Genomic DNA, 576,716 nt, shown 5'->3' on the forward strand with positions numbered 1-576,716 from the left:
AGTTTAGAAAGCCCATAGAGCTTCACAAGTAGTTCTTGGCTTTTGGAGGCTTGAATTCCAGTTCCACTTTGATGGATATCTTATATAAATCTCTTGCAGTGTAGGTTTAAATCTGTTCAGAAGAGAACCTGCATCTTGGTTCCCCACAGTCTGGGTAGGTAAGTGCCCTGACAAGGGAAGAAGAGCAGACACATTGTAGGTGTGGCAGGAATGACTGAAGACATCATCAGAGATTTCTTCTAATGCTGTCAAGCCAGCAGAATTGAATTGTGAGTTATCCCTCTCTGCTTTTAGCACCAAATGCAGAGATTCAGGCTGTGGAAGCAAACTTTGCACTAAAACAGATGAGAGGTACAGATATTTTCACAGTTTCACAGCTGTTGCAAGCAGCTGTAAAACTGCATCCTTAAGCTGCAGATACCTGAAAAGGGTGTGAGTTGCTCTGAAGGCAGCGAAGTTCAGGTTCTGAAAAACAACTATTAGCTGAAGTGAGCATGGATATTCATTTTGGTATTCAAGACTTTTCTGCAGACTGTATGTTTTTTATTCAAGGGGAAAATAATTCTGGTTCCTCTATTACTTTATTTCATTAATTACGTGGAAACTAGTTTGTGTAAGTTTTAAGTTAACCACACATCCCTGTGCTTCAATGTAGGAGGTGTTGGTGCTTCCTCATCTGCTCTTAGGTCTCCATCGTCTCTCATCCCTGATAATTTACCCCTAGTCCAACTTCTATGATTCATAGAGCCATTTTCTCCAAGTACTATACTATACTACAGAGATTATTCCAGACACAGTCAGATCCATGGCATACACAGGCAGATGTAAGGAGTTTTTTCTCCCATTGATCCCCAGCATTTCTGCCCTGCCTCTGGGCATAGTCAAACCCAGAGCAAACATTGATCTGTTGGTGTTGCTACACGGCGATCATGCAGCTCTAGCTGTTAATTACAGGCAAGGTACACTATTTAGTGGAGAAAGACAAGCATCAGAGTAACTTCTCATGTAGCAGGAGCTACACTGCTGTGCATATGTACATTCACATGATGGCTGCACCCTGCCTGCTTGTCCCCTATTGTCCCTGCCTGTTCTCCATGCCCTCCAGGAAGGAGCCAGATGAGCTTAGGCTCTAGAAGTATTAAACTTATAAACATTATTTTGGAGGTCTGAGACAAAGCTGAAGTGCACTTGTGCTCCTGAAGCCAGACTGATTCACCAAATCAGCAGTGGTACGAGGCTGTTTCACCTAATTTAGCTATGTGAGTAAGAAGAGGTGTTTAAACAGTAAATTGCACCTGAGCAAAAGTCCTCTGGATTTATTTCCTTGAAATTCCTGATACCAACCATATTTTTCATGTGTTCTTGTTCACTTATTTCATCCACAGCACGGTCAGCATCAGAGTTAACCTAGAAGATATGTGAGGAATTAGAGAAATACATTGTTTGCTCTGTTTGTGCAACAGGCTTTCCAGGAACAATATTTCCTCCTGCTACTCCCCTCTCAAATTTCCTTTCAGCCTGTTGCTAGGCTTGTGGTGTCTGTATGCACTCAGTTTACACCATAAGCTGCTTACATCAAGGAGGTACTACTCTTGCTTCTCTGTAATGTAATTTTTTCACTGTTGAAATAGCAACATATGCAGATAATCTACATTATACAAGCTAACAGGGGAGATGAGTAATTCATCACGATCATTGCTCCTTAGCAAACTGGGGGCTGTGCTTTGGAAACTGGCTATGATTTGAGTAAGCTTGACAATACAAGTTCATCAATGTTGAGAGAAAAAAAAAAAGAGATAGAACTTGCACACAACACACAACCTGTGATGAGCTTTTAATTTTTGTTCTGTAGGTGAAAAGAATAATTTTAAGATGAGATGTCTGTCTTGCTGGTGTGGGGTGTCGGGAAGCACTGTGGGATACCCTGCCACAAAAGATTCATCTAAAATTTAGATGAACCAAGTCTGGGCTTTCCCACTTTCTCATTTTTCCTGATTCAGTGCACAAGAGGATGGTGATTCCAGCAGGAAGAAAGCAGGAGGAAAATCTGCTTGAAGAGATGCCTTCCTAAATTAAGCAGGATAAAGAGATGACCTGAATTTGTTTGCTTGTCTTTAAATAAACAGCTCATGAAATCTTAAAAAGCAACTTTTGACTGTAAACAGTGACTTTGCCTATTTACTGCATCTTAAAAGACTTACCCTGCCTCCTCCACCTCCAGCTGACAGGGAGACTTCCCTGGGAATACACACAGGCTTTTTGCCTTCCTCCGGCACTGAGCTTTTGGTGCTTTAAATAGTTTCTAGCCCTTACTGCTATAAAGAAAACCCAAAATATAAAAGTGCTCTCCAGGTGGGAAACACAGCCATACCAAAGTACTGTCGCCCTCTCCTACTTCTCTCTCCATCTCTGACCCACAGTACAGTTCTGCCTTGTCAGATGCTACTGGAACCAAAGAGAGCAAGAACCACTCATCTGAACTGAGCAGAAAGCCTTAAAATCTTGTTGTTTCAAAATGACATATTTTGATGTTATTTATTTGCTTTCTGTGCTTGAGTTTTCAGAGTCATGCCAGTGATTGCAATCATGAAGCCTACATTTCTTTTCCTAAAATGGGACTTCAGGCTGCTGTTAATAATTTCTTTCCATAGATGAGGCTTTAAGAAAAATATCAAGCATTTTAAGACTCCTAGTAAAATCTCCAGAACTGTCAACATTTTATGTTATTGGCTCCCTTGCTCTCCTCATCTCTTCCTGCTTTGAAAAACCAATTCACTCATGTCAGATAAGAGAGCCAGAATGCATGATATCCATCCAAAATCGGAGTGCAGAAACACATTTTGCAGCACAGGCAAATCTCATCTCACAATCTTTAATAACAGCTCAATTTTAGAACATTCTGAGAGTAAAAAATTAACAGTAAACAGAAATATAGCAATATTTTCTTTAGATTGAAAATGTAAGTAGGACCCCAAATATGCACTACGTGGTAGAGTGAGCTGCAGTCCTACTGAGTGACATGCCACCATTTTGATTTAACTTGGAAATGTGGTTGAGGCCATTAGTTACTAAAACAATCAAAGTAACAAATCATTTTGTTTTTGACAAGTTGCTTTTTAATGAAACTTTGCCTTTTTGATGGGAGATGATTTGTGACCAGAAATTTAAAAACATTCCCTGTTTTTTAGAGTGACTCTCTGACTTTCTTTGAAAGATCGAAATTCTGAACACCAAAACCAATTTGAGTGCATTTTTGTGAGGAAACCTTTGAAGTGTATATACATGTATGAACTGATCCCATTTGCTAGTTTATTCTGTAAATAAGAAAAACACAGTTTTCCTTTATTTAGTGCTATGATGGGAATGCCACAGAACTGCAACTGAATCTGAGAGTCCCACTGTAGTAGTTACTGCAGGAGAAGTCTGCTCCTGCTCCAGGACACGTATAAACCCAGATGTCAGTTAAAGGAGAGAATAATGAGTCAGGGTGATGAGGTCACATTAGAAAAACAGAGTTTAGCAGAAAAACAGGAGCCTCAGTCTGCCACAAGGACTTTTTTCAGGATGATGTAATTTCTATTAAATGACATGAAATTACGTTATTATCCAGTACTGCACATAGCCCAAAACATTGACATGTATGAAGTTATGCAGTTTTCCCAAAGAGAAGAACTATTCAAAAATAAGTACACTATCTCAAAGTGCCGTGACTTGTAATAGTGGATGCAAGTATTGTGCTTTCCAGGGTTTTCAACATTTGAAAGAACATTTGCAGACCTCATTTTGAAATAACTGTCCTTGAGTACAGAAGACAGTCCCCTCTTTTTTACAATTAATATAGTAAGTACATCATCATAAAACTTTGAAAGGATTGGGATCAACTTATTGTTTGACAAAGCTAAAGCAAGAAGGGTAATCAATCCCTTGGCAATGGAAATTTTAAATTTAAAATAAGCTTTAACAAAGCCTTTGAATCTTCAAACACTTTATCCTTAAGAAATTAATGGGTCCCTGTAGAAGTCTTATTTCCTTTTCTGTTGAAGTTATATATACTTCAATTACATTAATCAACAATGCAGCAAAATAGAAGATAGAGGCCAGCCTCCCAGGACAAAATAGTCCTTGTGTCTTTGCCACTTCTTCCCTATTTTATTTTATTTTATTTTCCTTTTTGTATTTAAAGCTGCTTTGGGTTCCTCAGGAAAAAAAAAAAAAAAAAAAAAAAAAAAAGGAAAAAAAAGTGTTTTTTTTTTTGTTTTTTTTTTTTTAAGCTCTGTTTATTTCAGCTTCACTCTGGTGTCATAATTACACCTCCCTCCACCCCTGACCTATTCCCCTCTCCAGCAATTTGTGTTGACTGCGGCAATACCTATGGATGAAAGCAGCTCTACGTGAGAGGTTTCATTCTGCTGAACTTGGAGCAGCACTGAAGAGTCCTTCAAATGTTTCTCTTCTTTAAAGGCAATTGGAACTTTATGGAACATTTTCTTTTTCCTCTTAGGAGCAATTACCGTTGTGGTCCCCAAGCTGCCATGCCAGCCTCTGCCTTTGGGCAAAAATGAATATATTTTTCAAGTTTCACTACATCAAAACCTCCTAGAAGTGACCTTCCTTGTTACAGGTATAGATTGTGGCTGCCTTTATTGTGTATACCCTTAAATCCCATCTTAGTTATAGTTTCAGTATAGCTCGGCTTCTCCAAGCATGAAAAGAGAGTCTGTGTGAACTGTTGACACTGTTTTCCCCTCTTGGTTCCTTTGCTCTTCTTAAAAACCCAAAGCCTAAAAATAAATGTCTTCAACTTCAGCCTTCTATCTGGTGTCTCCTTGCACAGCTTTGTAAAGAAGCTCATATCCACCACTGAACATTATTTTGTCATTCTTGTGATGTTTAGCTGATCTCTCTGCTAGCATTACCTGGGAGCACCACTGTGTAGAAGCTTCATGCCTATTACTATTTGTATTATAAATGTTCTGCTTAAGGAGTTTATGTTACTTACAAGGTAGGAATTTGGTTTTGGCTGAAAGTCATTACCTCTTAGCCAAAAAGCAGAATTTTGTTTAATTTGACATAAATAAAATTGATGTACTGTGGCTGGTCTATTTTACTGAAGGAAGGGCCCTTGTGTTTAAATCAGTATCTCCACATACTGCATGAGGATAGCTTTGCTAGAAGAAAGTCCACAGCGTTGGGTTAGAATTTGTGTAACACAGATAGCTCTAATGCAAAGTGAGATAGACAGATCTGTACAGAGCATTTCACTATATCCATCCCTCCTGATCCTCCAGAATGGAGGACCCAACAGAGATATGCTATGTCCCAAGGCAGTAAAAAGGAAATTTGTCCTTTTCCTTGTCTATCACATAGAAATACCTCTCTTTTGTCTATATTTGCAGATAACTAGCTGATGAAAGGAGCTGATAATTGATCACAGACACTGAATTTTGTGTAGGAACATGGATGAAAAGTTGATGGAGCTGGGCTTGTTCAGTCTGGAGGATAAGCTTTCCAGTACCTAAAGGAAGCATATAAACAGGAGAGAGGCCAACTTTTTACATGTACAGATAGTGATATGACAAGGGATAAGGTTTCAAACTAAAAGAGGAGAGATTTCAACAAGATACTAGAAGGAAATTCTTTGCTATCAAGGTGGTAAGGCATAGGAACAGGACACACAGAAAAGCTGTGAATGTTCCTGGAGGTGTTGAAGGCTAAGTTGGATGGAGCCCTGGGCAACCTGGTCTGGTGGATGGCAACCGTTCCCACAGCAGGGGGGTTGGAACTGGGTGGTGTTTCAAGTTCCTTTCAACCCAGGCTTCTATACGATTCTACGATCATAGAAAAAAAATTCTCCTTGCAGCTATGTGAAGGCACATGGAAGACAGGAAGGTGATTCAAGATAGCCAGTGTGGTTTCAGCAAAAGCAAAACTTGCTTGACCAATCTAGAAGCCTTCAATGATGGAATGACTATATCAGTAGACACCTGGACTTTTATATGGTCCCAAACAACATCCTTGTCTCTAAATTGGAGACTTATGGATTTGAAAGGTGGACTATCCAGTGGATAAGGAATGGGTTGGATGGTTGCATCCAGAGTTGCGGTCAGTGTCTTTGTGTTCAAGTGGAGACCAGTGAAGTCTGGCATTCATCAGAGGTCTGTATTATGACCAGTACTATTTAATGTCTTTATTAGTAAAATATGTCATTATGAATTGGCACGGTTTGGCCTAGTGAAGGTTCTGGGAAGACTTGAAAGGTTCCTACGGGAAGATGAAGAGTGGCTTTTTATAAGGGATTGTAGTAATAGGATAGGAGGGAACTGTTTAAAATGAAATAGGGCTGATTTGGATTAAGTTTATCTGTCACATAGTTATCTAGATCAATCTATATCCATGACAGGGGGGCAGTAAGCCCATGGGCCCCATGGCCCCTGAAAATGGGAAGGGAAAAGGGAGAAGGGGTAGAGAGATGGGAGCTGGGCTCAAGGAAACAAATGGAGCAGCAGCAACGATCTAAGGAGGAAAATTTATTTTACTAGCTATGATATTGGAATGCAAGATAACACACTATAATAAAGTCTAATTGCAATTGAGGCTAATAAATCAAGTAAAATAACAGAGAGAATGTTTTCCGAAGACCGAGAAGCCTACTTTGAAATTGAAAGTGCACAGCGTGGATGCACAACCACATCTGCTGCCAGGCAGTGAGAGAGAGGGGTCCAGTGTCGCTTCCATGACGTATTTTGCTCTCTGACCATGAAGTCCTCTGGGATGTGTAGTTCTTCTTCTCTGTGCTCCACATGATGTCATGATGTAGAATGCCAATAGCAAAAATTACAAAACCATGACAATATGGAAGAAATTCTTCACTGTGAGGGTTGTGAGACACTGGAAGAGATTGCCCAGAGAAGCTGTGGATGTCTGCTCCACAGGGCAAAGGTTCTTCAAAGGAATCTTTAGAGATCCCTTCCACCCCAAACCATTCTATGATGGTGGTTCTATGAAATTTAGCCCTGACTTTAATCGATTCTGTCGTCTCTAAGACAGAAATTGGAGGGAGAGGAAGATTCCCACTCTGCTAGGAGTCTACTTGCACAGATGTGTACAGTACAGTTTTGATGATTTCAAAATTGATTCTTGCACATTCAGACTTCCTATGTTTCTGTCTCTTTGCTTTCCTCTTCAATAAGCTTACATACTTTGCTTTCATATAGTATTCAGTGGTGGAGATGTGTCTTTACTGAAATTGACTTATATCACACACCATGAACATACTTCTTTTTTTCTTTTTTTTTAATCGTGATGAAGATAGCTGTTAACAAAGATTGCTAAATTAGTTCCTTAAACTCAATGAAAAGTAACAGTAACAGACTGTTTATGAAATTAAGTATCTTGTTTTGCTTCCAAGGAAATAGCAGAAACTATTTTGTGGTTAAAATAATTATGGATATGGGTGTGTTTTATATAATATGGGGACTTAATTGCTGCATTTAAAGCACTCTGACTATTTTTAAAGGGCTTTTATTTATAATAAACTTCTGCATGTCCAAAATTGGTTGCAGCAGTTTTAAAAACTATAGAAAAAAATGCATGAGACGGAGCCTTGAAATTTACACCACTCCCAAAACACGGCCATCCTGAGATGGCTGCTGCTGACAGTGCTCTCAAGTTCATTTGAATTTCTGTAGTGTTACAGAGAAATAATTAAAATCCTTGGCCTCATTTTTCTGCCCAAGTACAAATTTTCTGACATTTTAGTCTGCTCAATTTACAAGTGGAAATCAGTGTTTATTTGTAAAGAGTAACCTGTTTCTGGTTTTTGTATCCTTTTCTGGATGTAGAAATTAAGCTATGTGGTAGAAAGCAAGCTCTGAAGTTAATATGTGATGGAGAACTGCAGAACTGCACAGGCAACATAAACCCTAATAGCTGGAAGGTCAAGTGATGGGAAGACCTAGACTTGTTCAGTGGCAGTGAATTGCTGACTGATGTTGTCCAGAAATCCATGAAGGGTCAGACGATGCAGGAAAAAAGTGAAAAAAAAAAAAAAAAAAAAAAAAAAAAAGGAAAAAAAAATTTTTTTTTTAAAATGCAGCATTTGTCATGCAGGACTTCCAGTATTTCCTGGGGGAAAATATATATATATATATATATATATATATAATTCTGAAGCATTAACACTGGAGAGACGTTGAGAAACAAGATCAGTTTACCTCCCTGATCATAATAATGAGCAGAAGCCTTCTGGAGGAAACAACACGGAGAAATGTACCCCCGAGTAAGTAACTAAGTGTCCCAGCATATGATGTACAAAATACATAGCCCCTGCTTGAGGCAGAGTTCCTGACCCATTGCAGAGTGCCTGGGGGAGCTCTGGAGTAGCAGATCAGCCAAAACATTCTATAGGAAATCAGATATCTTTGATAGCAAGATCAAGAGTCAGTAAATGGGGCCAAAAAGCCCTTTGGGAAGAGTCACTAGAGGGGAGAGCAATGTGGTTCCTGAGCTTTGCAACAGACAGAAGATGGAGCAGAGTATAATTCAGGTCTTTGTGCCTTGTGGCCCTGTCTGGGTTTAAAAAAGAAGTAGTATTAAACTGTCCAGGAGGTGAAATATAGGCAATTCAAGAGCCTATAGAGCATTCACTCATCTTGGGCAATATGGGATGATTTGCTAAACTCAAGTCTACATTCTGACCAGTGCAGCTTCCTGAGACTTTGATGCATGAATTTACGGGACAGATTTATGGGGGAGACAAAAGAGCAATTTGACATCTTGTTAGTTTTTTATTTTTTTCTTTCTTTCATTTTTTCTTTTTCTCCCTCTGCTTCCTGACTGGCATTGCACACAGCTCCCACACTTCTCCAGTTCAACTGAGACTCAATCCATCACTGATTTATATGTATATAAATCACGGATGAGATCAGAGGCAGAGTGTTTGCATAAAGGAAAGATCTACTTGTGTAGCTTGAGCAGGAACAGTAATTAGCAATAAGATTAACCCAAAACTGGATGTACAGAGTACAATAATATTGTGAAACAGATTTTGGATCTGAAGTTTGTGTTCGACATTATCAAACCCAGCAGAGAACTATGAATCTTTAAAGAAAGGTTTAAGCTACTCCGACAGTTCCTTACAAAGTGATAGAATTGGTAAAAAAAAAAAAAAAAAAAGGGACTTGAAAAGCAACTGTTTTTTTCTGAAACTGACAGTCATTCTGTTGTGCATTTCTATTTGCCCCCTTTTTCAGCCCATGTCATTCAGCAGTTTATCCATATGGTTCTGAGACAATCGCGAAGAGAATAAACAAGAACTGTAAATGCTTTGGAAAAAAGTTTGTTCTTTGTGGGTTTTTGTTTTGTTTTGTTTTTTAAACAGTATTAAAGCTGTGCATCAAGCAGTTCTGAATGACATCATTAAAAACTAGAAAATACAGAGGTAAAAATTGATGGGAAACATCAGATCTTTCTAGAGAAGGCAGATCTTAGGCTATTCAAGTTGCAGTCCTGAGTTTGCTGCCTTTGCACTGCTCATGCTACCTTTCCTTTGGCATTTCACATTGATGGTTTTGGCTATAGCACGGTTCATCTGCTGGTTTTGTGGCTATCAGTCTGCCCATGTTTGGTCATGAGGATGAGCCATTCAGCTTGTAAGTAGTGTGGAGGTTAGATGTTATCTGCTATACAGAGAGGTAGATCTTCATTACCTTTCCCTTTGGCTTTCCAGAACAGCTTGTCTCCTCCACTTGAGCAGCGTGTTTAACTCTGATATAACCCAGGAAAACCTCAGCTGGTCCCTCTACTTTTGGTTAAATTTGGTACACAATTATGTTGCCCTGATAGATACTGTTTGCCTCTAGGAGTCATTCAGGTCCTGGATATGACCTTGGAACTGGGATATTCAAAGCTTGATCAGAAGTTTGTAATTCCCTTGAAACATTGTCTGACAGGAAAAGGGAGACAGCAAAGACTGAAGACTACATCTGTGCTATTAAAGTAGGCATGACAAGAGCTATACTAGAGCCCTGTTGTGCTATTCTCGATACTGTTTAATACTTAGCACCTTTCCTGCCAAATATCCCTATTTCAGACAATGCTTGGCCTCAGCTTTGGGCTATAACAGAGGCCAAAGACTATTCCCAGCAGGCGTGATGAAAGAGGCCCTCTTGTTTGAGGGAAAACAGACCTCAGTTGTGTGGACACAGCAGCACTAAGGCGAGAACCCAGCTGCTTGTCTCTCTCTTTGATTCACTGGTATAGACACAGTAAAAATACTAGCAATGAAGAACTGATATGTGAAAGAAAAGTAACCATATTTTTATCAATTCGATTATACATAGTTCAGCTGTTTGCAATATGTCTGGTACAAGAAAACTGCTGAACAGAGATGGAGCTTTTGGTTTTCCATGGTTCTCAGCTGGTCCTGGGACAGCCATGAACAAACCTCTGGACTCTGATGCTGCTGAATCCCACCACCAGGAAACCAAGTAAAATACAGACACTATTCAGATACCAAATAACCCTGAAGGTGAATAAAGAAAGAAATTCCACAACTTTGCCTGAGGACAGGCACAGAGGTTCTTGGGGGAGAAAAACACAGCTCACATAGTCTGCTTTTGAGCAAAAAAACAATCCAGAAAATGGCAAAAGATTTCTACCATTAGTTCAAAAACATTACGGCATCATTTGTAAGGGCATACAGTGTATGGACAGCTTTAAACAGTTACTATTTCAAATAGTGTTTTCACAGATCATTTTTAGAGTGTTATTTTCACGGCAAAAATGTCTGCATTCATAATTACAGAAGGAAGTTCAAGGCTTCTGGAAAAGGAGAGTGAAAAGATGGAATAAAAGATTGCATGTGGGGAAAAGAGATTGAGAGTTAGTCAAGCACTGAAGTGATAATATATTCTTATATTAATCTGAATAATTTCCTAGTTTCTATTTTAATATGTAGAATAGGGAATTCTGCATCCCTCATGTACTGATTTGGTCAGAAAAATCACCCGTGCTGTTTTATACAAAACACTGTAGCAGACAGAACCAATTTCCATTAGTGTTCACATTTTTTCCCCAAAGCATCTACTTACCGTTAATGTAACTGCTCTACATTGTCCTCTTATTGTCCTGGACATGAATAAATCATTAGCCTTATTTTATTAATGAGGCCTAGCTAACAATATTCCCAAACTGACTGTGCTCTCATATCTTTCAGTGTTACAGATAGGTGCATGCTGTACTTTTGTTTCTCTACCGGGAAAGTATGGAAGCTTCACCAAGGTGATTATGCAGATAAATCAGTAAGCAAGACCTGTTCCAGGCAAAGCTGGAAGGAAGAGGTCAGGTTCAATTTATGATTTATTTTTTTCTTAAGCGCTGGAAACTTTTTTCTGATTTTACATGTCATACTTGGCATCTGCATTAGATAGTACCTTTGTATCTTAAGTATTGTAATGAAAAGCCTTAAGCATCCTTAAGCATACTTATTCCTGAACACTGTTACAGCGAACCACTGTTTTGGAAGCTGGTGTAACCTTACAGATAATTGTGAAAAGCAGTAGGAACAGCTCTGTGCCAGTACCGGGAGAAGTATGGTTTTACAATGCCATATTGCAGGGCAGAATTTTGCTTCTTTATTTGCACTGACTTGTTTCAGGGTCCTCTTGTGATGCAGCCTGTGAGGGGAGATTGAAGGGAAGTGTGTATGGGAAAAGAACTGAGAAGAAAAAAAAAAGAGAAAAAGAAAAAAAAAAAGAAGAAAAAGAAATGAGAAAAAGCTGATATGATAAAAAGGAAATCATAAAAGACAAGAATTGGGGTGGACAGAAGCTTGAAGCATGATACAGAGAATGTTGTACTGGGTGAGTTGCTGAACTGACCACAGAACTAACAAGAAGGCAGTATGAAGACTAGAATTTGAGTTAGATGAGACCAAGGGGAAAGCCAGCAGTTCTGTATTAATGGCACTGTGGCTGTGCTTGCTTCTGAAGATATTCTACTTGAACTCCATAATAGCCATATCTCAAGATATTTAATTTGGCATTTGGCCTTAAAATTTATTTCCCTCAGTGTTCTCACTTCCTGACTGGGGATGGACAGATTATCTTACAAACATGATGCATCATCACAGTTGTATGGATGGATTTATCTCCAGCTATAACTCCCAGCCCTTTGAATATTTTTGTTGACCTAAGAACAGAGAGCTTTCACTATATATTTTCTGCCTTTTCACTATGATTTGGAAAATTACCTTAGCCACTGTTTACTCCATGTATGGTAATACACACTCTCAGGGGATCTTTCCTGCCTATCTCACATAACGTACCTTATTCCCATAACAGTAAATGGTCCCTCTTGCATTTCTCCCTCCATGAATCCAGATACTCTTGAGAACGATGCTATATAAATGCCTAAATGGATAAATCAACAAGATACTGCTTTTCTCTGAACCCCTATAGGAAGGAATATGGGGACTGTGCACTCCTCAGTAGTCTCTCTTTGTTTTTAGAATGAAGTATATTTCCTACCACTCTAGCAAGAGAAGACAAGAGGTGTCTGATGCCAGTGAACTCCTGTACTTGCTTTGAATACTACAGTGCTATTGTTTTTAATATTTAAAGCTGCAATGTTGCCATGTAACTGGGGAAATAGCTTTTTGTGTTTAAATATTTTATGGCTTGTTGGAGTCCAAGTACAAGAAGAATTTCTTTAGTATGCTAGAGGCCCACCCTGGCTGAAAAGTTTTTGTTAACCCTTGAATGTATCAAAATTACTCTGCATTGCAGAAATATGTTAAGCATGATTTGACTCATTTAGAGACCAAGAAGGACTGCAAAGTTTCCATCTTTTCACTTTTCTATAGACCTTTGTTTATCTTGTTAATAGGCCTTTCAGTGTTGAAGAAAATCTTTTATTTCATATTGGAATACTTGTTCAGTAGTTTATAAAGATAACATTTAAAAGTGTGTTTATTTATAAATTGTTCCATCATTGCAAGCTTCCAGAACTCATTGATATCAGAAATAAAATCTTAATTGTGAGTATTGGCTACTGTTTGCTATTTCAGAGTTGAACAAATTGCTCTGCCCTCGCTGCCAAAGAAGGCCAATGGCAACCTGGGGTGCATTAAAAGGAACGTGGCCAGCAGGTCAAGGAACATGATCCTCCCCCTTCTGCTCTGCCCTAGTGAGGCCACATTTAGAATATTGTGTCCAGTTCTAGGCTCCCCAGTTCAAAAAAAGACTGGGCTTTTTTGGAAGGAGTCCAGCAGGGAGCCACCAAGATGATAAAAGATCTGGAACATCTGCCATATGAGGAAAGATGGAGTAACTGGGTCTCTTCAGCCTGGGGAAGGCTGAGGGGGAGTCTGATTAATGTTTATAAATATGTAAAGGGAGGTGGGAGGGAAAGGGAGAAAGCCAAGCTCTGCTTGATGGTGTGTAGCAGTAGGACAAGGAGCAATGGCATAGAACTTAAACACTGAAAGTTTTAACAAACATGCATGAGAACTTCTTTACAGCAAGGGTGACAGAGCACTGGAGCAGGCTGCCCAGAGATGTTTTGGAGTCTTCTCCTATGGCGATATTCAAGACCCAAATGGATGCCAACCTGTGTGATCTATTGCAAAGTAATAGCTTTAGCTAGGGAGTTGGACTCTGATCTTTTGAAGTCCCTTCCAATCCCTGTGATTCTGTGATTTTGTGATTCTGTGAATGTCTCTTAAAAATCTGGGAAAGAGCTACAGCCCATTTGGCTCCTGTGAGGTATGTTCAGTGTCACCAATCTTGCAAAGTTTCTTCTCATCCAAACTGGAATCTGCTGAAATTTGATCTCTTCTGAAGGTTTGTGTCTGTGCACTGATGGTGAAATCAGAAAAAATAAAAATAAAAAAATGAGTCCAGAAAAAACAATTTCTGATGTTAGCAATGAAACAAAATGTTTTGAATCAATCCCTGAACTGCAACAATTTTCTGCATGTCCCATTTCAATGATCTCATTGCAAATACAGTAAGTACTGACCACATATGGGAGATGGGTTTTGCCACTGCTTTGCATAGACAACTAAAGTAGTAGGTTTACTGTGAAATTAAGGAATAGGGTTAAGGCCGAGCAACATCATGGGTACACTTGAGGATGCTGACTGCGCAGGACACTCATAGATATCACAGTGTTACAAACCCCAAATCGCTTAAAACCTCGCAATAAATAAATAAATAAATAAACTTTTCTCGTGAGCTTCTGTAAATGACAGAAATATTTGCCTAAAATCCTAATGTTAATGAAGTATTTTAGGGGAAACCATAATTAACTTCTTCAAGGATGAAAAAAAATATACAGAGGATAATCACTCTGCTGAAAAACACGTTTGTTTTCTCTTTACATTAAAAGTTAATGATGTGCGTTGGCAAGCAGAATGAAGTACAGATGATGGTTTGAAAGCACCCATGCCAGATGTTTGGAGTAGTTTTTTTCTGTGCTCTGTTGCTCACACGTCACTCCCAAATGTTGCCTGCAAGGCTGGCCTCAGGGCTCCTGATGCAGGATCTGAAAATCTGTGGGTGAAACTTTGTATTTGCTGACCTAACCTGAGCACGGAGAGCATTATAGATAGGATGCAGGTGCTATAAGATTTTTGCAGGTAATGTCAGCACCTGCCAGGCACTGGAACTTGCAGCCCTGGTCTGAGTGCATGGCTGTCTGTATGACATGGAACACAGAGGGACATCTCATTTATAACCAATGAAAAGCAATGGATTGAGTAAGGAGACCTAAAATCCAAAATGAAACTGGAGAGGAAAAATCCATGATTTTCAACTTTACTCTCTGCAGTTTCTAGATGTATAATTTATTCTTTTCCTAAACACAGCAAGGATATCTGCTTCAGTCGGTAGCCATAGGTTTAGCACACTGACCTTGGATATGAGAAATCACATTCAATTTTCTTTTCTGCCTGAAGGTATGTGAATTGAGATCTATGTGAGAGACTTGGCCATCATGTTAGTCTGGGAGAAATGTGTTGAAAATTGCTCTTGCTTCTCCACTGTGCGTGGAGAAATTCGGAATTACTGTGGCATAGAGAGGAAGTGAACCTCAGAAGGACTCCGTACTCCTGTGCTGACAGCAGAGAGGAAGATCTGGGAATCAGCCACTTTCCAACAGTTACTTGCAACGTAGTTAAAATTTATATCAGTATTGGAAGAGGGAGGATTGAAATTCTTTTCTTTTTCGTCCCATTGCTAGACTGCAAAGTCAGGCTTGCTCCCTTCAGCAGTTAAGCACCCCTATGCCAACACAGCAACAATCCAGAGCAACAGTACAATGGTGCCTGAGTGTGTGCAGCCAACATAGAGCAAGTGTAGGGCCCTGTGGAGAAATTGGCTTCTCATCAGAGAAAAAGTGGCTGTTAGCTCTGCAAGGGAGGGAGCCCTGCAAGGCGTGTGATGTGGACATGTACAGGAAGGTCAGTGAGATGTGGTGTACTTGAGTGCTGGCCATAGCACAGGCCCTTGAGGGCATGGAGGGAGCCCTTGCTGCTCCAGCAGAACAGGGTGGGGGATAAGAAGGCAATATCTTGCTTGGTGCCACTAGGATTGCGTGCATTTAGGATTCTGTTTATGATATCAAAGGTGTTGGATAAAAAGCTGGGAGGTGAGAGGGAGTAAAACGTGTGAGAATGAGGGGGAGCAGCTTCTGAGAATGTGCGAGAGGAACAAGTGCAAGGGGGTGTGGATGAAGGGCATTGTATGTGACTAAATGCCCAAGAAAAACAACTTTAAGACCCATTCTTCCCTCCTGCCTTCCTCTGGCTTCTCTGGGAGCTGCGTGTGAGCACCAGTGATGCTTCTTGCTTTCACTCGGTTACAAAGTTCCTGTTCCAATAGGCTATGCCTCAATTTTTAGATGATCCCAGGAAAGTCTGAGACAAACATATACATCTGAGAGTAATATTTGGCCTGTTGTGCTTTGATCTTTCAGTGAATATTGAATTTTAACTATTAAAAATACATGAAAAGTATTCAACCGCAATCAAACATCACCTACATCGTGAAAAATAAACCCTTCCCAGTTTTGTTGCTCTCTTGAAGTCTTAAATATATCAGATAATGCACTGAATTCCTGCCTCTGAAATAGCTTAATTTTTTATTTCCAGATAGTCCTCTTCCCCGTAGAAGACTACCTTGACCTAGGCTACCTGGAAGTCCAAGTCCAAAGACACTCTGCAAAACAAAGGAATAATGAATGGCCTGCGGTATAAAACTGGTGTGGAATGGCAGCTTAGAAAAATCTCAGCGAAGAAACAGACTGAGTAAAAAGTGGCAGCACATGCAGCAGATTTTTATTCCAGATTTCCATATTCTAGGGATGGTCCATGTCTGCATCTGCCAATATGATTGGCTGTACAGGGCTCTGAGCAACCCGATCTAGCTGTAGATGTTCCCTGCAGGGGATGATGGATGGTGATGGACCAGTTGATTTTAAATGTCCCTTCAAACTCAAATAATTCCATGATTCTATGAACATTATTTTTTATGAGTCTAGCTGCCCTGTGTGGAGTTCCTCCTTTGGAAACCCTATAGCAGGTCACTGATTTACTAATTCTGGATGCAGTGAGTCCTGGGAAGTTTCAGGTTCATACCCCCGCTCCTCCCATTTCATTCATCTGAATGGACACTACTGGGCTTTTGCCCATGCAAAAAGAAAAATAAACAGCACCAACAAAAGACAGCAGGACATCCATGACTGTTTCAGGGGAGAAGTTAAACAAGAAATCTGAATCCAAATCAGGCAGAAATGAAGAGTAGGAGATGTAGGGCAAAACATCATAATTACTTAACTTCCTTATTCATGGGAGGAATAATGTTCCCTGATTTGAAGGTATGGATTCATTTTATCAGTCTCTGAGGAGTAGAAACTCACTGAATTAGCAACATGAAGAAATAACCTGTGCCATCTTTCCAGAGGAGATTTTGTCAGAATCTGAATAGTTTCATAGGAAAATCAAAGACCATTCCTGATATTTTGATGACATAAATACAAAGAAAGTTAAATGAGTATATTCATATTTTGAAATGTACTGTTGCAAAACGAAACAAGTTTAGAGAATGGAACTGTGCAGTGCACTAGAAGCTCTATTTTCAGCCATGTCAGAACTAAAAAAAACCCTATAAAATAAAATGAAATTTAATAGCCTGCTTTTATCAAGACAGCCCTGAAGTGCAGCAATCCAAAGAGACGCAGTGGCAGAGCTGTTCTGGAATTTTCTGGTGAAACTTTTTTGATCTGAAAATAGTAGTTCCATCTAAGCTGAAGAGTTATGTGGAAACTAGTCAGCTGAGAAGAATTTCCAGTAAAATAAAACCCAGGGCACATCAGAAATTGTCTTGACTTCTTGCCAAACTGTCTCATGTTCTGCTTGATGAACAGATTTCAGAATGTGGCTCGAATTCTTTATCACGCAAAATCCCTCATCCCAGGTACTACTGGGCTTTCTAACCTTTGATCTTACCGTAATCTTTCCATATAGCTGCTTGTGTGACACAAGTTGTCCTCCAGAAGTGCAGCTCCTGATTATGCCCACCGTGACTCTGCTTTGCATCAATCCAGGGCGAGCTGGAAAAGTGCAGGTACTTCTCTGAACCCTCATCTTTACGGGGTGAACATCAGTTCATCCTGATCTGGGTGGCTTTTCTTCATTGCTCACTGCCTGGTTTACCCCAGGTCCCACAGGACTGGACAATTGTTTCTCTGTCTTGTTTCAGAAAAACAGAGGACTAATAACATTTACCCAAAACAGCATGTTTTTCAGAATGATGTTTCCATCGAATTTTCCTACTTCCTTGCTGTATTGGAACAAATCAACAATTGATATATGGGTTTTACAATCAAATCAAAACCCTGAGCTTTAAATGTCCTCAAAGAAGGAACGAAATCCTGTGGGATAAAGTCTCTTTCAAAGAAGTGACTACATATCCCACACTCTTCTAATTCTACATTTTCAGTCTTCCATGAGCTGGACCTGGGAGCTATTAATATCAGCAATGACTAGCAGTCTAATAGAGAAAGAAAACTGATTGCTCCTTCCCTGCATATCTATTCATGTCTGTGTTAGTTATCCTGCGGACTTATTAAAGCCCCATGCTGTTAGAAGCATAGAGTCAAAGTTCATTATGAAGACCACCAAATACTGTGTGAGTTACATCACCAAACTGACTCGTCTCTGTTGCAGGAAGTCTACTTAATTTTTCTTGCCTGTAATAGAAGAGACTGCTGAAGAATGATAACAGAAAGCTCAGGGGCTGTAGGACTGGATGCAGCTGTGTTTGTAATGGGGAAGCTGCATGACCTGCAACTTTTTACCTTAACCAGATTAATCTTGTTAGTTTGAAGCTGACTTTTGCATTAGATTTCCCCTCTCCTTTCACAGAATTATTGAATAAGCTGAAATTACTGCCTACAAAACAGTCACTGAAGCTGAAAGAACCAAACAGCATCTGTGAGATTAATCATAATAACGTTTTTGTTCTCCACTAACAACAAAATTTACCTCATTCCCCTACCCCACACATACCTCTATTGATTCAATTTGTAATTAGCAATTCCTGCTGTTTGTAACACATGGAAATGTTTGCTATCAAGAATTTTTGTTTTGTTCACTCACACATGCATAAAATGAGAGTTAGCCCTAAGTATATCTGAAAGAATACAGCACTAAATAAATTCTGTGGCAGACCTTCAAGCAAACGCTCATGGATCATATTAGATATATGTAAAATTAAATCTGAAATTAGTATGTGGGTGGTAATTTATCTTGAGGGACAAAGACTGTAGCAGGCCTCTTACCACAACACCTGCCAGGGATATCTAGCCCAAAAATCACAGTTTCCCATCTGGAGGGAATCAAAAGGGGTGGGAAGCAGGCGGCAGGCCTGGCCAGCCCACACACAGCTCTGGGCTTGGGACAGAGACCCAGCCACGCTGAAAATCCCGGAGCTGGCTCCCCCGAGGCCAGCCGGGTGCTGGCGGTGTCTGGGAGCAGAGGAGTGCCGGGAGGAGCTGAGGTCTTGCAGCAGATGTACTGGCATACTTGCTGCAATGCTGCAGAGCCCTGTCAAGGGAAAATTATTTATCTTTGGCTTTTTGTCAGGGTTTTCAGTAGCTGAGGCTTTCTGCTTGTAAAATATTTCCTTGGTGCTTAAGTTGTTCTCTTGTGCTGCTCTTTTGAGCTTTCAGATGCTTCATCCAGTACGGTCTGACAGGCTCCACAACAGCCCACTAAAATCAGATACATGATGCCAGACAGAGATTTGCCAAACCCCATTTCTATGAAAACTGTCTCCATTTGGTTACTGCAGTGGTGATCTAAAGTAGAAAGTAATATTGTATTCATGAATACATGTATTCATCCGCTGTATTTGACTTTGATGGATAGGTACCAATAATTTAGCAAGTGACATGTACTGACATTCACTCCAGAAGTTCAGACTGTCTCAATAGAATAGCAGCACCAGTAATATAAAGTACACTGCCTTTCTCTCTAGAGCAACATTATTTATGCATGACATGGAATAATGCCTAACATGAGCCATGAAAGGAAGAAAAGTGCAACGAGCGAGTGTGTATATGATATGACCTTGTTAACATTTCACCGCAGCATAATCTTTTTGTACTTTCAAGCATGATAAGTTAATGCATGCCACTGTGAGACATATTGGAAGTGACAGATAGACATCCATTTTAAAAACCTGGCTCAGGGACTGTCACTTTGCCATTAAGCAAAACAAACAATGGACTAAAGAATGAAAATGAGAACCCTTATAGAAACAATAAAAATCCTTCCTTTTCTTCTTCTGAATATTCTCAAATACCCCTCAGCTTCTATCTGTAAAATTTGATGAGGTAAATCTAAGTAATGAACATACATCATGACAAACAACTTACAGTTTAATCCAGAAACCATGAATATTGGCATGAAAGACTGCCAATCACATGTGAATCTGAGGATACGCTAGTCATATAGAAAGCATCCCGACAGAAATGTGAAAACCGGTCTTGAAAAAAGTTATATAGCTGAATCTTTGTGTATATTCAATGCAGGGCCTCTCCTGGAATTAACTTAAAAGAATGAATGTTGTACAAAGAGGATGTATATATTTAAATGTTATCATAAAATAAGCTTGCTCAGATTTAGGTTTTTGAAACTGGCGAAGCACTTTCTTCCCTGCATATGGAACAGTACAGCTTGACTAGTGGGAAACTGTGAGCTGTCAAGTGGATGTCCAATGACACAAAACAAGCGAATGGTTGCTTGATCCATAGTACACCATCAGTTCAAGGTAAACATCAAGAAAGATTTCTCTAATACAGTGCCGACAGACAGCTAGTCTGTTGCACCGCTTGTGGCATAATTCTGATTGATAAGAATCCTTAGCAAAACTGCATCACTTTTACATAGCAAAAGCAAGATCTAGATATATGTCTTCTGTGGGGAGAAAAACCATCCCATGGAACAAGCAATGAAGTTCTGACTCTGGAGCTACATTTTTCAGTTTCTCAACAAAAATATACAATTTCAAAATGAATAGAGGACATTTGCATGGTTCAAGCTATACACTGATTGCTCAGACTACTTTGCCATTTGACTTCTTTAAAGACTATCTTGCTTAGGTTTAGGTTTTGAATAGTTTGAACTCCGTTGATAGTCTTGCCTCTTCCAAACAGCAAGTCTATTTCCAAATGATCCCAGTAATCCTGACAGCATATGGAGTGGTAATTCTTCTGTGTGATTTTTCTCTCTTTCCTTTACCTTTCTTTCATATGCACACAGATAATACAGAATTTAAAAGAAGTTATTCTTCCCTCTTTGAATCATTGCAAATGTTCTTACTTGATCACATAACATTTATTTGGTCAAAACCTAATGTGGAAATGGGTTTTGTTTTCCAATTTTGTGGTCACTGGATGCTGGTAAAATGAACTAGTAGTGATGTAGCATTTGAAGGGAACTATGAGAGCCCTAACATTTAAAAAGGTGAGCAGAAAACTTTCTAAACAAACTACAGTTATCTTGAGCATTCTCTGGAGTTTCTAAACATGCTAAGGGTATAATCATAGAATCATAGAACTGCAGAATGGCTTGAGTTGGAAGGGAACTTAAAGCCCTTCCATTTCCAACCCCTTTGCCATGAACAGGGACACCTGGCACCAGATCAGTCTACCCAAGGTCCCAGCCTGGCCTTGAACACCCCACAGCTTCTCTGGGCCACTATTCACTCTCTTGAGAATTTATTCAAAATTTCTAAACTAAATTATGTTATTTTAGTTTCAAGTCAACACCTCTTGTCCAATCACTACACCATTTGATAAAGAGGCTTTCCCAGTCTTTTCTGTAGACCTCCTTTAAGGTCTGAAAGACCACAATGAGGTCTCCCCTCACCCTTCTCTGCTCCAGACTGAGTAAGACCAGCTCCCTCAACTTCTCTTCGTAGGAGAGGTGCTCCAGCCCTTTGATCACATCTGTGGCCTCCTCTGGACCTGCACCAACAGCTTCTCATCATTCTTGTGTTGTGGTCCCAAGACCTGGAGGCAGTGCTCCAGGTGGGTCCTTGCAAGAGAGGAGCAGAGAGAGACAGTCACTTCCCTTACCCTTCTAATCATGTTTTAAGGTGCAATTGACATTTCTGCAGTAGATACTTTTTGACTTTAGTTGTGTAGAATACACCACTTACTCCATATTTTTGCTTTGTTTTGTTCTTTTTTCTGTTTATGGTGAGAAATAGGACACCCTTGGAGAAACAGTTTTACTGTCAGTGGACGAAAAAGTAATTTTCCTTGACATTTTCCCCGTGAAATACATTATTATTTTTTTTTTTTAAAGGGGGAAAAAAGAAAGGTTACACAGGTCTGAAACAGTTTGCATCTAGAGATTTAATACATAAAAAAAAAAAAAGGCATTTTCTAGACAAAAAGCTTGAAAATGTACATGACAGCCCCACATGCTTCCATGGGACTGCAATGAATGTAGTGAAGTATTAAACAGTAAATTTGGCACAAAACAGATTGGAATTACAGTTGCCTAACTTTGTAAATCTTAGTTACAGAATAAATACAGTGGAAATGCCTAATCATTTCACTGAAAACCCTGTTCATTGGTGAGGGTGGTTGAGAGGACTGACAGGAAGCAGTAAATGCAGCATTAAAGCAAATCAGTAATAACATCTTTTTGGACATTATTTCATTCTTTTTCTTTTTCTTTCTTTCTTTTTTTTTTTTTTTCCCTATTTTTATTTTAAAGCAAACAATTTCCTGTAATTTTTTCTCTCTCTTTTTTTCTTCTCTCAAGTTTTTGCTTTTTCCATCACAATCCTTCCAAAAGAATTGAAGAAATGGGTAAGGAGATTTTTTTTTTTTTTCTGGAAGTCTTTCCACGATCTTTAATCATGGAAGAGAATTTGTTAAGAAGTCTGATGGAATAGATTTTTCTCATGTCACACATCAAATTTAATTCTTTCAAACCAGCGTTGGGTGGAAAAAAATCCAAATCATGGACTGAGCCATTCTTGTTTCAGCATTGCCCCTCTATAAGGCAAATGCAAACTTCAGATCTGGTCTCCATTCCATCCCTTTAGTATTCAGATTGATGTTTTGTTTGTTTGTTTGTTTGTTTTTTTGTAATTACTATAAAGAGATTTGCTGTAAAATGTTGATCCTGAGTGGAAGTATCCCAAAATCCCTGCTGCTGAGTTCCTGGGTTTGGCTTCCAGCTGTAAACCTGAACCCACATCTGACCTTTAAAAGAATTTGGGATGATCTTTTTTGTGTGTGTCTTCTGAGGGTGTGTGCTTCTCCCTGCTACAGCCACAGCTGCAACCGTAGGACTTCAGTTCATGGTTTCTCTTACAACAAGATGCACCTTTCGCATTACTGTGTGGAACACATTTAGTTCTGAGAGCAAAAGCTTGTTTCTTTTCCTAATATTCCTCAAGTAATCCCCGACCTTAATAAAATCTGAAGATTTTTCTAGCTTGTTATTTACAATCATCCCAAGATCATTACCAAAAGTCATCTTTAGAAAAGGATTTTCACAGAAATGATGGCTTCCAAAAATGTCAGAGACATGCATCAAAGGGCTTACAAAAATGAAACAAGTAGTTGTGCTCCACAGATGTTTTGAAAGTTTTCATCATCATTATTAATTAGCTCAGTGAAATTACTGTTCAAAAGAGAAATGCTTGCCAGTAACTGCTCATCTCATAGAGTGTTTTGTTTTAAGACTGTGTAATACCACTGATGGATAAAGTTCTAAAGATTTGAAAGTTGGATTGTTGATGTGAACAACTCGCAGTTCATATTTCTGTCTGATTTTTCCTGAGGTTGAAAACAGCCTCACAGATTAAACATCTCTCTGGGGAGACTGAGGGGAGTGCTTTTAAAACAGAGGAGACTTGGTGAAGCAAATGAGACTGATATCTCATTGGTCTCAGGGACATGTTTCTGCAAAATCAAAAGCAGGTTTTGCTTTCCATAATTTTATTTGGAGGTGGTCACAGCCAAACCTGCCTTAATCATTTAAGGCTAAGTTTTGATGGCATATGATAGCCATCACGAAACCTAAGTTCTTGCACTTTATTCAACCCCTCCTAATTATCTCCAAATTATCTTTTCTTCTCCCTGCATGTGATTCCATCCAAAAACAATCCCTGACCTCACAGGCATCTTCTTCACACTATCAAGGAAGTCTTTTGCCATTTCATTTCTGCCTCTCCTCATTGACTTCCCTGCAATATGATGCTGAGCTGTCCTCAAAGCTCAGGAGATTTGCACTTAATTTTAGAAAGAGGCCAAATAAATGCATCTTAGATCTAGATCCAAATCTGAAGTTTTCTGTGTCTCTGGCCTTTTGATAAAGCTTTCCAGTTTTGTCATTCCCCTGCTTATTTCATATGTACATTCCCCAGCATGTGGGAGTGCTGTTGTTTGGGTCAGAGAACTGGAATCCTGGAGTCGGGAACTCACATTCTTCTAAATTACTCCCTTCATGGTCTTTATGACTAGTTACTAACTTGTTTATTTAAGTGACACTGACACAGGGTGTTCCTCACTTTTTGTGCCAACTTGACACATAGTTGACATAATTTTTGGAAGCTATATTTATCTATTTTAGAAGCCAGTAACACTTTGAAGCTATGAAAATTGGCACAAATCCCTAAGATGGCCTTTGCAAAACTTAAGTGTACTAACTCAGTGGCAACTTTTGATAATTAGATGTTAAAAGACCAAATTTATCAGTCATTTACCTAAACAAAAGGCATAATTACTAACCTGGAAAGATGGGAGTTAGTTGCTTTTTCTTGTAGACCCGGGTGCTTTTCCAACTTTCTTATCCTCTCTAGATCCAGATGCTCCATTCTTCTGGTCAACATAAGAGTTGCCTAAGGCCATTCTCACTGAACTAGATTAGCTTTGCAACTCACTGTGATGCTAAACACCCCTGTCTTAGTAGCAAAGTTTCAGTAAGCTGGTAACAAGTTTGTTTTGTTTTTGTTTTTTTACCATCTACTATCTCTGAGGGTGCTGCTGTGAGCCACAGTGCCGTTATCACTGCTTTTGGTGCACTTAACCATGTCCTTCACGTTTTGCAAAGCACTGAGTGCTGTTTCAAAGGAGCTTGAGAACTTGCCTGCATTATACACAGCATGTTCTCCACTTTTGCTTGTTTCACTGTAGCAAAGAACTTTGTCGCAATGATTTTCTCTGCTTATAGGATGAACTATTGATTTAAACTGTCACTGTAGAGAAATATTATCATTCCCTCAGACAGTGCTGGAATTTGTCTCTCAAAGTGTACTGGAAAGACATATTTGAGGCAATTTCTGTGCTGCACATCGTGCCAAGCATCTGAGTTTTCCTTTCAGAAGCGCCCAAAGATGTTATTGCCAAGTCTCACCATTAAACCAGAAGACATTATTTTTGGTTTTCAATTTTGTTTCTCTCTCATGGGTTTGCATTTTTTTCCAAATCCAATTTACATTTCATTTGACATCTGCCTTCTTAGGAGATCAAAGTGTTTGTACACTGTACAAATGTAGGTTTCCACACCCATCCCTATTTTTTTTCAGTTTTAGAAGGCACATTATAACATGCGAAATCAGTTTTTCACAGAGCCAGTAGTAACAGAGGCACATATTTCTGCAGATTAATAATTCTCTTTACTGTAGCTCTCATGAATTCTTCTCCTCCCTTTTCCTTCTTCCCTCACGATTTCAAAGTCCACCCAGTGATTTCAGTGATCAAGTCACATTTATACAATTATCTGCTTCAAAGACATTTTTAAGGAGAAAATTAAAAAACAAAATAAAGGATGATCTGGCAACACGAACAATTTCCTCTTCACTTTAATCATTACCATATCCATTTAAAAAATAAATCAATCCTTCTGATTTCAAATAGAAAGGATCTTTTCTAACTTGGTGGTGTGCACCACTGCTATTATCACTACCACAAAATAGAAGAGTAGAAACCATAAGAAGTGCAAATTGCTAGATCAGTTGGCTTCACAAAAGAAAGAGTTGGTTTGGGTTTCCTGTTCCAAACTTTAGGTTTCTGAAAGCTACGTGTTTGCTCTGAATTAATTATGTAGGCTTTCTCTGCAGGCAATGGCAAGAGATGCATACCTCCAGTTCTAAAGTAGCTGAGTGCAATGACCCCTGACACTGCTTGCATTTCTCCATGGGCTTCAGAGATTGCCTGCATGACTGCCTTAGAAGAGATGATGACTCTCTGACAGGTAAATATAGGTGAGATGAATCTCATCCTCCATGTCTTCCTAATGAGATAGATATATTATTACTGTGTGTGTAACCTACAACTATTTGTGCACACTTATGGACATGCATAGATATAAATACATATATAAATGCATATAAATAAAGAACGCATGTGTGCTAGATATATTGCAGTTGGCTTGATGAACAATAAACACTCAGCTTAGAATGCTTTTGTGCAACGAAACATTAAATTGACATAAATTGCTTTATTCAAAACAATGGAGTACTTCTCTCCAGTCCTTAAATGGAATGTTAGCAGAAACAAAGAAATCCATAAAATATATCAAGATTGTGCAAATAGACCTCCTCTGAAGCCCTTTAAAGCTACCCATTCAAAAACAAACAAAAAGCAACAACAACCAACCAAACAAACAAAAAGGATGATGAAAATGTTCAATTCCATGTATTTATTGTTCTGTGAGACAGTGCCTGTATTGTGATACATTAGTGAGCTTAACACGCCTATGGAGTCAGCGACCACGACCTGTTAGGCACATACAATACAATACAGTAAGATGGCTTGCCCATTCGGGTGAGATATAGAGAAATCAGAAAGCTCAGTGCTCACACTGCTAAACCTCAGGAGCTACACAGAGCCAATGGGACAGCGCGGCGTGCATTTATTTCCCTGAATCTCACACAGATGGTAGCCCTAATTACAGGCTGCCAGCTTCAGCATTTCCTCCTTCATGCTGGTTTTATTTTGGTTTGTTTTCACATGATGTATTTCTTCTCTGGTACCACAAGGACAATGAAATAACAGTCTAGGGCTACTGTTATTGAAATTTCTTAACACAGAGCAAAGTAATATATATGGGTGAAAAGGCTGCTTCATTTTATTTTTTTAAACACTTGGAAGCTTGTATAATGCCATATATCCCATATGTCTCTGTGGCAGTTATTGTTGAGTAATGCAGAAAATGACCTTGCTTGGTCTCTGTTTGTGCAACTGCCTCTTTCTTTTGGCAAAGAGTAGCATAAATGCATGGATGTAGAAGTTTCCATTTCACTTCTTGTGAATAAAATATATTGGTATGTACATGTACATAAGGATGATGTAGCCATATCCTTTTTTTTTTTTTCTTTTTCTTTCTTTTTTTTTTTTTTCTTTTCTTTTCTTTTCTTTTGTCTTGTTTTAATGGTGTGCTCATAGTGCATGATGCTAGTAGGTGATTATGCAGTTACCACTCCATTTTCTGACTTTGCTTTTCAGACCTGCAGTGAAAATGGTGAGCAAGGTGGGCAGTGCTTTTCTTCACCTGGTACCACCTGTGAGTGCACAGCTGGATCAGTACAGTTGTGATGCTTGAAGTCCTTCAATTTAGTAAATTTTCCCTTGGATTTATTATACTTTGCCTACTTGGTGTTAATATATATATATATAGTAGGAAAATTGGCTCCTTTTTTTTTCTTGTTTTCACTTCAGTGCTTCATAGGACATGGATGATCAGGAATAAACATTATAAAAAATAAATAAAGCAGTATGTTCTTAATAAACATCTTTAAAAATAATAATAATTTAAAAAAACTACCTCTTGCAGAGCTGGTCAACCGCAGGAGCTCATAAAATGCCAACAGAAAATACTGTGTTCCAAGTACAGCATCTTTTCTGTATTGTTCTTATACACTAAGAATTTTGTTAAAAGGTGGGGTGCTGGAAATGAGAGACATCCTGGCAGAAGCACAAGCAGTTTTCTGAGAGACTCCACCCACTAAGAAATCTGAGAAAGCAGCTGTAGGCAGAGGAATGATGGCAGTGGGATCTGGAAGTGATCCTCAGAAAGAGTGAAACAACAGGAGCACTACACTCAGTTCCACCTTTACTGCATCCAAAAGCAAAGAAGTAATGCTTCAGTATTTCCAGTCAGAAAGTGCATTGTGAAATCCACCCTGCTCCTCAACTCCTGATCTATTTGGGAAGTTATTTCTGGTACTGAGAACACTGGTAAAATAATTAGGAAAAGCTTTCAAAATAATAACCACACATTAAGGTCATTTACTTGCAATTGTAGACAACCATATCACCACGCTTTACAAATACAGCTTAAAAAATGGCTTCAAACTGTGGTTATAGAGCCCAGTAAGTTCCCAGAAGTCCAGCTGAGACTCTCACTCGTTTCATTGTTAGTTCTTTTTGTATTCTCCAACCTGAATGCACGTGCATCCATTTTATATCCACTTGTCCTTGTACTCACTTGCCCTTCAGAAGAAAAGACTCTTTCCTCTCAGAGACATGCTTAAAGAAATAAACAGTGTATTCTCTGAGACTTTCTTGTGCTACATAAAGCTATCAAAGTCCTTTCAACTTCTATGTGATGTGTTTTCCATTCTGTGGTTATTGTCCTAGCCCGAGCTTTCACCTGTTCTGTTCTGTACTCACCTATCAGTGATGGAGGTAATGGAGACTACTCTAGCAGTGCATTGTGTAATCATGTCAATAGTTCTTTCTTTAACTACAAAACATACCGTAAATCCTTGGAAAAACCTTAAAAACTGACTCAGGGGAAGTAAATGGTCATGCAGTATTTCTATTTGGTTGAAATTCAGACCTATGAGTCACTAAAGATTTGAACCTTATTCAGTGAAGTTTTGTAGGTAACTTGCTCATTTGTCAGCCAAAGGACATGAGCAACCTTTTCAGTGTGCAGCTAAGAACAGTTGTTTCTTAATGATCTTAAAGAGAAAAAATTGGTAGGATGGGACTTGTGGGAGTGTTTGTTCCAGGCTGGAAAACTGTAAATTAGCTTTAACAAGAATGTGATAAAATGGTCATAAAAGTAGAATTTATTATTTGTATTCTTTGGATCCTGAGGCTTAGTGTCTACTTCAGACAAAGAAGTCTACGTCCCTGCCCATCCTGTCCTCCTCCAGCACGGGAGGAGCTCAGGATCCCTGCCAGCCATGTCCTCCTCTCGCTTTCTGTTTTTATAAAGCACTTTATGTATATTCATTTTTTGCTTTAACTTTTACATTGTTATGTATTTTTTAGTATAAAAAAATACCTACCCTGGAGTCGGGAGAGAAAACTACAAAATAGTTTAACATTTATCCCCATTCAAATGTGCCTGTCTATTCTGGAGGATGCCAGGTGCTTCAAAGGCTGCCAAACTTATGGCAGGGCTGTGCGGCGCAGCCGCCTTTGAGAGGGAACTGAGCTAATAGCCCCACATGTATTTCATTTAAAAATATGGACAAGCATTCAATCAAAATGAATTTTGTCATCTTGGTCAGGACTGCATTCAATCTGCATCGAGAGACATGAAAGGACGCTCTGTTACCCATATTTTATAACAATGACTCATTCAGCTACTGTAATCCCAGTCAGATATAGCACAATGCCATTCCTTGCCTCTTTCTTTTCTTTCAGCTGTAACTTCTCCTCTGCTACACACAAAACTCAGTGGTTGTCAAGAAGGTCTTGTTAGCACCTGCTTTAGGGGCTACCTACTTACATGCAAGGCTTTGCACTTTCATACCATTTTCTCCCTCTAACTCTGACCCTTTTTCTCCAAGTATGAAAATGTGTTTCATCTTCCACTTGCAGCTGCAGGACAGGAAAGCAGCTCCAGTCACAGATCTGTGCGATACAATCTTTTTGCCTGATTTGTCTGATGAAAAATGTATAAGCAAGTGGAAAACATTATTATCCCAAAGCAATTCATACACAAAAGCATTACAGCCCCACTCACCCCAGCAGAGGCAGCAGATAACTCAGCTACATACATATTTTTTTATTATTGTCATTATCTAAAAGGGATTTACCTTCTATCGTTGTTTCCTAGACTGTTTCCAATGCTCATTAAAAGAAGTGGATTAAAAAAAAATAATAAATAAAATTAAAAAAAAATCCTTAGTGAAATCCTAGACTGAGTGAACACTGACTTTTCTCACAACAAAATCAGAAATAATAATTGGGAGAAATAAGCATGTAAATTAATTTGTGGTTCTCGTTAGATAGCACTGTGAAAGATATGCTTTCTTGGGAAGCTGACTGACTTGGATATTGAAGACATGAAGCAATTTTAGTAGCAACGATCAAATGGAATAAAAAGGATTTTCTGTCAGAAAAATCACCATTAAATAACCAAACAGGCAGCACTGGATTGCACTCATGTTGGGACATGCAGTTTCCCTTAAGTTGGTGGGAGAAAATAAAGAAAGAAATGTAAGGACCGCGTGTAACCCACACAGAAATCAATAAATTGTATTTAAAACAATCTGCCACCTCCCTCCTGCCTGCTGCCTGCCTCACACCAGCCAGGCTGCTGCCTCTCACCAGCTGCAGGCCTCAGGGCAGGGCTCAAGCCAAGGTCTGTGCTCCTCTCCCAGCAAAGGTGGGTTTGAGGGTGATGTGTCCCTCACCCCAGCTCCCAGCTGGCCCCAACAGTGTGACAGCCCTGACCCCACAGCCAGACCTTGGGCGGTGGGCTCCTCTAGCCATGGGTTGTGAGGAGACAGCAGCTGGGTTGGGTTTCTCTGAGTGGCTCCACATTTGGTTCTTGTCAGGCTGGAGGGAGCCGAAAGCGTAGCGATGGGTGGATTATTTCGGCTAAGTGATCAGCAGACTGAAGTAAGTGGCTAGACCACAGGTATTTGGAGACAGTAACTGTAAGCTCAGTGTATGCACTGACTAAAATAGCTTCTCGGCAGCTGTAAGTTATTATGTAAACACTGGAATCTTACATCCTTTAATAAAAGCCACTGAGGAACCAGAGCAAATTTAGTTTTGTCTTATGCACAGTCTTATGAAAAAACATATAAAAAAGTTCCACGGTAGAATGTTGCAACATTTCTAAAGACATATCATTTTATAAGAATCCAACCAAGAAAATTGGACTAGAGTTTATTAAAAGTCAATTTTAAAAATAAATAAATAAATCTATAAACTGTATTAGGGACATCCAAAAGGAGGAAATATTTCTATCTAACAACCTTTTGTACGTGCTCAGTTCTCCCTTGGAATCAAAGCAAAGCACATGAATCAAAATGATGCTTATGGCCAATGAATGCAACTGTTTCTCAGCCTGTTTAAGGATGTGGGTCCCTCAGGTCAGAAGGGCCTCACATGTTCTGATTCCAAAGGAGGGAGAGATGTTTCTGAGCACCGCACCCAACTATGCTCATTGTGTGTGGGAAATTACAACAGCTGCACAGAGTTTAACATGCATGCTTGTGGATACAGGCTATCTTCTACCAGCTAAGCTGTGTCTGGGATCTCCCAATGCAAAGATGACTACATTTTTGGGAGAAAATCACTAAAACAGGTGACAGTCTATTTCCATGTCATTTAACCATCCAGGTATGTGCTTTCTCTCAGAAACAAAGAACATTTTCAAAAACCTGAATAAAGAGCCTCCTATCTCTCTTGCACTCATACACCAGAGAGACATTCTATGACTTTTATACAACTAGCTGAATTCCTTCTGCTTAAGATTATAATAAACAAAATGCAAAGCAAATTCATAAACGACAGAGTATACTTACAAATCAATGAACAGAGGTGAGCTGAAGTCTCAACTGACCAGGAGAGGCAGAGATGCTAATTAGATGTAAAATGGAGCTCTGTGTTCCTGGGACCTGGCTAAGAATGATGCTCTGGTATCAGGAGTTTAGGCTTGTGTTGCTTACTTTTGCCATTGGCCTCCAGATGAAGGAGGTCATGCTAGTCTGTTGTGCTCATTTATTCCTCAAGTGTATAATTTCATGCCTCAGGCTTCTCTTGGACTTTTAGGCCAAGAAATAAAGACCTTTTATTTCCCTTCTTCAGATAAACTTGAATTTTGATTTGCTTAGCTACCACCTGAAGCATCAGAGGCAGCTAGAGCCTGGACAAGCTACATCGGTGTATCTGTTGAAACACAAATCACTCAGGTGCCTTCTAGGTGTATACAGAAAATCTGTGTATACCTGCCACATCTGGGTTTGCAGAGGGATTTTCCTCAAAATTATACTGGTGAGGATGGTTGAATATCATCTACCTACCTTGTTACGATAACTAAGAGCATAAATGCTCTTGTGTTAGAAAACACAAATCATTAGGAAGGCACTTGACCAGTCAGCTGTCTCTTTGATGTATAACAGTGTGCTGTAGATCTGCAAATTGTTACAGGGAGTTGGCAAGCTTTCTGTGGCTCATTTGTGGCTGAACATCTATTGAATGGTCAAATGCAGTAAAAGAGGGTAGGCACAGTATTCTAAATGATGCTTTTCACTCCACGTTCATGTAATAACTTCACTATTTGCACAGGCTACAGCTATACAGAAGAGAGAAAGATGAGTGATGCACAACATCTGGGACATCATGGCATAGCAGATGTTTAATGTGCCCAGCATCCAAATGAATGACCTAGTGGTCTTTCACTAGGAGCTGAGGCCATGTGCAACACTACTAGGGCGGATCTGCTGACCTACCAACATCGACCTTTTTAAAAAATAAATACTCTGCTCTAAAATTCATTATCTACTTTTGCTCTGAAGCTGTAAAATTCCTATGAATTTGTTTCACAAAAGCTTATATTTCAATATGTCTTAAATATTTTACTGAAAGAATTATTCTTTTATTATCATTTAATCCAGTGTAGTATGAACATGACATTTGACAGCCTGTGACTGGAAATTCCAGCTGCCTTTCTGGATTACTAGCATAAAGTTTTTCAGCTGTATATGGCAAGCCAGTAGGGTCAGCAAAAAAAAAAAAAAAAAAAGCAGCCTGAATTTTCTATGCGAATCAGTGAAGCTGCTGCTGGATTGTTATTCCTCCCCTCAGTGGGAATCTGAAGAGACCAAATGAGTTGAATTATCGTCTCTTTACTAGTGGACTCATTTCTCAGAGGAAGGGTCCAGGGAGTGCAGGAAAAGCATTGGGCACATTTTGAAGTCTTTAGAGCTTCATGATCATCAAGAATGCAGGCATGAGGGTCCAGTGAGAAGGCCATCATGGTTCCCAGGTTATGGAAGTTCTTACATAAACCTCCTTCCCATGGGAAGCCATTTTTTAAGTGGTCAGGCTGCGCAAGATGAGAGTTTTGCTTGGCAACTTCTTTGGAATTCAGTGATGAGAAGTAAGCCAATTGTGTATCCCAGAGAATGAAACTCTTGCCTCTGCCCAGCCAGTGCACATACAGGGACCTGAAGTCTTCTACCATCGAGGTTGTGACATAGCAGAGTGCTCACAGTTTACATGTGGTAAACCAGGGAAAACATGGGTGTGAGGAAACCAGAAGTGGTAGCTCAGCCATAGGGTGGAGAAGCAGATTCTCAGCACAAATGTGGATCACTGATAGCTCCAGGCTTCAAAGTGCCCAGGGTATGGCGTGGGACTGCTTTAAGCTGTGTGAACCCAGAGCAAAGAAATGGTTACTATTGCAAAGTCTTACTAACATGTAACTTAATCTGAGTAATCTCATCTAAGTGATTTACATCTTAATGTCAATAACTCAGACTAGAAAAATCTGAATAATATTGAAGGTGCAGAGATCATTTAATGTAAGTAAGTGATTTATTCTGAGAAGGTGGAATAGTATCTATGAGGAAACAGACTTTGGGCTCGTGGCAACCTGATGTGGCTGAGACATCCTGCATGATTTTTGTGGAATTTATTCTTTACAGCGATTTCTCTTAATTATACTAGTAATCACTGGAGTTTACAAAACACTATCCAAATAGTTACAATCCTTTAGAATTCTGGGTTAGAAAAGTCACAGCTTGTAATGAAGACTGAAAAGCATCAGATGAGGAAATAAAACTCTTCCTCCCAGAACTGAATAGCTTTTTTTTTTTTTTTCTCCTGAAAAACAGCCAGCCAGCAAAGCCACCCTACATGGCTCTAAAATTATGTTGAGGAACACAATTGCAATGTACTAAAAAGGTTGTCACACATGAAAAATCATTCTTCTCAAAAAAGGCCAACTTCTGTTCAGTCACGATGAATGGCTCAGCTAAAACACAAAAGGCGTAGAAGTCCGGCTCTCTTTCCTCAGGCAGCACTTTCACAGAAAACAAATGGCTTGTTTCCTGGGGAAAGCCAGGCAAAACATAAAACTGAGGCAAGGAGTAGATAGACACAGTGCAGGAGCACTGGGTAGGGCAGGAAAGAAGACTTCAGCCACAAAATCCAGCTGTTAATAGGCAGGAGCAAGGCAGCCCTCTGAGCATGATCCTGTGTAATAAGGCATGGAGCTGCAGGGAACCTGGCACAGTGAGGTACAACTTTACAGTTTTGAACAGCAAAATAAACCTAGCCACACAAAGTCATTTGTTTTCCTTCTCTCCCAACTCTCAGTTTGCATATGTAAATGTGTCCATGGGGGTGAAATATCCTTCCTTCTGAGCATCCATCCACACAGGCACTTCACTTCCTAGCAGGACCATCCCTGTGCCATACACCATCATCTCCAACCTTCCCATGAGCAAAAGAAGGGAGGGAGAGGGGAAACAAAATATGATTTGCATCATGGTTACTTCTCAGAGCTTTGTCATGCTCAGCTAGGCTGGGCTGATGGCTCTTCTGTACTGTGGCATGTAGAGGATGTCAGAGGCAACAGCAGAGATGGGGAGAGCTGGTGTCAAGGGCAGCACTGGGGGACAGAGCAGGCTGGTCTGGTAACTAGAGATTAATACTAGCAAGCTGTATTTTTTTGTTTAGATAGCAGTTAGGCCTTTTTTTTACCCAGCCACAGGGACAGATGAGCTGCCTACGGGCTCTACTGACATGGGAATGAGCAGTGAATCCTGGTGGGACAGAGATCAGGCATGAGTGTGCCCTGAGATGCAGAATAAGATCGACCCAGCAAGACCTGCATAAAGCACTGACCTGGATGCCTCCATAAACCCAGAACAGGAAAGGATTTAAGCCACTTTACCCCACCTGACTTCTGGGCTGAATCTGCCTAACTTGGCACAATTTAAATATTTCCTTTGTCTGTGTATACCAGAGCCAGTACTGGGCATTTGACAATTCCTGTACTATTTTCTGCTCAAATAGCTTTTTCCATCTTAGCTTTTCCTACTCTTTCTGAAGTAAAATACCTCAATAACAGACCGTTAATTACAGCAGGCACTTGAAGGCTAAGGATGAATCGAGGATGGCAGAAGTGGCCATGGGAATTTAGGGGAGTGATACTAATGGAATCATCCTAATCGCAAGCAGGGATGTGCTCTCTGGAGTCATGCTACCACAGAATTACAGGGAGAGGTGATCTGGTCCAGCTCCCAGCTCCAAAACCAGGCAGATGATGCTCGGCCCCTCTCGGCAGGTGTTCATCTGAGTGCTCCATAATGGGCTTGGTGATGGAGATTCTGCAGACTGCCTCTAAAGCCTTGTCCTTATGGTGAGAAGCATTCATTGCTGTGACTTGCTGCTCCACATTATCCCAACCTGGCTTTTAGCTTAGGACTGCCTTTGAATAAAGTATTCTTAAATTTTACCCTTTCCTTTTGTAAAAGTGGAAACAAATTAATATTCTCCTCCTTAATAAGTGTGCTTATATGAAGATGAGCTTCATGTCCCTCAGACTGCTCTCCCAGTTTTCACTTATTTCTGCCTCCTGAACCAAAGCAGGGGGTGTGATAAAAGAACAACAACTCAAAAGCAAGCAGCAAGCACAGCTCCTTACTGAATGCCCTCTCTAAACCTTTACTATGCCAGGAAGAGCAATTTTACCAAGTCCCTGGTAAAGCAAAGTAATATTATTCTATGAACTCCTCAGCAGTGAAGTGGTCAATTTATCAGGTGAATCATGGATGTCCAACCTTGCCTTGGCCACATGGACTGAAGAGGAATTGTCTGCCACAGAGTGATGACAAGAATAAGGAGTGACTGTTAGGCAAGGGACATTTCTCTCTGATAAGACAGGTCTTACAGATGCCTGGTAGAGAAACATGATCTGATTTTTGAGTTGAATGTCTGTCTGTCTGATTGCAATTTTACACATTCCATTTGAAAAATTGCAGGTGATGTCTTTCTGTTGACTGAAAATAGAGTTGCAAATATGACAAAGAAATTGACAACTTTTTGCAATCTTGAAACCTCAGGTTTCTTTATCAGAATGGAAAAACATGGCTGCATATTTTTCACAGCTCAGAGGACTGTACACACCATTACATCAAGGTTTGTCAGCAGCCTATCCCTAAGGACCTCTGCAGCACTGTGAGGGTGATAGCAGAGGTATCCAAGCCTTCAGAGTTCGTAATGACAGTAAAATGGAGACATCTGAAAATACTGAAGGAGTATGCCTTCAACCAAGCAGAGCACATTGTTGTCCAGGGTTATGTAGGCTTTACAACTACCCAAATACTTTCACTCAATAGAAACTGGGTAGTCAGTGTTGTCCTGAAAAATACTGATTTTACTGTGTTATGAAAATGTATCTGCCTTCCAGAGAAGGATGCATTGCTATGTTCACCAATCTTGAATCAGATGTTGAGATATAATGAGAGTGTAGATCTGATGGAGAGGGATCATATTATACTCCAAATGAAAGAAAATCAGAAGAAGGGCTTCTGTCTTCTGCAGCCAGAAGAAAGAGCCTGCAGAAACTGTAATAAGGCACTGCTATGACTCATTGCATCAATCAGTAATCATTTATCTGGTATCTGGGCTGCTTGATGGATTTATCTGTTGTCTCTTGTCTTATGTTTAGTCTGTGAGAAATATGGAAGAGAAACTGTCTTCTTTGTGCTGATGGGAGGCATCAGTCTCTGAGCGTGCTAATTGCTGCCCTAACATAAAATAATAGACAACAACAATTGCTACATTACAAGTGAATATTGAGAATGATGGCAAAGCACACGGATCCCTCTGGTAGCAATTGTAGCAAAATTGGGTAATCACCATCTACTGCTGAATGAAGCAGAAAAAGCTGTGACCTGCAACTACATATGTTGGGGTGCTCTCCAGTTTATCTGTGAAGTCAGGCTCGCCAGCTCCTGAAATGCAATTTGGAAGCTAACTGGAACAGTTCTTCCCAATGGATGTAAAGCAATGAAGGCTCTGATGAGAGACAAAGGGATAAGGATTCGGTCACCTCATATGTTCCAAAATAAACACAAGGAAAAATAAATCTTTAAGAAGGACTTAAAGAAGGAAGGGGGGAGAAAAGTAGAGATAAAGAAAAATACTGTGAGATAGTGTGGAAAAGCATAGCACTCTGTTTGAGTGTGTGTTGTTGGGCATGGAAATGAAAGGAGATGCTGCTATTCCATTTTCTGTGCACTGAATGTTTAAAGTGTGGATGAATCCCTTTGCCTATGGTGGGGGTGAGGGCAGTTCCAAAGTCACTGCTGTCCTGTGTTTCACTGCGGAGGCAGAAAAGCACCAGAGCAAGTGGCCTCTCCCTATTTGCTGACTAACAACTTGTAAAAAATTATTTTATTTATCTTTTTTTGTTTGTTTGTTTTTGTGTTTTGGTGTTGTTTTTTTTGTTTTTGTTTTTGTTTTTTTGCATTATTCTCCTACAAGCAGTGAAAGCAGTCTAGCCTGGAAGAGACAAGCAATTTGTTCCGTCCACTGCTAAATGTCCTGGTCACTCAGTGCAACCCTGCAGAACCGTCCCAGCAGCCAGGTGGTAGCAGGGCAGCTCTGTGCCCCAGAAAAGCTGGACAACAAGGTAGGTTCTCATCTGTGTTGCAGCACAAGCATACACACCCAGCTTTCTCCTGCCCCTATTTGATCTATATCCATCACTAACAAACCTTAAAACATGTCGTCAATAGTCAGATCAGACAGTTGTGCCCCGAAGTGCATTTGGAATAGCTCAGAGCACAGCTTTTCTTGTTCATCTCTATTTTGAGAGCCAGAAATCAGTGGGGTCACAGCTTAGTTTCTGCCTTGGGCTCCCTCGAATATTTCTCTCCAAACATTGCATACTGTAACGCACAATACACATGCCATGTTTCTTTATGAAAATCTCTGCCTTTTGCATAATTACATGCAAATGGGGTCACTGCACCACAGACCTTTAACTAGCATTAAACCCCTCAAATATCACTTGCACTAGAATATCCTATAGGTTATTCTCATTCCACTGTGAATTTATCCCAAAGCTAATGCCCACTCGTGTGTTTTTTCTAAATGTGCAATAATAGCCTAAGCACACACTTTCATCCATTAACCTCATACTGATGGAGATAGCACAAAACTCACAGGGCTAAATTTTAACCTAAGTTCAACTTGTGGACTTCAGTGCAACTGAATGCATAGAGTTGGGCTCTAATTTTGACTCATGCATGAGAAACAGTAGGGCTGTGTAACATGTACTTGTGACTATGCAGGAATTACACATATGAAAAATTACATTAAAAAAACCTATCCATCAAGAAAATGACAGCCTAAGGAAATTGTAACTTTCAGCCTTTCTCCTCCATTGGCAACATTAATTGTTTTGAAAACATCAAGTCTGACCACTCACTACATTGGCTCCCTATAGAGCTTCTCTTCAGATTCATGTTCCCATTAAATGGCCTAAAACATTTGTAGAGGCAAAAAATGTACTTGAGTATTGAATTAGCTTGGCATGAAGGATCCGTCTGTAACAAGAAATAATGTCTTTTGTCCAAGAACTTTCCAGGAAGAAGAGTCAGTGCTCTGGCCTGTGCATCTGACAGGGTTCTTAATCCATTTTCATCAGTAAAATAAGAAAAATATAAATATATATTAATTAAAACAAAACAAAACAAACAAAGAAAAGCACAGAGTTTGTAAAATTCCAGAAATGTCTATGTACATGAAAAGAAAGTAAAACTGTGAATGACATGCATGTCCTTACTTTCTGTGTTGTCAGAAAGCATTCCAGTGAAAGCATTCAGCTACAATGGAGAGTAGCATATAAGAGCTTGAATGGAAAGAGCAAGAATATTAGCACATGATATACAAAGTAAAAGGAAATCGATAATCTTTCAGCTACCAGGTCACTGGGTCAAATCTATCCCTCATGAACTCCAGAAGTAATGCCTCTTATTTTATTGTGTTGGCTCACTGTGTCAGAAGTGGATACTGGTGGTAAGGCAGCAGAGGTTGACCTTTTCCTCCAATATTTATTTCATTACATTTTCTTGTTGTGTGACAGATGGCAACAGAAGGGCAAGGTGACAGAATGGTGTCTGACATGGAAGTATATATAGACTAAAGTACGGCACCAAATTCCTTCATGAAGAAAGAATGGCACCATTGACATTCCTTGACTCGTGATGCACGTTTATGGAGACCAAATAGTGGATACAAGCACAGTGAGGCTGTGGGTGGTGTGTTTCAACAGTGACAATAGTGACTGAAGGACAAGCCCACTCTAGATGACCATGCACAGGTGTAACAGCACAAAATCAAGAGCTCATATGCACAAATCAGCTAATGGTGGAGACAATGTTGAAAAATAGCGTTTTGTGGCTGAGAAATCAATCTCTATCAAATAGTGTCACTGTGTTCTTTTCATATGTTGTAGTTTCCATGGAAATAGGAGACGTTACTTTCAGAATTACCTTTGTAATAACAGATCTGCATGCAGCTTTTTGGTTTATCAGTTCCTCTACACAGAAGAAATCAGCAATCAAGTTTGACTCAACTAGAGGCCAACAACCTTGAAATGAACTAAGACAACATCTAAAGCTACATTGTGCTGCACAGAACTGAATGCATTCTAGTATTCTGGGACACAAGAGGAGTTTACAGGATCATGAAGAAAACTTTCCTTGTGAATGTTCACTGCTGGACTCCCAGCTCCTTCCTCCAAGTCCTCTGCAGTTCACCATTACCCAATGAGACAAAGCATGCTGTGTACTGCAGGAAGTCCAAGTGCTAACTGCAGATCGTTGCATGAAGTCTTGGTGAGAGGGCAGTAAAAATTTCAACTGGTACCAAAGTTAAATTTCACAGTGAGGCTCCATTTTATTCTGCCTCCTTTTACAGACCACAGACCCGAAACAAGATCATGGAAGAAATCTTCAGCCTTAGTCAGAGCAGCAACAGGATTGCTTGGCCATTTCTACAAACAAACTCTCTTCAAGTATCTACAATCTGGAATACTGCTGTAATATTAAGATTAATTAATCCATCTTCCCACTGACAGTGATCTTTGGTGTACAGTGCTTTATGATGCAAAATTTTAGCAGCACGTGTTAGATACATGCATAGCCTTACAACAGTTTCTTTGGCACAGAATTTCATCTATCTATCCACATATTTTAAATATGGTTAGTAATTTTTTTTTGAGTCCATTTATATCAATACTTTATTATGGATTTTAAGGAGGGGTATAAAACATTTCTGTCATTCTCAACTCTAAATTTGCCCAGTGTGATTAAACATTACCTGTGGGAGGATAGGTGTGATGGAAAAAATGGAGGTTTGCCAGACAAATATTACTCGAAGAAGGTTTAATTTTGCAAGTGAAGAAATTCACGCAGTGCAAGGAAAAGTCTTGAAAGCTTGAACCTGTCCCCTCTTACACAGTCCATAAGCTGCCCCAGACCTCCAGTTAGAATTGCTGTCAGCCAGTCTGGAGATTTACAAGCACTGTAGTAATGGTGATTAGAAACCACAAGGTCAGAAGTCCAGCCTCACAAGGAGGTCTGAAGATATGGTGTCTACACTCTGGGGTTCACAATGCATCGAAGTGTCTCACAAGAAACACTGCATCCTTTCAGCTACCCTGGAGATGTTATGCATCAGGGGACAAATCTGATGTGAAATTTCCTAGCACTGTAAGGGCTTCAGAGTCCTGCCCTATATTTTTGTTTCTGGAGGCCATTTTTAAGAATCCATCTGTAGATGAAGGAGTTAAATGTTATATTTCACCTCCTCCGTGACTCATACTGCAAGGCTTATCTAATTCATGTTTATGTGCAGTCTGATTCCTCTGCTAAGTGCTTTTACTCTCCCACCCAATTTGGCATGCAGTGAACAGTGCACAAAATAGATTTAATTGATTTGTACAGGTATTAAAACAGATTATCATCTACGCAGATTTGGAGCACAGTCACTGTGTGTTAGCCAAATAGATGATGCAAATAATAATTGTATGAAACAGAGGGTTTCAGAGAGCTGGGTATTAGTAGATCGTGTTAGGCAGAAAAAGCATTTCATATTTACCCAGCAGACAACAAAGGAGGTCCAAACATAATTGTGAGATGAAGTGAATATCCAAGAATGGATGATTTAGAATGTCAGTGTGGATATTAAGAATAACGTTTTCATGCAAAGGCACTTGATCTTAGCTATTCCAGCAAATAATATGCATGATGAAATGCACCAATTTTCAATGCAATCCAGAGCTTCCCATCAAGGCACTGACCACAGATAAATGCCTCATGAAGGAGGCACAACTGAGCATATGTGTGCAGACCCAGCAAGAAAATTCTGCTCTAAAACTCATATATGCCCAACATCCAATGGATAGTACTGACATACTGATATATTGCTGATAAATAAGCAAAGCAAATGTCATCAAATTGCCACTTTCTGCATGCAGTAAGCGAAGGAGAAACATAAAACAGAATCACAGAATCATTAAGGTTGTAAAAGACCAGCAAGATCATCTTGTCCAACCATCAACCCATCACCACCATGCCTGGTAAACCATGTCCCTCGGTGTCACAAGTTGTGTGAGCCATTGTCCTCTCTCTTGGAAGGTTGTTGTCCCTGCTATTTTGGAACACTGTTACCTATTCATCCCACCTTGCTCCAGCCTGGCACAAGATGACCATGGGCTCCTGGAACTGCACTGATCTGAGTGCAGCACCAGGACACGCTGGTTGCCTGGGGATAAGGATAAAACCAGGGCACTCAGTGATCTTTCCATGCAGCATCCGCAGTGACCGTGCTTTTCTATTAAGTGAAATTGTGGAAGGAAAATGAAAAACCTTGCCTGGAGAAAAAAGGAGGCACGCTGTGAAGACGTAGAGTAAAAGACTCCCTTTTGTGTGCAAAAGGGGGAGGGTTGTTTTTCCAAGGGCATGGGACACTCTTACATGATCAGAGCTATAGAAACTGAAAAAGAAATTGTACAGCATATTCTTTAATCAAATGCCTATGACAGCTGAATTAAAACATTATTTAATAGAGTTTGCTCTGAGATTTGAAGTTTGTTTCTCTTTGTTCCACAGCCCAAGAGACCACTCTTTCTTTATGTCTCCCTGATGTATGAAATCACTGCAGTGTCCCTTGCACAGCTTCAGGAACAACGAAGGCTGGAAAAATACTCTTCTCAGGTAATAAACTCTTAGCTGGCCCGTTTTTTTTTTCCCTTTTACAATGAATGTGCAGTTGAACAGTCTCCTTATTCAGCAATGATCGCTGCTCAGTTCCGACCAAAACTCTGTTGTTCCAGCTGATTTTGAAAGGTGTCTGTTCAGAACAATGTAAACTCCAACAAAACTCCCTCCTGTGATTTTAAGGCTCTTGCACAATTACAGACATCATAGCTCCCAGGCTTTGATTCAGAAAAATACTTACACGTTGGACTTCAAGGGGGTTTTTCAGACACAATGTTAGTTGTCTGTGCATATTATTGCATAGAGGTCTGAAGACGAAGTGCTAGTAATTATTGTTCTCTAAGAGCATGAAAAACAATCAGGAATGGTTGGGCTTGGTGTTCAGAGGCTGAATAGTTTAAAATGTTGATTATTCTATGGTATGATAAGAAAACAAAAGCCAAAACAACTAACACTTACCAGCAAATATCTGAAAAATATTAGAAAGGTTATAGAAGGATGGGTTATAGAATTGATTGTATGCCTACATAGAATTATTCATCACCAAGCGCCTCAACGGGCATTATAAACCAGGACTGCATTTTACTTCATGGTTAGAGGAAACATGAAGCTCTTGCTTTCAAAACCCCAGTCCAGCTTCTAGGAGATTTCTCCTTGAACCAAGGTCAGCCACTGCTTTTGCAATGTATCAGCTGATGTATCACATGTAGATCCAGTGCGCTTCTCTCCCATTCCCTGACCTGTTCTTCCCTACCACATGTTGCTGCCTAAACAGTTCCTCCTTGGTTAGTGGAAAAAAGGAAACCAGATCAAATTTCAAAGACTAAAATACTCTAAATAAAAAGAATAAAAAGAAAATTGATTGCGGTAGGCCCAGATTGTATCCAGAGATGTCAGTGGTATTACTTTTAGAAAGCAGTGAAATAATAAAAAGCCTTGTCAAATAAAATCTTCAAATGAAATTTAAGATTTCCACTGAAAGTGGAAAATAGCACATTATTGCATACTATTATTATTGTGTACTAATACAGTTTTGAAAACAGTGTTATATAACCTTCAGTTGCTTCAGTTCAAACCTATTTATTTATGTTACAACTGACCTATTCTTATCTTACAGTCTTTTTATAGGCAAACATAGCTTGCTTCCAACAACAGTCCTTCTTCTGTGGGTAGCAGAGAGATTTGTACTTTCATTATGACTAAGGTGCAGGTACAGCTTTGTCAAGACAAAGTAATTGCATCAAACACAGACCTGTTAGTGTCTAATAACTACAGAGCTACACGACTGAAATGTGTACTCCTCTCCTCCTGGGAAATCTAAAACCCACTTCTTCAGGTAAATGTGTCTTAGAGGCTTTTTGGTGTCATTGTTCACTGACATATTTGCCATCAGCAGAGGAGAATGTCATGGGACAGAATATAAACTTTTTTTGGAGAGCAGGCAGCACAAATCTGGCCTTATTTTGTTTTTCTAAAGTTCCTTGGCACTGTGGATCTCTAAATAAATATAAAGTCATTCACAATCAAACAGGCAAGCAAGAAATGACAAGTGTTTTGACAGTGTTCAAAATACTTTGAGGTATTTTTAGCATATTTCTGAGTCGTATTAGCTTAACCTGTAATAGAATATAAATGAGCCCATATGGCAGAGATGTAATTATGTTCCATGTGAGAAATCCCTGTGGTAGATTTGGGGAAAAAAAACTCACCACATGTGCCTTCTGGAGGGCACGATTTACACATGATTACCTACTCATTTGCATCGAGAAGAATATGAAGTAACACAATGCTAACAACACTGTAATGAAAAGGGCAAGCAAAGACTCCAGATCCCTGGGGGTGCTGATCCCTCTGACTGACATCCAGTTAGGAGCAGGGAATTCTTCCCTTTAGGGAGTACATTTTATGAAGCGATCTTTGATTATGTGGGCACAGTAATCACAAGTCTTAATTATTATTACTGTGAGAGAATGGGCTACAAATCTCCGGGGAACGTCTCTGTCACAGATACTTTGCCGGCGAACGCTCTAAATGAGTGTTTTCCCAAGGATCATTTTCATTCCAACCTGATATTTAGCTGAAGTTTCTTTGACTACTAGTCATGAAACATTAAATATAGATTAGAGGCAGAGAGATGTTGAAAGTTAAAATTCACCGGAGGTGCACACCCGTGCACTTGAGAGACAGCCCCAAATGTTGTCCAGATGTTGTAGCAACAAGGCTGAGGGTTCCCAAGCTGCAGCACAGCCACAACAGAAGAGAAAGTGGATGTTTAGCATTCCACCGGCCTTCTGTTTAGTTTGCTTGTAGTGTATTAATTTAGCAGAAAGTCCTAACAGCCTGTTAGCGGTAGATGTTACCAAGTATACACTGCCCTGAAAGAATGAAGAAATTCTTTTATAGCAATAAAGGGAGTAATTCAAAGCATGTAATTGATTTTCCACATTTTCAAACTGTGATAAGACTAAGCTTTAGCAACAGAAACATATGTTTGCAGTTTTGCCAATGTTCCTCAATGAATTAAAAAAAAGAACCTATAACTTATTGGTTAGATTGTTAACATGCATTGGGCATTTCAGAGGCTATTAAAGCACTTGCCAAAACACTATCATCTTCTAAACAGAGGTGGTAGGTACGGCTTTTTTTCATGCCACAGGACATGTTTTCGTGATTATCTAAAGTAACTGTTTTTGGAGGAGGAATGTAACAGAAAAACAACGAGGCTTTCTTAATGAGCTATTGTCAGGTTTCTGTGTTGTCCTCCCTTACCTCCTCCACCCTCTTCACTCTGAAGTGGCGGACTGAGGCACAGCTTGTGCCTTTGCGTACTCTCACAGCTCTTCAGCCTGCTGCTGAGCAGTGTCTGACAGCCACGCTGCTGTCCCCAGGCTTCACACTGGTCCTCACAGCCCACTCTGGGTCTCTGATGAACCTCCCTGATAACATCCAGCAGAAGAACTCAGAGTAGAAGCATGTGAGTAATTTCCAAATGTCAAGCAATGCACTGCAGAACAGCAGCAGGAGGCTCAGGTGAACTCCTGCAGCTGTCATTTCAGATAGAATTTAAGTCCAGAAGGAACATTTAGAATTATTATTGTGGCCTTATGCCTCAAACAAGCCTCAAAATTGTATCAGGAATACCTGTATCAAATAAAATAATTTGATGGTGTATAAGAGCTTATCTTTTGGAAAGACAGCCAATCTGAGTTTAAAGGCTCCAAGTAACAGAGCTTCCAGCAAAATCTTTTGATGTTTCTCTCATTCAGCAGTTTTCCTGTTAAAAATATGTGCTTGTTTCCATATTAACCATGTCAAAATTCATCAGTGCAGTTCAGAATGGTATTTTCTTTCTCCTGACACCAGAAATAGACAGTGCAGAGTGTTATGGCCAAACTACAGAACCCACCCCTAGGCTTGTCATGTTTCAGCAAGAGATCACCTTCTTTCAGACATTTTGCAACTTCTGTTTTCTTTCTATCCTCTTGCATTGAGAGAAACGTAGGATGCCTTATAGTTCCTTTATGGGGAGAACAAAAGAAAAAAAAAACCTAGGGGACAGCCTCAAAATAATCTTACCTGCCAGGATACACAAGGGAGATATGGAAAATTTGAGTCTTATTCCCACTCTCTCGGCCTTGGAGTTGACATTTCTCACTTTAAGTCCTGTTGGGCATGCTAAGGTCTGAACTGCAAACTCAGATTCCCTTTGTGTTTCAGTAAATGCTCATGGAAAGCAACTCAGTCTGAGGTGGCAATGTTTGCTGGGACCCACCAGAGAGCTGCAAAGTTTCCAGTGGCTGAGATAGTTACAGCAGAGAGAAAAGCAGAGGTTCGTGTCATCACATGTCATTTGCTCCAACTCCTATGTCAGAAGACTTGCCAGAGTGAGAAGGAAACAGCTTGGAGGGTTGCCTGCTCCCAGTCAGGAGGGTGTTTGCAGTATGGGGGTAAGGAAACCATCTTTTGGCATAGCAAGAAGTTGGCAACACTGACTGAGAATCAAACAGGGCATAGGGGAAAAACCCTCAAAGACTGGAAGTGCAAGTTGGTTCATGTTCATTCCCTCAGGACAGCACAGAGCATCCCCCGCAATGGGTGAATTACTAGGTTTTAAACCACGTAAGCAGGCTTCAGACAACAGGAAATGGGACAAATTCAGTCTTTAAACAAGACTCTCTAGGTTTGAGTTGGCAGATGGTGGGAATAAGTACTGAAGTTTGTCACCATTTCACTGCTGTTTGGTGCCAGGAAGCAGCAGATGATGACCTTGTGTGACTTCCCCCTGGACAAACACAGCAAAGATCAGCATCTGAACCAAGGCAGGTTTCCTGGAGGTGAGAGAAAGGAGAATATAGAGGCCACCTCTGCAAGTTCTTCTGCAAGCAGGGACAGACTTGTTGTTGCTACTGACACAGTGGTGGGTGACGCATTTTATGAGGCAGCCGCACTCTTCCAGCACAAAGTGGGGTTTTAAAATCTCTATATATGAAGTGTAGAGACTGGCTGAGAGATGTGCTTGCTGCCCCTTTCCCCACAGGAACTGGTATTTGTAGAGTCACAAGGCTTTTCTTCTACAAAACAATAAAACTAGAAAGGCAAAATACTGCTGAATTCATTCTGTTGTTTAATCTGACAGCCTGGAAGAAACAGAAAAACAAACAAAATCCCCAACGGTTGCACTATCCTATCCTTCCTCCATACATGCCTCCTCCCTTTCAAAAGCTATGCACAGTGAAAACACAAAAGGAATGCTGCTAACTTCCCTGGGGTTTAGAGAGCTGCCCACTGCGGGCAATGTTGTTTACATGGATATATTAACAGCAGCAAAACCTAACTGCTCAGCTCCAGGTTTTAGCAGCTTATATGGCCTTAGTGAGTAGTTGTGCAGTGTCCAAAGAATACTATGGACTGTGCAAGGTTCTGGCATGAGGGTAATGTGAATGGAGGGTGTTCCTCCACAGATATAGCCAAAACCTTGATGATCCCAGCTTTTCCTGCCTTCTACTCTCAATTTGCACTTAAGAACAACAAATTTGTTTCTGATGCTTTCCAGCCCTTCTTTTGTTTGTTTATTTGTTTGTTTTCCCCAGTAGTTTGGAATATAGTAATAATAATAACAATTATAGTAATAAAGAAAAAAACAAAGAAAGAAAAAATGGAAAAGCTACAGGAACTGCGTGTGCTTCACTGCAAATGCTGCTGATGTAATTCTCTTTGAAGTGAGCAGCAAACTCCTTTGGAGGTTAATGAGAAGAGGATCAGGCCCTCCACACTGAACTCGCATTGAGAGCAGATAAGATCTTGAATCACTCAGAGCCAAGCATGTTATTTGTGCAATATGGGCAGGCTGAGTCAATCTCTGAATATTTTTAATGGGTGTCAACGTGAAGTGTTAATTCCACAAGTTATGTTGTTTGCCAGTGCCTGCTCTCCAGGCTGCCTCCATAGATAGTATACATGTCTCCATCACCTATGAAGAATAGCTATTGCACAGAAATTTCCAGAATCACTGCAAGAAAAAACAGCATTGAGAAAATAGAAAATGAAACTTTTACAAAGAACTGGAAAAATAAAATGATGGTAGAAATAACCTGCTCTACCTTCATGTTCTTGGCTTGCATAGAAGTAAAAGTAGTCCCATTTGAAATAGGTACAACAACTTTTCTAGAAAGATCCCCAAATCAAAACAAGTGTTTTGTAACTGGTCATTCTTGGGAAACTAATCTTAATCTCCTTTTTATGATAAAATAGAGGAAAAAGGTACTGAAGAGTCAAATGTTATTATCTGCCCCCAGAAAATGCCTTTATGTAGAGGATCAGAAAAACACTAAAAATATTTTTACAGTCTGATGAAAGGAACGAAGCATTATGAACAGCTTTGGAATGAGAAATCTTTATTTTTTACATTACATTTTTTCTATCCTCATGATCTCAAAGCACTTGTTAATACATCTTGAACCCAAGAAGAAATTATGACCCTACCACGGGCAACAGGAAACTTGTTGTTGCCTTAACAGGATGAGGATTTTACCCTTACTGTAAAGATATCTTAAGAAGCACTGGGCCCAACTGCCCACTTGTATGGAAAAAGTCAGCTGGAAACATAGCAAAACCTACCACACAATTTCCTTTTCATTCTCCCCTGAGGGAAGATTTTTAATCTTGGAGTAGAAAACAGGATCCAAGGAAAGCTGAAGGAAAGTCTGTGGTTGCCATCTAGAAGGAGCTCCCAACCCACCACCCGCAGCCACAGCCGGGCCCATGCCTGCCCTGGTGCAGTGCCTGCCTGCTGCCCTGGGGCCATGCTGTCAGGCAGGCTGGACACCCACAAGCAGCCAAGAGAGCAGCGGGGAGGATGCAGGAGGCTGATTTGTGTCAGGAGGATTTTGTCTAGTCTTTAGAAACACTTAAGCAAAAGTCGTTTCTCTGTTTCTATCTTCCCTGGCTCTGGGACACACTGATGGAGACCTCTCAGTGGTTTCTGCAAGCTCTGTTGAGCCATTTCCTTTCAATATCAGTTGTAGTGACCCTTCAGCTTACCTTTGACAGGGGCCACAGTTTTCAATTCATCTCAGATCCTGCCTATGCAGAAGATATCTCCTGCTGCCCTTCTCTTCTTCCTCCTTGGCCTCTCCTTGCCCACACAACACAGATTCTTGCCTTCCCAGCTCCCATTTCCACCTCTTTCTCTGCATATCCTCAGCAGTGGGAGACAGGAGCCCCAGCATGATGCCAAGAGTGTCAGGACTAGAAGCACTCGTTACAGCATTCTTCACATGTTGGCTCTTTGGGGCTTAGGGCTTTTATGTGTTGCCACTCAGGAACTGCTAACCTTTGCCTTTGTGTCAGGAAGCAAAGATGGCACTCAGACATCATGTTATAGCAATGCCGGTTGAGGCTCTTCACTGGAATGGGAGAGATTTCATTTCCTCACCTTTACAGCTGGGCACAATTTGTTTCTAACAGTTTCACTAACATTAATGTACCCAGTCCTACAAAACACTAATCTCTTGAGCACATTGCAAAATTTAATTTCCCTCTGAACTATTTTTTTCTAAATTAAGAAGTAAATAATGTTTTAGCTTAGGGCTTCATGCTAAGAAGTAACTAATTCCTGTCTCTGCTCACAGAAGGCAGAAGGAAAGCCTGCAGTTGACATCTAGAAGGAGCTCCCAACCACCACCACCTACAGCCACATCGAAGTGAAGATTTTTTACTGCCACAGACAAATAAGTACTGAAAAGTCAACAAGAGTTACAGTAAACTTCCTTCCTTCCTTCCTTCCTTCCTTCCTTCCTTCCTTCCTTCCTTCCTTCCTTCCTTCCTTCCTTCCTTCCTTCCTTCCTTCCTTCCTTCCTTCCTTCCTTCCTTCCTTCCTTCCTTCCTTCCTTCCTTCCTTCCTTCCTTCCTTCCTTCCTTCCTTCCTCCCTTCCTCCCTCCCTCCCTCCCTCCCTCCCTCCCTCCCTCCCTCCCTCCCTCCCAATATTTTAAGGTTTTCATTTCCCTAAAGGTAATCATGAAGGTGTGATTGCACCCTTTTCTTCTCAATTTTATACAGAGCCAATTTATCATAATGCACAGTAATTTTTGAACATGAACAACTGGAAAATCCTTACTTGCTCATGCTATACTTTCAGTGTTAACTCAAGATCAGCTACGTTTGGATAACATCTGTTCTTGTATTTAAGAGTAAAAAGTCTCAAACAAAGAAGCTGTAGAATCGCTTCAGGGCCATTCAGTTCTCTGGCCAGCAAGGACTTTGTGATGAATGTTGTGTGGTCAGACCTCAAAAATAAACTGGTATCTGAATGACTTGTGTTCTGACAACTGCAAGAGCAATGTAGCTCCTACTAAAGTGACAGAGATGGCATGGGCAAGCAAGGAGCAGAATGGGATCCACACAAAGCTGGCTAGGGATGCTGTAATGGCACATGCTTCCGGTAACTTCCTCTGTCAACTGCAGGGATTGAGGGCAGCCAGGATAGCCTCCACCCTAGGTAGGTGGGGGAAAAACAAAACTAAATCCAACACATAACCTGGTAAGCCAGGAACATGAGCCAATTCAGCACACCCCCTATAGTGCTTCTGCCAGTAGGACACCCATGGAGTTCACAGAAGAAGCAAATGTTACCTCTGAGGGAGGGTGGGAACCTGGGAGGGTGGGAACTCAAGTGTCCAGGATGGAGCTGCAGGCACTGAATCAGTGGTGGGCAAACTGCCAGGGAAGACTGACACGCTCTCATCTTTCAGAAACAGACTGCAATCTCCTGTGGCTACCAGCTCCATCCTTCACTTGTGTAGTCATCTAGGCATGGTAGTGGAGGTCAAACAAGTTACCAGTGATAATGCAATAGTAATTAATGTGAAGAAGACAACACAACAAGTCATACGGCATTGATGAGTCATACTGTTAGTCTCTTTAACAGCAATGAGACCAACACTGAGTCATCACAGTAATGTAAGATCTGATACTGATCAAATATGAAAAAAAAACCAACATAAAGACATCCCAGCTTGGGGATACAGATCACTTCTATTTTTCTTCTTGTAATCTTTATCACCAAAATATCACATGATAACTGACTTTTAAAACTGTGTTACAGTAAGTAATTAATATTTGTAAGAGTTGTACTAGAACTGGTCAAAAACACTCCTTCATTCAGAGGGATTCTGCTGATATGAACAAATGAACGTGAACAGACTTCATTTAATGTGATCTACTACTGAACCAGTAGCCTTATATGTTAGCCTACAATTACACCTTCCTAGACATTGCAGGCCATTAATGATGAAGCAGTCTAAAAGACAGCTAATTGCAGATAAATGTCTATCTCTTCAGTTATAGATCTGGAGAAGTTATTTCTAAGATAGCCCATCAGGAATATTTGTCACAGTGGCAGATACACCCTTCCCAACACATCATGTTTACGTCATAGCTTTATGGTTATTGTGAAGTTCCACCTAAATTCAGACACATCACATCCAGTACTATGAACTTGGAGAGAGAGCCTTGGAATACTTGGAGAAGACAAGGTTTGCAGGATCTCCTCTGTCTGCAGCATTTCAAGTGACATCTGTGGCTAATTATGGGTCTTCACTGAGAGTCGTCTGACTGGAAGGCTAGAGGCTATTTATTCAACCTCAAGATAAGCAACCTAATGTTGCTGATTTGAATGCAAACAAGGGCAAGACCTCATGCATGGAAGGCTCTCTGATGTGGTTACACTGGAAGTTTAGACTAAACAAAACTTGAGATCTGAAGCACAGTTGTCAAGGCCTACGAAATCAGGATGCTTTCTAAAAATATATATATAAATTTTTTGAAGTGTTGGCTACAACTAAACTGTCAAAGTGTCATTGCTTTTATCTGCAAATTGTAGCACTTGCACTTATATACTGCTTACTAAGACCTATTTTGCTGATTCACAAATACTCTCCCAATATTTTCTACTTGATTTTATATTCATACAGGAGTTATTACTGACCTAAAATGATTAACAAAATGCCTTTCATGTTTCTTAAAGGGCCTAGTGTTATCTAATCTGTTTCAACACAGTTACTGAGCTACTCTCAAATCAGCATGGGGGCTCAAATGCTTGTGATATGTCCAGGACCCAAAACCGGGGTGCTTATTTTGTTCTTACACAGTTATTTCAGATTTAAAGTGTTTGGAGACTTCTAAAAACCGAAGAGTGAAAGCAAAACCTCAACCTCAAAATCACCACGTCTTTCTTCCTAAACTCAACTCTACCCCATTCTTAAAATTATGATACTGTTTCAAAACTGATCAGGAACTCAGAACAAAGCCCTTCTGTGGCAGCACTTATGTACAAGGGGTTCAACCTAAGCAAGAAAAACAAAGTTCCCTTTCTCTTCATGAGTGTGAATCATTGCCAAAGCCTTCCAAGACAGCCTATGAGCTACAGATGCAAGTATGTGTGAGAACTACAAGGGCAAGTGCATGAGAAACCCCCACAGCTGTGGAACGGAGAGTGACCCTCGCTTCTAATGGGAACACACAATAGAAGGACTTGCATTTTAAATCAACCTTTAAATTCAGAATCCATATGATCTATTCACTCTACATTTGCAAAACATGCAGAACAATGATGCTCCAGTTCAACAAGTGCAAACAGTGATTAATACAAATCTAATAATGAAAAAAAGGGAGGGAATTATTTGATATTTAGGATGTTTAAAGCTGATTTTACACAGTATTGCTACAGAATCCTGAAGCACCATCAATGCAAACTTCTATATTGCAATTCCAGTGTTTGAGCACTAGAGGGTCAATTAGTGATGAAAACAGAGCCTTACCTCAGTTTCCTCGTTTAGACAGGTAAGCAATTTGACCTTTTCTCACCTCTTGAACTGTCAGAAGAAATTCTGCTAGCTGAAGCTTTTTGTGATGCCATGCAGTACTGGGGTGGAGGAGTCATCACACAATGCAACCCTTTTGCAGACAGTACCACCAATAATTACATGTCTCACCAAGATCTTGACTTATTTTCCTGCTCAGCTGTTGCGTGCACACCTTTCAAGTGGATCATGGGGTTGTTCTACAAGTTGCCTTTTTTGACTAGGGGGACAAGAGTCCAATGAGGTACTACTGGTCTGTAGCCCATTTTCAGAAGTACTCATCTTGTGCATTTACAGCAGCCTCTTTTCATATCTAATGATCACCCTTTTGAATCATACCAAGTTTCCAACTACTGTCTATTTAAACAAATTACATCCTCAGCACCATCTGTAACACACTTGCGCCCAACAGGAATTACTGAGATGGCAGTAGATGGCCCCATCCACAGGGCAGATTTCAGACCATGCAGACTTCAGCTTTTCCATTTGATCAGGGGAAGGGGAAAAAACAAAACAAAAACAAACAAACAAGCAAACAAAAAAAAGCAACACTTTTTAAAGTATATGCATAGACTAGAAATTTGGGGCATTACGATATGAACTAACCAGAAATCCTTCCCCTTACCAATAGGATTTGTTATGGAAACAGCATATAATTTCATTCCAATACCACAAATTTGCCACTACATTAAAGAGCATTACTGTTACTGAAGGATGAACAGTAAATCAGCATCCCCAGTTCTCCAGGCTACAGCCCTCTTCAGCAGAATGGTTTGAGTAACTTGGTAATTCCCAGTGCCCCTTCATTTCAGGCTATAAATAGACCCTGTGAGAGACAGCAAAGTTGTCGACTAAGGAATGCCTTAACAAGTACTTCTAAACCTTGGGATACTTTGCTGTACCGCAGCTTTTGTTCTTACATTATTCATCTTGTCAGGGAGGAGAGGAACTGGGCAACACTGCTTCTTTTTAGACAGTGATGCTGCCTCTGGAAAACACAGTACATCAATTACACAGATGGTGCTGTAAAGAATCCTCTCTGAATTCCCCAGGGCAGTGGACAGATTTGTTTTTGCAGCAATGTATAAGTATCAGTGATCACCACGCTATACCTGTGCAGGACACCTTATATGAGGAGAAAGTCTCAAATAGAATGATATTTGACACGTTGAGAACTAAAAGCCTAAGAAACGAGGGAAGTCACACAGATAGCACCAGAGTGTTCAGTAATGGCTGTGACCTTTCAAATTACTGCAATGTGAAAGTTCACAAAAATTAGCAAACAAAAAGGCAGAGGTTTGCTCTTCTAAACGAGGCGAGCCATTTCAATGACTGCACTGTGCTCCTGAGTATATTTATTGAAACAACCAGGACTGAACGTGGAAATCAGCTTGGCAATATATGGAAAAAATTCTAAGAACTGGAGAGATCCCATATTTGTTGCAAAGCACGAACTGCAAAGATTAACGTTTTACTTCCTAAAGAAACAATTCTATTACTGAACTTTCCAAAGTATTTTGTTTTTAAATTGGTCCTCCATCCCTCCCTACCATAAATACAAAGTTTCTATCACAATGAAACGTGTTCTCTCACGCATAAATAAATCACACGCATTCAGCTGCAAGAAGACAGATCAGTCAAAATGGCTCAAATGTAATTATACACTGCCCAAAAAGAATTCCATTGCAAATGAAACGGAATGGCTCGCAGTTCAGGTCATCAGCTGAATGCTGACCGGTACAACTTTTAATGTTAAAATTCTGAAGAAGAAAAAAAAAAATACTGGGGAAAAAATGGGGAAAATACCTGAGAAAGTAAAAAAGTACGGTTATTTGAAACAAATTACTAATTAGGAAAAAAAACCTCCATCCTCTCATCTCACGTCATTACAGGAGGTTTGAAGCTTTCCTTATTTCTCTATGGCTGTTTACGCACCACAAAAATAAATAAATAAATAAAGTCAATGTGCCTCAAATTATCCCCACCTTTCTCTCACTCTGCAGAATGAGATGCTGTACTGGGTTACAGCAGCGGAAATCAGATCCCCATAATTAGGCACTCTTTCCTAAGAAAACCACGCGCACAGAACGGCACTCGGAACGATGAATACTGAGACACACAAAAAATGTGGTGTGTTTAAAGGTTTAAGAATGCGCACAGTTTTTGTAAAGCTGGAATATTTCCACGAGGACATCCTTTAACTCTGGATTAACCGAATGCTTCGGGAAAACAAAACTATTTTACTCATTAATATATCCTGACAATACTGCAACACAATCTGAGCTTCACTCGGAGCAGTGAGAAAACCTTTTTATTTTAATAGGAAAGAGAGAAGAAAGGCTAAGTTGAGAGAACCCTTTTCTTTAAGGGGAAAAAAAAAAAATAAAAGAACTGGTGAGCTTCTTTCTTCTCCTGCCATATAGCAGATCTCTTCTTGGATTTCACACCACCAACCATACCCTGTCAGAGATCTTGAACAGTTTACATTACTTCTTTTGAAGGATTAATCTAGACCGGCCCAGAGATAAAAACCAAAACGCACAATGAATTCCTGCATTGAATTCCAGCTTGTTACTGTGAACTCAACACAAGAAAAGAAAAAAGTAATCCCACACATCTTGTAGCATACACACTGCTTTCACACAGCATCTGACTTACACAGAGGAATACGTGAAAGGACAAGATAGTTTTGTACAAAACCTCAATTTATTTCAGAGAAATTAAAAATATGGTATTTAATATATATAAATTTCTATTCCTCTATAAATATAGATGATCTCGTGATAATGAACAGAAATAAATGCATACCAAATTCAAATAATTTTGCATTTCAGGGTATGGAAGCCATAGATAATGCTTATGAACCTAAATACAGGCATCTGTAATATAAAAAGTTTAAAACAATACAATCAGGAGAGAAGCATTCTGCTGTTTTTCATACAGAGGACTAAATATTCAAATGCATCTGTTGAAAGTTACATTTCATTTTCAAACCTTTTTATTTTATTGTATTGTATTTTTGCAAGAAGCAGCACATTCCCAGGAGCATACAAGGGAGTAGATACACCGCACACATGGCATCGGATCTTCATAGTGTGCCATGTTATTACCGTAGTGGAGTAAAAAAAATAATAAAAGGAAAAAAGAAAAGCCGGCAGAAGCTCTTTAAGGTCTAACATCCCACCAGAGCGCTCAGACGTTCTCGTTTTCTGTTTTCCCTTTGTTTTTACTACCGGCAAAAATCATCACACCCTCATAATGTGTAATGAATTAAATGTCAATGAATTAAAATTCAGGGGAACGGCAACGGCTCAAACGCCTCCAAACCGAGGAGCCAGCTTATGGATTTAATTAAAAGAAAAAAAAATCTGAACGCTGCATTTTATTCCGATGAAGCTCTTTTTACTGAGCTCATATTTCCTGATCCTGTTTGCGCAGAGCCCGCAGTTAACCCCAATGAGCACCAGCAGGCAGCAAGGCGTTCCAGGTAGTTCTCCCTCAATGTTTTCCTTATGGGGAGAAGAACGCCAATGCACACAAGCTGCCTCGTGAGGACAGAGGAAGCTGCAACTGACTCCTGGGTCTGGATTTGCAGGTGGCCTTTATCTTTTTCTCCAAAAACTCTGCACTTTGTCACTGACAAGGGCAACATTTCATTTCTGAGGGAGAACGCAGAGTGGGCACCTCCCGGTTTTACAGCTCAGAAGTTCACTAGGCTGGCTAAAATATATAGATATATACATATATATATATATATATAAAGGAAATTTGGTATACCTGTGTCCCCATTCACCTCCAAAGCCATCAGACACGTTACAAGTGCAGACAGTGATCGACCTCAACTCCTGGCCAAAGCGCAACAGAACAGCCAACTCCTTCTTCAACTACGTGGTGCATTTAAATCAATTTAACAAGGAGAAAAGACAGCCAGCAGCCAGTCCCTAGTACAGGACACCGTGGTGATACTCTCCCTTTGCAAAAAAAAGGCCAAGTAGACTTTCGAGCAGGACAGGCTATTGTTTGTCACCTCCCAGAAAATTGGGCCCCGTGGACAAAACTTGTCCTGGGAGGGTTGGGGCGTGCCAGAGCGTGGTCCAACAGCAGTGCCAGGCCACATAAATGGCTGGGTGGCCCTCCCGGACACGCTGTCCCCACATGGTGTGGGGCAGGAGGCCGTGAGGCAGCGCACTCCTCCCCACCCTGCCACCCCCGGAGTCCTCAGGCAGGCAGGGAGCGGTACACAGGCCAAGGTTGGCTGGAGCTGCTCCACGCCGGCACTGGGCAACCGCCCCAGCCCAGGCTCTGCTGCTCCTGAAACTCTGAGCAAAGCCATTGCAAAACCTGCGTGGGGGAGAGGGAAGGGGGTTGGTTTGGTTTCTTTTGCCGGAATTTTTTTCCCATCCTGCCCTACAAAATAAAATCCCAATGCCTTTTTCTTTAAAGTTAAAAAAAAAAAACAAACAACAAACAAAACAAGTGGTGGCAAGGAAGTAAAATCTGCAAATGGGTTAAAAATGTCCTAAATAATTAAAAAAAAAAGTGAGTTGTTTTTTTGTTTTTGTAATTTAAATACAAATATACTTACAAAATCTTACAGAAGCTATTTACATCTCTCTCTCTCTCCCAGCCTCACAGTATGTTCAGTTCCTATGGGAAACTGCAAGAGAGAGGAGAGGGAGAACAAAAACCCCCAAGTCTGTCCCAAGCACAGAGTTCCCCACCTGACTTCCTCTGCAGGAACACCAGCAGTCCGCACAGTTTCCCAGCCTGGCCGCGGGCTCACACGGTGGTCTCGCCCTGCTTGCTGTTGGTGAGCCTGGTGTAGAACTTCCGCCAGGAGTTGAGTGTTTTCCCTGACCAGATCCAGAAGCCCGAGGTGATGCCCACAATTAAGGTCATGAGATACTTGATCATGAAGACAGTGAAGTCAGGGCTCATGGGTGGGTGATGGCTGCTGTGGTTATTGGGGCAGGGGATGGCATAGCTCTTACAGCTCTGCGTGACCCAGCTCCTTTCCCACTGTTCCCTAAAAGCTTGCTCGTAAAAATAGCAGGCAATGACGATGGTGGCCGGTACCGTGTAGAGGACGCTAAAGATCCCTATCCTCACCATGAGCTTCTCCAGCTTCTCCGTCTTGGTGCCATCGTGCTTCATGATGGTCCTGATCCTGAAGAGGGACACGAAGCCGGCCAGCAGGAAGGAGGTGCCGATGAACAGGTAGACGAACAGGGGGGCCAGCACAAAGCCCCGCAAAGCGTCCACGTTGTTGATGCCCACAAAGCAGACTCCGCTGAGCACATCTCCGTCCACCTGCCCCAAGGCCAGGATAGTGATGGTCTTGATGGCTGGCACGGCCCAGGCAGCCAGGTGGAAGTACTGGGAGTTGGCCTCAATGGCCTCATGGCCCCACTTCATGCCGGCCGCCAGGAACCAGGTGAGGGAGAGGATGACCCACCAGATGGAACTGGCCATGCCGAAGAAGTAGAGCATCATGAAGAGGATGGTGCAGCCCTCCCGCTTCGTGCCCTGCGCCACGGTCCGTGAGCCGTCCTCAGCGAAGCGCTCGTTGCAGACCACCCTCTCCTCCAGCAGGAAGCCGGCGATGTAGGCCACGGCCACGGCCGTGTAGCAGCCCGAGAGGAAGATGATGGGCCGCTCGGGGTAGCTGAAGCGCTTCATGTCCACCAAGTAGGTGAGGACAGTGAAGAGCGTGGAGGCGCAGCAGAGCACCGACCAGATGCCGATCCAGGTGCGGGAGAAGCGCAGCTCCTCGGGCCCGAAGTACATGAGCCCGTAGAGGCGTCCGGGCTCGCAGGGCGCCCCGCAGTCCTTCTCGCCCAGGAAGCGGTAGTTCAGGTAGGAGGGCACCTTCAGCGCCCGCGGGCAGGAGAAGCGCCCGCGGGCCTCCCCCTGCCCGGAGCCCCCCGCGCCGCCCCCGCGCTGGGGGTTGCTGGTCCAGCTCTCGGGGCGCAGGGCGGGCGTGGGGGTGCCGCGCTCGGAGGCGTTCTGCCCCACGCAGAGCTCGCCGGCCCCGTGCACCGGGAACTTCTCGCAGCGCAGCGTGTCGGGCCACTGGAAGCCGAACTTGTTCATGAGGGCCTCGCAGCCCTGGCGGGCGCGCTCGCAAAGAGAGCGGCAGGGCGGCAGGGCCTGCTCCAGCACGGTGCACACCGGGGCGTACATGGAGCACAGGAAGAACTTGAGCTCGGCCGAGCACTGCACCTTCACCAGCGGGTAGAACTGGTGCACCTCCAGCCCCGCGTCCTCCTGGTTGGTGTGGCCCAGCAGGTTGGGCATGATGGTCTGGTTGTAGGCGATGTCTGTGCACAGCGGGATGGAGATGGGCTGGCAGTAGCCGTGGTCCGGGATGGAGATGCCCCGCTCGCTGAGCGCCGCGGGCTGCGCCGCGGGCTGCCCCCCGGCCGGCAGCGCCGCCGCCCACAGCAGCAGCAACAGCGGCAGCGCCGGCGGCCGCCGCGGGCACCGATCGCCGCCCGCCCGCCGCCCGCCGCCAACTTCCCCGGAGCCGCCGCCGCCGCCGCCCGCCGGCCCGCGCCGCTCGGCCATGCTCAGTCGGTGCCGCCCGCCCAGCCGGGCTCCCGCCGCCGCGCCGCCGCTGCTCCTCCCGGCCCGAAGTTGCGACTCATGAAGGGAGCGGAGGGCAGAGACGGGGCGGCCCCGGCCGCCGCTCAGCGCAGCTCTGCCCGCTCCGGCGGCAGCTCCCTCCCGCCGCGCTCCGACTACCGCCGCCGCCTCCTCCGCCGCCGCCGCCGCCTGACCATTTGTGCCGGCCCCTCGAGCCCGCGCCCCTCGCCTCGCCGCGCCGCGCCGCGCTCCCTCCGACCGGTTTCCAGGCGCCCCGCAGTCTGCCTTTCACCGGGAGGGAGGAGCCTTGAAACCGACGCCGAACTTTCCTGCGTAAGGGACCGTCTCCCAACGCCTCACCCGGGGGCGGGCGCAGGCGGGCGCGGGGCAGCACAAAGGCGGCGGGGGCGGCGCGGGGGCGGGACGGGACGCGATGGGACGGGGGGGCGGAACGGAGGGGCCCGGGGGGGGTCGAGCGCCTCCTGTGCCGCCGGGCCGGGGGGGGGGGGAGGCTGCCCCGGGGGACCCCTCCCTTCCCCAGACCGCCTCGCCAGGCAGCGCGGTCCCGCGGTCGCCGCTTCCATCGGGCGGGACAAAGGGCGAAGCCTCACACAAAGCCCCGGCCCCGCGCCGGGCCCCCGCGCACCACGCGCTGCCCTCAGCGGGCGGCCGCCCCCCGCCGGCGGTACCGCGGCCCGGGTCCCCAGTCTGCTCTACGGAGATGGGGCGCTGCTGGTTCCCCTCGGCGTCCCCCTCCCGGGACGGGCAGCTGCGCTAATTCCAGCTCCCTGAACGCCCAGCGGGAGCTAAGGAGGGGAAATCGATATTTGCCAAATGGAGACGGGCGCGGTGGTGTGGGGAGGGGGAGACGGGACCCGGGGAGGAGGGCCGTGCTGCTGTCGGGCTGCCAGGACTCTGTTTGCAGGGGGTGAAGGAAACCGGGTACGAGAAACAATAGCGGAGCATCTTTGCGGGAGTTGCGTCGGGACGGAACGATCGCTGGGACCTTTGGAGGAGAGGCAGCAGTGCGAAGGCTGAGATGGTGATAGCTGCTCTGAGCCGGGCAGGGGGATGTGGGAGCAGCCAGAGCACGCCAGAGGCATCGCAAGTGTCTCGCTATTCGATGTCGATGTACGTCCTCTGTCTAGAACCTGTACGGCAGTAGCCTGAAATCATGAAAATAAGGCTTTGCCATCACCCTTGCTCCACTTGCCCAATGGACAGCTATTCGAGTTTAATCTAAGGTGAATGCTGCCTTACTTAAAGTACTGCAGGTCAGGGTTTTTCAATATTTGCTATACCCCGAATAGGAAGCATTCTGCCATGGGCGTGCAGTAGTTGCCAGCAGTGGCCATTTCTTCTTGGTGTGTCTGGAGTGCAGAGTGGCAGTTCTGTTTGTTCTTCCAAAATGTGTAACCAGAATAATGGTAGCGACTGAATGGGGGATTTACTGTACTCACTGAAATTGGATATGAATAAGAAACTGCTGCTGGAGGTGAGGAGGATGCCAGCACATTTTCCAAGCAGTGAATAACCAATCGCCGGTGCCGTGGACATGGAATCATTAAGGTTGCAAGAAGTATTGATCTATTGATCACCTAGTCCAACCATCAGCCCATCCCCACCATGTCCACTGACCTTGTCCCTCATTGCCATAACTACATGTTTCCTGGATGCCTCCAGGGACAGTGAGCACCACTTCCCTGGGCAGCCCATTCCAGTGTCTCACTGCTCTTTCTGAGAATACATTTTTCCTAGTATCTGACTGTTATGACTGCCTTTCAGAGCAGTACCAAGTGTAGTGCTTCCCCAGCTAGCTGTCTTGGTCCCCTGGAGCGTGCCACGCACACTAACGGGATGCAAAAACCCATTAGGAATGGGACATGCCCAGCATTTATTCCAGGCTGCCACAAGTGGCAAGGGTTAATGAAAGACATTTGTATCTCTGGGAGAGCTGCAGATAAAACTTGGACGTGCTATTTAGGCCACTGTCTTTCTCCCAGCAGTGCTGTCCCACATTCAGACTAATTAATAGTGAGATCTATGCTGTGTAACGACTGTAGGAGTGGGATCATGTTTAGAAATTGCACAACTTTAAACGTGTCGATTGCTGATGTCCTCAATTACTGAGGTTCATCGGATTCTTTCGAGAGCTCTCTTCTTTGAGGACCGTAGTTCAAAAACGACGTGTGCAAATGTTGCCTTTTTCCATCGTTTACTGAAAAAAGTTTGATTCATTGCAGAACGTATTTACAGGTTTAATCTGTAGATTCCCCTCTTCAGATCTGCCTTGGTAATTAAAATTACTAACCCCTTTCTAGCACAAAGCTTAATTTGCATTCAGCTAGAATTGTTTTCCTATTCGTTCTGAAACAATTCAACACTGCATCTTTGGACAGGAACATGTTTTATGCACACTTTCTCACTTAAAATGAATATGGACTTCAAGCCACTACCAGGAAGCTTCTGTGTCTTTCCGCTTGTGGTTTCTAGCCCTAGGAGTACATTTTGCAGCCCATGACAGGTGGTTAAGATACACAGGTCCATCCTCAGTTGTCTTAGATTTTCTCTACAGGGGTCAGTATTTGTAATATGTAGAAGAGGGTTCTCAAATGACAACAACAACAAAAAAGCCACTGTAAAGTCACTAAGTTGCTGCGTGCAACAAGCCAGAAGTTTTCAAGGAGAAGGCTTGGTGTATGCCAGACAAGGTGGGCACACACTCGTAATACCTGTTATCAGACCAGCTGGTATGGAAGAAAAACCAGACATGTGTCTGGGTTAACACGCCGTTTTTGTGGTTCTGAAGCAGTAGCTACTAAAGCTAAATGTGGCTTGGGAACACTTACTTAGATTTCAGATATGGGTGTACCAGTGAGACCAGCTTGGAAAGAAAGAAAGAAGCAACTGGGATGGATGGGGTGCTGCGGGGAAAAGAACTTGGCTGAGAGCTGTTAAGTTCCCGCACATTCATTCCTAGGACTTGATGGTTTTAACTATTTACTGAGTTTTCCTGTAACAAAAGAAAATTCTTTGTGGTAAAAAAATCCTCCCAGTAGCACTTGTCCTAGATTTCAAGTACCCCAAACCACTAAACTCATCATAAGAAGCAGAATTCTCTGTGTCTCAAAACACCAGCTTCATTTAAACTGAGCCAGAGCAAGAAAAAAGACACAAGTTTATGTCTGTCAGTTACTACTGCTACAGATGCTCCTGCCACCAAACCATCGGCATGCTCCGGTCTCACAGTTGCAGTTCCAGCAGTGTAATGTACTGTGTCCTGCACGTGGCTGTGCTATCAGTGGATGAAAGCTTCCCCCAAAACAAGACATTCTTCCCCTGCTTCCATCACCCCACTTATCTCTCTCTGAGAAAGGCCTTCAAGTAATTGTTTCTCCTTATCATAAAATCAAAAATCATTTGTGTTGGAAGAAACCTTTAGAGGTCATCTAGTCCAACTCTTCTGCAATGAACAGGGACACCTACAGCTGCATCAGGTGCCCAGAGCCCTGTCCTTCCTGACCTTGGCTGTCTGCAGGGATGGGGCATCCACCACCTCTCTGGGCAACCTGTGCCTCACCACCATTACTGTAAACAACTTTGTTCTTATATCCAATCAGTCTTCCCTTTTTGCTTTGAAACTATTTCCCCTTGTGTTGTCAACACAGACCCTACTAAAGGGTCTATCCCTTTCCTCCTTATAGCCCCCCTCTCTCAGCCTGTCCTCATAGGAGAGGTGTTCCATCCCTTGGGTCATTTTTGTGACCTTCCTCTGGACACACTCCAACAGGTCCACATCTCTCCTGTACTGAGGACTCCACATCTGGACGCAGTGCTCCAGGTGAGGTCTCACAGTGCAGAGGGGCAGGATCAGGTGATGGCCCTGACTTGCTGGCTACATTTCTTTTGATGCAGCCCAGGATGTGGTTGGCTTTCTGGGCTGTGAAGGCACACTGCTGGCTCATGTCCAGCTGCCATCCACTGTCCATGTCACTGATGAGGAAAGAACACTGGTCCCAGTGTTCATGGACCCATGAGGAATACCACTTTTCACTGATCTCCATCTGGATATTGGCCACCACTCTGGGTGCAGTTTCCCAACCAGTTCCTCATCCATTGATGAATGTTGTGGGGGACCGTGTCCAAGACTTGCTGGAGACTAGATTGGTGACATCAGTGTCTCTTCTACTTTGTCTCCATTGGCACAGTAATGCCATTACAGAAGGCCACTAGATTGATCACACAGGACCTGCTCTTTGTGAACCTGTGCTGGTTATCCTGTATCACCTCCCTTTCTTCCATGTGCCCACTGGAGGTGTTTATGGTCTCAAACTTATTTCTTTCTCAGTAGCATCCTCACTATGCTGCTGTCATCAGGTTGCATATTTGTACTTTACTTGTTTTGATGAGAGGGATGAAAACTAAAAATATTTGGGGAAAAGAAAATGAATTTCTAATTTTGGAAAGAGAAAAAGTAGTTTCACTATTTTCTTGCTTTCCTGTAAGTGGTTGGCAGAAATAAAGTGAACGTTTCATTCCCACAGCATTCAAGGAAAGCTTTTTCTCTAGAGGAAATCAGTTTTATATCACAGACCTATGCTACAGACTGATAATGCAGTACAACCACTAATGATGTGTGTAGTAAGGTTAGTGACTCCACATATCAATGAAAACTAAAGACAAATGATGACATAAATGTATCTTTGTCCAGTAAATTAAAACAAAAGCTAATGAACTGTTTTGCTAACAAAAGTTGTTGAAGGTTGGCAGGAGTGCAGCCTTACTGCTAGATGGAAAGAAAGCCTTTTATTAGCTCAGTAGAGATAAGTATTCAAGTACGTAATGTACAGAGATTAGTAATAAGTAGATGTAATATGTAGAATGTATGCTACATTGATGAATCCTCTCAGCATGACCTAGAATCCCCTCTAGACAGGGGATTCTAGATGAAACAGAACAGATCTTCGGTTCAGGTGGGCCTCATTTCAGCATCTCTCTTTTCAGTGCTGGCAGCACAGGTCATGTCAAGTCCTCACCATGCACAGACAAAGATGGTGGCTGAAGAATCAGTATGGAGTGCACAGGTGTGGTGAAATGAGGGCTGCAGGTGATCACAGTGTCATACATCTCAAACTGTACGATGAAATAGGCTACTTGCTTCCATTGCCACATTAAAGCTACTGCATATTTCTGATGATAAAATCTTGAATCCACATAATACAGGCTCCTTAAACTAAATTGATTCTCTAATTTGATACAGAAATATACAGACCAAACTTCCGGAGAAGAATTATCTCAGGCAGTGTTTACAGTTGTGTAGTAAGATAATTCCACTTTGCAGCATACCAATGACATAGCCATCTTCCCAAAGGCCACGAGTGTCTCACAGATTTAGTCTTGCCAGAAGAATAAAATCCTGACAATGTAAAAGCCTACCTTGGGTTACTGACTATTTCTTGGACCATCTAGGAGACTTGGAAGTATGCCTGCACAGACAGAAATAGCAAACACATGCAGCAACTGGCAGAGCAGATTGGTAGGAGCTGACCACGAGCCCTATTTGATGGTGCAGCCAGAGGACTGCAGCAAAGCATCTCACAGCTGTACAGCCAAGTGCTCAGAAGGCCGTTTCAGCCATTTCAGCTTTGAGCCAGTTGTTATTCACAGGTGCTTGACAAGATACCAAGTAATTCCCTTACCATCAGGAGTCCTAGGTCGCCTCACTCTCAAATTTCTCCCAGATGCCTTGGTACTTGCCTTTTATTAATTGGCTGCATTCCTTTGTGGTTGTTGATTTCGGTAAAAAATATACTTTGTATCTGGGGGTTGTGAGAATAGGAGAAATAGAATGGAAATGGAGCTCTAGCCACTGAAGTCAGTGGTAATTTACTCCTGCTGTGTGACACCTATTGTAACCCAAACTCCTATGGTGTAGCATTGGCTAGGAATAAAGAGCAATCTCTGACTGGCGCTCCTGTAAGTCAGACCCCCATTACAGTTAGTTTATACACTTTAAAGATGCACAAGGAGAAACGCTTTGCACAGTCAAAGCAGACTACAAAGAGCCTCTTCCTCCCAGTACCAGCAGCATTTTTTTTTTTCCTTACTATCATTTATTCAGGATAGATTGAGTACTTTGAGATTTGGTTTTGTTTTCTTTTCAGAAGAAATGCAGATGCTCCCTTGCAAATTGAAGCCGCATGTTGCCTGCCTTTCCTGACGTGTCCCGCGCTGGGCGAGAGGCGTGGGGCTGCAGCCTCTGCTGCTGCAAGAAGTTTTCTGGGGAATGAGACAAAGTCACAGCTCTTAAAAGGGCAATTGCGGATCACAGCTCATTTTGTTCAGAGGAAACGTGAACATTTTTACTCTCTTTTTATTTCCCTTTCTTGGGTGAGTTCTCCTGCAGTTACGTACAGTGCCTGAGAACAACACAGCCTCTCTCTTGTTCCTTAGACACAGATGCTGATATAAGGGCTGGAGCCTGCAATCCTTACTCCCCAGAGCAGACCTGCTGCTTTTATTGATGCAAAGGAAGTGAGCAGAACTCCGTAAGGCTGGGATGTGAGGAGAAATTACAGGAGGAACTTTCACTGCTTCTGGCCTCGCACTGCTTCTGCTGTGCTGTAAGCATGTTTCCATTAGTGAAATTACTCCCTATTTACACTGATGTAAATGGGATTAAGATCATATTTATTTGTCATATTTATTATTTCAAAACATCACATGAAAAGACATATGTGAGGGGAAATAGCGGAGGGAAGTCTGTCTTTGTCTTTTAGGCACACATGCATTTTCCATGAATGTTATTGAGAGAATGAGCAGGATGAGGTCAGAGCTGGGAGTAATTCAGAGCTTCGATTTGCCTTTATCTACAGAATGTGGCTTGGTGCAGATTAGAAGAGAATCTCAGCTTTCACTTTAAAAGAAATCTTTTGGGCTTTTGTTTTACTTTGGAAAGACAGTTTTAAATATTTAACCAGTGTAAACAGAGGCAAACTGCCCAGGAAGATTGAAAGGACTGAGCTGCTAGGATCTGCTTGTAAGCATTTCTTCTCCCCTGAATGCATTCTTTTTCATGTCAGAGGAGTCAGCTCTATTTTGAAGTAAATTCTTTTCAGAAACTTTGGGCTGGTTTTGTGAAAGGAATTGTCCTAGGGATGGGGAGCACTGGTTTTCTAGGCCTCCTCTGGTTCTGCAGCTGTTTTTTTCCTGTTGGAATTTCCACTGCTCTGTGACCCTGGCTGTACACCCACTGTTTGGCATGGCAGCACCTCCAGGTATATTCAAGATATTGCACGTGGGCCCCCTATAAACCATTCCTTAGCCTCATCTTGGTGTCCCAAGTGATCTGTTCTCTTCAGCTGGCCGTGTGCTGAATGCAGAATCTGAATCAAGATTTTCTTCCTTATACTTGTGTCTCATGCTCAAGTGTCCCAAGTCATTTCTGGGATGGCCAGTCTGCAAGCAGCCACAGCCTTGGGACTGCTGGGTGGGAGTCAGCCCATGTACAGGATTTATTCTGGCTAGACAGAAACACATAATATTTCTGCAAAGCCACTGATTTTTTGTATTTCTATTTATATACTTTTTTAGTATTATATAGCTTCCCCTTGGACATACCTTAGCTCTTAAAAAAATGCAGACTCTGATATAAATAGCTGCCCTAGAAGTTTGCAGTAGGAGTGCACTGTGCCTACATGTACATCCTTCCAAGTACATATCTGACTGCAGATAAGCTTTGGAGATTGAGGTCTTCCTTTTGGCACAGAAGGGCTAGCAGCATCCTAAACTTTATCTACACTGATACAGGCTGATACACTGATTCTGGTTTAGCAACAAGAATCATGTGTATTAGTTTGACTGATATATTAGTTGAGCAAAAGGAATCAGTGAGTGCTAGTTCTAAAACTTCCCATTTTAACTTTGCTTGGCATGTGAACAGACTTGTTTTTCTCAACCATTCTGCTTCACGGGAGAACTGGAGTCACAATAACTACTTTTATCTTTGCATCCACCAGGTGCAAGGACTTTTTCCACAGATTTCACATATATTGTTTTGGATTAGAATGTACTAAGATAGAAAGTTGTTGATTATGGCCTAACGAGCAGTGGAAATTTGCCAAATTGGGGAAAAATTGCTAGAGGTCAGCCAAAAGTCACTGGGATGAAGCTGATGATGGAAGAATGAGGAGAAAGTACATGGTTGTACGACCACCCTAGATGCTACTACACATGTTCAGAGGGACATTAGCATATATTAATGAGTTCTTCGGAAAGAATGAATATGTATGCAAATATACTGCATATGTATGTACTACTGTTTAAATGTAGAACCTGAACTCTGAGAGGGTGCACCTGATTTGTGAAGTTGCCTGGTACATATTATAAGGAATAAAGGAATGCCACTTGCTGACACCACGCTGGCTTTAGAGAGTTTTCTTCACAGATTTTGGATGACAACACCACTGCCACAGCTAGCAGAAGGGTTTAGTGAGCTGCTTTAGGAGATACTTTTCCCTCCTTTCAAATGTTGCATTGGCTGTTTCCAGGTTACACCATGGAGACTTTTCACAGCTGCAGTTGATCTGCAGCAGCGGTTCCAGTGAAACTGCTGTGAAACCACATCCTTGAACCCACATCTCTGGGATAGGCCAGTCAGCATCATTTCAACTGTTAAAAAGCTGTGAAAACCCGTGTTCTCAAATGAAGTGCTAGACAGGAGAAGATTTAGAGATGCTTCAAATGAAAGCAAGCCTGACTTTGAGACAATGCAACACTCAGAATGCCAAGGAAAAGATGTATCTTAAATCTAATTGTTTTGCCATGCCTACTTTACCACTTCTCTTACTTTTTTTTCTTTTCAATTTTCTTTTGAAATGTTCCACTCAAGGGATATGAGGCTTAAAGGCTTGTCTGTTTCGGAAGAAAGTGCCAATATTAAACGAACCCCCTGTGTAGACACTCTTATTTCAGTTTAAAAGTATCTTTCAAGGAATTAGCAAGTTGATTCCTTGCTGACATAAGCTTAATCAATATGAAGCACTCAGGCTGATGTAAATTTATCTCCTCGATGGGGTTGCTCCAGTTTCTCTAGATCTCTTTCAGAAAGCATTTAGTTAAATCAGTTTTTTCTTCAAATGGACAAGCCCGCATTCATTGAAGGTTTGCATGACAGCATTGTTGCCAGCTAAAAAGAAGTGAATCACTTTAGCAGTACGTAAATAACTCTTTTCCTTTGTTGAGCACCACCCATTAGAGATCTTGGAGCTGAAAATATCAATAACCTTGAACAGCTTTGCATCAGTGTTCTTAATCCCCATTTTCCAAATGCAGGAGCAAACGCACAGAGAAACAGTGTGTTTCCAAGGTCAGAGAAAATGTGTGTGGTAAAACTGGAGAGAAAATATAGGCACGTGATTTTGGAAATAGCCCAATGACTTTGATATCTTTGGCCCCAGCATCTTTTGGGGACCTTATACTTAAAAACTGGTGATGCCCATGCTGTCTGGTAATTGGCCCTTTAAAGTCAGATTGCCAGAGCTGGACTGATATATCCCAGAGTAACTAGTCTGTAACCTCTCATTTGAGATTTGTAAATACAAGGCCGACTTTTTCCTTTTGAATGATGATCTGTCCTTGTAATAAAATCACCAACTTGATAAATATTTATTTCTAATGGTATCCTCATTTAGCTATACATATAGACATTCTAATCTCAAATTCTGAGGCAAAAGGGGTATTCCACCACTTGTTATGGCTGTACCAAGTATATTTTCTCTAGAGATAAACATTTCAAATATTACTCTCAGAGTAGAGCTTTTTAGACTAAGAAGAGGAACACAGTGACAGTATTTATATAGTACTATCATCCATTCTGGAAAAATGGTCAAGGTCCAAACAACCATTCCATCTGCTCTGTATTAAAGCAAGTTTATTATTTTGAAGTCCTGTAAGTGTTGGTTCTGGTCTAGACCATCCATTAGCTCTGCTGGAAAAAAAAGATAACAAAGGTCTGGTGAGCTTGAACTGAGCTCCCCAGATCAGGTGTGGGTTCAGAAGAAGAGCATAATGCTACGGCATGAATGATTGCAAGGTAACTGTGTGTAACATAGACCAGAGCTAGTGTTGTTGTCACCACAAAGTGCTTGCTCATTCTTTTGTTGAGTGATGTTACTGGAAATTACTGCATCTCGTAACACACTGAAAATGCTTCCAAAGCGTGAAAAAAAGCCTTCTGCCCTTTGCCATACGTGTTGTTCTTACATCATGAAGTCTCTCTGGAGTTCACTTGCACTCATAATTTGCCAAAAGAATGGAGACTTACAGCATTTTTAGCTACGAAGAACTTAGCTGTGCGGTACTGATGCAGTATATGATTACTGCAATTAAAAGGGGAAGCTTGAGACAAAAGCTGTTTAAAAATATTTGCAGACCTCTCAAATCTGTCTGTTCCCTGCTCCCTGGGTACTTGGACACCTTGGCACCTCAAAGTCCCTAACATATTTCTTCTGAGGGATAAAAGCACAGCTCTGTTATTTTGGAGAGGGAAATCTAAGGCAGAAAGAGATGAAAATGGCCTGAATCAAATTCAGGTGGGAAGTCTGTTAGAAGAGGGAATTGAACCTGAAGCTTGCAGTTGCATTTCATTTTCAGGAGGCTATGTTCCCTTCGTGGAAAACTTAGGAGGGCTGTGAATTGTGATTATTTAAGGTCCCTGATCCCTTCATCCCACTTCTGGCCATTTCTCCCAGCTCTACCGTGTGCTCTGCTCAGCACAGAGAAGCAGAGCAGCCAGCTGTAAGGCTTCACACCCAAATCTGCTTCTCCTTCAGTGGTATCAGCTCCCTCTCCAGCTCTGGGATAATGCCGAGGCTCTGGTGCAGAGGGGAAAGAAGGCATGAGTTGAAAGGTAGCAGAGGAAGCGGGGGGTGACTCCTGCCAGCAAGAGCTCCAGTTTTGATGGGCTTCAAGGAGTTGTGAAACTGCAGCTGGTGCTGAACCTTTGTAGAACAAATGCAATCATTAGTTCCTCTGACTTGAAAAAAAAAGAAAGAAAGAAAGAAAGAAAGAAATCTGGACTAATCACTGAGGTGATAAATATGGGGAGAAAACCTTCTGCTTTTCTTCCTCCCAGTAGGAAGCAGCTTGTTGAGGGACCTAGGAGAAGAACAGGGCCTGAGTCACCTTGAGCTAACTGCCCTGAGAAATGAAAACTGGATGGCGTTATTTATCACCTCTCCCTCACTGCGTATGGCAAGGCTCTTTAAAATGGATTTATTTAATCTCACAGTGTTGGTCTGTAGCCAGGATAGGACCTTAAACTGTATTCTCTCATAGTAGCATGTCAGCTTCTTAATGTATCTTCTCTTGTCTTAAAAGCAATCAATATGATAGATGAACATCCTGACTAAGCATTTTTGTAGTTATATATTTATTTCTTGCTTCAGCTCCAGCTTCCTCTCCCTACATCCCCCATGCACTCTAAGTAACAAATGTCTCTCTCAGCATGCACTGTCAATAGCCACTGAAATACCTATCAAAGCAGCACTCATGTTGTCAGTTAATAGGAAGGGAAGCCTCAAGGCCAGGACTATATAGCAGACTTTCCATCTCTACTAACCTGCCGGTTTTTACAGGGGCTCTGGTGCTGTGAGGGGATAAATGCCTGGCACTGAGGTGCACTGCACACATGGGTTTAATGACAAATTTACACACCAGACCAGCTGTGATACATCACAAGTGACTTATCACTGGTCACTCTAGAGAGCAGATATCTTCCTGAAAGAAGGAGGAGGCCAAGATGAGACTGTCACTTTTTCATTGCGGAAAGAAGAAAGGAATCCTAAATGCTTCTCAGCAAGCCTAACTAATGAGGTGGAGAGTGTGGAGCATATCACTGGCAAAGAGATATCTGTCATACTATGCAGCAAGTCCTTCAGGAGTAAATTGGAGCAAGAAGTTAAGATTGGAGGCAGCCTGGGCTGTACTGACCATGCCTTGGTGGAGTTTGTGATCTGGAGGAATGCGGGCCTGGCAAAAAGCAGAGCTAGGACCCTGTGCTTCAGGAGAGCAAACTTCAGCTACTCAAGGAACTACTGACTGGGATCCCCTGGGAAACTGTCCTTAGGGGCATGGGTGCAGAACAGTGTTGGCAGCTCTTTAAGGACACCATTTTGAGAGTGCAGTGGCTGATCTGCTGGTTGCTGAGCTGCTCTCCATCATATTTGAAAAATCCTGGCTGTCTTGTGAAGTCCCTGGAGACTGGAAAAAGGGAAACATTACTCCTATTTTTAAGAAAGGGAGAAAGGAAGACCTGGGGAACTACAGGCTTTGGTCTTGGGACCGGTGCTCTTCAATATATTCATCAGTGACATAGATGATGGCATCGAGTGCACCCCCAGCAAGTTTGTGGATGATACCAAGCAGAGTGGTGCCGTTGATACGCTGGAAGGAAGGGAAGCCATCCAGAGGGACCTGAACAGGCTGGAGGAGTGGCCCGTGTACACCTAATGAGGTTCAATAAGGCCAAGTGCAGGGTGCTGCACTTGGGTCAGGGCAACCCCAGGTATTTATACAAACTGGGGGAAGATCTCCTTGAGAGCAGCCCTTTGGAGAGGCACAAGGGGGTCCTGGTGGATGAGAAGCTGGAGATGAGCCAGTGTGCACTTGCAGCCTGGAAGGCCAACTGTGTTTTGGGCTGCATTAAAAAAGTGGTGGCCAGCAGGGAGAGGGATGTGATTGTCCCCCTCTACTTGGCACTTGTGAGGCTGCATCTGGAATACTGTGTCCAGACCTGGGGCCCCCAATACGGGAAGGACATGGAGCTCTTGGAGTGGGACCAGAGGTGGGCCACTAAGATGATCAGAGTGCTGGAGCACCTCTCCTATGAGGAAAGGTTGAGGGAACTGGGCTTGTTTAGCTTAGAGAAGAGAAGGTCCCTGGGAGACCTCATTGTGATCTTACAGTACTTGAAGGGAGTGTTTGAACAGGAGGGGGAATGGCTGTTTATGAGGGTGGATAGTGATAGGTCAAGGGGAAATGCTTTTAAACTAAGACAGGAGAGGTTTAGGTTAGAGATTAGGAGAAAGTTTTTCACACAGAGGGTGGTGATGCACTGGAACAGGTTGCCCAAGGAGGTTGTGGATGCCCCATCCCTGGAGACATTCAAGACTAGGCTGGATGTGGCTCTGGGTAGCCTGGTCTGGTGGTTGGCAGCTCTGCATATGGCGGGGGTGTTGAAGCTGGATGATCATTATGATATTATGATCATTGTGGTCTTTTCAACCGTTCTATGATTCTATAATTCTATGTTTCTATGATTCTGTGAATTGATATTAAAAAAAAAAAAAAGGACCAGAGACATGGTATCCTGTAAACTGATGTTGTCATTGTCAGAATTCACGTCTAAGTTAGACTTGAAAATATTCTTAGTAACTATGCAGCAGGAAATTTTTATGTGCAGAATTGCTGAATTAAAACAGAGGTCAAATAGAGGTTGATAAACATTTTGACATTGTCGATTTATGGCTTTGCTACACTAATTTGTCTGTCGGGTGGCTACTTATCTGAAGCTACTCAGAGAAGACTCGGCCAGGAATGGAAGTGGAAGTTTCATGGTTACACAGCCTTTGGTATGCACCCAAATATTTCCCCTTCTCTTACATTGACCTGTATATGGGAAGTGGTACTTTGGTAAATGCTGACAGCGTGTGGAAGCAAGTTTTCCTTCAGTATGTGTATATACATTGCCTTCAGAACTCTCCTACTCTTTTATACCTTCCTTCAGCTCAAGAATGCAATGGAATTGATTGATCTTTTAAAAACAAGAAGACAAATATTTGACTTAGGTAATGGACCTAAAATCAGCAAAAAGCAATATTTTACAGAAGTAACTACCAACATAATACACAAATTCTGCCTGCGTGCATGTTGTTTTCATAGTAATTAATTCACTATTACTCAGGGTTTTTTATTTTTGTTTTGTTTTGTTGTTGTTTTTTTTAATTCTCTCTTTTCTTGAAGCAGAAAGCAACCAAAAAACTCAAGGCCTCCTACTTACGTTAACAGCTTTTGACCCAAAAAACATAACATGCCTTTATGTTTTATCAAGATAAATATCAGACATAATTAGTTTTTGTAGATGCAAGTCTTGGCCTGTTCATCTCACAAGAGGATAACCATGCAAGAAAAATAAATAAAATTGTCACCCTCTTGAATTCAGAACTTCGGATAGTATCTGACCCCGCTCAGAGATCTCTTTCACATTTGCTGCTGACAGCTGCATCTTTCTCTGTTCTGCTCCCCCTACCAACTCCATTCAGCCTGTATAGCTTCTGCCTCTGACTTGGACATGTGTAGCCTTCTCATATTGCTGTACACTAATGACATAAAAGGAAGTTTTAGGAGGTACTCATGCTGTAACCAGACATCTAACATATATAATACAGTGCTACACACTTACAGTTTGTTTCCATTCCATGCTGGGGGATTAGATCCAAGGTTGAAGGCCTGAGTATTTCAAATGAAGAAGCCTGTTCTGCAAGTCCTTTCTTTAGAACTTTAGAACTTCAGGATACAACCTCCTTACTGAGGTCTGCTTGTTTTTACAAAGTTCCCAAGTAAAGCATTTTTATCATTTATTTATTTTTGTCCTGGCATCTATATCTTCTATCACAGGCTGTCCACATCTATAGCCAGGAATATGCTTCTGATCTGAATTGCTTTTGCTCCTGCCCTGGAGAGCTGCTGGACAGGCAGAACGGTAGGGAACAGGCAGCACCCCAGGTGATAAAATGTCCCATTTCCATTCTGCTCTATGGAAAAATTTAAAAGCTTTGATGTCTGGAGGCATATGCACTCCAGCAGAGAGGACTTCACATCTCATCCTCTCCCTAGTCTAGAGTAGATCTTTTCCATTATTTCACGAGCTGCCTGACAACACAACACATACAAAAGTTGGATCACCATATCAGATCATGAACCAGCTTTCCTGAGTGTTGTAATTAAGACAAGTCTTAACTGGGATAAAAAATGGTAGTTTAAAAACTCATCCAGAGAAGGATGCTCGGTATACCTGAAATAAAGCTCAATAGAATTAATTTGACTAAACAATTCCAAGGAAATTATCATATTAATACAAAAAATGTAATGGAGGAGTTACTGCATGAATGCTCTGAATACCTACATTCTAAAACACATAGGGATATCAAAGAGCTGGTGGGCACCAAAATCCATAATTTCCACTATTGTGTTTTTTTGCTGTAGAAAGCAGAATTAAGCAAACATATTCTTTGCTATTTAATAAAAGCAACTCAGAATGTTACAGATATTCATCTTGATACCGACACAGAAAGCACAGCCCTGCTTCCACGCTCATAGCCAAGACATTTCCTCCACAGAGTGTACTGTGGTAGTTTATCACCTTGATGCTGAACAGGTAAATATGCTCTCCGCAGGGCTACTCTTTAAATTCATCCAGAAATGGAGTCAGAATTCATCCTCTCATTTATGCTTTGCCTTCAAGTCCTGCTGCATGCTCAGCTTAAGAAAGTGGGAGAGCTTAACACCCAGCAGTGCAGTGGCTGAGTTGCTGAATGCTGTCAGGACAAGAGCCAACAAAGCAGTACAAACTGCCAAAGGATGCACAGGAACACAAGATGGTCAGGGAGCAGCTAGAAGCAATACCTGTACTGGTTTTAAAGAAAGGAAAATCCTGCCTATCCAGATAATTACATAAGTTTGGTCTTAGTCACTGGTAGGAAAAATAATCCTGAAAGTAATTATGAACAGATTAAAGCCAGTTTCAGAGGAAGCAGTTGGCTTGAAATGGTGTGATTGCACAGCAGTCACAAGCTGTATTGATCAAATTATCACTCTTGACAGCTGATGGGGGAAGCAATAAAGCTGTTTTAAGAAAGCAACCCACTTGGTTTGAGTAGATACAATATAGATGGCAGGGTTATCATATGGAGTTTTAGATAACTGTAATTACAAAAGCTGTTCATTGTAGTGCTGTAAGAAATGGTAGGAAAATCAAGCAATTGAGTTAGTCAAAGTTTAATTTAGGAGTTGGAGACATGGAATCACACTCACTTTTCATCAGGAAGCTGAATGTTGGTGTTAAATGGCTTGGAGGACATAATTTTGGAAGATCTACAGCAAAACATTTTAGCAAATGTAAACGATAGGGCACCAGTGACAGATATGTCTGAACTGAAAGAAAAACAATGATTATCTGCTGCCTTGGGAAACTAGTTTTGTGGATCTGAACTGCTAATTCCAAGAAGATGCAGCAGCTGCATCTTGGAGAAGGAAGGCTACATCCCATGCTGATGTGCAGCACAAGGAAATTTACAGACAAGTTAATATCCACATCAGTGTCAGGCAGCTTAGCACTGATAGTACAGTATAGACTAATTTAAAATGGGCATGTACCTTAGTTACACTTGATGCACAATAGCTTGTTAAATTGTGGTTCAGTGAGGATAACATATTTAACACACATATGTGGTTTTTTTTTCCAAGCTTTTCTATCTTGGGTAAGAGCAGCTCAGTTGAATGAGATAAAATGGCAAAAGATGGAGACGGGGGAAGTTCTTCAAAAGGTTGCAGGCAAAAATGGAAAACATTTGAAAAGATCACAGACTGAGACAGGAAATCAAGGCAAGGGATTGGCTTTAATTAAAAGGATTATAATGATGATGATGGTGCGTCAAACAACAGCAATACATGTCCAAACCAAAAACCAAAGAAATGCAGTCAAGGCCTAAAAGCTGATAGAAAGTTCATGACTGAATATTACATTACATTAGTCTATTTTTAATAGCGAAATAATTCCCGAATGTGAACGAACAACAATGTCATAGTGTTCCCCACATCTGGAAGGACATTCTAAAACAGACAGAGAAGAAAAGGACCATTTAACTAATTTTGATAATTAAAATTCCTAAGTTTTCTACCACTCCAAAATTTAGCTGTCTGGCTATTGAAATCAGAAGTCAGAATCAACCATCACCACTTGCAATAAAACCACAAATTCAGAAGTTCTGATAGACAAAGCAGGCAGTGTAGATTAATTAATCATGTGTATTTAGCACACACACACACACACATGCAGGACACAGATTTGCACAGTAAGAAGAGACAACAGGCAAATCAAATGCACAGAAACTGCAGAAATATGATGTGCTTGCCAAGACTCAGACACAAGTCTTCACAGGAGTCTGCTTGTGAGCCAATTTTGTATTTGAATAATTGAAACAACATCTACTTGGAAATTAAATATACACCATAAAATACATGTGTGTATTCACCTTTATGACAAAAGTATTAATACAAAGGTACGATATTGAGATTGTCTAGGAAAACATCTTGTCCTAGAAAATATAAGAGCTTTGTGTTCAAAGGAATTAGAAAATAAACTCTCTTTCTATGAAGCCCCCATCCCTTGGGATTTGGCATAAGAAAGAACAGAGAATTTCTAAGAAATGCCAGGTTTTCTTTGCTGGTGTATTTTTCACTTTGTTCTGAATGGAAACAACTTGAGCTCAAAAGGTAAAATTCATTGACTGTAGATTTTACTAAGTGAGAGTTTAGCAGAGAAAGCAGAAGAAAGCAAAGGATGTGCTAAATATGACTGCATTTTACAACCCCTTTCTTCTTCTTTTGATAAGCACTTAGAAGTCTATTCAGCGAGAGCTGCCAATTCTTATTTTTACCATATGTACAGATCGAGAATGTCAGAGGAAATGTGTACTGCAAATTAGGGTGAACTCTGTGGCCTGAATGTTAAATAAGAGGGCAAATTATGCAGGATTTGTCTACTATTTTTCTGCTCTCATTTGTGATTTCTTTGGGCAGGGCACCTTTATAAGACTGTCCTAAAGATATTATCATAATGGAATGTTTTGCATAATGGAAAACACAATCACCTCAGATCTTCTTTTGCATGACAAACCCTTGATTAGAAAAATAATAGGATGGAAATGGAATTTGTATTTATACAGGCAGGCATCGGAACCAAGGAGAATGGCAGCTGACCTCAATACACTAGAGAACTGACATAGGCAGATGCAAAACCTCTCCCTTTACAGTAAATTTAGCCTAGAAATAGATTGGGAAATGAATGCGAGTCATATAAAAGCCTTTCTGTGGTGAAAAGTTTCTTATTCACGAGGAAGGCATCTGAGATATACAAAGATAGCGCATATTTTCAAATGATTCATAGCTGTATCTATACTGTAAAAATCACATTACACCACCGTGAAAACAAGAATGTTTTGATATGGAACAAAACTTGAAATGCCTGAGATTTTGTAATATACATCTGATTCAGCTTTTGCAACTGAGAGTGTTTAGGTTCCTCGATGCACTGTTACAAAACAAAGAATAAATATAATGGACTAAATCAGCTTAACCAACCACCTATCTGCATGGTTAGGAATTGCTGGATTGTTATTTCAGAACTGAATGAAGCCATGCTCCTGTCTTGGTCCAGATTCACACTCACACCTGTATAAACATTTGTAGGATCTTTGCTGATATGCCTTTGTCATAAGACACATAAACCCATTGGATTTATTTAATTATTCAGTTCTAAAGAACAAGGTTTATTTTGCAAGCAGAAGCATGGAAATAAAATGCTGTACTGTCAGGGAAATTGTAAAATCAGAAGATGTATTTTGCACGCTGCAGTTTTCTTAATCTAAGAATATAATGTGGCCCTGTGTGATAGGAAGTAATGCGTTCAGCTTAGAAGATACCAATGTAATTTCATTACTGTCAACGATCTTGATGGCACAAAACAGTGTTGTTCTCTGCCAAGTTCATACTTTGTGTAGGTCTGACATTGATTTTGGTTGATAAGGATTCCAACACAGCTGGTTTACAGAAGACTGTAATGCAACTGCTTAAAATGTGCCTCACTAAAAAAATGTTACCATCTGTGATGGGAAGATAATGCTGTAATAGCAGGAGTTACATGTGCTGGCAAAGTGCTAATTACAGATGGGTTCATGGTTAGTTCTGAAGTTGTCCTGAACTGAAGTGCATTGGCCAGTCTTGATACATCAGATAGCCTGGGAAAGGATCAGTATATTTCTGTAAGCCACTTCACCTCAGCCAGATAAGGATAAAATCTTGGCCTACCTTTGGTTTTCTGATAGCCATTTCCTCTGTACCTTCCTCGCTGTGATTTGATGGGATGCTCTTAGTCTAATCCAAGTTCTCCAGAACTGCCATTGAAAGCTGCGAGGGTGGGTGTATCCAGCACCGCTCGGTATCAAGCTTGTCATTTTAGCTGTACGTATCTGTATGACTAGAGTTACATGTGTCAGCTTTGAGATAATCTCACAACTTCATTGTGGTCAAAGATCCTGAAAAAGCAAAGCATGGCTGATCTCTGTGCAGTACCTCTTCGTGTTATTATCTTAACAGTAAACTCTCAGCTGATTGCAGTTTGGCCCTTATCAGTTTTACCTTCAAGCAACAGATAAAATCATTTTAGTTTGTTCAGGAGTAGACCCACCTTAAATAACGCACATCTTTACAGACAGCTGACAGGTAATAGCAACCTTTTCAGGAGAAGTATCCTTTCAGTATAAAAAATGTCACAAAACTGGCCACAACAATTAACACACATACATGAACAATGGGTAAAGAAATCCAGGTCTGCAGCTTTTCAGTGCCTGAAGAAGAAGATTTAATTGGGGATTAGTACTGCAAATTGCTTCACCTGGCTTCAAGCAAGCTCTAAATGGACTGGTTGATGAGAAGACTAAAAAGATAAGCCAATTTAATGATCATACATAACATGCCTACAGGATCCTCTACCTGAACAGCAGTATAACAACTTTCTTTGAGGAATAGTTTGCAGTATATTAAAGAGTGAATCTCTCACATCTCTCACCCAACCAACTCCTTCCAGTTGTCTGAATGCAGAAACACATCCATCCACGTTCCCAAATGCTGCTTAATATCATGTATTAGCCTTCTCCAAAGTACTAGGAGCAAATCCTGTGCCAACATTGCATACTCAGCATATGTATTTGTTCCCTCCCTCTGCTTTCCTGTAATTGATTACAAAGCTGTAAATAATCCATCATGACACTGGCTTCATTTGTGGAGGGAAAAAAATGTTTATGAAGCATACTCTGAAATAGGAATTTTAGTTGTAGTAGTCTGCTCAGCCCAGCTCAGTGGCAGCTCTGAGCACATCCCCAGATTACAGCAATAAACCAAACTCTGTAATAACAACCACTTTCAGCTGCAGCATTCCACCCTCCCTTTCTGTTCTGCACTTCCAGTAAGCTGATCCTGGATGCTGTTTAGCCAGCTCCAGTTTTGGTGTCTCCTCTATCCAACCAGTGAAACACAAGCAAACAAACAAATCCCGTAAGGAAGGGCAGGAAGTTGTGAGAGCAGTGTCATGGTTATTGTTACTAGGGAAACCACTTCCTTAGTATTCATGTGTTCAGCAGAACTGTCTGCCTGTGTCTCCAAGTCTCAGGCAATGTCATGAAATGAATGGCAACCAGGAAAATAAACTCAAACCAGCACAAAATGCACTACCGATGTCCATGATGTTTCAAATGAAAATCTAATTTCTGTAAATCAGCTCTAAGCAGAACTATCTCACCGTAATGTGCTTTTATGACAAGTGTGTGTGTGTTTGGAAGAGGAGTCACTCCTTTCTCTGGCTGTACTCTGCTCTTCTTTTGCTCAACATTAGTACAATGTCTGTGAAGGCAGTCTGTATTGAGTGGCTAGAATTAAAATCCTAAACTCAAGACACTTTCATTTTTTTGGTTCTGACCCTAATTCCAATTTCACAGTCAAGCTAAGGAAGGGTAGAGCTAGGATGCTGCTGTTGAGGTGCTTGAAAACTAGATCTAGATGTTGGGACTTGGCTCAGGACATAACATGCTCCCATTTGGTGTTGGACAGGGGTTTTGTGTGTGAGGTTTTTTAGTTCTCTTATGTCAAACACAACTTGTTTCTGAGCTCAGTCACAGATGAGTGTGTGTCAACTTTCAGAACAGTGGTAAGAAGCATCTCAAGGATAATGTCTGTTAACACCCCCCACCCTTATCCTTGCATTGTTTAAACAAGCATCTGTTTTCACAGCTTCAATGACAGAAAGCAGGAAGGGCTAACAAGAAATCAGCTACACTGAGTGGGTTGCAAAATATCTATCCTGCACACAGATGCTCAGCAGTTCCTTAATCTCTCCAGTGGTGGAAATATAATGTACCTTGTTTTCAATCAGGATTCCACAGCTGATAAATTGATTTTGCCTCTCCTCCATCTTGCTGAAAATCTCAAATGACTGATAAAGCCTGAAGATGGTTTCACACACCTTCCCTGAGTGTTTTCAGTTCTGTGCTGTCAGTTCCAGTGCTGGTGTTATTGCAAAGCAGCTCTGTGGTATTGCTGTACCCGCTGGACTCCAGGCACAGTGTGGATTTCCTCATTCAGCAGAGGTCCAGGCTGGCACTTGAGAAAGTTATCATTCTCGAGGACCTCAGTAACCCCAAGCTGAGCCCAAACCAGCCATCTCAGTAGGCTTGCTCTTGCTTTAGAGCAGAATGAATTGCAGTAGTGTGCAGCATCGCTGACTATTTGAAAGTTCACTTTGAAAGGAGGACTTTTCTAACCTGACTTTTTAGAACACAGCAAGGGTGAGGCAAAGTTACTGGCAATGCCGCGGGAAGAATTGCAGTGTGTGGCTTTCTAAAGAAAAATGGGGGGAAAATAGCAGAAAATGAAAATATCTTCTAGTGTAACCAGATGATCAACAGTTATTTGCAGCTTGCTGAAGCAGTAGGCTAACAAAGAGTAATGTAAAACTCAATCTATATACATTGAGATAAATCTTAGCACAGCAAATAGATAAAGAGGAAGATCCTTTTGGCTCCACCAAAGTCAATACTGTGACAGAGATGGATGTATTTAAAAACATAGGACTTGCTTCCATTTAACAAGTTTTATCTCTAAAGCTTAGCAACTATAGTGAAAATGTTTTGTTTTACACTGGATAGAGTAAAACAGAAGAAGGCCCATAGGATTTAGAAATATCCCTGCCATGAAGATCTGCAATACAGAACAGCAAATATATTGAGATGCAAAACCTGAGTTCAAGTACAGCTCATTTTTGTCTCTGTGCATTTGTGACTTTGCATAATCCTCAGCCTGATCCTCAGTCTACAGTTTGATATGAAATCACCTGACCATGGACTCACCTGGTCTACAGTCTGATTATATACAGGCAACGAAAGATCACTGGGAAGAGACTTTGGCAACTAGAAATTCCCAGCACAAAGCAAGAGAGTCTAGTTGTTAAATCTCTGATGACACTAAATAGAGAGAAATGTGTGCTACAGTGTATAGGAGCAGTGAACTAGAGTTCATACACACAGGTAGAAGCTATTGGAAAAAGGTGATTGAAGAACACACAGAACCCCCACTCCCCTCCCCAGTTACCAAATTAAAGATGATCTAATAAGTATGAAAAACACTTCTAGGTTCCCTTTGACAGTACAGCACTACATTGCACAGGAAACAGTGTCTGCCCTTCAGACTTCTCAAAGTAATAATTCTTCTGTACTCAGCCCTGGTGAGGCTGCACCTGTGTTCAGTCTTAACCCTCCCTGCCCCTCACTACAAGAGAGACATCGAGGCCCTGGAGCTTGTTCAGAGAGGGGCAACAAAACTGATGAGGGGTCTGGAGTACAAGTCTCATGGGGAGCAGCTGAGGGAGCTGGGATTGTTCAGCCTGGAGAAGAGGAGGCTAAGGGATGACCTTACTGCTCTCTACAACAGCCTGAAAGGAGGTTGTGGTGAGGTGGGGGTCATTCTCCCATGTAACTAGCAATGGGACTAGGGGGAACGGCCTCAAGTTGCACCTGGGGATATTCAGGTTAGACGTTAGGTCAGGTACTGTTGTGGGCTTAGTGGGAAATATTGGTGATAGATGGGTGGCTGGACTGGATGATGATCTTAGAGATCTTTTCCAACCTTGGTGATTCTGTGATTCTATGTAAAGGACAACAAGGCTTAACATGAGCAGTTGCTGCAGGAAGGCTAGGTGAGGGTTTTGCACTGACAGACGTGCTGATGTCAGCTTGGTGTGACTCCTGGCCTTTATTTTGCCTAGGTTGTACCTAATGGCCTCCACCACAGGATGTACTTGAGCTGGACACCACTGAGAGTGGGGAGACTACAAAGAGCAGTGCTGACCTGAGCCTACTGTATTCACATACCCTTCCTAAGGCACTTTCTGTGTGGGGATGGCTATGGGATATTGATCTGGAAGACTTCTGTGCTGAGAATTAAGGTCATTTTGATGAGGCAGGATACGTTTGGAACACACAGTAAGCCCTGCAAGGTGCCCGCTGCTCCTACAGCTCACATAACAGATCTGGGTTAAGTCTCCAGGATCCCCATGCAGTGGCTGGTGAATTTCTGGGGACATTCATGGGAACAGAGCTGTGCCCGCTGGGGATCTCCACATGGTAAAAGTACCCCACATAAGGAAGCTGCCACTTCACTTTCACAGGAACCTACAGTCACAGAGGCACAGCTAACAAAAGATGGTGACAAAAGGAGGGCCCACATGTGGTTGTTTGGACAAAGAGGCAGCCTAGGGAGCCAAGAAAGAAAACCTGCTCATTTGTCAGACAAGGAGTGCAGGCAGCAGAGCTGGAAGCACCTCCTGTGGTTCCCCGAAGCTGTAGCTGTTGGAGGAGGGCAGGGGCCAAATCACCCGCCTCTCTTGTGCTTTGAGATGTACAGTCTCTAGCAAGTTGGAAAAGGAAGCAAGCCCCACTCCAGCTGTGTTCACACTTGGCAGGAGCTTTAATAAGAAGCCTGGTTGGCAGGGGAGAAGAGGAAGGGGAAACATAGGGCAGCCCTGACATACCTGTAAAAATTCTCCAGAGAGATAGGACATCTTGCTGTGGTGCAAACGAACAGCGTGGTTTCATTGCTTCCTGGCTTAGAATGTGCCTGAAAGCCCTACATTTTGAAGATGACTACATCTGTGTCTGCTTTCCTACCTTTCCATCTATACTTTCAGTATCCTGAAGAGCAGCAGAAACCAGCTGAGAAGCCCATAATGGTTATTGATGGTTGCAGGCTGCAGTTCGATCAGAGGATGGCGTGCCTGCAGTAGGCCATACTGACAGTCAGTGCAGACAGCAGGGCTTCCAGCCAGGAGCTGCATAGAAATCAAATCTTCCAAAAAGACACTTATACTCTCCCAAGTGAAAAAAATAAATAAAAATGAAAATGAAAAAGTATTATGGCTGTGCCTTTTTGCAACGCTGCTGAGAGATCCATTCTTTATGTTCTCCATAGATTATCGATCAAGTGAAATGTTTGCCAAAGTCAAATACATATAGGCAACAGTTGTTTGATGCAGATTTGGGAAGGAGAGGGCTGAAGCTGTAATCTTTTAGTTTATCACAGCAAACATTTTGCTGGAAATGTCAGCGTAACTGCAAAGGGAGCACATGCACTGGTCTGTGCAGAGAAGGCTGCTGCCCCGCAATGCAGCAGTGATTGTGGATGCTCCCAGAGAAGAACCCGGAGAGGGCAAAGGAATGGCAGAGCTTGAGCTAGGGCTGTGCGCAGGGTGTGTAAGGAATCACTTTATCACAGCAAAACGCACACACTTTGTAACCTCAAGACAAATGTACTCAGCAGTTTCACCTGAAATAAAATGTAGAAGGTGTTATGTTGGTGGGTTTACAATATATATTTATTTACTTTGTCTTTTCAAGCTGACTTGAAAACAATTTCTGAAACAATAGATACTGGGGATAGAGCGCCCATGTGCTGTACCAGCTAAATTGAGACTGGAGGCAAATATCCACTTCTCTTTCTACTCAATTGAAAGCTGGATCACGGGCCTCCTACATCTTCCACAGTGCTACTGGTTGTGAGTGGAATGTCTTCAATTCTTTTTCATCTTGGAAGCAGAGACTGGAAAATTCAGATGGGTGTACTACACACAATAGACAGCAAAATCCTCATCTGTTTTTGTAGTGAACAGTCAGGCTGGACCCCTCAGCAGTGTCCATTCAAGAGAGGATGCTCCCTATCTTCTATAGCTGCTTTAATGAATTTTCTTCACTTCAGACCTTCAAGGCACACACCATAGCTCCAAAAATGGGGACAGGGGCTGTGCTGGTGCCAGAGCAGGGAGGCAACAGGCACAGCTACCACTGCAGTTTCTGCTGTATTACCCGTCCTGTGGGTTAGAAAGGGTCTCTGGCCTAGCAAGACCACAGTCTCAGGCAGTGTCCATGGCAGAATCTGTATTTGAGCTGCCTGTGAGGCCCATTTTGGGCAGCCAGCCCTATGACTTGGCATTTAGGATATTTTTGTGAGAAGAAAACCTGGAGATTGCAGAGCAGCTGGAGCCTCCCACATAAGGAGGGGAAGTTTTCATTGCTGCGTGCCAAGGGGAATGTCCTCTTCCCAGTTTTGTGAACACTGCTCCATTTACCCTGCATGAGTTTATTTCCACATTGCTTTCATGTTCTTTAGAATTGCCTCAAATCAGTATGTAATGTTTTATTCAACGTGAAATAAAACCTTTCCCATTTGCCATGCAGCCTGAAAAATTCTTCTGGTTTCTTGTCAATACAAAAATGTTTTTACTTTTTAAATTATTATTATTTTTTAATTTTTTATTTTTTTAAGATTGATTTATTGTTCTGGAGCACATGCACATACTCATGCTGCCTCGTGCTGTCATTTGACACCAAAAGTAAAGGAAGACTGGTAGAAAAAGTAGGCCAGAGAGCAGGAAGCCTTCCTGAATGAACCAAGTTCTTTGAGCTAGCAGCATCAATAAGTGTGTAATGATCAGCTTGTCCTGACTGCAGGCAGGGGAAGAAGCATCCATGGGCAGTGCACTAGATGGGCGCTGAGCACTTCCCATCTACAGGATCTACCTTAAATCCTTTTATGACAAATTCAGATGAACTGTGCATTTCTGCTGCTGCCCAAAGCAAATGTCTGTATTTGCTCTGCCCAGCAGTAGTTTGCTCTCTTTATGTTCTTCAGAAAGTTAACAAAAAGCCCTCTTCACAGGATAAACTGCCTAAAGGGGACAAATTCTGATCTCATGAAATTAAGATCCTATTCCAGTAGGATCAGAATTAGCCAAAACCAATGAACTTAATCTGTCTCAGATTCCCGTGGCCTTTGGACCAAAGACAGATGGAGACAGCTTATTTGGCCACTCATCTTCTTTACCCCCAGTTGGGCAATTCAACAAAGTGAGCAGAGGTGTGCCACTCGAGGCCACAGCAGACCTCTCTGGTTTCCTCCTTACACCAAGTGAAATCATTTTTTGTTTTCATTTATAACCAAGCTAAACAGCATTACCTTGGTGATAATTTTAAAGGTGATGGTTTGAACATACCCTGAAACTTGGACCTGATGAGGCACAATGTTTGCAGTATTCCATGTCACAAGCAGCCATAGCTGAGCTCAGACATGACTGTCCTCATAGCAGGATTCCCAAGGACAAGTTTCACACCAGGGCTCCTTCTGCAGAGGTTCCTTGCTAGGAGCAGAAAGTAGCTCTGGAGCATCTGGGAAACCCCATCTTTTTCTTTGCATAATTTATGTTTAACTTGTTTAAAAGACATTATAAAGATATAGGAAAATATGCGTGCATAATCATCTAATTCCCTGGACTGTTACCCACATAAGCAAAGGAGAATCAGTATGGACTTTGAACACAGTCATGTAGGAATTCCTTTATGGTTATAGCATGTGTGATGGAGCAAGCACCTGTGTCCTGGGTTAAAGAAAGCAGACTGCTTTAAGGGAGAAAATAAATAGTTGGCATACTCACCATAGCAAAATGAGACAGTCCAGATCTTCCTATTTTCACTTGGCATGATATTTAAGAGCAGTATTAGACTAAAAACCAGCAAATTTCACTCAAGTTGATTTAAAATGCATCTCAGTGCATCTGAGCTACTGTCTAATCCTTTTGTTGGAGATGTTCTGCATTAGCGAGCCACTTTTGATTTATGTGCTAACAATCCCCCTGAAGGCAGGTAATTCACAGGCGATGTTCGCCATGTGCAGAGTGGTGCTCTCGTTCCCACAGACAGAAGTCAGTAAACTTTAAATCCCAGAGGGCCTAAACTTACTTTGCATAAATTGCCCTCATGGGAGCTGAGATCAGTTTATATTCATCTCCTATATAACCTTAGAATTCAAATAATTTTCTTACAACAGTGGGAATGCAGATTAGAGACAATCACGGCAGAAGACAAAGGTTGCAACCAATTGTGAGTACAAACAAAATGAAATGTGAATTGCCTCGCTGTAACCTTTATTCAGTCAGATACATCCTACTGCAGTATGTTTGCAATAGAAGGTTTATTAGAGGAATGATTAACAGAAGGCAAGTGCATTTTTATTAAGTAGCAGGTAAGCCTAAGAACTGCTGATTTCTCCAAGACTGCAAATGAGACCTTCACGCTATGGGAAATTCAAATTTCAGTTTTTCCACTGTGAACATCTTGAGATAAATCTATTACAAACGATACAATATTGGCCATAGTGGAGAGCTTGACTTCCTTTTTCCAGGCACTGACATTTCTTTTCCCTCGGTAACATCTACATTCACAGTAGACAAGAAATTTGCTCTCTCATTCAGGTAAAAAAGAAGTCTATGAGCCAATGCTATCAGAACAATGCTATCAGAACATCTGCAAACGTGTTAAAACAGGACAAAATGTAAATTCTATCATAAGTAAAGACAGACATTGCAATCTCTTATGTAATTAACAAATTAGAAGGCTATCAACTGTGACTTCTCCCTTGCATGCACCACTGACATTCATAAAGTGAAATCTAGCCTCAAGCTCCAATTTGCTTTTAAGCTGATGCATCTGTTTTAGCATAGAATATGATAGAAAGGTGTCAAACTACTGAAATCAATGCAAAAAAAGTAAGAAAAGAAAATTAAAAAAAAGAAGTAATCACTTACTACAAGACTGCTAGAATTCGAAATGATTTCAAACTTGATAATAACACACCTTTCCTGCATCACTCGTGATGGCCTATTAAGTCATTATTTTCTTTAAAGAAAATACATCCTATTTGTGGTCTGAATTTACTTATGTCTGTGACAGCTGGTGAAGCTTGTGTCCCCTTTTGATAGGTTACATTGCTAATGCTGATCAGTAATTCATTCCTTCATGGAGCCTGTGTTTTTTAGAAATACTTCATTAGGAACTAGCAGCAAAACCATGAGTGTGTGGACTTGAAATACTGTGTTCAAGCAGTGAAATATTGAAATATGTGGGGACAGCTATTTGCCCAGTTTCATGTCCAAAAGTAAGTTCGTTGTGCCCCAAACCAAAATAAACCTATTGGTTTTCAGTAGCTGCACACTCTGGTAGATCACATTGGCTCCCAGCCGTACAGTGAAGGGACAAGGATCCCTGAGGTCTGTAACCCCATGGTCGCTCAGCTGGGAACCTGTCTCTGAGCTGGCAAATTTCAGCTCCTGTCACTCACAGTTGAAGGGAGTTAATTGGAAGATAACTGTTTATCTCCTGATACATCATGGTTTTCCAAAGCTGTTGAACAACCTTATTTTGTTGGAGACAACATCCAACCAACTCTAATTAGACAGACCGAATTAAATTAAGGAAAGTAATTTAACTGAAAGAAGATGCAGGGAGGTCTGGGAGATTTCTGGAAGTGCTGAGGGATATCTCCAAAGAAAAAAGCACGTGCACAGCTATGATGCTGATTTTTCTGTTGGGACAGTGCAGTACTGTGGGGTATGTCAGAATAAGAACGTGTGGATTTCATTTTTACCTGCATCGCAGCCCAGAGCTAGGAGCATCGCAGGCTGATCCCCCCTCTGCTAATCACTTGTTTAGAAGATGGCTACCAGAGAACAAAGGACACTGCATGGGGGAGAATAAACCAGGTAGAGACTGAAGATCACATGAGAAGAGAGATTAAACAGCACCTTTTCTGCCTATCTTTGTAGTAAATGTCCAAGTTAAAAAAAAAAAAAAAAAAGCCCACCTGAGGCCTTTTCTTTAACTCAGACTCCAGAGATATCTTTAAAAGAACTTGGTTGTAATTTTTTCTCTTCTCTGTATGGAAGAAATTAATAAAAGATCAGGGTCTGGGGCAAGTGTGACTTTGATACTGTGTTTTATAGATGCCATGATGTCCAATTCAGATTTCAAGTGTTCACACAGCAGCACAGGTGCCTGCTACTGCTCCAGCTTTGCATGGATGCATTTCAGGGCGCACTATGGATCTGAGGCAATAAAGTAAATACAATTTAAGGTGTTCAAATGTATGCTGGGATGCAGCAAAGTACCTTCAAGCACTTGTTGAGCTTGTGGAACCCTCATTCAGTTTTTCAATGGAAAAGGGGAAATTTGATTGGGAGGTCTCCTGGAGCTTGATGTAGGCTCAAGTGACTTGATGCCAGCTTGCAACTGAAAAAGCTTCCTGATGTACTGTATGTGTTTTGAAGGTGCAAGGTGCACTTTGGGGACAAGGCAGTCGTGAGGAGCACAAGGAGCCTGAGCTGTCAGAGCAACCAAAACCCCAAGCCCGCTCTGCCCTGTAGGTCTGTGCAAGCCTGGTGCTGTGGCTGAGGTAAAGAGGGCTTGCATTCACAGGGAGATTTTCTACAACATTCCAAAAAATGTCAGTGAACATTTTTTGCAGGTGTGGTGGGGAGTGGGTGGGTGGGAGGGGCAGTTCTCCACCAGGGCCCCCTCTGAGCTGGGCAGGCTGCTCGCCAGGCTAAGGCTGCAGCAGGCAACCAAGCAGGAGCTTGATGCAGCCAATAACAAGCACTTGCCAACCAGAGGTGCCATTTTCTGTGGGATAACCCTTGAACGTTGCTTCAGTGTAAGGGCCCGTCTTGCTGGTGGGCCTCCTTCATGCCTTGTGTGCAGCGACATTTCTGTGGCCTTCCCACCATGACGCCGGGCCCGCGCTGCTGGGCCTGAGCCAGCAGGGCTTCTGAGAAGTGGGTGTTTGTTCAGAACAGGGCACCCGAAGTGATGTTCAGCGAGCCCAGCAAACGTAAATGTGCTCCTTGTTTGTTACTGGCACATTCTTGTACCAGACAGATTCCTGCAGTCAAAATATTTTGGTGAGAGGAGAGTGCAGGAGCCAGATTTACAGATGCAGGAATTCACCGAGCACCGTGTTTTGAAGGGCACTGCAGGTTTCTCTTCATAAAATTACTTTGTTCCTGATACATTCATATCAGGCAGGTGGGACGAGAGAAAACAAGTGAACAAATGATGTGCTGTGTCACGGAGGCTGGATTTTGATTTATGCACAGTAACAAATACCACACTAATAATTGTGGAGGTGGCTTTAGCTCCTATTTGTCATCTGTCCTGTGGTAAGAGGCTCATGTCATTTCCAGGCTCTGTATCCTTTCTTTCCCTTGTGAAGTCGGTGTGTGCTCCAGCCCATGTGGCACTGCCACTTCCCACAGAACGGGAGCTTGTCACAAGCCTCCCCTCCTCAAAACCAGCTATTCTCACACTTGTTTATTTCTGCAGTGCTGGCACAGGAAACCAAACTGAGTAATACTGCAGAAACACACTGAGGTGTTCAAAGCTCCATGTTAGAACAGAAGGTGAATGTACAGCACACTTCCTCATATTTAGGGACTCGTAAGGGCTCATCCAAAACTCTCCTCTTTCCTTTGATCAATTGGTTGTCTTAAATCTAAATTACAGTTGCTTGGGGAGAGGGCTTGGGAGGATGTTCAAATGTCTTCTTCTCATCTAGGGATCAGAAAAGAGCAGCCCTGTTAGCAGGAGGGTGAACATTCAGTTGATTTCTAAACCAAGGAAACTCGCCCCTTGACCACTTCCTATGAACTACCAGGCTCATGGCCTTGCTCCAGACAGCACAGCACAGCACATCTCTGTCTGGTGCCCTCTCTCCTGCTTCCTCCACCTCCAGCCTTGCTGCACCCACAGATGCTGTGTGTGAGTGGAAATCAAAAACAGCAGCTGGAGCAAAGGTGCAGTGAAGGGCCAGGCTGCCGCATGCTGCCAAACAGAACTTGCTCCCTGCTGTCCTGGGCTGGCAGAGGAGTGAGATACCTGTGACTTCTAATAGACTGGCTCCAAAATTATGGGTTATGCTTCTCTGGGTTAGTCACTAAATATGCACAAGTGCAAGCTGAAAAACAGCCCGCAGTGAAAACACTGCTGTCACCCAGATGCATACAGGTTTCTGGAAAGAAACCACATGGTGGATGCGGGAGTTCGGAAGAGCAATACTGCTTTCTCCACCAAAGAGGCAGTTGTATTCCAGAATGTGCTGGGTTGTTCTCTGGGTGTTCAGTAGATAGATGAGCACTTTTAACAGTCGGCAATGTACATAAAAGGGCAGGTTGTGGCTATAGTGGTTTGCAATTATCAGGTGCAATGGGCCAGAACAACATGCTGGGAAAGAAGTACCTATAAAATACCATCTAGCTATATGAAAGGTGCTTCTTCCATAAAAACACCGAATCATAGAATCATTAAGGTTGGAAAAGACCTCCAAGATCATCTAGTCCAACTGTTCGCCTACCACCAATATTTCATCACCAAACCATGTCTATAAGTAGGAAGACACTTTTGCTTTGCTGTATGGATTCAGGAGGACAACTGGAACAGCCTCTGAAGAGTTTGACGGTTGTACCTACGTCTCCTGAAGTGTTCAAGGGGCAGTTCATGTTTACAGTGTTTCCCAGTGAAGCTGACATGATGGTTCATGCAGGGTCTCTTGCTCCACAGTGACATCACGTTCATCATCCGGGCAATAAACAACCCTGTGTAGTTGATAGCAACATTCCGTCATGTAATGTGTCAGCATCTTTCCATCTGTCTGTACAGAGAAATATAACTTGTTTTGAACACAGAAGTTTCCCTTTTTTCTGTTGTGATAAACTATTCTATAAAGTATTTTGAATGTTCAGTCTTCAGCAGATAAAGTACTCTGTTGGCTGCTTGTGCCCATGAAAAGCTTTGAAAATAGAGAGCTGAATCAGTGCCTTGGTTTTTGGGGGGCTGTTTATTTTTTCCTTCCACAAAGTGTGGATTTTTATATATTCAGGGTATATCCCAGGGCTGTGCGTACAGCTCATTTCATTAATGCATGAATATCTCTGAGCTCCTCAGGTGGAATCTGGGGGCAAGCTGTTTGTAATTAGCTGGATTGTACGCTACACACCTACACTGCAGCCCAAATTCTGGTTGAAAGGTGAGGTTGTCATAAACCTCTTTAGGCTTCAGGACTTTACTGGAGCATAATAGCACAGTGGCATTTTCTTGCACAACTCTTAAAGCTGTTATGTGCTTTATGTGAATCATCATATTGATCCCTGGAACATTAATGTGAAAATATGTCTGATTTTAGTTTAGCGGTTCTTTCACAGCAGCGCATCCCCAGCAATCACCAGCAGGCCCTCTGGGGAACAGGAGAAAAGGAAGAAAAGGAACATTTTTTGGAATCCCTTTCTCTCTCCCAGCTCAGTCTCAACCAGTGCAGGCAATAACGAAGGGGCTGCAGGACTGCTCTCTGCTATTATTGTGCCTGGCTCGCTCTCAGCATGACTCACTGCAGACAATATGTAACACCACTCACATGGGAATGAACAGTAAATACTTGGCCCTGGATTTTTTTTTTTTTTTTTTTAATCTCTTCAGGTTTTTCTCTCTGATTTGTATCCCTTTATCCTCGCCCATGTGCTATATAAGCTTCTCAAATCTAATGTCCATAACACCACCCCCCACTGGTAGCAGCAAGCCCTTCCGCTGCTGTAGGGTTTACTTTGCAAAGGTTTACAACGAAAGGCATTATTTAGAAACTGTGTATGTTAACCTAGTGGCAGAAGGTTGCTCCAACACCTTCCCCCTGGTTTTTCTTCTGCCGGGGGAGGGGAGGCTGCCATTGTGTGGTAAGTGCATCTCTTGCTTTGCTGCAGCAGCCAGGCCAGCTTGGAAAGAAAGCCCTGGGGCTAAAGAGGCTCGGAGTGCAGCCAAGGGGGTCAGGAGATGGTTTTAAGGATTATACTACATAATTAAAAGCTCACTCCGAATGTGCTTCCTGGTACTCAGTGCTCAAACATACAAAGCTTTTACAGTCATAATTCCTGGTCCTCATTTGTATCTGAGAGATTTGTAGGGTAAAGTTGTCACACAGGTAGTGAGTCAGGAGTGCCAAACAAATCAGATACAGAACTGCAAGCACAAGTCATTCATCGAAGCTGTGGCAAGGCAACAACCCAAATGTGCCCTGGTTGTTGAAATGGAGCCCTCCCCCGTGCTGACCAAAGTGATGTTAAAACCGATAGATTCCAATAGATTCCTGCATTTGCTAGAAGAGCATATTCTGACATTTCAGTCAAATCTCCCAATCAGGTCTGTGCAAACTGCATCGATTTAATATGTATTGTCTAAAAATAGGTCTTAACAGGATGTTGATATCAAGAAACTAGAAGTAGTGGAAAGTACCGAAGGTGCGTATTGATTATATACACTGTATGTGAGCACTTGCCTATTGAAAACTGTAATGCACAAATAAATAACTGGCTTAAGAACCCAAGCAGCACTTTCTTACTGTCTGAGACAAGTACAAGCAGGTGTAAATCCAGCTCCTGCATCAAAGCTGTGAAAAACTCTGCTTTATATAATTTTCCACCAGGATTCTCAGGTCTTTATTTCAAGAGCAGCTGCAATAAGCCAGAATTTATTCTCCGTGCAAAGACAGATTCAAATTTGGCAGAAAACTCTTCCTTCTACCACTTTCAGTTAAATCCCAGGGTACTGTAACTGTGTTGTCACACAGGGATATAAGGCATGGAAAGAGACACCAGACAGTGAACTTAGTAACCAGCACAGACAGCAGTGCGCTGTGTGCAGAGCCTTGCCCCATGCAGCCTGCTAATTCTGATTAAGCTCATGTGTTTGGCTGAATTGGTGCCTGATCTTCTCAATTAATTGCTGCGTAAATGCCTGCCTGCTTCTGGGTGCTTTCCATTTCATAAAAATCTGTTGTTTGTTTACAACCATCTCTTATTCATTTGCCGTAGAACAAAACAGAAAAGAAAGGCTTTATTCCATTATTTAGGTCTACACCACATATCCAAAGGAGAAGAGAGATTCTGCTACACTTTATTCAATATGATGTTACAAGAAAACAACAGTTACAGCTGACAAACCATTACATCTTTCATAATACAGACAAATTACAAGGTGTAACAAATAATGCGACATTTATTTACTGTACTGCTTACTATGCTGTTCTTCTGAAGTATATATATATGTATATATATATATTTAATTACATTAACATTGTTCTCATGTACCAGCCCTCGCTTTTGATTTGTTAAAAAAAGAACACCTCTCAGTGCACCATACGAAAACCCGCGTGGAAGCTGGCAAGCTGGGATTTTGTATGCAGCACCATTGAAATGCATTTTGGGGGATGGGAATTTGTAGTGCATCCTTTACTTTTAGATTTATTTATTTATTTTTTGCTCATGTGAAAAACACAAGGCAGTAACATACGGTCACTCCACCGAACTGCTGGTAGGGGAGAGTTTTGTTATGCTCAGTAATGCAACGTAATTCTATTTATAATGGGGTGTCAGCATTTTGCTCCCCAGTCTGTACAGCCTAAAAGGTTTGTATAACAAAGATTACAAAACCCAGTGATATTCACAGCTGAGTATTTTGTCTGTGAGTGTACCGGAGCACTGACTACACATTCAAGTTGTGTGCACTGACATTGAGCACATAGGAGTGGATGTCACCCACCAGCCAAAGGCAGTTTATTTCCCTACCCTCTTCCCGGAGTCTGAAGTCCGTAATCACACAACAAAGACAAAATGGAAGCCCTGGTGCCTCTGTCTACTGCAGATTGAATTTCCAGTGTTGCATTTACTGGTATTATCCTGAAACATGATCCTGTTTAAAAACAATAGTGAGAACTGGAAGGACTCAACGATCAGGGATGTCATACAACAGCGTAATGTTGAGTGTTGGAGTGACCTGCCTGGAGCTCTGCCTGCTGGGTATGGATTGGAGCTGAGCTGACACCAGCTGAAGTGGGACCAAACTGTCTCCAGGTGTTTCACTTGTAATAAAGTTGGGTTCTGTGAACGTGAACTTGTAAGGAATCTTTGTATCACACAAGCCATCTCTATCACCACCTTCCCTTCCCTGCTCACCTGGTATTGTACAGAGTCAGAATACACCCTTCTACTTTTATCTGCCTGCTTCTGCCCTGTGGCTGCTCGTCCCTCTTGCAGCTGAGCCACATCCTCTCTCAGTATCATCAGGAAGGATCTGCTGGGGCTCAGGCAAGAAGACAAAAATTACACTGTTGGCTGTCAGCTCCGGGCAAGTCCCACAGTTTGTCAAGGAATGCACCCCACAGAATATTGTCCATTTAAACTAACTTTTGACTGCTGATGGCACGAAACACTGCACTCCCAAGACCTGCAGCATGTCTGGAAGACCGGGCTGATTGTTTTCTTGTCCCTCTGAATATTCTGCAGGGAACTGGTTTGGGAAGGATGAGAATAAAAGAGGATAGAGCTACTGATATTCCCTGACTCTGCCTTAAGGACATTGAGGGGGTTTAAAAAGTCCATTCATCAGCACTGAAAAGGGCTGTGGTGAAAAACTGCATGATGTTGGAGAGGTGGGATAACTGCCAGGGGACCCTAACTGAGGGGGACTGTCAGGTTGCTGATGAAGGACAGGACAGAAAGGGAGAAAAAGGCTGTACAGTCCATTCTCTGCATAAAGGTACTCCCATTTTCTCAAAATAAAGAAAAAATAAAGTAAAATAATGATTTAGGTTTCCCAGAAGATTTAATGATCTGGGAGAATAATGTGCAGCAGATCCCCTTGGTGCAGGGAGAAAGACCTCTGCAGGTGACAACAAACCAGTGTCAGCATGGGCAGTCAGAAGAACCAGAAAGGAGGTGCTCAAGAGATTCATGCCATTCTTTAACTGATCAGTGGCCAAGACAGACCCAGTACTGCTGAAAATCCAGTTACTGTTGAGGAACCCAGATGTTTGTGTGCTTTAGGCAACTGAGTTTGAAGGTTTTTGGACCAACAACTCTAATTATTTCAGTGGTTGCTTAAAAGTGGGAATGGGGCAGAGAAGATAATCTCACATGCACGTGTGTGTACACACACACACACACACACACACACACCGTAAGCAAACATGACATGATTCACTACGGACAGCAATGATGTGCTGGGCTTGTGGGTAGAGTTAGGGAATCAGTCTCTACATTAAACCTTCAGATATTTAGTCGAGCAGTGTAACTGCGTGCCTCCTGATTGAAGCTGCCCAGTAGATGTGTCTATGCAACTACCATTATATTCCTAATTGAAATCTTACATTTTCAAAAATTCATCAGATTATTATTATTTTTTGCAGCATGATTTCTTTTTTTCTAAAAATAGCTAATTTCAGTCATCAAACTGCACAGCGTTTCAGTAGCAAAGATCATGTATAAAAGACTTTTCTCTTACAAAAAAAAAAAAAAAAAAAAAAAAAAAAAAAAAAAAAAAAGAAAGAAAGAAAGAAACATGAAACCCAAACAAACCACGTCTAAGGCAGTTTCAGTGTCTGATAAAGTCAAAAGTTCAGCGGTCACTTGCTTTCCCCTCCTAAATACAGGAGGAAAACTGTAGTAACTTCTAAATAGGATTGTGACTGAAAGTGGCTTTCAGATGGCTTTTACCAGATCCTGAAAGAGAGATGTCGTTGGGGGAAACTGTTTTAATGGCTGTGCAAATATTGAGAATATTTCCTCGGTTCAACTCTTTGAAAGCGTAGACTCATACGCTAGTTCATTAAGAGGCCTTTCGTAGCTACTTGAGCATTCAAGGATTTGCCTTATTGGGTGTTCTTTTCTTATTAAACACTGCTGGAGTTTAATAAGATGGCAGTAGCACAAATCCTTTTCCCCTCCTTTTAAACAGTGAAAGCTAACCCAAGTGTTACCGCACTTCTTAAAAATGTAATTCAATGCATCCAGCAAGCAAGGGATGTCAAATTTATGTGCAGAATAATATTGCCTAGCAAGCGGTTCTGTCTGAGCAGGAGCATAACTCAACAGCAGTTTTCGCACTGTGCCCTGCTCTTTCTGAATGCAAAGCATTGTATATGATCAGGGCAGTTTTATCCACCCCCCAACACAATGTTCTCCCCAGCCACAATGTGGCAGGGCCTTCCTCGCCTAAAGTCACACAGCTTTGTTTCTTTCAAAGTTTGCATTTGAATGATTCATTCAGAAAAGCGATTTAAAGACACATCGTCTGGTAGTGCCTTCCAATCAGATCGGGATACCTATAGAAAATCATTTGAAAAGTGCTTTGGTGTGGAACAGCAAACCGTCTGGGATAAGGAGAACTCTCGCTCTGTAAGCAGCAAAATAACACAGCTAGACTTAATGGCTCATTCAACAAAAATTTCTCTGTACCTTAGTATCTGCCTTGAATTAAACGGAACCGTTTCAGAATCTCTGTTTTCATTTCAGGAAAACATTCCAGAAGGTGAACAGCGTGAGGAAAAACATGGAGATGTGAGCTGAGACCCACAAAAGAAAGAAATACTCACAAAGGGAATAAAACCATGAAGAATTTGTCATGTATCTGTCAGCTGAGCGCATCTCATTTTTGCGTTGTCTTTCTCACAGGCCTATTTCCAAAACTGGCATGCTACATAGCCTAAGCGGAGTAACCAAATTCAGAGTGCTGGAGTAAACATGCGGTTATTGCCATGTTTTTAAAATGGATATAAATGATCTGAGGATACAATGAGAAAAGAAAGAACCCAACACCACTTCAGGAACAGTGGCAAGGTGCTGTAACTGTCAGCCCAAGTCGGGCTTGCTCTGGCAGAAATTGTCTTCCCATTGGTTGCAATATGTGCACGACTCTCAAAGAAAGCACGGTCCTTTATGCCACCACTGGCTTTTTTGTACAGTCATTACTGAAGAAGTGTGAACACCGAATGTGTTGTCTTAATGTATTTAAGACATTGCTGGTGAAAGCATAAAAATCCTTACAAAGATGCAGCGCTGCAGTGGAAAATCAAACAAAATCAAACACAAAAGACTGAAAGAGTACATGCCATGTATCAGTAAGCAAAAGCTTAATCTTCACATAGTTCTCTGAAATCACAAGGTATCCAAAATGCGTGCAAGGTTTTAAATAAATTGCAGGGAAAAACAGGGTCTTGCCAGCTTCAATTTTCTTTTGAATGAAATCCACCATAGAGAAAGAAAGGAAACAGGCCATGGCTCCTTCCTGGTGTCGGCCTCCTCATTAGGTTTTTGTTTCCCTCCTCCAAACTGGTAAATTTAATCCTGTAAGGAAACAACATAAATTATAATAAGCTTCATGACTTGCATTTTTAAATGACTTTTTTACTTGGTATATAACAGATTAGTCCAAAGCCAGTTCTGAAGACACTAGCTTAGAGTGAAGGACAAACATCCAAAGCACTTTTAGAGCTGGAACCTCATGAAAACGAGCTTAGAACACTGATGTTTTCATGGTGCCAGTTGCCTAACAGAGATATGTTTATCCATCTTCATGCCTATCTGTCCCAAGAGCTAATCTTCAGAGATGCCATCAGCTCTCGCATTCACCATGGAAATTACAGGCAGCTATATATAGACTGGCAGCTCTTCTAAAGGTGGTCACACCCCAGGAATGCAAAGGAAGGTTACTGAACGCTGGCACAGCTTCAGGAGTTTACGAGCTCTTTTTGCCCCTTTTCTTATGGAGTTCCCAGTGATCAGCTTTGCAGGAACACTTGTGACCAGGTTGTAGAAAAGTTCCCTCAGCTTTGCTTCCCAAAAGTTACTGGAGGTACCTCACAGTAATGTCACTTCACTTGTAAACACTGCTGGGTTACAGAGCAACATGGCGCGCTGCATTCAAACACATTCACCCTTAGTTGGGTGTTTTTCTATTTATAAAAAGATAACAAAAACCTCTCCTTTCACATACAGGAAGTAAACACTGTACCAAGAGCTTTGCTTACATTGTCTTTCCCTCTACTGGTTCCTGGCTATAGGGGCTCAATGCAGTGACTGGACCTATAAGGTTGTACTGCATTGTCTCTGAGATTTACACCAAGCAGGAGGCAGGCCAACAACGTGGGAAGCATTACTTTAAAACAAAACTAACAACTGCAGGACCAGCTTGGTGAGGGCTTGGTGAGGGCTAAATGAAGGCTAGATAGACTGGAGCCATCGGAAGGATTTTATAATTAACATACTTAATAAATGTTCAGGTAGAATTCTATGCTGAGTAATAAAGTGGGACTGCATCTTCTGATAATGTTCTGCAGTTTTACGAAGTTCAAAATGTGTTTGTTTCACTGAGATTTCCAAAACCAAAGATTCTAACTACAAATCTGCTGCCCCTCTCAAATGTAGTTTCAGGAAGACAGGCAGATATGAAGAAATTTTAGCACTTAATTAAAAGAAAACTTAAAATTAAATATTCATTGAGCTCAGAACTGGTTTGTATTAGCATGTCCTAGAACTATTTAAATCAAACTCAATGCAGGTGCCAGTGAATCTAGTCTAGCCCTCATTTCAAAAGCAGGAGAAAAACAAGGCATCAGTTTCAAGCATAAAATTTTAATTGTGGCTTTCATCATACCAGCCTAATCTCTACACTACATCTGACTTTCATAGTATGCAGCGTTTCTGTCATAGTTCTCGAGAGCACTTCTTCTGCCCTTCAATTGCCAGAACTCCTGAACTGGATTAACCAAAGCCTGTTCTTAATGATGCACGGCAGCATCTCCTGGAGCTTGGTCTGCCACCTCCTGAGTCCTGCTTGGGTTGTTTCCCAAATGCCTCTGGAATGTCTGTTCCACATGAAAGTCCCCAGGGTCGAGGAGTCTGGCTGAAGCCCCAATAAATCTTGTTTCGAGGAATAAATTAGAGTTTAGTTTACTCTTCATAAACTCAGAAAGAAAAGCAATATTTGGAACATGCTGAGATTCACCGCTGCTGACTGGTGAAACATGATTGACACCGTTGCCAAATTCTACATCTGCCTTCCTTAAAAAAATCCCACAAAAACAGACCAAATAAAACCAAACCAGACCAAACCACAATACTTTTAGAGGATGACCACTTCAGAACCCCCCTTACAAAGGAGGAAGCTGGCAGTTTGGGTCTGCACAGACACAAGACAAGTGCTTGATTTCAGGCTAAGCCCAAACTGCTGGAGTTTCAGAGCCTGCCATAATGCTGCCTTAACATTAAGGACAAGTGACTAAATGATAAAAGACAAAGAAGCTTCTCTAAGAGTTACCAATCTCCTCATGTTTGATGAAAATTACATCTTAATTAGATAATTACATTAATTACAGAGAGCTTTTCCTTTCTATCAGTTGACCTCAAGGCACTATCCAAAGGAGGCCAGCATCACATTTCCTCCCAGGGATATGCTAAAATTCACCAGTGACAATACTACATTTTCTGGATTCAAGTATTGCTCTGAAGGCAAAGCTGGTCACACATTCCCAAGGCCTTGAACTTAGGAGATGGGGAATGTCTTCATCGGAAGCCTGAACTTTCAGAATCAATCCCTGTAATGCTAAAAGCTTTCCTAGAAATAAACAAACTGCCACCATTTAATACCTTAGCATAGTGCAACTGCCTCAATGCAGAACAAGGCTGAGATCAAACAGGAAACTCAGTGGAAAAAAGAAAGGTGATTTAATTCCAAATTTCCCCAAAGGATCTGGCTGGGGAAGACTGGAAGACAGAGTGCAAGCAGAACGTGGCCAGTGATCCCTATCTCCCTGAAGATGTATTCGCCTGCCCCATTTAGGGCACTCACACAGCCCTCCCACTGCTCCCACCAGCACGCCGATGGCTCTGATGTTGAACCCTGAGTTTTGGCCATTGAGGCAATTCTGCTTTGCATAAAATCCTTACAGGAACAGGCCCGGTGGTTAGGAATACATTTGCTGGGGAATACATAATGCTTTCATTGGAGTCCCTAATTCACTCAATGCTTATTGATGATTCCAAGTAGAGTCAACAGGTGAAATCCCTTCCCTCTGCCTTGTGGTTAACGCCTTCTCCTGGGAAATGGGGAACAGAGGTTCACCTGTCCTGAGGCAGAGGAAGGAGCTGACACAGGGAGGCCCTCTCAGGGACGCGCTGTAACCGCTGTGCCATGGGGCAGAAGGCCTCCTTCCCTTTTTGTTTGCCTTACAACAAGACTCGCTGTGTTACATCTCTAGACACCGCCCTACACTGGAGGAAGAAGAGGGTCTCTATTTGTCCACAGCAGAAAATTCACAGTAAAACAAACATGAAATTGTAGATTGGTGGGAACCGGGCTTTTTATTAAAAAAAGCATTGTTTCTCCAGTGAGGCTGTTGAACTGAAGCATGGGTTGTTCACACAAGCAGGACCTGAGGCAGTTCCTGAAGCAAGGCTCACCACACAGTGCTGCTGTTCAGTCCCCAGATGGCCTAGTATTCCATGTTTGCATTTTTTAAAGATGTATTTTAGAAATACCCTTGCTTAGAATTTAATACATTTTCCTGATCATACAAATCAAAGTTTTGCTTTGTGACTTGGCAGATTGTGTTTATGGCCTCTGGTCACAGCTTTGCTTATAAAAGCATAAATTGTTAAATGGAATATTTACAACTTGTGATTTCCCAAGAGCAAAATAGGGTTCTTTCAGATCTACTTTGAGGGAAAAAAAAAAAAAGGAAAAAAGAAAGGAAAAAAAAAGAAAGGGCCCTGAAACAGACCACCTTAAAAATGAACCTATACTCTTTTTCACCACAGGTCCAGGCAGTTTTGATTTTCATGATGTCTTACTGAACCCACTGGAAGATTACAACCAAGGTAATGATGTGCTTGAATGCAAAAAAAAAATCAAGTGACCTAAATCAAGTAAATCAATTGTGTATTTGTTATCTAGAGAAATCATCTGCTGCGTGCATCCTGCTTGGCACAGATCCTAAGTAGGATAAAATAAGGTGTTCGGCCACCTTAAAATGGTAGCAGCCAGTGTCAGAGTATAGGAGCTCTTGATGTAACAAAGGATTCCAAAGCTTATAATTTAAACATTAATCATGCACTCAGCACATGAGGCAGATGAGGATGACTCAATGGCCCTCAGATCCCAAATATTTTCCATTATTTTAATTAATAAAAGAATGCCATTTCCTTTAAAAATGCAAATCACCAATTCAATACATGCCCTTTTTGGCAGCATCAGCATCCTTCTCTAGGTGCTTTTAATTTCTGTATAAATTATAAAGTTGGGTGGAGCTGTGCTCCCGCAGTGTCCTTAGCATGCAAAGCACACCCAGAGTGTAGGTCTATTTACGTTGCAGCTGATTTAGCAGCATTATAAGAGTATTCATTCTACAACACCCGATTTAAAATCAAAATGTGAGCTGACAACTAGAGATGCTGCATTCCTGCAAGCTGAAACGTGGGGTATTGAAGATGATCAACAATATATTCATTCTCTCCCTCTACCAGGCATACACAAGCCACAGATACCATTCATCCCCTCTAAAAGAAGTACACTATTAACAGGTGATTTTTTTCCCCTACAGCTTTTATTCCTCTCCTCATTACAGAAGTCATTTTAAAAAGCCATCCAAACATTATCAATATTATTTGCACTCGGGTAATATCTGCATGCAGTTCGATGCTATAAATATTAATTAATTGGATCACCAATACCCATAATGCAATTTTATTGTGACCTACATGCCCTATGAACCAGATATTTTTTGGATTCCGTTTTCTTAAAACCAACTGTCAGCATCATGTGATGGAGGAGATGAAAAATGAAAATGAGCGTTCCCGCTGTGCAGGTGAGTGACCTGTGGGAGACAGCTCTGCCTGCCAGGATTTTTACACGTACCATCAGACACAGACCAATTGATTAGATCATTTTATACCCGCCACCAACTAGGCTCAAGAGACTAATTAGAGAGAGTACTGCCTGCGCAGGCACCCCATTGACACCTAATTTGCTCAGCCAAAGCCTTTGGGGAGAATGTATTATCTCTGCAGCTGCACTTCATGCATTTCTGATTTGAGGCATAAGCAAGGAGTACTTCTTCACTCTTTTGAGCAAACTGAGTATATAAGCCCTTAAGTGCTAAATACAAGCAGACAAATTAAATCCAGCCAGCCTCCCGTAATTTCTTTTTCCCTTCAGATCTATATATACATATGTACATACATACACAATTTATATCTGTCCGCAGTATATGTACACAAGCGTACAAATAACATGTATGTATGAGTGCGCGTGGAAAGCATAGGTGCACAAAAAATATTTTGATGAGTATATGCTTTAGAATATGGAATTGCTCTCTTTCTCTGGGAACTTTTATTTCTGTGAGATATAACAGCAAAGCAATTGTTCTAATATATGAAAAATAAATGATCCTCAGCACTGTTAGCTCAGGCTCTGAATTACCCCATGGACAAAGCTCAGCAGACTGCTGCCTGTAAAGTTTCTCTGCATATCTTCAGAGGTCTTCAGTGCGCTGCCTAGCTTTGTTGAAAGCTTTTCTTCCATGGACTGCACCTCATTTGTGGTTCCTGAGGAACACCGCTCACTAAGGCTAAATATAAGATTGCTACAATTGCTTTCTGCTGGGCTTTGGTTTTGTCTAGTTACTCAAGCCCCAGAATACACTGGAGAGGTAAGACTTAAGGCTGTCATTAAAAATTTATTTAAAAGGAAAAGAAAAAAAAATGACACTAGAAAAACTATGGTTGGTGTGTTTTGTTTTTTGTTTTTTGTTTTTTGTTTTTTTTTTAACAAACTGAGAAGTGTTGGAAGAAAATATTCTTTGCTGCAGGTCGGTATGTGGTTCCTGAACTCAAACATATTGTAACACACACAGAGAAAATGGTGGATTTATATCGCTTCGAAAATAGCACTGAAATGAACTCTGAAATGAACATCTCTTCTCTGAGATGCGGTTATAAAGGAATATTCAGGAGTTTAATGAAGGTGAATTAAAAACTCAATTTAATTTCAGCTCATGAGGAAGCTTGTGTTGATGTGGTCAGTTAACTCAGGATTTTGCAGTAAGAAAAGTATTAAAGAAGCCTTAGCTTAACATGGGTGAGATACCAGTGTGGCAGAAACATCAGTTATAACCTTCTTTGCTAAATGCAACATGAATGTGACTTCCAATCTTTTTCTTATGTTGGCACATTATAAAGAGAGGACATTCTCACCTTTCTCTATTTATACGCACCTTTGAAAATTTGCTTTAAATTTATTCAATAACATTAAATATCACCAAACTTTCAGCCGAAACCCCTGAGTTATCGCGGTAAATGCCGGCTGTTCAAAGAACACGGTACTGCATGGGATACTCACACATCATAAAAATAACTACTAACAGTCAACAAAAGTAAACCACATTTGACAAATAACAAACAAGGCGTTTACTGATGCTTTTGTCTTTTCCCAGCTCTTTCCCCTTTCCTAGCTCTCTTCTACCATTTCCGTGTTCTTATTCTTATATGTGCTGGATCTACCAGACGGTATCTTCTGCCATGGATACTGCTGTATATTCTTTCATGCACTTCTCATGTATGAATGAGAATACAGATTCTATATAAACACATCACTGTCTTCAGAATTTGTCTTCCTGCATTTTTTTTTCCCAGATGGGCTTTGTGCAGATCACTGCAACTCCAGACAAAGTAATTCGCGTGACAGGGTGACCAAGGGATCACAGCCTGCTGCCAGGGTGAGTGAGGGGATGACCTTGAAAGAGCTGAGTGCTGGGAGAGGACTGTACACCAGCCAGAAAATAAAACTTTGGAATAGAAACACAAGTTTATAAACAAACCAATTTTATGAGTATACATACATTGAAGTAAACAACATGGCATAACCTTCGTAAAGGTGAGCAGCCAGTGGCTCAGTGGATATGGAGCTGAGAAGCAGGAAACCAAGGTCTGCCTTCACTACTGAATGCCCCCATAGGCAATTCACTTTATCCCCCTGCAACTTCTGTTTCATAACAGAGGTTCTGTTTTACGTTCTAGCCTTGGGAGTCAATGTCCCCCCAAATGAGTGCCCAATTTTAGTTAGAGCCACCAATAGTTCAAATTACATAAATACAGTTAAACTTAACAACAACAACAACAACAAAAATATTATTAAAACAGCTGCAAACTTTGATGCTTGTTGAAATCCTTCCTTAGACTGTCAGTTTTCCAGTTTGTGCCTCTGTGGATAATAGCAGTCCAAAATGGGAATCCTACATCACCTAGAACTTTGTGAATGTCTCTCCGATGGACAAATGTGGGAGGCTGATTCTGCATAACTCTTAAACTGCACACTAGTTGCTAAGTAGCATTTATGCATATCAATAATTGCAAACCAACCAAGCATAATGTTTTGCACAGAGCCCTCTTCAAAATATTATAATTAATTCCCTCATAGCATGTCTTGCTAGGAAAAAAGGAATACAAGTCCTGACCATTACCGTAATATTTTATCAACAGTATTCACTTCCAATGACATTTAATAACATGTTTGGTTTCACAGTTGATTTGTAGGTATGCCTTAAACTTTTCAGTGGTTGTGGTAACTTCCAAATTAGTTTACTTCAAGTCTTTCAGCAAAAATTCTTTACTGCCCTGGCTGTCCACAGCTGAAGTTTTTTTCTTTGAGTGGAGAACAAAGTCCACAAAGCCTTTTACAATTACCATTTGAATAAGGCTTCACATGAAAAATGGCTAGGACTGAATCTACTACATGTCTTCTAGTTTTTGAGAATAAAGCACAGTCCTCTGTGAGTGAGCTCTGGGAAAAGTAATACTTCAGACAAAGTTACAAAAATAGCAGTGTTATTCAGCTCAATTTAGTTTGCAAGCACAGCCACAGAAACTTTATTAAAAACAAAAAAAGAAATCAGAAAAGCAAATAAACAAAAAAGACACACATCATGACCAGAAAAATATTAGTGTTGTTTGTTTGCAAGAATATACTTTACGCTTGGGATTATACAAGTAGAAAAACTCCAAGATGTAATATAAAATCCTCCAGATTCCAATATACAGGAAACCCAAACAAGACCCAACCCATCTCCTCCTCTCCCTCTATTTTTTTGATTGATGTGGCGTATCTAAAACATTATATTTCTAACCCTGATACTTGCAAAAAAGTCTGCCAGAGTGAATGTATGTGAACTGGAGCTACAATGAAAGAACCCAAACCTGTTTTTTTGCCAGTGTTTGACACAGTGGGATCCTTATCCCAGCTTCAGCACCAGATCTTTACTCTGAAACAGATCAATAAATGCTATGCATAAATCAAATTTTTATACAGTTTAATTAAAATATCTAAAGGAAAGCAAAAATGGTCTATCAGTTATCGCGATAGATTTCTTCTTGCTGAAGAAGCAAAGAGGCTGGAGATTCAAGCTCAAATAACAAGGTGCAAGTCAGATGAGCTGTGGTACCCTTCCACAATGTCTGATCTTTGTGGCAAAGTCAAGTTAAGAAATCCCCACTGCCCGTAAAGCTCACTCACTACTAATTCCTGCCCTGCAATTTGTATTCCTGTTACTTCTTCTAATAAAACTGCCTGTGGCTCTCCCTGTACACTGGATAACATGAAGTATCAGAAGTGACATTATGATAAACCCAGGTCATCTCAGTGATTCACTTTGGTATAAACAGTTGCATCAGCACAACTAGAGGGAATGAATCTGGTAAGGGAGCTTGAAGTTTGGAGCCTGGATAGAGCTGGGTAGAATTTTTTTCATGCTGTTCTTACCTGTAAAGATAAAATCTTGGAATTACATCCTTATTTTTCATTAGCAGCACTTCCCTAGTGCATTGCTCATAGCAAAGCTTCGCTTTCTGAAGGCTGAAGCCACCTCCAAAACCACAAATGGCTAATTATTTTCAGGTATCCAGAAACACAGAAAAATCTGCCTTAGCTGGCTGCTTAGGGAAGCAGACAGAAGTCGCATAATGACCTACTAATTAAAAAGAAAGCAAACTATATTCAGAAGGTCTGGGAATACCCCTAAGATTGCCTAATAAGGATAATCTCCTGTGCATGTTTCAAGGGAGCAGCAAATAAGAGATGGCTGAGATCCCGAGCATCTAACTGAAAGGTTTTTTTTGCATCTTTGGGGTTAGTTTCCATTTCTTTGCAATACAAATATATTGGCCCACTAAAACATCAAGGAGATGTTAAACAGATTGTGAAGCTTGAAGTTATATTCAATTAGATCTCAGAGACCTGAGAAGAGATAGAAAAACTTCAGATTCTTTATATGAAGGTATTTAGCTTTGGATGAAGAAACCGGTGTTCTGGGAGAGCAGATCAACTAGACCCCAACTCAAATACCATACCATGCCCGAAGCTTCCTGACTGCTAATCTCAGGTCTGACAGTCACTGCTATTTATCAGCTTGAACTTAAGCATCTGCTTAAGTATCTGCTGACCAGTTCACAAGTCAGATGTGATAACATGCCTGACTGTCTTCCCCCATCCAAATAATACATTCAGAGAAGTTATTCAGAAATTTATTCGTGGTTCTCCCTGTCATGTTTTTTATCCCCATGGTTGCCATAGAGCTGCTAGGTTGTACCCTGCTGGAGCAGTCTGCTGGAGAAAATGACGTACAATAGACTAAATGCCTGCCAGATGACTCATTAGCATTCACCTCCTCGTGAAAATCAGGCACTACCTCATGCAAAGATTGATGTATCCATATGTTCTTTAAAATAGAGCATTTTGTAAGCATATAATTGTTAATATTACACACGTTGCTTTTTGAAAGATAAGTGCTCTTGGAACAAATGCAATACTTCTAATGCAAACCAGTGCAAAGCAGCAGTGGCATAGTCTTGAAATTGCTGTAGATCATTTTTCTAATCAACTTCAGAGAACCAAAGACAGCTTGAAACTTATAGATACCTCTGCGATGGATCCACAACACTATAAATTACTTTAGTTCCCAAACAGTAAACATTAAGAAAACAAAGTGAATGATTATCATTACCAAAATCATTGTAGTAGTTTGAAAGTATCTACAGGCAGTTTGGGATTAAGTGAAGTTATGCTTGTCAGTTGTTCTTTGGCAAAGGAAAGGCAAAGGAAAAAGAATAAGGAAGGAAGGCGAAGTTAAGAAAAAAAAATAAATCAATTTTCACCTGTGGTATTTTTTTTCCCTAGTGTTTTCCCTAGAGTTTCTTTTCAAAAAGAGTACTTTTTAAACCAGCAAGCAATTTTTAATTAATCCAGAATGTGCAGTTGTAACAGCTTTTGTTTTAGCTGGACCGAACAGACATCATTACAGTCACATTCTGGATAGCTTAGATCCTTGTAGCTGAAAGCTGCTATTTGTAAGAACCATCTGGTTACACAGCCTATTTGCTGCTGTAGCGTTTCAGAGACCAAGCACTGTGCCAAAATGGTCATGTCAGTTAAAATAAAATTTTTAGGACAGCGCTGCAATGCTTAAGCATACATACAATTAAACAGAATGTAGACCTCACATGCTGCAACACAAGGATTTTTCCCACAATTACAGCATATTAAATGAATGGCAAGATTAAGTAACAGATACATTTAAATTTTGGAATATGTTTCCAAATACCATTATGTCCAAAGCTCTTAAGCTATGTGTCCACCCATTCCACAGATGTCATACAATATGATTGACAGAGAGATCAGAAAGTCTTCAGAGCTGACCTTTCCAAGCTTGAATTGTTTCCCAAACTAACAGTCATTAAGACTAGAATGGGGCAGGGCAAAAGCACTGGCGTCTATATGGAATATTAGCTGCCTCCATACTCATTCCACACTGGCTCTGCTAGTACTTACTGTAGCCCTTTCATCTATACAACCCCACTTGGAATTATTGCTAAAAATCTATGACATTAGAAACAGTTACTGGCAGCTTCAGGCCAACTGAATTTTTCCCTGTCATTTTCATTTTTACATACAAAAACATATGGAGCACTGAAACAGATATATTTCCACAGTGTGGTCTGGTCTCTGTGGCACTAAATTGAAAAAACATTCCAGAATTGGCATCTCAATAGAGCATCTACACAGCAGTGAGGATCTCCTGTCTAGTGCATAGAGAGATCACAAAGCAGCTCAGTGATTTTATTTCTCATAGTTCCCACTCTGGCTGTGGTAAGAGCTTTTTCCACTTGTATGACTAAGATGCTCAAATATAACACATGATTTGGGAAACTCAAACAGTGGTTATTTCACATAGACACAATTTTTAGACGATGTGGAGCAACTGCATCCTTTGAAAATCAGGCCTCCTTCCAATATCACAGCGGCTTTTTCCACAATCCTGATTTGTTTTTGAAACACGTGTTTTTAAAAAGCAGTTTCACACACACGTGAGGTTTCATATATGTGGCAAAAATAGTAGATAATCAGGCGTAACATTCCTGGCATTTTATGGCCTGCAAGGACAAGGATTGTGGTCAGATAGAGGACTAAAGTTTTTTCTTTCAGTACCATAAGCATCAGTTTTCTCGGACCTGCAAGAAATAATCTTTTGTTTTGAAGCTCCATTAAAAATGCGAGGTTTTGCATACCTCATTTAAATAGTTTAAATGACACAAGGTTAAGAACAGGAAAGCCTTTCACTAAAGGTGGTTAGACCTTTCCAAAGATTTCATATTATTTGATGCTTACTTTCACTGCATTATTCTACCCTGGCTGCTTCCCAAGTGGGTATAAGTTAATTAAACAGGATTTTGATCCTCTAAATTCTTTGCAAACTGCATCTTTACCTAACTATTTAAAGAAATCAGATTAAAAAAACAATCATGTGGCCGAATATGTATTTTTACAGCTGTAGAAAAAACAAACATGTCTACTAAGCTTATTTGTAAGTACTTTGTAGTCAAAGCAGCAGCCAAGAATCATAGATGATTTCAATTAAAATAACTCTGGGTGGGCACACAAATTCATTTGCCATGGATTTTCTCAAACTGGAACTTCTCTAGCATTACTGAATAGCACGACACTCCCATAAGGCTTCATTTGTTCATGACAACTGAAGTTCTAGCTTCCTGATTAGCTTGTATTCATTTTATGAGCCAGGTAAACTGGGCTCTATGAAAAATACCAAAGCCATGTCGCTGAAAACTCTTCCAGGAAAGGAGAGAAGTAAAGGGGAGAACAGAAGGACAGATAGCAACAGCACAGAATGATAGCCAGCATTTCCATGACACATGCTCTGGGTCTAATTTTCAAAAGAAGGTGATAAAGATGCACTAGTAGAGTATTCCGTTGCTATCTGCAAGCAGAATTCCTGTATACACTTATTTCTCTTCACCTTAAAGTACAAGTTTTTGCATACAAACACAGTCTACAATCTCAGATTATTAGACTCTTCTGAAACAGCATAGCCTTCTTTTAGTTTTGTGTGGAAAGACAGTATAATTTAGGTGTGAAAGATTAGAACAGTTACACATGAGTAAGCTAGTACCTAGCTCATTGGTAAAGGATGAAGAAAGAATGAAGCAACCTCTTTGTCCGTAGGTGATGTGTTCAGATCTTGGCATAGGCAGTAACAAAGGGGCTGCTGCTGGGGTCAGAGAAGTGACTACATCTCTCAACCTCAGCAGGAACTTCATAAATTGGGTTACCATAGAATGACACCTACCCAAAATGTAAGTCTTTGGTTTGATACATTAATAGTGACAGAACCTAACCGCCTTACTGATGCTTGGTGCTCTAATTTAGTAGTCATTTGATGATAGATGTATTCAAGAGTGCTTGATTTGGATTTGGCTGCAGTTCACTAACTGGGATGGATCTGTCCATTGCTCTGTACTTCTCTGAACTTGTAATCTCTGCCCTACATGCAGGAAGACACCACAAAGTCATCTCAGGTATAAGACAACCCTGTCACTGTAGGAGCAGAGAGAAGGGAGACCTGCCTACCAGGTCAGACCTTCTGAGGTAAATCATATAATCATGGAGTATTCTAAGTTGGAAGGGACCCACCAAGGTTCATTGAGTGCCAACTCCTGGCTCCATACAGGACCACCCAAAATCCAACCCTGTGTCTGAGAGCAGTGTCCAAATGTTCCTTGAACTCCAGCTGCTTAGGGCCGTGCCTACTACCCTGTGAAGCTCATTCCAAGCCTACCACCCTCTGGTGCAGACTCTTTCCCTCACCCCCACCCGCCCCTCCCCTGACACAGCTCCATGCTGCTCCCTTGGGCCCTGTTGCTGTCACAGAGCAGAGCTCAGTGCTGTCCCTCCACTCCCCGTGAGGAGCTGAGTCCTCCTCTCAGCTCCTCTGCTCTGGGCTGAGCAAACCCAGGGACCTCAGCCACTCCTCATATATCTTGCCTTCTAGACCCTTTACCTTCTTCTTTTACCATCTTTCTACCCTCCTTCGGACACTCTCTAACAGCTCTGTGTTCTTCTATTGTGGCACCCAATACTGCTCACAGTGCTGGAGGTAAGACTGCACAGCACAGTGCAGAGTGGGACAATCCCTTCCCTTGCTCAGCTGGCAGTGCTGGACCTGATGGCATCATGCATCATGTTTTGTCCACCTTTGCCATTACATTACACCAGCGCTGTTACCATGCACAGACTGTGGTAATAAAAGTTGATAGGAATAAAGTCTTCCATATTATACACCACAATGCATACAAGTAGATCATAGGGTCTCACCAGCAAGGTTTCTCTTCTACCCTTCTCCCCTTTTCAGTATTCCCAAAACAAAGGATTCTAAAGTAAGATCTAGAAGTAGTGTACGTTAAAAATGAAAAGAAAATAAAAAAAGTGATCCAAAAAAGGCACTGGAAGTTCTGAAAATTCTAATAAATAGTTTGAAGGAAGGTCAACAGCCTGTAACTCTTATGTATCAGAGCATACATATATGTAGCAAAGGCTACAATAACGGTACTGAAAACTCAATGAGATATATACTCTGTGCTTTGAAAGAGCTTTGCACTGAGTTATTTTAATTATTTTCCTTATGTAGTAAGTGGAGGCTGAAAAGGAGATTTTTGAAATAAGAAATGTTATTGTTAGCTCACTAATAACAGCTTAGGGACTTGGGAGTAGCATGGTTTCTGAAATACCTTTTAGCTTATTTTACCTAATGGACTAAGTTGGTGGTATCCCTTTCACTTGGATTTTAATGTAAGGCACCAAAACTTCCTTTATGCCGAAGTACAATAGACAAGACTGGGCGCTGATATCACATCCTGGAAAATTTTAGAACACCAATATTTGAAACAGGGCATTTTTATTAATTCCAAGAAGTTAATTTTTCATTTGTAAATGCCTAAGAAGTGATTAAGTTTAGTGCTGATGTATAACGTACACAGCACATTATTTATTTTTAGAATATAAAATACATATTCCCCCTGTTCTGAGAAAACACTGATCCTAAAGAGACAAAGTAGGGGTTTGATTTTTCTCTTTTGATTCTGGAGGCCCCACAGATGAGAAGGTTATGAGCCTCCCTGTTTTGCTTCTGACATTCAACCTGTGTATGGCTTGCAACCAACAAAGAGCTGGGGGCAATACAGGTAGTAATACTTAGGTAAAGCTGCTGGAAGGGATCTCAGGAAAAAGCAGAGGTGACAGCAAAGGTACCCAGCAGGGCAGAGCAGAGCAGGGTACGGCAGGGCAGACTAGAAGGACAGACTGCAGCCAATACCAGGCAGCAACACTGTTAACAAATGATGAGGTATCACAGCAGAAGCTGCTATAATATGGAAATAGATTCTTACCCTCCAGGCCCATATGTCATCACACCAAGCTAAACTGAAGCGGCCTGCTAAAACGGGCAATTTCACATGAACTTGGCAGGAGAACTGCCAACACAGGGCTTGTTTTCTACTGCTGCCACCCACTCTGCTAATTCAATTTTGCTTCCTGATTTGCTTTTAAATAATAATGAATGAAGCAGATGGGAGGAGAAAACATTCCTGGCAGTTAAGTGAGCATATGAGTGAGGCTCTTTGCTTTTCATGTACCTTGTGCAAACTAGGCTCTAAACACGATGTCAAGTGAGTAACAGTGGTTAAACAAGAAAGCCAGGATTTGCCATGTTCTCAGTCATTCAATCTTTGACCAGGACAGGCAGACAAACAAAACAGGCAGAAGGATAACATGTTGAAAGAGTAAGCAGCACCTTTCATAACATTTAACTTTTACAGGCAGAGGGATGGACGACTCCTTTTCCTATCCTCACAAATACCAATTATTTTTTGGGAGGGTGAAAGGAATTAAACTGCAGAGCAACATTCAAAATACCTTTCGAGTTAAACCCCTAATAATCAGGACAGGCACCTATTGCTGTCTCCTTTTTGACAAAGAGGGAAATCAGGCTGAAGCACCAAATTATACGACGTTAAGAAAAAGGGCAGAAGAAGACTCAGAAAGAATGAGGGCAGATGGCAAAAAGCATACAGCCGGGTGGCTACACGTCTTTTCAGCAGCGGCAATAGAAACTATTATTCCTGGGTCACACAACATTATTTCCTGTCCAACAAACAGCAGGTAAGCTTGTTTGCACAGTGCATGGTGTTTTCTCTTGTGTCAGCCTGACACCGAGGACAATCACCTCCTACTGCTACCGACTGGCCTCACACTGTGGGTTTAAAGGTACAAATCCTACAGACAACACAACTTGATGAAGGTGAGAGACGGTATTGTTGTGATTCACTACACACAAACCTTCTTCTTCCAACCCTTTAGTTCCTGAAAGTTTTGGATGTTAAAAATGCTCGTGCAGTGTTGTGTCTATTCCTTTTAAACCTGTATTACACACTCTTTAAGTTACAGTTATTTTCTTCCCCCATGAGAACCCCTTCACTGACCAAACTATCTGCCACTTCTGTAAGGCAATGAGTTGTATTGACTCCTTTACTTTGGAAGCTGGAAGGCTTCAAGTAACTGGAGCAGGAGACAAGAAAGAGTTTCATTAGATGAATGTCTAGAAAATTACATTTGAGTCCTGTTTCTTCCAGAGCTCCAATGTGATGCTAGAAAAATTATATCCCAGCTCCGACATGATGCTAAGGAAGTTATATTAACCTCTTTTATTATTATTATATATATTTTTTTCTAACAGGAATTTGGCCTACTTTAATTTTCCATATAATACAAGATGGTGCCTGGCTTGGACTACTGATACACCGAGCATTCACTGCTGCAGCTGAGGTCACTGCAAAATGAAATTCAATCTGAACACATTAAGCATTAAAAGATGCTAGGAGCTCTGAGAAATCGGGCAGGAAAAATTGATTTATTTTTAACAATCGTCATTTTAATACCTGCGCCTCAGCTCCTGGTGTGTAAAATAAACACCTCTGCACCATCTCAGCTCACGGATGCACTGCGAGGGTAGTTCCCCAGTGCTGGGAAGGAGCTACAATATAATGCATCACAAAAAGCCTCCACTGAAATTACTGATTCTGTATATGCAGTCTATGGATGTTGTAGCCATAATGCATCAGGTCAAACGCTGAGTTATGAAAATGAAAATAAACATTAAATATCTTTCAATATTTGCAATCTATTATCTTGCAAAAAAACAAAAGAAAAACAACAAAACAGTGATTTCAAGTCCCAAAGAAATGATAGTATATCATCCTGTAAGTGAAGACTGTAGATGCATAAACAACATCTGGAAGAAATTAAATTTGAAACCCTAGTTATTTTTTTCTTAAATTCTGTTTGAATTTGCCACTTTATAAAAGTTTTTGAGACAGACACTTTAGGAAAAAAGAATATTGCAAAGAACTAATGGATTGTTTATCTTCCCACTTAGTCACAAACATGATGAAGAGATTCATAATATAAAACACAAGCCTGGCTCAAATTTACTATCAGCTTCTACTTCTTTCAACTGAAATATTTTGTCTGGTTTGATCTTGCAAGACCACAGTAATTTAATTTGAGGCAGTAGTCTTTGACAACACAGGATAACATGTATTCCATTGTGTCAATTTTCTGATCTTTGTTTTTCCATCTGATGTAGCTATTTCAGTGTATGGCTTCTAAAAACTGAAAGAATTTTACACAGGCTTGCTTCAGTACTGGCCTGTTCTTTGTGATAATTAAATTAGTTTCCTGTTGAGTAAGTAAAATACTGGCATCCAGGAATAGTTGGGGAGACAGCTCTGAGGCTTAAGCACTGAACCATGAACTTTCCCGTTCACCACAATATTAAACGAGTAGACACTCTTGCTGACATTATGGGGAATGAAAGAGCATTCTGTTAAGATATTTGTTTCATTCCTGTTCATGAGCCACTGATCTTCTAAAAGAGAGACTTCTAAAGATACAATAAGTATTCCATGTTACAGAGTTAACCAAACAAACGTATTATTTGGTTTAAAAATACGCACGTCAGTGTTAAAGCTGAATTTGAACTTCACATCTAAGGGGTCAAAACTCAGAGGGGAGAAAAAAGCACAACAGCCGCACAATGGCCCAGTCTCATCGCAGGCTCCTTGCCTCCATCCTAGCAATCACAGAAGTGAAAATTGATACAAGGCACAGATCTTCGGCCCAAGCACAGCACAAGTGGTGCTGACACCCTGAAGGATTAGGGCAAGAGCCATCACGTCTCTGATCTTCTATTCTACTGCCTCTCAGCAAGTGCTGCAGAGTTTGCTATATGGGTAAATAAGGCATAACAGCAAAGCAGCACACACAGCGCATGAATGGGATGTGTAAATACCCATCCTTACTTCAGTTTCATTTTCCCTTGTAATGCAAGAGTTCTTAAAGCATTATACATTGTTTGCATTAAAATATACATGCTTACTACAGTACATGTACACTGAGACTTTGTGTGCATATATTTAGCTTAATGCTAATCTCTGAGTAAAAGCTCCTTCTGAAAATAGAGATTTATAAAAAGAAACACTGATAAACCTTTAGCTACAGGGACTGGTGGTCACTGCAAAAACAGCACTGCAACACAAAACCTGTGTGATTTTGCTGATCACCCCATAAATCTTCCTTTGTCCCCTGAGTTTAAGTTTTCAGCCAAGAAAAACAACATTCTTCATAAAATTAATGAAAACAAGCTGCTCTTTGCCTACAGAAAAAGATTTTTCTTAATTACATTTTTTGCTTTGAATCATATATCCTGTAGTTTGATTAAATCCTCTTAGAAGTCAACTAAAAATTAGAGCTTTGCAGCGTGAACCTCAAAGGTGGTGTTTACTTGGAGAATATAAACCCACTGTGCCTCTGGAAGCTGATATCTAAAGCAAGAACGAGAGCAATATGCAGGACAGTTTTTATTATTTTTATTATGTCACTGCATAAATTTATTTTCAGGTCTTAAAGTTTTCAGAGAAATATGATCTGGCCAATGTATTTATTAGAAATAAATGGGCTGTATAAATGAATGTAGATAAAGCAAGAATACTGGAATTCTGGTTAATCCCTTGAGGCAGTAAATCAGGATTTCTAAAGCACTTAATGCAAAATATCTGCATCAAGGGGTTAAATATATAAAATATGAAAAGTCAAAGACGAACTAGATTAAAAGGTTACATGGAGATGGTGCTGTAAAAAATGGAGCCCACTGCTGAATAGATATCCAACAGACATTTATTTAGGTTCACTGGCTGCAGCAGCCGCTGGCGTACTCTAAATGAACTCATACAACAAACAAAAATCGAATTCTAGTGACAGTCTTTGATCATTTTTAGTACCAAAGCAGAAAATTTCCTTGTGAGAACCAAGCTACGTAGACGTGATTGAGCTAACACAACTAATTGCCCTGACTGAAAACCCTCACTGAATCCTTACAGTCCCAGCAGTCCAGATAAGCCTCACGACCTTCCTAGCAAACAAGACAGCAGACAGTGAGAAGACATCACTCATTAATTTAAACACTAATTGAATCAATTCCTATCCTAAAAATCTCCCTTTGCTCAAGGGTGAAACTAGCTGAAGAACTATGGCTTTGCCAGGCCTGTGTCACGTTCCATCCAGGTCACCCAGCTCCCTGCTCTTACATCCCTTTCCATCTCTCAGACACAACAATGTCCACTGGCTTCAGCATCACTATGCCCAGGCATGCCACGAGGGAAGGTGCTTATACAGTTGATATCTGTCTTATTTCTTAGAAAGTTTCCACACATGCAGAGTGTTATCACCACTAAACTACTTGCACTTTGAGGTTTATTTTTCCCCCAACAAAACTGAAGGTTGAAGAACAATTTTCCTTTCGCTCTAGCTCACGATGCTTTCACATACGAATGTGTTCAAAAATCTTGTTTTTATGTAGTACTATAGATCAAATTTAAAAAACAACAAAAAACAAAGACAAAAACAAACAAACAAAAAACCCCAAATATTCTGACCAACAAAAAATTAAAGTATTGTTCATACAAACACAATCTTCCCTTTGATTCTCTGTACAGGTGCTTATTTCTAACATAACTGCAACCATCACCCAGGACCAGAAAAAGTTGGCTCTGAAGCCCATTCTTGTAAGGTATAAAGCAACAAGACATACCTTGATACATATACTCCTGCTTTCATGCACATGCATGGATAAATCTGAACTTCTCTTTTGTACTACCATATGAAGACAGTAACCCTGATCCTTTAAAGGACTCCATGCAAAGAAACCAGCACCGACACGGAGCTTGTTTGAAGTCAGTGTGGTTTTTCCAGTGGGAGACAGGAAGAGACAGGAATTACTGAGCTAAAGTTGTGTATTAATATTCTCAACATAAATTAAATACTTGCAGCTAAAGCAATAAATACTGAAATCCTACTGTGAATCAATACCTTTTAGTTCTTTGGGAAGACAAGTGACCTTGATCCTGCCTTTGTCATTCCAAGCTTAAAATTTTTAATTTTTTAAGGGAAATTTAGTCCAGATTGAGAGAATTCCTTTTCCCCACTCTGGCATCTCCAGAAACTTCGCTTGCTTCAGTAGGTCTTAATCACATCCCTAAAGCTAAATATTTGTTCAGCTACATTCCTAAATTGAGGTTTGTATGAACAGGAGATGAAAGGAGACTTTTCTTTGTATGACAAATTACAGTACTCATCGCTTTTGTTCAGCAAGGTCATATCAAATACCATTTCACAAATCAAGTAATGTCTTAAAATTCCTATGAAGAGACGCAGCGGATTACATCCTGCATTTCTGTTTGGGACAAGGCTGACAGAATCCAGTAATACCCTGAATACAAGAAATATGAGCTCGTTAAACCTTTTAACCTAAATTTGAAAACGCAAAAGTGAGTATCAAACATTGTATTTTCTTCCTTTTCCCACCTCTAATTGTTTTACTGTTAAAGATACTTGTCTATATTACAGACAAAATCATTAAAATGAACATTAAAATGAAATTTCACTTTATTTCTTGAAAACTCTGGTACCTTGAAAAAACTTTTTAACAGGATCTTCCACCTTGTTTAATGTTCTTACCTCCCTATGAAGAACCCGTATCACCTGGATGTCATCAAACGTTAGCCCTGCTGAGCAAGCTTTACGGTATCTTCTCACTTGTTACTTAGCCTCTTGATTTTCACTCATGCACAGGAATAAATTACCAAAAAGAATAAAATAAAATAAAATAAAATGCCCAGAGAATGGTTAATAGACTCCAAGCTACTATTTTATGTGACAATATTGATAGAACTAGCTAGCATATAACAAAACGTGTGAACTGTGAATTGTGCTCACTAGGCATACATTTTATTTGTGGAAAGTGGCTACTGTGGTTACCATACGGATGTCAAAATTCATTGCAAACTACTCCTTTCACAACTTAGTTTTACAGTGACACTTGAAAATACTACACTAAGACAACAGACAAGTACATGGGAGAAGCAAATACTGAACAAAATGACACTTTTATACACTTTTATCACTAGATTCACTCATCTCACAAAGCTGATATGTTTATTCCCATGGGTCTGCATCAGTGTGGGAATGCATGGGGAATGTGCTATCACAGCATTGCTAATTCATCTGTATTTGACCTCCAAGGAGCAGTTTGTGTCATTGTGGAGTGGAAGCGCTGGTAAAACATTTGTCTAGATAAAAGACCTCAAGCAGTTAACCTGCTCAGCAGAGGCAACGCAACCAGGCACCAGGATAATGACCTCTACCCAAATGGGGAAGGTACATCAGTGTCATACCATGACAGCAAGACAAAGGATGATGGTAGCTCAGCAGGAAAACATTAGCAATGATATAACTCTTGGTACTGTATGGGAATGAAATGCCTTAACAAGTACAATAGCAACCTGTCTTTACCTAGCAATGATTTCAAGTTTGGGTATTTAAAAAAAAGCAATAAACCACTTTGTTCTTCAGTTGTCTTTCAAGCTCCCACTTTCATTCCCTTTTACTTTTTCCTAAAAAATAAAAAATAATAAAAAAAAAAATCCTGATAAGAGTAAATCTACCATGTGGGTAGAAGTTACAATTCAGAGCAAACCATCTTTTCCTATTTGATACGTGAACTGCAGGATGGCTGAGTTTGTCTCACTTCAGTCAGTTGTGACACCATTCTCTAGCACAAACTAGAAGAACCTGATGAACCTCGTTCAGCGAGTCCAACCTGTCCCAACAGACAGATTAACTACTTTTTTATGCAGATTATTTAGGTTCAAGATGCCTTTTGTTGCTTATAGTGTACTCTTCTTTCCTTTTTTAAAGAGAGACACTGTGTCACATAGCCATTATTTTTACTGTAGAGAATGCCTTGAATACTTAGCTACCACTCTTTTAGCCCCACACAAAAAGTTCTGGCTTTAAACTGTTTATTTTTAAAGTAGTAGCATGATCAGACTTGTATGTTTATCTAAAGATCTTTACTTTATGAGAGTGATTTTAGTCTGTGAGGTTTCCTCTACACATGGTAGGCAGCTGTCAGAAGCAGTGAGCAGGGCGAGGGGTCACCACAGCTGCTCTGCTAAATCACAGGGTTCCATCAACATCGCAGAAATCCTGCCGAGTGGGAGCTGGGAGACCGTGGATTAGAGTGCACTGGAGTGTGTATATAAGGTCACACCATGTCTATCAAAGTGATATCAAACTGGTACGCCGTACAATACATTTTACTGTGTTCTGTGTTCAAAGAAAATAAAAGGAAAACGGACATGTGTGTAGCAGACCACAGTTTAACACAAAATTTCACATTGTCCTTTCAAACAGATGGATTTACTAAGTTCACAAAGACGTGAGTACATATACATAGTGGAGATGTGTTGACCAAGAACTGCATTTCCTAAATTCTACAAGATAAACATGAATTAAAGTAGCTCTCGTTAATTAAATAGTAGAAGAGGCTATTCAGAGAAACATTGTCTAAGTGCTTTACCCTCATTTACATAAGACAACAGTTTCCTATAAAATACTTAGTGGTATCTCCTCATGAAACTTTTACGAAATGAGTAACCTTATCCACTTAAGATAACACTCAGGCTAGGCTTAGATAGGTAGCAAACACATCATTTTGATGTGTGGGTTGACAGAAATCACCCTCAAACCCTCTTGTTTCATAGAGCAGCAATAATACTTTGCATGCTACATCTGTCATGTACACAATCCACAGAATTGGGGTGTATGCAATTCTCATTGTTAGGATGTTTAAACAAGAAGCACAAAACTATGTTTTCTGACCAAAAAGAAAAAAAAAAAAAAAAAGATTCAGAGCTCACATCTTGTATGAGGACAGAAGGAAATGGGTAGGGCTACAGAGAATTTATTTTGGCTGAAGTGTGGAACAAATGAGATGACTAGACAGTAGACAATGTCTCGTACTTCTGGCAATCTTGTGCAAGCTGAAAGTTGGTAGAAGTATTGAGACAAGGTTTTATCAAACCACATCTGTCTGTGAAGTTAAAACGTTGATGATGCCATTGCAAAATAGTTTCCACAATTTTATAATTGCTGGTAATCACTTTCTGCAATAGGAAAAATGAAAATAGGTGCAAAGATTAAAACACTGAAAAAGCATCTAGTTGTGAGGCATTAACTGCCAAAAGAATCCAAATCCTATGATTTAAGAGAAAGTCACCCAAATATCTGAACCAACAGATAATTTTTCTCTTTAAAGTTCTAAAGTTTCACTACTTAATCTGGTTCTGTGAGGTACCCATCATTGGCTTGTGGGCCACTTCAATGGCTGACCTTGGCAAAGTTTGCACAGTTCTCAAAAAGAAAAAAAATTACCACCTTAAGCAGAAGTAAATTACAAACCTCCTTTTCTCCTTCCCATAAATACCAACACCCACTTGCTCAGTAAACCCTTTAATCTCTTCGTCACAAAACCCTTCGTGCCTGGCATTCACTCACACATGCATCCACAGTTCTTTTTCACAGCAGATTACCATCCTCGTCTGTTCATTGCTCAACCTTTCTGGACAAACACATTCTCAGTTCATTTGCAGGCATCCTCCTCCACCTCTGCAAAAGCCCTGTCTTCTTAACCACTGGCCCAAGTACACCTGAGTTGCCAAGAGATTTTTTTCTCAGTCACTGGAGCTCAGCCTGAGGTCTTTCCTACCTTTGAATGTATCCAGTTTTGTTTTGTTTTAAGCAGAACACTTTGATTCTGAACAGTTTCTTCCTGGGAAAGGCTTACTCTTACACTGGACAAGCACGAGTTGGTACAACTGAAGAAAAATGCAGACAAATCATCCTGGCAATGCCAAGCCCTTCCTTCCGCTCAGCTGCTGCTGGCTGGGGATGGCCTCCAACCTCTGCGGCTCTTTGGTCTTAGACAGTTGGTGGCAAAATCGAGAGGGAAGTTTCCCATGGCTTTCAGCCCTGTGAGTACTCTTCAAAGCCATGGTCTTGCAGAAACATACACACAGAAAAAGACCTAATTCAAAAACAACACCAAAAAGCACTTGTCAAATGCTACCTTATTTACATGAAAGAAAATCTTATTTTAATGGAAGAGTAGGTTTCTATTTTTAATTTTTTTTTCTATAATTTTCAATCCCTCCTAAGGATTGCTCTTCATCAGAGAAGAAACATGCCAAAGAGATTGGAAGGAGCAATGAGTCATAAGACAAATTATATCTATATAACATAAAAACAAACAACCAAAAACTTTACACCAAAATTATCAGAAATTCTGTCACCAATTTGTCTTTGAAATACTGTTCCCATCCTCTAGTAAAAAAAAAAGCAGCATCTGGTAAATACTCCTTTTGTCTGAAGAGCACAAGTCCCACAGAGACAGTGTATATCTGGTATATCAAGCCAGTTCTGCCACGTTTCTGGGCACAATTTCTGGGATGACCATTTCCTTGTTTTCTGTGGGTCATAGCAACTTTTCCACAGGATAGATCAGCCAGCTACATAATCAATACATGCAGAGCTGAAAGCCCTGAGAGTCATCCGGTAAGCATGATAATTACATCTGAAACACTGTAATTAAGACCACGCTGCACTACAAGTTCCACAGAACCAGTGGATGAGGGGATGACTCAGATACAACCCTCTGCCCAGCTCCCTGCCTGGGCTGTAGCATTGGCTTCTGCAGGCTGAGCTGGGAACAGCCGTGCAGGCTGCGTGCTGGCTCCATGGGCTTGCCTTGACATTAGTCAGCTGTGGGGCACACGTTTCAGAAGTCTTCCCTGTGGCACGCTGTCAAGCTTTTATAAGTAACAGCAAATCAGTCAAACGTTTCACGGATCAGCTGCTGCAGTACGGTCTAAATGAAGAAGTCTGTAATTAGCATTACTAGTTTAATAAGAAGAACTTTTCAATAATTCTATATTAAAAATGTCCTGGTTATAATTATTATGTTAGGCTGGTAACATAATTACGTATATCATTATTAACCCATATTAGAAGAGTAGAGCAAACAGGAGCTAGCTTATAGCAGTTAACTCACAATTAGCTCATAATGATTTCACTATTTGGCACATTGTTTTCTACACAAAGCCCTCATGATTTCTTTTCTGAAATTACAGAGAGAATCGCTGATTGAGAATCTCTGTGTGAGCCTGGAATTTATGCACTTGCTTCATTGCAAAATAAATAAAACTAAATTGTGTACTTACATATGGGCCAGGCCCACCGAGATCTTCCAGACAAAGATATTCAGGCTTTCAAAACAGATACAGCCACTAACAAAAGAATCTCTAGCTGCAAACCAGCCTTTCCTTCCCTTTACAATAATTTAGGAATGAAACAAATATTTTTGAAAGCAGTTTTCATTTTTTAATAGGTTTTTAAAAGTTCTTTCTGGTCCCTATGTAATTTTTTACAGAGTGAATAGCTGTGCATTTGGCAACCATTCCAAATGTTGTGGTTATACTTGAAGAAAACAAAAACCTTTTATCAGCATCTTCAGAAAGATATAAAATATTACTTACACACATTTAGTTGTTGTTTTTGTTTTTGGTTTGTTGTTTTGGTTTGTTTTGTTTTGTTTTTCAGGAAAATCCCTACACATTTCAAAGTAGCAACAAAGTACTTCACTCTTCATGTTTCCCTTTCTTATTCCTGGTAATTTCATCCCCGTCTCCTCACTGATTTCCCTATTTGCACTTCTACTTTGGCAAGAAACACCGTAGTGTATCTGGGATAGGTGGTAAGAAAAATAAGGTCTTATGATGACAGAGCTTCTCTGCATGCTGACTGTGCAAGACATGGCCTCTAAATAATTCAGTTTGGGACCAGAAATGGCCATTCTATGTAAATAAAAATAACTCAGCTCGGAGGTCAAACACTTCACATTCCTGAGAACTCACAATCAGATCTCTGTTGCAATTGCTAAGTGGAATTTCCACATTTTGAAATGGGTTCATCATTTGCTTTCAACAACAAGTAAGAAAGATTAGCATATATAGAACTCGTGTCAATATCCTTAAAAGTATTGCACCCTTTTTAAAATTATTTGGGAGTTATTTGATTTTTCTCACACATTTCAGCTTTTCCATAAAGGGAGCTTATAAATAGGAGAAAGATGTTTTATATGGTCTGATAGTGATAGGAAAAGGGGAAACGGTTTTAAACTAAAAGGGGGGAAACGTAGATGAGATGTTAGTACGAAATTCTTTACTCAGAGGGTGGTGAGGCACTGGCACTGGATGGGGCCATGTGCAGCTTGAGCTGATGGGGGTAGCCCTGCCCATGGCAGGGGCTGGGACTGGGGGAACTTTAAGGTTCCTTCCAAATCAAACCATTCTATGACTCCGTGATTCATTTCACATTTCCTGGTCAGGAAAGTTGAGAGGTAAAAGAACCAGATGTCATACATTCATTAAGAGAGTAAGATACCTTAAAAGAAAAACATTTCATACATAGCATAGTGTAGGATAAGAGTGAGAGGTGTTATCTCTAGCCTTTAGGGTGTTAGGGGTGGTAGTATGAGAATGTTAGGCACAATGCTATTAATCAGAAAAGGCAAGGCAAGAAAAAAGGTCTGCTATCCAAAGAGAGCACTGAAATACCACACAAGCAAATATTTCATGTTTGTACATCACATGTGCATATAACTGTTTTTTTTTCTTAAGTATATAAACACCAGCCCATTTCTATTTTGACCCTTACACTTTAGACAAGCCCAGCCCTATAAGTGCAATAGATAGTCTAAAGCCACCCGCACGCTCTGCCCTCCCTCCAAGCGCATGCAGGCCTCCCTGCAATACAGCTGGCACATGGGGGCACTTTCAGCCCCTGGGGAGAAGAAGAGCTCTTAGCACAGCCCTTTCTGGGCTGTACAAGACAAAGGTTGATGACAGCAATAGGAATAACACTTCTATAACAAAGGAACTGCTTAGTTTAAGCCTACAGAATACAAGTTCACCTTTGGAAATATGTGCTATTTAGCGTGCAAGTTCTTTTTACCTAGATAAAGCATTTCTTTCTTTCTTTTTTTAAACTAACTCTCTTTGGTCTGGAAGCAATCAAACCAAATGTGAATGTGAAGTAAAACTCCAAAAATGCAGCACAACTCTGGCCTATGGCAGTGCTGTTATTACAGCCCCAGCTTCTGCTGGAGCTGCCAGAATGAAGCTGCACAGGAATTGCTGAGGAGTGATCACAAAAATACCTTTTTCCCCGCTGTCCCTCCAGAAACACGGATCAAATAACTGCTGCTCAGCTGTCTGTCTTTTAAATAAAAATATTTTCATCATTGTACATGTCTCAGTGCCAGGTTGGGGGGTGTTTTGCCTCCGTTGTTTTGATTTCTGCACTCCCAGCCTTGGATCACCAGGCAGCACTGCGGTGATAAAAGGTCTGCTGTGTTTCACAAAGTATACTTGTTTCCTTTAGGTAGAGGAAAAGGTGTGCCCAGAGGAGATCATAACTTCTTTTCTCTCGTTTAGCACAAACAAAAATTGTCAGAAACCAGTATTTACACAGATCAGACAGAAAAATGGTAGAAACGTACTTCTATTTCACAGGAAATTTTAGCTGTTCTCTGGGACATGCCCTGTGCCTACGATAGGCACAAACACTCGGTACTATTGTTTTTCTTCTATTTTATGCTACTATCACGAATATTTTTATAGGAAATATAGTTTCTCCAGTGGCTTTATTCTCAAAAATATGTGTGTCTTTCTCACGGAACTGGAAGCGTTGGGGAAAAGTGTAAAGAACCATGTAAAGTGGTTCATAGGAAGACAAGAAATAGAAACAGGTTGGTGGAAGAGGATGTGGGAGTGGTTATGCCATCTGTTAGAAAACTCCAGATTCGATCTTTAAAAGGTTTCCACAGAGAGGATTTCTTGGGAGGCAGATTGGGAACACAACATTAGGTATTTCTGGCATCTTCTCTCCACCCTACCACTTGCACAGGCAACTGTCAAAGAGAAGATACTTCTCTAGATGAACTCTCAGTTTGCCTTAATATGGATGTTTTCATGATTGAAAACTCTGGTTAGGGAGACAGGTAACCCTGACACCCTGAGACAGGCAAGCAAACTCTCTGCCTGGTGAAGCCATTCAGATAGTCTTCGAGAAATCACAGAATGATATAATAATAAAATCACAGAATAGTTTGGGTTGGAAGTGATCTTAAAGACTCCCCAGCTCCAACCCCCTGCTGTGCACAGGGCTGTCACCCACCAGATCAGGCTGCCCTAGGCCCCGTCCAAGTTAGCCTTGAATGCCTCCAGAAATGTAGTTTTTAAGCCCAGAACATCATTTTAAGTCTGTATTGTAGTTACTCACAGGAATTCTAACACTGAATTCCAAGCTTAATTGCATATAGTCAGAGTTTTCTGAATTGCATTTTAATTAATTTCTTCATTATTATAACTAGCAGATAGGTAATTACAAGGTCCAATTCAGTATATGTTCTATAAATTCCATTTTTCTGCAATGAAACACAGCACTTCATGAAGAGAATGTTCATTTACTGTAGTAGACAAAAGTACTTCTAGCAGTATACAAACAGCAAGAATTGTTCTGACTCTCTGGGATAGCCTCTGAGTTCTTCAGCAAAGAAAATCATTCAGTGGTTGTCCACTAATGATTAACAGGCCTCCTTAGATGCCCAGCTATTTCACTTCATTATTGCAGATGCAACGCAGTCCTTTCAGCATTTATCTAGCTAATGCTTTCAAGTGCTTGGCTGGGTAGAGGACCCAACCTACACCCATGCCCCATTGCCCATCCTGGGGATGCGGGAAGGGCTTCACACAGAGGCATGATCAGCCCCACTCAAGAACATGAATGTTAGGAGCTAGAGATAGAATCAAGCCTTAGAAGTGGTGTACAAAGTTTAACTCAATTCTTTTACTTATATGGCAAAGCTGAGGAACAAGCTTTTTATACATATTTTCTCCCATTACACCTCCTCTCTTCCCTCCCCCTGCAAATACTGCCCCTTGTGAGGACAGTAGATGGGAGCGGTTGAGGGAAATGTTCCTATATATGGAAAAGCTCTGAGTTAAAGATAGCTCTGGATGACAGATCATGTTAAATTCTCATCATGCCCAGGCTCCTCGCGGTTACAGTAGTAGAGATTAAGTGATGAAGGAAAAACCCGCTATTTAATTCCAGGGGCTTCCTGACAGGAAAAAATACTTCAGAAACTGAGAAAGAGTCCTAAATTCCCAGCTATTTCCTCCTGTGATATCATCCATAATGTTAGCCTATAGTTTCCAGTGAACCCGACACCTGAGCACGCATTTTATGTTTTCAGTTAACAGGAGTTCAGAGGTGCCAGATAATATTTGTCAAAAAAGGGTGCTGTTTCTCATTTAGGAGAGCTATCTTCACAGCCAAATGACTGCAGGATCAGCGTTGCACTGTAGCCGTAATTCAAACCACAAGTCTGTAATAAGTTGTTTCTACTGCCAACATGTAATGTTTGCTGAATATTAAATAAAGTGTTCGCAGATTCTAACACTATACACACGCATTTTCCTTAAACGGATAAGGACACTGATAAGCAATGTGGCTGCCATTTTTATTGGCAGCTGTGAGGTATGTGTTTAAAGTCTTAATCTTTACAATCTGGATCTACACAGGCAGGTCTTACCCACCTACTTCATCATTTTTAAATTAGATATGCTTGCTATAATAAATATTTCTACCGTGTACGTTTTATTTCTATTAAGGTTAAAGATTTATCCTCTCTTAAAGATGACAATTTATCAAACCATTCTTTTCCCCTTAAGTTCCTGTGCCAGTTAAAGATATAATGAAGAACACTTCTCCCAAAATCTTAATTTTAACAGAAAAACATCTAGTACTTAAATTTTAAGTCAAACAAAAGAGGTTTTAGAGTGTATAACTCAAAATAATAGAAGTCAGTTCTCACTCCCTGTGCCATGCTTACAGAAACTGGCACAGATGAGGACCTTGCTGTTCTGGACATGAGTCTCCTCCTCCTTCTTTCCATTCCACAGGAAATGAAGAACGGCTGGTTGGTCTGCATAGCTGCAAACCCATTATTACTCCTCACCTCTGCTATCATCCCATCTGCCTCCAAGGCGGTGCAAAAGACTATCCCATAGAGCACAACTCCTTGGTGTAAGGGCAGGCAGCATTTGACACGAGTTCCTACATCATGGATTTGACTCCTTCTCTGATTTCAGGAGGAAAAAACATTCTATCTACCATGTGCATCTTGGTTGGTTGCTGAAGGCTGTCTCTCTAAAGATGCTGCCTCTGTGACCTACTCAAAACACCAGATTCAGCAAAGCTGGTCCCAGGAGATGCAGAATGCCCTTTTCTCTTACTGGGAGAGAGTAGATCCTCCTGTTGTTAATGTTTTATGTTTCCCTCCCAATATGGGACAGAAAGAAAGCTTTAGACTGCCAGAGGCTTCAGGGGAGCTGAGGTCCCAGATGCATTGCTGGACCAAAACTAGCATCTCCAGCCCCCAAACTCTCTCACACTCACTCCCATGGTGGCCTTTCCATAGGGGCCTTCAGAGGAGCTGTGAAAATAGAGCATAGGAACTTCAGGATGAATATTTAAAGGTATGTGTACACGGGCTACTCAAGATGTACATTTCACAGTTGGATTTCAAAACTGGCAAAGCCAAAATGCAAAACACACTGAGGACAGCAATGCAAAACACACTTTGGTCAGCTTTATCTTGTATAAAGAAGCAGTATTTGAAGGATGAAATAGCAATCAGGGACTCCTGATATTCCTGCAGCTTCTATCCTGGTTTCAGCTATTCTCTCCGTCTCTCCACGGGTAATGGTAAGTATCCCATAAACACATGTGGTGAGAATGGAGAGCAGGACTGAGAAGAAAATAGGACCAACTTCCATAGTCATCACAGGCAAATGGAAAAGGAAAAAGCAATCCAAGTAACAAAACATTTTCTGTATAGCTTAATGGCAGAATTCTATGCTCTGGTAATTTCCAAAATGCTCTGTAAGCAGATAATAATAATAATTATTTAATAGGAAGCTCAATATATTGTGTGTAGTTTGGTTACAAACTGCACAGATTTCTTCATCTTTAAAAGAGTGGATAAAATAAAAACTTACTATGTGCTAGAAGCTTCTTTCTTTGCTGACAGGAACCAACTACACTTTTGCCCCCTCTTAAACAAACCAGTGTACTTTTCACTCCATAAATCTCATATTACTTCCTTCCTTTTCATTTATTTTGAACCAGAAGGAGGGGTTTTTAACAGAAGTGCTCTATGGCAGCAGGAGGAAAACAGCAAATGAGGATGGAAGCTGCATAAGGAAAGTAAATCAAAAGTAATAAAATCACACAGATCCAGCAAGCTTTGTGGGGGGAAATGAAGTCGAAGTTGACTGAATCCAGAGCTGGAGAAACATTACACATGAGAAAACATCATTAAAAATAGGCTGCTCTTAACAGATGATATGGGAAATGAAGCAATAATTTATAATGCAGATAGGAAAAAACCTGCCACGCTTGCAAATTTCAAATGAGATGCAAGTTTGAATAACAAGTGATAATGAAATGCAAACATGCAATCTTAAGGGTAGAACACCATGGAACAATTTAATTAAAAGGAAAACAATATGCTCTGCAACCCAGGATCAAAAATAACATACTGCCTATGCTCCTGTTCATCTAACCAGACAGCTATTTAGCAGATAGGGTAAGCAGTGCATTCTGGGGCTTGAAAAAAAATGTGCATGAAGGTTTGAACTTGACCTGGAAAATATCAGTAATGCAAATCTTTTCAAGCAAGTATTTCAGAGAAAGTCTTTCAGCTGACTTTAGGTGACACAAATATAAAACAAATTGAAACGTCTCTGCTAATAAGAACTTCTGCTCCACATTTATAATTCTTAAAAGTAGTTTTACTTTCTAGAAAAGAATATGGCAAGCATTTACTGTAAAAAATACAGCTACTTTTCCCAGATTTCTAATAAAGGTTTTAAAAATATTTGCACTGTTCTGCACCCTGAAAACCTCCCATAGCCATGATATTAAGCAGTGCAATGAAAGAATAGCTTAGTTTATGTTAAAGGATATTAACTCCAGGAAAAGATACTATAGAAGAAAAAGGCCTGCAGATTTGCAAATGAGTTTCACACATGATTTATAAATGCAAATGTGAGTAGTAGGTGATAATGGAATCCAAGGAAATGTGTGCACATGATAGATCAGATATCCCGGAGAGGCGGGGGAATTGTGCTGTGCTAAATGTAATTTTTCTGACTCAAGAATGCCAAGTACTTGGGCCTAAGTAGCATGAGAAAGAACCATCTTGATAGAGTGGAATTACAGGAAAATAGCATCTGGGTAACGCCAAATGGTATCAAGAAGGTAAGAGCAAAGGAAGCATTAGCAGTTGAGAAAGAAATTATAGCACGAAGATATATTAAAAAAAAGACATCACTCAATTCTGAAAGAGAGCAATAGATTTAGTAAAGACTATAAAACCTCACTGAATCCACAGAAGAGAACAATGTGTGTGTATGAATATTATAGTTGCCATAAAGAATGGTTTAAGCAAGTGGGTATTCTGGAGTTGCCATTATATTTAACACCCAGATACATACAGGAAACATACATGGAACACAGAACTGCAGCTTCCAGGTTTTAATATGTGACTTGAGGATTAATTACATGGGGCTTTATTAAAAATTAATTACTAAAACAGAACACTAGTAAAAACAGTGAAAGATAAAAAGGTTAGATATATACAGCTACCTGCAACTTACAACTTGATGCCTCATCCAGAGCATATATGAGATTAAAAAGTAGTTTCAGATAATCCCCAAGTGCAGGAATGATCACTAGACAACTCTGAAGTTGACTTTTTAGGGAAGCATTAAATGAATTTAAATCAGAGATCAGCCTGAAACTGAGCTCTATAAGGGTTGGCCATCTGGGCTGCTCTTCTTTTGGACATCCCATGAGCTCCACTCATAGCAGCTAAACCAGGCCAAAGAATTTAGCAAAATGTTTCAGGTGATGCATGGAAAGACACGTTACACAGAATTACAGCAACATCGTACGCCAAACATGAAATGTAATCAGAGAGAAAAACTGATCCTTAAAATGAATATATGAAACAGTTAAAATATTTATATGAATTGTATAATAGACTGACAGTATTGCAGTGTACTTTGAGTGACTGAGATTTCTCCAGGCTGTTACAAGGAAGGCATTCAGAAAAAGGGTGTCCCTTCTTTCACACAAGCTGCACCGTGTTCATGACATTCAAGGGGTTAATTACACAGCTGAGCATCTGCTCCATTTACTGATAAGCAGAGAATGTTGTAATTTTTTGGATTTATGAATTGCTGTGGTCAGTCAGCATCTTGTGCATGACAGCTCCTTTCTAGATGTATCCCTTACCTGCCGGGCAGAGACAATTCCTTGCTTGCTTGGAACCCTGAAGTCCTTTAAGCCATTTGCTCTGTAACCTTGGCAGCTGGGCTAAACACAGTTCTTTATTTTTTTGCAACTGGGCCTCTCTGAATAAAAACTATGGAGCCTTGTTAGCCAACAACAGACCATGAGATCACTACACTGCAATTCCCTACTCTAAGAGTCAATCAATTTTTTTTTCTCATTATAGATTTGTATGCTAGGGTCAACAAGTAGAAAAAGCGCATACAATAATCCAAGCTGTAAATTTATTTTCACTATCATGAAGCGCAACTTGGAAAAAATATATTGTTGATATAATTTATAAAAACAAAGAAAATGTAGTGGTTATTACTGTCCCTTGAACACTAGCTCACACAAGACTGGACGCAGCTAAGCAAACAGTGCAGCTTGCACTCCTACATCTTTATGGTACGATAATTTATGTTCAAAATTTTTACTATTCCTTTTTAAAAAATTATAACATTTTACACTAAGCAGAGAGTAAAGATAAGTGACGGGTCTAAACTGCTACATTTTCTGGGTGATATTTTTATTGCATTGATTAGTAGGAAGGAGGATTAGACAAAGTCACGTGGCTAAGCTGATATATGTTAGCTTGAAAATCAGGGCTGATCTGCTCCACTTTCACTTTGATCCATTTCCAACAAGTTGTTTTTTGTTTGGTAGTACTCACTGGACCCTCCATTTGCCTGATCCATGATAAAAAGTGTTTGATGCAGCCTGAAATAGATCCAAATGCACCTGAAGTTGTTGGTAATGTAAAGGTGGTCACCTTTTTGGAAGGCTGTCTTGCAATCCCTACTATGAGATCTGGTACTATTACTATTAATATGAAATAATGGTCTTGATCTGAAGGATTGCCATCACAGAGGGATTTAGACATGTGCTGAATATAATCTTGAAAATCATTTTACCCTTGTCAAGTTATTTGCTAAAAACTCTGAGGGCAAATTTTCTCCTGATATGAACAGCCTTGAAAACAGTGAATTTGTTGCTACTGGTCTATACAGTTAAACTATTTATCTACCATAGGAGAATCTACTCTCTGATCCAAAGAAAGTCACCCATCTCACTGCTGGGTGGGAATTTGCCTCTTCTCACTTCAGTTCTCAGACTACTGAATTCCAAACACCTCTTTGTTCAAACTTGAGTCCTACAGAGTTCAAAAAGCCAAAATCTGAAGACTGGGAAAAAAAGTAAGAGTTCATTTACAATCTACAAGAAGGCTTTTGCAAAACCAGCAGTTCTCCATGTTTGTAGTAAATAGGAAAAGTAACAGTGGACTCAAACTGCAGCAGGAGCGGCCAAGCTGGAAGCTTTTCTTGATTTCTGAGAGGATGGATAGCAAAGCTGTGGAAAGGACTGCCTGGGGGAGCTTGTGGGATCGCTATTATTGGATGTTTTAAAAAACAGGTTAGTCAAACATCTGTCAGAATGACACAGATACAGCTGATCCTGCCTTGGGGAAGGCACGATAGTCTAGGTGACCTCTCGAGGATCTTCCTGCCCTATTTCATATGATTCAGTGATTCAGCACATACCTCTGAAACACCCTGGGGCTTGATTCCTTTCTCAGCTCATGTTATTTTTAAACTGGTGCAACTCCACTGATTTCAGCAGAGCTTTTTCTCCCTCTCTTGAAGTAAGTGTGAGAAGAATCTACTTGCTGCTGCAATTCTGGTTTCCTAAAATTGCTCTAAGGCTGGCAATATCACTGATTTGATTCAACTTTTGTACTATTTAGGCAAAAATCTGAGTCCCATCATGTACAGCAGAGGCAAAAATGTGTTTTATGTGGAAAAAAATTTGAATAAAGAGTCTTTCAAGTTGCCAGCAACTCTCAACTTTTTCCTCCTAATGCTGGTACAGAAATGATAGAGCTTAAAATAGGCAGAAAGTTCACCTCATCTACTAGAAGAAGCCAGAGTAGAGATGGCAAAGAGGAAATTATGCAGGATGAACCATACTAAAGTACGTAACAGTACCTTAGAAAGGACACAACCTACCTCAGACACAAGGACACAATACATTACAGTTGGCTGCAACATCTTATTGACAGAGTATTCCAAACACATTAGGGAGTGGGGTCAGGTTTAGCACAACAGCTAATAAGCATGGGAGCTAATCACATTCCCCTCTATCAATAGCCAAAGAGACAGATAAAATATGTCAAAAGCCCCTGAAGCAGAATCTAGAATACAAATTACTTTAAAATGTCAAAGCTATCCAGACACCACACACCATCAGCAGATTACACAGAGCTTCGAACAGCCAAAAAAACTATAGTTTCTAACACAGTAAGTGAAATATAGTTACATTGCACTAGCTCCAAACAACAAAGGAACCACAGAAAACACATTTCAGATCACCTAATTTGTTCTTTGGCCATTGCTACTGTCCATAGATTTTAAATATCCGGACTGTCATCATTTCTCTTACAGCACTGCTGTATACATGTAAAATCTCTTGAGTCTTCACTGCTCTTTTTGTTTGTTTTTCTGGTTTCAATGCATAACACATTTTTGTTCTCCAAGTGTTAAAAAAGATACAACACCAGAAACTAAACTACATGTTTCAGAAATTGCCTCCAATCCAAAATAATAATAAAATAATAAAATGATTCTTGCAAATTTACTGTCTTCAAAGCTGATCAGCTATATGTATACACATGTATATATAATATATATGCACATACACACACACACATCTGTATGCGTAGGTGGATTTTCACCTCCAGAAAATTTGCAGAATGAAGATTTTAAAAAAATATCACTTGGAATTCACCTGAAACGTGCTGCTTAGGACTTCAGCAACCTCTGAGACTTCTGACTGATTCTTTCTTCTGATTGGATTTTAAGTGGCAACGCCTTTTCTATGATCCTGCAGCCCAGGAAAAGCTTATGTACAACGTCATGTAAAAGATAGTAAAGATGCAAACGAGTAAATCTCAGAGGCTGATAACTCCAGTGGTAATTGAACCTGATGTATTTCCTCTATTCTGGTCTAACAGGGATTTGAATATTTGTTTCCCTCAAGTAAAGGTTGTGAAATCCCTTGAAACACAAAACTATGATGAAAAGGTCTCCAGTGTGCAAAAGACATTTCATTTACTTGTGCAGTGCTTTGAGATTTGATTCTTCACTTAAGAGTAGTCAATTTCCTTGGGATGATGAAAGATTGTATAAACCCCAAAGGAGCACAGAAAGGTTTAACTCCTACTTCTGAGCTCCTTTAATTAAGAAAATGTTATCTGCAGATTTGGCAGGAGTGGGGGTGTCAGTTCTTGGCTTGAGGAACAGTGAAAACACAGTGAAAGCTTTCAAGATGTGTTCAAGAACTATATTGAAAGAAAGAGTTTTTCACCCTTCTAAGAACAAATCACTCAGTCAAACCTGCACATTAAGTTTCATCCAACAGAAAACTGTGCAGCCTTTTAAAAATTCCTCTGACTACCCAAGAATCCTCCACACTATGTCAGACACGTGTTCTCTTCTGAATGTGAGGCAGTTTTGCCTCATTCCTTTGGTAAGGCCTGCTCTGCATCTGAGTTCAACACAAGGGCATTTTCCTTTCTCCACCTTTTTATCTCAGGACATTTGCTTATCTTTAATAGATTTTGTCACTTTGTTCAAATGCTGAAGCTTGAGTGATGGCAATCAGAGATACCTGCATGGTATCATGTTGGCTTTTACATGCCTGTTCATTTTGAACAACACAGCTCTTCCACGATTGAATGCACACGGCTCTTCCAGGATTTAATACTCCTGTACTTCCAATTGGGCTGGATGCATGGCAAGTGCTCTGGCAACAACAGACAAGGCTGTTCTTTAGTCAGACTACCAAGCATTCTGTGTATTTTCTTGGAGACAAAAATAAACAAACTTATCTAAAGCATGTGGTATTTGAAAGCTTTTGCCTTATCTTACTGGTCAGCTATCCATCAGATATACTTTGTGGTAAAGACTGGAATATCTGCAGCAATAGACTAGAGGCAAAAGAGTTGAAATCTTTATAATTGCAACCCTTTATAACGAGTTAATGACAGGAATGTCTTTGTATTCTGTATTCCATCTCCTCTGTTACTGGCCAATGGCTCCTGAAACTTTTCTAAAAAAAGTTCTATATAAAAGTTAATTTCACCTATCCCAGCACTATTAGTATCTGTATTCTGATCCTTTCTGAACTATTGTTAACAAACTGCCAACACAAATGAAAGACTATTTGGTCTATTTGTTGTCCTTCCACATTAGTACTAATATTTTAAAAGCTCAAGCCACTTATTCAGCCTAAAGAATGCATAATATAATGAAAAAAAACTAATCCAACTGGACTACTAGTTAAGGCAATACCTGTTTTCACATTTCAATATCCATGACTAAAAAATAAGCAAGCCAGGTAAAGACAGAGGATTGCTTTATTGTGTACTTGAAAAACATGAATTAAAGAAGTCCACTGAAGGAGATAAACAAGTGAGAGTAAATCTTTACATTAGGGACCTAGCAGAAATATAGCTGACAAAAAGTGCTTTGTTTGATTATGCTGGTGTTGCACATTTCAAATAGTTAACTATAGGTAAGGAAGTTCAACAAGTTTTATTTACTTCTGTATCAGATTTTTAGCTCTTTCTTCACATAATTGTGAAGAATTCAATTAATAATATACATTCAAGGAGTTGTCTGCAATTATGCATAAATTAACATTTCTCCTAAAGCAATATTTTTTTATATTTACTTGCAATTATCCTATCTGTTGGCATAAGCAGAGGGCCAAAAAGATGATAAAGGGCCTGAAGCATCTCCCGTATGTTGAAAGGCTGAGTAACCTGGGTCTGTTCAGCCTGGGGAAGACTGAGAAGGGATCTGATTAATGTTTGTAAATATCTAACAGCATGTGGGAGGCAAATGGATGAGGCCAGGCTCTTCTCAGTGGTGTGTAGTAATAGGACAAGGAGCAGTGGCCTAAAACTTGAAGGCATTAAGTTCCATAAAGGCATGTGGAAGAACTTCCTTACAGCAATGGTGACATGCACTGAAACAGGTTTCCCAGAGAGTCACCTCTCTGGAGATATTCAAGACATATCTGGATGCATACCTATGTGATCTATTGTAGGGAACATACTTCATTGGTGGGATTGGACTCAAAGATCTCTTTAAGTCCCTTCCAAACCCTGCAATTCTGTGATTCTGAGATAAGAAATCTAGAATATTTCATAAGATATAGAAATCCAGTAATTTCTCAAGAATTCTGTCTACAAATTAATGTGATGATTGAAGCATTTAAGAACCATTGAACATTCAGGAATGAATTCTGAATTGACAGGCCAGCCAGTTACGTGAATAAAAGCAAATTTTTTGCAGAGAGGGGTAGCAGTCTGCAAAGCTGAAGGCATGGCAAGAGATCTCTGCATGAAAGAGTTACTGCGTGATACTTAGCATCACCGAGTTTCACTACTCTGAGCTAATTGAGCCAAAACTCAAGATAAACACAAAACAATTAGATTATCCTCCCATAATATGGAAAACATACTCCCAAAGGAAGCTCAAAAGTTCTAGAGGAAAAATAATATTGCTAATTTGTAAATATTGAAATGTCAATAGCTTGTTCTCTACTTCAGACAACTGAGCAGCCACATTGTACAGATCATGAAGCACTTCCAAATAGGAACAAATAACAAAATAAACAGCAAACGCAGGGATTGATCATCACAACATGGGAACTATAAAGAAAAGAAAACATGACATTGGAATGCATCAAGTAGAAGTTGATAGCATAAAGATGACAACTTCTTAGCATGTAAACGTTGTGACTGGAGGCAAGTTAATAAGTCATGTATGTGTAAGTCATTAGGATTTCTTTGTGCTAGCCCTGTAAATTATACATGGATCTGCTTTTAAGGAAATCACATTTTTTTGCACAACTGTAGATTTTATGCCAAATCAAAAAGCAAGGAAGCAAGCAGAATTATTCTTGCTTAACTAGCAGTTTTAAGAAACATGAAAGAGTAGAATCATTTAGGAAAAAAAAAATTGTTAAAGCAATATCAGGTTACCTAAAAATTAGTTAATGCAGCATAGAGTAAAGGCAGAACAGTTTGTCTTCTTTACCCAGTGGCTACTGGGGGAGTGTTGGAAAGCTCCCTAATAAACACATTTACACACAATTTAGTTTGTGTCTACTATTACTCAAGCACTTTAGAAACACTCTAAATTAAGACATCTGTAGGGATGATATGGATGATATGCAAAGCTGCCAAAGTACAGAACAGCCCATATTAGAAAATGCTAATGAGTATTAAACCACATGAATTAATAAATAATTAACATGCAACAATCTCTTTGCATTTAAAGAAGACATCTGAAAATCTTTCAATGCACTCAGATTAGATTATAATCTCTTGAGCAAGCAGTTTTTTCAGCAACATCAGCTATAAACCCTTCTTATTTCCATGACATCAGGATTTCCCAATCTGATTGAAATTTTTATCACCACTTAAAATAAATTATTCAGCAATATTCTTTTAATGTCATCAAATATTAGAAGATAATTTTTCAGCTAACAGTTCAATAAAAATGGATTGACAGAGGCATGTGTGACAATGTCACAAACACAGCTTTAAAATTCTTATGGCTGAGTGAAAATCATTTTGATCCTGTATAACCTAACCCTGTAGTTTCAAATCTGATAAATAAAAATCTGATGGATTTAATTTGAACAAGAAACCTTAGAATGGGCCAGGAACTCTGTTCCCCAGTAACCAGCATGAAGCCACTGTGCACTCTGAAAATGAGATCAGGTGTCCATTCTTGATCCATATCATATTTGTTCTGCTGGGCAAAACAGGAGTGCACAGACCCCATGTTAACAACTGTGGAAGCACAGCTTTATTGTATTAAATGGAAAATCTTTATGTCCAATACATACACAGAAGTCAGTAGGATGAAAATATCTCAAAGCCCTTAAAATAATTAAGAAATCTATTTCCTAGAATAACATTTCAAGTTATTTAAAAGAAAAAAATGTAGAAGAAAGAGACAGCTCTCCCATATATATTATCTTATGCTAAAGAAAAATAAATCTAACAAAATAGAAAAGTTTTATTTAGAAAATAATTCTAGTGAATGTCTGGGCTCAGAGATGACCTGATTTAACACTTTAAAAAATAAAAATGTTTCTAATGACTTTGCTGCTCTTAGAATGAAAGTAGAATACAGATTTCACTGCTGAAATATAACTGACCATATACATGCACTCTCTAGTACTACAACACAGTGTACTACATGCACAGTTAGTACTACTAACACAGTGTCCCCACTCTTCCAGGCTGAGGTACGTTCCCGTAGTTCAAGAAACAGAATAGAGCAAATGCTGACTTCAGTGCAAGACCTAAATGAATAGCTGCACTTAGAGAATCCTTACACATTTCAGTTGGGACTAAAATGCTGTCACTTCATGACAAAGAGCAAGGGTACTGCATTTCTGTACATCTGACAACAGCCTTCCAACTGCTTATCCTTTGGCCGAGAACTCCAAACAGTTCTGGATGCACTAGGCATGCAGTGAAAGCAATTCTGAGTTTCACTCAGAAGGAGGAAGGGCAACCAGCTAAATCCAGCTCTGTAGTTCAAGGGACCCTGTTCAGATTATTTTCCCCTTTGGCACTGGAGTTTGATTTTGGAGGATTTGACTTTTGGTCTTAAATGTTTTATTACCCATTTGAAATTCACTGCAAGAAAAAAGTCACAAAATCAAAAGCAAAAACCATGAAGCAAATACTTGTTTTCTCCTTTAAGTCAAAACCACTGTGTCAGTTTGGAAGACACACATGACAACACCAGCTCAAGACAGAACAATGTCACAGCCACTTATGCCAAATATCAGAAAGTGAAATCAGTATTTTGTGGAAGGAAAGCAAAAGCCTGATAGGAGGCCATGATTCTGTCAGAACATTATTCCTAAACACACTGTAGCTCAGTATAACGAGCAACCAGAACACCAAGAAAATTGTGCAACTCTTCTGATGACCTTCTTGTGGTCTATCTAACTCATCTGCAGAATATATGAAAAGTTAGTGGTAACTACTTTTGGGAATGAGGAATGATCTACTTCCTACCTGCTCTGCTGTTTCCCAGTGAATTTATGTGCATTTGCAATATCAGTTTCTACTTAAAAGTTAAAGCCTCATGCTATGTCTTACAGCTCTCTAATGGGACAGGCAAGTCCATGGCACTATGCATGCATGTATACATGGTCACAATCTCTTCTAACTTTTCTTCAGTTGTATCCCATTGTTCCTGCCCAAAAATTTCACATTATTTCGAAGGATTTGTTTACTCTGTTGTATCACTGGTACCACAGTGTGTACTTCACACATAGCTTCAGGAAGCTCTCAGTAGTGTACTGTACAAAGTTTACCCTCCAACCTTATGAGTTGGCAATTCTTTCAACAAATTGTGTCCAAAGAGTAATTAGCAGTTGTCTGAGCATGGTGAGTCACATAAGCTCCCTGACATTACTGTCATGAAAAGAAATGACCATTCCTTTATTAATATTCAAGTTGATAAAGATAGGTTTTATATACGCTTGCATTTCAATTTGCGTATTACTCTAAAAAACTGGAACGGATACTTTTAAAAGGAATTTTTACATAACAGTTGTAAAAGTATCCTTTATTTTATACTCTCTTTTAAACAGCTCGCTCCCTGTTTACAAAAAATGCCCTGCATAAAACCCATTACAATAGCGAATCAGAAAATAGATGCTCTAATTTTCTTTTAAAATAAATAAATAAATAAATAAGAAAATGTAATAAAAAGATAAAACCTTCATAGAGAATTGCAGCAATTATATCTCCACAGCTACAATATAACCCAAAACTTTGCAAAGCCTTTGATTATTGAACCATGGCTGAAGTGAATAATTTGGCTTTCACTAAGAAAACAAGCACATTCATTCTCACCACAATGGAGAGAGGCAGTTTTAATTAAACCTTATCAAAAGATGAATAAAGAATAAACTCAATACCCATTCCACAGGACTCTATTTTCATCTGTTTAGTTTAAGCTCGCCGTGTTCATGCAGTAATTAACCACTGTCCAAGGAATGCTGGAGTTGTGTTAATGTTGGTAAAGATTTAATTAGTTCAATTATCTGGAGAGTATTGAAGGCTCAGCACAGTACCAATTTCTTCAGGCTCTATACATACCTCAGATCAAAATATATTAAGCTGAAGTATAAGTGAACAAAGAAAACTTACTATTTCACTTGGCTGCTGAATGAGAGTGTGTTTAAAACTTTTATTACCATAATTTTAAAATGAGGTTTCACAAATAGAATGTAAGCTGTGACTCGCCCATTCTTCCATACAACTTTTTTTCTGTCAGCTTATAGATGTATTTTAAACAGAATTAAGTTTACTTTAGAGAAGAAAACCCAGTCCCCCTTTATACAGCAGAAAGCATTGCTCCTTTAACATTTTTTTTCCCCCCATTGCCTAATATTTTATGTCTTTCATGGAAAGTGAGGCATTTAAAAAGCATTGAAAGCTGTGACACAGACAACTGTTTCAATCTGTCAGACAGCATGGACAGACAGTAGGGATCATTTCAGAAAATAGCCCGGCCCCCCAGCGGCCTTGACCTTCCTGGTGGGAAAGCGAGCGCTGCGCTGTGCTCAACAAGCTCGCCAACAAAGAAGTATATTTAGTTCCCCCAAATTCTGACACGCTTCTCACAGGAAAAACGCAAACCGGGATGAGGTGCAGATGACTACTGCTAACAAAGGGTAATTTCTAATTGGAGACTGCACATTTACCTTGAAACAAAAAGGAAGAGAAGTGAAAACATTCCTTCATCCTGCTACATGCTGACTATAAGTGCTGGAGTGAGCCTGGCTCCTAGTTTTTAACACTGCTCAGTTTCATGTTAGATGCTGTTCGAGATGCAAGCACTGGGAGCTGTACGTGCAGCTCCTGCTGCCTTCAATGGGAACGGAGCCTGAGAATGAGAGCAGCAGCAGATCTCTCTTTGTGTTACTAAAATATTAGCATTAGCTATTATTTAAAATGGATGTTTAAATAAACCATGCTCATTTTCCTGTAAGGTTTAAATGACATGTTTATTGCTACCACGTTCCTGTCTTTGTTTTCCCAATACTGTTTCTTTCTGAGGTCGGGTTCTTTATAACCACTGAAGGCAGCAGAAAAGATGGCCAGCATGTGAGGCATTCACATCAGTTTATTTCCTTGAGGAGGGAAGAACTGTAGGAGGATGCTATTGCTTTCTCATGAAGCAATAAAGACTCACGAGTTAATATAAAAGTAATTGCTCTGAAATTGTGTACGACATTATACCCATGTTGGACTCAAACTCTTTATTCTTCTCTGTAGCCTGTCAAAAACTACATTATGGATAGTGCTGCTTTGCTTCCTGGCAGTGGATACCATTTGGTAAATAGCCCTTATAGCGCAGAGTTTCTACTACACTAATTAGCTAGGAAAATGTAAACACTTTAAGGCATAAACTAGTACAAGAAGGTGTGAAGTGCACACTGAGTGCCAGCTGCCGCCTCAGTTTAGCACCCGTCTAGGCGAACCTTTGATCTTCCTTTCCAGTTTTCTGTAGGGTGGAAGAAAAAGGGAGATACCAAAATTCATTCAGGCTTTTCTAGAGTCCAGATGGCAAACAATGCTCAGCAAGCAGCTGGATACAGCACATTTTCCATTACCTTACACCCTTTCTCATGCTTGATTTTTAAGTTGAATCAACACTCTGAAGACTGGAGGTGCCCTGGTGTCTTACAGCACATTTCTCACAGACTTTCTTCTATCTCATATTTCTGTGAGGTTTTATGATCCATGTAGGAGCAAACAAGGCTAAGTATTTAATGATTCATGTTTATCATTATTAGTTGAACAAAAATTATGTTGAAACACCAGCATCTGTCTCTGAATGAGCATAATGAAGTGTCTGAGGTTAAAAAAAAAACATCGATCACAGTAATGTACAACTGAGTTCCAAATTTCATCATATGTTCAATCATTTATTAATATTAAAGAGATATTTATTTTTTCCTTAATTGTAACTACTGAACAACTGCAGAGCAAACAGACATACGCATACAGGTATATCCAACCTCATATTCCAAGCTAACTTAGAAATTGCTCTGCATGTTCTTTCCCAGAATTTGACCAAGATAAAGATAATACACACTTCTATTAAAGAAAACACAAGATATATTCAAGCAGGGACTTTGCTGTCTGTCACAAACACAGAGCATGACAGGGAAACATATGTTGCTTTACAATGACCACTAAGAAACAGAGCTGAAGGGAAAATGAGTAACTAGATGTTGACAGAGATATTTATAAAATAGATTTTGTATTATTATACATTCCACAAAGAATGGCATCTTTACTGAGATCAACATAATTAAAAACTATTAAAAAACATTTGGACTATGGGGGTGACACAGAACTTACAGCAACAAAACCCAAAAGCCATATATTTCAGATGCTGTTATGCAGCTTGTTTGGTCCCTAAATATTAAAATCATATTCCTGAGATGATGCATTTTCTTCCTTGTGAAAACCTCTGAAGGTAGTTGTGTGCTCTGTCAGCAGAGTTATTACTCCAAGGAGGAGTAATTTGCCTGCCAACACTTTTAAATAGGTTTTGGCTTTGAAACGCTAATCACTTATTTTATCTGGAAAAGTTCTAGGAATGGAATAGTTCTACTACAGATTTTCTACAAAACGGGTTTAGCTTAGGGCTCCTGACCCATCTCTCAGGTGAGAAAAAAATAGGACAGAAAAGATCTGAGAGGAGGTACAGTCCTTTACCCCAACTGACTTTTAAAACACTATTTTTAGTTGTTAGGATGCTGTTCCCTTTACAAAGAATTGTTTTGGAGGAGGCAGCAAGCATTTGGCTGCCTTAAGACTGGAGGTTATCTGATTTCTCTGCTATCTCAGCCTTGAGAACATAATTCTCCTGGTTTTATTTTTACTTGTCTGAAAGAATTTTGTGATATATGAGCCTGGCTGAGAAATACCAGGAAACTTTGTCTGCACCAAAAAAGGAACTTGAGGGTATTTTGTGCATATAATGAAAAGAACTCGTTCAGTTTTGCAGCGTAAGTCATTTTTTACCACACAAATTCCCTGCTTTTGTGTTAGCAAATAAGAATACTTTGGATCTTTCAGTTTAGAAGATCTCCAAACAGACAATAGTGTGTAAACAATCCCAAAGTACATAACTTCACTAGAACAACCTCACGTCTGTGAGTAAGGGCTTCAGAAAGGCCCCTTCATCAGATTTCCTTCTGCTCTTCGCCCTGAACAAAGCCTTGGCTGACAATACAGAAATCTCCCTCTTTCTTTGGATTAAATCCCCTTTGCAGGAGAAGTATGCAAATGCCATACGTGTTTCCCTCACTGAGGCTACCCTCACCCAGCTATCTTTTCATTGTCTATTTTACTCAGGCAGACCATCCTACTGGCTGACAGGGAGCCCAGCCTTCCAATTCAATATCTTTCACAACACTGACAGTTGGATACTGGGGCCTGCCATGAACTCTAAAAGGAGCTCATTTAGTCATAATTAACTATTCCCTGCATATTTCCTAAGGTATGGTAATTGTGCTAAAAGACAACAAGTGAAGCATTCATTCTGGTTTTCTTTTAAACTTTTATTTTTTCCACAGCAGTCTCTCTCTCCCCCACTCTCTCTCTCTTTTTTTTTTTTTTTTTTTTTTTTTTTTAATCTTTTCTTTCTTTCTTTCTTTTCCTCTTCCCTGGAAACATTTAGAGTAAAGAAAAGGAATGACAGTGGAGATAGGGAGCCACTGAAAACTGATGCAGGCAGCTCAAAAGGCAAAGCTAGCCATATGATACAGGACACCATGGCAGCACTGAGCTATTCAGCTGGGTAAAACATAAAGAAAAATGAAATGAGTAGAATAAAGCTATGTCATTAACATAGAATGACGGACATCCTATTTGGGAAACAGGGTGTAATTATTATATATTTCTAATTCCTTAGATATGGTGATAAGTGATCTGTTTCTATTAGTACCAGAACATATGTATTTGACCAACCTAAAATCTTCAAGTTTTGCAGATGTGATGTATTTTACATAGTACTCTGTGTGTGTCTTCATAAGACGTGTGTCTTCATAAGACACACACAGACCAAGTCCAGCCCTGCCTTGTGTTGCACAGCCCTTGTGTGTCAAGGTTCTCACAGGAATCAGGTTTGATGGACCCAGCCCCATATAGCAACCGCATTTATCCTTGTTGAGGCTGAATGCTGTGGGAAGCTCACATGGATTATTTACCTTAAAAGGCAAAACGTGACCTCATGTATGCCCTTATCTGTTTTCTATTTTAGGTTAAATGAAGGAAAGGCTGACAGCGCTCTCTATTTAATTACTGAGTTTACATCTGCCGGAATTCTTTTGCCTTTCAGAAAGATTGGGACTTAAAGGATACCTATCCATCATAACTGCATGCAGTCTATATACAAAAGCAAGTGACTACAAAGCTAAGTCTCTTCACATTCCAATCTCCCCCTTGGATGTGCACCAAGAGCAAAGAAATTTCTGGCTGTGCAAAGAATCCACAATGGAATCAGTATCCTCTCACCTTTAGCACATAACCTTACAGTATGTTTGCTTCGAACTTGGAGACTATTTTACGATTGTAGAAAGGTTGCCATTTTTTCTTTAAACATTGAAATCCAACCATTTTTTGAGGAACACGTCACAATATTAAGAGTAAGAATAGTTACGTACTTCTAAAATCCACTTTATTTCCCTTTATTTCTTGACCACAGCAAATATGTGTGTGTGGGGGTGACTGTTGTGACAGGCCTGTCTGCTAAATATTGTGCATTACCATGATCACAATTCATAGTGGATTCAGAACAGAAAATCCAGTAAAGAATGTGTTCCTTTCACAGATATGAGCTGAAAATTTTGTTGATCCCACTAAACACGCACTAAACAAAGAAATTTTATGGATGACATCTGGTGGACCTCCTGCCTTTTCTTGGCCTCCGGAGCTTTAGATGCTCTTGAATAGTGAGTGTATCTTCCTACAATCCTGAGCTTGAGATGTGTTTCTCCCTCTTGTGTTTCCGTAAGGATTCATGCATCCAGACCGATCTCTGTTTGCTCTCTGCCTTTCACAGTAGCTCAGGGAAAGAGAAATAGATTTCTGAATCACTTTGTTCCAGTGAGATGCATTTAAAACATCCACCTAAACCCCCAGGTGTGTTGCAGTTTCTCTTTGCTGCAGTTAGGATTCTCGGAGAGGGGGAGATGACTATGTCCTGCCATTCCATGATGAAAGCAGTGCTGTGACTTACTGGTAATTTTCCTAATTTCAGTACCACATAAGCTGTATAGTAGCTTTCCTGAAAGCCAAGAGGCTTGGAGAAGATTAAAGGAAGTGAGGAGTGTAGTCTATACAAGAGAGCCCACGTAGTATTTGAAAAATAAGAAATCCTCGGTTTTTAACTTCTCTGAGGAAATATGGCAAGGGTTAATGATCCCTAAATAATATCCCATTTTCTAGGTATCAAAATTAAGGCTTAAAGTTCCCGATCAAGGATTTTTACAGAGTCAGGTCAAGAAACATCCTATGTGTCTGACTCTACATAAACATCCCTACAAAAAGTTTAGTCATATATATAAACAGCCTTCTGGGAACTGTAATGTTGGAGGGAAAAAAAAAAAAAAAGTGTGAGGCAAAGTCTTAGGAAAAGATTTTGAGCTTATATCAGTTTACTTCAACCCACAGGTTGGAAAACTACAAAGTAACTGATATCAAAGTCACAGAATATGGATTAAAAAGAATAAAGGAAGAAAAGAAAAAGAACATGGCCAGATCCTATGTTCAAAGTATGGACTGTTTTATACTGTCCTATTTAAGTCGAAACATAATATATAAAAACAAAAGTTGAAATTGTATTGCTTGAACCAGGTTTCATCAACAACTGCTCACATTACAACAGAGGGGTTTAGATGACCTCAAGCCTCATTAGATTTTTCCAGCGCACTCTGTGTGTCCACCTCCACCCAAAAAGACACAAGCAATTCGTACAGTAAGTGTTTTTACAAACAGATAGTGATAAAAGGAGCCACTGGTGTGGAATACGAACTGTGTGTTGGAGCTCCTTTCTGGCTGAGAAGTGGTTCACAAAGATGGGTAAGTTCACAGAACACATCCTAGCAGATGCGTACAACTTTGGAGCAGAGATGTAAAGATGAAATGGTGAGTATGTGGTTTCCCCATTACTGCTACTCTCTGATATTCCCCAAAGAGTCAAGGAACAAACCAGGATGCATTAAGGATAGATGACTCAGGATTTGAGTGAATGTCAAAGAACTGCAGGAATGCTTTCCTGGTAAGTCTGAGGGACAGTGGGCATTTACTAATTCCTTCCTTACTACCATTCTTCATTTTGATTATAAAGCTCCTAGAAGCTAAGAAAACACTGAGTCAATAATGCAAATACAGAAGCCATCCAGTTTAAAAAAAAAAAAAAAAAAAAAAAAAAAAAAAAAAAAAAAAAAAAGAAGAAAAAGGATTGAATTCCTTCTTCTGCTTCAGGCTACTTTGCTTTACTTGCAAAAAAATATATTGTTGGAAATATTAGCTGTTGAACTCTAACTACGTTCTTCTAATCCTGAATGATAACTTCCTTGGTCAGGAACACAGGACTCGCACAGGTCACCAACCTGTGGAATACACAATCTGAGGAAAACTGATTATCTATGCTTGCCTGATTTCCTGGCCAAAACATTCCTCTCCTTGTGTCCCAGCAGCTGCTGCCAGATGTAGACAGACACTGTTGGTCTCTCAGATACATCTCACGGTTAAAGTCTAGCAGGTCTTCCCAGGTTTGTGTGCTTACTGGTCTTTGCTTTACTCCACTGAGCTAACATACTTGGAGATTTCCCAGACAGCTCGCACTCCTTTCTTAATAACAGTCTCATCGTCAAACTCCATTCAAATAATTTAAATGCATATCGCTTCCCCAAACAAAGCACCAGAGCAGATACTGAGTAATGAATACCTTCTGTACTTTTCAAACTCACTTCCAGTTTTTTACTTAAAGAGTAGCTGGGCAAGTGCAGAGCTACCCAAGGTGTGAAAAATTCTCCTAGGGGATCTGTATAGAGGATATTTTTACTCCAATATTTTCCTCTCTGTATTGAACTTTGCAAAGGTCTGAGGCTGTGCATTCATTAGAGCGGACTATGGCAGCCAATATTCACAGTGCGTTTCTGAAAGAAGGTTGCACTGAAAAGTTATCTGAAAGGTAAAGAATGCCTGTGCTTACTGTGCTTTATTAACTCTTTGTTTTGGCAAACTAGCAGAATGTTAATGCTAAGCTTTTTATATTAAATGCAAAACAGAAAACACTAATCTGTAAGTCTCTGTACAAATATTTTGATTAAGAAAGTCCTTTCAAAAAACCTGATTCTGATTCACATTAGGTAGAGAAAGGGAAATTCAACAGCCTGTGGTTACTCAATAAAACAAACCCTGGCTACTCTATTACTAACTGTAAATCTTTGATGGATAAAAGAAAATGAAAGCTGAAAAAAATCATCAAGGATCAGAACACTAAGCAAACACTCCTCAGTATTCAGCCCAGGGACTGCATAAGCACAAGCTGCAAACTTCTGAAGGAAGTTCACATTCAATATATAAAAGACCACATTCCTCAACAATAAGATATATAGTTTGAAGAAAAAAAAAAAGATCGTTGGGGAGAGCTTGCAGCCTTTAAATCTAATTTCCTCAGCCCGTGATGGTATTGCTATCTCTAAGTTTGGATAAGGAAGCCAGTTCTGCTCACACTGAGGAACATGGCACCCTCCTGTTGTCTTTAGGAGGAGCAGAGCTAGAATCAAAGACTCTAAAAGATGCTGTGATATAAAGCTCTGGAAGGCACCATAGTCCTGTACTGCTTTTCACATTTCTGAAAAAAAAACTATGGGGAAAAAAAAAATCCATGTAATTCATTTCCACTGATATGAATTGTGTCTTTTATACAAAAATATAGACCAGCGAAACAAATGACTATTTGGCAACATTAATGACCATGAACTAGTTAAAGTGACTGGAATAGAGAGTTTCCCTGCAATTTTATCATTACAGAATGCCTCAGATAAAGTATTCTGTAACTCTGGCATTTATACAAGCATTCTTTTAGTCCCTAACAGCCAGCAGAGCTTGCTGTCTTCATCTCAGATTAAATTTCAAACACCAATCCAAAATGCTTTATTTATTTTTAAATCCATACTTTCTAGAAGTATGCACTCCTTCCTGGAACTGTAACCGTATCAGGCAGCTGGAATTGGCTCCTGATTTTATGCAGTCTGATAAGGGTTAAGAAGGAGCTATGTTATAATTCAATTTACAACAGAAACACATCTCTTTGCAAGAACAGCTTGCTAAAAAACCCACCAGTGCGCCCAGAAAACAAAACATTGCCCCATGCTAATAAAGAATGCGGCTCATATCTACCATGTTCTGTTAAATTGCTAAAATTACCCAGATAAACCATTGGAGAGTATGTCAGGTTTAATTAATGCAACATGACCTGATCATTTCCACACTTAGGAAGAAAGAAGTTTGCATTCTTTAAATCTGGAGCTCAACCTGGAGATTATGCTAAGTTGCTTCATTCATAGTCCACACTCCTCTGCACATGTCAGGAGGACAGCATTTGTCCCCTCTAGTGATAAACAAATTATACATGAAATCAATTCCACTTCACAATAATTTTCCCTATTGGGTATTATCTTTCCTCCTCTGCTCCCTCCAGTTAAGCTTGCGTCCTGTAACTTGCTAATGAGCTGGGGGCTTTCTGTTCCAGGTGGCACCCCCTGCCTCGAAGTCATGACATTTCCCATTTCGAATGCTGCTGGCATTTTTCGACAGCTCCTGCTAACTAGCCTTTTTGACCTGCACTAAGAGGAACTCATCTGATCGAATCCTCTAACCTGCCAATCATTTCAGCAAATGATCTTCACAGTCACTCCCAAGGCAGGAGCGGGGGGAAGAGAGAGAAAGAGAGAGGAGATGGATAGAGAGGGAGAATGCTAGCATGAGCGTGATGCAGCAGGCAGGCAGGCAGCTCTGCAGCTACCTAATGAGAGTGCTCTAAGGCTCTGAGGCAGCTGAAACACTGAAAAACTGGGGGGAAAATTAGGGCAGAACTGAATGCCTGGTGCTGTAATTACTGATTTCTTTCCAGCCTGAGATCATTTTGAGAGCAATACCTCCGAGATGTGCCATTTTCTGAAGAACACAAGTTAATTTTCCATATAAATAGAAAACAGATACATTTTTCCCTGCCACCATCAATATGCAAACCTCATAATTCTGCTCTGCCAAATGGCGTTCCTTACAGAATTAATTAGGAGCTCTAAGCTTGTTAAATGAGTGTCTTCACCTAGGGATGATTATGAATATTTTTTGTTGTTGATGTAAGCCATAAATAGCATTTCTAACCTAATTTAAATGCTGACAACATTTACACCTTCGTGTTTACAAGTGTCTGCACACAGACACATAAAACAACAAATACAATATCTACATAGTCTAGATGAGACTTTCTGGGCTGAAACCAAGCAGAGTCATGATAATGACTAACTTGTTTTGATTTTGTTCTTTTTATGATGTGACAGATTACTCACTGTTGAAGCTTTCAAGCACACAAGGACAGATTTAATTGTGTAGACTTTCGTTGCCTACATATAGCTAGTTTTATTCTTAATCAGACTTAGCAGGTAGACCGTAAAATACCCAGATTTCAGCAGATGAGCAATACACAAAGTGAAGATGACAGATACTAAAAGCAATTGTATAATGTAAATTTCAATGAGAACTTAAACAAAAAGGCCAATACCATGACATCACGTGCTGCGATAGTATTGTTGCAGTGTCCATGTAGGAATGTATAACTCACAGTCAGTCTTTACAATAACTTCAAGAGAGTTACAGAAATGTCTCTACAGAATTAATGGCAAGGTATTAATGGAAGAACGTGATCACTCATAATTCCTAATTCAGAAGACTCATATGTTCCAAAACAACGTGATTAATTTAATAGGGTCACAAAGTAACAAAAATAGCCAATTTGCCTCTTAAAATACTGGAAGATACAGTTTCAGATGTATCCTTCTGTATCATATTTCTATTGGAGAATTTAGATTTATTTTTTTTTTCCCCATGGATTTGTTATATTGATTTGACAGTAGAAGCATGAGGAACACCTCCCTCATCCCCAGTGATGAGGCAGAATAGATTCATCTATTTTTATTAGTTGAGTTTTAAACTACTGCTGCATTTTTAAGCAAGGCTCTGCCCACACGTAGGAGTATTCAGTGCACATATTTTGCACTGGTTGGGTTGATTTTTTTTTTTGTTTCATAGGGAATCAGGCAACATAAACTACACACTCAGTATACAATAGTAAAGCTCTCTCTTCATATAAAAATTAGGGTTTTCTTGTTTTTTGGACTGCTGAAAGTAATATGTTTTGTTACTTTTGAATGCTACAAATTGTGCCTCAGAGGCAATGCCGCTCATTAGCTGTGCTGTCTCTCTGGGTTACAGACCGTGTTTCAGCGCTGGAAGCCTCTGCTTTGTCTGGAAACCTCAGTTTCTCCCCTTCAGTGGTTCCACTTTTCCTCTTAGACAAAGCCTAACTGAGGGGTCACGTGATGAAATAATCCCGGAGGAGAGGTGACTGTCCATGGGAGAATAGGGATAGCTCAGAACAGCTTTTGCCTCCCTCCCAGTCATTGTCATTTATACATTGTGCTCTCTGTATTCAAACGTCATCCCAGGCTATCAGCCCACTTTAACTCAAACCGCCTTTCATGCCTAGACACTTCTTAAAGCATCAGCAGACCACAAAGCCTGTCTAGTAGGAATCGTTTGCTATCCTAATATTAATAATACAATACAGTGCTCTGTGCTCTTCTGGCATAGAGGCTCCACTTTCTGTGTCCTAAACAAACCAGAAGACAGATGAATAGCATTGCAGCTGAGCATATGCATTCACGCAAATATCACTAACATCTTTCCTACAGCTTTAGCAATTGTTAAATTAAAACCTCTGCACTAAAAATGATTTCAAAAGTGAATCTCCGCAGTGCTGAAGGCAAGTCATTGTGCATCAGAACTGAACAAAAATAGGCTCCATACTATGCTATGGAACAAGAAAATATGGTGTTCTCCCTCAACAAAAGCATATCTATAATAGCAGTAATGTACCTTTTCCTTCAGCCAGCTCTGTAGCTGATATGGTTATGAAACTCTGTGACTTAAACAGATCACACCGGTAAGCAGCCAATAATTTCATGCACAATAACATAGGATCAACCTCTCCTGGCTATGGAGGTTGGAAATTCTTGTCCTACCAAGTGCAGTTGGTACCAATAGATGTGGAGTTGCTTCTCTCTGTTCTGCTTTGTTTCTCTTCACCTTCCTTCAGCCCCAAAGAAACTCCCAGACTAACTCTGCATCCAGAATACTACCTGCATTTCTGGAAATCCTGTTTCTTCTCACTTATTTTTATGCATCAGCCTTTCCTCAAATCCCTTTTACTCTCTTCCCGCATGACTCAGGACACTCATTAACAAAGCTCTTTTTCTCATTAGGTGATGCCAGATGGAGGCCACATCATCCCAGACATATGTTTCCCCTAGACACTTTCAGAGCTCCCTGACCACTCCATTACCACAACCCATGTTCCACACTTACGTTAAGTGGTGCTTCTGGTTCAGAAACTTCAGACACAGGTGCAGGTACTGTTACATCCTGTGTATAGGAAAGCTCTGGGTCCCAGTGGTCAGATGGCCAAGTGGGACTGCAGAACAACTTCACTGATTGACTTTCCCGAATGCTATGCAGTAGAATATCCATGCTCAGAATGGACTTTTTATCAGGAAGTCAAGAGACTGCATTTTTGCCTGCTTCTCCTGAGTGTGACCAAGTGGCAGTGTATTTACATTGCCATAGCCAATGGAAGCTGTAGTGACTCAGCACTGATACAGTACTGACACAGAAGCACCATCACACCTATTTCCAGCTCCCACCAGCTCCATGAAGGGATGATGGGGCACCTTTCCCTGTGGCACACTACAGGTACCTGGAGAACTTCTGTGTGGGCACCTGCCACCTTCCAGCCTAACATGCTTAAGGGAGATGGGGGGCTTGTATGACAAGGGCCTTGCATAGGCCAGCAATTTCCTCAATTCTTTTCATCATCTGAGCAGATCTTACTGATGACAGCAGGATTTTCTTTATGGCTGAATTAAGGGCAAAATTCAGTCTATAACTCTCATTTTACACTAATAGGAATGAGATAATAAATTCTTAGCTACCAAGAGGAAAATGTAACCCAGTGCCTGGAGTTTTTCCCTTGCGTGTTAAATTTAGGGCATATTCTATCAGTGTGGTGATCTTATTCTTTGATATTAAGTAAAGCACAGCTGGAACAGTCTCATAAAACCATTATGTTGTTAACATATGAAAATAATGGCACTAGAAGTATTAAACAGCCAAAATATGTCTTGGATCCTGCAGTCATCTTTCACAGCTTAACACTAATTTAGCATTTTACAAAATTGATGCTACAATTTCAGCTCTGTTTAGTACTATCATTACTGGACTCAAACCCAAATTACTTTCAGCTGCCCACCACAACTGCATCTTATTAGCCTTTTCATGAAAGCCAATTTATGTAAATCCAGTATTAGTTAAATAATTAAACTGACCCTCAACATTCATGTATAGACACTGGTACTAAAAGATGCAGGAGAAATTTAAACATCCCATCTTCAGTACTTAGCACTCCATCTTTTTCAGCTGCAGCAGCACAATGACTGTATACATCTACTTGGATCTATTAAGAAAAAGGTGCATTTAAAAATGAGACTGTTAACTGCTATTCTTCTAGGACTGAGCTTTTATCTCCCAAGCCAGGCATACACTGAATATCTAAATCTAGCACGTCTAAAACATTACTTGCTACTTTCAGCTTTTTACAATGACAAAACGTGGCTGACACACAGTAACTGCCCAGGATCTCTCTTTCATGCAGACCTTCCTGCACAGTAATGACAGGGTTTTATCCCCTGAAGCTGGACAGACGAAGACTCAGAAGCACAGTATACAGTGTTCCACGGTGATTCAGCAATGCTGGGTTACCCAGGACAGAGTAAACACAGGGAAGCAGTGAATTGGAATGACTTTTCAGTACTAACTGCTGACACACACACTGTTATAACTTTCCTGCAGCTTGACTAGTGCAAAGCAGGCAACAACTCTGTTTCCACACAGCAGTGCAAAAGAAGCACTCATACACAATTTGCAAAGATTAAAAAGGGCCAAAAATCAAAAAATGAAATTATTTGGATAGGGCTGAAACAGTCCTGTCCCCGGCTAGCAAGTAGAAAAGGGTTTTTTTATGTAACAATTTTGGGCTTTGGAACACTGTTGGTGAGAAGCAGCCAAATCAGACAAGCTCTTCAGTAAGCAGCCCTTTTTGCCATTACACTGGTAACTGTCACCTATTCAGCTTTATTTTGTTTTACACGGCTGAGCTGACCCGAATGACAACATCGTCCCTTCCATTGGCTGGGCTTGTGTCAGTTGCCAGCTTAAATGGGCGAAGAAGAAAGAATTCAGCATCCTGCAATTGATATTCAGGATTGCTCGGATGCATGTGCGTGTGGTGAAGCAATACAAATAAAGACCACTTTTTGTTTTGCTCCAGTGAATTGTCAAAGTGATTTTGAAAGCCAGGGGATTTCATTATGGTAATACAGGTTAAATACTTTAAAAGCATATGGTGTTACCATTCTGAATGAAGCTGTCCCTGTGGCTCTGGGAGGCACACAATAGGTCAGGAGCACATCTCATGTCTCTGGTCAGCCAATGAGAACTGGGGATTATAAATCACCACGAGAAAACACTGCCTGCTATCTGGTACCAGGTAATGCCTTGTCTTTCCAATTACAATTTGACTCATCCTGCTCCAGAAAGAAACACACTCTAGCCATCTATTCCACCAGTCAAAGGAAAAAGCAGCTCTAGAGGTTTGTATGGTCCATCCTCATATTGATAAAACAATACATGTGCAGATAGATGAATATTATATACAGTATATCTCAACAGTATATATAGAGATGGGGAATGTTTCCACAGACATGCTTTCTGACCACTGGCAAAAACAAAAACAAAAACCAAAAAAACAAAAGGCAAGTCAGAAATCCTTCAGGCACAAAATAAGAATATAAAAATCTTTGGTGTTACCACAAAGGCTGAAGATACTTGGATATAGTCAAATGATTTCTTCCCTCTCTCCCTGAAATGCCCCCATCTAATTCACTGCTGACAGATTCTTTTGCGTAAAATAGAGCTCATTACTACGTATTTTTTTAGGGACCAGTCTCAAAATTGACCTTGGTAACTTCAAATGCCAGCTCTTTCCCCATGGGCACTGAAATAATGTGTTGTCTTTCTCCTGGAGTCCACGACAATGACAATTTAGTCCACAGAAGCCCTATTACCAGTACAGGTCTGACACAGGCATTACTTTTCAGAAACATATCCCAAGTCACTGCTATTTTAAGCAATTTTTTACTGCAGGCAGGCAATTGAAGCGCTGCAATATTTTAAAGAGTAGAAATTCTCTGGGATGCACCAGTTTCTTCATCTTCTTTGAAGCTATTTCTGGGGGCAGCAGGTGAGCTCTAACACATGATGATAGAGCCATTTACAAAGTTGCTGCCTTTAGCTCCTTTCCGTCACCGATCTGCCAGAAATTGCTGCTTCCAAAGTTGGCAGATGCTGATGTTTGCTCATGCCTCAGCCTTTCCTGGGCAAAACCCACTGTCTTTGCTCTCCAAAACCTAACGAAAGGTGGATTTAATTCAGTGGGTGTACTATTAGGGCAGCAGCTTCTGGCAAGCATATGGAGAGCACAGTGGGAGATAGTAACTTTCTAAATTATCACAGCAAGATTTGGCACTGTTTGTTTGTTGGGGCTCTCTATTTTATCCCCTATTCTACCCTGACAAAGAAAATGAGGAACACTAGGATGAAAAGTACAGACATAACAGACACAAAACTAGAATTTCCTTCCGCACCGCTGTGGTTTTGGCATTGATTGAAAACGATCCCTTGGTTTTATGTTTTTATTCATTGTTTGTTGTTTTTGTCAATTTATTTATTTATTTATTGCATGTCTTCTAATAAACAAATACACAAAATCCAGAGCCATTCTCCCCACCCACATTTCAGAAGATTCAGAGATCAACTGCCTACAAATATTTCTCTTCTACAGCTTCCTGATGAATACTGGAATGCCTCAATTCATTTTCAGTGGAAATAAATAGATGCTAGTTTGGATGAGAACCAAAAAAATGAAATAGATTGTTCACACTCCAAAATTTGGATCTCTGAAAACAGGCAGGAACAGGGACCTTGTCCCTTTGACAAGGCCACTGCACACACTCTACTGTGTTTCCATGCTCACCAGCAGTCTCACAGCTGGATACTGAGGCACACAAATATATTTCTGAAAAAAAGGCTCATTTTTACATCACATGGTAAGGAATAGTTGTCGCAAGAGTGCAACCAGGTGCACCTATTTAACTACCAACCCTGGCACAAGAAGATCCAAGCTCTGGAAGTACTTCTTTGTATCTGAAAGGATACTCTAGTGATTAGCTCAGATGCCAACATGTGATTGAATAAATTCCACTTCTTCCATTAATTCCTTACCAACTCTCTATATACAAAGTTCACTCAAGAAGACGGATAAAAACATGCATGTACTCATCCTGTCCAGGAGATGGGCTGCAAGCATTTGGTTTCCTCTGTATTTTTTTATAATTTGATCCATTTCCTTGCAACATTGGCATTTTTAAATTTTCTTTTAACTCCACGGGGTATTAAGTTATCCAGCCATTTTTGCTGAGATTTAAAAGCTCATTCTGTTTGCCTCCTTTCTCAACTCACTTACGTTCATGGCCCTGAGCAGCTACTGACATCTTCTCACTTTTCGTGCTTTTTTCTGTTTCACTGAGCCTTATGAATGGTGACTTTAACTGAATACCTCACACCAAGTATCCTACCTGCTACTACAACTTTGTTTACTACAACTCTGCTCCTCTGCTAAAATAACTGACTCAGCTTCTATCTCATCCATTTTTCTACTCACTTTCCTGATTGAACATTCTACTTGTCAGTCACTGCTCTTCTACAAAGTCACAGACACCTGCTATTCAGATTAAGCCTTCACCAGGCCTCCCTTTCACATTATCAAGACGTCAGACTGATTTATCCTAACTTGTTACTCTCTCCACATAGACTGATTTTTCCTTTTGATTGCTAGTCTCACTCCTTTAGAGGTTTCTGCCCACCCTAACATCTCCCCACCAAGGTCCAGGTTCCATGTCTGTATTTCTTCTGCCTCCCCTGATATTCTAGTTTCATCTGAATGAGTTTGAGTTTTCTAAATAGCAAATAGAAGAGGACTTTTACTTTGTACTTTACACTCTTTCAGTATTATCTGCTTTTCTACATCTTATGGCTCAAGCCAAATAGTACAGTCAAGAACTGACCTTTTATTGCACTGTACACATCTACCACAATGCAGTCCCAAGCTGTGATGGAAAACTGTAATCAGTAGTGTATACAAACCACTACTTAATATTTGTTAAGTGCCCCCAGCTTTAATACAATGAAAGGTGCAATTTTGTATTAAAGCTGTGGTTAAACAGCCACAACAGTGCAGCAGTGTACATCAAAGGTACACATGGCTCTCTCTTTCTGCTTACAGATAAAATTTTTAACAGTCATCTGTATCTGCTTAAACAGATTCAGTAAGAACAACCAAACTCTTTTCTTTTCTGTTATCTTACATGCTGGTATATAATAATAATAATGATATATATATATATACACCATGCATTTTGTATAGATGAAAACTTTCATTTGTTTGGAGACAAAGAAAGAAGATTCTGTACATTAGCTTCCACACAAAAGGTCTTTAGTACACGTGGGCACATTTGAAGTTTAGTTTAGATGGATGATATGTCACGTTAGAGCAGACAAGGCTGAAGAGATGTCTGCAGGGACACACCCCCAGGAAAAAGTAGGGATTAGCTTGTCAATAAAGATGTAAACAGACTGCTCTGAGGCAGACTCATTTCTGACATTAGAAATCTTAAATGGTTTGCTGGCAAAGAGCACGTGTGAAACTAGGGCAGACTGTCAAGACCGGAACCACTTCTTTTCAGTATTCAGCCACTGCCAGGCAAACAGCCTTTATAACATTATAGATTAAAAAAAAATTGCATGTAAACACCAACAGTAAAACAATGAAAGTGATTCATTATGGAAAGTAACATGACACTGTGACAAGCAGAAATAGCAGAAGACAGACTTCATGTGAATATAAGCCATGTAAATAACAGTTTATACCTTTGAATAGGTACAAGAGCAGCAGAAGAGTTACACAGCAACTGCTCCCTTACTTCAAGTCAGTAAGGCTCTCTACACACTTGCCCTTCTCTGCTCTGTTCTATTATTGGAATATCTGGAGCCAAATTACCTACTGTTCCATTGCCAAACAACTGTGATTGGAAAGATCGAGTATCAAATCCCCAATGGGTATCAAAGCTGTCCGAGAACAAAAACAATTCTAGCAGATCCAGAGATACCAATCAAATTTATTAACATGTCAACACTCCTGTCCCCACCAAGAACACCCTCCTGCTATCAAGTTTACCAGACCTACTAAAGAAACCATTCCTTTGTCCTTGCCCCAGATTTTAACAAGAGAATTGGTAAGAGGTATCTTATCACTCCCTATCTTACCAGGGGGAAAAGCTCAGTCCAAATTAAAGGCAATTCAGTGTTTAATCTGCTGGCACTGACTTCTGTGATGTTTTCAACCTGTCAGTCACACTGATCTTGCCCACAAGGCCAAGAATTTACACTCATCATATTGACAGATGTATGCTGCGGAAACAGATTATCTGCTCAAACACGTGCAATTTAAGAAATGTGCAGTTCAGTTTTGTAATTGGTCTACCAAAATCCAAAACAAATTGTATTTTCAAAGCCATACTTTCCAATAACCATGTCTTACCTGCATTATCTATTACGAACTCAGGCATTCTTCAATGTTTGCTGTTTGATACGCCTTTGCCATAACTATTGTTTTTCCCAAAGACTCTCATGCTTTCTCCAGTCTCTGCTTGTAATCTTACATTCGGTACAGTAAAAATAGAAGACACTGCAAAACAGAACGTCAGTTCAGAAACTTTGATTTTTTCCCCAAAAAGTAGAAATATAAAAGCAATTGGTTAATGTCTGTGCCAAACACAACACTGAATAAATGCAGCTTTTATGTACACCACCCAATTATGCAAGTAAGCACTGTAAAAACTGTGAATGGAGAGGAATGGCAAGTGCTATGATGGAAGCTGTCTGATGCCAACATTTTCTGTTGCATACGCCTTTAAATAAAAAACACAGCTGTTCCCAGGGCGTGTATTTGCTTACTTACTTTTCCTTGCAATTCTTATAATTCATATTTTCTACTTGAAATTTTCCTAACATTTAAGGTTAATTATGAAGATGAACAAAACCAGCAAATTTTTGCAATAATTTGACATTACATATACCACCTTCAAAATGTCTGCAAGCCTGTAGAAGTGAGCTATTTCATTAGACTTCGTTTCACTAACTGTTAAAGATAATTAGGTTTGTTAAAAATATTCCAGAAATTCAAAAAGCCTTCGCATAAGGCAAATCCTTTCTGCATGAGTTAGAAAAACCTTGAGGATTTCCACGTAACACCAGGCATCTAATTAGCAGCAGACATGACATTAATCACAGGGGTCAGACTGCAAATGGTTAAGGGCTCACACAGTGATGATAAGAAAACTCACTTTTACTCGGGATACCTGAAACTGTTGGGGAAAGATGACTAGTTTTTGGTACCTTCCAAGGAAAAACGTGCATACAAAAATATCCTCGGATAGCTGCCAGTGCATTACTGCATGAGGAAATGTTAATGGACTGTTTGTTAAAAGAAGTGATCAGGGCTACAACAGTTTCCTTTTTGTTTTGTTTGTTTGCACTAAAGATTAGCAAAACTGTATTTCGTACATTTAAAAGATGAGGATATTTTTATGCAGGAGGTCTGCCCACCATACTTTTGACATCTTAACTTGCATTTGATATTCTGATTTCCTCAGTAGCATGTGTTACAAATGACAAATTCTATGCAAGTAAATCAATATGAGCTTTCAGATATGAAAGCAGGAATTACTTTTTTCAATAGAAAATAGTAAGTAAACACATACAGTAGCAGGGGTTAATCTATAGATTACTGCTCATATCTGAGATGAATGAGAACTCTGTTGCTTCATAAACTGCATTGTATTCCCAGACAAGAATATTTTAACTGAATTACGAAGTCTTGCATTTTTCACGTAACATTTTAAAAAGTGAACGTGGTTGCATGACAGACAGCTCATCTGGAAACCTAACAACCAACTGAAATTGTGCCATGACTTGAAACCAAAGCAAAACCCAAATCAAACCTTTTGGGAATTAAATTTCAAATAAATTTTGCAAGCACATTTAAAATACAGCACAAGATTAAAATGCCATCCTTTAAAATATTATCCAGAAGGTAAATACCTAGTATTAAACCTCAGAAAGAGACAGTGAAACATTATTTTCTACTTTACTTATTTATATACCTTTATATATTTATTGACATACTTTTGTGAAATACTGCAATTCCGAAGAAACAATATTTTCAGATGGAAAATCATACAACTGACTTTTTTTTTTTCTGTCTCTCTCTTTCTTCTGCCTCACCCGTGAGTCTTTCACTGGTCTTGGTCCTAAACCCCAACTTTGCAATTCAGTACTGGAAATGGACAACATCCTGTGATGGATACTATCACACACACACACAAATTCTCAGGGCGTTCATATCCGCATTTAATTAGCTGTGAATAGCAAGTCTTTCTCAATGTAAAACATTAACCCAGAGAACCAGAATCACAAAGAGCGGTGATTTCTCTATACAGTAAACATTTTCCAAACTCCAAAGTATATGACTTCTTTGTTTTGTAAATATGTTTACAAGTATATCCAAGTCATATTAAATAGAAATGATTGTAGTATTTGATACTGGGATTGTCCTTTCTTGCATCTGGATTTATGCTTCATAATGATTATCTACTAGCCACAGAAATAGTCTTTCAGTAACTCAAAATTTTACTGGAGGCATTTAGAAGAACCTTGCTTTAAAATATAATGATTTTTCATCTTTATTCTCCCCCCTTCAAAAGGTTTCACTGCTCCTGATGTTTAACGTTATGCAAAGATGTGTTTCTGCCAATGAATATCGCCTTATGGTTATGCTTCTGCAAATAACCTGCTGTGAGCTGATAAAAGGATTAATGCAGCCAAAATTCTTAATCTGTGAAATTACAAATTAAATTCTCATATTAAAAATACCACCCTGAGGTATTTTTTGTGGTTTTAATTCCCCTCTGGTGTTCTGCATACATTGTGCTTGTTAATGACTAGGACAAGACTGTCTCTGTTGGCAGCCTGCTGCAGAGTGATAATGTGTAGGCATTTACTTCACTGATAGAACTGGATTTAACCACTGACTGATAAACTAAGTGGCAAGTGGGTAATAAGTCCATATTAACAGAAAAGTACTACTGCAGAATTCAGAATTCAAAATCCTGGCTAGACTAAATCACACAGTCAGAAGGATTGAGATGTCACCAGTGAAGAGTGATTTTTGTTTTCCATTTAGAGGAAAAAGGACAAATGAACTGGCATTCTTGATGTTTCCTTAGTTCTGAAGAAATAAATGCCTTTGCCTCAATTTCAGCAAAGGCAGACTTTCAGTGGTACCCTTAATTTACACTGCATCTCTTGAATTTTCAGCTTATGAAGGGCCAGAGTCAGAAAACTGACTGGAGTGGGCAGGGGATTTTCATGGCAGAGGAGGGAGCTGGGAATCTTTTTGTAGAGCAAAGGCCAGATCTGCGACATAACCTACACTGTACAAAAATTAGTGTTGTCACTTCAGTGTTAATGTTCGGGTTCTAGAAATGAGAAAGAGTTCTTCAGGACACAGTCAGGAGTAGGGCACTTAGAGTGCCGGTCACAGGGCTAGCTGAGCACATGTTGTGATATACACATATTACACATACTGAGAGTGGATAAATTAAACTTTTGGAAGTTTTCCTATTGAGACTGAAATAAATAAAATCTACTGAGGATTAATATTCAGAAAGTAAACTCAATTTTACAAGCAAAATTCTACATTAGCTATAATTAAGCACATGCACCGCTATTACATACCCAAAGATTTTACCTTGAAGTACAGGATTTAGGTCTTTTGGTACTGGATGCATGTTTGAAAATAGCAACACACTGGAACAGGTTTCCCAGGGAGGTGGTGGATGCCCCATCCCTGGAGGCATTCAAAGCCAGGCGGGATGTGGCTTTGGGTAGCCTGATCTGGTGGTTGGTGACCCTGCACATAGCAGGGGTGTTGAAACTCAATGATCATTGTGGTCCTTCCCTACCCAGGCCATTCTATGATTCTTTGATTCTAATGAAAGCATGTTCCTCTTCCTCGTATTAAGTTAAGTTAAATTATAATAATGATTTGTATTCTCCTGTGAAACCTATTTATAGTTCTAGAATCTTCTCAAGCAACAAATATCACGCATGATGATATTTTTCCATAGAATAAACAGTAGGGCACTTTTAACACTCTGGACAAGAATTAGAGAGACAAATGTCAGCATAAATGCTGATTTTTTTTCCAAGTCAATTGGAATGCATTTGTTTGATAAAGGACACAAAAAGATGCAGGCAATCACTGAAAGCATTCTCAATCAGAAATATCATCCCCCATCTTCTACTTACGCTGTTTAATTCAGCAAATTAACCAATTGTCTACTTTGTGTTTTTCAGACTTCTCAATGCCAATTCCCTCCCTAAAGGTTACTGCTATAACAGATAGAGATTCTGGATTTTTATCCTGTGTGCTGCAGCTAGTTAAGAAGTACTGTATGTCAGAAAATGAAAAGCACTAAATATGTAAATTGTATTTTTCCTTTTGCTTTATGACAATTCAGATAATTCTCTTGGCTGCACACATAATCAAATACAAAGATAGCTAGCTGCAGACTGCAGAGCAGAGATAGCAATAAGAAAAAAAGAGAAGAAAAAAAAAAAGAATCCATTTTTCCTGTGTCAAGCAAACTACGCGCTAACTATGTAATTTCAGATACACAGTTGCATTCATGTATTTTGTGTGTGGATGTGCACATCTGTGAATGTGTTGCACATGAGTGTTAGCATACACACAAGTATACACACATGCATTAGTATGAACTACTGTCTTTGCTTTTAATCGGTTATACTCACTATCGGTTAACTCCCATAGCCGAGGGGGCAGATCACTGAAATACTCATGGCTCAGGGCTGCCTGTGCTGACAATCTGTTCTTTGGGAAACACTGGAGTAGTTTGGAGGCTAGATCTTCCGCATGATTCACATAGCTGAGCCTGAAACACAAACAAGAAGGTTCATCTGAAAAACAATCTCATCACGCTGTTTACTAATACCATCTGCAGTCGGCCCTGCTGAAACAAGCGTCTTGCTAGCCAGTATAAAACAAAGTCTGTTTGGAAGCACTGTAGTGAAACACATTCCTTTGGTTTGGGAGTCAGTGAATTATTTCTGGATGGATAGTGGAAAATTTATACACGTTTTTCATATACAGAGCATATAATGTGCCATATCACACATGCCCTACCTAGGACACTGAAAGATCATGAGCAGAAGCATCTTGAAAGCAACTGTTCTGATTTCTTCATTTACATTTTATTCAAATATAATGACAGGCTGAGGGTTTACAGCACTGCAGATAAATGGTTATTTCTATCTAAAATCCTGAAATCTAAGCTTAAAGTAACAATTACTTGTAAAAATTTTTTAAGTATCAGATTTTAAAATGCAGTGATAATTAACACAAACATATGCATCATGTTTCATAAAGGCATTTTGGGAAGCACTGACTTATTTTTCATCTACATCATCACCATCTCACATGGCAAGAGGCTGACTTCAATAGTTGTTAATGCAAAGCAAACATTAAATTGTGAGTAAATTATCTTTTGTAAACTACCTTGGGAACTTGGGGAAAACTCATTATTTTACCAGGAGTTAATTGCTTGTGGCATAATACAAAAATATAAGCTAAAAATAATAGATCAGGAGAGGAAAGAGTAAAACGATGATCATCAGGATGTAGCTTTGGTCTAGGATGGTACGGCCATGCTTTGTTTCCAAAGCTAACAATTTACTTATAATAAACAGCACAAACAGTGGTGCTGAATCATGTACACATCATGTTACTACTGCTATAGAGTAGGAAACTCTATAAATGCTATAAATTTCTCATTACAGATCTCTCATCAGGTAAAAATGTCAAGGTATATAATAGACCTCCTCTTTACTAGGAAGTCTATACTTATTCTTAATAAATAGGTATAAAACTATTTACTAAGAATAGGAATTAGTTTACTAATACAGAAATAGCAGACTGCAGCCCAAAATAGTGCAGTAATTGAAAAAGATAGTGTCGGTGTGCTCTAAAATCAATAAGCCTACAGCATGTTTTGTGCAAATTCTTCTCCTTGTTCAGCTCAAGGTGGCTTTCAGAAACACCATTCAGAGAACATGGATAAAACATAGGATTTTTTTTTCTATTGTCCCCATCTATTGGGTCTTGAAGAACAGACAGAATATTTGTCCAAAAATTACCTGGGGATCAGTTGCTCAGAAACACTGACTTTTTCAAGCCATTACTTCACATTAGCCATAAACCTACAGAAGTGCCAGGATATGGACTTGGAATTAGTATTCTAGGTTGAACAGATGCAAAACTCCAGTGTTCATGATAGGCATAATTTCTGTGATTTTGCTTTGTTTGTTCATTATTAAGTTCATGACAAAGTAAAGGCATCTCAAATTAGACAGTCACTGCCTGGAAATTAGGTTTTAGAAAAGGATTAATTCCATACTCCTTAAACTGCTATTACGTAGAAACTCCTTTATTCAACTTGCTTGAAAAACACAGCAAAGTTCATTAAATAGCACAGCAAAATACAAGGAGAAAGACTATTCTTCACAGAGAAAGGGAAAGGACAACTAAATACCCATTGAGAATTGGCATTAGTTCTTCTAGACACCTAAATTCTCATGAGCCAGAATTCAAAAATTAATGAATTCTGAACTGCAGGTGAAATTTTGGATGATGACACTCCAGTTCCTTTGTGTTCTAGAATAAGGTGGTGTCATTACTTTGCTTCCATCACCAAAGTATCTGGTACACTGCTAAGATTTGTTAAAAAAGAAAATCAGATTTACTGATTTTGAATCATTAATTGAAATTAATTTGAGTAGGAATGATTTTTGAAAGCCAAAATCACCTTCTCAGTTCAGAAACCATAAAGAAATGAGTTAACCAAGAAGCCAAAGTCAAATAATGAGCAGATTCCACATAAACACAATGTAAAGCCAACAAAAGTATGTAAGGCTGCAAAAAAATCCTACCAACTAATGAAATAACTGGGAATGAATAAGTCCAAATTAGAACCTGTTTTATAATTAGTAAGTAAGAAAAAGAGTAAGTTTATCACACAGACTGCAAAAATATTTCAATCTGCTCTTATCATTACATTTTCTTGCCCTACTCCATGTAGGGCTGTGGGGGTTAGTTGCTTATATGGTGCTTTGGAGATTCCTGTTGCTACATCATTAGCATCACGTTCCCAAGAGTTTATAGATTTTAAAGACAGAAGGGACCATAATGATCACATCTCACCTCTTATGTACTATAGCCTGAAGAAGATCCAAGTATCTCAAGGAACAAATCATTACTTTTAGCTAAGGAAATGTCTACATAAAAGTGGCAGTTTTGTTTGTGGAGATTTGCACAAAAATGAAAAAGTTCTCCAAATAGCATGTCTTCTACTAAGGTCATTTCTGGCAGTAACTGGACATTGCAGCAAGCATATGCATGCAGAATCCTTAGGTTGTCAGTCTTAAAACTGATGCCTTAGAGGAATACATGACAAATTTTATTGCTTTTTATAAGTTCAAGCTATTCTCTTACTTATGAAAAATGCACTGTATGACCATGTTCATCTAATACATTAGAACTGCTTGGGGAAACCCATTTAGTGTGTAGCCTCAGCGGTTTGGAACATCAGAATGTTTGGTTTTGTTTCCAATTTCTTTCTTCCTTTTCCTTCCTTCCTTCCTTCCTTCCTTCCTTCCTTCCTTCCTTCCTTCCTTCCTTCCTTCCTTCCTTCCTTCCTTCCTTCCTTCCTTCCTTCCTTCCTTCCTTCCTTCCTTCCTCCCTTCCTCCCTTCCTCCCTTCCTCCCTTCCTCCCTTCCTCCCTTCCTCCCTTCCTCCCTTCCTCCCTTCCTTCTTTTTCTCCTTTTTCTCCTTTTTTGTTTTTATTTTTTTAATTTTATTTATTTATTTATTTATTTTTATTTTTTGCCAATAGTCTCTTTAAAATACCTTCCTTAAAACATGAATGATTTTTCTGATATAAGTTTGAAACAACTCTTCAATAGGGATAAAAGCTGAATGTTCTGATGGGGTTCAGTAGTTAAGTATCTAATACAGAAAAGTTAACAAAAAGGAGTAAAGAAGAAAAGATTAGATTTTTAAATACACCTCCTTCAGTATGTGACAGAATGGAATTTCATACAATATGGCTTTGTGTCTAAAACATAATAGCATGTTTTGTCTCCCAGCAGTTGGGCCATATAGGAACTTGGCATGCATGATATGGAAAGTCTCAATATTCACGCTTCACTTACTGTCACACTAATCACCAAGGAATAGTTACTAGCCGTGACAGCATACGTACTTTCAGAAGAAGTGGCATACAGCAGAATACAGATAAATCTTTGACAAAGAGTATTAGATACTATGTATATATTATTCTGAGAAATATTGGGAATATTTGTACAGACCTACTCTGGTGACACTTGCAAAAATGCACTGATTTTCAACTTAATCTCTCTGCCTTAGCTCAACAAAAGCAAACATTATAAGAACCTGTCTCACTTTAAACATATTTGAATCTGACTATACTTGAGCAGTTGTAAATCTCACTGGATTACATGAATTTGATTTAATTTTATAAAACAGGCTTGAATGTCTTTCTACTTCAAGGAAGGTCAGTATTTGGTCAAGCAGAACATGACTAAGATCACTGAAGTCTGGTTTAAGCACTTGAGAAAAAAAAAAGTTAGGGGCATGTGCAATGAACTTCTGAACTTGGGGTGATTTGCTTTTAAATGCAATGAAGAATGTAGCTCAAATTCACATTAATAATTAAGACAAATGGGCATTAAGACAAATGGAAATAATATGCTATGTACTCCTAGCAGCATGAGGTAAATACTTCTCAAAGCAAAAATCGTTTACTGTGCGTATTTTCCATCTCAAGATACGACTCTCACAGCATATCACTAATTCATTTCTCAACTGCAGTTTACAGCATGGCCTGCAGCTGGAAGGCACCTAACTCCCTGTGGGACCCCCAGCTTTGCTTCTTTTTTCCCTTGTCACCTGAAGTGCTGAACGACAAAACAACAGCTAACTAGAACAATCGCATCATTTAGTGTAGTTTAAAGCTTAGAGACATTTTACCTACAATCACAGCCATGAGGGCCATATTCCAGTTTTAGGATTTTCACCCAAGCCTGCTTGGAGCTGGCAGTCTTTCCACCTTTTCTCAGGCTAGAGGCCTCTCCTGACACAACGCTGTGCCAACTTCATGTATTATAGTTAATGACTGCATTGCAAATCCCTTTATCTTCTGACCAGCTGATGCCCCTCTGTGCCTTGACTGCTTTGCATCTCTGAACACGTGTGCGACTCTGTTCAGAGCAGCCACACAGTGCATAGACCAGAGCAGAACCTACCTCAAGTCACTTTTTTCTTTTTACTAAATACAAAAAGCATTTTCAGCTGTTACAGCCCTGCAGAGAACATATGCCATTTTCCAAGAACCAACGTGTCAGCTCTAGCATGCAAAAGGCCCTGGGGAAATTCTTCCCCAGCACATCCAAAGGGTCTCTGCAGTATAGCCGCACAAGTCAGTCAGCCATCATGAACCTGCTGATGAGCCCAAACTGGGATGCCATGCTTTTAGTTTTTAATAGAGATGAAGGGATAGAAAACTAGCAGAATAAAGATGATGCCATTTTTCTAAATGTTTTACACAGAAGGTGCTGAGGACTAAAACTGATGAACAAATTGAGGAGACATCTTTCACAGAATCACAGAATTGTAGGGGTTGGAAGGGACCTCTAGAGATCAGGTTTCCTGAAGCCATGGTTTACTCAGTCTGTTTGATGAATCACAGAAAGTAAGATTTGCTCTACAGCAGAGGGTAGAGGTACACCAAGCCAAAACCACACAGTTAACAGTTATCCTACAAGTGCAGCCACACAATCATATTTCAGCCTGGGGATCATACCCCACATCTGCTTGAGGCCACCATTTTGTGCAGGGGAGTGTGCCTTCTTTAGAAGAGATGCATCTCCTTACGTCCAGTGTTCCTCTCACTCTGAGTTGCTGGCAGCAGTACTGGTTAAGAATCACAGAGCTCTCTGCATACAGGATGGGAAACCACGCTCTCCAGGCTCTGTAGGCCAACATGGCATATTTCTTGGTTTCCCTTACAACAGGTAAGATAGCCACATGAGTGCAAAATGCTGTTCAGTCTTCTCAGATGAGCAAAGCTGGGGTAGTGAGGTTGAACTACACTGCTTCCAGAATCCTTGCTTTGTTTTCTTGTGCACGACTGCACTCCAGTATCTTTAGATTTTCACAATTTCCCATAAGGGTGTATGAAACAATATCTCTTTGGCATTTTAGAAATAAGTTTAATCACTTTAAAATATATTAGCATATGACAGCATCAGCAGATCTATCTGTTGAAGTACCGAAAGGGTGATCAAAGTGTTTACTAGCAAAATAAAAGCCATGACAACCACGACAACGAGTGCTCTCCTCATATGTGCAGAGAGCTAGAAGTATTGCTGTTTGATTCTTCTTGCTGTTCACACAGATGAGAGGTCATACCCCTTTTTGGGAAACTGTGGAGGTGGGTTCATTCAGTGCATTCCAGCAAGCTAACAACCCTGACACTTCTGAACTAATTCTCAATAGCTGGAAAGCAGGCATGGAAAGCAATAGTATTTCATGAAAAAACTGAATGTGACGAATGAAGGTTCTAACACTAGAACTGTACATATTTTTAAATATAATTACTACTCATTTACATCTAGATAATTTACTCGTATATGTTAGGTAAATTCTGAAAAGAACCTACTGAGCCAGGACATAAACCATTATTATATGTAGCTGCAGCTCCTGAACTTCTCAGAATGGAGCAATCCCTATTTTGAGAACCACTGTTTTTCCCTCAAGCACAAATGCACTTAACCATCAGCCCTGTAGTGCTCTGGTCCGGGAAAATCAGGACTGGCTGCTTCTGAATGTCTCCAAATAGCACAGCTGATCATTGTTCCCAAGTCTGAGTCACATAACCACATTTCTGTGTCCCATAGAGACAAACAGGGAAGAGACAATAGCAGTAGTAGCAGTGTCACTTCATGAAGTGACAGTGATTTGCAGAGTCTTCCTCCAATGGCAGCTTAGGTATGCAGCAGGCAAAAAGTGTCAAGTTGTGGCTTGATTGGAGATGATTACTTCTTATTCACCAGGGCTCAAGCAACTTTGTACTTACATGTGGCACTGCTGTAGTAAAATAGCTTTGTGAACCATGTGAGGCACCAGATACTCAGTTTGGCCACATCTAAGCTAGACAATAAAGTAATCCAGAATATCACAGCCATTTGATAATGGCTATTAAGCTCGGTTGTGACTAGAAGATAAAATCATTCAGATATACCTGTGTGGATGTCGCTGGATTTAATTTGGGACCAAAACTTCCCTACGAGTCTACTTCTCCCTGACTTTTTCTCTGCTATATTTGACATGTTTTGGTGCTTGTTTCAGATGCATTATTTTACTTCTCCTACTTGACGTTGCTGGCGATATGCAGTTTGAAACACTTGCATCATACAGGATACAACACCCTTATAGATCACAATACCTTTAAAAATGGAATGTGGTTAATTTGAGCTTTAAAAATTTTAAAATTAAGGCTATAGAGAATCAGTTAATATACAACAGACTTTAAAGTGTCCTGGTTTTCATCCTCCTAAGATCTGACACACATCCAGGCTAGCATTTGCTCTGATGTCCCCTAATAAATATTTTGGGCTATGAAACCTTTTAAAGAATCACACTACCAACTACCGAAAGTGTAAAACATAAAGACAGTAAAAACTGCTTATTGACAATGTATAATGTTCATCAATTATATACACTGGAGCACCAAAAGAAGTGATTGAGAACACTGTGCTAGACATTAAAGACAGGAAGAAGAAAAAAAAAAAAAATTAAGCAGCAACTGTGCCATATATGTCACATAATAACCTACACTCAAGTGTGTCTTTCTGTGATAAGATCATGTGATTTCCTGGAATTCTGTGAATTCTCAGGTTATGGTATTCCTAGCAACATAATTACTGAGTATAGTATTGTGCTACTGCTTAAGATCACAACAAATTATTTGAACACAGAATATCTTCTAACTTGGGTATTTCATTTTCATTCATTACTTCACCCAGTTTGCAGCAGTTTCCTCTCAGATACAGATATTTCCCAGGGAAAGCACTTCCTAAAAAATTTTAGTGAGAACATCCCTCACAATTTTGCTCTAGAAAGAATTTAACAATTATCTCTTTATGATTTTACATGCCACCATCAATCAGGTATCTCTCTTAATTCTTTCAGCCTCGTAATAAGTCCAGCACTAAAGATATTCACTATGAAAGACATAATATATCACTTAAACCATCACAGAGTACTACTGAACATGCCAGATTTGCAGTTTACTGGAAGGCCTTTGGTTGCTGTAAATGCAATTAATGAAGAACAACAACATGGTGGTGACATCTAATGAGGAGCTTATGATTATTCTGAAATTATTTAAAGAGTATAAATCTTATGATCAGTAGGGCACTTTTTAAAAGCCTTCTTCATGCATCTCAGCAAGCTGTACAGAAATATCCTTGGAAAATAAAAATATCTAAAAATAATTACAAACACTCCAATCATTTTATGAGCTATTATTTCACCAGAAAATGGGGAAAATATATCTTTAATCCTGAACAAAAGCTCTTCAAGGTTTATGTTCTCTATAAACCTTTCACTGAGAACTGAAAATATAAGTTAGTAATGCAATAAATGCCCTAACAAATATATCAGATTTTTCACTTAATGCTTTTTACAGGCTTAAACCAAACTGAGTGAAAGAAAATCACCTTTTACAGTCTGACTCTTAAAGGAAGAATGCCTTTCTGTTATGCTTTTTAAAAGAAGGCATGGTGAATTTATATCAACTCCACTGAATCTTGGGGCGTGATAAAAGGAAGAAAATACGGCAGTGAAGTTAACATTCCATAGCGTTCTTTCTTCACATATTTATTTCCTCCCTGGCTGGACATAAGCCAAAGAAAAAAAAAAGGAGGGAACACTCCCCACCCTCCCATCCCACCCCCAACACAGAAATAGCTGAAATAAAACTTTGGCACATAATGCAGTTAAAGCTCTGTGCTCTTCTTCCTCTCACCCTCAACAACCCAATTGTTTCCAAAGAAATCCAAATAAAAACACACCAGAGAACAACCAACCAACCAACCAACCTCTGGTTTTCAGACTTGTCAGTGGATGCAGCTGTTGGGGCAGTACAGAAAGTTTCCCTTATTTTCATGTATTAAATGGCTACAGGAAGACAACACAGTTGGCTTTTTGGACATATTACCACTTGAAAGCTGAAAAAAACCAACTAAGTTCTGATAAATATACATTAACACTGCCTTATAAATCTCTGCCCTCCTGTCTGATATTTTATCGTCTTGGGTTTGAAAAGTCTTAATTTCATTCTTTTGTAAATAAGAACTGGTCTGTTTGCTCAGTACTGCCACAAGAATTTGCTGCACGGTTGCAGCATGCCAGCAGTGCCCCGTGAAGAGTGACCTTGCTTTACTCAGCGAAGCCAAAGATCATTTATCACAGTTAACTTACAAATCTGTCTTTCTGGAGCCTCAGGTCTGTCAACCACTTGGAAGCAGCTACTTGTCTTGTCCTCCCACGGCACCCTAAAACATCAGACGGTCTGATCTTTTCTATTATTGTATACCTCTCAGCTAATAAAATGTATTTTATGGATACGGAATGATCAAGAGTACTCTGTATTTATTTATACAGCTCATTAAAGGTAGATAGAGATTTGGAGGCAGAGAGAATGCCTCGAGCCTGGAAAGCTCATGAAGATAGACCTCAGGCATATGCATGTGTTTAACTTTATGTATATGAGTTGCCTGGTTGAACCCAATGAGACTAAGCAATTACATGCAAGTAGGCATCTTGGTCTTTTTGGAACTATACTCCTAAACTGAGATGGATGACAGGAAAATGATAAATACCTAACAAACAAGTAAACCAACGTTTTTATACTGAGAGCATATGGGTAATATATTCAAACCATGATATAGTATTATGCATATATATTTGGATATCATACAGAACTAGCTCTAAGGTACCAGGTACTGGTTCAGGTGACGTCAGAAAAGATCCCAGCATGGGAAGCCACATTCACACCTGCACCATAGTACAGAAGACACCATTCTTTCTCCAAATTCACTCTCACTGCTATTTCTCATTACATTAATGGAAACACTTCCTAAAGGAAACACTGGGAATCATCCAGAAAGGAAAAGTTGGCTGACTAAAAGTCCAGTGCCTGCTATAGACGCTAACAGCAACAATACTTGTGAACACAACAGTTTAGTGCCTTTTCAATTATGAACAGGCTGGAAATGACTGACCAAACCACAGATTCCATATATTTTAGCTATCAATTACTGAAATATATGAACTTCAAGTGCTTGCGCTCATGTATGTGTGAGGATGCAGTGCTACCTGACACTTGGATTTCAGTAGGGAAAGACTCGACCCCAAACAATTTTTGCAAATCTAACCTGTTGAAGTAGCATGAAAGAGATGCAGCTAAGCAGGGAGTTAGTGCTAGACATAAACCAGCATAGGTAATTTGAGAACTAAAATCAAAATTGTTATCTACTACAGTGACTGTTAGAAGACAGACATCCCAAATAGCCAGCTATCAGTAGAACTAACCGCCAGAAGAGCTCAAGCCACTTTTAATGACCTCAGGTAAGCAGGTGACTTTTCAAAAGATTTTATGTGATAAAAAGTCACATGGAGCTCTGCTCCATGTCTGATCATGTGTGCTGCCACTGAGTCAGGACAAGAAGGTAAATACCTACATAGCTGTTATGCTTCAGTAGAAAGGAGACAGATTTCAGACATTCAGAGCAGATCAGGACTGATTGTAGCAGCTTCCATATTGAGAACAAGAAGCCTGGAGAAAAAGACTGCAAAGAAGTGGACACAGGGGACAGAGCAATGTGATTCACAGAAGGGAAGGCAGTAGTTGGGGGTCTGTCAGAGAGATGTGGGGATCAGGAGAAGGACTAAATATGACTGAGAGAAGAGTGGGAGCACATACAGAGCTTGCTGAAGGAAGAGGCTTAATTATGGAGTGTACCAAAAAGGATAAGAAGGTGTTCAAGCATGATTGACTGAAATAGCCAGTGTTGGAAGGGGAGCTCAACTCAGGAAAAAAAATAAATTGAATGATCTGAAGAAGAGTGTTGGGCAGGAGAAAATATGAGAAGTAGACTGTGATAACAGAAAAAGAAGGATGTCAAGATCTGAATGACATAGCTGTTTGGAGGAGGAAAAATGAGTATCCTGGAAAAAAATGTTTAAAACAGTCTGGATGCACAGGATAAGACAGATAGACAAAAACATCTCTAAGTCTTCAGGCCTGGGCAAGAAAGGATGCTAGCATTGTAGAAAGAGATATGTGGGAAACTTCTCTGGCAACAAGCTTAAGAGTACAAGGGCAGAGATATTAGCATCTAGTTAAAGCCTGGTAGCACTGACTTAAGTGGGTCTGGAGTGAGAGTCTGGCTGCTCAACTGCTGAGTGCCCACACTGCTACCTGGATTATTTTAACCAACACACTTCATGACCGTTCCTGGTCACAGCAGAGGGGACAAGCCATGGCAGAATCTGTTCCCTAATGGTTGTACCTAGAAACCTCCTACAAACAGGGCATGCAACAAATTTCCTTCAATCTTATGCTACAAAATACTATTCCTGCAGTCTGCAACATAGGTCTTGTCTTATCCTGGAAATTTTGAATTCAAAAACCAATACTGAACACCCTAAAAATAGTAATTGTACCTGCAGCTGCATGGGAAGTGCACAAAACCACAGGAGATACATACCCAAGCGCTTCCTCCTACAGATGTAGCTAAGGTCTGCCACATGGCCTCAGGGCCAGAAGATAGGGCCTGGCTCTGCTTTAGTTAGCACTATAGACATAGGCTGTATCTGACAGAAAAATGATACACACCAAACACTGTCTGTCAACATCTCAGGAAGGATTCATGCCCTCATGGTTGCAGAATAAAGCTTGACTTAGGGGCACTTTAAAGATCAAATACGAAAGAAATAAAAGGAATATACCAATCTATTCTAAAACAGTCATAATGCTGAAAGAAGGCTGGCAATATTCAGGAGATGAGTTTTTATGTTACGGTGGTAAAATTAAATTGAAGCACACTAACAGTACGCAGTTAGTATTAAGTAGTAAACACATTTTTAAGATTGCTATTAATCCAACCTAAGGAAGCAAATCAAAAACAAAGGTCCATTCTTAACTGGCACCTAAGAGAAAAGCATACATTTCATCTGTTTATACAAGATTTCCCTATTTTTTTTTTTAAGTTTGGTTCAAAACAACAGCAACATTTAAAAGCATTCCTGCATTCCTAAATAAAGCAAACAACACATTCACAAGAACATCACAGATGAAAAAAATTTCTTTTTTCCACGTAAATTCTTTGGAGTGAGAGTCTGAGTTCACAAATTCAACACGAAAAATTAGAGCTTTTATTTGTCTGTATTTCCACCCTCCTACTGCAGCAGTGATCATAAAACACACGCAGCTGGCATCTTTATTATTTTATTCACTGAAGGATTTAGCTGGACAAACATCACAAAGATGGTGGCTGCTTTCATTGAATTTATGATCAAACATATTCCGGCATAAGATCAACTCTGTAAGATCAATTATTATGAGATGTGAATAATTTAACAGAAAGTTTTCTCTATTTGTAAATCAGATCTTACAGATATAAATTCAGCTTGTAGCAAACCTTAGATACACTGTATTATACATTACAGTATTTAGAAGGATGCAGGTTTTTTTAATGAATTCGTATTTACTGCTATATCTTATCATTTACATTTTGATATCAGGAGACCTGCTAATTCAGACAAAAAAAACTCAAACATTTTTTTTTTCTAAAGTCCGATTAAATTTACCAAAACCAGAGAGCAAAATAACTGTTTTAGTGATATTATTCAAAGTTACAGAATGTATTTTCTATAAAGGTATCATTTAAAATAATATATGAACAACCACCACCTTAATTTTATGTATTCCTTTCATAGATTCTCACCACAGTCTGTTGTTCAACCTAATATCAGGGGAGTTATAATAATTTTAACGCAGAACATGTGCCTTAGGATATGGGATTGACTCAATGCCTAAAAGAAAAAGGTCAGTTCCCTTTGGAACCACTTGCCTCTTTGCCCTCCAGCAATGACAGGTGCTCCAGTCCTACGCTGAGTCTCTTTGTTCACCAGCATACTGCTGAAGATAAATAATGTAACCTCTCCATTTTAATACCTCAGAAAGGATTATTATCTTATCATCTTCCATCTTCCCATATTGACAATTAGCTCATGAAGGCACTGTACCTTTCTATATACACGCTGGCCTGCCTGTAACCAGAATCTTCCACAAATTCTCAAACAATAGCTCTAGACTTTCTACAACAAGCTACTGAAAGACATCACTAAGTTTAGATATGAAGGTTATTAGTCACTTGGCTAGCAAATAACTGCAAGTTTCCTTGCATTCACTGCTAATCACTAGTTTCCTAAAACACCATTTGTTTCTAGATCTGTAATTCAAAAATACCACATGAAAAAGGTAAAACTGTTTCTCTGTCCTACACATCAGGTGCCTCGTTAGCATCTACAACAGAAGTGCCCCAATTGGAAACACAGGAAAGGAATCGATGAGAAAGTGGTATTTTACAATTTTCTAGTCAAAATGTCAATGAATTTTGGGAGTTGGTCACAGGAGGTCCTAATGAATGACAATATCAGTGATCACAAAAGCTACTGAAAAAACTCAAATCAACATAGAAGACAATAAGTATTTCTTTTAGGTGAAGCTATTTTATGATGTTCTCACTACTGCAGAAACCTCAGCTATTCTCTGTAATTCTTTGGTGTCAACAGAGCCAAACAGCATGGGTTTTGAGACGGCCTTGAAGTATTTGCAGGAGTTGAGAAAAATCAGTACCATTATTGATATTTGTAACACTTATTGCCTGTCTGCACCACCTCCCAAACTGATACCAATTTCTGAGACACTGAGATAAGAAGCAGAGAAACTGCAGAGTTGTAGAAAAATGATCAATGATACCTGACAATAAGCCGCCAAAAATATCAAGCCACTGAAGCCAGTGGCAGCTGCTTAGCACTAAGCACTCTTGAGTGCTGAAGATGCACAGGATATTTTGGCACTCATTTTGGAAAAATCCTGCCCTTAGTGGACACATGCAAATAATGAGATACCCAGCAGCAAGGTTGACTTCATTTATATTGCAACTTCAAGGTATGTCTTCAATTCTTCAGACAAATGTTTTTAAAACAAATCTCAGAGTAAATTTTGTCAGCAGTGTTATTACCTAGAGAAGAAAGATTTCAGCACAAAGGCCAACGGTACAGTACTGTAGCAATAGGGCAGACTTTGAAATGTAAGGATATAAAGATGTATGGTCTCTGATCAGAGCACATTAGACTTCAAACCAAGAAATGAACAGAGACACTATGGCAACACATAAGTAACAGATTACCAAAAGCACAATTCTGAGAAATTAATAAAACATTGGCATGTAGAAATGCATAAGCAAAAACAAAAACAAACAACCAACCAAACAACAAAAAAACAAACCAATGAAATAAAATACCACCACCCACCCCCCCTCAAAAACAACAACAACAAAATACAACAAAAAAACACCAATTGGAAACATCTGAAAAGAGTTGATCAGTACTCAGAACCATTAATAAGGAACACACTTGGAAAAAAAATCATACCTGGAAACACCAAATAAACATGTCTACCTGATATACATCTCAATATCTTCAGGAATTCTTACAGAATTAATAAATATCACAAACAAATGCAAGGAGTCTTTTGATTCTTTCTATGAAATCCACCTAAGAACAGTTTGCTCTCTTTCCTCCTTTCTCTTCACAGGCTTACTGCTGTAGATAATTAGAGGTGATGTTTACTAACTCTGCTCTGCATTCTGAATTATTTCTTGTTTTTCAAATAAGGAAGACAATCTTGGCAAATATTTTGCTGGATGTTGACACACAACACAGTAGCAAAAGATAGAGAACAGAAACAAAATATGGACAATACAGAAGCCAAAATTGTTTTAGGAAAAAAGGGCTTCGTAAACTCTTAAGACAAAATGGGGATTAAAAGAAAGATCACTAATAAACAAACAAGACATTGGATGAATTGATTAGCTTTAAAAATGGATTTCTTTCATTGGTGGAACAAAGAGACAAGAGAACTTTTCATGTAGTTTCTCTAAAAATCCTTCACTATAGACAAACTCAGAAGAGCTGGGATGGGATATGCCATCTCACAGACTGAAAACTGGCTGACAGATCATAAGGAAAGGGTAATGGTAAGTGGCAATGAACTGAGTTGGAAGGAAAGTGTCCAGCTGTGTGCCACAGGGATTAGTGTTAGTCACAGTTTTATTTAACATCTTTATTAATGAACTGGACTAAGGAATACACTGCATTCTGAATCAGTTTGTAGATGAAACTAAATGTGAAGACATCAACAAAGACAAAAAAAAGTACAAAGAGACTAAGTGAAGTAAGAGATATGGACAGAAAATCTACCCACAAGATAGAATGTAGAGAATTACAAGCAACTAATTCCAGGGGGGCACTAAAATAAATATGAATTGGTTCAGAAATAATAGGCTAGCCATAAAGCCAACAAGATCCAATCCACTGCTAGATAGAATTAATATTGCACAATACAACGAGGATTATCTATGCTGTTGTTGGCTGTATTTTTACAGTTGTCATGGATAGGAACGTAATAGAATGGTAACAGTGTATTTTTACTTAAGAAACAGCATAGTAGTATACAGAAAAAGGGCACAAAGGCCTTTGTGGACCAGTTTAGGAGGTTTATTAATACTTTTAACTGGGCCAAGAGGATGTAACACATAAAGCATATCAACATCACAAAAGACGGGGAATTAAGTGTAAAAAAATATATAAATTGAATATCAGGATAGGCATTATAAGAATGAGGCAGTTAGGCAGAGCGATAATCTCTGCCCAAATGTATAGAAGCTGTAATATTTGTGTCATTTACAATTAGAATTAAAGTTACATTCACATTTAAATTGTAAAGAATTTTTGATCATGGCAAAGGAATAAACAGAGGAACTCTAGAACCCTTTCTCAGCCATGGGTTTCAATCGGGATAATGTGATTCATTGTACAAAGCTGGCAAAACATAGAGTGCATTTCAACTGCAGCACTAACATTCCTGAGCTGGGCTGAGAACTTTGACTTATTCACTTTTCCACTTGAGTCCCTTTATGATGCCAGAAACATAAAATACAGTATTAAGTGGGTTCTATGAATAGTAACAGGCAACAAAAAAAGGCACAGGCGTGTAAACACGCCACTTCCACCCCCTAAAATCTATTTAATAAACCCCAATAGGCAGAGAAATAAACAACAACAACAAAAAGATGGTTTTAGGAAGACAGAAAGAAATATTTCCTCTGCTGAGGAAGGTCTGTGCCAGCAGAGGAGAGGCTGCTGCCTCGGCTCAAGTGCTCCTCCTGCTGCAGGGAGCTCTGCAGCGCTGCAGCCCGCCTGCCCCCATTGCGGCTGTGTGCGGGAGGCTCGCTGTGGGCTGCCCTGCCGGAGGCTTCTGTTGTATTGTATTGAGTTTTATTTTTAATAATATAGGGTAATAAATACACTGTCTGGGAAATGGCTTTTTATTTGTATCCCGTGTTAATGTAGGTTTCATCATGATATACTTCCTAAGGTCCCTTGGGGAAAAGATAATGACTGATAAAGGAGGTATTTATAGGAAGCAGGAAACAAAATAGGAAATGAAAAAGCATACAGCAGTATCACAGCAAGCAAATCACCGAGAGGCTAAAGCAGGTTATACGGCTCTACTTTACAAACAAAAAATCTCTTCATTTTGTGCCTGGTTTCCATCTTTGCCTCCCCAGCTTGGTTCTGAACTCCCCTGAGATGCAGGCAGAGTCAGCCTCAGCGTAACCACAGGGCGTGCTCTGACTGTGCACTCATATATTTATCACCTATCCTTGGCCAAGGTGCACTCTAGCTTCTGCAAAGGCCTGCTTTTAAACCATTGCTGCTTGCTTTTGTCTATCAGAAAGGTTTTACCGACAACACTGGGGAGGTTTTTGCTTCTACTGTGCCTGAGAGCTTGAATATTTTTTCAGTGGCACTACAGACTGCATTGCAACGAACAATGCAGCTTACAGGGTGGTGGGTGAAACGGATTAAAACGACAATTAGAAGAATTTTCTCTTTAGTCAGAACCTCACTAGGGCAAAAGTTTTCTTAAAACAAACAAGCAATAAAACAAACAAAACAACAAAGCAAACTAACAGCAAAAAACAAACAAACAACAACAACAAAAAAACCAACAACGACAACCAAACCCATCCCCAAGTCTCAGCTTCTAACAGTTCCAAAGTCTATGTCATGGTTGAAATGAAATACAGATTCAAAGCAAATGGACTCATCTCTATCTGCTTGCTTTGCTTTATTCAGGAAGTTTTCACAGAAGCAGTTCCAAAATAGGGAGGGCCATCATGGAATGTAACACTGTGCCCACAGGAAGAGCAGTCGCAAATACAGAGGCCATTTTGTTGGAGGAAGAAATCTGCAGCAGTGGGACTAGCTATAAGAATGAAGTCTTACTTCTATAATAAATACTACATGCTGGAGAATTATGAAGTAGCAGTGCTATTTATGCAGAGCAGAATTTGTGTTTTCAATTGCACCTTTTCTTTCCAACCTAATTTCTCACAATGCAACCCATTATGACAGAAGGATCTGAAAAAGCTTTTTATATCCTACAAAATACATACAAGGATAATTAGTTCTCTTTTGTCATTCGTCCATAAGGGTTTATTATTGTGGAGAAGCTTTTGCAAATTGAAAGAGGCTGCACTGCATTCTGAAGGCAGAGCTGTTCTTGGTTTTTATTGTGTAGAAATAATTGAACAGAAAAGTTCAGAAAAAAGGTGAAAATATAATTCACTACAGTCTCTCTGGGAAGATCATATTACCACATCTTAATTATTTTTAGACCAGCATTTTATAATCACATTCCAGAGTGTTAGGTCACACAATGTTCACGAAGCTTTATACCAGAGGGAAGTCAAGGAAACTTTCGTTTCCTAACACAATAAGTATTTTCTACAAAACTTATAAAGCAGATCTTACCTGGTAAATATTATCTTTATAATTTGTAGATGTTTTCACAACAGTGAGGAAACAGCCTCAAAAGGACTTAATTCATTACAAGTGCCTGTTACATTACTTCCCTGAAACACTGTCCAAAAGCAGGATTAAATATTGACCTGTTCTGTTAAGGGGTCTGATTCCTTATAGAACAAGGGTTCTGGGTTTCACTTAAATATTACACACTTTCTGCTAATATTCAGTCAGTCTGGGAATTAAAGAGTCATTGTCTAATGTATGCAATGCTGTTCCATTGGCCAGCTCCGCCTTTAAACTTCACATCATACAGAAGCCTGTATAGTCAGTCAAGTGTAAATATTTTACCTTCAGTTTATATCTATGGTTTTCTGGGGGTTCTTGGGTTGGTGTTTTGTTTTTGCTGTTGTTGCTGATTAATTGGTTCTTGTTTGTTTGTTTTTACCTTCTGCCTTATAGACATGAGCCCAGTTTTGTGGAAGCTGGAAGAGCATTACTCTCCCTTCTACTAACCTATCCTGACATAAATTGTAACGTATACTTTGAGGTAAGTCCATCTGAAGACTTCTAAAACCATGTAGTTATTCTTCCATGTTAAGGTCTCAAAAGATATACACAAATGACATAAAGGAATGGACAGCGCTTATTCTGAAAGACAGAGCAGTAAATGGCAAAAAAACTCACTGTGATTAGAAAATGAAAGATGTAATCTCTGGATCTGGGAGCACCAATTTCAATTCTTGCACTGTCTTACAGTTTCTGTGTAACAAATTTCTTAATATCTTTGTATATCAACCTCTGGTCTATGAAATGCAGTAACAGGATTTCACCTCAGAGAAGTACTGCGCAGATAAATATATTGTCCACTGCAGTACTGTTATGAGAGAGGTTGTTGAAACTGTTCAGAGGAGTTTCTGTTGCCTCTGTCCACATTTGTAAGCCTGAGAGGTGCAGAGTTGAGCAACTGAGAAGTACCATGGCCCTGTCCCTGACTGCCATACGCCTGTGCTGGGTAGAAATATCTACTGTGGCATAAGAGTGATTAACAGCTGTATCAATGGTAAGCCAGTTTTCAGACAACCCCTTCCTAACATTGTTCTTTAAGGTTTATCTATCAAAGGTGCTTAGATAGATGTATGGAGAAAATATATTTGTAATAAACCCAATATATATTTAAAAACAAAACATCATCTGCTTTTCATGTTTTAGGTCTCACATTTAATCCAATTATCCTTAAAACAATTATGTTTTAAATGGGACATTTTTGAAACATCAACAGTTTTCAGTGAATTAAATCAGGATGTTAAAAAGGATATGTATATATATATATATATATTTTAACAGATATTGCTGCTATTTGAAACATCATAATAAAAATAGAAAAAATCAAAGATGTATCAGTCTGTCAACATGTAAAGTTTTCCAGTTGAATTATAGAGACTTGGAAACCAGATCTTTATAATATGATGCCTATAACAGAAACTTAACTACAACTGTGTAAGCCACAGAACTCTAATACAGCACACAGATAAAGACTTACAGCAGAAAAAGAGAAAATCCTTTACATTTAGAATGTAAATGATACATCATTTTGGGGCACTAAATATTTCCTATTATAGTAGAACTGCACATATGAAGCACTGAAGTTACGAATTTTTCCCTCTTTCAGTCCCTTCATTTATGCTGAAAAATTGCAAATCCTTTATGCATGGAGCATTGAAAATGTGTAAATATTTTTTGAAGAGGTTTCTTAGAAACAAAGAAGCTCTGGTCTTCTTTGAAACAGTCTCTGATGTGATCATAAATTGTGTCCATTATGAAGTCTCAGAGTCCGAGGAGTTGTTTTAAGCAAACTGGCTTTTGTTCCTTTTTGATATTTAAAAAATATATCATGAAATTGAAAGAAATATTTTTCAATTCAAATCAATTGTTATCCTGATTTGTGCACAGGAGAAACCGTTAGGCCTAATTGGTGTTAAATATGGAAAAACAATCAGTCCATGCTTGCAGAATGGATGAAATAGTGTGGCTATATCTATTCACATTACTCACATATATAAATTCCCCCAAGCAAACACATTCACATAAGCATTAGTTTCCTTATCCCTCTTTCCCAATCCAAATCTAATTGCCTATGTTGTAATACAGTTGCTTCTTCCAAGGTTTTGTATTTCATTAACTACTTTCAAAGAAAAGATGAACTTGCAAGTTTGTTCCTTGTTAAAGGACAGAAAATAGACAATTTTATTAAGTTTTCAAATGAAAGCTGTGACTTTCAGATAATTACATCAGTCTAAGCAGCATGACTGAGGTAGAATGAGATGCTGCAGGATGCCTGCAACAATCAGAAGAAATGGCAAAACTATTTGGATATCTTCCCAAAAACTAACAGTAAGAGAAGCTAATCCCTCCATTGCTCTTTGTATTGTAAATGGGAGGTAGTCTATTCCACAAAAGCCACTAAATTAGGCCTCCAGTCTTAACTGGATTACCCAGGAACTTGTCTGCAGACTGTTGAAAGTCAGTTGACTATGGCAGGTGAAACTCAACATTTGGGAAGGTCTGCACTGGCTTTTGGTCTGTCAGCTTTGTGTCTCTAATTGCAGGAATGAGAAAGTAGCAAAGGAGGATGTTGTAGTAATGGAGAAGAAGCTACACAGTCTTGAAAAGCATTATAGAAATGCAGATTCTGACCAGAAAGACAGGCATTTGATGACATCCCATCTGAGAACTAACTTCTGATTTTAGCAACGGTCCTGGCACATTAAGAAATTTCTCCTTTCTCATTTAACCACAATTTTGAAAATTGTATTTATTTTGTTTGGTTTTAATGAAGAATGCCTTTGTGATTCAGTGGACTGCGATTCAGTCCACCAAATGGGATGGGAAAGAGCAGAAGTAGAAGGAATAACAGATTGGCAATTTGAGAATAAACCTAATCACATCTTGGGCAGATTACTGAATTTTAGAGTGGTAGGCATGTGCTGAAAAATCTAGTAAACTTTACACAGATGGTGGGTTAGGCAGTCCTGGTTCAGTAGGCAATGCTTCTGGATTTCAAGCACACCACCTTTATATCAGCATCCATCTGATGTAAACACAACAAACTTCAGGAAATACTAAAAGGAAGAAATAAATTAAATTCACATTGACTTTCTCAGTCAAATTAATTAAAATATACAACAGTATGGCTGTTAACTCACAGCAATGAACCTGCAACAGGGGATGATTACTTGAAAACAAAGATCAATTCAAAGTTAATTAGAAACAGATCATTTAAAAGTCTCATAACGTTTATAGTTGAATGGAGAAAACAAGATTCAAAACTGATGGTCTGAAGCAATAATGAAACATCTTGCAGTAAGTTCAACAACCTTGCTAGTTGACATTCCCATGAGTAAAGTATTATGCAACACAGTTTATCCATATTTACAGAAAATTGGCAATTCAAAAAACATTCAAATTTGACAGAAGCAAGAAAGAAAAATATTTCAGCAATTTTATATATATGTACTGTGATTTTCAAAGTTAAAGCCATTATAAGTTAATGGAGACAACTTCAGATTGGCATGAGTCATATCCCTGAAGAGTCAAAAAAAACAAAAACAAAAACAAAAAACAATTAAAACAAAAATGACTTACTTATTCCATGCTTGTCTAAGGTTTTTAGGGCTGTACTGCGTAAACCGTTCTGTAACAAAAAGAAGACGTACATTCAATTATCTGTGCTAAAAGCAGTTAATTTTATTTTTTTCAAAGATAGTGATTTACCCTCCATTTTCATCATTTTTGTGCAACTACAGCAGCTCAAGACCCTACAGAGGGAAAGAAAAACAACATAGCAGCAACTGCCATGCAAACACAAAGTTCTTATTAAAAAAAAAAAAAGCAACCCAAGATACCATGACAAAAAACTCACTGCAACATCACCAGAAATGGAAACTTTTAGAAGTATGTGGAATTCCTTTGGAAGTTGGAAGTTGGAAGTTGGAAGTTGGAAGTTGGAAGTTGGAAGTTGGAAGGAAGGAAGGAAGGAAGGAAGGAAGGAAGGAAGGAAGGAAGGAAGGAAGGAAGGAAGGAAGGAAGGAAGGAAGGAAGGAAGGAAGGAAGGAAGGAAGGAAGGAAGGAAGGAAGGAAGGAAGGAAGGAAGGAAGGATTTTAAAAAATTGACATCTCAAATTAATTTTATTTTTCTTAATCACGAATATAGTTCTCTGCGATCTCACCGTCACGTTTTTGTGTTTCCCTTGAGGAATTAATGTGGGTCTGTGTGATGTGCAAAACATGATGGACACATAAGAGTTCACCCTCTAAAGAACACATACAAACAACCAGCAGAGGTAACACGTTGGCAGCTTATTCAGACATAATTACTTTCCTTCCCAGATCCAAGAAAATCCTTGCTCTGCATTAGGGCTCTTGTTGGTTGAGGATGATGCTATGTAAACTGCTGCAAAATTGAAGAGCCCACACTCAACTAATGCTTTGAACAGGAGCTAAATGCCTCTCAGTAAGGAGCAAATGCTGTTTGGCAGAAGAATATAAAAACATTTTCCACGACTCCTTATCACACTAAAATGCAAACTAGTACTCACCTTGGCCATCTGCCCCAGTGTGATGGCATTAGGTGCTCTGAATAAACACTATGTTTAGAAAATATTCAAAAAGGAACCCACAATAACATTTAATTTTGTTTCCACTGTACTCAAGAGAATGACACATGATGTACCGTACAGTTACAGGAGTATTTTTACATGTATATATGTACACATGCAGACCTTACTGAGCAAAAGACTATAGTGAGGTATTCAATCTCTGTATTTGTATACTTCACTTATGTCAATATAGTCAGCTCTCAAGTCAAGTCATAACAAAGCATAGTTTCTGATATGTCTGATTGTTAAACGTGTTACTCTGTCTCTTAGTGTGAACTTGAGAACCATTTACACTGAATAGCACACCACTGACATTATTTTAAATGTAGATGACAAATACTGTACTGCTGTTACAGTCAGTTACCCCAGGCACTTGGCACCTTGAGGAACTCTAAAAAGGATGAGCATTGTGGTAGTTTTAAAAACTGTTTTCTGTTAAGCCTTGATACTGCAATGAGTGCAGAATGCAGGGTGAAACTGAGAGAAAAGAATGGGTACTTTCTTACCAAGAGACTCCATGACAGTCTGCTGTGTGCATGCACTGCAACAAAATAAACTATCACACCTAAGGAATGGAGATTAAAACTGTAGGAAATGCCTTCTTTTTATCATGATTACACATTAGATATATTGCATCTACTAGAGCTGTGGCAATTCACAAGCACAGATCTTTAAATCAAAAGAGCAAAGAAGTCAAGATAATTATTAGATGCAACCACAGTTCAGTACCAGTTGCATGGCACAGGAGTCAGTGCCTCTGATTGAGTTTAAAGATCCAATAATACAAATAAAAACTCAGTACTGAATTCCTTGTTTCATACTAAATAGTTCAAGCATCATGATATCGCTGAAAGCACAATCCAAATTTACGAATGAAATTGCTATTCAGTGACTCAGCCTGCTGCTCTCTTGGGGAGAAGCCTGAGCTCCATCAACGTCAACAGCTTATGCTGACCTCAGAAGGACCTGAGAAAACCCTTAAATGTAATTTTTTACATCTGAATTACAAATGTCTATGCAAGCAGATATGCATACCGATAATAACTGGAAGAAAATGACATTCTATGCTTTTTAAGTAAACATAATACATTCCTTTATGAATATATATATATTTCTTTATGTATATGTGTATCAGAAAGTTTGCAGATCACACCAAGCTGAGAGATGCAGTTGACTCACTAGAGGATGCCATCCAGGACCTGGACAGGCTTGATAGGTGGGCCTATGCCAACCTCATGAAGTTCAACAAGGCCAAGTGTAAGGTCCTGCACCTGGGTCAGGGCAATTCCAACCTAGGCAGAGAATGGCTTGAGAGCTGCCCTGAGGAAAAGGATTTGGGAATTTCAGTTGACTCAGCAAGTGCCAGCAGTGTGCTCTTGCAGCCCAGAAAGCCAACAATACCCTGAGTAGCGTCAAGAGAAGTGTGACCAGCAGGTTAAAGAAGGTGATTCCACCCCTCTTCTTTGCTCTTGTGAGATCCCACCTGAAGTACCTGAACAGAGCCTATGGAAAAGCTGGGGAAGGACTTTTTATAAGGGCATGTAGTGAAAGGCTGAGGGAAAATGGCTTTAAACTGGAAAAGGGTAGATTTAGATTAGATATCAGGAAGAAATTCTTCACTGTGATGGTGGTGAGACAATGGAACAGGATGCCCAGAGAGGCTGTGGGTGCCCTCAGCCTGGAGGTGTTCAAGGCCAGGCTGGATGGGGCTGTGAGCAACCTGCTCTAGCGGGAGATGTCCCTGCCTATAGCAGAGGGATTGGAACTGGATTACCTTAAAGGTCCCTTCCAACCCAGGACAAAGAAACAGTCTGCAGCTTGGCAGTGCTGTGTACTGTCCCAAAATGATGCTGAGATACACATTAGAATTCAGCAAATATAGTGCAGATTTGCACATTAGTCTGTGTCAGTGCAGAAAAGTGCTTGGTGGAACGAGGACTGAACTGGCTTGAAGAACCTCTGAAGAGCTAATCTAAATCCATGGAAAGACAGATCTTGATTTCACGCCTCTTTCAGGTTAGGTCAGATACTGGCAGAGCTACATATACAACATTATTTTTTAAAGGACTGATGGAGGTTCCTTCTAAGCAATGTAGCCTGTTTTCACAGTGAAGTCAACTATTTGGCCAAATTGCTTTTATGTCCAAAGATCTGTTCCAGCTCTGCAAGCAAATAAAAAGCTATTGCTATGCCAGATGAGATTTTTACTACAAAACTGAAATATTGGAATCAGTTATATAAATTCTGGGCATACATAATCAAAATGAACAAATGTTTCAAAGTGATCCTCCTCCTTTATATTCTCTTTTTAAATAAGTAGCTTATTCATCATATATGTATCAGGCAGTGAGAGGGGGAGCTAGGAAAAACACAGTAAGGGTGAACCCTCTGTAGAAGGCCAGTGTCCTGAGTCCTCCATTAATTTGCTGTGTGACCGCAGACCATGCTTCTCCTAACCTCTGGTATCAACTCCTTCCCTCTACTTTAAAGCAGGTTAGAAGCTCCTCTCTTTAAATTCTGCAGAAGAAAGGAAAACACTTAGCAATAGAATAAAGCTCCTGTTTTTCTCTATCAAAGTTTTTGGTCATGCCTCCAGCCAGAATTTCGTTAACTTTCACAGAGTAAATGGGACTACTGTGGCAATTAAGCCAGTCTCCTGTATGTCCCAGATCTTAATGCTTTCCTTTAGTAATCCTTCTCCAGAGAACAAAAACCAGAATAACAAAACCAATTATTTTGATTTTAGAACTGCCTGAGTTGAGGAGCTACAACAGTCTTGTCACTGATTTTCTCCACCATGATCCAATTTTTTTTAAGTCCTGAATTGTGGCAACAAAATAATTGACAGGCAACATGCCTGTCAATATCAACCTGGTAGTCACAACACAGACAAATAAAGAGGTCATTATCTCCTTTTATGTGAGAATCCCCTTTTTGTGTCCAATTAATGAGAACTGGAATTCAGGCTTACAATTACATCCCAAAGTTTTCCTCTGAGTTACTTTTCAGGGTGAGCTGCTTTCACGTACCTACATGAATGCCCTGTCTTTTGTTACAAGGTGAATTTAATACAACTGGATTTAAAGCTACACCTTTGACCGTGAAATCAGATTTTATAATATTTTGAAACATTTCAAACAACTTACTCTTAAGTATTTAACAGAGCACAGACTGTAGCACAGGCTGTAGGCTGACATGCTACATCCACGCCTCCAGATGACCGCCCTAGAGTCAGCATTCACTGTTCTGTTGGACACCAAAGCCAGCCCACTTGGAGATGCTGGGTACACAACCATTCTTCCTGCAGCAGATGAATTTGAGCTTTTATTTGTTTCAGGCCTTTTAGCACAGCATACTCATTGCCTGTTGTACCATAGAGGATTTTATGTCTCTGCCCCACAAATCACTGCTATTGGAAAGAATAACAATCCCAAAATGGAACCAGAAGTGAGCAGCCAGTGGTAGGAGAGGGAGATTTCTTGAGCTGATTAATATGACAATTCTGATGCATCAAAAAGCATGCTTTAAAGCAACTGCTGCCAAACTGTTTTCAGCTTGCAGATACAGAAAACTAAAGGAAATTTTATAAAGGCTGGTGCTGGAAAGCTCATCCATTACACCCAGCTGCATTTAGTGGTCTTAGAAATTACAATAGTTTTACAGAGCTTGCCTCTTACTTTTTGTTTTCTTTTGACAAGTGCTCTAGAGCAATTCTGTTATATATGCATATTTGTCTGCCCACATATATACCTATATGCTCTTCACTGCAAACATCATTATCTGCCCAATAAACACACTGCATCTGACAGCCTTGCATCAAGGGCAGGTTCAAACAGAAGAGAATTTCAGCAGAACTCACTAGTGAGCTTATTAGCAGACCACTGAAGAGCTACTGGTCTGCTGTGAGAATTGAAAAAATAAGCACTTGCATTTTAAGTAACATAAAGCAGGATGAGGTTTAATTCTCCTTTATCTGTCAGAAAGACACATGAACTACTGTACCTTTGGCACATTTGCCTTGCAAGAACATAGAATAAGGCAAGAAGAGCTACACAAGGATTAGAAGCAGACTACATTTTGATTTTTAGCTCCTTTTTAACACTATTGACAATCAGCTTCTAGTCTAAACCAAAGAATTTAAAATGCAGTTTGACTTCAAGGCATTTTCTATGTTGCTAATCAAAACATGCTGGCTAATATGCATTCCTTGATTAATGTTCTTCTGTATTTAAAACCAAATGTGATTAGCTTAAATGCAAATATTTAAACACCACTATAATTAATACTCTGAAAAATCTATTGCACCATTTCTTTAAACTATTTTCTTTATATTTCTTTAAATTAAATCTAAAGTGACTAACGTTATATTGTGATAGTTAAGACTAAGATATACCATTTTTATTAAATATTTGATCCAAAAAGCATTTACATTATCTGGGCTAAAGACATGAAGACAAATGTCCATTCTGACAAGAAAAAAATTCAAGCTCTGTTTGCAGTTCTAATGTGCAATTTCAGTTTTTACTGAAGTTAAACCAAAAGAGGAGTTTTATTGTAATAATGAATTAAACTTTGTTTTCTTTGTATGCCAGATATCTTGAGAAAAAATATTTCAGTTCCCTGCCCTCCACCCCGTTGCTTTTCCTCTCCTCCTCTCCCTTTCAAAGGGAGGCTTTGGTGGATATCTATAGGAAAAACTGTTACGGAACTTTGAAAAGCCATATGTCCTCATATGCAGTATTTACATGACTTTGTGTCAAAGGAGTTTATTTTCTCAATCCAGTCCTATTCCAGACTGGATGAGATGAAGACTCAGTTCTTTGATAAATCTTGGTTATCAGTCAGCTGTTAGGATGCAGGTAGTCAGATTCTATTTCTAAACTAAATCTGGGAAGCAAAGCAGAATCCCTCAGTCAGAACAGCAGCTCTTCGGTGATTTGGTCAGTCACACAGTCAGGAATTCTTGTTTTGTTTTTTAATAAATAATAAATCCACAAAGTTTCTTTGGCAAACTCTGTAACATTTCCTATGAAACTGCAATATTTCCTATGAATGCTGTTTTCCCTACATAGTTTCCTTCTGCTTTCTCCTTAAGGAGGGTCTCTTTCTCTTAAGTGTTTTCATCTTCACCTTACAGATTCTGTTTTAGAAAACAATAATACTCAGTAGATGTTTCTTTTGTCTCATAAAAGGCTCCAATTTCAGGAATATTACTTTATATTATTCCTGATAGCTTGGATGATCTTAGAGGTCTTTTCCAGCCTTAACGATTCTATGAGTCTGGTAAAGAAGCAGTGGGTTTTGGAACGCTGCTCCATCTTGTAATTTATTCAAACTGCCTTCTATTTGAGGGCAAATAAGTTATTTTCACAATGATCATGAATGGCTGAGTTTCTTTGGTTGTGTCTGAGTACAGGAAGACACATTCAAGAATATAGCAATCATGAAAGCCTCAAAATGAATCACAGAAGAAAAACCCCGACCCTAACATCAGAATTTTCAAATGCATTTTTTACATCATTCATGAAAGTAATTTACTAAGTAGGATGTGCTTGTGTGCATGTGTTTATGCATCTGCAAACACAAACGGTGACAAATGAGGTTGAGGCTGATCTTGATAAAGCTCAAAGAATAGGCCAAATTTTATCTATAAGTATCTCGCATATCACTTTCAGTGTTTGCAAGATGCAATGCAATCAAAGATCTCAAAGCAGGCATGTAAAATACAAGCTGTTTTCCCACTTTTTTAATGGCAAAACAAATTATGTCAATTTTATTTCAATAGTTACAGGCTGTTAAAATTACTGAGGTCAGGAGTTTAGCTGATGTGGAGCCACCCACTGCTACCCTTAGTAACGCATCTCTAATTCAGCATCAGAAAAGTTCCTGCATATTAATATGTCAGAGATCATCATTTATGTACTGGCTGCTTACCAGAACAATCAGACCTTTGGCCACTCTACGGGAGAAGAGGCTAATGTCATGTTTTTCTGTCATTACTTGTTTCTCCCATTAAAATGTGATTAGTTGCCTGCAGCACTGGACTGTGTCCTATCAAATCACAGCATGAAAATTAGCTATTTAAATCTATGCAAACAAGAAATACAATGAAATCTTGTTTCTGCTCTCATTAGTCCTTTTACTATTATTATTATTATTTTAACTAGAGTTACTACTGATACTTCCTGTTTAAATCCCATTGTTTTATGTTCACTTAACTCAGTTTATGGCATCAAAACCTTCTCTGAGTGGGCACTGATACTCTCATCACCAGTGCCGTCTTGAAACTCACAGTCCACACAAAGATACACAAAACACAGTAGTTATTTAATCCTATATCATACATATTCAAATACAGTAATGTCACAGATCTTAAAGAATAATGAAATTGGTTCAGAGCTGGTGAGACATTTCAGGTTACTCTGCATTCTATGGCTAAGGAAAGGAAAAGAGTAAGTATTAATCTAAGAAATAAATGAAATCAATCAACTTTGCTCTGAAGAAATTATTCAGGAAAGAAGGGTCTTTTGGTCCCATAAACCGAGAATGTTTTGTCTAGGGCATAATATAGAGTGTAACAACAATTTCAGACCAACAGGAAAAGGAGCATGGCTGGCTGAGCATTGGTAGATGGAGCCAATCAGCCTTGCCATTGACAGAAAGCTTCTGTGCACAGAAGTGCACAAAGGAAATCTTTTCCTTAAGAGGCAACAGAGAACCTGCTATCCATGACTAAACAGCTCTATTGACCCCAACAGCATGAACACACAGTGTAAATCCAGCACAGTCCACGGGTCAGAGCACTGTGTGCAGAACCTGCTGCTGGTATCCTGATGTGATCCCAGAGGTAATGTCTTTTGCTGCTCACACAACTCCATGTTCTACCAGCATAAAGTCCTATTACATTGTTTTGGGGTATTTAGACCAAATTTTGCTTTTCCAGCTAGATTATTGTTTCTATTACTATTTCTATTTATTAACCAAGACACAAAGGGAATATAGAACATAATATGTATTTCAAGCAATTACAGAGGAGGGCTTTTTCCTTTGGAATACTCTTAGACCTCCACAGTACATGGGAATTAAGGAGCTCAGCACTTTGCATTAACAGGCCCTAGAATCATTAAACAATTGCCAGACAGGATAATAATTATTCTAACTTGCAGATCTGCATGCTTCAGAGGTGAAAAGGACCTGAGAGAACAAAGAGTACACTGAGCAGCAATTGTGAAAACACCCAGTGACCCCCCCATGACTGAGGGACACCTTCCCTCCTTTCCCCTATTTTATAACTGTTAAATACTCACAGCTGACAAAATACCGGGACAGAGAAAATAAAAGCAAATCTAATACAATGCCTGTCTAAAAATTAGATTTAACGGAGTATGCACTGTGGATTTATTTCTTGATGTTCTTCTGTGGTAATAAACTCACATTCCTAAACACAATTAGAAGGCAAAGAATTAAGCCAGGAAGTTTCTTGGCTGCCATCTGCTGTTCAAAACTTTTGAATGCAGAATGTGAAAGAAAAAAAATCCATAGAACATACACCAGCATCTCCAGGTTTTCTCCTTTCCTTCGGTCTCTCTGGATAAAAGCAGTACCTTTGAAATGCTGTTAAAGACCGCAAAATTCCTGTAAGGATTCTGCATGTGTACTCACTTATTAATCAGTAACAGAAATGAGAAACTTCACTGTAGCATAATGAAGGTGACTTTGTACTTTTGTATATTCTGGTCATTTTGAACATTGTGGAGGCTCTTTAGTAAATTAGGAGCTGCCAAAAATATTTAAGGGATGACTTCACAAGCAAGTTCCTCGCCTGTGGTCAGGAATTACCCGTGTGTTGTATTTCCAGGTAAAGGAAAACATGGGTATTTAGACCTACCTGGTTTGAAATGTGGCAATGAGTGCACTCCGGGCCACGTATCTTCATTTGGTGTTCCAAGTACCTGTGCACAACAGAAAAAGAAAAAAGAAGAGCAAAGAAAAGAAAAAGAAACACACAGCTTTAATGGGAAATCATGATGATTCAATTTACCTCAAAATCTAAACTGTAAATAGGCTTAATTATTAGGAATACAAAAAGTTAAAAGTTACTGTGGTTACAAGGCATCATTGGAGCCAGCACAGGATGCTGCGTTTGTGTCAGACAGCCTGTTTGACCAATACACATTAAAGCTACTTTCCACTGACTAGTTCAAGCTACTTGCATGATACAGAATGCTGATGTTACACAGGCTAAATTTTTGACCTTGGAAATAGTTTCAATCCATGTAAACTTAACTGAACAGACACTTAGTAATAGATGCCAGGATAGAAGATTTATACACATGATAAAGCAGATGATTAAGAGCATGGTGTGAGTAGCAACACGCCAAGAATAGCTGTCATTTTGTATGGATGTAGCAAGCTTTGAACAAGTGAATTTTTAGAAAATACAGAAATTATTGACTTATAAATTGTGTTATGTTTCTATTCCCTTCAACTTGTAGGATAGATCACACTAACTTTTAGCAGGGAAGAGCTTAGAACTTCTCACTTCCATCTTATATTCTTTGTTCACATGAAAAGTTCAACTCCTGGTGCCTTTGGCACAGAAGATAAATTGGTTGAGAGAACCACTATATTTAATTCTTCCACAATTGTTTTTACTTCATGATACATAAGTGACAGCACTTGCTTTAAATGTGGCTGGGGGGAACATCTGAAATAGGAGCTCTAAAAATGGGTTTCTGAATGAACTGCAGCATTAGGAAGTTCTTCTGTGGGATCTTCCCTGTTACAAATTTTCATACACTTTCTAGCATCAGTGAAAATCGTAGGGACTATTTTCAGTATTTGATGTAAGCTCAGGCCCTGGAATAAAGGCCTGATTTTGAGAAGTGCATTTCACACTGGTATTGTACTTATTTTGCATTGTTATAAACGCACAAAGCCCCTCTGCCAGCCCTGCCTCTACCTGCACCGCTGATCTTCTGAATAAATCTTTTATCCTGTGTAGCTTATGTCACTGTGACACTGTGTGGTCACTTACTCCAGCATAAAATGAGCACCAAACTAGCAACTTGTGGTTAAAAGTTAATGCTTAAAAAATCCAGTGGAAAACAGAAAATAAATAAATAAATAAATAAAATAAAATAAATTAAAAAAATCTTCAAAACTGCCAAAAAAAAAAAAAATTCTATCTACTTAGAAACTGACTTAAAATGTTGAAGTGGTAGTGGCTTTGTAAACAGAGACGGCAACAAGGTGAGTTTGATGACTGTATGGTGCCAAGTTTGTTAAGCAATTTGACAGTATTGCCTGCTTCTAATATGAAAATAGTAATGCAAAGACGCTCTACATAATGATTAATACCTCAAATAGAAGAAAATACATCTAAATTGGACCATTTGCAAGTATAGTAGGAATTGAAAGTGGAACACCAAGGTGTCAGAGAAACAAAGACAACAATCTCCTTTCAATTAGACAGTATACATTCATGCAACTATTTGGAGATGCAAGTTTGCTGATTCCATTTGTTAACATTATTATTTGCAGAATCTTGCTGTCAGTACTTGTGAAACAAAACCTAATCAGCATTTGAATGCTAAATCTGGCCCTTCAACCCAGATCATCACAACACCGGAATTCACTTCATTAGTGCTATAAATGCTTCGAGTGCTACTGCTAACAGTGCTATGGTTAAACATAAAAGAAGTCAGAGACAGCGCTGACCCATTATTACAGGATTCAATTAATTTGCTTTTGTAAGTAACTTTCACCTCTGCTGCACGGAAGATGCAGGTGTTGGTGCCAAGCAACTCCCAGGCCAGGAGAGGGAGCCCGTGGATTAGAAACAGAGCTTCCTCAATCTGCTGGTTTACACTGAGAAATGGGGCCGGCACTTTGCAGCCCCACTTGCAAGTGAGAGAGAATATTCACTCACAAAATGCTCTGAATATCGTAAAATTAGCCAACCTTTCCAAATACATATTTTCAATTTTCTCTTATTTTAGATGAGATATAGGCAGCTAAGGCACTGTACAGCTACATATTAAATTCCACTAACAACATCTGAAGCTTACAGTAAGACTAATTTAAGGTAGAACTTGGAGCTATGGAAATGGACTATTCTGATTTTCAATGTAACAGTAGACCCAACAACAGAGGGCTTGATGAGAGATCACTTCTGTAATGAATATTATGTGACTCACAGTTTTTCTGTTTCACCAGTTTTCCAAACCATTCCTTTAATAACATTCCAGCACATCTGCTGTTATAATGTTTAAGAGCCAGCTACAAATGAGTGCTGTGCAATGCATCACTCAGAATGCCTACCACATTTATGCCTTCTGTCAAGGGTAGCATCAGTTTAGAAACAACCAGGTTTTTCTATCATCTAAATGCCTACCATTTCCAGGTAGGAGCAGCTGGTAGTTCAGGCAGTGATCCAGACCCTGTATTTCAATTCTTTGTACAGACACCAGAAAGATCATCCTTATTCCATACACACATTAACATGCACAGTGCAGAAATTCACAATATGTGACTATCAATCAACAAATAAGGAGGAGAAGGTGGCAGGGAAACAACTGCGTTTTTAATAAGATGAAACAATCGCTGCCCACAGGTATGTCGCTATAAAGTGATTTGTAGGCAGCACTTAAAGCAAGTAATGCTTCTAAGCAGCAATCCATCCCATTTTGATGAGCAGGGATTAGGCAACTTAAAGTGATGAGTTTTGACACCTGCTATAAACAAAGAAATGAGAGTTCACATCACACCACAGTGGAAGATCTGCCTTGGTTTGTGGCTCACAAAAGAGAGTTAAGGGACCGATCTGAAGGAGGAAAGCAGAGCCAAACAATCTTCTGTTTTTACTTCAGAACACCATCCTGTAGCTGTTAAGGGTGTTTATTCAGACCCAACCACTGTCAGCAGCTTGGCACTGCAGGTAAATCTGATTACATGAGGGATTTGCAGCTGCTATGGAAGTAGAAGATACAGGAGACCCGGCTGGCTGGGACATCCACCTAATGCCAAGGGATGTTACTTTGTGGTTGACCTCACAGCTGTGACCATCTTTCATGGGCAACCACTTTCCATCGCAAGCATGCCACCAAGAGTTCCGTCTCTTCTACAAACTCACACTTTTCCTTTCAATTTCACACAGGTTCCAGAAACAAGAAAATAATCACTGCAGCCACATAATTCAAGCCCCTGTTTAAGACTGGAAACAATCTTTCCTTTATTACTGGTAGTTGTTTGGAAAAAATAAGAATAACTTATATACTTTTTCTACTCATAATCTATCAGAAAGATAAACATTCAACTTGTATTCTTTGATATCCTATCTTTAATTGAATTACTCACACAAAACAAAACAAAACAAACCCCTGCAATTCTCAAATTTGGAATGGATTTAGCGTTTGCCACAGGCCAAGAGGGTTATAGCTTCTGTAATGAAAAGTCCATGCCCTCATGGGGTTTTGCTCTTTCACAATACATACGATAACAACATGAAAAAACACCCTGAACTCATTTATTGCCTAAGAAACAAGATAAAATGACCTTAATTTGTCATCTGAAATTTGATGTTCAAAATCAAGATTAGGTTCTGATTTAATTTGCATGGTGAGAAATCTATTTATATGAAAATAACAGATTTACAGTGCATAAGGGTACTGAGGGCCAAATACCCTCACTGCCAGTTGACATTGTTACGGTTTGGCAGCAACAATACATGGAAAGTTATGAAAACAGAACCTGCCAATATCCGTATACAAGCATAACATAGACAGATTGCCCAGGAAACACAACACAAATGCAAGAAGGTCTCCTGTATTACTGTAACTTTTTGATAAAAGAAAGAAGTTGCTTGCTTTTTACATCTTATTTTACATACAAGACTCATAATTCACCTCATGAATGTGCTCCTCTGTGCCCACGGGAATCATTATTTTATGGTGAGCATTATGCCAATCTATCAACACAATTAGCTGTGATGTCCTGCATTCTGCTTAGAAAGCAATCCCTGTTATATCCATGTAATAAGGTCATTCTGGGTAGCTATTTGTCCAGTGAAGTCACCAGACTCCCTTATGAGATGAGCAGTCGTGCACATCTTTCCCACCAGTTCTTTCTCTAGTGCAACAATTAGTAAAAAAATAAAAAAATAAAAAATAAGCATTTTCATTTCTAGTAAAGCTTTTGAACATATTGAGCTGTATATCTTTGAAATAGTGCTTTCACTCTTTGCTAAATACAATGATACTCAAGAAAAGCAATGGTCTGTATTTTAACAAGACAAAGAATGTGCAGCTAGTGGATTATTCAGGGTTTTCCAGCAACAGAGCAGAATGAAAAACAAGATCAGCATGCAAATGAGATGCCTTTCCTTAGAAAAAAAAATAATATGGAAATTAGGCTAAGCAATTTGCTGAATTTTTAAGTCTTCTCTTTATTAGGTCAACTTGGTGAACAAACAAAGTTTAGTGAAAAATAAATATCAGGACAGTGAATCGTATTTTTCCTTCAATGAAAAGACCTTAGAATTTAAACTGGAAAGAATTACAAACTGTTTGTAAAAAATGCTATTATAACTTTATTATTATTATTATTATTATTATTATTATTATTATTATTATCATTATTCCTTCCAAAGGTCATCAAGATGGTCTTCCTATTCATTCACTAATAAATCTCACTGCATTTAGTGTGAGCTCTGGAATGTCAGACACCATGGGAGAGTAGATCTGTCTGAGGAACTGAACTTATTAAGCATTGCCACTTCCAAATCATCACTCTCTCTCTTTTTAGTGGGATATGGTGGCCTCAGGTGTTCTCTTTTTCAACAAAAATCTGCTACATTCACCCAAACTAAACATTTCTAGTGAAACTTTTAAACTTCCAACTTAGTCAAAACCCCAGGTTTCCATTCCGTTTTGGTTGGACAAAGGTAAGTTAGCTGTTCAGTTATGGCTTTTGAGAATCTGAGCAAATTCCAGGATGTCCCACTACTCTTAGAGCTTCTGAATGGGGAATCTTGCATTTGGGAAATACAAACTTATGTGATCACGCTCTTTCCTGGTGATAAGTCTTTGCCCAGCTGATCCAGCCAGTGCTGCATTCCCCTCCTGAGGGTTCACTGTTAGTTACACCTTTATCACATCCTCTACCATCAGCAAAACACTGCAACACCAGCTGGTAATATCAGCGAGCACAAAGTGCAGTAGAGACGACTGAAGGAGGAACTTTGCCCTTCAGCTTCGCATTCTGCTAACGGGTTAAGCGAAATTCAGCTACTGTTTGTGTATTATGCATGCTGACTCAGACTGCTGACTGACAACTGCAGCTACGCTTCTTTCTACTCTCTGCTGGGCACAACAGATGACAGCTGAGTGTCAAATTTAATATCCAGAAGACAGAGACAGAAATGGAATTGTCTTAGTAACGGTCTTTTCTTCACTTTGGGAGCTTAGCTGTTCAGTTTCCTTATGGGACAATAAGTCTCTCAGTTTGTGTAATGCACTTACATTTTTGTTAGAGGATGAATGCATTTTAACTCAGGGAAGGTACTGGATATCTCAGGAATCTGTCTGGAACAATAAATTAACCCATATTTTCTCTACAGAAAAAAACCTGTCAGCTAGGATTACAATAACATATTTGGATTCAGTAGAAACAAAAAAGTACCTTCCTCTCAAGGACTACTGTCATCGAGATTTAAAATTCTGAAGTCTTTCTTCATTAAGTGTATGGTAAAAATTACACACAGCCCCAAATCTAGAAATTCATATTAGATCAAAGTTAAAGCAACTGAAGTGAGACTATGCAACAAAGGTCTTCCCCTATGCGTAAAACACTTCTTCAGAGCCTGAAAACTGTATGTTGGTACAAATGATGTTTCACACTTACAAATCTTGCTGTATTTTTTCAGCCAATTGTCATCAAAGCAACTTTCCATTATTCCCATACATGTAAGAAAGAAAATACCAGCCAAACATATTAAATGTGCAGAAAATGAGGTAACGTATCTACTGTGATTCCTCTTCAGAATGCAAGTGTTAATAAACAACACCCCATAATTCCCTACTGACAAAATCAGATTTTCAAATTCTTGTTTTCTTGTATAAAGCAGGTTGCATTTTTTGCTTCTTTATGTCCCTTTAAAGCTACCAAAATCATAAAAAAGCGTTAAGTGATAATATATGGTAAAAGGAAGAAAAAACAGCCACAACTTCATATGTAATGTGTTGCAGAATAAATTTAATGTACTCTGCATTCATTCAGGACATTAAGTCAGAACTCAGAATTTAAGAGAAAACAAACTGCTTAGAAATCAAGCTGATTGGAGCATTTCTTTTGCAAGTTATTTTGCAAATGTTTTGTTTCAGAACAAACAAAATAAAACCTAAATATGAAATTATTGGCTGCCAGTACATACTACTGGCTCATACTAAACTCTTCATCTATGAGGAGTCCCAAAGTCCTTCTCAGTAGGGCTATTTTCAAGGAGTTCTTCCACTCTGTATATATATCTGGGAAACCTATTCAATATTTGATTTTCCAAATGTTATTTGGATCATTTAAAAGATACTTGAGTAGCTTTATGTATCAAACATTTACATCTACCCCAACACTGCTTCTGCTCTCTTTACAGCACAAATAGCAAACTTAGAGCTCTCTCCATCTCTGCTGTAACCAGAGCTACCTTTCTGAGGCACACTACCAGAGAGGCACCTCTGTCACCTGACGGGAGAAGGGGACCAGACACTTCCCAGCCCTGCTCCTCTGCCAGGCTGTGCCTGCTGCCCTGTGTCAGGAGCAGGGCAGGCACTTGAGACAGAGCAAGCCCTCTGCTGATGGACAGCACGGGATGAAATGCAATCCCCACTCATTTAAATATGCACTGCCAAGGTTTGCCCTGTCAGCGTTCAGCCAGGGGACAGTTTAGTTTATTCCAAAAAGGACCTGCTAAACAAATATTTTATTTACCTTGAACCACAGAAATAGCTCTGTCAATGAGATGACTGTTAGAAAATAATTCTGTCCATAGTCCAATCTAAATTAGAGAGGAATCAAAGCCAGAATCATTTCCTCTAAATCTCACAATGAGACAAAAAAGCTGGCATGAAACAGCTTGTACTGGGCTACAGCATCCTCTTCCTAAAGCTAATCAGCACATCTCATTACAACACTATGCCTTCATTAAGGTTCATATGGTGGAAGAAACTGGTTTCTGACACAGTGATTCTTAATAAAACATTCCCATGAATGAGGCAAACACTGAAAACATTAAGAAAACAAGATCTGAAAAACTTATTGAAAAAACAAATGGGGTCATGTTGTAGAGAGAATCTGAAACTAACAGCAGGAGGTGGGAAGGTGAACTCCTGACAGAGAATGCACTTTCCCTCAAACCTGTGAAAACATGCAACAATTCAATTTGAAACTGCAGCACATAAGAAAAGGAGACACTGATTAGCTCCAAAGTGAAAAGAGAGCTCCTTTGTGCTCTCCTTCAAGCTCTCCCAGGCCCAAATGGGCTGAGGCAGCAGCACTGGGGTCCCGTCCTTCCAGTTCTACCAGCCACCAGGCTGAAAAATCTTCCTAAGTCAGGAAACACCCGAATCATCAGAATAAAAAGTCCTTGAACTTAAACAACGGTGTCTGTTTTGTAGAACCTATAAAGCAGCTCAATAGGATGAGACTGAGTCTTAGTGCAAGAGAATTTGATAACTTTTGTGTACCTTGAAACTGTGGATTAAGAAAGGGCTGGGAAGAAAACTCATGCCTAAGACTACTGCTGACCTCAACAGATTTCTCTTCCCTTCTTCCAAGGAGAGAAGTTTGCTCTTCTATCAGTGCCACTTGTGAGCAATCCAACAACAGAGGTGGAAAGTCTTCACTAAGGAAGACCTTGCTGTTAATGCATGAAAAGAAGCCCCTGCTTCTTACTTCTGTGCTAATAGCTATTTTCCTTACCATATGGGAGTAGAATTGTTTACTTCTCCACAAAGCAGGAGTACTGTAACCGTTTATCAGAAGATCCCCTTGCTCACAAGCCATGCTTGTTTACGTATCCTTCAAAATCTGCTCTGATTTACTGCATACAGAAAGGTAAAGGCTCTGCAAGCAAGATTTCCTGCCTTGGTTATGTTGTAAAGCCTTTGGAATAGCCCATCCAAAGACAATCCCTTCCTAAACAAACTCTTTAAAGATTTATTTCAAGATTTTCTACTGACTTTTTTTCTTTAAGCTGCAGAGAGAAAAAAAAATCCAAAAGCCCGTGGGAGGCTGTTATGAAATGTACATCCACATGCCCCGCTGTGCTGCCTCAGCAGCTGGTTCATTTGAATTCCAGGTATGCACTACTGAGGTTTGCATTGCTGTTGTAGGGTTTTTTTTCAAAACACCGGCTTATCAGAGGAGCAATGGTGCTCTTGGATCACAGCCCCTTTTAGAAGACCACAAAGCTGGCTCAGTTCACACACACACACACACACACACACCTTCCTAGAAATGTCACAGTGCCCATCCTCCCTGGCATGAGTAACACACCATTTTGTTAGGAAGCCTAGAGTGCTTAGAGCCAGAGAGCTTATTTAAATAAATAGCAGGCCAAACTCATGCAAATTCCTGTGAATCATCATAAAATTAGCAAAGAAAACATTTAAAATAAAATGGCATGTCTTCAGTATACCAATATTTAACTGAAATGATTGGAACAAATCAGCATGTGTGTGATCAGACCTATTCCTGACCAGAATCACTGCTGCACCACGACCTGATGGTTTAGTTTGCATAGAAACTGATCTACAGTTTCCCAGAGCAAAATCCCACTCTAAGCAGCAAAACACAGAGCTTCTTGGGTACTGGAAACCCTTCCTCCCTGGCCTGGCGCCCAGTCACATCACATCTGAGGAATGAGTGCATCTCATTGTGACACTACATCGGGACATGTCATTCCTTATGCACAAGCAACAACATGCGTATGGCACAACGGAAGCTCATTACATGACAGAAATACATTTGCAGTGCAAAGGAAAGCTGTTGTTCTGAGTGAGATAGAATACTGTATATGGGCTAACAACTGCCAAGCTCACAATCTGGAATAAAATGGTGATATAAAGAAAATTCTTTTTCTCACCTAAAAATTCTGGGAAGGTTACACCAAGATTACACCTATACATTAACCTTGGTGCTCAGCGCCACATAACAGATACTAGAATCAGATCATCCAGAAGAATACCAAGCTCTTATTTTGCCAGTCAAGGTCTTGATCTTGCAATAATCTCAATTCTGAATAGATTCATGCAGCCACATGGAGTCAAGTGAAGCAGTGGGTATTCTGTCAAGGTTTTTTTAAGCAGCCATTTGTTCAATCTGCAGCAAATGAAGGCAGCCAGTCATGCTGCCATTTGAAGAATGTGCGGGTCCAGGTGTTACAATATTTCTGAAACAGCGAGTGCATTAATAATGAGCTCCAATTGTGTTGGGTATGTGTGGTGGATATAAGTGCACTTTTCCTGGCTAAATATCCTGCTGATTCCCTGCACTGAACCGTATCAGAATTCTCAATTCAAATCACTTTAAAAAACGTCTAACCTTATCACTTAAAAACCACCTCAAGTGTTTAAGTTTCAAGTGTGCCTCACAACAAACTGCAGCATAATGCTTGGTATATTCAGAGCTCATTCCAAATAGCAATATTTAGTGCTAAGAAAAAAAACAAACAACAAACCCAGAGGTTTATACTTCTAACTTTCTGATTCCTAGAAACAGAACAGGAAAGAAGAACAACAAAAAAAATACGAAGCCTCTAAATAGTATTGAAAATTCTTAAAAAGGGAGAAAATATCACCCTATCTTGCTGGACATACCCTTGCCAGAAGAGCAGCTGGGGTATTTTATGTGGTGTTGGAGCAGAACACCACTGCTGTCCTTCAACACTCAAAGCTGTTAGCCACACGTTGCAGCCTGCTTTCAGGAGAAGCCATGTGTATGTTCCTCCCCAGGAACAGAAAGCTGGAATCTGGGGTTCAAAAGCAAACCTATTTCCCAGGCTGGCAGACTTCCCCAGCTGTCAAGAGAGATTAGTAGATCTCATAGTATCACCAAACACTTCGTGGCTGAAATTAAGGTGATTTTAACTAATTCTATGTCTGTTTGCCATTAAGTAGCAATGAATCTGTTGTCATATCATGCTGTTATTTCATTTTAAGAAAAAGCAGTACACTATATGATTCTGGACAATTTGATTATACTTGCTTGATGAGGAATTTAAGTGGGGGGAGGGCAAAGATAGGAAGTGGTTTCTGAAAGAATGCCAAATTTTGAGAATCAAATTTCCTGAAAATTCAGAAGTGTGAGATTTAGCAATTTATTGATTTTTTAGCAGCTGTAGCATTAACAATAAGTTGGCAGGTGGCCTAGGACTTCTCATTTTGCTTATTTAAATGAAGGTGGAAGCAGGTGTCCCTCAACTGGAAGAGGCAGCTGCACTCCCAGCTTCAGTGAACCCATTTGTTTTCTTTGACATTCATTCACTCAGTAACTTTGCTCTCAACTTCTGAGCTTTCAAAAACACTGGGCAAGAAGGATTAGGGTGTAGTCATCTACTGTCTCCTCTTGAATGTACTTCAAGCCATGTGCAAGCTATCCACATTGGCAGCCTTTGCTCTTTGTAGACTCTGTGCTGGGCAGAAGGGAACCCCTTCCTGCAAAAGGCAGCTAGGAGGAGACTTGTAGAACACACTGCCTACAACTCTAAAAGAAATTTAGGAGGTTGTACTGAAACAGCTGGTGACAAAGTGTGAATGAATAAAGGCAAATCCCTAAAAGATCAGAGCTGCTTAACACCTGCATACCGCACACCTTTTTTAGAGAAAAAAAAAAGCCCACAATGTTGACAACAGAGAAGGCTGAAGAATGATTGGGAGTCAGGTACAGAAACACTGAATGTGAGCAATGCTATTATTATATGGAAAAAGCAACACTGCATAGGTAAGTTTTAAAGACTTCACTGCATTATCAGAAATGAAGATGTCACATCAGTAAAACAAGGGTAACTACAAAAGTTAGAGGGAAAAATCAACCTCTCAACAGTATAGGTGCAGTTGATCTCTTGAATTATGTAAGGAATGCAGAACAGCAGCAGGATTTTATCATTAGGGTAGTTGAAAGATTGCAAAACAACAACAATGTGGAAATATTGGCCAAAAAAAAAGATAATGTGAGGAAAAAGTAGTAGGCAGCTGTGCTGAATATAAGTGGTAAATGAAGCCCAAAGAAGTGATGACTCTAGGAAGAAACAGATGTTTCACTATTCTGAGTTTTCAGCTCAGATTCACATTCATTGGCCAGATAGACATTCCTTACATGATTGTGTAGTCTAAAGATTTCATGAGAGACCAACACAAGACAAACAAAAGAAGATTTACCCTGGCTAGTTATTACCCTGCTTGGAACCACCAAGCAGCTGATAAAGCAGTATGATAAAGTGAGGTCAGCAGCACCACATCTCTACCCAACCCTCTCCGTGAGAATGCAGTGATACTGGTGCATTATAACTGTTGTTCACCAAATATTTTAGTCACCAGACCAAAGCAGATTGGACCAAAATGCTGAGGATCCTGAGTATTCAAATTATTTAGGCCTCCTCTGAAGTAACTGGGGCAACCTGCTGTATGTATGCACACCAGGATGAGAAATTTAGGATAACTAAAAGATTGACAAATTCTCTGGCTGCATTCCCACTGATTTCATTGATGGGTTAGTTCAGTGATATAAAATGTACCTTTCATTTTTCATATGAGAGGAGCACAGTTACCAGCTGCTGCACAACAATTACCTTCTGGACACATGGGTGAGGGGGACACGCAACAAATATGATATGTGCTATGATGAACACGAGATACAACATATTTAATTTTTTATAAGGTTCTTTTTGTTACCTTCTATAAAATTGCCCATTTTTCTATCCCTGCATTTCTTCCTGAATCTTTCTTGAACAGAAACAACCAACTACAAAACACTATTAAGTATGACTGTATAACAACAAAGTTAAAGAACAACATCTGTTATAAAGTTTCTCTTAGAACTATTTGACTCTGACATTTGACTCATAACAGCCACACAGCAAATATACTACCTGAGAGCAAGAGATGATGAACAATAGCTTTCCTATCAGTCAACATAACCTTTTCATAAGCAAGAACGTGTGTGAGAAAGGATGGACTTAGCTCCATATTACTAGTTGAACTACTTAAAACTTGTCTAAAGCAAGCCTGCTGATTTATATTCCTGATAATGGCAACTCTGAGAAAAGCAACTGACACTAAAAATATTTTCAAAACAAGACCTGACTCAGTGACCTCTCAGATCTTGTAGCACCATACACAGATATTCTTTAAAAGTGGCTCACAAGATGCAAAGATTAAGGAGCCGAGGGGCTGTAGATTGAAATTCCCCAGCCCAGTGTAACAGAAGACAACGTGATTAGAAATGATACTAGCAAAGTCAACTAATACAGATATATGGACCATCATAGGTTGTTCTGTACCCAGAAGAGTTAATAGAAAACCCACACCAAATCCAGACTTGGCAGCACCCCGGCAAGTTCTGTGAAACCCTGTGGAGAAAGACTGTGTGAAACCCAAAGAGAACCCACAGAAATGTGGAAGGGAAGACAGGAACTGAGAGCCTGAGGGACACTTTCCATGGACGTTAATACTGTTCTGACACAAGACTGCAACTCAAAACACATCAAGAATGTATCGGCATAACACATCAAGAATGTATCGGCATAAGAATAAGAACAGAATATCTTTAATGACCATGAAAGTAATTAAACAAGTGTTTTAAAAACATGTCTTTCTTTAAGACACAGTAAAGTTTAATCAAATTGAAAGTTTACATGGTCAGCTGTTTTTTGACCCAACTAAAGGTAGAGAAATTTAACCTAAAACTTTCAGCACAATAGATGCCTCAAAAATTTCCTTGATTTCTCCTCCAGATGTAATTATTTTGAGGGCCGCCATATTTATGTGAGCACCACAAAACTCTTTTTGTTAAGAATTTACATTGTGCTTCTCTGCTCCATCAGGAGGAAGGTTTTAGAGTTTACACCACAGCTGTTTGGATCATGTTGTGTACAGAAAAAGTACTGTGAGTCGTTCTCATTATGTCCTCATTATACAATATATATTAATAGTTCTCTCTAGTGTACTCAGAAACAGACCTCAACTGCCAGAAATACTGCTATGCAGTGATAAACATATATGCGCACTCTAAAGACAAATGGTGAAAATTGGGCATTTTTCTTTTGACAACTGGCAACTAGAAATCAGTTTTGCTATTGCCTGTGAGTTATTTTAATTAGAGAACTCAGAATACTGTGAAGGAAGAGCCAAAGCAACAAGAATGAAACCTAATGCTTATTATCTGGAGCTATTTATTTCACTCTCAAACACCTGAAAATACCTACTGCATTAAGAACCTAATCAGGCAATTCACCTACTCTCAACTTCAGTATGAAAGTTCTTTTTTTCAACATCTAATGAAAAAGAATTTCTTTCTTTTTTGTTTTGGTAGATTTTTTTCTTTCTTTTTCGCACTTTTAAATTTGTTCAGTACTTCTCAGACATTTTCAAACAAGTGCAGCTTATTTTCCATAGGTTACTCTTCTAATAAAAAGACAACAACAATAAAAAGGAGAAAAAAGAATAAAAAATTGAGATATGTTCTGAAATTGTGTTCTCTGTACAAACTACATGTGCAATGACAGCACCAACAGTGGACACACAGGTATTACTTGATAGTGTTTTAATATATAATATTCAAAAATCAGGTGAGCTTACATAGATATTTTTTGTGTAGATCAAATTAATGCCAAAGTTATTCAACCACATCCATTTAGCAAATCAGGAAAGCAGCAGATCTGGACTAGATAGACTAATGATAGCACTTGAAAACCTGAAATCTCAATAAATAAATAAGCTTATCTGCAGATTAGGATTTTGTTCAGATAAAGATGTTAATCAACAGCTTGAATAAATGTCAGTGATAGCTGACTACAATCATATGGCACGTGTTCAGCATCTTGATAAATTAAGATATACTCCAGGGTACTGATTCAGGAAACACTTGAACAGGTATCGAAGTCCATCTTTATTCAAATTAGCCATATTGCTTATTTGCAGTATTGCAAAGTATACTTTTTATGTACATGCATACCTTCTACTAACTGCTGAAAGGGGATGTTTCCCTGAAATAATATCTATACAACGATAAAATAGATATATATTTCTTCCAGTCCTTAATAGGGAAAGAAAAATTAGCCTTGAAATCTTTTAGGGAACATGTGCAGACAGACAGCACACATCAGTCATATTCTCATAACCTCCTTCTAAAAACATCATCTCAAATTGCCAAACAGTGACTTTTAGACATTTTCAATAGTGACGATGTTTGACCTTGAACTACAGATTATAAGTAACAATTTTGGCAATCAAGATGCTCTTCAGAAAACCTGCTTGGAATGCAGTTGGATATAAGTAAATGAGGAAAAGAAAAGAAGATTATGGCTTATTAAACGTTGCTCCTTTATGTATGAAATGGAAAGAGAAGGCAATATAAGTGCTTGATATCTCATCATTTATCTTCCCTAGGAGATACAGCTAGCATATCAGAGCAGGTTTTTGAGTAGTCCTGTATACTTGTATAGCACAATATTGACTTGAAGAGTAAGTTTTAAGATAAGAGAATAACACTACAGCTAAGAACAGGCTTCAACCTAATTTGTAATATACACAAATTGCTTATCATTGCACTGTTTTTCAGTGTCACCTGCATCCAAAAACATTTGAAGTTACAGCTCTGTAACACATATGGATACAACCTGCACAGAGGAAGATTTTACATGGGCACAATTTGTGTGGTGTATGGGGCCAACAAGGAAGGTGCCTGCAATGACACACACATGTAAGTAACCAGAGCTGCACTGATTTACGCCGGCTGAGCCTCAGCACATTTTTTTTTAAGTATTGCCTGTAACCACCCTCTGGAGGGACAGATGAGCCTAGAAAAGAAACAATGCTTCTTTATAATTATAGACCATTTGTCATTCAGCAACTGAAATATGGCAGATACTGAAGAAACATTCCAATTCCAAAGAAAACCACAAAGCCATTGCATTTCACTGAACCGTGTCTTAATTTGTTTTCTTATTCTGATAGCCAATTACTCTTCACATTTTGCACTACCAAGCTGATAATGAGCCAAACTCTAGGGGTTTGGCTCAGAGTTAGCAGGCTGAATGAGAACAATTCCCCACAAGCAAAGGATGACACCTGTATTAGAAGGAAGCCACCAAAACCAGTATGGCACATCAAGTTGTATGACTGCCTGATCCAGCACCCAGACATCCTTTGAAAGTCAACAACAGGGTCATACATCCATGCATTTTTTCCCCTCTGCTGCCAGCTGGTAGCTCCCCCAGCAAGTGCCTGTCATGTTCTACCGAGTGTTTTTATGACACGGAGGTTACTCCTCCCCTCTTCTAATAGTATTGTTAATAGTGTGCAAGATATATAAATTATCATCAAGAACCTTGTGCACTCTTATAAGGGAAAAAGAATACATATGCATTGACAGTAAACAACACCGTGCAGGCCAAGTTAAAATTAAGCTGAAAATCTTTCTAAAAATCTCTTAAGAAATCCATAACCCTTTAGAACAAATGAATAGATACAAGATTTTTGTTTGTTTGTTTTAAGACCACTTTATTAATTCACCATGTGATAGTTTATAATTATATTCATTTTAAGTTTGGCAAAAAGCATAGATAGCCTGGAGAGGAGCCATGTAAAAGTGGTGCCAGTGCAAAACCTGCAGGCAATTACCATAAAATACTGAACATGAGCTAATGACTTCAGAGAGAAAGCTTACAGCTAGATAAGCCTTTCATTTATTTAATTATTTCAGCAATGCTAAAAAGCAGTGAAATATTTTGTGTATTATTATAATAATGTGAAATAGATGTAAATTGAATGCCAAGATGTAATACATTGCCCTCCTCTTGTTCTACATACACGTTGTTACTGAAGAGAACTCAGCAGTTTCAAAAAAAAATTGTGTTGGCATCACGAAATCATCAGTGGGAGGAAAGCAGAGAGAGATGGGAGGAAAACAGAACTCCTTCCCTTCACCCCCACCAAGAAAGAACAATCACTTTCACAAAGATGAAGAAATTGTCTTGAATCCAATTCATCATCGGTAGCATTCAAGACACCAAAGATGTTACACCTACGGAAAATGAAATTTCAGACCAGGTCCAGCCTTACAAGTGCATCTATTTCATCTGATATGAATAAGCTATATATCAGGGCCAAAGTAATTAACATACAACAGAAAAAAATGTGCGTACTGTATAAGGAAATAGGAATAGAAGACCAATAAAGGTAACTAAACATCTAATTACTGAGATAAACTTCAAAAAAATCCCAGTAGTTGGAATTATTCCTCCCTTGGGCCTGGCTAGTTTCCCCAGAGACATTATTAACACAGTGTACCACACAGCAGGCTTCCTATGGGCTCTTCATAAGCTAAAACAATAGTGAGGCTTGTTAAAATATATTATTTCTGTCTTTAGAGGATATACCTGACATGAAGCAGCCCTTTGGGTTCAGAACTAGAGGGAGAAACTTTGCAGCTTCACAAACGCCTGTTACTATCTAAATCTTGAAGGAAACTACCTATGATCCTGCTTTACACGATTCATTAGGCAGGTTATAAATATATACTAGAGAATATATTGCTAGCATTTTAAATCTTCAATACGAGAAGCAATACATATGTTTCCATTTTAAAACAAAAATTCCATTTGAAAAAATATAGTTACTGGAAACTGCAAACCCTTGCAAATCTTTGCTGTTCAGCTCTATGAAGAAAGTGGTTTCGAAATCACTCTTTGGAATACCAGGCTGCTGGGCTGAACAGAAGCACATTGTTCTCTTTAAATTATATTTAATACTGTGCGTGATGGCACCCAACAGAGCTATAGCACCCAGAACCAAGAGCAGGCCCTACTTTTTGCAATATGTGTGTCAGGAAGGAGTTTCAGGCTCTGAGCTCCCCACTGTGCCATGTCAACTACAGCAGAAAAACCCACACAGGGCACCCACGCAGCCATCCTGTCTGCAGACTGAAGGTTCATTTACAGAGGAAACATCATTTAAGAGCCATTATCCTGCACAGAGATCTGCAAAGTATTAGAAGAACTACTTGTGCATTACTCTCACAGTGCAATGTAATTTTTAGTGTAGCTGGCACCAAGACAGTAGTTCAGCCAACACAAAGATTATTCCCTTATCAGGAGGGTTTCAGAGCCCAAGAGGGAAATTCACTTTGATCTGTAGTAGCTCACCAAAACCTCAGGAAAATTGGAAGAGACTGAAATACCTTCCCACTTAAAAAAAAAAATCTCTAGAAGAAAAATAAAGCTAGCACAAGGAATTCAACATTGATCTGGTTTCAATCTGTGAAGAACACTGAGTATCAAAGCATATAAAAGCATACCCTTACATCAAAACCAGGGTGTACCCAAGCTGGTGCTTCCAGCATGGCTCAGGGTGAGACCTGCATAGCACACCACAGCCTCCCACTGGGAGCAAAAACTAAGAGCTGCTTAGCTGTCAGCTCCTCTGGGGACAAGGCTCACAAGCAAGCATTTGGTGCAGTTTTTACTTCCAGATAAAATTAAAGCCATTTTTACAATGGCAAGTTCTCCTTGATACAGAAAACCTTTAAGTCTTCATTTACAGAAATGCATGCTAATAAATGATCAAAAGGAAGGATCTGTTGATAAAGAATGCAGCAACCTTGTATCAGAATCCATATAATATTTCCCAGTTTTGCACAGATTTATTCAGATCCAACAGACTGCCTCACATTTTCCCTTTTACCAGGGCAGAATGGTTTCTCTCTTCTTCAGTCTCATGCACATATCACAAGACTAAAGAGCAGTGCTGAGATTATCCTATCAGATCATTACTCCAGCAGATCTAGCATCTTGTAACAGAAGCTTGGGCTGCTAATCTCAGAAAATGGTGAAATAGTTTTCTGGATCTTCTCAGCTATGCTAGGATACATGTGAGGAATAATAATGGCACATCACTTCTGTGATAGCTCAAGGCACAAGACTTGTTAGCTTTTACGGTCCGCAATTATGGATTTCTCTCCAATTGTATATAATACAGTTCTAGCCAGGAAATAATCCAAGTCCCAATAAGCAGGAGAAAAGTATGGCTAAAGATGTAGTAGTACACCGATTAAGCCAAATCATCCTGCATTAAGACATTTTTTTTGCTGTTAAGCCTTTCTAAAAAAGCAACCTACTCAGAGGTGTTATTTTCCTTTTACTTGGTAAGTACTTTTTCTCTTTGTAATTATTTGCACTTTTAAATGTATGTGGGGGAAAAAGCAATCATATTATTAGATCCAAACTGTGACAATAACAGTATGCAGCCTGCTCATTCACAGGGGCAGCAACTCTACTGCTGCTCTGTTTCAGAGAAAAGATTCTCATTTATAAACCCTTGTTGTTTTACTGAGTTCTACTACAGTAATGGAAACTGAGCATGTTTATTAACAACAGCTCTTGCAACACAAACATAAAATCAGTTTATATTCCTGTTTATAAAAATCCACAAGTGCCTAAAACAATAGAAGTCAAGAAATACACATTTAAAAAGATGCCTTCTTTAAGATAACTGAAAGACCAATCTCTTTTCCTAATCTATTATACACAATCACTTAATCAAGCCATTATTAAACATAAACATCAGTCATAACCAGGAAGAAACACCGTGCTGTGCTGTGTTGAATCTACTCTTGCTATGTATATATTTAAAAATGCCTATGGTAGAATTATGTAGAAACATTTACAGAATCTCTTTGCCTTGGACTTGACAGCCACTGAAGCAGCATACATACAACATATTCTATTTTAATCTATATAATAATGGAGAACTATACAATAGGAAAATAAACAGTACAAATTTCAAACTATTACTCACATTACATAGTGTTTAGTTTTCCTAGTTTTCTTAGTTTTTAGTACAACATAACAGATTTCCTGAAAGTTCTGATCTGCAACCCAGACTCTTGCAGGCCATGAAAGTGTGACTATGTCTGATAACAGTGGCAAGAGATAAAACAGAGATTAATGCAGCTTTTGGTGCATGTAGCAAAGGAGAGGGTTAAGAACAAAAGCATCACCAAGAAGGTGGGCTGCAGCCTTTACCATGAGGAACACATTACTGGTGGATGTTGAAAAACTGAACTACAAGAAGATTTGTGGGAGAAATCTTGTAGTGGTTGATCTGGTACATTATGGCTGTAAGTCTTCACTGTGAGAAGTTAACTATATTAGTTATCTTGTGTAACAACCTGATTAATTTTGTACTTCAGAGTAGTTAACTATTATACTGTACATGATTCATCAGAGAATGGATTTAATCCATCTCTTCAAATACAAAAGCAAAGAAGAATAATCTTTTGTTTTATAACTTTTAAATAGATAAATTTTTAATGATGCTTAGAGTACATTAGGAAGGCATTCACTGAAACTGTTTAGCTAAGGGTAACTAGAAAGATTAACTCTGATTTAACAACAGATCATAAACCTATTCTTTCTCACTTTTTCTCCTAAGGTTTGTAAAAGATCAAGTTATAGAAACAAGATTAATAATTTATCTCCTGCTGTTTCAGCACTGTCCTCAGTATTTCAGCTTCAATTTGAAAATGGAATCATAAAATTGGGAAGACTCAAAACTCACTGTGGGATGTATTTGTTTCAGCATTTTGACACATAAACAGTTGTAGGGAATAGGGAAGAGGAGGGAACACAGGAACAAACAGAAGGTTTATAAAAGATAGATAAACATAGAGTTTTATGACATACCTAGTACCAAAAAACATGTGAAAAGGGGCACTAATTCCTGCTGTTATCAGTCTACTCTACATCCAACACAGACAAGCTCACTAAAATTTTACCATAATATAAGAGATGAAACACAAGAGAAGAATTTTTATTTCAGAGTTTTGCGTTGAACAACAGGAAGAAATTTCATCCAAATAAATGAGAGGCATAGTTTTTAAAAAGAGGAACTCTAAAACTGGCCCAGTAGTTGCTAGCTTAAAACAAACACGCTGGCAAACTAACAAAGCAATTGAGCACATCACAAAAACTCTTGAAGAACTGCTTCTGGTTGGGTACATTGCAGCACAGCTATTTTTCCTTAGCAGAGGTTTTTGTATTAGCCAAGTGGGCAGAGTATCAAAATACTTGACATGAAATGAGATATTTCTATATCATGGTCAAATAAAGTCTTGTTTTATAGATTTTTTTTTTCAGTCACTCCTAAGAGCAGGTGATAAATTCATTGATGTTCCCCAAAAAAGAGAGGTAATACAGGCAAGTCGGAGTGAAATTAAGACCACAAGTTTTATAAACCCAATAGGAAATCTTTTTTTTTTTTCCCCTTTCTCTTCATATGCCATAAAAGAATTCCAAATAAATCATGTGTGTGTGAAATAAATCTGGCTTATGACAGTTTAATCTTTAAAAGCAAGGCTGTACTCATGTTTTCCTCAGAAATTTGTGGTCAGAATCAAAGCAGATTGACAGGCTGAGGGAAGATGCTGTTCTTACAATATCTTCCCCCCAGCCAGTCCACCCACACACATTACGAAGGGTCCAGTGCACTCTATGAGCAGCATTATGTCTGTGTGAGTGCTTCCCAGGGAGCACATACATGCTCCCAAAGAGACTGCAGAAGTAGTAGCCAAGAGCTCCCATTGGACTTGACTAAAATCCCAATTTCTGACTTCCCATTTTCTGTTCAATTTTCTGTCTTGCTCTTTCCTTTGCATGTTTATCTCACAGAAGAATTCTTCCCACTGACATTACAACATTAGCATAAAATTTACAGCAAGCCAATCAAAGCTGTAGTTTTTGATCACTTGTAAAGTGAGCATAACAAGGCAGTTCGATTTCCATTGGCTTACAACTGGAAAACTATTCTTCTGCAGCTATATAAGAATCTTTCCTTGGATTATTTGTAAAATGTTTGTTGAAAAAAATAATATTGTACAAGATCTGAACATACTGAAAAATCCTCAAGAATATACAAAGTAAATTATACCTAGTTTGTAGACTAGACTTCTGATCCCTGGCTTAATCAGCAACTTCATTCCTGACACAAATTCATACACAAACATTTGCCAGCCATTGTTTTGGGTATGTTATGTCAGCAAGAAAGAACTCACCAGAAATATCCTTTCAAGTTGATCTTGAATGTCTTTCATTCCTGGAAAAGCAGCAACCCCTTGAATCATTTCTACAAAGATACATCCCACTCCCCTACAGAGGGAAAAAAGGAAAAGCATGCAATATTAGAAGATTTATTTTAGATTAAAGAGCTAAAAACAATTATTTGTCTCTATCATCAATATTCAAATAATGTATTTTATTTGCATTATATTTTAAATCAGTGCCAGGCGGAATGACAAGCACTTGTACTTACTGAAAAACAATGTACACAAATACTTTGTTTTGTGGGTTTTTGAAAGCTAAGAGTAGAGATAAGAGGAAAATGAATGGCAGTTGTTGTCACCAGGAAAGCCACAGCACCAACATTCTGTCTCTCTGAGTGCTTCCCAAGGAACACACACGTGCTCCCAAACAGACTCTGGGGATGTGGGAGTGGCACTGAGAGAGCATCTTTGGGAGAAGCTAAACTGGATGGGACCATGGCACAGAGGCACATTGGGAGGGTTCAGACTGAAGGCAAATCTGGAAAAATGAATCAAAAGGACACATGGCTGCTCACAGACAATACATTATGCTACTGCTCAAATGCAGTTGACTCATGGGATAGGCTTGCAGTTACAGCCTCTCTCCTCTCCCCATCACAACAGCTGCCTTGCTACAGCTTCTTGCTCCATGCTGTCATAAAAGGTATTTCGTACTGGTCCCCTCATCTCACTCATTTAAGCCACTGACAGAAGTTCTAGGAAACTGGGGAAGAAATATGCAGCCAAAAGAATGGATTCTAAAGAACTGAGGAAAATGTCTGCAGTACATAATTAAACTTTGGATTACCTGTGTAATTCTTGTGTCTGAGAAGCAAAAGAAATTAGAAATTTGCATTTGCTCATTTGCTGAATGAAAGGAGCTCAACACTTGTTCCATCAATCAAAATAACGTTAAGAGAGAATATGTCTCTCAGCTACAATAGGATGCAGAATTCAACTAAATGCTGTAGCTTGTTGAACTACTATTTCCCATACATATACAACTTGCATATGCAGAATCCTGTGTATGACATATAACCCATATCTGTGTGGCAACCACAGAAAAAAAAATTCAGTCAGTGCAAATGTAAATTCAATAACCCAAAGTGTATACAAGAATGAAGCAATAACTCCCCAAAGACAGTTTCCACCTTCCCCTTAAGCTGTGAGTTGTGTCCTTTCAGTCTGAAAATTCCAGCAGTAATCTCTAATTCAACTCTGTTTTCAGAGGTAAACTATTACAACTGGGATAATCAGCAGATAAGCCATGTTTTTCTTGTTCCTGAAGGCTCTGACTACTACAGAACAGAATGAAATAACTCTGTTTCAAGATGATGAGAGTTGATGGTCAAATCACTAGGAGAGAAAATTAAACAGGCAGCCCTATTTCCCATTTCTAGATCCCAAAGCAGAGATACAGTAAACAAAGTTTCTCCCTAGCCATTGAAATAGTGGATGAGAACATTGAAGGCAGGGTTTTGGTCCAATTTTGGAATAATTCAGGTGTTTATAAAAGTGAGAGGCTGAAATTTATGTTCCATATGCTGCTGCTGATTACTGAATGAACAGAATTGATTAAACTGCCAGTCATCATTCACTCTGGTTTGTGCTCCATTAGGCACAGATAGGCACAATATATCTTAGTCAAATACTCACAAACAATATCAGGATCTCAGGCAAAGAAAAATTCAAGATTTCTGTTGGAAGCCGTTTATTCAAGATAGGAAAAAAAACAATAGTTCTACAGAAAAGGGGATTAGAGCTCTGTTGCAGCCAGAAAGAGGGCATTTCATCAAACCAGTTTATCATTATAACCCTAAAATGATGCACTACTGCAGAGAAAGTACAGCTAGCTCTGATGTAAAAGAGACACACAGATTTTTCCAGATTATTCTATGCTTTTTGAAAAATTTATTTTCAAAATATTCCACTCCTAGCAGAACTTGTACAAGAATGAGCCAAAAATCTAGAAAAAAAAACTGCAAATACCACAGAAGAAAAATGTCCTGCTTGGAAAGAAGAATCCTATTATGTGGCTTGGGCTGTTGTGTAACCTAGTACTCCGTTTAGTCATATACTGAAATGAGGAGTTAGAGGAGCAACTAGTACAAAAATGAAAAGGTTATTAAAATCACTGAGGAGAGAAACATGAAAAAGCTTCCAGCCTTGGGCTGGAGGACTGCTGTTCACTTTGGCCCACTTCAAAATTATGCTTGGTTTCAAAGCTTATGGCACTCAACCAGCACTCTGAAGAACAAGCCCACAGAAAGGAAAGATTAAATGAATACTAAAGAGGGAGAGAGAGAGGAGGGGGAAAAAAAAAAAAAAAAAAAAAAAAGAAAAAGAAAAAAAAAAAAGAGTATGACATTGAACTGATATGAAATACTCAGAAAGGCAAAAAATCACATAAAGACTTTAAATGGATGTAATGGTATTTTAGATGCCTTAGTGTACTTAGTGAGTTTTGTATTAAGCTCACAGCAAGTAGAAACTAAATGTACGGCAGGAACCCTGAATCACAAACCTTAAATGCACACCTGGAACATGAACAGACATAAAAGTCTGTACAAGGCCGTTACATTTAGACTTGTTTTTGGAAAGCTCACAAACCACTAAACAGCTTAGAGATTTTTGAGCAAAGTCACAATGATTTAGAGGCCAGAAGAGCTTGTTTTTAAGGAAAGAAATGAAAGAACTATGTCATTCTTGGCTAAAAGAAAACACAAAGGACAGGGAGAACACGATGACTCTGTATTTAATGTTATGTAAAATGAAAAGCAGTGAAGAATTGGCTAGGATTTTAATGGTTCCCAGAACCATAGCCAGATCAAAGATAATCAGAAATGGGAAAAAGTGTTTAGGAAATGAAAAGTTCAGGATGTGTTAGAGAAATACTCTTCACAATTATGCTGTACCCAGGCCTCCCAAAGGATGGGAACTCCACTGTTACAGTCATGTGAAACCAGGCAAGCTGAAACACTTAGGAATATCCTTCAGGGACCAGATTTGCATTAACAATGGGGTGGATAAGATTATCTCACAGATCACTCCCATCTCTAGTTTCTGTGATGCAAAGATTACATCTTGATATGTGAAATATGACCAATTAACTTGGTTGTACTGTGCATGAATCTCCAAGGGCATGTTATCTATGTATCATCTGGGCACATTGCACACATTGTCATTTCCAGGCAGCATTTCAGAAATCTTTTTTGTGACAGAAATATATTTCAGTACATTCAAATTAAATTCTCCTACTTTCTTGGTAGAACTTCTGACTTTGAATAAGTAAACCAAATGCTGCTAAGTCTGAGATGATTTTTAGAGATCTTCCCCATGGAACAGCATAGGATAACCTTACAAAGTAAAGTGACAGCCATTTATTGTTGAAATGTGTGGCTTACTCTCTGATGACAAAAAGCATGACTAAACCTATTGATGTATTGATGAGACCATATGTGGCCATACCATCTTATATTGCTCTTCTATTGTCCTGCTTAATTTGCTGGGACTTCAGCTGCCACCACACATCCTCATATGGGCTAAGAGTTAATAGCACGGCTAACTGAGTTACTCTTGCATTTGAAATAACACAGTAAATGAGCCTGTAAAAACGAAGTGGGATGCCTCAGGAAACTGCTTATGAGGTGGACTGTTCTGTTGTTCCTCTGCACAAAGTCTGTAATTCAAGAACTTATTGTCTTAAAATTAGCTTGCTTACTTGGAGCTTGGTTTTGTATTTTTGGTCTACGAATCTGCATTCCTCTCTCTGTGTAGCAAAGATTCTTATTGCAACAAGAAGAATCTACAACCTATCTGAATTTGGATACTACAAGAAAATAATACAAAAGCTCTGGTGAATACTGCCTATAGAAGATCCAGATATTTTTCTGAAGTACTTTCCCAACACACACACTAAGTATTTTTAGCAGTGTAAAAAGGATACTACATCTCTCATTTCAGATGGATAAAAGTAGTTTCTTAGACAGGAACTGAAATGCCCTTCCAATAACCAGAGACGAAGATGTTTTCCTCACAGTCAGTATTTCTTTATATTAGACCTCATGACAATTTTCCAATCAGAAGTTAACTGAGCTGTTAAAAATTTTGAGGAGCTCACTAACAGTAAGAAGTTTAATTAACAAAACCTTGATAGTCATTGCAATACCCTCGCCTTAATATCCTAACCCTGAAGATTAGCTTTTCTTTCTAGTGGCAGTTCCAATCATAACTAACAATGAGGGCAGAAGAACTGATCAGTTCTGCACTGTTTTCTCTCTTGGGCTCTTTAGCATGTACTGGGACTCCTACTCACAGACTTCTCTCATTGCAAACTGTTTACAGCAGATATGGGATAAAGATGCCTTTGTAATGTCTCCTATGTAAAAACAATTTCATACACCTGTGTCTAAGACAAGATCCATTTTTTATTTTTTATTTTTAAATAATAAATATCTTAATTACTATCATAGGCCTTTACTGGCCAAATATTCATGAAAGCACACATAGAATTACATCAAATACTCAAATCTACCTCAGAGCAGGTAATATGTAGAAAGTGCCAAACACCTTAAAATTACCATTTATTTGTCTAACAATATAATAGAAAATCTTCATGTGAACAGCTGTCCCCAGACTATGATCTGAATTGACATCATGTCCATCAATCCAGATGTTACAAAGTTAAATAACAGTGATTTAATAAGCAATTTCATAACATTTGACTTGCCTAGTTATGAGCAATTTCTTTCACAGCTCTAAGCACAATTGATGTTCATTCCTAAAGAGTCAACATGAGGTTACCTGAATAGTTTCTAAGGTTTATTTTTTAAAAGCAAAACAGGATATGCAAAATTTGCCAGCTGTTAGTAAAAACAGTTTTTAGCCAGCTGCATTTGAAAATAAAACATCCCCTGTGACTTCTTGATCTGAGAAACCCAGATGTAGCAGCACATGCATTAACAGAACCAAAAATGGTTTAATAAGTTGTTTAAATTACTTCATTTACTAAGACTATATTCTTTCTGCAAGGAACAAATAGGAGAGGATCATTCGGGGATTTTTCCCTATGTTTCTGAATCACTTATATATGGTTTTTAGTAATTCATAAACCCTTTATGTACTGAAGCTTATTTTCCTTGCATTGACTTTCAAAGGACTGTAAAATTCAAGGATTAAGGAAAGTTACACCAGAGGCAATGCAAAGCCATTTTCATAAGCTACCAGTAAGTCCTCATCAAGAGGAAAAAAAGAAAAAAAGAAAAAAGCAAGCATATCAAAGGTTATCACAACTCTTTGATGCAGTTTTAGGTAGCGTAACACATTCACACAAAGCCACTGTATCAAATGCTGTCAGCAGTAAATCACAAAGCCCACTGCATTCATTGATTTCCATCACTAGCCTGACACTGCTAATGCATGTATGTCTTCATTAATATTATTTTATTGCCAATGGCTATTTAAAAAGAAAGCAGGAGAATGTAATATTGTATGTGGATCATTAGCTTTTAGTTACTCCCCTAATGCCCTACACCAGCAAATGAAGTGTAAAAATAGCCTGCAGCCTCTGCCACCTGCTTCCCCGCCACTGTCCAGTGGTTAATATTTGGGCTCCTTTTTCATGCAGCTGGGCTTTCTCCTCAGTAGGAGCTCCACTTTCCCTTCCTTGGGAGCCCCCATGAAATGTTATTTATCATGGGTAAAGCAAAGGCCCCTTGCTGGTCTTTTTTTTTTTCTAAGCGGAAGACACAGCTGTGCTTTGTGTCTCAGCGTTATTTAAATATTTAGTGAAGTGGCTGCCTAGTTTTGACATAATGTGGATTATCAATAAGGACACAAGAGAGCATGCAGTTTCTGCCATAAGGACATAATGCCAGTAATTGCATAAAAATGCTAATGCTACAAACACACTTTTGATAACAAATTACCAAATTATCTTTGTAGCTGATGGAAGATAGGTTTCTCCATGTCTCTGTCTTCCTCTCACTCTGGGAAATCACCAGGTGGTTTTAATGTAATTATGGCCCAGCTTTGAGGAGACTTGCACAAATCTGCCTGAGCTCCAGCAGATCTTGATGCTGAACATGCCGTGTCCATGGCAGTGACCCAGACAAACACCTCTCACCAGCACACAGCAAAAGCTATCACAGGCAATACAGCAAACACACAAGTAAAACCCAAAGTTCTTCTGTCACATGCAATAGAAATTTGCTGTAACCTGACTTCAGATGCAGCAGTAGATCAGCCTACCATGTGAATGGAATTGTATTAGCAGGGCCTTCTAAGCCATCCATAGTTGGCCAGTTATTGAGGGGTAGCAGAAATCTGAAGGCCAACTGAATTCAGGACTGCATCAAAGGTGGAGTGGCAGCAGGATGATGGAGTTGACTGTCTCCCTCTACTCTGACCTTGTAAGGCCCCATCTGCAGTACTGTGCTCATGTCTGGGCCCTCAGCACAAGAAGGATGCAGAGCTGTTGGAAAGACTCCTGAAGAAGGCTACAAGGATGACCAAAGGGAGGGCTGGAGCACCTCTTGTACAAAGGCAGACTGAGAAATCTGGGCCTGTTTAGCTTGGAGCAGAGAGTGCTCCAAGGAGACCTCACTGCAGACTGCCTGTACTTGCAGGGAGCCTACAAGCAGAAGGGGAACCAATTTCTTACATGGTTTGAAAGTGATGGGATAGAGGGGACTGGCTTTAAACTAAAAGAGGAGAAATTCAGGTAAGATGTTAGGAAAAATTCTTTACTCAGAAGGTGGTGAGGAACTGGCACAGGCTGCCCGTTCTATGATTCTATGATTCTATGATTCTATGATTCTATGATTCTATGATTCTATGATTCTATGATTCTATGATTCTATGATTCTATGATTCTATGATTCTATGATTCTATGATTCTATGATTCTATGATTCTATGATTCTATGATTCTATGATTCTATGATTCTATGATTCTATGATTCTATGATTCAGCAAGCTGTAAAACAAATCATTATAATTTTTTTAAACTTGTTCAGGGTCAGTTTTTTCTTCAAAGTAAACGAGTCCTGCAGATCTAAAGGATTAAGCACAAATTCAAAACAAATTTACCTTTTCCACAACACCATATGTTCTTGATAAAGAAAAATACTTTTCTTACACATTACTAATTCCTGATCCAGTCTGCAATGCTTCTGCCAACACAGCTGATGTTCTAATGTCTGCAAGCACAGATTACAGAGGTTTGCGACCTCAAAACCAACAGGATGAACAAAGAACCTCTACCTTGGTTTCTAACAGTCAAAAAAACACACACCTTCACTGTTCAACATGGGATTAACTGATGTTAGCAAAAGAAGCTAGGTGCTGTAACCTGCATGCATCATGCTGTTCTTTCAAATCTGCAGGCCTAAACAAAGCCTGCAAGTTTGAAAGAAAATTGTCCAACAATATGTCACACACTGACTTTCTGCTAATGGGCAAAGCAGATGAACAGACGCTGTATTTTTGCATCTAGAGAATCCAGGGATTTTCCTTGCTACATCTCAGACAATCTGCTGGACAGGGCAAATTTGGGCATTTCAGTCGTAAATGCAATGCTTTACCAGTTATGTATTTTAGCAGGCATTGCTAGCATAGCACTATCCACCATGTACTGTATCATAGCTACCATCTGAATCATAGTTACCAGCTGTTCGCTAAGGAGCAGCAAGCAACAACTCCTAGTCTCCTGAAAAGCATTACTGGCTCTGCTAGTGGTATGCCAGCAGCAGGTACCCACCAGGGTACCATGTGAGTTGAAGAAGGGTATTCATTTATGGAAATAACTGAGTCATCCACAGAGATTACTGCACACGAGCTATACCACCATAACTTTAAGCTTTAACTACACCATTAATTGTGCCATATATTTGTTTTACACAAAATCTGAGCTAAAGCACCTACGTTGAGTCTTGTGCAAAGATGCTATACTGACCACATATCAAGGCAGGTTGAATATTCTGTTGATCCCAAAAGGACATCTGGAGGTCTGTACCATAGGGTTACCACTTCATTAGAATACGTATGGCTGGGAACTGATTTAGCTCTTGCAAGACCTGTTGGGTAAATACAAAGAAATTAATAAAAACGGAACCAAAGAAATGGTTTGCTGTAGAGTTAAGATCCTAAAAGTATATATGAGACCACATCACATTAACTGAACACATGTTGCAAGCAATTTTTTCTACTAGTAACAAAATAAGTTGCTTAATGGAAGAAAGCATCTTTGATTTAATACTTGGCTAAACAGAGCTGTGATTACTATGAAGGAATAATAAAATTTGACTTTGATAATGACAACCAGAAGCCCTGGGGAGATGTAAGGTTACAATGTGGTATACCTAAATGAAAGACAAATAAATAAAGTTATTCATTTCCATTAACTACTCATCCTTAGGCATCAAAAGTCTTTCATTTAAGTGCTTAGGAAAAGAGAATGAAAAGGGAACTCCCATACATACAGTGACACAGATTAGATGTTTTTTAGGGGAGCCTAAGAAAACCTGCCGTTGATGCTGAAAACTCTAGCCTGCTTATTCAAATTTATATTTGAAAGCAGTAGAAACACTCAGACATTTCCATTCAAATAAATATTAATATTGCAGTAATACATCCAAAAATGTTACACGCAAAATTCTTCTCTCTCAAAAAATATATATTGGCAGTGCAGCAATCTCAGAAACAGGAATCCAAATGATGAAAGCTGTGACCTACTAAAAATACACTACTTACAATAATTGTCTTTCAGGTTTGTCAGATATTTAAAATGACTCACAGAACTATATAACCATAATCTATCCCATGTAAAATTGGATTGATTTTAGGAGAGATTCTCATGTGCTTTTATAAACATCAGTAAAATGTGTATCTTTCTAATGGTTCTCCTACAAGTGTGTCACTCATCAAGAAACTGGAAAAAACATTTCCAGGACTTTTGGTGACTGTTCCCATCACCCACAAAAACCTTTTCCAAACAGCTTGCTCATACTTAGTGTCTTGAGACCACCCAGTCCCTCACTGGGATCACTGGACATACAGAAGTAACAGAATGCACCACTGCTTTTTGTCTTCCCTTTCACACACAAAAAAAATGAAATCACTAACAGGTCATAGTCATGTCTTACACCAGAAAGCAGTCATGCCCTCAGAAAGATACACAAAATGAGAATCACATAAAAGTAAAGATGAGAGTCCTTTGCACCTTACTTCTCAATGCACTGGAGAAGCTATTTAAGAACAGTTAATCTCAGTGAATACATCTCCATAGTAATGATGGCAAATCTTGCCAGTAGATTGCATTATCAGCTGATTATAGCAATTAGAGCAGTGCAAGGGAGTAATTTGACCTGTATGCCAAAATTTTGTTTAAAAAAATAAATAAATAAAATAATAATAATAATAAAAAAACATTTCAAATATGAACAAACTTCTTTTTTTCTGCTTCAGTTTTCAGACTCCCATCTCCTTTATAATTGTCCATTTGATCACTAGCTTGACCAACACTTGGCTCATGTAAAGAAAACAAGGTTGGCAACTGCAGCACACCTCAGAAGAGGAGAGGTAGCCTTATGCTACCTGCAGGACCTGTCATAGAATCATAGAATGGCTTGGGTTGAAAAGGAACTTAAAGACCATTTAGTTTCAACCCCCCTGCTCTGTGGTTGCCAGCCACTAGACCAGGCTACCCACAGCCACATCCAGCCTGGTCTTGAATGCCTCCAGGGATGGGGCATTCACAACCTCCTTGGGCAGACACATTTGAGGTTGCTACATCTGGTTTCTCAGTTATAAGAGGATCATTACTGGAACTGAGAAAGTTAGGAAACAAAACATTAATTTGTAAGAGCAAATCAAACTCATACACTGACATCAAATGGCATCAGTGCTCCAGGTTTAAGAGGTTTAAAGCCTTAAGTTTTATATAGTGGCCAACTGGTTTCCTGCTCATGCACTTACACTAAATTTGCAGATTACATGGCCAAATTTAGCAGAACTGAACAACCAAGGGAAATACATGCAAAGGCTAAAATTTGGCACAAGAACATTTGGCACCGCCCTCTGTTTTAGTCAATTGCTTTTCCAGTGCAGAATTCAAAGGGCCTAAATTAGGCTAATGCCTTGGAGGAGCTTCTTTTTCTTAGGAATGGGAACAAAGTTTGCTTTTTCTGAAGAACACTCTGCACAAATACAGCATTTGCAATTATGAACATTTTCATTTGACAACTCCAAATTAATGTAAATGTCTCTCATCCCACTTGAAGCATGAAAAACACCCTCATCTTTCAGATATATTTACAGTTTAAAAGCAGTGCTACCAAAATATATATATATAAATACTGACAAGATTCCATACTTCTTGTTTTGATGTTCCAGATGTGCACAGATGACAGTTACCATCTTGGGTTACTTTGGTGATATTTTTTGTTTGTTTAAAAAATATGCAGAAAAAAAGCAAACAAACAAACAAAAAACCCCTATGTACTTCATAGCCTTTTGCACATTCAAATATGCTTACTCATGCAAAATTTATTTAACCACATCCTTCAACTGAAAGGAAACTGAAAGGTAGGATTAATTAGCACAGCATGTTCGATCACTTTCTTTGAGGGTTCCCTGTCTGTTTCCATGGATACCCTACAGGAAGTGTGACAGTCTCCTTTGAAAAAGACAGAGCCTATGGTTGATCATCTAAACTTCAGATCTTAATGGCTATGACAAACAAAAGCCAAAAGGGAGATGGTGACATCGCCAGGTGAAGGCACAGCATTTACATATGGCTGCCTGCACCCTTCTTGTCTGTGAAGGGGCATAGACAGCTCACTGACAGTTGGTGAGGTCCCTCCCAGATCCTACAGCCTCCAAAACATAAAAGGTCACCATGCAGCCTGTGTCTGGCCTCATTTGGAAAGGGGGAAGCCAAGCATAAGGCCCAGTGATTAAAGTCAGGTGGCATCAACCCTGTTGAGTATAATTATGGCAACAACAGACATTCCTGTTATCCAGGGAGTTACCTCACTGTCTATTATTTATCCTAGCTGGAAGAAGAAACTTTCCTCATGCATTACATGCCACCAAGCTTGCGCAGCAACATCTATTTGTGCTGTGCCACAAAACACAGCTTTATTTTATATCATTCATTAAATAACAGCTCATGTGATCCTGTAATGCCCTTTATTTAAAACACAGGCTGACATTATGCTGGTGTATGGAATGGAACAGAATGGAATGGAACAGAATGGAATCTAAGCCCAACTGTCTGAGCAATCCAGGACAACTCAAAAGCAAGAAGATATTTCCCTGCATGGTAAACACAACTTTCTCTGCTTCATCTGGTTTTACATTTTATCTCAGACCCAGAGACTATCTCTGATTTCACCTAGCATCAGTTAGTGATGTATCAGATTTATTTGTACTGATTTATCACCATTGTTTTTTTATTTACTTATTTATTTTATTTTACATGGCTTTTCAAAGAGAAAGCATTTATATCCAGACTCAAATCCTATTCAGTACAGATATCTTTGGTTATGAGCACAAATATTAATATTTGATATCTTTTTGCTGCAGGATTCCTTTCTAGTCAAATTCATGCGACAACCAGGAAGCCTTTGTTCACAGTGAGCTTCATCCTGCAAATGTCAAAGACAGTAATGGCTGCAAAAAGGAGGGCTTGCCAAGTATGTGCATTGTTTTCCTTTCCATTGTACTTTAAATGTATTGATTTGTTTACTATTTTTATTTAGATATAACAAAAAAGGCTTTAGTAAGGCATGCTGCAGACGAAAAGAAAAGAATGTTTTTTTTCTCTTTCAGTGTTGCTTATCCTTGATTCATATTCTTTCATGCTTCCCTTCTTCGATTCCTGTTCTTTTTTTTTTTTTTTTTTTTTTTTTTCCAACTACTTTAATGTAAATGGTTTATTACCATTGTTCAGTAACAATATTAAAATATTATTAAGGTAATCTATTGAAGATCATGAGTTGTCAACTTTGCTTAAGCTATTTATTGTTACTTATTTACAAACAGAGACATATTTATTCAGTGAATACCCAAATGACAGCAAAACAGAAGTAAAATGAGTGGAAACTGACACTGTTTCAACAAGGCACTCGGCTCTCCACCCCAGAATTCAGTTCTTGGCAAGTACTGCAGCCTGAAGGTCCCTCTGCTGAACAGAACTCATCTGTCCCTTATCTGTAGCTTATCTGAGCTAAATTTCTTTCAACTATGATAAATTACCTACAATATCCTTTGCCTTAGTCCTAATGCAGCCACCAGTTCATGGTAGTGATATTCATTTACAAAAGTCACCCACTACTAGAGAGAGCCTAATTAGGTTCCCTGGTTAATATTCCCTAAATGCACTTGGACAATGACTAGCCTTCCCAAGCAGAGAGCATGAGTCAACCTTCACAAGACAGACAGCAATAAGTCAAGCAAAAGGCATGTGTGCCTGACAGCCTGGGTTTCCCCACACTATCACTTGTTCTAATAAAAGATTATTTCTCCCTGCAAATCTTATCTCATGTATGCCTTCAGACAGTCCCCATGTAGGTGATAATTATTTTGGTCTGTGTAACAGTCTCCACCATCAATGTGACAAACACAAGTTGGATGAAGGGAAGATGCAGAAGTATTTTTTCCTGCTAACAAGAAACAAGAATTTACCCTTCGTGGAAAGCACTTTTTTTAAACAACTCAGCATCAGCTCTTTCATCTACCTCCAAAGCCATCCACAAGACCCTAGTTAAGGGATAAGGACATGTTCGATATATTAAAGACCTTTGTGAATAATGTGACTGAAAACCATCCTAACTATAAAGCTGTTTATTTCTCTGCTTTAAAATCCTTTAAAAACTTCCTGATACATATTGAAAAAGTCTGCTGACGCTGAACACATACAATGACTGCCAAACTCATTCATTCTCCATTAGCAGAAAGGAACACACAAACAATTCCGTTCCAATCAAAAAAATAGGTGGCACAGAAATGCGAAAGAATACACGTTCCATTTTTGACATAGTGAAATTATATATATTCCCATGATTTTCTGGGTCAGCATAAGGGTGTTCAAACTGCCTCTCCAATCTAGAAGCTGAAAAATAACGGTGTGGGCAGGATAAAAAGAAAAAGAAAAGAAATCCACACTAACACTGCCAACACTGTAAATATACACGCAGCCGTGACAGCTCACAAAATTCAAGGACAGCAAGCAATTTCACATCAAAGATAACTTCTGCATTAATGAAAAGACCTGGATTCATTAGGAACATGAGATACATGCCTATGATATTTTAACTGTTCACTGTTTCATATCTTGCTATTCACATTCTGGATCTTTGCTTAATGATCCTCATTTTCTTCTGTCACAAAACATTCTACATGAAAATGATTACCTTTCCTCTTAACAACATCCCAGCATGAACACACTGCTTTGCTAATAAGGCCGCAAGTGAAGAAGTCAGTATTGCTCATTCCACAGTTATTAGGTTTGAAGCAAAGAGTTAACAATGCCTGAACAGACGGTTTTACATTGGGAGGATCTGCAAAGAACAGGGAGGAAGTTCTAGAAAGGGCAAACAAACAGAAAATAATTCTCAGTTGAAAATGAGAGGTAATACATTTGAGAATGTTTCAAAATTCCCTGAGAAAATAGGAATCTGGAAAGCAGCTATGACTCAACGAGCACCGTACTAAACAGTTTGAGTTCAGAATATAGGAACGTTAAAAAAAAACAACACAAAACTACATGGAGTTTTAAGACTTATGAATCAAGCTCTTGCTGAAGACAACACCGATTACAACTACTTTCATGCAGTTTTGAGGAGTAATGTTCTTGTTTCCCTATCATCAGACTTTTTCCCTAATAAACCAAAGGAACTCAGAAAAGAAAATGTAAAGTGATTCAGACCATGAGGGAAAAACTGCTCTGAAGAGACAAAGATAAACCTCTGCATGTGCAATCTGGTGTAGTGTAATAGCCCATCAAGCAATGACCGTAGAAATCAACATCTTACTGCAATGCTACTTGTGTTAACAATTGACTGTGCTCCCCATCTGGCCAACTAAAAGCATGACTACAGAGCCAATTTGGGTTATTCCATCGTGGGACCAAGTAAAAATGAATCAAGCTTTATCAACTGCTATCTTGATAATTTATCATTCAATAAAATGCAGTAGGTACTTGACATATTGCATGAGACAGGCTAAATAGGACATACTGGCAAGGAAATAAATAACCTTTCTCAGAGCTGTTTAAGACTTATATTTGCAGAAAAATGTCATGTAGACAAACTGCCTTCCCCTTTGTTCAGGTGCTAAGGGGACTGAACACACACCAGACTCAAACTCTTTCGATACATGACAGCAGTACCATTTAAAACCTTCCACCACAATGTTTCATTAAATCTGACAGCTGAAGAACTGTTAAATAAGCATGTTTCGTTGCTAGTGTAGTGACTCACCAACAACCACAGAGAAACACAAAAGCTAAGTTTCACCATGGGTTTTATATGCAGATATCTAAACTCAGTTGTTTACACTCAGGTAATTTTGTTTCTGAAGTGACCATACAGCACCAATCCTGACTTTTTCCATCAATGAGGACCACAGCTCAGTGCAACCAATCTGGGGCTGCAGGAACTCAGCTCAAAGGCTAAGATACTTTGGTGTCTATTAGAATGTTGCTGCATGGAGTGAGACAATACCATTTTTCCGATCCATCATTTCTAATTCAGAGGTAAAACACCCAGAGAATTTTGATGAAGATAATGGTCGGGTTAAGAAGCTTATTAAAGTATCTGTAAATTTATTTACAAATAGGGAAGATCCCAGGACTTAGTTTAGGCTAATTTAACAAGAGCAAGGCTACATGAAAAAGCAAGTGTTGGACAATGTTAATACAATCTATGAACAATAATCACACCTGAAAATCAGATCTAACAATTATTTCTATTTGTAAATCCAACACTGATAATACCATTTGGCATTATACACAAAAGTGAAACTTGTGAATCTCAGTGTGGGCACTGAAACACCATTTCTTACAACGTGCAAGTCCTGGCCTATGCGCGTATAAATGGCCCCATTCTGCAACTAACAGATCCAGCAGAGCCTGGCTCCTGCACACCCAGTGCCATTAAGTTTGATGTGCCTGCGCTTTCAGCTAAGAGCCCCCTGCACATCCCTGCTGCAGGACACAGCTGTACTGGTTCCACCTCACAGACCTGGCATCTGAGCCACTGCTGGCACAAATGGTTCTGTAGCAATGGGGAAGTTTAACCCAGGCTGCTTCCAGGACCCATGCCAGACTGTTCATAGATAACAAAGATACTCAGCTAATACTTGGTATTCCCGCAATACGTGATTCTCTTAAACTTACATATTTTCTTAAAACATTGTCATGGCTTTTCTGTGGAAGAAATCTGGTACATTTTGCATGCACTACCACATCAGTACATACATTCTCATGCTAGATAATGCCTGCAGAACCTTAAAACACATCTTTCTCTACTGGATTAAGTCAGAGAAAAATGATCTGAAAAGATCAGGACAATACAGTACAAGCATTGATACAAAGCTAACAAAATGTAAACAGAAGTCTATCCTATTTGAAGAAGAAAATAACTATAGGAGACCTAAAGATTTCACTAAATTTTAACATTATTTTCACTTTGCCTTAAAGTGTGAGACCATTAAGAAAACCTATGTAAGTACAGCTGCTTCTGTGTTATAATGCAGCAACATATTATGACAGTGATCTCTGGAGCCTCAGATGCATCTGTTCAATTGAATTGCTCCTCAAAACTCATTTAATGTCGATGTCATCTTGAATTAGCTGAATCACAAATCTTACAAGGAAAGTTTTGTGAGAGACATTCCAATATGCTTAAGTCTAAATGATGATTTGACTTTACATCAGTAGTCATGCATCTGTATTCCTGCAGAGCCACCTAATCAGTTCATAATACAATTTTGTCACAGAGAAAGAAGAAATGAAAACAGGCAATTTCATTTTAAAAAAATTTACATTAGAAATGCATTAAAGCTGTGGATTCTACAATGTAATTCTGGAAAGAGGTAGTCAGAAAGCAAATGCTCCTCACGTGGCATCTTTCTAGAAAGTGATACTGAAATGCCACTGCCAGCAAGGCAAAATAGGAGCTCTTACGACCAAATCTATTCTGTTACACAGTTGTAACCTTACTAAGCCAGTGGAATTGCAAATCCCTTTATTGAAAAATGAAAATGTTAGTACTGAATCCAAAGCATTCTCTTCTCTGTTCTTTCAGACTATTACTGTGCTTCTCCATGCAGTGCTTGATGAAAACTACTTCTACATTGCAAGAAAAGTGCCTCTAATTGTATTTTCACATGGGCAAAACACCACTGCCACGTTATTAGGAACTTCGCAACATTCGATATTTTCTTTAAACCATTTCTTATTACAAGTTTGCATGTATGAACAAATCAGAGGTACACAGGTGAGAACATCTTATTTTGATAATCCATTCAGCATCACATCCTGCAACCTGCATGGTTATAATCCTGAGCACCATCCTGAGCAAAGGACTGTCAGTTTCCAGAAGGTAAATTAGAATTTCATGTTTATAAAGTACATTTCAGTAAGACAGTGTTTTTTATTATTATTTATTTTTGAGTTCTTCCTAAGATCTATAGATCTTTCTTAAGATCTGTAGTTTAAAGCTGAATTGAATTTCCACCTTGCTTGATAATTTGAGAACTTAGCATCATTTATTATAGTATCAACACAATAAAGATATTTTCTTCTAGTGCATCAGAGTCAGTACCTGCCTCTATAATCAAATCTACCCACTAAAGTTAGTAACTTAAACACCATTACAATGAAATAGTGTTAAAACCAAATATAGCCACAAGAGTGAATAAAAATAAAAAATAAAAAAATTACTAAGAAGTGACTTTAAAATGATGAAATAAGAAGAATTTGAGCATCATCGAATCCTTAGAGTTGGAAGGGACCTTTAAAGGTCATCAAGTCCAACTCTCCTGTGATGAACAGGGACACCTACAGCTAAAGCAGGTTGCCCAGGGCCTAATCCAGTCTCACCTTGAAAGTCTCCAGGGACAGGGCATCCACCACGTCTCTGGGCAACCTCTGCCAGTGCCTTACCATTGTCAGCATAGCATAGCATACAGCAAGGCATGCAGACTCTTGTTCATGGCTGGTGAAAACACATAGCTAATAATTGTGAATACATTAAAAAACAGTGTTTTGTAGCTGAGAATTTTCTCTATCCAGTAGTGTTATTGTGCTCTTTGTATCTGTTGTAGCTGCCAGGAAAATAAATAGGAGACATTACTTTTGGAGCAACTGTAAAGGACCTTTTCCTTATATCCAACTTAAATCTCCCCTCTTGAAGCTTGAAGCCATTTCCCCTCATTTTCTCACCTGGGAACCTGCTAAAGAGTCTGTCCCCTTCTTTCCTGTAGCTCCCCTCTAGATACTGTAAGGTCGCCCTCAGGTCTCCCCAGAGCCTTTTCTTCTCCAGGCTGAACAGCCCCAGCTCTTTCAACCTGTCCTCATAGGAGGGGTGTTCTATCATTTGTAGAAACATATGTTCATAAGTAGGGGTTGGGATAAAAGAGATGACACCTGAACATCTCCTTCTCCCTTATTTTCAATGGCCACAGAAAAAAAAAAAAAAAAAAAAAAAAAAAAAAAAAAAAAAAAAAAAAAAAAAAAGAAAAAATCCCCTGGGCTGCCAGGGAAATTCTCTTCTCAATACATGAATAGGAATCATGCAACTGAAGAAATATAAATACAGCCAACATTTCAGAAAGAATGAAAAAAACTTGCATTAATTATTAAAAATTAATAGATAAAATGTGAATGTATTGCAGTAACACAAGGACTTAAAACAACTGGGACAAAAGAAATCATGGCATAAATTACAGAGCCAGCACATCCTTAAAATGCTATCTGAATCGCGGCATTATTTCATATCATGTTAAACAGCACATTTCTCTTAATGAACTGCCATTCTCCTTTCACGTTAATCTTTCCTTTCCATATCAATATTTTTGTTCTGAGTGATGATAAATTCTTTCTTCCTGAAGCCACACCCTTTTCACTTACCCTTTCATTTCCACACAGCCAATTATTTCTTGTGTAAAATAAATCTGCATAATTAACAACACATCAAAGAAATTTAAATGATTTTAAAATTTGGTGTAGTTTTCTCCCTTTATTATGTAATATGTTCTCCCAAACAAGGAAGCAATAAACAAAACCATGATCAGACCAATAAGTCCTAAGGGGTAAGCATCGCTGGACCAAACCAGGATGCCTGTATTCAAAAGCTTTACCAGGTGCACAGCCGGCATTCACATACAGCTGCACTGACAAAAGCAGCTTGCCATTTTTCAGGCAGGAGACAACTACTCCTCAAATATCCCCATGGACTGAGGCACAGGAAGCTCCATTTAGACTGAAGTTAGCCTGGCTGCAGCTGCTCAGCGTGTCTGAAAATATCGTGTGACATATTAAACTTCAGAAACCAGACTGGCAACACAAAATGCCAAGGTGTTTCTCTTTTGTTTTCTAGGTTGAGAAAGGAGGAGAAACTATGTTTTTAAGAAAGTTTGGTGCTTTAAACACAGAAGTTTATAGCCACACTATTTACAAGGCTACAGACTAAGACTAGAGAAGCAGCAAGATGTGTAGACACGAATGGTCACATGACAAAGTAAGGCTTATTTTATGATGAAAAAAAAAAAATTCTTTACTGTCCAGATTCTAAATACATCTACAGATTCCTGTAGATGGATGGGCTTCTCTTGTGGTAATAACTGCCGCAGTAATAATGCAGGGTCACAGTCAGAACTGAGCCAACTGCATTGCAGATGACATCTAAAGACCACATTCTTCCTAAGCACAAAACTCCCTAACAGAATTTTTATCACAGTTGTTTTAACGGTGTCATAACCAACTTCCTTTATTGCCCTTAATGGATAATTAAGATGCTTTCCTCCTACTTAAAGGCTCAATATATCTCTAACTTCTAACAATGAGAAACTGGATTGAACAATGAGAAACTGGATTGAACAATAAGTAATCTGAGATGCTTTTAACAGGGGACTCATTTAGTGACTCAAGCCAATCTCCAGTTCCTTATTGGTTTAAAAACAAATTATTATTTTATTCCATAGTATCTTAGTATCTTAGTATCTACTAATTCTACACGGTGTTTCTCAGTGGGAAGAACTCAAGTTATGAAATCTACTCACTACTATGGAAGAAAAGATGGATATTATCCAAGAACTTTTTTTTCAACTGTTAAAAAACAGTCAGTGGAGACTGACATGGACACAAATTCAGTGTGTGGCTGAATCAATCCTGTGTCAAATCTATTAGTTCTCCATAGGCTAGCAAACCCTATTTCTGTCCATAAAATACTCTTCCTGCATCAGCTCTACAATGGCAATTTTAAAATTAGATACATCTGACTCCTCAATAAAGTCATCAGATCAATCAAACAAATGAGACTGAGGTCCACAATAGGAAATAACAAACTAAATATGCATGAGAAGCAAGAGGCACCAGAATGGTATTAGGCTACAAATTCTCTGCCATCTTCATCTCACAAAAACAATGCACAAAAGAATTAATCAGCCCAAATATCAGAAAGCAAATCCACCCCTCTGCACTTCTGCTGCTTGAGACTTCCTGCCACCTACACATCTCTTCTTGCTCCTTACCACAAGCCTCTTCTGGAGAAAACATGAGAAGGTCACACAAGCTGCACAGGAAGGCCTTGCTTTGGGGAGGGGGAAAGGGGTGGCTCTGGCTAGCCACCGCCATCGGTCAGTTGTTCTGTTAGTTGATAATATCTGGTGTGGAAGGACATCCTAGGGAAGCAATTAACACTTGACAGGAGTCTCTGGGTATATCACAGTCATAGCTTCTGCAACCTACAACTTTAATCCTTCCTCCAAGAGGGAACAAGCTCAGCTCTTGAGCTTTTGGCTTCCTTCCTCTAGATGTAGAAAGCAATGGGGGTTACAAGGGTACTTTTTCACTGATTTGGTAGTGTGCAGTCAGAGTTAGGCCAGGCCAAATGCACAGAGTCTGTCCTGCTGCTTCAGGCCTTGAGCCCAGAAGTATCATCATTTCAGGCACAATGACAATGCCTTTTACCATAATCTTCCATAATTGATACTCTGTGGACCATTACGCAGAACAACATAACAGATATCCATGCAATCTTTTATGCTGTCCAGCCTTTCACATGAATGTATGTGGTAGTTTATACGGTGATTGCTTATGGGATTCTTTCTGTGGAAAAGATTTTTTTTATTCAAGTTATCAAAATAGCTTTAATCATTTTAATGATAAACAAACTATACATCAATAGCTTTTTCCCCTGTGATAGATCTCCAGCATGCACCTCGTAGTAAAATCTGTACGGAACTTCATGAAAACATGTTCTTTAATACTCAGCTGCAGCTTAAAATTGCAACTCCATTGAGTGAAATTATTTTTATTACAAACCTTAAGCTTCTTTGCCCCATCTATCTATTATTAATTGTACTATATATCTAAAAGGATGCAAGACTTAATCATGCCTATTTGATACTTTATTACATCACATGGTTCTATATCAAAAAAAAGCTTGAAGTATGACTTCCACCAAAATGCAGACCTCCATTGCACCTTCATAGAATCACAGAATCACCAAGGTTGGAAAAGACCTACATGATCACCCAGTCTGTCTACCTATCACCAGCAGTTCTCATTAATACTCACTCCTTACTCATCTAAGGAGAACTCAGAAGACAACAAAAAGCTGAAACAAAAAACCTTTGGTGTCCATGTTATTCAGGAAGAATAAAGCAAAGAAATTTCCATGAAGATTCTTGTGTCATCTCTCCAAAGCCCACAGACAAGAAAGAAAGGGCAACTCTGACTGCATGAACAAGTCCCAAAGCATTAAAACACCAAGTTCCTGATATTCTAACTCATCTTGTAGCATTAGAACTCTCTAGGACATTACCACAGCTTGTTTAAAGGGCTAAAATATTGAAAAATCGGGGCAGAGAAGTGAGTGACGGGACAATTTCTATTCAAACTTTTAAAAATATAATTAAAAAACAACAACAATAATATTAACGAATCAGTCAGCAAGTGTTCTTATCCCTGTAAGCTATATTCTAGCTAACAGATCCTTCTGGAGTTTCTGTTTCATGATTTGAAACAGTGTTTTTTACTTCTGTTTGCATAGGTGCCTGCACAGTCTCAGCCTTACACTGTCTTGCAGCCATGGCACAGGGAGAAAGTCAGTGTTTATGTTAACTAGAATGGCACCCCAATTAAAATATGTGACCACACAGGACATATTCATATTTGAAATAGCACAATCCAAAATGCAGACCATGCAGACCTATTGCACACATTGTGCAATTCACCTATAATGCAGGCTGAACAGAAAAGACAAATGGGAAAGATGGCTGCAGGGAAGTTTCACCAATGAGCAAGTCCCTGAACTACAACTCCTAGCAGCAGGCTGATCAACTCACAGATAAAGCAGGAAAAGGACCCTAATAATTTGGCCAGTTTCTTTCATAGCCTGAGGTGCCATGACTGCCTCACATGCAAGCCAAGTATATGCTCATGCCCTGAGGAGTTTTTTCATGTATCAGTAGGTGACATGTCATGCCTGCCCCTAAAAGCTCTGTAAATCTTTCATGTGATAACTTCTGGTAATAACTGTATGCTTCCAAGCCAGAAAGCACAAAATTATTCTAACAATTTGTAAGATAAATCATACTACGATCAGATGAAAGGTCTGCGTTATCCTTAGAAGAATCACAATATTAGGCAGTTAGTTGAAATTTTGGGATAGACAGTAAGACCAGTAAGACACAGGGGGGGCAAATCCTTCCTGAGAAGTGCTACCTGGATGGTGGGATTCACTTCCCACCTCCTCACGGAGTGCTGTATGCTATTTAAAGACTTTGAGCTGCAGTTTCTTAAGTATGATTACATGGATGCAAACATAACTGATTAGCCAATCTTGATTTAGATTATTGTAAACAATACTTAAATGATATTGTGTGCAGGAGGACTTGCTTCATTGCTTTTACAAGGATGGGGATTGATCAGCCCCAGACCTTTCTTCTAGCTCTTTCTGAAAATGAAGACAATGTTCACCTTTCCCCAGTTACTAGGGACCTAGCCTAGCCAACACAATTTTGATAGAAAAAAGATGATAGAAAAAACCCTCATGATAACATCAGTCATCCTTGCCAGTACCCTCCAGATGCCTTCTGTCTGGTCCCATGAACATCCATGGGTCAAGACTTTTAAGAAGATCCCTGACTCAATTCTCTTCCACTGATTTATTTCCTCCCTGAACCCTGTTTCAGAAAACAAAGGACTGTGAAATTTTATTTCTGAAGACCAAGACAAGGAAGTCATTGAGCACTGCATCCCTTTGTGAGTCTGCAGCCCCACTTATGAAAGGGCCAACATGTTCCACAAACACTTATTTCTTCTCTTACTTATTTTCCTCCAGTCCCTTACCTTTGACTCCTCAGCAGTCTGTTGCCTTCTAGATCACCTGAACCCATCTACCTCCTAGTTGCCTTAATCTTCTCACAGAATGCAGAGCTGCTGCCATCTAAGCCCCTTCAACCCCTCAGACCCTTCTGCATGAGTATCACTCAGAAGCACCTTCATGCAGAGCACAAGATAATATGCCTGGCAGGGTTTGTTCTGTATTTGCTCCTCTAGTCTTTGGTATATATCTTTCAGAGGTCTGACACTGAAAAAGGGATCACTGAAATAACACATTGTACTGCTTATAATGTGTGCTTCATATACAAATAAAGCAAAGAATTCTTGAATGATTTTTCAGTATGAATACAAAACACATATCCTTAGCTGTTTTGCTTAGATTATTAATCATCTGATCACAAATAACTTTTCAAAACGACATTTTCTTAGTGTTCAGTCTTTGAGCTCACACTCCTGTCCACTGTTGTACAGTTACTTGACACTTTAAAGTTAACATAAATGCATTTGTCCTAGAAACACACTTTGCTTTCAAAGCTCCTCAATGACTTTCCTAAACAGAAGCTCAAAGATAATTTTTTTCTAAGTCAATACACATCCAAAGGCCAAACAAACACATCTGTAAGCAGTGTACAGAAAAGTTAAAGTGGAGCAACAGCCGTGCAGCCTTTCTGTGTAGTAAATAGCAACAAAAACCAGTATCTATTCATTTAGGTTTGTAATTGATTAAGGTGTTAATCATTAAAGGTTTACAATACTTTATTTCTAGTCAAGAGAGACGCGTGCAGGGAGGAAATAAATAAAAATAGAGACAAATTTACACTACAGAATCAAAAATAATTCTCACATTTATTCAATCATTTCATAACAAAAACTCCTAATACACTTTAATTTCCTCTGGAATTTTAATTAGATGGAAAAAAGAATGCAGGAAATTCAAGGACTATTTTTCAGAGCAGTAATTATTCAGGTAGTAGTCTTCCCTATTATATCTTCTCAAGAAAAGCCATTTTTTATACCTCATAAATTTTTAATTTGATAAGGTCTCTGTGTTGTGTTATCCCTTTTCATTTTGCTGCTGTCTTCTCATAAATGTTCATTTCATAGCAGCTATAACACACGAATAGCAAAGCAGGCTGCCGCTCAGCCGAACAAAGGCACTCCCACACAGCCGAGTGTCAATGTCTGGGAGCTGTGCTGTAGAAAAACACATGCCCACGGTTGCTCAAAGATTCCACTTCAGCTGCAACGCAATTCACTGGCAGGCATGAATAGCCTTTCTTTTACCTTGTTTATTCAAGAACTATGATCTACTACAGCCTACTTTTAAGTATTTGATATCCTATGCTGAGGAGACTAAATAAGCCTCACTCCAAATTAAAAACCTTCAGTCAAGCTGTTAGTTTTTTGTAAACTTATGAAACCAAAATATAAAGGTCTTATCCTTAGAGACAAAAAGGCTTTTGCTCTAGGATTTCATAATTATTGTGCTGGCAAAGTCAATGCTATCTCTGACAGAAACTGATTTTGTGATAGGTTCTCTTCTGCCTCGAGTGCATTTAAAAACAAAGCATTCATTTCTCTAATTTCCATACTGCTTCTCATGTAATTAATCAAAAGCATAATCTAAACCAACTTCCTCTCCAAGCACATTATCGTGAATTAGGCAGTTGTGGGAGAAAAACGTAAAGAGAAGCAAGCCTCTGTTTTACATCTCATTTAAGAAGAGTCTGATCCTGGGAAGGAGAAAGATGGGCTGTGGCAGTGCAGTGTTTCAATAAGTAAATGCACACATGCATGCCTGTGTGCGCACACGTGTGTGCTCTCATTTCTCGTGCTTCCAGTGAGAGGGGTCACAACCCTTCAGACTTCAACCCCATCACTTCTAATTTTTCAACTCAGTTCTCAGAAGAGAAATTCAACCCATCTGGTTTTCAATTTTACAAGGTCATCAGCCACGAAAGAAAATACAGCTTGAAAAAAAAACAGAGACATATAATCCCCTCTCAGTATATAAGAGTAGATTACACAGATGTTTCGGTTAGGTCAAGACAAACTACAAGAAGGAAAAAAAAAACCTCGCCACATTTTTATACATTTGTACACCTACTACTGGTTATTTCTTTCTGTCTTTACCTTCTACGTTTCTATTCTTCATTTCATAGTAACTTATGCACAACTGTCAACCTTTAATTCCTGTCAATACAAAGCTGAGAAAGTTTTGCCTTTGGTGTCACTGAAAGGCACATTTGGCCTAGAGCTGCACTGAGGAAAAAAGAGAGTTCTATTTCCTACTACAATGGGGTGAAAGCAGACAATGAGAACAAACATCCCAGCCTTTCTTCTGTTTTGCTGGCCACAACAGCCAGCACACCCAGAGAATAGTCAGTTGTGCATCTGAGCTGGGCACTGCACTGATCAGTTCACATTTCCAACAAATTGCTTAGAAGTGCCAGTGAAAGGCTTTTTGTTTGTTTTCTTAAGAATGGGACTGAAAAGTCTGCAGGCTCCCTGCCTGCAACCAAAAAAAGGGAGGCTACTGAACTTTGCCCAAGGAAAGGGCTGGCTACTGTGGAATTCAGCAGAGGCCACTGACTTTTTCAAACATCTGATTTGCTCTTCATTTTTAATAGGCTTTTCAAGGATTTCACTAAACATTACAATAAAACATGAAGACCTAAGTCTGGTAACTCTGATGCGTCTTGTCAGACAAGTTGCCTGGGAGGAACTTCATTATACTACAGATGCATTAGTATTTAACCAACAAACTTAATCAAGGTAGGACTGTTTTACCTATACATTACATAGCAATGCCTTGCAGTCCAAGATGATAATCATTATATACATTTACTCACCAGCCTAGCATTGGTTTCAAGCTCAAGAGAGACTATAACCAGAGAAACAAATTGTGAATGCAAAATTACAATGGATGGACTATATCAGTATCCGATAGATGACAATTCTATTATTATAGTGACAAACTTACTATAGGAGGTTATTTTTGAGAGGGGTATTTTTTTCAATAGTGATTCTTCTTGAACTGACTTTATCTCTTTTTTAAAAAAGCTGCAAATTGGACATTTAGCTTCAGGGGGAAAGAAAAAGCAAAGAAAGGAAAAGCATCACATGATCATATGAAGTACTCAAAATAACAAAAGAGACTGCAAAGTTATCTACAGAATTCTCAGTATCTTCCAAACTGGAAGACCATCATAATAACATCTTAAAGAATTTATAATATAGATATATTTGGGGAAATTTCAGATAACTGCACAGTGTAATGCAGATATAAATGACACAAAAAACTAGCCATTTCAAACAGCACGACACCTTCAACAGGGAGCGAATTCATACTTCACTACAATCAAAAACACTTCACAATTCATATATTGCATTAATTTAAGAATAAAAGATGTGGGAAAGCTTTTTTTAAGCATTTAAGAAGCTTTTGGCATCTTCCAAGTTTTGAGAAACAGTAACAGAAAACCATATGTAAAAATGGACTTTTCTTTAATTTTATTTTTAAATCTAGTGTTCTTGCTTTAATCACTTCACAGTCTACAGGCCAATCAAGTTACGGAGTGTGTCTACCTGAAGCTCTGTTCCCTTCTCTAGCACAGCAAATACACACAGAGATGTTAATTGGAGTAATACTAATTAAAAGACAAAAAACATGACTACATTAACAGTGAAATTGCCAATTAGCACATAAGGCTTCCTCATTACTGCTGGTGAATGAAATGTGAAGCCTGATGTGGGTAGCAGTCATAAAAATAAAAGACATTTCAAAAAAGCTGATAGGTCACATTTTCAGCTTACATTAGAAGTTCTGCTGGAATCAGTAAATGAAAAGTTGACCTACAGGAAAAAGAGAAGTTCCTACATGTTGTGAAAATTGCTAAAGTATTATACTGTCATGCTCCACATCTCTACTCAAAATGATATTCATAAGAAAGAGTACTGCTCCAGTGCAGCCACTAGAAAGTACTTTAAAATACATTTATAAAGCCAAAAAGGGTAATATTTCAGTGGACAATTTCCCATGCCTTTATACTTCACATACATACTCCTACTTCATATATATACTCCCCTGAAGGGACTAAGAATGGATGCTGAAAGCAGTCCAGATGATCTTAGTTTCCTTTCATCTTTAGAAAGAATAAATATTCTTGTATCCTTCAGTCTCTTTCAATCAATCATCATTTTATGAAAGTTAATCCTACTTCCAGATCTCCCCAACCCTAAAGCTGCTTGCATAAAGTGCTTGTGTTCTTCACATATCCTGTATTTCCTCAACTCTCGCTCCCTCTTTCTTCATCTCTCTTTTCAAAGGTTTGGAATTCTAATTCAGAGGTCTCACAGGAAGAAAAACTGAAATACTTCCCGCATTATTTTTCTGGTGAGAACTGGAATATATATTTGTTTTTCATTTGCTCCCTTTTAATCAAGCATTTTGTTGACCATAATCAATTTCTTCGCTCAGGAGAAAAATGTGCAATTATCTACAATAAAGAACGTGTGTCTAAGGAATAGGGTGGGGGGAAGAGAAATCAATGGAACCATCTGTCTGACATTCCTACAACATTATAAGAGACTTGTAATTAACTGCTTGCCTACCAAAGTCTGCCAGCTTTAACTCCCCCGTGTCACTGATCAGAAGATTCTGTGGTTTCAGGTCCCTGTGCAAAATGTAACGCTGGTGGATGTAAGACAGTCCTCGCAGCAACTGAAATAAAAATAACTGAAAAAGAGGGGGACAAAAAATGACCTCTGTTAATATTTTGCATATAACCACAGATGATTGCTTCACAGTATGCAGGATGCTTGCATATTGTGGTAACATTGTGTTAGAATTCCTCCCAAACTGTGTAATTCCCACCCCAATTTAACACATGAAATTTCAATCTAAAAGGTATGTACTTTGCAAGGACTAACCCCATTTTCCAAGCCCTGCTATATTGTAGATTCTTGTTGCCTACGTTAAACAGAACAAAAACAATATAACCATGTGCAGAAGGCTCAGTTCCTACCAAATTATAATTATATTCCATTTACCCATATGGCCTTAGAGATTAGGTGGTAGCCTGAAGACAGATGTGTATCTTCTCTAATTATAGGAAACAACAGTATGGGGTGGATAGGAATGGGGAGATAAGGCTGGGGGATGGAACACTGAAGCTAAAACAAAGAAATTAATAGTATAACAATAATGCCTGCGTACCCAAGCAAATCTCCAAGTAGCGGAGGTTTCCCTCTTTAAAGCTTTTTATAGGAGTTATTTAGGTATATTTCATAAAGAAATAATAATTCTTAGCAAACCTAAAGATGACTTCACTTTTCTTTCACTATGCTCTACAAATGTTTCCATAGAGCTAAGTATTAATGCTGTATATTTTTGGAATTTACAATTGTGAATACAGACTTGGAAGACGGAGATCTTTTGTCCTCCCCTTTTCATCTTCTCTCCCATCACTCTCCTGCATTCTAGTTGTGTCTGATGGAAAAGGTCGTAAATCTTATCCTAGCAGATTTCTGTCAATGCAAAGGGTGAAGAATTGCTTCCTAGGAGCTTTCTTTGCACTCTGAAAAATGTATTGAAATTTATTGAAAAATTACACAGATCATTCCTATTGCCTGACATAGTCAAAGAAATACGGTTTCCATGTGGAAACAGAACAGGCATGTCTAATACCAAAAAGATGGGATATTCAAGAGTGGATATGGACCTTGTGACCCACAGCTCACTGGCTGGTGAAATGTGCTCTCCTGTGCAATCCACACCAAAGATTCAAGGAAAAGTCAACCCAAGTGCATGTGAATCTCTAATTAACTTGCAACACAAGCATCCTATTTAGTGACTGCTGAAGTGAGGAGACATTATAGAAGGGGTTACAAAATCTGATTATAGAAGAGAATAAAGCCTGACATGAAAGAAACAGAAATGTCATGTTACTGAAGTTGAAATGAATTTAATTGCATTTCTTTTTTCTTTTTTTTTTTTTTTCTCCAAGAGCAGACACAATACACTGTACGTTTAGCTATTTAGCCAGGGCGCAAAGAGCCATATCAATCACCTTCTTGCCAGAGCTGGGTCTAACAATGTGCTGAGGAAACTTAACAGCAAAAGACAGAAATAAAAGAAAGAATAGCAGGAAAGTCATAAGTATCATGCACATTCCTTTCTAGAATTGTGGTTAAATTGGAATTCACAGTACACAGAATCCATCTTAGGGGCAGGAAGCAGAAATGGCTTTCATTACAGCCTTAAAAAATAAATTCTATTAAATTACTTTCAAATATATATTTTTCAATAAAAGATATAGTAAATAGCCATTTTGCTATACTAACTCAATTGTGTTAAACTTCAACTACTACTTTGAAATACGCAAAATAATGTCTAACGTCACATTATCTTACAGCATTATGATCTTTATAATTCAAGTGTATTAACTAATATGGCCTTACATTTGGCTTAAATGCAGATAGTCAAGTGATTTGACACGACACATTGTACTAAGGAAAAAAAGATCAATTTTGCAGCTAAACAGAAAAAACATACACTCTTGAGGACAGCGCTGGAATATGAGTTTATTCCAAACTTCTGGACATGTTGCTCTTGTGAGATACTTTCACAAAAGTCAATTAACCCAGTCCCATACACTACATGAATTGTTTCCTCTTTGGATGAAGATCCTAAGAGAGAAGGGGAAAAATCTCCCCAAAGTCATTACAGGGTAAACTTTGCCAAGTTTTTGCTGTCTTCTCTTTTCCCTGTCAGTGTTGTGTTACTTTGGTTTTATGAAACATGAAAAGATTTAAGTGAAAATATGAGCATAACTCCTGGCAGTATTCTGCAAACTGTGTGTCCTTTGGGACTGCCTAGAAAGAGAGAACAGCAGAAAAGGCTCTCTCTTTCCAGTTGTTACCCACTCCACAAGAACAAATGAATTGGAAAGAATTGCTTCTTATACCTCAGGAAACACCTTTCAGGCAAGTAACCTCTACTGCATTCAAGGAAAGCTCTGCAAGAGAAACCTCTGCTTCCCTTCAAAGCTGTGCTATCTTCATAAGGACAGAAATTAATTCCGAATTAGGTACCTTTACCCGTTATATACATATACACTTGACCTGAAATCAGCATTCCCCCAAAACCACAGCCAAATCCTCATTTAACCTGTTCTTTGCTCAACTTCCTTCATCTTGCTCAACTCTGACAGTGCTGAAACTTCAGCCAGGGGCTTCTGTAGGGGTTGTGAACAGGTCCCTCAACTAACATCTCCTCTCAGCTCTGATGGTGGAGCTGCCATAGAACCTGTAGACCAAAGGAAGACTCTAAACAGAGTCAAGCCAATATCAACTCTTGTCAACGGGCTTTTTGTGAGAGAAGAAATTATATATAAGAGCTCTTGAGCTTGTGTATTACTAGCTTTAAAATTTCCATTGTCATAAACAAAGCTATATAGCCTTCAAATAACCTGTAATAAAAAAGCTGGGACATTACTTGTGTACTGTTTGCTGTTTATTACTAACAATGGAGAGTTGGTGATAAAATGAGAGACTCATAAAATGATAAGGGTTGTTGTGATGAAAACTGGAAGAGACAAAAAACAGAAGCAGGCTAAGTCTATAGAAATAAGGCTTTTGGAAAGATTTAATCTTGTGCTAGGATACTCAGTTTTCATATTCAGACAAAAAAAAGTTTAGATATATATAGGTGTGTATGTGTGTGTGTGTGTGTGTATGTTTCAGGCCTTGCTTATTTAGGATGCCTGTAAAAACAACAAAACAAAACAAAACAAACTTCTTCAGCCTGAACAATTACACTGAGTTTTCACTTTAATCTGAGCTACATGTTCTAATGAAGAATTTTCATTGTCACAGTGAGAAAAATGCACACAGGCCAAAGACAATCTGGAGTTTATAGACTGTGATATTAAAAGATTATTAGCACCCTTTAAAACTTAAAAGAGAAAGTTATCAATGACAAAAATACTGGCATCTATAACAAATGAACCTAGTTTTATGGTGTATGTCCTGGCAGCCGCTTGAGCTACATGTAACTTTTGACCAAATGCCTGTTTAAACCAATTAAATATTTTGAGAGACTTGCCAGCTCCCTGGCTTAACAGCCCTGCTTTCAGTTTATTGTGAGTCTGGGCAAGTGTACAAGCTAGACCATTGTACAGCTGCAAGATAGCTCATGTACAGCAAAGTGCTTTACTATCTTGTTGGCCCCCAAAAGTCATATAGGAACTTGAGCTCTTCTCATCCAAATGAACATATAAACTAAACTTTAACAGAGGCCATCCAAAGCACATCTACAGGGTAAGACTGATGGGAGTTAATGCTTTCTGACATAGTCTCAGATAGCTCTGAATAACAAAATGATAAAGGAGGCTGACCACATACAGATGATCTGTGTAGAGCTTGCCCAGATGAGGCCACATAATTGCTTTCCATTTCCAGAGAAGGTAAAAAGAGTTTCTGGCAAAGCATGCTGAAGCGAGTGAAAAGCAGGAAATAATTCACAACATTGCCAAACAGACCCTCCAGAAAATGTATAATTTCTGCATGGTGTCTGCTGAGGCATCGAGGATCCCAGTGACAATAAAGACACTGCCCCAAAGGCCTGCAGGGGATTTTTTAAAGAGAGGAATTGTCTTTTACTGATGACAAAGAGTGATTTCTGAATGGAGCATTTGAACTCCCATACCCCATGTTTTATTGCGAAAATAAAGAACCTGGCCCTAAATACTAAAGCAGAAAGCTGCATGAAACCTTTTAGTCTACAGAAGATGCACAGAAATCTTTGTAGCAAGAGAACATAAAAGGAGCTGAGCTAAACTGGACCTTGAGTTCACATCAGCGGGTCAGAAGTAAGCTGAAGCAAGACTAGATTGATGTGCCAATCCTTTAGCAAGCTCATAGCACTGTATTAACACAGTTACTTTCAAAAAGTAATACACAATACTGCACAAGCGTTATCATCACTGATAACACAAATGCTCCTGCTTGCTGTATGTATTAATACACACCAGCTGGGTATCACATAATCATTGGAATTCTCTTGTGTCCATTCAGCATCAATCAATATTATATTCAGTCTTAATAAGCCATCAAATATAAAAATGCCAGTAAAAGTAACCCAACTCAGGACACCTCATGCTTTCAACCATCATACTTTGCCTACGCAGTACAATTACACAGCCTTAGAAACAAACTCAACCGAACACTGTGCTGGGCTAGGTTTATGTTTACTACACGGTTTGGGAATTTTAGATCTAGTTGTCTTAAGCCATTAGCATGCGAAAAATCTACCTGGTAATATTTATGAACACTGAGACAATGAGAAATATTTGTGTGACTTCAGGTAATGTGCCAAAAACTGAACATGCACGATCTTTAACCACTGCTGGTTTTGATATTCTTTTATCATCTTCTAACCAGGATAATACTCACAAGATAAAACACAAGTTTTCACTTCTAAGAATGTCCTGAGGAAATACCTAACTTTTTAGGTCAGAGCTACATAGACTCTTTTGCTTAAACAGTCAGATGAAGAAATTCCAGGAATAAAGTGTTGATTTGAGATGAATAAATGATCTTATCAGGATAAAAAAAAAATGTTAGCTATTTGAATCAGTATGTCTTTCATGATCATAATAAGCTTTATATAATAGAAGATACTCCTCTCTGACCTTCCTCAAATCGAATTCTCTCAAAAAGAATTTTAAAATACTTCTATCCAAAAATCATTTTGAAAGGCTTCTAACTTGTTCTTGCCTTCCTTACACTAAAGTTCTCCAAAGACAATTCCACAAAGAAATATATAATGATACAGCCACTGAGAACACAGATCATAAAATTTACCTTTTAAAAGATCCTAAAAATACAGACTTTTCTACTTACTGGCTGCAGAACTGAACAGGAAAGAGTCTGGAAAGTGTTAATTGGCTAACTTCTATTCTCTTTGATGTTCCTTTAATCATTTTTTCTCCCCTCAGGGTACAACTACAGCCATTTGCAATGAGGAAGGTGTGCTTAATTAACTGAACATAAAGACACTCCCTTATGATCAGTTACAGTCATCTACTAATGTTCAATAAGTGGAAGGCTTATGGAACTTATAGACTTTAAGACTTATAAAAAAAAATAAAATAAATCGCAACAAAATCCCCTATTTTCCATTTCATCAATACACTCCCATGCTGAACAAGGCTGGGATCACAGTTGGTACCTCACCAATTTTAGATGCCCAGGAAAATGCTTTCTTCAGCCCTACAATATTCTATTATTATTATTATTTTATTTTATTTTTTTGCCATATGTGAACCATGTGGCTCATACATTGCACATATAGACAAAACATTACATATGCACATATTCATTTTGATGTAGGGTTTGCACATATTTCTCACTGCAGTAAATGTAAAAATGGCATTCTTCTAGCATGAATTTTAACACACTGATAAAGATTCTATGTTTACTCTTCACAGTTGTGCATATTATCAAATCATTACTTTAAGTGACAAGACTGACATAAAGTCAAGTGAAATGCTGGTGCCATATTTAATGTCTGATAACTAAAATGTCTAATTTAAATAATCAATTCTCAATGCCATGTGTAAAAGGCAACGTTAATTTAGCATAACATTATTCTGTCTGCTGTACACCTGCTTGTTCAGTGGATGAGGAATGAAAAATACCAACTTCTCAACCACATTAAGCACCCTTGCTTCCAACTTAACATATCTGTTGAAATACATTTTTCATTCAGCTCTACTTCAGCAACATCACTAATTTCAGTGTGCAGGAGAGAGATTTCAAAAGCATCACATTTATTTGATTTGCTTTCAGTAATGACTGCTAAAATTAAAATGACCACCATAATAGATACATATTTCAGAGTAAAAAGCATGTTTTCACCAGATTCCAGTGAGTTAATGAGATAGGTGAAACAAGATACGAAATTTCACTGTAGCCTGATGTAATGGTTTCATTGTAGAATTCCTGAGTATCTAAGTCCCTGGCAATCAGACACCACCAGATACAGAAAGGAACTCACATGTCATATCTTCTCCAACATCACTTAGTCCCACATCTGTCCCATAGAGACACAGGACAGGCCATGTGCTTCAACACACATTCCCCCAAAGGACACCACAGTGCAATCACATGATGGAAAAAAAAACAAAACAGAAGCACCACAGGGATGTCACGACCAAAACCCAGAAAAAAATACTAATAATAATCATTCTTTTCAGATACGATGCTTTACTAACAAACATGTTTTTTGTATTACAAATCTCAACTAGAGTTTCTGCCTAGCAAGAGCCAATACATAATGCTCTGTTACTGCCAAAGTTTCAGCAACTGCATCTCCTACTCAGTAAGCCTTGTGGAGCTTGGATATAAATTACCTATCTATCCTTCCATATTCCAAATGCTAACCTATTCTTTGTGCTATGGGTAATTATACAACAGTAATCAGTTTATTTATAAATATTTATGTTTGCAGAAGACATAAGATAACTTTGACTCAAATTATTAATTTTCACATTAGTCATTAAATGCCAAAATTATTCATCTGTCAAGAGTGGATTCTACTCTAAAAACTGCAATCATTAGTTAAGGACAACATTCATAGTACTGCTGTATGGAGAGAGAAATAAATGAATGCTGAAAAAGACTTAAGTGCCAGAGCAAACCTAAGATTTCTGATAACATCACATAACTGTATTTTAGTATTTTCAATTCATCCAGCACTTCATCTTGTTTAGGAGGCCAGTAATAGAACCTTAGTTTAGTAAATCAAGTTTATTTGACATAGCTGATACAGGATTCTTTTTTCATTTTTGTTAACTTAGATCACTGATTGCTTCTTGAGCACTTGCATGGAAAAATCTTGTTGCACCCCATAATGTTTCAACAGTTCCTATTCATTACCTTTCTTTTCATCTATTTTCTTTTTCTTTTTTTTTTTCTTTTTTTTCCTGTAGATTTAATACTGAAACTAGATTTTATTTTATTTTATTTAAACATATTTGTACTAGAGATTACAGTACTAGAGATTACTGGAATTCCACCCCATTCTTTGCCACAGATATCACGTCACCTTGAGAGTCAACAGTTTTCTCTGACTTAGAACTTCAGTCTTAGAGTGATAAAGTACTTTCTAAAGGTTGTAGGCAGGGGCTGAGATTTTGCTTTAAAAAAAAAAAAAAAAAAAAAAAAAAGTCCATAATTTCTACATGGATGTCTGCTGCATCTCACTTCCTGGGAGAAAGGAAGATTCAGAATTGAGAAGGGTAAGAGCTGAAGTTGTGCACTCCTGGGAGAAGGCTGAATACTCTTGTTCCCTGCATGCAAAGTTCATCAACAGTAGCTTGACTATTTCTCCTTATTGCTTTTTGGCCCTGGGAAGAGAAAAGGTGCCCAGGGAGAGGAACAAATTAGAGCAGCAATATTAGATGGAAGACGAACAAACTGGAAGCTCTTGCTCCCTCCGGTCACAGTAGATGATAGGAACCTTCCAAGTTGCCTGAAGTAAAAGATTTAGCAAGTGATTTTAAGAGATGGAGACAGTTTCTGTCTGGTTGACAAGCACATTGTCATTCAGACTGGTGTTGCACAGATTAAAGAACAGTGGGTAAGAAGCTAGTGACTTTTTATTTTGTCAGAGATGCCTTTTCTTTTTGAAGTCAAATACTCACACAAACCAATATTACCTCCAACAGTGCAAGCAGGGAAACAAGAGAAAAAAAAACGCAGAGAGAAAAACTCTCTTTTAGCTTTTCCCAAAAGACTACAGCTATTTCAATGCAGCATCACTAATTAAGAAGCAAACCAGCTTTCGTTAATGTATTTATTTTAAAGGAAGGAATACAAAGAGGCATGACAGATGTAAGCCTGCGCTCCACTTGTTTCACCAATAATAGGAGTTAGAAATAATGAACTCAGCTATAAAATAAATGAATCAAAAGGGAAAAATGATTTTAAGTACAGATAAAAATAAAATGTGACTGGGAATGCAATAATACGGGGTAAAAAATGCAGTTAAACAGCTCTATTATTTCAAAGGTAAAAGGAAGGTTAAGAACAGTTTTAGCGGTGTGATACATTTTCATAGAATGTGCAGGAGTGCCGAAAAGTAGATCTTTAAAAAATGAATTGTAAGTTTATGAAACAAGAGCCATCTGTAGACAGCTGTTACAAAGACTGAGGAGAACCAAGAAGATATGTCAAAACAGTGGGGAGGTGGCCCTGTACCAGACCAAAAGAGGCACAAATCAAAATGAAGCCCATCACAAAAGGGAGCTTGCAGACTCAGTTCACTACTATGACCATTTGAGCTTATGCTGTAGAAAGAAATCCAGATATTTCAAGAGTCCAAGAAGCATAAACTGTAGGAAGTCAGAAATAAGTCCTGTTCTTCCAGTTTTCTATAGTCACACTTAGAATCTTTGTAGCTCCACACAGCACACTGCTCCATCCAGGTTTCATCAGAACCTTCCAGTAGATGCAGAACAGGGCAAAACTTATACCTGGGGGCATATATTTAAGATATTTGCCTGCCTTCAGTTTTGGAAAAACTGAAAAAGACATCTTCAAAACCAGAGAAAAGAAGATGAGACTGTGCCAATTAAACAATGACTTATTTAATGGTTTGCTTTTTTCTTTTCTCATCTCTAGTTGTAATACCATATACAGTATATTCACATATAGTTGTAAAAAAAATAGTAGATACGCAAGCTTGTTACTTACCAAAGTTGTATATAGTTGTAAATTTGGAAGTAACAGTCTTTGGAGAAATTATAGACTGAAATTACTCTTTTCTGCTGATTTCCCTTCTAGCTAGAAAGATGTTGCAGGCATTTAGCACACTTAAGTAACCAAGATCACAGAATAATGAACCGTTTGAGTTGGAAAAGACTTTTAAAGGTCATCTACTTCCAATTCCCACAGAATGAACAGGGACACCTACAGCTAGATCAAGTTGTTCACGGCCTGATTCAGCTTGACCTTAAACATCTCCAGGGACAGGGCATCCAGCACCTTTACAGGCAACCTGTGCCAGTGCTTCACCATCCTTATCATAATAACATATCTCATCTTTTTTAATTTTAAATAATTTGCCTTCATTCTATCACAACAGACCCGGTTAAAGAGGCTGTCCCCATCTTTCTTACAGCCCTCCTTCAGATACTGAAAGGCCACTCTGAGGACTCCTCAGAGTGTTCTCTTCCGCAGGCTGTATTTTTTGTTTGCTTGCACATATCATCCCAAGACTCTTACAACTACAAATGGAGACATACTTCTTCATGTTTCCATGTACTTGTAATATTCTGTTAATTCTTTACTTAAGATATCTAAGTGACAGCAAAAATTCTATCCTAAACCACAAAGAAAGGCAATGTCAAACACAACACCCAAGGGGACAGTAGTATGTGTGTCCATCAAAGTAATTTGCATTTTATTTTATTTACAGTTCTTCATCTAAAAGGAAGCCTGAGGGAACAGCATTGTTTTAGCCTGTAAGTATGGTGAGAATTCAGAAATGTAATTAGGATTAATATGTTCTACAGCAAACCAAAATATAAGTAAATAATGTCTTCGCTTCTGCATTTCTGCAAAGTCCTGTTTTACAGGAACTAATGTACAATATTTTTGGAAAAAGAAAGATTACCTGGCTTTGTATTTATTACAGCTGGCAACAAGCCAGAAAGAAATATCCATCAGTAGGCTGTAGCTTCCTTTAGAACAAATTTAAAAGGCAGGGAGCCTTTGGTCACACGGGGAGAGCATCAATGACTTAATCCCACAGGTTAGCCCCAGAGAGCCAAGAGTAATTTGTTGCTTCTGGGATATAATTGCTCAAGTGGAAGTTTTTAAAAATGGATTTGGAGATCACATAACGAGCAGTTCTGAACAAACAATGTCTAAATTCTGAAACTGTAGCAAGAAGGGCTGGCAGGGAGAGAAGGCACAATTACAAATTAACACAGCTCAGTTCAACCCCTGAATATCAGCTATAGTTTCAGATGGACAACTGCATCCAGAAGCTAGAACCAAAATAGGTGGCAAAGCTTCAGAGCAGGGATTATGTGTGTTAACGAATTGAGTACAGTGCAACAAAGCATTAAGATACTATGCAGTAGCCATCATAACCCTTTGCAAGAAAAGAGCAATGTAAGCTTTTAATTTGCAGGCTGGCTATGGTCTGGGAGTTGTTTGGGTTCAGGACTGAGTTCCTTGCTCTGCACAGCTTGTCCTCCTCACTGAAGAAAGCCTTGTGTTTGGCTGAGCAGTTTTATTTTTTCAGAGCAGGTAAAGATTCCACTGAAACCCCAGACAGGCTGATTCAGTGTTTGAATGGTAAGAGCTCAAATCACCATGCTAGGTTTTAGTACTGCTATAAATTAAGGCTAGCTTTTGCTGCTGGCCTCCTAATAGATCCTGTGTAGCAAAGACAATCAATCTTCATTAATGTTGTCCAAGAGAAGAAAAAGTAATTTTAATAGTCCTACAGGACACTTACAGCAGAAAGACAGTTCCATCTGCTCCAACTTCCCTGTGTTTTTCCTTCTTTTTCCAGTTCCTTTCTATTAATACTTGATTTGGATTTAATTAAAAAATAAAAATTAAAAAAAAAAAAAAAAATCGGAACTAGCAGTACATCAGACTTAGCTACCTAAAGAAATATTTCTCATTAACTGGGAGTGCTGCTGAACACTGCAGCAAGCTTTGAGAGGAAAAAGCTTCTCCTGTTGCAGCTCCCTCATCAACTCACCCAGCACTTAGCAATGCCCCTAGGGCAGCCGGCCCACTAAACAGCAAAGCCCACTAAACAGCCTTCCTCCTGCCTCAACATTTATATATGGTTTCTACAGTAAATTAGCTTCAGAAGACAGGTAACTCAGGATTTAGTGGAGCGATGCATTAGCAAGCCTAATTATCCACGTATGCCTGTCCTCCTCCAACACAAACTCACTGGGCCCTGATATTGTCAAGAAAAAGTAGAATTATGTGAATACCAATCTCTGCACACTGGGGAGCAATTAAAGCTACAATGACTGCTACATATTAGGTCTTAAGTTACCCAGCGCTGCAGCCCTGCAGTATTCCTATGAGGCTGAAGCAGCATAAGGGACTTTCAAACCAATAGTTGTTTATCCCAAAGCTCACAGAGCAGAAAGTTCAGCTTTCCACAAAGGGAAGTGAAACACAAAGCCACTGTATCAAGAAACACATTCAGCACTTGAAATGAAACAAAAGAAACTCATCAGTGAAGAAGCTCAGAAGCTGTCAAGAAGATGATCTCCCACATGCCCCACAGAGGAGGGGCTGGACTCAGAGAGGGACTGTAAAGCCAGCACTTTCTGAAAGACCTTTCCTGTTCACACTGCCAAAATGTCTGAGTGACAGTCACAGGTTACAAGGATGCTATCTTGTGGCATGCATATCACCTATTTTCAAAAGGAAATCTGTTTATATCAGTTTGGCTAAACATGTACAACAAGGAAGAACTGTACCGTTTCTTTTTTGGCAGCAGTCATATTCATTTAATTTAATATACTGCGCATGTCACTGTTCAGTAAAAGATGGCAGAAAATAAGAATTTATTGCCACATTTGAAATATTTTGCTTCCTTAAACCAAAAAGGTCTTTTGAATTTTCCAGAGAAAAGATACTCAGAATTTCTCAGTTTCTGTGTTTGGGAAACAAGACACTGAGTAAAATTCTCAGCATGAAAAGAGAAGATTTAATCACTTCCAAAGAACAACAATGGGAATGATGTCAAAGTGCAAGACAAGTGTAACAACTATCTGTGTGATCTACATGCACAAGACACCCTCTGCATGTCTGACTGGCTTCCCTTTAATGCTAAAATAATTTGGCTTAATTCCCAGAAGGCAACTGAATCAAGCCTCTACCAATCTATTTATCCAGTAAATCCTGCTAATAACACCTCTTGCTGCAAAGTGATTCTTAATATCTGCCTTAGAACAGAAAAATGAAAAACAGTGAGATCAGCTACAAAAATGGCTAATCAGAATGAAGGAGCTAAAGGATTTCATATGTTCGTACAAAAAGCAGTACAATCAGATAATATGACTTGTCATAGTCCCCTCAGACTCCATGACCCTATAGTGAAGTACCTCACTGGAGCCTTCAACATGTTTACTCCGGGCTTTTATGGCCATATTGTCTTGTCGTAAAAGTAAGCCTTTCAATGGAAGAGAGGGATTACCAACGCTGTAACACTATTTACTCATACCTTCTGTCTTGGAATCAACTTTAGAGATTACAAAAGTTCCTTTTAGAGGAAAGTTCAAGTATTTTTTCTTTACATACATATATATATGCATGTGTATATATAAATGTATAAATATAATTCAAATGCCAATCATTTTCCCTTTAGCTAGTAATTAGCTTCAACAAAACCACTGACAGGAGTTTATACATACATTTATCATTACTGTACTTGTCATGCATGTCCTCTTTTTGACTCTTACCTTCACATTTTCTGGATGAAGCCCTCCAGGGTGTTTGTCCATGTACTGACATAAATCAGTGTGCTAGAAGAAAGCCAGATGGAAAAAAGTGTATTAATATCTGTATGACTACAATAATAAATATCCTCCTACGTAGGAGTGGAGAGAACAAATGGAAAATAAGGAGATTTTTCACACACATACCTGTACCTTTAGGCTATTATTTTTTTAATAATCTTTAACCTGACTGATATGAATATTCAATGAATGTAAATTGAATTTGTTTCTATTGTCTTGCATATGGTAAATGAACTATTTGAATTTCAGCATCATTTTATAGCTTATATGACCATATCACTGTCAATGCCACCCAGATAATATATGGGGGAAGAGGAAGAACTAAGACAGAACCTCAAATGCTACTCGTATTATTTGTTAAAACATTGACTTTTAAATATAATTTTAGGTTAAGATGTTTTAATGATTTAGAAAATAAATATAAAAGGCACAGCATATCAGAGAATTTGATGATACTTTTCAGCTCAAAAAGAAGCCCATGTTATAAACATATATGTGTACAGCTATTAATTACAGAAGTTTTAGCAGAGTTCCTCACTGAAGACTCAAACACTACATTTCCACTTCACAGTTGCATATCTTTCCTGCAAATACACCATAAAATATTTAAGAAAATAAGGAGACTTGCAGTGTATTGGTTAAATCTATTCATTGGTATAATACATAGTGCTTACTAATGGATATTTATTATTTTTACTATGGAATCATTATTTTCTTTGAATTTTTCTCTTGCATTTCCTCAATTTCCTACCAACCAGCAGCATACGCTCAGTGAAGAGGCATTTTGCTTCTCTGATTTGTTCGCACAACTCAGCTTCTGGAATTATGTTCAGAATAAACAAAGCAAAAATATGCACTGGAATAACCACCAAAACCACTCTGACTTCTAAATCTGGTTTCAGAACACATCTGGTAAAAATCATCCAGCATTCCTTGAAAAGCTGCTTGGTGATGCCTCCCTCACATCCAGAACAGACCAGCGAAATAGGGGAAGTCTGAAGGTGAGAGTTTTGGATAAAAACTGCCTTCCACATACCAATGTAATTTCCCTGTGCAGCATAGTGCTGTTTATCATTAGATGGATACATAGGGAAATTTAATCTGCTGTGATGCAAGATCGATGCTGACCACAACTGTGTATCATCTTCAAAGATGATGAGAATGCATTGCACATATGGAATTGATATTGCAATGGTGTGAGATGTGCAGGTTGATGAGGCTGTGCACTATTACACTTTTTTTGTTGCTCTTCCTTGGTTTCAAGATAGCAAAATTCTTCAATGCAAGACACTGCTTGGGTTCCAAAGTGAGCCATGCAAATCTCACAAACAGCTTCACCACCACAGGTATCACATAACAGAACTTCCTCCAAAACACGAACTGCAGTAATACATACTTCAGCTTACAGTTACCACTGTAAAATTAGTGAACACATTTACAAAGTAACTGAAAAACTTATCCAAGTTAGTGAATATTTACTGTCCATACAGTGGTTCCCCATTAGTTTTTTGTGACTATATCAATAAGCTGTGCAAAAAACGGACCAGTAATCATCCTTCAGTACTCATCAGCACATCAGACAGCTTTATTTTGTGTTACTGTTATTGGCAGTAAGGAAACTAAGAAAGTCACTTGTTAACCCAGTCATTTAAAAAAAAAAAAAAACAACTAAGAGCTTTCACCCCACTCTTCAGTCACATCACTAGAAACACCAATTGTTTTATTTCCAATAGACTTGCTATGATAAACCCATTTTCTTCCACTTACACGTCAATAAATGGATGCTGTTCATCCATGCATGATCATCAACTATGATCTCGTTTGTGTTAAGTATCATTCACTACTTACTTCTTCCTATCCCAAGGACCAGGACAACTGACAGCCTGGTATAACTTGCATCAGTAGTTCTCCTGTAAAAACTGATTACGGGTATCTACTGCAAATTTCATACATGCAACAACTTCTAGAGAATCCTTGAAAACTAAGTCAGTTGGGCAACAACTGCAGCAGCCTTTTGGCATCTATTTTTCCCCTTCTCACAAGCTAAAAACATAGAGAAATCTCTAGTAGATCTTCATTTAGACTGTAAGAAGAAATGCAAAGTACTCTTAAGAGTAAGTTAATCTTTTTCATAAAAGCAACCAAACACTATGTTACCAACCAGGAAAGCAGCTCATAAAATCATAGTAAGTTGTTCCTCACTTAAAAATAAAAAAAGAAGATAGAGAGACAGCACAACATCAGCTGCTATTCTTTTCCCAAGGTAGAGGCTCAGTGTGCACTGAATTAAATAGTACAGCCAGGAAAGCTGAGAGTGCAGCAAAGAGCTATTTCTAAACCATATTCCCTTCTGGCAGGCAAGTGCCCACTCCAGTGCTTGCATGCTTGGCTGGCAGTGCAGATGATGACATGAATGCAAGACTTAGGAAAGCATGAGAAAAGGAAACAGAGAAAACTGAGCAAAAGTACTTTTCTAATGGCATTCTCTATTTATCTGTGGCACCATATAGAAGACTAATCTTTTCCCCTCTCACTATATTTCAAGGCAGAAGGCAACATGCTTTGCCAAGTGGAACAGTGGCTGCAGATACAACATGACATACCACACTCTAAGGGTTTGCTGTGGCTAGTGCTTTGTTCTAAATTAAACATAGTCTCTAAAAGAAAATTCAGGACAGAATTATGTATTGGTTATAACACAAAACTATGCTGAAATGAGGTAGCAAAGAAGAAAACAAATGAACCAAACACCTTTGACAGTCTTCTCTCCAGTATCTCCAAGGTGAGGATGCCTTACAGGTAAGCAGGATATACGAGGAATGCAGTAGGGACTCCCCAGTAATTGGCAATGCCTGCCTCACATATTCTGATCTCAAGCTGACCTGGCTAGGCCAGTTCTGCTTCGAGCTATAGCTTCTAACAGCTCTGTCAGTTGCACTGTAAATCCTCAACACAGATAAATTACCACAGGTAATTCCACACTGACAGATTATCTGATATTTCAAAGACAAATTAAAAATCACGTTCTTTCCTGCTCCTACAATTCCACTGATCTGCCCACAAGTATATGTACAAATAGCGTGTTAGCAGTCATCTGTTTATCTCAGCTACATAGAACTAAACGGAGATAAATCAAGTTTCCATTGTGAAGAACTCAAAAGCAAGGAAACTCCATGATTAATAGTGTTTATCCAACCTTTCATTTGTTTGCTCAATGAATTTACACTGTGATAACTTTACAAATGCCTGATGTGATCGCATACTTTCCTCCTTGCAGGATGAGACATACTCATTGAGCAGAATTAGGAGCATTTGATTACAGAACAGCTGTTCTGGTTTTGCGATGGGTTGTTTTTTTTCTCCTTTCCTTTCTCACACAGCTTGCAGTCTCTGGCTTATTTACTACTTGAAAGCAGAAATATTAATCTCATGGGCTTTCCTGCCCTGTTTATTGCTATGCTATTCACATGCTTCACAAACATAAATGATTTTGAGAGCAATTCAGGGGAGATGTGACATTATTCCTTTTTATCAGGTAGGGAATTGAAGCACAGAGAAAAGAGTCTGCAGGAACACTGATTTAGGGCAGTCAATAAAAGCACTTCGGTTTTCAATTTTCAGAGTATTTGGCCTTCTCTCTTTTGACCGACTTTTGTTACAGGTGTGAGTGTGTGAAACTTTGCAAGGGAGACAGAATCTCATGTGGAATAGCAGAAGTCCATCATTTCTGAACTGTAATGCAAACTTGCAATGACAGCAAAAAACCTGGTTAAGATGAGGGTTAAGATGAGAGAGAGCTATGCAATAAATACCAGGCCATACCTCCACTGCACATTCCTCTGCAGACCTGCACAACAGGTTCTTCCAAGGATGCCAGAAAGAGATCACACAGGCATTTCTATTGGCGCTCATTAATTTTAAGAACTTGACTTTGTCAATTAACACATTTTGTACAAAATCTGTTATGCCTTAAGTAAGTAATTCAACCTCCTCCCACCAATGCTTCCCACAAAAGCAATTTCACTGACTCTGTGGATGCAATCTACATCATTAAGAGTTGTGAAAGACTAAAGCAAAGTTTCTGAGAGGAAACAGCGAAACTTGAAAGAAAGAGTTCTTAGGTACAATTTTTTCTGCAAATTAATGGATCAATGTTTTTAGCATCAGATTTCTTCAAGCAGGTGTATTTTACTAAATCAGACCAGAAGATCATTGCTCCAGAGATGCAACTTGAATTTGGGGTTCTGGCACATGTAGCTGCATGTTCTTGAGGTAGGCTCTATCAAGTCTTTCTCTCAGCTATATAAAATGCAAGCCCTTACCTCAGTGCACATAGCAAGTAACTGGACCTCCAGCAGAACAATGCAAGTCTCAGCATCCTCCCTGGATGGTGTGAATTCTGGTTAGGGACTTGAGGAGAGGGAATAGAAAACTACCACTACAGCATGCTATTTCCATTCTTCTGTTTCTAAAGTCTACATAGAAGTACATCAGACAATGCCTACTTTTGACCCACTCCAACCTCAATAGATAATAATTCTTTTTCTCACAATAAATTTTGTATTTGAGTTTACATGAATACATGTTTTGGGGTTTTGTTGTAGATTCATGGCAGTGCATAAGTGTGCAGGTCATTTCTGTTCAGCAAGGCTCTGTTTTATGTTAGCAGACACACGCATGTGTATGTTTGTGAGCGCATTCTGTATAATTGTCTGCTGAGGGAAAAAGAACTCAGGCTAATATTTATACAGCTGAACCAAGGTTTACATACATTGCATTCTACTTCTGGAAGAAAGAGTCTGCAAACAGAAAAAAAAAAGAAAGAAAAAGAGACAAATGTTGATGATACAGACTCCCCTTGAAGAAAGAATTCTAATTATGAATAAATGAGTAAACCACAACCTACAAATGTCCTCAGATGTGCTCTGTGCTTCACTTGAACGTCAAATATTTTGCTCAGCTCTCTTGCTCAGAAATCAAAGACTCTGCTAACCAACACAAAATGTGTTCAGACAAATAGCAGGATGTCTAATTTTAAAGGCACTGCCAATGACATGAAATGGGCTCTACTTCCCCAGCCCTTTTCCATAATAATTTGACCATCGTTCTCTTCTAATTAAATTAGCCATTTCTACTTTCCATGCAATACATTCTCCTTCCCTCCTCATCCTCAGTGATGATTAATCTACATGTGACTTAGCTGTCCCATAATTCTGCCTAATTGGTTTCAGCTGTCATTTTTGAAGCTGAAATGCATGCAGAGCCCGGGGCTTGTGAACGGAACAGGAAGCATTTCCAACCACATTCCCATCATGTAAAACCAGCAATGTGAAAGAACCCTTCCATTAAAACAAAAACTGCACTATTTGGCTTCTGGCAATGACATCATGCAGCAGACAGATTGTATTGTTTCACTTGGGCAGCAAGACTGTTGCAAGCCATTCTTTTCTGTTAAAAGGAGAGAACACATTATTCATGCCCTAGCAGTTTTACTGACTAAAATACTGTCCCTTTTGTCACCGACAAATTCTCAAACTGATAATGCAATTTACCAATAAAACCACAGGCAGTGGTAATATTTGATGTGACAACAGAACAAAGAGAAGTTAATTCTATTTAAATTGAATGTATCCTCTAGCCAAAGCGTTCTGCAGATTACTGCACAACAGTTCAATACTTCTGGTGTTTTCAAAAATGTCACAAACCTTCATTTCCATGTATTTCCGTGACTCTCTACAATTCAGGCTTTTCCCCATATGAGAACACACAGCGTTAGCCACGCTCACTTAGAGTGCCCTAAAAGCCATCTCTGAGTAACATCCAGAAAAACAGCAGAAGGGAGTAACAGCAGCTGGCTTAAGTACCAGGGGAAGGACTTGTATTAGGGATTCAAGAAAAAATATAAAAGAGAACAACAAAAACAACACATCTTCAATGAAAACAATTTTGCTAACAGATGTTTCCAGTGACTTGGATCTCTCTCACATGACCAATAAAGGCAAATATATGAAAACATACAATCATTACCATATAGAATAGGAGGCTGGGAGTACATGATACATAAACAAATCTTCCTGAAAATCCCAGAGAAAAAAGAGAATGCACAGTTGTTTAGGTGGTATTAAACAATATATATTTATTAATACCAAACCTCCACTCGCACACAGAATAACCTGATCTGAGCCTCAGATGGGTAGAACACATTGCTTGCAAAGAGTTGGTGAGCAAACTATGAGGGCTTCAGCAAAACTCAGATTTCTTCTGATGCATCTTCCTTATTCTCTCTCCACCTTAATAACTGTATCAACCTTGCTTTCCATGTGAAGAAGGTCAAAGAGACGGTAAACAGATTATTTTAAGGGAAAAAAAATAAAATAAAATAAAAAAAAATCACATCTCAATTTCTGTTTATTATGACCAAAATGCAGCAGCAGATCATCAGCTTGTTTAAACTGTGATGGAATTACATTCCTCAAAGTCAACATGTTGGGACAGTTCTTACAAACTGAGCAACCTACAATACCTGTACATACACAGTTAAGAGCGTGCACTCTTTCTTTAATTTCCTTAATCATTAGATTTCACACAGCACTGACTTATATTCCCTATATCAACTAAATCCACAAATAACAATAATAGTCATCATCATCACATTTGAAGATACAGAAAGTTTCTCCTTAGAGTATGGCAGACGGCCCCAAGCTGATGGGGACAGGGGTCACCCCAGGACCATGTAAGAAGACCACACACAGCAGAGAGGCTGATGAGGCACAAACAGCCACAAGGCTGGACACACTAGCACAGCACTGCTATGACAGTGTGCTGTGCTACAAAGAAATTGCTGTCTTCACAGCAGGCAAGAGCAGTGCACTCTTTAACTAAGAGCTTCAGCATCCTCTGGCAGACCTCTCTCCACAATGGCTGAGAGGCTTATTTTCGGGCATGCCTCCTAATCACAACTGTCCATACATAATCACAGAATTAATAAAAATTATTATTCAAGCTAGATTCTTGATTACACCTATTCATGGTTCCTTAATTTTTATTTTTTAATATAATCAAACTATGTCCATTTTATAAAGATAACTGCAATTATTCATATTTTTGATTCCAAGGCTTTTTAAAAATAGAATTACTTTGCCAGAAATGCTCACCCCAAGTTTCTAACAATGTCTTAGATCTTTATTTTCTACCAATAGTACTAAAATAGTACAGAGATGCATAATGCTAATCGAGGAGGGAAAATCTATGTTTATGATTTACAGTCATCACTCTCCACCTGCTTTTGTCTTCTCCCCCTAATCTGCACCAAGTAAATCAGAGTATTTTCTTGTTAGAGAAATTAAACAGCAGTTACAACACACAGTATTAAAGACCAAGAGAGAATAGTTTAACTAGATTGGACAATCTCTAAGTTGAGACGCTGTCAGGTTTTACCTCAGAGGGAACAGGACAAAACCAGTTTATTACTGAAATTATAAGATGAGGAATGTTACTTTTTGTAGAGTTGAACAGAAATCTGTATTATACGAGGGCTGCTCTTCAAGTAATGCCTCCAATTTTATGATGTTGTCCCATGATGTCAGAGATGGATGTTGGTGATATGGTAGTTATAAAGGCTGAACCTCCCAACCAATATTACATTACATTTGGTTGCAATGTGACAGATGGCAGCAGAGGGGCAGTCTGGTAAAATGGCATCTGCCATAGAAGTGCATATGAAGCAAAGGCATAACTGAATTCCTCCACATGGAAAAAACTGCACCTATAACATTCATCAGCACTTGCTGAACATTTCTGGAGACCAAACAGTGGATGTGAGCACAGTGAAGCAGTGAGAGGTGCATTTCAGTAGTGACGACAGTGACAGTTAGTCGCCTCTCCTGGTGCAGCTCTAGTTCTTTGCAGACAAAAATACATAGCTAACGGTGTTGACTGTGTTGAGAAGCAGTGTTCTGTAGCTGAGAATTTGCTCTATCAAATAGTATTGCTGTGCTTTTTGTAAATGCTGTAATTTTCATGGAAACAAATAGGAGGCATTACTTTCAGAGCGACCTACCTAGAAAGTACCAATCTAACAAAACCCTGAAACTGCCAGTAGTAGAGAAACCATTACTCCATAGTATCTTTTTCAGTGCTTTATTATCCTTGTCATTCAAGAGTTTTATAGTTTAACCTCACACTTCCTTACAACAATCTTGGGTCATTTGTTGTTTTGTGTTTTTTTTTTTTCTCTTTAATACTGACATAGAAACAGGTCACTGTCATTATGATTTATTCAACGGTTTTCAGCCATCTCACCCCCCTTTTTTTTTTTTTTTTTTTTCTTCTAAATATCCATACTTTGGCGTTTCCTCATAAACTGTTCGTTCTGAATAGTTGCTCTTTCCTCCTCAGCTTTCCAGTTGATTTATAGAATCATAGAATCCTTAGAGTTGGAAGGGACCTTTAAAGGTCACCTAGACCAACTCCCTGGCAATAAACAGGCACATCCACAGCTAGATCAGTTTGCCTAAGGCCTGATCCAGCCTCACCTTGAAAGTCCCCAGGGATGGGACATCCACCAGTTGATTTCTGTTTTCCTAGTGTATACAAGTGTGGTGACCTTACCTGAACTGAGTGGAGCATTATATAGAATATCTTTCTTGTTTCCACAATTTCATTTGCCTGCTCAACTATGATATTTCTTATGCTCCAATTTTAATTGTTGATCCAGGTTTCTTAACACTCTATATTGAATACACTTCTTTCTACTTAATTAAAAGAAAAATAAATAATCAGTGCTAATAACTGAACATTGGAAAGCACACTGCAAAACAAAGCATTTGATAAGGTAATAAAAAACACTGGTAAATGGTACAAAAAGATACTTAGACAGACAAAGCCTCCCAGTTCGTTAGACTGACAGTCTTGATTAATCTTCAGATTAAGTCTGCGTATGAGACTTCTGTGAGACCTTCAAAGCCAAACTGAGTAACATTCCTCCTCATGCTAGGCCTGTGTTGGCCTCTCACCAGACCTCCTTCACCTAGCAGGAGTAGCTGAGCTATAAAAATAGATTTTTTCATTCCTTCTTCATCTGGCAATCTCCACCAGACACCAAAGCAGCAAGCAATTTCCTTCTGAAATCCCTTCGGAATCCCTGCCTCCTGAGGCTGAGTTTGCATTTCCAACCTACACTTGGACAGTAGTATCTCCCATCTACAATTTCTCGTTAAAAATGAAAAATAAAGCTTTCCCAAGATCAGTATTCCCCTTCAGCCTGCTCCTAACAGTACAGGATTTGCTTCCTCTCCTCTCCCTTACTCTGTTGTCCTATTGACTGCAATTTAAATAGACCAACTTGGGGTAAATCTGGGGAATGAGGCAGGGGTTTAAAAAACAAGGGAATGGTCAAGGAAAGTGGAAACATCAAATTCACTGTTGTCATGCCTGGGAGCCCTCAAAAACTCTGCTCCTTCCCTGAGCTGGACAGAGATAGGCCACTGCAAGAACCCCCTGGTTTGACAAACACCTTGACCTCAAAAGGAAAGAAAATGTCCCAACATTTCACTCAAATCAAAATAAGGTAGCTAAGCTGAAACTAAAGCAGCTCTGGGATTCTACAGGCTTTCCATACTCTCCCTTCTATAAAGACAATGCTTTTACATATTCCATCAATAGCTGTAGATTCACTGTGTTTTCACTAATAAGTTAAACAGAAGACAAATAATATGGTTTGATCCACATTATCAATGCAAACATTTTTTATCCTTTTAGGTAATGAGTGTGTTGACAATTTTCTTGCATAACACTTTTCTAAGACATCCCATGTCCAAATCAAAATCTCAGAACTTTGTCTCTGTGATACTTAATTGCAATAAACAGTGTATACCTGATTTTTCAGTCAGCACTAAAATGAAAAACCTGCATCCTTCCTTACAGGAAATAGGAGGAAAATGCAATTGGTTTACTTCATAAAGCCAATTCATATAACAAGTTATTTTAGCTGTGGTAGCAAGCAATAAGGATTGAGCTTTCTTCTTAACGTAATCTTTAAGAAGGAAAAGCATACAGAAATATTAAAATAGGCAAGGTAATTGAAAATGTTTGGTTCTAAATTATACTATTAGATTAGTCTGGAGCTTTATTTTTTTTTTTCACTGTCGAGGCAGAAATAATATTACTCATTACTCACAATTCCAATTATAAATGTATTTGTTCTCATTTAAAATCTAGTTCATAAATATTGAAAGCATAATGTAAAGTACTGCTATACAAGCTCAGCATTATAAGTCAGGAATAGGATAAGTTACCAATTCATTTATGGATAATAATGTACTTACATAATTACACATAACATTAAAGTCCCCGTTATCATTCTAACAATCCAGTTGCAGTATGCATTGGTTTGGATTGCCTTTCAGGAACTGAGTGTTTCTAAATACACTTGTTTTTAAATAAAAAAGTCAGGAATCAAATGGTATCAGTCACTGACAATTTCAGAAGAAAGGGATGTGAACTCATCTTCAAAGATGTCTGTAAGAAGGTCTGAGATCCAGTCAGTAAAATTCTTATTTTCTTTTGGAAGCATTGGCCACACCAGTGCCACCTGCCCTACAACCTGGGGAGAAGGGGATCTAAACTTATGTGAACAGCCTTCATCAAGTTGTGAAGCTGAATTCGCCATTTTCATTTGGAAGCCATTATAATTTTAAGAACCATTTGCAAAAGATATCAAAATTCCACTTTTTTTTTTTTTTTCAGATTCTGTTTAGCACACATCAGCACAATTAATTCCACAAAAACAAACAAACAAACATCCGACTAAACAACAAGCCCCAAAACATTTCCTCTTCCATTCATACATGAAAGACAATACCAATCATTCATGTTTTGAACAGCTCATACTTAAAACTTGCATCATAAGCAACAGTTCCTTCCAACTTCCTTTTCAGTGTGATTTAATGACCAACAGTGATTACACAGAGCTGATGTATGAGTTACCAAAGTGTAGAAAAAAAACTATGCCCTACTGCATATACTAAGTTACTTTCAGTTAAGCTTTCCTTACAATACCAAAATGTTTATTGTCTGGACCATGAAATTCCCCTGCCAACTGTCACATATATTTTTAAAGATTGATTTGTCTTGCTTCCAGTTACTACCAAGGTTGGAAAGTTCTGTCACATTTACTTGTCTAACAAACATCCACGCAAAAGAAAATTTCTAGGTTGAGGTACTCAGGGAATTTAATCACTACCGTGTTTCCTTTTAGAGGATATTCTGCTTGCAGCTTTTAACTTATTATTGTAATGCATTTTGCTCTGAAAAGTGCTATGTGAAATTAAATTTCATTCTACTCTTTTAGGCTGAAACTGAACACCTCCGATAACCTCAGACATTTCATCAGTGTTAATTCCCCAATGGAATCATCACCAAACTAGCAACCCAAAGTTTCCATCTGCTGGGTTAGTAACTGTTCGTTGCAAATTTAATTGTGAAATCTAATTCAAAAGATTTTTATTACATTTGAAATGGCCAATAGTAATTAACGGCAATACTGTATGAGTTCCATGACGTTCCTTTACAAAGTAAATCAAACTCAAACCCTCCAAGGTTTGTTCAACTTCAGCCCTTTTAAAATGTCCACCACTCTGTAGCTTTAATTGCATAAGTATCTCTATTGATTTTGGTAGAAATCACACTTAATATTGAGTTAAGCCCTGTACAGGTGTTTAAAAAAGCATTACAGACACGGAGCTCAATAACATCTATTATATAGCTAGATTGCATAATTAACCAGCCAAAATTGGTAGATTTAAATGGGCAACCTTAATTTTTGTTTCTGCACATTCTTATTGTGCACTGAATGAAAAAAAAAAAGAAAAAAGGACTTAGTGATCATGCAGTAAGAACTGTATCATGCACACAGTTTAGGGTATCATGATGCATTAAGCCTTATCAGAGAGCATTATCTATCCGATCAGCCCAAAACTTCACATTACAAAATAATGGAAACAGCCTTTCTAAAGCAGTTCTGTCACCTCAAAGAGTAGGAGTAAGATACAACATCATTAATATACATTCCATAGGCTGGTTAGAGAGAACAAAAGATTCTTCCCCTACTTCCTCAGCATCACCTTTCCAGGCTGTCCCTCAGCCAAAATAGCATAATAATAAAATTCTACTTGAATCAGTTGCTTGGAACTGTTACCAAACAAGATCCTCTCACAATTTTGATTTCTACCAAACACAAGGGGAATAAAAAGTTGTAGCACCAGTAGTTTTGATCACAAAAGCGCTCTGTTTAAAAGTAAATATCTAAGTGAATTCAAAATAAACATCTGCTTCATGAGGTTCGGTCTGTGCCCATGCTTACTAAGGGTGGCAACCTGATATACAGTGATTGAGAGCTAGAGTTTATAAACACTACAACTGCATGAAAAAAATCAGAAATTTGATATTAGTATAATATGCAAAACCATCTATATTAGGGATAAATACATCATACATATCTTATATCTGCATATTATACTAATATCAAGTTTCTGATTTTTTTTCATGCAGTTGTAACCTGACTGTTAAATGAAATTAGATACCTAAGCTTTTCCTATGCTAATACAGTTTATAAGTTAGGAACAGAGAAAACATTTTAAGAAAAAGTATTAGATTTGCTTCAATATTCTCATACACGAGAAAAAATATGCAATGCATGCAACTGCTCAGTAGGCTCCTGTAGCTGAATACCCTGATCATTAAAACGTTGCATTTCTGTGCAAATGGAGAAGGTAAATGGCTTCTTCAGACAAGAAGCTGGGGACTATCATGTAATGATTAAGGCATGCTCTCAAGAAACACAAAAAGAAAATCTCATCTGCATTAAGTAGGGACACAGTAACAGTAAGTAGGCAATTTCCCATTTCTAAAACTAAATGAGTAATCACGGTATGTTATAAATGCAAAGCCTTCCTGACTGCAACACAATAACAGATATTATGCTGAAAATTCAACCTTCTCTAAACTCATTTGTTTCTTTTAAATTACATGTTCTTGGACCCTTCTGTGAAAACTGGGAGGTTAATTGTGATAGAACATTACATAATTCCAAAGCCAAATGCTGAAGTACTTCTACATAAATACCATATGTTTGTCTCAGAGAAAGTGAAACGATTAATTAGGAGTTCAAGCCCAAGAGTTTGGAAAGTAATACTCTGAACACAATTAGATCGTTACACTGTACACTGTGAAAACTGAGGTTTTAATTAGTAGTTAAACCATGAGCCATGGCAAAAATAACAATACAACAATATTATAAAAATAAAATAACAATACAACAAACAATAACAAATCCAAAATTCTGAATTGTGTGTCAGATTTTGCTTTTTTAACTGACGCTGTTTAGAACAAGACACTACACAGAAGCCAGTCACAACAGAAACCTATCTTAACTACCTGTTAAGAACTTTAGTTTTGTTTTTCTTCTTACCTACACTATCCTCATCTACTTTAAAATGTTCTGCATTACATTAGTCAAGTAAATGCTCTAACATTCCTAATTACAAGCATAACTAGGAAGTAAAATAATGGACCAGTTTGGAAAGTCCTTACAGAGGCCTACAAGCCATGTCTCCAGCTCTGACTGTGGTCTAGCCCACCCAGCACTCTGCTTTAACACACTCTATTATAAAGCATCATCTCCTTCAATCTCCGCTTTGAACCCTGATAGTACAGGGTTATTTTGGCGCAGTTCATAGATCACTCACAGCAAATAGCTTTTCCATATTACTCAATGCATTCTGAAACGTACTGAGAACACTAATAATTCTACTCACCACATATTCGAAAACGAGTGTTAAAGTTTCCTTAGTATGAATGATGTCATGAAGCAGCACAATGTTTGCATGTTTCAGTCCTTTCAGAAGAGAAGCTGAAAAGGAAAACATACACGTTAACTTAAAAGCATCAAAATATTTCACATTGGCTGGCCTATTTTTTTTTAGTGACTTGGATGATTATTTGATATCTTGAACTTCATAATCTGATAACCAAGAGTCATATTTCAGCATCCTTTAAGTCTATGGATCTCTATTATATGGTATGATAGTGTGTTATCTTACATTCCGATACCATGTTTAGTAAAAGTAGTGTTTCTCCTCAGATTGTTGACACTGTTTTTAATAATTTTGGGGTCCCCTGTTTCCCTTTTACGGAGGCATGGACTTTGTGAAATCCCTCTGCCCCACTCATCACGGAACCGGGCTGAACTGGGCCGTAAACTGTTGATGACTATCTAGTGTGTTACAGCAGTGTGATGGCTAGAGGTGGTTAGCAGCCTTCTGGAGGTGAATCAAGGAACTTCTAGAGAGTAGCCTGGGAATTTCTAGAGAGGGCCACAAAGATGATGAGGGGCCTGGAGCATTTCCCTAATGAGGAAAGGCTGAGCAAACTGGAACTGTTCAGTCTGGAGGAAATTGAAGGGTGATCATATCAATGCTTATAAATATCTAAAGGGCAGGAGCCAAGGGCTAGGTTATTTTTGGTGGTGCCTGGTGACAGGATAAGGGGCAACAAGCAAAAACTGGACCACAGTATTTTCCAGCTAAACATAAGGAAAAAAATCTTTACATTGTGGTTGACAGAACACTGGAACAGGCTGCCCAAAGAGGTTGTACAATTATCTTCTCTGGAGACACTGAAAACCCACCTGGATGCTTTTCTTTTAGACCTGCTCTAGGGAACCTGCTCTAGCAGTGGGTTGGACTTGATGATCTCCAGAGGTCCCTTCCAACCCCTACGATTCTGTGTGATCAAAAACTAAGTTTGCTTCTATAGTCAGTATAGAGCACATTTTTGTCTGAGCCTGGGAGAGTTTTGTGTGTTTTTTTATTAAACATTCCAACACAAAAGAGTGAATTTCCAACCAAATTCTAAATCTATTGTATAAATTATGTTTTAAGCAGTAACTGTCCTTTATCTTACCCTAAGAATATTACGGATTTGATGGCATCTCTTGCACTAGTTCATGAGAATAGAAAAAATGGTATTGTCACCATATATTTTTTCTTTAATGGAACCAGTTCATGTTTTCACACCAGTGACAAATAAAGACTTGGCAAACTTCTAGATGATCTCCCTCACTAAATTTATTTTCCTTCAGAATGCATATTTTATGTTTATACCATAATACATATTAAATATTCCACAAGTATGGCATATTTCAGTAATAGGTGCTGACAAGCCATGTGTTGTTACCAAAGTCATGCTGTTTTGTCACCTCATGCATTCATCTGAACAGGACTATCAGTCACTACAACAAAGTAAATAACAGATACAAAGACATGCAAATGAGTGGCATAGTTCAGTAGTGAATAACAGGGAACTTTCTTCTCTCATCCTTCTTCTGTCAAAGAAAATAACAAACCACCAAAATGACACTGTCAACCTCTAAGACAGCATGTGTCCCTCTCCACTGCTGTGTAAAATGGAAGTCAAGGAGCTCGCACAACACAATTACCCTTTGCTATCCTACTGTAGGTTCTCCATCAGACTGAGGTAACTCCAGGGGTTATCTGGCTCTGTATTAGGGTAAGTACAAATCACAACTCATAATGGTCTTTAAGAGATCCAACAAGATGATGCCATTCAAGGAAGAAACATGAGAGAAACACACAGCATCTGGCTGGATCAATGCTGTCCTACAAGCATCCTTGGCAGCAAAACTCCAGATCTTAGTAAAGGGGAAAAAAAGCAGACAGCAATTTCAAAGCAAGTCCTCAGATATCCTGCTGCCAGGTTTGTGAACCTGCGAGTAAGCTCTATGACCAGGAATGTGGCAACACTCCAGCTTGACTGAGGAGGTGAGAAGCAATGCCTGCAGTGAGCTGATTCAGCTTGTGCAAAACAACTCATGCCACAGAGAGTCAGAATAGAGGAACCTTTCCTGTGCCCTGAATATGATAAAGTAGATTTTTTTTTTCTTTTGAAAGGAAAAGCCATGTACAATTTTTCACAGGAGATTTTCTTGGAGTACATTTTCAAAGGACAACATTGAAAATAAAAAATGCTACTGAAAGAGATAAGGACACAAAGAGCAGACAATTAGAACAATTATTCCAAAAGAGTGTTTCTACCAGAAATATTTCTATCACTTGCAGTAATTGATCTTTTCCCAACTCTATTGACAAATAAGCACACATGCAGAGAGATTGGGAACATAAAAAATCTATGTCCTGGCAGAGCCTCTGTCAAACCATAATAGTATTTATGACCTATGTCAGCTTTTGCTGTTCAGCCCATCACCTGAGGCCTCTAAATCCTCTGGTTGGCCATTACTATGTTACTAAAATCTGTATATGGGTCATTAAAGCTTAAACAGTACATTGAAAGCAGCTTACCCTGAGGTCTTTGCAAATATTCTTTCCTCTTCAGTCCCCTCCCCCTCTTATTTATCTTCTCTAATATCCAATTCTCTCCCTTTTACAGTCTCAGCATTCAATATCTGCTATAAATTATAAGAACTACAAAATATCACTTGGAAGCTGAGATTGCTGACTTCTCCCCTGGTCCACGTGAAATATAGTAAACAATAAGGCTCAGAAAGTAAAATCTTCTTAATTAAGCTAATTTTACACTGTGGAAGCAAGAAGCATTTGCACTATCAATTTACATTGCAACAAACCAAGTGCAACTGTGGATGCTAACAGAATTAACCCTTGGGCTCGCCTGTCAGTACTGTGATTCTATTAGTGATAGGATCACCAGCCTTTGTGGGGATGCTACCTTGCCCTAATGAATTAAAAACAGATAAAGAAAAAAAGAAATAGAAAAATATATATATATGAAAAAGAAATTAAAATAAACAGAAAAAATAGATCTGTCTGAAATAGGAAATCTGTTTCTTCTTCCACAGAGCACTTTAAAAACAAAATGAAATATGAACTGATGGCGCTTGGGTGCTTTTTTCAGAAACAGTCCCTTTGAGAACAAATGACGAACACACCTACTCAGTTGGGCAACTTTTTGCTTGAAGGGGATGGAACTTTGGATGAAGTCCACTTATTCAAAGACAAAACCCAGAAATCCACATTCAAGAGAATGAAAAACAGAGTCCGGGGAATTCATCAGCATCACTTTGAGGCAAATTTGACTTCAACTTTGAAGTTACCAAAGCAGCTGCTGCTGGAGCTCCATGAGACACCAAGTGCTGCTGTGCCTGATGTTAATTCTAGAACAAAACATTTTCCCTTGGAATGACAACTCAGTCCAGTGGTTATCACCCACAGATCTCACACAAAGATGTCTTCTTTTAAGATAAAAGGACAGAAAATTGGTTAAGAAAATTACAACAAATCAAATGTGGGAAAAAACATACCAGTACTCTCTTATCCTTAGCACATATTCTTAAAAACAAAATTATATAACACAACTTCAATACTGCTGACTTTCTTTTTCACCCTCTGTATTCTATGTAAGATAAACAGATGGCAGCATTTTTAATTCATTTCCCCAAAGAGTTTTCAGGAAGCACAGTAGCACATGATGCTAAAATGCTTTTTTAAAACACTTTGGACAAAATATCGTATGCATTTGAGTGGACAGGTGCTTTTTCTGTCACATGTTTGCACGTTCTCTTAAAGCAAATTCTAGCAATAAAAAACAGGGCAGAGGAATTAGTGTCATATTCAGTAATTAATGATGTCCAAGATGATCATTTGTGTGACTCATACAGAAGTTCATGACATGAGCCACTAAAAAGTAATGACACTCAGCACTTATCCATCAAGGCCTAATAACCATATTTGCATACCTAAAGGAAACACATTGCATTTCCCTGAATAACCATTACAGATTTCTCCTCCAACAAGGAGATGCTCTCATCTATTATGAACTCCTGGCACTCTGCCTTATTGCTTGTGGTGGTCAAGAAGCTTTTTGCTATTCTCAGAGGAGCTGGGTTCTAAAGTATGCTCCCTCCATGAGCAAACCAATCCAGATGGACAGCAGCCAACTCCTACCCAAAACCTGAGCAGCATCAGTAAATCTGTGCCTTGCTCCCTGCAGGGTTTACAGCATCAGCTCAATCCTGGCACTCCACTAACATAGCCAGATCAGCAGTGACTTACATCTGGAAGGTTTGGAGAGCAGGCAGGATCCAAACAGTCCTCTGAAAAAGGCTATTCCATGCTCATAATGTCACATTTCAAAGCTGTTCTTCACAATCAACAAAAGTAACTACTGCTATCAACTCCCAGGCCTCACGCAGGAAGAAAGTCTCACAAGCAGTTCTATCAAAGGTGGTATCTTCAGACACGAGGAGCACAGTGAGCCTGAACATTAATTGCAGAGCTTGGATCATCCTATCACAATTTGTTCACTCTTCCAATTCCTGGCTATCATCTTGTTCTCACTTCGTGAAAAATCGTAAGTCTCCACAGTGGCCCTAGATAAAAGAGTCTCTCATGATTTCTAAATTGCCTGGTATTACAGCAGCCTTGAAACTCTTCTCAGCAGTAACAAAACATCTCAGCTCTCATACTGCTCAAATTTAACATAACGTACAACTGCTGCTGATCCTCTCACAGATTACATTCTGTATGCAATGGCCCCAGCCTATTCCCACCATCATTCAAAAAAGAGTGACTGTGACAATGCTGCTTTGCTCAGTGTAGAGTAATTGTGGTACTCTCTGGGGCTGCCATGTACCAGTGCTCACCATCTCAGCAGCTTGCACGCTGCTCCTCACGTGTTCTCCTTTTTCACTAATGTCACCATTACTCTCCTAATATTTGCCATTAGAAGAGTTTTTATCTTCAAGACAGCACATTGTGGCAGTTTGTGCTAATTTCATATTGTTAACATAACATCTTGGCTGCCCTGTTTAATTCCTGAGACACTAAATCATGCAGGTTGTAGTCAGTATCACAAATTTGGGAAAGCAAGTGATTTGCTCTATTTCAGAGCCAAATAACATATCTGCAAAATTCTGTGGCTTGTCACATTCTGCAGACACAAAGACACTCTCTGACAGAGTGCCAACTTCTTCTCATAAACAGTTGGGTTCAGTCTCTTAATTCTGAGCTCTCCTGGAAAGATGTTTTTAGTGAGAAAAATTCACAGCTTTTTTCCTTATCATGTCTTCAGAACAAATATACCCCAAAGTGCCTTAGTGACTGCACAAACCACAGAAGTTCTGCAACTTTATGTTTTCATCTACACATCTTTTATAGCTTTTTTTTTTTAATTATTATTTTTTGTTTGGTCTCCAAGGACAATGCCCCTTATGCTTCTCATCCACGTCTTACAGAGGGGGACACTGGTGAAAAAAACATACCCACAACTATAGCACAGGAACAGGAATTCACCCCTCTGTGTTGGTTTTGCATTAATAAGCATGCAGAAACATTCTCTTCAGAAACGCGATCCCCTGATCTACACTTTGATATTTTCAAGTTTGTCCATTTGAAATAATTTACTAAGAGCACATAGATTCATTTTCCTACAACCCCTATATGAGACAATTCAATTCAGTGGAACTATACATACCTGGTAAGACCAAAATGGCCACAGACTCCCCATGTTCTCACTGCAGGATGCATTCTGCAAAGCGATCATTATTTGTAATCTCAGGTAATTGACTTCAGAGCTGCACACCAGTAAATGCACAGAATTAGCTAGCTTATGCTCTGATCTTAGAGAGCACAATGCAATGAAGATACACACAGATCGCAGTTCAGCTTTGAAAGATCTCTAGGAAGAAATTTCTTAACAAATTTCAAATGCCCATGAGCTATAGGAAGAGCAGAAAAAGCAACCAAATTCCAACTGGTGATCATGTAGGCTTAGGTGAATTACCTACTTTACAGCCAACTCCAACCTCATGATGGCCTCTGCTAGATTTACAAATGTCTTTTATTCTAGTCTTCATTAAGTCACAAGAAAAATGACAGTTTGGCATTAAGGAAGTACCTCAAATCCTTGCAATAAAGAATTTGCCAGCCTCTCAACTGTAGGCTGCTTTGCTGAAGGCCTTCTTGGAACACATGAGCCATATCTTACTCCTCAGGCTGAAATTCAGTCTGACACATGAGTGGGCTGAACTTTTATCCAAGCATTTTTTATTTGTGAAATTTCTACTTACTGCTCCTACTCGAAAGTGCAGTATATTATTTAAACCAGATATACAGAAAAAGAGTGTGTATAACAACAGAGGCACCTTTAGCTTTTCTAAAGAGGCTGAAGCCACTTTGCCTATTGAACTGTAACAATGCGTTGGAAAGTCTGATCAAATAAGCTCTGAAAAGCATTACAAAATAATATACTCACAGATATACAGAAGACTGCTGCCATGTGAAATTAATGTCTCTTTCGTTATGTCCTAGATACAAATTTATGGGTTGTGTATTGTTCCTGATGTTCTTCAGACACAAGTACACACAGAGGTTAAAAATAATGAGATATTATCTTATTAAAGCCAGACTGTCATGGAAAAAGACTGTAACAAGCTGCTCATATCTTGACGGAGCCAGTCATATCTTGCCTTCACTTCAATTTCAGTATTCAAACCAAAAACACATCAGTGCTTATGGAAAACAATTCTACAACACAGGCAAGCAAGTGATAGCAACTGTGTCTATTACCTTTTTGTACACAAATACCATGACTGGGACTAATAGCACAATGTACTAATAAAACTGTCACTATTTTATCACAAGCTGCTTTTTATTAGTTTTGCTATTTTGCTGAATTTCAGACATAGTTTTTATTTAAATATCTGTACTTTATTATAAGTTCTTTGCAAATTTTCAGCGTAATCAGTTCCTCCATTTCTGAAAACGGGCTTAAGTAACATCTCCTGTAACCCCTCAGTAATCTTCCCCTTGAAAAAAACAATCCTCTATTTGAGTTAATACTTGAAACCTGAAAATACTTAGGATTTAAAACAGAAATACACATTTTGCCTTCCCTATGAAAACCCTTTAAATTTGGTCAGGTTACAAGCTTTTGAAATCACTTCTTTGGGTCAGACTGACAGTAGGTATGCCATTATATGGTGACACCATACACCTACACAATGGCCTTATATGAACACAAGAAAAGAGCGAGTCTGTGGGAGAAGGAGGAGTAAAGTTTTGAAAAATACCCTTGTGACTGTTGGCTCTCAAAGGAGAAAAGATAGGCACCTGGGCTCAGAGATGGACTGTGAATGACAGGGGTCCAGAACTCAGAGAGGAAACCCAGATTACCCCAGCAATGATTCTGCAACTGAGTCACAGCAGAGAAAAAGGAATGAGGAATGCAGAAAAGGGCAGAACGCATGAGGGGTTACAATCCACAGTGGAAGTTAGGATGGCAGTGTAAAGAGAAATAAAAGCCAGAGAACAACCAGAGAAAGGGAGAGAGTGCATAGACAAGGCAGAATGGGGACAGATCATAGAGTGTGGGATGAGTGAGTATTGAGTCACTCAAGCCAAGATTACCATGATCCTTATTTTCTGGGCATGTGCACTTGAGATCTTCATTTACTTGAGAACTTAAAATAACCAAGAGGTTCTCAGGCAATTAGTATGGAACCCCAGGTGCCTCTGTGCACTCATGTTATTCAACATTATGCAAGTGTTTGAATAACTTGAAAGTTATAATAACTTGAATAACAGTGAAGGTATTTGAAAGTCAGCGAATATCACAAAATCGACATTTAGAAAAAGCACACTTCAGCAAATGGGGTGGATAGGAAGATGAACAAATATTTGCCAACTAGTCAGAGTACAGTGATAAGTAGTCTAGAAAAATCTCAAAACCATCTGCTTTAATAATTCACAGTAGGTGCATACAGCTAGAGCCACACAACAAGAACACTGAACAAAATTAATCATTCAGCATCTGACACAGGCAGAGATCACACAGCAGGAGTAAATATGGTGCTACTGTGTAATTAAAGAACTGCACTGTACAAACAGATTAAGTTTTCACAGATAATCTTAGTTCTGACAACTTCTGAACAATTGACTTTGTAGTTGTAATAAAGACCTGCTGCAGTACATGGGATACATGCAATACTGGTATTACATGATCCAAATGAGGGCCTAACTGAGCACTTACTGAAATCCTTGACCTACAGAAGTCGGTGTTGGTTTTGTTACTCATTTTTCCCAATGCATTATGTTCAATAAGAAATCACTCGACTGCATTTAACTTCAGTGTGTGATTTCTTCATACAAAGAAGGTAGGAAGTAGTCTTGGGAAAGTATTTAATTGCATTAACAAGAAATCCAATCACCCACAAGCATTTTTTATCCACTACTTAAGAGTGAGGAATGCTAAAAAAACAAAACAGAACAAAACACAACACATCCCTGTTTATTAAAACCTTCTTTTGCTATGTTTTTCTGTGGGGCATTTCTTCCAGCAAAAACATTGCATGAAAAGCAGAAAAAATTATTTCTGGCAGTGTATACTTAAGTCAGGAAAAAAAGGCTAGCAGCATGTTTTTTTTTTGTTGTTGTTGTTTTGTTGGTTTTTTTTGGTAGAGAGAGTAAGACAGAAGCCTTTAAAGGATCACGTCAATTCTCTTCTTCTGGGTGGGTAAGGCCTACTCACTCACAGCTGGAAAATAATGCTGGGGTGAACACGGCTTTGCTTTGTCACTTGAGGAGTGATGTAAAGGTTAAAGAAAGGCAGGCTCAGTAAGAAGTTGGCAGATATTTTTTTTATGAATATTTTAGTAAACAGAATCACAGTGAAGATAAGGCACGCTGTTCTGCAACTGATAGGAGAATGACAGTGAGTATAGGAAATTAACATGGATTTCATAACAGTAAGTGAAACCCAATCACAGAGTAACTAGCACTAAAAATCATCTCAAACCGATGAACTAGTAGACAAGCATAATTAGAATACCAATAGTGTCCAGAACATTTACAAATATTTTTAGGGACAGGAAATAACCTTAATTCTGTCTACACCTCCTTGATGCATATTATTTCATTTGCATGAAATCTTTCTTTTCCATCCAAAAACGTGCTAATCACACAAACCATGAAATGGCAAGATTTCCTCAAGTAACTTATAAACTCATTTCCAAAATAAAAAATCTGGCAGACACTACAGCAGCAAAACCCAGTGATAATTACAGTGAAGGTTAGATAAAAGTGTTTCCCAGACAAAAGAAGCTGCATTACAAACTACTAATGATGCTGCACTACCAGCAGCAAAAAACTTTGGTGCCAGTGCTGGCAATTATCAGCTTAGCAATCATATCTGAACTTCAGCATTCTTTTCACATCTAAAGGACCTACCAGCTTATGAAGAGTACATATGCTGTTCTCCTTCAGTCTTTGCCCTGGGTATTCCCTTCATTCTCACCTTAACTGTCACTTACTGTTGTATCTCTTGCAATTCATAGCATCCATCATCAATGTTAATTGAATTTAGAGTGTAATCAAGTACAGGAAACTGTACAGTGGACTCACATGATTTTTGTTTTATTTACCCTGGAATACAACTGAACCTAAATCATGGTGACTGAAAACTTTACAAGTTTACATTTAAATGACATGAATATCTGTACTATGCTGTCAGTGTCTAGAGCAGCGTGTGCTTATTTAAACCTTATGGACAATGTTCAGTTTTTAAAAGGACAAAAAATTCCTTTAAGCAAAATATGACAAGCACTGTATGTTATTTTGTAAAGCAGCTGCCCCTCACAGAAAGCAAGAGAGGTGCCAGTACAGAAAAGAGGGGCTGCAGGAATGTCTCGGCTTCACAAAGCTGACAGCCACAGCTGATAGTGACAGGGTGATGATAAAGTTAAGTGATGCTAACATCAACAAGGAACCCAGTTGAGGTAAGTCTGTCATTTCTAGCCCCTACAGAAACCAATAAAAAAAACCCATAATTTTCAAAGACAGACTTTGAATTACCTGTATAAATACACTGTATCAACAAAATTTTACATCTAGAACCATACTGGAAGTCATTCTGAGCAACAACATAAACAAAACACACCCAAGAAACATGAAAATATACATTAAAGAGACCTGTCAGCATGACCCATTAACACCACAGGTGGCGAGAAATTATATATATATTTTTAAAAAGGCCAACTCAACACTAACAGCTTGCCTGTCTGCTACTTGCAGACACAAAACATCACTTTCCAGTTCTCTTGAAAATGTACTCGCTTCTTCCATCCTGTCGTGTCATGCATCAATTATGAGATAATTATGTCAATTTAATATTTGCTTTTCCAGATAAGATTCTTTTTATAGAATCATAGTAATTAGTAATGATGGTATTAAAATTGATAGTGAGGCCTCTTAAAGAACCAGTTTCTTCCAGACAACACTATTACCTTGCCAAACTTTAATCAGATGTCCTGATCCTTTAAAGTTTGTGTCTGACAGTGTTTGTTCCAGTCAAAACAGGTCAGCCTTTTCCAAGAAAGTACTCGAGGACAAAACCACTCTTTAATGCTGGTGACCTTATCTTCAAACAGTTCTCAGATCTTTTTCACTGAAAGGCAGCCATCAAAAGTTACATTTTAGGTCAAGGATGTGTTTTTTCTTGTTTCTTGAAAATCTGTCTAATTTGTTGAAGTTTATATCTGGTCAGTGGAAAATTCTACTTCAAAGCTACTCTTTAACAGCTAAAGTCTCCCAAAGAATCCATTCTCCCTGAGCACGCTCAAACATTCAGATATTTGGCAAAAGCAAAAGAAATTTGAGCCAATGAGTTTGAAATCAAATGTCAGCTATAGATGGGACTATGTTAGCAATAAACCTCTTCTAATAGTTCCCCCCAGAGTACAGTCCCAAAATTGTTCTTGGATGAACACATGTCCAAGCCCCTTGTTTGATTGCTGCTCCCTCTCACTCTTTATTGCTGCTAATGACAAAAAGGCTGCCCTTCCCAAGTCCCTATCTCAGTGCTATAGGCTCCTGTCTGAGGCCACAGACCCTCCCCATCTTCCTGTGACTACTTTCCACACCTAGTGCTGTATTGAGTGGCCTCTGTGACTTGAATTCTTCCAGACCCACCAACCATTCCTAACTGACAGTTTTCAACATCACTTCTCTCCTTGTTCACCTTTCTACCAGTACTCAGATGCAGGCATTGTCAAGTATCTCAGTGAGGCAGGCATGAGGGGAATATATATATATATATATACTATATATATATATATATATATATATATGTTTATTATTATTATTTTCTTACACTTCTGCAATGCATTTTGGCACTTGAAAAGTCCCCTTGTGAAACTGGCTTAAGTGACATCCAGAAGTTCAGGATAAACTAACAAACCAAAAACATACAACTTAGATCTAGGTCCATCTTCACCTACACGAGCCCTAAGACAAAGCTTATTCTTTAATAGAACTCTTTAAGTCTGTTTTGATTATTATTATGGTTGAACACAGCAGTGACCTGATAACCAGAAGTATGAGACATAAAATGGAGCAGAAAACAAGCAGGGTGCCTTAGTGAGCAGCTGGATCTAGAATTACTACAACCAGCCTAAACCACTGCATTTCTCTGTAGCTTCCATTTTTAATTAGAAGGATCAAAGCGAGTAAAATAGTCCTAGGTTGAGTGATTCAATCAATAGGTATAGCACTTACTATTATTGATGAGTTCCTTTGTATTTACAGAAATCAGGTGAGGAAGAAATGAAACTTTAGCTACTAATTCAATTTGACAGAGCACAGATCTTACCATTCAGCATACCAATGTACCACCAACTATTATCTCACCAGCTGAACCCTAAAAGATTGTCCAACACTGACATTGGGCTTCTTGGTACTGTGCAACAGAAGTTGAATGCTTCCAGTGACAGTGTCAGTGCTGCGACCACAGATTAAGAATTTAACAAAAACATCATGGCTATGAAGCAGTTTCTGTACCTCTAAAAGGCTCTGGAGCACATGTTGTTCTAAGCTTTCTCTAAATGCAAGTTCATTTGGAACAGTATTTTGGGATACCACAAAAGGTCAAGCACATTCTTGGTCTCTACAGTTGAAGTGAGAACATCTAAATATGCAGGAGAACACAGCTCAGGCAATGTTAAGTCCTTGGAGCTCTTTGCTTATTGTAAGTAAACTGAAGAACGACTTCAACAAAGCCATCAAATTTCTGGGGCCGAGTTTCTCTGTTAAGGGACAGAAACATATACCCTCAGTTACTAAGGAATGTTTTTTACCAGTATAGCTAATTAGTGTGTATGCTACTTGAGGCACTCCTCAACAATAGACTGCAGCTCTGAAGGAACCTGCTAAATGTGGTACACCAATTCCTCTTCCAACACATGCCAGAAAATTTTGGCAAAAAATCAAGAACTGAATGCATCTTAAAGTCTAAGAGCAAATTCCAGTTCAGGCATACATATTAAAACAGTGGCAGCCAAAATGCTAACACTCACAGTGGAAGCAGAAAAAAATATTTCCCAACTGTTGACTGATGTAGAATATTGACAGCAACACCACAAAACCATGACACCAACAGAAAAAGGAAAGATCAGCCCATGAAACAGGCATGAGAGCACTTCTCATTTATATCTAATTAGAGCTCGGCAACCTAGTGATGACAGATCACAGACTTCAGCAAGTCCATCAAAATCCCTTTCTTCCAGCTGGTTGGGATGCTTACATTTGACAGACTGATAATATTCAAAATAAACAGATGAGATCTCTACAGATAAACAAACCTGGTCTGAAGCACATTTAACTCCCAAACTTCTGCATGAACAAGATATGCTACGCATAAAATATCTGAGGATAAATTACAGTTATGTACCTTTACCTCAAAGTTATCTTTAACCTTAAACTACATTATGAGTTCTATGCCTTGTAGTAACTGGGATGGTATCACTGCCATGAAAAATTATTATCTGCTGTTTTTCTTCAGTATTTTCTTGGCCATTAGTATGCACTGTTAATAAGGACTCATCCTTTGCTGCGGTTTGGCTTTCATATAATTCAAGGAAGTTCTATAAACTTGTTTACATAACTCTCAAAGATGTTGATTTATAATTCTGTCAATGATTTTACAAGGTTAATGGCCTCTGCAATTAAATAAACAAATGAGAAACTGAATGACTTCAATTTTATGCACTTCAGTCAGCCATAAAGACAGCATACTGTGCATGGATCTTGGACATATGAAACATGGAGAAAAAAACACCCTTCTGCTGACAGCTCCAAAAAAATATACAGAAAAGGACATACTCCTCTTAGTGCTGAGCCGTGGTGTGCTTTGGCTCAGAAGTGCATTGCAATGCAGAGATTGAGGCAGTTTCCCATATGCACCTGAGAAATGTCTATACTCAATAGGAATTTCAAGTTAAATAAAACCCAGTCCAGTGAATAAAAGCTCACCTTGTGATGCTGAAGGCTCAGAACCATAGCTCCTCTTTTCAGAAGCATATCATTACTCAAGATGCTTGTCATTTAATTTTATTTTTTTATTTTAAATTTAAACCTCAAATGGATGTAATAAGAACTGAACAGCACTAATAAAGGAAGCCTTAGGCCCCTTACTCTAAGAAAATACACCTGCTTCCATCAGTCTAAAAGGAAGCCAATTAAGACTTGAAAATATCACAAAACTGGTGAAAATATTTCATGCTGTGCCTTTATAATTATTTTTTTTATTATTCAATTAGTTGATATCCATTACCAGTAAAAGGCTGGATTCCATCACGCTCCTTTTTAACATCAAAAAAATCAGAAGTTGCAATAATTATACCCAGGTTTCTTTGTGGAATTAAAAGTATGGCTGTCCAAACTTCACTGGAAAACTTGATTTAACAACAATGTATCAGAAGTTCATTCCAGGAAGGAAAGGAAAAAAATCAAAAGGAACAAAATCCCTTGGTTTTGGGAGGGATGGAGGGATGTGAGTTGGCTGGTTTTTAATTCCCAGAGGTTTCCTATGACCTCAGAGAGGTTTGAAGTTGCTTCATGTCCTTGAACTCTGAACAGGAGTTATTTACAGTCAATGAAATGAATTGTTTGAATGAGGCATTCCAACATCTTGTCCGCAGACATAAAAAAATGATAGAAAAAATAAAAGCATGGACTGATGGAGAGATGCAAAGGTTATTAATGCAATTTATAAGCCTCTTGGACCAGTGGCCAGAAGTCTGACAGAAAGGTGTTAAGAAAATCTTGAACCCATTATCCACAGACATATACACTTACAACTTATTCAGTTTGACCTCTTCAATAGAAGGAGCAATTTTCAAGCTCATAAATTTTTACTGAGCTTATTTTTAGAAAGACATCTATCCTCTGCAACAAGCATGGCCTAAAAGTGTCCCCAAGTTCTCATCCACGTTTGGGAGAGTAAGAAATCCACCTAATCCCATACAGACTTTGAATGAAGACTACGCATTGCTCCAAGATCTTTTATTTTGTTTTAGGTAGATTTATGTGAGCAGGGCTGACAACAGCATATAGACAGAGACACTTCAATATCTGTAACTTGAATTTTGTTTGTGAACTGCTGCTCTAAGCCTTAGTTTCTCCACTGACATGCAAAATAATGCATTTTTGATTATGCAAATTGTCCTCTGCTTTGTGAATAGGGCCTCAAGTGATTCAAATGGTAATTCAGTCAGAAATCTTGATGCAAAGCCAGCATTTCAACCATGTCATTTTTATAACCAAGACTTTCTGAGAAATACAGAATTAAAAATTGAAAAAATACAATTTATGATCACAAGTACATTGAGATAAAGTAACCTGAAGAGTGTGGAAATTCTTAACAAGATTTTGTCAATGGGCCTGCAACCTGCTGGGTCTGTGTTTAGTTACACATACCTTCAGGAACTGACAGTTTCCTAATGGCAGCAGTGTAACACTGCTATGCTGTGAGAACCCAAACCAAAATAACAAAAGCAAAATTTTATCCAGAGCTTAATGTGCTAAACACTCAGGGTTTGCTTTTTTGTTGTTTTTTAAATAAAATCCCCATACAATACAGCACATATTCTTATGAAAACATTCTCAAGTTAAACACTGTTTCAGACTTCACAACACACAAAAGAGCAAACGTGCATTCTGAACTCCTAAGAAAGACAGACAGGGAGTGTGTGAGCGATTTATCCTGACGTTTGAGGGTGACATAAAATAGTACTGTACATTATAGTTACAAAATTTTAGACAGACTACATAAAAGGAGACACATTTCAATTGTGTCCAAACTAGAACTCCAAAATTGATCTAGTGACTGGTCTTTTCATTTTATTTCTTTTCAGTCTGTTGCTACAAGAATGATTTGAGCTACTTTGTCCTCTCACATTTTGGGAGATATGAAGGGCAGGGAGTATGTTTCCAGATGGAAATCAGTCATACCAACACTGTTGTCACCCTATCTGTAAGACTAGCTCGGAGGTACATAGATTTTCTACCATTCTTGTGACCTCCTTCATTGTTTCTGCTCAGGGGAAATCAGGTGATAATTGAGACTAAATGAAGCCCAAGGACATTTGATATTTAATTACCTGACCTGTAAAGCTAAGAGGGCTTTACATTGTGAGCTCTCTGTTTAAGTCACTTATAAACAAAAAAGGGTGTTAGGATGCTTCCTCAGGAGACTGAGAGCAAAAAGCTAAATGCATAAAATCAGCTCTCATTGACAGCGCAAGTTTTGAGCATCTTTTCAAGTCAAAATCAACAGCAGCCCTATTCACATTAATCCCTTTCTAACATCCTAGATTAATAGGCAAAGAAAACTTGTTGGTATGACTGCTGCATCAATTAATATAATTCTGAAGTGACCTTCATCAAAGAAGGACAAATATCTGTATCAAATCAGAACTGACACAAATCACCAACTTCAGCTAATAGATCCTCATTTACAAAGCTTCCTTCATTCATTTTGTTCTTGGTTCATTTTTCAATTGGCTTCAGCTAAATACACTGCCAGATGAGAAGCTGCTGTGTTTTGTGCCAAGTGGCCCAGACCTTAAAAATTCACAGGTTGCACCATTACAGATTCTGCAGCTGTGGAATATATCCCATACTGATAACTACTAGACACCACTATCATGTCTTATATGTTAATAAATGGGTCAGAGGTGGAAGGTCATGATATCCTATTACCAGTCTCTGAACCATCCAGTTCCCCTTCATCTTAGAAAAATACAATGAATTATCAGTTTCTTTTTTATATTGCTTACTCAGGAGGAAAATTCCCAAGAAAAATAATGTGGATATTCATTTTCATTGCTTTGAAGATGACAGTAAAGGTCAATTTCTGATTTTGAAATGCTGCTCTCTTCATATTGATTATAATGACCCAAAGCAGTAAATTCACTGTTGCTGCAAGAAGAGATCCCATTATGAAACATGTATTTCAACTTCACATAATTCCCAAATGATAAATCTCAGACACAAGCAACAATTGGAGAAAAGAACTAAGACATTTGCAACGCAGTCTTCAGCACAGGGGAAAATAGGAGTGAGGAAAAAGACCAATGTTATCTCCCTAAGGGCCTGAGCCAGACATCTGAGCCTATAGCATCTAGCGGAAGCTAGACCTAGACACAAAAGTTGAGGAGAAAACTAAAGCTAACTGAACTGGTTCAAATGCTGAACCACCATCTTAGAGTCATCAAGGTTGGAAAGGACTCACAGGATCATCCAGTCCAACGATCCACCCATCACCAATACTTCTCACTAAACCATGTCCCTCAACGTCTAAACATTCCTGGAACACCTCCAGGGTCAGTGACTCCACCACCTCCCTGGGCAGTCCATTCCAGTGCCTGACCATTCTTTTGGAAAAGTAGTATTTCCTATCATCCAGCTGAACCTCCCCTGGCATAGCTTGAGGCAATTCCCTCTAGTCCTATCACTAGTTGCATGAGAGAAGTATAAAATATCCTGCTCAGATATTTTTGAAATTCAGGACATGGCAGTGATAGAAAACACACACAAAGATCTTGACAAAGACAAATGTCTTTGTGTAGATTTGAAGTCACCATTTTAGTCACAAGGCTAAATAGTATAGTTGCTGGGGTTGTTCCTTTCATAAAAGGGAGACATAATAAAGGAAAAAAAAAAAAAATCTGAAGAATTGGCTAGGTTTAAGAGACATCAGCTGATATCATCATTTTGCTTCACCAGATTACATGGGTGGCATTGGCATTTGGAAGGTGTGCCCCTGAAAGGACTCTAATCAATTCAAGCAGAGATGCCAGAACTTATTATCACCTTCATTTACAAAAACAAACAACCAATTAGTATTTATACCCCTGGTCAATTCATACCAAGTGATATATGGTCACAGAGAAAAAGCTGATGTTACTCTGAGCAGGATTAACTTGAGCACTCCATTTTATGTCTGTAGTATAGCTGTAAAAAGAGATTAAATTTGCATCTAGAATAAAAAGAGGTGCTCACCAACTTCCACTTAAGCAATAAAGCCATGAGGGCTGTACAAGGGTTCTGTAAGATGTATAGCTATGTGCCATAGTTATGCATGAAGAAAAGATTGCAACCCTCTTATTATCTTCCTATATTTTGTATTTGCTACTTTTTCCTATCTCTGCTGTCATAAAAGTACAGTAGAGCAGAGAACAGTTCTGAATTATGCCTTAAAATGGCAAAACAGATTTAATGTGCAGAAGAAACTTTTTCAGAGCAGAATGCCCCAGCTGGGCCAAGGTGGAGAACCTGAAGCTCAGGTGAGGCATAAACAGGGTTAGGCACAGGAATCAATGGCTTCCCTATGTGAATGGATTTTGAAGGTCCTAGTGCTGGAATTAGCACATCCCTTACCCATCACTTTCCATATGAATACTGACAATTTCTGCAACAAAAATAGGGTAGAGCCTGAAAGGTCTGCCATCAGGCTAACTGGTAACAGCCATGAAGAAAGGACTCTGAATGGTGAAATTATTATAACACAAATAAAAATAATAACAATAATAATTCCCTACAGTGCCACCACATTCTTTTCTGTCTTTAACTGTGCCCAAGAAAAAAAAAAAGGCAGATCATATCTTCACTTCAAAAGTACTAAACGAAGATACAACCAGTAAGGCTGTGCTCAGCTTCAGCAGCCTACAGAAAAACAAAATATGGAAAATAATATATATGAAGCTGCATAACTTGGAACTTTCATTTGCAATTGTCAGAAAAGTATGACACTTTTTCCACATGATGTGAGTTCATGGAGGAGTTTAAAGTTTATATCATGATTCCCAAATGGAAACATCATTTATACTGCATTTATGTAATGCCAACACTTGTGAAAGATGTGTAGTTGTGAGAGACACTAACATATTAGAGGGCAAAAGAAGGGGGGGAAAAAAGTAAAAAATGTATGTTTAGTCTATGAGTAGCAAGTATAGCAAGGAACAAAGAAAGAAATAGGACAGACTTATTCAATCTCTACCCCTTCTGAGCACTGTACATAGACTGTAGCCTTTGTACAGTACATCAAAAAGGATAGAGAGCAACACAATTTGCATGCACTGAAACGTAATACAAACATTAAACAGCATCACCCTAACCTCTCATACTGTATCTGAGAGGGACTGGAAAATGAACAGCCCACTTGTTCACCTGAGACGAGCAGAAACTGACTTCCAAGAAAAACAAATAAAGTTCTAATGAAAGAAAAAAAAAACAAAACAAAACTGCAGCAAGTTGGGGCTGGAAAGAACAGCAAGGAGGACAGTAACATTGAGGTGAAAGTTTCAGCTGCCCTAAACCCCACAGAGGATCCAACATGTTTCTCTGATGCCTAAGCAAATCGTACAAACTCAAATGTGAGAGAAAGCACAGATCAAACATGGTCAGAAATTTGAGCTAGCAAGAAAATAGTCCATATTAAAAGCTAAAAAATAATTAGAGGTTACTTTTCTATTATTAATGCTCAGTAGAAAAGAATATACATTTCTCTACGTCATTGAAAAAGTATATAATAATAAGTACCATCCAAAAGTCTTGGGAACTTAAAAACTTCTGTTTTGTGATAAACACCACAGGAGAACCCTTTTTGTAGTTTTCAAAAGCCAGCTCAGGTTTATATGGGAATCTCTCCACACCAGTTCTATACCAGCAATCAAATGCATTAAGTTTTCTGCCACAAGTTCAGTATGCATTTAATCTCTGTATAGGAGGTTGGACTCGATGATCTCTGGAGGTCCATTCCAGCCCCTAGAATTCTGTGATTCTGTGATCTTATGTTCCTCTCTTACCTTGAGGCAGCATACAACTCATGTAAGGCTGTAGGATGGCCACAGCAGACAGAGATCAGAGAGAAAACACTTTTGGAGTTTCTTTACCTCTGAATACTTCTTGACCTTAAAAAAGCCTTTGGTACAGTGTCCCAAAGGCTCTTGGCATGTGTGCTTTATTTTTAACAACACTGAGAAACAAAGCTGTTATGATTACAAACTGCACTGGCTTTACAGCTAATTGAGCTGTAGCTATTTAGCCTGCAGAAGACTCCAGCTTTGCCAACTCCACAGGCAATGAAAAAGTTCCCAAAGCTACAGCCAAGCTCCCGTTCATTTTTTTACTTCAGAGCTCCAAATCGATCCAGCTTCTAGGGAGAGTGAACTTAGCCTCAGCCTCTAAAAACAAAGAGGCCAAAATTCTATCATAACTCATGTGATGTGAATGCTTAGAATAGCTACATCTCCACACTCTTAAAGTTCCCTGAGGCCTGCTGAGCCAAACACAGATGAAGCTGTAAGGCATTTCAGTTATGCAAATTTGAATTTCTTGACTAGACTTCATGAAGGAAATGCAAAAGTCCTCCAAATTCCTATCACTCAAAATAAAGCAGATGTCAAGCTTCCTTAATAAAAATAAATCAAAAGGTAGACTACTACTGCGTAAAAGGTAGAACAGATTTGACATGTGGTTTGTTTGTTGGTTTTTGTTTGTTTGATTTGTATAAGGATGATCTAACATTAAAACAAACAACAAAAAAAAAAGTAACTTGCTCTTTACTGAGATACAATGAATGGACTCCAACTCCTATTTCCATGCAGTAAACTGACCAATGACTCTCCAGAAATATGCAGATATTGTTTTCTCTGTGCCCTTGTCCTACAGAATACAACCTCATATAATGAATAGGAGGTTTATCACCATGAGTCATCTGGCTGGTGCCATGAGGTTATTGGTTGACTTTAATTTGTAAAGATTATCATGCTACATATCAGTCCAGAATCACAGAACTGGCATAGAGGTACAATAATTCATCTACTCTTTTCAGATAATATTTCAATATGAGATCACAAGTTTGTCTATTGAGTACAAATATAATTTTCTGCAGCACTTCCTTAGAGAGTACAAGCACAGACTGTACTCCTTCTCTTGGATAATATAAAAGCATAAATGTTTTACAGCACTTGCAGTATTTTTCCTGCAAAGCAGTATTTTCTATTGTGCTCTTATGAGGAAATCTTTGCAATGAATCTCACAGTCACTTTGGCCAAGAAGCCTCTCTTGACAAACAGCTGATTTTGTAATTTTCACTTGGCAGTTACTCTGCACTAATTTTACAAAGATTTATCCCCTCCATACAGCCAACTTCAGATTGAGAGGCCTCAGAAAAGCCCCTAACTTTAGGAAGTCCGTCCAGAATGGGACAATGAAGGGAGACTCAGATTTCCTAACTGAACGCCCTTTGGGTATTCAGTATTTTGGGATGATGCTGTATGGAGGCCCTTTTTAAGGGGAGAGAGCCTGTTGGATCTTGTGTTAAGAATGATAACTGTACAGGGATGTAGCAAGATTTCACATATAGCACACAAAAATGTATGTTTCCTTGAACGAAAATGTACATTCAAGGAAAGAGTGGATGTTTTTTGAGGGACATGGTTTAATGGGAGCTATTGGTAATAGGTGAACGGTTAGACTGGATGATCTTTTAGGTCTTTTCCAACCTTGGTGATGCTATGATTCTATTATAGCACAGAAGGGAAGCCAGAAAAAGGAAGACAAAGGGGTAAGGATGAAGGAGGCCTGGAACTCTGATGATGTTTTGTGGCCAGGAATCAAGCCTCTTTCCACGCCAGTTCTATACCAGCAATCATTAAGTTTCCTCCTACAAGTTCAGTATACATAGTGAACTTTTCTATAATTTAATTTTTTTAAGAAATTTGTTCAGCAAATCTTGTGTTCTTTGTCTAACACAAGACAGGTGGCTGTTCCCAAGGCACTTATATGTTATGTTTTAAACCATGTATTTCTACTGGATCTTATGAAAAACTATTATCTGGGCAACTGTCAAATCAAAGGCATGGAGACAGTCTCTGACAGGAACACTTTTGGATGTACAACGCAAATATAATTCACTAACAAGAAGTAAAAAAAGATAATAATAAATAAGAGAAAAAAGCTAAAAGTTGCTTACTTGTTATATAACTATATAATAAAATGATAGAATAAAGTTTTACTAATAATAGTAAATCACATTCAGAAGAATAAAGAAGCGGTAATATTTCCATGGAGGAAGTTGGAATTAAAACTAAATGCAAAACATTATTCACGATTGGAATAGGAAAAACATTTTATTGCCCAAGTAACTGCACAAGCAACATAGTAGTAAAACCAGGGCATGCTCGTCTACATGTGTACTTAAAATGTGGGATCTTTGTCCTACAGGCTAAAATGAATATTACTATTCTGAAACCAAAGATGATACCTATGGAATAGCAAGTCAAGCTGCTTCTAGATTTATAACCTATCATGCAGTTCAGTATTTAGCCTAGATGAAAGTGATATTACAGGAAATTAAAGGAATGAAATATGTGAGATAAAGTTTAGGTCACTGAACTTTTCTGCTTGCTGCAGTGGATTTAATCACACTTATTCTGCTGTTGAGGCATCTCTGAACAGCCAGTAATGACCGTTACAGTGAAAGAATAAAACACAACTTCACAAAACAGAAAAACAATCACTGGCTGATCTGTACTCTACTGAATTTAGTTTAAATGAGAAATAGTGTGTTGATGACTGCCAGACTCCATACTGTCTCAGCAACCACAGTGGCAGCACATTTTGGATAGAATGGTAATCTGCTGTTGTACAAACAGAAGGGAAGCCTGCACCACATTCAGAAAATCATGTTGATTAACTCAGTTATATGCATACACCTAATCATTTTTTTTTTCTTTTTAGTTTTGGACCCTTTAAAAGGGCCCTTCTTACTTTTGGTTTTCACTGAGCTTCATTCTGTATCTGCCAGAAGAGTAACAATATGTTTTCCTGTGCACAGACATTTAAAAAATTCTCTCAACATGGCCACCATGAAAGATTCCTGTCTACAGCTTCCCCTAATTAACATCACACAACATTCCAGTAGGATCACAATACAGATATGCTATTTTCTCTCACAAAACATAAAAACATATTCTACACCACTTTAAACAATTACCATACAGTAGTTTCAGTTTGCAAACAATCAGACTTATGCCTGAATTTGCCTTACACTGATGGAAAATTAGAGAATAAGGAATAAGACACTAGTATGAAAGGTTTTGGAAAGAGATGTACTACAGCAGACCTCTGGCTCATGTTACCGTACATGCCAACACAGCTCAAGAAAAATCTGTTCACCAGAGTGCCTCATTCTTAGGTTGTTTGTTTTCTTTCAGTCTTACACTAATCAGGTAACCTAAGAGCTTATAGAAGCATTTCCTTTTCATTTCCCACCTATGATGATGAGCTCAGCATGCTCAAGGTGGATTACATGCTGCTAAGGGGATAGCAACAGCTTCCTCCAGTTCTAACAAAGCTCACAGCTGTAGCACTGCTGTCAAACAACACAAGACTGGCACACCACTGTGGAAATTACCTTCTTAAAGCTATACTTGTAATGTACTGTTCCTTACCTTTCTAGCCCCAACATTTTTAGGGTGACAAAATCAATACAAAGAAAACAAAAGCAAGGAATAGATTTTTCCCCTTCCCATCTGATGTCTGGGTTGTCTGCCTTCTACATGATACTGCTCGAACTTCATTTTTTTCTAATAGCTTCCACAAATGCGAATGAAGTTCCACTACCCAGGAAACAAGGTCACTTCTATGCACACAAAGAAAATCAAACAGCAAATCCACTCTTAACCTGATTTTGACCTGTCCTAACCAAAAGTCTACAAAAGTCCAAATAAAAAGCACTTCCATTAGCATAATAATCTTTGGCTCCAGTCTCAGCCTAGATTAGTACTTACAAATACAAGACAAGAGTATAGCCCTATCAAAATCAGTGACACATATATGCTTAAGAAAAAATATATGAATTAATAACCTTAAGATCTTTGTTAGACAAGAGCTTTGTTTCATTAATACTAGGTATAAGAATTTTAATGAACTATAACCACTTTGCTGTAGAAAGAGCTAAAATGAAAACTCCTCCAATGATAGTGTGAAAAAAAATTTCATGCAATGAGCTTCTATAATTAAAAAAAAGTCAAGTGGAAAATCTCTACTCTTGCTCACAAGAATACTTATTTATACTGAGCTCATACAACAAACTGTCTATAAAGGAAAAGACATTATTCTGTTTTTTACAGTTATAACATTTAATCTTTCATCCAGACCAAGCTCTCATTAAAAAACCTTTAAAGTGTCACTAAACAGGCATAAGAAAGCTGTATGTACTACATTCTCTTATTAAATCAGTACTGTATCAACTAAAAGACTGAAGAATAATAAACATATTTGAAAGGCAGGCTGGTACACCTTGAACTCAGCATTTCAAATAGTGAAAGCTGAGCTCATAGCCCTCTGCACACCTCGTTATCACGGCACAGCTGCAGGAACAGGCAACTCCCAGGAAAAAAAAAATAAAAATGTAGATCAATATGAATAAATGTGTCAGATCATTCAATAGTTATGATTTAAACAAAGCATAGCACAAGTACTGCAGAAATTCCTTTCTATATTGGCCACCCACGGTTTTCCCTCCTTTGTGGAAGAGCTGCCTTTAAAACGCAAACTGTAGCACAAACTTAGGGTGGTGATCAACGGTGCTTTATGGGTTTTTGAGCACAGGATGTCAGCCTCAGCAAGCCGAGATATTCGCCCAGTCTGGCCCCAGGCTGGCTCAGGGCACCTGCAGACAGAGCTGAATGCACATGAGGGCAGCAGCAAGGAACAGTGAAACTACAGGTCTGGAACTTTGGCTGAGATGCCTATGGAATCACACCCCTCACATCAGGGTCTACACTGTAGGATGCTGCTGGAATGATGCTGATAGTCAACACAATTTTAAATGACACCTCAAAAGTTGCACGTCTCATCTCTCCAGCTCTCGACCAATTTCAGCTGAGTTTGAGTCAGCAGCGTGACAGTAATTTGTTATTTCTCTACCAAAGCTCATATTTAGTTCTATCCAACAGAGGAGGCTCCCACTGAGGTGGCGCAACCATTTCTGCAGAGGAGCTCAAGAATGCCCAGCTCAAATCAAGCAGCTGTCAGCAGGGAGCACGAGGCTGACAAGGAGAATAAAGGGAGCAGAGCAGAAAGCATGACAGACCTCTCAGAGTGAGCGGGAGAGGAATTATTTCCAAGCCCTACAGGTTGGAGCCCACAGGGAAGGAAAAACAAACAAAAGCTATCCCAAAACACACACAGCTTTTATGATGCTTTTACTTTTTGTGACCTGATCTTCTGATTGTCTTCAGCAATAAATGCTTTCTTCTTTTCATGCTGCACGTACATGAAAAATTACATCCACCTTCATTTTAACCTGCTGCCCCCCTAGGCAAGAAGCACCACTTATATGGCTCCTTCATGTTCCAGAGGGACTTCTCACACCCACCTTCAACATGAGTGTGCTCTTAAGTACTCACTGGTATAGTAAATCTAACGCAAGCCACAGCAGAGGCAAAGCTGAATTATTTAACAAGAGTTCCCACACTACAGGCTTTGTTTTTGAAGCACCCAAGTTTCTTCCCACAGAGAACACAATCGTATCATTTGAATTCCCAAGCTATTCACTATAGCACTGCACTGCAATAAGGAGCGCAATACCAAAAATAACCTACAAAAAAAAACCCAGAAACAACTATGTATAATTATTAGTGTGCATACCTTCCCTGATAGCTGTAAACGGGGTTCCTTCCTCTTCTTGTAATCTTATCACCTTCAGTGCCACCAGCTTTCCATTAACCCTAAAAGGGGAAGAAGAAATTTTTAAAAGATTAAAGCAGAAACAGTATTTCTCATAAGAGAACTTATTTCCCATCATGTACTTCTTCAGTTTCTTCTTGTCAATACCAGTGATTCATTTATAGCAATGTAAGAAACGCTTCATAGCTTCCATAATGTCAACTTTATATTTTCACACTCTTAAGCAATCCAAGAAATGATCTCAGTTTTCTGTGAGTCAGCCTGTTTCCTTTCTATTGCAGCACTAAACCAAAGCTTTGTTAAGAAGTAGCACATTGAAAAATGTTTCTATCCTTTATTTGATCAAAATGCTCAAGCAAAAAGGCATACAATTCTCATCAATCCTTCAACGCGCAGAAAATCCATATTTGTATTGATTGCCTTCTTTCCACTGCATTGCACCCATAATTACTACACTCCAAAAGCTATGGAAGTTTGAGATGGGAAATATTTTTTAGGTCATTCTGGTCATTTCCCTTCAGGGCAGGATTGTTCCTGAGGTACATTCTTGACTTCATGGCCCAGGCTAATTTTAGATTTTAATGATTTTCTTTTATAACATTAAAAATATTTGGCACTCCAAGGGACCAAACTTCACAACAGAAGCCACTGTATTTTCCAATCTATTTGGTTGGTTTCACTTCTAGAATTCAAAATTTCACTACACACAAACCCCATTTAAGCCTTAAAAAAAATCCAGTTGGAACGCTTCATGCAGATTAAGTATCACAAAAACTGAATTAACAATAAAGATTAATATCAACACCTCAAGAACAAGCTCATACTTTTGAACCTTTAACAGACTCCTGATGTATGAGAAGAAATTGTAAGTGTAGGCACAAAGGCCACAGTATCATTTCTTCTGCTTAACTTTTACTATTGCCAGATTTTCATTACACCCACACAGTGCATCTCACAATGACTCTGAACAACTTAAGAAAGCCTGGTTATCAAAAGATGGTATACTCATCACCTCCCAACTGTTCACACTTCAGACCAGCACCAGCTCCAGTCCCAAGACACTAGTCATTGTTGAAAGATAATTAGCAGCTTAGCCCCACTGCATTATTTGGATTTATCCTCACGATTACCAAAATCTTGCCCCAATAAATATTGTATGTGGTGCACAGACAGGAAAATAAATCTTAATAAAAGCAGAAGAAAAAAGACTGATCACAGACACGTGGTTCATACTATGTGTAGTTTCCAGTTCCCCTGTCAATGCAGCAGCTCACCCACCACATACATATAAGATAGACACCTGGATAATTTAATTATTTTACAATAAATGACATCACACTGCAGGAAGAATTTGAATAAGAAAGCTCATCCTTCTGATCAAGAACAGGATGGATGCTCTACTCAAAGAATACAATGTAGAAAACATGCAGAAAGCAGATCACCGAGGTACTAAGGAATGTGCATTTGGACTCTTGCCAAAGAGACCAAAAATTAGCACCTCACATGCAGATCATGTTTTTTGTAATCCAAAGTCCTGCATTTCACTGACTCATTAACAGTAACAACACAAACAGCCGTAGTATAGAACTTGCTTTGATGGATTCACAATTACACAGTGCTCTCAAACACAGTAGGTGGGCTGTGCTATTTAGTTATTACTGCCACTTTGTCATTGGTACCTATCATCATCTTGACAGACATCATGGCAACTCTTAACACTATTAAAATGACTGAGCTAATCTTAAACAGTGCTCCTCTGGGACTGCTTACTCCTTTTTACTGTTGTTTATATTCTAAATATCCACCTCTAACTTCTGAAAAAGAAAACAGCCTCATTAGTCTCATTTACTCCTCAGTCATTAGAACTTTTTTCTTCAGCTCATTTTCTATAAACAGGGCAATTTTTAAGTGTACATCTGGAGGTATGAGAATTGATGAAGGATCACCAATTAAAAGAGATAGGTGTGTATGTTTAGCTACACCCTTTAGCTGCTCTCCCACTGATGCAACCTCAGGCTGCAGTTAGATGATACCGCAGTGATGAGCTAATGGCTACCTCAGGGTACAGCTCTACTGCTAAATCCCTGATGCTGTCTTGTATCAGCTCTCATTCTTGCCAGACCCTACAGCAAGATACTTACTGAGCTTTAATAGGAAAAGACTGAAGACTGGCCCTTCCAAAAATTTGAACCATATTTTAAGGAAAAAAAAAAAAAAAAAAAAAAAAAAAAAAAAAAAAAAAAAAAAAGATGAAAGCATATTTAATATTTTAAAAAGAAAAATAAAAACAACCACAACACTGTAAAAGATATGAGAAGAAGTGGGACCACCCCTTCAAGAAGCATCTCACCATGAGATCAAGTCAGTTACATCATGGAATTATGCTTTTAATGTTGTGATGACTTGCCAGGATAATGTGGAAATTTCTTTGGAAACATTGGAGAAAAAAAAAACAAAAACCATCAGTGTTGACTTTGGACACTTAAGCAGTGATCAGGTTATCAGAATTTCCCCCCAGATATTATTTCACATCTGTGTTACAAACCCTACAAAGTATGCCCACTGTTTTTATTGGTTTTAAATACAACTAGGAATACTGATAGGCAGAGAGCATTTTAGAATGTAGAAGCCAATGCTCTGTGCCTTTCAACACCTAGGATTCATTAAACCATCTCTCTTGTTCACTGCCCAAAGTTTCACAGCATCTCACAGTACACTTCACATGGTCGAGGATTCTTCATTCTGTTAACAGTCCCATTAATTTCGACTAAGAACAAAAATAATTATAAAATTCCTATTTTCTTACTTGCAGCCTTCCACTTTCCTAAACTAAGAGTTCTTTCTCTTATCAAAAATCTTTAGGAAAAGGATGGAAGTACTGAAGCCTCTGTAGTGACTACACAGAGATTTTGCTTTGTAATTCTAGGCAAATCACCAGCGGCTGCTGGTTAGTTTTCCAATTCATGAAAATTCAGCATTTTACAGTTAGATAATAACTTCTAATACATTTCAGATTTTATATGTAATGCAGGAAAAAGAAAAAGGAGTCTAAATACTTCTACTTCATAAATGGTAAAAATTTGTATATTATATTAAAAAAGAAAAAAGAGCCAGATGTTACAAAAAAATTCTAATCTGTCTTTCAGCTGTTTATAAAACAGCTCATACTGGTGTTGTCAAATACACTGATATAAATGACTATTTTTGAGAAGGTATGGAAGATTATAAATGATTTAGTGCTTTAATGCATCATTAAGAGCATATAATAGTGTTTTCAATATAAAGAATATGAAAAAACTAATGACTTAGTGGCCTTTACTGGGGGTAATGCTGGGGGTGCTGGTAATGCCACACAGAGAACAAAAGAGTACCGTAACACTATTTTCACAAGTTCTTCAGTTACATTTAGGTGCAATAAATGTTCTGAACATAACGTATTCAAGATTCAATTAACATAAAATCCTCCGCTCTGGTTTCAATCTGTTTATCTAATAGAGGGTTGTACTGCTGACTAGAGGTGAGACCTACCTCATAACTCTTGAGTGTGCTGAGCCTGGGAACACTCCAGCAAAGTAAAATCATTCATCAGCATTGCTGTGATGCTCATGATTTTGATACTTCAAGAACTTATCTTTTAAGAAGAAATGTAATGTGACAAACACATCTAAAACCCAAACCAGGCTGTGGTGGCCTAATGAAACCTCTGCCAGAAGTTTCGTATGACAGGAACCAAGTCCCTCTGCATTTAGTCACATCAGATTACTGCACAAAAGAGTAATTAATTCATAATTTTTCATGATTCTTTTCATCACTACCACAAAAAACTGTAAACATAGATATATTTCTCTTACTATGAAGGACTCTATTATTAATAAGTAATGTCACTGGAATCTGGGGATCCAGTTCTTCAGAGGACTCAAATTAGCCTCACAGAAGCAACGCTGCAGCCCTCATTTGGGTGGGAAGGAGAGAGCAGCAGCACACTATTTAGCCCAGGTCCCTCTAGTTCCCAACCTGCATCACTCACCTCAGGGCAGCTGCTCACCTCAGAGTATTCTCTACCATTCCTTCTCTCAGAGGGGGTGAAGCACTGGCACTGCTGCCCAGAGAGCAGTGGGTGCCCCATCCCTGAAAGCCTGAGTTGGCGGGGGACAGCCCTGCCCATGCAGAAGGGGGTGAGACTGAATGGGCTTTTAGGACCCTTCCAACCCAAGCCATTCTATGTATTCATGATCCCAGTCATACATATACATAATATATAATAATACATGTCATTGCTGGCAGTCATATTCAATATAATTATGTTCTATTCCAATTTTTCTGTCAGATTCTTCTCTGCAATCCTGGGCAATACAATGAATTTTCTTCCCTCTGTTTCCACAGCTGTTCCTAGAAATGATACTTTGTCACCTTTGAAAACTACTTTAAAGGCTGAAGACAGCGTACAGAGCATAATACACTCTTTAATATATACAAATATATGAAACTACCTCACAATGTTTCTTTTAAGCACAAATTCACTCATTAAGTGATTAATACAGTCAATTATTCATCTTCCAGTTAGGATCTTCAAGACTTCTTGATTTTAAAATGTTTTCAGAGAGAATAATTATTTAATAACCTCTTTTGATACTCAGACCACTTTCATATGTTTTCCACCATCTGGCATTTTAGTTCAGCATCAAGTTGTTATTAGTTTTGCATCAAGCTCAACTTTCAGTTATAGTTCTTATGGAAGATTAATAAAACTAGAAATGTTTATAAACCATCTACTTACACACTTTATACAATCTTGACTTTCAAACATATAGTAAAGAGCAGCCTACAAAATATTCAAAACGTGTCACCTACAGATAGAAACTGAAAGAGGAAAAAGGAAAAACAAACAAAAGAAAACAAATCAGGCTGCACTATAAAGTAACTCTGAAGTGGGTTTTCATAATTCATGAATATATATTCCTTTTCCAGCCATCTGGTACCCCTCAGATAAAAGCAGTTTCATTTGTAGGTGAACACTGATTTTGAACAATTTGCAAGAAAAGAAATAGCTCAGAAAGTATAAGTCATTAAGGCAACAGAAACCATAACAATTCTGAAATATTTCATCTAAAGAAATTGGCCAAAAGATTTATCTGTGAACTGGACTGCTGTACATGAAGCATACAAGGCAGCACGTGAATATAATACTTCACGCAGGCATGGATTAAAGCTAAGGGAATGGCTAAAGAGCTAAAGTGTGACAAAGAAAACAACATCAAGTTCTTCAGGCTATCTGAAGCCTAAGGCACTTGCAATGGATTGTACATAAAACAAAAGGAAAGTCAATAGAAGAGTCATGGAGGTTTCAAGAGAAATAAATGAAATACTGCAGTTTAAAAGAAAAATAAAGTGGGAATAGCAATTAGCCCTGTCAGGCATCCTCAGCAAAGGATGCACATCAGAACATAAAAATGAAAATCCCTAGGTGATCTTTCTTTCTTGTGAGCAGCCATCCACAAACATTTATATGAAATACTTCAGTCAGCCATTTTTCATAAAGCATTCTACAATACATCATATGCCAACAACAAACACAGGTGGTTTCCACTCATCATTATACTATTCCCTGTTGCCACAAGAATAATATTGCATAGGAACCACAGCTGGTGCAGGGCACAGGCACTGCCTGAGAAATATTCCTCTATAAGATCTGCATTTTATACCTCTAATTTCTTATTGATTTTCGTGTGAATGGAAGGAAAAAAAAAAAAAAAAAAAAAAAAAAAAAGTACTGCCTTTGAAGGATATGAATGTAAAATACTGAATTTAGGACAAGTGTTTTATATGGGATACCCTGTTTGGAACTATACAATTTCATGGTTAATTTCATAGGCAACATTTTATAGATTGATCTCTCTCTTAAGAGTTCTGCATATTATTGCAGTACTTTGTGCACAGCTTAGTGAAGGTTAGCACACTAAAAATCACATGGAGAAGCAAGAAATAGGTCGAGATCACAGCAGGGAGACTGGCGGATATTCCATTGGCTTGCTTCTCAGAACACAGCTCCATGCTGTGCGAGAAGCAGTCACAGATCACATCACTTTAACTGAAGTAATCTGCTTTAATTCTTTGCCTATAGCTTAAAGGGCAATTAAACACTGTGGGAGAAGAGGATGGAAACCATGCCAGCACATAATACTGCCAAAAGCACAGGGTTTTTCCTTAGGGGCAGTGAGCGAAGTTCCCAGGGCAAGTACGGGATGCCTTCACACTGCTCTGCAAGGGGTTCCCATTAAGTGCATCTCCTTCCTGCTGTCCCTGGCTTCATCACCATAATTTCAAGGCTCATGTCAACATTTATTTGGCACAGATCAAGCAAGATTCCATTGCTTTAAATTCAGGTATATTTATAGCAATGCTCAAGAGGGAAGAAGGTCAAGGTCTAGAAGGAAGATATGTGTGTCCATGCAGACAGACAGCATTTCTTCAGTTCAACTGCATACAGAAAAGGAACCTATTCCTCTCATTTATTTTCTGCAAACTACTTATAAACACAGCGATATTTTCCAAAGTTGCCCCCAAAGGTAAATGGAGATGAAGAGTTAAGCCACTTATACTAATTTCTGTTAATCTGTCTCAACAATAACTTGAAACCATGGAAAAGAATCTTTAAAAAAAAAAAAAAAAAAAAAAAAGGGGCAGGGAGATGGTGAGTGAAAGACTATCCAGACTATCCATTACTTGCCTCCCAAATCAACTGCAGTAGGACTGTATTTATTTCAACTCAAAGACATATTCACAGCATTAGTAAAAAATACAAATCCAGTTTAACTTGCAACATTTTTTAAAGTGTAACCAGCAAAATAGTAGGTCTATTTCTCCAAAATTTTACTGGAAATACAAGCAGAAAAGTGATCTGAATTTCAGTACAGATACTAAGAAGCCTTTTGGGATTTTACACAACCAAGTAATGTGATAAACTAACCTGGGAGAAAGTAGAAAATGAATATGCCAAAATAAGCTTTACTATGTGTGTCTGAAGTTCAACATGTGAACTCAAATAGATTTACCCACTCATGCAATGACTGACAGCGAAGAAACAAATGGTTGCACATCTATTTCTGCAACAAACAGAAAAGCCCAATCTGAGACAACAGTGCTTCAGTTTCCTCAGTCGCTCAGTTCTGTTCATTCTGCTGCTTCCCCACACTCCAGGGAAGCACTTTTATCTGACTACAAAAAGAAAAATCCATCATCCGTTAAGAAGAATTAGCCTGCTTCATTTCACATTCCTGGGATGCTATCACAGAGTCTCACATAGACAGAAAAATCATGTTTAATAGGGAGACAAGGGCTTAGTACTTCCGATCCTGCCCCATTTCCAATACTTAAGGCTTCTCATGTAGGCAAGTTACATCACACAGTCCTTCGAAAAAGGAATGGTTGATTTTGTGTCTTTGTAGGCAGTTGTTTTTCTATTCATCTTAACGAGCAGTAAGTTAGAAGCTTGGGATTTTTATTCTATCGTTATGGTCAACAGAGTATAATCTAAAAGGCTGGAGGATTCCTCATTAAAAGAAATCACAGGCAGATATTTAGAAGAAGAAAAAAAAAAATGAAAATGAAAAAAAGAAACAGTTATCAAGATTTTACCGAACAACTTTACAATAGAAGACTAAGTTTAAAAATGACTTTCTGCTTTATGGCATTTCTCGAAATTCTGTTCAGTTGAACAGATGCAAGGAGGGCTTGGTATGGACTCTGCATTCCCAGTGGATCACAGATTCAAACTTAACACAATACTCAGATTTGGGAAATCCTTACCTTCTAAATGATAACATTATTATTGTAGTGTCTGCATCACGGAATGGCTGAAGTTGGAAGGTACCTCTGGGTCCATGTGGCCCAGCCCCTGCTCCAGAAGGACATCCTGAGCAAGTTGCTCAGTCCCACACCCAGGTGGCTTCTGAATTTGTTTGAGGAGGAGATCTCACTCTGGCACTGCACAGCCCAGAAGTACTTCCTGGTGTTCAGGGGGCACCTTCTGTGTTCCAGTCTGTGCCCATTACCTCTTGTCTCAGCACTGGGCACTGAACAGAGCCTCTCTCTATCTTCATTTCATATCTATCTTCAGGCATTTATAGAGATTGATGAGATCCCCCTGAGCCTCATCTTCCCCATACTAACCAATCTCAGCTATCAAAGCATTTTCCCATAAGAGAGGTGCTCCAAACATTTCAATATCTTCAGGGCCCTTCTCTGGACTCTCTTCAGTAGTTCCATATGTTTCTTCTTCTAGTAAGCCAGTACACTCTTAAGGAATATTTTGGGTTAAACCAAGGGCAAGAGCCACCTCCTTTTGCCTGCATGCAACACTCCTCCTAATGTAGCCCAGGGCACGATTAGTAAAAGGACACCTTGATGAAGTCTTCAAAGTATCAAAAGCCATCTAGCAGCGTCAATTTCCATGTCAATAATGTTCAGCAAGGGATGTGCTTGGAAATGTAAGAATCACTGCATTCAAAAATTATTTTACAAAAAATCATCATGTGTCCTAGTTATCTTCTCTGCCTGGGCCTGTTCAGTAGCTGCTGCAGGGAAAGGAATGATGACAAATAGTTGCCTATGACTTCCCCAGCTACAACTTTTTGAGTCATTGATTCAAGCTTTAGGCTTGAAACTGCAACAATATGGGTGAAAACCCAAACATTACTTTTTTCCAGTATTTTACTATAAAATATCTTACTGAAAGATGCACAAATTTCACCCCAACAAACCCTGCCCTCAGTGTGCTCATGAGATTATCGTAATCAGGGTAAAAAAAAAAAAAAAGGAGTTTGGGGTTGAACCTAAATGACCTACAGTATTGAAACACACTGCAAATTCCCAAGGCCATCAGAAATGCGGGGGAAAGGAAACTGAAGACAGAAAACCATGTAATTTTTTCTTAATGTTATTGTTTTTAGTTATTTGTAACCATGGAAGTTAGAGACAAGCAGTTTAAGATGCTGAAGAAAGGGTAGAATGACCACAACTACTACACAGTGCTCTTCTTAAAAATCTTCCTCAGTTTGCAGTTGTCATGCATAAACATTACTAATCTTAAAGATGTCTAACACCCAAATCTGGGGCTGTGCCTAGTTGCTCCCAGCTTTCTAACATCTATTTTCTCTTACTTTTTCTTCATGGTTACAGATAAACTTGAACCTGGATTCTCAAAGCTGAACACATGAACAAAGAATAGAAATTATCTGAGAGCAGTTGTTTAGAAAAAAAAATATTCCTGGACATGTTAAAAATCTCTTGGTAGAATCTGAAACCAAATTATCCTTGTTCTGGAACTCAGTACACAATAATATATCTGTAGTAATAGGACAATATCCTTTCCCTCTTCTTTTCAGCCAGCTGATGACTTCACTTGAACTTTGGTAATGAAAACCATCAAGAGCTGCTTTATGCAAAGTATCAGTGATCAGCAGTAACACAAGCTGGTTCTGGGAGACATTCTCAGTGATTTGCATGAGAGTATCAAATACAGAAACATGATAAGTTGATGAGAAAGCTAGCAGTCGTTTTTATAATGGGGAAAAAATTGATTTTGAAATGAAACGGATTTTCTTTCTCTCCTGCCTCAGTTCAATGTAATGTAAACAGAGGTTTTTCTTCCAGACATTCAAGAAGACCATAAACTGAAAGACACTTTTCATTTAATGGAATAAACTCGAATTAGGAGTTGCACACACTTCTATGCAACTATATTGAGTAACCTATAAAACACAAATTTACTCTGATCATGGATCATTATGCAACATTTTCAAGCAGCTGAATATTGAAGTCAAATATAAACAAAATAGGAAGTGGTTTTGGAAAACTCAAAATTATAGCATAGTACTCTTTATTAAGCTGGTAATAATAACATGGAAGAGCTCATAATGGAAAATGAGATTCATTCACAATAAGTGAATAAGTGAAATGAATCACATTACTATTAACAAATATTAAGATGATCAAAACTGCCCAAGCAGTTAGATGAAAATGTCTACGCTATAGACAAGTAAATACATAATAAGACTGATACAAATATGAACTCACTTTGCACTCTTCCAGATGTAGTGAGGCCAATTTGTTCTCAAAATACTTGCTAAGCATCACTATAAAGCAAACTTTGATATTTATCTACAGCTTTCCAAATGTTAATAAGATAGAATCTACATACAGCACTTCATGTGGTGACAATTTTTTTTTAAGTAGATATACTGTTAAATTCTCAAAATGGCATTGTCCATTGGTTTGTAGATGTCATTCCTACAGCTAATAAACTTTCCCTCAATTTCTATTACCTTAATGTCTTTGTATCTCATGAATTTTATTTATAAGACAAATGAAAACAAAAACAGAACAAAACAGAAGGAAAAAAAAAACCCACAACTTGATGCATGTGCCGGGTGATAAATACTAAGCACAAGAATTCTGAGTGCAAAGCGTCATTCAAAGCAGTTCTATCTTATCTTAAATTCTACAGTTTAAACTACAGTTAAGGACACATGCCCAAAATATTTTGGCAAAAGGAAAAAGTCAAGCATTAGAGTTCACTGAAAATCAAGGATTCTTAAACATTTCAACTTTCTGTGCACATATTACCAGCTTCCCCATATAAGCTGTGTATCTGTGTGCTGCAGAGTGCCATGAGGGTTTAATCCTTCAGTAGTCAAACCTTATACCAGGTACTAGGAAAAATCTCCTGTATCATTACATACAATGCTATAAGCAGTCAATCTGCCAGAAAGTAGCACTACGAGGCTCTAATGGGACAGCAGGAGCCAGAGCTGGCCTGATCATGTACCCCTGCCCATTTGTTGATCCCTCAACTTCTCATGGGGACTGAAGTGGTAACAGAGCTTCAGTCCACATCTCCTTTTGAAAGAGCAGATAGACCTATAGTGTTTCCCCTGTTCTTAAGGAGTTGCCTCTTGCTGTTATGAAGTAATTCAACTGTTTCTTCTGGAAATAGAAGGTCTGCATTGGAGGTGCTGAATCAAGATAGTGCTGTGTAATATGGGAGCTGTTCAATCCTTGAAGCAGAAACTAAGTCAGCATGTAGAGGAATATTACCTCAGGATTAGGAAGGCACCAACATATTTACTGCAAACACATTCTTATCCAATCTCTAGTTACCCGCATTTTCAAAACAAATTTAAAAGCCTTAGCAAAAGATGTTATGAAGCAGCAGAATAAAGTTATGTATAATTATTATAATTCACACCACTTATTTAGAGCTTTCTATTTAAAGTGGAGAATGAAAAACACCCAATAATATCAATTTATTATTCAGCTACCATTAAAAACATTGAAGTATTTCTTACAGATCTGCAGTCAGCTCCATTAAAACAAATATAAGGTATTTCCAACCAATCTATGTTTCATAACACACACACAAATCACCACTGAATGAAATAGCTTGAGGGAAGTGCTTTGCTTTGCTTTTAACTTTTGGTCAATTGCAGTGATTGACAGGACATCCAGTAACCCCATTTCCTTAGCTCAATCTTATTGAAAGTCAAAGCATATCAGATATCTATCACCAGATACATGCTGTGATTTTACAAAAGGATCTTAGTGATAAGGCACAAGCTGAAATCTATACATTCTTCTCCAATTATGTAGACCTCAGTAAAAAGATTACTTATGCATTATGTCTGGAATTTATAGTGACATGTAACTGAACCCTTAGCAATGTAAAATAACTGCATTTTCTTGAAGAAAGCTGACTCTGAAATACAACACATGCATTGGTACAGCAGAAGTCTAAATACTTCTTTTACATTTACAACTTGGAACATGCATTATTTGCTCTTGGTATTTTATTCACGCATTTTAGAAAGCCAAACAAAATAAATACATTCAGCATTGCTCTCAGGACATCAGAAAAAAAACTACTTGATAGGATACTGTGCTTTTATCCATGAAAATTAAATATACTTTTTAACTTGGTGAGTATATTGAGAAAGTAGTGCAACAATAAAGTATAAAGAAAACATTAGATTTCGAGATGGAATATCATCTTGTTCTGACATGAAGTAATGTTACCTCTGCAGTCTCATTGCTTTCACTAGAGAACACAGAAATCAGTAGCCATCTGCATTTATTCATAGGGTTCTCTAGCAAGTGCAGCAACACCAGCTACTTTCTGCTTGTTTATTGAAATGAAATGCCAAAATGATAATAGTAATAATAAGGAACAAAGAAACCACGACTTACTTGCTTTTCCCTTTGTACACTGTGGCATAGGACCCTTCCCCTAGCTTTTCCAGCTTTTCATATGAGTCTGCTTTTCCAAACTTGGGACTTGTAGGCTAAACAAGACCAAAAAAATAAATAAATTATGACTTGTCAGCATCTGTTGCAACCAAAACTTAAACTGCTTTGATTCAGCCTTTAGAAATCAAATACCTTTATGAAACCTCATACACCTACATGTTTTTAGCAGCCAACAATAAAAAAGTTAGTAGCAGAACTAATAAACTGACAAAACAGGCTACTCCAGCAAACACCGTGACATCATTAAACACTCCAGATGGTAGTTGCACATATCAACCATATATTTACATCTCCAGAACTATCAAAAGGATTTTGTTCACAATCAAAGGGACACTTCACTTTCATTTTTCACATACACCACTTCATACAGCGAAAAGTATCACTAGCAACTAAACCAGCTTATCTTTGTTAAGAGATCTAAGCGACAGCTTCAATCTGCTCTAAAACATTGGATTACACAAGCTTCTTAAGTAATTTATGTGAATAAATATATCCACATGAAAGCACTGTAAGTAGCCAGTGCCCTTTGCACATCAACTGTTGTTCATATCATCAAAATACTACAGGAAACCACTTTTAAAAAAAATATCTCATTTCTGAATTAAGTTTATCATCTTCAGCCTGTGGATTCATCTTCAGCTAGTAGTTATAATGGTATGCATGAGCAGCACAGTTGAACAAAATCCTGTAGTCTTCACACCTGCAGCCTAAGTGTGGGGCTGAAAACAGGAGCAAGCAAAACACGGCCTCCTGCTACTGCTTCTGACAGCTCAGCCCACGTCTCTGCCGAGCAGCCCTGCTGCCATTCCTCCCAAAGAGCACCACAAAGCTGCAGAAACAGAAACTCCTCAGACACGAAAATGATTCATTTGGAAAGCTGATGTTAAAAAATTAAGAAAGAGGACATGTGTTACGAGGAACTGGATTGCATAAAATCATGTTTCCAGATTTTTAATCTGTGAAATAACGTTGTTCCAAATGATGCCATACAGCATCTACTTTTCTGAAATCTGTCAAATAAAGACCTGGTCTATAACTAGACATGGCAGACACTGGAATAATTTATATCTTCAATAATAAATAATGTTTTTAGTATGTGGGTTGATACAGGTATTTTGTTTCTATACCTGCACATCTATTTTAAAATTGGTATGTTAAGAAACACAGGTATGTAGAAAAGAAACATCATAGTATACAATAGAACATTTCTTAATTCACCTCAAAGTACTCACGTGAGTACTTTAAACTCAGTTGAAAGGCCACTTTTACTGCAAATTAGTCCTAACTTTTACAAACTGAAGTAATTTGAAGCAGTTTAATATAAGCATTTTAGTGCACAGCATATGATAAAGTCCCTGGAAAACATTTGAGTCTTTTGAAGCATACCCTATTTTCCCAACCATCCACATATTCCATTTCCTAAACAACAAGTGATTTTTATGTCTTCTTGGACCATTTTATGTCTCCTTGGACCAGAGGTACACAGCAAGAAACTGGTTTGCAACTGCCACCATCACTGACAGGTATTATAGACTGCAATGTTTGTCTGTCCTGTACTTACACCAGCCATGTTGGTGACTGTCTCCATAGCACAAGGAAATTGAGTGTGTGGAGCTGGGAGACTCTAAGCTACTGTAGATAATATGAATTCACATTTGGGATCTTCCATCTAATTTACAAAATACTCAAGTTTCAGCATTTTGGAAGGAAACAATCATTGTAGTGCAGAACACAGCTTTGCCTAAATTCTTTTATAGCCACAGCTGAAAGTTTTAAATCAACTGAGCCTAAAACCTGCTGCTATTTAAACAGACAAGAGCATCCCAGGTAAGATGACATGGGACCTCATATGCCTTATTTACACCTAATTAACCATGAACCAGAAAATACAAAAATTCCCTTACCTTGGCTGCTCTAAATATTTCCCAAGCCATAATTCTGTCACTTTGACACATATACACATTTTCTGGGACTAAGACCCCAGCTTTCTATTGAATTATATCAGGATATATATATATATAATATATATATAAATACACACGCATGTATGTATGTTTGTAAAATTGTCTTGTCATCTCTCTCCAATACACAGAACAATCTACTATTTTGCTATCCAAGTCCTAAAAATGAATAACTGATGAAAATATGTCACATGGGAACTCTCTGATCTTTTTCCACTTGCATTATTGGGACCACTTCATTACAGATAAGAGAGTAGTATGGCTGGCTCCCAGATCAGTGCTTAAAAAGGCATTCTGCTTGGTTAGGAATGCAAGGTTTGTTTTGTTTTGTTTTTTAATTGCATTTGTATTACAGATGTCACTAATAGAGGTGACTAAAACATTTATTCAAGTAGCTTTCTCATTTAATTATCTAATTATGGACTAAAGTAACATTGCAAAACTATAGACAAAAATGTTGAGGTATTTAAGCATCTTTTGTATAATAAAAAGTGATAAGAAATTATTTTTCCCATTGCAGACTGCAGTGGACACACAGTGAGTAGCATTGTTTGGAGTTCCAATGCTGCTTGAGTTAACAGTAAATAGTACATATTGCCAGTTTCCTCATATAGCAGGGGAAAAAAAAGGATACAGTTTATACACATGTTTCACATTCACTCTTATTTTCACACTGTGATTTACTTTAATTTTATACCTCTGGAAGCCATAATGTAAAAGGCCATAACAACTTGTAATGCCTTAAGATCTTGATAGGAAACAGGGTGCCCTTAATCCATTACCACTCAGTAAATCAACAGCAGTAATTACTCTTACAACCTCAGGCACATTTCCCCATGTTCCAGCTGCCAGCAGCACTGCCCTAGCATTGTGTCTCTTACCTCATTCTTCCCCTCAGAGCTGCTGCATCCTCACCAAGAACCAAGATAAGCAGATAAGAGCTTGCACTGGCAGGACCAGCTAATGCTCACTGACAAAAAGAGGAGCTGGTTGGTTGATCTGCCCTCACCAGGCAGCTCAAATCCCTCATCCAGTGCCTGCCCAGCTAAGAATAGACCAGAATCAAGGTGAAGCACAACCTTTTAGCCACTGTTGATCCTACATGCGGTAAACCATTGTGGATCTCCTTGTCTCCCCAGGTGGCCACACTCCAGCAGTGGAGCTCAGCCCTCTTCTCCACAGCCATAATATGGATTGGGTTGGAAGAGACCATAAAAATAATCTAACTCCAAACTCATGCCACGGACAGGTCTGCCTCCCATCTGATGAAGCTCCCCAGGGCCCCATCCAACCCAGCCTTGAAGGCCTACAGAAATGGGGCATCCACTGCTCCTCTGGGCAGTACTGCCAATGCTTCACAACCCTCTGAGTAAAAATGTTCCCCCTAACATTTAACCTAAATCTCCCCTTTTTACTTTAAAAATATTCACCTTTTTCATTCACTGTCAGTCTTCCCTTAAGTACTGGAAGGCCGTAATGATGTCTCCCCAAAACCTATTCTCCAGTTCAAACAAGTCCATCTCTCTCAGCCCGACTTCATAGAAGAGGTGCTCCAGCACAATGATCATCTTTGCGGCCCTCCTCTGGACCACCTCAACAGCTTCAGCTAGGAGTACAGAGAGGGATGCTCACGTACTCCATACTTGCGCATTACTAGATCTTCATTATTTCTTCTTGTATTTGTAACTTTAAAAGACTGGGAATGTTTGAAGGAATGTAGAAAATTACTTCAGCGGATTTAAAATAAATAAATAAATAAATCTGCAGTTGCTTTAGATACTCTGAATTATACTATATTCCCATATTCAGTATCAAAACATGATGAAATTTTGAAGAAGTGGAAGAGTTTGCAAACTAATTTGCAAGACATTTTTTAATGAACCATCAAGGCAGATCTGACACAGCACGTGCAACTACTTTGGAAAATTACTGTTTTACAGAATTACCATTTCCCCAATATTTTTTTTTTTTTAAATGAAGTCCCATACATTAATTCAAAGCACAATTACCATTGCTTGCATTTGCTTAGTTCAGACATTCCTTACCCAGATTTCTAGATTATAAAGCCAAGTCAAACTCACATAATCAAAAAGATGAAATTTTCCAAAACTTACATTTGATTTCAAAGAGATATAAAGTACTACAGAATTGATTGAATCTGAAATTCTGTGTAATTGCTAAACACTATAACAATTTCCAACTGTTCTATGCTTGCACTTTCTTTCATGTGATTATTTTTCCAGACTCGTAGCCTTGAATTTCATTATTCAGGTTTCTTGATATTTAACTTTCTCAGCCATTTTCATTTCTGTTAAAAAATACATCTTGTTACTGCAAGATAACAGAACAGACTTTTTAATGGCAGTATTACAATCCTGCATACAAATTCACTTTTAAATATAATCCTCTCTTTGTTTTTTCTTTGTTTCCAGCACTTAATTTCCCCCAGTAAAATATACTGGAATACATATTCACAGAGATGTGCATTTGTTGAGTCAAAGGAGTTCCACATTCTGCTCAGGACATGGTTGACTGAAACATGCATAGCAAGCGAGATGCATCCAGAGCACACCAAGTTTGTAGTGCTTGCATCAGCCACTGACACGTTGCACAAGAAGTCTCCCTACAGTTTAGAAAACTACTGCAATCCTCTGATTTGACCCAGACAAGGATTTCTCAATGGAAAAGAGTATTAATTTCAGCTGAATGCACATATTTTGATAAATGTTTGTACTGAGCTACTTCTTGAAGCTCAACTACTTCTGTCACTATTCAATTTATGTTTCCTTTTTTTAATTATTATTACATTTTTTTTTCTTATTATTCCTCTTCCCTTTCTTGCTCTACAGAACACCTATGAAACATGACTGCTGAGCACACTTTGTTCTTTGTCTGAAAACCAGTAGTTTAATGCATGTGTAAACTGTACAGATGACTGTAGATAATTCAAGCCTTCAAATTCTTCTATGAATTCTTTTATCATAATTTCTTTGATACAAGCTAAAGACCGATCTTTTCCAAAGTTCAGTGTCAGAATTTTGTACTTGCTAAAATAAATAAATAAACAAATGATAGGCAAGTCACTGAAATGAGAATATTCACACCAGGGAGTAATCATCCAGGGAATTCAGATGAGATACTATGACAGAAGAAAGTCAAGGTGCTTGAGCCTTTGAAGAACTGCAAATAGAACCGAGTCTCCATGGAGGCCAGCACAGATTGCAGTGGATTGTATTATTCCCTGAGGACAGAAGCACAGAGAGGTGCACTTTTTTCCCTTCAGGAACCTCATTGTTTGCCTTTATGCTTTGCTTTCCTTGAAAACAGTTGTCATTAATCTACTTTTCTTATTATTAGCCCGCAGTTTTCCCAGTGCAAGGTTAGGCTCATAGCACCATGGAATGCTGGGAGAGGGCACTTTTGTTGGACGGGTTTCAGCAACCAAGATTAGATTTTTCTCTTTGGCTAATTAAATAAAGATCATAGTAACAAAGATAGAAAGAGTATGCCAAAATGCTGAACACAGAAATAGAAGAAGCTATTTCAAACTGACGTGAGTGCATTAAAAATAACACAGAGAGAAAAAGAAACAAGGGGAAAGTCTTTTCTGACCAGGTCACTTCAAATAAGCATTACACTGATACAGACTATAGAAGGGATAACGGTTATTCCAAGATCTTGAAGGATGAGTCCTCACACTACATTCTCATGCGAACACCACCTCTCTCAGAGGTTTCCAAAATGTATGTAGTAAAGAAAGCTTTAATGGAAAATTACATTGAAAATCACCTGACTATTCTTACACAAGCTGTGTGGGTTATGTTCTCATGCATTTTTCATAACTATAAAACAGCTTGTGAATGTCACACTTAACTGTCACACTCCTGTGCTTAAGTTTTAAATAGATTCTTTTTTTTTTTTTTTTTTTTTTTTTTAAACTGTGGGATATTAAACTTCAATATAAAGCCATCCTCAAGGGAAAAATATTATGTTCACAGTACCTCTATAAATTATTTAAAATCAAAACTAAAGATCTGTTCTGTTTTATGACTCAAAAGAAAGAAATTTATTGCTAGAATAACCCAAAAGTGAAAGGTAGGCCAAAAGGCCTGGGATTAAAGTGCAAAAACTGAAGCTTGCTTTTAAAACGTTTCATATTTTATCTCCTTTGTTGCAATGGTAAAAAAATCATTCTACAAAACCTTACGCACATTTCACAGTAAGGAGATCCCTTACAGTTTTACCCTACAGGTCAATATAATCCAATTTTTTTCTTTCATTTTTAAACCTTTCAGGGCTGGACTGTTGTCTAGGGCCATATTCAAGGGATACAAACTGAGCACCCCTGGGAGCTCTCCCACTGCCTGATCTGTTCCCTGTATCTTCCCACCCCCGTGACATGCAGTTGTAAACGAGCAATCTATGCTACCACAGAGCTCTGCAGAAGGGCTGGGTGCCATTTGTAAAGATGTTTGCTTGTTCCCCAGGCTATTAAAGCACAGGAGCTGGACCAACTGCCACATTTTATTTGCTTTATCAGATAAAGCATATCCCCCAGGTTAAGATTCTTAAAGCTTCCCTCTTGCCTGAAAAGAAAAAGCAACACTCTGCACTGAACTGTGAACTTATCCTACCTCAATTAAAAGTATTATCCAAGAAGGATACAGCTACCCTTGTTTTGCTTCCTAAAAATAGTGACAGTTCCATTTACCTGAACAGGAACACAGGTGAGAACAGCACACAAAATCTTTAGGCAGACAAAACAATCCTTCTCTTTTAGACAAAATTCTAAATTTAACTTTCAAGTTAGGCTTTTTATGCAACTGATTTGAAAGGAGTTAATAAGATCGGTTCATATTTTTCACTTGCATTTCTTTGGAGGAAAGTTGCAACTGGACTGAAAATCAATAGAAGTTACAGTAACAGAGTAGGCACTGCTTTTATAAAAATAGTGCAGGCTAAATGCAGTAAGATTAATTAGTTTATCCAACTAATTTTTATCCAGTTTTTTTATATTTATGTAAATACATTTCTATACATTCAGATGTATGAAAAAATAATATTTCACCACATTTAGTTTTAATCCTACTTAAACTATACTTAACTTAGCCCGACATTTGAATTCATTGCCCATGGATCCTAAGTGATCCAAAGAACAAACCAATGTGTAATACCAGCATGGAACTAAATCTTGACTGGACTGGTTAGTTTATAAAACCTTCAGTACTCTATTTATATACTGTGCAAAGTACTATTGTAGTATATAAAGTATGGATACTGAATAAAATGAAACTTTACCTTGGAGAACAATAAATATGACTGCATGCCCAAAGAGCAAGCGTCTCAAACATAACTTTCAGGGAATTAGTCAAAGCATCTTCCAAAGCAAGAGTTATTTTGGGAAGAGGCACATATGTTTGGTTTCAAGTTGTGTTGTTCTTTTTTTCCTATTGTCTAGCTTATTTCATAGCTTTACTCTTTCATCTAATAGCAAGCACAGAAAAACAAGTTTCTTATCATGGTACGCAAAGTCTCAACGTAATGATTTGTAAGCAGATACTCATCTTTTCCATATGCGAACAGACATATATATATTACTTGCGGATTGTGTAGCACTGGATCAGAGCAGAGATCTGCCCAGCCATGTTGTGTTCTACCCTCAGTAGCTGACAGATGACCCACAGGTAGGCTAATATCTATTTTATACCCTCCAAAGAGAAGAATAACCGTTATTTCTGATGTGTTATAAAGCATGTTTGTTCTGTTGTAGTGTTCATTCCATAATTGCATTTCATTACAATCAGTTTAAAGACTTGGGATATTGCACTCAAATGTGGTTTGTTTTTTTTTTTATATTCAAAAGGGCGGGGGAATGCAATGCAATGTCATTGTTTTGCATAAAGAGAATGTAAACGTCAGGTGAAAGGACTTCTGTTGTTCTTATAAGACAAACTGATTTTTACATTTAACATGCTAGCTTCTTACTGTGCTAATTATACTGCTACTGCACTAATTAACAACATGGAATTTCCACAGGGTTGCAAGGAGTTGTGACATTAAGTGTAGAAAATTACTTTATGCTAAAGAGCAATAGTTTATTTTCCAAGTGACAATCTGGGTAGGAACATTGAGTTCCAGATTTCACAAACTTCCACGTTCCATCCTTCTCATCCCAGCATTTAGAAGGTACAGAAAATACGAAATAGATCACATTCTATCTACTGAGTATTAGTCGTTGATTTTCACCAAGCATTGATGCTGATAACTGACAGGGAGTTGCATTATAAAAAAGGGTTTTGATTGAGAAATGTTAGTTTTGAGACCAATTAGGAACTTCCAGCAGACTGGAAAGAGGCACAGATTAACACAGAGCCTGCAAGCCTCAACCTTTTGGAAGACATTGATTCTTCACCTGATTGCTACAGAGGACTTAAATAATGAAAGGGAAGAAACTAAAAAGAAGCTTTTTTTTCTAAAACAGCCTCTAGTAATCAAGTACAGCAAGTGAAAACTGAAAGCAGTATACTTGTATCAGAGTACCTTCAAAAATAGTTTATATGAAACAGTCAAAACTGCATCACAACTACACAGCTATATCCAGTGCAACCCGAAGGGCACAGCGTGCTCAAGATTATTTACAGAAATTGGAATGTCAGTTCAGAATGGCATTGTCCACACAGCTTAAGAATTTCCGGAGAAGCAACTTATTGAATTATAAGGGAGAATATGGAGCAGCTCTCAGACAAGAAAGAAAATGTAGTAATTTGAAAAGGAAGTAGCAAGGGAATCTGCTACACAGCACCCAGGGAAGGAAAAAAAGGAAAAAAGAGCCTTGGTCAATTCAACTGTAGTTCGAAACAAGAGAATGACAAATCCCTGAAACTAACTATACAGGCATCTGTTCAATGAAATGTGCAACAGAACATCTTGTGCTTGAGGCAATGCAGCTCTGGGGAAGGGAATGGCTTGATCGCATCCTTGCCTTGGATGTTTGCATTTCAGGTCTGCCGGTCAGGACCAAGTGTGAACTATCAACAGAGTGGTAATACTGACTTTTGCTGTGAACTAATATTCTTCTTTCTTCACTGACTGGAATACCCTCATTATTCCACAAACTATTCCCTGCCAGGTGCACTTCTGAGCACCCTGTTTGAGGAAGAGTTAAAAAATGACTAACAATGCTTGGGAGCAGAAGGAGGGAGTTCACCAAAAAGAGCTATAAAAATCACAGAGAATTACAGGAAGTTAAGAAATCAGAATTGTTCTTCAGGAAATTCCTATGTATCCACTTTAAAACATGAGATATCCCCAGTAAATGCATGCAACTCAGCCTATGAGAAGATCAGTGAGTGGTGTGTATGTCAGGGGCTTTAATATCACATACGTGAGAAACTATGGGGATTACAGGACAGTGAATGGGCACAGGAGAGCACCGGCCCTTTGGAAAAGGAGAACAAGATGCTAATAACACATTTGCCAAATAAGTCTGCTTCCAAACTCTGGAAGCAAAGCAACTAAAAACCCCTTAATTTAAATATAAAGAAGGTGTGTAAAATATCAACTGAAATTAGTAAAAATTTCTATGAGGAATGAGACAGAACTGTGGAGATATGGAATAAGCTAAGACCACAACAAAACACGAGGAATATTTAGAAAAAAAAACACTGACATTGATAAATGCTTTGCCAAACAACAGTCAGGCATCATTCACAAGTAAGCAAGGTGGAAACTGTAAGTGTAGAAATTTCTCATCTTCCAAAAAGTTTTATTTTAAGAAACGTTAGCAAGAAATAAACAGCTGAGTTCTGACCAACAGAAAGGAACGGGATGCTGAATATGAAGGGCTTGTAGTGCTTATGCAAAACTATCTCCAAAACAATCCAAGAAAAATAAAAGCTCCATCCTTTCTTACTGGCTATAGCAGCTTTATGGTAAGAACTCCTTGTTATGGGCTGCTGTGGGACATGCCTCAGCTATATAACACTGTGTAATACTGAAAAATCAAATTTCTTTTTGCAACAGATGGTTACGTTTTAAAAGGTAACCTTTTCTCCAAAGGGCAGTCCCCTAGAGGCATGACATCTTATCCATTAAATTCCCATGGGTTAAGAAAAGCTCATCTGCTGAAAATGAATCTCTGTCACTTCTCCTTAAGAGTCTGACAGAATTCAAACTTCTGCACAGAGGACAGAAGATATCCAGATGATAGAGCAAAATTAAAGAAAAAACAGAAAAGAAAAGAAAAAAAGAAAGAAGAAGAATCAACCTTTAAAATTACTTCATGCCAATGAAGATTTGCAGCATTACACACATTCTGCTGAGATCTGTACTCTTCATCTCAAAGGTCACGTTCTTATGATCTTTTTTACTTGCAGAAGCATAACAGAGATAGTTTTTCAATAATTTTGAAGGTCTTGGGGGGAAAATATGTCTGGGTATTATTCATGGAAGATGTGACATTTTATTTATCTGGTTTCTTTCAAAGTACTTGAGAATAAAAACAACAGTGATGATGTATGGCCAACGCCTTCTCAGTTGTTTTCTCTCTCACACACACAGACACAGTTTCTGACAAGGAATAAATGCTAGTTTTACTACTTGATTTTAAAAAGAGGATTTTAAAATGTAAATAAAATCTGTCAAATATGACTTGTTTCTCAAATTACTTGGAAACAAAAATCTAAAAGTCAAAACGCAATACATGTGGTTTCCTACACAGCATGGGAAAGAATTTGTCCATAACAATAAGTAATCTTCTACAAAATCTGCAACATAAGCATCAAGGCGGCTGTAATGCCATACCAGGATCAGGAGAAAAATGCTTAGAAATTCCTTAACATGCATAGCTGATACAGAATCACAGAACATCTGGAGCTGGAAGGAACCCACAAGGATCACCGAGTCTAACACATGGTTCCATACAGCACCACCCAAAATCAAACCCTATGACTGAAAGCACTGTCAAAACTCCCCTTGAGCTCTGGCACTTGGGGCTGTGACCCCGAGGAGCCTTTTCTGTGCCCAGTCAACCTCTGCTGCAGACCCTTTCACTGACCCTCAGATGCCCCTCCGCTGACATAGCTCCATGCCATTCCCTCAGGCCCTGTAGAGGTCACAGAGGGCAGAGCTCAGCACTATGAGGAGCTGCAGCTGCCATGAGGCCTCAGCCTCCTCAGCTCTGAGCTGAGCAAACCCAGGGACTGCAGCTGCTCCCTACACACCTTGCTTTTTAGACCTTTCCTCTACCTTTGTAGCAGCCCTCCTTTGGAGGCTAATAGCATCCTTCTTATTGTAGTACTCAAAACTGCACACAGTGCTCAAGGAGAAAGGAATCTCACAACATGTTATCTTTCAAGATTTCTTTCTTTTTCTTTTTCTTTTTTTTTTTTTTTTTAATACATATATTTAAAATGAAACATTAGAATTTGCATTGTAAACATTTTAGTAGCAACCACAAGCCTCTGCTTTGTTTCTACGTTTCTTCTTAAGGAAGATTCAATGTTACTTACTCCACCCCATGTACAGACATCAGTATGGGAAACTTACAGAACTAGGGCTGGAATGCCGTCGGACTTTGGGTGATTCTTTCCCTGTAGATGAAGTTTTGAAGTTAATGCAAGCGTTGTTCTCTGAATGAACCCTCTTCACTTGATTAGTTGGCTTCTCAAAGGGATCGAAGCTACTCTGCGTCCTCTGGACCCTGACTTTCTTATCCTCAGGAATTGTATCCAGAGGTTTGATCACTGAATCCATTCCCTGGCAGTTCCGTGTAGACATCTTTGTGACACATATCTGAAAGGAATAAAACAGCATTCATTGATTTTAACAGGCTGAGTCTGTATCGATCCATGTATCAGACAGCATCGAAAAAGGCCCCGGCATTCATAGGCATTCACTTTCTATTGAAATATTGAAATCACATATACATTTTACACAGGGAACATAAACTAACAGTAATAACAACAAATACATGTTTGTATAGTGTACTAAAAGATCCTGAAGAAGATAAAACAAAAGAGAAACATACATAACACTCATATCTGTGTGCTTTCTCATACAAGCTGTTCTTAGCAACAATGACATTGCACTTTTTTCTTCAATCCAGCTGCTGATATCTGCGAGCAGTATTGATTTCCATTTGTTTAAAATTGGATGTGCCTAAGCTTAAATAAATGATGGCAGTTTGGGTGTGTACCTTGGTTCTGACCTGCCAGAGATCCAATCCCAGTATATTACTGTATTTTTAAATAATGCTTACACAGTGTTATTATTATTATCACCATATGTCTTAGAAAATGAAATCAGTAAATCAGTTCCCAGGCACTGAGATATGCAACCGCAGCTTAATGCTGCACTAAAGCACAGAACTTCCATTCTCCCTTTCAGGGAAGCATGATGCTGCCCAGCCCTACAGATGGGAGCTCACTTCCTGAGCCACCCAGGCAGGTTACAGCTCGATCAACAGAACTCATTGAACAGAGCAGCCAGCTTAAGACACGTAAAACTACACAACTGGAGTATCTTATGCATTTTTTGCATTCCAATTTATAAGATATTTCTTAATGTCTTATAAGACATTAGACAGAGCTGGGGGGGCGGCGGGGGGGGATAGTGCTTGAGTCTTCTTCTTCTTCATGTAACCATAAAAGATTCAACTCTCAGTTAGGAAAAAGCACAAACACTTTTTGCTTTTAGGCTACAGGGAAACGCTATGAAGAGTGATGCAGGCTAGTCATCAGTCAGCCATTTCTCAACCTACCTCACTGTCCACTCTTCTATCCCATTTGATTGTTCTTTGCAACTTCCCTTGAGGAATTTGGTTCCTTGAAACTCAACTCATTACAACTGATTATAGAAATACTATGTGGCTATTCCTTGTGTTTGAGGTTTTGTAATTTAGGTGAGTCACTGTAAAAGCAGATCAGAAATTTCTTTTGTACTTTAAAAACTAAAGTTCGCTTCTCATACAGTGTCATCTGGCCAAGCTGCCATCCACAGCTGAGCTCCAGCTAGGGCCATTATGGGCATTACAATCCACCTTCATCAGGGTGCACATTTCTTCTTATTAACATGGATTCTCCAAGACTAAAACTAAACCAACTTTTAACTGAGAAAATGAACATCCTCTCTTCATTCCAAATGCTAATAGTCTCCCAGGTCAAAATTAAAGCAATTATGTAATTTTGTTCTATTACTTCAGAGAGAAAAGATAAAGAGCTGCTGCACAAAGAATTTTTAATTAGCCTTCTTGTAAAACTAATTGGTTTCTTTTGTCCCCTAAAACAATGACCATGTACAGGCACACACCCACTTACTTCCCACTGTCCCCTCTTGATTTGCCATCCTACCATGCTTGTTTCCAACAAAGATGTTTTCAGATCATTAAGTGTTTCTTAGCCTCTGAAATCCTATGAACTAGCAGTAATAGTTTGTAATTAGATACTGAAGGGGAATGTTTTCACCTTCAGGTTATTCCATTGAGTCAGGAGTGGGACAAAAGTTCCTGCAATCACCCATTAAGAGCCAGCCTTGGACCTGCAACCAGCTGGAGCAAGCCACACACCAGCCAGTCCCCAGCACAGAACTCAGGCAATCCACAGGCACAGGGATACCACTGTCACCAGGGGAGGAGGCAAAACTGTAGAGATGCAGAGATGCTTGCAGCCATCATGAGAACCTCAGGCGCTGCTGGGCAAAGGGCACACAGATGTGTCATCTTCTACTCCAGTCAGCACGTGAGCTCTCTTTACTTATTATGTGAGTTATCAAAGTGACTTATCATGCAAATAAGCAATGGTGTATTGAGCGAAAGCGATGTTTAATATGTTTTGGAAACCTTCTTGTGCACATAAATGATCTTTGATTTCAGTGGGCTGTCCATAGAACTCTTTGGAACAGCACAGGTCCGAACTCCGATGCTACACTAATTCAACCTTTTAGGTATCATTTTTCCTTGTGCTGTTTTACAGAAGTGATTCCTATAAATTTCAGCCACTCAAATAGTGTGTACAAATGTTTAATGTCAGAAACTCTTAGAACAGTGGCTCACCGTATATCACCTGATAGCTCCTTGCTATCAGGAGCATATTCTGTTGACAAGCAGATATTCTGTTGAATATCTACTTAGCTACAGTTACTGGAATGAAAAACAAAGTTCAACAAAGTGTAACAGCTTATGACATATAGGAAGTCAATCTAAATGATTCTTTACCTCTTCTTGCCTTTGCTCTATAAAATCTATGTAGTTCTGTACTTAATACTGTGGCACAGACACTTACTGGGATGCTGTAAGTGCTACCATAGTCTAAAAGCAATGTTACATGAAGATGTCATCAGTGGTACTTTAACCATTACAAATGTTTATACCAAATACGCACCATACAGATGATAACTGATCATAAACAAGATGAAAATTACATTTTATAAAATGCAATCAGGAGAAATCGTATAAGTGTCATATTCATTTAACACAAATTCCTCCTAGCATGAGCCATTATGCAGTTTTAATTATTCTTTCTTTAAGTTAAATCATCATACAAATAAATATTAAAGTGTTTTTTAACACTGAGCATTTCTTTCCCCTACAGGAGCTTCTACTGTGATTCAGTACTTTTCCCACCACAACTTATATTCAAAGCCAAACTTTCAGAAGTACAAACTATTCCAGAAATGACTTGGCTTTTAGAACACGTGCAACACAGTCATAGCTCTCTCTTTCAGAACAGGTACCTCTACCGGGATATCTCATAATGTTGGGTTCTCAGTTTATGCCTTCTCTCTTCTTTAGAGGAAACAGGACAAAGTAAAGGCCCATCAACTTAATGCATCCAGTAGTAAAGGCTCAAGAAAGTAACTGCTTGATTCACTTTGAGCACTCTGTAAGCAGAAGGGAGCTGTGCCTGCTTCCCATTGAAGGGAATGCAATTGTACTGCAGCCTGGCAGGAACCACATTGAGGGCACTGCCCGAAAGCATGTTGAAAAACAGGTGTAAACAAGAACAGCTACAGAGAGGCAGGAACAAGGGGTAGACTTAGTACCAATGTATGAGACACACGTGCCTGCCAGGAAAAAAAGTAAAACAAAGCAAAGGTGGTATGAGGTATAAATGGTACAAGCAAACTCTACATGTAGGACATTAATACTTCAAATCTCCGAATCTTCTTTTGCTCTTCTCGGTAGAGAATGGAGTAGTCCTACAGAAACTCTTTTTTTCTGGTTTTGTGTTTTTGTTTTTTTGCTTTGAATATACTGTTTGGGAAAAGCACTTAGAAATTGTCCAGGGACTCAGCATCTCTATGGGAAATCTGAAAATAGCAGCGTGTACTTGTTCCTACACAGTGAGAGTCCTTCAGCCTGGCCTTAGAAAAAAGATTCCTGTCATCCTAGGTGTAATCTGACAGAAGCACTCTCCCCTGAACATTTGCCTGTTACAACTCTTATGCAATCTCTAACATAAAATACACAGTTGTATTTCTATGCGCTGTCTCACTCCCCACTGCCAAACTCTACATCAACATCCCAAATAGTCACCAGAACCACTAGGGATGTCTCATTCATTCTGCACACACTGATAGCTGAAGGATATCCCCTTGTTAAACATGTCCCAAATTATTTAGACTGTCTCAGCTAAAAATCTAAGACAAAATGTGAGATGATGAGACAAAAGTCACTTGCCTCTTAACACTTACAGCACAAAGACCCACCTGGTAGCTGCCTGAAGAGCTCTTCTCTACTTTTGAAAAATAGAGAAAGGATGATTTATCTATCAAATCATAACAGTCATGGCAATTCTAATATTAACTTGAGCTATTACATCTTCTGGCAACGTAACACAAAGTAAAACCTAGCGCACTCTTGTACAAGAGGTTACTTTAGTGCTTCTCTTGTGTTTTTAATTATTTAAAGTAAGAACACACCCAGAACGTTAAAACATCATACACTTTACAATTCCTAATTTGAGAACCACAAAAAAAGCATGACAGATTATACTTTGCAACTTTCTTAGCTCTTGGTCAGAATAAGAAAATAGCACACAGCAGACAACAAAAAAGCCTGCCCAGCCATTTTTCCCATCATCCTATTCAGTCTCCCAGTCGGTTTGAGAAGATCCCAAGGCCACTCTAGGATAAACATGCTTAATCACCATTACATTAGGAAGAATCACAGGACTACAGTTTCCTATGTCGCCCACTCCAACATCACATTATTTATCATACCTCAAGGCATAGTAGCTCCAAACAGCCCCAATTTTTTTTTTTTTCCCCCATAAAAATTAACACTAACGAGCCTGAAATTTCAAGTCGCTGCATCAAAGAACTCCATAATATGCTCCACTGAATAAATAAAAGTAAGCATAATTGCTCAAGGAATCATTCCTAAATAAAGACGTCTCCTTGATTCACCTTATATCATTTCAGGCAATATTCCTTAATCTGCATCTGGGTTTCATGTCAGAAATTGGCAAATATAGTTACCATGATACCATTTCAATGTAAGTTTGTTTTGTTGTTTTTTTTCATTTCATCGTCATTGGCAAAATTCAGAGCTCCCAAGCAAACCATATTCTTAGAATTAAAGGGTGCGGGATTAATTCATTTACAGTTTCAAATCATATAGCATTTAAAGAGTGAGAGTAATCAGTTAAAACATGTAAGTAATTTATAGTCCTTATGGGTCATGAATTTTAAAACAGCCATGAATGTCCCCTGAATTAATTACCTGCTAAGGTACTTAGTAAAAGAAAGGCTGTCCCATATCACAGGACTTTATTCAGATGAATAAAGACATTCTCAGTAACGAAAAACAATCTTTTCTTAAGCTTTGGCATAACAGAACCAACATCTCAACACACTAACAAAAAAAATAACTGAATGTGTCTGTATAGTGTAAAGATATACTGCTCTAAAGCTCATCGTGTCTTCTAGCAGGACACGTTGTGCTTGTTTTTTCCTACACGTAGCACTCAGCAAATTTTTGCTTTGGTCATCCACTGTGTAGGTACTCATGCAAAGGGTAAAAAAATATAAATAAAATAAATCAACATTCAAGTTTTGGTGGCACTCTTCCGTATTAGGCATTGTCACTGTGTACGTTCTGGGAAGAAGTGGTCAGTTGGGTAAATATGAGAGTAAAGAACAAAATCCTTACTAAAAATAGCAAGCAGAACATCTGAATTCCCCTATTTGGACTGTTTTCAACAGAAGTATATGAAAGGACCCTATACAGGGAAATAAATGACCTGGCACCCATGATGGAGAAATAAAAATAAACAAAAAAACAACTGAATGACTGGAGGCACGGAAGTCACTCAACAGTTTCATTTTTCTGTTTGCAATAACAATCCTGCCCCTGTCACAAGGAGAAACCAGGAGAACCAGGAGCACTAATTAATTTTGCAAAGCACTTGGGCTTTTGTAAGTGAAATGTTATGAAGATATAGATTATAATTTGTAGAGCCAAAGCCCTCTGGAATGTAGCACAACAATCTCATTACTGCCAAGAACAAGATTTAGCACTTGAATTTAGCTGAAAGATATAAGAAGAAAAAAAAGAAATCATAAATAGTCAAGTGACTACTAACTCAACAACTGAACTGCTGAGAGCATACAGCCTACATTAATTTTACTGAAAAATCCTATCTGCATATGAGTTTTCATTATCTTCTATAAGCATGTTCTTTTACATCATGTCTTGGTACTGTGGCAATTGAGAAATACACAACTCATTTGCAGATTCTGGCAGCACTGGAATTTGACATTTGCTACTTACAAAGCATTATTTGGGAATGTTCTGGAGTAAAGTGGTTTTGTTCAAAATTAAAAAGGAACTGACAATGTTGGAGGCTCATTCTCTTTGGAGGAAGTTATATTGTCACAACAGGCCTGTCACATGCAGGTAGCTGTACTCTATACTCATTCCAAGAAGGCTCGCAGCTGCCCCTGCAACAACCTCAGGTAGAAACCCCAGCACAAACAGACCAAGAAATGAGTTGAATAGGAAGGAAAACGGGGGTCACGCTATTCAGTAAGATCAACAAAGAGTGAGCGATAAGGGAACAAAAATTTCTGAAAGGAGAAGTAGAGCATGTAATGCTACAAGACATCATCTGTGATTTCATACTGGAGCAACCAGCACAGTCAGGCCCAAACTTAGTTGAGGTCCTTCAGCACTCACCTTTCCCTGTAATTATATGCACCAAGCCTTTGGCTTTAACATTTGATGACACATCTACAAAGAAGAGTGAGAGAACTTGTGAAACAGAAAAATAAAGGGAAAAAATGAAGCAGAAGAAAGAGAGCAATGGTCATGGAAGGAGGGAAGAAAGGATGGAAGAAATGTGGTGTGAGGAAAAAAATGGTGGGAAGACAAGACCTGTCCTGATGGCCTGCCATTTCTGCCTGGTGATCTCTAGGCTAAAAGGCTCTACTGTGTCCCAGAACTGTCATGCATATTCTCAGGTAATATTTATTTAACTTCACATGGATACAGTAATTGCCAACTATGTTAGCTATGGACTATCAGCTACAACTGTGGAGAGAGCCCTGAGACTCAAAGCGGCATCCAGTGATACCACAGGATCCATGCTGCACCTAGCACAAACTTGCTCATAAATCTGTGAGACAGCCCATCTCAGAGGCTTATTCCAAAAATGGCCTTTTTATTTTTGAAATCAAAGCTGATGTTAAACCAACTGTCTTTGTCATATGGAAGAACGCAAATATAAAAAGGTCACTGGAATGCCAGATGGAAGAATTTTTGAACTGAAAGCTCTGACATTAATTCCCTGTTTGTCTGAAACACAGAACTCAATGAGCAGATTAAATGCTTGTGCTGAACTGCCAAGTGTGAAACAAGTCACTCTCATATAAAGGCCAACTGATCAGACCTGAACTAAGAGTCTCATAATCATACCAATCTGAGAAGAAATTTAAACACCTAAATCAAGAAAAAAAAGTATCATCCTGGAAGTTACGGTGGCCTCTGCTTACACAACTTCCCATTCAAAATTGCACTATAGCACATACTTATTCTGCTAAATTACTACCAAAAAATTAGCATGATTAGTGAATTGGGCATAATCCTAGGGGTGAGGAATTATTGGACATGATTATACGTCCCTTGAACAAGGCAAGGTGGAACTGAGCATTTCTGGAATTAATGTTTTAGTTCTGTTCACAGAACAGCTTAGCTTTAGAAAAGTGAGTTTTCAGTCCATTAAATTTGATGTTCATAGAGGGGGGGAAAAAAAAGTCTGATTTTGAAGAGAGCCCAGACTAGACCTAAGGTGTAGAAAAGCCTACATATGTCCTTGCAGCAAATCCTGTTCTGCAACAGCAGCAGTCAGGAGTCACCTAAGGACAGGGTCTCAGCTGAAGGTCACCCAGAAGTCCTGACAGCCTGTGACATACATTAAAAGAGACAGAAGCTCAATGGAGCAGATCTAATGGGGAGCATCTCTCTATTTCTGTGCTTATGCCCTACAACAGCTACGCGAGCACTGAAGGCTCCAGTAAATAAATTCTTTCTTTTACCTGCCTGATGCTTGGGTTTGATGCAAATTAAGTATCACACCACTACTGAGGTTCTTCATGGAATTAGAACTGAGCTTCTGCTCCCATTGCCCCAATTCAGGACTAGCTGCACCCAGAGTCAGAAGGGCTTGTCTTCCAGAGGCTAAACAGGAGGGCAGAGGTGGCAGCATGGCAGATGGCTGCCTGCAAGTCACATTCACCAGCAGCACCAGCAAAACTGGAGAAAAACAGCCTGAACACATATTGGCTCCCATGAAATCATGGCAGGTGGTCTCTATATTATTTTGCTTAGTTACTCAGTTGTATCTGTTGTCTAGCCTCCTCTGTAACCATATGAACAGCATTTAAAAATAAAGATTAAAAAAATATATTTTCAATCATACCAACCTCCTGCTCCAACAGATGGCTTCATGTGCCACTGTGAGTTTATGCAGTTTTCTTCTCATAAGTGCATTAATAGATTTTTTAATGAACATTATATTGTCTGAGTTCACATATATATATTTTTATTTTATCCTCCAACATTCCCCCCAGTCAAAAAGCAATCAAGGGCATATCCATAAATGCAGAAAGTCTTCCCACTACCATTCTGAAGTGTGAGAAATCTTGAGAGACTTGACAGCAAAATGCCTATTCTTGCTGAATTCTGAGGCTGTGTCAATTGGGTTTCTAAGAAAATAAATGGTAAACAACTTCATGACATGAAAACAAGTTTTACTTAGCTCCCTTAGGCTCCTTTGCCTATGCTTGCAAGCCACTTGATTCTTTTACAGTTATCATCAAGTAATTTCACTTGAAAATAAAAGCACTATTTGTTCTCCTACAAGCAGAGTCTACAACAAAAAATACTGCTGTTGGTCAGATCTGGTCATGCAACTGAGGATATAAGACCTAAAGTCAACTACAGTATTAAAATTCAACTAAATTCATTTATGTGGTGAGTCTGAAGTCAGATTAAAGCAATGAGATATGATGAGATAAAAGCTTGATTTATAATTAAAATGAACCAGAACATTTGCTTCAGACCAAAAAACAGTCAAATATTGTTTTAAGAACGCAAGACTGAAGGGCACTTCTCTTATAAAAAGAAAAGAGGAAAGGGATAAGTCATACAATCATCTTTCCAAAATAAATGTATTTGTAGACAGAAAGATTTTACAACCACTTGCCTTCATTACACCAAAGCACACGTTCTATAGTCTATTGCAAATCAATAGGAATCTCATATACTACCAAAAAACCTTTATTAAGTACATTGCAAAAGATAATCCAAGACTAGAGTAGCAAATTAGTTTGGTTCCTTTTTCCTCCACTCAGGCCAATTCCTTTATAAAAATATGTGTGTATATATATAATTCCTTCATCTCTACATTTTTTCTTCTTCCTTTTCCTTCCTTCTCTTGCAAAGCACTCCTTCTTACTAACTTTACCAAAAGCTAGATGAAAAACTAGATAATGACTGTTCTTCATTTCAAGTTGCTAGTGCATTTCAAAGTTTCGTTCCAGAACTAAGAAAGAAATATCTCCTACTCTTAGGTTCTTCAACCCTGAGGTCAACAACCTTACAGCTTAAGAAACGTAGCTTCCCAGGCAAAGCAATGTCACAAGGAAAGACAATCTCTCCCAGCGATGCCAGATCTGGTCCCTTACATATTATCTTCCAAGCCACTGGATTTGACAAGGTATCCTCTATCATATCAGTATAAAGGTATAGAAAGAAAAAAAGCTAAATCGTTGTCATTATTCTGTCACCTGAATACTCCTCAAAGATCTGAAATAACCTGTATTCCAATCCCATCTCCCAGAAGTCTTAGAAAGAGCCATCCATGACCTTTCTGCTGATAATTTCTTTTAAGAATGTTTGAGAGTTCAGAAGAGGATGACAAGTCCAGATTCATATGCTATTAAATGAGGAGAGTTCTGACCTGTGTTTGGATCCAATACACCTTTTGTTGTTGTTGCTTTCCAGATAAAAGACCTGGTTACAGAAATCTTCCAAGCTGGAACAAAAAGTCTTAAAGGAATTTTCCAGCAACTACTGTAAATTTGTCAGTCTTACAGTAGCACAATACCTTGCAAAGCAGTAAGTGCAAGAAAGCATAATGAAACTTGCTTCTCTGGATACAATGCACTATGCTGGAAAAAAAAATGATAGAATTCCTGCAAATGTCCCACACCTCATAATTCAGGATTTTGTCTGGGGCTCTAATGAATATTATAACAGTCAAATTGATTCAGCATATGAAGAACACTCAAGGATATCTTCTCTTGCAAAGATGTATAAAGCTTAAATGGAGAGGTTTCAAAATGACAGTGAGAAGAATTCATTATAAGGACAATGGTAATTTTATGAGAATTCTCTGAACAGCAAAGAGATAATGCTCAATTTTCAAAAAACTAGGTATCTCAACAGAAAAGTGAAAATCACTGCTGCTTCTTTGATGAGTTCAAGGGAAAACGTGTACTGCAGTAGACTTATGAGTGTGCTCAAATCAATTCCAGAGAGAAAGCCCTAACAGTACAAAACAATCAAGTCTGCTGCAGTCGGGGGCAATTTGTGCCTCCAAAGCTGGGAGTTCATCTCAAATGACTTGCAACAAACAACAAAATCCAAGCAGTAAATTGGTTTAAAAACTCACGTCCAGCATTCAAGTAAGAACACCAGTAAGAAGTCCTTTATCTTTACAGCACAGTAAGTTTCTCATGAAAACACTTCACAAAACTGAGACTGACTGTAATTATTTTGTGAGTTTTTTTCTTACACAGCTGCTAAACAATAGTAAAAACACACTTTGTAATGATACCCTATTTGGTACCTGGACTACTTGGCCAGAAAAAGGTAATTCCTTGCCCACCTGCCAGTTACAAGTGGCAATTCCTCTCCACTTCGTCAGGTGGCATCAAAACCAGACACCCCGGAACTTTCCAAAACAACTCTTGTTTATGACATGCTGATATTTTATTAACAGAAAATATTTGTTCGCAAAGAAAAACTCAATCTACATAGAAATCCACTAAGATTTCACACACAATCTCTACAGTTTTAAATACTTTTTCTTCACACTTCTATGAAGATTTAATAGACTGAAAGAGGTTAAATTCAAATGTACTGTGCCTGTAGGACTAGATTGTATCAGAGATAAATGATGCTGAGTCTTTGCAATACACAAACTGACATCATTCTCTTATTTCCAGTTGCTTTATTCTCTCACTGCTCTTTTCGCAACGTTTGGTAATTTTCTCTTCAGGTAAGTCATATACAATTTAATATTAATAAGCATCCTACACGGCAAAACTGAAATATAAATAATGATTTCCTGTATAGAATGATATAAACTGGGTCAAATTCTTGCTGACATGCTCTCTGCTACTAGTTTAGATTACTTTTCATTTATATGAAATCTAGCTTAAGTTTATCACTAATCTTTTTAAGTCAGAAGCTACAATGGATACCATAGTCATTAAGAGAGCAAGTTCTACCATAGCAGTAACTCTCAAAAATCCTAATAATATATAATGAAAAGTTTTGTAAAACAAAGCAAAAATCCCACCAACTATTGTAAATTAAACATTTCTGACCAGTGTGCCATCATAGGACAGTTCGGAACTCATAGAGGAAATTCAGAGATGACCCATCTACCTAAAAGTACGACACAAAAAGGAGTATAATGTCAATACTTAGGTTCGATAGAGGGAAAAGTCTAAAAGTTATTTTGACATGCTCTGCCTATGCCGTTGATTCAAAAATGTGATAAAATGAGGTAATCTTCTGAATGCAACAACCAACACAGCGATAAATCACTACTTGACCATTTGCTCTTTTCTAAATTGCTAAATCCAGAATAGCCTTATATCAGGGCATGAAGTGGAAGATATCAGTGAAAAATATGCCACACTCAAACAAGATTCATATAACTGTTACTTTTGGAAATAAACAAACTTACGTCAAAAGCAAAAAGTAGTCATAGAAAGGTATTGATCAAACTATAGAAAAGTAAAGATTACACAGAAGCTCTTAATTACAGATGAAACTGCTTCTAGTAGAAAACCCAACTTTAATATTGATGATGGGATTTTTTTTACTTAAAAAAAATTCCTTAGGAATCTTTTCCTTAAATAAGAAACTTTCTGTTTGTATACCTTCAAATGAAAGACATACAAGAGATGCTGAAAGCCATTCTAGAACTAGCTGAGGGAACTAGAACTCTGAAAGCACTATATTTAACCTGAGATTCCTGATTCAAGAACTGAAGTACATGGATTTTATATAAATAGAAGGATGTAAATTTAAAATAAATTTTCTTTAGAAACAGGCTTTAGAGAACTAGTATTACACAGCCTCCTTCCCCGTTGTTTCAGTTCACATTTGCCAGGATACTCTCCACTTCAAGACACTATGTAAGACATAATTATTAATCTATTGCTACCTGAAACATCCTAAGACCCCAATGAGAAATAACCCCAAAGCTGTCTGGAACTGCAAAACAAGATCACACTCCTGTATGCTTTAAGGGGCACCCTAGCACTCGTATTTATAGTCAACAAATTTTCCAGTGAAAGACCCTCACCTGACCCAGGTTGAGCATTTCCACAAGCTCTGTCCCCTGCAAATTCCTGCTGATCACATAGGTCAGGCCAGGCCAGCGCACTGAAAACAGCATGAGTTGAAATGCTCAGCAGTAGCTGGCATTGCTCATGGACTTTCCTTAAGAACAAAATGATCTCTTACCTATGACAGCTGGATGCCACCGGAGCTTTGTGACTCATGCTTGTGGCGCCCAAGCCAACCATGAGTTGTGATTGACTATGGATTTTTGTACTGCAGTGTAATCACAAATTCTTTTGATAGTACTATCCATTTTCTTGTCTGCAGGGTTTCAGAGAAACAAGACTGGCCTGCCAGAGAAGAGCACCTAACCAAGTGGGAAGTAGCACGCAGGTCAGCTCTTTAAATAGCCTGTCTGAGCTTACAGGTTTAGAGAAAAACATTAAAAACAGTGTGTTTTTCACAATAAAATAGATTAAAAAAACAATGAGATGATCACTCTTGCTGAAAGACTTCAAGCCACACTAACATCCTTTGCCAGGAAATACAGTGTTGACAACCCAAACTTCAATATGATCCATAACAACTTTTGAAACTCTTCCTATTTGGAATTACTCAGGATAACACAACAAATATTCATTCCTTAGGTAAATTCTAATCTGCAGATATGATCAGTCTCACTACAAAACTGATTCAAGCAGTAAGGTAATAATCCTTACGGAGCATTCAGTCGCACTAGCCTATTTAACTATGCATTTCCCAACTGCATGCATAACTTTTGACCAAGCCTTTGTACATTATATTTTTTGTCCTAATTAATTTGGAGTCTGTGTTTAACTAAATCTTACCATTAAAAAATTCCAAAGCATCACTGATTTCTTAAGATCAGAAAACTAAGATGCGTGAACCCCAGAGACAGTAACACAATGGACAGAGAGGGTGGTTTCAGCATCTGGGGAGAAAATCAGTTTGAGTGGAAAAAAAATAAAATAAAATAAAATAAAATAAAAAGCTGTTATTGGAAAAAATAGATTCTACGTATATACATGGATGAAAAAAAAACATGGCTAAGAAATACTCTAATTGAATATTTTCTTTAAAGAATCCCACGTGTCTAAGAGTTTCTGGACTTGCATTGCTCATACAAAGTAAAAAGCAAACACAAATGGCTAGATTACTTCTGTTATCAACCAATGAGATATGCACTAAAGGTATGCAAAAGGTCTGACAGCATAAGCAAAGGAAAACTTGTATTAAAAAAATAAATAAATACACATACTGTACAAACACTTGCAGCTATTGTAACAGAAGCATTTAAGGTTATTCTTGAACCAAAAATAAACATTTCTACTTTTTTCAGGCAAAACTGTGCAAGTTTGTAGGCAGTGTGAAACTGCCCACTTCACATCAACTACACTGCAATAGATACAGTATTACACGTTAGAGAGTTGAAATAACAAGCACCAGTAAGATAATGATGAAAATTTCAGAAAATAACTGATAGGACTAAATCTTACCCCTTTAATAGTATTCAGTGACTAAGGAAAAAAAAAAAAAAAAAAAAAAAACACCCTTAATTGGCAAGCACAGAAAAAAACCAAACAGGCACTGCTGTCAAACTAGCTATTTGATCCCACTTTGATATACAACTGATTGTTTTTTGGATTATAATTCACACACTGCACAAAGCATAAAAATGCCTGCCTAGAAGTAAAACTCCCCTGCTTTTACCCTTAACCACTAATAGCAAAACACATATTTCATCAATCTACCATTACTACCAGAGTTGGTTTGCTTTAAGTACTAGAACATATGGTAAAATACATTTATTGGATTTCTGTTGAGATTAGCCTATGACTTGACTTATCTGTCAGCTAAATCAACAAAAATGTTTCAAATTATTCCACACAATGGCCATGTTTTAAACTACAAATCATTAGTGCTGCTTTTCCCCTCCTCTCTTTTCCTGAACATGCTGCTTCCTGAAGCTCTCATGCATGTTGAAAAATTCCAGTAAGACCCAAAATGCTACCAACGCACTCCTACATGAGCATTCAAGAAGAATTACTTAAAATGACTCCCTCACTATTTGTTGCATTAAATAAAGACAGCGTGTGATAGAAATAATCACAGAGCTTCATAAGGCAAAAAAATATATTCTGACGTCCATGATATAGCCTGTATTTAGAAGGGATCATTTTAATTTTATCTCTCCACATCAAGCAGATCTGTAACTGATAAAGACATTCATTCGGATCTAGCAAGATGCACTGACTTGTTAGCAGAGATGAAGAAGTGGCTGATCATGTCCTTCACTCACTCGTCCCAGAGGGCATTCAGCCAAGCATATATCAGAAAAAACTGCCCATACTATCCTCTTAATGCAATAATAAATAAGGCTGCCGGAGAGAGAAATACAAAGCAGTAGCAAGAAAAGCATTGCTTTTAAGCTTCTCCTACCTTTTCCCTGATATTTACAAACCGCAGGCAGCGCTGCCGGGGAGTCTCACCGGGGTGGCTGCCGAGAGGTCTCATGTGGCATCCCCAGCTTCCCACCACCTTCCTCCGTCTGGATTTTAAGCATTCCAATGAAAACCCACCCTGACATGCACAGAACGCATCCTGCTCAAGTTGGAAGCATGTGATAACTAGGCTTCGGGTTTAAGCAGGAAAGCCCAGCACTCGCCTAATGCCAGGCATTTAAACGAGCCCCATCTTACCGTTGTGTTGTTGCCTCTATCAGGTTAGATCCACCGGCAACTCTTTGACATGTCTCTGGCAATGTTAGTGTTTGCAGCCAGGCCGGGCTCATTCAGCAACTGAATGAATTCACAACATCTTTCTGCACTAGCAAGCTGAAACGCTACGGCTGTACTACAGCTAAGAAAGGGGGAAATCTAAAGCAGAAAACAAAGAAATCCCTAAAGACAGGGTAATCCCAGTGGAATAAAACATAAAGGGCACAGATGAGCATCAAGGGTACAATATTTCTCTGTCTAAATTTCACCAGCAATACCATGCTCTTTCTAAAAACACTTTTTTTTTTTTTTTTTTTAGATATATGATGGACTTGCCTGTGGAGTTCCCAGAAAGGCAGACTATCCAGGCTCTGCTGCAGCATTGCAGCCAAAGTAACCATGCATATGCTATCTAGGCAATTTACAGCAGTCTTTTTTAAAAGATATTGATTTACAATGCAGCACTGCTTCAACAGAATGCAGCGCTGCAGCCAAACTAGCTAATGGTGATTTCAGAGGAATTAAGGAAAAAAAAAAAACACCTCAACATTCAATCAAAAGGATGCAACTAATCATCCCCAATTCAATTACGTCCTAGTCCTGAAGGAAGCCAGCAAGTTCTCAAGTGACAAATGACATTAAAACCATAACCTAAGGACATCTGGAAATAAGAACTGTGAACGCCACTGCCCACTTCCATTGGAAAAATAAATATGAAAAAGCATCTAAAATTTATTGAGCCAGAAGACAAACTAGAAAGTTAATTCTAACACTGTAACAATGAAATCTAACATTTAATTTATGAACATGCAAACATACAGAGCTGTGAGTAAGCGACAGACACCTGTGCTGTGCTGGGAAGACACGGCTGAGCCCAAGCAAGCCTGGGTGTGGTACAAGGGAAAAGAGGGCAGCAGAACAAACACACAAGGAAGGCTTCTCCAACAGAAAGGCAGCAAATCTTCTCCATCTCCTACTCCTACAGCAGCCCCTACTGGCCTCTGCTTTAGATGGCTCCTGGCTCCCCAGAATCCTCCTGGGGCTTTGGGGGCACTGGACAGACTGTGATGGGAAAGGGAACAACCATATATCTGTATTCAAAGCCAAGGAGAAGGAGCTTACCCTGAACAGGCAGAAACATCTGCTTCACCCAAGGCACAGGTAGTGTTAAGCACAGATAGACAGTGTTTGTACAATACAAGGAGGGGCAATTAACCCAGGAGGCAAAACACAACCCTGCCTCATGACTGGGCAGATCCAGTGATTCACCCACCAACTTCAAAAATGCACCCTTCTGTAGAGTCCCAGTTTGAAGAAAGTACAACATGTCTGAACCCTAAGCCTTTGCTTGGATTCTTCCATAGTTTCTAAGACATGTTTGATTACATCTCATCTCAAAGTTCACAGCTGAGCCTAGCACCAGTGGTTTAAATAAAACTTGAATGACAGAAAATTCTGCAGGATGTTCCCAAAATAAGGTAGAACTTGTTTGTTGCCCTCGTCTATTTCCCACTCTTTGTCATAGGGGCATATTCCAGAAGACTGTTCAGTTTCCTGGGTTGGTTTTTAAGCAGATAAAGGTTTCATTTCACCTGAGAAAAATGTTCCATTGAGGCAAAACTTTTCTTGTCAGGTGTCTCAAATGTCAGGGTCCAAAGAAAACTTGAAAAAGCTTCCAAGATGAAATGATGAGAAAATAGATTCAAAACATTTAGATGTCTTACACTATCGACATCAAATTCGTCTGAAGAGGAGAAAAAACAGTCAAAAGGATCCTCAGATAAAAGACAAACCGAGCTGGTGAGTAAGCAGCTGTGGGGACCAACACACCCCAGAAGACACATTCCATCAAGAACAAAGTGGTAGACAGCATGTGGGGAACTGGAACACAATGCTTTTCATTCCAGAAGCAAGTAAGATTTTGGGCCTAAGGTGTGGAAACTGGAAGCAAGCCAAACAGTCTACAGAGTTGTGAGACCTGATTCAAGGAAGCCAAAATCCCCCCTTATTATTTTTTCTACATAAAACATTTACATTTATTATATTTCCGTACCATAAACATTCACCTGATAGAAAGTCAGAAAAACAGAGTCTCTTGTTTGCCTGTAGGAAGTACAGCATTTGTCTCAACAGCTCCGATGAAACTGAAAATATCTACATTAGGTGACAGCTCCCTCAGGCTCACATAACATCTGAGGTAGGAAGGAACCCCTGAAGGCTGCCTAGTCCAGCCCCTGCTCAGGCAGGACCCCTAGAGCAGGCTACCAGGACAGGTTGTTACAGTCAGCTGGTCCACAATGTATACAGGTATCTGAGGTTGTTCCTCCCCAGGTACTGGACTCTGTTCTTCCCTTTGATGAACTGCATGAAATTCCCATCAGTCCACTCCTCTGGTCTGTCCAGAATCCTCTGGCTGACAGTAAGACCCTAATACATATCAGCCACCCCCTACAGCTTTGCACCATTGTCAGACAGATTAAGAATATGCTGTGCCCCTTCATCCAGGTCACTAAAAAAAATGTTGAACCCAGTAGTGACCAATGGGACACTCTGCTCTAATTAAATTTCATGCCATTGATTACTACCTTCTGTGCCCAGACAGCTTTGAATCTACTTCACTGTCTGCCCATCCAGACCATGATTCATCAGTTTCTCCATCAGTTTTAGAGATTAGAGGAAGCCATATTGAAAGCCACACAGAAGTCTAAGTAGACAATATCCACTGCTTTCCTCAGCTACCCAGCCATTCATTTCACCAAAAAATTAAGAAGCTAGTCAAGCATGAAGGAACCTTTGGGTTCCTTTCCCCTCAGAATTCAAAGCTGACAGTTCTTGATGACTTTCTTGTGCTTCACATGCCTGAAATAATTTTCTAGATTAGCTCCTTCATCACCTAAACAGCAACAGCCTAAAACATGAATATAGGAAGCTCCATAATAACATTCAGAACTTTACAATTAAGGGTGACAGAGCACTGGAACAGGTTGCCCAGAAATGTTATAGTCTTCTTCTATGGAGATATTTAAGGCGTACATCTGTATACCTACCTGTGCAATCTATTGCAGGGTACTTGTTTTATCAGAGGGACTGGACTTGATGATCTCCTGAGGTCCCTTCCAACACCTGCAATTCTGTGGTTCTGTGATTAAGGTATGGCTGACCAGCCTGTAGATCTGCAAGTCCTTCTCCTTGCCATTTTTGAAAATAAGGAAAACATTTACTTTCCTTCAGTCCTCAAGCGTCTCTTCCAGTCAGCACAGCCAATCAGCAGTTATTGAGAGTGGTCCTAATGAGGCTTCAGTAGACTCCCTCAGCACATACAGGTGTAACCCATCAGGACGTTAATATGTCCACTATGCTAAAACTTTAATCTCTAAAATGATCGTTTTTCATTGATGGTACATATTCCTTCCTTCCTAGTCTCTAAGATCTAGAGATTCTCAAAGGTGGATCTTGCTAGTAAATCCTAAAGACAAAGACGAAATTTGGTACCCCAGTCTTTTCTATGGCTTGTGTCACAATGATCCCTGTCGCATTCAGCAGGAGACCAAGATTTTCCCTAGTCTTCTTTGTTCCACTCATGTACTTAACAAAAGCCCTTTTTGCTGCTTTTGACATCCCTCAACAGAATCAATTTCCGCTGGGCTTTGGCTTTCTTAACTGCATAATCTGCATGCTTGGATAATGTCTCTGTATTTCTCCAAGGTCACCTGTTCTTGCTTCCACTTTCTGTATGTAACCTTTATGTTTGAATTTTGTCAAGAACTCCATGCCTATCTATGCAGGCCTCCTGGCACTTTTGCTTGAATCCCTACTCTCCTTAACCCCCTCCTTCCCATGTGCTAGCACTAATCCCATCCCTATCTCTACTCCCAAACCCATGTGCTGACTGTGATTGAGTGCAATTTGGCTGTAGCACAAATATATGCTTATTTCTGCTCATGGAACCACAAACTGGATTGGGAAATCTGGCTGGTAGTCAGAGGCAGTCTAGAATTACAAGTGGAATGTCATGCCACTACTTACATCCTAAGACAAACCCAAAATGTTTGACTGGCATTCAAAAACAACTTCTTATACATACAGAGTCATCTTTTAAGCTTTTCAAGATAACAGATGTACAGTAATCTGCAAATTACTATACTTAGACTGACTGTACAGTGTCAAAGCTCTGCAGGTTTAGTTTGCTGACCATCAGTTCATCATTTACTAATAGCGTACAGCATAAAGAATATCTATAGGTGCTTTTTTTTTCCTGTGGTCATATTACATATTGTCCAAAATATAACTTACAAATAACGTACTCAGTTTATTACTTTACATCATCCAGAACAGGGCAAAGCATGTGGCAAGCCTAACTGTTATACCCCTTCCTCTGCCCCAAGAGGTAATAACCATATGCAACAGATGAGTAAGTATCTTACAGACAAGAGCTCAATTTCTTCTCATAGAAGAAACTGCATGACTAAGAAAAGCCACAGCTCAAAACTCAGCTTTCAATTTTAACAACCACCAACTGAATATACCAAAGAAAGAATAAACGCACTGTTTTATTTGTGAAAGTGATTGGCAATCTAGCCAGCAACAGAGAGTATTTCACAGAAAGTGATCTAAAAAGATGGTTAGCATGTTGTAATCAAACACTGGAATGGACAAGACTACTCCAGTTCAGTATTCTACTATCACTGGCAATCAAAAAATCTGATATCTTTTCTCAACTAATCTGTTTAGTTTTACTTGAACGCAAGAAGTACTAACATGCAGAAGAACTTATTTATGTTAACAGTCAGAGAGCACTGGAAAAGGTTGCCCAAAGAGATTGAGGAGTCTCCTTCTATGGGAAAATTCAAGACAAACCAGGGTGCCTACCAGTGCAACCTATTGTAGGGCACATGCTTTAGTTGGGGGTTGGACACAATGATGTTTTGAGGTCCCTCCCAACCCCTACAATTCCGTGATTGTGTGATATAAAAATAAATAACTAATATTCCTCCCCCGGCCACTTTTCATACCTGCCAAAAAAATTATCTATTGCACATGGGCATAATTCTATTTTGGTTAGTACTGTCTTCATGCCTTTGTAATATACTAAAATTATGCTGTTAAAAAACATGTCTAATCGGAAAAGTAAACGTAGCCATACCACAGCAGGTAGAACAACCTGTATCTTGTTTGCCTGAATTCTTCACCAACAACTTGAATGATAATAGTCAAACAGCATTGTCCATCTTTAGCATCAATTAACTGTCAAAAGCAGCGACATTCACTACAGAAATAGATGTACCTTTATTACATTAGTAAAGTTCTCCACAGAAATGCACCATTGCTACTAAGAATTATGATGTATGTGTATATGTACTGAACCTCATGTTCATGTGCAAACTCTTAATGTTACTAACAAGTAGAAAGCAAAAGAACTTAGACTATTAAGGAAAACAATTAAATCAACAACTCTGTCACACATTTTTCAAAAACACCATGAAGAATGAAGAAACAAAAAAATTCAAATTTGTGCAGATTGTCTAGATGATGATATCAGTAAGATGGTTTAATGGAATAGATATAATTAAACTAACTTATCCAAAACACACAGCCCATAAAACCACATAGCTGACAATTCTCACATTTGTAATGAAAAATAAATTCTAGCTAATCAGAAAGGAGTAGTAATGTTTCCGTGACAAAATCTTCATGATGAACACTACAGACACAGTCTACCAAGCTTTTCTTTGGGGAGAGTTTTAAATAATGAACATAGATAGTTTTTTTTGATATTTGTAAGTATAATCCCTGGGGAAAAATCACTGAAAGTGTTCCATTTCCAAGGCACATTTACTCCTACAGTTGATCTCATACAGAGTTGAAACTCAGTGATACCCTATTTCAAAGTCATCTATATGGGAGAAGAAAGCTTTCTATAAATGAATTAAATCTCAGCATAAAAGGACACGTTCACTTTCATCACTTTCTCAAGTTTAAATAAGTCACACGCTGAAACTCTAGCCTCATTTGAAAGCACTGGATTTTTAGCTTTCCCTCATTTTCACTTTGAGAAATTCACATGAAAGACTGTGTTTTTTTCATTTCACCTAGTGTCTTTCTATAACGTGTGATTAAAATGAATCAGTTTTTATTCTGTAGAACAAATCTAAAAACCTTTTAAACAAACAGATTTTTAATATTAGCGTAATTAAAAGCTGTTGGAGAAACATACATAGTAATAATTATACATGGTCAGAATGTAAGTTCATCTAGATTGTTTCTTAAAACAACCATGACTGTAACAATATAAGGATATACACAATGTGATCCTTCCTCCTGTACATCCTTCTAGACACTAGCAGCTCACTCACTAATTCTGAAATTAAATCTAGACCTAGACCTATCCTACACTATTCTGTAATTCACTTCTGAAGTCATTTATAACTTGGCTTCATAAAGAGATCCACAATAACATGCAGTTAGAAACCATTTCTTCTCTTGAAACCTAAATAAAAAACAAACAAAAACACCAAGAAAAAAAACAATCTCCTGTTATCTCTCAGTAGCATCTAAATCAATGCTGCATGAGTATTCCCTCTTCATTAGCATAAATTCAGTTTGTGATCAGTCTTATAGGCAGACATCTCATCCTCTCATAGTTCTCAATTTTACATTCTAATGGGTCTCATTTCTTCCTCAAGTGGAAGCTACATTGCACACCTAAGTGATCATTCTTGTTTCTCCCTCTGTAGCTGTGTCATTTTTGTTATATGATGGTGGCTTATATTTCATAAGTAACTCACATAAATTTGATTTTTATATTAGCATAATGATGGCTTTGTCCTCCTTTATTTTCCTATTATTTACTTATTATTTAGAGTACTGATGAACACTGAGGCAAAATGTTCAACCTATTATCCAATGGCCCTGTGATTCTTACCTGGAATAATGTAGATTTGCTTAGATTCACCACAACACATGCACAGCTGCAGGTAAGTTTAAATATATCATTTTGTAAACATCAGCATAAAATGCTGTTATCACTTTATCATCCAAAGAGTCTATACTCCGAAATCCTTGAGCAATTTTTGGCATTTAACTAAACAGATTGCTTAGTATAATGTACCATTTTTCCATTCCTTTCCCATATCTTGGTCTTCTACCTGGAGGGTTAGTTGTCATTCCTCTCCCAGTCTCAAAAGGGTATTTTGTTACAATCTATTACAATTACAATGTCTTATAAGTCCGATGACAGGAAAATAGCGAAAAGCATGGTGGCATGCTACAAGACTGAAGGAGACGCTGACCAAAAGAAAATAAAATTAAATAAAAACTCCAAAGTAATACCCGATAGAGTGAGTGACACTCTTGGAGAAGAATTTCACTTCAGTCACCCATACCACTGTTCTTCACAGATTAAACTAGGACACATTAAGGTATATTTAAAAAGCCATGTAAAAGCTCTGCCTGATGCAACATTGAGTCAAATGCTCAAAAGAAACAAAACCAAAACTGCAAGTATGGCACTAATATTTATCTATTCTTCAGTTAAATGCAAAGTGTTAGGTTTGACCTAAAAGGCCCTTTATAGTTTGGGTAACCTCCACCCTGAAGACTGCTTTTCATGTCCTGTTTTATCTCGGTATTTCAGATAACAAGGTTGCATCCACCTGGGCATTCTCACTGAAGAGCACTTGAGCCCAGAATTTGATAAAGCTTTAATGCACATTGAGCAGCTTATCTATTTTCCCAGGACATCTTAGGCAAGAAATAGGAAGCACCTGAGGAGGAGTGAAGTGAGAACTGTAGAAAGGACAAGAGAAAAATAACTTGCTCTCACACTACAAAAATGGTATCTGCAAATACAGTGACCGGTAGCACAGCTGCAGCATCTTCCACGCTCACAGAGCACTCGTTCTCACAGGATTTTTCTCCCAAAGCTTTTTTTTTTTTTTAACCTCCTCAGCCTGCCTCTTTCAGCGTCTGCAGAGCAGGACCCCATTTACTAGGGCAAATGCCCCTAGTATGTTCCTAGGTAGACTCCCCAGAGGCATTCTGCCCTCCTGCTTTCTTCTGAAGCAAGAGAACATGAATTTTCATGTGATGAGCACACAATAGCTACAAAGGTCTGGAATGGATTTATACATGAATTGATTTGTTCCATTCAGCTTAAGAGCATTTCCTTGACTGTTTTCCAGGAACTTGAACTCCATTTCCCTCCTACCAAAATGTACATACTGCACTGTCAAGAAAATGCAAAAAGCCTGAAGGGTAATAAAAACAGTAATAAAACAGGAGCAAAGTTTCAGGAGAAAGAAAAAAAAGATTTTCTGTACTCTTGATTTGATATATTTGGTAATTTCTTGAATTTCAGCTGAGACAGACAAAGTGATCGTAGTGTTTCAATCTAGCAAATTCAAAAGCAAAAACAAAACAAAACCTTTATCTTAGTTATACTGTATGGGAATTATAACACTTGATTAATTTACCTACCCTATATCTCTCTCTTGCATCCACCCAAAGACACTCTATCACATGAGGCAAGAAAAAAAAAATGAAGGCCTGCAAAAACAGGTGGCTGTTCTCATAGATCTAACGGGTTAAAGGGTGTGATGCCTTGTTCTGCTTACATCACTACTATAGGATTAACACAACAACATTTCAAACAAAGGCTATAAAATTGTCAACAACATAATTTTGAGAGAGAGCTGTCTGTAGTATTGGGAGTGAAGCAGGTGGAGTGGGGATGCATCTCTCCTAGGGCATGGTTGCCTTGATACTTGCACACTTACTGCCTTCTTCAAAATTCAAACAAGACTAAACTCACTTGCAAAGTTATGTGTGGTAGAAAAACTAGTACTACATTTAATTACAGGCTGATTTAGAAGAGGAATACTACGAAAAGAATTCTTACTGCACCACGAAACTAACGTGAAGCCCCTTAAATCAGTCATTCTTAGAATCTAAGAGGTCCCATGATTACCTGCACACTGACAGCATGAAAGATATGATTCTCAAGCAAAATTATGCAAGAGAGCAGAGTCTGTTCACAACCTGTATGTTAAGAAACTTTGGTTATGAAGTAGGATCAGTGACATCCAATTGTTCTGTTGTTCTTCAAATTAGTAAGGGGTGGAGAGCAGAAATCAGGATACAGAACAGAAGAGAGGTAAGAGAAGAGATTAAGAAAATTGCAATATTAACTGTTAAAATTGAAAACCTAAAAAGGAAACTTGTACCAAGACACATACTTGTCATTTTAGTTGTGTGCTCTCAGTCACAATGCAGATTTTCTTTCAGTAAAATGTAGCTTTATTTTGCCCTCTGAACAATATAACTTTTGCAACTATTGTTTTTCCTCATGCACTCTACATTCTCATTCAAATAAAGCATTCCATCTTCAGCCAAATTATGCCTGCCTCATATAGCACCAATGAGGAGTAATATGCTTCCCACATGACATTAGGAATTCTTTACATAGCTTTTATGATGCCACACAGAGAAAAAATAGCCCAGCCCATAATAGATGTACATATGAATCCCCTTTATATTGGATAAAATTCTGTTTACAAAACCTTTTATGAGACTTGGAAGGGATAAAAGTTTTACCATAAAAATCAATACTGTATGTAATTAAGTAATTAAAAATGTTACAAGGAAAAAAACAAGAGCCACAACAGTGGAAGCATCAAAACATCGGAGTTATGTTACCCCTAGAGTATTTCAGGATAAACTGCAGCTTCAAGTTTCACTGAAGAAAGGTTTGAAAACATCAGAAGTTTAAATGCTGCAGAACAGTCCTTTTAAGCTATAATTCCTAACAGAAATGGATGTCTTCAAGAGAACATATGTGTGTGAGATAGTCTAACATAACATTATGGCTTCTGCCTGACACAATTTTGACAAATATGACTGAAAAAATAAATCATATAATACTTTCAGAGTTTGCTTTCGTGCTTGCATGTCTAACAGGGTGTCTGTCCTTCCTCAGAAAGGGTTACGGAAATAAAGTGTAAAAAGACTGAGTACTAACGGCTAAGGTTACTAAGACAATAAAAATTCACACAAGAATTCTGTCTAAGAATTCTCTGAAGTCACAGTGATATTAAAAATCTAGTACAAGATCACATTAAGATGTCTTATGGTTCCCTCTAAATTTCAAATCTCAGGCACAGATTTCACACATCCCACATAAAAGTCTTCCTGTTTGAAATGTTACAATAAAAATATAGACCTCGTATTTTACTATGTTTACATTCCTGAGGAGTATCATTAACCTCTGTGCAACCAGTACGTTGTGAGAGAAATACAGAAAGACTGGGCGTTCTGTAACTGCCCATGACAGCATGAGATACCAATTACAATGTATGCACAGATGGCTAATTGGTTTTAGCACAGTTTTCACAGCTCAGGAAGGCAGACACTAGCGTTCTCTATTACTACGAAGGCCAGTGCCAGTAGCCCATGCAGAACTCAAGCATCCAGCCCCCCAGCCTCCCTTGGGTCCTGTTGCCCTACTTGATCAAAAGAAAAAAAAATACAATTTTGTAGTAATTTACACAGACTACATCCCCAGTGTAATTTCAGGTAGCTCTTCAGTGTACACAATTTCAGCTGTTACCTTCTTTTCATAGCCACAAAAACCACAATGTTACTTTTGAAAAGCTAAACAGGGCAGCTTTATTCAAACCCACTGCCTGCCTGTAATATTCCCCTTTCTGCTGAAATATCTGATAAAATAGATCTCATACCGATTCATCTGTAGCTATAGTGTTATCAGGAAGATTAGGCCACAGATTTCTGTCACCAGCATTAAATGGTGACTACAGCTATAGCTTCTATCCCAAAACAGGTCAGGTAAGGCAGCATATCAGTGAGTTTGCACATGTCTGTTGATGCAGAATAGGAAGACAGGACTTCAGATCTGAATTCCCCATAGTAACGGTATTCCAAACATTAGAGATCACCTTCCTCAAGACCTCCTTGCCCATTCTGCCCTTACACTCATCAGCTTCGAGCCTCCTCCTGCCCTCTTAAAACTGCTTTCAATAATGTGTCTGCTCCAAGCCCTGCAGGAAAACCAATGCACACCCTTGCACTTTCCAAGCTCTTCCTAGGCCCCCCAAATTCCCTGTTCTGTATATATGAGTTGCACTTAATATACTCAGGAGAAAAATTACCTCGTCGCTATTTCATTCTCTGGATGCTTTAGGGATGCACTGCAGCTCAAGTTGGACTTTGTCCCTTTCCCAATAGGAGGCCTTTCTCATCCTTAGGCACACGCACAGGTAAGTCACCAGAAAGCCTATAAAAAGCTGCAGCATCCTTCTACCATATAAAATCCTAGAAAATTTCCATTACACTTTAACAAATCACTGACAAGTGTTTAATACAAGTTTTCTCTGAATGCCAAGTTTGGGGAAAAAAAGAGGAAAAGAAGAAAAATCCTTTATGGAATGAATACAGTTGCTTCCCCAAGTGGAAGCATTTGAGACAATGACTGATTTCTAGAATTACTATTAATTCTTACGTCATTACTTCCCTGAAAAGTGACACGCAAAATGGTACAAAAAGTCTTCTGGTTATACAGTATGCTCTTGGCATTCTGGGGAGAAGAACAACTCAGTTCCTCCTGCCTTACTTTAAGGTCATCACAGTTCCAGGCTCTATTTTTCATTTCTTCACTAACGAAGAGAGAAAACATAGAATTATTTGGATTTTTATTTAATATAATAGAGGATGCCCTTCATCATACCCCTCACAGTTTCTGCTTCAAACACACACTGAAACAAAAGTGGCACGCGCAATGATTTTTGCCAGGCCTACTTACTGGCTGTCAAGTAAAAAACGAGAGAACCAGCTGACAACTGGAGGTCAAGTAATTCAAATCTGTCTTTGAAATGAAAAGTGTAGCTTAATAGCGTTGGCTCACTAAGGACCGCTTTATACAAAGATTGCCAGCAAAAGCTGTCAGTTGTGTTTACATATCTGAAATAAATCTGTCCCATACCTGAACAGTTAGACAATCATTATCTTATTTTTATTCTTCCATATTTGTAACAGGTGACTACCATAAAACAAAACAGCTTTTGCTGCTGTATAATTCCAAGGGTTGTGCACAGACATTTCCCAAGTTGTCTCCATGCAAAGGAAGAAGTTGCAGTGTCTCATTCACAAGGTACACTGTGAGAGCAGAAGATGTTACTCAGAGGGAGAATGGAAGGGCAGGAAGACAATGCAGGTTTCAGAGTTGGTGCATTGTTTCATATGACCCCACACTGGGAGGATTTCCTTGTGCTAAACTGGTCCCTCAGCCCCTATTCTTATTCTGTCAACCACATTCCCCTAACACTCAACTTTTCAGAATAAAAGGGGCAAAGTATCATTGAACATTAAATTGTGTAATATTCCTCCATTGCACGCAGCGTAGGAAACATAAATCAAGTGCGCCCCAGGGGTCATTCGAGAGAAATTTTCATTTGCATTTTTTAATTGCTGCTTTTTGTTCCAAATCCAGATAATATAAACAACATTAAGCATGTCCTGATCAAACCAAAAATGTCAAAATTAAAAAAAAAAAAAAATTAAAAAAAATGAATGCATGTTGATACAATGCACAATGAAACAAACCTAGAAGCAGGTTTTTTATCATGTATGTAGGAAAAAATAAAGCCACAGAATAAAAGCTCACTCTGTTATGTAAGCACAAAGTTAAGAAAGCCACAAACATGGCTCTTCCTCTAGCAAAGGCCTATGTGTGAAGAGCATACGCATGCTTATCAGAACCTTGAATACACACACAAAGGTATGGAAAAGAAAATGACCAAAAAAACAACCCACACAATATTTAAATCTGAAGCAATACAAGCATTCCCCAATTCACATGTTACATACAACTAGCACACATGAACAATGAGCATACATAAATCCATTCTGAATAGACTAGGACATTAACATAAGTGTGACAAAAGTCCAACTAACACATTTATGTGAAAACCCCTATGACTACATCCCTTGTTGTTAAATTAAGGAATTAAAACATTATTCTTCTTTATTCCATCAGAGAAATTAGGTAAAAAGTAGACTGGTGAACAACCGCCTGTTCATTTGCACTGCAAAAAAGTGTTTTTATCATAATAAGTGATCAAAAGTACAGAAACAGGCTAGCTGTTTTCTAGCAAAAAGATTTTCCCTCAAGTATCATATAAAACACCTTTACTCTTAAGTGAAAGAAAAATCAGAAATGAAGTGCTTTTCCACAAGAAAGTGCCAAACCTCAGTCTTAGCTGAGGTTCATTTCATTGTTTTAGACCAAAAGGCTAAAAAAAACTTATACTGATCCAAGAACTACATTACAGAGAATAAAACTTCTTTGTGTTATGGGGGCAAAAGGAAGCAAAATCAAATAACTTTTGTCTGACTTCATCTTTGTACTTCCAAGGCCATTCTCCCTCACTACTACCGTAACATCTGAATATCTTCAAGCTGTACTAAGAAATGTGTTTCAATATTCACTGAGAAAGATAATAATTTCCTCAGCCCTCAGATGGAAAATTAAGGCTTAGATGTTTAATAACTTGCCAAAAGCATCAGAGCACTTTCTCAACTAGAAGGACAGAAACAATATTTCTAAGCAGGTTTGTTCTGTGGTTGGAAGTACTAAGAAATCCAATGTAGTCATTTAAGTCCTGGCCTTTTATCAGTTTTATTCTGCTGCCAGGTTGGAAAACTCCAATGAAAACAGTTTCCTCAGTGTCACTTTAATGTATTCTACTCAATAGATCATTCGTACTGTTTTAAAGTTTGCTATTGAATTCTTACCTTGGCTAAGATTACCACCAACAATTATTATTATTAAGGATGTGTATTAAAAATAGATGCAATCCTTTATGTACAGTCCCATAAACACGTCATTTTTACTCCCCATATTCATCTCTCCCTACCAAAACCATCATTCTTCACTCACTGTAAATATGTCTCTATCGTAACATTTCCTTTAAAAAAGAAATTGTTTCTTAGTAAACTATGAACTTCAACTGACTGAAAAGCAACCATGACTACAGAGCACTTACAATGCTTTAAAAGCATTGTGCCACAACTACAGAACACAGTTCAGAGAAAATGCACTGTAATTCACATGGCTTAATGCAAAAGGTAATCACATTATGGAAATGTTTGGTCATTTCCCTGTAGGAGCACAGACTCCGTATTGCATCATCTTCATCATCTATTGACTCCTTGAACGCATTTTTAAACAACATTTTGTACAATACCAAAGTGGATTTTTTTTATTATTATTATTCATTCTCAACTAGAAAATTTTGCACTTACAGTTTCAAACAAAAATACAGAAGGGAACATCTACCTAATTCAGGTTGTCAGCTTTGTTGAATCACAACCCATGTACATATGATAACTGTACAAAACATAATTCCAAACACACCCAGACACCTTAGGAGATTCATGGCTGAGGCTTCCCACTGCCTCCTACTACATGCCACAACGGCTTGTTGAACTTACCACGGGTTGCTCAGATCTACCTGAGCACAGTTTGAACTGACAAAGAATATTCTAAACAGTTCTGAAGAAGTCTGACTGCTGGCAGTGCTTGAATATGGCCTACTGTGCTTGAAAAAAGCACACCTACACAAAGTAATCATTCAGAATAAATTCCACCTTAGTGTTACATATTTTGAGTTCAACATAGTAAGGAAAGACAGCTTCTTTCTATCTGCTCTCCAAATTCACCAAAACTTTAGCTTAACCTTCATGAGGAATGAAAGCAAATAAAGGGTCCCCAAAACTGTAATGAAAAATGTAAGTAATGTCTTCACACTGACTGATGACACTCAGAAAAGAGCAGTAATGTATTGCACTTAGCACCGAAGAATTAGCATTAGTGGATCAGCATTAATGCAGGCATGGTGTAACAAGGTTTCAAAAGACAAATAGGAAAGTCATTGCACATTACTGCAGGGTTTGCTTCACCTCCCTTGTAAATGTAGAAGTCATGACTTTACTTACGCAACCTGAACAAGAGACCTGGTTCTTGGGTGCTTTTAAAATTATTATTGTTTTGAATTGTGTCAGAGTTTTTTGTTTTTACACAAGCACACACAGACCAGACACAGTTACATAAGAGGTAAAAAGGTCACTGCTGGAAAATGTTTTGCAAAAAATGTATGGCTTTGTTGAGGAATGGCAGCACTGAGTGAGAATAATTAAAACTGTTTTGTTTTCCGTGCACTATGAAAACTACCTCCAAAATGAAAATCTCAGATGCACCAGCTGCCAGCTCCTGAGATGAGCTCTGACTCTCAGCTACGGTCTATTTTAGATACAGAGTCTAAACCACCTATCTTCACGCCTGGATCTTCTACAGGTTAATAGTGGCAGTTCTTTGCTTTCAAGAATAAAAACCACTGACAAATACAGAAGTTTCCACTTATTTCTACTTCCCACTGAAAACTAAGTTCAATCATCCACTTTGATCAAGCAAAAACCAATTAGCACAAACTTATAACAAGTTCTGAAAACTATTTTCCTTAAAATGTTACGTTGGAGGATGAGAGAAGGGCCCCACAGTAAGGGAAAGAAACTACTTTGTGGTTATAGAGTTTGATTCTGCAAGTCAATGTACTGGCAAGCATTAGAAGATGCTTTAAACTAGAATTTGTGCATTCAATTTGAAGTGTTTTCCTAAACAAGGAATATACGTCACAACCATGACCTTCAGAAATGACTTACTAAAGACTCAATATGACTTATATTAAAATACTCAATTTACTTCTTTAATGTTCAAAAACACAGAATTATAGCACAGTAAATAGAAAATAGGAATTATTTCTACAAAATTTGACACAAGTAGGACACAGGAACTTCAATATTTGAATGCCATTTTAAAAATGTGATTAAATAAAATTAAGTGTAGTTGAGTAGGCAGTGAAACCAGTAAACCTAATCTTTAAACAAGTGTGCTCTTGTCTACAGCTACTATAAGACAGAGGATTCTCACTAATATTTTCTTATGACTGGAGAACCACGGGTAGGTGCCATAATCTCAAACTCACTTTTTCAGATGTACTTAAGATGAAAACAAATAACCCCAGCCTTCAGCTTCCAACTGTTTTCCAGTTTATGAATAAACCAGCTCTTCAATTTAGAAAGAATTTGTTGAAAATTTTAGTTCTGCAGAATATGATTTAAAAATGTTAAGAGTTTTTTGTTTGCCGTAGGTTTTCCTCATTTGTTTTTAGCATGTTTTTCTCACCAGTACACCCATTCGTATACTACTCAAGTTCACGGTAGCTGCTTGAGAACATACAGAAATGTTGTGTGTTCATGTTAGCAGGTACCCACCTCCACCATACAGAGAAAATTTGCTTGCACTCCAGTGATCTCACTGAAGTCACAGATAAGCTATTTTCTTAATGAGTCTTTTTATCACATCAGAGATTAAGGTTAAGACATTAGCTTCATTTTTCATAACCAGCTAATAATACAAAAAATACATCCACTAATCACTTCAGCTGGACAAATGTTTGCACTCCTCTCTGCCTCAGCAGCCCCTCTGCCACTCCTCAGCATTGGCAACTGCTCTCCTGCAGCTCTCCAGCTGCTCCCCTGTTGCACAGCTGGCACAGCTGAAATCCTCTGCTTGCATTCTGCCCACACTCCTGGCACCCATGGATTAAGCCACCCCTCTGCACAGGGCAGATATCAATTTTACAAAGACCTTACCTTCCAAACCACTGATTCAAGTGCATAACCCAGTCTTCTGCACAGAAACACGTTATACAACCCTGCAATTTGACACAGTGTGCCACAGGAAACTCAGAACAAATTGGAAGCATTACTTTACTTACTCAGATTAACATGCGACAAGAATGATCCATGTTACTGTGTTACATGGGGTCAATCAGCAGGGAGAGGGATGTCAGTGAAGCCAGGAGAAAAAACAAAAAAAAACAGCAAAGACAGGATAGTGTCTAAAGAGTTGAAATCTTGGCAGTTGTTTACTGTGAAAAAGCTGAAGGGGAAAAAGAAGCACAAGCTGAGAAGGTAAAGCACTAAGATTACAAAAAGAAAAGCACAGAACATTTTTGGAAGGGTAACAGAGATGGATGGAAACAGGTCCAGAGAACCCTGAAGCTAAAACTTCAGAGTTTATGCAAGGCAGGGACAAAAAAAAAATGCTGTACTAAAACAAACCAAGAACCAATCTGCTCGTTTCATGTGGGGAAAGATATTTCAGTATTAAAATTAGAGAAAGTAGAACTCAACACCACACAAATTAACCTTCTTCACTGGCAGGACTTATGTTTCAAAATGGCTCAGCAAACACTTAGGTGACCATAGTGGTTAGGGTGGGTTTAAGATGTGCAGACCCTTAGAAAAAGTCTAGCATCTGGTTCAGAAAGGCACCTTTCAATGAAATGGTAGCTTTGGTTAGAAAATGTGAATAAGCAGAGTAGATTTACCTAAAACACCAAGATTCAGTTTCCATACTATATTCAGAGTGCCTTTTTTGGGATACTTGAAGGGCACTGCTTGTATTACTCAAAATACTGATTAAGATCTCCACAATATTTGCTGAAGCATTCCAGGATCCTGCCCAGAGTCTACTAAGAGCAAAAGGGTCAGCGAACTGAGTGTTCAGCCAAGTGAGTAATGCTTGGAGTTAGGAAATCAGCTGGGCCAGCATAGATGCTAACTAGGTTCCTCATTCAGACAAATGAAACACTACAGCCTCTGATTCAGGCATCGCAGTGAACTGTCAGAACAGGAGCTACCATTGCTCAAAATCCAGGTGACATTAGCCAGAGGTCAGACAGCAGTGAAAAACAAAACAAAAAAATCAGCACACGATTTTTTGAAGTGAATGTGCATCTTAGATGCAGGTATTTATGTAAGAGCATCACTGTTTTTCCCAGAGTCTTAGCCATCCTCCTCACTAAGGAAGAAAATGAGGGATGCTGTCAAACATCTGGCTCAGTTTTCCTTGGCACTGGGATCATGTACTAGCAGCTGGCGTCCTCAACTCAACAGGTCACAGCAACCACAAAGACTCTGGCAAGCTCTGGCTGCAGACACAAGATCAAGGCGTACTGCACAGCAACTTCTGAAGTCTCCAGACAATGACATAATCAGATGCACAAGTTGACCATCAGCTGCATTACAAACAAGGAAGTGCCTTCACCATAAGTGAAATCACCCATGTTAACCATACATTTTATTTTCTATAGGGAACAGAGCATAAGGGAGAGAAAAACATGCACCTGAAAGAAAGAAATTAAAGACATTTCAAATTCTCAAGAGTGTAAGGACATTTTTTCTCTTTCAAGTATTTTCAGACAGCCTGAGAATAAGAAATCTGGCTTGCTAAGTAAACAATACTGCCTGAAGTAGGTTTTGGGAGACATAAAGAAATGAAGATAGCAAAAAGTATTTGGTGACCAGAAAATAGCAAATATTGTGCCCATCTAAACAAAAAAAAAAAAAAAAAAAACCAAAACACCCACACCAAAAGGATGATTAGAGACCAACAGACTGATTCCTCTCACTAAGATCATTAGGAAAAATGTGGAACAAATCCTTTTGGAGCACATTTCCAGTACATTTTCCAAGCAATAGTGACTAATGACCAGCCTGTATGGATCTAGATCCTGCCTGATCAACTGAATTGCCTTTACTGATACAGCAACTGCATTTCCAGAAATGTGAGTAGTAACCAGCACTGAGTTGAGCAAGACTTTTGAAAGTCCCACAGTATTCCTGCATTCAAGTCATTATGCTACAACCTGGACGGGTAGAGGAAAAGCATTTGATTTGTGTTATGCCTGGAGGCCACTGCCAAATGAAGTTCTGTAAAGGTCCATAACAAGACATGTCTTGTTTAACATTACACAAGACATATGGATACATTTTTCTATGCTTTTGACAGTGGGGTAGTACAAAAAGTTATCTAGAAAGGTTATGAAGTCTCCAGCCAGATAGGTTTTTGAGATACAACTGGATAGAGCTTTGGGAATACATGGTATGATTTCGAAGTTGAATGTGCTTTGTGTAGACAGTTGGGCAACAGACTTTCCTGTATCCTTCCTAACTTGGATTATTCTACCACCCTGTAGAATTATTTCTACCATTCAAGAAAGCCACAAATAAAAACATCTCTCCTGGGAAACACTGACCCCAGATGCTGAAAGCATGCAACATGGGCAACGCAGCAAGCTCTAGAAGATATTCAAGGAAAAAAGCTCCCAGATTTTGTTCATTCCACTTTGACAAACCACATGTTAAACTACTGCCAGGATCAGGAAAAAGTAGGGCATACAAATCGAACATGTAACTTTCGACCTCTGCTCTTAACACAAAGCAGCCTTCATTCCCAGAATGAGATGATGTTTTACTACAATTTTCCCTGAAGAAAAATCAAGGTGCTGTTGTTTCAGCATTTTCAGAGAGCAGTTCAGCAGCTAAGCATTTGCATTAGCTGATTATGATACTGGTGATGATTCTTTTCTGCAGTTGTTGGATATGCTTCGTTTCTCCTCCAGATGGTCTTCTCCCAAGTCTGCAAAATTGCCTGGGAAGTTGATGTCCTTTCATGAATTGACAGCTATCCTAACACTAATTACGAGTTCTTGACATTTTCAGTAATAAAATATCAGACTCTGATTGGTTTTGTTTGTGGGGTTGGTTTTTTGTGTGTTCTGTATTTATTTTTTTTAATTACATGATTAGACAAGTAAAATTATCACTGATTTGAGGAAAAAGAAAAAGAGAAAAACAGGAATTATGCCCCAAGTCTTCACCCGGGCCCACCATGTCATGCCCTTTTGAGAGTAAGGAATGAAAATTCACACTGTCTAAATATTCTAAGCATCACCGTAGTCCAGATGGAGGGAATCAAATTCCAGCACTACAGCAGTAGCAGACATCCATCCACTGGAATAAACCACACACTGCAACAAGGAAGGTCAACAATCTGTTAAGACTTAACATTAACCCGATAATTACATTGAGACATCTGAACAGAACCACAGATAAGATTCCAGAAATTTCAAGACCTCATCTGCTTTTAGCCTCCTTTCTCTCCCCCTCCATGAAGTCTGAATATTTCATCACTTTGTTTCTCCTTTCACGTATATAAAGTTAGAAATAGCAGCTGATTTAATAGCAATACCTGATTCCTCTGAGGGTTATGTTTTCACTTCTGGTCAAAATACAGAATTAGTTTTATAAACATTGTGTAATTGACCTGTGATGCTCACTAGCTCAGAACATATTGAGCAAAGAGCTTAGCAATATTCAAGAAGGGATTGAACATAATGATTAATAGCCTCTGTAACTAGACTAAAAATTGCAAGAACCTCAATCGTCATGCTCCAGGGCACAGACTTATAACCAGCTGAGATCAGGAATAAATTTCTCCCAGTATTGCTGTGAAGTTAGCTGCTCTGGGAATGCTTCACAGCTTTAGAGGCTCACAGGGCCTTCAGTTTTTTCCATTCACTGAAATCGTCTACATTGATCCTTAAATATCTCAGAATATAGGACTAAACAGACATTCTCGGGAACACAATGCCTAAATTGAAACCATTTCTGACAATGGCTCATCTCAGCCCAGTTTTAAACCATTTTGAAATGATGAATATTCTACAATATCATTAGAAAACTGACTGCAAGCTTCACTGGTCTTCCCTTTTGATTGGAAAAAACTCAGATAAAGAGAAAACATACCACAGCCAACTCCAGTCATGCCCACCTCCAAAAGCAGAGAAAAGCAAATCAATTCCAGTCAATTTTTTTTCTAATGAAAGAGAGTTATTCTAAATTACTCTATTCTTATGAAAAAGAGTCTAACATTTCAACAGCAAAAGAAGATCCCTAAAGAACAGTAAAGCCCTTCCAGTCCTCACCCTGAAAATATTTCTATTTAGGTAAAACAAAGTTGTGTTTCACTTACTCTACTCCCCCAGCAATCCCTCCATGGGATGTGTTTATTGCAGGGATTATGCTTTCAGCCACAACCCATACCTGGCATTCCCATCACACATTCTCCCATTGCAGTGCACTGGAAACAGCCTTGCAGCCCATGAATCAGCCACACAGGGCAATAAAGGTCCATCCCACTTGCAGCATCATTGGTCAACATGGGGTTAACACTGCACTACTAATTTCAGAGTTCGGGGAAATGTTGCTTTTTGTTCTAGTTGTTAACACAAGGAGGTTTTCTCCCTAGTAATAGCATTTACATTGACTAATGTGGTTCTTCACACCTTTAAATGTTTATTACTATTTTGAACAGTTACCCCTGCACAGACAACCCAATGCAGTCCAATTTGCCATTCTGTCATAGGTTCTGCAGTCTCACCAGCATCTCATCACATCCTATTGTTCTTTTCTGCTTACCACAATCTCTCAGGCACTAAAGGGCATTGTAATAGAATGACCAGCTCTGATTTTCAGGGCAACCTGTATATTGAATGCATCCAGTTTAACTAGGATTTGGGTTAATTGATTTTGTTTTTTCAGTGAAAATCATCTTCACACATAAGAAATATTCCTTACTATGTAATAAATAAAAAAGACATACATAAAACACATTAACTGTATGAAAATCATGAGGTAGAACCTAGAACTAAATGAATCATGAGGAAAAATAACAGGTAAAAAGAGCTTCCATTGTCATTCTTATCTGAAAAACAAACAAAGAATTGACATCATATAACAGAGTTTAGAAATTACTGTTATAGCAATAAGAAAGAAATAACAAAAGCAAAGACTTATTTCCCCTGCAGTCAGACTGGGACAAGCTATCCATTATTCTCAGTGCAGAAACACAGAGAGGAATCTCCCCGATGAAAGCCAAGCATATATTAAAGTGAAAGGACATTTTACTACTCCACGTTGAAGAAGAAGCCAGAAAGCCTGAGGCCTATTATATAGCATTTAGAACCATAAAGGGAGAAAAAAAAGCAGTTACTGAATCCCCATACACAATCTGAACAGGTGAACCAAAACATATGAAAAATACATATGAAAAATCAGACTGGTATGTGTGACTGCACAGCAAAGCACTGGGAGAAAATGAAGCAGGAAAGCTACCAGAAGTTGAAGGACAAACAACTAATAACTGGCAGAGCTATGAGTTCTCTGGAGATGGCTGGTGCACACTCCTTTAGACAGGTGAGAAACTAAAGAGTAGGTCAGGCATTTTTCCCAGGTCACTCTATACGTTTACAATACAGAGGTTTGAAAGCCAGACCACATACCTAACTAGGTAAGTGTGGTGAAAAATAGTTTTAAGGAGCAAACTGCAGCTGCCGCGACAAGAAGCAGAGCCTCTGTGCACTTCATGCACAGGTTCCTGCAACCTTCCTGTGCACCAGAAGCCTCAAAACCAGATAGGAGCTGTCCCCTGACTCACAGAAGTCTAGTTGAAGTTTGATACAGATATAGAAGTGGGAGACTTGTTAAAGCAGAAGTGACAGCACATGAGCTAATGCCCACAGACACTAGCTGGGAAGACTGAAGTATTACCCTGCCTGTGAGCGAAGACAAAATAACTCAGCAGGTAACATAGGTAGTTCTGGAAGGTCAAAAGCACTACCTAAAGCAAGCTGGCCAACAGGAGGAATATGGATCTGACACAATCATGTTTGTTTTGAATTCCAGCTTAGAACAAGGCTGTATTTTCAAGTGGGCAGAAACAGGCATCAAAGTCTAATGGGTCTCAGTGTCTCTTCTGACACCCAAGATAATTAGTAAGAAGGAGCTGGAATGCTCCTTCAATGTGGAATTTCTTCTGAACGGCAAGACTAACCACAGGAATCTTGTTCCTATTATGGTTCTGATGCTACAGCACCACAACTGGTTGGCTTGTTTTAAATAGTAATAATTTTTAAAACAAAAAAGCTGTAAGCAGTGAGAGTCCAGAGTTATGCTGACCACATACAAACACATTCATTTAATTTACACTGTAAAAGTTATGTACACATGCACACACTGCACAGCATTCATGTAATTAAACTACATTTAGAATTAGCTTACAGTGCTGAATATTTACTTCCCACTTCATAGCCAGGAGCCAGACTCAATGATCCCCGTGGATCCCTTCCAACAGGAGATATTCCATGAGTTACTGAAAACTGCTCCAGTCACCTGCATGTTTTCAAGTTTCAGACTTACAGAAGTACTGAATAGGAAGAAGCAAACTGCTGTGCCCCAAATCTGTTATTTCTTGAATGCCATCTCTGTATTTCTTGAATCACTGAAGTTCAGCGCTAGAGCTTTTTTTGGAAGCCAGTAACCAGCTGAGGATATAAAAGCCTGAGAAAGCTGACCAAATATTCACTAGTTTATTAGCAGCCATAAAGTGCATCTCTGATCCTTTATGTTCTGTAGTATTCCAGGCAATTACAGCAGAGTATTACTATGCAGACACACGGGATAAACTACATGTTTAATAGACAGTGACATTCACACACAGAAGCAGAGCTGCTTCAAACATGTGTGGGTATATTCTATAGCTTCAGTTCAGTATTTGAAATGCAAAGTATTTCTATGAAACTAGACAAAGTTTGATATCAATTCAGAGATTTTGTTTTAAAAGATTCTGGTCTAATATAATCTATCCGCACCACAGCTTTTACTTCTCTGTTTTGGAAGGAGTCTCCTCTGTGCCTCAGTTACTGGGACACCGTGACTGCAGCCATACTGCAGCTCTGTTCTATGTCTCTCTGACTCACGGGCAGAACAGGTTTGATACTGACAGGCCCACACCAAACGCTCACTACTGTTTTCTTTGCTCATTTTCAGTGGAAATGGTTGTTACAATTACTGCCACCCAGACAGATGTTGCAGTCACTTTAGCTAATACCAACGTTATTATTAACATCAGCTCTTCAGCAGAAGAATGTCACTTGCACCGTAACATTCCTTGCTTCCAAAGAAGCCATTTATCTCTGTTTAGCAGTTAACAGGTTTTTGGCTGCAGAGTCCCTCCGGCCACACCAGACCAGCAGCACAGAGCAGGGAAAGTCTGACAGGCAGGAGCTGCAGCAAGATCTTAGCCCCTCTGCAAATTAAAGCCTTGTGCGAGAAGCAATAGCATCCAGGTGCTGCAGGGGTTTTGCCACTTTAAACAAAAATTCCACCCCACAGACAAGCTTTCTCCTAAATGAATTGCAAATTATATCCTTGTTGAGTGCCAGCTGGTATTGTTTCTCCATAGTTTCCCTCTCCCCTCACTCAATTAATACAACAATATTCATGCCCTGTCATGTCTTACTGCCTAACTATGCACTTTGTGGAACAAAGCCTTAAAAATGAGACCATCAAGCAGGAGGGGATAACAGGGAGAACAGGACAACCAGATGTGCAGAGACAAGGTGGGGGGGAGGAACAAAGGGCATTTTGAAAGGGAAGCAAGAGAATTAGGCATGGGAATGAGAGGAAGGAGAGACAGAACAAGGAGATACATATAAAACATAAGTTTCATCACTTTTTCAGATGTATAATAAAAAAAAATCCTGTATTAAATAATACATTCTGCACTTATCAACCCGCTCTCATTTCATTATGCAACAGACACACAATTTCTGGTGACAGAGGAGGAATGCTACGTTATTTTGTCAAAATAGAAGGAAAAAATAAATAAATAAATCAACAAAAGCAAGGCTCCTGAAAATACATAGCCAAATACTGTGTTAGAAGGTATATTTTAATTGGGTTAATGAATTTAGATTAAAAGATACTATGAAGAGCTGATGCACAGTTATGCAATGTGGTCACAGTAACCAGGACAGTTTTTCCACACTTGAATTTCCTTTTCCTAAACTTTCTTTCTTCATCCAGTATACTGCTGAATTTATTTTGCATACATAGTCAATTAAGGACACTTACTGCTTTGAGTGGGACACAGCTATTAAAAATTAAGACTTTTCAAAAGCCTTTAGGCTTACTGTCTCCTAAAATATCCTTGCAAAAATAATTACCGACAATTCCAAGTATACTATATTTTGCTACATCAAAATACTTTGTGCCAAAAATAAAAGGGAGGGAGACTTCTTGTTAGAGAAAAAAGCCAGGCCCAACAGCTAAACAAGGAGCCTGACTGAAGGAAGAGCAACAGAGCCTTTCATATCCCCATTAAGCCTAATTTTACAGCATAGAATCATAGAATCATTTGAGTCGGAAGGGACCTTTAAAGGTCATCTAGTCCAAATCCCCCTGCAATGAGCAGGGACACCTACAGCTTGATCACATTTCTCAGAGCCCCATCCAATCTGATCCTAACTGTCTCCAGGGATGGGGCACCCACCACCTCTACTGGCAACTTCTGCCAGTATCTCACCACCCTTACCACAAAAACTTCTTCCTTATATCCAGTCTAATCTCCCTTCCTTCAGTTTGAAAATATTTCCTCTTCTCCTATCACAACTGACGTAGCTAGAGTCTCTCCCCTTCTTTCTCACTTAGTATCTGGAGTGGCTATTAGGTGAAACTAAAGATTTTTGGTACAAACATGAAAAGTTTAGAAACCAAAGGCTGTTTGTTACCACTGCAGAGCAAAGCTGGGGAGAAGGCAAGGTGTGTTGATCATAGCAGTAAGGAGAGAGAGGCAGTAACCAACTCTTAAATGGCAACATAACAGGAATAGGCCATCTTTACACTAACTAATAAACCATGGAGTGAAAAAAAGATGAATAGTCACAACTTGCTCCACAGTTTGAAAATGCTTTATCTAGTTGCAGTAATTTCAGTTTTAAGAGTGATCTCATAAATAAACTATCCATGTACATATACACATTGTATAGATATGAAGGCAACAATCACAACACAACTAGTTCTCAGAATTCCTGTGCAGGCAGAAAAACTCCTCACTCCCATACAGGAGCTGAGAATGATGTATTCCGTATCCACTTTAACTGTACTCGTAAAAAAATGTTTCCTAGGAATCTGTTTGCTCACTATTGATCTACCTCTCTTTCTTTCACACATCACACAAACACTTCTTCAAACAGTGTTGACTGAACCTGATTCTCTTACATTGCACACAGATGGAAGTATTTTCCATGAGACTTTTGTGGTAATAAACACAGCAAAGAACAATTTTAAAAATGAATATGAAGACTTCAAGACAATTTGTAATAAAATAATATTGTTTGGGCAACAATTAATAGAAGTAGCAACTTCCTTAAAAGCTTTCTGTAGCAGAAATCACAGCCCTCAATATCACAAACAAAACTCAGAGAACTCATTTACTTGCTTCCACTTTAACTGAATACCCTCCAACTTCACATAAATCGTAGATTATTCCACAAGTGAGCGTTGTCTCATTAGAAGAACTATTTCTGTTGGTTTGAAATTAGATTAAGAATTACACAGCCTTCATCCATACAGAGAGTGTAATGCTGTAATGTGACGGAAAATGCAGCAATGACAGAAGAGCAGCAAGGTCCCAGGTTGCAGCAAGAGAGGACTTGCTCCAATGCAACAGCTCTGTGCACATAAACAAAGAAAACAATCTGCTTACCTTCAGATAGCCTCAGGTACATGGATATTTCAAGCAAGATAGCCTTGCCTCCACTGCCAACCAGTACATGAGGTCTGGGAAGGGGTGGATCCTGACTGCACCCCTCCCCATCACTCAGATGCACTGCATACACCTGAGCTCCCCTGGGCTGGCCCTGCCTTCCCACCAGGTGCTCAATCACTGTGACTTACCATTTTTGCTACAGAGAGAAAACACATTTTCTTCTGACTTTATTATCTACCCGTCTTTGCGAATTTAATGCTTTAAATATGTAATGTAATGTAACATGAAGGGAGGATCATAAAATTTGTAAAATTTGACACAACTTTCATTTGAGCCTTTTCAAAAAAAGAGGACTCTACATTAAACTGACCAGTAACAAAGTAAGCTTGGCTATGTCAGTGCCAAATTCAGGGTAAGTTCCTGAGCCAAGACAGCCCAAATGCTATGAAATGTGCAGAGCCCACAGCTGTTCACTGTTGATGTCCTTCTCAAAGACTCAAACAACTTCTGGTCTTTTCCAGCTGTATTAATTAAAAGCAATAACATAGTCTGATCATCAAATGGCATACGACTAATCCTGACAAAAGCTGTTCAATCAAATAGGTTGCTGGATGCTGAAACCCATGCTGTGTCTTAGAAGTGGATACATTCTCCATAAATAGGTTTTGCTTGCTTGTTGTTTTTTTTTTGGGGGGGGAGAAAGGGGAGGGACTGAGAAGTGCACAGTCAAGAACAGAATGTAGAAAAAAAAAATACCCTATAGAAACAAAACAGTCCTTTTGCCAACAAATCACTGGCAAGACAATATTTTATATCCAAAGGGGATATAAGCAGGAATGAAGAGCTGCACTGGAGACTATAACAACTTTACAAAGCACAAACTAAAGAATTCATTTTCAACAGGAGATCCCTGTTGCTTATTTCTTTGTTTTTAAGGTAGTTCCCAATAGCATAGCATACCCAACTGCATATCAGGCTTTATAACAGCAAAGGAACATATTTAACTAATTAAATCTACGCACTTTGGACACAAGTAAATTTCCCAGCTTTTTCAGTCACAGTGTAAGATTTAATTATCATTTAATGTACTCAGTCAGCCAAGTACATGCATGACTTCAAGTTTCATGGCTCTATTCTGTCAACGAGAAAAATAATTTTACAGGAAGGAAAAAAAAATACACTTTACATGATCTATTTTACCACCCTACTGTAATGTGTTGAATGACACAAAACTGACTCCTCGCTGACATACATCAAATACCATCCCAGCTCATTGGCATAACCTGTACTGACAACAAATACAGACAATTGCATCTCTATTCTATACTAAAGCTTTTAAAATATACTAATACATTAAGTTGTAGTTAATTAAGTTCATTATGTTTTAAAATGTGTACATCCATCTGAGAAAGTAATCCTCAGGAATGAACACTATTTCTTCTCCTTTCTTGCAGCTATTTTTAAAGGGACAACAAAAAAAAAACAAACAGCAAACAAATCAAACATTCTTCAGCACACAAGGAAACCATATCACAGTTACTGACATCAGATGCAACAGCTAAAATCTTGGCTTCCAGAGCTAGCAATTTTAAACTGCCTGGGCTAAGTAATTTCCCCAAAGAACACAAGCCATATGATGACCACTAGACACACTAATCTAATCTACCTCAGCTTCATCTATCTACAAAGAAAAGAAAAAGAAATACAGATGTATGCATACTGGAAGCGTTTCAGTATTAAGCAACTGTGGCACTAAATATGTTCTGGGAATTAATACATTTCAAGTTCTCATAGCTGATTACACAAACTTGAAGCCAGATGTGTTCCGGCAGCTGGACACCAGATCTCAAAGCCAGACCTGAATGAAAGAGGGAGGTAAGAGGAGTTTGAACTTAGCAGAAACCTATTCACTGCTTAAACAATATTTCCACAAAATGCCCTAATGTAAGAAACATTCCAGGCCACTTCATGCCTTTACTATTTTTTCTTTTTCTGCTGATAAAGCAGTTTTCTCTACTTATAAACACAAAGCAAATTATAGCATCCTAGTTTTCAAAGAATTTAATGAATTACTTTAAAAACACCTAAGCGTTGAAATCTATTGGCTTCTTTCAGTTCTCTTTCTCAACCATTTGATAACAGCAGTGACAGTGAAGCTCTACAGATCCATTCCAACAAACATTTATGATTACGGTGAACATACAACATTTGGCATCAAAAGAAAGCCTGGGAGCACACACAAAAGCCATGGGTTTTCTTCTATGTGTGAAGTCTTGAACACTACTGACTTCTTCACCACCCTTCCCCTGTCATGGGCAGGGCACCCACCTACTGCAGCCCAGTGCTGGCAAACTGCAGGCAAGGGGCACTTGGCTTTGTTAAGGAGTAATTTTTATCTTAAGTTCCAGAACAAATGGACAAACAAGCAAAACAACAACAACAACAAAAACCAATTAAATGCACAGCAGACAAGCACTGAGGGACACTAACTACAGAAGTGGAAGATGTGTCTCACTGCTACACCACCACTTTAGGTTACAAGCAGGAATAAGCAAAAAAGACAGCAGCTTTTGTAATCTTAACTGAATGCACTCTTGTGTTTCCTGGTGCTACTTCTTACTTTCAGTACTGTTAGAATGAGAGGGACCTCAGCCAATTTCTTTTTTCTGTTATCTGGATCTTAATGAAGTTTATGTCCCTGCTTGCTGTTAAATTGCACAGATTAGTAACATGAGTAAAATAAATGCAATCCTTCACATGATAAAGCTTTCAATTACCACATTTGAGAAGAAAAGCACAAACAAGATGTTATTTGGCACAGACAGAGCAGTTGTTGTCCAGGTTCGGAGGCTGGGCTTCTGTTTGAAAGGCTCCACCACCTCAGCCAAAAAAGCTCTTTACTTGGCTGGTTGCTATTAAAGACTTGTCAGCAGGAGAAAGTACCTTCCAACACCTTATGAACGCTGCTGCAATGAAATACAAGAACAAAGTACTATTTGGACTTATAGTTAGTTGAGTGTTGTGAAGCCATGGCAACAGCTGACACCACATAGTTGCACATAGATTAGGGATGCAAAGGAACACACACAGCCCAGAACCCATTTCCACACATTTAGATTTCTCAAAGCAGTTACCTTAGAGAGAATTATATTCTGCAGTTCTATCTGGAAATTTATCATATACCTGTATTTATGCCTCATCTGGCCTGCTATTAGAGAAGGGATGCATGCTTCCCTTAATCCCATTTATACCTACTCTTCTGAGATTAGGACCAGGTTAGCAGCAGTGTATGCTTGCAAGGTATTCCTATCAGATGCTTAGCACACAGCTGCTGACACTTCTTCAATAATCAGCCACACTTTACTCTTCAAGCCCTAGTCCCCGTGAGCTGATGCAAATCCAGCACAGAACTGTTGCTGAGGGCTGCTAATCGAAGTCACCCCCACTTCCATAGATGCAAGCCATTTTAGCACATCTCAGCACCACTTTTCTGGACCAATTAGTGACAGTTTACAACTGAGAACAGCCTGGGGGACAAGGGACTGCAAATCTAGTGGCAACAGAAACCACTTACTGTAGTAAGTGGCGGTGGAAGTGAGTGGCCTTGCTAAAGCATAGGATGCTCCAGCATGTTGTGAAAGCACCAAGCCTCAAATGGGGCACAGCTCCATCTGAACAACTTCACCAGCTGGTTTTGGATTAGGAAAGGTCATGTACCAAAATGCAAAATCATACTTGTAGCTGCTTGATTACATATCTCTTAATGAAGTACCCTAGATATTTTTTTCCTCTAGCCTCCAAAGCTGTCACAGATTCAATGTATCAATGGCTCACAACACTCAGAACAGAATCAAAGCATCTTTTCCAGAGTGACTCCTTTTCATTAACTGATACCAGTTCTGCTGTGCTCATTTCTTGTGAATGCTTCAGAGGAAATTGCTTTGGACAGCAGAACTGACACCTCTAGCATCCCTCCCATGAGCTGACTTGCTTCACAGGTAAGCTACAAAATGTTGCAAGACATATTTCCTCACAGGCATCTCCATGCATACTGTGATTCAGAAAGAGAACACCTGCACAGACACTAATAAAAGCCTCCATACACACATCCAACAAGTGCCTCAGCATCCAAGTTCCCTCACATGCTCCCCATCATTCCCTTTCCTCTGGCAATACCATCAGGCCAACCACCTTTGATTACCCATCTCCTTCTTTCCTTTGCCTTCTGTGCTAGAAATAAGGCTTTTGCCTATTTGTTTTCTAACATGCTGAGCAAAGCTACAAGAGAATCTGCTTTGTGCTTCAAAGCATTGCTCGCTGATGGGAGAAATAAATGATAGTATTTTGCTCCTGCTCTTTCCCATGCACTATGGTTAGTAATGAAGGTAGCCTATGCACACACTTACACAGTCTTAGAAAAATTAAGCATTCATAAATCCTAGAGGGGCCTTGCTAGTGCTCCAAAACTGAAGGAAGCGGCAGTAAGTGTCCCCAGCCATAAACCTACTCTGAAGTTCTTCTGCCAAGCCTAGTTTATTTATACAGTTTGCAGAACTACTTAGGCAAATGTTTTACTTTCAAAGCACGTATAGCTCTTTTCAAATGGCTCATGATCCCCAGAAGAGCCAGGGGAAGGAAGAAAAAGAAACAAACATCTCAGGACATGCATATCATCTGAGCAAGCCTCTGTCCCAGCTGTACTTCCCTCATAAGTATATAATCACTACATCCTGCATACCTTCCACTGATGGAGAAATGCTCCAATCTGCCTGTCTAGTTTTAAAATACGGGTATTTGTGCTTAAATGAGAAGAAAGAAAAATAAGGCTATCCATCCACTTCATTAGAGTATGCTCCAAAGAATCTTTGTAAGTTTTGGTTTCATCTTGTATTTTTACAGTATGGCAACTTTACTTGTGTCTTCTGATTGAGAAACCAAACAAAAAGCAGGGAGACATTATCACAGTGAAACAGTTAGGCAAGAAAATTCTTGCTTTTTGCTGAAAATAAAAGAGCCTGGAAAGATAGCAATCAACCTCAAAACACTACCACACACACCAAAAAAAGTATTCCAAAACACATTCACAAACGCACTGAAGAAGTGGTACTTTTCCATACTACCTGAAACATGCATGAAAAGAAATGGTAAGATACCTGAAGAGTAATTTTAGGTATCACTTTAAAAATCCTCATTCTGTAACATCTCCATTCCATTCCTGCACATTTCTTGTTTCCTGCATACTGAAGCTAGTGATGGAAGTAAAACAGGAAATCATATCCTTCTGCACAAAGCACTTTCAGCTAGAAAAGGTTCAGAAATCTAAATTCACTGCCTTCTCTCGGTAATTCTACCAGAGATGAGCTCTCAGGATCACAACTGGTAGGAAATCAGAACAGACAAGTGATATATTGCTACTCTCTGTTGCTTGAATCTCACCAAAAATACACTAAAGCACTTGCTAGTTATATTGATGAAGTGACCTTATCTCTATTTATCTAAGTAAGAAAACAGACAACGTTGTTGATCAATCAAACTGTTGTCACTTGCAGCCTACATTCATATACTAACTTAACTGTAATAAGTCGGTTAACACCTTCCTATCATCACATTTTAAAAACGGATACACTTTTCAAGCAATTCATCTGGGAAGATCATTTTCTACGTTACTGAGATAGTCAGACTGCCCCTTTTAGGAACTTGGAAATCACTCATACACAATTCTCAACTTTTATTTCAATCTTTAAGGACAAATCAGCTTCTCCTGCTGTATTAGAAAAGCTCCACATTCTGTCAGATTTAATTTATAAGAGCCAAGGTGTCCTTTCTCCCCTCAGTATCTTTACATACACTTGACAGGAACTCATTAGGATGCCTGCTCACACCTGTAATATCTATGCAGTACCAAACAAAGTACAGTGCAAAGATGACAACAAATCTATGAAAAGGAGAATTACAGATGAAGATTTAGGATATGCAGTCTGTCAGAACGTACATCTCACACATTTCCTTTCAAATATCAAGCACAAATGCTACAATGGATCACCTACATCTGTAACACACGGACTTCCAATTATATGTACATTTTAGAATTCAGATTTTTTTCTGGGTAAATGCCCTTCAAATACAGTTAATGTTTCTTTCTCATTAATTAATGGGAACTGTTTTGTTTGTTTTTGTTTTTGTTTTTTTTTTAATATTATTTTAATATTAAATATTAAAATGCATTTGAAATAAGATGCTATATAAAGCATGAACTCTTGCTCTTCTTTCTAGTGCTGGCAATAGAAATTTGTCTCTTGTCTGCAGGAGCTCCCAAATGACAAGACCCTCAGACAAAATTAAAACAATTCAAGGAGTCATTCATCCTAGCAGTTTGAGTGCTGATGTGATTATACCACATTTAGAGCTTCATGTCAGAATCTCCATTCCCTGATCAAATGACATTTCTCAAGTGCTTAATCACTTCTCAAGATATTTTTTCTTTACGTATGCACATGCAAAGCACCATTCTCAATTTCCGCTCGTTTTCCCACTTTTTTACCTCAGGGTAATAAAATTTTGGTTCACTCCACCTGCAAGACAAAACCATGACTATATCGAAGAAACAGTTGCTGTCTCAGTAGGCCATGCCAAATCTATCTAAGTAAAATCCTTAGCCATGCATTTTCAGCTTAAATTACTTCAACTTCCTACATTTCAGTGCATTATCTGAAGTGGAGATAATAATCGTTACTTACAACATGGGCAAAAATAATGCAAATTACCAACATGCTCTGGAAACAATTTCCATTTAAATTCTACAGACAGAAGCCGTTAATCAAGAATTATGAATGTTCTCCAACTTTAGCCACCCCTTAACAGACCTGTCTGACTTTGAACAAGAAAATATATCCCAGACCTTCCTCTACTCCACAGCCTCGCTCCTCTGCAACTTTCTAAGCACTGTTTCCCACCTGGCAAGTTCCCCATAATTCTGCTCTGTATGCTTTTTTTTCCCTTTATTGGGTCTCTTCAGCTTGTACCAAATGTTCTGCCTAAGAACAGTCACACCTGATCCGGACAAAAGCCCATCTACCTCAAGTTTTGGCCTCTGAGGACCAAGCATGAGAAGTACACAAGCCAGCCACACAGGCAGCTCTTCCTTGCCGGTCTTAGTCCGAACAAGCACATTCAAGGTATGGCCCAAGGAACTTTAGTTGTACAGCCCTTCACAAACAAGTACAGAAACAACATACAATTGATTTTCAAGTTTACCTCAACTTCAGTGTCTCCTCATACTGTGACAGTGAGCTCCATAGCTTAGTCATGTGTTACATAGAAAGTATTCTTTTCACACAATTTAAATTCCGTTGGCTAATGAAGGGCCATTTTAGTACCCTCAGTTCTTTTCCGGGACATCTAATAAATAATTCCCAGTGTTCTTCCCCAGTGCAGTTCCCAGTTTCATCGAATTCCATCATATTGGCATTAAGTTGTCTTTTCCAGCCTGAAAACTTCTAGTCCAAACAATCAGTAACTCCCCCATACCTATACTGTTACTCCACATTTATAACCATCCTTTTCTTCCTAACTCCCACATCACTTTTGAGATTCTGGAGATCAAATGCTACAGGAGTATAATATTTTTGGTTTCACTGTCTCCAAATTTCTCTTAAACTTCCATTTGCCAATTTGATCACAACTAGCCTCTCTATCCACCTTCTTAAGAATCTTGATTTTTCAGGGGATGTCTGAAGAGAACTCTGTGGCCTTCCCCATATTTTTCTCCCAACCCTTGCACCAATAAAAGAAAGGGAGAAGCCACACTCCTTCCTTTCTTCTTTGCTGTTGACAGATGTTCCATCACAATACATTTTATTTTTCCCTTTAACACAAACTCTATATCAGTAGCTGCGCACAAGACTTGATGTTCCCTAAATATTTTCTCTTGAATGCAAGTCATTCAGCACACTAAAATCCACAAGGAAAACAGGCAGATAAGAGAGCACAGATATGAGATACCATTATGCCAGAATACATGAATGAGTCAACTGTTTCTCTTTTGATCTGCAAACAACTACGGATGTCCAAACAACGAAGCTTTGCTTCACAAATGAAAGGGAACTAGAATGCTTTTCCCTCACTTTTTTAGCAGTCTGAGTCCTTTTGTCCAGAACTCTGGGCCTGCCTTTTTCCAACAAGGCAGTTTTGCTCCTGAAGCTTTGGAGCAAGCCACCACAGAGAATTTGTGCTGACTTCTTGTTTTGGGGAACCATATTTAAAGATGTGCACTCAGAATAGGAGCTCCAGACCTGGCTGCACTGTCTGGTTTCATGCCATTCCAAAGCACTTAAGTGCTCTGGTAAGTTGCCTGCTGCTGTTTGTTACAACACCTCAAAAACTAAGCAAGCTGTAGTAGGTCTGGCTGGCATGGAGTTTATTTTCTTCATAGCACACTGCTGCTGTTTACATCTGTGACCAAACAGTGCTGATTACACCCCAGTGTCCTAGCAGCGCTCACGCAGCATCAGTGGCTTCTTTTTGTCTCTTCTGAGGTTCATAGTATCATCATAGTATCATAGTATTGTGCGAGTTGGAAGGGACCTTAGAGATCATCGAGTCCAACTCCCAGGTTTCGAGCCCCCTGTGTAGCGAAGCGGCACTGCTACCCCCTGCGCCACAGGGGGGATTCGAACCTGGGCCCTCCAGTGCCACAAGCAGCAGCTTATACCACTGTTCCTTCCAACATAAACTACAATATGATTTTCTTTCAGATTAACTTCTTCTATACAGAACTGTCTTATTACACACTTAAAAGTTCACACAAAGCTAGTGATAGCTAGTGGTCTGCTAGCTCTGTGATACCAATAACAGTGCAAATATCAACTACATTGCAAAAAAGTCAACACAACAGAGCAGAAATAAAGAACTAATAGCCTCATATTTTAAAAATGCTAATTTGAGACATGCAGCACTCTTAACCATAAGCACCAACAAAAAGAGAACAGAAAATGAAAGTGATTCCATAAAAGTAGATATACATATACCATACAAAGACTGAACTGCTTAACGTATGCAATAGCCTATAATATATTACTGTGTGTTGTGGATTAACCCAGCAGGTGGCTCAATACCACACAGTTAGTTGCTCACTACTTCCTTCCCAGTGGGATGGGGAGAACCAGGAGGGGAAAAAAAAATAAAAATAAAAAATAGAACATGTGGGTTGAGGTAAAATTATTAACTACGATAGAGAGAAGAAAAGCTTAATAATTATGACATATTATATATATATATATATATATATATATATATACACATATAAACATATCTAAGAGGTGATGCTCAAGCAATTGCTTACCACCCCCCAAACAATGCCCAGTTCACCCAGTGAGCAGCATGAGAGTAAGATACTTTCCTACCCCCCTTCAAAACTCCTTCTGCATGACACCATATGCAATGCAATATCCCTTTGGCTATGTAAAGTCAGCTCGCTTAAAAACAGATATTTAGGCTGATCAAAAAATTTCCAGTGATCAAAAATGTCTCCCCCTACAATTGTTTTAGATAAGCTAACATTTTATTATTATTATTATTATTATTATTCAGGACCAAAAACAGAGATAGATGTGTCTTCTCACATCCCCAAGACAAAGTTATGAGGTGATCACAAAATCCAACTGGACTATAAAATACAGAGGCTAAAGCACTATCAGCTTCTCTATGGTGACCTGGATCCTTTCCGAGAGTAGGAGAAAGGAAGTTTTCTTGTCCCATTACAAACTAAAAAGCATCAGAATTCTCAGTACTCTGAAGGACAGATAAAATATTTATTTTTGTGCTGAAAGAGTTAAGCTTATTACATGTCTACAGCAAAGGAACCTTTACTCAAATTTGACATTAAACAAAACTGTACATATGCATAAACACCCAAGAAAAATGCCTACAGAGATTCCCAGGCATGAAGGAAACAGAATACAAACAAATTAAAGTAAGTCCCTATGGTCCCATTTGAAAATAATGCACAGGAAACCAAGACGTTGATGAAACTATTCCTAGTAGGAATGTTTTTCTAACTAGTAACAGGAACTGGAGGAAAGTAGTTTCATTTTATTTTGAAGCCTTGAAGAATTATTAGGAAAGCAGAAATAATTCTAATGATAAGCAAGCATTTTATTAAGCAGCACTTCCTATGATGCTCGCAAAATTGTAGAGAATGAAGTCACATTTTAAATCATATTTCAGTGATGTGACTTTTCCTCTCCACAGAAAACCCTCATATGCCTTCACTATACTCCATCTTCTTTTCATTGTTCTCTTCATTCTTGTTTCTTGGCTTCATGTTGTACTACACTGAGTTTGCCAGCAGCTCAATAGATTAGGTGGACTTCCAGGAGACAACTATTTTCAGCAAAGAATTTATTTTGTTCTCTTCATTTATTCCAGGCATCTGAGAAAGATGAGTCAAGAACTGCAAAAGATTAACCTATACATAGCTATGATTAAGCATGGAGTTTCACCAGAAGTAGTATCGTTTAACAAGTATTATCTCTAGAAAACACTACCAGGTCATTGCAATTTTCAGATGTTCCGAGCTCTGAGCAGTAAAACCCAAACACATGAAAGCCAATATTGAATTGAACCACTCAGCCCAGTTTACTTTCTCCATCACTCAGTAGACAAGCATTCTGATTTGTGCTGGGAGCACATGCCCTTCAGTGAGAGTCACCTCCAGATGGTTCTCATTTGCCCCCTCCTTCAACATCTGTCTTGCTGCCCAGACATGCTTTGTTCTCCCAAATATTGGGGAAAATCCAACACACACCAAGCCCTGTGAAGGCTTTTGTCACAACAGGCCCTGGTACCCCTTTACTAAAGGAAGCCAGACAACATGGGGTGATGAGATCAGTTCAATTAATTTGATTAATTCTCTCCACAAAAAATAAATAAATAAATAAATATTCTCTTTCTGATTTATTTTTAATCACCTCATCCACATTATTCAGAATTTTACACATCTATCATATTCACCCTTGGTGGTCTTTTCGAGACATAACAACCCATGACTATTCAATTTCTCCTTACAACACAGCTGTTCCATATCCCCATAACAGTTTGTCTCATTTCCTTCAGCTCCAACGCCTTCCCAAACAGACTCCAGAAGGCACCTCAACAGATTAGCAAAGGAAGTGAGAGCCAAGAAGGAAATGGTGACCCCTTTCTTCATAGGTATACAAAGGAAGAACATCCACAACTCCTTCTGTCACCTCCTCAGCTCTTTCATACCTTCACTGTAAAACCAAAGAAGCAAGTCAGCACATCTCCTGTCTATAAAAGCTAAGAACACACCAGCAACACAACTGCTAGCTTCCCCTACCAAATCATTCCTGCTAACATGAGAAAAGTCGTTTATATCAAGCACACAGATGGTAAAGTTTATATAGAATATGTATAACAGATAAAGGCAGGATGAAATGGCCAAGTCAAGACACAACCTGCCAAACATGCACATCTGTAGTATGAATACATCATTTCATAGACAGCAATTTATTTTGTATTTGCATTCATCTACAGACTAAACTAGTTTTAATAGGCTTAAAACCAATGTCCAATTTTCACTTACATTAGAGAACAGATTTGTTTCTTAGTCATTGCCTTTAAGGAATGAAAAAAAAAAAAATCACACTGTAAATATTTCTGATGTCCTAGTTGCTTCTTAATCATGCATTTGTTTATAACCAGTTATTTTATAATGTGTATTATAATACTATATAATAGCTGTATATATTACACATAATGTATGATGCACTTTTTATTATATAAGTAGACAACAGAGTGAGATTTATATAACTCTATATACAGACTGATATGTGTTACAGAGATCTATAGTTGCAGAGTGAGAAAACTCATTTTCTAAGAGAAGCTTAGGGAAGAGTTCATTTGTTCTTGGTACGGCCATGTAAGATTTAAGAGCAGGGAAGGAGAGGGAAGTGAGGATGTATAAGAGCTTCATTTAAACCGTACAGAAGCAGTACGTATCAGGCTGCAGTAGAATTATAGAGACTACGTGCAGAAAACTTATGTAAGATATAATTTTCTCTCCACGATGAAAAGAAATATTCTCTTTCAAAAAGCACATTACAGAATATCCGAAAGTCTAGCTTATATGCATGCTGCAGTTGCAAGGGACAAAAATATTTATGACATGATTTCTACATTGTCATGTTAATCACTTCTACACCTCTTGTCAGACATCAATCAATGCTGCTAACATTTATCTGTGCAATAACCATTGTTTTCAACGAAAAAATTACAACCTTCTGCCTGTTTCTCTTACTAAGTACCATTTTATGAATCAAGGCTCTGACTCTACAAGCACGCAAGTTTTTGACATATCCATGTGTTTTCTTGGAAGTCAGTGAAACTCCCGGTGCACAAAGCAGAGTGCATTTTATTATTCACAAAAATAAAAATCTCTAAAAATTTAGGAAGCCAATAATCTACTTCAGTTGCCAACTGAGAAACACGTGATGATATTTATTAACTGGTACCTAAGCTGATGAAATCATGTAGGCTAATACAACAATAAGCTTCTGAAATGTACTTTTGCGATAGAATTCTAGATCTTTTCACTTCTATCTGAAAAAGGAGAAAAGCAAGGCTCACCAGCCTTGAAGATTGATGACAGATAACAAAAAAGTAGAGAATGATGAAGTTGAGGACTGATGTTTAGGACCTGTCTAGATCTTCCTTAAGTTATAAAAAGTGATGGCAAGAGGTCCATAGCTCACACTAATTTTACTAAGATATTTATGATATTTTTTAGTGCACAGCTAATGTCCTTTTAATTAGAAATGCCAAAACACACCTGAACACTGGAGTTTTGTTTTGTATTTCATCATTTGTCTCAGTTGTTAACTTGAGCCATTAGGACAAAAAAAAACCAACAAAAACAAAACAATCTCTACAATACACTACCCCATGGCTGATTTTGCATGATTTGCTTTGGGATTAATTTTTTAGTATTTCACACAGTAATTAGCTACTTTGGGAGCAAACCCTCTCTAGGGGAATATTAATTAATTACAGTCATGTTGTTTATTAATGCATGTTTCTCCTTTCCAAAACTGTACAGAGAATGAACATAATTTAGTCCCTTCTCTTATAAAGATAAATTAATAATAATTCTGTTTTACGGTACAATTAATTATGGGCCAGTTCTAAAGCATCCCTAAGTTTGATCAAGTAGAAGCCTAGGGGTACCATTTTTTAGCATAATGAGCACAATCTTTTGAGCTCTTCTATTGAAAAAGTTTGGCACTCAAGACCAAGCTTCAAGAACAGGTTTGCAGGATACAAGCTGCTATTACAGAATGGCAACTCTACAGTAACAGTATGTTAAGGGGTAACTCCAGACAAATGCAAGTTAATATAAAGCAGCTTACTCTTTAAAGTTATGTATGTGACCATATGCCCAACTCAGACAGAAAACTGAAATAAAGGGATGCTACACATTCAAACATACAAGTCATTTGATTGTGTTACGTGCATGCTGATGGGAACATAACCCTTTTCCATTAAGAATACAACACCATTATAGTCACCAAATCTCAGAATCATTCCTAGAAATCCAGGAAAAAGCAAGGAATGGCAACCAGGAGTCCTGTTGAAAACTAATGAGATGAATAATTTTGGCCATACTCTGGGTCCATGACTATTTTTCCCACATAGCATTTCTTCATGCTAAAGCCAGGGCCAAAACTGGGAACGTTTCAGTGTCAGGCCCATACGCAGAGGTATCAGACAATCTATTTTTCAGAAGAGGTTGAAAGATTTTTGAACAACAACTAAATTAGAAAAATAGGAAAGACAAACATACACTCAGTAATACATGTGATGGGATACTCCCTCTTCTCCTATGTTTATGGAGGAAGAATCACATGCTAACATCAGTTCTTCCCCTCTCCTCTGTACTACCTAAAAGCAAGACTAATCAGTACACAAAATAAAGAAAGCTGTTCTCTTATGCCATCCTTCCCCAAGCTTTAGAAGCATCCTTTGGAAAGAGAAAATTCAAGACACAAAGCAGAATTTCCCTCCTTTGCCAAATCTTACGTCTACTCTCATTCTTGCAGCAGCAGTTATTTCCTCTTTCCAGACGAATCATCAGGAGTCTCAGAATACCTGCAAAAGTTTGCTATGAGGGAACGATTCCAGAAGAAAGAAGCCTTATATCCGCTAAATGCATATAGTCATTTCAGGCTTCATAAATGCAGGTGTTTTCCATCTATAGGTTGCTTTCTCAGAGCCTCTTGCTTTTGAAACTAACCAGCTGAAGAGAGCAGAGGTGATAAGCTTAATAGCAGATACTACGCATATTAATAAAAAGTTCTTCAGTGAAACAGGAGATGAGAGGTAAAATTATGCAAGCAGAAAAAAACTGAACCAGCAATAAGCTCCGTGTTACTCTCCTAGAGTATCAAATTCTAAGGGCTTAGGGAGGGAAAAAAACAGGATTTTTGCAGAGGTGTCATAGTCAAATGAGTGATGGATAGGAATGAGCTTCTACAGCTTTTTATTACAAACACTTCTAGAGAATCTTCACATCTGGATTTCTTTTAACCTTTCATAAACAAGTGCTTTGAAACAGTACCTCTGACATTCTTTATAGAACTTTGACCACAAATATTTGCAGTGCAGCATATGGAATTACATCCAAAGGAAATTACCTCTCCTTGCAAAAACATTTGAAATATTATCGGTGCTCATAGATGACAAAACTAAAAGTTATTTGCTTGAGACACAAAGTGATACAAAAACCTCCAGATGGATTGTAGAAAGAAATTAGCCTGCAATAAATTGCATGAATCACACAGTGGTTGAGACTGGAAGGGACAACTGGATTGTCTCCCCATCTCCTCCACCAGAACCCTCATAATAAACATGTTTCCTGATGGTCAGAGAGTAGCTGCTGTGTTGCAGTTTGTATCCATTGTCCTCTGTCCCGGCACTGAGAAGAGCCTGGCCTTATCCCCTTTGCATCTTTTACTCGTGTACTTTTAGACAATCTTCTCCACAAGCCACAAGTCACCTCTTTCAGCCTTCCCTTGTAGGAGAGCAGCTTTCTTCCCTTAATTATCTTCACAGCCCATTGCTGGACTCTGTCCAGCATGTCCAGGTTTCCTCTTGCTTTGTGCAGCCCAGAACTGAACCCAGCAACTACAGCTGTGGCCTCATCAGCACTGAACAGTGGGGAACAGTCACCTCCCTCAACCTCTTAACAACTGTCAGTCTGATGCAGTCCAGAACACCATTAGACATCTTTGCAGCAAAAGCCAATGGATGGCTTACATTCAGCTTGGTGTCCACCAGGATCTTCACATCTTTTTTCTGCAAACTGCTCTGAAACATAACTTTTAGGAAACAATGTAGCCTGGTCGTAGAGATGGAGCTTGCTCATTTTTCTAGCCTGAATTTCATCTTGTAAAAGTTAAGGCACACAGTAGTCGCCTGCATGACTTGTTGTTACTGTCCTTCAAAGAGGCTCATGGCATTACTGACAGACCATGAGCACAAGCTGTATGACCAGTAATGTGGTTAGACAGCACAGGTAGACTTACAAAAGTTCTGTCTAATTCATGCCTGTATCACTGATTTGCTATCCATGTTTTAAATTTTGAAGAAAGCTAAGCAGCACACTCAGTACAATTAATAGTTTCCCCCTAAATATCTCCTATTTCCTCTATGGTCTTTGGAAAAAGAAATCAATTTTCTGCCTCTCTCTGCAAGGGGCCTCTCCTCTCTCTATATATAATTTATTTATCTTTACAAGTGGTAGAAACAGAGCGAGGAAGACTGTCATGGCATTTTTCCATAGTGTAATAATGAAATAAACTGGATTAGTATATTTTCATGATGAGGATCCTCTCACAGAAGTACATCTACTCCAAAGTCTGACATTACCACTGAACCCTATTAGAGTCTTGGAATCACTTCGTGGACTCACCAGCTCATCAATGACAATTAACTCCTGTGCTCTGCTGGGTTCTATGGGCATACATTCAAGTAGGTGTTCTATTTGAAGTTTGACTTGTGACATCAAAATGAAGCATCACCTCAAGTGTAAAAATCCACATCGTTCCTACCACACTTCTGCAAGAATGAAGTAATTAGCGCTACAGCTACTGGAGTATCTCAATTAGACCTTTGATGATATTAATGCAGAAAACAGAACATTCAGAAAATGAGTCCCAGTTTCCCTGGTAGTATTACTCAAACATTCTGGAGCCTTCTCTCATGAAAATAACTAACATTTTTACTTTTGAAATAGCATTTTGCTGAATATCATCACTTTGGTTTCAAAGTATGAGCTTTAACATTGTCTTACATCCAAACGTAATGCACCATTACGCATTCTCTCCACACCACTGAAAATAACTGTTTGAGCTATAAAAAAAAAAATAATACATGTACTTAGTCTAGCTCCTAACTGCTAACATCAAAGTTAATATCAAAATTTTCTTTTTTTCTTTTTTTTAAACTGATTTGAACAGAAAGTCCTGAAGTGTTACAGCATGCCTCTTTAAGGGCAAGCAAACTGAGCACACCCCTTCATCTTCTCTGAATTTCCGTCCCAACTTGACAATAGCCAGGCATTTAACTGAGCCATACTGCAACCACATAAATAAATAAGGCATCCCAAGTATTTCTCCAGATGTTCTTCTCTGGTTTCCAGAATTCCGTGCATCTCCAAGGTCAGCATGGGAAGCCTGTAACATCCTGTTTCTAGATGGTACTTTCTTTAGAAAAAAAAATATATAGATAGATAGATATTCTTCAAACGAGACAAACCTACAGTCATGGGAAATTCTGCATATTTAGAAACTAAGAATAATAACTAACACAATGAATGGAACTGGCATCATACGTGTAAGCTAAAAAACTTTTTTTTCTGAGCAGGCATAAATTATTATTCTAACAGTAAAACTGCACTAGTACCTGTCATTAGCAAAGCAGAGCATGTTATAGATAATTTAATAAAGATGCTTAGACAGCCAAGAAACACATGGAAGCCACCGAGGTGCACTTGGCACCACACTCAGCAGTGCACCACAGGTAATGCAGCAGCAAGCAGCCTGTGGGTGCTCCCTGCTGTCTCTGCCTGCTACCTCTGACATGTGAGACCAACCTCTGGCTGTGCTCCTGGGTTCCCTGAAGCTGCCCTTCAACCAGCAAGCACTTCAATAGTATCCCACTTTTGTCTTAAGACTTAACCAACAGCCACCATCTTTGGACTACAGTGCAGCTCTGGCCACTGTACTGAGTAGGAGGAAGTTAAATGAAACCTGACTGGAAAATACAAGTGGTTCAACACCTGCTTCTAACTCCCAAGTCTGAAAAAGGTGAACATCTAGATCACATGCAGAAACTTAATTCAGATTAAGTAACTAGCTCAGGAGAACCTGCTAACTAAAATTGTTGATATGACCATTATATGCTCAGTCTGTGGTCTTGGCACCATAATTTTATCCCTAAGTTTTCAGCAGCTTTCAATCTCAATTTTGGTCAATAAATCATTGTCACTATTTCATATTTAAATAACTACAGTATTCACATTTGAATTATGAAACTTGGCATGAATACTGCCATACCTAGATACAGCACTATATCCAAGTACGGCAGTACTAGCAGGACTGTGACTCGACTGGCTCTAAAGTACATAGCTTAGCTGGAAGGGAAAAGGGGTAAACAGATACTAGAATGAATAGAAAAAAGAGGTAAAGCAATAACAATTTCCTTAGGCCTTAATATCACCAATATGATCAAAATGACATGTTGTGCACATAAATCCACTTTGCTTAAATAAACTAGTCTTAATCTGAGATTTCCTTTCCTTATCCCTTCCATATACATAAGCAAGGGATATCAATTGACTCAGAATCTTCATTACTATGAATGGTATCCTGCAAATAGTCATCAATGATACCACAACACAGCAGATGAAGCATTACACACACCAAATTTCTCAGAAAAGAGAAGAAAACTACACACAAGCTATTTATTTTCATTCCTTCATGAGAAGAGCATTTAATTATAGTCCCATGTATGCATCTTACAGAAGAAATAATTTAAAGAGGGCCATGAAGTACAAGAAAGGTAGAAGAGAGAACCATCAATGATGGCATTCAACTACTTTTTGTCTTGCAACTAGTACACCACCCAGCGAGGTCAAGAACAAGAAGCTACTGATCCCATTGGTAACATACTCTGTTTCGCTTCTCCACCTCATTTAGTCTGCCATTAAATTACTACATCCTGTGTATCCAAAGAAAGGATTTACACATAAGTGCACTTCATCAAAATATTAATAGTTTATAATCTGACTCCACGTCTCTGGAATGCATATATCCTCTCATCTGACCAACCGAAACATCCCACACACAAACACATGTCCAAGTGACAGAAGCAGAAATTCATCCCATTTTTCAGTGCTTCCCTAATGTTTAAAACATCTTCCTGCTGGCCAGAACAGAGGTTAAAACTTCTTTATTGCAGTGTTTTGGCCAGAGCCTCACAAATTGCTGCTCTAAGCATGAATTCACATCAAGTTGTGCTTTTTTGCCTTATCCTTTCTCAAAGAAAAACTACACAAAAGGCACACACATTAACTAGTGACACAAACATATCTTCTATTGCATACCCATACGAGAAGGAAAGGCAGAGGAGTACAAGCAGTTTCATAGTTGCCTTAGCTATTTTTCTATCAAAATGAAAATAGGCACTTTCTGAAAAGCATGGATGTACTGTCAGCAAACTCACCAGGCAGAAGAATGCACAGCTTAACACCACAAGTGGGTGAGGCCAATAGCTAAACCGTAGTTGTCCAACAGTTGTTTTAGGGATACTCCCAGACAAAAATTCTTCCCAAGCACAACAGAGTTCTCAAATTTTGATCTCTGTAAAATCTAGGTTATCCAACAACAAAAGATCAATTCCTGTTCTGAATGAGTAAAAGGTCAATGTGAACCTTCCAAATGATCTCTGATTTTGCTTCAAAGCCTTGAAACTAGGCACAACAAAGCAGCCATCCTCCAGCCAATTTTGTTTGGATGCTTTTACACCAGCTGCTGGATGTTTATCAGCTTGCATTGCTATCACCTGGACCTGCTTCTGATGCATCCCTTTTCTCCCAGAGCCCTCCTTTCTTCCACATGCAACAATCAACAGGGAAGTGACAATAATCCCTAGCAGCCATATCAAACATGGAATACAGGTAATTCTCTGAGAAACTGAGTGTGTCCAAAGGTTGCTGCCTGTTTTAAGCCATAAGAAGTTACACAGAGACATTTCTACCACTGCCAAAGAAGGCATCTTTCATACAGCTCATCAAATAAGGAGCCTCTGCACTGCAGCAGAAACACTGCATTTGTTCCCCTCCATCCATTCTCCTCATTCTCAGACTCACCTGCAGCACATTTATTAATAACATTATCAGTCCTCATCAAGAGGAAATTATTCCTATTAAGCAGCTGAGTACAACTTTGTAAGAGCTGAGCTGTTTTGCACTGTCCTACAAACCCACACATAGCCACAACACATAACACTCTCAAGACCTACTGACACAATCCAGATTCATGCTTGGTTAGAATGGCCTTAAGACCCAGCACATGACTACCACAATCAGTAAATGAACAGGGCAGGCTGGTGTCTCAGCCATCTGCTACAGAAGAACTGGACCAAGAACAGAGCCTCAACAATGTTAGGAAACAGTGCTGGGGGAAGAAAAGGTTGAGTCAAGAGAGGCAGGAACACGAACCCACCTAAGTCACCTCCCAGGAAGTCTCCTTTGCAAGAGAAATGCCCAGGAGAAAATACCAACCCTGCCTATTCCCTCTATTGAAGGTAACAGACTCAAAAAAGTCTCTATCCAACACATAAAGACTTTGTTGTGAATCCAAGGATGACATAAGTGAAGACAGGCCACCCACAGGAAGCATCAGGTTACAGTGTTGAGCTTTTACATCCCTCTTTCACAAAAAAAAAAAATAAAATTTGTCTGACTTATGTCCCCAGTGACAATTCAGTAGCAGCAATTTTCAGTACTGATTTTGTTCCCTTCTGCCTGGAACTATGTTTCCTCTCACTTGCTTGGTGACATGTCTGAACAGACCCATCTCTCAGGATGCTTTAAACACCTCTGTACATGATTGGAATACTATCATAAATCACCAGACGAAGATAAGACTCTTTAGCATTATTTATAAACAGATTTCACACCTATACTTCTGTTTGTTCTGCAGATTTAAGTTGTTCTTCCCCAGCACTTCTTCCTAAATCTCTTTCCCATTATCCTTCAGCTTCACATTTTGACAGTTATCCACACATTACCTGCTTGCCTAGCACTAAGCATATGAGATGTACAAAGTCATCATACACCCCAAGTCCCACCCAAGTTCTCAGGGCAGATAATTCCTCCCTCCACTCTGCCAAAGGCTTTCAGACTATTATTACAGTGCTTATCTTAACCACTTCCTTGGAAACTGTCCACCACTCAAAGCATTGCAGTCGTCACCAGTCTACTGCTTTGTAAGCCCAAACAGTCATCAAGAAGCAGACAACCAGGCCATGTCTTGCAATGATTTTGCAATACCTTGATCAGTAAAGAATCATCCCATCCGAAAAGGAGAGATAACAATCTGGCTTCCAGAATCTCTTGTTTCACAGACTCTCCCCTAAGTCTGTCACACACCATTCTCACTCTTCTAAGTCTTCTGGCTATGAAACAATGATTATTCCAAGATACAACATTAAAATCTCAAGCGAGCTAGTTTTCTTTCTCCTTCATCTCCTGTTGAAGATTCCCATAATCCAGGCCCTCTTCTATAGGAGAAAAAAAAGCTAAGATTTAATGCCATATCTATACTTTCCCATGTATGTTGCTCCCTCAAGCTACTACTTAATATAAGAAAAACTTGGGGGTAAAAATGCCAAATTGTTACTTATCATATTGTGTGCTTCCTGTATTACAGCATTCAAAATTCTCTTGTTTTTTTGTTGGAGAGCTCTGCTTTATTTCCTGCTATAACCTTCCTTTTAACTCCCTGAATTCAAAATGCTCTCTGTGGAAGAGCTCTGGTTCAGACATAGGATCCTTCAAACCAGCCATTTACTTAATGCAACATCCCACAGAAGGAGCATCCTTTTTGGTTGTGTTTCATTGAGGGATTGCAAAAGCAAGCATATTACAGAACCAAGAAGTAACTTGGCAGAACTCCCTCCTCTTTCACACACTTCTATTTCAAGTACACAGAAGATGTTCGATGAATGAAATAATTAAATAAAGGAATTTTGGCATCCTCACTGTTGGACACTACACACAGTAAGGAATAGATGAATACTAAGGATTCTGTTGAGGTCAGAGTACTCACAACCCTTCCACACAGATTCTCCTATATTCACAAGACCTCACATTCCAGGCTCTCAGTCAGAGGAGATTTCATCTCTATCCTTCAGCCAGCTCACAGGCTCTCTCATCAAGCTTCTAGGAGTCCCAGCACTGGCCAACATCAAAATTACTGGGTGGAGTCAAAAAGAATGATGTATGCATCGAGCACAATCACATTTCATAATTTCCTAGGAAAGGTGGCCTTAAAAAAGAAATAAACAAATACACTAAAAAAACAGCCCTGCAGTTACTTCTCTGAGGTGCTCTCAAAGCTGAACAAAATTAACAAGGAAACGGACTTAAATAACAACAATACAGCTCTGCATACAACCAGCTGTAGTTCTGTAAACTAACCAGAGACTTAAGATTTTTTTGCTTTGATTTCATTATGACGTTAATATTAATTCATCTAATGTGTATGACTTATGACAAAAGGCCTTAAATTATGATTTAGGTGCTCAGAGAAACCACTAACAACAGAAGGACAAGAACCAACAACTCAAGACTAATAATAATTCAGAAATAAATTGTAAGGGCAAGCAGCTAAGCAAAGGAACAGGTTACCAGCATTGCGAGGAGATTAGTCACAATATCAACACTGGGTGTCTCTCCAACAAATATGCTGCAATTTAGCTACACATGGTCAGCTTTGAACACATTCAAGCAAAAAAGAAAATAGTTATACCATTACAAGACACAGTGGCCAAATTCGTCATTTCTTTTTACACTAAAAGTCCACAAACATCAAAGCAATCCTGCATAGTTGCAGTTATTACTTTTAACATGGACAGAGATAGACACTATTGGAATGCCAAAGAAGAAAGTGCTCACTCAAAAGCCAAACTCCTGTTTAAAGATAGCTCTTTGCTTGAAGTATTACTCCTCAGAGGTGTTTATCTTACATCTTGTAAGATCTACATCTATCCAGAGTAGATAATAAGGCAACGCATTACAGATAATCCTTTTTCAGTGCTTTGCCCAAAAGAATGAAACAGATGCTTGCCAGCCAAAGTCTACACTGAGAGAAAGGATTGCCTAGGTTTGTATTAGGCTGTTTCCAGAGGTAGAGCAACTCTTTCCTACGGCTGGCTTTCTTCAGAGAGAAGGTAACAACATTTCAGGGCACAAAAAGAAGATGGAAAACTCTGTCTTAATCTCTCCCACTTAACTATAGTAACCCTGAAAACAGGCAATAATATCCTGAGCTCCTCTACCTCCACATTATAATCATTTTGAAAGAAACTGATCCAGAAACAAATGAAAATTAGAATTTCCCACTGATTTCAGTAGGTACTGGGTCAGGACAAGATTCTCACGGGGTGACAAGTAAACATCAATGTGATAGAAAGGAAAAGACAAGTTTAAAGACAACATAGAAAGCAATCTACTCATTTACACACAGGAGCTTCTGGAAGATGCCACAATCAGCACTGCAGAAATCCCCGAAACACTTCTGGAACAACTAAAATTGTATTCTGACATGCATCTTACAGGCTTTGCTGTTCATAATTCTTTCGGTCCTCATTTACTAGACAGATTAATTTCATAACACACAGAAAGCAATTATGGGATATGCTTGCCTGCCATCTTTGATATCTTAATTCTTAGTAGTTTCTCTCCAAAATAATGGCTTCCTGCAGTGTTGCAGGTTTCTGAGCTACGATATGCAAGTGTTAAGTAGGTAGAAAAAGGCCTTAAGGCCTTAAGGATAAACAACAAAATGCTTGATGTAACACCAAAACTGTACAGAATAATCTGACAACTGACTTCACTGCAGAGGCAGTCCTTGCAACCTTAGGTCGATCTTTCTCTTTAAGTCAATTTCCCTCTCTCTTCAGAGATTCCAGGCCCCTGCTAGCTTGCTTTTGCTTCTGGTGCTTTGCTCACAATTTAAAGGTCTAAAACCATGACTTCCCTTTTACTACAGAGTCCTCATTCAAGTTCCGTGTCCCGTCACTACAATCCAGTACAAAATTGTTACTTGAGATCATTTTATTTTCTGATTAGAAGGATGTTTGATACTAAAGGAATTAAGTGTTACGTGATACTTCCCATTCCTTGATTCACACTTGAGGCTAGATGGCTTCCAAGAAATTCTGCATTGAGATTGAAGAAACAAATGAGGACAACATAAAATGTGAATCCTGTCTTCTTCTTTTCAAGAAGTGTCACTAAAACAAGATAGCTGCTTGATACCCATGTCACATCAAACTCCTCCTTATTTACAGAAAAAACATTTCGTGCACTTCTCCCACTAGCATTCCTTTGCAATCAATGCAGTGTGTCAAACAAACAATATGCCCGACCCCATTAAAAACATACTTGGATCTTTTTTTCTGCACATATCCCCAAATTTATGTAGCAAATCTGTTTGAGTTGTCACTTGTTCCAACAGAAAACCAAGTTTAAAGAAAATGCTCACAAGCTATAGACAGACAATGCTGTGAAAGGGGAAAGGACACGAAAATTGGCATCTTTGTAATGCAGCTTTTTTTTTTTTTTTTTCATTTGTTTTATTAACTTTTAACAGATCCTTTCAAATTCTGTATTAAATGAAATACTTAATGGGTAAGTCACAACAAAGTCAAACTACTGAAGCCTTCAGAGTAAAGAAAGTACTGAATAAAAACAAATGAGATTCAAAGTCTATAGGCCACTTATCAAAACAGCCATAATTTTAAAAAGGAATCAAACTCTAACAGTGCTATAGGGGAATCACAATAGTCAGGAACTGCATTATCCAACAAGGGTTTTTGAAGGCAAAATCTGACTCCAGAATATTCACTCTAGATCTGAGAGAGGCTGAGCTGAATTTGAACTCTGCAAAATGTCAGAAAAGAATAAAACATCTCTATTGCTGTTAGTGAATTTCAGCAGAGGGGTCACAAATTTGCTGCGATCTGTTTAGAAAGAAACAAAGTCTGATTTAATCCAGTATCAAGGACATTACATCACCACTTATTTCAGAATCTGGCATTAGACACCAACTATCTCACTACAATCAGCCAAGATTTAAGATCATTGCATGCAGTGAAGAAGACAGAAGTCCCAGAACCTTAATATCACCACGTGAAAATATTACTGTTTGTTTCCAGCCATGGTGATGGAGAGAAGTACAAGGCAAGCACTGCCTACCACACTGACAACTCATCACACTGAGATCTACACCCATTTCTGAGTAAACCCGTGCTGCAGAACAACTCACACCAACCCAGACCTTCCAGGGCCCATCATAAATAAAAGCAAGCACAAACTGTGAGCAGCATATTTTACAAGTTAACAAACACATGCATCATATTACAGATAGGACAAGCCCCAAACATGTCTTCACTGAACAATCAAGTACCAGTCTTACTATTCCAGCTAGCTGTTGGGTTTGTGTGTGCTTTGTTGGTTTTGCCTCATTTCTAAGGCAGCACCTACCTCAGCTGAGACACTAAGCACAAAGACAATAAAATGCAGCAGCACTTAACACGGTGTTCTCTGAAGACTTATATTATTATATTGTCTATATTCCTACAGTTATGACAACTACTGTAGGTAAAGTTCTATTAAGTATTTTCTCCACATACACCATTACTCCACATGTACCTGTTCTACATGAGCACTCTTCACACAGCATTCAGTTTCACTGTGTTCAAGAAAACAAGCATTCCATTCAGAGCCTTCAAGCAACCGATTCATCTGGTAGTTATTTGGAAAACGAACACATGTTCAAGCAATGTGCATACATTAACACATATGCATATAGTAACACTATGGTCTGTGGGTCTCTGAGCACAAGTGAGAAATACTAAGTGTGTCTGGACTATGTGAAGTAGAAAGATATTTAACCTACCTCATCAAAGCTGCTGTCTTCTTTCTTCAAGGCTTTAAAATAAAAGGAAAAAAATAAACAGTTATCTGTGCTGCATTTCAATGAGAACAAAGTAACTAACTCCAGGAAAGAGAAAAACAGAGCAACTCTTTCCTGTTATAATAGAAAAGAACATGCTGGCATGAATAACAATTTTACACTCAAAATATGAAACTAAATGGTATGTAGGATTGCACAGCATGTTTCTGAGAAACCACATTTACATATTTATGAAATATATTATCCTTTCAGGTTAAGGAAAATAGAAGTCCACGCATTTCTTTTAATTCTTAGTGAGCGTGAAAACACCTTCCAAAGAGCCTGACTGAACTTCATACAGCAAAAGCACAATGAACTTGCTACGTGCTCTTTGTCAAGGACTACATCTTTGCACTACAGTATGATGTTGTAGCGGGTCTTTCCTCCCTCCCCCCTCACCCCCAGTATTCATTTCATTAAAGTAGATGCGATTTCTTTCTTTCTTACCCTACCAACTAGCACACAACCAACAAAAAGGAAGTAAAAAACAGTTCTAAACACGTGTGAACTACTGAAGCAAGCACTGCTCTGTCTGAAGACTTTGATCCTTCAGCATACTGGGTGCTTTTACTTCAGTGCCCAGCACCTTTCGGAATCTAGACTCAGTAGTTTACAATTTTAGGTGCTCTCTTCCCCCTCAGAATCCCTTCCAAACCCCATCCTCAGGGATTGGAGATTTCCCTGGAAGTATTCAAGGTGGGTTGGACCCTGAGCAGCCTGATCTGCTGAGGCAGCCTGGTGTAGGGCTGGGTGGGTTTTAACATCTTTTCCAACCCAAGTTATCCTGTGTTCTATGAAACAAAAAAGAATAATAATAAAAAACAAAACCCCCGGCCACCACAGCTGTAACACAGAGTAACTGAGGCAGGGGAGTGCTGCACTGCCAAAGGACAGTGCTGCAGCTCAGCAACCCTGCCAAGGGCTGTGAGCTACACACCACAGCTCTCCATCTGCAGGAAAGCACACATGTTCCAGCCTTTGTTTGCTCTCATATTGGCATTTCTTCAGGATACAAAAAATGGCTTTGCTCAGATTGCTGGAGATTACTCATCTAGATTTCACACTCAAAGAAAAGGGAAAAAAGAAAAGACTTTGCTGAGAAGTTTGGGGCAGGCAGACTGCGCATTTTTACCATGAAATGCATTTTTATGGTTGTGAAGGCCTGACAAGGCATTTTCAGACTGCCAACCCCATGCACTTGTAAGTTATAAGGCAGGACACAAAGAACAAAAAAGAAAAAACCCAGTGGAACTGTTTTTAAGAACATGTTTTTAATTCTTTTAATTTACCTCTCAGGTCACGATGACACACAGGCTATAAATACGGTCTATGACACCCCTGGGTCATGCTGACAAGCTGTTCTCCTGCACCAAAACTCACAGCTTTCGTAAGACCAAAAAGTTTGAGGAATAACCAAACAACACATAACAACAAAATTCCCAGCGGAACAAGAAATGGGAATCTGTGCACATTTCTGGCTTGTCTTTACTTCTACTCTCCACTTAAAATAATAATAATAAACTGTTTACAAATGCACTTCTCATTATCTCAGGTATGTGAGCTATGCGGGTGTACACTAGAGATAGTGGAGATAACCTTTGTGTCAGTGAGGAGCGGGTAGCACAGCACAAGGCTGCTGGGGGCTGCCAGGGACGGTTTTCATGCCCTATGAGCAACTGCAGCAGAGCTCCCTGCCATGCCCTGCCCCTCCCGGCCAGGTGCTGGGCTTGGGCTACAAAGATTGCATATGGGAAAGAAAAAAGCTAAATGGCATGAGCTGAAAGGTTCTCATAATATGGTTTGGGTCCAACAGACGCATAGCCAGGAACTCTTTATATAACTACAAGATGATGGTAATTTTATAAAATTACTGATAATTGATTTTAATTACATAATTATCAAAGGGTAAAACTAAGAAGCAAACCTAATAAAGGTTTAAGTGCTAAAAGAAACAGTGAATCTACTCAGTCTCACAAAGTTGGTTAGCATCCAGTATCATGTGTTTGTGTGTATGGCCAACAGCGTGTATGTAAGCAAGGAAAGGAGAATCTGTAAACTAATTTGACTGTTTGTATAGGAAGGAATGCGCTGCCAAGAACTTATCAATAAAAAGAATTCTGGAAATTGTTCAGATTCCGAGCAACGTGAATTCTTCAAGATGTGCTACATTTTAGGAGGGATACTCCTTGCAGCACCAGAAACCTTCTGCTAGCTGAAGGGATGCCTTCATTGCAAAGACAGATCATCCTTCTGGAACTGTGAGCTCATCATTCCTGCAATAAAAGCCATCCTGCCGATTTTGGAATATCAGCTTCAGCTTTGCACAAAAGACCACATGCATTTCTTCCAACAGACCACAGTGCCATATTGCCCTTTACCAGGCTTACAAACAGGACAAGGTGAGTACTCAGGGTGAAGGCTGAGGCAGACAGTTTCACACATCACATTCTTCAGCTCATAAAGCTGAAAGAAATAGTCCCAGTATCAGGTACTCCAACAGCTATGGGCTGGATCAGCATTTTGCAGGATATATAATACAGACAAATATTCACCACCCTCTGCCAGTTTCTGGATGCAATGGCTGAAATGTATCAGATCAAAGGTAAGAAAATGGGCCAAGACTGCTCGAGGCTATAACTAGTACTGAATAATGGCTCTTTTCTGTGCCTGGGGGATGACTGGGCTGCTTATAAGGCTAACCCCTTTCATCTAAAGATGCTGAGGGAATATCCAGAACTTCCACACCACATTTCATTGTTTTATTCTCTTGGAAAATAGTTTCAAACATCACTCAGCATATTGTTGCACACTGGAAAAGAAAAAATAAATAAATCGGCATTTGGTTTCCTTGCTGATTTTCATCCTCACAAATAGAGACTGCGGTACTCAGTGGGGAGAAAGTGGTCTTGAAGGCAGTTATTGGGTATTGGTTTACCAAATCAAAAACACACTATCAATGGCAACTCCAAGCACTTCCACTGCTCTTACTAAAGAGGCTAACAGGAACCACGGTATCAAAATTAAGGGGCACTGTAGGAGCGGAAGAATTGTATTTAACAGCTGAGACCTGGTAGCACTGGGGGATGCCCCACATTGCCCTGCCCAGCTAACTGAGATATCTCTGCTGCTGCAGGGGAAGATCACATTGCTTTGCATCACCTGCACCAGCGTGTTCATAATGCTGCCAGGTACCTCAACCTATGAAAACACTGAAGAGGAAAAGTTAAAAGACTGTCACAGACATAAAAAATTGTGAGGGAATGGATGACTGACAAAGCTGAAGATCAGATACAGATTCACTCAGTCACTTGCTGACCTGACCAAGGAGCGCCCAATTGCCAAAAAGAGATGTGAAAACAGCGTGATAAAAATAAGAGCTTTCTCTGCTGAGGGTTTGGTTTCCTCCCTTTAATCTCAAAACAGAAGTAAAGCGGAGCACGTGTCACACCTGAGCATTTCCTGGTATGCAAACCGAGAGTTTCCAAACAGAGGTTCACTTTGCTTGAGCTTATCTGCCGCTGTGGCTGTCAGGGAGTGGGCTCGGTTCAAACCTCAACCTGATAAATCAGAGCTTTTGCTCACAGTGCACTTAATAGAGTGATGCTCACACTACCAGAGCATCTGTGGGTGGAACAGCTTTGCTGGTGGCAGCTGACTTACAACAACAGAACAGCACCAACAGGCAAACACAGCTCTGGCACTGCACAAAGGGCCCTGGTACACAGAAAGCACAGCAGTGCGGGCACCTGAATCAGCCCAAAACTCCCACAGAAACTGAAGTGTTTCATTAGTTAGAGCAACCAAAGAGACAATCACCCAAGAAAGCCACTAGTTAGCACTCAGAGAGGTCATGGTGCCAAGAAGGCATTAGTGGGACTGATGCTGCTATGATAAAGCAGCACTTCCATTTAAAGTGTTGTCTTTGTTAATGACTTCCACTTGGCAAATCCTGCCCACAGGTCTGTACCAGGCTGTCTGTGTCTGTACATACATGTAAGCATGTAACGGATCAGTCTCCTGAGTGACTTTTTTAATCAAACTGGCAAAATGCCTTTAACAGGCATAAGATTGAATATAGGTGGGAGATATTCTCGTATGGAAACAGAGGGACTTGCAACTGTGACTTAATATCCACTTCAGAACTGAAACATTCACCTTTGAAATTCTTTTGCAAACGTGAATGAGCTCTTTTCAATCTAACCCACCTAGCAATCGGACCAAAAAGAAAAGAGGAAGATACCAGAAGTCAAATGCTCTCCTACACTTCAAGTTCATAGAACCACAGAAACACCAGGGTTGGAAAGACCTCTGAGACCACCCGGTCCAACCACTGACCCATCCCCACTGTGCCCACTGACCACGTCCCTCAGTGCCACATCCACACTTGTTGTGAACACCTCCAGTGACGGTGGGCAGCCTGTGTCAGTACCTCACCACTACCTGGGCATCACAGGTTTACACGTGTTGTGTACTTCCCTGCCAGGGCTCTGAGGGAGCACAGCTCAGAGTGAGACAGAGCAGCTCTGGGAGCCGAGACTTGCCCGACGGCCCCTTGACCTGCCGGGGTGAGCGCGGGGTTAGGGCTGTGGCAGGGCCTTCCCCGGTGGCTCTGCGGCCTCCGCTCAGACACCGCGGCCTCCAGCTCAGCCCCTCGCCCCGCTCCCCGGCTCTGAGCACGCCGCGGCGGGCAGTCCGCAGCAACACCTCCAACCGGCGCTGGACGAAACCCAGCATCGCGCCGCTGGCCGGCAGGAACACGGATCCAAAGGCGGCAGAACTCTTTGGCATTGTTCTCAGAACAAAACCCGGAGCAAAACGAGCGGTGTCAAAGCCGAACGCGAAGCGGCGGTACCGGGTGACGCCGTGGGTATCGCTGCCTCAGGATGCTGCGCGGCACGGCTCGGCGGCGATGACAGACCGACTTCTTTTGTCCGCCCTCCCCAGTCTCCCACCCGGCGCTATCAGCCTCAGTATCTCATGCCTCAACTTACAGGAATGTGCAGCCGGAACGAAAAATAAGCGGCCAGAACCGCAGCCACACAATAACAATTCGCTTCCCCGCATTTTTTCCTCAAGGTTTCAGTTCGGCAGCACGCTTGGCAATGCCGATTCTCACTTTGTTAGCCTGTTTCGTGCTAACTCGATCACGGGCTGAGCGCTCACACACCCGGGAAACACCGATCTTCCCCAGCGGTACCCGCAAGAGGCTGTTACCGGGCACCCCCCGCCCTCAGCCCCGCGCTCTCCCCGGGACGCCGGGCAGCGCCGCGGGCCTCACCTATTCGACTGAAGCTCTCCGACAAAGTTCTCCGCAACTTTTTCATCCTGCTGATCTTCTCGGCGGACTGCGAGTCGATCATGTCGCACATCGCGGGCCCCTCCGCCCCGAGGCGGGACGGCAGCGCGAGCCCTGCCCTGGAGCCGCCGCCTGTAGCGGGACACCCCGGCCCTGCCCGGGGACGGCTCCCTACGGCTCGGCAGCCGCTGCTCTTCCCGCACGGCGCATAGCCCCGGCACGACCGCTTTACAGGGCTGCCCCGGAGGAGCGAAATGGAAAGTGCAAACGGGAGCAGCGCAAGGAAAGTGCGGCCGAGGGGTGACGGATGGAGGGAGGAGGGAGGGAGCCGGAGGAGAAAGGAGGAGGAGGAGCCCCGCGCCGTGGCCGGGAGAGAAGGAGGGAAGAAGGAGGCGACCGACCTCGCTCGCGAAGGCTGCCGAGCTGAGCCGGGCTGCGGCCCCGGGCCGCCCACAGGGCGGTGTCCCACCACGCCCCGCCCCGCCGGGCCGCCGGGCGCTGGGACGGGCGGGGGCCGGGCACGGGGTGCCCCAAGGCGGAGCCGGCCTCCCCCGTCTGCCCGGAGGCTGCTGTCCGCGACGGGGCCCTTGAAGGGCGGTGCGAGCGCTTTATGTTTGCGGTGCGATGAGGCGACCCTCCTGGCGGAGCCCCTGGCTTTGAGCTGATGCTCGAGTGGCTGTGGGAGAAGGGCACCTGGGCTGCAGTGCTCACCTAGCCCTAAAACGCAGCCAGGTAACTCACCCTCAGATGTGTTATTCTACGGGTTAATGAGCACTGAGAGCTTTTGATCTCGTTAACTCGATTGAACCAACGTTACTGGAAAATAAATCAGTTTAACCCGTCAGGACGGATGTCTGTGACTGGTCTAAAATAGAAAGCACGTACTTTTCTGAGGACAAACACACTTTAAAACTGAGGTTCACACATTTCAAATGCTGTTTTAATGCACGTTATCTGGTTAAAATGGACTTGGGTTTTAATGAGGCCAGTTAACACAATTTACAGGATTAATTTGTGCCCCAGTTCAGAGTGGCTAACTCAATTTTAAAAGCACATTTGTCTAGACAAGCATTTATGTGGGCTGAGTCTGAACCATCTGCAATTGTGAGCAATTTGGGATCAGACCTGTCTGTCACAGGGATGGCAAACGCGGGGCTAACATGGGGCCTTCCTAGGAGGGACGTTGCTTTCTGCTGTGTGTGTGTTCTTGTGATGTACCAGGTCATGGAGAAGTGTCCTGCCATAGAGCTGGGCCAGAAAGCTGTAGGATGGCCTGTGTGCAAACCCTGAGTCTGCAGTTAGACAGAAAGGCTGTCAGAGGTGTGAGTCCTACTGACCCTCTTAGCATCTTTGAAACAGGAGTTAAAATGCTGATTTCATGTTGGGTATTTTGTATGATGGAAAAAAGAAAAATAAAAATGGAGACATGGAAACTGAAACACTGAAGAGAGGAATGCAGGAATATAAGTGTATAAAAATTAAGAAGAGACAGACAAGGGACTGGGAGAACACAAGCACTTCAGGATGTTTTATTCAGTCAGCGCAAAAGATGACATTTAAGTCCTTAATAACAGTCAAGGAGTTTGATCTCTGTTTACATCTGGTGCTAGTATCTGTGAGTACTCCTCTGGGTGAAGAGGAAAATGCCACCAGCACAAAAGACATATTCTGGTCCAGAAGCAAATGCTGAGCATTCAAGCCCTTCCACTCCCTGTGCATACAAGTCGTACTGGGGGCTGTGCTGCCCAGCAGAGACTTGCACAAACACTGCCCTAATTCAGTCTGTGGCTTTCTTTGGGCAATTAGGGATAGAGTTTCTGAGGAACTTGTAATTAACCAGGCTTAACTGACAGATGCTTTCTTACCAGCGTGAGCCAACGCTTCTAGCACCTAGAGAATTTGGAACAACATTCCCATTTTTCCCCCTGCTTCTAGGTAAGCTATAACTCATGGAGACAAACCTCTGCCAGGCAGCTGCGGTGTGCTCTGCTTTCTGTGACTGTGCAGCACTCAGAATTCCTGACAAGTGTCTGGTTTTACAGCTGCTTGGGAATAATCTATTGAGTGCATGTCAGGCTCTTTTAAATCAAGGAAAATTTTGTCTAAATTAGACATCAGCGTGGTGCCAGCCAGAGAAACCCAGTCCTTGTCTGCTGAAAATGGTACACTCTCAGTCTGCAGAGACGTTGCACAGATGTGCACAACCGGAGGGAGGACGAGCTTGAAGCTGTGCAGAAATCTTCACGCTGCACACTGCAGCTCTGTTATTCTTCCCTCCGTGGTTTCCACTTGACAGAAATGTGTGCTGGAGCCCCTCTTTGTTCTTTCCCCCACCCAAACCTTCTCTGTTTCCAAGGGCACTTGTGCTGAAAAGTCATTGGATTCAAGCATGTGAAATCACTTTTGTAGCTTTGATCAAGTCCAGAAGTTGGTGGTTATTTTTCTTCTTCTGTATTTCCACCACCCGTCTCAGGAAACCAGCAAGGCAGAAAAGCGCAATTAGCAAACCACAGAGATAGCAGCTATTATACAGATGACATTTTGCTTCCTTGTAGAGGCAGGTTTTCAACTCTGTTTTTTATGCTGCAGTCTTGCAATTTGTGGCATAAGAAAATGGACATGAACAAAATGCTAAAGCATATCGCTGTTGGTCACCTCTTTCTATGAGCATCGCACAGAGTTAAAGCCCGTTTGCATTTAATGGACAGCTGCACTGTAAAAAGCCAGGCACTTTGTTTAAAGCATCCTTTTTCACATCAGCTCCCCAAAGATCCACCCTAGATGAAAGCCCTCTTGCTCTTAATTCATGACTCCCGCCTCTCCTTGATGGCTTTGATAAGAATTCACTGCAAGCCTTGACCCCTGCTGCTGCCACCAAATCAAGCAGAATCAGGTTGAAAATGTAAGGATTATAAAGTCCAATGAAAATATTTGCCAAGCTATCAACTGCAGGTTGGGCAGAACGAAGCATTTGGCTCCACGCATCATGCAGGGCAGTGAGCCCCATCGTCTGAATGTTCTGCACTGAGGTGTGGGTTGGGTTTGTTATTTCTGGAGGAGAAGAAGCAGCAGGGTTGGCAGTTTGTTTATTACTGTGTAAACTAACATATTGTTTTAAACTATAAACAGTGCGGTAATGGGCCTGGAGCACATGGGACAGCAGAAATCTCCTTTCTGGAGATAGACAGGGCGGCCACGGTCACCCAGTTCATTAGCTGCAGGAAAAGATGAGGTGCCAACAAACAAATCTGCAGCGCACGGTGCAGGTGGTGGTTCGCAGGGTAATGCAGCACTGGGCATCTGCCAGCTCTCAGGCATTGGCTGTTTGGATTCACAAAGTCACTGCGCGGTCTGAGCTCTCTCAACTCTCCCCACACCCAGCCCCCAGCATTTTTTCCTTGGGGACACTAAAAAGCAGTGTACTTAAGTTACATTCCTGCTCTATTTGAACTCGTGTTGATCCAGGAGGTGGAATTTCAGAAACCTGAAAAAATCATAACCCAGAAACCATGAACAGGCAGTGGGTGTTTATGGAAGGGGCAGTGAATAATTTGGGGCTCTGAGTGCACAGTGTGCCATGCTGGGAAGCCGGCTGTGGCCTTGAGCGCATTGCCCACTGCTGGGAAGGAGCAGGGCAGGACTGCTGGGTGTGACTCCTCCAGGGAGAGCACGGCCTCATCAGGCCATGGCTGCCAGATGAAGCAGATCTCCACAAATTTCCTTGGCCGAAGACAGCCTCCATTTGCTGGCCTGCTCACCTTGAGAAGCTCTCCCTGCTGCAGTGAGTGGGAACTGTAGGCTCAGAGCCGTGTTACTTGTTAACACAGCAATTCCTCAGTGACCCTCCTGTGATGAAGATGGATGTAAGGCCACAAAACACCCTCTGGTCCCCCCCAGCCCTGCAATCTCACTTTCACTTGTCCTCTAGCAATACCCAGCCCACAATGGCTGTTATCCGAAGAGAACACCAAGCTCTGCTCACGCAAACGGTGCCGTGTCCTCAGGGATGTGACCTTTAAGCTCTGCTAGCAAAACGCATTAGCGACAAAAATTAAACTTCAGCAATAACAGAAGAACAGTACCTGTGTAATCTATGACCACACCATAAGTTGTTCCCCAAAAAACCTCTCAGAGCTAACATATTGTGTATTGCCTTTTGGTGACCATTATTAAATCACAGCTTTTATGAACCTGCGGAAACCTACCCTGTTTATATTCGGAGCATCCGAGATGATAAATGGAGGGCACACAGGCTCAGATGTTACATCTCAAGCCTGATGGCTGTTGTCAGCCCCTGCTCCCCGGGTTAGGAGGTGATGAGTTATGGCTTACGTAGCTCCAAAGGCTCAGTGGAAAGTTTGTTTTCCCCGGAACCGATGGCGGACTGCTGGCTGGGGTGACCCCCGAACCACCGGTTACCTCTCCAGTACCCCCTAGTGGTCAATGTGTTTCACGCACTGCTGTGTGGAGTCGCTTTCTACTTCGTTCCTACCTTACACTCACATTAGTGGTGAAATGACTACAGCTGCAACACGGCATCTTCAGCTTTGACCATGACAACCATGACACGTTCCTATGTAGGTACAGTTCTTTCAGCTTTAGGCAGCTCCCTCCTGGCATAAGCGAGTGCTCTTTCATCACACAATGTTGTGGGTTAACCCCAGTGGGCAGCTGAGCACTACACAGCTGTTCACCCACCACCCCATCACCCCCAGTGGGAGGAGAAAAGAAAGGGCAGAAGCAAGAAAATGCAGTCAAGAGAAAACAGTTTAGTAAGCAAAGGAGAAGTGGAGAGAAATAACAAGAGAGAGAGAGAGAGAGAAAGAAAGAAGGATGGAGAGAGGGGAGGAGGGAGGGAGGAAGGAAAGAAGGAATCAAGGAAGGAAGGGAGGGAGGGAGGAAGGAATGAAGGAAATAAAAAGAGGAAATAAAAATAAATGAAAAATAAAAAATAAATAATAAAAATGTCAAAAAAAGAAATAAAAAAAGGAGAGAAGAGAGGAAAGAGAGAAAGAAAGAAGAAAATGAAAGAAAGGAAAAAAAAAAAAAAACCCACAGTGATGCAAGGGCAATTGCTCACCACTTCCCACAGGTAGATCAGTGCTCAGCCAGCTCCCAATCTAGAGGTAGCTAACCTACCCAAAACCTGATCCTCCCTGTTTTATTGCCAACTGTGATGTTGTATGGCACCAATTAGCATTTTGGTTAGTTTGGTTCAATGGCTTCCTCTCTTCTCTCAGCCTTCTGCCCACCCCCAATCCATTCACTGGGCCAAGGCACTGACAACCAGAGAAGACCTTGTCCCTGTGCAGTCCCTGCTCAGCAATAGCTGTAAAACTTGCTTGAGCTGGTGCTATTGTGACTGTTTTGGCCACAGACCTAAATCACTGCATTACACAGGATAACTAGGAAGAAAATTAACTCCATCTCAGGCAGTGTCTGTACACACAGGTGGAGGGAGTTCACAACAGGGATGAAGAGAGGAGAGAAAAAAATCAGACTATACATCAGAAAATGGCATTCTTCAAACCAGTAAAGTGACATAAGTACTGATTATGAATGTTAAGCTTCTATGTTGCTGAATAAACTGTGTGATCTCAGAGATTCTGTCCAACAAGCACACGTACTTTAGATCTGCAAGCATTCATGTGCTGAGCTGCCTTCCAGTTTAAGATCGCCTGGCTACCTAGCAACACAACAGTGATGCCAAGTGTTGTTCCTGTGAAGTAAGTGGAAAAACTTTTAATGAGCCCATTTTCTTGTGCCATCTTGGTAAAGGTCTCATAAGAGAGAAAATGATATTCCAAATGTAATGGCCTCAGCCACTGTGATATCAGATCCTGAAGCTTTGAAGCCATTGAAGTGTTCAACAAACACCCTCGTAATGACAATGATGCAAAATGAAACAGCAGGAGTACTGAGGGCGATCCATTTAGATATTCTCAAAAAGCATGTGTGAATCATGTCGTTTTATCATAAATATTGGGTGAAGGGTGTTTACAGGAACACCACTGCTTTTCATCGCAGCAGAGTCTCTGGTATCAGAACTACAGCTCTGTTTGTACAACTTGGAAATGGTGCGTGTGTGCATACAAAACCCAACTGGCTGGCTGGGAAAATACAGAGCTTGGAACACACAGACAGAGGAGATTCCTCATGGATAAGGATCCTCTCATAAGTAACCAGTGCTGTAGAAAACATATAGGCACACAAAACAAGCTGATTATGAGTGTGGATATTTGTTACAGATGAAACTAGAAACGTGTATGCTGATATCTTGTAAAAACAAGGTTGAAAGATTAACCCTACTTTATTTCTAGGATCTCTTCAACTTTTTTTTTGCTTTGTTTTTGCATTTTTTCCCCCAATTTTTGCTTCATTTTGGTCATTCGCAATTCCTATTATTTAGACAAGATGACTTCGAGAAACAGCATATTGGATGGATTCTGATTATTCAGTGCACCCTGTGCCTTCTTAGGCTGCTCAAACCCGTAGCAGAGAGCATAATAGGAATGTTAACTCTCATAGAAAAACTTCTCCCCAAAATAATGCAAAAACATTATATATACTTGAAAAGCTGCTATGTCAAAATGGAGATCTGAGTTCTTAACAGTAAAACATAGATGGATTTCAGGCACGCATCCAAACATCATTTGTTCTTTCTTCAGGTTTGCTGTTTACACTTCACTCCATCTCAAAATCAGCGACTAAATCAGTGAAAAACAGTCCAGCCCACATGCCACCCTGCTCAGAAAAGGTTTTGGAAACTGAGTCTTACTGTTTTATTTAGTTCCCATCACTGTGGTAACGAAGCACTGCACAACATAAAGTACTGAGTACAAAATTAAGTAAGTGCTTCACAGCTCTCAGTCCAGGCCTTCCCTACCCTGAAGCAGCAGTTCCAGGCCCTTGTTGTTCAGGGACCTTTGTAGACTAAGTGAGTCCATGCAGGTCATGCAGATACAGAGACTGCTGCAAAAATGAAATGTATAGTGATAGATGGAGAATGGTGCAACATGAGTCACAAGCACAAAGCACAGCAAATTGGCCACTGTAGAATATATTTCCCAGTAAAACAAACAAACAAACAAGAAAAAAGAGGTTTGAGGAAGATTAAAGAGAATGGAGAAGTGCATGGAAGCAAGTTACTGGAAGCTTTAGGAGAAAAGAAAAGGAAGGGGTATTTGTTTCAGTCCCTGCAATAGAGAGAAGCAGCAGAACAAAACAAAGGGAGAAATAAAAACACAGGATGATAAGTGGGAATTGTGGCCCACAAAGCAGGCTTTGGGCGACGTATAGAAAACATTTGTCAAAACAGAATGGCAGCATCTTGTGGCAGCCAGCCTGTGAGGTGAGGTGGATTTTAGCTGTGTGGAGAAAGGGGAAAAGCCACACTGGACAAGAAGGAGCTGCCAGATTTAGAGAGTCTGGGCCTTTGTGAAAATAGCACGTTACAATTCCCTTGATATGTTTTTTAGATAAAACATTGAGTAAATGCTAAAAGGTGAGACCTCCTGCAAAATTAGGAGGAGAAAAGCCCAAGTTATTTTATTAAAGATGTGACAAACTCCAGGCGTAGCAACTAATTATGAGACTCATGACAGTCTTGTCAGTACAGTGCTGTGAAAACTCATGTTGGCTGACCTGCGAGCCAGGGAACAACACAGGTTATTTTAATGAAGTGTCTTTAAAAACAAACCAGCAAGAAACTATTGATAGCGGAGAGCATCTGTGTTAGGATTAATGGTGCCACAGTTCATTGCATTCTCAGTAGTCTCTGCTGAGTCCATTTTGCTCATTGCCTGGGCACTCACTCACCAACCTTGCACTGTGGTGGACTCACTGCTATGCTGCTGACTTTAGAGACAGCCTGTTAAAATGTGCAGCCTTATGTGGGTGTTGGAAAGGAAGAGTGAATATTGCAGGGAGATGTTGGGTGGAGGGCATGCTCTCAAACACAAGGGGCTGACCAGCTCTCAGTGGCAGAAGAGGGGAAAGAGGTGGGCCAGCTGGCCAGCAAGAGGAAAATAGCAGCCTGAAACCATTAGGCTAGATGTGCAAGAGGAGCTGACAGAGAAGAGGGCTGAAACCTAAGCAGAAGAAGGTCAGTCTGACACAGAGAAGAAGACCTGAGTCATCCCTGTAAAGCTGCTGGCAGGAACACATGGTGACTTCAGAACTTAATATGGAGGTCTTAGGACTCTGATGAGGAAATTCACTACTGCTGTTGGTCTATGTAAACATGGATTATTACTGCTTACATCAGTAACGGATCAATCCCAGAACATCTGCTGCATTGCAACTCAATTTCACTTTATTCAAACTTTATAACTTTTCACTGTTTATGTTACTGAGATTTAAAGATTAAATCCCAGAACAAATGTCAAGCCTAGTGTACGTCCATTTCATGCCATCAGTGAGGGTGGTGAGGCTCTGGCACAGGTTGCCCAGAGAGTTGATTGATGGACCATCCATAGAGACATCAAGGTCAGGCTGGACAGAGCTCTGAGCACCTGATGTAGCTGTAGGTGACCCTGTTTGTTGCAGAGGAGTTGGATCAGTTGACCTTTAAAGGTCCCTTCCAAATCTAAGGATCCTATGATCTAATCTCAAGATTTACATTACGTACCTAAAATTTTTATATATGACCAAAAGAAACGGAAAGACCAGGACTAATTCCCATTCTTATTACTGCATTTATATAAGAAAAAAGAAATGCCCAACACAAGTATTCCATTCACTTGTATGCAATTTCCCAGATTTCATGTTTTGTTTCTCCTGTATAAGGAGACATCTCTAAAACGTAACAAAGTGGAAGGGGCTCTCGTGGCGATTCAGTTAGTACGGTAAGTGTTTAGAAAGTAAGCATTCCCACACTACTTGCCAAAGTATTTATGATGTTTCTCAAAATCCTCTTGCACTCACAATCACTCAGGATGGTCAAATCTCTAAGATTTATAAAAAGAGATGCTCCATATAAATAAATGCACGTACCCAAGGAAAAAGATCTCTGGGGAGTTATTTCCAAGACAAATTTCATATACATATATATATATATATTCTAGTGAAAGTGTTGCTTGATAGAATATCTGCTAAGAAAAATGTCTTTCAGAAAACATCTGAAGGCTACAGAGTCCTAAGGAAAGACCCTGATAATTCCTTCTACCTGAGCTGAAAAAAAAAAAAGGCTCTTATAATTGCATGCTGTGCTCCAAGGATCCCAATGGAGGTGAACCTAAACCTCCATTACTCCACCCCAATTAAAAGCAACAAAATCTATATTGCCTCAAACCCACCTTTTCACCTGGCTTCCCCAGTTCATAGATAGCTACTTTTGCCGTGGAAGAACATTATAGTGTATGAAACTTTAATGCTCTGTTTCTCAATTTAGAGAGAGAAAGGACATGGAGAGCCAATAAATCAGAATAACACATGTCCTTATTCAGGTACTATAGCAACACCAGAGAAAAACAAATGACTGTCACACAGAAGAGAAGGGAATACATAATGGGCGTTCTTCAGGAGAAAACAGGTTAGGAAGTGAAAGAAACAGTTCTCCAGGGATCAGAAATGTGTCTTCAGCTTTTCTCTATCAGTGGAAAAAAGGAAGTCCCCAGGAGGATCTGCACCTCTTAGGCCACTACGCATGTCCTGCAGGATGAGGGTGCGAGTGCACAGCAGTGCTCCCAATGCTGGCTGTCCTTGCTGCAAGATCCTTTTTGACCCCCACAAAGCATTGCTGTAGTGTCCTAGTGCAGCTACAAGACAGGAGAACCCCACTCCAGCAAACATACACATCTCTTGCAACTCTAAAAGCATTCCACAGATTCTGCACTTCTGGATATGAGATGTCTTCCTTCTGTTTTGAGTTTTGTCATTTAACCAAGTCCAGTTTGGGGAGGTGGTGTATAAATGTGCTTTTTTTTTTACTGTTTACTACTAGAATCATCACCGTTGTGTAGCACTGCTCTGTGGTTTTCTACTTTCACGCTAAGGATTAGAGGTCGGCCTTGGAAGCGCTAATGAGTGACCCAGCGGTGCAGAGCTGTCAAAGATCATCTGTCATTTCAGACACCGGACTCAGATGTCGTGATTCATGGCCTGTGTTTGGTGTCAACAGGAACATTGTCTCAGTAATGACAAACAGCTCAGACTGAGTGTCCACCTGCCCACCTGAGCAGCTCCCATGGTAAGTGAGCTAGCAGTTGTATTTCAAGGCTCTTCCAAGAACAACTTGACAAGAAGGTTTGCTTTCCTGTGCTGAGAACACATCAGACAGATGTCTGATACTTCCTTTCTTGTTGCAAGTTCTGGCTCCTGAGGTATGCTTTGTGATGCTTCAGTAGAGTCCTTCATTAAGTATACTTCCATCATAATTGTACTAAGGTCATGTATCTGTATTTTACAGTAGCATTTCATCATGTAATGCAAATAAGGCATACAAAGAAAAATGAAATTTATAAAAATGTATTTGCTGTACCCGAAAGAATGCCAGGAAGGAGATTTGTAACAAAAGATGTAGGATTTATGGCTCTTTTTTTGCTTCACATCCTAATCTAATTATGAACTCCTTCGAACGGCAGTTCCCTTGTGACGCTCATTTACGAAAAGTAATAACCAGCACAATGATTAAAACCAACATTGCAGAACTACTCCATCACATCCAAGATCCAAATCCATCACAGAGCCGTCTGATCCGATCTGCTGGTGCCCAGCCCCAGGGTATTAAATACCTTCTCTGACTGATATAATTATGTATATTTGACAAATTTACGTATTCCTACTTTTTTTCAAGTTGAAAAATGTTTCATTTTGAACAAAGTCTTCCCGTATGAACTAAAATGGAAGCAGCATAGTACTTTTCTTCAGGCAGCTCCACTCCACAGCTCCTCCCTGCAGCTGCTGGCAGGTGGTTTCTGACCCCTTGCACCACCCGTGCTCCTTGCCTATGGCCAGGCTTTGACACTTGGTGGCTGCTCAGGAAACCAGGTCAGGAACCAATTGAGCTGGAAATGAATGTCCAGTGCAGGACTCCCCCCCCAAAAAAAGTGATTAATTTTCAGCTTCCCTTGCTGTATAGGCAAGAAAAAGGAGTCAAATGCAGTCATTTGTTTGCTCCTCCCTGCTACTTTTTAAACTCTGATTTTGACAAATCTAGGATTTAGATGTCAAATCCAGGAATACTGTTGTATATTAGGCAAAATACGGGGATATTGGGCTGTCACGCGACAGGCCCTTCCCAAATTCTGGAAGGATCGGTGATGTGTACAAGATAGGCGTACACGAAGAGCATAGTTTATATAAGTGTGTGTTTGCTTTAACAAATCACCATTTTACCGCTCATCCTCTTGGTGTTACTTCGGTAATTGGCTCAGCTGCGGACTTCTAGGGTCATAAAGTCATTAGCGGCCGTAAAGTCATCAGAATACATCGCTGCAAACATTTCTGAACTCATGCATTCTTTCAAATGGAAGCAAAGAGGCTCTTATCTCCAGAGATCTAAATCTGATTGCAACGCAAACTAACAAGGGGTCCAGAAGTATTTCGAATGCCACAAGAACATGAAAGTGAGAGCCTAAATTCTTGTTCTGAGAATGAGACTGATAACAGACTGCACAGATAACATTTTTAATGTATTCATTATATTCGGATAACTTTTGTAATTACATTAATAAAGTGGATATCATTCTTTGAAGTTTAATTTAGAAAGCACCGTGTTATCGGCACGTAATAAACCTCGTGTATCTGTCCTCCTTCTTTTACTACCATGTCTAGAGACTCCTATTAAAAGCTTTTACAAATATTTCTCCGCTCAGTTTAATAGGATTTTTACAATATCATTATACATCCTAATTGGGTGATTAGGGTTTTTACACCAATTATAGAAACACAGGGTGACTAACTGCAACTATGGCAAGTTGTGTAATAAAAATGAGATAATCTTCATCACAGAGTGATGAAACCCAGAGCAGAGTACCAGGATAAGGCATCACAGCCCAGAACCAGAGGATCGGCCTGCTGAGAAGAGGACTAGGATGCTCCAGAATCCACAGGGAGAAGTGTTTTACACCATCCCTTCCTCTCTGTTTTTCAATTCCAAGGGACAAAAAAATAAGTTCTGCTGCAGGACTTTTCTGTATCCAAACCTTCTATTGCCAGTTCCAGGTCAGTAGCTTTGGCCAACCATTGCATTTTGCACTTAGTGAAAGGACTGGCTCAGAACCGGGACAGTTGTAAAGACCCCACTTCCATTTTCCCGTTGCTTTGCACAGAAACCCAGATGTTGATATGTTTAATTTCATAAACATGAGGGCTTTTTAATTATTTCCCTCAGATGGGAATGGCAGTTACAAGCCAATTCTAGCGACGCGTGGCAGAAAAATTCAAGTTCAGCACAACTAAAAGGATTACTTTGTCTTAAAAAGCTGAGAATAGATTGGGGTCACAGAATCATAGAATCCCTCAGGTTGGAAATGACCTTCGAGATCATCAAGTCCAACCTCAACCTAACCATACTTACCCTAACTGATGAAGATACAGCAGATGATGAGGTTTTTGTGTTTCGTAGTCTGGTTCCTATCCCTAAGCTCTGGGTTCTGCTCTGGCTTTGAAGGCCTTCCCACCAGTTAGTATTATTCTACCATGCACAGGCTAAAGTTAACTCTGCACAGCAAAAGGGATCATCTCTGCCTCTTGCACAAATAGCTTCAGACAGGAGGAGAGAGATCATCCATGAGGTACAATCACGTGGCACAACTGGGAGCGTGAAGTCTGAAACCCATTGCTCATAATAGCTGCGCCAGCAACTGGTATCCCAAAATGAACTGAGGCAAAGGGCAGCATTTCCTCTGCTAGCTTTGCTCAAATGAAGCACTGCAGCCCTACCCCGGGCTGTTGCAACAGGGACAATCCTGCCACAAAACGTGGCTCTTTTAAATTAGATATTCAGTGCTTGTGAAAGAAAATGGTGAGAAAACAGCGACAAAGGCAACTGCTGTTTTTAAGGAGGAAACAAACGTACTTAACCAACCATTCACAGAATCCTTAAGAGTTGCAATGGGTCTATAAAGGTCATCTAGTCCAGCTCCCTGCAATGAACCAGGACAGCTACAGGGTCATTCCCTTTGTACCATCCCTGATTCATAACTCCATCAATGAAGTTACAGGGTCATAATGTCCTTTTGTACCCCCTGCATTGAAGAACACCAGCTGCCCTTCAGTTTGCACACTTCATTTCCGAGCCTGCCATTTCTTCACTAGTCTCTGGTGTGCAGTACTGTCAAAGGCTTTTTGAAAACCCAACCAGGTAGTTTGGTTTTATCAGGGTGCTTCACTGACACCTTCCTCAGACTGCAGGTCAGGGAGGCGGGATTTTCCATTGGAAACTCTTCCGAAACACACCGATCTCCTCTGTCCATTCCTTCATTAATCTGAGTTCACTCTCTTATGATCGAGACCGATCAAGAAAAACATACAGGAAGATCACCACACCATTAACGAGAATGGTGTTACATTCAAAATGCAGTAAGTGAAACTGTCACCTTGCAGATCCTCACAATGCCTTGTAAAGACATGTTTACCAGAGCTGAGGACTTCAGCGGCCATCTGGTTATAAGGAGTTAAGAACCGCCACAACGATAGAAAGGAAAAAAGTAATGAGAGCTTGATGGCCTTTTTTTCTTGAGGGCAAAAGCGATGTGTGTGTCATACCTAACTGCCGCTTGGGAAATGAGTAACCAGGGCTGCTCTGAGAACACCAAGCGCTCTGTGCTGCTCCAAGGCAGGTGACAGCAAAGGTACAGGAAAGGTCGCCCTGGAGGTGCAGGTCAGAGCTGCAGTTAAGCTCAGGAACTGTGACAGAAGCAGTGCTATGAAAATCAACCTCAACTTGAGATAATTAAACATCTCCTGACCTCTTCTGCTGTGCTCCCAGTTGACAGCTCTGTGCACAGGGCGGACTGAAGGGAGGAATTAAAAAAAGAAAACAATGCATCTCTGGACCCACTGCCAACAGCTTCATCTTCATCCTGCATCTCACTTTATCACATCAACACACACACACAGATGCAAGCTTACATGTTTCTCAAAGTGACTTTGCTTACTCCGTTACCCATTTATCTGCCAAGCAAGCACTTGACTCAGAGTGACAGCTCAAAAACTCTGCCCCCTATTACTTTTTCTTGTTGAGTAGCATTTGCCATACCAGCAAGAGAAAATTCACTCCAACATTTCATCAGCAATATATAACACTGGTACAGACATTCCAGCAGAAGACAAGTTCAAACTGCTGGAACCTGCTTTCTCTAGGTCCGGACTTACCTTCTGTCCGTCCTGTTTTGTGCAAGCTCACATAAGACGCCACTAAACATTTCTTTTGTTAACTATGTAAGATAGTTCAGGAAAGCTCTGCATTTTTAACCACTCTTCCTGTGCACAGTAAGCCTGGTTATTGAAACAAGTGAATCGGCCTGAGTAGCTCTGATAGTTAGATGGCCTGAGAATACCTGAATGTTAGATGTTGTACTGAGGGACACGGTTCAGTGGGGAAATATTGGCAGTAGGTGGATGGTTAGACTGAATAATCTTGGATGTCTCTTCCAGCTTCAGTGATTATGGTTCTATAATACAGCAGTCCACTAGAGCTCAGCATTTTGATTTAACGTGACAGGACATATAACACAAAAGCAAATTTCATCTAAGATGTGCAAAAGGAAATATCTTTCTTTTGACCACCACTCCGATGTTTCCCTATTGAGGACAGCAATATCCTGTTTGCATGCTCCACCCACACAACCTCCTGGATCCTCAATTTGCAGCAGAGAGCAGTCAAAGCTGCCTGCAGCCCCAAACCAAAAGCAATCAAGCTCATGTACAGGCAGGGAGTGCAGTTGTTTGCCACTGCTGACAGCATCACTGTCTCCCAGACTACAAACATCCCCACTCCCTCAATCATCTCCTTACCATGTCCTCTCAAAGAGTCTCTCAGTGACCCAACAGGTTCCTGACACAAGGACAGAAGAGGGGAAGAAGCACACGCTGGCTGCTGCTTTCACACCTGAACCAAGTAAAAAAAATCTAAAGAACTGCACATTCAGCAGTTCTACTAGTGGCATCCATAGCAGGACACCACCTACCTGGCCGGTTAGCTACAATGCTCAGGCATATCCTTAGTGTAATAATAAACTGAAGTTTAGCATACTCATCTTTTGAAAGGACAGGCAGTGAAAATGACATGTGAATCTGATGCCAAGGTGCTATAAGACAAAATGAAACAAAACCCAGAGGTATTCCAGCTCTCAGAAGTCACACTGTCTTCCCACCTTCATTCTGTTTGTATGCTGCATGCATCCCTTCTCTGTTCCTATTAGAAAGCATAAAGAAGAGGAAACTTATCATTGAAAATGATAAATGCCGCTGTTGACACAGCTGAGAACCAAAGATAGGCTGTTACCTCTTTTTACAGCTGTATTTCCATTTCTTGTGACTACAGTAAAACACAAAGGCTGGTAACCTTCCTGCAGATAAGCCAAACCCAGCAGTCCTGTAAAAATATGAAATACTGACATACAGGAGAGCTTAGAGAAGGCTGCAGTTAACATACCAAAGTAAGAATACATTCCATCCAGTTAACTCCTCCAATGATCACAGCAAACAAATAATCTGAGAAGTCTGGGTACAGACTGGGGATTTCTGCATTTTCTATGAAGTTTTAAGGCTGCTGCCCACAAAAGACTCATCCTCAACAGCTATTTTGAACTGTATAAGCAAAATATTCCAGTACTGGATGACCAGCTTGACTTTGGTAGAAATTACAGCCTACACTATGAAGTCAACATACACAAACACAGCAGTTAAAATACATTTGGCCAGTTGTTACTTCTTGATACCCACAAGCACAGTTTAGGAAAGCCATGCAAACGAGTTGTTTACAATTGTATTTATCCCCCTCAACCTTCTCTTTAAATGCAATACCCAACTATCCTCCATGTTCTCAAAATGTTTGGCTCTCTAACACCGTTCCCATCTTTGAAATTATAAGAAAGGTTTTCCCCTCCTCCCCCTTTTGTTAGAATTCATGACAGCCCTTCACATAACGTAGCAGGTGCTGAAGAAAAATGCTTTTCTATTAAGCCAGGAATGTCACTACTTGGGTCGTGAGACAGCAGGCAGACCTTCATCATTTTTGCAAAAGCCCTCTCCGGGGAAAACCCTCAGTACATTTTATTTCCACACTATCAACTCACTCTTATCACAGACCATAATTTTTCCAAGACAGCCATTTGAGTAAGACTTCAGCTGAGCTGAGGAAACACAAAATTAGACGTTCTCTACTAATAAAGTGTCAAATGCAAGTTAAGAAAAAGAAGCGTACCCTGCTATTCGATTAATACTAATTCCACTGCAGATCCAGGAACCAGGTGCCATGTTTTTACATAAGCCCTCAAGGAACTGTACACTCTGAAAATCACAGTGCAAAAAAATGGACGGGAACGCTGAACCTAAAGCGGCAACAGAAGACAGTCACTAAAGCTGAAGTACAGGCAGGTTTGTTGGCATTGCAAGGAATAGCAATTCACCTCCACACACACAAGCAAAACCTAATCCCTATTGCACTTTCATGGCATTAAGTTCTTATTCTTTTATCAGGAAAAAAAAACAAAAGTAGAATACCATCTTTCTCTTCTCAAACTCATACTTGATTATTTATTTTATAGCAAGATCATAAAGAACAGAACTAAACAATCAAACTAAGGATGTTAAAGTATTTATTTTAAGAACATTGATAAAAAATAACATATCTTCAATACTGTACATTTTTTTGGTAATACACAGAAAGGATGTTAGCTAAACGGCTGGTTAACAGACTCCTTGCTTGTTGCATTATACTGGTAAGCAAGTAAAAATGCCCAATGAAATACCTCTAGGAAAGGAGGAAGTAAATCACATTATGGAGAAGAATAAAAGGTTAACAAAATGCTTAGTACGCAGTGTCCAGCTGGGATGGATTTAACATTCTCCACAGTACAGCCTGCACGGTGTGGTGTTTTGTGTCTGTGGCTAAAGCAGAGCTGATAACACACCAATGCTTTGGCCTTTGCAAAGCATCAGGGTTTCTTCTTCCTCCCCCCCCCCCCCCCCCCCCATCCACCCCCACCAGCAAACAGGCTGAGGCTGTGCAAGAAGGTGGAAAAAGAAGTGTTGGGACAGCAGATGCAAGCTGACCAAAGGGACAGTCCACGCCACATGACATCACGCTCAGCAATAAAACCCAAGGGGAATGTGTTTTGGTGGGAGTTAGCTGCTAAACAGACTGCATCACCTTCTTCCTTTCTTTTTCCCCCCTCCCTCCTTCTGCTTCCTTCACTTACTAAACTGTCATAATCTTGACCTACAGGTTTTCTCACTTGAGCTGTTCCCATTTTCTCCCTCATGCACTGCAGGAAGGTAAGCAAGCACATGAGCAGGCTGGGTTCAAATCACCATGCTCACTCCATGACAACTACAGAACACCGGCGACTTACAAAACAGCATATAAAAGAAGTGTTCACAGAGGCTGATGCTCCTCCTTAATCATAGGCACAAACACACCCAGCCACATTCCACATTCATTTCAAAAATTACCTTCTGCCAATTTTGCTAACCAAATTTCTTTTTCAAAATCAGCGATTTCCACAATTGCACTTAATTACTCAAAAACAAATAAGCTCCCCTCATTAAGCCCTTAGACAGCAGTTTTGAAGACCATTTTCCAAAGGCTAAAAAAAAAGAAAACCGCTTTCATGTTCTGGTGGTACATAAGAATGTGCCTGCTGTAGTTTCACCTACCCTCAGTAGCAACATCAGCTATTTTTGCTGTGTGAAGCTATGCTCCCTTGTTGCCTTCTATTTTTATAAAGCAGATGCAATAACGAAAAATCTTTATTTAGGAACACAAGAACAACGGTTTAGGTGGCAGTTGATGGTGAATTTAAGTACATGACCGTGACTGTTAACCATCTAAATCAGGTAACAGAAGACAGTTTTAAGAGGAAGAAGGTAACATTTCACAGACATCAATATGATCAGAAATCACTTGTACAAACAAAAACTACTTATAAGAAAAACAGTTGCATACAGATAAAAGATAGAGATGTGTATTCTATGAAATCTTCACCCACACCTAAGTTTTATAACCAGCAGGAGGAGGTGGGGAACCATCTTTGGAAATAAAAGACAAACTCAAAGAGCAAATGAAAATATGCAACAAAGGATACCACCATAAACCCACAATCTTTCTGTATTGTGGAGCTACATCTCCAAAGGAAGGTCACAGCTTTACTCATTCTCAAATCTGCTGTATGGATTGTCAGATTCCTGGAGAAGACCTGCAAAACAAACGAAATGATAAATGCAGTTTTGTTTTATCATGAATGCTTTATCATAAACATTGCTCAGGCTTGTGTCGGCAATCTCATTACAATTGATAACTATATATAACAAAACTAAGGAACTTTTGCATTGTAAGAGATGGTCTATCACTTCAACATTCAAGGAAAATAATAAACTGAAAGTTCTATTAAGCCCACTTAATTCTTGGACTATACTCATGAATGGATATTTCATGGTTTAACAGAGAAAATATTTCCACAAGAAAAGTCTTGCGGAGAACACATTTCTCATTTATGAGGTATTGTCCACAGAATGCATCTCAAAGAGACAGGCCTACAAAACCTAAGTACAGAGCTGGCTCAGGAAGAGCAAATTCAGACTAGTCAGTTTATAAACTCAAGTTATATGACCACAATCCTTTCAGATATACGATGCTGCTATTATGTCTTAACTCTACTTCAAATATGCACAATCATTCATTATGCCCAGCCATTTAGGGCATTTCTGCAACAGGACAACAACCTCCAGGAACAAACAAAGATCACCCCTACATTAAATAAAACTACCAGGGACCAAAACAACAGCACCACTTAATCCAAGTGGCAGCGTGTTTCCATCATGAAGACTCTTGATGTTTTAACCAGAATGCTGTCAGAAAACACTGAAGCCACCCAATTATACTGAGTGACTGGATTTGCATATCATCTTCTTTAAAGGTTAGTTTGAGCAATCACTGTTTCATACAGCAATTATTTCAAAGGGATTTTAAACCACACACCAGATCTGGGCTAGGCAGAAGCACATACTGAAAATAAGGAGTCCTATTAAGAGTCGAGAGGCTGACCTGTCATTGTGAAAGAGCAGGACAAGTGCCAATCTCTTTCATGCTGATGTTTTTTTAACTGCTGTCTGGTAAATCTGGTCGCATCTTCTCTAGCTCATTTATTTGTGATACAGGTGAGAAGCCAGCTAAGCCAAACAGTCCCAGTTCACCAATATTCACACTCACAACAGTAGAAAAGAGATTACGGCCAGAGAGTCATCAACCAGTCTTGTAGGAACTCCTCATAGATCTTTTATTCAGAAGTACTGAAGGCAGACTATACTTCACCGCCTTGTTGCTATTCTTTCAAACTAACAACACATCTTATGATGCCAAGCAAGCAGGCATGCTTGATTATCTTATATGTAACTGCAACTGAACCTGATAGGGAACAGCAGTATTAAGGAACATGCACACCAATTCCTATAATAATTCTAATTACAAAGACTTCAAGCAGACCATTTCTAAGAAGTTAAAACAGGCCCTCACATCTAATGACTGTTAATTGTTTAAGAACGGACCAGTCACTTTGTAAAGCTTTGATCAGGTGAAAAGAAGACCCAGTTACCTGATAGAGTACCTTGCCTCGAAGGCAATACCCCTTTCTCATCATTCAGAGAAAGCCATTTTTAGGCATTTGTGCAGGAATTAATCAATGGGATTTTGAGACCTCAATTTTTTTTTCCTATTCTTTAAATCTGTAGAAGGCAGTGCCACTCAGTAGCCAAGGTGCCAAAGGCAAGAACAATCTTTCACAAAGCAGCAAGAGGTGGTGCCAGACACCCTGACAAAATAACTTTGGAATAAAAGGGATAACCTCAATTTTGAGCTTAACCACATAAAGGCCTCATAAACAGACAAAACCACAAAGGTAATCAAAGAAGCAAGTGCCTTGTTGAGTTGCCTTGACCAGTAAGTGTCATTGACCTGTTACAGCTACAAAACACATATCAAAAAACATTATCATCTCCCTGAAAAAGGACGTATATATAATGTATACACACCTATAACTCTGCTGATTTTACTTTGTTTGTGTATCTTTATGTAAATAGTTTGGTAAGCATTTATAGTGTCTTTCCTATAATTCAATCTAAACAAATACCCTCCAATGTATTCAGTGCCAAGTAACACAGTAAAACCATAGAAACGTTTCCTTACAGCTCAAATAGCTGAGAAGCAATGAAGTGGCGTTCCACATCTAGTACTGCCAACTTCCAGTTAATCAGAGGAAGGTACACTTCATATATCATTTTTAAGAAGACAAACAGTCTTCTACTTGCCTTCCCCCAACACACTCAGCCGAGAGCCACTTCACACTAGTTCTGATAGTTCAAGTGAATGAGTCATTTCTGTTTGTTATCACAAATGCATTTCTTTGCAGTGCGTCTTTTAACATTATTAAACTAACAGGTTTGATGATGAGCAGATATATTTTCCACATTTTAAGTTAACTTCAAGTTATCCGATCTGTTTGTACAGTACCGGAACTAATTGCTCAGGCATTAAAAACTGTGGATGAATACCAGGAAAGAAGGTACAAGCCCTCCTTCTGAATGAGAATAATTACACTGGTTGTAACACTAGATAAACTATAGAGCTTAATCTTGCTCTCAGATATGCATCCAGGGTTAAAGTTTCTTCAATCTTCAGTATTTTAAGTAGGTTATTAGATTGCATTAAGTGAGAAAAGAGAGAGAGCAACTCAGCACTTGCACCAGGTCTTAGCAAAGATGTTGTCTCAGGCCCCAGTAAGTGGACAAAAGGGGAGTCACATGAAAAAAGCAATATGACAGAAAGCTACTGTCAGCTGCCACAGCTGCTCTTAGCCACGATACTTACAGAGGAATTGCAAGCCTATGCTAATTGGATAGCATGTTCAGTGCAACTGAAGCTCACAGACTGCCTTGAACCAGACATGAAGGCTATTTACCATTTAGCTTAGGAGCAACTACCCAACTTGTAATTTATGCTCACAGGCTCAAAGCAGCTACATACTTGCATGCTGAAGAGTCTTGTTTGCAACACAGTCCTTTAAACATTACTGTAATCTTAAATATTGATGTGCAGGACACTTATAAGAAGTTCTTACAAGAATAACAACTTATCTTCATTACCAGATTACTATTTGACCTACTTATCAGTATTTAAGTAGGACTAGGAAATTTGAAAGGTTAATTGTCAAACATTTTCCCTCAGTTTGTATGAAATAAGGCCTCCCACTACATATTGAATGTCTACAATTACCTTGTCATTTCATAAGTCTTCCCAGCATGTTCATTCATATTATATATACCATGCTAACTACGCAGCTTCTCACCCTCATCACATACCAGCTGGAAAACACAATGAAAAGAAACACAACACATTGTATACACCTCAAAAATTGAGCTGGTTTCCTGAATGCTGCATATCTTCATTTCCTCTTTAACATCCAAATGAACAACCCTACTCTTAACATACAAACTAAACAGCTTCAAGTGTACAGCAATACAAGTTTCACTGTTCTACCTCCAGAATGCTAAACAAGGTCAACATGAAGAATGCACGCCAAACAGGAGGAACATTTGCTGAGATGAACTACTGAATATAAAAATCAGGGTGTCACATCAAATAAAAGAGACAGGAATATGTACCACTAAATTAGCTACCAAAACCTTTGTGGTATTGAAGTAAGTGGTTTGGAAGCCCAAAACCATGGAAAGCAATCGCTTTGTAAAAACAGAGATATAGAATCCTTCCACGAATACCAGGCAAAATCCCAGGAAAAAAATAAAGCAGCTTCTTACTAATGCTATACTGAACGTACAATAGCAGCAAATTCAGCAGCAATTAAGTTGTTGTTCCTTTGTATGTTACACAAGCTGCAGAGTACTCTGAATTCTACTTTAAAATTTTCTAACAGTCAACATATAATTTGTGTAATCATATTGCATTCACATATGTGAGCTGAAATGAGCTGAAATGTGAATGAAATGAGAAATACTATCAAATTTTCCCACAAAGAAAGAATTCAAAGTGTGTATTCCTGGTTGCTAAAGCTCTCTATAGCTTCCTAAGCTCCCAAAGGACTGTGGCTAGAGTGACACCTGCAATGCATTATAAATGCGTAATTACCATTTAAATGGGGTAATGAAAGCTGGTGGATGAAATGGGAAAAGGCATTCCCTTAAAGCCAACCAAATACTGAAATTTCAGGCATGATCATCTTAATCTATAGAGTCAGGTTAACAAAGTCATTGTCATTCTGACACTCATCCATGCCTACTTAACTGAGAATCATCTCTGCAGTGCGTAAGAGTGCAAAATAATCTAGTGTCTCCGTAATTATTTGCAGCAATTTTTATTAGATTATGTTTAATATGCTAACATATGTATTTGCTAGACAGCTAAAAATGAAGACAGAAGATTAAAGGTTATAGCAGGACTTACTGCATTGTCTCACTGACTTATTATGACAGCCACGTGTCTGCATGTTATCAGAATACAAGCTGTACAGATCAGTGATGATACTTAGGAATTGCTGAAGTTAAATGTTTTGTCTTTCTCTTTTCTTCAGTCACGTGCCTCCTTTCAGTATGTTCCAATGATTCACACAAGAGTTCAGTTTTCCTTTAGGGCATACAATGAATTATTGAAATACAGGCCTTGAACATATCTGGTAACACCAATGAATCTCTGACTTCACAATAAAGCAAAGCTGTCAACAAATAAACCTTACATAAAAATTTGCTACTGAAATCTGACAGTTAAATTGTGGTCTTTTGTGGGTAAACTGCCTTGCAAAGTCTAACTATGTGAAGGAACAGACATTCCTAACTCTTCATGACAAAATACACCTTCCACTAACAAAGAATGCACGAACTTGTTCCTAAATACATCACTGACAGCCTACCATGCTTCAGCTGAGGAGCAAAATGACACTAACTCTCAGGATAGATACAAGCAGGATTCTGAATTTGGTATACGTATCCCAGAGGCACTGAATCACAGCCGTCTTCTTCAAAAAACTCAAGTAGTGCAGACAAGATCCAACCAAGCATTCCTGAAGTTAAGCACTGATGAGAGAAGTGCATCTTCACTAAGATGTATGGCCGTCCAGAGACAATCAAACTAAATCTCACAACCAGAATATAACCGAACACATCTATTTGAGATGTCGCTTAACCCTAGTGTGGTGCTTTGATATATGCTAAAGTCAAAGTCAAGTCCTAAGGCTGTTGATTATTAAAAAAAAAAAATAATAATAAATTAATTTTAAAAAGATTCAGACCTATTGAATCTGATCCTACCTGCCAGCCACAGTTCAATTACCCTAAAAACACTACAGGACTGGAGATCACGAATTCTTCTCTCGACAACATTCTTCAGCTTAAGCTTCACACTGATTTTTTCCTCTGTTCCAGCAGAGCGTACTTCCCAGGGAGAGAACTCATACAGACCAACAGAACTACTTCTGAATCAGCACTGCACATTCATGGAGGCATTGCCAGTCTCTGCCAATCAGTTTAAGAGGAGGATAAATTAACAGTTTTGAGCGACTCTTCAGACCCCTGGAATCACCTTCTCTGACATTATAGTAATTTGCATAATAAGTGCAGGACAGTTTTAGCATATCTGTCTCTGAACACACAGTACTATTAACCCAATGAGCAAGTCAGACGAAAGGACTGACAGGCCTAGATAATATAAGTCTCCTATATGATACCGCAGGTCCCACGGCCTTGCAAAATGCATCTCCCACTGGATCACAGTTCCACTCAAGAAACAAACCCCAACAATTTGAATCACAATGTGAGACTACATTCCCCATCATTTTACTTCTTTTTTTAAGCTTGATTTAAAAAGCCTGTTATTTTCTAGCCAGTCTGCCCTCCATCAGTAGCCGTAGGTCTGTTTTGTTGGCTTCAAGAATTAAAACAAACAAACAAACCCAGTACTCCTAGGGAGATGCAGAAAGAATTTCTTACAATATATTTAAATGTCTATCCCAAGTAAACAACCCATTCAGCACATCCACTCTCAACCAGTTGGAAAATCAGCTCAAGAAAAGAACAAGAATGTAACAGCAATGAGATCAGGTGTTCAGGTAGCAGAAGATACGTGAGCAGGAAACCAGGTTTGATTAGTTCAGCAGCTCATAAAGCAGCATGCCTCCACTGTGAATTCTAAAAACAACTAGGAGGAGGGAAGAAATAAATGTAGATACTGAATATCGAAATAAGGATACCACCTACCATACTTCTTACGTATTTCGTCATGCTTCTGTTTTCTTTCATGTTTCCTGCAACAAATAAAGGCATCAGAAGAACATTCAGACTATTTTAAGCTGCAAGCAAAATGATCATTAGTTAAAAATAAGCAATACGTTTTAAATAACTATTTGTCAGGTATGTATCTTAAAGATAGGATTCTCTGTAACTTCTGACTAACCAATATCATTGCTACAAACACATTTGCAAGCACAACAAAACAATTTTTTTTTTAATGTAAGTAGCGTACCCAGATGTATGTATATATACACACACACAGGAATCAAGGAGCAATAGTAGAAGACTCCCTAATGCTTCCCAGCTAGGAATATAAATGTAGTATTTAGCTGCAAAGACAATGTGCTTCAGAATCATGAATCAATATAATATTTTCATGATGACCAGTAAGGAATTTTAAAAGGAAGCCATTTCTCAGATAATTTCTTTTAATTTCAACAAAAGGATGACCTATTCTGCTCTGTTTAAAAAAGCAGGAAGCTCCTACAAGGCCATTTTGCTAGGAGGATCCAGGTCCTATACATTCTGAGGACATGAAATTTGACAAAAGATTGTTCTTCTAAATAAAAAAAAAGCATCTACATCAAAATTCAACTCAATTAGACAAGTTGTGAGTTTCTTCAATTTTAATTTGCACATATTCAGCAAAGAGCTGTTAAGCATTGACAGCTTAATTTACCGAAGATCCCATCTGCCCTGTGCATATTCCACCTTCAAACAACTCCTACTGCTAATAAGATTCCGTGTGTTCTCAGAAGCAATTGTCCTGTTTCTTGTGGATCTGAAGGGTTGAATGGGCCTCTCCCTGCAACTGCACTTCTGGAAAGCTTGCAGATAAAGCATGATGATAAAACCAAACAGACTGACTCAAAATCTTCCACGACTGTTTCCCTAAAATACAGCCTCCTTTCTGTCCCTTCCTGACAGAAAGGGAAACAAAGCAGCCTGGCCAAACTGAAGGGGGGAGGAGAAAGAAAACGTAGAGATCAGGGTGCCAAGATGAAACTTGGGTCTGAAAGGCTGAAAAGAACAGGAAGAAGAACGAAGCTTACCTACTGAGGGTAAGCTGATGATAGGATTCTTGCTTTCTGTGCTAGGAGGAAGAAATGTGAGGCAAGGGATATCTCTGGAAGATAATGGAATGATTCTGCATAAAGCAGTCTTACACATAAAGCCACTCCTTACTTCTGCACAGTTTCCACATGACATCATATGTCATTACCTCAGACAAAGCATTTTGGGGTTTTTTGTTTGTTTGTTTCTTTTTACTGATGGTACTCACATATGTGATTGTTTTGTCTGTCCTGGCTAAAGTAATGGAGAATGACTGCTGCAGTTTCAACTGAAATCTCAGCACGCAGTACTGAATCTGATCTGAACACAGAAAGTACTAAGTATCAACAAAAGAACTGGGACTGGAATCAGCTTGTGCAAGCCTTACATCTCAGAAACTCTTTAGGAAACCTCTCTAGGCTACTAAAAAAATATGTGATGTTCTGAAATCCTTACATTTACCCATCTGATGGATAAAACTATTAATATTTGGGAAACATTCAAGCTTTGACAGGCACTACCATAATAGCAGCATCCATGATGGAATTCACATACAATAAATAAGGCTTAGGTACAAACTGAGAAGAGTCAGATAAAATTCTGAGCAGGCAGTCACTGAATCAGACATCCAAAGGTGGAGTACTGTTAGCATCTTACACTCTCATCAATACAGTGCTCCAAGTTGGTTCTCTCTTTTCTTAGCACTATTGCATTATTACACCAATTACCACATGTTAAATCCTTGGCTCTTCATACAATTTGCCCTCAGTGCTATAAACAAAGAAAGCATTTTTCCTGATAATATTTTTTCCTGGTAACTTTTCCTGGTAACGATCCCTTACAATAATCCTATTATAATTCACAGATCAAAGAATCACAGCATGACCCAGGTTGGAAGGGACCTCAAGGATCATGAAGCTCCAGCCCCCCTGCCTGGCAGGGCCACCAAACTTTCACATTCACTAGATCAGGTTGCCCAGGGCCCCATCCAGCCTGGCCTTGAACACCCCCAGGGACGGGGCATCCACAGCCTCCCTAGGCAGCCTGTTCCGGTACCTCACCACTCTCCTATTAAAGAACTTCCCCCTAACATCCAACCTAAATCTTCCCTCTTTCAACTTAAAACCATTTCCCCTTGTCCTACTATTATCGTCCCTTTCAAAGTTCAATTATTCTCCATATTTAACTATCTGTAAATAAACTATAATCCTTTCTGGTTTTATTCCCTACATGTTGTCTTCCCTTACACAACCAAAATACCCTTGGCAGCTTTTCTCTCAAGATATCGGTGTTTTCCTTTGGTTACCAACTTCTAACATAAATCATGATTTACAAAGCTAACAGAGAAGTACCATGTATTTGCAGCTGTAAAACAAGTGTACAAAAAAAGACTCAAAACTTGATGTCATGTTTAAATATGATTTTACATGTTGTAGATAACATGAAGTCAAATAAAGGACTAAAGCTGCACAGTAAGATACCAACTTTCCTTTTTGTGCTTGCAGTTAAACTGAATTCAGGTTTCCTTCCCCTTCTGCTCCTCAGTAAGTACAAACTCTATGTTTCAATGGTCATTTTCAGTCTCCTCAGATACTTCTGTATAATTCCCAGAAACTATGACATAACTAAATACATCAGGTAAATTTTAAAGACCAAAATTAGTACATTCCTCATTATCTCAAGTAACTTTTTAGACACTAATCTAAATGTCTTTATGTGAGCAATAGGAAGCAAGCTGGCCAAGAACATCAGACAAAGAAAAATGTGGTTAAAACGGCAAAAAACAGACCATCAGATACCAGCTGTCAACCACCCTCACTGACCACCACTGTGCTGCAGCAACATTTTTAAGATACTTTCTTGTGTTTCTACTTAACAATATAATAGCGTATTTATAGTTCTGAATTCAGATACTAACATATTCCTGGATAAGAGAAGATCACATTTCCTCTGTAGCTTACTGGTCAAAAAAGACTATTAATGTACTTTAGAGCCTGCTACTAGCAAATCTTTCTCATTCAAGACTCACAGGAAGCAAGTAATAGGCAGGGAGAGGTGTTCTGGCCTACTGCTGGCATTTTTCCACAACCCTACCAAGCCCTGCCTGGGTACAAAACAAGTTTATGTGCTCAGAACACATGAAATACCACAGGGCCGCTGTTAGGTTTTGTCCTGCAATTGGAACAGTATATCTGTTTCATAGACAGTCCCGACACAAACCAGGAAAGAGAGCTGCTGCTCCAAGACTGCAGGAACCGTTCTGGCAGGACAGCCTGCATCCAGTAGTCCTTGTTTCTAGGCTTAGTTCAAGAACAGATTCAGTCTTAGTTCTGCCTTGTAAACTGTCCAGTGCAACAACACTTCCCCTGTGTGCACAGCAAAGTATACATTCAAAAGCATCAGATTTCCTAAAGATTAACTATATTAACAATTTGAAGATGATGCACACATCACAGTAGAAACATTAAGGTACACAGTTATCCCCTGTGCCCCGGTTATGAGCTTTTGCTTTAGAAGAAATACACATTAAGTGTTGATTTAACTGAACATAGCATACATATGGCCTAAATAAGTTTAGCACAACAGGGCACATGGTTTTGACATACAAGAAAATGCTCATATTCCTCACAGGATTCTTTGTGAGGATTCCTTTTAGTAGAAAACCACTTTTCTTTGTTGTTCTTTTATCTCAGTTTCACCAATCCAATTTTCAAAAAGCTAAAATGGACGGAATAACAGTGGAAGGGTGAATAACAAGCATAGCAACTCATCATCTACGTATTGCTGATACTGGGATTTCTGCCTACTAGCAGTACTATTTTGTAAAGGTCAAATCTTGACGTTAGGGTGACAAAGAATGAATAAGAGACGCAGCTTGTCAAGGTTCTTGATGAAAAACTGGGATCCATATTAGCGCACCAGAAGATACAGAACCAACTAGTCTTATCAAATCATCGCAAACAGTTTGCTATCGAAAGAACATTTCATAACTCTGGATGTATACATGATATCAGAAAAGTTATCTTAGAGAATAACTCATCGTGTCTTTTTAAAAGCTTGTTCATAACAGTCAAAGCACAACGACCATCACGCAACTACTTGAAGTTTTCCCTAGAGATTAAAAAAAGGCAGCAAAGGCAACAAAATCATAATGCAAACAATGTAAAGTGGTGTACTTCCAAAAAAAATAAATAAATAAAAATAAAAAATATCAAGAAATAATTAAAAAAAAAGACACGCAGATTTTTTTTTATATGCATTCTATGGTATTTTTCAGTGAGTCTGAGAGACAGAGGAATCAGAGCCCTGAATTTAACCATCAGTAGTTTGATTGTTTGATGTATTTCCTAAGAAAGCACAATTATCAGATGGTACTGGAGGAAGCTCTCAACAGAAAGTTGTAACAGTCTGCTAATAGACAAACACTGACAAATGTTTGTAGCAAGGCGGGTTTGGATATCTGTACTCCATTGTGTTGATTTAACAAGTAATAGAAGATAACAGGAAAACAACAATAATTGGCTATCTGTGAATAAATACTTCCTGGGATGTTTCACTTAGTTTCCTGCCTTCAAAAAAGGCTTTCACCATCAATGACTTATAGGAAAGTTCATGAGAACTAAGTCTACAGATTGACACAACTGTTTCAAACTGAAAGAAAAGATGATAGGACAGAAGAAGGATAGGAATATAATGGAAAATCCCCTTAATGGAACATAAAGAGAAGCATATGGCTAGCACAGAAGCCTGTCACTTACTACAATAAATAGTTAACCTAGTCACCACCGCTAGATCAGCTGTCAGGGTTGGTCTTAAGAACATGCACCCTTTTACAGCAAGACTCAGATTAACAAATTCAGAAGCATCAAGCTGGAATAACTGTACTGCTGTGGCAACATGCTCCATGCCAAGGTGTCAACATGTGGAGTATTCCCATATGAGAAACTTAATGCCTTCATTCAAAAGCTCCCCAAGGGGTCTTACCTAGAAGTAAGGCATCAGTCCAGACACAACCCTCCCATTTGCTCTCGGCTGGCACAGAGAGCTCAGGGTACTTACTCTCAACTTCTCACAGGTTACAGAAATGTCAGCTCCTAATTGAGTCTGTAAATCTCACATTGAGCCTAGCTCTTTCAAAGTCTGACACTGTCAAGGAAACTTCACAGTATCTCTATTGGAGTCTTCATTTAGCTTTGTGTACGCATTCCTTAGAAAGACAGAATACTCTTTTATTACTGCAAGTGTGTAGCTATACACCAACCTGCCAAGACTTACCTCTGAAGAGATTGCAGTCTTCGTTCCTCTCTCTTTCTAGCCAGCTGTTCTTCTTCTTCATCTGGTCTACTAGAAGGCATATGAGGAAGAAAAAGCAACTTCAGTGCTAAACAATCCATGTTTAGTCATTTATGTTCAGAAAGAATTTATAGTCTGATCCAAGACATTTCTTCACAGCCATTTAAAATTTCATTGCCAAATAATGGAAAAGCTTGCAGAATTACCCTTTCACATTTTATTACATCCACATGCTTTGTTCATTATATTCAAATGAGGAACAAACATTGCCATTCAAACTCTACAGGACAATTTAAAGCCTCAGACAGGTTGCAGACCATTCCGGAAGCAGGGATCCTACTTGCTATTTCCTCTATGTGTCGCACCCCATTTAGAGCAAGCTAACTGCACACATACATGCACAGCTAAGTTCACTGTTGCTTCTTGGAAGAAGACTGATGGCTCATAAGCCTTCAGTGTCAGGACAATTTATCTTTCCCAACAACCACTGCTATCCAATCTCAAGTTGCCCTCAGGAAAGCAGCCTGAATGAACTGTCTTGTCAGCTGTCTGCCTTGTTATGAAGTAAGCAAGGACTTATCAGAGTGCACCAGCTATGTGAATCTGGGAAATGCTGAGTCTACATGGTACATCTGAGCTGTGTGTGCACAGATACACCCTACTGAATGCACATACTGAAACTGCATAACACAGTATGAGTTGCAGCATACAACCTTCCCCTGCCATTAGGAAAAGCGTTATGATTTGCTTTGAGAAAGCTTAGCTTCACTTATTCATCAGCTATACCATATGAGAACTGTAAGACTCCAAACCATACACTAAACAATATTTATGTTTACTGCTTGACAGAATTAAATCACAATTCTTCATGGACACATGCCATACTTCTCTAGAGGCTGATAATCTTCCAGAACTCAATGTACTATCTGGAGATGGAATGTTATTAGTATCTGCAATACTAACATAACTGCTAATAGTGAAACACAGTTACAATGCCACACATCTGCAGCAACCCATACACAAGTGAAGCAAGAGTGACATCCAGTGGTTAATTAGAGCATGTCTAATGTTTTAATAACAAAAAACAGAGGTCAGAGCTGGAAATCTGAACTCAATTTTCCCACCTGTTCAATCAGTCTATACGCATTTGAATGCATTAGCTGTTTAAATGCAGCCCACCAATTCAAAATCCACACTGTATTTAATGTACAAATTTTCTAGTCCCTCCATTTTTTTTTACCGTTAGGAAATCTAACTCCATGAATTTTAGGGTGTTAACACTAAAAAAAAAAAAAACAAGTACTCTTTGCTAGAAAACTATGCTAGATAATTTTTTCTGACTAATTCCCCATATTTGCATGTCCAGGATGACTACAGCTTCTATTCATGAGGACCCTTCTGTAAAACTACCTTTCTGGAGACCAGATTATTTGATCTCATCTCCCATGGGTCTTGCAAAATATAAAGCCACCAAATCAACAAAATGATGGCATAGGATTCAGAGAACATATTTATTCGCTCTAACTAAAAAAACATTAACTAATTTATGACTTCTGGACATTGCAAACAAATTAAGTTTTTCATCAAATTCAGAAAGTCTGAAATGAACAATCACTTTTTCAAGGGTGAGGGGTGGATGATCTGAAGTAGTTGAGGAGGAAGTTTATTTTAGCATAGTTTCATGAATAGTTGTATCTCAAGTACATGGAATGAAACTCAAAGTCCAAGCACTTGGTAAAAATAACAAAATACAACAATGCCCTAAAAAGCCAAAGGATGTTGCAGGGATGGAGTCAGACGCTGCTTTCTAAAACATTCTATAACTGTACAGCTGTGAACTCCCAGAAGGAATAGTGATGCTCCTGAAAACCCAATAAATCAACAAAACAGATCTAATACTATACTTCTATAAGTTTTCATTTTCCAATTAATACCTAGCTTTTTGGGTGGAAAAGGAGAGTCCTTGAATCTCAGAAAGTAGAGGGCAAAAGAATTCCTGCTGAGAACAAGTGGGTTTAAAGCTACTAATATCTCAGACTACAGTGTAATAATACATTCTGAATCTTCCTGAAATAAGCTGGACCCCACTTTGACAAGACCTTTAAATCCTCTAAGTGTCAAAAGATTAAGCTTGACACCTTTGGAGCAGTGGCATAAGATGACTCTCAACTAGCCCTCTATTTTTAGAATTAGATGTTACAGCAGTGATTGACGACTTAGCTACTAAAACTGAAGTCTGACACAAATCTCTTTTTTCACAGGAATCAAGCTCTATTTGTTGGCATGTCAGCCACAGGAGCCTACACAGTTCTTCTGCAGAAGAAGCTGACAGATCTTACATAAAATCTAAGGCAGTTTTATGCAGTCCTTGGGGCTTATCAGCACAGGGCTACAGAGTTAGCAATTTCTGCACTGGGATGGATTTGCACTAGGAAAGACCAATCCACCAGCAGAACAGGTACATGCATCTTCAAGGAAAAAAGAATGACATTTTTTCCTCTTTTTTCCTTGAAAGCCACAGATGTATAATTTTTCTCTGGCTTGAAGGACAGCACTAAACAATGCTCGAGTGCATAAAGTCTAACAAAAGAATCAAACAAGGACAGTGAATTACACCTACCTGAAATAGAACAGAAATCATATCAGATCAAGAAATGAGGGCCCACATATTATTCCAAAGCATGAAAGGTACAGAGCTGGAACTGCACTGCCCAGAAACCTAAAACTCTGAAATTTCACTGATGCTAAGGAAAATAATGCAATGCCCCAATAAATGTGGTCTTTCAGGTATTTCACTAGAAAATAAACATTTATCACTACAGATGACAACACTGAGTTTGTGTGCTACCTGCTCATCAACTAATACTCCCTCCCTCAAAAGGATATTAGCCAATTAAAAAAGTAGCCAAAAAAAGTTCTACTAGTTCTCCAGGATCTAAGGGACATTTAATTTCTTCAGTATTACTTTACTTGAAAATAAGTCAGTCATCCTTAATATTCCAGAGTAAAAGAGTAGCATCTTACATTTAGAATATGTTATTGAATTAGCAAACGTAGTGGGATACTGACAACCATCTGACAGACCCTGGAGCAAACTCTGGAGTATGGGTACCAAATATTATAGGACACTGTCACTCAGTCGCTCATATTCCCAACCCAACACCTTTTTTGCTTGCTTTAGAAGACATCACTCATTCAGCAATCACGAGTAGTATTTATTTTGGCCATCTAAATATTTCACTTCCAGTCTTAATAAGGAAGTGCAAAATGTAGAACTGTAAAGCAATAGCTTATTTTAAAAACACATCCGTGATTCTGTCACTAGTAACATCACTGTCATTCCAGCATCACTTCCACTCTCACTACCTGTCACAAATACCTTTTTGTAGTCTTTCTAAAACAAATAAAATAACGTGAACCAAAATATGCTTTCAAACTATAAGACTCTTAATATGTTGGAATGCAAATGGTTGGAGTTTTTGCTTTGTTTCTGGTGTGTGCATCAGCAGGTAGGGAAGACCAGCAGCCAAAGTTAGTAAAGAAAACAAACACACATACTTACCTCTTGAAACGTCTCCTGCAGTAACAGCAGTAACAGCAACAGACTGCTATGGACACCAGAATGATTCCAGCTACTACAGCTATGGCAATAATTAAAGCCTCAAAGTTTACTGAAAAACATGAATACATTTAACTTGTTAAACTCCAGCATTAGCATTAATCTTTCTGATAGTTCTTTCTTCTACTTCCCAAGCCTTTTTTCAGCTCCATGTACAAAAAAACCCCACCAACACCTTACCCCAATCAGAACTCCATATGTCACATTAGAATCTTGTTACTATGTATTATCTACACTGAGGAGAATTTTTAATTCCAATTTACATATTCAAAAGTATTACAACTCATTCTGTAATCCTTTATATTATAACTATCTTTTGCTGCAGTTCCACAGTTCTACACTCCCTATAACTACTTCAGTCACTGTACTGTGACCAAAACGAAGCTGTGTAGATATAGCAGCATACATACATTATGGACACAAGCTGTTGATAACGCATTCATATTTTATTCCATAAAAAAGTGTAACTGAAAGTCAGTCATTCGTTTTTGAATTCTGAGAGCCGCAATATTCACCTTTATTTTCAGCAACACTGAGCCAATGCCTGTCTCTTTATTTCATTTGCAAAAAAAAAGAAAATTAAGATGACCATGCTTGCAGATTTAATTAAAGTTTCCTACTAAATCTGAAGGGGAGAGCCTCAATAAGACTTGACCACAGAACCATAGAATCGCAGGCTGCTCTTTGTCTGACTTGCTACTGCAGCAGTGAGTCTGCAGACTGGGAGGGGGCACTGCTGAGACACCTGTCCTGATCCGACCAAAGGATATTCCACATTCCAGTGGTAACCACTGCCCTTCCCCACCCCTCCCAGTGAATTACTGGGGAAAAGCTGCAGCCTCACTTCAGACTGAACATACGTGTAGATACATCCCTACCACAGAAGAAGAATTAGTACCTACTCCAGCAAACTCCCCATCGAGCATTTGAGAGTGAACATAACCAAGATGGTGGAAGAATGCTTCTTACAGGATAATCAATACAAGTGTTGTTGGTGAAACACCAAAGGCACTGTGCAAAACAAACAAACAAAGATTACTGATATTCAGAAAACAATTTATAACAATTAAACAATTAAAAAGCAATTTATAAGCAAGTGCTCTTCTCCACAGAGGAAAGTATAATACAGTATTACACACTGACAGCATCTTGTAGTACGGAACCTACGGAAGCTCTGGCACAACTCCAGAGTAAGCCTAATTTGAATTTTGTACTTGGAGATTATAAATATTTATACAGGTCTGGAATCATTTTGGCGACATATTAAGGTACTCAGTACATCTGAGGATAGAAAGGTTTTGTGTTAATTTTGGTAAATACAAACAATTAACCCAGTAAATCAAGAAGGACGAATGGAGAATCACACAAAGAGACGATTCTCTTAAGACATCAAAAGCGGCATCCACACATTATCACATAACATAAATTACTCAGATTTTACTGTAATGGTAATCTTATGGTAATAAATATTTCTTTTGAGTTAGTTGAGTTTCAGGATTCAAAAGCTCTAACCAAAACCCATACACGTTATTCCTTACTAAACAGTACCTCTAAAATGAAATCCAACAGTGTATCCATAACAATACCAAGTATTCAGAACTTTTTGATAGCGAAGAGATAGAGAAACATGAGAAAATATGCACTCAGAAGATGAACTCAACTATAATCTGATTATTTTGAATTCTAATTCTATATTAACTGAATCAAACGACTACATCTTAGAGTTTGTTTGGATTTTTATCTATTCACTAGAAGTTTTCATTTTTTATCTGCTGCTATTACCTACACAGTTATCAATATGCAACTTCTTCAACTAAAGCAATTTACCTAATTGCAGCAATCCTTCGCTTTCATATTGCTCAAACAAATGCTGATAGCTTTACTTATAGCCTTTTTCTTCTTTAAATGTACATGTGAATTGTTTGAATTAAGTCACCTCTTTCTTCAAGGTTAACAGTGATGCTATTGCAGTAGTTGCCCCAAATCATCCATCATTCTGTCATAGGCACAAGACTGGTTTCCATCATTGGTTTGACAGGTTCAGAGAATAATATATCTGTAACAGCTACAGTGCCTTCAGAGCACACTGACATCTAAAGGACTTTTTCCTCTCTCAAGGTGAACACACAGCTCTCAGCTTAATAAAGTGGTGCTCGTGTGCCAGTTTTGGTCCTCCCAGGCACCAGCCACAGTGCCTATTTGAAGTGACAGTCACACCACTGGTCGTAACGAACATTTAATCTGCAGTGACCAATATTTCCTGTTTCCTACTTTGCATTTTTGGAGATGAAGAGTTCTCTACACAATACCAGGTTTATGATAACAAATACATAAGTCCATCAGCCTACAATCAACGGCTACATTTACCCAAAGCAATTGGGTAAATGAAAGATAAATAAAGAAAGATACATAAACGCTTAAAACAAGCACAAAACAGATAAGTTTGGATATTTCTCAATTTTCCCTTGTGAAAGTTTTGCAGTAATTTATGTAATTGTAGGACTCCTGAAGCAATTCTTCCCAGTGACATCTAAAGCCAGAACTGGAAACACTCTCACACTGCAGCGACGGACACACTTGGACATATGTCACAACTTCCCATGCTACAGAGCTACAAAGGTTTTGAGTCAAGGACACAGAATCAAATTCCACTGATTTACATGTCTTCACTACTACAGCCTCTTTGGAAATCAAACCACTTTGCTATTGTGACCTAGCCTGGAGGTAGAGAGGCCAACAAATCCAAACATCTACAGAGCACTAATACAGTTGAATGCACTGCTTAGGATATATCCAGAAAAAGGCATTTCCAGCTTGCTTCATTCATAGCTAGCTCTCATTGTCTGGATACAAGAAATGCAAAGCATTCTATCCACCCATGAGTCAGATTACTCAGCTCTCCTATAAGGTGGAAATGCAACCAATGCTGCTTGCAAATTAAGGGGAAGAATCAAAACCAGGAACAGTGACTTGCTTGGTGGCATTGTGGAAGCACGCAGCACCCACAGCAATGGGCAGCCCATGTTCTACTTAGTCAGTGCCCTCCAGCCAAGGCAAAGAATTACCCTCAGCAACTGATCACAGAGCACCTGGAGAGGGAAAGTGCAGCATGACAGTTGGAGGGAAGAAGGACATCAAAGGACCACTTCTGACAACTCAAAACCAGACTAGAACCTACTGATCTGGATCTCCTCTTAGTAAGGGTAGTTTAACCAGGTTCATCATTTCTAGAGAACAAGAATAAAAAAAAACTCAACCAAGCAGCCAAGTGAACAATGCACAACTCAGCTTAGTAGAAAGTGGAAAAGCATCAAGTTTCCAGTAAAAAAAAATATATATATAACTAAAAAGATACTTAAAATCTTACCGAAACATTTCTCAAACATTCTTCACAGGACCTCTGGGAAAACGTCGAACATGCTGGAGAAGGAAAAAACAACCACATGTATCACATTTACATGTATCCAGTAATATCAAACATTTCACACGATACTTAGTTTTTTCCCCCTCACACACTACAGGGTACAAGCAAAAATTCTGGCTATGAAAGGGATGCTGTTGTTACAAAATGTAATGCTGCCCCAGCAACTGGAAAAGCAGCTTCGTTCTGCTTTATACACTTCTCTGGGCTGCCTAACTTAGAAGATACGCAGATCTCCCACCAGTTGCGTGTTCCCTTCAAGAGTAGAGAACAGAACACAACTTCTCTCAAGCTAAGGAACACACAGCCCCTCCAATCCGCCTGAAAACAGCACTATGTGTACAGGCACAGAGAACTTAGAAGTTTTCAGATTCAAATGTATGATTTCAAGGCACTACCATAATAACTTCATCAGGAGCAAAAAAAAATTGACAGGCATAGCACTACTACCAACAGCAATACATTTTTAGATATTCGTCAGTCATCCCTTCTATAGTGACGTATGAAATAAGCATTAAGCATCTAATGTGAGGTAAAATGATGAACTGTTTTTACACAGCAAGTCTGGTTTACCAAGAAGCAGAAGCAGCATTTAATAAGCAGAATCATTCTTACCACAGCGTTTTACCAAGAAGCAGAAGCGGGATTTGATAAGCAGTACCACCTTTACTGTTTTACTTAGCATAACACACCTTGCACAGAGATAGCTACAGTATCAAGATCAGATTCTCACAGGGAAATAGATAAAAACTATGACTGTTTACACTCAATTTACTTCTTTCAATGACTAGAACTCTGTCAGCACATACAGGAATTGTAATTACCTTAATTACTTGCATGACCTCACCTACTAGGGAATGTACTCATGGACCTGCGCAGCAACACAGTTAAAGCACACAGGCCCTTCCTTCACAAAATACAGGTACAGTGGAATGCACAGACAAATAACAAACCTTTGTTTAAAAACATGTCCCACATCTCTCCTCCCTAATATGCAGGAAGGCAGCATACACAAAGGGTTGGCTTTTTATTACTACTACTTTTTAAGGAAGACAAGGCTCTGAAACTCTAAGAACTGTGCTGTAGCCTTCAGTTCAGTAACCCTTCCAGAAGGAAGCTCCTACTATTCCACTAAAAACAAAACAGTACAACTGCTCAGGTAGTCAGAAACCTTTTCACACTTACATTATTCATGGATAGTTTGTATTAATTTGTTTTCTAACTATATTCTGAGTTTAAACCACCCATCCCATCTGGTATAGTTAGAAAAAGTACTCTTACTGCCCTTCAACTTTCCTTTTACTCCAGTAATCAAACCTCGTAGAGCATCCCTCTTATAGTGGCGTTTGCAAGCAGAAAACCTTCGTAGCCCTGCTTTGTGCACATCCAACTTTGCTGAACTTCTACAACAAGGAGGAGCACAGCACACCATGTCCTCCAGCCGCAGACTGAAGGCCTCACTCTTCACGATACCATCACTTTGGTAACTAAGCCACCTGACAGCAAGGCCTTATGCTTTACCAATTACTTTGCTTTAGGATTAAAATAAGATTATAAAACTATTCATACGACAAAGCAATTCAGCCATTCTTCTTCATTTTAATCTTATTTCCAGCACTTTTTCCTTAAAGGTCATTGAATCTTCCCGCAGCAACAACAAACCCTGTGCCATGAGCAACCTCCTAAAGTCATGTGGAAATAAAAACACACAAAAAGTCCTTCCTAAGGAACCCTGCTGCCAACTCAGTCCAGCTTTTGTCTCAAAGTTATTTGGTTTGGTTTATGCTTCTATTAGAAAGAGACTGATTAACAGGCAGCTGTCAACAAGTTCCTTCCCTAACTGCTGAGGATCTATTGAGAAACAGACAGTTCCCTTCTTCTGCTGTTCCAGGTCTCACCAAGTCCGAGGTTTCTTCTCAAGCACAAACCCTACCGCAAAATAAACGAGACTCCTCAAAAGAGACTTTAAAAGCAGATGTCACGGTCTACATAGGATACCCGAATTTAATGCAGACTAACCCAACCTTTCGACTCACATCCGCTAACACCACACAGATACAAGGAAGCACTCCATCAACCGCCTTCCACAAGCGGCTACGATATAAACGACCCCAAGGCAACGAGCAGGATGGAATCTCATTCAGCCAGCTTCCTCTTCCTAGGCGATTTCCTCGTTATCAGCGAGGAAACAGCGGAGGCCGCCCCCAGACCCCATTTCCCGTGGCCGCCCACCCGGCTCCGTGCCGCGGGGCTGTCCCGCCCCACCTGCAGCGAAGGATGACTAGGAGGTAAAGGCACCCGCCCCTACACAGGGCGCTTCCGAACGGCGCCCGGTAGCCTCGGGGCGACCTTCGCGCTGCCAGCAGCTCCCACAGACCTTCGTCCGCCCCCTCCTTACCCTGCGTCGGTGCCGGCGGAGTCGCGGTGGTGTGGAACGCCTCGGCCATCCCGGCGCAGCTCCAGAGCAGCACCAGGCCCAACACCCGGAGCCCCCGCACACACCGCGCGCCCATCGCCCCGCGCAGGCCCAGCTGGTGCGGAGGGCGGGCACTGCGCCTGCTCCGTGCGGGGCGCCTCACAGCTGTGCGGTTGGGTTCTGTCAGGTTGTGCGTCCGGCTTTCTGCAGCTGAGCTTTGTTAGCTCCTGGATCAGGAAAGGGGGGTTCGATATTGGGCAGTAGGTAGCCAGGGTACAAGTGCAGGTTCCTTAGTGCTGAATGACTGCTTCGCGTGGGAAACGAATGGTCACAGAAGTACAGAATGGCGGGGGTTGGAAGGGACCTCAAGATCATCAAGTCCAACCCCCTGATAAAAGCAGGTTCCTACAGTAGGACCCCCAGGAAGGTGTCCAGGTGCATCTTGAATATCTCCAGACAGAGAGACTCCACGAGCTCTGTTCCAGTGCTCTGTTACCCTCACAGGTGGAACTTCCTATGTTCCAGTTTGTGCCCATTAGCTCTTGTTCTGTCACCAGGCACCTTTGAAAATAGCCCGGCCCCATCCATTTGACTCCCACCCTTTAGATGTTTATAAGCATTGATAAGATTCCCCATTAAGCTTTCTCCAGGCTGAACAGCCCCAGGTCTCTCAGCCTTCCCTCATACAAGGGATGCTTCAGGCCGTTAATCATCTTTGTCACTCCCTCCAAGAGTGGCCCTGACCATTTCAGTCAGCATTGATGCCCATTGCTTCTGACCCTTTTTCACAAATAAGATGATATTTCGACCACTTTTGTCAGTCATGTCATTATGAAATCGAGTTTTGAGTGTAGAGTGAGCAGCTCTTCACTGTTTGAGTCTTTGAAAACACACTTGAGCCTTTAGGAGGAGTAAGATGAATGTTCTTCAGAGTTTGACTTTGCCACCTCCTCTGTTTTCAGACATCTATTTCAGCTTACTGTGGAAATTAATCTCCCTAAAATCCCCCGCAGTAAGAGATGAGTAGCCCCAGAAAATCATTCAGAGGGAAATAGGCTAACTGCTGGTAACTTGGGTGACTTAGGGAACTGATCTTGTCCGTTGGTTCTAAGGTGGGCTATCAGCCTTCAAAGCTGACATATATCACACCAGGATGGCTTTGTGAGAGATCTGGCAGTTTCAGATTGGAAGGTGCCCTCACCTTAAATGACATTTCAACCCATATATTGAAGAGTTAGTTACATTTCATGCAGCCTATGTCATCTTTGGATTTCTGCCCACAGCACTTGCATTTCTGCTTCTCTGTTTTCAGTAAGTGTTCGAAAACTGAAGTCAAAGTGTGGGTGAAGGCACCATATGCAAACCAAGGTGCTTTTACTTGAACTTAATGTACAACAATAATGATTCATGAGTTCTTCAGCCTTCTTGAGTTGGCTGAAGACCAAGTTTTGCCATATGTTAAGGTTCATAAATCCTTATGCTCTGAAACACTTAGTTTATTTCATGTTTCCATATTCTCAAATCACTAGAAACATGCTCTTGGGATAGCAGATACACGACAAGCATTATCAAAGGTAAAAAACTGCGTAAAAAGAAGTAATTCAATAAACTGCAACTATTGAGTCACATGACAGAGATGTAGAAAGTCATGACACAGAAAAACCAAAGACAGAGTGGTTGCCTTTTCTAATAGAAGACCTAAATTGTACTGAACAAAATTATCAAGTAGAAAATGGAAAACAAAAGTCCTCAGAATAAAATAAGGTGCTTGAAGTATAGCTAAGGTGTGAAACTGTCTTTGGATGTTAAGGACACTTAAGTTTAGATCAGTCAGAAAAGATCTTTTAGGTTTAGCTTTTTTTTCTTCTCCAAGAATATCTGTTTACAGGTATTGAATACTGAAATATCACCTCTAGTTCAGAAAGTCTCTGAACCACACTGCCAGAAGCCACGTGTGATTGCCAAGGAAGATGCATTATTTGAGATGCATTATTTGTTTGCCTCATTCTGACATTTCTTCCCTGGGCATCTGATGTTAACTGCAGTTTCAGGCTAGATGCTGAGCTAAAAGTGCCCTTGCAATGACTCCATATAGCTGTATTCATTCGTTTTCTTCACTTTTTCCCAAACTTCTGTTATATTCCATGTATTTTTTTATTAAATGCACATTAATTGTGTTTGAGGCAAGGTGGAAACCCTCTAGCTATTTTTCTGTATCTTAGCATCAGCTAGTTTTAAATACACAGTGAAAAATGACTTCTCATAAGACAATTCAAGCCAGAGCTTGTAATTTTTCCTTGAAATGCTTCTAGCACGGTAATTCCAAAGAAAGTGTCTCTCAGCTGGAGCAAAGAGTGATGGGAAAAGAGGAAATAAAGGAATTTGCTGAGGGCTCTTTGGAAGCATGGCTATATCCATCTTCTCTGCTCTATCCTTTTGGGGGACAAAAGCGTTAATATAATTTATGAACAGCTTCAGTAATTCTCTCACATAGTAATGAATTAGTTTTTTTCTTGATTAAGTATGAACTCCCTTGGCAGACATAAATTCCCAGAAAATGGAGCGCAGAAGACATGAAAAAGCGTTCTAACAAGCACCTGGGTTTGGAACAAGCAGTATGTATTAACATTATACATAAAATCTCGGAAAATAAACAGATTTGCTTTCCCCCATCATAATTCCCACATTCATTTCAAATGATATCACTAACTTTTCTGCCAGCTCCACAGACACTGCCTGGGAGTTTGAACCAGGTTTCTATGAATGCTGTTTCAGCAGCAGCTCTGGCCGGGGCCCCTTTTTGTTATCTCTGCTCCAGTTCCTGCTATGTGTTAGAATGGCTGAATGAGCCATTCACCCAGTAGCTGGACAAAGGACTGATCTGGCTGTTTTTAGATGGTTTATTTTCCATTATTACCACTGATAACAATCTCAGAAGTGATACAGCAGTTACAAAGTCTGTGTACATTCAGTTGATAGCCTTAGTGACAGGATTACTGCACCACCCTGAGTCTGCCCAGCTTGTCCTATTACAATGTACATAAATAAGTTAGCTGATAAATTCTGTAGGCAATTAGAACGTCACTTTCTTTGCCTGTCTATTATCTTCGCATTTTGGTCTTATAAATATGTGCTTTGGTAAAAAGTATCTGAGCAAGAAGCTGTTTGGTAGGTTGTTTTACTTTGTGCATAGCTGAAACACAAATGTCTCTAGGTTGCAGTTTGGTGGTTATGCCAGCGTTGTCCCCACAAAAGTAGTCTGTGCTTCCCTCTATCTGAATGCTCATATTTACATGCAACAAAAACTATGCTGACAAATACATATCTGCTGTCCTGTAGTGAACTGATGCTGTTGAAAGTCTGTTTTTCAGGTAGATAGTGGTACCCTCTGTCTGGGTCACTGAGCACATGACCAAGTCCTTGTGCTCGTGCAGCAGAGAAGGAATTGAGGGGACACAACTAATACTCCAGGGAGGAAGAAGGACCTCTTTAGTTTTCTTCCACAGGACCAGCTTAAATGCACATTGGTTTGATATTAAGGCTTCATTGAAGCCATGCTAGAAAGTATATACAAGCTCTAGAGCTTTGTTAAAGAAAGTGCTATGATTAAATACCTACAGACCTGAATATGTGCCATCCTTATGAGGATGTTCAGATTGCAATAAATTAGATTTCACAATTCTTTCCTTAAACCGGGAAGTGTTAACAAGGCCATTTTATAGAGGAAAAGCTCCACAAGTTATTCCTCGAGGTCAAATAAAACAGGATTTTGCAGGTGAAAATGATCACCATTCCATAAATAGTCTTCATTGAAACAGAACACATAGAGATCCTAATAGTTCGAAGTAATAAATATCATAAACAGATGAGCTCCTGCAGATACATATTTCATCAGCTATCTTCAGGGATCAGAACAATGCAGTATAGGGACGAATTGATATACTTGAGGTTTTGCAGTTTTCCTATAAATACAATGACCCAACTGAACTTTCAGGCATACCCTGTGATTAAACTGCCTATTGAAAGGTCTTAATAAATTCAGATGTGATTAACTGAATGCTACTGGGGCAATTAAAATAAGCCATTCCTCTCAATTGATGTGGGCCCCTGCTGTCATGGAACAAAGATTTGTACCGACAGTGCAGAGAGAGAGCCTAGAGGTACATTTAAGATCAGTTCAGTATCTTTGCTAAGGGCAGTGGTATGTAGAAGCTGATTTTAATTTGCTTTTCATTGCACAATACTCATGTGACCACACAATGTTTAGGGAATAAATACCCTTTTTAGAGAGTATCTACATAATGACTCCTTTCTCTTGTGGCTATAACAGAGAGATAAAAATGTTAGTCTTGTCAAAAAAAAAAAAGGCATGTAGTACAATTTGTTGCCCCCAGACTCCTGCAGCTCACATTACGTATACAGTTTTTATGGCAGAGAACCAGTTGTGAATATCAGTACCAAGTGCACTACTTGGCAGGATGGTTGATAGTACTAAATTGTCATCTAAGTAAATTATAGTCTGTTGTTAGGTTTATGGTAATACTGCCCCACCCAAAACAAAAAGCCATGTGCATCCAAGTTGACTGGATGTCAGTGAAATCTGGCACTGCATAAACAGCTGTTAACATTCAGTCCTCTCCAATATTTCAAGCAAGAGAGAGCACTGAATTTGCTGTTACAGCTTGTACTGAACAGATTGGTTCCAGCAGGGCTAACTGATTTATTTTGAAAGCCATTGGACTTACCTACCTGGACAAAATTAATTGTTAGGTGCGTATCTTGGATGGAAATAATATATATATTTTTTGACTGAATGTCATCACAAATAAATGGACAGCATTAAAAAAAACAAGGTTGGGACCTTGGCACACTGTATTGCTCGGATCTCCCAAACAAGATGGTTCTTTGCTGCTGAGGATTTCCCCTTCCTTGCAGTGATGTTTTCAGCTGGGTCCGCTGGAACTCTCTGGATTCTCTGTTCAGTTTTCATAACCTGGTTGTGCTGGGAGATCCTCTGCCACTGCTTTGGCACACGCATCATCCATTGCTATAGATGATTTTAAACTACATGTAAAACATCATATTAACCACGTTCAATGAGTGTGTCCTGTGTGATCATTTATTCTTCTGCAGAAACTGTTCCCACGGACCATTTACTATCATCCTATCTGCATTCAGTTTGGTCAGCCTGTGGAAGGACCAGGTTCTCACCCAGGATGTTAACTGACAAATTTGGACGTGGGATTTTGTCTTGGCTCTGCAGTTGCTGTGTGAGGAGAGTCTTCAGGACAGTCTGAAATCCCCACCTGAAGCCCTCCTGCAAACATGGATCCGTCACCTTGTTTCACTCAGTCCATTGTCTGTCCCCAGCTGTGCCTCATCCATTCAAGGATGGTCTGAGTTGTTCCTGGACCACTGGCAGGTAAATGACTTCAGGGCAGTGTGTGCACTCAGGGACATCCCTAACATCCAGCTACACCACATTATGACTTAAAGACAACTTGACTGGCGCCCATATGTCTCCCATACAACTTAACATTCCTCAACTGCAGCACCTCTGTAATTGAAAACTGCGCTGAACAGCATTCATCCAGCTGTGAAATATGATCAACAACTCGTGACTGCCTGTGGGATGCATTCTGCATTGTGGTTTAAATAGGCCCAGGCTTTCCCTGGGAATGTGGCTGTAATGCCACACGGAACACAGTGGCTTGGTTTCTGCTATTTAATATTGCCATTGCTCTCAAAAGAAACCTATTTCCAGGATACTGCATTTTTCCCCAGAATAAAGAGTTACAGATGATAGGTAATAATATGTAATTACCTATGGACTTAATTGCATGTTTTACACTTCTCGTTGTTTTTGCTTTATTAAATTTCCTTAACCATAGCTGGAGCAAGAGAAGCTTTGAAGAACTACAGTCAGTTGGAGTTAGGGTAAAACAGGAGCATCATGAAATAGAAAGGCCCACCAGAAGAAGGATCTTGTTGCATTTCAACAACGAATAACTCCACTTGATTTAAGCTATTAGTTTAGCAGACTGACAGAAAATATCCCTCAGTTGCCATTTCCCAGCCCTTATCTAACTTCTGGGGGATTTCTTTTGCTAAATCTGATAAAAATCAGCTAACTATTTAGTGTCACAGTATGGGAGAAGAATTTCACCACACAGCTGCTTTCGTTTAGACCATTTTCTGTACTGTGAGGGGTCCAGATTTTCCCTTGACAGTTCACAGTCTATTACACGTGACTTAATATACTGTTTAACTTGGACACTGGATCTTGCTTTCAACACAGTGCATTTACTGACGTGCCAGCATTTCAGCTTCCCTTTACCCCCTGCAACACAGTCAGATTTGGTCCAGAATGCAAAATATCATTTCTACAGTCTTTAGAAAGATCGTACCTGTCTCAAATATCTGTCCTGATTACTTTCAATATAAAGTACTGATAGAATTTTCTCTTCTCATCAACTGGAGTAACTCAAGAATTGAATGACAGCACACCTTGCTGTAGCTTGGATCCATTTTCCCCTGTCTGTCCCCGTAATTCAAGAATAGGGTGTACTGCACAAAACTCCTGGCCAGTAACTAGGCATGGATACTAATTCCACATCACCAAAGAGAAGAGATCCTTCTTTTTATTTCATTTGCAGCATAAAATTATTGTATTTTAAAGCAGGAATGCGGCATTCCAGCACCCATCACAGAATTGTTTACCCTGCAGTCTTGACTGCAGCACTTAGTTACACCTTTCTCCTTTGAAGGAGCTGCAATACATAAGTTTCACAGTATAGGCTTACCTGTACTCAAGGTAGCAAGCTTCCTTTTCAGAGCTAATAGCAGTCTGAGCATAGGAATAAACCAAAGAAAATGTGTTAAATTGCTGCAATAGAGGAATATCAGTAACAGAACAAAATTCAAAATACTATAAAATAGCTCTGGAAAAAAATAAATACATTCATTTCCAGGAGCAGCCCAGGGAACATGATCAATTGATCCTGCTGATGTACGGCAGCAATCAAGCAAATCAGTACAGGTGTCTGTTACGTTATCTGTGATAGACCACACAGAAGCTTTTGCAGACCCTCTTGTCTTTGGTACTGCGCAGCAATAAGGATGTCAGCTGAGGCTGTCATGCAAGAAGTGACTACTGGAGATCTATTATGGGGACTTGGCCCTAAAGAACCGATTCTCCCAGCCTGAGAAAGCAGGGAGGTGAGCCTGGAATTTTTCCAGGAATGAACTGCCAACAAAGGGCACAGAAAGGGCCTTCAAACAAAAGGAGATTCTTCTAGGGATAGAAACTGCCAAGGGCAACCTTTCTTCTCAGGCAGCATTAACTTACTTAGCTGACTTGAGGATCAAAATCAAAAGCTGTGGCTTTTCTCATACTTCAGCCTGAATAGGCTCGCAGCTCAGAGGCATTTTTCATCAAATTTATTGTTTTCACATTATCTAAAAGACCCAAGTTTCTGCGGTTTAAAAAAGAAATATATCTCCGTGATGCATTTCAATCTTACTGTCAGTAGGGAAATGTAGCCCAAACAGATTCTGTTCTGCCCAGCGTTCAAAATCTCCAACAGGAACTCTAAGTAGATTAGTGCTGAGAGCATGAGAGAATTAGAGCTCTCAGTAGACATCTTGAGTGAGGCATATAGGCTTCAGCAGCTAAGATTAGTGGTTCTCAAGGTTCTCATAACTCCCTGGCTAATTAAGAGGCAGCCACACAGCATCTGAACACGTACAAGCAAACTAACTGGAACCGATGTACCATAATGAATTATGAGCTATCTAACCCAGCAAGCAGCTGACAAAAGAACTGATGAAAGCCCCACCAGCACCTCAGGACTTCTAAACAGCAGCGCCAGAACTGTCACCTGTTGTGGCTGCCCATGTGCCATCCAGCCGAAAGCAGAATCAAGCAGAATAGGAAGCCACAGAAAGAAGCAAAGTTTGTCTGATTGACCTGTGGCTGCCCTGTAAGAAAAACACCATCTCACTGAGTTTGTTTTGGGAGGACGTGATTCCGAGCAGCTGCATCCAGAGGTGATACTTTTAAACATAGGCTGAATTTGCTGGTGAAACATTTTAGCGTAGCAATAGAACGAACCTGAGCACTTTATTGCTGCTGAACTGGTTAGAGACAAAACAGTGCAGTAAGTCATCCAGCATGCTATCTTGAGAGATAACACTAAGCCATTCAGATCAAACCGTAAGCTAATGTGAATAGGTTAATATTTAATCTGTCACTTACCATATATGGTTTAAAGCAGTGTAACCTTCACATTTAATTTAAAGATTTGTATTTTTATTTCATTCCCTTTTTTCCCTTGCCATTAGCTCTTTTTTTAAGTGAACAAGGAAGGAATGAAAAAGGGAACAAACTTTGGAAAATCTTATGTTCTGAAACATGACTTTTTCCTTGCTAGTAAATGTTCCACGTCTTTCTCAAAATGTAACCTTTCCAATGAACTCCAGTTACTAACTTGATTAATAAACACCATCAACCTACAGAGAAAATTCCATAGTGTGGTCTTTCTTACACCCAACACTCCTTAAAACAAAGGTCTCAAAGTAAGGTCTCTCAAAGAATCAACCTCAGGCTCCCATCCTGCCCTTTACTCACGCATTCCTGCTGCTTTTGTTGATGGTGGAGCTCAAGTAACCAGGCGCGAAACCTGTCTGAAAGCCTGAAAACTAAGTAAGCAGAAGAGAAAATAAATAGCAAAGGAGCAAGAAGATGGGATTTAATTACATATTTTTCTCTTCACTAGGGCAGAAGTTTGGACAGCCATCTTGCCCTTGCAGTCCAGCTTTCCAGTTTCACTCCTCCAAAGAGACTTCCTTAACCTTCATACACCCATAGCTCACTGTGTTTCTGTTGCCCTGTTCAGCATTTACAGCTCCTTTGAGCTGCTGCACTGTAAAGACAAAGCCCTATCCCTAACAACCTAATACCCGGATGAGCAAAGTGACAGGAACACAGATAAGAAGCAGTGTTGAAATCAGAAACCATGTGCTTGCTTACCCTTGCATGAGGCCTCTGTGTCTGGTTGGATGAATGCTGATACAGCAGTGAAGCGAAAACATAAAAGCAAACAAACAAACCCATTTGCTGCTGCTTAGTTGTGGTGCCTGCTTATAGAAGAAGGGATAAATAATATTACATAGCTGCTGAACCACAGATGTAAACTCATTTCCTGTGATATAAAGATAGGAAAATCTGCCCTCAGAGATTTGTTTTCAGTGAGCAAAGATAGGTGGGTTAGCTTATTTGGAATGTTAGTACAAAAAAATGGGGCACACCCATGTTTTGGTAGAAGCTGAGTTCTCCACTGAGTTCTGTATTTGTGTCAGCAGTCGATCAGCCCATAGGCTCACAGCAGCTCTCAGAACACAAAAGGTCTGTCTGAACCTGAAGCAAAGGAGGAAGTGAAACCAAAGCAGCAGAGGATATCCAGGCATTTTTCCACCTCCTCAAGTAAGGCGCAGTGCTGGCAGCTGTCTCACGCTGTGTGTATTCCACAAGAATTGTTCTCATCTAAGCAGTACTTTACCAAACTGACCTGGAGTTCATTAGAAGTTAACCTTACCAGAGTGCCAGTTTAAAACAGAAGCCTAGGGAGCAATTATCAGCAATTCTCGTTATATTCATAGTATCATTATCCAGACCATTTCATGAACTTGCAGGATGGCATCAGCATTCCCAGTGCTCAGTTTGTGTTTTGTCCCATGACAACAAACCCCCACAGAGCTGCTGAGCTGGGGCTGGAAGAAGCAGCACTGCATTGGGTGAGTGATAGCTGAGCAAGCAGCAGAACTTAATCAAAGGAAAAAATAGGGATTGGCTCTGAGGCAAAGCACCGTGCTCTTCCTTATGTTACACCACTGCTTTTGCTCTGCTGTGGCATCAACCAGATTCTGGCCTGGAGCCTGCAAGATGGCCACAAAATCATCTGATTTTGATGGGAAGGTTATGGCTAAGGAAGCTGGGGCTGTTTAGTCTGGGGAAAAGGAGGCTGAGGGGAGACCTTATCGCCCTCTTCCAGTACCTGAAAGGTTCTTACAGTGAGAGTGGGGCAGGTCTCTTCTCACTGGTGGCATGTGACAGGACAAGGGGAAATAGCCTCAAGTTGTGCCAGGGCAAGTTTAGGTTGGATATTAGGAAGAACCTCTTTACAGAAAGGGTGGTTAGGTACTGGAATAGGCTCCCCAGGGAGGTGGTTGAATCGCCATCCCTGGATGTGTTTAAGAGTCATTTGGATGTGGTGCTCAGGGATATGATTTAGCAGAGAGTTTTTAGAGATAGGGTACTGGTTAGGCTGCGGTTGGACTTGATGATCTTCAAGGTCTTTTCCAACCTGGGTAATTCTATGATCTAGATTAAGGGAAAACACCATTTTCCTCTTAAAGAAAACAAGAATTCTAGAACCTTTCACAATAAAATTACAAGGAAATAATAAGCAATAGACTTTCAGAAAATGTCTTCTCTTCAGCAGCAGGACTACAAAATTAGGGAGCTAAAAATGCAGCGTGTATTATGTATTCTAAGCTTGTTAGGTTATCTGAAACTGCCTGAGAAGATTGGTGATCAACGTCAGAGCAGAGCAAATCTTTAGTTACTGTCCCCCACAAAATAAAATGAAATAACTGGCATCTGTATGAGAATGTTTTATTAAAAATACATACCTTCTGTTTCACATAAAAAGAACCCACACTGTATGTAACACAGCTTGAAAACCTGGACAGGAATTGCTAGGAAGAAAACTGAAACAGATTCCCAAAAGCCAGAGCACCCAACCTTTGACTGCATGAGCTGCAAATTAAAATCCTGCATTCGAGACCCAGAGTGCCCGTCCAGGAAGGAGCAGCTGGCCAGAGGCTGGGGTGCCAATGGGTTCACAGCAGCTCCTCCCTGCCATAGGACCGTGTGGGACATGTGTCCGCTCCAAGCCTTGGGAAGGCTGTTGCTCCCCAGCCCTACTGCTGGGTACAGCAGTTACCTTAGCAAGAGACCCATTGGAGAGGCACTCAGCTCAAGCATTGCAGGTTGGCCACCCCTTCTGTAAACAAGGCGAAAAAGAGCACGGCACTTCCAGCTCACTTCACTGAGGATCCAGTGTCAACTCACATTAACAGCACTGTTGAAAGAGACTCAGCTGTGCTTTCATGATACAACATGAAGCAGCAGCTTTTTGATGAAAACTACCCTAACTACAGCTTACACTGGAATCCATTAACTTTTGGATTCCTGCTTTTCATAGATCAGACTTTTGAAAAGACACAATTTACAAAGCAACAAGTTATCAGCTCAGGCGGCAGCAAATACTAATCGAAAGTTTACTGCATATAAATCAAAGTTGGAATGCAAAAGAGTTGTCACAGATGTCTGCTATCTAAACTATACAGAACAAAACACTGGCTGCACTTACAGTCCGAAGAAAGCATTGGCCTGCCAGGCTCTGAAGATATTGAAGATTTGGGTCCTTTTAAGGTCACTCACAGATGTACTCATCACCCCTCCAAGACGGTCACAATGCTTTATAAATTCAAGCTCAAAAAGCATTCCAGACACCGACAATAAACAGACGTTTACTGGGCAACTCATAATTTAAGCAAGGCACAAAGAAGAAAAGACACTGGAGGAAGAAGCAAAGCGACGTGAAACCACAAAGCAGCGGTCCCTGCAGCAGCAACAATGTCTGTGGTTAGACAGCAAGAGCAACTCTAAAGCAAAGTTCCATTTTAAAGGAAAGAAAAAGTGACCTTGCATGGCATTATACATGTTCTAATCCCATACAAATCATGATCTGATTCAAAAAAAAATGATCCTTCATCTAACATCATGTCTTGAAAACTTAAAGGGTATAATGTTCGTGCACCTTCAGAGGCCTGTCTTTTTAAGGATTCTTTATCATCTACAATGATTCCTAAGACTGCTACTTCACCAAGCACATTGTCACCTTCTGGAAGGGCTTTGTAGCTCCACTGACTGTGCTGGGAACTTACAACAGAGATCAGCTTCCCCACTTGGTCCACTAGCTTCCCAGGCCTGCCGCTTTGCACAAAGGGATTCCTCTCGATGCACTGTCACTGCACAGACTGTAACACAAGATTTGCCCCAGGGGAGCATTTGTTCATATTATAAAGGAAATGAACTGATTTTCAAGACCTTACAGGAGTTCACAGAAATAAAGACTTCTTACTTCATTTTTAGCAAATTTGTTCTGAGATGAATGAAATTCAAGTATCTGCTAAACTCCAGAATGCTGCCAATCAAAACAGCTTTCCCTGCTGCCGTGACATCTCAAAACCCAAACCTCCAAAATCTGAGCCAAAATCTGAGCAAGTCAAATAACTGCCTTTACTGTAACAGTGTCCAACGCGCTATCATCACATTTCTGAGTAATTTCAAAGTCCATATTGAAAAGCTGTGATCCCCCAGGGTTGGCCCACACTGCATCTGAGGAGGTAAAAATGACTTCAAAACATCCCAGGCTGGGAATTTATAACCCTTCCTCTTATTTGAGGCTTCTAATAACTCGTGAGCTCACATCTTAATGAAAACAGGAGCAGGACACTTTCTCCAGTAGGGAGATAGAAGTGTAGGAAACTGGATTTTAAAATGGCTCAGTGTGAAAGGTATGGAAAAACAAGGCTGAAAAGGCAAAGCCTTAAACAGTAACTGGATAAGCTACAGCATGAAAGTCCTGCAACACCGCAGACTATACCTTCCTGTAAACAGCAGCGGTGAAAAATACACAAACTCATTGTTATTCGTATATACACGTTAAAAAATAAATAGATCTAGATTTAAAAATCTCTCCACAGGATCACAATTCCCTTCCTAGAGAGGCATTGTTACAGCCTGCGTGCAGCACTCTAAAACCATCTTTCACAGCCTTCAGAATTCTTCATGGCTTTCCTAATCCATTTGTAGTGATGACGTTTCTCTCCAGAACTGAATAATACCTTAAAGCATTTTTGATTCTAAGCTCATTTGAGTTGCAAATCCATCTTTCAGGTCTTGAAGATTGCGTCCAAAGAAAATATTTAATCTTTTGAACAGATTTTGTTTGAAATACAAGTTGTCTTTGTTTTAACTTCAAAATAGATCTACAGAATTCACCAGCTTCTTAAAAAAAGACTAGAAGGAACATTCACAAATGTTTCCAGTCCCCAGCGATTCACAAAGCGTTATCACAGTACAGAAGAAAGTTCTTAGCTAAATCACTTACTCCTTTCAAAAGCTACTTTGAAAATAAAAGGTAATTTGACACTATTTTCTACCACAGAAGTTCATAAGCAAGTAGCTTTTTGTGCACACTGCAAAACAAAGAGCAGTGCTACGGAACTGAATTAGTCTGACAAATCCCCTTTTTAGTCATCCAGTCTTAAAATACACGCGTCCAGATGAAAGCTCTGCAACCCATTTCTTAATCACCTTCCCGCTCCTGCTAATAACACACTTCTGCCTACACTAGGTCATCTTCTCATCTCTAACAAGAAACTTAATGAAACTCCTATATCCGTTCCCACTGCCTGCACCTGGGTAATACATGGCTGCAAAAGCCCATGTACACAGCTCCTCTAATGGGATCGGAATTTAAATATAGTTCATCAAAGTAGCAAAGAGGTTCCAACCTGCTTTGATCACAATAAGCAGAAGGATGAACAGATATGCAAGACAATTTGCACAAACAGATACTACTGTAGTGTCCTATCCCAGCATTAGCAGCAATTTTTGTCTGCGGTGAGCTCAGAGGAAAAAGCAAAGAAATAAACAAAAAACAAAAACTACAAAGGCTGTTCAGAGAAGAACACATGAGAACAGCAGAGATACTTGAGATCTCAAGTCTCCATTGCACTGCATCTTGGGGAAAATGACCGTACAAATGGATTACACCCAGTGCAAGGCAGGAGAGAGAATCAAGCCCACAATTTGCATGGTTTGAGTGAGCTCAACAATTTGACTTCCAAGACTTTGTCTCCTTAAGATGTGTGTGTCACAACAGGAATGTCAATTTCCATGGCAGAGAGGCGAGAGCGCGCAGAATATGGCTGAGAGGCATAGCTGTGCATGCTGGGGGCATGTGAATAGAGGGGCTGCCAGAAGGGGGAAGGCAGGCTCTTACACGCACAATACCATAGACATAAAAGAACAGAAGTGAAAAACAGACCACCGGCACTGGCAATGGCAATAAATACAGAGATGTCAAAGCTAAAGACAGGCTCATATTTTCTGTTCAGATAATTGTTGTAAAAAATGACCCAGACTGACGGGGTGAGACAAATTGCACATGCCAGGAGGAACAAGAGGCCAGCCACGAGGTGGCAGCCCGCACTGTTCACAAGGCATTTTGCCAATTTGACGTTCGGCACGCTTGATACAAAGGCTGTGTTACACATGCCAATCATGCAGAGAAACAGAGCTGAGACAGCAGTAAACATACTCAGTGGAAGGGCAAACTGAAGAACGCGCAAGTCCAGTTGATCAACCGCCGTGTACCACTGCGGGTCGTATATCACACAGTCTCTGCTCCCATCAAAGCGAGCACACTTAATCCAGAGTCCAGTGTAAATGGTCACATTCCTCTCGTTCTTGTTGTATGTGTACAGTCTCATCTGCCTCCAGTTTGGAAGTAGAACTGCTGCAAGGAGTCCGGCCACCGACGCCGTCCCACTGAGGAAGGCCAGCACTGTTGCTGCATGAACATCCCTGCAGCCCATGCCTGCCCACTGCAGACACCTCCTGCAGTTAAAGAGAAAAATTAAATTAAAAAATAAATCAGTAGGTGCAAGGTTGTTGGTATAAGACTGATTACAGTTGACTTGTGCTAGCTAAATCAAGTTGGTAGGCAGTAACGCCGGCACCTTTCTTGCTTTATACACTTGGGTGGTGATAACACTACTGAGTCCACACTTTAATGAGAGCACAGCCCATTATGACTGCTCAGCTGACAAGAGTGCTAAATAAGTCTTCAAAACCAAAAAAAGAACACTTTAACATGCAATTCTATGTAACACTTAAGTGTGTGTCGCTGTGTGGGCTTTTACAGAGGCTACTAGGAGGTCAGTCACTGAGTTAGCTGATTTAAGCTCACCTCTCCTCAACTGGCAGCTCCCTCTCTGTACCCTAGATGCAATACCAGAGTGCATGCACAGTCCTACCACACTGCCACATAAGTAAAAAGGAATTGCTCAATACCAGCATCATTAGGCCGGGCAGGAATGCACACATTGGCAGTAACCCACAATTTAGATGGGCCAAATTCAGAGCTGCAAGCTAGTGAAGAAGGCGCTGCTGAGTAATCTACTATGATGCTTTTTCAAAAGCAATTAAAACTTCTGCTTTCCAAAGCCTTGTTTCTGCCAGCCCGTCCTGCATTTTGCTCCAGTACTTTTGAATGAAAGAATTCTGAGTGTTTCTCTTGGGAGTAGGAAGGATAAGATGTAGAAAACAGCTTATTTTTTAGTTAGAGGGTATCAAAGAAAAGTGCATTTGTACGTACATTAAGCACAATCCCCCCAGCAGGGGAACCTTGTCCCATCCTGCACATGCTGAAGCTATAATCAGAGCAGCCAAATGAGCAGTAACAAATCCATGGTTAAAAGAAGATTCAGTGTACTCACCAGTGGTGTGCTCAAATCAAGAGGAACCTTAGCAGCTTTTAGAACCAGGAAAAAGCTGTTACTGGATCTAGAAAACAGAGCATAGAGTCAGCATTACGTTTGTTTCATGCAGTGCCAACAACAGTGTTTACACTGCAATACAGAAACATGAGGCTTCAAAAACGTTTGCATTAAAACAACTCCTAAAATTTCCTCTTCCATTTAAAACACAAAACTCAAGCTTGGAAAACAACTACTTCTCTATGGATGTTCTAGGCTACGGAGATGCTCACCAAAAAAGAGAAGTCCATACAGTCACACAGAAGGACTGCTTCAGATGTTAGGCTCCCAGCTCCACTTTCACAACAGGGAGGAAAAAGCTGAATCATTTTTCATGTCAAAGAACAAAAGAGAGCCTGAATTGTTTATGTACTTGTGGGTCTCTATTCCTTCCTCTACACACAAAGGTTTGTAGGAAAAGGGAACAAGGCAGGAAGCTTTTGGTGATGGCTTCTCAGTGCCTGCCCAGCACTTCCAGAGAAAGAATCCCCACCTGGATTCTCTTTATACAGCAACACCGACTTCCAAAACCAGCTTTGCAGGTTCTAGTAGGAGAATCATTTCCATGCTAGATAGGAAGAGTGTCAGACCTACAAACACGTTATTGTGCAACTTCAAGGATGTGAAGGTGAATTTGCTGTGCTAGCCTGCCTGAATAACATTCACATGTACACTCCTAGGGTGAAGCATCAAAGAAACTTCTATCATACCATGTAGGCAAGAAAGGCTTTACAGCATTACCCATGCGACCCCAAGTTTTTCATTAAATAAGGAAACAAACTTCCAAGTCCAGAATCCTCCAATACGAATGCTAGTGTATGTGAGACACCAAGGGCAGGCACAGCCAACTCTGGCATGCACTGGACTCCAGCTGCCAGGCTAAACAGCCACAACTGCAGTGGCTGAATTCTGCAACCTTGGCAGAGTGGCAGAGGTCAGCATCACCATGTTCTGCTCTACTGGAGCAATAGCAGTTTGTTAACTTTTTCTCCATGAGTTCAGGACTCAAAAAGAAAAGAAAGTATTACTGAACAGGTGGGAGCATTGCTGAGCAGCTGTCAAGGTTTGTGTGTGCTTAGTTACAACCTAAGATAAGACAAACATACAGATTTCCCTCTGGAGGTTCACACCCTCAAAAGCATCACACAGTGCTCATGAACAACCATAATTAAGTAGTAAACGTCAGAAGGGCTGTGCCCAGCCCAGTCCCTGCCATTACCTGATGGATACCTGTGGTCACCAGCTGTTGAAATGTACATATATAGCACAGGCACGGAGCACTCCTCAGCACCCACCTCAGGAAGACCTCCATGTCTGCAAATACAGAGTTCCTCCCCTCCTCTGTTATGGCTTAGGGTACCCGTGTTGTTCTCTCTCCCTGGTAGTGCTGAACATCCATCAGCCTCGGTGGCACTTAGGCACCAGTCCAAGGGAAGAAAGATGCTTTGGCCAGGGCAGGGGAGGCCTTTTTCTGCCTCAGATTTCAGACTCCAGTTTCTCACAGCCAACGCGCCTCACAGCTCTCATAACCGGCTCATGAGAACTACCAGTCCCAGTGCCACTACAGGGACGGATTTTACCACAGACGCTGTTGTGAAGGTCCGTGTTTAAGCTACTACGAGTCGCGGCCAGCTGGCCACGAGGAGGAGCCCAGAGCTGCCCCGTTTCTCCATAGCTAGAAGGGGCCGATACGGAGTAACCGCGGCCAGTCAACGCTTCTCTTCCAAAAATCCCTCGCGCGGTTCCAAGTTCTACAAGAAGCCCGTTCAAAATTAAACCCGACGCAACAGGCCGGACGCAGCATCCCCAGCTATAGCGCACGGGGAGCTTTAAGAAAGCCAACGCGTCCTCGCCAGCCGATGAGCACAGCGGACGGCGCAGCGCCAGCAGCCCGGCCGCACGGCGCCCACCCCGCAGCTCCGCCCGCCCACGGCCGCGCGGCTCCCCGGGCACCGAGCCGCCTCCACCTCCCGGCCGCTCACCTGCAGAACGGGCACCATAGCCGGGCTCCTCCCGCCGGAGCGGTCTCCTTCCTCTTCTCCTCGCTGGAAGCCGCGGCCCGTCGCACTGCGGGATTGCGGTCCGGCGCCGCCGCAGTGCCGGCCCCGAGCCCTGCCCGCAACTACAGCTCCCAGCCGCCCCGCGCCGCCCCTCCCCTCATGGCGGCGCCCGGCCCGCCCGCCGCCGTCCGCCTGCGCGGCGCTACCGTAAAACGAGGAAGATAACCGCGCTGTTAATGATCGATTAATTGCATTACGAATAATAAACCCTCTTCCCAGCGACTGCTTTTAACAAGCTTGAGAGAGGAAGGATTTCATTGATACACTCGCGAAACAAATATTACGTTAAGAAGCACGTGATTAATTCGGTCTTATTTTAATTGCATTCAATAACAGATATCCTGTGTAACAAACGACTTCTATTTTAACTCTTAAATGTGTTGCTTGTAAAAACTCAGAACTATTCCCGAAAACACAGGGCTCTGCCGAAAAGCAGCCCTCATTTTCTCCACCACACCTCCATAAAAGGGAGAACTGCCAGATTAAGGCTGGGGAATATAGGATCGGGGTTTATATAACAAAGAAAAGTACAGCAGGCACCAGCAGGTGTGGAAAACAAACCAGCAGGCACCAGCCTTGCTTTTCCATGCTCCTACATGTTGCTTTCTTGTGACTACTTATTTGCGTTCTCCTTTCCACCTTTAAAAATAACAAAACCCCACCGTCTGTCAGAGCAGCAGGACTTGATTCACCTCTGAAGCAATGGAACCCGGAGAATTCCTCCATCAGAGATTTCCCCAGGTACCTCTGACGTCCATGGCAAAAGGTACAAGTGGTTCAGGTTGCTCCTTTGCTACCTCCATAGGTTTTATTTCCTCTGTTCATCCAGTGTGGCAAGCGTTATTTCAGGGCTCATCGGCTGTTAGGCAATGCTTTGAGCTGCACTTTGTGCTCTACTTAGTTCAGTCAGTAGCCAGCATAAACCTGAAAGACTGTTCCTCTCAGCACTGTGCTCTACCTAAGCACCACAAGGAACTGAGGCAATGTGGTAGAGAAGTGGGCAGCGGTGGCAGAGGGTTTATAAAAAGGTCTATTTAGCAGTGAGTTCATGAACATACAAAAATAGATTAAATCTAGCGAAGAACACTAGCCTTTATTCATTTGTCCTTCTGAAGTGTGTAAAAGTAACAGTTTCTTTTTCCGATATTCTTCATTCTGCTGCTCTGTTTCCTCATCCAGTGATCTTCTTATACATGTTTTTAGTTCCTCAATCCCTTCTCCGGTATACGTAGATACAGGAATTATATCTCTGAAATCAATTGTGTTCTCAGGAATCACTTCTTCCTCTAGTAAGTGGAAGAAGCCTGAAACATCACAGTTTGAGAGTTAGTAAAAGCTCACACACTGAATCACTACTAAACCCATTGCATTTAGAAAATAGACTTTCATCAGTTACAACAGAAAAACAGAACTGGAACAAGCACAAGAGTATTGTGTGCTTAATTCGCCTTAATAAATAATAAATCACTGTCTCAGAAGACAAGCACTAACAGAGCCCTCGCATTATCGCATATTACACTCTCACAAGAGCCATATCCTTATTTTAAGCTGCGTCCGAAGAAATCCCAAGTTGTAGAATATGCAAGATATGTGTAAGAATCAGGAAAGCTTAAAACCATCCTTCAGGAAATAGAAAGGAATTCACTGCAATGTAACGGCAAAATGGACAAAAACATGCATAGAACTGCCCAGAATCTTCATGTGCCTCGGTCAGAGTCATGTGATAAACTGTATATACATCAGTGTCTCTAAGGGGATCCTAAAAGGTCACTATTTGGTACTCACGACACCTACACTAGAAACTAAACTCTCCCATATCATAGCTGAGCAAAGTCTTTCAGAATCTCTGTTTTAACAGCAAAACCAGCACTAAAGGTACACAAAACCAGAGCTCTATATGCAGAAATTTGTTTTGAAGCACACACAATCTGTGACCCTGTGAAACAATTAATTTAATAACTAGTTTCCACTCAATTTCAAACAACAACTTGCCAATGCAGAGTTACTCCAATCTTATTAGATACGTTAAAGATAACTGCTGAAAGTTAATTTTACCTTCTGGATTCTGTAGTTGTTTCATAAGTTCATTCAGGTTGTCTTTCGCACAAGGCAAATCCATTTTATTAATGGCAAGAAGTGCAGGCTTTGTTAGAAGTTCTTCATTGTACAGCTCCAATTCCTTAACAAACAAATACATTTGCCTGATTGAGTATTTGTAGCTTAAAAAGTGCTGCTTTGATTTTACATATACTCTCTCATTTACTCAGTGGTCTAAACAGTTTCTACATCTAAGCAGCTGTAAGGATTGCAAGAGCTGCATCTTTTCACCTTCACTTGACCATGATAAACATCCCAGATCAATGAAGGGGCCATGAAGCTTGAAGTAAAGCAGTTTTGCCAGACAGTTAAAGCAAAGATTTTATCACTTATGAGAAGCTAAGCTTGTTAATTGATCCTTGTATTGTAATCCTAGAAAACACACAAACATTTGAAATTTCTTCATTAAAACTAATGCTTTCCTGGCTCAACGCACAACTACAACTGACAGTTAGATGATAAGAAGTTACCTTTGTTAGAAGCAATACAGTTTCAAAGGCTGTTCTGAACCGAGTCTTATTAGAGAGCTGAAACCCAGAAATATCAACCTGAAAAAGTTACAAGAAACAAAACAAAACAATAAGCTTAGTGTTATGAAATTATGCTACAGTATCAAGGCTCTCTCCAACAGCTACTCTGCCATAAAACCTCTGCGAACATGCCCTCATTCTTGGGCAAACAGAGGGCCACACCAAATTAGAACCATAGCATACTGCAATGAAGACACATTTTATTTACTACCTTGTCTTTGATTTCAATACGCCATAAATTTTATTCAACTTACAACTAAGAGGAGGTGTTTGGTTCTTTCCACATGTTTGAGAAATTTGTGCCCCCTGCCCTTGTTCATATGTGCACCTTCAATCAGTCCTGGGAGATCAGCTACTAAAATCTGGGGAAACAAAAGTTTCAAACAAGAGATTTCCAATAAGCAGAAGAGATTTTAAACTATTCATGTCTACTACAACTTTATATAAACAAAATAATCCAGACAAAAAACACAAAGAATATCTACTGTCAGAGGCTCCTTTTACGTACTCCTTGGAATCGAGTGGGGGATCAGTTCGCTGGCACTACACGCTGGCTTTTTCCATACATTAAAAACCCATCATCAGAAATAGATTTAAACACAATGCTACTATTCCACAGTCATCTTGCTCCTCGTGTTCCCCCCGTTTGTTTATAGCTGTCTACAAAGCAGAGGCATAAAAATGTCTCTGCAGCATTTACCTGAGAATAAAGCACATTCTAGAAACCAGAACCATACAGAATCCAAACTGTGACCAGAAAAGAAAGTGGAGTCTGTTCCTCATGGCAAAACAGAAAATTGTGATGTCAAATACAAGCCCACTTAGCACTGCCCCCTGAGCATGAGATGCAGCAAGCATTTATCTTCTGCTCTCCAGCTGAAATGAGATCTGTATTAGTATACCAGCTGCCAACCAGCACCCAGCAAGAACTGCCAAAGTGAACAGGAATCACTGGTTGGGAGGGTTGTAATAAAGCTGTAATAAAAAGCAGAATATTAAGAAACCACACAGCTACCCAGTAACTCACAAGAAGTCAGGACACAGGGGGAAGTAAGGGCTCGCACCTACATGACAGCCATTTAGACAGTAGCTCAGTTCACCTAAGCAGGGTTCAAGGCCAGCACACAATATAATTTCCAGCATGTAACCTACTCTCTGCTATGAGCAAGTTGCACTCTCCCTTACCAGCCCCACCAACTTTTTAGCTATTATGCATTTCCCAAGCACTTCATGTCTTGCTTCAGAATTTCCCGTCTACAGGGACAGGAGATACAGCTGGGTAAACTGCAGACTTCTAAGTAGAAATAGGGAGAGAATAACTACTGGACTGGAATAAAACCACCCGCTTCCTGACAAGACGCGTTTGGTTTCATGACTTGAGTTGTCTTCCAAAAAATATTTTTATAGATCTCAAAGAAACTCAGATTCTCTCAGAACAGCACTTGGTTCAGGTCATCTGGCATGATACGTGAAAGGTTCTGACAGCTTTCATGATCTGGTGCTGTGAGCTGAACCCCAGGCTCATGCTCTCTACTTCTGTGTTGCTGTGTATCAAGGTCCTTTTGCAAGTAGTGCACAACTCAAGTGGCCTTTACTTTTTCCTTCTTTTTTTTTTTTTTGTAATGTACTAAAATAAAGCAGGCACTGCTACGTCTTGCTTTAAAAACCTCTATGTTCTCTAGGAAAATAAAAAGATACAGTGAACCTGCCTCCCCTGAATGATACAGGACAGCCACCTCACACATTGCTCTAAGCTGCTCCTGCTGTTTTGTTTTCAGCAATCGCAATACTGTGAGCCAAATTACTTCCTCCCACTCACAGATGCTCAGTGCAATCACGGCCACTAGTTCCCTTGGTTTTAGAATAGAGGTATGTTGTCCGTATAGCTTTTATATAGCACCCAGCACTGATGTATAAAAGCCATGAAATGCAGAATCAGCCAAGACATAAAGGTCACTGGAATGATAAACCAGCTGCAGAAAAGAATGCCAGGAGTACGAGTAGCTCTCCTGCTCAAACAACACACCAGTAGAAGGAAGAGTTCCTGGTTCATAGCAGGTATTTTTTCAAAGGCTACAATATAAACCAGCTTATTTGCAACATGGTTTTCTAGGATGTTACCCATAACCAGCAGATAAAATGAATAAACAAAAAGTTTCCTTTAGGTGCTGGAATCTCTGTAGAGAACTGCCCACTTCAAAGGAGATCACCATTGTCTGAGAAAGCTGCACTTCATACATTGCACAGACTGATGGGTTTGTCTCAGCTTGAACACAAATCAACTGCAAATCTGCATGTTTTTAAAAGCCTGGCAAATTAAATCTCCTTCCCTTAGTACACAATGATGTTGAAGGTCGGTAAATGGAAGTTTCAAGTATCAGCTACCAAATCCCCTACGATTATTGCTTCTGAATGGGAAGAGTTTGCCTTTCCACATCTGAAGGGTAAGCTTTTCTAGTTAACTCACATGAAGACCATTTGTCTTCCATCTTTGAAGTGATGATCTCAGTGTCATACACTTAAAAACAAAACTACATCAAAGATTCAAGCTTGAAGAACTAAAATGTTTGCTTAGCTCTACGTGGTCCAACTCTGTACCAAAATCTGCTGGTAAGAACCTTATTTTGCATCAGTTTTTCTCTCCAATGTTTGAATCCTCATAAAACATTCAAAGCACCACAGAATTACCTGAAGATGGTAGGTAAAATTGGGATCACAAAAAGTGAGGCAGTCTGCAGCTACCACAAGGGGAACTGGACCCAGCTACCTCATAGGGATCACACTATTCTGGCTGCTTCTGCAGTCACCCTCATTTCACTTTAATTTTGCCTTTTATTCAGAGTAAAGAAGCAGTTAACCCAGAAAGGCAGAACAGGAAGTCACAGTAACTGTATTCGATTTCATCCACTACTGTGAATCTGTAGCTGCTGGACAAATTTGTTCCTATTTAGAATTAATTCTGAGAATAATTCATTCATCCCTGTGCTCTCCACATTGTCAAAATGTGCCTCTTGTGAGTAAAATATTAAGTTATTCTTTGAAACATTTAATTGGCTCCTAAACTTAATAGGAGTAAGCTAGGACACAGCAATCTCATTCCCAAACATAAACCCATCACAACTTTAAGACTGTAGCACAGGATTAGAAACACACAAAAAAGGCAGAAGAAAATGAGAAGCCATTTATTAAAGTGACTTCAGACCAATTCAGCATGATATTATGATATTACTGCTCTTGACCATAGAACTACCTTCTTATTACTTTTCTTTTTAAGATTTTCTCCACAACCTCCATTTAATCCATGCAATTGTCTTACGTGTATGTATATATACATTTACATATATATATATATATACACACACACGCTCAGAAAAGTCTACTAGCTAAGTTTCCATTTCTTTTTGGAGTACTGTTAAACAACATAAATAACCATTACACACAACTTAAACAACCAGAATAGATCTTCATACCAACCTGTTTAAAATCTTCATACATGATCTTTCCTAGCTCAGGCTGTATCGTTGTAACTATGACAAGAGGGAAAAAGAGGAAGGGAAAGAAACAAAAATGTTTTAATTACTAAAAAAAGAGTCAGAAACTGTTGGACTCAAAAGGGTTATTCAGAGCATGGAATGGCTGTCAAATTAGGCAATGTAAGTGAACTAGGATTCTTCTTAAAAAAGACTGTAGAGAATCAGGAGCTACATGAGTAGATCAGTAGAAATTATCAGAACTCAAATCCTTGTACACCTCTACTATAAACATCAGTGGCCATCATTACAAAATATGTGACAGCAAACTCAGAACACACACAAAAAATGGGGAGGTGGTCTTGAAACACGCAGTTAAAACTTCAGTACCCCTTGGCAAAGGCACACAGATACTCAAAACAGTCACTTATGGGTGGATTAGACAGCTACACTGAGATTACTAAAGATACATAAATTGCATACAGCTCAGAAAGTCCCTAAATCACAAATGTAAGCTCATACAAGGGAGTATCCAGAGTATTTATTATGTACTTGTCTCCAATCATCTGCTTTTGGTTCCATTCAGAAGACTGCTAAACATCTCCAACATTTTATGGTTATCATTTCTTAATGTTTCCAACTATAACAATTCTATTGTCTTAATTATCAGAAACATCAAGATCATTTTAGGACATGCAGAACATTCCAGTGTCACTGAAAGCTTTTAAGTTGACTGTCAGGAAAACATGGGCTCTGTAGTCATGCTATTGTTAACGCTAGGTATAATCGTAGCTTACGTAAGGGCAACTTCAAAACAGAATTGATGGAGACAGAGAGACAGAGTAACGGAGATCAGGAGGACCAGAACGATCAGTGTGGTGGTTTTTTTGTTGTTCCATTTAATTACTTGCAGAATTGATGATGATGCAAAGGCCTGATATTTTTATCAATAAATCCAGAACTAAAGTCTGGAAGAAAGGGAGGAAGGGCAAACATCTGCAGTCTTCATCTGGGAATCTATTATAGTTACTTCAAAGCATTATTCACCACTCAGTTTGTTTTGCAAGTCATCTCCTTAATTAATTAATTAATTAATAATTTTGACTAGCCTCCAAATTTTCCTCTGTAATATCATCAAACAGAAAACCATCACATGGACCTCATGCATGAGCCCCTCCGTGTGATTACTGGATGTGTCTGCAGATGCCAACACATATCTATTTAACACACAGCATCTGAAGAGACAGAGGGTGAGGACAACATCTTTCACAAGTAGAACTCTGGATAAATGATCTAGACAAAATACAGGCAGCAGTAGCACAGCGCACTGAATTACTTTTTAGTTAAAGAATGTTCAGATGGTTAATCCTTAGAAAGGTAATAATAATGTGTATCTTTCAGTAGACAGACTCAAAACCAAAGCCTTACTCTGTTGCAAGAACAGGTGGTAGCTATTTCCAAAGATGCTTATGCAAAAGAACATGATGCTGCATATTCACTAGAGTGAGGGTACTGCTCCCACAGAGTCTCAAAGGAAACAAAAAGGAGTGAGACTAAAATAAGTAGACCTCATATTAACAGCTTCAAGCACTATGAAGGTGTACATGTGAACAACTGAGGTAAAAGGAACTAGTTACTGAAAAAAAGAACTAGTTACTGAAATGGCAAGCTATTGCTGAAGATATTTGATATAATTCATAATCTGTGCAACATATTTAGCAAACAACGTGGTTATCTCCTATCCATTATTATATACCTGTAAAACTTCATTATAAACCTTCTTGCTCTGATGAAATATTATGGCACTAAAAATAAGAGTGTGAACTTACACGCGTAACTTGCAATCTCGGGTTTGGCCTGAGAAATCTTGCTTAGCAAGGATGATTTTCCTGCATTTGGAAACCTAGAGGGAAAGTCAGGATTTATACAGTGAATGAACACGTGTGATTCTTGTATATTTTATTACCCAATAAACTCAATGCTATAGGCTCATTAATGACCTTCTCACACTTTTTTTTAAACAGTTTCTTTTTTATTTAAACCAATTCTGAACTATTCATATATATATATATATATATATTTAATGAATTCGTTGATGTATTGCAGGCCTGCAGGAACTGAAGTATGCGAGGTACCTGCATAGATTTTTTTTAAGGTAACAAAGATTGTTTGAGTGATCCTGAAATTTCCACTGCTTAGCCACGAAAGGGAGGGCGCCAAGAGAACACAGCTCTTTTCAATGGTTGCCAGTGCCAGGAAAAGAAGCTCTGGGCACAAACTTGAACAAAGGAGACTGAACACCAGACAGCACTTCTGTGCTCTGCAGGTGACAGAGCACAGAAGTGGGGCATCCTCCTTAATCACTCGAACGTGGGCACCCTGCTATGGGTGGTCCTGCTTATTTTAAAGAACTGTCTGAGCTGTAAAGGACACAACAGTTTTGATCCCTGTCAAACATTAAGTTGTAGTCACAGTCCATAGTTTTTTCTTATAGCCACCTGCTCCACACAGGAGACCACACAAGATTTATATTCCACCCAAGTTCAATTGTTCAGCACAGTGCTTCACTGCAACAGGGATCAAAGGAAACTGATTATTGGTCACAAAGACGTGGGTACCTCACAATGTACCGTACAAAAAACCTCTGCACTCTCCACCTGAACCCACACACAACCATAACATGTTAGCAAGGACAACTAATATGAAAAATAAGACTAATATTAAATTAAGGGGCTTTATAGAGGAGCAGTTATGATAGGCTTGTAAAGGCTTCCTTCAAAAAGATCAGAGACACAAAGACTCTGTTAGAGCAGAAAATTACTCAGGGTAATTGTAATGCTCTGTGATATTGAAAGGTGCCTTAAAGACGGCCTGAAAGGTTACTTCAGTCATCTCCTTAAGCATGTATTTTGATCCCACTGAGGGACAATATCCTCTTTGAAGTTTAAATTGCAACCTACACTACACATCACAACATGTACCCAAACTTGAGGGCCCTTTTCTAAAGCCTAGACATTTTCAGACTTGATTTAATAGCAAACCACTTACAAATCTACTGAAGTAAAAATAACAAACTCTACAAGATCAAAGTACAATCACAAATCGGAGGTTGATTCATGCTCTCAACAAGAAAACAATCATCTCCTCAAATTAACTGATATTTACTTCATGATTTTTAAAGGGAAACTATTAGATAAAACACAAGTTAAAAGGTAGAGATAAAGAAGCATCACAGAACTCCTGTATTTTGCACAACTCTAAAACCAATATATTCATGTATAAGTTAATAACTGGAGATCACTTGAAATTGATGTAACTAATATTTCTGTTATTAACAGGGCTACTGAGTTATCTGTAATAAATAAATAAGAAAAAATCTGGCTGCATTCAGGGTTCCATTCTATGAGGGGACACACAAATTAAAGTACTTCAGCCTGAAACCAGTTGCTTTTACTTTATAATGTTAATAGTTTTGGGTTTTTGTTTTTTATGAATAGGAACCAAAAGGGAAAAATGACGCCAAGCAGACCAACACTTATACAACCGTAGTTTGCTAAAAGCTCTGTCCAAATAAACATTTACCTGTGTTGTTAATAAGCAGCAACACTGAAAAGCACCAGTGCAAAAGACAAACCCTACTGTTCTAGCCTGTAATTTCTTCCTTCCCACATTCCACGCTGTTTATTAGGAAAGCAGGCTACACAGCCTTCTACAGTTTCTTTAAGGCTACTACTGAAAGGATCCACTTGTGCCAGTACCATAAGGTGGAAGAACCAACACAGATACTGCCCTTGGCTTTGTTTTGTACCTACTACTTAAACTACAAATCTTCACTAATAATATCCTGAAAATCCCTGCAGTTGCTAAATTCACATATGTTAAATTGATGACCACGATTAATGAAGCATAACCAACATCTTCCAAATTTTAGAATTAATTTTAACCTGTTTTAAACCCTTATTTTTACAAATTTGAAGTAATTACAAAGTTGTAACGACACTCAAACTCCACCTCTGCAATTTCTTTCAGATCCCTTTAGAAATCTACTGCTTTATTCTTGATGTCAGTTCTCAAACCACAACACAGAACTGCAGTACTTACCCAACTAAGCCCACATCAGCTATAAGTTTCAAATCAAGATGAACAATTCGCCTCTGGCCTTTGCAAGGCAAGAAGTTTGTAGCCAAAGAGCCACCGAGGCCTCCACGAGCTGCCAGGAATCTCTCCCCTGCTCTGTTAAGTTCACCTGAAAATAAATCAATTAGTGAAAAAGTGTAATTCCTTGCAATGGATCAAGGTGTGATTTCCCATTTCAATGAGGAAAGAATCTTCCATGCTATTTTACAAAGAGATATCTCTATTGAATGAAGATATATACATATACACTCTTACTGGTTATCAGCAAGCATTACTTTTATGTTATTATTTTTTAATAATAAACATTTTAGATAACCTGAAATACTGACACTCAGCAAGGATCTTTATTTTTTTAAGCTATGTCATAATCCAGTAAAGTCAGTGGGACACTTAGCTGAGCCTAAGCCCCTCATTAATCCAATAGTAGATCACTATGGCTTCCAGCCACAGGAAACTGTTGCAACAAATGTTTTCCTGCAGCATAGAGCAATACAAATTAACTATTACTAATTTCTGGGAGGGGTCTCTGCCAGTCCAGGAGATTTTAAGTTAAATTTCTGTCAACTTCTGTTTGCCCAACAAAAACAAAACAGAACAAAAACAACAACAAAAAGGCAACCAAAAAACCAGCAAACAACACATACGTTGGGAGTTGTGTAACATTAGAAGTTTACAAGATGCTACTGATAAATGACATTATCTACTAGGGTCTATTAAATCAAAGCAGAAGTTCTTACCAAGCTTCTTCCCATCATCATCAAGAACCGAAATCCCTGGTGGCACGTGCACTTCACAGTCTTTCCCTTTTTCACCTTTCAGTGCTTTAACACTAGGAGACATTAAGCCAGGCTCAGTAACTTAAGTGTTTTGCTGCCCAGGAAGGACAGATGTTAACAACTATCACCAACCAGACGAACCTGCTGTTGGCTCCTGTTCCAGCCACAAATCTCTTCTGCGGGTACCTCGCCTTAACGCTCTTTAGGGTCGATCTTTCCTGGGCAATGAACCAGACATCGCCTCCTCTCCCTCCTTCCCCCCCCAGACGGGGATAACCCATTCCACCTGTTCCTCCTCTCACATACAGCCGCAAATCATCAATGAAGTTCCCATACTAAGAAAGCACAAAGTTTCACATCAGCATTTCATCCTGTTTACCTTTCATTTTAGAGTCACTAGATAGAGGGTGGCTAAAACGCCTTACACAGCACTACTTTTCTCTGGCGATAAAGTTCTGAAAGCAGTTCTGAAGTGGCCGCCATTTCCCCCCCAGTAACGGGGCAGCACTCAGGCCGAAGCAAGGGCACAGAGCCCTCGCGGTACCGGAGCCCCAAGTGCGCAAGCGGGGAAGACGGCAAGGCCTCGGGGGGAAAAGCGGCTACAGCAGCCACGATGAGAGCCGCGCAGCCGCCAGGCCCGTCCTATCCCCACCCGCCCCTCACTGACCCTCCGCAGCACCGCTCCTCCGCACCGCACCATGCTGCGGGACACCGCCTCTCCTCAGGCCCGGCGTGCGGCAAGACGTGCCCGGCTCAACCGCCGGCAGCCGCCATCACTGCGGCGGCGCGGTGAGGTGGAGCCGCGCTACGCCTGCGCGGGCCTTCCCGCCCTGGGGGAGGTTTGCGTCCCTGCTCCTCTCACCTGTTACGTGAGGAAAAGAGCGGTTTACAAGCGTGTGTTGCGCCATGTATAATGTTACTAGCACAACGGAGCAGTTATCCAGCGCCCAGGGCGCGTCCCACTGTCATCCCAAATCTGGAAAGAAAACTCTCAGGCTCCGAAGTGCTGTTAGAAACCGGCGTGCCTTTATTCCTCTCAACACGCACCCGGTGACTTGACAAACAAGGGCGCCCCCTCAGAGTTCAGGTTCCACATTGAAACAGTTAAGACATATATTATGCGGTACTATTACATACGTAGTCATTCTTTTCCAAGGACTCATTAATATATGCTAATGTCCCTCTGGGCATGCTCGCTAGCAGCTAGGCTGGTCGAGTGCCTACCTATTTCTTCCCCATTTTCCACCACCAGCTCCGCCACGGAGACCATAGGCTGACTTTCAGCTGCTTTTCTCCAATGTGGAAAAACTCCATTGCTTATTAGGCCATGGTGAGCAATGATGTGTGGAATCATGTGTGGAAGATGTCCTTGTGCCTACTGGGTGCAAAAGATAAATGTATTCTTTTATGACTGCTGTGCTTCTTGTGAGGCAAAATCATTGAGGCAAAATGTAAAAGTAGGCAAATACTGGGTCAGGACAGAAACTGTGAAGCAAAACAGCCATAGATAACATTGAAAAGGAAACTGTCAGTCATCAAGGGCTGGTTTTTGGATATTTGATATTTTTTCTGGTAGTCCTGGTAACATTAATAAGTGCACACTATTGAAACGTGATGGCAATTTATGCTTGGGAATCACCATAACAGAGAACATCTCAGGACATATATTTTCATTTAAAAAAGGAGGTATCAATGTCACTGCTTAGAGGCCTTAAGGCCCTTAGCTGAAAGCACATCTGGGGTATTGTGGAAGTATATAGTTGTTCTATAGTTGAGCTAATATGGAAATGAACCAGAGAAAGAGTGAGTTGAGGTGAGTCACCTCAAGACATTGAGAGCATTTTGTACAAACAGATTTGGCTCAGCATGTTTATTTCAATAAAACAAAAACAGAGGAGATAGGAGTGTTCTCTATAAATATACTGGGAGAATAAAAGCGAAGGATGAAAACCATTTAATTTGCAGGGCAGTGTTGATACAAGAATAAACAGATATGAGCTATCCATTAATAAATTTAGCCAGAAAATTAAGAATGTTTCCAATCATTACAGCAATCCAATTCTGAAACAGTGTTTCCTTGGAATTAGTGGGAACAAAAATATACCCATTTTTGATGTGGTACTTGATAATATTGAAAGGTAATTGTAGAGCACAGCTTTCTGTAGTGGCAGGGAGCTAGGTTCTGTGATTCAGGAGTGCCTTTCTGTTGCATGTTACTATGCAAATAAATAGTAAGAAGAGCAGAACATTTTGTCCAGATTTAAGGTTGTTAAAATGGGAAGGACTTGTCTGTCTGATCTGAACACTAGGCAAGGCTCAGGTGTCCTCGCATATGTAAAAGTTAGATTGTGCTACAGTAAAGCTTATGATGTCAGCATTATATAGAAAAAGAATAGAGAAAAAGAAAAAGAAAAAAAAAAAGATTAGCATTAGAATGGTACATGAGAAAGTCATGGAAGTCATGGAGGAGCTGCAGATGGCAAGAAGGTTATAGGCAAAGTCCTTTCAGGGTAAAATCCTAATTTCTGTGCTCTCCTTGGATACCAGTGTAGGCACATCTAATTACTCTGGTTTCTCATGCTATGCTCTTCTTTTGAGATAAATACTCTTTGAATTTAGCACTACTGCATCATTATGACAGAGCTAAATTCATTCATCGTGAATCACTGGTGACATTACTGAACATCGGTGAACAAGAGAAGACCGACTGATATCATCTATCTGGGCTCCATCAAGGTCTTTGGCACAGTCCTCCACAACATCCTTCTCTCCCAACTGGAAATATATGGATTTAGTGGGTGGACTCTTCAACAAGGAACTGCTTGTGAGGTCATACCTGGAAAGTGGAGCTCAGTGGCTCAGTGTCCGAATGGTGCCTTCCAAATCAAATGATTCATGATTGAACTGTGTCACTGATGTAGTCATTGATTGTGACTACTGAGAGTGATGGGGTCTGTAGCTTGTCAACATGACAGACCTTATCTTCTGTGCACTGAGTTTCCCTTCACACACAGCAGGAGGTCAAACCCAATAATGAGCTAATGTGTAGAGTAGACCAGACATGATAGCAGGGCTGCTAACTAGCATTAATGCAGTCACATGTAATCAGTCAACAGCACGACCAGAAAAGAGAGAAATAAAGAAAAACTGATCTACATATGTTGCAAATAGAAGGTATTAAATCCATCGACTTCAGCTCTAAATTTATTTGGCACTGAGCAGGCTCACCTCAACAAATTCCTACCATCAAGAAGTTAAATAACATTTCCTTTGAAATGTGCCATTGTGCATTTTCTGGAACCTTTTGTACTGCAAAGTACATGAGCACGCACACAAGACACTTCAGATGCTGCTAATCAGTGATGCAGAGGGTGACTCAATTCTTGATATTCATTGAGTCCTGTTCGTGTAAGAGTGTGCAGATGTGTAGGCACAGAGATGTCTGTAATTCAGCCCTACAAAAGGCTATTAGTGTTTCCAAACCGATTTAATATGTAGCCAATACATAGTGAGTTCCACGCTCAATAAAGCTTCAGTTCTTGCTATTTCTGTTCTTGCTGGGTACTTCAAATCCTATGTATGACAGCTTGAAATTCACAAAGGTACTGCTACATCAAATCACAGCTGTCCATTTCTTTTCTGGCATGATATAAATCGCTAGGCAGTGCGCTGTGTCGCCAACATTAACAACAAGAAACTGTAAAACCTCTGTCCATGACAATTTTAAAGCTCTCAGATGCTGTTTTTAGTATTTGTACTTTACGTGCAGTTTTTCACAGTCCAAGGAAGAAGAAACAGGCATGGAAATCTTTGGAAGTGAACTGAAATCACTGGAGCAACACAGCTGTATTTTAAAGTAGAGTCGAAGTAATTAAACAATGCAGCTTGATTCTCTTCCTTTGCCTTTACGAACATGCAGAAAATGCCTCCTTACAATGCCACAAATGAAGTAACAATATCAGCATAGCCAAAGCTCAGGTGCTCCCCAGAACTGTTGTATTATCCCCACCATTGTGGTTCCTCTTCTTCTTGTTATTATTATCTTATTTAATTTTTTAATAAAAGAAGAGATTTTACCACCAACTGAAAAAAAGAAAAGCCACTTTCCTAAGCATATACACAGGGTCTTCAATTTTAAGGCCTTTCACCTAAAATCTGAGAGCTTCTGTAGCTTTGGGATGTGTTAGACTCTACGAAGATGGTCACAAATTTATGTTCCTGGATCTTGTTCTGAAACAGAAATGTTAATAGCAATGCTTACCTAGTAAATGCAATCAAAGTCTTTCTTCATTGTGTTTCTTTTGTTCCACCCTGCGTAGCTCCTGGAACATCCTTCACCATTATTAACTACCAATGATTTGATCCCTGACAGTTTAAATTCGGGGCACTCTCCAATGGATAATCCTTCTGTGTCTGACTGCCAAATGTAATTGATGACATGAGGAATATGAAACGTGTAAGTCAGCCTTCAGAACCATTCTTGGCCAAAGGGGGGAATTTTTAGATTTCACCAAAGAAATCTCATAGGATCGTAGAATCACAGCATCATAGAATGATCTGGGTTGAAAAGGACCACAACGATCATCCAGATTCAGCCCCCTGCTACGTGCAGGGTTGCCAACCAGCAGACCAGGCTGCCCAGAGCCACATCCAGCCTGGCCTTGAATGCCTTCAGGGATGGAACATCCACAACCTCCTTGGGCAACCTGTTCCAGTGCGTCACCACCCTCTGAGTGAAAAACTTCCTCCTAGTATCTAACCTAAATTCCCCTGTCTCAGTTTAAAACCATTTCCCCTTGTCCTATCACTGCCCACCCTTGTAAAAAGCCGTTCCCCCTCCTGTTTATATGCTCCCTTCAAATATTAGAAGACTGCAGTGAGTTCTCCCCTAAGCCTTCTCTTTTCCAAGCTATATTTGCCATAAATAGATTATGGAGAGAACACTGTTGATGCGAAAGGACTTGAAATAGTGGGTTGATTTTTTTGTTTGTTTGAAAGAATTTGTCCTAAGGAAAAAGCAAAACAATCTCCCTTATCATTTTGATTACTGCAGTTGTGTTCTGGAATATGATGGCAAATGTATTAACTAGATTAGGAGATGCAAGGAAGTAGTGATAAAAATAAATCCATATGATGAAGAAAAGGGGTTGTAGACTGCGATCAGTGGCAGTTGGAGCAGAAGGAACCACTGTGTTTGTGCCAGTGCTCACACACCTACACACACACCTCACACACCCCACATCCCACATGGAGTGGGAACCAAGCGGCAGGAAGGAACTGCTGCAGTGATAAAGCACCTATTTGCTTCTTTACATGCCCTTCTAATTTTACTGCCTCCAAATCTGCACACTGCCTTCCACATTGTGGCTGTTTCTCTGCAAGCTGAACCACGGCTAATAAATCTGATATTTCAAAAAGGAAACAAAAAGAGGAAAAGCTTTTCTTAAGTTGAACATGGAATACCAAGAGCCGACTTAAGCTTTCTTAAAGGTAGGCTCCTTGCACAACCTGCTTAGTGCTTCATCTCCTTGGTTATTAATGCTGCCCCAGGATGTGAAGGAGGAATTACATCTAACATGGCTTTAGCTTCTTTCGAAGATGCAGAGTTCAGGTGTAAGATAGTTGTATTCCAGTTTTCTGGATGTTTTCTTCTGTATGGCTGTGCAGGCACCACTTTAGAACGAGGTATAGGAACTGTTTGTATTGCTGAGCTGGGAAGGCTTCCTACAGATCGCTGGTAATTGGGAGCGCTGCCATTTCAGAGCAGATTTGTATCTGCCTTTAAGTCCTGTATACATTGTTTTCACGGCAGAATTCAGAACACTTTCAGTTACAAAAACAGGCTGTTCCTGTCATGTTCTGTTCCACCAAAGCATGTTACGAAAGTGAGATAGACCCAATTTTACTGCATATTGGCCCATGTTCCCAACAGCCATGCTTTTCCATAGTGAAAAGACCTTCTGGAACTGAGACCAATACCAGTTTTACATGTCTGATTGCTTCAGGCATCACAATTCTATTTATATTATTTTTCATAGAAAGTAATGTACTGCATAGAAAAACAAAGTTAGAATTGCATTCCTGAGCTGTATGTCACCACCAGACAGGTGACACAGAGCACTTGGCCTTCAGTTGCCCGAATGCTATTTGTAGACCAAGCATTTGCCTTTGGCTTCCAAACATGGTTGTGCAGAGTAGCTTTGTTTGCCGTTCCTCACACCACAGGACACTGAAACACTTCACATCCACAGATCCTCACATCACACAGGACAGACTCTGGTGTTCAACGTAAACAGATAAAGAAATCTCACTGGTAAAAGCCCCAGGGTAAGTGGGGATCCAGACCCAAGCATAAAGAGAAATAACTACAGGAACTCACCCCAGAGCACATCGCAAGCCCGTGTTACCACTGGTGTTGAGCCACCAGTATTCCAGCAGACTTCACATGTTGAGAGCACCTGCAGCCCTTAGTGGGAGGGGGGAGACCTTCCATCTATGTTTTACAGCATGAAAAGGGCTGGAAATCCTGTATGCAGTTCCCAGGCTCTGAACTGTTCCTCTTGTCTACGTTGCGGAGCTGCTCTGAGGCACCACTGTTGGTGGACTTCAGTGCTGCAGCAGCATCTTCAGTAGGCACAGGAACCCCAGAGCAGTGCTGAGCCACGATCAGTGGTGTGGCTGTTTCTCATGGCCTCTCAAACATGATCTGCTTTTCAGAATGCACCCCAATTCATTCCATGGTGATCTAAGGGAGGATTGCAATATATGTGCTGAATAGTTTGTCAGAAACATCTGTATAAAAATCGAATCATCTGCTTTGTAAGGCCAGATAGCTGTCATAACCTTCCTCTTTGCAGAACTGTTATGAGCTGTCTGTGCTGAATGAGGCCCAGCTCTGGGCTAGACAGACAGAACTGGGTTCCAAAACCCAGCTGGCTGAGTGGCAGTGCCTGAGCTATCCAGTGAGGAGCGCCAGGACCCAGAGAAAAGAGCTTGCCCCAGAGGTTGGCGTTGTACTAAGAGAGCACTGAGATCTCAATGTCTTAAAGGGCTTTTATAGACTATAAGGCCCTTGGTTCCCTGATGCTTCTGTCAACTAAAGCAGTGTTTTGAACCTCGTTTTGCAAGGATGTAGAAGTTATTTTAAATAGTGTAACCGATCTGGCTGGGTTACGCCCAATATAGAGACACATGGAAAGCTGAAGCTTCTCTTCAGCACCTGCCCAGAGGTCCTGGCTGGGGACTGAGGGTCACAAGCTGCAGCGTGCAGGGCTGGTGTGTGTGTGCAGGGTCTAAAAGGGGCTGAGTGCAATCAAACGGCTCTGAAAACTCCTCTGGCAGCCAACTTCGGGCGATCTAAAAAGTAATGATGGTGTAACGTCAGCCTCAGGGCACGGAGCTTCTGCGAAACCTCAACCGGAGTACCGGGTGCATATTGTACCTTGAAACACTTGGTAGCTTTGAATTGCTGTTTTGATGTGCGTCTGTCCAGGCGGGCAGGCGGGACTGCAGGTGGGAACGGTGTGTTTGTAAATGAGGAGGGCGTTCATATTACCGAACTGGGGAAAGATCTGCTCCCGGTTGCGCCGTGTCCTCCCGCAGCCCTGCCCTGCCCTGCCCACACGCGTGCCCTCTCCGAGGTGCCACCGCCGAGCGCAGGGGACGGCTGCGGGGAGAGCTGCGTCGGTCGCAACCCCGCTGCCTCCCGCTGTGCCCTGCCTGCTGCTCGGCTGCCGCCGCCGCTCTGCCCGCTCCGCGCTCAGCCCCGCCGCCCAGCTTCAGTCAGGCGTCCGCTGCCCGGTCGGGAATCGCTTTGCTTTCTCTCCAGGTGGCTGATTGCTGTTGTTTCGGGGCTGGTGTTCTTCGTCTCACCACAAGAACGCTGTGAGTATGACTCCCACTACAGCTTTTTAGTTACCGCCTGTGTGAAACTCTTCTGTTTTGTACTAAGTGACAGGATAGTCGTGCTGCCTGCTGGAGTGTAGTGAGCAAGTGAGGTTTTAGATGCACCTGACTGGGACCTCTTTTGTGGTTAGAAACAGAATACTGCTCTGTAAGAAGTGAGTGCTATGCAGAACCAAAGAGCATAAATAATCGCTTGGGGTATAGAATCACAGAATCGTTAATGTTGGAAAAGATCACTAATATCTCTTAGTCCAACTATCAGCCCATCCACACCATGCCCACATCCTTCAGTGCCACATCTACATGGTGACTCCAGCACCCCCCTGGGCAGCCCGTTCCAGTGCCTCACCTCTCTTTTAGAGAATAAATGTTTCTCAATATCCAGCCTGAACCTCCCCTGTTGCGACTTCAAAGTTATGTGAGAATGAAATACACGATGGCAGAATCACTGTGACTTTGTACACTTTCTTTCAGGTATCATCTTGGAGTATGGAATCCGTATGGAAGAGAAGGTGGTATCTTCAGTTGGGTTGTGTACTGATAATGAATCTGGTTTATGCCAATCTAGACTATCTGAAAGAAGCTCCTGCAAGCCTGGGTCAGATTGACCACCAGTGCTGGGAGGTGTCGTCCCACGGGCTGGTGGAAATGAAGAAACTCAAGGTAGCAGATCCGGTCATTGCTCTCTGGGACTTCATGTTATTCCTAAAGGAATCCCCCAAGCCCAAACACAATGAACTTTTCAACAATTTGGCCCAGAACTTTTGGGATATGTATGTAGACTGTGTGCTCTCAAGATCCCATGGAATGGGCAGAAGACAATTAGTATCTCCCAGATACTCTTCTACATACTCACATAGAACTTTAGAAGGTAACTATAGGATATGATGTTGGTCTGTCTCATCCTCATCTTGGTTGTTCCAACACCTGCAATATATTATTTTCCAGTTTTCTGTCTCTGCATGTCAAATGTATTTGCATCCTTCAGCAGTCGCTACTTTCACAATATACAAGTCAAAAGTTGTTAGAGCACTAGATTTCTGTATGAGGTATAAATAGTGACAGGTATATATGTGGGACGGTGTGTAAGTAGATGCTGCATGCTCTGTTTATCACCGTGTGCACATGAATGATGTTACAATACTAAAAGTTTTCTAGTCTTTACACTTCAGTCTCAACTTCAGGGAATCATCCCTCTGTAAGAACGGAAGCGCACAGCTCCAGCAATTTAAACCTTGCACTTCTCATTGATATGTAATGTGAGCTCACGGTCACTGAATCACCAAAGCAATAGGTTCCAGTCATCCTGATTTGGGATGAACCTGAATTGAGATCATACAGGGGATTATCATCCAGCCCTAGAACTATTAGCTTCCTTCTTCCTCTGCAACAGACATATATGTTTTCTCTCCTGATTAACCAGCCAAAAGCTTTAGGTTTCCAAATTGAAACAGAGATCACTTAATCCTAGCACTCCAAGCCACAATGCTTGGAAAATAACTGCCTTTCTCTCATAATCTTACAGGGTCTGCTTTCACCAACCCATTTTAGGTCAAAAGGGGAGGACACGAAGAGATACCTCAACAAAGTAATGTCAAAATGAAGGAGGACAAAAAGCACAGCATTTCCTGTAGATGCTTAGACAAATCAATTGGTGTGGTTCAACTTTCTTTTTGATGTTAATTTTGATGGAAACCCAATATATTTTTATACATTAAGCAACTGAGAAAATGTCCACATGCGTATTTTATAAACTGTGTTGTAAGTACAATCAACTTTAGTTGTAAGAATTGCAAAGAAGAGTGATGCCAAGCTGAAGGGAATGTTTATGTTCATTGTAATGTCTTGTGCAGCCTAAGCTTTGTATTTTATCACTGCTTGGACTAGGCTACGGATTAATTAAAATATTTTTCTATGCAGCAAGGTCTGTATAATAGTCATTTCCTTGCCTATTAATACGTTATTCGCAGAAACACCATTACACTGCTTTAAGAAGGATACTTTGCATGAGACTGTTCTTTAATTACACATTCATACAGGTAAGGAAGGGAATGCAATCCATCCCTGTCACAGCAGGAAACACCACGTCCGAGGAGACTCATGAGTGAAATGGTTTGAAAGTGCAAGACGCTTGAGAACAGTTCACAACAAAAGAAACCATCCAGCCTGGCAAAACTAATTCAAGGAGCTTAACCATCTCGTGAGCACAGCATGGCTATGGTGAAACAGATTTCTTATTGGAGGGAACATGGGTAATAAAACCCATGAAATAAATAGAGTTGAATAACCAGTTAAAGAATGGTGAGCAATCTACAAAGTACAAAACATTTCAGCTAGTCTCCCTAACAGACCTAGAGAAACCATTGGCACAGATATGCCTGTTAGTGAGCCTTTAGCTCAAGTCCCAGTGCTAAAGGCAGTAATTCAGGAAACAAAATGGACCGGAACAAACACCATGTGGGTACTTTATCCAGTATGTCATCCAGGAAAATGAAATGCTGGGTATATTTACGTGAAGGTTCATCACCCTGCTCAAAGAAAGAGATACGTAAACTGCAGTGTGTTGTGTGCGTCAACAGAAGATGGAAATCCAAACTGTAGAACTGCTGACAGGGGATCAGGGCAACCTGACACTAACAGACAAAATCTTTAGACTCAACATGCCTTTGTACTATGCTATATAGGATATTTTATTAGTATGTCATCCCCATGTTTGCATTAGTTATAAAAAATATTTTACTCTCAAGATGTTCTATGCCATTTAGCAAAACTATACGAAATGTTTCATCTGTACCTAAAATACACACGCAGTTAACTTAAATATTAACAGCACTGCTCAGAACACTATTTACCCTACAAGTGCCTAATCTTTCTTGGCTGAGTCCAACGTGTTAACTCTTTTTGTTCTTGCTTAAGGTTTCTTCAGAAAACGATATCCTTTTAGGAGGGAGGCCTGTAGCAGCCAGTGGTCCTTCAACTAAATGATAAGGTGTACTTTCAACTGTTACTAAGCGACCAGATCCAACCTGAAAAGCAAAATAAATGCATTGCTTGACATCCACGTTAGTATTTCAAAGATGAGACTTAAACCATGAACTGGTCTTTGAAAATACTATTCAGAAGGCGGAGATGCATGCTGGAATTTCCTAGGTCTGCTCAAATCATTCTTTATACTAAATTCACAAATTGTTCCCATCAACACAATGGAAAAAACAGAGTGGTTTTATAACTTTATATACTCTGCTATTCTGCTTTCATGCTTGATGTTACTAATAGAAGAAAAGAACACCAAGACTTTATTACAACAGAAGTTTGTTGTGCAGTGCTATTTGGATTTGTACATTATATCAGCCACAGGTTTTTGCTATGTATTCATACTTAAAAATGAAAAAAAAAGTAGAACCTGTTTCTCTGAATGCAATTGCCTGTATCTGAAAGAGACGTGCTGCTTCCAGATTCATTAATACTCTTTATACTGAATAGGTTTGTGTCTTTGAGGAAAAATCCTTGGGTGACACCTCTATCTTCCAGCCATGACCTACTGAAACAGACAGTGCCGCGCCTTGAGTGTGCGTGGCTAATTTGTCTGGTAACTTGACTTTGACTGGTTTGCACCAACCATCTTTGCTTCATTTTCATCTCTTACTACTGAAGATGTTTGGCAAAGAGAAGGAAAGAGGATTTTTCCACAAAAACAAACTGCCAGCAATATTTGACATTCGCAACATTTCTAAGCAATGCAGACAAGGAATTTCACCTGGTGTTGGTGATACGTTCGTTTTCCTAAAACACTCCTGCAAAATGATTGCCTGCTTCCTTGCTTTTATCTACAGTTATTGCAATATTGACTACAGAACTGTAAGAATATTTTTCTTGTTAAATTCTCTCCCTCCAAAGAAATGAATTAATTTTATCTTGAAGCCCAAAATGAAACCTAACAATGTGTTTCTCTCTACTAGCAATTTTCAGAACGTCCCTGTTTATATCTACATACTCCAGATGCTTTCTGCAAAATATTGCTGATTAAAAGTCTTCTTTATATATGCATGTAACTACATGTATTCCATCCTACATCCTGTGTTACTTACTGTTGTGCCCAGGCCTTTAATATCCGTAGAATGGACAGATCCATTTTGAGTCTTTAATTTAGATTTGGAAGCCTCTATTGATTTTTCCTGAAGCCTTTTTGCTTTCTAGAGATAGTCAGGGGAAAAAAAAAAAAAAGAAAAAAAAAAAAGGTAAAATTGTTTTAATCAGAATGAATTGTATTATTTGCATCTGCAAGAAAATACACAAACAAAATGACAAAAAATGAGGTAAAAATCTGTTGGCCTTTCATTTCAATACTCTCCCTCTGGTTTGCAACCCTCTTGTACTGAGGATGTGAAAACAGAATAAAGTGATGCGGTTTCACAGTGACCAGAAGCAAATAATCATTTCCTGGATCTTGTAGGCCTTAATCAGAATTCTGACTGCAGCTTGATGTGCTGTTAGCCTTTATCACCACAAGAGCACACTGTTGCCTTTTGTTTTGTATGTCATCTCCCATGATTTCCATATACTACATATTTACACATCAGACCCATGGCTGTACTGAGCCACAAAAGCTTTTATACATCCCAAAAGCAAGATATCACATTTTATTTTCCTGAATTTCATGAAGTTGGAGCCAGTCCTTCCTTCAAGATTGTCAAGAGCTTTCTGAATGGCAGCCCTCCTCACAGCATGTGGATTGTTTCATCCAGCTTGGTGTTATGCATGAAAGTGAGAAGACTGCATGCTTATCTAATATCCGAGTCACTAATGAGAATGTTACAGCATTACTGTCCTGTATATAGATATATATACACAAATACATGTACATATGAGTATATATATATATACACCTATTACCATAAACCACGATAGTCTATAATCAGAACAGTGGAAGTACCAAGGACTTTATTGCTCTGCCAATACAGTTTACAGTTCATTCCTCTAAGTTTGTGTGAACACAGTATTAACTGCATCTTCTACTTGAATAACTTCATCAATCATTAAGAGAAGCGTTAGGAACTTCCCAATTATTATAACTACACTATGAATGCACATTTTGCTCCACCACTCAGATTTTTTTTACCTTCAGGGCTTCATAGTTCGATGTCCGAGTTAAGAAATCTTCCCAAGATTTCTTTGCCATTTCTTTCTGCTTATGGACAGCACGAATCTGTAATATAAAGGAGATGAACAAAATACAACACAATCCTCTTTCCATGAGCTTTCCTCAATTCTTTGCTTGCGCTGTTAAGACAGTACAACCATGTCCCTTTATATCACCTTAGCTCATCCCACTCACCTGAATGTGAATGACAATGCTGTAGAGATACATTTGTCCTTTAAAGAATTCAGGTATGTACCCCCATAAAAAAACAACAGCAACAAAAACAAAGCTTACCTTCACTGCTGCAAGATAATTTTCCCTTTTGTTTTCTAACACAGATACTGGAAGAGCCCCACATCTTTCATGACTATTTTTGTACACTTAGTCTTAAATGATGAATAACGGAGATGGCATCAATTCTGGCGACAGAACTGCATGCATGAGAATGCATGCCATTCCCTCCAAAACACAACCATGAGATTTAAGACATCTGGTCCAACTGGTCTTACTTCTCAGAAGGGAGGAGGGGATGAGATAGGAGAAAAGCAACAATGCCTAATGCTTGCCTTATAACCAAAGGTGGACAATGTTTACAACTGCTTGCTTTCAGGATGCGAGGAAGAACAAAGCCCCACTTTATGAAGTAATGAAGCCTTGTGGGCCTTCAGCCAGAGGAGTTTAAAACAGAGACATTTCATTTTAAGAAACAGACATGTTAACAATAGGTACTTCAAATTGTTATCTGCTACAGACAGGTGCAACTTTGGCAGTACCAAAATTAGCATTTCTCATCATACCGTTGCTGATACACCACTGATAACACTGCTTCATTTTTTTCACGTTACTCTTTAAATAGTGAAAAACTTATACAGACAGAGAGAACTGGGGTTAATTGCTTTAATTCAAATTTTACTGCTGAGATATTAGAATATCTTAAAGCAATGTATCCACTTGGGATTCTGAATGTTTTATAGTATAAAAAAAATCAACATACAAGTTGAAAAAAATCCTATGGATTTCACTTGTACAAATATTCCTTGCCTTACCTTTGTGTATGTTTTTTTTTCCTCATGGATTTCTTGGTGATGATGATTTTCCAGCACTTCCGTCTGGTAAGCAGTGACCATTTTTCCAACATTTTCGGACACCTCTGAAATAACTTTCAGGATTTCCTCATCTGAAGCAATAGGGCTGAATTCTTCTTTTAGTTCTGCACACACTTCACTCCAAACTTCTCCAACCTGCAGATGGAATACACGCAACACGCTGATATTTCTCTCTTTTTTTATTGTTGTTTAACTTCCCAAAGTTGTTACGCAAGGTTAAAGTTCAGCAACGCTATGCAAAATTCATTTAGGGTAATCTGCCCCTGAGTCCCAAATTCACTCCACAAACTGAGCAACAGGAATGCTGATAACTACAGAAGATACAGAAGCACAAGGTACCAAATTACAAGAGAGAAGAGTTGCGTCTTGATGGCTTTTTTCCCCAGCACAATCTCACACCATGTATGCTATCTGTAACATGAGATGTAAATGGAAAAGGGAATCATCAACTCAAGGCTGATAATGATCACTAGTTCCTGGACATCCCAGGCTCTCACAGACTTTGTTCCTAAGCTGAAAATTGCCATGAACTAAAGTGTCTTTTAAGCAGGATGGCCCCCACAAAAGCTGTTATCCTATTCTTGCTTCCTGTCCGCACACCACTGTGATACCTTACATTTGACAATATGGATGGGAACTGACTGTGGGTACAAGGATGGGAAAGCACAGAAAAGCCTTCATCAGAATGTGTGTTTATTGTGATCTTTAGTAGCAAAACCCATACATATGCTGACCCTGCTGCACAAAGAAGCAGGCCTGCTCTTCAGTCCCTCCTCAGATCCTTACCCCACTCCTGGCCCAACCCTATTTCTTGAGCTGGCAAGCAGTTAAAACTACTTTTATTTTCCTGAGTTACTCTTAATTAGCATTGTTTTCTTGTCTGGTTCACTATGCAAACACAAATATTTGTAGATAGAAAAGAAGAGCCAGGAAATGCTGGAATGACAGAGGTGGGATAGTTTCCTTTAATGCCAAATAGCAGTTTATGCTTTTTATAAAGCAACAGGTGACTTATGACATAGGTTACAGCTTGTGGAGGGTTATTTCTTTCTCATATCCTGAGATAATTTGCTATTCTTGCAAACATACATTCAGGAGAAATATTTTCTTCCACAATACTCACCTTAAAGTCAATATACCGCCGTATGATAGCAAGTGTGACAAAATCCTTAGCAGACAAACCAGGCAAATTTTCAAAACCTAAAGGAATATTAATAAAGGAATATTAATCATCTCAGTAGTGACAGCATGGTTAATTCATCCTCAAATATAACAGTCTAAAAAAAGACACCACCTTATTTATATATAATCACATGCAAAACCTTCATCACAAGTACATCAGTAAGTCCCTCTTCCAATCCTGGAGCAGGATTTAGGTGATAAAACCCCTATTTCTTCAAATTCACTCCATAGTAACTCTTCACTCCAGTGACCTTCCAATTGCTTGTAAAGCCAGGATAGTTCTGCATTTGCTGTTTCTTTACTTCGGGTTTTTTATTTTTGCGAGCTTGATTTTCAATTAAGGCAGACAAACAGTTGAGTCTACAGATCACAGTCTCTCAAGAAGCGTTTTAGTACAGAGTTTGCTTTAGCTGTGAAATATCCCACAGGAGAATGGTACTACAGGATCTCCAACACCTTGTTTCAAAGCTGAGTAATGAAGCAAATCTCTACCTCATGAACTTGAGCATAGTACATCCATCTTAAAAATACATTTTTAACAATCTGTGTGAAGGAATAAGGAAGAGTAGTATGGTTGCTGGGACTGTGTCTCATATTTTTTTGTATGCTGAATGTTTATTCCACTCCGTGCTTTAAAAAGCTATTTCTACATAGCCTATGAAAGCTATTTCTACATTTCAACACACTATCTGTGTGATCACTGGAAACACAGCATCTGTTTATTATAGCATAATTACATCATGTTTTGAAGTTAAGAAATTTCATAAATAAAGATCAATTAACACTGGGACCACTCTGTTACGGGCTATTGTGAAGTATAACTACACTCAGAAAAAGATGGTAGAAAAGGACCATAGGAATTCTTTTCAGTTCTTCCACATCGTTTCAGAACTTCACAGGAAAGGTTAAAAAGTACATAAGTAACATAGGAGATATGTATAAATACAGAAAAAGCTGGAACAAAATCTCATGCCTTTTTGACTTAATAAAGAGTTCAGCTGTGATGATCCAAGCTTAATATAATTAACGCTAATAAGAAGTTTTAAAACGGAGAAAGAATTGGCTATAGTTTGTTAGAGAAACTGAAGATGTTTTCAAACCAGCTGGTTCCTAGGGCAACCAGGGAACTGGATGAAGCAGTCTCAGAACTATCACTTGCTATCATTGAACCCGCTGAGGACAGACTTGAAAAGAACCAATATAATGTCTATCTTTAAAAAGAAAAAATTAGAAGACAAAGAACAGCGGTTAAATACGGCTTGTGTAGCTAAATGCTAACAGTGGAAACTTTAACATCCATCATGAAGCAGTAAAAAAAGACCATGTCATTCTGCCTAGTTTTTTTTTTGTACAACCATGCAAGAAGGCTTATCAAGCATCTGAACTTCAGATTAGGTTTTTAGACAAAGGTGTAATAACTATTCAGTGGGCAAACAACACGTAATTAGAAGAGAGTACAGCAAATTGAAGCCAAAGATTAGAATGCGAATTAAAATAGCCAGCTTGAAAAATTATTTTAAAAACACAGACTGTAATTCAATATGGACAAATGCAAAATTCTGAATGCAGAAATAGTCAGCTGCTCAGATCCAGATGTTAGATGACCGGAGGCTGTACAAGATCATAATATCAAGTGAGGAAATGCCATTGTGACAATAGCAGTTGTTATATTAATGCCAGTATGGTTATTTGCAGGATGAGAAATATACTTCTATTTGGCTGTGAGGCTTCTGCTGGAGTGAGTTCAGTTTTGGGACATGACAGAAGAATGTGAACCAATTGAAAAGACTCACGAAAAAAAAAAGATGAAAATAATTAGAGGCTATTCTAGAAAATGAGAACCGGGGTAAAGGCTGCAGAATGTAGTATTTCTAGCGATGTGTAAAGAGTTAATAGACGTGAAAGATACCATGTGCAGGAAAACAAATGACTGAACATTTTGATGAAACTTTAGATTTGATTCTAGGAAAGCTTACTAATGGTAAGGGCAGCAAAACATCTCGCAATCCCCATCAAAAGAGGCTTCTAAGAAGAGGATGAGCAAGCATCTAATAGTAACAGACTACTGATGATGCATCTCAAGTTTCCTTTCTTTTTTTTTTTTTGTTTTAACAGAGACTTGATCGACTGCCAGTGAACAAGTTTTGTTTAATGACAAATAGGGCACTGAGAAGGCAATTCAGTTGTCTTACCTAGCTTGCACAGCAATGAGTAAAGTTTTGCCCGTATGTTTTCTGAAATCTCCACGACGGCAAAGCTGGGACAGCCGGAAGGCACAGGGGTGACCTCCTGCTCTTTCTGGAAGCTGCCAGCAATGGGTCTCTTCACATCTAAACATTTCAAAATGTAATAAACAAAAAGCTCAACAAACAGTTGAAGAGTGAAGAGGCAGTTTGGGCAGTATGTCCCCAAAGCTATTAAAATTAGAGGAAATGCTAACTTTGTAATGAAAAAGGGGGGGAAAAAAAGCTTCACGCATCTTTGGCATGCATGATTTTTGACATGATCTGTTCTGTGATACCTCCTCCAAAAGAAGGCAGTTCTCTATTACATTGTGGACAAGAGATAAAACATTTCAACAGTCTGCCCAGAAACGTGGGCCACATTTATTAATTAGCGCGAGTGATATCATGGTGCTCTCCTTGTTTATTTTTATAATACATGAAGAAACAGACTGTCATTTTTTGGAAGAAATTAAATAATTTTCCAGCGTTAGAAAACCAGTTTAAAGTACTTGAAATGGTTCGTTTTCCCCAGCTAATGTAGGAAGTGCCATCTAGCGGCCAGACTCCAATAAAACATAAATGAAGTATTCTGGCTTTGGTGAGAACTGCAGCATAAAGCCATAAATATTACAAGTTTACTCTCATTATGATCCTGGCATCAAAAGCAAATACATTTTATTTATTTATTTATTACGTGAGCAGCTTCCCTGGCTCACAGTTACACATCTATCACAAAACGTACCAGCAATCCTTCCATATCGATCACGTTGGACTCCCAGGTCCAGTTCCACCTGTCTCCAGAGCTGTATTAGCAGTTTAGCTGCTGTTTGATCGTTCTCCCCCCGCCAGGTATTGATGTGCATAACAGTTTTGGTATTGTCACAAAACTCACTGAGGATCCCAAGAATTATATTGCACAGGTTTTTTTGCTTTAACTTGGTGAAGAGAAATAGAAAAAAATGTTTCAATTTGTCATAGCACAATATTAATCTACATTCAAACTTAAAAAACAAACAAACAAACAAACAAACAGAGGAGTTCTGTAATATGTAATTGAGTAACTTGAAGCTTTTAATCACAGATATGCACCCCCCTCCCCCCCAAAAAAAGAAAAAAGGTGTCTAAACTTTCAGTCTTTCATGATTCTTGCCATGCAAAGTTCCATAAATCGAAGAATGTGACGGGGAATTTGTGTAGGACCACGTGAGATGCCTGTGTGTCAAATTACTTAATAGGTGCCTCCAGGCTCACATGCAGATGAATTATTGTATTTGATGATGTGCTACTACCAAGATTTATTTTCATAAGAAACAGACTCAGAAGGCAAAGGCTGAGCAGTACCGTGGAAGATCTCTTTTCTTCTGTGGCCAGATCTCTGAGCAGCAGAAAAGGGTCTTCAGCTTTGTGAAATGCTTGAACGCTAGTGCCAGATGCAAGCCACAGATCCATAACAGTAGCTATTACACTACTTGTAGCTGTTTTGTTGCATGCACAAAATAACTTCAAACATCAAAACTTTTAAAGCCTTGAAGAGTATACTAACTCCTCTGCTACTAACTTCAATATCAAGAACGGAGATGCTTTTCTAAGCAGATATGTCATTCAAAATAAAGCATAGCTTGAGTTTCCTTGCAAAAAAAACCAACAAACCTTGGTAAATTTAAGACTTTGCCAACTACTTATTTAACAAAAAAGATACATGTAATATCTGTCCAGTCATGTTTCAGCATATATGCTGGAGTGCGGATTGCCTTCCTATCTCAGGGAATTACACAGGCTGGCCTTCTTGTCATTACTGCAACAGTCTTAGGAGATACCATTAAAAATACAGTTTTCCATGTTCTTTTACTACTCTTTTATTTTGTAATAAAAATAATTACAATTCCTACCGCCAGCAAATCCAGGAGGAAAAAAATGCCCTGTTGTTCTAGAAAATAGTTCTCAGCAATGTAGCATCCGATGACACAGGACCTTAAACAGAAAAAATTTCAACATGTAGGAACATTCTTATGTTTTAGAGCATTCTACAAATATTTCATTTATTTTACCAAATTACATAAAATTTTTTAGTATTCAATAAGCTTAATACCTTCAGGGAGGAGAAGAAATGATTTTCATACACTTGCCCTTGTGTATTTTCATTTACACTGTATAATTAAATGGAACCTACTTCACCACAATTTCTTTTCCTGTAGGTGGCACACCTTCCTCATAGCAGCCAAGAAATTCAGCAGGTTCACTACAAACTGGATTAGAATATAGATTTAAACAGTAGAAGATGCTAACGTTTAGCTACATGATACCATTGATCTGGCTCACTGCAAATCTATGTAAATATTCTGGCAGTAGAATTAAGAGAGTAAGAGACTTTCTTTGGGCAACAGGGCTGGCTTCTCCCAGCTTAAACCAATCATAAAAGCAGCACTCACGATGTTACTGCTGTCTCCAATAATCTTCAGATTTCAGGATTAATGCAGAGGCTGAAGGGTTTGCCTGCATCACTGAGCTGTCTGTTCTCCCAGACAATGATACTATTTAGCCTTCTGCATATTTATCAAACTCAGACTTCAAACAGATTAACTTCGGTTTATCTGTGTCTCTGATAGCAATTCTTGAAAAACTTCCAGTCCAATACAGGCAGTATAGGTGGTTAGCAAACAATTTTTTGCTAACAATGGTCTGTAATCAACTTGTGTTTACTCTTCTCAAGTAATTTAGAGACTCCAATCAGAAACTTCTTTTCTAGAAAGTTTCAGGTAGCTCTGCACTGAAATGTCAGGTCGTCTCTGGAGGCATTCAAGGCAAGGTTGGATGTGGCCCTGGGCAGCCTGATCTGATGGCTGGTGACACTGCCTGTGGCAGGGGGGTTGAAACCAGATGATCATTGTGGTCCTTGTCAACCCAGGCCATTCTATGATGCTATGAGGTCATCCTGTGCAGGGAGTTATACTGCTGTGTAGGGAAGCAGGGAATTAGATCGTCACACTGTGCCCCTGTCTAAGTAATCTGTGCAAAATATCTGTTATTTTTGTATTCTTTTTTAATTAGTTGAGCATTAATTTTTACATGTTTTAAATGGAAGAAGGACCCATACGTGCAGAGGAAGGTCATAATATTGCAAATGAAAAATCCACGAGCTGCTATTTTTAACAGCTGACACTGCTAAAATACTTCTTTACTAACCACAAGCAGTCCAGTGCACTGAAAAGGAGACGATTGTGGCCCAATCCACTGTGCAGCTTCTTTGGATCCATCTGAATGAATGAGATAAGTAAATCCACTCCTTCATGGTGGAAGAGTTCCTGCTAAAAATAATTAAAGCAATATTTTTCCGAAATAATATTTACTAAATAGCTACGCATAAGAAAATCCAAAGAAAATTTAAAATTTAAAGTGTAGATATCGTAATAAATCTGGTCCCCTGCTTAGAGCAGGATATATTTCTCATAATAAACATAAGAAAACTGTTCATTTCTTCTTAACTGATAATCCCATTCTTCAACACATTTTCATATCTTCATTAAAAACATGTAAATTAGCAACTGAATAGGTGAGACACTCGCTAATGGATTTCTGAGTGATTTTATTTTTAACAGTCACTGTCACATATAGCAGTTATCAGCTCCTAGCAATGAACTACAGCTGGCGTCTGCTATTGATTTAAGAAACAAACAAACAAAATAATGTTCACGATGAGGAAGGAGGATACAGACCTTTCTGTGGACGTCATTCTCACAGAGGGCAGACAAAATAAATAATGTATTAGCCTGGATTTCCAGCAGAATGGCATCATCTTTTTGTTCCGAATTGTTTGCTGCGTACTTCAGGATATCTACAAATGAGAACATTTTACACATGTGAATGTTCTGTGTGGAAGTCAGAAATGTGATACATGAGTTATATTGCTAATTTCACTCTCGTTAAAATCTGAACATTTTCACAGAGTTTTTTTGTTTCGCTTTTGCTTCGTTTTTGTTTTCTTTCAGAGGAGCTCAATTTTCAGCTGAGGATATAAAATCTGCTGTTTCTAGGCTTTCGATTACACCATACACTGAATCCCAAACAGTCTGACCTATTTGTTCCTTTCAGTGCAATTCCTTCAGAGTACTGGAAAATTGATTATTATAAGGTAAGAATTTAAAACAGAATCGGAACTTAAAAATTACATGTAATAGTAGGAATGTGTTACTGGAAAAAAAAAAAAAAAAAAGCCTACATCACAGGAACAATGGTTACGCAGCTTTATACTGGTTTTAATCTTTATAATGTTATTTACATAAAAATACACTGGCTTTGATTTTCCTTTATTCTTAAGAGGAGTTGTGAAAAGTCACAGTGCAACAAGATTTAGGTAGAACCAGACTCACAACAGGATTCCCTACAGACAGTGCAAATAATGTGCAACAAACGTGGTGTAATGACAGAGAAAGAATATGGTCAGCATTAATTCAATTAAAAATCAAATTACTTTTAGTATTTAAGGTGTACACATCTAAGGGTGCTACTAAGCAGTAACACACTAAAAACACATTGTATGAAAAGGTGTGAAAATTCCCAGTGTCTAAAGAAATATACAACTGCAAGCAATAAAAACATCGCTTTACCCAGAAGCTGGCTAATCGCTCCCTGGTCACACAGATTAAGGTTCACAGCATCATCATAAAGGGATACAACAGATTTCAGCACTCTCAGACTGTAGCGCATTTGTGCAAGTTTGTTGCCACGACCACCTGTTCCATGGAAACTGTTCCCCTGACCAAAGAAAGGATCTGTGGAGCAAACATAAAGAGTATTTTCTTTGGCAGACAATGTGTGTCCATAACAATAATGTTCCCAGAATTTTCCATAAATAAAAAGAAGGCCTTGCCAGTGCATGTAAGCTAAAACAAGCAAAAATATCTTACTGCTAAAAAAAGCTTCTTGATTGAAATAACTTATTAAGAAGCCATTCTGTCAAGGGCTATACTATATGCAAAAGAAAAGTTTGATTTTGATTAACATTGAAAATTATTACAGAATTCTTCTTTTTTTTTTAATTATTATTTTTAATTTTTACTTTATTAGGTTAATAAGCAGTTTCCAAAACTTAAAATATGACATATGTAAAAAAAGAATCACTTCAGCATCACAAGTTTTCCATTTTTCCTTCCTGCCAAAGAAATCAAGGCCAGGTGAGCTGTGTGCTGAGGTTACTGTAGTACAAAAGCCATGAACATCTACTGACCTTGACCTATACACCATTCTAGGAACACAAGGAGAAGAGTATTTGCTTGGCAAGACAAGTATTTATCAACTAACAAGGGAGCCACTGAAGCTAAAATGGCAATCGCATGAAGCTGTAATTCCTCATATTGGGCAGCAGACCAGTCATGAAATCCAGGCTTTTTATGTGGTTTTACATAATACAGCAAAGCTGGGATCACATCATTTTCACTGAGAAGCTGCAGATTCAAAAAAGAAAGAGACAGCTTACAGGTTTCACATGCAAATAAGAAACATCATTACAGTTTGCTTTATCCATCCTACACTAGGAAAATTATTTTTTATTGGGAAAGGATGTCAGGAACAGCACAAGTACAGACAAGCTGTGTTTATACTCTAGCATTCCCAAAGTCTGTGGTTTGTATAACTTTATTATGCTCTTCAATTGTATCTCAAAAATGCTTTGCAGTCACTTGTCAGCTCATTTTTCTTGCATGGTCTAGGTTTGCAGCTTCTCTAAAACAAAGCACATGCTGCTTTCAAACAGCAGACTTGGTTTGGAGCTACATATGGTGTGTAGTTTTGAATTCTTGATCTAGAAAACAGTTAGCTTCAGTTTACTGGACAATATCAGATGAACAGATAAATAGGAATCAGGATTTATTTATTTATTCATTTTTACTTGCTGTATCTTCTGTTATCTTAGAACTTACCTGTAGAGCATGCGGGTCTTTAGAAAAGATCCCTATAATGTTAAACAATAACTTCTTCATCTCAAAGTCTTCACAAGAGTAGGTAAATTTAAGACCTTTTAACAAGGGATTGGGAATTTTGACTGCGAAGGAAATTGATACGTTAATAGATACATTATGTCAAAATTTCAATTAAAAGAAAAAAAACACTGTAATTACACAGTATGAAATCTCTTACCTTCAGTAAACGTTGCAAGTACTATTAACAGCACTGTAAATCCACTTTCCTAGTAGACATTCAAAATAAACATATTAATTGAAATAAATTGATGTAAAATTAAAATGGAGCATTTAATTTTGTTATCTTTTTTTCTTCAGAACATGGAATTTAATGTATTCTATAGCAAAATACATAATTTTATCAAAGAGTTCAATTTAGACACTGTACAATACTCATTAACTATAGGGCTAAGTGTACAATTCTTTAAACCCATGTCTCACCCAGTGCAAATCTGAACTTGTATGGGGAAGTCCGAAGCACCTGTACTCACTATACTCACTACTGCAATCTACCACACAAGAAAACAGCATTCACAGTACTGTGAAGGTGTGGTTTTATTTTTTTTTTCAGAATACATTTGTGCACACAGAACTTCGTACATCAAGATCACCACAACATACAACTTCAGCTTCAGTGTTTTACAAGTAAGCTTATGAAAACTGCACGTATGAGCAACTTGCATTTACAAATACCACATTGCCTACCAGACCACCAGGAGGATAATTATGTCCCGTTTAACAGAGGACAACAGGGGTTGTCCACAGAGCGTACTAGAGACAAAAGAGCCATTTCTGAAATGACTGGAAGCCATGTAAATGCAGTTAGTAGGATGCTGCTCTTAAACAAAAAAGCACAATAACTTGGCCTCGGCCCTCAGGCAAACTCATCACCGGGCCTTCCACCAGCACACAGTGTGAGCAGAGATCGCACTATTTATTTTTAGTACAAGGACTTAAAATGCCACGTCCTTGTTATTGTTTCTTGTAGGAAATAAAACTGCCCTATTTCTGCAGCCACGTAAACAATCTGAATTCTTTAGACATCAAATATCTTTCTGCAGTTGCATGACAGACATTCCTTAATGTGATAAGTGATAAAATGGAAAACCTGAATGAAGAATCTGTAATCTTCACAACAGACTATAAAATCTATTTGGTAACATCATCAAATAGGAAAATTCTACAGAGGTTTAGATATGAATCCCTTGAAAATAATCTTTTCTGGTACAGCCAGTTGATCAACACAGACAGTAATTTGATTACTTTGTCATTCTGTTTGTACGCCACATTTCTAAATCTCAACTGTAAATCAAGAGTAGAAGAACATTAACATCCATAAATGTTGCCTTCTATCAGATTCCTCATAAAAATTCTGCCATGAAAACATTCAGGAACAAAAGAACGAGTCATCTAATTTTTAGACAAGTCATGATAATGCATTTAGGGCTGCATTTAGGTGATCTAGTTTTAGCAGGAATTTATGTGCCTCATTAACTGGATCTGGTCAATTTTCAGCATCTTATTTAAAGGACATTTTTGGAAGACTCTTCTTACAAGGCAAAGGCACTTTGGCTGAATTTGGGCTATATGAATACAGTCGGTTGTTTTACATCTTCGGACAACAAATGAAACATAGTACAAAACTCACAGCTACAGAATGGCACATCGGAGAATATGAAGAGGAGATAACTTTTGCACATCATTAGCTAGTTTCCTAAGTACCAAATAAAGCTGATGCTAGCACACCAGACTGATGACATATAGACTTGTAATCTCTGCAATAGAAGGAATGGCAGAAAGGTTTTTGGCTTAGCTAAGCACTTGAAGACAGAGTATAACAAACAGAAATTTAACAGTGAAAATTCTGAAGTATACAATAGAAAAGGAAAGGTTATTAGTCTTAAAAACTATAATTATGAATACTTACAATCATAGATGCTGCAGAGTTTTGAGCTACTAATGTGGCAATCACCAAGAGGTCGTTCCTTAGCTGATGATCACAATGGCGGAAACCATTTATGAGCCGGTCCACAAATGCTTCCTTCAATGCACTTAAAGTGAAAAGCATTTTACTCTCTCCATATTCTAATTTTAGACAGCTCTAGGTATAAGGATCCTCATTCAGCATCATACTTTTTAAAGCCTTACTGTTCAACAATGACAATATGAAATGTATTCTTATGCATACCGCTAGAAACACAATTTAAGCATATATGCAAGGTGCACAAATGTATTTAAAAATGCATCTTCTATTGTATGTGCTATAATGACTTACTTCAATGAAAGACACAAATCATGGATGTTGTTGAACGGTTATTGAGAAGAGATGATATATTCCCAAATAGTAAAAACAGTGTAACTCACTAACAGAGAACTCATTACCTACCTACCTCAGCAGAGGATTTAGAACAAAGGCCCATATGCCATAACAGACTTTACTACTAATTTTACCACAGAATCATAGAAAGGCTTAGGTTGGAGAGGACCTTAAAGATCATCTATTTCCAACTCCCTGCCATGGGCAGTGTTGCCAGCCACTAGACCAGGCTGCCCAGGATCCCATCTGACCTGGCCCTCCAGAGATGGGGCACCCACACCTTCTCTGGGCAGCCTGTTCCAGCACCCCACCATCACTTATAATTACACAACACAATAACAGTGCTTTAGGTTTCTCCAAAATTACAAAAGTAATTCATAAAATGCTTCACTGTACTTACTGTACACACTCCAAGCTACTGAGTTCATTAACAACTTCTTCTTTTGAGGTACTTTCTAGAAGGTTCCATAGGATTTCTGATGAGCGGAACACCATCTGTCCTGAGGGATCAGTGCCATTTAGATACAAACAGAGTCTGCTGGCTGCTTGAGCCTTCATCATATGTTTGCAATTTACTCCTGAAATAATGAAAATCTGAACAATTAATTCTAAGTAGGTCACTCACTGTTCTAGAGAACAAACGATCAGGGAAGGTAAGACTGCTGAAAGAGCAATCTGTACTAACCAGAGCTGGAGAGATGCTGGAGAGCTTTAAGAACCCACAACTTCTCAGTAAGTTGATTTTCAACTAATGCTAGAGATAAAACAAGAGTTTCTGCTAATCCTCCTAATTCAGCCATCTGAATCTTATAGTTTGCACTTGTTGGCTGGTAACCTGCAGATAGAATTGGTTTTATTATAAGACAGTAAATTCAGATATTTGGTTATTTCATGAATTTTTCAACCTTTATCAAGAAAGAATTAAAATGGGAGTGGCATATTTCCCTAGATTTAGATCAATGGAAAAAAATCTAATAACACAACAGGAGCTGATTATATCTGAGTATTAACACAGTGCCTAAAACATACTCAATAGGTTCACCCTCTAGGAGACTGAAATACTATATAAACACCTAAACTGCTTTCTACAATAAGAGTGAAATGACATGTAGGGAGGGGTCTTCCTACATGCTGGTGCAGAATCTAGTTCTTTAATCTTTTCACCTGTAATTAATGCCTTCCATTATCACATTACCTAAAGCATGTGAATCCAAACTTCGATTTACATGCCTGAATTTCTAATGTATCCCTGGTCTTCCTTTTGCTCATGAATATGGGAATCCATATCACTGAATCACAGAGGAAAGGGAAACGCTGAGAATCTACATCTACACATGCTAACTTGTGAATGTAAAGTGTATCTTAAATAGTTTAAATATATATATTAAATAACATGAGATGCAGGACTAAGAAATGCAAATAATGCGCATAGTGAAAGGCAGTTTTAATTAAGTATAAACTCTCATGGGTTCTAAATTGGTATCATTTTATAAGTAAGAGATCCTTATGGACTGCTCTAGGAAAATATCAGCTCAATTTCTGAGGGACAAAAGATCAAAGGAAATATTAGCAATTATTAAAAAGTACAGTAGACAAAACAGAATAACACTGCAACACTGTCTGGCATGCCAGCATCCAGTACATTTGGCAATAGCAGCCTCCCAGCTTACGTACTAACAAGTCCAAACAGATTTGGCGTCTTGACCTGGTAAATATGTGAATAAGAGAGGATAGCGCAGACACATAAAATAAAGCACACCGAGATGAAGAATTTGATTCACAAAATCAGACTGAAATACTTTTTCTTTTAAGTGAGATAGCAATTTTTTTCCCCCTAAATCTGGAGAAGAAGAATTAAATCTCTATTTTAACATTCTATTATGTTGATTGAACTATACATAGATATACAAACAAATGCATACATAACTGCTCGTAGGACTTGGAATCTCAATTGTAAGTTAAGAACAGATTTAAATACTTCCATGCTTCCAGCACCTTGTGAGGGCTGTTGCAGTGACAGCTTCTTTAGACGTCGAGAAATAAATGACAACTATCAAGAGGGCACAGGAGCTAGTGCCACACTGTGGGAACACAGCAGGGGGCAGACTGAAGTCCAACATGCTACCTCAGCTGCACTCTGGATCCACGCTGCACCAATGCTCATCTGTAGCTTGGCCATATTACCAACCTAGTACTGTCTTCCAGCACTGATCATGTGTCCCGCTAAGAGGGGAACCATAACTGACTTTTTCTGGTAACAGACTCTGATATCATCATAAGTGTTGAAGGAATAAACAGAACTGCGTTCTGATTACAGTTTGCACATATATCCATACTACCAAAGGGTTGTGCCTGAGCTCATCTGCAACCATCACCAGCCTCTTTCTACAGATAAGTTCCATAATTTATTCACGGTCTATACTGAAATGTTTCCAAAATAGCATGATTAAAATTAGATGGGTTCAGACTTATCCCTTATGAGCATCACAAGTGAAACCAGAGTTGCTTTTCTCCAGGCTGCATATACATAGCTGAAAATTATGCTTCCTTTCTTATAAATCTGGTCCTAATTAGTCTTTTTTCCTCCATTACCCATTCTTTCCGAGAACTTGTGACTGCTTCACATTTTCTGGATACTATTTAATCCTAGTTCTATAAATGTAATAAATAATTCATTGCACATTGATGAAATAATTTAATATTTTGGGTATGTATGTCTGTAAGAATATATTAACTGCATACTCAGCAATGCTACATATTTAATGTAAGAGACGCAGTGACTAAGGTTATACAGAAAAAAATCACCTAATTAAAGGACCCATTTCAAACTGGCTATAAACACAGATTTCTTCTTGAAAACACTGTGCTTTACCTGGAAGTAGTTTTTTAGGTAGCTCCATCTTATAAAAGCTAATTATACTCTTACAGATTTGTATTCTAACTTGAGAACTTGGCACCCTCATCAAACAACCTGCCAGAAACAGAAAAACAAAATAACACACAAAGTTATTAACCGTTGTAGAAATTCACCATCATTCTATTTTCAGTACTTTGTTTTTCCTCTGGCAACAACCCCTACAAATCTTTCTACATAGCAAGCAGTTTGACTACAAAATACTCAAGGAACCAGGACCCCAACATTGAATAAGACAAAGTAGCCTTGGAGGAGTAGCATAAGTTTTATCCAGAGGTGACCTCCTCTGCTTTACGGCTACAGACCCTTATGAGACAGGATGTTATTCCAGAAGGTACTCAGGAGAAAGGTACAACACCAGGCTGCTGTCATCATGTCAGACACACTTCCAGAAGACATGATATGACACAATGGGAGCACGAAAAGCATTCCTTTTCCACAAGGTAAAAAGAAACTCTTTGAGACCTACCAGGGCCTAGCATGCATAATATAAATACAATTTCAGATTTTAGTATCTCTTTTTGGACAGGCTACTCTAAAGAGAATCTGGAATTACCTGAAACAGCCCATTCTGTTACCAAGACTTAAGAATGATTTCTTTCTCATTGATTTGAAGGACAATCTTCTTTCACTTGTGACAGGCTGACTGTGCTACCCCTGTGCTATTGGAACTACTGGTGGATATCATGCCATCCATACTATTGATGGAGCATTTTCTGCCAGGTGAACTGACAAGTCACTACTGCTTCATTCTTTACCCTTTTGATCTGCAAGACTTGCAATACTTTCTTTGAAAATCACAAATATCATATGCAAAGACATTTAACAAGATACTTTGGAACTAAGACGTCCAGTGACACTGGTAAGTAAGTTTCACACCTTTTGCTCTAAAGGTTTCTTAAAATGGATAGAAGCTTAAAGCTCAGATGCAAGACAAAGGCCAAGTCAGGAACTGCTGCTCCTAGTAAGGCACAGCATGGCATTGACTTGCTGTACTTTGCCTTTGTAGGTGATAAAACTTAGGCTTTCAGGTTTTGAAGGCAGGAGCTGAAATTTAAGAGTTACTGTTTCTAACTTCTTTATTCCATTTGGTTTCAAAGAAGAATAAAAGGAACATATTCCCCTTATCCCAGATTTCAGTGTAGTAATACACACTTTTCTCAGAACAAAAGGCAATCAAACAAGCTGCAGACAAGTTTAGTTCTTCAACTCCGCTGATAAAATTATCTCATGGCTTCTGACACTGGCAAACAGGTAACTTTAAGCTCATCTCTGAGTTAGCTGCACAGCAAAATAAGCGGTATCTAAATACTAAAAAGCACGGAGTACTGACTGAATAATCGAAAGAAATGACTTGCACTTACTACAGAAGTAACAAGCAATCGAAATTGTGATAACAATAGAGTTCATGTTATATACTGATGGCATTATGGCATCTCAGTCTACACTCACCAAGTTGTGCAATGCATTTTGAAACTGCCACAGAATAGGTTACTTCATCAGATAATCTCTTCTTTTGAAATGGCAAGCTACAAAATGAAATAAAGAAATATTACAAGCATGTTTAAAATCCTGCAGAACACTTTAATATACCATCAGAATAGCTCAACAGCTTTTTCCCTCCTTCCTTCAAACATTTTTGCAAATATGGACACATTTTGCAAGACAAGTACATTCTTTGCCACGCTGTTTCTGTGCTGAGAATTCCAGCTCTATAATACAGCAACTGCGTTTTGGCATGTATTTCACAGAGAACATTTCCATAATTCATATTTGGTACAATCAGAAATTCTCTGAATGAACAAATGTCATTTAAACGTGGAAGATGCAATCCTTGAACTGAGATACTATCAAACTATTCCAGAGTCTCACTATGAATAGATATAAGCAGACATGGAAAACAAAATCATATCCCTGGGCAAGGCCTCTAGAAATAGATGAAAATAAAACCAATAAACTGACTCAAAATAGTCCAATTACATATTCATTTTTAAAAAACAGGATATTAAGAAATATCCAATAACATTTGCAAAGTACTCGAGAATACGACATAAACACATAAGAGCTAAAAATTCTCTAAGAGTACACACTACAGTATTATGCTGAGGTCTCTGCTGCTCAGAGTGCAGAAACAGCTTTCCGGTAGGTTTACCTCTGTAAACACAGTCAGAGAAAAGGAGAGACTGAAGAATAGAATAGAATAAATGTGTGGGGTGGGGAAGGGGTGGGGAAAGAAACAGACACTGAAATAAGTGGGAAGACGGGCAAATAGCTGCAGTTACAAAAGAGTGGAAAATTCTGCTATGAGAGTTCTAGTATCAAAAAGGAACTGTTAAGTCGCAGCCCCTCCTCTAGTTAGAGGCTTTGTAGTGAATTGTGGGGAAATTTCCATAATACAAAAATTAAAGTAGAACCCAAGGGCACAATCTTACAAAATATATTTATTACATAACCCGAGTTGCTGAGCTACTACAAAAACATGAAAGCCGCTACTCACAACTACTTTCTATCAACTTTATGTCCTCATTTTTTTTTGCCATGTTTCTGCCACACAAACAAGTTAATGTACCTCCATGATGTACTTTCTCATTCTCCACTGAGTGGCAGCAAAGGAAAGCAGTATAACTGCTCTTTGAAGTAAACGATTCAGCTCAAAAACGTTACATTTATTAAAGCCAAAAGCTGAAAGAAAACTATGCAAAATCCTGTTTGAATACCCAGCTTACTCATTTACCACATGGCATAATTATTTTCCTCCTTGTTCCCAGCAATTGCAATTGAATACCTGAGTAACTAGCTACAAAAAGTCCATGAGCAACTTACAAGATCTTCAGAAGCAGGAGACAGGTATGGACAGGTATGGGTAACACCTGAACTCTATTCTACCAGTAATTTGCAGTACAGTATGACAATGAAGATGCCACAAAGTTTATAACACATGTTTGTAAAGCAATTTGAAATCCTCCAATTACCAAAACACTTCCTTTTTTGCAACATGGCTTGTCATTTACCAAAGTTTGCCTTCAGGTATTTAAGGGTCAGTTTTTTAAACTCACTGAGGAAGCTCATTTGAAACATCAAAAACACACTCAGTAAGACTTAACAGCTGAACCTCTTGAGGGCACCAGTCCCAGGATAACTTAACTCTAGGCAATGAAGCACCTTGGGGAATCTTACTTCCAAGTAAGCTGGGGCTAACTATAATACCATTTTGCATGATGTAATATGTGGCTCCACAGATACTTGGCTCCTAAATCACGTCCTTCATGCCAATAGAAAATGAAATCAAGGTAAAAACTGTTCATGAAAAGGAAGGGTGACATAATAGGTACCTTGCAGAAGCAGATGCCTTTTATTACAGGTGCCATAGGAATACAGGAGTTCTTTTACAAACTGTATGAATGTGTTAATAAGTAGTGTTTGAAATCTATAAAAGGGCTTAAATACTTACCCCCATAATTTAATAAGCTCACATACAGGTTCAATGAAAGCTTCTTCTTTATTCACTTTTTCTGCACACAGGTTAAGAATGTCCATTATTTGTGCTAAATCCTTAAGGGGCTTTCAGTTTAAAGATAAGGAAATCCAACTGTTTGTTTTGCTATGAATTAAATGAAAAGCTTGAAAACTGTGTTGTATTTCAAAGACAAAACCAAGACCAATGCTTTTAAAGCTAGAAGACTAAAACAAAGCTCATGAGTCTACACTTCAATCTTTGGAAGCAGCATTCCTTTTACAGAAGTGAAACTCCTGCAGGTCTCATTTAGCTTTCTGCTCAGCTGAACTCAATGCAAGTTCAGAACTGAGTATCGAAAAATATAGGGCAGAAACATCACAGTGTCAGATTTATCTACCTAAATTCTGTCTGAAACAGCCTTGTGGTATTTAAATCCTTTCCTATCCTAGTCCCAGGTGTAGTACTTTAGTACTTGGAGTACTAAAACTTGAGAATTTGAACCTAAGCATATATTACCAAATTTAGAGGCACATGATCAAAACTGGTCACTGGAACACAGAAGTTACTGCAAATCAACTTGCTCGTGAATACTGACTGTAAGTGCGACTCAATTATGTACTAATCTGAAAGCTAAAATCATTGTGGCAATTAACTGAACTGTATGAAATTAATCCTACTTTTTCAAATGCCCACATTTTCCCAAGTATTTCCAATTAATTCCTTCAGTTTTACTTAAAACATACAGAAGTTTCAGATTAACAGTCTTGGTTTTTCTTCAAAGACTGCAAAGCTGAGATTCCTCTACTTAATATTGTAGCAAATGAATCAAGCACCCAGGAATCTTGCTATCATAACAACCTCGGCTGTATGTGCATAAAATCAATGAAGAGAACACCCTTGGACTATCACTGCTCTTCATGTGGAAACAAGAACGGTTTGCTGAAAAGACAGAATATTATCATACATAACATACAGCAACTCCAGTATTCTACAGAGTGGCAAAAAGGATACAAGCCCATTTTCAAAAGACTTGACTACCTTCTTGAGAACTTCCAGCTGCTCATCTTCCAAATCTCTCTTAAATATAAGAATGGAAAGTAGCTTTTAATTGCAGTTTGCCTTAGAACATTAAATGATTATATTTGCCCCCTTTAATTTTAAATGAAAGTAGAAACCAGATTAAAAAGTCACAAGACGCAATGAAAAGTGCTTTGCAAGAGGATTAACTCCTTGATCAAGCTGTGAGCTCCTAATACAGAGCCTGTACTCTTGTAACTAAAGAGATTTTACAACTGCGTCTTTTGTTCTAATAACGTGTGAGCTCTTTCTACTACATTCTTTGGGATCCTGTGAGAGCATGCTACAAAAATCCAACCTGTGTTTCCCATGAGATAAACGTGTTATGTATAAATGTAGCTATAAGTAGAACTCTACCACCAGTAGGAAACAGTCTGGAAATGCAAAGTTAGAAAAGGCTATGTCAGTTTACCAGGGCATGCAGTATTCATTACAACCCTCCTGAGCACCTTCACACTGAGCCAGAGCACTGCAAATTGAGGCAGGCCAGAAAGTTATGTCAGGAGTCTACAAGCCCAGAATCCTGAGGGCATTTCATCAGAAACTCCACATTGTGCAGAGGAACAACAAACAATATCATCCAGAATATCTTTATTCAATCAGTAAGTTTATTCTATCGGTGCCAAAAGGGGGGAAAAAAAGACACAGACTAGTTCTCTGCAAGACATCAACTTAAAGGGTGCTATAAAAACACCATTCAAGGTCTTATTTGAAGAATATAAATTATTAAGCTTCCAGATCCAAGTGACTAATGGCGTAGTGAATTTAGACTGTCAAATCATTCTATGAACATCAAAGACAATCTGGAAGACTGAGATCCTGCTCTCCTGTATGCCCAGGTGGTCATATTTGCTGTTGAACATGGTGATCCTTCCCTTAACATCAGTTCCTTGGAGAAATGCTAGCAGTTAACTTGGGGGACTGGATACATTTCTGACATACTACTGTATCTATTTCCATTTTTCAGCTGAGGGCTTCAGCATTGTAAAACTCCAGATAAACCAGTAACTGCACATCCAGCTTTTGAGCGAGCATTTCTCCCTTCTGAGACAGTGCCCATGTGAAGACACATAGGGATATTTAACAGGCAAGAAACTCACAGGTGCCATTTTCTATTAAAATGACTATCTTTAGAAGAAGTGTTCTTGCACAAATAGCACAGCTTTGTGCTTTGGAGCCCTAGCCACCAGGGCAGATGGTTTCCTGGGTGCAGGTACCAACGTGGTTGTGTCAGATGCTTTTCCACACCGTTATTGCATGCTCAGCAGAAACAAAGTCTTCTCAGCTTTACTTACGTTGCTTGCATCTTCCAGCAGCTTGATGGCATGGTTCAGGTCCACCGGCCGTACCTGTGTCTCCTGAAAAAGTCACACTTCTTAGACACGGCTGTCAGACTGCGCTTGTAAGGTGCTTAGACCTTAAATATACAAGCGCCGCGTTTTTTCAACAGGAAACGACATGAGGACGCAAGGCAACGTCCGTGCGGGGCCGGACGCTGGGGAGCTCACCTGTACGACGCCCGAGGCGGCCTTGCGCCGCTCCTCGCCGCAGCGAGAGGGGCCGAGGGCCGGGGACAGCCCCGGGGAGCGGGCGGGGGAACGGGCGGGGGTGCGGGAGTGCGGCCGTGCGCCGGGGGGCTCGGCCAGGGAGGCCATGGAGCCGACTTGCCACCCTCCCGCCGCGGCGCGGCCTCCGCTGTTGCCATGGGAGCGGAGCGGCACCGCCTCCCGGCGCACAGGACAAGGCCCCGGCCGGGCGGCTCTGCGCGTATCAAAACGTGTGATAGAGATACGGTTATATCACAAGTCTTTGGCTGCTGGGGTGGCTGATATTAACCTCGGTTTTCATTAACAACTAATTTTTAACTCCTGTGGCAACAAAGAAATATGGCAATGGGTTTATTAAAAGCTGCGATAGCTGTTTGAATCTCCTGATGGCTTTTATAAGAAAAGAAATGAAAGATAAGAAGAAAAAGCAAGAAAGAAACTTTAATGACTCCAACTATAACTAAAGCAGTTCTTGCTCTCTCTGCATGCTACACTCTCATATAATGCCTGACCTCTTCAGAAATATGTAATACAGGTTGTGTTTACTCCTCACATATGCTATACAGTTCTTCTTCCATCGTGGTGAAAAGAAATACACACAAACATGTGGAAAAACTTTACTGCCAGAGTGACAGAGCACTGGAATAGGCGGCCGAGAGAGGTTGTGGAGTCTCCTCTGGAGGTATTCAATAGCCACCTGGATGCCTACCTGTGTGACCTAATGTAGGGCACCTGCTTTAGCAGGGGGTTGGATCTGATTCTCTCCAGAAGTCCCTTTCAATCCCTACAGTTCTGTGATTCAATGATTCAACGTGAAACTGGGAGGTGCTGTTTACTCCTTTGGGGAGTCATCAGAGTTCAGAAGGCATCTGGACACAGGGTTTGGATTTGGGGTGATGCTGTGTGGAGCCAGGAGCTGGACTCAGTGATCCTTGTGGCTCCTTTCCAACTAGCTATATTTTACGATTCCGTAAATACCTCATGTACCCACCCACACTCTGTGTTTTGTAACAGTTTGTCCTGAATACAACTTCAAAACGACAGCAAAAACACAACATAGCATAGAATGAGAATTAAATCTGGAAAACACAGTGACCACTCTGACATCTCAAATCTCCCAACATTCTTAACAACACAGGTGATATATGGTGATGGGACCTGTAGGACATGACAGTGCATTCACCCAATATGACAATGCAGAAACCAGTCCTGGAGCTACTGGTTGATGCTTTTCCTCCATCCAGTTACACATATCTATTTTACTAGCCCTTCCACATGTTTTACTTAAAAATTTGCCATTTTGAATATATTCTCAGCTGAGGTCTAATATCTAGGCCTACAAGGGATGAAACAAGATTTATTTATTATTTGAAATTTATCATAGTAATGCCAACAGGTCTGCAATTATACAGTTTTTTGCATCATGCCCAGATACTTACCAAAGGTGTACACAGTCAACCAGTTTTAAGGCTCATGAAAAAAAAATACACCACGAAACAAAACAACAAAAAACTACTATTTACATTTATTGTGGCTTAAATGGTTTTAAGCTCTGCTGCTTTGAATGACAATCACAATGAGAATGTGACTAAACTGAGAAACATAGTCTGTAAATTATAAACTTAGGTCATGTGCCATTTGTTGGCTGAGTGTTCCAAAGATCATATGGCAAATGTTCATTAGCTCACTGTGAATCTTCTTCATAAATGAAGAAGAATTTGGATAGAAGCTACACTGTGCAGGTTTGACTTACAGGGATTCTGCTGCCCTCTGCAAACTGGCAAGTGTCCATTCTAAAAAGCCTGCAGTCAACCGTGAAAATATTTACTTAACAGTTTTCTACCTCAAACAACAGGCTTCCATTGTTTTTCATCACAGCTACTGTTTCGATTGGGAACAAATAATATTTGAGACATGAAGTCCTTACTCCTGAGAGTATTAATTCCCAATTGTTGACAACTAATCCTTACAAATGCTAGCAAAATATACTTCAAAAGTAAGCGATTTATATTTCTGTTTTAATTGAAGACATTATTTTGTTGTGAAATTGCAGCAGTTTTGTTTGTTGAGGTAGACTTCAATTACATAAAACCACATGACTGTGTATTCAAATGTGTGGGATAGCTGTGCATTAGAAGATTAAAGTTTTGTACCTAGTTCTGCCATCAATCTCCTGCTGACTTTGCTGAGTGCATTATTTTCACTCACAATCTTTATTTGCTCTTTTACTTATGAAGTTGTAAGCTTTTGAAATAATATATTTTGCAAAGGATACAACTTTCCTTGTGCTGCATCAGTGCATCAGGGGGGTCTTCTGCCATAGCTAAGTAATGTCCTTTTCTTGGCTGTACAGAACCTGTGAGCTTTTTCAAAGCAATCTATTCTGTGTATCAAACATGACGCCAAGCTCCTTACAGTACAGAAATGAGACTCTAAGAATCAGTCGGTTGAGTTCTTGTCTTCTTTTTCAATCTTGTTTCTTGTTTTGATCGGTAGGACGGGGAAAAAGAAGGGCAACAGGAAAGTGCAGTACTGTGCTGCCAGGCTTCCTGTGTTTGTCATTCACAGAAGAAAAAAAAACAAAACAACAAAACAAGCAAAGTGGTTGGCAGGACTCAAGTCTGTGAAGGCAACAAAATTTTAAGCATCTGAATTTACCTACGTATCTATCACAATGCAGCGTTTAGGTCACTATGTACTGTGCATTTGATGAGGACCTCCATCTGATCTGTTATTAACAGGAATTGAAGTAAGTCACAGTAACCAGAACTTAGATTTTTCCACAGTTTTAGTTGGGCAAAGGTACAATTCAGTGTTCCCAGCTGCTAATATAGTATCAACACTCAGAAAAACAAGCAGTGTGATGTAAAGAAACACAGCAAGATATTAAAGCAACTCAGAAGTGACAGATCTCTAGGGCCAGAAAGTTATTTTTATGACAGGCAGAACACGAACAGATATAAAATACTGTAATTTTTAAACATGTCTAAATTCTGTTGCTTCAAGGGAATGGCTTTGTTTGAGAGTACGGGAAAGCCATGCTACTTAATATGAAAGTAATGTGAATCATGATGGCTTCACTGACTGGTGCATCTTGATTTCTCTGAATTCAGAACTGTTTATGCTGCTGACCTCTACTTAAGCAGAGTGTCACCTCATACATATTATCTTCCTCTTTCCTCTTATGTTAGCATAGGCCTCCTAGGAAAAAAGGTGTATACTTTCAAAGTGAAGAACTGCAAAGTGGTTCACCTGTTTTTCTCATTTAAACAGTAATGCTTTCTCGCATGCACAGCCAAACCTAAGAGGTGTCTCTCCCTGCCAAATTACTTGTGCTCAGCAGTATCAATTTTGACACAGTTGTTTTTTGAATAACAAATAATACTGATAGTAGTATCTTTTTGGTAGTAGTAGTAGTGTCTTTTTTGCCCTCCAAACGTTAAGAGTACATTACAGTCAGATAAGGGAAATGGTTGTAATGTGTCGTGATGTGCAAATGTGTTGTAAAAGAAACAAACTGCTCTTTAGAATTTTACTATGAATTTCCATTCAAGTTCTACCTCTTAGAAAAGCTGTTAATCAGAGTACACATGTATTATAAAGGGAAGCAAACTGAATTTTATTATGCATAAGCACAGAAGAGGAAGCGAAATACCTGACATTAACCTTTTATTGATTTTTGTGTAAATCAGAGTCTATGGAAAAATAGGTAAAAGCATTTTACTAATATTTTATAATAGCCCTGTTCAGAGAAACAGCACAAAACCCCTGACAAACAGCTACAAAGAGAATACCGGGAAAATATTGCATATGGGAGACAAACTATGTTCATTGCAAGACATTGCCAGTGAGGCATGAAAAACAATATATAATGATAAAGATCACTGTTGAGGTCAGTTCTGTGTGTCACTTGTTTTATAGGCTGCAATCTAATTAATTCAAGCAGTATCATATAACGATGCAGTCAGTACTGCAACTTATTACATTTATAGAAAATACTACCAAATGAACATCCAAGAAATCCCAAACTTGGGCATTAAGAGATGTACTATCTGAAAGTAACTATGCATGTGCATCTACTACCACTGCATAAATTCACTGCTACAGCTGAAAATATTGCACTTACTTAAAAACTCAGTCTATCTAATCTTTATGCAGCTGATACATCTAACTTTGATTTAACAACATTCAGAGGAATACTGTTTCTTAACTATAGTCATACCTGTGAAGTCTATATCCACTTGGGAATTTTTTGCCTTATATTAATCAGTAATTTCCCTTAGTGCAAGTTGAGCAGCATGTATAGCTAATTGCATATAGACACACACAATAGTTTATAGCCAATTAATGCCAAATAAAAACACAAATGTACTTCCTTTCTCATGTTGGCACATCACATTATGCACAATGCTGGAACAAAACATTAAATGTGGCACCAATTCACAAGAACTATTACCACAAGCTGTGTATGCAAACAACTTGCAAAACTGAATTTCAAAACAGTTAATCTCTAAATAATTCAAAAACATGAGGACTTAATTAACTTGTATGTAGTTGCCACAGTTAATTGAATTGTAATATAAAATTAAAGACAGATATGGAATCTGGAATAGAACTGCATTCTAAACAATGCGAAGAAATACCTTCACATCCATAGAAAACAGACATCCTGTTGCTAAATACATAGAGGTTTCTACTTTCTAACATAACATGTAAAGCTCTGCATCACATATTAAGCAGTATTTTGTTTTTATTTAACAGTAATTAAGAGAAGTGAAGGTTGTTTTCACATTAGGCAGGGCATCCCTACCATCAGTAAACAATTTATACAATGTTACAGAGAAAATATTTTTATAGCAGCCTATTCCTCAAAATACATGTATATTCTCCTAAATAACTAAAGGGTCTAAATGATTTTATTTGAGTATACTTAGGCAACTGAAACTGAACTTTTAGCCTCAAGTGCCTTTCCAGTAACTCCTTACTTTAGTTCTCCCACAGAAACCAATGTCATTAATCATATGAATAGTTTCCTGATGTGACTGAACATATGCATGTGTAACCAATGCATGAGCATCCTTTTATTTCCAGACTTATGGTGTCTTGTTAGAGTGAATTGGTCCTTACAATAAAGAACACTACACAAGATTAAATAACAAGTCGTCTTCTTATTCCAGTTACAAATAAATACACGGCCTAACTGGAAACCATATGTCATATGACAGTGCAAATACCTAACAAAATGTCTTCACATACTGTATCTAAAAATATCATCTATTATTAATACTTCAGTATTTCAACCTTTCAAGTAAAATTGAACCACACTTTTGATTTTCAATACACGTAGTTTGAAGAAAGGAACAACATGTTACTATTCCCTCCAGACACTCCTGTCAGTTCAATATTTAACGGTTTTAACATTCTTGAAGAGGTCTAATGATGAAATAACTTTGCATAGGAAAGAGGGCAAATACATTTCTGTATACACTGTGAGTGGCTGCGTGATATATTACAACATATATTGACTTTGACATAACGTTCAACTACTACAGTTCTGCAACATTAGTGCTACTGCATCAAACAGGAATTAGACATGAATGATAATTATACATCCTACGGAATTATATAATTACTAAAGAAATAATAGCAGCACATTTAATTTGGAAATTGTCAACAGTAGAGGTTTCTACCCTAAATTTGTTGAAAGGTAGGAAATTCTACTTTCAGTTATACTGCTCAATTCTAGTGACTTTAATTAGGTTTCACGCACAGAACTGGGACAAAACGTAGCATGGTATTTATCTCATTACAGTTCTCCAAGACTTTGTGTGTTTTAATATCAGACACACATGCTGTTTTCTCTAGCATGAAATTAATAACAAAGAGTTGAAATAGCTCTACACAAACAATACCACAGGTCTGTGAAGATTAACTGCCTTTCAGACAACTCACAAACAAATATTCCTGCAGACACCTGGATATGTGATAATTAGAACCAAGAGAATAGTTGTATCAGTTGAACTATTTATGCTAATTCTGTAATTAAATTTATTTAAAGCAATGGAGCAAAAATGCTCAAGCTTTCTTTGTTTCCGTCTGTAATGGAATAAGAAACGCTGGCTAGGAAATTTGGTTACAGGCCTTGCAAAGCCTTCCAAAAATATACAGCTTCCTGTACTGAAATGAATTTACACACAGGCAAAGTAAGTTAGCAGTTGTAAATGACATTTGTTCTCCATTTCTATGAGAAAACTGGATTCCTACTAGCTTAGGCTCCTGTCTTTATGTAATAATGACAGGTTTTTTGCTAAATATCTAGTTTGATAAAATGGTATTGGGCTCATGTATCACATTTGTCACTGAAATAGCTGTATATTGGAAATAGGACGGTAACGTTATTACCCTGGTGAACGTGCTTGGAATTAAAAAGATCCAGCTGTCTCTTGATTTGCAGCAAACCTTGACTTGATGTTTGGAGAACACAGGTACTGCAATCAAACTAAAACTGTAGTACATTCTTGAGTTTGAAATGAAATTAAGAACAGCTAACAAACTCTTTAGATTTAGGCTACTGTAACTGGGAGCAGAATTTGATTCCAGATTCTATTTCCAGGGAGCTGTTGGTTTCATTATAGAAGTACTGAGATTCAAAGGATTGATGATATTTAAGGATAAATTCAACTTAAGTTGAATTTACTTAAGTACACTGTATTTCTGACAGGTATCATATTGATGACAAATTCTTGCAAAGAAATAGTAAGTGAAGACCCAGTTAAGAAACTCAGAGACTCAGTGCAAAAATAGTTAAGAAAAATATAATTTCATATATCCAAGGAAAATTTAGACCAATTCTCATTCATTAAAATAAAGGTTTTGCTAATTAAGACTAGCCTGAAGGTACATAAATTGGGTTTAGCTATTTTGTTAGAGTAAAACCTGACGAAGTAGTAGTAATAAACCATTTTCAATGTTCTTCTGAATCCCACAGAAGACATAAATGTCAAGTTTTAGAGGTAAAATTTCACTTATAAGTTTGAGAATAATCACTTTGTTTCTCAAAAACTCAGGCATATCTCAGAAACTTCTTCTGTTGTAAAAGTAAGACTATATATAAAAATAGAAGATTGTATTTACACCAAATGATACTAAGACTGTAAGACAGATTGTGGGACATTCATATATAAATAAAACTCCAGTGTAAATGTGATGCTTCCCTGTTGTACCAACATGTTGGAAGTTTCACAGTGAAAATGGAATTTTACTGTTGCAGATTTCTCATTATTTTCATTTTAAAATGTCTTCTGGTAGTTTAAAATAATAATTACATCAAAAAGTAGTTGCTTGCATATGTATCTGCAAGTCTTTCTACTCATCATGTATAATAATGCTTTGATTTCTCATTATATGACACACAGAAATAAAGAGATGCTAAGGTTTAAAATTCCATGGGATTCCTTTAAAAAAGCCCTAGAAGGTACAATACAATCTGCTTACAAGACGTATAATTTGGCCACAACTGAAATTGGCTTTGCATATTCAGATCATGGAATATTGTGAAACCACAAAAATAAATACACTGTACATGTGCAACACATCATTACAAATTAATTTCAGTTACTTCAAAATCTGAATGTTTGCTAAATTATTAACTCTATTAGTCAATATTCTGAACTCAGTAACCCAGAAGTGTGGTTTAAATGACAGATGCGGTAAAGTATGGTATTAAGACACAGCACTCTGACACACTCTCTGAGTCAAAGAAATATCCCAATAGCATCATTATAATGAAACATTATTGTGACACAATTGTGCAAAGGAGCATTAAAAATATCTGATTTCATGATTATCTGCCCTCTGTAATTAAAAACAAAGTATTTTGGTAGACATCCGAAATAGTAATTTCCTAGTTATAAATTTCTCACAACTCCATAGAGGGCTTGTATGTATGCCAAGCAAGTCCACGCTGACTTTACACATACATTGCATAAACTCCTGAAAATACAAGTTTATGACCAAAAAAAAAGCAAAACACAACAAAGAAAAACTCATACATCTGCAATAGTACTAACAAATAGTAGTCTACCATCACATCACAGTTATTCTTTCTGGAGAGAAATGTGGAACAGACCCACTTGTTTCTTCTATTGCATGGCTTTTCTCCCATCCTCTTCTAATTCTCCTTAGTTTCCTACTTACGCATGGCAGAAGCAAAATGATCTTACCTAGAATTACAATGGAAGGCAGAACAAGGGCAAGAACAAAATTTGGCGGTGTGTAAAATCTGTAATATTCTTCTTCAAAAGCTCTTTTCCATCCATAAATCAGTACATGGAAAGTACTTATGAGCAGAGCAACGTATCCAAGTGTAGACTTCAAAAAAAAAAAAAGGAGAAATTGGGGAAAAAAGATGAGAATATAGTACTTGATCCTTCATCAGATTGTCTTACCCATTGTTTTAATGTTTCTTTCAGACACTGCATTATGATGTCATACCTATGCATTACTTTGAAGTATCATTATGCGGTTTTAAGTTCACATTCTGAAAACTACAGACTGAATTAAACGGTGATTAAAAGCACTAGTATCTATAGGCTATAGTGAAAACCAAAATGAAAATAATGTTTGTACAAGCTGTAAGTAACATAAGCCAACCACAAGACATGTACTGAAGTAAGCAACAATCCCAGCAAAGTTACTGGAACAACATCAGTTGACTTTACAATTAATTTCTGAACTACGTTTTCACAACTATATAGGTAGATTGTACCAAGAGTCATGCTTTTTATGGAACAATGCCATTTTGCTGAAAGAGATCTGGGTTTTTCAATGGAAATTTTTATTGCTTCAAGAGGTGTAGTTTGCTTCTTCGTAACAACGAGCTTCCCTGCAACAACCTACATGCACTTGTCTGAAGTTAGCAGAAACCATTCCTTACCTTTTTCCATCCACTGGTTAATGAGAAGGAATACTGGAACTACAGGATTTGTGTAGAATGACACAAGGTAACAAAGCAGTTCATAAACAGGTAGTGCTGAATTTAATGTCAAGTAGAAGGTTCCCATAACACCCTGCAAGGACTTTACCATGTAATCTACAGCAAGCTGCAGAAGGTACCATATTCACAGTTGGACTTGATGGTCCTAGTAGGTCCTTTCCAACTTGGGATATTCTGTGATTGTCTGATTTGATGTGCTTTCAAATGACGCTTATTAGTACTGCTCTTCAGGCTTGAGTTAAAGTTATTAAGTCTGTCTTTCCCAAACCACTGCCAAAGGACAATTAGGCTTTGACTTCTGGGGGTGGTCAAACGATGAAAAACTCTATTCTCCAAAGCTGCTGTAATGACTAACTTGGTTGGGAAACATTTGTAGAAAGTCACCAAAACAAAGGATGTGTATTAACTGGATAGCGGGTTTTGTTTTAACTTCAGTAAAGAGAGAAGCAAAGACAGTCTGTCCTAAGGAAGATGTAGCCTAAGGGTCTGTAATACTGAAAGAATCATTGAATCATAGAAATATGGTATAGTTTGGGTTGGAAGGGACCTTTAAGATCATCCATTTCCAACCCTCCTGCTACAGGCAGGGAAACCTCCCTCTTGGCCAGGATGCTCACAGCCTCATCCAGCCTGGCCTTGAATGCTGGCAGGGCAGGGGCACTCACAGTCTCTGTGGGCAACCTGTTCCAGTGTCTCACCACCCTCACAGTAAAGAACTTCTTCCTAATATCTATTCTAAATCTACCCTCTTCCAGTTTAAAGCCATTTCCCCTTGTCCTATTGCTACATATCCTTATAAAAAAGTCCCTCCTCAGCTTTCCTATAGCACAAAGAATTCTTTCTGCTTCAAGATTAACCAATTAACCAGTGTCTAGGGACAGAAGGTCTGAACTAACCAATACTGTTTACAAGGATTAACTTGGATAAAAAGAGAAACACTGCAGATTGATGCCATGTTTGATAACTTGCCAATATGAATGTATTTGTATCTAATGGTCAAAGCGGAAGCTAGTGAGTACTGATATAAATGTTAAGAACTAACAGTACAAGAAAAATATGATGCATCTCTATACAGTTTTTTTGTTTGTTTGTTTGTTTTTACCTGGGGAAAGTTGCTGTATGCTTCTTTGGTGTTGCTAAGGCATGTGCTAATAGTATATACTGACCCACTCCAATCACTCATCTAATAGTTTGATTTCAAAGACAATCCTAGAGGAGCTTGTCAGTTACTGACAGTATTTTCTTCCAGTTGGTTCTCAATTGCCTCCGTCATTGTATTTCAGTGCTTAACTAGAAAGAGAATGTTCCTCATACAACTTAGCATTTTGTAGGCTTTTTTCTTTAGCTAGAGCAGACCTGTTGGACAAAGTTCCAATAAGGCCATTTATTCTAGTTTGCAGTTACTGCCAATGACTTTTCCAGAGGTACAGGCAAAAACAGCTGCCTTTGCAAATTGAGTAAAAGCTTGCTGTACGAGGCTGTGTCTTGGCTGGGAGACACAGGATGCTAACATCTTTTAGAGCAGAGGACATTTGAAAGCAGCAGAAAGAGATACTTTTCCTTGGCTGGTAAAATCACATTGGTGAGTAGTAGAAACAGCAGCTGAAAATGCCGGGAACATTCTTCCCAGGCTCTAGAATGGCTGCTGGGAATTGCCTTGGTTCCTGAGGCTGGAATTTTTGGAGCTACTGTCACCTGTGTTGTGAAATAAAGCTAGGTAAGATGGAAGCATTTACAAAATAATTTGGGATATCAAATGATATCCCAAAAATGATGATTTGGGATATCATGATTCTCACGCAACAACATTCTCTACAGTATTAGAAACACTATGATAGAGGCCTGTACCACTGTACATAAGGGTGATACCATTGAGAGTTTGTTCTACTGCAGCAGGGTCAGAAAACCATTTGCACTTGTGTATGTAAATAACATGCTAAGCCTAAACTCAGATTTTGACAGTAGACTCCAGGACTGAGTATATTTTAGTAGTAATCCTCCTTAGAGGAGGTCACACTCTTATTTTGATCAAACCGCATCTACTAAGATGAGCAAGCAATAGTGTGTTGTTCTCTGAGGAATGCTGAGGTGAGAAATTGACTGAGTGTGCTGACTGCCTGACTCTTTGTCTGTGAGATATGAAACAGAGCTTCAGCAACTATTTTGGCAGATTATCTCAGGAATCAGGACTACAGCTAGAGACATACTGATTTCCCCAGCCAAAAAAAAGCAACACTGAGATGACAGGCTGCAGTTTCAATGCTCATCCCGCTAATTTAGAGAAATGCAAACTCCTTTTACTTTAGTGGGGAATCACTGAAAGCCTCTTTTCTGATTGAGTAAATCAGACAACTTTTTCTAAGGAACAGTAACTACCTGAAGAATAACTTATTTATTACTGAAAAATTAAAGTACCACATAGTGGTCATTAACTTTAAGGAAATTTTAGTATTTCAATTTTTTATGTGCAGTTCAAAATGGCAAATGATCATAAATAATTACCTCTGTTAATTCTCTTTGACATGCAAAACAGAACCAATTATACCATCCTTCCAGAGAGAACAACTTGCTCCCAATTTGCCAAAACACTGATAATTTGTTGAAGTTCATCATTAAAATCTGAATTATTTTGCCTTCAATTACAGCACAAATAACTACAGAAAATACAACACAAACAAACATGTCTTTGTAGGCATATAATTATGTAATTATTATGTGGGTTTTGACTAAATCACACAAGCCAGAGATCTGGAAATCTGTGTAAGGAAAAATTAGATACAAAATCTGGGTCTGAGGCTGCAAGTCATGACCACATGATTGAATATGTATTTTGCACTGAAGTTTTATGTTATACAGCAGCAGTTCTGTTATCTATTTGCTGAATAAGGATATGTTGCTCTTATTAACTTACTAGATAGAAAAAACAACAACATGCTCTGATCGTGTTGCAAAGCACTTTTTGTAACAGTAATAATTATAATTAAAAAGAAATTCATGTTAACAACAAAAATCTATTATTTTGAAGTAACACACCTGAATAAAACTGAACTCCCTCCAGTTTAGGGCACTGTTGACTGAAGGGATAGAAGTCACTGCCAGCAAAGAAAGCAACCCAAGACTCATTATTCCAAAGGAGATATACATTTCAATTCGCCACACTTCTTCTTCATTCCAAGAATTTTCAATATTTGCATGAACCTGATGAAGGAGCAGAAAGGAAGCACTTCATTCTCCAAAATATTAAAAGCATCAACAGGAATTATTTTGCTGAGTAAATGTCTACAGTAATAGAACAATTATAAAATGGGGTCAAATATTTCAGAGGTTTCCTCATGTCTTGGAGAAAAACAACAATTTCCTTACTGTTGGTATTGGCTCTTCTTAGATCAAAAATATGTTAAGCGGGAAAACTAGATGAGTTGGCAAAAGAAAACATAGCATTACAACAATTACCTTATAAAAACAAGCAGTTCTACATTTCTGTATAGTGTGTAAGTATACTCTATACTGTAGAAAAGTAATCATATTCTTCTGACTTTGGAAATATATCTTCTATAGCATAAACGGATGAATCCACGGTATTTCAGTTCTTCACACTTGGAAACAATTTAGCATCATTTCCTCCTAGTGCTTCAGCTCCTTATACAAAAGCCAAATTTTTGCCTTATTCACTGTTGATATTAAATACGTTTGAAAATGTTCTGGTTGGAGAGCTTTACCAGAAAAAATAAACAGCTCAGGTCCTTAAAAGTTAAGATGCTTGGATATTCAACTATTTTTTCCATTTTAAGATAACTATAGTGATTTGATGTGTCTTAGAAGAGGTCCATTACGAACATTAGCAATTGAGATTTTTACAGTACTATTAGAAATGAGAGTTAGTAAAAATATCAGTAGATCCTTTACTACAGTAGACCCTTTACTACATATGAACAATCACAATTCCTCGCTGTTTTTCATAGTCTTGTTCTTTCTGCCTTTCTCTGAAGTTCAATTTCTCACTCCTTTTATAATCTGTGGACCCAATCTGCTTTTGTTCTGCTATTAGGATTTGATTCCCTTAATTTTTCTTTTTGTTCCATGTCATCTGTCTTTCCTGCAGATTTGATATGCTGAATGGCAATGCTGCTCTTCTGTCACTTTAAAGGTGGCAATAAGCTGACAGACAGTAGCATCAGTCCTTCTAAAGGAGGACACATTTGTTAGAGACTGTTTTAAGATTATGCAAGACCAGTTATTGTTCCTGGGAACTGTGAGTCAATTTCTATTGCCTGGAATAGATGATATTCCCAGAATTTCTAATGACCACGATATTTAAACCACTGGTCCAAGAACTTACAAAGTATCAGAATTTTCATTGCAAAAATGTAGATGTATTTATGAATATGATCATAATAATATCTACTCTAAGTACTTTTCCACATTTGTAAATGCACTAACCATATACATACATCTCCTGCACCTTAAAAACACACAAAGAGGATCTTGCCTTGAAAGTTTCCTTTGGTGTTGCTCTTACCCTGTCTAACCTACATTCTCATTGTATATATTAGTGCCAAAGATTTAAGTAGAATATATCCTTAATTCAACCCATTATACAAACGTGAACACAACCTGACATAAGGTACACTGGTATTTCTTTTGCACTTCCTTCTTACTAATTATTCCCTACGCATAAAATAACCCTAAAGATTTTTGACTGAAAACAATGGAAAAGATGCAGAAAATACGAATTTTGTATTAATGTATCATATATACAACCAAGGCATTTTTGGCTTACTTAGCTATAGATCAGCTTACCTGTTGATATGCCATATTGAGGAACAAGTACCGCTCTGATCTCCTCATAGGCAAGCAAAGGCTGTATGCCACGTGCACCACTGCAAAGAAAAAACTGAGCAGTCCAAGCTGCTTTCGACACTGCAGCCAGTTGTCCAGCCAAGGTGAAAATCGCCTGTACTTAGTGCCATAGTAAAGCTGATAAGCAGCTGCAATAAGTCCTGATAAATACACTAGAGAGAGTAATGTGATGGCGACAATTGGTAGAGTCTTGTTGACAATCTCGATGGGGATCTTGTAAAAGTCACTCTGTTGATTTCTCACGTATGGATGGATTACGTCTCTGATGAAGGAATAGATGAAGAAAAATGTTGCCAGACTAATGGCAATCACTACAGGCCCCTTCCACAGTGTGAAGAGTCGCAGAGGTAAGTTTTCAATCTCTCTTGAAGATGACAATGCCCCCAAATCAATAGGAATAAAACCGAGCTGACGAGCAAGCTCAGTAACTTGATGGCGAGCGTGAACATTGTTACTGCATATATAGACCTGTTGGAAAAGTCAGGTGAATTGTAGACACAGACTTACAGGTTAAAAACAAACTAACTCAACAAAACAGAAACAAAAAACTCAAACCCAAAACAAAACCAAAAATACCTCAACTATTAAACAGCAACAACCCTCTCATCCCCTGCCCCAACTGAAAAGCCTCCAGGGCAAAACTGCAGCACTACTGCTATCTGTACATGGCTTTGACAGATTTATCACCACTATAAGAAATATTTAATAAAAACAAGACTATACAGAAATCCAGCAAAGGTAAAAAAATATGCATACTTATTTAGCCACAGAGCAACCAAAATAGCATTGGCATTTTCTCGAAGTTGACAGTGAGGTGACTGTGGCACGTACAAGTAATCCACACACTGAACTGTCTCATACTCCCCATACTGAAATGCCTATAGGAATGGACTGAGCCTGAAACAATGGCTAAAACCATTTCCAAACTTTATGAGTCCCTTGAATGTACACTGATCTTAAATGACGACCCCAAAACAGCTGTAGCACAAACACAATGCAAAGCAGAGGACTGTGTAATCTCTAAGAATTTTTCCAATCATCTGTATTACAGAAAACATGAGGTTTGAGAGAAGACAGTTACTTATTGTGGCATTCTGCTCTAAAAGGGAACAAAAATAGTGCAATGAGATTATTGTTAAGATCATGCTAATTCAATATTGATTGCATACTACTTAAAATTTGCCTGAAGTGCCAGGGAACTCAGTAGTCTCCAGTAGTCACATTACACTCACCACTTCTCATGTAACTCTTGCAACTCACAAAGCTGTGAAGGACTGGGCTCTTGCATATCTTTATATTGCTTCAGCAAAGCAAGAAAAACATACACCCTCACCTTCTATGTGCAGGATGGATTTGGGGAATACACTGGGAAGGAATTTGAACATGATGTTCCCAAGCAGTTCTGGATCAAATGAATGATCACTTTGAAACATATGTGCCTCCATCTGTTCCCTCATATTTATGATATTGGGATATTCCAGGAGATAAATAATGGGTTATATTCTCTCTGTGGTTACACTGAATGCAAGCATTTCTAGAAGACTGGACTCAAAGCCTTGGGGTCAGGACCTCAGATTTCTGTGTATCTCTTTCAACAGTTCACCCCACAAAAAAAAAAAACATTTAAACTAGAATAAACTGGGAAAACTGCCTTCATCCTTTGAAGCACTGGAATATAAATTAACATATTTCCTACAGAAAACCTTAGGATCCTACTCTTCTTATTGTAGTCATTTTAACGTCAGCTAGCTGATCTAAGCTAGTACCTACATTCCTCTGCAATCCATAAAGACACACAGGCATCCCAGAGCACAATTTGGATCATTTATTCTGTACATGATTGTCACTTCATCTTACAAGCAAGTCAAATGAATACAAACACAATGTTTACCTGTCTGCTGGCATCCTTGGGTCCTAACTGGAGTGACCAAGCTGAAACAACATTGAATCCTTTGACAACTAGAGAATCTGGGAAAAGTGATGCCAAATACTCTGCATTGGAGTCTGGATATTGGTCTACTCTTGTATTGTTGCTGACATCAACCAGAATTTTACCGACGAGTAAATGCTTGAGGTCCCACAAAGACGTGTAGTGTTCTCTGTGAATAGCTACAAAAATGATGTTTGTTTTTGTTACTGCATCTTCATGGTGAGTGACGTCAACCACATGGGGAAAGAACTCTGCAGCAAGTTTAGGGTTTCTACTTCCTACAACAACGTGGTACCCACATCTGATCAGCCGAATGGTCAAGGATTTTGCAAAGTCTCCACTTCCAATGATGCCTACTGTGATCTTACTGGCATCCTTGATGCCATTGGCCACATTTGGTAGGAAAGTTTCATTGAGGTTCTTAGGGCTTCCCATCATAGAGATTGATTCCATACTTCTAAGACACCAAACCTACGATGACTTCTGGAAAAAAAAGCAGAGAAAGCAAGAGAAGGAAAGAAAGCTGCATCAGACATTTTTACAAGCCATCACAAACAACTCTGAAGCAAATTCTGTGGTTCTAATTTTCAGGTTCTATCTTTCCTTTCATAAAGTATGCATTAAACAATTGTTTTTTTTCTTGTGCTGTGTCACTAATCCAAGGAAGAGCACAAAAACATCAGAAGTTTTAATAACAGAGTTGTAGAAGTACGTAAGAATCAAATGAAAACAAAACCAAAACAAACCTAAAAAAAAAGTATGTGCAAATAAGTACATATATTATAAAAATCACACAAATTAATATCAGTGAGTCATAGAGATGCACAACTGCTTTTCCTGGTTAAAGAATTCATAATGCAGAAGGATTTAGTGACTCCAAATGTTCATAGGGAGTCAGTGAAGTCAGAGATTAATTAACAAAGACAGAAATGGGGGCAACAGGTTAGATTTCTTCATTACAGACTGTGATCTATTGAACAGAAAGTAATTCTTTACTTCCATTCCAAAACCCACATTTATCACACACATAAACCATATTCTTTCCAAAGATAAAAATCTGATTTAGAGAGACTTTGATGTGGGAATCCTGATCTTAGGTATAGTGCATCTTCGTTCTGCTGTCTATAAACCTGATAATTCATTTAGTTTTGAAAGGGGATTGTGATGACAGCTACATATTCTGGTCATCTGCATTACAGCAAAGATGATCAGTTTTGACAGCAGTCAATTGTTTATAGTGCAGTGCTATTCTGAAAGGGGATAAAAATAATGCAGTGATATTCATATACAATTTTTAAAGAGAACTGCAATGAGAGCTACACATAAGAAAAATCCACCCTGCAAATAACAGATACTATTCCTGTGGTAAATGACTGTTTACATGGGTGGATAGTAATAGGACAAGGGGGAATGGTTTTAAACTGAGACAGGGGAGGTTTGGGTTAGATCTTAGGAGGAAGCTTTTCACACAGAGGGTGGTGACGCACTGGAACAGGTTGCCTAGGGAGTCTGTGGACACCCCACCCCTGGAGGCATTCAAGGCCAGGCTGGATGTGACTCTGGGCAGCCTGGTCTGGTGGGTGGTGACCCTGCACAGAGCAGGTGGGTTAAAATTGGATGATCTTTGAGGTCCTTTTTAATTCAGGCCATTCTATGATGCTATGATTCTATAATGTTTCTTAGTTTGTCATGGCAAATCTCACAACAGTTTTCAAAACTATATCTCAACTTTTTTTGGGGGGGAACCCAATAAAGGTTATGTGGAAGACAAGAGGGTGAAATAACTGTGTCATCTAAAAGATCAATAATTCTGTCAGCACACAGAAACTCTTCTTTACACTTGAATAGATCTTGGTGTAAAAGCGTACATGTATTTTACAAAGAGAACTAAAACTTACTAATCTAAAAGCACAAGTTTAATTTAGGCCAGTTTTACTACTTGCATTGAAAGCCTTTGAAGACAGAAGTATCTACACACCAATTTCTGATGCAGGGTGCATTTCAGGTTAAGGATGGAGTGACCTTACATGGCACACGTTTCAAATTTCAAGCACTGCTGTGAGGTCCAGACATAATACTGCATCATCTATGACCTCCAACTTCAAATGAAAGAAAAAATGGAACTCTCAGACAGTGGAGAGGAACATTTTCCAAGGTTGACCATTAGATTAAAGACTGAACATCTCTAAGCTCCTTTGCCACAACACTCAGCAGACAATCTGCCAGCTCTGCGTCACATTACAGGCTGATTGAGTTTTGAACATTACATGACCACAAGAAAAAAAAAACAAAAATAAATACATTAGCAGTTCCCCTTCTATTCAGAAACAAAGCTTGTTTGTCCTTTGCCCATACAGTATATTAATTAGGAATAAGGCCCTTTCAAAGACTTTTTATTCCTGGCTGCTCCAGACGTAAGGAAACAAGAAGTACATCTTTCTCATAAGAATAATACGTATTGTTTGTATTTCCATTCAGCTACAGGAACTTATCGAAGTTACATTTATGGAGACAAGAAATATTTTTTTGTACTACCAAGCACAGCACACGGACTTGTTGACTAACATTTGTAGTGATGTCACTGCTTTCCCATCCTTCCACTTCTTTATGTAAGAATGAAGCTGGATCTGTGAACACGCAGATAAAGATGGATCTGAATGATATTCTTCCATCTTCAGCTGCCTCAAAATATCGACCCACAAAACCACCTTGTGCTTCTGAAGTGAATGGTCAATGAAATGATGAGAATAAGCATATAAAGAACATTGAGGAACTGTATAAATTATTAGGAGGTGGAGACAGCCGGCCTGAGACTGGCGTAAGGATGGTGAGTCCACAAAAGCTGGATTTGATTAAAAAATTATGCTGGTTTTTATTGTGGTATTTGATACTGACCAGGAATGAACACAAACCTCTGAAAGCTGCAGAATGTTACAACAACCACCATGACACAGACATCTGTCTGACTCTCTCACCTTTCAGTCTGGGGAACAAGCTGCCCACATGTATCCGATGGCAAGAAAAACAAGAGAAATTTCCCAAGGCCTGTTCATGAGATCACTAATGACACAGTTAGGTCAGGCTACCGGATCTGGCCATTTATATGGCTTAACCACGAGCACTGCAAGGGTAATGGATTCAAGGACACAGGCCTAACTGAATTTTCTGACTGGGCAGGGAATATAAATCCTGAAGAAAAGCAAATGAGATGTAGTCCATGAAAAGGTAATGGCAAAAAGAAATAGGTTTCACACAATAGCGAAAGGTTAGAAAGTCTCAAGACTTAAGAGAGGCTTTGCAGAGGAACAGTGGCAAAGGCTCACAGAAAATTAAAAGGAATACTGCTATAATTTTGGAGAAAAGAGCTCAAAAGGTACAAAAGCAGTAACAAATAAACACACACACACACACAAAAGATGTATGAAAACCACAAAACAACCCTCAGGAAGGAAGCATTCACATGAAACCACAGTTCTGACATAAGTGGTTTCTGCATTCTAGAATAGGAATAAGCTCTGAAAACTACTGAAGCAATAAGGAAAGGCACACTAGGAAGGCGTTAAGGGAAAACTTCAGGTTGCTTCTCTTCTGGGAGCTATGAACAGTAAAGGAGAATAAAGCTCCTTCTGAGCAAGCATGCCAGTAACCGGTGAGGGACTTCACCCACCCATCAGCTAGGAACACAATGTCCTACAACCATAAGAAACTGTTCTTCACAGGTGTAGAGGAAGCTATTAGAAGAACGTACTTCAGAAGGCACTTCTCAGTTTCTGAATAAAGGGAGAAACTCACTGAATACTGAGATTCTAAAGGCGAAAAATAATATGTTAAAGAGACCACAAAATGCATATTCTACAAAGAGATTCTAATAGTGAAACTTTCTGGCAGAGCTCATTAATTTTTATACACTGAAAAACCATTGACTTCTTTCTTGCCGCACAAACTGAATTGTATCCAATGCATGACCAAAAGTACCAGCATTTCTTGTATCCTGATGGGTTCACATCCAGGAAAATAATGAGAAGAGCTGCACTCTCATCAGCTGAGATATATACATCAACTGGATATGACAGAATACGTATGCGTTCATTGTATGATTACAGAGGTCCATTTCAGTTCATGCCATATGATGCGAATGTAACCACAAATCTTACAGAATATATACTGTGAAACTTGAAAAGGAATAGAAACGGAACTGCCATGAGAAAATGGGCAATGAGTACTATTCAGCCACACAGCAGCCTACTTCCATTTTTTGTCCAAAGAATCTACAAGGGGGATATGAAGGATTAGGACATGATGAATTGCTCCGCTGAGCTGGATTTGGTGCACTGTCCACAGTTTCATCATCACCTGCTCTAAGGAAAACTGAATGTGAAGAATGGAATAAACTTTACAGAATTTATGTTTTTATGAAAATAACTTTAGGGAACAGACAGGTGTGACTCTTGGGCTCTGAGAGATTATAGAAACCAGAGTTGGAAGTCATGGGAAGGGACTATACTCAATGTACGATAGCAATTCAGAGGTAGGAGTGTGTAAAACTGAAATTAATCTTGCAGGGAGGCAGAAGGTGAGGTAATTTAAGACAAAGATAAGATAAAGATTTTCAAGTCAGCAGGAACTTGTGAAATCCACCCTTGGTGCCTGAAGCAACATCTTTAGAATGCAGAAGGGACGCGAGAGGCAGACAAGTACCTATCTTAGAAGAGGAAAGGAGGAGGACTGAGGGAGCAAAAACTTGTTAGCTTAACTTCAGTCTTCAGATTTTCCAGCAAGTTGTTGAGCAACCAACTTGTAAACAGTTAGATGGCAAGCTGATAAGAAGTAGCTAATCTGGGTTGTTCAGGAATGGAATGTAAGAAAACCCATCTTTTTCAAAACGACTGCCCTAGTGGATACAAGAAACAGCAGGAGTGATACAAGTTTAACGTTTGTCCTTAGATAAGCCAAAGAAAACACGACAGAGCTATGCCAGCTGTGAAGAACGCTCTGGGAAGCGTAATCCCTTTAGGAGCAAACCGAACAGACGGAAAACCTGAACGAACTGCTGATGTGATTGAGTGCGTTCTGCGCCACTCTCGGGACAGCGGCGTAACGCGGAGCCCGGGGACAGCTGCGGCGAGCGGCCCGCGCCGGCCGGCCGGCCCCTTACGCTACCTCAGCTCGGGTGCGGAGCGGCCGTCTGCCTCAGGTGAGCGCATCGCAGCGCGAGGCGGGGCCCGGCCAGCTGTAACGACGGCGCTGCCCGTGACGACAGCGGCGATCCCGAAGCCCCTCGCTCCCAAACCTCCGCCCCGGCCGCCTCCAAACCCGGGCATCCCGTGGCACGGCAGCCAGGCCCGGCCGCGGCGGGCCGCCACCGCCAGCCACTGGGCCGACCCTCCGCGCCCGCACCGGCTCCGGACAGACCGTCACCGCCAGGCCAGAGGGAGCCCGCCCGGAGGTGCGGGCAGAGAGGAGCCCTGGCGGGGCGGCGGTGGGAACGGCCGGCCTGCGGAGGCGTCCGGCGGGGTCGCAGCCCCCTCCCGCGTCGGCCCCGCTCACCTCCGCCCGCCCGCCAGAGGAGCAGCGCCTCCGCTCCGGCTCCTCAGCCTCCAGCCCCGCAGTGCCGGGCGGGCGGGAAGGCGGTGCCTCCCTGCGCCGCATCCCGCCCCCTGCGCCCGCTGCCTCCGCGCTACGGCCGGGCGGGCAGCGAGTGGCGGCGCTTCGTGCGTGGGGTCGGGCCCGGCCTGCGTGGACGGCGAGAGGGCGCGACGTGCCCGTGTCTGTCCCCTCCGGCGGGGAGAAGGCGCTCACCGCGCTGTCCGTGCGCCCGCCGTGCCCTGCGCGAGCTGTGCCGTGGCGTAGCGGCGAGGTGAGGGGACGGACGCGTTCAGCTGTGTAAACGCAAGGCCCGGATTTGTTAGCTGAGGAAATTTCCAGTCGAGGGCAAATGCAGCTTTGGACAAGCATGGCTAATTTTCTGGTTTTCCTCCCGTTAAGCACAGCTGGATGTGTAACAGCGTGCAACCCCTCACCCTTTCACACTTAAAACCAACGCATACACTGCTGCATGTTGTTCACGTCTCAGCGAAGGGCTGACACGTGCACGGATGGAGTCATAGCCCTTCTGCCGCCCGCAGCCTGACCGTGTAGTCATGAAGAGACATATAAACCATTCCAGCATTTGTTTCAATAAATCACTAACAAACACGCTGCTGAGTTGGAAATGGGCAGAGGAACCTTTTAATTGTAGTGCAGAAACCACTTTTTCCAACAGATATTTTATGTTTCTCTGACACTGAAAATGCATATTTTTGAAGTGTTTCTTAATCTGCTAAAAACACGCACAGAAAATCTATTGCCTGGTTTTCCAAACAGTGTTTTCAGCTCCCAGGCTGAGGGCTGGTTCCATACTCCATGGAAATCACTGGAAAGGTGAAGTCCACTGACGGAAATGAGCTGGACCCTTCCCTGGTAAGGAATGGCATTTCAGCCTTTTGTGTGCTAATATCCCCCCTTTCTTTGTTACTGATTCAGAAGCTGTCATCACAGGCTTGTTTTTCCATAGCCAACAACATCTTCAGGAGTCTGGGATTAAAAGCTTTTGTCAAGCCAACAAATTTTATCAAAAGAAGAAAAGAGAATATTGCTTTCTGCTTTACTTGTGGCTGCTGCTCCTTATGTGCTGCTTCATGTGACACATGCAGACATCAAAGTATTTACTTTAAAATAGGCATATTCAGTTATGAGAGAAATTCATGCACCTTAAGATGATGCTTTGCATTTAATGAAATTGTCAGAATCCTGTACCACTCCTTTATTTGAATTTTAATCTCAGTGGGAAGGCTGTGATTTTGAATGACCAGCTGTCTGCCAGCTCAGACTCTGACCCTTCGTGCCTAACTTCTGTTCTTAGTAAGGTCATTCAGTGTTACCTCTCACCAACACATAATTTCTTCTGTAGCTATTTCTATATGTTAATAGAATTAGTGAATTAGATTCAAAATCAGTGTTAGTCATTAAATTGTGAGTTACATTATTGTAACATTGCTTTGCATCTTAATGTTGTTAGGCATCTCTACTTTCTTTTTCTGGTGTTTTACAGAATCGTATAGGATGTGAGGGAATGACTTGAAGATGCATCAGGGGAAGTTTAGATTGGATAGCAGGAAAAAGTTCTTCACTGAAAGAAGGCTTCCCAGAGAAGTAATCACAGTCCCAAGCCTGTCTATGTTCAAGAAGCATTTGGACAATGTTCTTAGGTACGTGGACAATGATCTTCAGTATGTGGTTTAACTCTTAGGTTGTCTTAGGAAACGGCAGTTGGGCTGGATGATCTGCATGGGTCCCTTCTGACTCAGGAGATTCTTTGATTCTGTGACAGAGAAAACCAAGAGTGGTCTTTGGCAACTGGACCACTGTACTTTTCTCTGTTTTGCTTTGTGTTTTGTTTTGAATGTGATCCTTCTGCTGCCTGTGTGCAAACCTATCCTGCTTTAGCTTTTGTGCATAGTAGCAAGCAAGAAAACCTTTTGAGTTGTTGTCATTTACTAGCCTATTTAAGCAGATACCTCTAAGTTGATATGTAGTACATTCAGACAGTAAGACAATTTGGAGAGAACTGGAAAAAAACAGCTACGGCCTCTCTTCCTGATACACTGAAGTTTTTGTGCGAGGAAAGGGTATTTACATACCTTCCATATATGTAAAACTCATTACAAAATTGGACCGTGTCTATTCAGTGAAATTATGAAACTGGATTAGATATCTCTCTTGGATTATGTACAAAGATCTATAGACAATATAATTTTCTGATGTCTTGTTAAAGGACTGTCTTTATTAAAAAAAGGAGATTATGTTTTCTTAGCAGGTGTTTTGCTTTCTTTAGGAGAGTCCAGGGAAGCATTATTATTTCTTCCCTTAAGGAATGGAACATAACAAAGGAGTTTCCAGTTTGTAAATGGAGACAGATATTCTGGTTCTTCCTCTTGGCAAAGAGAAAACAAAGCCCCAGGGTTCTCCCCATGGAAAACAAGTGAAAACAAACACACAAAAATTTGCTTCCTATCAGGGCAACAAACCTAAATACAGTAATTTCTAGCATACAAGCCTCAACACAGCCAGTTTTATACCTTAGCAGAAAAAAGCAGTATTTTCCAGATGGGAACATTTAGGCCAACTAATTTTTTTTTCTTAGGGCTGCCAGTAATTCTTTTCAAAATAAAACTCGTACCTCTTAAACATTCTTTATAAAGACAAAATGGAACCGAGAAACTTAGAAAATTGAAACTTGGTGTTTGTTTGTTTGTTTTTAATTTGGAGAGATGTATATTTTTGTGTTCTGATTTTTTTAATTAATTTGTTGATTTTTTTTTTCTAAAGGTACTGTTTTTAAAAAGTTCTAAGCATTAGCTAAACAAAGAACAAGAAATAACGTTAAATGCCTCAACTGAAATATTGTCCCTTCACTCTTCGTATTTCACCAGTTTGTGATGTCCCCTATTCCCCAGCTCTCCAGGTTATCACTGTTCCTCTCAGGCCGCATGGATTCTCAGTTGCCCCAGGCAAGGAAAGAAAGACAAGGTGAAATAAATAAATAAAGACATCTAGATATTTTCTTGAGGAGGAGAGGAGAAAAAAAATGAAAAAGAAAAAAAAAAAAAAGAAAGAAAGAAAAAAGATAGAATGATGGAAAGAAAGAAGGAAAGGACAAGAAATCATTTCTAAAGCACATTTAGTAAGCCAGAGTTGAGAATACTTAGTAGGTCATGTGAAACTAGACAGAGAGTATCCTTCTTCCCAGCAGGAAGTACAAACTAAGGCTGATTCATTCAAAACAGGGGACAGATACCCCACCCGCCTTGAAAGAAACCCAAACAACCAAAGCAACAACAACAAAAAAAAAACAACCCCAAACCAAACCAACAAAAGCCAGAAAAGATCCAGGGTTATTATTTCATTTTTACGGCAAGGCAAATAACAGTGAGTATTGTTTTTGCTTTTATGATCTGGTAGATAGATTTTATATACCAGAAACAATCTGAAGGAAGGAAACCTCTGACTGTGGTTTTCCATAGTCATTGTTGAGGCACATTGTTGAGGAGTTTCAGAATCTTTGTTCTTTGGCCTTGTGTAGAGCACAAGACCTTTCCACTTTTCCCTATAAATTTTGAAACACCCTTTGCTTTGTGTTGCAAGTTATAGAAGGTCAAGCTTCTTCTTGGTTCATGGCTGCTCATCTTAAAAGGCATCTTCAGAGTGAGACAGCGGGTCCTAAAAATGTGATCCTGTGTCTGCAACAATTGTTGGACCCAAAGCTGGGAATAAAACAACCACATCCAGAATAAATATTTTTGTCAGCTTTGATAACCAAGAACAGAGGTGTGCCCTTCTTAGTGAAACATGGATATTGAAAAAAATATTGCAAGAGTCATTTAAAAGACTTTAATACTTGCTTGAAAACCAAAGCATCTGACTGAAACAGAGGCCACGTTGTGTCTTGACCACCATTTGAGCATAAGAATAGAATGTTTGTATTACTAACAATTTAGGACTTCAGCTCTTGAGGTCAAATATCCTTCACAAATCTGCAGACCACAGGTTTTGCCTAAAAGCAGTAGAGAAATTAAAAACAATCAATACCACACTGTATAGTATGTAGCACAATAGATGTGAAATAATTTTTATGGAATGTTTGAGAAAAGGAAAAAAGGGAGGATCAAGGAGAAACATGAATAACAGAATAGAGGAAAAGTGCATTAAATGAGCTTGTCAAGTGTTATGCTACAAACTGCATGTCATGGTCTTGGCAGTTTTAGAGCCTTTTATTGAGTGGTTCACAGCAGAATAGAGTCCATCCCATCTCCCAACTGGAGAAAGTGAACAGCTTTTTTTTGTGATTCTGTCAAAGAAAAGGCAGACTCTAAGTATTTATGTATCTGCAGGGGAAAAGCCTCGATTTTGGATAGCTAAGTAGAAGTCCCATTGACTTCTCTGGGAATTTTGCCCATAAATGGTGAGGATTAAATATGTGCAGTAGAATAGAGATATCAAAACAAGGATAAAACCTGAAGTCATTAGCTATTACTTTTCTAAATATAGTCTAATGCACCGTCTGATTCCCTGGTTTCTGTTGGTTCTTTGCGTAGGCAATGCTTAAGGGTGGTTTAGCTTGGTTGTGTCTTGAATAAATGCTCGCCTTCATTTAACACAGGTCTCTGTAGTGTTTACCAGGAAGCAAAATAGCAATGCCTGCTCCAATATAAGCACAATTTATTTGAAAATAAAACAGTTTATATTTAAACTGTTAGGAAAAGTGAAGCAATAACTGTAGCTCGTGTCCCTCCAGCTTCAGATACAGCTATGTTCCACATCCAAAATAAAATTGTAGGGCTACATCTCAGAGCATAGTTCCTCCGAATTACCTATAACCTCACTGATGTTCATACATATCTGAGGAATGTGACTAGATTTCCCCAGAAATACCTCAAATGGTATTCCAGGGATGGAGACATGGTTGCAACTTAATAGGTTCTGCAGGCCGAGCTTTGCATACACTTGGTTCTTTGTATTTGTTCATTCCACATTTCAGCTGCATGTGGAAAAAACTCACATCCCATCCGTTTCATAGATTCACTTCATGCACTTCATATTCTGTGCTATCCATCACTGACTCATCCTTCATTTTACCCATCTCCTGTACTAAAAATTTCTGTTCCCTACTATCATGATGATATTGCATTCATTAAATTCCTTTACTTTGTGTCCCTGTCATTTCATAATGGGATTTCTGGATGTCCTGTTTCTTCCCATTCCATGTTAATGCCCCTTTACATAGCTTCATAGTCCCAGCCTTCCTCTGTCCCAGAATACCCTTCTCTGTAACTAATTAATTGGGAATAAATAATGTAGCACATTTACATTGTGAAAATCCTAACTCTACGGGACAGATAAGGGAAATACTGTCTAGTAAATGAATCACAAGTCTGAACAAAAAGTCAGAGGACAAATCAGAGAAGTGTTATGTGCCCATTCTTCAAGTCCAGCAATAAGATATTTCACAGATTTTCAAGTAATGGAGACATTCACATTGAATATTCCTTTTTCAGCAATGTACGTCCAACAAAATTATGTAGTCTTGTATATCAAGTCTTCATAACTACGACTTACAACATTGACTGGCCATTCAAAATACTCCATACGTGCCACATTACTGTTTTAATGGTGAGTTCCACAGATGAAATGTAAGCACAAAATATTTCTTAGCCCACTTAGCAAATTAGCCCCAACACACCTACTCATATATTACATTAAATCAATGGAAAAATTCAAACTATGATACAAAAGTTGAACTTTGACTTAACTGAATTCAGTGAGATTTTGTTAAAGAGTTCAAGGTCCTACAAAAATAAGTTATTTTACTATCAGCAACAGAACGTGCTGATTAGATCAAGAAATCCTGGCAGTACTGAAAAAAATCAGTGGCAATGATCAACTACTGACAGACGAAATGATTACAGCAGACTACATTCTCCAAGGGCGGATATTCTCAAAAATCTGTCTTTGTTTTTCATTTTGTTCTCTTAAACTATTACTGTAAGGTCATTTGAAGAAAATCAGCTTAGAAGAAATTTAGTCTGTGTTTCAGCAATATTGGACACGTTTAATGTTATCAAGGGGACAAAAGTAGAGGTTGTGAATATAGCAGATGAGAAATGAAGAATTGAGATCATCATTTCTCAAGTGAAGCCACAAAGTCCACAGTCATGTAGAGGTCAGTCAGTTTTGTTTTTTGTTGATAACTTCTAGAACACATTTTTCTCTACTGATTCATGGAAAACTAAGAACTTGACAAATAAGTGAAGCAGTGGAACATTCTTGCTACCAGAATTGGATGAAATAATTTAAGCTTTCAGTTTTAGGGGCACTTACAAAGGTATAAAATGTTTAAATTAAAAACTATCTTTACACCACTGAACAAGTGCTGTATTCTGCACCTGGGATGGGGCAGCTGTGGATTTATGTTCTGGTTTGTGGATGAGAAGTTGGAGAGCAGCCCCATGGAAAGGGACCTGAATGGGGGAGGGGGAGGAAGTTCTGGCTGAGGTCATGAGGCAGCAGTGTGCCCTGGCAGCCAGAAGGGCCAGCCATTATCATGGGTTGCAGCAGGCCCAGCACTGGAAATGGATGAGGGGAGGGGTGGGCCCACTGCTTTGCGGCCTCACGTTCAGCACTCTGTGCAGGTTTGGGCACCACAGTGTAAGAAGGGCATAAAACTATTAGAGAGTGTCCAAGAGAGAGCTGTGAAGATGGTGAAGATTAGTCCAGAGGGCAAGATGTATGAGGAGCAGCTGAGGTCCCTGGGTTTGCTCAGCCCAGGGTCTGCAGCTCCTCACAGGGAGTGGAGGGGCAGTGCTGTGCTCTGTTCTATGACCGCGGCAGGGCCCGAGGGAACAGCATGGAGCTGTGTCAGGGGAGGGGCAGGTGGGGGTTAGGGGAAGGTTCTGCACCAGAGGTTGTCTGGGGCACGAAACGGGCTCCTCAGGGTCATGGCCCCAAGTGCCAGAGTTTAAATAGTGTTTGGACAGTGCCCTCAGCTGCAGGGTTTGGATTTTGGGTGGTGCTTGTGGGTCTCTTCCAACCCAGAGATATTATACGATTCTATAATTTCTCTTCCTGTCCTTCATGCTGCATGTATACATGGATGTCGAGTTAATTACACCAGCGCATGGATCTGGATGAATCATTCTTTTCCATGAATTACTTTTAATAGAATCAAACTCCCTGATCTGATTAACTTCATGGCTTTAAACTCTTCTGTTAGCAGAACTGAGAGAACCGAGAAGAGTGGCCAAAGGGAGGGGCAGGTTACAGTAAAGACTGCTGTCAACAGGAATTGACATCAAACCAGAGCCAGCACAGCCCTTGTTCTGGCTTCCTGGGCACATTTTCAGAGTAGTATTATGGGATCTGGCTATCCCAGGTAATCTTGGCACAAAATTCCTCAAGTCCCTTTAACAATTTAAAAGTTCTCTCTGCAGTGAGTTTCAGTTCTCTATGTCTGATTTAATTATATCTGTGATATGTAACAACTGAGGGAATTACTTTGCAGCTTCTGTAGAGGCATTGCAAAACCATTTACACTAGAGTGATGGATTCTTACCATATATGTCTGTATTACTTTTTCCTCCTGAATGTCTTCATTATTCTTGATCTTTCCTGGTCTTTGATCAATGTTATCAGGGATTATAGATCTTCCTCCAAAGCACTTCACAACTAGCTCAGCTTTCTGGTCCTTCTCACAAATTCTTATACAAATGCTAGAATACATGGACTGTCAGTTAAAAGATCTGTCAAAATTGCTTTTCATTACATCCCCCCTATCAAACTGTCCATTAGGTATTTCATATATTTATCTTTCTTCCTTTGGAAACTTCGGACTCTTCAGCCACCATGGGGAGAATGATCTCCCTTGACTGAAGATGTTTTATTGTTCCCATCAGCAGCTCTTCTAGTTTTTAAAGTACCTTTTTTTGCCCTTATACAGGTCTGGATGTACATTACACAATGGCAGACACAGTATATAAATTGAAGCATTTAATGATGCATGAATTTATAAAAGTAATCAATTATTATACAAGTAAGTGCCTCAAAGTGGCATACACATCATTTTTATATTTTATAGTAGTATATAGGCACATTAATACACTGAATTTTGAGCCAGGTACATAAACTAAAAGGCATATTTATTTTAACTACTGAAACTAAATTATATCCATTACAAAGGGAAAAATAAAATATTGTCAGTAGCATTTTCTTCTGTAGCCCTTTTTACTCCTTACATGATCCTCCCCACTCCTGTTGTATTTGCGTGCTTTAAAAGCTGGAACATACTTTTGCAATATCCTCTGAAGGAATACTACTCCAGTACTACAGATTGGTGAGTTACTTAGAGGTGAAGTAGTTTACTAAAGACTAAAGCAGAGAACAGATTTGATATAAGGTCTCAAATTCTGACTGTAAGCATTCAACAGTACTTTATAAAGAAAAAGCTATCTGTTGCACAGAAAACCTGGCTCATGTGTGAGATTTTGTTTTGCACATGCCATACAAATAGCTCTGAACGGCCTCTTCCAAAGCATGTTTTCATTAATCTTTCTTAAGTTTTCATTCCTGTTTCAAACGGTTGACTCCTATGATCAGCCGTACATAACAAAGCCAACTACTTGACCAGAATTTAGCAAAATTGGAGACTGCACTAATTTCTCCAGACTTTCTTAGTAGGGGAGCAGCAGAGCTGATTCTGAAGAGAGTAATTTAACCCATTTTGATAAAAACACACATTAATCTGTTAAAGACTGGGGTTGCTTGCAGTACTTAAAATCTCAGCTTAGTCCTAAGTGGTAAATTGGACCAGAACTTTTGATTAGCTAGAAGAAGAGTAGCTAGTAGAAGGCAATTTAATTACTGTATTGTTGCACTGGTCTTAACCTGTTCCAATGAAAAAAAAAATAAAACAAAGCTATATGACTCTTGACCACAATTGCAATTAATATTCCAAGTAAGGCTTTGATGTTTTTTTTTCTCTCTAATTCATTTTATTTCCTTTAAAGAAATGGAAATGCTGATGTATTGACAACAACCATTTGCTTTTAGAAATTTCTGAAGTTCACAGGCTGGCTTTCTGTGTTTTAGTGCTCATCTCTGTCATGCATTACTGACACACACTGCCACTCAAGTCTCTTCAGTCTACATTACAGAGGCCACCTTGTTCCCATTATTTTCAAACACTACATTTTCAAAGTGCAAAACACAAGCACAACTTCTAAGCTGCAATAATAGAATGGAGTTAAAACCAGGAAGATACAAAATGTAGTAATAATTATTTATTTAATTTGTTATTTATACCCAGTGTACCAAGTCCACAAATGTAAAACAGAATCATTAGCACCATGTATTACATATTCTCTTGCATAGCCGTTTTCTTGTTTGTTTAATACCAGAACCACTGCAGTTCTCATTTGGATGATTCCAGCAATAGGTGGCATCATCAATCCATGTCCCAGTCAGCTCATGCAGGGAAACTGCAACAACGCTTCTGATGCTGTGTGAAAATACTAACTGCTACATAAAGTATTTAAAATAGATGTTATCAAATGAATTATTCAGTTAAGACATTCAGGCAGATCTATGTAAAACAAAGAAAGAGAAGTTTCATCAACTTAAACTACAATTTAAGTAAAAGCAAATGCATTCAGAAGCAGTTTTACATGAAAATCTCACCAAATCAGTGTCAAGGTTCAAACGCCTGTTTTTAATGATTTGCTTCCAGTCACACAATTGTGCTGGCTCTATAGTAAAACAGTAAAACATATTTACTGGATGTGTGAGCTATCCCCATTGGAATAATTTGTGTTAATAAAGATAAGCACGTGTCAAAGACTGCAGGCTTAGGTCAAAAGCATGGAAAATTTCCAGCATCAGAAACAAAAGAATATGTTCATGGAAAAAAAAAACAACATTTTATAGTTATAAATAAACAGACACACCTAGTCCTGTATAAGATGTAGATCTGAATCTAAAAACTCTTTTTTTTAGACTGTGCCTAAGCCTCAGGAGAGATTTCCCCTGCAAAGTTCCTCAGACTTCTGCTTACTTGATTGTTTAAATTCAAGTCATGGTGGGAATGCAAATTCTCATTTGGCCGCAGTGCTACAGGATCCCTTCCGCAGTTAAACATAAGATGCAGGAGATAATGGGAAATGGGACAATAAATACTCAAGTTGTTGTCCCTTTATAATACTGAGATTTAACCAGGGAACGAACGTGGCTGTGGGATGCAGAAAGCATTCCTGGATTTTGTGGTGTAATGATTTATTTACTTTCTGTGGTCATCTGGAGCAATGATTTATGATTGCATTTCCCAGTGAAAGAATTACGATTGAAGCAATGAAGCACTGGCATTTTAAGAGCAGTGAGTCAGAAGAAAGAAATGATCAAATTCCAGAACACCAAATAGATTAAAGTGTAAAATTAATGTTTCCAATTTCTGTCTCAACAGAGGTTCAAATTGCATCAGGTATTCCATACCCCTGTGGCTGAAATGAAAAGTAAACAAGAAACACCTAAGAAATAGATGGAAACAAAGCTCGCAAGTAAACATTTTGTTGACTTGAGCACATTTACATGCATCAGATAGGAGAATGTCCATATTTGATCTATAGTCTGGAAGTCAGGTTAGTTTGATTGGTCTGTGTATTAGCTTCCCAACCACATCTGATCTTTTTTATCCTCTTCCTGAAACATGGGAGGAACAGTATGCATTTACAGAGCAGGACCACTATAGGAAGAAAAACTGCTACCATAAATGAAGGTGGTGTGTACCAGATAAATTGGTTAACATCAACCCACTTATTCCAAGCAAACACCAATGCATGAACTGTGCATAGCAGCAGAGCTACGTATCCCATCTTGCTCTGAAAAAAAGACAGATAAGAAGTCATTATTTTTTTCCAGCTTGGCAAAAGATTACTCTTTTGGTGGTAGAAAAGAGAACATTAGGTTATAATTACAATTTTAAATCTATAATTCAAGCATTCAGCTGTACACCTATATGCCACCTTTAATAAAAAGGGAGGGGGGAGCACATTTTTCTTCTATTGCTATCACACTGCTGTAACATACAAAAGAGATAAAAGATTCCCCAAAATGGGTCAGTTCTCGGTATTTCAATTTGTAGAAGTTACTTGTATCCTGATGTCTTTTCTGATAAATTATTATGAGTTCAAAAGCAAGTTTATGAGCAGTTTAATCAATTGCTGCAAAGGGAATTTTTAAAGTTAATTTAAATCAGTAACCGTAGTAAGTATAGTACTATGATAAATTTGGCTTAGGACTTGAATTTCAAGAGGAAAGGAAGAGTTATGCTAGAGTTACTAGCAGTTTTGAGTTTCTTGTGTACATAATAACCTTGTTTTTATTACAAAAATGGAACTGCCATTAGTGTTAAGTCCAACACTGCCTTTCCAATTGCTAAATCAATAAGATCTAATTTTTAAATATACAAGTTATTTGTTTATAAAACTAATTCAATATATTACTATTAATCTTCTGGATATTATTATTATTATAGATTTCTTCACAATGATAATTTAATAGAAGAAGTAATCATGCACCAGGAGACTCCTATACCAGTCTATATAAGTCTCTGATAAATTTTTCCTGTAACTGGTGCATTAAATAGAATGGACCAAATCCCAAACCTTTGTCAGAATATATACATTTCTTATCTACTTTTCAAACTGATAGCATATTTTCAAATGATAGGTGCTAATAGGTCTTCGGATTTTCAGATTTTGGTGTTCAGAGACCTAACTCAATACTTGTTTAACACCGTATGGTCATATTGATGCAGAGCTATGCCTGATTATTATTGTATTTTAATATCATTTTATAATAAGATATATTATTGTATTTTGTATTATTATTATGCAATATACAGTGAACTAAGAGAGAACCAAATACTTAGGTAAATGAAAAAGAAACCACCAAACATCTGTAGCAAAACCAATTACTAGGTGGGTTTGATTATTTGTCTGTTCCTTCTCAGAATGCCTCATTCTCAGAATACTACTTCTTGGAGTTGGCTGTGTGACTATGGATGATGTCAGCAGAAAACATACAGTCCTAAAACCAAGGAGTGATGACATGAAGTGTGTACCTGAATATAATGGAACTCTCTCCAGGTCAAAGAGTGACTGACAGATGGGATTGATGCTATTGCCAACAAGGCCAGCAAAGCAAGTCCCAGAATTCCTAGGGATACATAAATCTCCATTCTCCAAACATCATGTTCAATCCAGGCATTTTCTTTTTTCTGTTTGACCTGCAAAAAGAATCACAGAATGGTTTGAGCTGAAAGAGACCTTAAAAGGCCATGTAGTCCAAACCCATGCTATGGGCAGGGATGTTTCACTAGATCAGGTTTCACAAAGCCCCATCCAACCTGACTTTGAACACTTCCATCCATGAGGCACCCACAGCCTCTCTGGGCAGCCTGTTCCATTGTCTCACCACCCTCACCGTGAAAAAATGCTTCCTTATATCCAACCTAAATCTTTCTGTTTTCAGTTTATAACCATTGCCCTTTGTCCTGGCACTACATGCCCTTGTAAAAAAAGTCATTCTATCTCTTTTGTAAGCTCCCTTTATGTACTGAAAGGCCAGAATAAAGTCTCCCTGAAACCTTCTTGTCTCCAGGTTGAACAACCTCAACTCTCTCAGCCATTTTCAATAGTAGAGGTGCTCTAGCCCTCTGGTTATTTTCCTAGCTTTCCTATTAACTTGCTTTAACATGTTCATGTCTTTCTTGTACTGCATACTCCAGAACTGGATGCAGTACTCAACATGGGGTCTCAAGAGAGTGAAGCTGAGTGGAAGAATCACCTCACCTTTGTCCTGTTGGCCATGCTTCTTTTTACGCAGCCCAGGATACAATTGGCTTTCTGGTGCACTTAGACACTTTCATAAAATATAGTTGTTTTCACAATGGTAATTAGGAAGTAAGATGTGAAACATGGTATTTTTGTTTGTTTGAATGTTTCTGAATGTGACTGCTCTTTAACTGCAATGAAAAAGTCCCTTCTAGTATCTACAGAGCAAAGGTAGGCTTTGAATGAAAAGAATGTGCAGATTGCATCAGGATCTTGGCTCAGTAAAGACATGTTCTGAGGCAAGTTAGCCTGCCTTCACAGTAGGAGAAATCTTATTCTTTGGCAGAAAAAATTCCATCTGTAACTAAATACCGTACCTGGGAGCTGATAACAACAAGAAATATATCTACAGCTCTGTTTTATGGTGCCAATTTAGCAAACATTCTTAATGACATTATTATTCCAGAATAGCCACTTAGTCCTGTTTATTCAACAACAACTACTTGGTGCATTCAGCTGCACAGAATACAATGGTTGATGTGGATGAAAATAATAAGCGGATGTCAAAGCTTCTCCTATTTGTAACTGTTCTTTGACGCTATTGAAATCACCATCATATAATGTGCTCCAAATGTGAGAATTTCTTTATCTGCACCTAAGAACTGGAATCTCACAGAAAATTCTGGTAGACCATTCAAACCAGACTACCAGGATAGCTGATCTTCAATGTTTTCATCAGGTTGTTTGATAGAATTGTTAAGAAAATATCCTACTCTGCTTTTTATAAAAGATTATATTGGATTTTGAGGATATTAAAACTACCTTTGCAGTTCACACCTTACACTGGAATACTCCTTATAATGGAATAGTTATGGCACTCAGAGTGATATATAGGCATGTAGTAGATACTCTCTAGTAAGAGAGAACCTCAGATAGCTTTGCAAGCCATTTATTGCCCATGACTTGGAACCATGATAGAAATTGTTTTAATTGTATTATTTTAACAAGTTGTGTACCAGCCAAACTGTGGAGTCATCAGTGTTCATATGTTTAGCCTGTGGCAAATAAAAATTATGATAATTTAGCTCAGCTTTGTTGCTGGATAATTCACTTTACAAAGATGAGGTCTAAGAATAGCATGTGCAGCAGTTTTTGTAGATAGTTAGATTCTGCTGAGATGGTGCTGAGAAAATTAATCCACACTAAATTAAGACTGTGCCAAAGACTTACGTGTACCTGTGAGGCAGTTATAATTATTATACACAGAGTCAAAAATTCCTAGATGAAGAAAGTGACTTATTGAATACACATTGGTACAGCTGACTCCCTATTACATGCTTCAACTAGTAGGTCCTGCTCCATTCCTGAACTGTGCTTTGTGGGGAGTTGCTCCCAAATCAGAGGCAATTTCTAAACCCATCATACCTGCTGGAATGCCCAGTTCAGCAGCTTGTATCTGTATGATCTCCTCATCGGATAGCACAAGCTATAGCAGGCATGCATCATAGCGAAGAAGAAACTGAGAAGTCCAAATTGCTTTCTTGACAACATCCATCTATCCAGCCACAGGGGAAACCTTTTGTACTTAGTGCCAAAGTACAGCTGGAAACCAGCAGCTAATATTCCTGGCAAATATACCAGTGCTAAAAGAGTAATTGAAACCACTGGTAAGACTTTGTTTATGACAAGGATTGGAATTTTATAGAAAACGTTTTCATTTCTTGTTATAAAAGGATATATGACATCTCTCAGAGAAGTGTAAATAAACGTCAATAATGAGATCACAGATGCTATCTTCAGTGGCATGTGCCACCTGGGGAACAAATCCTGCTTGTAGTGCTGTTCTGAAGAGTATTCAAACTCACTAAAATGGTGTGCTTGATGTAAGTTAAAAAGTGCAGCTGGATTGGCGACTTGCATATCCACATTCTAGGAAGGACAGAAAGGAAATACCAGTGAGAACAAAAGAAGATTAAAACTGCAAGCACAGTATTTGCTATCATAACTTTCATACTATGCATTACTGAAACCATACACAACCAACACGCACACTAATAGAGACAAGGTTGCTGGAAAAGTATAATGTTACAAGTAGTACAATCGGTAGTTGAGCAATTTTAGTGTTGAATTTCTATTCTTCATTCCTTATGTACGGTGATTTCAAAACAGGTTTCCTTCCAGGAAGTTAACCACACCACAAGATAAGATTGCGTTACATAAAGCATCACCAAAGCTTCTTACGATAGGTGTTCAAGATTTCACATTGCAGCTGCAGATTTATCAAAGTAACTCAAATAAATATGTTCAACAACAGAATCCAGAGACATGACAGTACAATATTTCTTCTAGTCACTGCTGTGTTAATGGCAATTAATTTAGGTAATGAAGGCAAGTAGAAACAGTTGGGATACAGCATATTAGCTGTGCCCCTTTCAACTCCAGGCTCAATTCCCAGGCTTTTCTTCCTGTCCACCCTCAAAGCAATAACGTTCTCTTAGCATTTATGAAAACTTGTGAAACTGAGTCACTTCAGCTCAAAAAGCTGAATCTTTTACTGCCAAGTTGTCATTATTTGATTCTAGTTTCACTGAAGATCTTGGCAGAACTATCACAGGCTTTAGAAGGAGCTAAGCTGGGACAAAACATTAGCATATTATAGATTGTTTTACACTGATACAATATGTTTAAAGATTGCCCAACACTTGTGGCTAGAGAAGAGGTATTTGATCCAAATGAAAGTACACACGTGCACCAACAGCAGGACTTTGCAGCTGATGCAGCGGACAGCTGTCCCAGTGAGGAGGCTGGGACTTCAGAGCATTAATAAACATGCAGCTCCTAATATTCCAGTGAACCCGAACCAATATGGCAACAGCTCAGCTTTAGAATGGCTAATGTTGCAGGTGTCCCAATCTCCAGAAAATGATATGGTAATGTCAGGTTTGAGGAAGGCAGCTACTAGTAGTTTTAAAGATGTAAATTGGCATTCACAGAATCATTAGGTTGGAAAAGGCCTTCATGATCATCAACTTCAAATCATTCTGCTAGGACACAGGAGATTTGCCATTTCTGCGATATTACCTGCCTTTATTCTTAAGAATCAAATATATTGAAACTGATCAAGATGTCAATTCAAACAAGATGCTACTTGTGAATAAAGCAAGGGTAAGTGGATGCAGGTTGTGTGTTCATCCCCCCCGATGCAGGCTGTTTTGCTTTCTATTAACTGAGAGGTAACAAATGTTCATTACTATCTTGCCATAAAATCTTAAATGGAGTCATGGTAGCCTGTTCCTGCACGTCTGACTGACTTGCCTACAGTGCCTCAGAGTAAAATCAAAGGGCATAGTTTTTATTAGGGTTTTATAGTTGAAGATGCTTATCAAATGATAAAGATGTATGTTTTTTGATGAACAGTGAAGGTATACCCAAAGTAACTTGCATTCTCTAGTCAGTGAAGAATAGTGTAGTTCATGCATTACACAATGTGATATTAGTATAAATTATATAAACTGAGATTTCAGCACTTTCAACTAGCACAAGACTTGTGCATTTTTGAAGTATGGAATGTGATTTAACTGAATCAGTTGCTCATTATCTTTTTAATCTCATGATGTCAATTTGTGAGAAGACTTTAAAAGCATTGGTGATATGCCAGTGTTACATAAACATGGTGCTTTTGGACAAAATCAAATAAAAGACTGCAATTTTCTGCATGACATGTGAACTACTCTTTTATAGAAACATTACCAAGTCACTAAGGTTTTCTCTATTTCTTCTTGGTGTGATGTTCTGAAATGCATTCTGGTCAATGGTATGACTATCACCTTCCCTCTTCTCCATTGTAGAAACTCCCTGCAAAACAAACACAGGATGTAAAACAGGTTTTGAAATGCCCTACTGGAACTTTGAGGCCTCTTTGTCCACAAAATGTTTTCTTCCCCCTTCTCCATCTGTTTGACAGAAAAGTTATTTTTCTTAACTAAAGCGGAGAGCATTTGAATCAACAGAACAAAGTAACTGAAGAAAAGGAATATTTAAGCTAAATGCCTGCATCACAAGTGGAATGAAAGATTTAATTCAGGGTGAAAGTTTTTAAAGTAGAACAATAAAGTCTGAAACAGCTTTTGCTTGTGGCATAACAGGTAAAGCCTTATAAAGATGGACTTTTGATATGTTTACGAAAAGCTTCAACAAAACTGTGTCTAACCTGATAACAGGCTGAGCTTACTGATGTAAGAAATCCACACCAATTTGTGGTTGCTAATACTTCTTAGGTTTTATGATTCAAATGTTTAAACTTGGTCTACCTGTCAGCCTGTGGCATCAAGATTGTCAGGAAACTCCAGCTGGAGCTTTGTTCATGCTGCTCCAAGGTACACTCTCAATTCTTATCACCCACAAGAGGCAGCGGAAATGATTCTTAAAGATTGCAAGAAATCAGAAGCCAGAAAACAAAGAAGAAGAGAAAGGATCTCTCTAGAGATCCTAAGACAGCAGTAGAGATGCTATCCTGGAGTCCTGGGAAGGCTGTTAAGCAACTGCAAGAAGTTTCCTTCCACAAGGACTTCCAACACACACACCATCTTGCCATGCACTGCCAGAAGAGATGTGCTTGTGCCACACCACTGGGAGCTCAAGATGCCAGACCAGTGTAAGCTTTCTGTGGCTACCTTGAAGGCTGGGACTAATTAGCTCCTCTGTGTAGACATCCCACAGAATAGCTGAATTGATACATATGAAAGTAGTTTTCTAAATACAGATTATTTTACACCCACCAAACTTTTGGAAAGTTGTATCTAAATGTGATAGTTGTACTATTTTTCTGCGTGTAGTTACTTCAGTGGATGAATGTCACAGTCTTCTGCTATCTGGTATAAGGTCTTGCTTTCTACTAGGCCAGCTAATGGGCAGTCTGTATATCCTGCTCACAAGAAAACATGCTGCTAAAGACACATTTCTACTTTCTTTCCCTATAACTAAAACTAGATCCGGTGGTTTTATCACAGATATCTTCCTCAAGCCTCAGCTTTTCCTGTCCCACTATTTGTTCGAAAATTCTACTTTTATCTGCTTTGATGTATAGTGTATTTCTAGTTGTTACAATGGCAAAGGATACTTTAAGACTTCAGTATAACTTACTTACTTGGAAAAAAAACCCAATCAAACAGGTAACAATGTGATTTTCGGATTTGTTTTTAAAGGAACTTGGAGTATTTAAAGTATGAAGCATTGTGGTGTGGTGGAGGAAAGGACATAAGCAGCACTGAGACTGACATTTTGCTTTCTTGGGTGAGACAGACTTAAACATTGTTAAAGCAGCTTTTGACTCACATATTTGCTGCTTGTCTATTTTTCTATACTGACCTCAGTTGAGCTTTCAGCTGATAATATCACCTGTCTGCAGGGGCTTACACAGTGATGCCAGCCTCTTTGGAACTGTCCTCTTCTGGCTACCACATTGTCTAGGAGGTCCAAAAGTAAATTTTATATTGGGAAGCCCTGGGCAGGAGACCTTAACTCACCTGAGCCTCATACTGCTATCACTTCTAATTTAGAAATGGCAAATCCAGAAAGAGCTTCTAGCTAAAGGTCTGTATTGGTGTTAACGTCGTAAATTATGTCATGATGAGAAAAAGAAGAAAATCAAGAGCTGGGCAGTTGCTGATTCAAAAAGTTGATTTTAGGAAACAATCTTTGATAGAATCTTAAATATCCTCCTAATGCTTCATGTGGCAGGGAAAAACAAACAAACATGGAAAATGAAGATAAATTTGTGTGGGTTACAGCCATGCAACTGCATGCGAGGAAGCATAGGTGCTGAACCACTATAGTGTACTTGGCTTCCAGCACCAGAGTTGATACAGAACTACTTTTTATTCACTCAGTAATACAGTAATAGCCTTGGGAAACCTTAAATACGAATACTTACAGTTCTATCATTCAGTGATTTATGAATGGTCAGAACGAAGTCATCTTCAGCATGGCTCTGTCTGGAACACGTCTGAAGAAAATCCTATGGAAGACAGAAACCAATTACAGACGTGTGTCAGTCACAACTGCCCTAAAAGAAAACAGTTTAACAATGCCCGTCCTCTGTGTCCACCCCTCGCCTGGAAGGCAGCAGTACCACCAGCTGGCAATGAGGATGGCAGGCCTGCAGCTGAGGAAGGTTGAAATCCCAGTATTGTGAGCCCTGAGAAACAGGCTGATGATAGCGCTGAACCAGCAGGGACACAAACTGGGCAGACCTGACTGCAAAAACATCCTCCCAAACCAATGAAAGGTTTTCCTGAATAAGAGTTTTCAGCGCTGGCCCCGTGGAAAAAAATAAATAAATAAATAAAATGTCCAAAATAAACAGCCTGAGATAACAACGATGAGATGGGAGAGCGTGGGACAGCGACAGCGTCCCACTGCGTCCTTGGCAGATGACAACGTGACAGCGCTCGGACAGCCGCCTGCCTTCGGGACTGATGTACGGCGCGGCATCCGGCAGACAGCAGAACTTGTCGCGCCCCTCCGCTCCTCCGGAAAGCCTCACACGGAGGGCTCGGAGCTCGATTCCCTTCATCGGAGGGCACCCGGGACAAAGGAGCCCCTCTCCGTGCCTCGGGCCCGGCCGTCCCGCACTGCTGTTCGGGGCCCACCGCCGGGACCCGTCCGGTGCCGTCCCGTCTCGTGCCGGAACCTGGCGGCAGCCCGGACACGCGCCCGCCCGCAGCTCGGCCGGCGCCGCCGCCTCCCGCCGCCCGGGGCGCACCCACCTCAGCCCGCCGGCGGCACTGCCTCCTCGGCCCGGCGGGGGGCGGCGGAGCGGGGCTTCCCTCGCTAACGGCTGGGAACCCGGCGAGCCCCGGCGCGGCTCCGTGAGGACGGGGCGAGGCGCCTCCGTGCGGGAGCCGGTGCGGCTGCGTCGGGGAAGGCGGCCCCAAGTTAGTCACGGAGCGCTCGGCAGCCTCCGAGGAGGGGAGCGGCGGGGGCAGCCGGCCGCAGCCTCCACCCCCCCCCCGCCCGGCCCCACCCTCCGCGCCCATCCCGCCGCCCGGTGCCGGCGTGCCGGTACCCCCGGTTCCCGTATAGCGGCGGTTCGGGGCCGCTCTCCGGCGCCGCCTGGGGCCCGCGGAGCGCGGGGCTGCGGCTCGTGTCCCGCCGGGACAAAGGGCGCATTCACCTGTGCCCTGCCCACGCCGAAGAAGGAAGGAGGGGGAGGGAGAAGGGCTCCGCTAAATGCGGCCCTTCACGCTCCTGCTCCGCGCCTTTGGCTCGGCTCTTTCTTCGCTGCTCCTTCCCAACTCGTCGCTCCCACAGCCTGGCAAAAAGCTGAATGTAGGAGCAGTCCTCACTTGAAAAACTACATTTGTTGGTTTAATTTTTTTCCTTCTCCAAGTACCACCGTCTCCTATCCTTTTCCTGTGCTGGTTATTCTGAAAAGGCACTTTTGTCACGCAGCAGTGTGGACGGTCATTATCTCATGCAAACTCCGTATTAGAGGGTATGTCAGCATTTAGTGGCTGACTGGCATTGCAGAGCAGTCCGCCTCAGGAATGTTTTCATTTCTCCACGCAGAGCTCATCGTGCCTTTCCCGGGATGGCTCTGCAGAAACCACGCCAAATTCCAGCTCTCTCTTTTTTTTTAACCTTGGGAACATGTCAGCATTCTTCCTTGTTAAGAGAAGCTCGATGGACACAGCCTCCAGCCCAATGCTGTGTCTGCCTTAGGAGGGATACGGGTGGAATGATTTCCCCCTCTCCTGGGTTAAAGCAAAACTATAACCTTTTTTCTTACGGTTGCCATCATGAGGATATTTGTGCTTTCCATGAGGGCTATTTCCCGTCTGCTTTTCATTCATTTATTGCTAAGTTTTGTATGCTCTCATGTACGCTCCCACTTTCTGAAAGCGCCGTTTCGTTTTCTTCTCAGCTCCCTTTTCCTACCCTCCGTTTTAGGTTGATTCAGTCGCGGTGAGCAGCATCAGCAGGGGACACCTAGCGGTGGGCGCGGGCTGCAGCCCTGCTGCCGGAGCGCTGCTGCGTGCAGACTGAAGTCAGTTTGTGGTCTGCAAGGCAACAGCAGCGTCTTACTCTGAGTGAGCTCAGCGACCCTTGACTTCTCGTGGGAAGTCACTGGTGTGAGTCTGTGTTATAGGGACTGCGTTTATAGACCAAAGTGTAGCTCAAGAGGTGGTTCAGCAACCGGATAGCCCGTTTTAGCGTAAGCTTTTTTAATAAGAGGCACAAGAGCTCAGCTCCCAAATAAGCATTCTCAGAAGAAGAGACAGAAAGTCAGGCCCAAGTGAACCACGCTAACAAGTGCCATCAATATATCATTCATGTATCAGTGAATGTCAGTGGGTGCCATTTGTTCTGCATGTAGGAATTCAGTTCCACGCCTTTGCTTCATACACACTTCTGTGTCAGACATCATTTTGTCAGAGTATCCCTCTGCTGCCATCTGTCACACAGCAACAAAATGTAATGGAATACTGGTGGGCAGGTTCATCCTCTACTGCCATACCACCAACATCTTCTTCTGACACCATTTGCCAATGTAATGAAATAGGAGGCATTACTTTTGGAGCAATCCATGGAGGCTAAAATACCAGAGAGAACCTTGTTGCCTAAGGTATGACTTTCAGATATCCAAAACACCACCTGTATTAGAGTGGTTATTAGAAAGCAAACTGCCAGGCAGTCCTCTCTCAGACAGTTCCATCAAGATGAGTCTGCTGCACGCTGACAGCTTCGTGTGGATATTGGTGCAAGTGCTGTGCAAGAAGTGTGAGACTTAAGGTAGGAACACCACAGGAATCAGGATTTGATTTGAAATGAGATAATTTTTCTTGGCACGTGTAGAATGGGGGAAAATTTGCTGACAGAAAGTTAAATTTGTGCAAGTTTAGCTAGCTCCAGTCATTTAGAAACACGCCAAGTGTTCTGTAAGTATTGCATGAGCTGGGTGAGAATCATGTTTCTGTAGTCTCTGAAGTGTGATGGGGTATTTTCTGGAGGTGAAAATCACTCCAGTGACTCTGTCTGCCCAGTCTCTGTTTTAGCACTTCTTCATTGCAAACAGAGTCTGTGGGTGATGTTGACGTGAGGGAATAGTAGACTGCATTTTCTGGAGGAAAAATAAAAGATTGCATCACTGACAAGATGACCTGACAGTGGTGAGTCAGGAGAATGCTTTCACCACAGTTTATACAGGAAGAAGTCTGTGGGCAGGGCAAGTCATCCACAAATGCAACTGCTCTTTGGACTATGAGCTCTGAGAACAACTTGCCAAATGGTTGGAAATGTGGTACAGCCTTCCAGTAACATACAGGCCTGCATATAATCATCCCAACGCTTCCTCTTGCTCTGAACTTGTTTAGTAAGCTAAGTATAACTCTTACTGTCAGCAAGATGACTCCAGCATGGCCTGGGGTACTCAGAAATGATGCTGTACAAGGGGAAATGGTGTGGAAGGCTGGAAAGCATTCCCTGTAATTTAAAGAAGTACAAATGGCCCTGGTTCGGCTGTTGAAATGATGGCTGGGCTTCCAGGACAGCTCTGGAGGAGGTTCAGCAGAGGCTATCCAAAGTGGTGAGGGGCTTGCAGCAAATAGTCTCTGAGAACAGATGAACATACTTAGTTTGGTGAAGAGCAGAGTATGGGGTGCTGCAGCAGAAGCCCTTAGGAGGAGTATAAAGGTGACTAAAAGAGAGGTGGCAGCAGAGTGTGAGAGATGATTATGCCCCTCTACTCTGCTCTTGTGAGGCTCCATCTGGAGCCAGGTCCATCTTGTGACCAGGTCTGGGGCCCCCAGTACAGGAAGGATGTGGAGTTATTGGAGCGGGTCCAAAGGAGGGCCACAAAGATGGTCAGAAGTATGGAGCACCTCTCTTGTGATGAAATGCTGAGGGAGCTGGACTTATTCAGTTTGGGAAGGGTCCAGGGACATCTCATTGCTACCTTCTAACACTTACATGGAGCTTGTAAGCAGAGGAGAGATCAACATTTGACATGGTCTAATAGTGACAGGACAAGGGGGAATGGTTTTATACTAAAATAGGGGAAATTTAAATTAGATGTTAGGGGGAACATTTTCTTTGAGATGGCGGTGAGGTGCTGGCACAGGCTGCCCAGAGAAGCTGTAGATGCTCATCCCCAAAGGTGTTGAAGGCCAGGTTGGATGGGGCCTTGTGCAATCTGATCCAGTGTCTGATTTAGTGGTTGGCAACCCCACCTGTGGCAGAGGGCTTGAAAATGGATCTTTTGAGGTCCCTTCAAACTCAAGCAGTTCTATGAAGCTCAACTCCTGCTGGTAGTGCCAGAGAGTATGACAGACAGAGACTGCTGATCATGTAGCCCACCACCTCCACTCTCACTCAAAGCAACATTAACTATAGCTGGCTTTTGCAAGGATTGAGACTCCACAACCTCCCTGGGCAACTTATTCCAGAATTTAGACACTATCTCACTAAACAAGACCCACTTTCCTGAGCCTTTCCTTCTATGTCAGTTGCTCTCGTCCCTTAATTGTTCTCATGTCCCATGCTGAAGGTCACCTCAGTTCACTCATGCCCCACTTCTAGAACAAGACACAGCATTGCTAATGGGTATCGAAGGTGCTGAGGGAAGGTGAAACATTGCTTGTCTTGTCCAGCTGGCATTGTTCCTCCTAGCACAGCCCAGAACTTACTTTGTGGACTAGAGACCTCCAGAAGTCCTTACAACCACAATACCCAAGTTTTCCCAAAGAGTATATCCCAGTACTTCATGAGTAGATGTAGCCAGGAGAATAGACTCGGTCTGTCCCTTTTTGCTGCTTAAAAAACATGGATATTAAAGCTGAATTATTGTGAAAGACACAGGAAGAAACATCCAGTATTTTTGAGATTTTTTTTTTTTTTTTTCCTGGTTGGCTACAAATGAAAAACACAACACTGGAAGGCAATGTTCCACCAGTGAGATTCTATAAAAACAATAATTCCTCAGAGAATGACTGAAAGTGACTGAGATGAAGCAGAAAAATTACTGTGTGGTTTGGATTTGGCAACCGATTTGTTTTGGTAATGTGGAGAAAACTCTGTTTATAGAATTAGGTTTTTAGAACTGTTTTTTTTTTTTTTTTTTCTTTTTTTTTTTTTCTTTTTCTTTTTGATTCTTTTTTATTTTTTTCCCCAGCACAATTCCTGGACTCTCAAGACAATGATTAGAACTGATGTAGGGTTATTGCAATATTGTCTGGACAACCTGAACACATGACTGATGCTGCTTCTCATCTTCAGGCAACCAAGAAAAGCAAATGCTTCTTACCTTGCTGAGAATTGTAATAAGGTCAAAACTAAGTTGAGTGAATCATAGAATCATAGAATCATAGAATTACCCAGGTTGGAAAAGACCTTGAAGATCATCAGGTCCAACCACAGCCTAACCAGTACCCTATCTCTAAAAACTCTCTGCTAAATCATATCCCTGAGTACCACATCCAAACAGCTCTTAAACACATCCAGGGATGGCGATTCAACCACCTCCCTGGGGAGCCTATTCCAGTACTTGACTACCCTTTCTGTAAAGAAGTTCTTCCTAATATCCAACCTAAACTTGCCCTGGCACAACTTGAGGCCATTTCACCAATGCTGAGTACAGGAGCAGGATCAGTGAAAAGATCACAGAATCACAGAATTGTAGGGGTTGGAAGGGACCTCTAGAGATCATCGAGTCCAACCCCCCTGCCAAAGCAGGCTCCCTACACCACGTCACACAGGTAGGGGTTCAGGCAGATCTTGAATATCTCCAGAGAAGGAGACTCCACCACCTCCCTGGGCAGCCTGTTCCAGTGCTCCGTCACCCTCACTGTAAAGAAGTTCTTGTGCACATTTGTGCAGAACTTCCTATGCTGAAGTTTCAGCCCATTGCCCCTAGTCCTGTCCCCACGCACTACTGAAAAGAGACCAGCCTCGCCACTATGGCTCCCACACCTCAGGTATTTATAAACCTGGATCAAGTCCCCTCTCAGCCTTCTTTTCTCAAGGCTAAACAGACCCAGTTCCCTAAGTCTCTCCTCACAGGGGAGATGCTCCAGGCCCTTCACCATGAGAAGGCAGTGATGGTTAGTTATGCTGTCTGGATCTGGTTTTTTTTTTTTTTTTTGAGAAAAACACAAAGTAGTCTGCTTTCATTTGTCATTTCAATTGTATTAAATAAAACATGTAAATCTTGCAGACTAGGGAGTTGTAGGTTTACTTAAGCATTGACTCCTAAATAGGATAGAGCTGATTTGGGAATGGAAGTGCAAAGTACCCTCTGTTCCTACTGTGAGTGGAAACTGCAGGTATACTTAGCAGTTCTGTATCTGCACCAGTATGCTTTCTCCCTCTTTGATAATGTCATCTGAGAACAAAGACATCAGACACCATATTTGATTTATTGTCCTGTAATAAGTTTCCTTTATCCAAGGGAATATTATAGAAGATAAGCAAGCAACTTCCCTGCCCCTGGTGAAGAAAAGGATGGCGGTCCTTAGTGAGTAACACTGTTAAAGTCAAACAAATGCCCTCCTTGGTCTGGATTTATCACAAAAATTGTAATTCAAAGAAGTGGCTCTCAAACTACTTGAAATACTTGAATTCCCTAAGAGAGTTTAGATCATCAGTGCCAAGTTGCAGGGAGCTGAAGAAAAGAAATACACTGGAAAAACTCCAGAGCTCAAGATTATTTGAGAGGGCTGTTCAATCCAGACCAACATGTGGAAGAAACAGAATTATGTACTACTTGTCATGAATTAAGAAAGCTCAATAGAACCACAAGCACTAAATAATTTTTAACAGTGATGCTTTTAGACACTGTTGAAAGTACAAGTAAAGGCCACATGACTTTTTTTCAGTTAAAGTTCAATTCATTGAGTTGAAAAACAACTCACAGTAGAGGACAATAGCAGTATTTTATTTTATTACTCCTTTTAAAAGAAATTCCATTCTGCTTTTCAAGTATATAAATTACAGATGAGTATAGAAAGAGCTTCCGCTCTTTCTTTACCAAGGTAACAGGGTTCTTAGAATTCCTTTCTGATAATGCATATCATTTATTGGAAACAATCCAGAAGTATTTTTTTGGTATTTAAAATCATAATTTGATTGAACCAAGCATAGTGCCATCCTTTGCATTTAATCCTATACTCTTAAAGTAATGCTGGCCTTTCTCATTGTTCTTTTACTTATATAACATTTAACATCATACTGTTATCCCTTGAAGCAGCTATGATACTGCTCTGACTGTGGTGTTGTGATGATTTCATGATTTCATCACGCGGATGTCTCTGGAGTGTAGAACTGACTGCCTTAAAATCTTTGTAATATCAAAACTACTGATAATAAAAGTAATATAATTGATACATCAATTATCAAAAAAGCTTCAGCACTTTAAGGCTGTAAAACAGAAAGGATACAGTGGAAGGACTGGGTCCCAGAGAGGCAGGATTATTGAGTAAAGAGAACACTGGGTATGTTGGTGAGCATTTGGCTTCTCTCAGAAGCTCTTTTAAATTACTGTCCATGGTTTTTCTTTCAGAAAAGCACTTTGTTTAAATCTGATTATGAAATATCTGTGATAGATTTTCTGCTGTGACACGTATGGGGATTTATTATTTCTAATTGTAAAAAAAGAACTTTTTTTTAAAATTTTTTATTTATTTTTTTTTTTTAAACAATATTTGTACAAGTGTTAATTTGAAATTAAGACACTTTGGAGTATACCCACACACAGTGTTGGTCACAACAACCCCAGGCAACCCTATAGCCTTGGGGAAGTGTGGCTGGAAAGCTCCCAGAAGGAAAGGGACCTTGGTGTGCTGATGGACAGTCGACTGAATATGAGCCAGCAGTGTGCTCAGATGGCCAAGAGGGCCAATGGCATCCTGGCTTGTATCAAGAATGGTGTGGTGAGCAGGACTAGGGAAGTCATCCTGCTCCTGTACTCGGCATTGTTGAGGCCTCACCTCGAGTACTGTGTCCAGTTTTGGGCACCTCAGCACAGGAAAGACATGGAGGTACTGGAGCAGGTCCAGAGAAGGGCAACGAGGCTCGTTAAGGGCTTGGAGAATCAGCCCTACGAGGAGAGGCTAAGGAAGCTGGGGCTGTTTAGTCTGGGGAAAAGGAGGCTGAGGGGAGACCTTATCACGCTCTTCCAGTACCTGAAAGGTTCTTACAGTGAGAGTGGGGCAAGTCTCTTCTCACTAGTGACGTGTAACAGGATGAGGGGAAATGGCCTCAAGTTGCGGCAGGGCAAGTTTAGGTTGGATATTAGGAAGAACTTCTTTACAGAAAGGGTAGTTAAGTACTGGAATAGGCTCCCTAGGGAGGTGGTTGAATCGCCATCCCTGGATGTGTTTAAGAGCTGTTTGGATGTGGTACTCAGGGATATGATTTAGCGGAAGCTTTTTAGAATTAGGGTACTGGTTAGGCTGTGGTTGGACTTGATGATCTTCAAGGTCTTTTCCAACCTGGGTAATTCTATGATTCTATGATACCCAATGAAAAACATTTGATGTGCTTTATTTCCCTTAGCTACGGCTTCCACATAAATGTTGTGGTTTAGGGATGGCATTCTAATGTCATTTTACTTGCTGTTGAGGACTTCTGAAGGTATGTGGTGAGACCACAAAATAGCCAAAATGCTGTATGAGCCTACAGCCATGTCCTTTACCAAACCTTCCATCTCAGGAATCTCTTGGGAAATCTTTGTTCTTCCCATATCATTTAAAATCCTTACAATATGTAAGATGTCTTTTTTGTACTATACTGTGCATTTAGGCCATTGATTTGTTTGTCCATTCTGTAGCTCCAAGAAATACTAGCATAGTTTGGAGTGTTAAACACAAACACAAATACTGACACTGCAGTGTGCAGCGTAGGATTCACATTCAAAACAACAGGAGATACAAGCATATATGGAAGCAGCAGAGTTAGGCACAGTTTTAAGAGCATAGTGAGACAATGATAAGTAGGATGTCAGGTTGTGGTGATAACTATTGCAGTGTTCAGCTGCTGGTTATCATTGTAACAACAACAACTTAATTATTTTAAGGGAAGGTGGAATTAATTTTAGCTGTACTCATAAGGCTTTTATTGGTTATTGTGACATCTTTGAGAAGTGAACAGGTGTGAGGAATTCTTCAAACTCTAAGTGAAGTGCACTGATGTACTTGAAAAAAAGGAGTTTATCAGACAGTTGTTATAAATTTGATGAAATTTAAGTAAATAAGGAATGGAATCTGCCAAAACATTTGGGATTATTTAAATAATTGGACCAATTATTAACAATTTAAAATAATACAATAATTAACTTAAATAAAGCAGTGAATGTTTCAAAGTTGTCTGCCTTCAGATTTTGGGCAATTTTTTTGTGTGTGGGAGTACTACATGGATACGTTTATTATGACTGACTGGTAAGGGAATTGTTGCTCTTATCCTAAGACTGACAGCACAGTTAGACATATGACATATTTCAATACAGAAATAATTGTGCTAATTAGAGCTTGTTTAGTTGAACATTTTGCCAGAGATGGAATTATTTCTCAAAATGGAAGTGTTAATATTGATATTTTACACCAATTACAAGGTTTTAGAGCAAGAATATTTTTTGAATCCAGGCAGTTTTACTACCTATGAAGAAAAAGACTTTCTGCGCAAAACTACATATTAGAATTCTATCTTAAGATTTGGACAGGTCAAAAATAATATCTGTGGTCAAAAGTAAAAGTTCCTGTTGTCCAGAAGCACCAGTTACATTACATGACCAACTGCACACTACAAACAGCTGTGGATAGCTGAAATTAATTGTAAGAAATAATCCTTAGAATAATCAAATGATCCGAGAGATGAGGACCTAGATCAGACCTTTTGCTGCTGCTTGGGACACTCGTCAGCTCTGGAAGTAGAAGGAGGACAAGAGCAGGGATTGAGGGAGTTGATCCTTCTTTTCTTGGCACTCCACATCTGTGCTGTGTACAGTTCTCAGCTCCCCCTGTCCAGCAAAGGGTGACAACAGTGCTTAAAGAATTAAGTGCCTGACACAAAGGAGATGGACTACATAGCCCGGGGAAGAGGAGGTTTAGGAGTATCTTATCTGCATGTATGAATACCTGATGGGAGGGAGTTAAGAAAAAGGAGCCAGACTTTTCTATGTGACAAGAAAAGACAATGCACACAAATCGAAATACAGGAAATTCTAGTTAAACATAAGAAAAATCATCCTAATTAGCTTCAGGTCACCACAAAGCAATTGAGAAAATGTGAAAAGACTGAAATCAAACCCCTCAGTGATTTGTCATCGTAATGACTGTGGATGGTTTCAAAAATTGGATTTGAGAGCTCCTTAGCTTAAATATGGATGTTGGATGGTGCACAAGAGTTTGGTGAGAGTTCTAAGTCCACATCATCACAGTAAGTACACTCAGAAATCTACTTTCGTGTCTTTTTTTAGTTGTTGTTTGGTTATTGGCCCTTACTTGAAGTCAAGAGTAGAGATCTGTTTTTCTGCCATTCTGTTTTGTTTTTTTTTTAGCACACCTGTTTTAATAGGGCTGTTGAACTAAGGTGACTTACAACTAATGGCCCTCTGAGAATTCTCTCTCTGTCAATTCTACTTGAGATATCAGTGAAACTGTAGGCAGAGAGCTCAGTGAAAACGAAGACAGACATTGACATGGACTAAACTGTTGCAGGTTACAAAATGAGTTTGGAAGTATATCCACAAAGAGATGACAGTCAAGCTAGAAGATTTTTAAACTACTTAGATAGCTGCAAGATTGCTTTCATCTCTTATCTCTTTTCGGACATACTGTCTGAAGATGAAGCATTGTAGAGAAGCTTGTTCTGAGCATTCTTAAGAGAGCAGCAGAGCCAAGGAAATGAGCTTCTTCTTAAAGTGATTTACTATTACAGTTGCCTGATTGTCAGCATGGATCTGTAAATTTGTAAGCTTTGGCATAGACTATGATGTTTCCTCCTCCTCAGCTGCAGTTGACAACATTACCCAACTTTTTTAGTCAATAGTTCATGGAATTAGAGACTTCAAAGACTCCTAAATGTTATTAGGTGATTTACAAAGGGCTGAGCGTTATCAGTCTTACTAAGAAATCACATATGTTTACAAGCACTTTCTTCTTATTGCCTAAGACAACTGTCTGGAACTTTGTGAATTCAATTCTGCGACATGTATCTATTACATGCTGTGCTACTTCATGTATCTAAGAAACCTAAATATACACTTAGAGTTGCCTTAATATCTGTGAGGAATCTGCTGAAAAACAAATGCCTATAGAAGTGTCTAATGAATGTTATTTAGTAAACTAGTCTGCAAAACCATAAACCTCTTATATTTGTCTTTAAGAAGATGCTCCTGTTGGTTGACTTATGACTAAATTTTTCCCAGTTCCACCGATTTGCAACTGTTGTATAATTACAGCTTTCATGAAAACATAAATCCTGACAACCTGTTCACAGGTTGTATGCTCAGAAAACACAATTTAGAAGGGAAATTTAGAACAAAGTACTTTCAAAAGCTGGAATGTAATATTCTTTGTGTTTTATGACCTAGAGCGTTACTTAATTTTTAGAGTCAGAAAGACTACTTTATAGAGGCAGAAATTGGAAGTCTTGATTTTCCTCACATGTTTTGTGTATCTGGTTTAAAAAATAACTCCATGTATGTGTTTATGTTTTCCAAAAGTCACTAGTATAAAAAGAATTGAAGGGATTTGCTTACATTTCTGTAAAGGTGTTCACAAAATCATAAAAATGAAGAGAAAATTGTTGTTTAGATTTTTGCTCTATCTCATACCGGGCTTTGCCTAACTATTAGTGTTTTGGTACTACAGAAAACAATACAAATGCTGCCTTAGTATTTTTGTGTACAGTCATTTTGTATAAAGCATAAATGAAGCAATTCTTAATTCTAGAAAAGATGACAGTTCCGTCTTTTTTATAATGGCTTTCAAGGGAAGAGAGGTGCAAGGCATTTTACAGATCAGTAGAGCAAAGTCAAATGGTGATGAAATAAACTCTCTTGGTAGTACATTAATTTCAAACACAAGTTTACACAGAAGACTGGGATGTTGTGAGGATTTTCGTAACTGAATCAAATGCTCTAGCAGTACTAAATATACATACAATTAGAATGAAGAAAAATCACTGAAACTTAAGAAAAAGAAATAACTTATCCTGACATGAGTCTTCCTTCCTGCTTTAGTATGTAGCTATACTATAGAATTAGAAATATTAAAGGAAGTTCTGATGCTGTTTGGTGTAGTGTAGTGCATGCAATTTAGAATAAATAGCACTGCATAGAAGCAGAGGTATAAACTGTCTTGCATTTGAATATAAATTAATAATTTGGAAATGATTCACAGGGATTCCTAATTCTACTTTTGTAGACTTGATTCAGCATCCTATCTGCTTGACACTACTGCTGTGGTTACTTTTGTTGGATTTGTTCCTTATTAAGCATCAGAACATCACTTAGCCCTACAGAGTATCCTCTATGGAAATTCTCCAGTAAATCTGGGGGCAATTTCATTTGTGTATGTAATGCTGGAATATTCCCTACTGAAAGAGTTGGATGCTGTGTTCCTTTAAATTTTGTTGGAAAATATTCTTGGTCTTAATTTCAGGCTTGTGTTGCAGCACTTTATAGTATAATCCACAGGAGGAGTATTAATCCATATGCTAGCGATTTTTGTGTTAGAAAGGTTTTCAAGATCTGATTGTATGGGCAAATGGCAAAACTCTCATGAGAAACACCATCTCCACCAAAAAATTGCTCTGACCACCTCTGTTTTCATTCTCAAAACATACATTCTTTCATGGAGGTTGCTGCCCTTGATTAGTAGAAACTGTGTGTGTTTGCTTGTAGATGTGTCTGCTTATGCAACTGCACACACACTTCCCTTCTTCCCCACAGTCTGTCCGTCTGTATTTTCATTCAGTGGCAAAACAACTGCTTCCTGTGTATTTTCCCTCCTTAGCCCATCTGTTGCCCTCTGCATGTGTCCAGCTGTTTCCCTCTGAGAACCTCTTGTTCCAAAGAGCATATTTTGGAAACTATAAATTACTTCTGGATAGCATTTTTTTTTCCCTCTCTTCTTTATTCTCCCCAATCCAAATTATATGGCCCAAAGACCAGGACTTTATTGGAAGATGGATTTTTATTGTTAAGAAGCATAGCAACTGAATAAACTATTTTCATTGTCCTTATTCACCTGCTTTATCAAGGAGAAAATGAAACTTAGGTGTAGACTGCTTCTTTTAGAAATAAATAAATAAATGAGGTGCTTGAAGTCCAGCTCTAATAAGATAAAGGAAAAAGCACTGGGTGGGAAAAAAACAAATTCTCAGAGTTGTGTCAATCTGGTTTTGGTTCTCTCGCAAGTTGTTTTTTCTCCACCCTCCAAGCCATTACAACGTTAGTTACAATGCCACTTGTGTGCCTTGCATATACAGGAACCAGCCTTTCATTATAAAAATGATATAGGAAGTCAGTAGTCCCCGATTCACAAAGATAGACTGATGGAACATGTTCCTTTTCTTATGAATGACTTCTTAAGATTAAGTCACACAGGATTGTGTCACTATTTAACCAATCAATTTGACACTGAAATAGCATGTAGCCCTTAGGATTGAAAGCCTGATCAAAACATCACTGAGGTTAAGAGAAGGTGTTTCTCTTTCTACTTAAACAGTTTTGTATCTGCTCCTTTTTTAGAAGTTCTTACATCGAAATTTCAAAAGTAAAGGTCCATGTCAGATGTGGCGCTTGTTTTCCTCTGAGGCTGGACATTAGAGAAGAACACAGCTGTGGTTCCTGAGGGAAAATGCACAGTGCCTGGTGACACTCCATTGTGGCACCTGAGATAGAAGGCTGGGTGTATTTTTTTTGCTTTCTGTGTTGTCACTGAGGGCACCTTCAGAGTAAAACCGAGTGTCTAAGTTAGGTTTCTGCTTAGAGTGGCTCTTTAGGGAAGCTCTTATTTATTTATTTATTTATTTTTCTCTAGACTGTATAAGGAGCTTAGGGAAACTATCCTTTTGCTACTGGTATCTAAATTGGGCAGAACAATTACGCTTTAGGGGCTCAAATAAAGAGATGGTGTCACTTGTCTCTTTGTGCACTTTGCTTGCAGTTTGTGTTAAGCTGTGCTATCTTACATGTACTGTGCACTAAGAGCAGGCACTTTAAAATTTCTCATAACTCTGCTGATATTTTCTAACTCGTTGAGCTACTGTCACTATGCAATTAGACTACTGAGATGAAGTATTAATAAAACTACCACTCCTAGCAACAAATGGGAATCAGAATGTTGTGTTAGTTATGGTTTCTATAGCAAGAGCAAATCTGTTTTAATTACAGAAATGGATGTAATCATGTCCAACAAGAACACAAACAAAGTCAAAACATTTATATCGTTATAAATGAGCGGTGACATGAATCAGACGCTTATCTAAAAGACCATCCTTAACACTTAGAATTAAACAATGAGGTCTCTGTAATTAAATACTTCATAATGAAGCCATAACCTTACCATGAAGGAGGCAGCAAGGTGAGATAAGCACTAAAAGAATCTTAATGTTTTAATTGAGGTTATTTAATTTTAAATCTTATTATTTTACTGCTTCCACAGTGCCTCTTCATGTATCCACAGCAAAAAGAAGTCTGCCAAGTTATAACATGGGCTGAAAAGAAAGGTGCCAGTTTATGTGTCAGCATGTTCTGCACATCAGGACTTGGCAGTGCTAAAGCAGGAGAAAGATTTCAGAGTGGTATCTGCCATGGTGCTTTCTCACAGTGTAAAGCAGCGTAAGCACAGAATCTAACAAACGTGCTTCCAAACTACTTCAGAATATTGTTTTGTTTTTTCTTTTTCAACAGAACACCTGTCCCCCAAGCCAGTTCATTGCATACAATAGGCAATACCCTGAAGGAGCATTGCCAGAGGAACCACTGGGTGGATGATGTGAGAGGCAAGGTGGGCAGTCCTGGAGTGTCACTCCAGAGATTCTACTACTTGTCTGTGTAAAATTTAATAAGTGAAAGGTTAAACCCTTAATGAATGAGCTGATACATTCTAGGTGGTGATCAAATTTGTGAGGCTGTGTGATATATGCTTGTAAAAAATCTTTTATGGCAGCACAACTAAAATAGTGTTTTGTCTATCATCTTGCTTTTTTTTTTTTTTCTTTTTTATTAGAATGCAAAATAACTTCACTAGGAAACAGATTTCCTGTTATGTCTACTGGGGATAGGGGATGATTTGGGTGGTGTCTGTGAGAAAAAGTTATCCTCTGTCCCTATGCAACATGTGTTAGAACAGCCTGAACGTGATTTTAACTGATGCCAATCAGAGCTGGTTCTCTTAAGAACCACTCATTACGTGGAGAGACCTTGATGGTGGCAACTTTTCCTCCTCTTCGCCTTTCTGTCTGCTAAGACTGCAGGAAGGAGAGAGAGTTGACTGCCAGCTTTGTGCTACTTTGAGTCTCCTCAGTGCTGAACAAAAGTTATTCAAGGAAGCAGCAAATTTAGAACAAAATATATTTTTTTCTCATCCGACCTTTTTCTGATTTGTTTGCTTTTCTTCTTTTAGCCTGTGAAAATGCTGATACAGCAAAACTGCATTTATATCTTCTTGCATATGTGCTTGCTCTGGATGTACTTTTGTTTTGTTTCTTCCTGCTCTTTATATGTATTTCTTTCTGCTCTTTAATATGTATTTAAAATATAATAACTAAAAAAAAGAAAAAAAAAAAAAAGATAAAAATATTGGCCAAAAGGTGGCAGTGGAGATACATAAGATATGCCATCCTACATTTGTGTAGTAAACAGTTTAAACGAAAAATTGCATTCTCCTAAGTTTTAAGAGCATTATTGTTAAAAAAAGTTACCTATTGGGCTGAATGGCAATGTAAAAACTCCAGCAGGAGTTTGACTTACTGAAGTAACTTATTACTGGATAAAAACCTGCCACTGACTAGTGTGTGAGCTTTGTGTAAGACAGAAAAAGAATGGCTTTGCCTTGATCTAGTCTCCTGCTGCTCAGAGAATAGATCACAGGGTTAGGATGGCTCTTCCTATCTAGGTGGAAACACCCGAGGCACTGCTCATCCATCATTCAGTTCATACTCTATATGTCTAAACAGCCGTTCTCTTCTCCCTATTCCAGCTCTGTTTGAGAGTCACTTATGAAACAAAGGGGGTGAGAACATTTGAACTCTTCAAACAATTGTGAAATCTGTCTGCTGAGTTCTGTTCACTATGGTCTGATGCTGGCACGCCAAGGGGTGTGTTGATACATGTTCTATGGCCCTCCTTCAGCTGTGTCTGCCAAATGTTTATCCAATTAAGTAACATATAAAGTTGCACTCTTCTTCCCTAGCCATGGATTTTGACCTTAAAATGTACTTTCCTTTAATATCCTTATTAATGATGAGTGTAGTTAAATACTGTGGTTGTGCCCCATAGGAAACATTAATTATAGGTAGCTTCTCCCTTATGTAGTTACACCCTAGGGCTTAGTTTCATTTTCCATTCCAAAATAGTTCCCCCTTTGCACAGAAGCATAAAATTTGAAGTGCGTGCACACGACCATACACATTTTTAAATATCACTGCTGGAGCACTCAGATTGTGTTCCTGGCTCTAGCTCTTTGATGGTGTCAGATTTCTGTAAAAGCATTTTGATTCTCTGTGTAATTTTCAGTATAACTTGCTCCTGAATGTTTTGTAGAAAGTGGGAACAGTGTATACCACAAAAGTTAGCTTAATTTATCTCAATGTCTGCTTTTCACAGCTTATGATCCGTGGATAACTGTTTATCTATAAAACATCACATCACATGTGCCCCCAGTGGCGCAGTGGTTTAAGCTGCTGCCTGCGGCACTGGAGGGCCCGGGTTCGAATCCCCCCCCTGTGGCGCAGGGGTAGAAGTGCCGCTTCGCTACACAGGGGGCTCGAAACCCGGGAGTTGGACTCGATGATCTCTAAGGTCCCTTCCAACTCGCATGATACTATGATACTATGATGATCAAGAACTCATCTTGGAGGAATTTGATAAAGAACGAGCAACAGCATCCTTGGGAACAAACAAGGAAGTAAGCACATAAAACAGTGGACAATAAAGGTAAAATAATAATAATAAATAAAAGGATGATCTAGATTTAGCCTGATTTTTATTTGGCTGGAAATAGCAAGGAACTGTGAGAACCTGTACAAGGCAGGCTTAAGATTGCTTTAAATTTGTAAATGGTTTTCTGTATAAGAAGATCATAGAATCATAGAACCCCTCAGGTTGGAAAAGATTTTAAAGATCATCAAGTCCAACTGCAACCTAACCAAACTACCCTAACAGCCCTCCACTAAATCATGTCCCTGAGCACCACATCCAAGATGGTTGGATATACTTATTAGCTACTCTCCTACCAAGTGTGTGAACCAACCAGTTTAAAGTATGAACACCCTACCCACTGAGATGTTATTCCAATGTGTGGTTTGCAAGAAAACTTCTATGTCGTGCAGCCCAGAAGGCTGTATTCCAAAGAACATTATAAGAGCATGGCCAGCAGGTTGAGAGAGGTAATCCTCCCTCTCTTCTCTGCGCTGGTGAGGCCACATCTGTAGTACCACATCCTGTTCTGTTGGTGGAGGGCCACAAAGATGATTATGGGCCTGGAGCATTTTCTGTATGAAGAAAGACTGAGACCTGTGACTCTGAGAGACCTGACTAGTATCTATTAGTAAGTACTTCCAAGTCAGCACTGATTTAAAATTATCCTTACGGTTGTAACGTATTTGTAAATGCTAAAAACAGCCACCATCTTTCTCAGCTCACAAAGAATAGTGAGATACAAGATCTGGGTTTTTTTCCAAAAATCATTAGTGATCCCTCAATTAGAAAAATGAAGAAGCATTTGTGTGCATTGCTATTATACCATGTAAACCTGAGGTCATTCCTATTATACCATGTAAACCTGAGGTCATTCCTATATGGAAAAGTCAGGTTTTCAGAAGAGGTCCCTGATTATGTGTTCTTGTATGAAGCCAGGATTTGGACTCAGTAATCCCTATGTGTCCCTTCCAACTCAGGATATCCTATTCCTATTCTATGATCTGAAATTCTTCTCTTAGTATTTCTAGTGCATGAAGAAGTACAACCGGTTAGAAACAAATATATGTGGGTGAAGTTGACAAATATTTCACATTTGAAAGGAGAGGAAACTACTTTCTTGTAGTGAAAAGAACAAGTTAAACCAGGGAAGTTCATAAAAAATTGTTTTGGGTAAAGGAAAATAATTGGTGGTGTTTTTAGAACTTTAAGGGCAACATATATATGTTACTTAAATTGTCAGAGACACTGCTACCCAAATTTTAGTGAATTTCTTTGGGAATTTGGCCTTCAATTGTTCTTAATCCTACTCAAGAAACATAGTCCATTTATTTCCATTTATATCAGTATAAATATTTCAAAGTTAGTAACCTAAAACATGGTTCTTTAAATCCCATGTGAGTTTCCTGGTTTTAAAAATAGTTAGAAGCTCCATTAGCATAGAGTCACAACACAATTGGCACTAAGAATGTTAGCATTTCAGATACAGCTTTCCTTGGAATATGTCAGAACTCGCGCTGAGGACAAAAGTTTCCTTGCTGCCACACAGACAGCATTAACATCAGTAATGTCAAGAATCAGCACTGGCTGCCTTTTTACTTTGCTGAAGTCCATTTGGCCAGCATGCCTGTTTTTCCCTGACTGCAGAGTTGAGGACTGAGCAGTTTCATGCCTGCATACAGCCCTGATAAGGAGTTTGGCTGTGCACTAAATTGTTCCTGGGACTGGGAACTTGAAAGCACAGAGAATCTGCAAACAAAATGTAGCGTTTATGAAATAGCTGGAGCCCAATCAGGGAATGATAATGCTATCAGCATCTGCTAAGTTTCAAAGTGAGGCATAGAGAATCTCTGGGTAATGGTTGACTTGAATGAATCTTTGGATAATGCATTTTTTCTCTCTCTAACTCCTGTTATGCAAAGGACTGATGACTTAGCTTGTCCTGTGTATCAAATATATATCTTTTTTTTCGGGTCATCCTCCCTAGTTCATTCTGTTTATTTCCCTCTCAAAGGTATTTAGGGAATGTTTTCTACTTTTCCTTGCAGTTGGAAAAATATTTACTGAGGTTTATCTTATTCTTAAATTAGATATTAATCTAAATCTGTTGTCAGCATTAGTTGTGTTTGTTATATAATAAAACATACCCAACTAGTAAACCAAAGCAGGCCTGCCCTGCAGCCTTGTCTAATAACAGCAAGAGATGCACATTAAACTCACAGTATGTTCACATTAGTTTCACAGTAACTCTTGTACATTATCAGAGGACAAAAATAAAATTAGCAGCCAATAATGTTGTAACCAAGAAGACAGCATATAGAGAGTAGAGGGGAGGGGGTATAAAGAACAGTTTAGGGCTGCCAATTACAAACATTTAATGCTAAGAAGGTACTTTTATAGAAGGCTTATCTTAGCTGGATTCCTCTTTGTAAAAAGTGCTTCTATATTTATTCTTTTTCAAGACATCCAAATTTTAATAACATTTAATGTTGCTTTAAACAGTAACTAACCACATTCACCCAATTTCTCCTGTCCCCTTCTTAGACATTTGGTGTAAGCCTTCAATCCAAGAGTCTAAAGCAGGCTTCACCTTTCCTCCTATTGAAAACTTTCTGCTCCTTGCACTGTGGGGAGTGGTGGTAAGGAAAAAAGCAAAAAGAATATTCTACTCATAAGAGAGAAGTAATGTGTTCTTTTCAAATGCATATTGCTCAAAGTATCAACCAAACTCTTGTTGGTTGTTAAAGCTAACATAAACTGAGCTCTTTTTAATCTTCAGATGGTGTCATTGATTTGTGTCTCTGTTGACATCTGCTGTTTTGAGACTGAATCACTTACACTGAATACCACTAATTGTTCATTGCACTAAGGAGACTTTTGTGCAATTAGGCCTCATTTTTTGATGATGAAATCAATTTTAGATTAAAGAACTGCAGTAGGGAAAGGTGTAGTTAAAGGATTTTACTAAGAGGAAATAGGAAAACTATACAAGTACTAAAGTGCTTTATCATGCAATAGTTCTGAAGTGCTTTTATTTCTTCAATGAACTTCGATACCTGGAGAATAGCTTTTTGCAAAACCTGGTAATTTGATGTCAGAAGATTAGTTACGCTGTTTTGAAATGAGCATGATGATTGATGCCGTGCTGATGACAAGACAGTATTTGGAGATTATAGGGTATGCTCAAATAGGAAAACCAACTCAGACAAGAAAGAAAAGCCGCTGAGCTACTCCACTTTGTACAAATTACAACAAAGTGAACGTGCGTTCTTCTACAGCTCTTCTACTAAATGTAAAATCACCTTCCTCTCAGACTGTGTCACCCTACTGCCTCCCACAGTATTCTCCTGGAGAAGCTACCAGCTTGTGGCTTGGACAGGTACACTTCTTCCTGGGTCAAGATCTGGCTGAATGGTCAAGATCAGAGTGCGGTGGTGAATGGAGTTAAATCCAGCTAGCAACTCATCATGAGTGGTGTTCCCCAGGGGTTAGTACTGGGGCCTGTTTAATATCTTTATCAGTGACCTGGATGAGGGGATTGAATGCACACTTAGTAAGTTTGCAGATGACATCAGACTGGGAGGAAGTGTAGATCTGCCATCGAGTAGGAAGGCCCTGCAGAGATAACTGGACAGGCTGGATCATTGTCCTGAGTCTAGTGGAATGAAGTTCAGCACAACCAAGTGCCAGGCCCTGCACTTTGGCTGCAATAATCCTCAGCAATGCTACAGGCTTGGGGCAGAGTGGCTGGAAGACTATGTGGAAGAAATGGACATTGGGGTGCTGCTTGTCACTTGGCTGAGCATGAGCCAACAGTGTGCCCAGGTGGCCAAGAAAGCCAATGGCATCCTGGTTTATATCAGAAATAGTGCTGCCAGCAGGAGAGGAAAGTGATCATTCCCCTCTATTCATTTCTGGTGAGGCTGCACCTTGAGTACCATGTTCAATTTTGAGCCCCTTGCTACAAGAAAGACACCGAGGCCCTGAAACATGCCCACAGAAGGGCAATGAAGCTGGTGAGGCACCTAGAGCACAAGTCTGAGGGATCTGGGATTGTTCAGTCTGGTGAAGAGAAGGCTCATGGGAGACCTTGTAGCTCTCTACAACTACCTAAAAGGAGGTTGTGATGAGGTGGGTGTTGGCATCTTCTCACACATAACTCTTGATAAGACTAGAGGAAATAGCCTTAAATTGCACCAGGGGAGATTCAGGTTGGATGTTAGGGAAAAATTTCTACTCTGAAAGAGTGATCAGGCACTGGAATGGGCTGCCCATGCAAGTGTTTGAATCACCATCCCTGGAGATTTTCAAGAAATGTTTAGATATTCTACTGAGGAACATGGTTTAGTCTGGAAATATCTGTGTAGGTGGATGGTTGGACTGGATGTTCTTAGAGATATTTTCCAACAGTGGTGATTCTATAATTCTATGACTCTATGATTCCAAGTGGATGTGAGATGCTTCTGTGTCAGTGTCAGATAAAGGTGTGAGACTGGAGAAAGTTTTTAGTTTACTGGCCCATTTGTCAAACCTCAGTGGTCTTGTTTTTGATTACTATTGTTACTTAATCTGGCTTTATTTGAGTAAGTTAACTGATGAGTTCACACTGATGCAACAAGACTCATTTAGAATGAACTGCTTGAATCCTCCCCTCTAGTCATGGACAGATGGACTGGTGACGCACAGACATATCAGTGTCGAATATGCAGAAGATGGTCACCTCACAAGGTCAGAAATACTGATTTTTCCAAGAATAAAATATACATACAATATACCTTTCTCACATAGAATCTACTTGATTTTCTTTTGAGAAAAGAGAACATATTGGTGGTGTGAAAAACTTAGAATGTATAAGGATTTTGCATAGTGCATAAATACAGGCATGTGCAAACATGAGGCCTTTAAGTTTCATGTGTTCTTTAAAGTTCCAAAGCATGGCTAGCATAAAGTGTCAGTGTTAGCTTTGCTGCACTTTCAGTAAATAGGGAAAACACTCATCTCCTTCCAGGCTAAAAGGAGGTATTATTTTCATTTGACTTATTAATTATGTTTTCAATCAATTCTGAATAAATAAAGTTAAATAAAAATACTGTAAATTTACCTTTATATCTCAATTAAATATTTTCTTCTTTAACAGGTCTACCAGGGACCTTTTATTAGAAGTGATTAGAATAGTGATCACAATGGAAAATTTACATGGTATTGTCTTTATACTTAACATGCCCTTTATATCCATGCCAGTAATTCTTCACACTGCTTCTCATGAGGAGAACTGCAGAGGGATACTAAGGGCATTATATAAATTTAATATGCCCTTTTCAGGCTAGTAGGTTCTTTTCTTGCAGAGAGATTATTTCTACACAATTTTGCTTCAGGAATTACATAGAACATTTGAGTCTTAAGGTAAGAATTCAGCAAGTTGTTGGCATGTACCTGAAATGTAGACTGGTTATAATAGACAAAATAAATGACAACAGCTGTAGAAGGCAGTGTATCATCATAGTATCATAGTATCATAGTATTGTGCGAGTTGGAAGGGACCTTAGAGATCATCGAGTCCAACTCCCGGGATTCGAGCCCTCTGTGTAGCAGAGCGGCACTTCTACCCCCTGCTCCACAGGGGGGATTCGAACCCGGGCCCCCTGGTGTTGCAGACGGGAATTCTAATCAATTCTAATCAAATTCCTATGTAATTGCCCCATGTCTTTTCTATCTTCCCAGTTTTTCTTATTCTTCTCCCATGATGTTTTCCTTTATTCCTTTTTTGGTGAATAGAGATGTAGGGATGTCTTTTCCTGATAAGGAGAACTCTCTTGCACGTTGATCATGACTGTCAGGAACTTTTAACTGTTTGAGTCCTTGAGCTGTACTCCAGCTTGTGCTAACAGACAAAAACTATATTTTGTTGCACTACTGTAGCTGTGTGCTAAGGGGATTAATTCCAAGAGAGTGTACATGATTCTGTCTTACTCTTATCTGTGCCTTGCAAAATCTGAAAGCATTTTTAATTTTTTCTCTGCTGATTGACATGGAGACATTGATTCCATTTCTTATCCATTCTTATCCATGCTCTGGCTTTATTTCCTCCCTGGAGTAAAGTGAACCATGGCTTGTAGAGAAACAGAGACAGATCTTCCATATGTGAATGCTGCTCTTAACCTCATAATATAATGCACTGTTAAAGGATGCTTGTGAAGATCATGGCTAGACCTTACCTGTGTGCTGGATCACTTGTCACTGTGTTGTTTTGAACCCAGTTCCTCTGATGAAACCCATAGACATGTATAATGACTTCTAGCTGAGTCAGTCTTTAGTACAGCCATAACAAGCATGCCTTGAAAAGGGAGCTCTTACAAAGCTTGCATGCAAAGTAGAACAGAAATATGGGGAGACATTTGATGTCTTGCTTGCTTGAACAGAGCACCATCACTGTCTGGTTAAATCGAGGTGGGGTTAAGAATAAGCATTGAAGTTATTTGTGTAATTAATGTCAAGAAAACCTATGCATTCATTAAGACAATCCTTTATGCTGTCTCAAGCCCAGGTGCATTTAATTTAATTCTCTGCCTTTTTATTAGTGAAGCAGATAACTGTCAGCAGCTTATCTGTGTGTCTGTAGTTAGCAGTTGTCTTTCTTGACCAGTTAGAACTTCCAGAATGGAAACTCTGCTTGTTAGCTTGCATAAATATGATTAATGTCTGCAAATGTTTTAACTTCCTGCATTTTACTTTTCCAGTAGAACATGTACAGACCTGCAAGGATTGAAATTCCAGGGAAACATAGCAGATCACAAAAGGCTTTTTCCTAATTACAGCCTTGATCTTCCTAATGCATACCATCAAAGTTTCACATAAAATAGGACATATATGGACTATGACACCCAGGAATGCTTCTTGAGTCTTTATCAGTTTTTCATTCTGGCTGCATCTGGATGTCATGATAGATTGAAACTTGAATGTTCGTATTTGGTCTCTTGAGTTATCCCCCTCTCTGAGCTATCCAGCTCCTCGCTCTTGATGACCCAGTTTCGTCTGAAAGGAATTGGAAGTGCATGTAGGAAGACAGATGAAGGGCACGTTGACTGTCCTTCAGTCTATGTAATCAAAGAACTAGGACTGTACTTGTCCCAAGGAATTCACTTGTAAAGTAGTTCTATGCCAGTAGGTTTTTACTATAGAGAAGTGATTCAATAATGGATGTCAGTAATTAAATAAAAACTTCTTAAATAAGAAACAAACAAGACTCCACCAAAACAAAACAAAACAAACAAAAAAGAAAAACACACAAAACAACTCAAACCAAAACAAGCAACATGATTATTTAATGTGGTAAATTATACTTCCTGGTTTTCTCTATTCTTTAAAATTATATTTTTATTTCCTTATGTTTTATCTCAACATCACGAAGAAAACAGAAGTATTACCAGGTTAAATGCAGACTTGCTGATGTGTCATAATAGATAATCCCAATGCTAGTAGATTCACAATGTCTCTGCTGAAATGTAATTTCTGTTAAACAAGATAAGTATGTCTCCAAATTCTTCTTTATTATTATGCCAGTGTTCATATTTCTGACTGTTTACTCAGGACACATTGTGCACAGACTCCACAAAAGAACAAGGAAAGGAGAGCAAGAGCCTGCCTGCCTGGAATGCAGTTTGGATTGATGTAGAGTAATTTTTTTGTTTCTAAGAAGAAGGTGAATCAGAGTTTGTGTGATTTGTTTGCTGTATGTATTTTGGGACTGTGTCAATGACTGAGAAAATGATATGATAGGAGAGGGTGTGAGGCAGACTTCTGACTTTCAGTTCCTGATGGTAAATGGATGTTAATGAAAGAAAAAGAAGGTGATCAGGATTAGCCCATACCAAAGGTTTAGCAGACGAGCTCCCAGCAATAAACCCAACAATCAAAGTGCAGCTCACCTGGTGCGGACTCTGGAGGAAGGATTGATCCCTTCTTTGATTACATTGGCTAGAAAGAAGAACTCTTCTCTTAATGAATAGTCAGAGAAGATGAGTGGATACATATTCCACAGGATGAAAATTATCCCAAAACAGGTGCTTTAGAGAAACGCTTGGGTTTGAAATGCCACCTCCAGGTGCTAACTTAAAAACTAAGAGAAGAGGGACGCAGATGGAGGCAGTGTTGCTCTGCAGAAAAGGGTATGAAAAATGATGGAGAGAAGGCTGTACAGAAAATGTTGTACCTGCAGATGAATCAAGAAAAGCGGTTTTTATGGGCAGCCTTAAATGAATATTGGAAAAGCATGACTAGGAATACAAGGTACAGGAATACACAAACTAATTAAGAAGTTAAAGTTGCTACAGCTTCTTGTTTAAAACATAGAAGCTTTTGATCTGTAGAAGACTACTCAGTAGAAGGGCTAGGATGTATGAAATGTAGGATGTGTGTTGAGGTAAATTATGAAGACAACCACAAAATCAGAGAACTCTGTTTTTCTAGTGTGTTACGAATGTTCTTCAGAGAACACCAATAACACACCAGAAATCATAAACTCACCAAACTGTTGCATAATTTGTACTTTTTACAAATAGGAAGGACAGCAAAGTCAAGAAAGTGTTAACATTTGTCTTCTTTCTGTGGAAGGAAGAATATGTTAAAATTGCAATATAAAGGTCTTCTTAAACTGGAAATGGGGAGAGAAAAGGAGTCATGATTCCAGGAAGTACTTTGAATATCAAAAGCGCCCTGAATATTTCATTTGCTTTGAAAGGACACTGATCAAGCTTTGAATGTTTCATTTACATTAAAAAAGAACAGGAATACACAGCCTAAGAAAAATCATCCAGGATTGGAGGGGATCACCCAGCAGATGGAGTAATTGGATGAATTCTGCACCTACAGCTTTTGCAACAGGAGGTTTTGGTGATTGTTATTTGTTCACCTTTGGATAAACTATTATTTTGCTGTAAAAATGTAGAAATGCATTTTTAAATTTATCTACTCTTTGCAATCCACTCTTCAGATGTGTAATTTATATTTTGATCTCTATCTTCATGAGCTAACTTTTATACTGTTTTAACATCTAATATTTCCATTAGGAGTAGTCTGGATCAAACAGAGAATTTGGAGATTTATAATCCCTTTGGAAGTAAAAATAATCTAGGTGAAACAGCTGCCCTGGGAAAATCTGCACTGAAAGTTATACTTTTAAGAAACAGAAGTGCTTTCCTTGTAGGCTAGAAGTGCTGGCATGCAGGCTGTTACATACAGAAGTTGTTCCAGTGAACAACCTTCCTAAAGGCAGGAGGCCACGGTGATATTTCAGTGGTAGATATGTGGAATAGAGCCAGTTCCTTCAAGACTTTATCATCTGGTCTACTTGACTTTAGGATCATTTGAATTGAAGTAGAGCCAAGTTACAGTGGCTATTCTGTCCGTATCTTCAAATAAGACATTTAGAGATTGGCCTGCCTTGATGCCTAAATTAGATCTCAGTTTGACTGTAGCTTTCAAACCTTTATTTTGTGTCCCACTTTCCTGTGCCCTCTGCAAAGAAAAGCCTTTCACTCTCTTCACAAACATAGAATGCAGAGATTTTGCAGTCTTCAAATTATTTGTGGATGTCTCCATGGATTCGAAAGATTTAGCCTTTGCAGATAGGCAAAGTTTTTGTGAATCTCCTCTTTTTGTCAATCTGTTAATTTTTAATAAGAAAAAAAACATTGAATTAAGGAAGAAGGATACTGGTAAAAACATTAGCAGTGAGTAAATGATAATGCAAAAAATTCAACCCATTTGCTAGAATTAACCTTTGAGCCTCCTCAAAGACAAAGAAAGTTTGGTAAGCAAAACCAGACATTGCTACAAGAGTTGGAAAAATTAAGAAAGTTGAAAAACCCTCATTGCAGAAGTTTAGAAGGTATCTGCGAATGGCACAAATTACTGCTCAATTTACTTGATCTATTGAGACAGAAAGATTCTTGCTGGAGCCCTTGGCTTGTGGTTTGAAATAACCCAAACCTCTTATTATTCTAATTAGACACATAAATCAGGTCAGATTTATTCATTCTTGGCAAGAAGCAGACAACTCATAAGTTGTAATAGTCCTTGATGGAACGTTTGTAGTGTTGCAGCTTAACACTGAAAAAGAATAGGATTACTTGGAATATTTTTTCCAGCACTTGAAAGAAGAGGATTCAGTGTTCACTTTGAGAATCAGATTAGTTTGTTCTATACTAACCCCTCATTAAGGGAAATAATAGATAATTATATTTCAGAATCATTCTCATTAAAGAGGAACAATATTTTTTGTGCTTCAATATACTGCTGGCTGTGCTAGTAAGGACAACACAGGGAAAGGAAACAACTGTTGTGTTCTATATATTGTATCATATGCAACAAAGGAACAAAAAGTTTTATACAGAGGATGTGGTAGTTCTAAAACCCATAAAGACTTATTTCCAAATTAAGAGAATTCACTAAAAACTGCATGCATATTTGCCTACATCTTGCAGAAATTATTTGCTTTTTGTTAAGCCAATGACATTGGAATATATAGAGTATTAATGTTAAGATGTGTAAATGGCTAACTCAATGCCATTGTTATACCAAACACTAACTGAGGGCTGGATAAATGAAAGTGTCTTCTTCGGCTCTCTAAGAAAATAAAGACAGAAATAAATGTTTCTAATGGAATTATGAATACTCAGGGATATTCCTACCTCACCACTAATTTTGGAAACTCAGGGCTACTCCTAAACATGGTTACAGCCTTCCTAAGTTTATTTGCCTGTCTGACAATATTTTCTTTCAATCTTCTTCACTCTGCATTATTTACCTTCTGATTTTATTTGACCTATGATGTTTTTGTTTGTTTTATTATGTGTTATATTAATTAATGCACAGGGAATGCTGTGTTTAATATATGGGCATCCAATCACAAAGAGAGTACTTTTATCTGTTCTCATGGTAAATACTTTTTTCTTACGTTGACACATTTTGTTTGATTTGATGTAAAAAAGCAAACAAACAACAAAGAAAGGCTGAAAATATTTAGTAAATAATAAATAGAAATGTTGACAACCTTTTGACATTGTGAGAAAGAAATAGATAAAGAAATTTTAATGAAAACATGACCTTTTCAGGACATGAATGCAACATTTTGGAAACAGATGACAAATACTTTATCCACTAGTTAAAAACAACAACAAAACCCTACATTCATAGAGTCTTAGAGTCATTAAGGAGCAGGCAACTTGGGAAGAGTACAAGGATGTTTCGAAAATATGCAGAGTGAATATGAGAAAGGTGAAAGCCCAGCTAGAATTTAATATGTCCATCACTGTAAAAGATAACAAATCTTTTAAGAATTACATTAGCAATAAAAGGAGGGACAAGGAGAATCTCTACCCTTTATTGGATGCGGTGGGAAAAATTACCGCCAAGGATGAGGAAAAGGCTGAGGTACTCAGTGCTTTCACTGCTTGTTAGTTGGTTATCTGCAGGGTACTCAACCCAGGTTGTTCAGGAGGAAAGAGTTAGCAATGGGCTACTCCACCTAGAGGGTACAGAGGGAGCTGGCAGAAGTTCTCACCAAGACACTTTCCATCATTTATCTGCAGCCCTGTCCAACTGGAAGGCCCCAGATAACTGGAGTCTTACCAGTGTGATGCCCATCTACTTGAAGAGTAGGAAGGAGTATCTGGGGAACTACAGGCCTGTCAGCCTGACCTTGCTTTTGGGGAAAGTTATGGAGCAGATCATGTTGAGTGCAATCACACAGCATGTGTGGGACAACCAGGGAATCTGGCCCAGCAAACACAGATTCATGAAAGACAGATTCTTCTTGACCAACCTGATCTCCTTCTATGACTAGGTGACACACCTGGTGGATGAGACAAGGGATGTGGATGTAGTCTACAAAGACTCTAGTAAAGCCTTTGTCTATGTCTACACAGCATTCTCCTGGAGAAGCTGGCAGCTCATGACTTATACAGATGTATTCTTAGCATCGATGAAATATCGATGGGGTGGCTGGGCTCAGAGTGTTGGTGAATGAAATTAAATCCAGCTGGTGGCTGGTCATGAGTGGGGTTCCTCAAGGGTTGGTGCTGGGGCTGTTCCTGTAAAATATCTTTACTAAAGTGTTAGCGCTCAGTCAAGTTAGAGAGCTCTCTTAGTTTCTTGCAGCATAAGAATTGTTCTTTACTGTCTTCAACGTACATCTTGTATTCCATTTACTTCAAACAAGAATTCCCTGTTCCTCTAACAGTTCCTCTAATCAGCTAATTGGTCCTACCTTCTCCCAGACAACAGTGATAAGGGATGAAAGGTTTCTTAAGAGTAACAGGATTAACAATGCATATAAAAAGAACCTCCAGTCTACCCTTATACACAAACAGACATGGCTTGCTCTTGGTCTCACACTCAGGTCTCCCAGGGTTTCACAGTGATAAGGTCTATCAAAGAGTCTGATAAGCTCTTTGGTGACTCACTCACAGTTTCACCTTCCCCCACACTAATGATGTAGATGAGGGGATTGAATGCACCCTCAGTAATTTTGCAGATGACACCAAGTTGGAAGGAAGCGTTAATCGTCTTGAGAGTAGGAAGGTCCTACAGAGGGATCTGGATAGGCTGGATTGATGGGCCAAGCCCAATTGTGTGAGGTTCAAGAGGAGCATATGCGGCATCCTGCATGTTGATCACAACAACCTCATGCAACACTATAGCTTGGGGCAGAGTGACTGGAATACAGTGTGGTAGAAAAGCATCTGGATTTATTAAATATCTCCTGATACCGCAACTCTACTACTTCCTTGTTTCAGTGCCTATTCTCCCTTTCCTTGAAGAAATTCTTCCTAGTGTCCGCTATAAGTCCTCCTTGGTTCAACTTGAGGCTATTTCTTCACATCCTAACCTTCTTTGTTTAACACTTGTGGGAAGCTAGCTGTATATTTTGGCCATGGGCCAAAAAGGTGCTTTGTAAATGGAAGTGAAATTGAATCTTAATCCCACAAAATTTGGAACTATTTTTCCTGATACAGCACAGTAGTGTCTTTTAGGTAGAAATATTTCTAAGTTCTAACTGAGCCTAAGACATAGAGAAGCTGGAGGTGTCAGAAATTTAAGACTTGTGTTTCTTGAAACTATATTTATGTAAATCTTAATTTCAAATGTAAGTTTTTCCTTTATGTATCTTAAGATGAACCTGTTGTCCTTGTGAAGACAAAGTTCAAATTTGTGGACATAATGACCACTGGATAGTATGAATTCCATGCATGAATTCCATGCAAACTGCCCGGAGAGTCACAAGAGCTGTACAAGTGACATATACAAATACACATACAAAACCAGCTACAAGCTACAAGGAAAGATGAAAAACAAGTAAGGCAAAATGGATTTGACCATAAACCTTTTTGTCTCAGTGGGATTCAGTAGGTAAATAAATCTTGTCTGTTTTGAGTAGCCCATTCTTTGTCCTAGCATTTATCATCAAGTTAGCCATGTTGCAAGAAGCAGAAAAAAACACTGTCTAGTAAAAAAGCATCTTTAACTCTGAGGGAAGAACAGGCCTGAGAGCAGAGGAGATCCAAGATTCAAATAATTCTTATACTGCCAGCTACCAAGGCAGACTTCTCATTTGTGCGTTTTGCCAAGCCCATGAAGTAAGATGGGCTGAGTTAGTTAAAATTGCATGAAGAAGGTAGATTTAAGTAAATGACAGTGGACAAGAAAGTATTTTTATTTGTATTACACGGCTTATAGATTAATTGAAATTATTATATTATCTAGGCAACTCATAACAGTCAAAATCTATTTATAACAGAATTGGCTTTGTTTTTTCTCCTTCCGAATTGTGAACCAGTATCTTTAAGTCTCTCTCATGCCACCTGCTGTCTTCTGAGATCCCTAGTTCCCAGGCAATCACAGGTTATGATTCTGTCTTATCTGTTTCCTTCTCCACTTCAAGACCAAGTACAGCTCTAGCAGCACAGACTCACTGTGTTATAGCAACAGCTACGTTCTCTTTCACAAGCTCTCAAGTTTCTGTGCATACCAGTAATTTTGTGTGTGTGTTTGTGTGTGTTTATATTATTGGACTGTTGGGCAAACAAATTCATCTTCTTTATAAATACAGAGTTTGTTCCATTATATATAGCCTCTTCTTTTGCAGTTCACTTATAAAAGGTTCCTCAATTTCAGGCCAAGTGGTGAAATTATTACATGTACTATTGAGGAAGTTTCCACAGCAACTAGACCAGTATTTCAAAACTCAGAAAACCCTCAGCATTTTCTTAAGTCACAATAAATAAGCCCTTTATTCCATTTTTCTAAAAATTTCTCTTCCCTTTGGATAATCTTTTCTTGTCTTCCTCAATTCCTTATAATAGACCCAAGTGAAATCCAGCTAAAGAGAAGAGTGATGACAATGTAAGCTCTGAATTAAAGAGGTTCTTTATTTCACAGCAGAAACCTGCTATGTGTACACACACCACCCTAGCAGGCACGAAAGGATTCCAACAGCACAGGGAGAGATAGAAGATGGGTGTCTTTATACTATCCATTCCACACATTTTGGGGAAGAGCAAGGAGCTAGAAAATCTGTCAGGTAATTGTAACAGTGTACATTTAAAGCCTGAAAGTTAGATAACATGGCTTTTATAGATGCACTTCAGCTGTGAATGTTCTCAACCACCTACTGCCATATATATATGGTACTGGGAACAGAATGGGAATAAAACCTTGCTTTTAAAGGGCAGTGAGGGCTGCTATCATTTAGGTATGTGGAGTAGTATGGTCGCAACAGTCTTTCTCCTTCAGGTTATATTAGTAACATGAGAGACCCTTAATAAAATTAGGTCCACTGTATTATATTCTTGTGTTTCTGTCTTTCTTCTCTCTCAGTAGTTCATTTAGTAATGGGAGGACAGTGAGAGAAAATTAATGTAGTGGAACAACAAACAGACAAAAGCAGAGAAACTCTGGTACAGAAGTGGATTTCCTTCCTCCCACAGCTGAGATCTATTTATTTTTTCCTCTGCAATGGCTCCACATGACAGCCTATCTTTCATATATTCGTGTTTTCTGTTCTGGCAGAAGGTGTGATTTGTGCTTGTACTGCTTCAGCACTGGTGGAGCCCACTTGCACCACTGTAGTAATCTGAGCACTAAATCTAGGGTGATCTCTTTTGCATTTTCCATCCATAATCCTTTGCTTGGTTCTGTGCTTGATGTGTTTGAAGATTCCCATACAGCTGAATAATTAAGCATTTTTGTTCTGCAACAGCAAGAACAGAGGCTTTTGAGCAGGATTGCACGGTGGCCATACAAGTCCTGTAGTCTTTAAACAACAAGAGCAAAAACATTCAAGATGTCAGCCTTCATGCGCTCACCTCATCTTCATAATATATTCATGTACTTTTTTGATGGAAAAACTTTTGAAAGTTTCTAGTTAAGCAGGAATCAAACATTTCATCTACTTATGACTTAAAAAGGAATTATAAATTAATAAACTTCATGCCTATAACAAAATTTTTGGATGAGAGATGGGAATGGATATGTTAGACTAAATATTGGACACAGTTCTAAAACTTGTATGAAACTAGAGTGTTTCTGAAAGTTACATCAAAGAATAGAGAGGTCATAAAGAAAATGTGCCAGGCCAGAATAAAGGATATGATGAGATTCCAGAGATATACATAGGTCTGAAACTAGCTTGTCAGAGAAGGTTGTAAAAAAATTGCCTTTACATCAGGAAAATGTGGCATTATCTTGTACTACAAAGACTGTAAGAAGTAGGGACTATGATTAAGAAGGTTGTTGGGAAGTTGTAGGCCCAATGGACTCAGCAAATAACAGCATAAAATTATTATATCATTTTTATACCCTTCAGTTGGCATTCATGAAATGTAAGCTAGAAAATAAATAATAGGGGTTTTAAAAGAGAAAGGATGCTTTACAATGGAATTGAATGAGAAAATCTGAATTGAAATGAAAGAAAAGGTTTACAAGTATGATAAGTTATGGCAGAATAAGAATAACAAGAAATTATGAAGCCTAGTGTATGATAATCTGTTTTATCATGGGATCTTTATCATGAATGTATCATAACAAAATTATTTCATAGAAAATCAGCTTTATTCAGTGTCTTATGAGACTTTCAGAAAGTGATACCAGTGAGCATTGATAGAAGAACAAGCAAAAGGATATCTGTAAGCATGTGGATATTGTGGTCTAAATTAGCACACAGTAAAGATATCTTTTTTCCTTCTCTGAGATTCTGAGATACCAGTAATGATGATTCCTTCCCGTATATGAAAAAGTGACACTTTTTTTTTTTTTTAAACTTATTCCTTGTTTCAAATAATTCTTATTTCTTTGTAGAAGAAATAGCTTGATTCCTTTACAGCGATATTGTTTACTTTTGCTTTTGCTGTTTTGGATGGGATGTACATGATGTATAGTGGTACTCACATGAGCGAAAAGTATAAGAGAGAAAGCTAAAATGAACATAGGAATTTTGCACTAGGCTTAGAAAATTTTTAGATTGTGTCACTGATTAAGTAGTTTAAAAGAAATGAGATAGCCCTAAAGTGTGGTCTTACAAGACCAAAACTAGTGTTTGGATTTTTTTTTAATCTTATACAATGAAATTCTCTTATACTTGGAGTAGATTGAGATAGATATATCTAGTGCTTGACTGTTCCTCAAATCATAAAAGTAAGTGGTGGCATTTTCAATGTCAGTTCTGCTGGATGCCTACTTTTCTTGAGTTTTCAGTCAGAAGTGAGGCTGCTGGAATAGAATTCAAGAGCTGCTTACGTTGTTTACATTGCTTCCATATGAAATGAGAGTTTGTAATTTATAAATAGATATTAGTTGTGTCATTGGATTTAAAATATGGCACATGAAGCAGTTGTTGAAGATGACTGGTAGAAAGCACTAGAGGGAGTCCATCAGGTCCTCTTAGGTTTTTTTCCCCAGTTATATCTCTTTGTGAAACTGCTTTTCAGAAATAGAAACTCCTGTGTTGAAACACCTACACTGTGCAGCTGGGTGCAGAAAACTGGATCACTCTTTTCTTAAAAAAGTGGTGCTGGATCCACTTATATATTTCCTTTCTGTAAAATGGGATCCTGGATTTGTTCAAAGACTTCAGGGTATCTCTGCAAAAAAAAAACATAATCGTATTAATATCCTATTACAGGTTCCCGATACTGGGATAGCTTTTATTTCAGATAGGAAGGACAAAGCAAACAAGCTTCAGAAAGATGCCATGTATAAGCATTTCCAGCTGTCCAAAGTGTATTCAGATACAAAGTACAAAAATAGCCATCAAAGCAACTAGGATCAAGAATATAGTCATAACTGGATATGCCACAAGTGTAGATTAAATAATTAGATACATTAAACCTGAAATAATTATAATAATTTAAAAAAACAACACTTCAGAAAAAGGTGGGGAGCACAATAAATATAACAGGTGATAGATGTAGAAAAAAACTTGTTCACAGCACAAGCAAGGAAGAAAATCTTTTGCACTGAAATTATATTTTATAGCTTTCTCCTAAGGTATGCAGAAAGGTTTGGATGTACAGGTTCAGAGGAAGGCTTTGAAGTGCTGCTTGTTAAGTTGAAAGGAAACTGGAAAGATATCTATCAAGAAATGCTGACCTTCATTAAATATTGGATATTGCAGTAAACTGGATAGAAAATGAGGGAAGAACTCTAGTGTCTGCACTAGAAAATGGTGACTAGATTAATTATTTGAAATGATTAATCAAAGGATTAACACAGGAAAACAACTAGAAATTAAAGAAAGTTTATGAGAAGAAAGTCAGTTTTCAGTTATAAATGACACCATAGTAAAGCATTCTGTAGGATGTTGGACCCAAAGCCACATCAAGCAAGGGTGGATGTGCATCAATCTGTTGCATTTGGTACATATTTGTTTTTCATATAGGGACATCTCAGAACAGTGACTGGGAGGTAAATCAGTTTCATAAGAATGTCTGTTTTTATAACTGTGCCCACTTACACAGTGCAGTAACCAGAACTTTTGTGACCTTCCTCTATTTGTTTCCAGATTTCCTTCATAGTTTCCATTTATTTGGCAGCTCCATTTTTTCATATTCATGTATTCACAATTATTATTACCTTCTATTTTCTTTCTGTTACTGTGCAATATTTCTAATAGGACAAGAGATACCAAAAAGCTGTATGTAATATCTCTCTCAAAGAACTCTGGGAGTCTTAACTGGATTTAACATGACCAGTGAATATTTTGTGCAACATATATTATCTTTACATTTCCATCTTTTTCCAATTTATAGTCATTTTGCTTCCAGGAAAACAGAGCCAAAATTCACAGAGCTATACGGTATCAAAGTTCTGTTAGTGAATAATAAAATTTCAGCAGTTGTTTCTGCATGGGTAACTTATATTAAAGGTTGAAAGTGCAGATTCACTGGATGTGGCATGTTTAGGAGCAAGGTAATACCTTCTGAATCCAGACTTCTTTCTTGAATACTGAAAGGAAAAACTAATACAGAGGCACACACTAATCTTGACAAATCCTGTGCACCATTTGTGAATCCTGCCAGTAGCATTGGCAGGTAGCTGTGGGTTTGCTTGAATAGGTCAAAGTTTCATTCTAAGTGATAAAATAAGCAGGATTGACAACTTTAAAATGATTTTGCCCGGTTCCAGAACCAATTTTATATTCTGTTTAAACTTCCATGGGGAAAAGGGGGACGCTTTGATCCACATGATTAGCACAGCCCATTAGATGGTATTATTAGAATAGCTGCTCATTTTACCTGGCTACTTCAAATAAATTGTTAAATCTTTAAATATATTTCTTCTAAATACTGTTATTAACAATGGATATTAATTCAGGAAAACGCTCGTTCTACCATAAGAGGCTAAGAAGCAGTATCAGAAATATCCATGTTACTGTAATATATTGCTTAATTAATTCATGCTTTTCACATTTGGGATTAAGTAGAACTTAGTGGTCTGTAGGACAGCTAAGGTTATATGCAAAATCAAAATAATGTATTGTCCTAATTGAACTTCCATGTAGAGTGGAAGTGTCTGTACTTTAACAAAACTTCCTGTGTGAAGCTAAAATCTTGTTCAAAACTTTTAAGGTTGCATTTTTATTCATGTGATTCAGCCTAACAACTAAATTATAGTGTGAACAATCCCACACAAAAGTCCAACTAATGCCAGTACTCCTTAGTTTCCTTTGGGTAGAAACAGAGGAAAAGAAATGACATTATAAAGTAGAAAAACACGAGATGAGGGCAGGTAGAAATCACTTTATCTTTCACTGTAGTTAATGTATGACACACAGGCTATGTTATCTTACCTTGCTAGAAAGAGTCTGTCTAAACCTTTGGAAACAACTAAATAGTGGGATGTGACTCTGCTCATTATAGCAACTTGAATGACATACCTTGCAAGTGTTTGCCTTTCTTTGGTAAGTTTGGCTGTGTAAGCAGAGGTTAATGATGCACATATTCTCTGTTCTCTCAGGTACACCTCCAGCAGATTTTGTCTTGTTATTTATTTTCACATGTGAGCTTGACTTTCTTTTTCCAAAGTTCTTGCTATCTTTGTGTTTGTAAATTTTTATATCCAGTATTGAAGAAGTTAAGAACGAGGGACCTTCAAGGCAGCACGAGGGCACTAAGCATCACTCCAAAGACCCCAGCTACTAGTAACACTAAAAATCCTTTAGGGTCCTATCTGCAGACCGAGAAGCCATATAGATTGCCTTCTCTTGCCTTTGTCCTTAGACTTTGAGGAAAAATGAAACCAGAGTCTGAGAAAAAAGGTTTAAGGAAGTCTATGGAAAAGGTATTCCTTGGCTTATTCCCTGTTTATGCTGAGATGATTAAAGCTGTCAGGACAGATCATCTTCTCAGGCTAATGGTAGCTGTATCTACCATATCTTTTGTACAAAATAATTCTTGTATTTAAAGATTTATTTTATTTTATTTTGTTTTATTTTATTTTATTTTATTTTATTTTATTTTATTTTATTTTATTTTATTTTATTTTATTTTATTTTATTTTATTTTATTTTATTTTATTTTATTTTATTTTTATTTTATTTTATTTTTTTCCACAGAATATACATAATCTTCAAAAACACTGCTAAAAATTCAAGTTGCAATCCATCCCTTTTCTCTGAGATCCAGGGCATCTTTATATTTCTCTTCACTGTATGATATCCTGGAAAATTTTTCAGTGCTCTAAATCAATGAAGCCAATGATCATCTGTCTTGGTATCTGGCAGTCTATGATCCTACTTCTGAGGAAAGTTACAGCTGTTCCACATTTGCTGGGAATCTGAAGTAGAATAGTCCCTTACCATTTCTTCAAAGAAGGAGAAAAGATAAATAATACATCTACCAAATTTTTTTCTGAGATTCACAAAATGGGAATATAATCAAATCAGTAGATTTTTTATTTTAACTAAGTTGTAAGTAGTATGCACGAAAATCAGTATATTATCCCTTTAGAAAACACACAGGAAAGGCCCACAGTTGGTGGATTTGTAGCATTTCGGGATAGATTATTTCCAAGTGGTGCAGCAATTAATAATTTGCACAGCCATGCTTATGTTCTTCCTGTTTTCTAAGGGATATGACTTTGAAAGACACCAAGGTGATTCGGTTTCATTGAACTTTCATTCCCCATGGACTGTTAGCCTTTTGCTATACCATTCAGTGCAGAGGTGACCCAGTACTCCATTTTCATGAGCAATGCCTTAGAACTCCTCAGCAAAACACAACATGAGGAAAATACACTGACATTAAGAATACAGTAAGAGAATTGTAATCCACAAAATTAAATTAATAGATTGCTATATTGGCTGGAATCCATAATACGGCATTATTTGTACAATTACATTATTCCTGAAAATCTATAATTTATTGATATTCTTAGGCTCCCTTTTAAAAGGATCTATTAATAAATTTTATTGATTTAAGGATAAAAATTATTCTTTTAAAAGCAAAATAATTATCTGGCTTTTACTTTTCAGGCAACATTTGGAACCTTGCAAACACCCATTCTAGGATTAAAATATCAGCATCATTAAAAAAGGAGCATGTGGCATTTCTGTTAAATTCATTACATCCCCTTTTTTCCTTTGTAACTTTCCAGTTTTTCACAGCTCATCAGATATGAATCATTTATCTCTAAAATAGGTTTCGAAGTTAACATTATTTTTGCAATATTTTTCTTCAGGAACAAAATGTAGCTTTTGTATGTTGTGCAGCTGAGCCAATGGACGAAACTTTCCAAAGCAAAGATCAGAGCATATGAAAAAAAATAATAATAATTTAAATATGTTTATGAATTGTGTTAACTTTGCATCTTGCTGTTTTGTTTTACATTTACTTTAATAAATAATCTTACACACAGTCTTGTAAGTGTAAGGAAAAACCTCTATGGAAAATTTGAATTATCCTATAAGATCTTAACAGCAAATAGAGTGAAGTATTTGACAAAATTTTATATAGGGATAGTGCTGAAAATGCCCAGTGGAGTGCCATCCACACTGACAGATAGTGTTTTTGCAGTGCCATAGTTCTTAACTTGTTCTGGCTAATAACAGACACTCTTGGAGTTAAGGTTGAAGTTGTCTTTGCATTTTGTAATGGAAAGGCCTAACTCAATTACCACTGTTAATGGGAAGCTGTGAACAGCACATTGTATCAGATTACTGTGTCCAATGAAATCTGGTGGGTTTTTGACATCTCAGTATTTTAGAAAATCACTTTTCTAACACCATCTTTACACAGGAGAAATTATTTTGGTAAATAGAATGCATCCAACCTTACCAATAGAAATACTCTTTGCCCCAAAGGATTGCAAGCTAATTTCAGATTTTGAACAGGAAGCCATTGATTACAGGCTAAGTCCATCCCAGATTGGCTAGGGCTGTTTTGCTGTATCTGTCTGCATGTGTTGTGATGGTGGGAGGGGATCTGCATGGCAGTGCAGTTGTTGCTGAGCACCTGACATTTGAGGACCTTACAGAGCTTAAGGGTTTTGTTGCTGCCTAGTTCATCCCGTGGACCTCTTCAACAGCCCAAGTACCCTAGCTGATGTGCTCCAAAATGAGTCAGATGTGATAGCAAGAGTGTGATAAGTGCGACTTATCAAGAGATATGCTTCAAAAGTACTTTCCTGTTCTGAACTGCAACAATAATGTAGCTGTATCCTGCCTATCATTTGTGGGATATCTGCTCTGACAGATGGTATCTGTGATATGCTTCCTGCCTATGATACAGTCCTTTCTGCACATCACCAGCAGTGGATCTGCTCAGCCTCTTTGTGAACTACAGCATGAGAGGATGTAAGCACAACCTCCATCTCTCAATGAGCTCACTTGTGGGAACAAAACTCAGCATATTGCTACCATGCAGATAGAAGTTATGCTTGCAGGAATTAATAATGCCTTGAAATTTATCTCCACATCCTTAGATATGTCAGCAGTATTTCTTGTATGCTGTGTGCTGCTTGGACACTTCCAATGCGCTGAGCAGAAATCTTTTTTTCTGTGGTGAAGCAGCAAGAATCTTGCAGTACTTTAAACAGTTTCAGATGAAAGAGGTGATTTATACCTTGAGCATCTTGAAAGATGATTTCAGCATGTTTTATTTCTTGTCTGGCAACTCATATTCAGATAAATATAAGTACTAAATTAAGGAAGTGCGGGAATTTTTTAACCTCCAAATTGGATTTGCCTAGCTTCCTTTTAACCCGTGGATGATGGAAGCAGTGTCAGATCAGGTCAGCAGAATTCATTTACTATTTATATTTCTCTACCCTACCAGAGTAAATGTAAAACAATTGACAAAAATCTCTTATTTATTTTATTAGTCTCACATTTTTAGCTGAAGTGGAAAAAATGCATATATTGAGTACAGAGTTTCCCCTTAAAACAGAAAAAGTTGTTTGGTGGGCCTTCCTTCCTTCCTGCTTTCCTTCCCGCCTTTCTTCTTTGCTTCCTTCTTCCTTCCTCTCTCCCTCCTTCTGATCAGAATATCTGTTCTTCAGAATTAAAAACAAATATCTCTTTGCCAAAAAAGGAAGATAAGGATTTTGATCAATGATTAATGGAAATTTGGAATTAGTTAATATTATGCAATTTCTGAAATGTTACTTAATGAGGAAACAGTTATATCTCCTCCATAAATATTATTGTATCAATATAGATGCTGTGGATGCTGAACTATGGAGTTTTCCAGAATAAGCTGAAGATTATCTCAAAAATCTTTCAGATACAGATTTTTCTTTTTATGTTTGCAGTGGTCTGAAAGTTAACAACTGAGAGAGTATAAAAAGTCTGTACAGGTTAACATAATTTTAGTGAATGTAGGATCATCTGAGTGCCTTCAAAAAAGGATTTATTTTATTTTAGGATATAGGTTTAATTTCTATGAATTTTCATTATAAACCACAAAGATTAAGTCTTACATCAGTGGAAGACATGAACTATTTTATTTCATCTTATCTGCATTTCTGCTTAGTAAGGGCAGAATTTATCTTCTTAAAACATGACAATGTGATAATTATGAGGACTGCTCTGAAAATACTGCCGCCTCTTTTATTATCACAACATCAGATGTGGTAGAGCAGTAGAGACTGAACCATCCCACCAATATTCCATGACAGATGGCAGCAGAGGGTCAGTCAGACAAAATGGCGTCTGACATGTGAGGGTGTATGAAGCGTAGGGGTGGAAACAAATTCCTCCATTTAGAAAGAATGACACTCACCGACATTCACTGATGTTCACTGAACATCTCTGGACACAAAACAGGATGTGATCACAGTGAGGCAGTGAGTGGTGCATTTCAGCAGTGGTGAAAGCAACAGTGGGACACCGCTGCTGGTGCAGGTGTTTACCTGCAAGCATGCAGGCTCTTGTTCACTACTGGAGAAAATGGATAGCCAATGGTAGTGACTACGTGTAAAAATAGTGTTTTGTAGCTGTGAATTTTCTTAATAAAATAATGTTATTGTGCTCTTTGTAGCTGTTGTAGTTTCCATGGAAATAAATAGGAGGCATTACTTGTTGAGCAGATTTCATGTTTTAAACTTTCTAATTTTTTTTCATTCTGTGGATGGAGAAATTAAACGAATCTTTCAAAGTACAGCAATAGCAATATTACTTCTTGAGGAGTCAAGAGGCAGCTTTTAAAGAAAGAATTACAATGCAGGAGAAGAAAGAGCTTAGTATCATCCTAGTGGTTGTGCTAAACTATTGACTGGCTGGGCTTATACATTGTGTTTTTGTTTCTCGGAGCCAGTTGTTTTAAATCATTTATTACCTGTTTGAAAAAGTTAATGAACAGCATGAAAAGGGGACGCTTTTATTCTTTCCTTTTTTTACTTCTATAATGATGTTTACTGTCTGGCACAATGATTATTCAATTTTCAGAGATGTTCACCACCTTCTGCTTCTGATTAAATTCCTGTTTGGTTTTCACGCCAAATCTGCTGGATTAAATTAACAAACTCTATTTGCTTTAGTGGGAATGACCTGCACTGACCTTCAGCTTGTACAAAATAATAATCTTTTCAGCAATTTATTGATTCAGGGCTCTTTATTTTTAAAGAAACGTGCAATAGAAATGTTTGCCTTTGCTTTGCTTGACTCTGCAGACATGCACTGCTTATTTCAATATCCTAGAGACTTTGATACATAATAACTTTGCACTCTGTGGTTATTAACACTTTGTTTTCTTCAGAAGATCCACTGGAGCTTGGTTCCTCTAAGGGCAAAACTTCAGATGACCCTTCATTCTGTAATAGCGCCCAGCCTTGAACATTTTCCACATCAGAAGAGCAATTTAAGATTAGTACCTTCCTTCCTTCCTTCCTTCCTTCCTTCCTTCCTTCCTTCCTTCCTTCCTTCCTTCCTTCCTTCCTTCCTTCCTTCCTTCCTTCCTTCCTTCCTTCCTTCCTTCCTTCCTTCCTTCCTTCCTTCCTTCCTTCCTTCCTTCCTTCCTTCCTTCCTTCCTTCCTTCCTTCCTTCCTTCCTTCCTTCCTTCCTTCCTTCCTTCCTTCCTTCCTTCCTTCCTTCCTTCCTTCCTTCCTTCCTTCCTTCCTTCCTTCCTTCCTTCCTTCCTTCCTTCCTTCCTTCCTTCCTTCCTTCCTTCCTTCCTTCCTTCCTTCCTTCCTTCCTTCCTTCCTTCCTTCCTTTTATATTAATTTGTTTGTTTTGTTGTTGTTGGTCAGGTAGAGAGGAGACTGGAACAATGATTTTAAGCCGAAACATGGGAATGATAAAAACTATAATGAATGTAAGAATCTTGAGTATTTAATTGTATTTCCTCTGCTATTTAAGTTGATTTAATAGCCACTAAGTGAAAATATTACTTTTGAAGTCCGGATAAATTTTAGAGCCAACTTTCCTTTCCTGTTTGCAGGATGGATTTAGGTTGTGTAGTTTTTTAGTCCTTGCGTGGTGTGTGTTGGCTCTGAATTATCTCAGCCAATGAAACCTAATGGCCACTGCTAAGGCATAGTACTGGGAATCTGCCATAGAATATATTGCTCTAAGAACACAGTTAATTTCAGCTAGTATCTGTAGAATGAAGAAAAAGAAACTTGTAGAAAACAGAGAATCTGTCCAAGCTGAAACTGAAATAGCAGTAGATCTTTAGCTAGCTTTTGGGTAGATTCCCCCTTAGATGTAGTTGCTTTATATCATTACCTATTGTAGCATCTTAAATGGCACTATCTTTTTAGAAATGAATGACCAATCTCGGCAGCTGTGGAAGACTGTCAGCAAACGAATCTGCAGTTCTCTCCCAATATATAAGATTTTATTTATTTATTTATTTTTTTCCCCAGCTGCTGCCATACAAGCTTAATAGTTTATAGTAAACTCAGTAGAGCTGAAGAAGTACAAATCTTGGTATTGTCAACTGCTTCAGTACAGGCCATTTTCTAATTCACGAAAATAGAATCCATGTCTCATGCTGAAATGTCTTACAGCCTCTGCAGACAGCGCTGTTATAGACAGTTTGACTATCAAATGTGTGATATACTAGTAAGAGCTGTCTTGTTTCAATTCAGGTAATTGCTGAGCTCATGAAACTGGGATGGAAGAACTGGGTATACAAATGTGTGTGGGGCAGACAGATCTCCAGACAGGGCTCACATTTCCCATGATGCAGTAGACATCAGTAAAAATGATCAAGATGAGCAGACTATCACTATTAAGATCATATTGCACTGCAAAACTAAATGTTTTCTGGGCTGTCTGAACTATTATGTGCATATGGGAAAGGACAAAGCCATTCAAACAGCACATTTCCTTTATATAAATTTTAAATATCTCATGATTTCTAGAAAGTTCGTTGCTAGCCATTCCTTTTACAGTTTTAATATCACGGTACTCCCTTTGGCTATATATATATATATATATATATATTTACCTTAATGCAAGCACTCAAATTGTTCTTTAGCAAGATGTTATATTTCATCCTGTAACTCTTCCTGTTTTTGTTGTCTTCAAGTAGATCTTCTGGGTTATGCACTTGTGTTTCATGGTCCTCAGAACAGGAATGGAATAGTTATGGAGCAATGATAATGTCTCTGAGGTTAATCCTGCATACATATAAATGACAATTGAAAGTCTTAGTGTTTGATTAAGCTGCCCTTGAAGGGGAAGTACCTTTGACAAACAGTATCTGAGAAGACATAGATTTAAACACAGCCTGCTATGGAATTAGATACTTATCAACTATGGACTGGGAAATGTGCATCTAGGACATGGTGATCAATGTAGATGCACAGCCTTGTGCTTATGGAAGGCAAAGCATGCCTTCAGACTTCTAAGTCAAAGTACAAATGCAAGAAGGGCAACATATCAGTCTCACTGCTTCAACTGTTTATTGGTAGAAGGAGCTATCAGATGAGAAGTGTGGTATTCTGAGACTTTAGCTGGGTAGTAGTCTCTGCTGAGGGTTTCTATACTTTGTCATCCATTGCACTAGCCCATGAAAACTATAATTGGTAGATACTGAGGAAGCTGCTGTTATTGTTGGTCCTCCATCATATATGCAATGTGTGTTACTGATGACACTCCAGAATTATAGCTTCAAAGCCAATGTTCCAGGTCTTTTATGTAGTCCTGGTCACAGTCTGAGTAAAGCTAAATCAGAGCTGTGAGTTCTTTGGGTTTTCCAGAAATAGGAGACAACACTAGGAATGGAAATTTTGCAGGAAAATGCATCTGGGAAAACTGAAACTCTGGGTAAACAGTAAACATTATTTCATTTGTTTTGTATTTCTTTTCACCTTTCTTTTCTGTCAAGTTTTCAAGGGTGAAGATATTTTTATTTTATAGCACTGGTTGTCACTTCACTTTTTAAAATACAGTTAATAGTGTTGTCTTTGTTTGTAGATCTCAAAGCCCTTCAGGTGAATGTTATTTCCCCTTTAGACAGGTGGGAAAACTTAAAAAAAGAGATTCCCTTTATGTGTGGCTTTGGTGTGGATATTTTTCCTTTGTTGTCAAGAGGAAATTTTAAAAATCTGCTTTGTTGACACCAATGCAATATTCAACCATTTCTAAGCTATTTCAGTAAATCGGGTTCTTTGGTTTATCCCAGTTGCACAGCTTCAGCAAATCCTTTTTATGTGAAACTTAACGGAAAAATGGTTGCAATACATTTCAAGCAAGAGACAAGATGAGCAC

General features: G+C 39.3%; 9 protein-coding genes across 18 annotated transcripts; 1 reads left to right on the forward strand and 8 right to left on the reverse strand.

Annotated features, from left to right (window-relative positions):
• Positions 1-55,077: 55,077 nt before the first annotated feature.
• FZD1 (frizzled class receptor 1) lies at positions 55,078-59,301 on the reverse strand. Its single transcript, XM_072328869.1, has one exon. It carries the CDS (start codon positions 58,950-58,952, stop codon positions 57,165-57,167), a length of 1,788 nt encoding a protein of 595 aa, XP_072184970.1. The 5' UTR covers positions 58,953-59,301; the 3' UTR covers positions 55,078-57,164.
• A 33,847-nt stretch (positions 59,302-93,148) lies between these two features.
• On the reverse strand, positions 93,149-389,261 carry CDK14 (cyclin dependent kinase 14). 5 transcript variants are annotated; one of them, XM_072328324.1, is made up of 15 exons: positions 388,822-389,261; positions 383,487-383,518; positions 316,428-316,673; positions 304,861-304,955; positions 292,582-292,661; positions 267,352-267,446; positions 253,481-253,543; positions 240,582-240,705; positions 221,346-221,466; positions 213,366-213,459; positions 191,935-191,998; positions 183,034-183,082; positions 161,880-162,019; positions 157,546-157,692; positions 93,149-97,395 (listed from the first exon to the last, which is right to left on the reverse strand). In XM_072328324.1, exons 1-14 carry the CDS (start codon positions 388,910-388,912, stop codon positions 157,577-157,579), a joined length of 1,410 nt encoding a protein of 469 aa, XP_072184425.1. In that variant the 5' UTR covers positions 388,913-389,261; the 3' UTR covers positions 93,149-97,395; positions 157,546-157,576. The 5 variants fall into 5 exon arrangements, with proteins under 5 accessions (XP_072184425.1, XP_072184430.1, XP_072184429.1 ...); XM_072328329.1 differs by lacking the exons at positions 383,487-383,518; positions 388,822-389,261 and adding an exon at positions 377,023-377,043; XM_072328328.1 differs by lacking the exons at positions 383,487-383,518; positions 388,822-389,261 and adding an exon at positions 332,542-332,589.
• A 16,327-nt stretch (positions 389,262-405,588) lies between these two features.
• Positions 405,589-428,293, reverse strand: LOC140248048 (pituitary tumor-transforming gene 1 protein-interacting protein-like). The gene is made up of 7 exons (XM_072328426.1): positions 428,083-428,293; positions 425,631-425,683; positions 423,166-423,274; positions 422,207-422,315; positions 418,627-418,695; positions 413,266-413,312; positions 405,589-407,204 (listed from the first exon to the last, which is right to left on the reverse strand). The coding sequence occupies exons 1-7, from the start codon at positions 428,195-428,197 to the stop codon at positions 407,155-407,157; spliced, it is 552 nt and encodes a 183-aa protein (XP_072184527.1). The 5' UTR covers positions 428,198-428,293; the 3' UTR covers positions 405,589-407,154.
• A 10,455-nt stretch (positions 428,294-438,748) lies between these two features.
• On the reverse strand, positions 438,749-445,925 carry CLDN12 (claudin 12). Of its 2 annotated transcripts, none has more exons than XM_072328427.1 (3): positions 445,758-445,925; positions 443,737-443,803; positions 438,749-442,855 (listed from the first exon to the last, which is right to left on the reverse strand). In XM_072328427.1, the coding sequence occupies exon 3, from the start codon at positions 442,831-442,833 to the stop codon at positions 442,096-442,098; it is 738 nt and encodes a 245-aa protein (XP_072184528.1). In that variant the 5' UTR covers positions 442,834-442,855; positions 443,737-443,803; positions 445,758-445,925; the 3' UTR covers positions 438,749-442,095. The 2 variants fall into 2 exon arrangements, with proteins under 2 accessions (XP_072184528.1, XP_072184529.1); XM_072328428.1 differs by lacking the exon at positions 445,758-445,925 and adding an exon at positions 445,071-445,607.
• A 212-nt stretch (positions 445,926-446,137) lies between these two features.
• GTPBP10 (GTP binding protein 10) lies at positions 446,138-457,672 on the reverse strand. Of its 2 annotated transcripts, none has more exons than XM_072330102.1 (10): positions 457,513-457,672; positions 456,987-457,180; positions 456,807-456,898; positions 456,034-456,178; positions 453,762-453,835; positions 451,937-451,989; positions 448,717-448,824; positions 448,403-448,480; positions 447,891-448,014; positions 446,138-447,139 (listed from the first exon to the last, which is right to left on the reverse strand). In XM_072330102.1, exons 1-10 carry the CDS (start codon positions 457,543-457,545, stop codon positions 446,922-446,924), a joined length of 1,119 nt encoding a protein of 372 aa, XP_072186203.1. In that variant the 5' UTR covers positions 457,546-457,672; the 3' UTR covers positions 446,138-446,921. The 2 variants fall into 2 exon arrangements, with proteins under 2 accessions (XP_072186203.1, XP_072186204.1); XM_072330103.1 differs by having other exon boundaries at positions 457,543-457,636.
• Positions 457,673-465,239: 7,567 nt separating this feature from the next.
• On the forward strand, positions 465,240-466,301 carry FAM237B (family with sequence similarity 237 member B). Its single transcript, XM_072330617.1, has 2 exons — positions 465,240-465,621; positions 466,276-466,301. The coding sequence occupies exons 1-2, from the start codon at positions 465,240-465,242 to the stop codon at positions 466,299-466,301; spliced, it is 408 nt and encodes a 135-aa protein (XP_072186718.1).
• Positions 466,302-466,749: 448 nt separating this feature from the next.
• CFAP69 (cilia and flagella associated protein 69) lies at positions 466,750-491,812 on the reverse strand. Of its 4 annotated transcripts, none has more exons than XM_072328953.1 (23): positions 491,631-491,812; positions 491,418-491,480; positions 490,057-490,122; positions 489,040-489,149; positions 487,041-487,117; positions 485,547-485,645; positions 483,360-483,509; positions 483,075-483,252; positions 482,285-482,408; positions 480,536-480,584; positions 480,319-480,440; positions 479,628-479,844; positions 479,008-479,172; positions 478,117-478,235; positions 477,587-477,705; positions 476,293-476,374; positions 475,146-475,338; positions 474,371-474,508; positions 472,120-472,196; positions 470,937-471,131; positions 469,870-469,956; positions 468,839-468,943; positions 466,750-467,776 (listed from the first exon to the last, which is right to left on the reverse strand). In XM_072328953.1, the coding sequence occupies exons 1-23, from the start codon at positions 491,775-491,777 to the stop codon at positions 467,642-467,644; spliced, it is 2,817 nt and encodes a 938-aa protein (XP_072185054.1). In that variant the 5' UTR covers positions 491,778-491,812; the 3' UTR covers positions 466,750-467,641. The 4 variants fall into 4 exon arrangements, with proteins under 4 accessions (XP_072185054.1, XP_072185052.1, XP_072185055.1 ...); XM_072328951.1 differs by having other exon boundaries at positions 477,587-477,708; XM_072328954.1 differs by lacking the exons at positions 489,040-489,149; positions 490,057-490,122 and having other exon boundaries at positions 477,587-477,708; positions 491,631-491,768.
• A 3,354-nt stretch (positions 491,813-495,166) lies between these two features.
• On the reverse strand, positions 495,167-513,158 carry STEAP2 (STEAP2 metalloreductase). Its single transcript, XM_072329328.1, has 5 exons — positions 513,002-513,158; positions 507,416-507,937; positions 505,465-505,992; positions 503,698-503,862; positions 495,167-500,039 (listed from the first exon to the last, which is right to left on the reverse strand). The coding sequence occupies exons 2-5, from the start codon at positions 507,905-507,907 to the stop codon at positions 499,755-499,757; spliced, it is 1,470 nt and encodes a 489-aa protein (XP_072185429.1). The 5' UTR covers positions 507,908-507,937; positions 513,002-513,158; the 3' UTR covers positions 495,167-499,754.
• A 10,120-nt stretch (positions 513,159-523,278) lies between these two features.
• On the reverse strand, positions 523,279-532,828 carry STEAP1 (STEAP family member 1). Its single transcript, XM_072329329.1, has 6 exons — positions 532,638-532,828; positions 531,803-531,886; positions 529,621-529,725; positions 527,296-527,799; positions 525,159-525,323; positions 523,279-523,914 (listed from the first exon to the last, which is right to left on the reverse strand). Exons 3-6 carry the CDS (start codon positions 529,711-529,713, stop codon positions 523,657-523,659), a joined length of 1,020 nt encoding a protein of 339 aa, XP_072185430.1. The 5' UTR covers positions 529,714-529,725; positions 531,803-531,886; positions 532,638-532,828; the 3' UTR covers positions 523,279-523,656.
• Positions 532,829-576,716: the final 43,888 nt, after the last annotated feature.

Source organism: Excalfactoria chinensis, chromosome 2 (genome assembly GCF_039878825.1).
Source record: "Excalfactoria chinensis isolate bCotChi1 chromosome 2, bCotChi1.hap2, whole genome shotgun sequence".
Classification (NCBI taxonomy): Eukaryota; Metazoa; Chordata; class Aves; order Galliformes; family Phasianidae; genus Excalfactoria; species Excalfactoria chinensis.

Coding starts and splice junctions, on each gene's coding strand:
- STEAP1 (XM_072329329.1), bottom strand. CDS start 529,713: ATGGAGAAGAGGGAAGGTGATAGTCATACCATTGACCAGAATGCATTT. Junction 527,800..529,620: donor GAGAAAACCTTAGTGACTTG/GTAATGTTTCTA, acceptor TGTCCTTCCTAG/AATGTGGATATGCAAGTCGC. Junction 523,915..525,158: donor GAGAGTTCCATTATATTCAG/GTACACACTTCA, acceptor TCTTTTTTTCAG/AGCAAGATGGGATACGTAGC.
- FAM237B (XM_072330617.1), top strand. CDS start 465,240: ATGGAATCCGTATGGAAGAGAAGGTGGTATCTTCAGTTGGGTTGTGTA. Junction 465,622..466,275: donor CTCACATAGAACTTTAGAAG/GTAACTATAGGA, acceptor ATAATCTTACAG/GGTCTGCTTTCACCAACCCA.
- CLDN12 (XM_072328427.1), bottom strand. CDS start 442,833: ATGGGCTGCAGGGATGTTCATGCAGCAACAGTGCTGGCCTTCCTCAGT.
- CFAP69 (XM_072328951.1), bottom strand. CDS start 491,777: ATGGCCTCCCTGGCCGAGCCCCCCGGCGCACGGCCGCACTCCCGCACC. Junction 480,441..480,535: donor ACTTGCAACGTTTACTGAAG/GTAAGAGATTTC, acceptor TTTCCTTCGCAG/TCAAAATTCCCAATCCCTTG. Junction 475,339..476,292: donor TCCTCCTGGATTTGCTGGCG/GTAGGAATTGTA, acceptor CTCTTCACCAAG/TTAAAGCAAAAAAACCTGTG.
- STEAP2 (XM_072329328.1), bottom strand. CDS start 507,907: ATGGAATCAATCTCTATGATGGGAAGCCCTAAGAACCTCAATGAAACT. Junction 503,863..505,464: donor TCAATATGGCATATCAACAG/GTAAGCTGATCT, acceptor CTCCTTCATCAG/GTTCATGCAAATATTGAAAA. Junction 500,040..503,697: donor GGGAGTTCAGTTTTATTCAG/GTGTGTTACTTC, acceptor TTTTTTTTGAAG/TCTACACTTGGATACGTTGC.
- FZD1 (XM_072328869.1), bottom strand. CDS start 58,952: ATGGCCGAGCGGCGCGGGCCGGCGGGCGGCGGCGGCGGCGGCTCCGGG.
- LOC140248048 (XM_072328426.1), bottom strand. CDS start 428,197: ATGGGCGCGCGGTGTGTGCGGGGGCTCCGGGTGTTGGGCCTGGTGCTG. Junction 423,275..425,630: donor AATGTTTGAGAAATGTTTCG/GTAAGATTTTAA, acceptor TGTTTTGCACAG/TGCCTTTGGTGTTTCACCAA. Junction 422,316..423,165: donor TCGATGGGGAGTTTGCTGGA/GTAGGTACTAAT, acceptor CATGTTTTTCAG/TAAACTTTGAGGCTTTAATT.
- GTPBP10 (XM_072330102.1), bottom strand. CDS start 457,545: ATGGTGCGGTGCGGAGGAGCGGTGCTGCGGAGG. Junction 456,899..456,986: donor GGAACAGGAGCCAACAGCAG/GTTCGTCTGGTT, acceptor AATGTCTCCTAG/TGTTAAAGCACTGAAAGGTG. Junction 448,825..451,936: donor TGTATGAAGATTTTAAACAG/GTTGGTATGAAG, acceptor TTGTTTCCCCAG/ATTTTAGTAGCTGATCTCCC.
- CDK14 (XM_072328324.1), bottom strand. CDS start 388,912: ATGTGCGACATGATCGACTCGCAGTCCGCCGAGAAGATCAGCAGGATG. Junction 383,519..388,821: donor GGAGAGCTTCAGTCGAATAG/GTGAGGCCCGCG, acceptor TTTATTTTAAAG/CCTTGAAGAAAGAAGACAGC. Junction 191,999..213,365: donor AACTTGAAAGGATATTTCTG/GTGAGTTCTTTC, acceptor TGTTGTGCACAG/GTACTTGGAACACCAAATGA.